A 574809-nucleotide genomic window follows, 5' to 3' on the forward strand; every position below is an offset into this window, starting at 1 on the left:
GCACGGGGCTCCTCCCACTTAGCCCTCTCCGCACCATCCATTTAAAGAAAAGAAAAAGAAACAGCGACCGGCCTAAGCGAGCCGGTCAACAAGTGCGGGTCTGGAGTCTCGCTGACGTGGCTAGTGAGTCTCACCGAACGCCCAGAGCGCCGCCCGCGCCCTCCGACCGTTCTGGCCAACAGCCGGCGGCGGCTTCGCAAGGCCGCGGAGGCAAGCACTGACGCATGCGCGCGTCAGGCCAACCCCACACAGCACTTCCGGCGCGCTGGAGGACGTGGGGTTCCGGGTCGCTGCTCGGCTCACCGGCCGGCGGTGGGGGCTGGTGACGCGGGCCGGCGCTCACGAGAGGCCCCGGAGGCGGGGCTCTGCCAGCTGCCCAAAGAGCGGCAGGTGCGCGGGCCGGGGCCCCGGGGACGCGAGCAGCCCCCATTCTCCCGGTGGCCTTGGTGTCCCCAAAGCGGCCTTGCCGGGGTTTCCCGGGACCCGAGTCGGGGGGCGGTGCCAGGTGCTGTAAGGGGCAGGGTGGGAGCCGAGGCGGGCTGCCCCGGCCTGGGAGTCCGGCGCCTAGGGTTCCGGGATTCCTCGCTGCGCGACCGAGATGAGCCGGCGCTCCCTGGGGCCGAGTTTCCCTGCTGTCAAATGGAAGAGATGTTGGTTCCTTTCCTTTGACAGTCAAGCAAGGGCGTGGCCGGAGGGGGACTGAGGGAGTGGGAGCCAAACTGCCTTAGCTGGTACCTCCAGATGTCAGTAAAGGTCCTACCTGTCTTTTACTCAACTTTGCCGTTCTTTTGCTCAGAAACTGCCTCAGTACGAATCCTGCCCAGGGTTTGGCCAGGTAAACAGTGTCTGTTTCAGCGTCAGCTGAGAAATAAATGCCGGCCCTGAGAAACCTTAATCTCATCAAGTTGTTTTGCCTAGGGCCCCCAAGGAGCAGAGAATTTAAGCATATGTCTTTTGCGGTGAGCAGTTCCGTCCTTTGTAACTGTGAGTGAAACTCATAGGCAAATCACAATTCATAGGGACAGAGGTGAGGGACGGTAGTCCACTGAGTGTTGAGGTAGTGACAAGTTTTTTTCCCCCACTTAATCTTCCCTTCCTCTCTTCTCCATTTCTCTCCCCACCCTCATCTCCACCCACCATTTTGGTCTTCTATTTGGAATATCCAGCCCACTTTAGGTTTGTCTTCATGCAGGACAGAATGCATCGACCTACAGGCTGTTTTAAATCTCGTAGATAAGCCAGGTGAGTAAGTGATTTACAGACATTTAAGGTGACGTTTTTGAGGAATTTTTACAGACTTGATGATCTGAAGTGGTAAGAAGTCTTTTGAAGATCTTAGAGCAGAGTTTAGGTATCCTCCAAAAAACATGGAATGTTAAGGCCGAAACCTGAATGTTAATATTTTATACACCATTGGGGGATATTTTTGTATCTCTTGTTAAATATCGTGTCAGGTACACTGAAAAAGAAAAGAGATTGTGTGGGTTTTGGGAATGCATGCCTATAATCCTGCGGCCCAGAAGACTGAGAAGGGATTATCTCAAGTTCCAGGCCAGCCTCATCAATTTAGTGAGACCCTGTCTCAAAATAAAAAATAAAAAGAACTGGAGATGAAGCTCAGTGGTAAAGTGCCCCTAGGTTAGATAACCTGGACAGGGGTGGGGAGTGGAAATTAAGATTTGAGGTAATTTTATCATACTTAAAGAAAACCCAGTAGTATTTCCAGGAAAAGTTAAAGGCTATCAGATACCTGATATGTGGTTTTCTGGCTTGCCTGATTTTTTTCTAGGTTACGATTTTTTTTTTCTAGAAACAGCTGATTTCAAACCATCCTGGAACATTAGAATATTACCTAATATTACCTGGAATTTCCTCATATTGAGTTACATGTTTGTGCCATCAACTTCAAAAGGGGAAAAAGCACTCACCACTGATTAAACTTATTGAGACAAGGATTTAAAATCATTAATTTATGATTTTGTGGATGTTAACCTGTCAAATTTTACTGTGTCATAGGCCACTGCCAACATGGTATAATTAAAAAAAAAAAAAAAAAAAAAGGTTAGAAAGGTTGAGGCTTGTAAGTCAGGTTCTGTGTTCAAATACCAGCCCTGTCAGCCTTTGGCAGGTTCCTTCACCTCTTTGAAACTGGATTTCCTTATCAGCATGTCAAGCACCTGAGTGATTTTTAAATGTTTAGTAATTGTGTTCTACTAAGTATACATTTAAGTTTTGAAACTTAATTTTGAAACCTGAAGCTTAACATAGCTCAAATGTGAAATCTTTCCTATGTTTGACTTATAGATATCTCTCTTTCATCTGATTTGTAGATACTGTGTTGCCATATGCCTTTGACCCACATTTAAGTTGAAATGCAACTAGTTTGGATGTCTGAAACTTTTTAGGCACCTTTGTCTGAATCCTGGTTATTGAAAACTATTGTGGTAGTTCAAGAACTGGTCATCTGTGCAGGATAGCCACATAGCAAAAATGTTTGCAAAACTAAAGAAGAAAATTGCAGAAGAGACTGCTGTCACTCAGAGGCCAGGAGGTGCTACAAGGATCCCACGGTCAGTGAGCAAGGAATCAGTAGCCTCTATGGGAGCTGACTCAGGAGATGACTTTGTAAGTATCTTCTCTAGCTTTGAATATTTGGTTCAGTATCAATTTTTTTTAATTTTTTTTATTTTTGGTACTGGGGATTTAACTCATTAAAGGGGCGCTTACCATTGAGGACATCCCTAGTCCTTTTTACTTTTATTTTTATTTCAAGACAAGGTCTTGCTAAGTTGCTGAGGGTCTCCTTAAGTTGTTGAGGCTGGTTTCAAACTTCCAATCCTCCTGCCTCAGCCTCCTGAGTTGTTGGTATTATAAGCATACACACCCATGCCTGGCTTCAAAACAGTTTAAAAATAATGTTGCACTGAATTCTGCCAACATGTATTTTTTTAATTGCATGATTCATCTATTTTGTAGTTTATAGCTGTTTAAGAACCTGATTATATATCTGGTTCTATACTTAAGATACCTTTTTATTAGTGTTGATTTGTTGATATTAAGGTAGCTTTCTTTTTTCTTATTTTTCAGTGAATCCCTTTCCATATTCTGTACATTGTCCTTTTGTACTGCTTTTCTATCTGTATAGTTTGTGCATCTTCTTTTACATTCGGTCTGTCAAAATGTCTGAGCCTGTTTTCTATGCAGGCATATATATACTTTGTCATTGTTGCTTTAACAAGGCCTGCAAATTATGCCAGAGTGCACTATTTTATTGGGAATATTTATGGAAAGATGGCACTTATGAATATAGTATGTCATGCTGTTTGTAAAGTATCTTTGGTTTAATAAGATTTTTAAAAATGAGGATGCTGTTATATTAGAGAAATATGCTGAGGATCAAAATGTTATGTTTGACATTTGACAGGATCCTTGTAAGTTATATGACTTTAAAAAGGATTTTATAGGGGCTGTGGTTGTGGCCCAGTGGTAGAGTGCTTGCCTAACATGTGTGAGGCACTGGGTTTGAGTCTCAGCACTTCATAAAAATACATAAAGGACCATCAACAACTAATAAAATATTTTTTTAAAAAGTATTTTTAATGCTTGATATATATAAAAGGATGTATACAGTGTACATATAAAGCATAAAGCAGGTTGGATCCCTAGCACCACAAAGAAAAGATAAAGCATAATGTGTATGTGAAGTATGAAGCAAGTAAATCTGTCACCCATCCAAAGAACATTATCAATATTTACATGCTACTCCCCATTTCCCATAACCACTACATTTTGTTTTTAATTCCCATAATAATTAATATATCATAACAGATACATATATATATTCATAAACAATTTTGTGTTTGTGTGGTCCTGGGGACTGAACCCAGGAGTGCTCTATCACTGAGCTATATCTCTAGCCCCTCCTTTTTATTTTTTCAAGACAGTGTTGCTAAGTTGTCGAGGCTTGTCTCAAACTGTGATCCTCTTGTCTCAGCCTCCCAAATCACTGGAATTTCAGGCATCCACCACCATGACCTATAGTTTATTATTTAATACTGCTTATTTTTGAACTTTTTAAAGATGGTATACCATAGTCTTCTTGGACTTACTTTTTATTTAGCTCAACATGTTTCCAAAATGCATCTGTGTGGCTTGAAGCTGTGGTTCATTTGTTTTTACTGCTATTTATTTTATAAATGCATTTGAAAAGGCCACAGTTTATTTCTATCTTCTCCCAGTGGTAGACATTTGTGTTGTTTCTATGGTCAGATGACTCTTCCTTCGTTCTTCTGCTGCCTGAATCCCTGGTTCGATTACATGACAGAAGCTATTAGGTTATTGCAGTAGAGCAAAAAGATTAAATGATAAGAATGTTATTCACCCCTGTATTTAACATTAAATATAAGTGAAAATTTGATCACCAGGCTAAATGATATAGGTTTTGCTGGTTTGTTTTACAGTGCTGGGGATTGAACTCAGGACCTTGCACGTGCTAGGCAGATTTTTCTACCCCTGTGCTACTTCTCCAGCTCTCTGAAAAATGTGGTTTAAATGCTGAGTTCACAGCAGAAGGACCTGCTTTCCCCTTATTCTGACATACTAAATCAAATCTCTCATCTAGAATGTGTTCCAGACATAGAAACTGACCTGAATGCAAGGAATACTTTGCTTTGAGACTTTTCGAGTAACCTTTTAGAACTTAACTACATATATAGTGTCATCCTCACTCCCTGTATCCAGACCTTTATATCCAACTGCATTTATTTCTCCAAACAGATGCCTTCCATATGTTATCTGACATTCTCAATGAACAATTGAATTTGATAATTCCATCTCCATTCTACCAACTCACCACCAGGAGGCCCTGAATGCTTTTTAAAGTCTTTTCTCCTTTCACTTCTTGGTATCTAATCAGTCAAATATTTTGTTTTCCATTTCCCAAATATCTCTCAAATTTAACCTCTCTATGCCTCTGCAAGTCTACTTTATTTCAGGATGATTTTCTTTCTTGGGGAAACATGGCAGCCTCCAATAGCTCCCAAAATGATCTTTCTAAAAGCTGATCTCTTCATATCTCTTGATGCTTAAAACTTGGCGGCTTTCTTATTTTCAGGATGAAGTGCCAATTCATTATCATTATTCCATATGGTATCTGACATTTTCAGATGGTATCAATTACTGTCTTTAAATGATAAACTGCCAGGACTGGAGTTGTGGCTCAGAGGTAGAGCACTCGCCTAGCATGCGTGAAGCACTGGGTTCGATTCTCAGCACCACATAAAAGTAAAATAAAGATATTGTGTCCACCTATAACTAGAAAATAAACATATTTTAAAAAATGATAAACTTCCATGTTTTTTCACAGCTAACCAACCCAACTTCATCTCGCTCAGCTTTCTTACACCCCATGCTGAAGCCATACTGAATCTATTGAGCTTCCTGGAATGGCTCACATTACTTTCTGCCTACCAGTGTTTGCCTATAGTGTTCACTCCTTCTGGAAAGTCTTCTATCTCCCCTTTCACTCTTGGATTCCTCTGACAGATTCTGCAGCCTTCAAGACTTAGCTCACATGTTACTCATGGAAGACTCCTCAACCCTGCCCTCTCTTACCCCGACCCCTCACCCTTCTGGGTGAGTTTGGTGCCTCACCTTCTGCTTACCTCTGTGGTAGTACCTGTTACACTACATTAGTAGTAACAATTTGGTTGTTGGTCTCTGCTGCTAAAACTGGGAGCTTCATGAGAGGCAATAAAGTGAAGCTCTTAGGAACTCAGGTCAGATATAGAGTCAGACCTGAATGTGGTTCCCTACTATATCATCATTGTGTGACTGTGGACAAATTACTTCATTTTTCTATACTGTACTTTCCACATCTGTAAAATAGAGATAGGTCCCAGTGACTTGAGAGGTTGAAGCAGGAGAATCAAAAGTTTAAGGCCAGCCTCAGCGATTTGGCAAGGCCCTGTCTCAAAATAAAATTTTCAAAAAGGACCTGGGGATGTAGCTTGATGGTAGAGAGTGCCCCAACTTCAATCCCTGATACCACAAAAAAAAAAGTTGGGGGATAATACCTGTGTCTGTCTTTATTAAAGTATTATGTCAGGGGTTCCACAATCACCCTAAGTTCCATTATTCAGTAGAAGAACTCACAGAACTCAATGGTGTAGTTTCTTGCAGTGAAAGGATGGAAAGCACAATCAGCAGAGGGTGAAGGTGCATGGGGAAGAGCTGGGGGCCAAGCACAGCTCCAACTGCTGTGAAGTACAGAGGATATGCTTAATTCCCCATGTAGTGACTTATGACAGTGAGGTAAAATGGCTGGTAGGGAAGCTCATTAGAGACCTACTGTCCAGGGTTTTTACTAGATGCTGGTGGTGTAGACATCTCCCTTACATGTTCCAAAATCCAAGACTCCAGAAGGAAAGGTGTTTGGCATAAACTGTGTTTATGCACAAATAGTTTGAACACAATCATTCACTCTTTATCAGGAATTATGGGAATGTTACCAAAGTACAAATCCTCAGTCGCCTCAATGGGCCAACTTTACAAGAAGATATTTTTAATGATAGCAGTCTCAGGTCTTGTTAACTTTTTTTTTCATAGTGTATAAAGCGCTTAGCATAGTACCCCGCTCTTGGTAAGTATTTCACAGTTGCTACTGCTGCTGTCTGAGGGAGAGCCTGTCTCACCACAGTTCCTATGCTTGGCATGATGCTGAGGCCTAGTAAGTCTCACTAGCAGTAATAATCAGTAATTTCTTACATTGCTAATTTTATTGTCTAAATGTTTATGTCCCTCCACAGTTAACAATGGGATGGTACCAAGTGGTGAGGCTTTTGAGAGATGATTAGGTTGTTAATTAGAAGATGATTAGGTTGTTAATTTTTATAAGAGTACTTTTATAAGTGCTCTTATAAAAGAGGGCCCAGAGTGCTGCCTGTCCTCTTCCACTATGTGAGAACGTAGCTACATGGTGCTATCTATGAACCAGAAAGTGGGTGCTACCCAGACTCTGAACCTGCCAGAACCTTTACCTTGGACTTCTCAGAGTCTAAAACTATGAGCAGTAAATTTCTGTGGCTTATACAGTGCCCACTTTATGGTATTTTCTTTTCGTCTTTTTTTTGTTTTTTTTAAAGAGAGAATTTTTTAATTTTTTTTTTTTTTTTAGTTTTCGGCGGACACAACATCTTTGTTTGTATGTGGTGCTGAGGATCGAACCCGGGCCGCATGCATGACAGGCGACCGCGCTACCGCTTGAGCCACATCCCCAGCCCTATAGTATTTTCTTATAGCAGCCTGAACAGACCAAGACACTAGTATCAGGAGACACACTTAAAACTGACTATATGCCATCCTCTTTTTCACAAATTTGTCAAGTGTTAGTTTATTTAATCCTCTCTCAGCTCAGCAAGATAGACCATATTTGTTATTATAGTTTACAGAATGCCTGCAAGCATTCTGAAGGAAGGATGTACCCCGTAAACAATAGTTTACAGGAATGGAACACATAAGGAAGTTGAGTAATTAGCTGGAGTTCTTCCAGCATTAAGTGGTAAAGCAGGGACTTTAACCCTGGTCTTTTGACTAGAGATTCTTCTTACCAGTCTTCAGTACTCACGCTCAGTAAATAGTAGATGAGCAAGTGACTGATAAATAAATATTTAAAGTGAATTGTTCAACCATCTTTTAGAATATTTTGGGGATAAAATGAGAAATGTGATTAAAGACTGAGTATTATTGTAAGTTTTATTAAATATGGTAGCGGTATTATGGCTATCAAGAAAAGGTCCTCATTTTTTAGAAATATTTATCAATGTATTTAGGATGAAATGTCATAATGCCTGTTTTTTAAGTAGTTCAGGAAATAAGAATATGAGAAAACATGGACCATTGTTAAAATAAACCATTCTCCCAGCTTTTCGTTATTTTCAAAACTTTTATAATAAAAAGTAAAAAGACTATTAATAAGAAGTAAAAAAGACTAGGAAAACAACCATCATATGACCCAGGCATCCCACTCCTCAGTATTTATCCAAAAGAACTAGAATGAGTATACCATAGAGATACAGACACATCAGTGTTTATAGCAGCACAATTCACAATAGCCAAATTATGGAACCAGCTCGGGTACCAGCTCAGATGAATGCATAAAGAAAATGTGGCATATATACACAATGTAATAGGGTTTTTCCCCCCTAAAATGGAGTTTTAATCACATAATGGCATTTGCTGGTAGATGAATGGAACTGGAGAACGTCATGCTAAGTGAAATAAGCCAGACTCAGAAACTCAAGGGGTCAAATGTTTTCTCTCATATGAAAAAGCTAGACCAAAATAAGTGAGGAAAGTGTGTTTTGTTTTCACAAAAATAAGAGGGAGATCAGTGGAGAAGGATATTGAGGGGAGGGATGGGAAATGGAGGAACTGCAGAATGAAATTGACCAAATTGTGTTATATTATATATGAATATACCACAATGAATTTCAACTTTATATATCTCTATTAAACAGTAATGTTAAAAAGAACTATAAATAAGTAGAAGGAAGACCAGTAGAGGAAGAGGAACAGGGAAGAGAGAGGGAAAGGGGAAGTATTGGGGACTAAAATGTAGCAAATTATATTCAATGTACGTATGGTTATGAACCCCAATATTATGTAAAATGTAATGTACTAATAAAAACACTTTTAAATTTTTTTCATGTTGTAGATGGGCACAATATTTGTATGTATGTATGTATTTATTTATTTATTTTTATGTGGTACTGAGGATCAAACCTAGTGCTTCACACATGCCAGACGAGTTCAATACCACTGAGCCACAACCCCAGCCCTAATAAAAACATTTTTAAAAAAGTAAAAAGAGGGGGCTAGGGTTGTGGCTCAGTGGTAGAACACTCGCCTGGCATATGCGAAGCCCTAGGTTTGATCCTCAGCACCACATGAAAAGAAATAAATAAAATAAAGGTATTAAAAAAGTAAAACAAGGTCAGGTGTTATGACTCAGTGGTAGAGCACTTGCCTTGCATGGGTGAGGCCCTGGGTTTGATCCTCAGCACCACATAAAATAAATAAATAAATAAAAACTAAAGATATTTAAAAAAAAAAAAAAAAGTAAAAAGATTTTGAGGGGGGATATACTAAGGATTGAATCCAGAGTCACCTTACCACTGAGCTATACCTCTAGCCCTTTTTAATTTTTTTAAAATATTTATATTTTAGTTGTAGTTGGACACAATATCTTTATTTTTAATGCTGTGCTGAGGATCAAACTGAGGGTCTCACATGTGCTTGGCAAGCACTCTATCGCTGGGCCACAACCCCAGCCTCCTTTTTTATTTTGAGACGAGGGGTTTCACTAAATTGCCTAAGGCCTAAGTTGTGAGGCTGTCCTCAAACTTGGGATCCTCATGCCTCAACCTCCTGTATCATTGGGATTACATGCCTGCACCACAGTGCCCAGCTAGTAAAAATTTTTTGTTTTTATTTACTTATTTTTTGGTACCAGGAATTGAACCCAGAGTGCTTAACCACCGAACAACATCCCCAGCTCTTTTTCATATTTTATTTAGAGACAAAGTCTCACTAAGTTGCTGAGGCTGGCCTTGAACTCACGATCTTCTTGCCTCAGCCTCCTAAGCCACTGGGATTACAGGCGTGCACCACCGTGCCTAGCTTAAAGTCAGTTATTTATTAGCAATAACACATAATGCCCAAAGTAACCATAATACTTTAAGTTTTAGACTAATCTGGGGCCTGGCATTATAGCTCAGTAGTGGAGCATTTGCTTAGCATACACAAGTCCCCAGGTGAATCCCTAACACTGCAGGTCGTCGTCGTCGTCGTCATCATCATCATCATCATCATCATCATCATCATTATCATCATCATCTGGGTTTTGGGGAGAATAGATGTTTAATTAATATATTGGTATATTGAATGATATATGCTAAAGTCTTTGATGGATTTTAGAGCCTTAGATGACTTTCTCTTGTTTTATACCTGAGAATACTAAAGCTTTATTAATATCAACATAAACTCTTAGTCAGAGACAAGACTTTGATCCCTTGTTGAAAAACCCTCCCTTCTTTTCCCAGGAGTTTAATCCTTGGAAAATTGAAGTGATTTATTGTTTTTGTTTTTGTTTTTTTGTGGTACTAGAAATCAAAACCAGGACTTCAAGATTGCTAGGCAAGTACTCTACCACTGAGTTTACACCCCAAGCTCTAAAGTGATGTGTTTTTTTTGTATTGTTCTTGGTGTAATATGGTTGCAGTGGGTTTATTTACTGCCATTTATTCCAGTAGCATGCACACACATGACTTACTGTATCTCATCTCACCTTCATGTTACAGAGGCAGGTAGCATTGCCTTCACTTTATAGCTAGAGAAGCTGGGACCACTTATGTGAAATTTTTTGGCAATCATATTTAAAGTGCAACCAAACCTAAATAAGAATTGTTAGTGCTGAGAATGTGAATCAGTAGTGGAGTGCCTAGCATGTGTGAAGCTATGGGTTTGATCCCTAGCACCACAAACAAACAAAAAAAGAAGAATTATTGCATTTCATTCTAGTGAAAAAAAACGCATGAATATGATCTCTCCTTCTGTCTGCCTGTCCAACAGGCTTCTGATGGAAGCAGCTCCAGAGAAGATCTTTCATCCCAACTTTTGAGAAGAAATGAGCAGATCCGGAAGTTAGAGGCCAGACTTTCTGGTATGTCTAAGAAGTCATAACATAAATATGAACAACAGGAAACTTATCTTGTCTGACTCTTTCTCCCTATTAAATAACCTATAGGATAAACTTTATAGTTATTTTGACATAGTATTCATCTTCTTAGTCAGAAAGGAATAATCCTCTTATTTTTTTAGTGTACTGAATAGTGTCAATTCAAAACTAAATTTGAACATCTATTTTTTTTTTCAAACTTATTTTTCTGCTCCTGAGGTTTCTAGCCATGGACATAAAAGGTATTAAAGCACACACAGAATAGATTTGACCATCTTCCTCCATTAGCATAGCTTACTCTCAGGTAGAGAGGGGCGGAGGATAATGTCTATATGTAATGACCAAACAAATGTTGGATTCATCAGTTCTAGAGAGGGTCAGTGCTAGGTTGCCCATTGCTTTAGCTCATATCACCTGTGTAAGTATTGTTCTGGGTTTTCAGGCCAATTTTCAATGGAATTCCTAACTTCAACTCCTGCTTCTATAGAAGCTGTAATTCTCATTGTGTCTTCATGTGCAGTTTACAATTTACATAGCTCCCATATATCCTTTGCCTGCACAGGGCATGTTTGTGATAGAATTGTGAGCTCTCATTGTAGTCTCTGCCCGTGGATATATTTTGACAGCTTCATCTTGTAAAGTGGTCCATGGCTTTTGTGTCTCTTTTTGTCGCTTGACCTTATGCCCATTTTATTGGAGTGAAAGTAGAAAGCCAAAATTCACCAAATTTTATGTAAGATCCTTACATTTGTAAAGCTATCAAAGATTCATAGCATCTTAATCATTTTGTTTTCAGTGTAGCCTTATTAAATTTAGGGTCAAGGTCACACAAGCATTTAGTGATAGAGCTGAAGTCCAGATTCAGACTTTCTTGATGCTAGAGTCCATGCTCTTAATTACAGACTGCTTAAAACTCTCTTGGTACTCTCCTGTTACTCCTGCTCAGAAATGATATCAGCAACAGAGGTGAAGTAACCAGTATGTGTTTAATGTTGAGAAGATAGTGATAAAGTAATATGTACCTTCCCTAAAGAGCAGGCTTAACCTATGTTAGTAATGGGACAGAGAAGAGAGCTGAGATTTATTGAGTCCACTTAATGTCATGGATATTGTCCTACAGGCTTAGTGTGAATGTAACAGTACAGTAATACCTACCATTTATTGAGCACTATGGGCCAAGCTTTAAGGCATATGAAATACTTTATTATCTAATGCATTCTTTGAAGTAGGTACGATTAATATTATTATTTAGTACTTAAAGAAACTAATACTAGGGATCAATACTTTGCCTAAGGTCCCCAGCCAAGGGGGGTTTGAATTGAGATTTGAACTTATATCTACTTTTTCACAATACTATGCTGTCGTCCTTGGCTACCCAGATAATTAATTCTGACTTTCATCTTTGGTATGGCATAGGGAACACAGTTCCTGGAAATTTGTCTATAGAATTAAGTACCTTCACTATATTGACAGTATCCATGCCAGGGTGCTTGCTGTTGCCCTAACTGCTGTTCTGAGTTGTGTGGGTGACAAGTGAGCTTTAAGTGAGTTCCCTTGATCTATCCTATGCTAAGGCCAAAAGGAGAAGTGAACATTGAGACTTGAAACTAAGTAATGGGATAATAATGTGGTTTTCATAGCAGGGTATTTCTTATGACTAGGCCCAGACTAATTCTTGTTCACTATCAAGGCTAAACCAATCTACCTGTTGACATTCACTGTTTATACTGTGGGCAGTTTGTACTATACCTGTTCGCCTGTGTTGTTCATTGTTAATGGGAGGCTATCTGCCTAGCTTTCCTTAACAGGACTGGTTTTCAGGTTGAGAAAATCATCATCATTTTCATTCATTTTTTTGTTTAATTAACTTCCTTTCCTGATGTTTGTCCATTCCTGGTATGTGCGTCACCCTCCTCACCCAAGACTATGCTGAACAGGTCCGAAACTTGCAGAAGATAAAAGAGAAGCTTGAAATTGCATTAGAAAAGCACCAGGATTGTACGTATTCATTTCCTGCTTTTCTCAATCTTTTTAGGGCTAGTTTTTGAAATAAAACAGTATATTCTTAAATTTGTCCTTCATCAGAACTCATACCTTTATTTTATAAGTAATGTACTTCTGAATCAAGTTGATATGACATTTATCTGATATTATTAAATGTGAACTTGTATTTACATTGCTTTTTGGGCACGCTGCTTATGAGGGGTCATCTGTGCGTCAGTTTGTCCCTATACAGTTGAGCAATTTATTGGCTGGCCTTAGTTTTTAGTAAAATCTAGTCCTGGCCATTGGGTTCTAACCATAGCTTCATTACTGCTGTGTTGGGCAATAGGGAGAGCTCTGTCATCACACCTCAAAAGTTGAATGTACACTTTCTTTAATGTACCCTAAGTCCTGTATTCTCCTTTGGGTATTATTCCAAAAAATGCAAATAGAAGTAGAAAGTTGAGTCTTTGTTGATATTATATATACTAAAAAAAATTTTTAAGATAAATAAAATAGTTTCTTTTTGGTTTTATGTCTGGTTCTGATGAAGGAGTAGCAGCTGTCTTTTAGCAACAGCATTGTTGTTTTCTGGCAACTTACAGAAAGTGTTTTGTCATTGTACCACTTAAAAAGTCACCTTTTGACATCTTCCTAAGTGTGTGCACTTTGCTATTACAGAAAACAAAACAATAAGGGACCAAACAAGCAAACAGAACCCTGGTCTGTTTCCAAGGCCAAAGGTTCTTCTGGGAGTTGAGATGGAGCAGGGTTTCCCAGCCTCACATATATGACCTTGGCCTTTTTTTGTCTGATGACATTTGTAAAGTAATTACATGGGCTTTTTGTCATGCTATTTCTGAAGTATTTCCATATCTCAAATAGAGCCTCTTTGTTAACAGCTTCCATGCGGAAATTTCAAGAGCAGAATGAGACATTCCAAGCCAACAGAGCCAAAATGGCAGAAGGACTGGCTTTGGCATTAGCCAGAAAGGACCAGGTATTTTGTATGTGGCCTGCCCAAGACTGGTGGAAAGATTTCACTTAGTGACATGACTTCAAAAATTATGACATAAATCTGGTAGGAAATATTTATAACCTAGGAGAAAAGAAGTTATATGTATGTTCTTTAAGGTTTCATTTGACCGTTTTTTGTAAAGTTGAACTTTATAGTTTTAATCATGACATGTCCAGAATGGGAGAGAATAATCCTCTGTATCTGTGTAGCTTTGTAAACTTGAGAACATGAATGGTGTGTCTGTAACCTAATGTTGAGCTCCAAATAAGGACAATGGTTTCTGCCCTCCCAACACACCTATCTCAGAGCCTTGACCCTAGACACTCACCTTTATATAAGAGGACTTTTTTTTTTTTTGGGGGGGGGGGGGGGGTCTGGGCATTAAACCCAGGGGCTGACACATGTTAGACAAGTGCTCTACCACTGAGCTACATCCCAGGCTTTTTATTATTTTATTTTATTTTATTTTATTTTGAGATGGGGTCTCATTAAGTTGCTGAGACTGGCCTTGAACTTGTGATCCTCCTGCCTCAGTCTCCTGAGTAGATGAATTGTAGGTGTTTTCCACTGTGCCCACCTTAGAGGAGAATTTCTTAACCTCAACAGAAGCATTCTCTAAAAACTACCTGATAAATGATAAGAAAGGAATGTAATACTGTTGCTGGTTATTTCAAGGATTATAAAGTATATTTTGCTCAAGATAATGTCATTTTAATTGAGATAAACATAAGTGTTTTATAATCATCCTAATTTATCTAGAAAGGGTCAATTTATTATATTTGATCTAAGAAAATGTATAATTAATTTTATGGGTACAGTGATCAGTTTGTCTTAAAGTGTAGATTTGTTTCCTAGGACATTTTCTGTTCAGAAAAAAAAATCACCAATACTCTGTGGATAACTATCATACGAGTATATACAAATAAAAAAATAATTTAAATTGGTAGGTTCTGATTGTAGGCAATCCAGCCTTCTATACCATTGGTTATTTTCCCCCATTTTAAAATGGTTATTGAATAAAGGGCATCATTCCCTTTCCCTTGACACATAACAGAAGGCACAAAACATGTTAGTCAAGGCAAGATAAGAAGGAAAATAATTACTCGGTACTGCTGATAATCCTCCCTGCCACTTTCAGTAAATTCATTTCTAAACATCAGTTGCAGAGTTACCAACTCAGCTGGTTCCAGCTGCCCACTCCCAGGAAGCAAGAAGCAATAACAGTACCCATGGGAAAATTCTCAGGATTAAGCTAAAAGCTGCATGAAAACAGCAGATACAGCTTTGTGTGGGTGCCCTGTTTAGCAAAAATCTGCAGGTTTATATTTGTGTTCTAGAATTTTATATAAGGTTCATTTTCTTCTTCTTCAAGACTCTTTAACATTTTTAATATTACCAAGTTCTTCCTAGTTTTCTTTCTTTCTTTTTTTTTTTTTTTTTTTTTTTTTTTGTTCATTGGTTGGTTGGTTGCTTTGGGGGTTGGGGAGGATTACGTTTTGTTTTCTGAAAATCCTAGTATTTCAAATACTCTTCCCTGGAAACTGTACTTTTTTGTTTTGTTTTGTTTTAGGAATGGTCAGAAAAGATGGATCAGCTTGAAAAGGTTAGTTCATCTTAATTTTTGTCTTATTCATGTTGGTCTATCTCTGGGGCTTGGAAATGTTTTTTCTGGTAGTCACTATACAGTACTGACTGCAATACCACCTCCTGGAACAGGGCTTTGTAGGAGTAGACAACGACTTGAATAGTTCATGCTTTCCTCTAGAATTTGTCTGTCCTGTTGGCTGTGCAGATGCCTTTTGTTGTTCTTCCTGATACGCCCCTCTCTGTGTACCCTCTGGCCTCTGACTAGATTCAGCCCATGGGGAAAGTAATGTGGTCAGAATGTTTTTTTCCCCAACTGTGTCTTCTGTGGATTCCTTGCATCCTTTGGCCAAAAGTCACAGCTTCAGTTGGATCTTTGGACATAACTCTTGTGATCTCTTCACCCATTTGGCCCTAGCTGGTACTAGCATATTATCTCTTTTGGGCTTTCTTTCTTTTTAATTTTTTTGGGGGGTTGGGGGTACCAAGGATTGAACCCAGGGACACTTAACCACTGAGTCACATCCCCAGCCCTATTGTATATTTTATTTAGAGACAGAGTCTCACTGAGTTGCTTAGTGCCTCGCTTTTGCTGAAGCTGGCTTTGTACTCAAGATCTTCCTGTCTCAACCTCTGGAGCCGCTGGGATTATAGGCATGCGCCACTGTACCCAGCTCTTTTGGGCTTTCTTATCCAGCCCAAAGTTTTAATAAAACAGCTAATTTGAGTCTGCTGTTTCTTGCAAAGACCCTAATTGATCCTGTGGTAGTATTAGGAACGTGTCATGATAGAATGTGGGAAATGAGAGCATTTCTCAAAGCTCAGCATGGAATAGGTAAGAGAACTTTTTAGCTAGACAGAGATGAGGAAAAGTGAATATTCTAGGGTCATAACTTATATACCTCTGTGTAGATGCCTAAAGTAATGTGTTTCTGGCTCTCAGACATAAACATGAAATTTCAAACCTACAATTGGAAAAACATTTTAATTTTATAATAATCAACAACGAATGCTCTCAACAGAAATTATATGCTGCTACCTAATTCATTCCTTGCTATCATTGAGTACTCCTAAATTATTCTTCATGGTAGAAAAATTATTTCTGAGAATGATATATTCAGTTCCAAAGTATATTCACTATCAGTTTTATTAAACAAATTAGTTTTATTATTGCTCCATTCTTTCCATAAAACACTAAATTAAGCCAGGATTTTCTTTGTGCATTCTGTAGAAGTCTGATGTTAAACAATCAGAATGCTTTAGCATTTTTCTGAAAGGAAAAATACAGAAAAGTCAAGTTCCAAAGAAACTTCTATTTGAAGATAAATCCAGGCTGGGTGTGGTGGTACATGCCTGTAATCCCAGCAACTCAGGGGGCTGAGGCAGGAGGATTCCAAATTCATAGCCAGGCTTGGCAATTTAGTGAGACCTGAGCAACTCAATGAGCCCTGTCTCTAAATGAAATGTAAAACAGGGCTGAGGATGTGGCTCAGTGGTTAAGCACCCCTGGGTTCAATCCCCAGTACTAGAAGAAAAAAAATAAAAAAGTAGGGCTGGGGTTGTGGCTCAGTGGTAGAGCACTTACCTAGCATGTGTGAGGCACCACGTAAAAATTAATTAATTAATTAATTAAATGTCTGTCAACAACTTAAAAAGAAAAATAAAAAACTAAATCCAAAATCCAGAACATTGTTATTGATGGTCTTAAATATGGAGGTATGAGAGTTAGGGTAAAGCTTTCTTTTTTATTTATTTTTTTCTTTAATTCTGTGGATTGAACCCATAGACACTTTACCACTTAGCTACATCCCCACAGTCTAGTGCTAAATTGCTGAAGTTGGCTTTGAATTTGGCAATCCTCCTGCCTCAGCCTACCAAATTGCTAGGATTATAGGCATGTGCCACCACACCCAGATTTACTTTTCTTAAAATAAACCCTTACTATATGAGAAGTGAATTCTCATTGAAATGTTTTTATCTTTCAAAATTATGGTAAAGGAGATCCATTTAGGATTTAACCAAATAAAATCTACCTCAGTTCACCAAGAGTCGCTTAGCCCCTCACCATTGCTGAGGCTGGCGATCCTCTTGCCTCTGCCTCCCGAGCTTCTGGGATTATAGGTGTGTGCCACAGTGCCTAGCTAAGTCTAATTTTTTTTTCCTTGCTAAATTCTATAATTTTTTAGGACTTTTAGTTGTACTCTCCAGTTATGTTTTTCAGCCAGTTCAATGTGTCAATAATTATAAACATGTAAAACATGTATATGGAATTGCCAAGTAGACTTAAGAGCACAGTTTTAAGTAATTGTTGCTTTTGTTCTCTTAATTCACAGTTATCACTTAAAATTTATTTTTTACTGAAGGAATTTGTAAGTGGTGTCATATTGGTCATATACTGTAATGCTTCCTGTTAACCATGCAATACTATCTATTGGCATGAGATTTCCTCAAGATTTTCTTATCTTATGAATTCTACTTGGGTAATACAGATTTCTAATGTTTTCATTGTCTGAGTTGATGTCTTCTTCCAAACAGGAAAAAAGATTTTTAACAGCTCAGCTACAGGAAGTGAAGAACCAGAGTTTGAATCTTTTCCAAAAGAGAGATGAAATGGATGAATTAGAGGGTTTCCAGCAACAGGAACTAAGTAAAGTCAAGCACATGGTATGCACTTTTATTTAAGAAGCTCAATACTGAATAACACTCCTGAACAAGAAACACTGATTGTTTACTCTGATTTTGTTAATCATCACTGTAATTGGTGATAAACAGACCTTAGTAGATTTTGGGGGTTTTTTTGTTTTGTTTTTTTGTTTGTTTGTTTGTTTTTGGTACCAGGGAATGAACTCAGGGTGCTTCATCATGAGCTGCATCCCCAGATCTTTTAATTTTTTTATTTCGAGGTAAGGTCTTGCTACGTTTCTTAGGACCTTGCTAAGGTGCGGAGGCTGGCTTTGAACTTGCAATCTTCCTGCCTCAGTTTCTCCCTCTAGGATTACAGACCATGTGTCAGTGTGCCCAGCCCCAGGAATTTTTAGTGTTGATCACATTTGATTTTTTTTTTTTTTATTGAAAGGAAAGTTCTATTTGAAATGTTTTCCTTTTTCTTTCTCTTTTTTTTTTTGTTTGTTTGCTGTATACTAGCCTTATAAGCCTTCTGTTTTTGTTTATTTTTAAACAAAGTTTCATTATATTGTTTTTTGATTTTGCTTTTATTTTTAAATAAGAGCAGAGTCTCATTGCCGAGGCTGGCCACCAACTTATGATCTTATGATCTTATAATAAGATCTTATGATCTTCTTCAGCCCTCTGAATAGCAGGCTCATGCCACCCCATCAGCTCAGCCCTCTTTTAATCCCACTGAAATGTTATAAAAATTTGGGTACTCATGTTTTTTTAAATATATTTCTTAGCAGTAGCTTTGTGAATTTTTATATGTTTGTTTCAGCTTTTAAAAAAAGAAGAAAGTCTGGGAAAGATGGAGCAAGAGCTGGAGGCACGAACTAGAGAACTTAGTCAGACCCAGGAAGAGTTGATGACCTCCAATCAGATGTCATTGGATTTAAGGCAGAAGCTGGAAGAATTACAGAGATGCTACTCAGCGCTGGAAGAGCAGAGGTTCTTGCTTGGTCTGTGGGGCCCTTGGGAAGAGGTGTTGGTGTAGCTGTATCTATAGCCCACTCACCTGTCCCCATTTCTCATCACAACACTTTCTGATCTCAGGGCTGGCAAACACCTCTAGACTTGTCCTTTCCTGCCTAGGATCAGGCCTTCCATGCCATCTCACCACCAACCCTCTGTCCCCTTCATGAACCTAGGCTTAGAATCATTCCAGTCCTGCTGAGCAATTCAGTATGCTTTAATTTTGAAGTTTTTGAGTAAGCAAAAACATTAGGATTTCTTGCTGAAACCTGGGTGGACTTTTTGTCTTTGGGCTTTTGCTTAAGAGAGAGCCAAGAAGTCTTTTCTATTGATAACCTTCATGTGGCTAATAATATTTACAGCCCTTATATATAAGGCACTATCTGTATTTTTCCTCTGGAGAGTGTGTTTATAGATGAAATATCCAAATTTGTTCATTGTCTGCTTCCTTTTACTGAAGAGATCATGTGACAGCTTCCAACGCAGGTGCAGAAAATAAGATCACAGCCCTGGAACAAAAGGAACAAGATCTCCAAGCATTCATTCAGCAGCTTTCCATTGATTTGCAAAAGGTGAGTGAATAGTGGGCCTTAATTCCTAAGATTCGCATGCGGAGGTTAAAAATAAATTCCATCAGAAATTTCGTCCTTGGGATGACTGCTAAAACATGTATCTCATGCAGTTCATATTGCTCTACCTTCATGTTCTAGCCAAGCCAATTGAGATGAAAAATGGCCACCCAGCAGAACAAGGGTTTCTTAACAGAAATGGAGGACAGTATTGTCCTGATAGGAATTATCAACGTATACCATATGTATTACAGTACCACATGATGCATCTTGAGCATAAAAAACAAAACATACCAAAAAAAAACCCAGCTCTGGTTGATGTAGCCAGAGTTTTACCTTTGACAAACGTGACTCTAATCCAATTTGATATCATTACAACTTGGTTTTTCATTTGGTCAACATACATTTATTCTCCCACTATAGGCCTGTGCTAAATTCTAAGAATATGAAGGTGAACAGTAACAATAATATTGAGTATAAAATAATGTTTCTCGGTGATGTTTCTTATTGGCATTTTGTACAGAACAATTTGTATCATATGCTTGTCTCTTGCGTTGGAAACAAATGTCTTTCCTGCCTTCTGGGTTCTATATACCAACAGCTTCTTTCAGTCATTGACAGCCCAGCCTTCTCCTGTGACAGAACATCCTCTATCAGATGGAGCCCCCCACCCTCTTTCATGTCTTGAGAAATACTTCTTTCAAATGAGGCAGAGACTTGCAGCATATTATAGTACAGTAAGAATTATGTACACTGAAGTCTGTATACCCCTTCCTACTGAGTATTATCATATTTGGAGATACCTAAATGGAAACTAAGGTTACATACCTTGTTCAGAGTTCCATAGTCAGTGATCAAGTTGACTTCTAACCCATGTGTGTTTTTGCAGTCCTGGAGGTTAAATAACCCAGGGCCTCTCTAGACAATGCTCTGCTACTGAGCTGTACCCCAGCCCTGTAGTCTAAGGTTTACTCAGAATTTATGCTTACTCTACTGCATTTTGTTACCTCAAAATGGAAAGCACCCTGAAAATATATCTTCCATGAATGAACAACTTTGATACAAGGGCCCTAATGAACTTAAAATCTAGACATATATATTATTGTTCCTCAAATCTCCTATACCCACCAGAAAAGAAGAATCATAAATAAGTTCCATATAAGTGAACTAGATGTTTCAAGTGCAGAAGACACACCATTAGGGAGAGCGCGTTTCCAGGCAGGAGTACAAAGGTCTTCCTGGAGAAACTGAAATGTGAAGGATGGGTAGGAAATCAGGAGATAGAAAAGACAGAAAGGTATAGATCCATTTGAGCAGCAAAGGGCGTAATAGACAAGCACTGTTGGAATTCAGGGGGACCCTTCACTTTCAGTTAAAGCTGTTCATCCCTTTTATAATTAGAAGAAAGAGGCTCAGAGAAGTCCAGACTATGGTCACATGATGGTTACATTAATATTTTCTTTCAGAAAAATGTTAGTTGAACCTTACTGTATTCTGGGGTCTACTCTGGTTGTTGGAAATACCATGATGAGTCGAACTCCCCTTGCCTTTTTTGGTCTATAAAGTCAGACCATAATCAATAATCACACAAATATTTAATGACTAACTTTGGTGAGTGCTCTGAAGGAAAACAAGAACTCAGATCTGGTCTTGGAATCATAGAATGTTTCCTCCAGGAAGTAAACTTGACATGCTCCTGGGGCTAAAAGGGAAGAGATGATGGGAGAGAATTTCAAGCAGAGGACAGTACAGCAGAAATCCTGAGACAAATAAAAGGCTTAGCACACTCAAGGACCTGGAAGAAGGCTGGAAGGAATAAGGAAGGGAGCTAGGGATATAGCTCAGTTGGTAGAGTGTTTGCCTCGCATGCCCAAGTCCCTGGAGTCAATCCCCAGCTTCCAAAAAAAGGAAAAAAAAAAAAAAGAATAAGAAAGAAGAGTATATTGCTTTGACAGTCAGGAGGAGGTCTACTGGAAGAGCCTTCCAGGTTGGAAGCTGGTATTGTTGTCCACCATGAGCTGATGGTAGCTTTGACGAAGACTGGCGGAAGAGCTGGTCAAATTTAGGAAGTACTGAGATTGGTCAACTTGCTAAGGTGTAGATAAGGGAACAGGAGAGCAAGAGAAAAGGATGTGTTAGGAATTTCTGTGTTTCTGGTTTGAACAACTGCATGGCTGGTCTACAGGAATCGCAATTTTAGCATGAAAATCATGAGTGTGGAATTGGTTTTTGTTGCCCTTCTCAATATTGAATGTATATTAAATAGTATTTGTAAAATTTGAATAAAGTAGAAAATGTAACAAGGTTAAGAAAAATGATAACGTTTGTCTTTGTGGCTCCCTGTGTATCTTTCACTGTTCCAGCCAATCTGTTGCCTTTTCTTTAGAAGTAAATTCTATTCATAATTTTTTCATTCCCTGTTTCATTCTATAATTTTTCCATATTTTGTTCCTAAACAATATCTTATTTCTTATGCTTGTTGTATAAGTGAAATAAATCATCCTATAGGTAGTTTAAAACTTGGTTTTAATTTAATTATTTTATTTATTTGAGGTGCTGGGAATGGAACTTGGGGCCTCACACATGCTAGGCAAGTGCTTTATCACTGAGCCACATCTCCAGCCCTAAAACTTGCTTTTTTTGTGCCCAACATTATGTTTCTAAAAAATATTTATTCTTTTTTCAACTGTGTATTATGGACATACAACATTTATTTATCCATTCTGCTTACAATAGATATTAGGGTGTTTCTGGTCTTTACTGCTACAAATAATACTGTTGCAAACATTCATCAAATTGTGCAAGAGTTACTTTAAGGCTGGGCATGGTGGTTCATGCCTATAATCCCAGTGATTCCAGGGGCTAAGGCAGGAGGATCATAAGTTCAAGGAGGGCCTCAGCAACTTAGCAAGGCCCTAAGCAACTTAGGGAGACCCTCTCAAAATAAAAAATAGCGTCTGGGGTTATAGCTCAGTGGTAGAACGCTTGCCTAGCATGTGTGAGGCACTAGGTTTGATCCTCAGCACATTATAAAAAATAAAGGCATTCTTGTCCATCAACAACTACAAAACAAATTGCAAAAATAAAATTAAAATATAAAAAAATAAATAGGGCTGGGATGTAAAGTGTCCCTGGGTTAAATCCCTGGTACCAAAAAAAAAAAAGTTACTCTAGGCCAAAAAGCATGAGTTCCATTATGTGTACATTTTCAGCTTTATTAGCTAATGCCCTGGGTTTTTTTTATAGTTATTATTGATAATGTACACACTTCTACCAGCAATAGGAGTTTTTGCTGCTTCTTTGCCAACATGTAAAATTGTCAGACCTTTAATTTTTGACAATCTGCTGAATATGAAAGATCTCATCATGATTTTAATTTGTTTTTTCCACATTACTAGTGAGGTTGAGCATCTTTTCATAGTTTGTTGGTCACTCTTGCTCTTCTTTGAAGTGCTAGCTCAAATCTTTGCCCCATTTTTCCACTATTTTCTTTTTCTTTTTACTAGAGGGGTTTCATTGTTGTTCTTTTGGTTTTTTTTTTTTTAAGTTGTCGGTGAAACTTTATTTCATTTATTTATTTTTTTAAATGTGTTCATTTTTATATGGTGCTGAGATTTGAACCTAGTGCCTCATGCATGCAAGGCGAGCACTCTACCACTGAGCCACCACCCCAGCCCTGACTGTAGTTTTTCATATAGGTAACAGCTACCACCATCTTTTATAAGACGTGTGGCTTGCATCTGCCTTGTTCAGGTTTCTGACATGGGGTTTGTCCTCTGCTCTTCCATCGTTACCAGCCTCATGGTCATGGGGAGCTTTGTTACCTCTTCACCCGAGCTGCCCTCTATCTAGAGTGCTGGTGCTTCTCCCAAACCATTCTACCTGGACTTGCCTGTTCAGAGGGCCTGCTCTGATTCTTCACACAGCACCTCGTGGTCACCTGTTGCAGCATGAATGTGTTCCTGTATAGCTAGGCATGTGCTTATCTGTCTCCATCATCAGCTTCAGTACTCTTGTGGGTCAGTCCCCGAAGACAAATCATGGAGTTTAGGCCTGATTAAACTTTAATGAATTGTAGGGCTGTGAATCATTCATCAGCCTCCTGCCCACTATCTCCATTGTCACCCCAGCAACAACTCAAAATAGCAGGTGCTTCTCAAAACTCTAGGCAAAAGATGACTACCTCTTATTCTGAGCAAAAATTGACTGGGTTGCAAGCTGAACATGAATGTCTTGGCTTGAGATGGAGCAACAGAAGCATAGGGTTAGGATGAGCAGAGTGAATGCGAGCAGGTAAGCTCCAGGGGAGAGGCAGCTGCCATGCTGCCTTTGTGGGAGAGGAGGACACACATCCAGGATGCAGGAATCACCAAAGATCTGAGAACCTGGATATTAAAAGCCTCCTGGATCCTGTGTTTTGATGTTGAGCAGCATTAAAAGATTGGTATTAGTGAAAGTAACAAAGTTAATGCCATCTCCCACCACCACCACTGCCATCATTGCTAAGGAGACAAACTGAAGTGGGCAGTGTTGGTCTCATGCCAAGCGGGCAGCTCTGCTGGGGGCCCTGTGCATAAGCCAGGGGAATACCATCATTTGTTGCAGGAATTCTCTCATTGGCCTTAAAAGCAGATATATTGGCAATGTCACTGTTTCATCCAGCCCCTCAAGTTTCCAGAAGCATTGTTCAGTAGGTCCTAAGAGGCAGAACAGACTAGGATCTTCTTGGTTGGGATTAGCTCTGGAGGCAGACAGTGGCTTTGTTCCTTCCCAGGGTGTCAGTTGCTTAAATCTGGTTGAGTGCTTGCTTTTTGCTGACCTGAGTCTTTGAACTACATTCCTAAGAATCACTGGGTTCTAATCTGACATCTCTTATGTCCCGTTGTCAGGGAAGATTTTCTATCTGTGAGTTTTTCTAGGGTGTAGTTGAGAACAGATTTCCAGGTAAACATGATGGCCCAAGAGAAGACAGAAAGCAAGGGATAGAGGACTTGTGGTTCAGTATGACCTCTGCTTTCTTCTGAGCAGGTCACTGCTGAAACTCAAGAGAAGGAAAAACTCATCACACATTTGCAAGAGAAGGTTGCATCCTTGGAGAAGAGATTGGAACAGAACTTATCAGGAGAAGAACATGTGCAAGAACTCCTGAGAGAGGTAATTTTCACTCTGTACCTGAACGTATTGGAAAGGCATTGTAACTCTGGTGAGTTTCATGAATCCTAAAGTTTTTGGGCATGGTGGTGCACACTTGTAATCCCAGTGACTCGGGATTGAACTTGTGATCCTCCTGTCTGAGACAGGAGGATCACAAGTTCAAGACTATTGTGGAAAACTTAGCAAGGCCCTGTTTCAAAATAAAAAAATAAAAAGGTCTGGGGATGTAGCTCAGTAGTAAAGTGCCCCTGGTTCAAGCCCCAGCACCAAAAAAAAGTCCTAGAGTTTCAGAACCAGAGGGTCAAAGGGTCAGCAAGCAGCTTGGTGAGAAGAGAGCACGCTCCAACTTTGTGGGGGATTTTTTATTTTTGTTTTTGTTTTTGTTTTGAGATGGGGTCTTGCTTTGTTGCCTATGCTGACCCCAAACTCGTGTGTGCAAGCTGTCCTCCTGCCTTAGCCTCCCTGGTATCCTGGCCTATCAGCCTGTGTCATAGCACTTCTACTTTAGATTGTCCTGCTTTCATCAAAAACATCCTTGGGGCCAGGTTTTGTGGCACATACCTGTAACAGCCCAGAAACTCAGGAGGCTGAGATAGAGGGATTGAAAGTTCAAGACCGGCTTCAGCTGAGACAGAGGGATTGCAAGTTCAAGGCCAGCTTCAGCAACTTAGCAAGACCCTAAATAAAAAATCAAAAGGGTGGGAATGTGCTTAGTGGTAGAGCACCCCTGGATTCAATCCCCAGCATCACCAAAAAAAAAAAAAAAAACCTAGTCTTATGCCCCCTGTGTGCTTCTTAGGGAATAGAGGAGCTTTGTTCAGAGATACACGTGAACAGATAGCCCCCTGGTCACCTAGTGACTTATGCCCCAACTTGAGCTGTGTTGTCTTCCTGCACTGTTCCCTTCCCACTCTGCTATGGGGCAAAGGAAATAGCTACCATCTCCCTTTGACATGAGCAAAATTACCTGGGGCAGGGGATGCACTTCTGCTGAGGGAGCTATTGAATAGTCTGGCCTCTTGCCCAGTGACTAGGTGAACTTTCTCCTCAGGTCTTAGGTCATTCTCTGCTCCTGTTCTGTCCCTCCTCCTCTTTGTATCCCTGTGATTGACCCCATCATGACAAAAGTGACAAAGCCAGGCCCTTGGGGCTCAGCCTAGGGTAGACTCACTTACTGTCTCCAATTTCAACTGAATATCTCCATCTCTCCTGCCACTGTTGTACTTCAGGCTTCCAGAGTGCTAGCCTAGTGTGCATGAAGGCTCCAGACTGGCTGTCCAGGATCAGCCTCTCCTTCACCCTCTGACACAGTCTTCCACCTCACTGCCAAATCGACCTTCCTAAACAGCACTTCTGATCATATCACTCCCTTAAACATCTTCCACAATTCCCTTAAACAGTCTACAGTGAGTATAATGTGGGTTCCAAATTTCTAGAATGAGACATCCGTGTTCATATCTTGCTTCTTCTACTTACGAGCTTGTAGCCTAGAGCAAGTAGCTTAATCTCTTTGTGTTTGTTTCCTTCTCATTAAAATTGAATTTAGTATTGTACCAAACACAGAATGATTGTTAGGATTAGATGGGTGACAATATGTCAGTACTTAGAATGATGATTGGAACATGTTCCCATCTCACTACATGTTATCTATTAATATTATAAACATTATTGTATCTGGATGCTGTTGTGAATGCCTATAGTCCAGATGACTTGGGAAGCTGAGGCAGGAGGATCACAAGTTCAAGGCCAGCCTTAGCAAGGCCCTAAACAACTTAGCAAGACCCTATCTCAAAATAAAAGGTAAACTGGACTGGGGACAAATAAATATTAAATAAATAAAAGGTAAACTGGACTCAGTGGTAAAGCATTCTGGATTCAATACCTAGTACAAAAGATAATTACTATTATTGTTTAGGTCATCATCATTGTAGAGTGCCTAAGAGTTACTTGAGAGGTTGACTAAAGTGTATATCTCTGACCCTACCCTGAGAAATGCTCATTTCAGTAGGCCTGAAATAAGGCCTCAAGTTTAACTAACTACCCCTGGTAAATCTAATGATAGGGTTTGGAAGGCCCTACTTTGAAAAATGTTGGATACAGAACAAAGTTTTAACTTCTTTTTTCCAATACTGGAGACTCAACCCAGTTGCACTTCACCACTGAGCTATATCCCCAGCCCTTTTTATTTTTAAAATTGGGGTCTCACTAAGTTCCTGAGCCTGGCCTCAAACTTGCAGTTCCCCTACCTCATCTTCCCGAGTCTCTGGGATTACAGGCAGGTGCCTTGCACTTGGCTCAAACTTCTTTTTGCAGCATTAAAAATCCTCTTGTTATCCAGCCCTTTTGCCCAACTTTCTAGTCTGAATTCTTGACCTAAACCCATCATCTCTTTGGCTTGTGAGGAGTTGCAGTTCCTTGAACATAGCAAGCCCTTCTCATCCCTGTCATTGCCCTCTGCCCTGGATGCTCCCAGTCCTGGCTGCCTTTCAGTTAGGAACTGCCATTTACCTTGTGGCCTTGTCTCCCCAGCCATGTGCCCTCTTTGCAGAAATTTATTGCATTCTGCTGAAAAATTTTTTGTTATTGTTGTAGTCATTTGCCCCAGCCTTGGAAACAAAGAACTGTGCCAAATTTATCTATGTGTACTTTACCATCTGTGAATTATTTATCAGTTTGCTGGGGTTTTCAATGTGCATGTGTTCCCTGTGCATGGCACAAAGCATAGTGTGTTGTAGGCATCAATAAACACTTATTCAATGGAGAAATGCCTATTTTCTTTTTAATTTTATTTTATTTTGAGACAGAGTCTTGCTAAGTTGCCCAGGCTAACCTTGAATTTGTGATCCTTCTGTCTCAGCCTTCTAAGAAATGACCATTTTCTTTTACTTGTCTTTCAACTTACAGAAAATTGTTGCCGAGCAGAATTTGGAGGATACCAGGCAGCAGCTTTTGGCAGCCAGAAGCAGTCAGGCCAAGGTCATTGAAGTCCTGGAGACTCGGGTACTGATCTTATTCTTAGTGTGCCCTATGTTTGGTTGGAACCTGGCTGAATGATGGGGTGTGGCCACGAATTCCCTTTTTCAGCTCTTCCATACTATGAGTCTACTTTTTGGGTCTTATACAGGGTTATTTTCTTTACCTTTGCCACATTACCATCATTGCTTTACACAAAATTGTTCTCTTGCTTACTGATTCCTTTTTATTTCCACTTGAAACCAATTAACCACTGAAACCACTTGAATGTGGTTCATACAGACCATTTTATGGTGCAATATTGACCTAAATTGGGTAGCATTGTTTTGTGTGCTTATTGGTATTGGGAATTGAACCCAGGGGCCCTTTACCACTGAGCCACATCCCCAGACCTTTTTATTTTTCATTTTTTGAAATAGAGTCTTGCTAAATTTCTGAGGCTGACCTCGAACTTGGTAATCCTCCTGCCTCAGCCTCCTGAGCTTGGATTATAGATAGGCATATGCCAATGTTGCCTGACCATTTGTTTTTAATCTCTGTAAATGATGCAGCTGTTGATTTGTCTTCTCTGATATCTTTAACTGCACTGTCTTCTGTCCATATCTACTGCTTGTTGTTACCTACTGTACTGTGTAGTTACCTGTCACATGGCAGACATCCAGATTGCCTTGCTCTTCTGGCCAGCACAGATTACACTGCATTGACCAACCTGTTCTAAGTCCTTAAGGGTGATAGAAAATGAGACTAGGACAAGATTGTTCCCAAAGGACTGCACCTGGCTTTCCTTCTCCAACAAGCATGAGGTTTCTAAATCTGCATTTCTGCCTTTTCCAGCATTGGCATTTCATGGCTTTGTAGTTTTTGCCAGCTTATTTATTGTGAAATGATAGTTCATAGCTTTAGTTTCATTGCCAAGATTGTTAATGAGTTTGGCTATCACTTTATATGACTGTTAGTCTTTCAGGTTTCTACTTTTAGAATTGTCAATTCATATCCTGTGCTTACTTTTCTTTGGGTGTTTTCAGTCTTTTATTTTGTTGGAAGGATTCCATTGTATAGCTTGTATTATTTTGTCATTTTCAGTTCTGAACCATTCTGTTAACTTTCGTGATGTGTCCTTCCTTGAACAGAAATTCTTAAGTTTGATAAAGTCAGGTTCATCAACTTTTTAATAAAAAAGCATGAATCCATTGTTTAAAAATATTTTGTTGTTGTTGATGGACCTTTATTTTATTTATTTATTTATATGCAGTACTGAGAATCGAACCCAGAGCCTCACACATGCTAGGCAAGCGCTCTACCACTGAGCCACAACTCCAGCCCCTTGAATCCATTTTTACTTAATTTTAACTAGTTTAAATCCTTGAGGAAGACAGCATCACATGGATTCTGTGTCCAGTGGCCTTGGCAGGAAGGATCCTTCAGAATTTGGCCCAAACCATGCCACTATTTCCATGAGCAGAAGTCACCTTTCCCCAGATCACTCTGGCATTACTTGTTTACTATTTTTTGCTTTGTACACATAAGCACATCTCTTGCACAAATTGAATTCAGCTCTATCTCTGGCGTAAACACCTTCAATTTTAGAAGGAGCTGCAGACTCCTTTTGGTTTCAAAGACCCAGCCTATAGCTTCCAGACATATTTGGTTTTTAGAAGTCCAGTTCCCAGCAGCCTTCACAGGCTCCAAAATGGCAGAAAGAGAAAGGCCTCATCAGTGTTTTTGCTTTGTGCATTGACATTTCATTTAACAAATACATTTTTACTGGGCATGGTGGTGCTCACCTATAAAGCTATCAACTCAGAGGCTGAAGTAGGAGGATTGCAAATTCAAGGCCAGCCTCAGCAACTTAGTGAGGCCCTAAGCAACTTAGTTTCAAAAAATAAAAAGGGGGGCTGGGGATGTGGCTCAAGCGGTATTACACTCGCCTGGCATGCGTGCGCCCCGGGTTCGATCCTCAGCACCACATACAAACAAAGATGTTGTGTCCGCCGAAAACTAAAAAATAAATACTAAAAATTCTCTCTCTTTCTCTCTCTCTCTCTCTCTCTCTCTCTTTCAAAAAAAATAAATAAATAAAAATAAAAAATAAAAAGGGGCTTGATGGTAAAGCATCCCTAGGTTCAGTGCCCAGTTTCCCCACCAAAAAAATGCATTCTTATTTCTAAGTCACAAAGATCTTCTGTATTTTTTCTATTCATTTTATAATTTTGTTATTTGCATAATAGATCTCTAATTCACATATACAGACTGTGTTTGTGTGTGATTTTAAGTAATAATCAAGCTTTACTTTTCTCCAGGTTTCTCAACATCATTTGATGAACAATCTCTCTTTTCCATGTTGATCCTTATGCTCGCCGTATCACGTACTAAGCTTCCATTTGCACAGGGGTTTGCCCCTGCCTTCTTCAGTACATTCCTTCATTCAGACTGTCTGCTCTTGTATAGATTCTACAGTGTTTTTATTTCTATAGTGTTGTCAATACTAGATCTTGATACCTGATACGTTCCCCTTTTCTTCAAAGGTTGATTTAACTATTTATAGAAATTTAAAATTTTCAGTTTAAAGTTCTTAAGTTTTGAGATCAAAAAGTTTAACTTGGATTTTTAGTGAAGTTACATTAAATGTATGGACTATGTGGGAGAATTGTCATTTTTATAATATTAAGGAATCCCTTCTGAGAATATATATAAATTCCATTTATTCAGATTATTTTATACTCTTTATTAAAATTTTACACTTTTCCCAGTAGATGCCTTATTAACTCCTAGAACCTTCAGAGTCTCTGTGGATGCTTTGATGGCATCTTATTTTTAATTATACTTTTGTTGTGGTGGTTGTTCATTTGAACCCATGGGTGCTGTACCACTGAGCCCCAGTTCTTTTCATTTCTTGAGACAGGGTCTGGCTAAATTGCCAAGTCTGGCTTCAAACTGCCTCAACCTCCTGAGTTGCTGAGATTATAGACATGTACCTGGCTTTTTTTTTATGGTAAAATATATATAATATAATATTGGCCATTTAAGCCATTTTTTAGGCATATGATTCAGTGGGTGTTCAGGATACATTGACTTTGTTGGGCAGCCCACACCATCTATCTCCAGACCCTTTTCATTTTCCTAAACTGAAACCCTGTATCCACTAAAACAGAAACCCCCATTCTCTCCTATCCCAGTCCCTGGCAAATACCATTCTACTTTCTATCTCTGATTTTGAGTATGCCAGGTACATCACATAGGTGGAGTCACATACCCTTTGTCTTTTGTATCTGGTTTATTTTATTTTATTTTATTTTTTTTAGAGAGAGGTGAGAGAGGAGAGAGAGATAATTTTTTAATATTTATTTTTTAGTTCTCTGCGGACACAACATCTTTGTTTGTATGTGGTGCTGAGGATCGAACCTGGGCCGCACGCATGCCAGGCGAGCGCGCTACCGCTTGAGCCACATTCCCAGCCCCTGATTTATTTTACTTAGCATGTTTTCAGAGTTCATTTAGGTCATAACATATCAGAATTTCCTTCTTCAAGGCTGAATAATATTCTGTTGGGTGAATATATCACATTTTGTTTATCCATTTATTCATTGATGGTCATTTGGGTTGTTGCTACCTTTTTGCTATTGTAAATAATGCTACATGAACATTAGTATATGAGATTTTTGTGTGAAGTTACATATTTTCGTTTCTCTTAGGCATATACCTAGAAGTAGAATTGCTGGGTCATATGGTAACATTTCACTTAACCTTTTAAGGTTATGAATCTTTCTTGAGCTCTGCCTCTAAATTGACATTTGGGTGATATTTTCTGAACCCAAGAATTGAAAAAACTGGGTTTTACAGGCTCTACCACTACTAAAAGTTGTAATCACAGACAATAACATTACTGTTGTCCAGCATGGAGATAGTAACCCTCTCCTCATGGGGATGTTTTTAATTTTTTTTTTTTTTTTAGAGAAAGAGAGAGAGAGAGAGAGAGAATTTTAATATTTATTTTTTAGTTATCGACGGACACAACATCTTTGTTTGTATGTGGTGTTGAGGATCGAACCCAGGCCGCACGCATGCCAGGCGAGCGTGCTACCGCTTGAGCCACATCCCCAGCCCATGGGGATGTTTTTAGTTAAATCGTTTTAGTGAATGTATGTGAAGAACCTGGTGGTTAAAGCTGTCCCTCTCAGGGTCTGGGGATATAGCTCTTAGCACAGCACTTGCCTAGCACACATGAGGCCCTGGGCTTCATCTCCAGAACCAAAAAAACCTAACTGCCAGTTACAGTGGTACACACCTGTAATCCCAGTTGCTTGGAGGTTGAGTCAAGAGGGTCACAGGTTCAGCCTAAGCAACTTAGCAAGATCCCATCTCAAAAAAAAAAAAAAGAAAGACTAGAAGAGACAGTATTAAAATGCTAGTAGTTTTTTTTTAATATTATATATATATATTTTTTCTAGTTGTAGTTAGACACAATATCTTTATCTAATTTATTTATTTTTATGTGGTGCTGAGGATCGAACCCAGGGCCTCGCACATGCTAGGCGAGCGCTTTACCACTAAGCCACAATCCCAGCCCAAAATGCTAGTGTTTTATAATGGTAGGCTTCTGGATATTTCTTTTTCTCATTTTGCATTTTTCTGTCATGTACCTATTTTATTAATTTTTGTTTTGGTGCTAGGGATAGAACCCAGGGCCTTGTGCCTGCTATGCACATGCTCTCCCACTGAGCTATACCCCCAAACTAATTTGAATTTTAAAACCATTTGTTAAAACTGTTCAGCTTCTTGTAAACAGAAAGAATGCTTTTCTTCCCCATAGGTGAAGGAACTGGAACAGAGCCTTCAGGCCTCTGAGGAACGGCTCAGGCAGAGCAGGGATGTCGTGGCTGCGCAGGATGCACAGATCCAGGAACTCGTGAGTGCTTCTTGGGCACTAGGTCTTGGGCTTTGCCATTGATCTTATGCAGGTGCTCCAGACACACTCCCAAGCATCTGCAGCAGTGTCTGGATCTGACCTTGGACATAGTTATTATGGTGGACGTGAGCATGCAGGCAGAGCAGGTCAAGGACTGAGAAGCTGCCCAGGATCCCAGTGACCTGAAGATGTGGACTGACTGGGTGATCCCACCAACACCCAACCTTCAGGCCCTGACCCACTCTGGGGAAGTTAGAGGTAGTAGCTCCTCAAGGGGTCCAACCTCAGCTTGTGATCAGAAGTGTGGAGAACTGGTCAAAGCTCTAGTGACAGCGTGGGCAAAGAAGTGTCATCACAGCCTCATGTGTGTTGAATGAGTTAAAAGTAGTCAGCAGCCAAGGCTGGGGCTGAGACTTGGTGGCAGAGCGCTTGCCCAGCATGTGTGAGGCACTGGGTTTGAGCCTCAGCAACACATATAAATAAATAAATAAATAAATAAATAAATAAATAAATAAATAAATGCCCGTCAACAACTGAAAAAAAAGTACTCAGCAGCCAGGCACAGTGTCCACTCCTGTCATTTCAGCAATTCTGGAAGCTAAGGCAGGAGGATCACAAGTTCACTGCCAGCTTCAGCAACTTAGAAAGACCCTGTCTCAAACTAAAAAATAAAAAGGGCTGGGGATGTAGCTTAGTGGTACACTGCTTGCCAAGCATGCTTAAAGCCCTGGGTTCAATCCTCAGCACCACAAAAAATAAAATAAATAATAAAAAGCAACCATGGGCTGGGGATGTGGCTCAAGTGTTAATGCACTTGCCTGGCATGCGCGGGCCGCTGGGTTCGATCCTCAACACCACATAAAAATAAAATAAAGATGTTGTGTCCACCAAAAACTGAAAAAATAAATATTAAAAAATTCCCTCCCTCCCTCCCTCTCTCTCTCTCTCTCTCTCTCTCTCTCTCCAACAACAACAAAAAAAAGCAACCATAATTGATTTCTTGACTACCACGTCCAAGGTATATGCTGAGTACATTACACAGAAGTTTGCTTAGTCCTTGCAGCACACCTAAGAGGCACACACTGTCGTCTGCATTTCATAAAGGATTTTGGTCACTGGCCAGGGGCTTAAAGTCAGCAAGTGGCAGGACTCGCATCTCTCGCATGCAAAGCCCTGTTCTACCACTATATTCCATTGCCACTCTAGAGAAACATCAGCTTAGGGGGACACTGTTCAGCCGTTGAGGAGGCCTGCTTCAGGAACGGGCTAGTTCCCAGAGCTTCCCCACATGCCATGAGGGCACAGCAGTGGCATCAAAACCAATGCCAGGGGCTGAGGTGTAGCTCAGTGATAGAGAGCAGAAAGACCCCTGCTGGGCTGTCTCCTGGAACAGGGCAAGTCTGCCATCAGTAGGCATGGCCTGCAGGGGTTCCTCAAGGATACCTGGGAGGAGGCCGTTAGGAAGAGGATCTATTTCTATTGGGTACCATGTTTGGGCCACAAAGAGCCAGAATAAAATTACCATACCCTCCCCAAATTTTTCTTTTCCTTTTCACTAACTGGCTCTGGTTTCCCTGCAGGCTGCGGCGAACCGGGACAGCAGCCTTGCGCAGCAGCAGGCCCTCACCCTGGAGCAGCAGTGCAGGGAACGCACCCATGTGCTGGAGGCCCAGATGGCCGCCCTGGCGCAGGCACAGGCAGCCGACCAGACAGCTGCTGAGTGCAGAATGGTGAGTGGAGAACAGAGGGAGGCTGAGCATCAGCACTGGGCCCAGGCACAGCTCATCTGCCCCATGCTTGACTCCTGACCTCAGGAATTCACTTTGTACAAAAGGTCAGATCTTTCTAACAAGCCCCTGCTTGTGAGACCCTGTGAAATGGCAACTTTTTAGAGAAATCTAAAATAATGGTTTTTTTTTTTCCCCAAGGGCCTTCCTGGTGCTTCCTGACCATTCCCCTCAGCCTTTTCATGTTCTTTCTGAAACTCATGTTGTTTCTCCCCAGTGACTTCTCCCTTTTTATGGTCCCTCTCCCTGCCCCACAAATTTGAGAAGTATGTTATTCCTCCTTGAGAAGTTTATAATTTTTTTTTTCTTTTTGGGTACTGGGGATTGAACCCAAGTTAACTACTGAGCCACATCCCCAGCCCTTTTTTTACTTTTTGTTTCAAGATAGGGTCTTGCCCAGCATGGGGCACACTCCTGTAATCCCAGCTGTTGGAAGGCTGAGGCAGGAGGATCACAAGTTCAAAGACAGCCTCAGCAAAAGCAAGGCACTAACCACCGTGACATCCTAACTCTAAATAAAATACAAAAAGGCCTGGGGATGTGTCTCAGTGGTTGAGTGCCCCTGAGTTCAATCCCAGTACCCCAACATTTAAAAAAAAAGTAGAGTCTCGCCAAATTGTTTAGGGCCTCACTAAGTTGTTGGGGCTGCCTTTGAACTTGTGATCCTACTGCCTCAACCTCCCAAGCCACTGGAATTACAGGTGTGTACCACCACATCCAGTTTTTTTTTTTTTCCTATGGTGCGGGGCGGGGGGTGAAACCCAGAGAGAGCCTCACACATGCTAGGCAGGTGCTCTACCACTAAGCCAAACCCCAACCCCCTCACCCTATTGTCATTTCACATTCCTACAGTGACCAAAAGAAAAGGCATTTCAAAGATGCCGATCTTTATGTGTTCTTGATTTGCAGAGAGAGCTGGAACAAGAAAATGCAGCCCTGAAAGAGCGCAGAAATGAATTTGAACATTCTTTACAACATCATCAGTTTGAGCTAAAGAAGCTGAAGGTATTTATCTAATTGAATCAGAGTTTCACAAAAGTGTTTATATCTTTTACAAGTGTGTTTGGAGAGATCAGCCAAAGTCCTGCACTTGGTGCTTACCTGGCAGAGGAGATACCATGATCACCGAAGTTCTGTACTTACAGTGGAAACATGCAGCTAGCTTTAGTTCAGTGCTCCCATCAGGCAACTGCTAGAAAGTGTCACCTCATTAAGTCCTCTCAGAGCTCCAGGACTATATTAAGAATTATCTAGCTGGGCATGGTGGCGCATGCCTGTTCTCCCAGTGGCTAGGGAGGCTGATGTAGGAGGATCGTGAGCTCAAAGCCAGCCTCAGCAAAAAGTGAGGTGCTAAGCAACTCATTGAGACCTTGTCTCTAAATAAAATACAAAATAGGGCTGGGAATGTGACTCAGTGGTCAAGTGCCCCTGAGTTTAATTTCAAAAAAAAGAATTATCTAGGTATGGTGCACCTAATCCCAGTGATTGGGAGCATGAGGCAGGAGGATCACAAGTTCAAGGCCAGCTTGGCAAGTTAGAACCTATCTTAAAATAAAATTCAAGTATAGTTGTGTTCAATCTCTAGTACTGTTTAAAAAATAACAAGATCACGGCATTTGCAGGGGAATGGATGGCATTAGCATTATACTAAGTGAAGTTAGCCAATCCCTAAAAAACAAATGCCAAATGTCTTCTCTGATTTAAGGGGGGTGACTCAAAATGGGATAGGGAGGAAGAGCATGAGAAGAAGATTACCACTAAATAGGGAAGAGAGGTGGGAGGGAAAAGGAGGGAGAAGGGGAATTGCATGGAAGATGGAAGGAGACGCTCATTGTTATACAAAATACATGTATGATGTTGTGAGGAGAAAAAGAAAAAAGAAAAGTGTGTCACATTAGATTGGATAGAGAGAAAGGAGGGGCAGGGAGGGGGGATAGGAAAGGCAGCAAAAAAAAATAGACATTATGATTGCTGTATGTATATAGGTGACTCTATGACCAGTGTGATTCTGCAATCTGTACAATCAGAAAAATGAGAAATTATGCCCCAGTTGATTGAAATGTATGAATTGCCAAGATCATTGTAATGTCATGTGTAGCTAATTAAAAATAATAATAATAATAATGCTCATTTGGCAATTAATGTCATTGAACTTCCAAGTATAAGTAATTTATAATCTGTCCAGATTTCATAGTTAGGGATAGTGCTGATCTGACTTTTCACTCCACGAGGGTGGCCCAGTCCTTTATACCTCTGTGTCAGTTTCCTGGATGTCCTGCTGTTAGAGCACCTCCCTGGCTTGTTTTTTTCAGTGAGACAAGTAAAGCAAAGTCTTAAAAGTTCATGAAGACCTTGTTTGTATCAGGGACCTTGAGCAGAAATGTAGACACCCTTTCCTTTCTGTGCACTTGGTGCTTGAGTCAAATCCTGCCTCCCTGACATCCCTGGTCTTGTATGCTCAGGCTCCTCTCCCAGTTCCTGGGGATGATGGGTCATTGGAATACCTGCCTGGCTTAGGATGTTCTCTGAGAACGTCCATAGCCGAATGGTTCATGAGCTTTCATTACTGGTATCTGACAGGTTGCTCAGGCATCATCGTCAGTAGTGGGAATCACACACCTTGAAGTCAGAAATTGTTCCATGCATTCCTTAACCAAACATCAGAATGTCTGTAATTGCAAGGCACATTGTAGGTGTGGAAATCTGGCAATGAACAAGACAAGACAGACAGAGCTTTTCTTCTCCATGGAGCTTGTAACTAGAGAGAAAAAAACAACGGCAAATAGTGTTCATTGTAAAGAAAACAAGGCAAGGTGAGGTACAGACAGGAGGAAGGAGAGGCCACTTTTCAGTATGCAGGTCAAGGAAGACTTCTGTGACATTTGAGCCAGAGATCTGATTAGTGAGAAGGAGCCAGAAATGTGAACATTTGGAGAAGGAATGCTCCAGACAGAAGAAATAGCAAATACAGAGGCTCTAGAGGCAGAAAATAGCTTGGTGTGTTCAAAGATCAGTCCAGTGTGGCTGCGGCTAAGCCGCTGGGGGATCGCAGAACCTGAGTGAGGAGGCCGCAGGCGTGAGAAAGTACAGCGGGCGGCCTCTGCAGCAGAGAAGTGATGTGTAAGGGCTTTGTTTTAAGACAATTTCCCTGGCTCGAGGTGGAGAAGCTTGTAAGGAAGCACAGGCAGAAGTGCTTTTAGGAGGCTTCTTAGTAATGCAACAACTACATGTGAGTGTTGGGTTTGGGGAGAATTGTACAGACTCAGGATGTATGTTTGATACAGAGCTTTCATCACTTGCCATGAAAGGAATGAGAGGAAAGGAAATTGGAGGTGGCCCCATCACACGATCTCTGTAACTCGGGGTTTCTCACCCTCAGCACCGTTGATGTGCTAGGCCACAATCATGGTGGGGGGCTGTGCTGAGAATGGTGTGTAGGGTCGAGGAGAATCTTGGTCTCTACTTTGCCAAATGTCTCTTGGGAAGGCAATATTATACCTGTTCAGGGAACCACTGGGAGTCCGGGAGATATCTGGTTATTTTTGGCTAACAAGTGTTGAAATACCAACTGAGGTTCGGAATAAATATATAAAGTAGAAAATCATTACAATTTTTCCCCCTCTGGTACCAGGGACTAGAACCCAGGGTGCTTAAACACTGAGCCACATTATCAGCCCTTTTTATGTTTATTTAGAAACATGGAGGTCTAGCCGAGTTGCTTAGGGCCTTGCTAAGTTGCCGAGGCTGGCTTTGCACTCACGATGCTCCTGCCTCAGCCTGCCAAGACACTGCAGGCATGTGCCACTGCATCCAGCTACACTTTTACTTTTTTGATTTACAACCAGAGGACATGCAATAAGTATAAAGAACAGGACCAAAAGTAAAGACCAGGGTCAAGCCAACATTCCAAGGTTTAGAAGAAAAGGAGGATCAACTAGAAGACTCCAAGGGAACTGCAAGTAGGAGATCAGTGGAACCAGAGGAAGGTTGAGCTCCCGAAGGAGAGGACAGAGAGTGCTACAAGACAGAGAAGGGAACTGTCACATCAGCTGACGAGTCAAGAAAGACTGAAGGTTGACAAGTGTTCACTGTGGAGCAGTGGGGACGAGGCTGACCAGAGCTGGCTGAAAGGAAACTAGAGATGCTTCCCCTTCTCCAAGGGCACAACTCAGACCAGCTTGCCCTGGAGTGTGCAGAAAAGCTGTCCAAAATGAGAACTGCCTGTTGAAGGCATTGGGGAGCCTACAGCATGGGGAGCAACTTTTCCCTGGGGATTCCTGCTGGATGTTTATCCAGGCTTCCTGCAGCTCCTCAGAGCTGGAGATAAAGGTTGGAATTTAAGACCCACGTTGGGTTCAGCCTGGGAGATCCTTAAAGATTTGGTTTGGGACACTTAGGAGTAAAGGTAACCCAGAAGTAACCAGCACCACATCCCCACCCTGCCTTGGGGTGGATTGAACTAATTAAAGAAGTAAGGTGGCCCAGAAAATCTCACTAGCTAATTTTGGATTAAAGTGATCCTAGATTGGTGAAGGGAAATTCTAGATGGAAGTACAGAGGATGTAAAGAGATAAGAGGGAATGAAGAACAAATCTAAATGAACTTATTAAAAAAATAGTGATGGTTTTTTTATAGTCTTGTATTTCCATATTGTATGACATGTGCAACACAAGTATTCAACCTCACAAGGACATAAAACCCCCACTTAGAGCGTCCATTGTGCCTAAGGGATGAAATAATTATTTATCTTAATAAACATATAATGTAAATAAAATATAAGACAAAAATAACCCAAGTCAGATAAGATCAATGTAGTCAGTATTCTCAACCCCTCACATCTTCTGGGATTTGGACAAAAATACCAAGTAATTTTGGCTGGGTGTGTAGTTCAGTGGTGCTTAGCACACAGAAGGCCCTGGGTTCAATCTCCTGCACTAAAACGAACAAAGACTGAACTTTGACAAGACAAAGATGCATATTGTAATCTGTAGATTAATCACTGAAAAAAAAAAGGAATAAAAGGGTGTGTAGCTTCCAGACTTAAAAAAAAAAAAAGAAATTTAAAAAATCCAGAATAGAAAATAAAGGGTTAAAAGTGAATATCGAACAAGAGACAAAAAGCATCTTAAGATAGTGATTTTAAACTCAAACATGTCAATATTTAACCAAATGCCACAATTAAAAGATAAAATTTTTCAACTTTTAAAGTAACTATATGCTGTTTATCAGAGTCATGTCTAAAATAAGGAAACAGAGGATTGAAAATAAAAGGTCGGGAAATCAGGCAAGTGTCACATCTGTGATTCCAGTGACTGAGGAGGCTAAGACAGGAGAATCACAGCTTTGGAGGCTGGACCCACAACTTAGCAAGGCTTTCAGCAACTTAACCAGACTGTCTCAAAATAAAAAAAAAAAAAAAAAAAAAAAAAAAAAGCTGGGGGTGTAGGTAAGTAGTGAAGCATCCCTGGGTTTAATCCCCAATATGCCCCCCCAAACACCAAAAAATGAACAGGAATATAGACATCACTAGACAAATCTACATTCTTGGATACTTTAACAAATTTCTATATAAGTTTTCTGAATAAGTTGAGAGAAAGTTATAAGTATAGATTTGAACTTAAGAATATTAATATTCTTAACAGGATCTGGGGATGTGGCTCAAGTGGTAGCGCACTCACCTGGCATGTGCAGGGCACTGGGTTCGATCCTCAAAACCACATAAAAATAAAATAAAAAAGACATTGTGTCCACCTAAAACTAAAAAAAAATAAATAAATATTTTAAAAAATATATATTCTTAACATACATGGAGCTCTGCACCCACCAGTTGTAAAATATGCATATCCTTTTCAGGCAGACATGGAATAATTAAAAAATTTTACCATAAAGTAAGTCTCAAGAAATTTCATACAGAGTATTGAAGACAGACTATATTCTCTAACCAGAATCCAATTAAGTCTAAAATCAACAATAAAAATAGAGAAAACCTCTGTGTGTATGTTTGCAATTAAAAATGCACCTTCAGGGACAGGGGTTGTGGCTCAGCAGTAGAATGCTCATTTCGCATGTGCAGGGTTCTGGGTTTGATCCTCAGCACCTCACAAAAATAAAATAAAGGTATTATGTCCAACTACAACTAATATATATATATATATATATATATATTTTTTTTTTTTTTTTTTTTTTTTTTTTTTTTAAAGAATGCACTTTCAGGGGCTGAGGTTGTAACTCATTGGTAGAGCACTTGCCTAGCATGTATGAGGCACTGGGTTCTATCCTCAGTACCACATTAAAATAAAATGAAGGAGTCTTGTTAAAAACATGGATTCCTAAGCTGAAATGTTGGAGTGTTGACCCTATATTTTCTTCTAGTATGTGCAGGGATCTCTGGTCTAATTCATAGGTCTTTGATCTACAACTAAAAAAAAAAAAATTTAAATGCACTTTCAGCATTTCCTGTAAGAACTAGAACAAGACAAGAATACCCTCTCTCACCACTTCTATTCAACATAGTCCTTGGAAACTGTAGCCAGAGCAGTTAGGCAAAAGAAAGAAATTAAAGGGACATGAATAGGAAAAGAAGAGCTCAAACTATCTCTGTTTGCCAATGACATGATTCTATATTTATTTATTTATGTATTTATTTTTAAAGAGAGAGAAAGAGACAGAGGTTTTTTGTGTTTTTTTTTTTAATTTTTATTTTTTGGTTCTCGGTGGACACAACATCTTTGTATGTGGTGCTGAGGATCGAACCCGGGCCGCACACATGCCAGGCGAGCACGCTACCGTTTGAGCCACATCCCCAGCCCCATGATTCTATATTTAAAGACTCGAAAAACTCCACTGGAAAACTTCTAGAACTCATTAATGAATTCAGCAAAGTAGCAGGATATAAAATTAACACCCATAAATCAATTGCATTCCTATACAGCAATGATGAATCAGCTGAAAGAGAGATTAGGAAAATTATCCCATACACAATAGCTTAAAAAAAATGAAATAACATGGGAATCAATCTAACAAAAGAAGTGAAAGACCTTTACAATGAAAACTACAGAACACCAAAGAAAGATACTGAAGCAAACCTTAGAAAATGGAAAGATCTCTCATGGTCTTGGATAAGCAGAATTGAAGTGTCAAAATGGCTATCCTACTGAAAGTGTTATACAGATTTTAACACAGTTCCTATTAAAATTCCAGTGACATTCTTCATATAAGTAGAAAAGGCAGTTATGAATGAAATTCATTTGGAAAAATAAGAGACCCAGAATAACCAAAGCAATCCACAGCAGAAAAGTGATGCAGGAGGCATCACAATATGAGACCTAAATTATGTTACAGAGCTATAGTTACAAAAACAGCATGGTATCAGCACCAAAACAGACATGAAGACCAATGGAATAAAGTAGAAGACACAGAGACAAACTCACATAAATATAGTTATCTCAGACAAAGGCACCAAAAACATACTTTGGAGAAAAGATAGCCTCTTCAACAAATGGTGCTGGGAAAACTGGAAATTCATATATAGTAGAATGAAATTTAACTCCTATCTCTCATCCTACACAAAATTCAACTCAAAGTAGATCAAAGACCTACGAATTAGACCAGAGGTCCCTGCACATACTAGAAGAAAATATAGGATCAACACTCCAATATTTCAGCTTAGGAACCCATGTTTTAAACAAGACTCCTCAAAGCATAAGAAGTAATATCAAAAATTAATAAATGGGTTTATATGAAACCAAAAAGCTTTGTCAGAGCAAAGGATACAATCAAGAGCATGAAGAGAGAACCTACAGAGTGGGATAAAATCTTTGCCACCTTCACTTCAGATAAGGCATTAATTTCCAGAATATACAAAGAACTCAAAAAGCTTAACACCTAAAAAGCAAATGACCCAGTCAATAAATGGGCTAAGGAACTAAACAGACACTTCTCAAAAGAAGAAATATGAACGGTCAACAAATACATGAAAAAATGTTCAACATCTCTAGCTATTAGAGAAATGCAAATTAAAACTACACTGAGATTTCATCTTACTCCAACTAGAATGGCAATTATCAAGAATATAAGTAACAACAAATATTGGCAAAGATGTAGGGAAAGGGTTCACTCATACGTTGTTGGTGGGACTGCAAATTAGTGCAACTACTCCAGAAAGCAGTATGGAAATTCCTCAAAAAACTAGAAATGGAGCCACCATTTGACCTAGTTATTCCACCCCTTGGTATATACCCAAAGGAGTTAAAATCAGCATACTACAGTAACAGCTACTCAATGTTTATAGCAGCACAATTCACAATAGCTAAGGTGTGGAACCAACCTAGATGCCCATCAACAGATGAATGGATAAAGAAATTGTGGTGTCTGTACATAGTGAAATATTACTCGGCCATAAAAAAGGAATGACTTTAGGGCTGGGGTGTAGCTCAGTGATAGAGCACTTGCCTAGCATATGTGAAGCACTGGGTTTGATCCTTAGCACCACATAAAAATAAATAAATAAAATAAAGGTATTGTGCCTAACTACAACTAAAAAATAAATATTTGGGGCTAGGGGTGTGGCTCAGCAGTAAGCGCTTGCCTAGCACGGGCGAGGCCCTGAGTTCGATCCTCAGCGCCACATAAAATTTAATTAATCAATTAAAGATATTGTATCCAACTACAACTAAAAATTAAATAAATATATTTTTTAAATTTATTTATTTATTTATTTATTTTTAGTTCTCGGCAGACACAACATCTTTGTTGGTATGTGGTGCTGAGGATTGAACCCGGGCCGCACGCATGCCAGGCGAGCGCGCTACCGCTTGAGCCACATCCCCAGCCCAAAAATAAATATTTTTTAAAAAATAGAAAGGTATCATGTCCATCTACAACTAAAAAAAAAAAAAAAAAAAAAAAAAAACTTAAAAGAATGACGACTTTATTGGCCAGTAAATGAATGGATGTGGAGACTATCCTGCTAAGTGAAATAAACCAGTCCCTAAGAATAAATATTTTCTCTGATATGTAGATACTAACCCACAATAAATGCGGGGGGATAGAAGTTCAGTGGATTAGACAAGAGGAATGAAGGGAAAGGAGAGGGGACAGGAAAGTCAGTGGAATGGGAATGAATCTGACATAATTCTCCTTTGTGCATGTAAGAATACACCACTGTGAAATCTCACCATCCTATACATCCACAAGACTAGGATCCTAATTAGGATCTATTCCATGCCTGTATAAATAGATCAAAATAGATTCTACTGTCACATGTAACTAAAAAGAATCAATAAAAAATGCATTTTTTCCAATCACCACAGGGTAAAAGAAAAAAATCACAATGGAAATTTAAAAATACTTTTAAATACAACATCATGTGAATACTATCTGTCCGAACTAATGGAATGTAAAGCAATACATAGAAGGAAATTTTAGCATGCTATAAATCATCACTATGTATCATGAGACATAAAACAGATAAGACGTATAAACCACCTTATGCCAAAATGTTTTAAAATTTACTTTTTTAAAAATATTTATTTTTTAGTTTTAGGTGGACACAATATCTTTATTGTTTATTTTTATGTGGTGCTGAGGATCGAACCCAGTGCCTAATGCAAGCTAGGTGAGCACACTACCACTGAGCCACAACCACAGCCCTAAAAATCATTTTAAATGGTAAAATTCTAGAAAAATATAACTTGTCAAAACTGACTATGTGGTAGACTGAGTAATGGTCTCAAAAGATATCTACATCCTATTTTCTAGAAGTTCCCTTATATGGCAAAGGTCAATCTGCATGTGATTGAGGATCTTGATATGAGGAGTTTATCCTGGGTCATCTGTTTGGGCCCTAAAAAATTACAAGTACCCTTATACAGGCAAGACAGGCAGATTTTAAACAGAAGTCAAAAGGCAATGGAAGCAAATAGAGATTTGAAGATGGACGAATGGGCTACAGATCAATGAATGCAGTTCTAGAAGCTGGAAGATTGAAAGAAATGGAACTTCCCAAGGTCTCCTTCAGAAAACAGCTCTACTGATACCTTAATGTATTCCCACAGGGCTCCATTCAGATTTCTGACCACCAGAACTGTCAAATGATAAACTTTGTTGACATCAAGTTTATGGTAATTCATTATAGCAGCTATAGGAAACTAATACACTGACACTAGAAAAAATGGAAATTCAGACCCACAGTGTGTCATTCATGGCCCAGTTAGAAGATAGAAGTTACCTAGTTTTACGAGCGAGAAGATGTGAAAGCTTTGTGGTGGTGGTGGTGGTGGTGGTGGTGGTGTTCGGGGGTTTTTTGGTACCGAGGATTGAACTTAGAGGCACTTAGCCACTGAGGGCACATTGCCTGCCCTTTTATGTATTTTATTTAGAGACAGGGTCTCACTAAGTTGCTCAGAGCCTTGCTGAGTTGCTGAGGCTGGCTTTGAACTTGTAATCCTCTTGCCTCAGCCTCCTGAGCCACTGGAATTACAGGCTTACCCTACCATGCCTGGCTTCTGACTTGTTTTCTAAACTAACTAAAAGTCTGTCTTAGCAAATATATCATCATGCCATTATGTATTCTGTGCATTCTAATTAGGTCAAGTTGGTTGATAATACTATTTGAGTCTACATAGTTCCTTATTTATTTTTGTCTACTTGTTCCATGTGAAGAGAGCATACTAACTCTTCAACTACACCTGTGGATTTTGCTACCTCCCTTTAGTTCTGTCAGTTTTTGCTTCTTTTGTACTGGAGATTGAACCTAAGTACACTGTACCGAAGAGGGGTGGGGGAGAGTTGTTTTATTGTTTTTGTTTTTGTTTTTTGAGACAGAATCACACTGAATTACCCAGGGTGGCCTCAAACTTGTGATCCCCTTCCTCAGTCTCCTGAGTCACTGGTGTTACAAGTGTGTACCACCATGCCTGTGTATTCTGAGGCACTGCATTTTGTGAGCCCCCACCAATGAATGCAGTTCTAGAAGCTGGAAGATTGAAGGAAATGGAACTTCACCAGATTCACCCCAGGTGTAGAGGCTGAAGTGTGGGTCACTTTATGGCTCCTTCACGATGCCTGCCCTGCTTGCTGCTGCAGTGAACCCGGGCTGGATATATCGACCTTGAATCCCACAATATGGGGCCCAGCACAGACTTTAGAGCCATATATATCCAGTTTCATATGCCAGCCTAGTCCCTCACTAGCTGATTCTTGAGGGAATCCATTTTCCCTTTTTTAAATAGATGATGGTAACCCCTGACCTCAAAATATTCCTAAGGACCCAACATGGCCATGGATGAAAAGAGCCAAGGACAGTACCCTGACGGAGAGGTGCCCTGAGACTCTGCTTCCTGCCCTGGCTTGACCTTACTGTTTTCTCACACATGCCTCCACCTCTTGCCCTCCTGGACATCAGCAGTCAAAGTTGTCTCTTCTAACCTTCCCCAGGAAAGCCTCCCCAGGAGGCACAGCAGCCTCCCCTCCAGGACCTTCCAACCCTCTCTACCAAGCTGAAACCTCTTGCTCCTTCCCCTTTATCAAAAGAGCCACTCCCTAGACCTCTGCTTGGAAGTAGGAGGGCCTGGGAGGACCCTGCTAAGGGGTGTTGTCCCAGCCCCAGCCTCAAGTGCCCTGTCTGTCAGCTCAGGGCAGGGCCAACATGTCAGTGGCTGAGGCTAATATGGGAGGTTTCTTAGGAGGAACAACTCACAGAACCAGAAAGACCCGTCGGACTGGAACTGGGGTCTATCACCTCCTTTCTCTTGTTGCCATTGTTCATGCTTTTGTCCCATCATGTAGGCTGCATCCTGCAGTGTGGTGGATATGGCCACAGCAGCTCCAAGCTTGGGTCATTCCAGCTGAGCACCCACATGGCAGGAGGGCGCCTCCCACTCAGCTTCAGCATATAAAGAAGGATCTTAATATAGAAGAGATTCTGATCATTCATCTTGGGTGACAGAGCCATCCTTTATTTATTTTTTTTTAATGAAGTTGAATATTTTATTTCTTATTTTGTTGCAAGCTGCTGTTTCACTGTATAAAAATAACACCAGTGAATGCAGTACATTATAAAATTAAGACAGTATTGTTCTTCTGACACTGTACAACACACACTTTCCTCTATGTCCAGTTTTTTTTTCAAATGGAAGATCATTAAGTATATTGACCCAGATCCAGGGATGAATGTAAGCACGTTACAGTATTATATTAGGCTTATAAAAGATTATCCTTGAATTACATACTTTCTTATAAGTATTTTTACCACAGATAATTTCATGAATTCTGATATCAACCTAGTGCCTACTCTAAAAATCATAAGGAATTGTAAAAAAGATGCATATTGTGTTTATCGGCAGTCATTGGGAAGTTATCCTTTAGATGTTTACTTGGTCAAGGGGACCAAGATACTATGATTTGCCAGGCCTGAATCATATGCCACAAAATTAAGGTATCATTGAGAGCCTTATTAGAGTCATGTGGAATTTTAGGGTGGAAATGGAGAAAGGATCAATGAGCATTCACCTGCCCCACCCCCCCAAAATCAGGGGGATCTGGGTAGACAGAAACAGCAGATCACCTCATGTTCTGTCCAGGTCATCTCCCTGACCAGTGGTCAGGCCCCTAAGAAGTTGTATTTTGCAGCTGAGGGCTGATTGGCAAGCACAGGCCTCCGTGTTAGGGAGGAAACCAATGTGTTTATATCAAGGATGATCCCTGAGTGTTCTGGGGAAGACTGGGGAGGTAGAAAATGCTCTGAGGGAGGGTCTGTCATCCAGAGCCCTCACTCTAGGACCATGGGTAAATCATATAACCCTTCAGAGCCTCCATTTTCTCTCCTATAAAAGGGTGTGTTCACACTTCTAAAAAATTTTGATGAATCACTGACATTTTGCCCTATTAAAACAGTAACTGCTGATGATGTTTTCTATAACCAGATTGTTCCAGTCCATTCACATATGCTGTGTTGATTTCATTAGACCACCTCTTTAAGTTGGGACCTAGCCTTGGCCTGGGTTCTGGCTTATATGCTTGTGGTCAAGTGCCAGTGTCCAGAGGAGTTAGTGGGGTGTCCACCAAGACCGTCATCAGCAGAGGATAGGAAAGCAGGAAGAATGTTGGTCTAGCCTTTAAAGCAGAGCTGCCTTTGTTAGGGTACATGTGAAAAATGCAACTGAGGAAATGTGAACTAAGGTTTAAGGCTCAGTCTCCTACCTGTTTTCTGAATTGTAGGAAGAGTGGAGCCAAAGAGAAATTGTGAGTGTGGCCATGGCTCAAGCCCTGGAGGAAGTGCGAAAACAAAGGGAAGAGCTCCAGCAACAGGTGGGCCCTGTCTGATACCTAGGTTTGGGCCCAAGTGGTGATGCCCTCTCCTGTAGTGCCCCACTGTTGTGGGACTGTCGAGGTCCATTCGTCTAGGGTTGGGGTGGACACCAGTCTCCGAGATGCAGTCTGCTGTGGGATGCCCTGTGGAGATGATGTTCAAAGAAACCCTTACCCCATAGGTTACCCTTTTCTGATTTTGGTGGTCAGATACTAATTGTCTAACCATTACCTGAAGGAAGTCCTCAGCCAAGGACTTACTGGACTCTTAATTCTATGAGGTGGCCCATCACTGCCCATGTCCACTGAAAACTCCAGAAGAGTGGGTTGATGTTTTGGCAGGAAGTGTGGGGAAAGCCAGCCTTTGGAGACATACTTAGCCTCTGGGCCCATCCTTGCTTGTTTACCAACTTGAGGCCTTTAGTGAGTCCTTGACAAATCTGAGTCTGAGTCTCCTCTGAAAAAGACTTCAGGATAATCACACTTCTAGACAGTGGAATGAAGTTCACATCAGAGGCCCACCCAGTACGTCACATCGCAGGTGCTCAGCAAAGGGAAAGTCAGGGTTATGACAGCATGTTTTGGAGGGCTACATCTCTGTCTTCTCATTGTGGGCCAGGGGAGATCACTCTAAAGCAGGGCTCCTGCCCAGGAGGATGAATTTGCAATGTCCATAGGAGCAGAATTTCCTTGGGATTGTTCTAGGTCATGGACCTGGGGGGCTTGTGGGCACACTGGACACTAGCAGTCCTGTGAGAACTGCTGTGAGCCCCCTCTCACACTGGTTTCTCTTCTCCAAGGCTACTGAGCTGACAGCTTCAATAGACAAGAAGAACCAGAGTTTGCAAGAAAAGGCTGAAGAGCTTCTCCAGAAGGAGCAGGAAATTCTCCAGCTGGAGAAAGGTGAGGAGTAGATTCCTGACTGTGTCTGGTGTCCCTGCCCCAAGCTGGCCCTGTCATACAGCTGGTAGACCAGGGATCATGCTGCACACTCCCTCTGCCGCCCTAGGTCATGCCTCTGCCATGCTGCAGATGCACCAGCTACAGAGTGAGCTGGAGGCCCTGAGGAGTCAGAGGGCCGAGGAAGTCCTGGTGACCACAGTGCAGGAGGAGCTGCCAAGGCTACAGGGCCAGGAGCCACATGTAAGTCACAACCATGTACCAAGGCAAAACACAGGGCACTTGTTCTGTGCTGTGGTGTTCTGTGCTTTCAGTGAGGTGTTCAGCTGGTGAAGAGGCTGTGAGGCCTGCATGCCTTCATGTGTGTGGCCCCTGTCAATGTGCAGGCTGTCAGTATGACTGCGTGAGAAGCTGGTATCCCTCTGGAAGGCACTGGGCGGGTCTTGTGTTGAACACTGGCTCCTGGCAGCTCAGGAGGCCACACCTATGGAATAAGCTCTCCTCTTCCCCATACACCTGCAGCTTAATGTCAACATTACCTGTCCTGCTCTCAACTTGCTGCCACCAACCACCCATAGGTAACCTCAGAAGCTATGCAGGACCCCATGTGCCAGCTTCCAGCTGCAGACGGAACACCAAATGGAGAGGTTGGGGCCATGGATCTAGGGCGGCTACAGAAGGAAAAACAGGACTTGGAGCAGCAGCTTACAGAGAAAAATAAGGTGAGGCCCTTTGTCTCTGTGTGTCTCTGTCCCCACCCTCAGCCTCAGAGTTTGTCTGTTCTCGAGGGTTTTGCCAGTGCCCCCAGCTCCTCTGAGGAGGTTTTACCTGGCTTTCAAAAGGTCTTCCTCCTGCTCTTCCTCTTCTCACTTTTGCCCTTCTTGCTTCCACTTCCCCCAGGCCTCTTGAGCTACTGTCCAGAGTATCTGAACCTGAATGACAGGCAGCCCAGGCGTCCTGCTGGCTCCAAGCTGGGCCATATGGACAGCCCCTCCCCTCTTCACTTCCTCTCCACAGCTGGGAACACCACTGATCCTGGCCTCTGAGGGGTCCAGGTGGTTAGAAGGAAGGTGTTTGTTAACAGGACTGCAAACACTGTGGTATCTGGTGGAAGCTCAATAAATATCATGATTCCACCCACTCCACCCTGCGTCTGCACCTATGAATTCAGGTTCTCATTTCATCCTGGATTTGAAAGTGCCCTGCAAACTTAGGGGCTAGCTGGATATTGCTCTGGCCTGAAATTCTTCCCCTAAATTTTTCTGGGGGCAGGACTTAGATGATAAAGGAGAAAGGTATTATCCCCCCTTGAATCTCTTCATGTGAAATATGATATGTGTAATCCTAGCACCTCAGGAGGCCCAGTTGTGGAGCAGCAGCAGTTGTAGAACCTCTGGGTTCCATCCCCAGTACAAAAAATGAGAGAAAGAGAGTACAAAACAAATGTGTGGTTCAGTGAACTAACACTGACATAATCAGAACATTGCCAGCATCCTTGAAGCCAAGGCTCACTCTGGCCCCACATGGCCCCCTGGTGGCCAGGATCCTCTCATAGAAATGGTTGCCCTTTTATCTCTAGTACTACTGCCTCAGGGCATGTTCCTTGGGTTTTGCCAATAATGAACTGAACTCAGCTTTGCTCTACTTTCTCTCCTCACCCCCCCAAACGTCCTGCCTCTTCCACCCCACGCTCCTGCCTCGCCTGCACAGCTGCCCAGCCCTCCTTCCATCCCACTCCTCTCACCTCCTCACTGGCCTTGGTCCAGATGCTGTTCTCTCCTCTTGCTCCATCATAACTTTTTCCTCCAAGTCATTCTGTCCACTGACAGTATGAGGTGATGAGACTGTATCATGCTGTTGACTCCCGTCCTCGCGTCCGTACTGCCAACCTCTCTACCCTCCTCTAGTGCAGGTTGGAACTTGTGCACTTGCCATCCTCTTTTCCACTCCTGTTCTCATCCGCCCCAGTCAGGCACTCCCCTGCCTCTCCACAGAGAAAGAGCTCTTGTCAAGCTCACCAGTGACATCCACCTTGCTAAAACCAGAAGTCAGTTCCTAATTTTTCTTCTAATTGGTAGCACTTGGCATACATTTCTGCCTTGAAGCTCACCTCTGATGGCCCACTCCTCCTCTGCTCCTTGAGGGGCCGTGTCCTCCCCACTCCCAACACCATGTAGCACAGGGTCCAGCCCCAACCTCTATCTACACTGCACTTTCCCTTGGGGATGTCACATTCCTAAGCTGCATCCCTGCCTTCATGAGATGTCCCCATGAATACATCTGCTCTATTTCCACATGAGTATTTAAAAGGCATCTTAAACTTAAAACATCCAGAACCAAACTTGAGCTTTCAATTCTCCGTAGCTTTACTGCCATCTTTTCCATCCCAATAAATGACAAAATCCTGAGAGTCATCCTTAGCCCCCTGGTTCTGTACCACCAACACCAGAACAGTAGCATATCCTTGACTATCCCTTCAAACTATACCAAAATCAATTGCTTCTCACCATTGCCACCACTGTCACTTACTCTAGGTTACCATAATCTCTTCTCTAGAAGGTGGTGTTAGATTTCTAGATGGTTTTGCAGTGGCCATAAAGACCTGTCATCTCGCCTCCCCACTTTTAATCTCCTCCATCCCATCGCCTCCTCTCAGCCTTGTCTTTCTGTGAATATATCAAGTACCCTCTCACCTCAGTGCCTTTCTGTGTTCTGAGCCTTTGGCCTATGCAATTCTTGCCCTGATTATTACCCTCATCACTTCGTTTATGGTGTCACTTTATCAATGAGGCCCTTGCCACCCTGACAGATCTCACCATCAAAATACCCTAACCCCTTACCTTGCTTCTGTGTCTCTCAATATCTTCTGATATGCTATATATTACTTACTGTCTTCCCTCTGAGGGTAGATTTTTTTGGTGGTGGGGAATGATGTGGGTGAGCCCTGGGCCTTGAGCATACTAGGCAAGCATTCTACCACTGAGCTACATCTCCAGCCCATGACAGTATTTGGCACATCAGCAATTACTAGATGAATGAATGAATGATCAGGAAACCAAGTAAGACAACATAAAATACCAAATATACTTTTGGGGGAATGTCCAGCCTCATGTCAACCAAAAGAATACAAATTGAAACCACATTGTGCCATTTTATATATCCAGGTATGTTGCAGATGATTTAAAACGCATGACAGTCCAGGAGCTCGAGGCACTTCTGTGAGTCTCTGGAATCTCACTCCCACTTGAGGAAACAAAGCTTATTCCAGCCTTGTTTAAAAATGGGAACCCAGGGGCTGGGGTTATAGTGTTAGTGCCTAGTACATGCAAGGCCCTGAATTCAATCCCTAGCACCACACACACACACACACACACACACACACACAAATAATAAAACTGGAAACCCAGCCACATAATAAGATATGGGTCTTCCCCTAGAGTTATTGTCAAAACTACTATTAGGAAAACTAGAAATCTGTGAAAACTGATGACAAAGTATTCAAAATGCTAATGACTCAATGGAAGAATTGGAGATTGGAATTAGAAGTACACAAGAGGGGCCTGGGGTTGTGGCTCAGTGGCAGAGCGCTTGCCTAGCATGCGTGAGGCACTGGGTTCAATCCTCAGCATCACATAAAAATTTAATAAAGGTATTGTGTCTGTCTGCAACTAAAAATACATATTTTTTTTTAAAAATGTACACAAGTACTGGGGATATAGCTCAGTTGGTAGAACGCTTGCCTCGAATGTACAAGACCCTGGGTTAAATCCCCAGCACCACACAGACCAAAAAAAATGTAAACAAGAAACCCTCATTTTGATATGTGACAATTGTGAGATTTTGGAGAAATTTTTATTTAAAAATTCTTCCCTGGGCTTACTTCTTAACTGCAAAACAAAAATTAAAATTCCCAGTCTGCAATTCGGCAATTTAGGAAGCTGAAGCAGGAAGAGTGCAGGTTCAGGCCAGCCTGGGTAGCTTAATGAGACCTTGTCTCAAAATGAAAAATAAAAAGGGCTGGGATGTAGCTCAGTGGTAGAGTACTCCCTAGCATGTACAAGGACCTGGGTTCAAATCTCAGCACCGCAGAAGAAAAAAACAATTCCTGTATTGCTGATTACAAAATTTTAATTGGAAAAATAGAAGTTGGCATTCCTAGTGAATAATGGAGAAAGTGTAATAAATTTTATTCAAGGCTCATAATGCTAATTAGCTTACTAATTTAAAATAAATGACATAAAACCCAGTGTTGGTGAATTGTGTAGAAAGACTGGTCTTTTACACTGTTCAAAATAGCACTGCAAATTATTATAGTATTTCAGGAGAGCAATGCTGATGAGCACTACAAATTCTGACTCAAATAGCCTGCTTGGGGATCATGGCTATGTAATAGACTTTTTTCTTTCTTTGTTTTTGACACAGTGCTGGGAATTGAACCCAGGGCCTCCTGCAAGCTAGGCAAGCCCTTTACCACTAAGCTACATTCCCATAAATAGAATTCTGAGGACAAAATAATGTTGTGCCGAGCTGTTCCCAGCTGTGCTACCTTCAAGCTCAGACCCTGGAAGCAGGCCCCAGGTTACAAAGGTGGTTGGGCAGTAGTGCAGCTGAAGAACAGGGTGACATGGTGACCACTATGATACCTGAGGAAGCAGGGGAGTGGAGAGTGGCAGCATGGGAGGGAGAGAGCCGTGCGTGGGCCAGCCAATGCATGTGGCAGCTGAGCATGAGCTTCTGGGGAGGGCCTCTCCAGGCAGAGGCTTGTAGCAGGTGTTTAGGGAACCCAAGCACATGTATTTGTTTTCATTCACACCTTGGAAATAGTCAAATGTGCCTCTAATGACTGGGTGTGGGCGGGTGGGGGTTTATCTCAGACCATAAAGCAGATGCAGCAGAGGATGCTGGAACTTAAGAAGACGCTGCAGAAGGAGCTGGTGAGTGCCCATGCCATGTGCCCACCCAGGTGCCCGGCCCCTCTTCTCCCCGCTCCCACGCTCTGGTTTAGGTCATCTTGGGGTCCCTTGCTGCCTGATGGTGCTCCCCCAGTTTGCCAAGGGATCTCCAGGAGGTCAGGTGTAGGCAGGTAGAACAGCAGTCTTGGGCACATGCCCGTCTTCTCTGTGCCTGTGTCCTCACCTGCAGGTGGGGCTTGCACTGGGAGTCCTTGTGGTAGTATTGGTACAGGGTGTATATGGCAATGTTTGGATCAACATGGGACAAGAGCAGCATCTTTGTTCCAGGCTGGGATGCTCACTGTCTCAGGGACATGTGTCCAGAAACATGACCTTATGCCTTCCTAGCCATCAACCCTACCCGCAGGAGCTGAGCCTTCCTCAGACGCTGGTGCTTTCTTCCAGGTTAGGGCCCTTTTGCCCTGTAAGGGGCAGGTTAGGCAGAGAGCAGCAGGTGATCGCAGCTGAGGCCAGGGAACAAACTCCCCCACCCCACCCGTGATTTCCTACCTGTCTTTGAGGGTTCAACTTAACACTTTTCCCATTGGTTTGTCAGAAAATCAGACCCGACAGTGAGCTTTTTGAAGTCCGGGAAAAGCCAGGCCCTGAGATGCCAAACATGGCCCCTTCTGTCACGAATAATGCTGACTTGACTGATGCCCGGGAGATCAACTTCGAGTACCTTAAACATGTTGTTTTAAAATTCATGTCCTGCCGAGAATCCGAGGTAAAGACTGCCTTTTGGGTATTGAGCCCAGCCCTGCTCGTAGCTTCCCACCCAGTCCACTTCCTTCCCTCCCCAACCTCCATGTTCCATGTGGATACTTGGCCATTTCTCAGTCAGCAGTGGCCTGCTGATTGAGCCATAGGAAGGTAGAGACCACGGAGGAAACTGGCTCATAGGGGAAGATATAAGCTCCACTTTCAAATCTTAACTTGGATGCTAAGGCCAGAGTCTTGGGAACAGAATCCACCCAGCATTCCTGAGTACTGCCAAAAGAGCAGAATAACTGCAGAGGATGTTCTCTTGGTCCTTCTAGTCCCCAGAGTGAGAAATGGTGGGGAAACAGAACATATCATTGCTGACATACTTCAGAAAGTACAAACTTCAACTACTTGTCCTTGCTAATCAAAGCAAACAGGAAATGCTGTCCCATTTAGTCCCCTTACTTTCTGCCCCCACCCCACCAAGTAAAACCTGTTTTGTTTCAGGCTTTTCACCTTATAAAAGCTGTGTCAGTGTTGCTGAACTTTTCACAAGAGGAAGAGAATATGCTCAAGGAAACTCTGGAATATAAGGTAGGGTTCTGATCTGCTGTTTCAGCTGCCACACACTCTAGACCAACATCCCAGCACTGGCAAATGAGACCAGCCCCTGGAGGCAGGTAACCAGTCACAGTTGCATCATCAGCTGAGTTGCTTTTGGATGATGAACTTGATCTGAGTACTGAGGACTTCTTTTTTGTCCAAATGTGCTGCATTTGACGAGCAGACTTATTTTTTTGAAGCATTTTTGTTGATAGCACTTCATCAACAGTATCACATTTGGCATAGCACTTAAAAAAAAAAAAAAATTCTGGACTGGGGATGTAGCTCATTGGTAGAGTACTTACCTAGCATGTGCAGGTGCCCTGAGTTTGATCCCTAGCACAACAGCAAGAAAATTTTTTTGAAATCACCTGCATAAATGCTGAAACAGAAAAAATTACCAGGGTATGGCGGTGCAACCTCTAATCCCAGCTACCAGGGAAGATAAGGGCAAGAGGAGAATCAAAAATTCTAGGGGAGCTTTGAAAACTTAGCAAGACCCCATCTCAAATTTTAAAAAAGGGCTAGGGATATAACTGAGCGGAAGAGCACACTGGGTTCAATTCCCAGTTACAAAAAGAAAAACTTACTTATAATTCTATTACTTTGTTCTCATCACCTCAAGTTTCTTTCCCACACTTAGAATGGGGCTCTCAGCTCTGCAGACTGGTAACTGGAACCATCTCCATTGCTTTGTTCACAGCCAGTCAGGACAGCAGGAGGTTGGGAGCAGGGACTCGGGGAAGGAGAGGGGGCTGTTTCTGCTTCCTCAGCACCCAGTCCTGCTTCTCTTCTCAGGAGCCTTTTCTGTTTCAAACACAGATGTCGTGGTTTGGTTCTAAACCAGCTCCCAAGGGCAGCATCCGGCCGTCTATTTCAAACCCTCGGATACCATGGTCCTAGAGGGAACACCCAAGGATGGAGCTCCGTGGGTTGACATTTTTCTGTGAAAAGAACACTGACACACCAGCCTGGGTGGGTTTTTAATCACTGTAAATGCAGTATTTTGTACAAGCATCTAAATATTGTTTACAAGACTTTAGACTACCTTCCTGCAGGCTGACATGAACCGCAGGAGGGAGCTGATCCTGTTACTCTGGTCACCCAATGGGGAGGGTCCCAGCACTACCCAGACTTCCAGTGCTGCTAATATCCTAGCCCTGGCCAGCACCTGAGTCCTCTTGACATTAGCACGAAAAGCTGAAGCAGCAATCAGTATGTCAGGTTGCAACTGACTCATCATGTACAGGTGATGTATAGAGGCGAGATGACAGCCCTTTGAAATGGTGCCCAGCAGGCCAGACCCACCTGCTTCTGCCACAAAAAAGCCAACTTTGTGAAGGTGGCTTTTAAAAGTCCCCTTCCGTTAGCATATTTTGGATCAGTTGAGTTAGGAGAGGCTTTTGACCCTTCCTCTTGAGAAAACATCATTTCACTTTGTTTCCCACACCACCTAGAACTTGAGATGTGTGCATCTTTAAGGTACTCTGGGGCCAGTGTGGATTCATGAAGAATATGCAACTTTCTGACGGTGTCTCCATTTTACTTAAGAGAACTAGCAGTCAGATAAAGAGATTCTAAGTATAGTACCAAATACACTCAATTGCCTTTTTAATGAATGTACTTATCTTGGATAGGTTGCTGGTAAACCATTTTAAACTATTTTTTATAGCTAAATAGTTCTTCACTATTATAAACATATCTTCTGTATTATAAAATCCATTTAACTGGTGTTCTTAAAGGAAGATCAAATCATCAAGAGGAAATGTTTTTATAAACGGGATTCCTGTCCCTCTGTGATTCTGTTCTCCGAAGAAGCTGTGGTATGTCATCAACTTTGCTCTAAATTCTTACTACCACTGCTTATCACACTTTTTCTACTTAAGGATAGTCTGCTTTATTCAACCAGAGCAGCAGCTGTCCCTTCTTCCCTCAGCCTTGACCAAAACATTGGTGGCAGTCTGCCTTGTATGTGGAGCCACTCTCCCCATCACCCTGTCCCCCTGTATTTGACACTACATTCATGTACAGCGTCCAAACAGCCCTAGCTGGCTGCAGTACTTGATAGCACACACATGCCTCCAACAAGAGCTGACAAAAACTAGTATTCATTATTATGCTTGTTCTGGATAAGCCACAACATGGAATCTAAAAGGAAACCATTTACTGATTTATAGTTTGATAAAAGTTTCATTGATAAATAAAAAACTACTAATAACTGGAGCTCCTAAATTTATTATGTCATGTATCTATGTAAAGTTGTTCCTCAATTATGCTTAAGGTCAAAATACATATATATACAGACATACATAAAATATATCTCACAGAAAAACAAGTATTGGCAGTTTACTTCATTTCCATGAAGTACCAAGCCAGGGCAGCAAGACCTTAGCCCAGCTCAGGCTCTCCCATGCAAAAGAACCATTCTCCAGTTACCTACCTCCTTGTATGGCCCTTCCTGCAGATGTCTGTCCCTTTAGAATGCTACTTCCCACCTAGTGGGGACATGGAACCGGAGCCCCTTTTGTTTGCTAACTTTGATGAGAAAGAGGTAGCTTCCTCCTTTTCACCTGTTCCAGGAAAGAATCCAAGGGGACTGATAGTTCACGGCTTACCAGAGGCCGCTACAACATTTCTGTGGAAGCCTGTGCCACTCCTTGGCAGTTTGAGGCGTGGCTATGAGGCCCGTTATGAAGTCCAGTAGCTTAAGACAGCTCCCTCTGACTAGGCTTTCCTCCTGCATGTTGAATTTCCTTCAGCTTTAAGAGGAAGAATGGAGTAAATATTCCAAGTAATTTAATGCACTTTTACTTTGTATAAAACTTTCTGTGATACTATATATATATATATATATATATATATATATATATATCCCTTTATATGAGCATCAGACCTTGATCCACACTCTCAGTGTTGTAAATAGGAATTGTATTACCTAAAAACTGCTGTAGAAAATTCATTTGTGGTGCAATACACTTTTGGATTAAAGTTCTTCAAACCAGAGACAACTACAGTGGGTTTTACTTGATATACCTTGGCATTTCTTGACTTGTTAAATCTAACATACTGTGTCTTATATTTAATATTTCAAGGGTTGAGGTTTCAGAAAGAACTTCCCCAGGCTGAGCTTTTGATTACACGTGATTTAATGGTGCCAACAATCTAGTCTTCCCTCCCAAGCATCACATGGTTCTGCAGAGGAGCTGGGGAAGGCAAAGGCTTGTAGTCACTTTGGTCAAAGTCTATATCCAAGGCCTGACTGACTGTGAGAGCTTCAGGAATATGAGTAAGGGTCCTTTAACAGAATGCAAATTGTAGTTACACATGCTGAGAAGCAGCTCTTCTAAGAGGCTCACCGTTGGTGGTTATGTGGAACGAAATTTTGTTCTTTTTATGTCTGTTGGCTGATTGATTGCTAACTGTTTCTGGTAGTTCTTTAAAGAAAACTTGTCATTATTCCATAAGATTCCTGGAACACAGCAGAACCAGCATCAGGAGATGTGACTAGGTACAGCCAAGGCCTACTCTCAAAAGACTCAAAAGTGTAATCACACAAACTGAAGACTTTTAAAGCCTTGATGAATTAGTAAATTTTCTGGCACTTTATTAAAGTTAAATAAGCTCCAAAATTACATACAAATCAAATGAGTAAGAAACAATAAATAGTTTTTCAACAAAACACCTCTCTATAGAGCATCCAGTGACTGCAGCCAAGGCTTGCTGAAGTTCTGTGTGACAAGAGGCCTCCAGACTTCCATGCTGTCTCCCCAGGGATGGCTGGACAGAAAAGCACACCCACCCGTTCCACATGGAGTTTCTAGAACAGTCAAACTCTCATTCATGACTAACCCATTCATTATACTTTTTACATACATGAAACACACCACAATGATATACTAATAAGCCAAGAGCTTTATTGATGCAGCAGGCACTTTACAATGAACCCAAGAGAGTCCGCCTTCTCTGGGAAGACAGGATATCTGTACAAACTCTCAGGTTTTTCCACTTCAAAAACACAAGCTCTCCCTTTCACCGTGGCCCTTGGATATGCACCTGCCCAAATCATCCCTCCCCCATTTTAAACAGGCAGTGCACACACAATGACCAACACTGGCCAGCCACTCTTGTAGACAGTTCTGCATCACTCTATAGCGATGTCAGTTCTGCATCACTCTGTAGACAAAGGCAGACTCTCGGATCCTGTAAAGGATTTAGGAAACAGTAAGATGATTTCTCCCTCCACCTCAAAAATAAAATACATTTCAGCCGATTTCAGCAGATATGTGTCCTGAAATACTTAGTTGGGAGTTCCTAGGAAGATGGTCCATTGTCAATCCCTTCTTCGCCAGCCTGGGCATCCAAAATTCTTCTCAAGGTAACATGAGTCTTTTTTTTTTTAAACAGTCTTTCTTGCTGTAAGAACTCTTATAATGGAGCCTAGTCCTCCTACAGCTAAGGCCTGTGGGGGCAGGAAAAGGAAGCATGTCAAATGAGACCTGGATGACCAAGGGGGAGATGGAACCATGCATTCCTAGACCTAATCCCACTGTGTCACAGACCCTCTGACAAAGGATTCCTGCAAAGAAAAACAAGTTCTAGGGAAGGCGGCTTGTCTGGAGCCGAGGGTCCCAGGAGCTGCCAGCATTGAGGCAGTAGAACTGGCTTGAGAACACAGTCAACAGGCACACGGCACAACACAAGTTTCCCTAAGGACAAGCTCACTGCTCCCAGCCTGTCAGCACTGCCCAAGACGAAAAAATGCACACCACCCCACAGGGCTAAGGGGACGAAAGGACCTGGCTTCCATGCCACACAGAGGGCTTTCTCACTCTCCTAAGCAACAAAGCCTCCTACACCTACTGAGCCACAGCAAAAGGGCGGCCAAAAAGGAACAGCACACCTACCAGCAGGACTAGAGGCCACAGCCAGCACCCATAACCCAGCACCCAAAACCCAGCACCATGGCTACACGAGGATCTAACCACCAATAAGGGAAGCATTTTCAAAACTCAATGCTGGCTTCCTAGGAAGGACAGTGTGTTAGCCGGGTCCTCTTTAATGGCAGGCATGCCCACTGTAGTGTTATAAGTAGTTGGAGGTCGGGAGGGCTACAGTAGCACACAAGACAAGCTTGACACAAGGCCCTGTTCCTACCCCACAAGCCAAGGGCAGACACAGCTTTTTTTCTACTTCAAGTGGATTAAATGACCATCAAGGTTTCTGCCCATGGTCCCTATGGGTCTGGAGAAGGCAGGAAGCACTCAGAATAGGTGAGAGGGTTGAGCCTGCATTTCTAAGATCCCTCCACCCAACTCCCTCAGCAGCTATCTCCACCAATGCAAAGAAGGTATCATGAAGCCCCACCCAACCAGCATGCCTCCCTCCTACCTAACCATGCCATGGCACCTGCCCCCATGTCTGCCTGGCATAAATCCACAGCTAAAAAGCAATAGCAACCACGATTACCAGAGACAACAGATACCTACCAGGTGCTTCTGTGGAAAAGCAGGTGATTGTAAATCCGGGATTAGGCCTGTCATTCTCATTGGCCCTTAGACTAGCCTAGGTTTATTTTGGAAAATCTGGCCTACTGATTTGAATGCTGAGGCATGTCAGTAGGCTGCCTGAAGGGGGCGATGTGTTCACGTACCTTTTCGTGCCACTGGAGTAACACTGCGCTGCTATTTTCTGTGGGCTTCTCAAACCCTTTATAAATGTACTTCATTAACAAGTCAATGCCATTTCTGTCCAGTGACTGCACAGCCTGCTCAATTTCGCTGCTTTTAAAGTTTGTGAGCACTTTCAGCACCACACCCTGGGCTCGCTCCTACAAAGGAAAGAGAAAGGGGAGTGAGGTCCAGAGCCACAGCCCAGCCACAACCACACTCACCCACAGCACCAAATCAAGTGGGCAGAACTCACCAAAAATCTGCTCAATTTCAAATTCATCTAGGACAGTTGAAAAAATTAAGTAGGCCAATTTTTTAAAAAAATTAATTTCAATGTTACCCCCTTACTTATGCCAGGAAGTTATTCTACTTATTTTGGGGATTTTTTATGACATCAGCAAGGCCTCAGACTCCACAAGATATAAAAGCAGTGAGCTTTTCTTTTTTAAAAAAAATACTGGCTTACTTGGCTGCAGCTCGCCCTGAACATACCCAGAAATAGAGGGGCTGTTCCCCTCCACCACTGCAAAGGTACAGCTGCTAGGTTACATCAACATGCTTTCAGAATCCTAGCTGCAGGGAAGCCCCTCTCCCTGCACCAAGTATTAGATAGCTTCAATGATGCAATAGCATAATTATATTTTTGCACCTAGTTTTTAAAAGGCAGGAAGTGCAAAAGCACTTAAAATCTTTATGCATATAAAGCCTATTCAACAAAAGCATAACCACTGATAAGCCTCACATGGCAGCTCATTTATCTGTTTTGCTAATCATCAAGGGCTGGGCTAAGTTCTAGCCCGATAAGGCCCTAGGGAAAAGTCAGTGTTTCTTTGGGGAGCTTTTATTATAAACATAGCTTCGGGGCTAGGAGCGTAGCTCAGCAGTGCCTAGCAAACATAAGCCCTGGGCATCACACACACACACAAAAAAATCACAGCTTTGATGTCAGAGGAATCTCAACATACAGGGAGTGCCAGGAGGCTTCCATGGAAGTACTACCCAGTGCCACTGTTGCTCAGATGAAGCAGACACTGTCCAGACCCCAAGGAGCTCATGCTCCAGCGAGCCAACTGCAGCCCTGGTCCTAACAACACCCAGCAGAGCTGCGGCACAACCCTTTTACCTTCACAGCTTGATTCTTGGTGTTGACTGGAGAGTTCCGCAAAGCTGCATGGAATGCCCGAAGCATGTCCCCTGTGCATCACTGCCAGTTAAGGCTGAAACATGTCCATGCTTTTACTAATGAACTCACTTAAAAACAGCTCAAAAGCAGAGTGAAAAGGGATCTAACACATTCCACCCATCATGCACTGATGGCCTCCTCCAAGTGGGCATAGCCTGTTTGCACCTCAATCTTTTCTGAGCCTCAGAGAGGGTGAAGGGCACCTCTGGCGACCCTAAGCCCTTCCTTCCACCTCCCATTAAAAGCAGCTATCCTTGAGGAGTAGCTTGCAGTAAAAAGTGATTAAACTTGCTTGTACCTTTTTAGTACTAGGCACCATATCTGCCCTACTGGGTCCTCATGGCAACAGTGCACATGAACTAGAAACCACTCTCAAAGAATGAAGGCACAAACAGGTCTAACTCTTGCCTAATACAACTACTAAAGAAATCAAGATGTGCTAAAATTTCTATTTCCCGGGTCAATTAAGTTTCAGCTTTTTTTTTTTTTTAAATTGTAGGTGGACACAATACCTGTAGTTTATTTATTTATATGCGGTGCTGAGGATGGAACCCAGTGCCTCCCACATGCTAGGTGAGCACTCCACCGCTGAGCCACAACATCCCCAGCTGAAGTCCCAACTTCTGTGAGAAACTTTTGCCAATAAAATGAGCTGATCTCCATTTCCCTGCTCCCCCAAACTTAGTTGGAATCCTGACACCACATTTTTTGCTGAATTCTGAATACCCAGCACACAAAAGAAATTACAATCTGGGTTAGGTCCCCAAAGGTGACACCTATTTTAAACTGAATTACATCAGCCGACTTTCATTTCCTCATGTGAAACACTGGCTGTAGCCAAAAAGCTTCAAAAATAGAACAAGGAATAGCTCTGCCCAATCAGGTCTTTACTCCTGCACAAGCAGTGATACCCACATGTGAACAGAGAGAGCCTCTGGTGCAAAGCTTAATTCCCAGCTTCCCTAGTGTGGACTCCATCTTGACGGAGCTGGGTCTATGCCACCAGGCAAGCCACTCCCAGCCCTGGCTCCCCTGGCTCCCCAGCTCCCTGCCTGGCTCCAATCCACCTTCTACATTGGAGCAGCAGCCCACCCCTCTTATCTTTCAGCTCCGGAATTCCTTTTAACCAGCCACTGGTAACCTCTGCCACGCAGTTTTGTTTTTTCCTGGTACTAGGATTTAACTGGGGGCACTTAGTCACTGCACTATATCAGGCCCTTTGCATTTTCTATTTGGGGACTGTAAGTTGTCCAGGCTGGTCTCAAACCTGTGACACTCCTGCCTCAGCCAATTACAAATGTGCACCACCATGCTAGGCTCCTCTCTTCTACTATGGTGTCCTCAAAGCAAAAGGCAAGGTCCCAGAGACTTAATAAGACATATGGGCTAGCTCACTCTTCACTTCAACCTAGCACAGTGAGCGATTAGTCAACAAGATGGATGGGGAAGGGCAAGGATGATACAATTAGTGGATGAGGGCAAAAAGTCACTGTTTTTAATGTTAAGTCCCTGCAGCACTAGTCTATCAAGGAAACAGTGCAGCCAATGACATAGGAGAGCCTGGAGCCACTTTGGAGAACTTCCTTGTAATCACATATCATTTATGAAGCTGGCCTCCGTACCCTTCTGGCTTTTAGGCTCATTCAAAATATAGGCTGTGACAGCTGGGGGAAGCTTACCCAGCCCCTAGTCTCTTTCTTTCTTTCTTTTTTTTTTTTTTTAGAAAGAGAGAATTTTAATATTTCTTTTTTAGTTTTCGGCAGACACAACATCTTTGTTTGTATGTGGTACTGAGGATTGAACCCGGGCCGCACGCATGCCAGGCAAGCACGCTACCGCTTGAGTCACATCCCCAGCCCCCCCAGTCTCTTTTCTAGATTATTCTCAACCAGGGTACTACAGATTTTTTAGACCACATGATTCTTTGATGTGGGATGCATCCTATAATTAAGCATTATAGGATGCATTTCAGCATCCCAGGCTTCTATCCACTAGATTCCAATTAACACCCTAAATTGTGACAATCAAAATGTCTACAAACATTGACACATTTCCTGAGGGGCTGGGGAAGAGTGCAAGATCATTTAAAATCCTGCTTTAGTCCTTACTATGAGGACCAGAATTGTTTTACTGAGAAAAGGTACTATTGCCACAAGGCCTAGGACCTGGTCCAGGAGCTTTTCATATAATTTTAATTCCAAAAACCCTTTGTGACAAGAACCATTATTTCCATTTAAAAGGTGATAAAACTGAGGCTCTGAGAAGGAAAATAACCTGCTTAAAAATCAAAAGTTAGGTTATCCAGCTGGCCTTCAAATGCAAGCTTTTTTCTATTTGTGTTACTGGGGATTGAACCCAGGGGCCCTCTACCACTGAGCTCCATCTCCAGCCCTTTTTATTTGTTGAGACAGGGTCTCGCTAAGTTTTTGAGTTTGGCCTCAATCTCATAATCTCCCTGTGTCAGCCTCCTGAGTCACTGGGATTGCAGGTGCACTCCACCTTGCCTGGCTCAAGCTCTTTCAACAATCTCTTGCTGCTGCTCTATCACTGTCCCAAGCTGTATGTCTGGGCACACTTGCTGGGTGCCCAGTGTTGCTCCCATGGAACTGATGAGGCCAGCATGGCTATCTTTTGTTTAAGAGAAGAGGATGCTGAGGTTTAGAGAAGGTATGTAACCTATGCAAGGTCACCAGAGCACAACAAAGCAGATCTGTATTGATACACAGCCCATGTTCTTTCTACTTCTTAAACATGATCTCTCACCATGACATACTTCCCACACACTCCCCAGTACTACCCTGAAACAGGCCTCCCTCTCAACTCCTCCACCTCAATCAACCTCTCTCCTGTTCCCCTAAGACTCTTAAGAGGTTCTATAGTTTAAATTCAATGATCTAATACAAGTCCAATACTTGGCACATGGTAGGGACTCAAATAATAGTTTCTTCCTAGTCCTTACTTTGGTCCACATTTGCCATGATTTCAGTTTTCCTCATCTGCTAACCTCCTTTTTCCCAATTCCAAATAGTATATACTCTTCATAGTAATGTTTCTGGCACTACCATTAGTGGAAAACCTATTAACCCCTGCATATGGTTAAGTCTAGACCTCTAAGCTGCCTCAAGAAACCCAACTATAACTAGCCCTGGGCTTAGGGAGACATAACCTTCAACAAGCCCTTGTGGCAACAAGACCAAGGCAGCAACTGGACCTGGCCTTGGTCTCTTCACCTATGGAATGAGGGTTCTGGACCAAAGGCCTGACCCTGGAGCCTTTTCAGCACTGTCTGCTCATGAGGCAGGCCCTGCACCAAACTAGAGAACCAACCTTCCCTCCAGGGGGCCCTCCTCATGACCCCATTTCACCAGTAGGGAAACTAAGCAATCTGGAGGGAGCAGGAAATACAAGTTTCAGTGTTCACCTTTGAAAACACATTCCTGTCCAAAGAAAGTCTGAAGGTTTTTGTTTTAAAGGCATATTGGAGGAGCACTACAGAACTCCTCCCAAAAAAACAGTGGGCCTGATTTTCCAAGCTGAGTCAACTGATTAAACACCCAGAACCTGATTTATATACAGCAGGAGCCTCCAACCCTGCCCTGGCAAGTGTGGGGGAGGGGAACACACTTCCTGTAATACCATTTGAATAAAGAAAAATTCTTCCTGTGAGAATAAGTCAGTTTCCTGTGCTAAGGGACGAAGCAGGCTGTGACAATCACCTCTATTTTTAATCTTCTGTTCTAAATGCTTGTTTTCTGTGGCCACAAGAACCGTCATTTCTAATCTTGGGGCTCTACTTTTACACTTCACTCTACACTGTATGGTTTTTCTTAGCTCTAAACTAGTAGGGTATTTTTTGCACTGCTTCCTGTACAAGACTCCTGGGGGAGTCACAACTCACTTGTTGAGCTTGGCTGAGACCGTGAAGGTCCAAAGCCCAAGGTGTTCGGAGAAAAATGAAAACAGGTGAAAAAGGATGGCATCAAGCCGACTCTTGCATAAAAGGCTCACAATCTCAGACTTCAGTGCTGGGCTAAGGTTGCAGCCTTCATTCACCCCTTGGTCCTTTCTTCCCCGCAGTAAGCCACCAGCCCACCCACCCATGCTGTGCTGCAATCGCGCCCAAGAAAGCAAGTAGGAAGGCCCACGACGGTGCCCCCACCGCCGGACCGCTCAAACACTCAGAGGTGCTCGCCTCGGCCCCTCCCGCCACCGTCAAAGGGCCTAGGTCCTGCAAGGAGGGATGGAGTTATGGGGCGCCCAAGGCAGGGTCAGCTTGAGAGGATGAAGCGGCAATGGGAGGGGGACCCGCCGAGGGAGCCTGCACACCAGGGTCCTGGGGCCGCGTGGGGGCTGCGCTGCTGAGGCGGCGGCGCCAGGGGTGAGGGAACTGAGGGAACGTGGGCGGAGGGCAGCCGGCTCGCAAGGGAGTTGAGAGCGGCTACAAGGGGCCGGGGTAAGGGGAGTGGGGAGGCCGGGCCCGAGGGGCCTGAGCCAGGGATGGGGAAGGTGAGAAGGCGGGGCCGGAGCGGCGTCCGGCCGGAAGGGAGCGCTTAGGCCCGGCGCCGCACCGGGGAAGGATATTGCCGCAGCAGCCCGTCCACCTCGCTAGGGTCCGGGCCTGGCTCTCCTGCTGCTGCCGCCGCCTCCTCATGCTCGTCCACGAATTTGTTCTCGTCAAACTCGTCGATGTCCACCCTACGGAAGCGCGAAGACAGCGTGTTCCGGGCCATGTCGGGAGCTCGGAGCCTGCCTCAGCCGGCTCCGCTCCGGGCCCGACCGCGGCTCCGCTCCGCTCCGCTCAGCACCGGCTCGGGCTCGGGGGCGGGAAGCGGCCGCCGGGCACCTCCCCCGCGCGCAGACGCCGCCGCACGCCCACTTCCGTCCTGCGCCGGAACCGGAAGCTCCGGGCGGGGCTCGACGGGGGGCGTGCCGATGTGATGGGGGGTAGTGTTCTTCCGGGAAGATACCGGGAAAGCTACTCTCATCTTCGCGACCCGAGTCTTCCATTGTAGGGAGCCAGCGTCCCGTGCACGCACGGATCTGGCATTGTGTGCGCCGTAACTGTGCCTCCCTGCCTGCGAGAAGATTCTGGCCCAGGGAGGCGGGCCCGGGGCGGCCACAGGCGAGGTCTCCCGATCTGGTCACTGCCCAGACCCGAGGGACACCGAAGCCGGGATGTGTTTCTGGAGCGCCGGGTAGACTTATGCGGCCTGAAAGAAGTAAGAGTTCTTATGCCCTGGGGAGTGACCAGAGAGGGAGTCCCTAAGCCTGGGAGCCTTGACCACCACCACACAGAACCAGAGGAGGTTGCCAATGCTTTATACATAAAAGTGACCGTACTGTTAAAGGAGCGGGAGATTTTAAAGACGTTTAAAGTGTATCCAGGGGGCTGTCAAGACTCTGACAGATTTTACCTTGGGCGTGTCGCAAGCTTGCAGTATATAGCATTCACCTTGGCCCTGCGGGTAGGGGGCCAGGAGAGGTAGATGACTCCGTTGCCACCATACTGGCCCAAAGGGCTAATTCCGAGTGTGGAGAAGTTCTGACCAGACAAGTGCATCTTAAGAAGCTGACTTCCCAGAATCTGATGGAAGGTGAGGAGGTTAGGACAAAGTCTAGGACAACTGAGGTGCCATGATTAGTTTCCTGAAGGGTTCTGTTAATTGACCTTTGACCCTTGCCTTAGGCTAACATGAGCCTTTTTCATACAAAAGTGTGAAAACTATTTTCATTACATTTTCCTGATTGTACTTTTTATTAAAAGTAGTTGAAATATGACTTGTTTTCATTGCTTTAAGCCACCCAGTCTGCTATTTTGTTATGACAGCCAAGCTGACTCCTCCCCCACTCCCAACACTGTACTGAGGGATTGCTAGGCAAGTGCTCCATCACTGAGCTATATCCCCAGTCCATTTTCATTGCTATGAATACTTCACACTGAACAATCTACAGGTTAAAAAAGTAAAAAAAGGGGTTGGGGATGTGGCTCAAGTGCTCAATCCTCAGCACCACATAAAAATAAAATAAAGATATTGTGTCCACCTTAAAAAAAAAAAAAACTAAAAAAAAGTCAATATTTAAAAAAAAAAAAAGGAAAAAAAATATGCTGCCAGACTGTGATGCAACCTTACCTTGGAAGCTAAAGATACAAATTCCCACCATGGAAGTCTGAATAGTCTGAAGTTCTGGAAACTATCAAAACCCATATGTACTTCAGCTCCATACCTGGAGACATTTGTGTGACTCTGGTAGTCCACAAATCAGTAAAAAGTTCATATCCCCCAGAACATCGTGATCTGAAGATACTTGAAACCAGAAATGCTTATTTTACAAGTAAGGAAACAGCCCCCAAAAAAGTGGTGAAAGAAATAATGTTACAGCTCATGGTCACAGACTTCCACTTGTCAGGGAGATAAGATTTAAAAATCCAGGGGCTGAGGATGTGGCTCAAGCGGAAGCGTGCTCACCTGGCATGTGTGCAGCCCGGGTTCAATCCTCAGCACCACGTACAAACAAAGACGTTGTGCCCACCGGTAACTAAAAAATAAATATTAAAATTCTCTCTCTCTCTCTTTTAAAAAAATAAAGATATTGTGTCCACTTAAAACTAAAAAATAAATATTAAAAAAAAGATTGAAAAATCCAGATTATACTATGTCAGTAATAACTGAGTACTGAAGGGAAAATTTCTTAGATGAAGAATGCAGTCGTGCAGGGTACAGTGGCGCATGCCTATAATCCCAGGGGCTTGGGAGGCTGAGACAGAAGGATCGTGAGTTCAAAGCCAGCCTCAGCAATGGTGAGGTGCTTAGCAACTCAGTGAGACCTGTCTCTAAATAAAATACAAAATTAGCCTGGGGATGTGGCTCAGTGGTTGAATGCCCTGAGTTCAATTCCCAGGACCAAAAAAAAAAAAAAAGGATGCAGTCGTAACTCTGAAAGGACAGTCCTGGGAACTGTGAGCACAGGAGTGATATGACCTGACTTCTGATTTAGTTGACAAGGAGTCCTGTAGCAGCTGTATTAGGAATACATCTGAGAGCAAGAGCCAAAGCAGGGATGATTTTTTTTTTTTTTTTTTTTTTTTTTTTGGTACCAGGGATTGAACTCGGGGGCACTCAATCATTGAGCCATAGAGACAGGGTCTCATTGAGTTGCTTAGTGCCTCACTTTTGCTGAGGCTGGCTATGAACTCGTTATCCACCTGCCTCAGCCTCCCAAGCTCCTGGGATTACAGGCATTCACCACCGCGCCCAGCTAGCAGACGTTATTTAGGAGGTTGCACCAATGGTCCAGATAATAGGCAGTGATAGCTCAGGCTAAGCAGACATCAATAAGGGTGGTAGGAATCAGGTATATTTGCAAGGTAGAGTGAATGGGATTTGCTGGTGGCATGTAAGAAACAAGGGAGTCAGATGTGACTTCAAATTCAAAATATCAAACAAGCATTAATTGTAATAGAACTATAAGCATTTGGTAAATAGGACAGCAAAGCCCTGGTATACCTTTAGACTTCCATCTCAATCTAATCCATGCCAAGATTGCCCTGTCTGTCTGTCGTTTTACCCATGTCCTTCCATTTCCTGGAAGTCTGCCTCACTATGGTCTGGGGCAAGGCTTGTTAACTCATTCATGTGAAAAATATCCATGGGCTGGGTCTGGAGACCATAAAAACAAGTGGTTCTGCCTCCAGGGAACTTCCAGGTTGGCTGTGAAGACAGATACATAGGCACATCATTTAACTATGTTTAGGGCCAAATCAGGTTGCACAGAGAGTCTGAGACACAAGGAGAGGTTGCTACTCATAATGGGGTGGAAGAAAGCTCCCAGGATTAAGTGACACCTGACAGCAACCAGAGGCTTTTTTTTGGGGGGTGGGGTACAGGGATTGAACCCAGAGGCACTTTATATCCATGAGCTACATCCCCAGTCCTTTTTTATTTTGAGATAGGGTCTCACTAAATTGCTTAGGCCCCACTAAGTTGCTAAGGCTGGCCTTGAACTTGTAATCCTCTTGCCTCAGCCTCAGGAGCCACTGGGATTACACGTGACTGCCACCCCGCTCGGTTAACAACAGGCTTTACTAGAGCTCTAAGAGATGGCCTATCTTTGTTAATGGCAGTGGAGGGACACCAGAGTACCGCTGATTGGGGCAGCAATGGAAATGCCCAGTCAGAAAACCTAAAACCCTCCTGTTTTGTGAGTTCCTGTATAATTTTCAGGGACCAACTTAAGTGTTCATTCCACTAAGAACATTAATACCAGTGATTATTATGCATAAGGTCTTGTACTAAGTTTTGTATGTATCTTCTCTAATCCTGGTAAACACCCTATTTCACAGGTGAGAAAACAGACTTAAAAGGGGGAAGGGATTTGTCAAAAAGAGTTTCAACTAGTACCTGGCAACACTGCAAGAATTTGAAACCCGTCGAGTTCACTAAAAAAAAGTCTGTGTATGCTATTTCCACTGCTGCATACTGCCTCCACCAGAACGTTTAGAGTTGGATGACAGCCATCTGACTCCGCCTCTTCCCGCCCACCTTACACCATAAATTCCTCCAAGACCGTGGCTGAGTTAATTCACCTTTGAAAACCCTAACCTTTCATCCCCTCCGCACCTCCAGACCACCAGCCCCTAGCTGAGCAGCACAGATTGGGATAGCTACAAGGATTCCCGATGAATGAACAAATAAATGAGTGGGCAAATTCAAGCCCATACTACTCTGCCATCTCTGGTCAGAGGCTGCCCATCCCAGGCCTCAGTTTCCCCAACTGCACCGCTCAGGGCCCAAGCCAACCTACATAACCCCGGACACAGGATAAGAAGAACGCACCTGCGCAAGCGGCGCGGGCTCCGCGGGCGGGACGGGGCGGGACCGGACGTGCCGCGGCGCTCCGGGAGGAAAGGGCGGAGCCGGAGAGTCCTAACCGCGGCGCCATTGGCCGCGATCGCCGCCACCCGGCAGTAGTTGCAGGGGTCAGCTCCGCCTTTTCCTCTTTCCCTCGGCTCCGGTAACGGCGGATCGTGCAGCTATGGTGAGAGCGAGGAAATCCGGCGCCATCTGGTCGCCTTGAAGTTCCCGGGCTAGGATTGGGGGTGCGGGCTGAACGCCGGCGCCTCATCTGCCGGCTGGGGTTAGGGATCTCCGCGCAGAACGGCTTAGTGCCGCCGCAACCCGACTCCCGTCTTCTCTGCCGGGTTAGACCTGGGAGATGGCGCGCGCGGCAAATGCCCTCATATTCACGTCGCGCGGTGGGCTGGTGGCCCAGCCTAGTAGCCCTCCTGGCCTCGGGTACCCTGCCAGAATCACGACCTGAGGGTGGGTGCTGATCCTGGCTGCCCATGGCGGAGACAAGACGGTCCGCGGGGTGTCTGACCCACACCTTTCCCGCGCGCAGGCCAAGATTAAGGCTCGGGACCTTCGTGGCAAGAAGAAGGAAGAGCTGCTGAAACAGCTGGATGACTTGAAAGTGGAGTTGTCCCAGCTGCGGGTCGCCAAAGTGACAGGCGGTGCGGCATCTAAGCTCTCTAAGATGTAAGTAACCGGCGTTGAGGGGCGCGTGCGTGTTGGGAGTGTTTGTGGATTTAGGAAGTTGGCTTCAGGAACTGGCCTGTTCAGGTGAATCATGGGGGCGCGGGAGAGACTCGCTATGTGCCTACTCTTAACTGCCTTTGATATTGTGTGCTTTTTCTCTGGAGCTCCCTTGGTCAGCATTCGTAGCTGGAAAAAGAATTGGTTGAAGTCCCTGAAGCTCTTAACTGTTGTCTTAATGGTATCGCCAAAGCCTAACTGGAACCTTTCCTTCCACCTCTAATGAGCACTTGATTTCTTTTTTCCATGCCTCGGACTTCTTATTTGAGTTGTAACTTACTTGGAGTAAGGATCAGGGAGACTTGTGAAAGGAACTAGGATTTGGAGTCATTTCCCTGAGTGTAAATTGCATTTTTGCCACATCTTACCTGGTAGGTAATTCAGTTCCCCTTGCAAAGGTTTCCTCTTTAAAATATGCCACCCTACATACTCATAAAATATCTGCCTAGGCAGGTGAGACGGGTGATTGAGGTGAGGAACACATAAGCATAGTTGTGTGATGGGTCCTCCAGACTATGTTTGTCTGTTCTGATACTGAGGGTTGACTCCCCAGGGCAATCTACCCTGAAGATATATTCCCATCCCTTTTAAAATTTTTGTTTCTGAGGCAATCTTGCTAACTTGCTGAGGCTTGCCTGGAACTGTGATCCTCCTGCCTCAGTCTCCTCAGTTGCAAGGCTTGATTATAGGCAACTGGACCTCAAGACCATATTTGCCCCAGACTGCTCCTAGATTTGTCCCTATCCCCATTGCATTTCAACTTCTTGGATGTCAGATGGCCATGACCTTAAATTAGGCTGGTTACCTGGCTTCTGGCATGATTCCCTCTCCTCTCCGCTAATTCAGATGGTGAATTGGGTTTTCATAGCCTTCATAAATTCTTGGCTTGGGATTGAAAGTCTTCTGATCCTCCTTGCCTCTTCATTAAGCTGCCTCAGGTTTTGTATTAACCAACACGTCCTAGCTCAAAAGCACTGGACTTATCAGCCTTTTACTCTATTCCAAGTCCCTGTACATTCTCACGTTCAGAATCCCTTTCTCCAGGTTGAACATGGATGGCTTTTGTCTCTGCTCTACAATGTCACTATTAGCCCTGAACAAGATACTTGGAGATACTGTGTGTCATACCCACCTTCACTGATGTTTCTGTTTTGTAGCCGAGTTGTCCGCAAATCGATCGCCCGCGTTCTTACTGTCATTAACCAGACTCAAAAAGAAAACCTCAGGAAATTCTACAAGGTGAGGGGGCCCCCTGGGGACTTGGCAGCAGAAAACAAAGTTCCAGTCCTCCACTGGCCATGTGGGGGGCTTTGTGAAGAGGTTCTTTTAAGGTTCATGGGGCTGAGAATATTTGAGCTCGCCAGGGCCTCCCAGTTTGTGTCTGGATTCACGTGTGTGTGTGTGAAACAGGGTCTATTCTGTCCAGGCTGATATTAAACTCATAATTCTAATGCCTTAGCCTCCCCATCCCTTTGCTGGGATCATGAGCGTGTGCCAGCACACTCAGCTAGAGTTCATCTTACCAGCATGATTGCAGATGTCAAGAATGGTGTGGTGGGTAGTGGATCTGGCTGAAGACAACTTGAGCATTTTGGGGGAAGGGGGTTAGGTTTTTCTGTGTTTGTCTTTCCCTGTCCCACTTCCCAGGAGGGGTGTCATTAAACCCAGGGGGGTATTTTACCATTGAACTTCCTTAGCCCTTTTTATTTTTATTTATTTAATTTTTAAGTTTTGGAACAGAGCTTTGTTAAATTGCTGAGGCAACCCTCTTGAGTTGCCAGGGTTACAGGCATGGGCCACATTGCCTGGCAGGGTGGTTTTATTCTTTTTTTTTTTTTTTTAAGAGAGAATTTTAATATGTATTTTTTAGTTTTTGGCGGACACAACATCTTTGTATGTGGTGCTGAGGATCGAACCCGGGCCGTATGCATGTCAGGCGAGCATGCTACCGCTTGAGCTACATCCCCAGCCCCAGCACCTTAAGCATTTTAGGCAAGTGCTGATCCACAGAACTCTGTCTCCAGTCTAGGAATGCCAGGGCTATGTGTCAGTCGCTACCAGGCATCTGCCATTCTCATTTGCCAAACCCCAGGGTTCAGAGAGGTCAAGTTGCTCAGAGTCATCTACAGTCAGAAAAGTGGCAGGCCTAGCTTCCTAATTGTGTCTTAGAGAGGACTTAATGGGTGCTCCTCAGATTTCCACAGGTGTCTAGCCCCTTGACCTTGAATGTTAATGGCCATTTTTGTGGCTTATCTTTAAAGTTAGCCTTATCCAGGTGCCAGCAGAAGCCATTGGGTTCTTAGATTCACACATTTGATTTACTGTCTGGAATTGGTTCATGTGACTAAGACTCATGACACCACTGAAAACTGCTGTCCCGGGTCGGATTTCTTGGAGGGCACCTCAATCTTGCTTTTAAATGCTTTTGACTGACTGAATCAGCTGCCTGGATTATTCTGGCTAATCTCCCTTAATTGAAGTCATCTGATGGGGATTAATTAATGCTATCTAGTGGCTTCACATCAATACCCAAGTTAGTGTTGGGGTTTGACTCACCAAAAAAAGCTAGTATGGGAGGGGCTCAGTGGTAGAGCACCTGTCTTGCACGTGTGAAGTGTGAGGCACTGGGTTCTATCCTCGGCACCACATAATAAATAAAGATTGTGTCCATCTACAGTTTTTCTCTTTTTTTAAAGGTAGGATTGTGTGTCTGGGCCAGCTTCCCAGAAGACACTGGTATGTAGGGGGTGGTTACCCTCCTGATAGGGTGTGTGCACATTTGTGTGAGAGGACATTTTTATTCTTAGGAGTGAGTCTGGAGCCTCATAACTAGCCATCCATTGCAGGCCCCTGCTCTCGGCTCAAACTGCTCAGTAGAGGAGGTAGGGGTGAGGGCTACACAGGGGAACACTGATGGTGATGTTCCATGCTACACCGTCAGCCATGTGTATCGAGTGGCTGCTGTGTTGTACAGCAGAGCTTGCAAGAGGTAGGAGTAAACTTTTGAGGCTTTTACACATGCCTTACTTCCTGCCCTTTTAACCGATGGCTTTCATGCTAGCCTTTGAGGCTGTTGCTGCTAAAAGAAACCTTCCTGAAACTTCTGCCTCCTCATCTTTGGGCCTTGTTGTCTGTTCAGTCTTTTTTACTGGGATGGGAGCTCCTTGAGCAGAAACCAGGTCTGCTTCGTTGCTATGCTCACACTGGGCCTTGTTCTCAGGGCTGTTGCTGAACAAAGAAGAGACCAGTGAACCACCCTAGTCTGGGGCCCTTGGCTTGAGAGGAGTGGGAGCCGAGGGTAAACACGATGGCTCTTTTTCAGCTCTGGGCAGTAGAGGGGCAGAGTCTGCCCCTTATGCTGGTAATCTGGGCCAAATCTTCCTCAATATCTGGCATAACTGAAAGCCAAGGTAGTAGTTAGTAACCACCCTGGGATCTGGTGGGTGTCGCATGCCCTTTGTTGGATTGTGGTATGACTTTGGCTTCATTATTGTCAGCCTGGCAAGTAGAAGGAACACTGAGGTGTGGGCACCTCTAGACCCAATGAGTCAACAGCCTTACATAAAATGAGGACAGCCCCACCAGCCTTGGATTTTGGGCTGGTGAGTGAGCATGTGGCCTGCTGGCCTTCAAGTCCCACATAGCAGCCTCTTATTGGGTGAACGTCCTACAACCCCTCGCTGCAAACCAACTTCTCTGTCCCCACAGCACCTTCCTACCTCCAGCATCTTCCTAGTGGTCTCTCCAAGTCTCATTCTGGCCCCTCAGGTCTTCTTCATCCTGCTGTTGCCTCTAAAATCCTGTTCTCAGATTGACCGTGCTGTCTGTGTCCCAGGGCAAGAAGTACAAGCCCCTGGACCTGCGGCCCAAGAAGACACGAGCTATGCGCCGCCGGCTCAACAAGCACGAGGAGAACCTAAAGACCAAAAAGCAGCAGCGGAAAGAGCGGCTGTACCCTCTGCGCAAGTACGCGGTCAAAGCCTGAGTGTCACGGCGCAATAAAACAAAAACTGGCTTTCAGTGCTTTGTGCTTAATGCTGTTTCCACAGACCAGACTGAATAGGTGGTTTGGGGCTAAGGCTGGAGCTACAGTGCCAGATGTCTGGTGTCCTGCTACCCGTAGACGTCAGCTGCCTTGGTGTGGTGCTGGCAGTCCTGGCTGCAGGGTCTGATGGGCCCTCTTAGTTACTGTGGGCCTATGTTGTTCAAGTGTTACTTGAACAAGCAGTGGACTTGGTGTATCGCCTAAAGAGCAGCTCCAGACACCAATAATTTGCCTTGTCGGGTGAAGGCACAGGTGTGGGCCACATCCAGAAATCCCTGCCAGAAGCACAGCACCAGGCTCCAGGTCCTGAAGTCCTTCCTGGATCCCTCACTGGGGTCTGCAGCTATAGGTCTTACCTTCAAGGTCTCAAGACACTTTCCTGTGTTGTAGTCCCAGACTTTGATCTGGAAGTAGAAGAATAGGGGACAGGAACCTCAATAGGCCACAGTGGCATTTTTGAAGCAGTTCCCCAGCAAGTCCCGGACACCATCATGATCTGAAGCTTCTTATCTGCAGGGTTCATTTTAAATGGCCTTCGCCATGTCATGCCTGAAGTTATATAGGTCATAGAAGTGTCAATTCCACTGCATTCAGGTCTGGCTCAGACCTTAGTGCTGGCGAATAAATAGGGCAAGTGGATTTATGGACACTTCTGGAAATAGGTACTGAAGACTCTGGGAAGCGGGGCATGTGAGCAAGGAGTCAGGAATGGCTGGGTTGGGCTGGATAGGTTACCGTTCCCGAGTAGCTAGCGCTGGCCAGCTGCCCCTCATCCGGAGAGAAAGCTATGCTGTTCACCCAGGCTACATGGCCCTTGAGCTGGACCATGAGGCTGCTGGTATTGGGTTTCCAGATGTGGATGTTCTTGTCCCAGGAGCCAGATCCCTAAAGAGAGCTCTGTGCCGGTGAGTATGGGGCCAGCATGCTCACTGGACACCCAAATGGCTCTTTAAGGGTCTCATGTCCAGCCAAAGACTATCCTGAAACCCAGGGCAGCCCACCTTACCAGAAGGCCAGATGATGAATAACACAGACAACTAATGTTGCCGCTGTGACCCTCAAGTTCCTGATGGAATACAGCTGGGGTCCCTACCCGCAGGTCCCAGATGCGCACAGTGGAGTCCCATGAGCCTGTGGCCTGTAAGCAGTGGCCATAACTGGAGTAGCCCCAGCCTACCCTTCTGGGGCCACTGAGGCAGGGGTCAAGGCAGAGGTGAAGCTTACCAGGCAGTTGGCATTGGGGGAGAAGTCGCTGCTCTGGATGGAGTCATGGTGCCCTTCCAAGTGGCGCAGTTTGTGTCCCGACTGAGGAGAGAGGCAGAGGGCAGACCCAGGCCCTCCCTGCTTGGCAGCCTGGGTATTGTGATAACAGCACTGCCTGGGAAGCACTGGGGGCTTAGATAGCAGGGAGGAGAGGCAGCCCAGATGGGGATCTCCTGCAAAGGAGATTGAGGCCCAAGATCTAGTGGGATGTGTGTAGGGAGACTGGGAGAGGGCTGCAGTGGGGAACTAGCAAGGGTTTGAACCAGCAAAGCAAGAGGTGTGGCACGTAGTGGTCCATTCTGACCCAGGCCTGGCCATCCCCAGCCCCTTCACATACCTGCACTTCCCAGAGCATCACCTGCTTATCCCAGCCACCTGATGCCAGCTGTCTTGAGTCAGGGCTGAAGCTGAGTGTCTCCACACTCCGCTGGTGACCTGCAGTCACCATCCCAGTTGGGGGAGGTGAAACAGGCCTGGAAGGGGACCCAGGCTGGCCATGTGGCACCCAGGCCCACCCCCACTCACCCTTCAGCACCCACAGACATTCGGCTCTTGATAGGTCCCACAGGCGGATGGTACGGTCACTGGAGGAGCTGGCAAAAAGGCAGCCATCGGGGGAGAAGCAGCAGAACTTCACCGGACCTGAGACAGGGAGTTCAGGGCACTGCCCTCTACCCCCTGCTCACTGCCCAGGTCTTGTGGCCACCCACCCCTCACCCAAACTCCAGTCACCTGGAAATGCTTGAATTTCCAACCTGGGCCTGGCCAAGGCTCAGCCTGGAATATCTGACCCCAGTTGTTAATCTGGAAAGTCTACTCAGTTGTAGGTACCTCCTCCCTGAAACCTCCCTAACTCCCAGCCTCTGTTCCAGTCTGCCTTTCAGCTCCCCAGCCCTATTCGTCGTGTTCAATAAGTCTGCTCTGCAATTTCCTGGTTTTGTTTTCCTTCTCTCCCTAATAGTTAAGTCTACTGGGTCTTTACTGGGTGCTGGGCTTTTTGTGTTATCTGATTTTGTAAGGTAGCAACTTATTTCCATTCTATAGAGGAAGGAACTGGGTCAGGTGACATGACAACCAAGATCATAGTCCAAAAGTGGTAGATAGAATATGGATGGCCCTAGAAGGCATGCTAAGTGAAGCCAGTGAAAAAGACAAACATCATTGATAAGACAGGAAGTAGGACAGTGGTTGGGAGTAGGGAGAGGAGGTGTTTAGTGGGTACAGTTTCAGTTATCTCTGAACTCTACCTTTAAAATGGTTAATAAGTGCCAGGTGTTATGGTGCACGTCTGTAATCCCGCTACTTGGGAGGCTGAGGCAGGATTGCAAGTTCAAAGCCACCCTCAATAATTTAGCCAGACGCTATTTCAAAAAATAAAAAGGGCTGAGAATGTAACTAAGTGGTAAAGTGACCCTGGGTACAATCCCCAGTACCAGAAAAAAATAAAAATTAAGGTCTGAGTTCTGATCTAAGAGCTGGAAGCCCCAGCTATCAAGAAGTCCTGTCTCCTTGTCTGGCTGCTCCAGCTATGTCCAGCCCCAATGCCCAGGACCAGTGTTGGAGGTCACTAAGTTAGGCTCTGCAGAATGCCAGCACAGACCTATGGGCCTCTGTCCCCCAGCCAGACTGCAGAGCCCCACCTGTGTGGCCACCCAGCCTCCACAGCAGCTGCCCACTCTTGGTCTCCCAACCGTACAGATGGCCATCCTCAGAGGCTGTGAGCAGCGTTTGGCCATCAGGAGAGAAGGCAGAGCAGTTGACCTGGAAGTAGAGCACAGATGTGGTCCCATTTCTGGGACAGGAGATACCTGTCCATTCACTTCTGATCCCATCCTCCTGGGCCAGCCCTAAACACTGCCCAGGAACCTGCAGTGGTGATTTGGACTTCAGGCCTCACTGTACAACCCAGCTCAGAACCCTGTAACCTCAGCTGAAGCCAGAGCTGGAGCCCGCCTTAGAACCCAGAGGCAAGACCCCGTTACAGAGGGGGAGCCGAGAATCGCAAGTTCAGAGCAGCCCTGAGTTCATTTTGGAGCCAAAGCCCAAGAATACTGGAGCCAGCAGGAGCTTAAAGCCCTCTCTGGAACCAGAGCCCAAAACCTAGAGCCCCATTCTGGAGTTGAAGCCCAGGGAACACCCTGAACCCCCATTACACAGAACCGAGGACTTGACTCCCAAGCCAGGAGCCTAGAGCCTGGGCAAAGCCCATCGGGCCTCACCTCCCCGCGATGCCGGCCAAAGAATGTCACTCTCCCCACGGAAAGTGGAGCCCTGCTATTCATGGGCCCCCGACGGTCCGACCTTGGAGGATTCCCTCCTAGGCCAGCGCTAGTCCCGCCTGCGGAACCGCGTTTAGGACTGGCCCGAGGAAAAGGGGAAATTGTGTACAAGAGATCTCCATGGTAATAAGGGCGGGGCGCGCAGCCGTGTGGGGGACTTTGGGAAGCCACAGAGAGAAACAAAATCTGGGGAAGAGCTCTCAACTTGGGGAAGGTGCGGCTGCGGCTGGGAGAAGAGGCTTCCCGCGCTGGCCATTGCCTGCCCCGCATTGGGCTGCTCAACCACGAGTCGCGACTGCTCAGAGCAGCCGCTAGAGGGCGCGCCAGATACGCACCTCGGCTCGGCCCAGCCCGCCCTCAGGCTCTGAGCCCGTGTTCAATGTTAATGCAGTTTGCAAAGTGCCCCGCAGATCTCTTTAACAGGACTCGGGGTAACAGTGAGCTTATTTACCCATCTGCACACCGGAGAGGATCAGCCCTGTCCGGCAGGACTCCAAGGCTGAACCAAGCACAGGGAGGGCCTGGCACACAGTAGGTGCCCAAGAGGACGGGCTCTGGAGCCAAGAACCTTTTGTCTAGGAATGACTGGTTCAGAGGCTGAGAAAGACCAGGAGAAGACTGGGAACAGTAGCCATCACCACCCTTTAGGGTGTGGGGAGCCAGAGGCAGTAAGCGCAAAGTTCAGAGCATTAAAAAGTGGGGTCAAGCCAGGTGCAGTGGTGCACTCTGTAATCCCAGCAGCTCCAGACATTGAGGCAGGAAGATTGCGAGTTCAAATCCCACTTCAGCAAAAGTGAGAGCTAAACAACTCAATGAGACCCTGTCTCTAAATAAAATACGAAATAGGGCTGGGGATGTGGCTCAGTGGTTGAGTGCCCCTGATTCAATCCCTGGTACCAAAAAAGAAAAAAGTGGGGTCAAATTCCAGTGACTTGGGAGGCTGAGGCACGAGGATCTCAATTCTAAGCCAACCTGGCAACTTAGCCAGACCCTATCTCAAAATAAAAAGGGTTGGATTGTAGTTCAGTGGTAGAGTGCCCTGGGTTCAATTTCCAGTACTGCCTCACACCCACCAAAACAGGATCTGGCTTGGATAACTTGGCAGAAACCTGGAAAGAACAGGTCCTGAGGAAACAGGACCCAAGAAATAGGAGACTTGCCCAAGGCCACTCAGACAGTAGAAGGGGGACCAGGATTTTGTCCCACATCTGACTGACTCTGGGATCTGTATCCAGACCATGTGCTATGAATTCCAGGGTTTGGAAGCAGGTGCTATAGTCGCTGACTCCTGGTACATCTAGAAAACTGAAGCCCCCAAGGGGACAGAATTTGACAGTCACCCAGCAGAGCTGAGGACAGAACCCAAGCTGTCTCCCAACCAGCCCCAGCCACAGTGGAACAACAGGTGGGACAAATTCACCCCCAGTGGATTCCAGGATCCTTGAGGCAGGTGGGCAGCTGGGCAGCTTGGGCTTTGGGTGTTTCAAACTCAAGGGCTCCCATCAGGGACTCAGCCCCTCCCCCCAGGCCCCTTGGCCAGAAACTTCTCACAGGATTGCTGTGTTCCTGTTCTATTTTAGGCCCCAGACAGTCAGGCAAGTGAGGGGGCAACAATGGTGGCTTTGAGGCAGCCCCACCCCCATCTACACTCCCAGAGGACCCAGGTCACTGAGTTGGCTCCTCTAGTCCCTGTCTGAGCTGGAACTAGATGGCTGGCCCCCAACCCCGGGCATGGGTCCCAGACACGTTCTCCCAGAATGAGATCCCTGGCCCTCGGCCTCCCCCTGCTCAGATACCTCGACCCCATGCCCCTTCTCTGGGCACATTTTCTAGCCACCTGGTCACTCTTGCTCACTCTGTGGGCCCAGAACTGCCTTCTCCAGCCCACCTGTTACTCCCACAGCCCTCCCAGTCGATCTTGTCTACCAGGCCCAGTGATTCCTCTGCCCCATGGGGTGGAGCTGGGGTTAAAATGTGTTCCTTGCTCCTGAGGTCTGGTATTGCGGTGAGCTACCATGAACCCTAGTCTCGGGGCTTCATCTTACCCGCACGCCCACGTTGCCCCTTCTGCCATCATCACCTTCACCTAGGCCTGTTAACCGCAGTACCTTCTGCCTGGAGTGCTCTTCTCCATCCTCAAATCAAGCTCAAACCTCACTTGCTTGTCCACTACCTTCCCTTGCCAAACCTTGTCCCTCAGCCTAAGTTAGAGCTCCTGCCTCAGAGATAAGCAAACCCAAATCCCCGGAGGACTTCAGTCTGCAAAAGGAAGGAAGCAAGGAGACTAGCACCGGCAGGCATGACTCCTGCTCCAAGCTGCCAGAGGAGTGTCCTCAGTTCTTAGGAGTCAGCCCTGCCCACCTGGCCCTGCCCACCTGGCGCTCCCACCTCTCCCCACTCTCCTGGCTTCCTGCTCTCTGCCTCTTTCCTTGTTCCTCCCAGGCCTGAACAGTTTTTGGAGCTGCTGGGTTTAGGCTGAGGGGTTATGTAGTGCCAGGGTTGGGCAGTGTTTTCTGACCAGTGCTTTGAGAAGCAGGGAAAAATATTTTGTGGCAAGAGAGGAAGCTGAGAGTTGGAGCTGGCTGCCCAGTTCCTGCCAGCTCCTGGCTCCCTGCTCCAGTCCCCAGGCCTGCCCCTCCAGAACTAAAAGAACCTTACAGTGAATCCCTTGTGCCAAGTGAGCTCTGACAGGTGCTTGCCACCCAAAGGACCTTGACAAAAACATCTCTATAAGTTCCAGAAGCTGGTGCCCAGTACTTTGTCTTTGGGCCTCTTCTCTGGGGCCCCCTACAGTCATTTGCATACTGGGATCCTGGTTCCCCATGAGCTATAATCAATGCCCTCAAGTCTCTGTGACTTCCTCATGATCTGGATCACCTCTGTTAGAACACACTGATGTGTATTCAATGCCCCTCCTGGTGTTTGGGGACCAGAACTGTTCCTTACATGGACTGGCAACTGCTGAGTGGAAAGGCACTGTCCCCTCCAGTTCCTAGACACTCAGTCTCTAGTAAGGTGGCCTGCAATACCAGAAGCACTTGTGGTTTCAGCAGCTGCATGAGTCACTACAAACATAGCATGTGCTTTTTCCCACGAACTGCTGTCCAGCCAACTCTCCCTCCCCGTCTGGTACTTGCGGTGGATTCTTCGGAAACACATGAAGACCTTATATTACGCTGGTTAAATGTCATCTTCCTGGCTCTCATCCACTCTTGAGCACTGTAAGAGTCCCACTTCCTTTGCACAAAGCATTAATTCTACTGTGGCAGCTGTGAATTTATGAGTAGGCTTCTGGATTTCAAAATCCAAATTGGGGAAATGATGCTCCGTGGGATGGGGCAAGGACAGAGCCCTGTGATCAATCACTACAGACCTCCAGTGATGTTGTTTCTGCTCCTGCCCATACCCATGGGAATCAAGGACTAGCCAGTGGACCCAGGGGAGGGCACACTCCCGCAGGAGATGTCCAAGTGGGGAGAAGGTAATGCAGCCCGAGCAAGACTCCAATTGCAAACAACTAAACCGTGGATGGCCATGTGAGACAGGCTGGGCGTCACAATGGGAAGACAGCAATACCATCAGGCTAGGAAGGACAGGAAGCCAAACTGCCTTTTCCAGGGGAGGTTGAAACACTTCATTCTTGAAGAGCATGTGATTGACCCAACAGGGGGTTATATGGCCATCCCTTGGCTAGGGGAGGTCAGCACACCTTGATTGGCAGTCCTTGGAGACCTGGACTTCTGCGTCACCTCCTCCCTCCTGTCCGTCAATCAGGGATCTATCTCTAGGTCTGCCTAAAGCCAGATGTGCACCTGTGCCTGTGTGCTCTGGGGACAGACAATTTCATCCAAATCTGGCTCCATCACCTACCAACTGTGACCTCGGGCCGTTCCCCACCTGCTGCGTGCCTCTTCTTCAACTCTAACTTAAGGGTGGTGACCAACCCTTCCTGGGAGCGTTGGCCTTGGGGCTCTGTTCATGTCTGTCCAGCATATCTGGCCCCCAGTGAGCAGTGAGCGGATCCTCAGCTCTGAATGGTTAGCTAGCATGGCCGCATCCCCTAATGTGAGCCCAGCCAGGAGCCTCAGAGATAGCAGGGGAAAAACGCTGTGTCCAGATTTAATAACTGGTCACCCTGTTTTTTTAAGGAGGGGCAAGTGGTTTAGTTTAACTTCCATTGACCCTCCTTGGCTTCTCTGGCTACTGCTTCCTTCTCTGATCACTCAGTCCACCTACTGAACAATCTGTCTCATCAGTGGACATTTTGACCATCAAAACTGCCTAACAGGGCAGCAACTGCTGGGTTTGCCATTTCTAGAAAAGAAGCACAGTGGTGCTATCTTGCTGCCGGCTTCCAGCCTCTGAGCCATTCAGTGTGGTATAAACTCACACCTTTCACACAGGCTCCTCTTTCTCTTTCTCTCTTTAGAACTGGAGATTCCCAACCTTTCTATTTTTGTATTTTGAGACAGGGCCTCACTAAGTTGCTGAGGCTAGACTCCAATCCTCCTACCTCAGCCTCCCAAGTCACTGGGAATATGAGCATGCATCACCCCACCCAGTAACACTCTGGCTCTTGTGAGATACAATTTCTCCAGCCAAAAAACTTCTATTTGGATAGCAACATGACCCGGATGCCAGAAGAAAACTGAGAAGCTCAGGGGGCCTGACCACCACCCACTGTCCCCAGTAGCTCCTGGCCCTCCCATCTCCAGGGCTCAGGGACTTGTGCCCACAGGCCTCCTTGGGCCTCACCCACATTCCCGTGACTCTTACAGAAGAAAAGAGTGCTCTGAGGCCCTGGGATGGACACAGTGGAAGCCTTGAGCCTCCACCCTCCTAGTGCCTGGCCCAGTGTTGGGATGGAGTGAGGGGCTGGTGTAGTAGCTAGCTATGCAGCAAGCAGGGCCACAGCCCAGACAGAGAGGACTCTTAGGTGTTCCACTTATTTCATGTTTTTTTAATCCTTAAATGTTTCTGGACATGACAATGGTAAAAAGTCCTCTGGAGACACAGAGACAATCACACGTTGTCCTACTCTCCCAGGTTCTTGCCCTATTATTCTTCAGGTGAGCTCCTTGTCTACACTTACAAAGATTTTAGGGTTGCATCCTGGTCCACCCCAGGTCTCGACACCAAGTGTCTAGCTGACTTCTCTCTCCCTCTCCTGGTCTCTGTCAGATTTCTTTCTTTCTTTCTTTTAATATATATATTTTTATTTGTAGATGGACACAATGTATATATGTATATATGTGTCTGTCTGTGTGTGTGTGTGTGTGTGTGTGTGTGTGTATGTGCTAGGAGAGCGCTCTGCCACTGAGCCCAGCCCCAACCCTGTCACATTTCTATACAGTTCTATTCCTAGTACACAAGCCAATGTCTTCAGTTAATTAATTTCTTTGTGGGGGGAAGTTGAAACCAGGGGTGCTCTATCCCAGAGCCACACCCCCAGCCTTTTTTATGTTTTGAGACAGCGTCTGACCTGGAACTCGCAATCCTCCTGTTTCAGCCCCTGAGCTCTGAGGATGACAAGTGTCCCCCTGCTCTGCCCCTGACCAACCTCACTCTTTCAAGGAGAACCCAGTGAGAAGTTTGGGAGGATGTTCTAATGACTTCTCCCTTGAAAACCCCATTTTCCTCTGTAACATAGTGATGTTGGGTTCTTGGGGCTCTGAGAGGTGTGACCCATTAAATGAGGCCCCAGGCCTTGTGCATTGTTGGTGCTCAGGAAATGGTTACCTGTCATCTATGGTGACCAGTAACTCACACAAGCAACCAGTCAAGACTGGTCACTCTGTGCACCCCAAACTGGAGCCTGAGGGCAAGCCCACTGCCCTCTCTTACCTCCATGAGAAATTAACCAAGGCTCCCCATCCCAAAAAAGTAGGGGAAAGAAGTGGGGGAAGGGAGGGCCTGCTTGGGATGATTGATCACGTCTCCATGATGGGGGCGCAAATCCCATTTTTCACAGATGGGAAGACAAGAAGTTGAAGAGGGAAGTAATTTACCTGAGACCATGTGATCATCAGGCAGCAGATCCAGGAAGGGTGCCGGGCCTGAGTCCTGAACAAAGATCCCGTGGGCTGTACCCCTGCTCTGTGAGAAAAACGTCAGGGCCAGGAGACCCAAGGTGCCCTAGGGCAGGTGAGGACTGGCCCAGGCTTGGCTGTCTGACGGCAACAGACCAAGGCTGGTATCCTGGTGGCCCTCCCTCTAACTCCTGGGGTTTGGAGGGCACCCAGCTGTACCTTGGCAAGGTAGCCCAGGACACTGATCAGCAGGAGTTGAGATGTACTGCTCACAGCCCCCAGGCTGGTGATCCAGCCCCCTCAGCAAGACACCCTGGGGGCCCTGGCCACAGCTCTGCTTGTTGTCCTATCTAGGGTAGCACTGGCTGGACATTTTACACAGAGGACTGTCAGACAAGAACTCTGGGGTAAATGGTGGTTCATTACTGTTGTCCCTTGTCCCCAGGTCTTCTTGGGCTGGTGGCCCTCCTTGGGCTCTGAAATGGGACTCCTGGCCTGGCACAGAGTCACTTACCTATAGTCCCAGTTCTCAGGAGGCTGAGACAGGAGGATCACAAGTTTGAGGCCAGCCTGGGCAAGTTAGTCAGACCCTGTCTCAAAAAATAAAAAAGGGGCTGGGGTATAGCTCAGTGGTAAAGCACCCCTGGGTTCAATCTCCAGTACGGAAAAAGAGAAAGGCAAGAAGGAAAGAAGGGAGGGGGTCCTGGAATCCCCTTCCCCACCGGAGCCTGGTGAGGTGGGCTTGGCCCCAGGGTGGGCAGGGAAGAGAGGGGAGGGGGGGTGTGGGCTGGAGGAGGGCAGGGGCAGTGCTGCCAGACCCAGGCTCCCCCTTCCCTTCCTTCCGGGTCTCTGCCCTCCCTCAATGCCTCCCTCCTCCTTGGGCCCTCCCTCCTCTACCCTCTCCCTTCCCTCCCTCCCATACTTGCTGAATCTTGCCCCTTGGCCTGGCTGAGCCTCACCTGCCCCCTGAACTCCGTAGGCGAGATAGCCTAAGAGAGCCCAAGGAGGGGAATGACCCTCTCTGGGCAGTCTGGGGGGTCTTCTGGGAGGAGGTAATGGGCTCTGGAGTTAAGAAGTATTTGCCAGATGCAAAACAGGGAAAAAGAAGGTTCTGAAAGTCACCTCTCTATAAAGGTCCCAGAGGCACAGTTGCAGAGCTTGTTTCTAGAGCAGCCAAGAATGGGGTGTGGTGGGCACTGAGCCACCCCCAGGGGACACCTGTGGAAAACAAGAATTCTAGGCTGGGGAGGAGAAATGAAGCCAAGGCCAGGAGTGTCTGGCCAGGAGACCTGGATTGCCTGTGCCAGACAGCGGTTCTCAAGGCAGCTGTCATGGAGCCCTGGGGGTGAGAAGGGGCTTGGAGTTCCCCGAGAGGTGAGAGGAGGACCCCCAGGGATGGAATCTGCGCCTCTGGCTCCACTTCAGCCAGAATCACTGAATCACCACATTCATGGCCGCCACACAGTGGGAGAGCCCTGGATCCCTAAAGGGAGCTGGCAAGAGCAGAGGAAGGCCAGACAGCATCGGGAACCAGCTCCAGCTGGCAGAGAAGAGGGACTGAACCTGAGCTGCAGGGTCAGGTGGCCGCCAGGCCCCTGGCTCAGGTTCTCTGGCCTCCGGACCTCCTCTTGCGCCACAAGATTGTAGTAATAAATAACAGCAGCAGCCACCCACCCACCACAGCAGAGCCACCAGGCAGTGTGCTGTGCTCTGCACCTGTCACACACCAGGCAGATACAGCAGATGGGGAGTTGAGGGCCAGGAGAGGAAGCAGCCAGTTCTGTGGCAGAGCCAGGGCGTGGACCCAGGGTCTGATCTCCCTCAGGTGCCTGGTCCCCTCAGACAACCTGGAGCAGGTGCAGAGCAGCTGCTATGGTGTCCAATCCCTGGCTGGAGCCTCTTGAGGCCACCAGCTCTCTCTGTCCACCTGTCCACCCAACTGTCCCAACCGCACCAGGCACCCACTTGTGCTATGGAAATCTGAGTGGCCTGCATTGCCCTCCACGGAGACAACTGGTGGGTGGGGGTTGGGAGAGCAAGGGTAGGGTAGAAAACAGCTCAGGCCAGAAAATGTGAGTAGCCCTGGCAGGGTAGGAACCAACTTGCAGCCTCACACTTACCGTGTGACCTTAAGTCCCTGCTGGGCCTCTCTGGACTAGGGCTGTTCTGAGCTGCCTGGAACTTGGAGCTGCAGGGCTAACTGTAGACAACTTGTGGGTTCTGGGGTTCACCAGCTCGTGCCTGGAACTTGCCACTGGCCCCACGAGGTGCCAGCTGGTCCTCCACCTTGCTGCCAGAGAGATGGGACCTGACAGGTGTATGACCCCAGGCTGGTGACCCTATCTGGGGCTTAGTTTTCTTGTGGAGGAGTTGGGGGGTGGGCTGCTGGCTTCCCTGCAACCTCCCCTCTCTCTTGCACTCTAGGTCTTATCACAGCAAGCTCATACACACACACACACACACACACACACACACACACACACACACACCACACACCATACCCCGGGGCCATGACTGTTTCACTGACCATTTTGTCAGGCGCCAGGGAACTGAGGCTTGCTCGGCTGCCCCCTCCCCGAGACATCCCGATAAGGGCTCTTTAACCCCTGGGGCCTGTGTCTGGGGCAGGGAGCCGGAGGCTGTCCTTAATCCTATCTGAGGCACTTTCCGTCCTCCAGGGAGGTAGATGGCCTTTGTCAGACTTCCTCCCATTTTCAGAAACTCAGGCTGCTCAAGTGTCAGTTTCCCACCACCCCCAGCTGTGTGTCCCCAACCAAGTCCCAGCAGCCCTTGGCCTCCATTCCCCACTGTGTCATGGTCCAATGCCACTTAGATCTGGGTTCAAGTCCCCAGATTAAATCCCACCACTTATTGGCCTCGTGCCATGAGCCTCGATTTCCTTATCTGAAAAATGGGGTACCTGCCATGCTGGCCTCCCAGGGGATGAAAACATGGGACCTGACCGCCCGGGCAGCTCTTCAGCTGGGTGACTTTGGGCGAGTCACTTGATCTCCTAAGTCTCCTCTGAGGCTGGGGACTGATGATGTCCCTTGTCAGGAGTCACAAGACAGAGCACAGACCTGGCACACAACTGGTGTTCCATAAATTCTGACTTAAAAAACAACTCAGGAACAATGGAACAAGATGGCCACACTCCCCTTGTCCCCACAGACCAAGAGGGAAGTGCCTCAGCAGCTAATGGCCCCGGGCCCCAGTGAGCCCTCCACCTCTGCTGCTTCCCTCCCTCCCTCCTTCCTTCCCGCCCTCCTTCCATCCCTCCTTCCTTCCTTTCCTTGCGCGGTGCCAGGGGTCGAGCTCAGGGCCTCACACAAGCTAGGCCTCTCCAGCCCCATGTCTGCTTCCTTTGCAGTCATGATTTTGTCCTTGAAGTTCCTTCATTTCCAAATGTGTGGGGATTTCCTTGTTACTTTTTTGTTTTTTTAACTTATTTCTAGATTGAGTGAACTTGGTCACACCACTCAGCATGACCTCACGTTGCTCTGCGGCTCAGTGTGTGGACACCTTCTATAAATGTCGCATTCTCCTTCGTGGAGGTGTGGGCTGCGGGGTTCCAGATGGAATCGTGGGTCAGTTTTCTTGATTTGTCTTCTAGATTCTCACTTTTTTCCTGCCTTTTCTATCAATTACTGAGGAACATATGTGATAATCTCCCATTACCTTTGCAAAGTTTGTCTGGTTTTCTTGCATTTATTTCAATCTGTGTTTTATATTTTGAAGCTACTTACTTAGGTACATATAATTTAAAAAATTGTTCATTTTCCTGACAAATCAAACCTTTGTCACTGAAAAATATATTTCTTTCTAGGAATGATTTTAGCCTTAAAATCTATTTCGTGTCAGGTGCAGTGGTACACATCTGGAATCCCAGCTACTTAGGAGGTTGAGGCAGGAGGATGGCAAGATCAAGACCAGCCTGGGCAATTTAGTGAGATTTGTCCTCAAAATAAACTTTTTATTTATTAATTTTTATTATTTATTTTTGGTGCTGGTTTTTGAATCCAGGGATACACTGAGCTACATCCTAGCCCTTTAAATATATATTTTTTTATTTTGAGAAACGGTCTTACTAAATTGTTTAGGACTTTACTAAATTGATGAGGTTGGCCTTGAACTTTCCATCCTCTTATCTCAAACTCTGAAGTCCCTGAGATTACAGACATGCACAACTACACTTGCTTAAAATAGAAATTTTAAAAAGGGCTGAGGCTATAGCATGCTCGCCTGGCATGGTGAGGCCTGGGGATCAATCTCCAGTAAGGTGGGCAGGGTATTTGTTTGCTATTGATAAAGCTATAGTGATTTTCTTTTGGTTGTTTTCTGCAAGCTATATTTTTCCACCTTTTTTTTCTTTCTGATCATTTGGTTATAAATGTATCTCTTAATTGTATCATCAAGTCCACTGACACTTAAGGACTAGTATCTAAGTTTATCATCTTCTTCTCCTCTTTTTTTTTAGTGTGTGTGTGTGTTTATGTGTGTGTGTGGGGGGGGGGGGACCAGATATTGAACCCAGCACTTAACCACTATTTTTAAACCTTATTTTGACAGCAGTGTCTCTAAATTGCTCAGGCCAACCTTGAACTTGAACTTCTCCTGCCCCAGCCTCCCAAATCTCTGGGATTGCAGGCATGGGCCACCATGCCCACCTCAATTTATGCTTTTAGTCTAAACTTTTTGATGGTTAGTTCTGGACTCTTACTCTACTTTTTGTGGTGCTAGGATCGAGCCCAAGCCTCACGCCAGCCAGGCGAGCACTCGGCCACCGAGCTATACCCAGTTTTCTTGTTTTCTTATGTTTCATCCCCTATTCTGACATATCCTCAGAAAAAAAAATCATTTTTTTACAAAGTGAATGTCATTTAATGTCTTTTGTGATCATAAAAATGATACATGTATAACTTAATGAACACTAGACAGTAATAAAGGTAGAAAGAAAATAGTAAAAATCACTTCATATCCTGCTCAGTGAAGACGTGGACATTATGGGGTACATATTTAGACCTGTCTGGGGACAAGGGTGACATTTCCCATGTTCCCAGTTGTATCTGTGGGATCTGTTTGGATTTCCAAAACTCAGTTTCCCTAGCTCTGACAGGCCTGTCGGTGGGGATGATAATTACTCTCATGTGTCAACTTAGCCAGACTATCACACCCACTTATTTGATCAAACTCTAATCCAGTGTTGCTATAAAGGTATTTTGTACACGTGGTTAAATCGGCATTTACAGCTGACTTTAAGATTACCCAGGATGTGTGGGTGAGTTTCCCACAGTTGAAGGACTTAGGAGCAAAAACCAGATCAGAGAAGACATTCTGCTCCGCCTTCCCTATAAACTTCAGACTTGTCAGCCGCCCCCCCCAAATAATAACTCTCCATCTCTCTATCCATCTGTCTGTACACCTCTCTCTCTCTGTCTCTCTCTCTCTCTCTCTCTCTCTCTCTCTCTCCATCATCTGTCTAATATTCCCTATCCAGGACCAAGGTGTGACAGGGCAGGTCTCATCTCTGCTGCTGGAGGGAGATCCAAGGTCACCCGGGAGCCAGAAGCCAGGCCTAGGCTCCCAAGCCAGTGCTCTTGCCATAGATAAGGCACTGAACAAGGTCACCTGATGCCAGGCCAGGCCTTGGAGCCTCCATGGGAGTCCAAGCAGGCATTGAGTGTCTCCTGATCTAGGGTAGGAGTCACAGGGCCACCTCACAGGGTCGTTTTTCCATTCTCCATGCATGTAGAGCTTAGCTTTGTTTAGGGCACACAGTAAGTGCAGACTATTGGAGCTATTAATAAAAGTCTGTGTAATACATTTCACCAGAGCACAAAGTCGGGCTGTGAGCCAGATCCCCACAGGGCTCCTGTGGCTGGAGGCCACAGTCCTGGTGCTGGGAAGGGAGCCAGGTTCCTGGGAGCACTGCAGACCTGGAGTCTAGACCTAATGAGGGACATCAGCTGACCTTGACACCAGCTGAGCAGAGAAAGGGCCCAGGGTGAGTCTCAGCAAAAGTTAGCAGGGTGTGGGGTGGGGGGTCACAGAAGGGCCCCAGTGGCATCCTCGCCCCCAGGGGCCCCTCTACAGGGCCATTGGCACCAGGACCATGTCCATCCCTCAGCTGAGAAATCTGCTGCCCCACTCAGGACCCCAGGGAAGCAGCTCCAGTCTGCTGAGCCTCCGAGGGAGCTGAGGGAGCCCAAGAGGGGAAGCAGAGATGCCCCGAGAGCCAGGGTTACAGTTACCACCCTCTGCCACCTGCCTATGCCTCAGGTGCAGGCAGGTGGCTCTGTGACCAGCTCCTCCCAGCCTGGCCAGGCTTCCAGAGTCTCACGAAGTCCCGTCATTCCATGTGTTCTTTGAGTCATCCACTGCATCCCGGGTCCCATCTGAAGATGGAGAAAGTGTGGCTCAGAAGGGAGGGACGCGCCTGAGCTCATGGCCAGATGGGACCCTGCCCTGTCCCACCCACCAGCTCAAATTCCAGGATGCCCCACCCGCCCTGCCCCACCCAGGGCCTTGGCAGGCTGCCCCTGCTAGTCGCCAGCCCACCACAGACCCTCCCAGCCTCTTCCTCTGCTGAGCTCCAAGGTTGGCATCAGAAGAGCACCGCTGGGTTCAATTCCCCAGTGCAAACAAGAAGAGGGCAACCCTGTGCTCATCACATGCCACTTACAAAGGCCCTACCAGCTCCTTGGGGCTCCTGGTGGCCCTGGCTCTTCAAGTTGTTCCATGGCGTGACTTTGCTTCTCTTCACAAATTTAATCCTTTAAACTTCTCAGCCAGTTTTCCCTGAGCATGAGCTCCCAGGGGGCTTTGGGACAATAAGAACGATTGTTAATGATTTGTCAGACGCTCACTAATCGCCAAGCACTGTGCTAAGTGCTTTCCACACATCACCTCGCTGATTCCTCAGGGCTCTGAGGTGGGCCTGGTGTCAGATGAAGACACTGAGGCCAGGGCTTTGAGCAGGGGACTCTGCGCACTGGCACAGTAATAGTAACACAGCCCACGTGCACACTGGGTCACTTAATGCTCACACGTGGCTGCAAGTCTGCCCCGTTCTTGTCCTTATTCCAGAGGTGGGAAGCTAAATTTCAGAGGACAAGAGATGCCCAAGGGGGGCTGGGGATGTGGCTCAAGCGGTAGCGCGCTCGCCTGGCATGCGTGCGGCCCGGGTTCGATCCTCAGCACCACATACAGACAAAGATGTTGTATCCGCCAAATACTAAAAAATAAATATTAAAAAAATTCTCTCTCCCTCTTTCTCACTCTCTCTCACTCTTTCAAAAAAAAAAAAAAAAGAGATGCCCAAGGCCCCTGGAGCTGGGCCTGGGAAGTAGTTGGGTCTGGGGTGTAAATTAAGGTCTGATTTCACAGCCCCCACTCAGGTCTGCTGGACTCCAAGAGGCAGAGGTGGAATTTGAACACAGGACCCACTGCAGCCAGGCCCGGCTCTCCCCCAGCTTCTCTCATGGGGCAAGGAAGAGCCAAGCCCAGGCCCCAGACCGTGGGATGGCTCCGGCACATTAGGGCAGAAACCGCAGCTGGGAAGCTGGCCAGCTTCCAGGGGTCTTGGCTCAGCCCTCAGTCTGAGGAAGTGGCTTTGGCCAGGACCCCTGAGGGGGTGGGGGGCTCCCCAGGGGCAGCGCTGGGCTAGGCCTGAGGCTGAGTGCCGTGCAAGGAGTGGTTTCCCTACCACCAGCTGCCAGGTTCTTACACTTCCAATAATTTTTGCAGATGAGCCTTGCAACCACTTTCAACAAAAATTTCTCAAACATAATATTCAGAAGTACATGTTCAGATATTATCTCTTTTTATGTAATCTCCATGCTTTCTGGAAGCTACTGTTAAATGTGCATCTTCCAAGTCAGCTTTGAAAGGAAACATGGAATGAAGCCTGCTGTGAAGGTGGGCTTAAGAACCTGGGACCCAGGGTTGAGAGGCCTATTTGACCAGCTGTGTGTCCCCAAACAAGCGACTCCACCTCTCTGAGCCTCAGTGTCCTCATGTGCAAAGTGGAAGTAATATGAATTTCTCCTTCTAGAACCTGAACATGAAGCCCTGAGGACATACCTGGGAGGCAGGTTGTCCCTGGGTAGGGCACTCTTGGTACCATCAGGACTGAAGAAGAAACCAAAAGACCCATGAGCCCAAGTCAATTGTGGCTTTGCATCAGGCCAGCTTCGAGGTGCTGAGCCATATTCTGGTGACCAACCCATTTTCCTTGAGGGATCGTCCTCTCTCTGGGGCCTCAGCCTAAACTGGGCCTTGCTTCCTTCCATTTCCTGGTGCTGAGGCAATGCCCAGCTGGCAGTCCCCACCCAGGCTGCCCTGGGGCCATGTGTCAGTATCTGTCACCAGTGCATGCAGCTGGCAGGCCTGCAGCACCGGACATTACTGTGCCAGGCCCTGGGGACCAGAGTCCTCTGATCCCAAAAGGCAGGATATGGAAGAGGTGGAGGCCAGAGTAGGGCTCAGCCTCTACCTCCAGGCCCACATCGTGGGGGGTGTCCTCTCTGTGTGTTTCATATCATGATGACGCCAAGAGCATGAAGTAGAATTCCCCCTTTTCTGCCCTCATCCTACTGCGGTGATGACATCTTCTTCCACCTTTCCTGTTGGCGGGAATCCAGGGGTTGTCCTCTGTCCCTTAGTTCCCTCGGCTCAAGAACTCCCAGGTCTTTTGACTCCACCGTTGACCTCTCTGGAGTCCTCACAGCCCCTCCCAGGCCCCCTGCCCTGAGCTTTGACCTAAGCATTGACTCTCCCTCAGCCTCCAGCCTGCCCTCCTCCTGCAGGCACCTGGTCCATCCCTGACTTGATCCTGTTGAAAACTTGCTTCGGCCCCATCCGGACCCCCAGCCTCAGCTGGGGATCCTCCACTCAGCAGCGAGTCGCCAGCAAGCGAATGGGCGACTAGACAAACATCTCATGGCATAGGAGTGACTGACCTGGCAAAGCTTGTAGATCCCAAGACTTTATTAAAAGACCCAGATGTTTCAATCCTCCAAATTCCTGCTTTGGAAGAAAAAAGAAAAGTAAAACATAAACACCAGTATTGTTTTCTCGTGAAGATTCACCTTTTTTACTTTGCTTTTAATCCTGAGCCCAGCACAGCCTTTTGGGTCTTTGAAACAAACTTGAGCTTACCCTGGAAGGAGGAGGAGGGGAGCCCAAACTCCAAGAGGGCGCTCCTGCTGGAGGTCGGGGAGGGAGGAAGAAAGAAAGGGAAAGAAGAAATTCCTAGCACCCCATGGGTTCTTCCACATCTCAAATAATCCCAAATGGATGTTTTTCTTCATTGAAAAAAAAGAAGGCTTTGTTTTTGTAAAAATGTCACAACCCCTTACAAGTGATGCTCATCACATCATTGAAAAAGTTTAAACCAGCAAAGAGGACAGAGAGGAAAAGAAGATGACTCCACACGGCACCGCCCAGCTGCTTGTGTGAGTGTGTTCATGTGCATGGTGTGTGCTACCCTTGAAAAAATCTCACCACCCAAGAAGGCAATGTCCTCTGCCACACCTGGCCTCCGCCTCTGCAGCTCCAACCCCCAAACCATTCTCTGGTGATTCACGCACCTGGACAATACCTGTTTACTGGGGCTGGGGATGTAGCCCATGGCAGAGCACTCCCTATAGGCGACATAGAGCCTAGATAAGAGAACCCTGGTCTCCATCCCCAGCACAGAAGAGGAGGAGGAGGAAGAGGGAGAGGAAGGCTCTGGAGAAGGGTGTGTGTGATGTTTAGTTGCAACTGCAGCCAGAGCTGCGGGGTGCTCCTTCTTGAGGCAGCTAGAGGGAACTTTCTGAAGAGGTGACAGATGGTCTGAAGGAAGAAGACGCATAAACTAGAGAGGTAGAGAAACTGCATGCCCAGCAGAGGGCAAGGCCAGCGGGCAGGAAATTCTGATGTGGCCACCATGACAGACTGCCAGTTCCCCTTCCTCCACACGGAGACTTGATTTTTATTCTAGTGTCTCCCCTCCCCAAATTCACTAATTTACTAGTTTACTCACGTTTCCCCTGGAGAATCTAAGCTCATCATGGTAGCCTCATCTCCTTGCCAGTGGTTTTGGTGAGGGGATGGGTGAGCGAATGTGACCTGGTCTGATTAGAAGAGGAAGGAAACAGAAAGGTCTGCAGAGAGACTTCTGGGAAGCACCAGCCAATTGCTTTTCTGCATCCAGATACCAATGGTGAGGACGTGACATCCAGATTGTCACAGCCATCTTGAATCCCTGAGGATGAGGCCAACAGGTTACGGTGACCGAACAAAAGGAGAGCAAAAATCTGGGCTCTTACTGGTGTCAAAGAGCCTTTGAAAAAGGCTACTCACGAGGCTGAGGCAGGAGGATCACAAGTTTGAGGCCAGCTTCAACAATTTAGAGAGGTCCCATCTCAAAATAAAAAATAAAAGGGCTGGGGATGAAGCTTAGTGATAAAGTGCCACTGAGTTCAATCTCCAGGAGAGAAAAAGAGAGAGAGAGAGAGAGATTATGAATGGGGACAGAGCTCCAACACCCAAACCATTCTCTGGTGATTTCTTTGGCAACATCCAGCAAAAGCTTACTGTGTGCTTTTCTTTTGTTGGCACCACCTGAGTCCTCATTTTGTCCCCATCCCTGGCAGAGTCAGAGCTCATAGTAGATGTTTGTGAAATGGAAAGATGGACAGATCTGATTGTCTGTAGGAGAACAGCAAGAGTTGGGGGTGGAGGGGCTTGGGGAGGAGACCCTACTGGCCTCCTGCATGGACAAGAATGATGTGGACACAGCAGTACCTGGAAGCTTTTGGGCCCTCGGGAGAGTGGCCAGGGTAAGTTCCCCTCTGTGGTGGCGCAGGATGAACTGTGCAGTGCAGCTGGGGTGAGCAGGATGGCAGCATGACCAAGCTGCACTCCAGGGCTCGCTGGGAGTTTCCCTCCAGGTTGTTCAACTTGCTGGTGGCACTGAGTGAGGTCCCTGGGCTGTGGCCCTGTCTTGATCCGACCTTGGGAGTGTGGGCACAGGGTTTGGGTCTGACTTCATAAGCTGCCCCTGGAGCTCAGGTAAGGTGCATGGTGCCTCGTCTTCCTGAGTGTCCCCCATGTTCCCATTCTCCAAGTTTCTTCACAACCACAATCTCATTTCCCTCTCACAACGTTCCTGGAAGATGGAGGTTGCATTCCCATCTGATGGATGTGGAAAGTGGCTTCAGACTTTAAGTAGGGGGTGGGTGGCAGAATCAGGATTTAAACTGAGATTGATAAAATTCCTGGCTTAAATAAAAGACCTGGGAACTTGACTTTTGAATCACTCTCGTCTAATCCACTCTGGCGCTGAGCCAGAAGGAAGGAAGGCTCTGGCCCCGGGGTGGGGGTCAGGGAAGACTGGGTTGGGGGGAGGCTCTGAACAGATGGTGAGGGGTGGAGGCCTTTTGCTAGGAAAGAGAATAAGGTTTCTGTCCTTGCACAGTTGGAATGAGAGCCCTGGAGCCAAGCAGCTAGGGCCAGGGCCGGGCCAGCCAACCTTTGGCACGTGAAATGCCACCCCGTACTCATGGCAGATAATTCTGGGTGATAATTCACCCTGCCAGCAGGCACCAGTTCTGAAAGCCCCCTCTGTTCTGCCTCACTGGGTCCCTGCAGGAATGTCAGAGGTCACAGGCTGGCCTTGGACGTAGGCAGAGATCAGGCTGGTTGGAAGGGAGGGGCAGCGTCTGGGTACTGCCTGGGGCCAGAGGGAGCCTTTGTGTTCTGCGCCTCAGGAGCAGCCCAGCCATGCAGACACCCTACTGCGGAGAGATAGCTGACCCCCACCCCTGCCAGGGCTTGCTTTCTCTGCTTCTCCAAGGGCGGCCTGGATGCGGCCTGTCATCTGACTCGCCTCCCCTTTTTCAGATTTTTATAACAAGGGCCTCCAGGTCCACCCCACCACACCGTCTCCAGGCCAGCACAAGGCATTCTTCAGGGCAGCAGGTTGGGGTCTCCATCCCGGGGTCTCCACCCAGGATGCCTGGCATACTCTCCTGGGGAGATCTTAACACCCACCACATCCCAGTCCTTGTTTCCCACAACTCAGGAGTACTGGTCAGGGTGGCACCTGGGCATCAGCACCTTTTAAAACTCCCCAGGGATTCTGAAGTGAGGTGACAGGAGGTGGGGTCAGGAGCCACTGGTGAGAAGCCTTGAGAAAGTGGTGGCACAGCTCAGCCACCACCAGCTTATGACCTTGAACATGGGACATAGCAGTGTGTTCCTTAGTTTTCTCGTTTGTGAAACGTGGGCAGCAACAACGTTCTCACTGCACGGGTTACTGGGAGGGTTCCGGGAGATAGCACTGTAGATTCCGAAGCCCAGCTCTGCTCCCATGGTGCAGTTCCCACGGATGGTCCCTATTACTTCTCTCTTTCCCACCATGGCCAAGGGCAGATGGTAGGGCCTTGAAGTCCCAGGGAGAAAATCTCAAGGCTAAAGAGATCCCTTTCAAGGACCCACCATCAGGGGTGACCAGAGGCAGCTCCTTTTGCTCTGACATGGAAACTGGTTGGGGTGGTGGCTCATTGGTCCCTAGGGAGGGATTCCTGTGATTCCACACCCAGGGCCCCAGGAGTCTCTGCTCTTACAGCACCAAGAACACGCTGGGCTGATAGCTGCTTCCCGCCTCCCAGAGAGCTTTCAAGGGCCGTGAGGAGACATTTCAGCCTGGCACTCCTGCGCCTCCCACGTGGAAGGGAGCAGTCATGGTGGACGGTCCATGGTACATGACTTGAAGACCTGCAGGGCAGTGGCAGAGCCTCCCTCTGAGCGAGGAGTGGACTGGTCACGGCTGTAGCAGCAGCCTCTGCTCCCTGGGCACTCCCATGCCAGCTTCATGACTTTGCCCTGGCCTCCTGGCTGCTCTTCTGCTCTCCTGGACCAAGCTGACAAGTCAGGGATAGGCCCGGGCAGCCCGGACCCACCCAGCTCTGCGGCCCTGACTATATCACCAGAGTGGCCTCAAACTCTGAATCAGGGTTCAAAGCCACAAGCTGCCTCACCCAGCCCCACGATGGTCTTATTGTCACAGACAAGGGAAATGCCACAGCTTTCCTTGCTGGGCATGTCACCATTGCAGTCCAGGGTGGGGTCTTAGGCAGCGTTTCCCCTGGAGGTGGCTTTTCCTATTTCTCTCTGCTCTCCTGTCTGTCTGAAGCTGCCTTTTAGAGATTTCCAGGTGGAACCTGACTTCTGGGCGGCTTCAACAAATAAATGAAAGAAGCGTGGCTCAGCCAGTGGCCACAACCTCAGTGCCAAGGGTGGCTTGCTCAGGACACCCGAAGAACCTGCCCATGCTAAGGCAGGTCACTCTGATTGCAGACGTTCACTGGGACTCCTAGGCACTGGCGTAGTGAGGGACAAGCTCTGTTCTGACAGAACCCAAGCAAGTTGGCTCGTGGGACGGGGCTAACTTCAGACTCATCTTAAGTGACAATCTCCCTGAGGAGTAGGAACGTGAAAGTCACAAAGGAGGCAGCTATGTGTAGGTGCATGTACCAGAAAGCCCTGCTAGCTGGAAACTTGGACCAGAGACGGTGGGCAGTGGACAGAGGGAAGTGGACAGCACTGGGGGACGGTGACAGGCCTGAGGGGAAAGGCCAGGTCCACTTACCCTAAGCCCAGCCATGTTTGGCTTGCATGGGACCAGGGTCAACTCTGGGTGGGGGGAAAAGCAGGGTGAGAGGGGCATGGCCCCAGAAGCTCCTGCTCTGAAGCTGTGGTGCTCTTCCTGGTAGGTCTGTCCTGTGGAGAGCCGGACTCCTGTTATTGCTAAGGTCCGCAGCGGCAGGGCCCTCTCCCGGGTGACAGAGGCTGGGGAGAGAAGCCCTGGCCGAGTGTGTCCATGTGTCTGTGTATCTGCAGGAGGATGTGTTGGTGTAAGTCTGTGTCGCTCATCAGTGGTTCGAGACAGCTCTGGGTGGTACCTCAGCCGCCACGCCAGGGGCCACTGAGTCATAGGGGAGAGGGCCCTTCCCTCCGGCTCCACCCTCCAGTTACTTTACACCCCTCCACATTTGCAGATCTTTTTTTTTTTTTTCCCCAGTGTGTGGCCCTTGTCCACACTAAGCAAGCCCTTGACTGCTGAGCCACGTGCCCAGCCCCATAATAATCTTCTTTTTTTTGGTACTGGGGATTGACTCCAGGGGCACTTAACCACTGAGCCACATCCCCAGCCCTTTTTTATATTTTATTTAGAGATAGAATCTCTCTGAGTTGCTTAGCACCTTGCTAAGTTGCCGAGGCTGGCTTTTGAACTCATGATCCTCCTGCCTCAGCCTCCTGAGCTGCTGGGTTTACCATAAGCTTCCTTTTCTTTTTTTTTTTTTAGCAAAGGGAGGTGACTGGGCCTGGAGCTTATCAGGCACAGTGCAGACCAGAAGTGCCATTTGATTTCGACAAAGCACCCCTGATTGTGATCATTGAGTATTCATGGTCACTGATACTGACTTTCTTTTTATAATTGTAATGTAAACTTCCTCCCTTAAAAAAATTGTTGTGTTTCTTTTGGCTGACCACTTATAAAGCTTCCTTTGGAAATAAAATTATTTTAGTAAGCAGAATGGAATCATCTGAAGAGAAAGAGTGTCATCCCGCAGATGGGAAAAAGAGATGACAAAAGTTGTGGGGAGGGTACCCAAGAGACAGAAGTTTGGGAAACGTAGGCATAAGAGCTTTCCAAGGCTCCTCTCAAATTTCCCAGGAAGTATTTCCTTTTGTTCTTAGCTCTCTCAGTTCCTCATCCCGACCCAGAAGCTTGTGGAAACAGCAGTTCTCTCTCTGCCGGCCCTCACATGAAGCTGGGGACAGTGACTGGGTGGCCGTGTCTGCCTACCTTTAATGATGGCACACCTTGCTTCTCCCGGAGAGGGTCTAGTTTTTAGCCAGAGTTGGATTCTGTGTAGCTCGTCGTTCTTGTTAGATCCTAGGACCCATGGAGCAGCAAGGCCACTTTGTACAGCAAATGAAAAACTTTAAGAAAGTCATTAAATGTGTTATGATAAAAATACAGACCATAGCATTTATTGTTTATTGATTGATTGATTTGGTGCTGGGGCTGGAACCCAGGGCCTCGAACAGGCCAGGCAAGCCCTTTGCCCCTGAGCCATGCCCCAGCCCTAGACCACAGTATTTAGTTAAGACTTTTAAATTAAGCTCTCAATGATGGGTTTTATTTATACATAGGCCACCTTGATGCAAAACAAGTATTGTGGCAACTTACAAAAATATATAAAATACAATAGAATAAAAATAAAAAGATCAAGGCAAAGGAGCAAGCGGAAAGCTAGAATGGAGTGAGTCCAGCAGGAGACTCAGTACAGTTTTAAAAATGATCTCAGATTTGACATTGAGCTTCCAACAGCCACAACCAAGAAGAGAACATACTAGTTACAAGATTCCTAACAACGGTTAATTGGGAGTTTTGGTTTAAAAATAGACCTGGTTCAAATCTTGCCTCTCTACCTGTTAGGAACCCTGAGCTGACTGCCTAACCTCTCTGAACCTGAGGCTCATCACCTATAAAGGGGAAACGATGCCACCCTGGGGGATCTTGGGTGGATGAGTGACAATACATGTCAAGGTGCCTTCCAGCTCTCGGAGGGGACTGTGGGGGTCTTCTGCTGCCCTCTGTCCTCACTAAGCAGCATGTCCTCAGCTGTATGAGGAGTTAATGTCCCTCCCCATGGGCAAAGAATTTGCCCAAGCTTGTAGCACGGAAGAGGTGAAGCTGGGTTCCAGACCTGGGCTTCTACTATTTCCCATCTCTGACAGCCACACAGTGCTGTGTCCTTCTGAAACCACAGCTGTCTCCAATGGAGCAAAAGGGGCTCTGGAACACATGGGCTTTCAGGCACTGTCATATCGGTCTGGAAAATTGCCTGACTTCCCCTTCTTTGCTGCCCCAAGGCAGAGGCATCTTCCCTCCTCCCCAGAGTCCAAAGATTAAATTCAAGATCTGGGGACCCCGGGGGCCTGGGGACCTGGTGGGCCTGGGGGTGTGGCCTAGTGATAGAGAATTTACATAGCAAGTGCCAGGCCCCGTTCCACCCCCAGCACGAGGGGAAAAAATAATGATAAGGCCTGGAAATCTCTAGGGAGGAATCCAAGGCAGCAGCCAAAACTCCTTCACGCATCACGTTGTTCAGAAACATGAGACCGCTTCCTTTGGCTTCACAGCCAAGGTCAGTAAGAAACGTTGGCCCTCCCTGGTCCAGGCCCTTCCTTGTTTGAAGTACTTGTTGCCAAATGTAATAAAGCCCAAGATGGATTTAAAAAAATAGCTGACAGGGTCAGGTTTCCTTTAGAGCCTACAAGTTGGCAGATACGGGCTGGTGCCAGTTCCCCACGACACACATCCTTCCCCACCTTCAATCACAGACAGGAAAAAATCCATTTAGAATCCATCTTAAAATTGCCTTTTCTCTGCCAATTTAAATTGAATTTTGCTCCAGACACGACTCGCTTGGCATGCAAGGTTCTATACAAGCTGACCCCAATCCCCTTCTTGTGGCTCCCCTCCTGGCCACGCTGGATAAGAGCAATGACCACTGCTTCTGGAGCTGCCATTAAAGTGGTCACAGGTGGCAAAGAACACGTTCTGAAACCCCAAGTCTGCCACAGGCTAAGCTACTGTGTGACTTCAGTGTCTTTGCTTATAAAATGGTCACATTCAGAGCATTTATCTTCCACTGTGTCAGGAGGACAGGACCTGTGGGTGGCACTGTTTTATCACCTGACTCTGAACACTGAACCTCCCCTCAGCTGCCTATGTGACAAGTGACCAAGAGCTTTCCAAGGCTCCTCTCTGGACTCCTGCGTGACCATCTGTAAATGAGGAAAAGAGCTGTCCTTAGCACATAAAGCACATACAAGGACCTTGAAAACGGAAAGGGCCTGGTGCATATTTGGGGACTGTGACCAGCATCATGTCCCTTGAAGAACAAGGCTGCTTGTCCTTTAAGTTTTCAAAACCAGCCCTCTCGAATGCTCCCTTGTCTCAGACTAATGAAGAAATGGGGCCTGTACTCACATGGCTGGGCTATGACATCACAAACACAGCCTTGTAAAACCCACACCCAGGGCCAAGGGAAAGGCCAGGCCCCGCAGCCCCTTGAAGAGGCTACGTTGGGTGGGGGAGGCTAGATGTGTCCTCCTCTATGAGTCAGACCTGGCCTGGTTGGGTGTCATTGTCCCTCTTGATTCCAGGGGTGAATTTTAGCTTAAGCAAAGCAATATCACCCGACAATGGTGGGAGAAATGTTCTCCTAATAAAATGCACTTCCTCGCCCTCTTGGCCGGGCGGCTGAACTCCCTAACAGGGCAACTGGGTGTTCAAATCTACAGAAATGCAGGGAGCTGGCAGGTGGGCTCAGGGAAGGCAGCAGGTCCAGGGGCAGTAGGGATTGGCAGTGGGTACCTTCAAAGGTGCTAGGTGGCTTGGGTGCCACCTATTGCCTTTCCAGGCAGAGCTGCTCTGAGCCAGGAGAAAAAGGGTATAGACAAAGCCCTTCTGGAAGGAGACTGGCTGTGTGTCCCTCGAAGCCATCTTCTAAGCCTTTGGGGGCCTATTTTCTTTTTGACTAAAAAGGGAGTTTCTTTAAGTGGCTAGGCAGCTTCCTTTAGAGCTTCTTTTCAGCTCTAAAATTACTGTCTGAAGGAATGAGCATCAGGTTTAAAGGTCCTGTCATTTAAAGGTCTGGGCTGCCCGGGTCTGAGACTCTGGAAGCCATCAGAAGCCCCAGACCCAGTGGCCCACCTGGGAATCCTCAGCCCCAAATCCTGGCTCGAGGCAGCCCTGGCACCAATATTTTGAAGCCAGGAAAAGCTCGCTGCTCAGACCTGCCTGCCCCAGCAGTGATCAGGCCAAGACTGACCAGGAAAAGGGACCCGCGCCATCCTGGACCAGCCACCTGGGGCTGAGGGCCTTGCTCATGGCAGACCTGGGGGTATCCCTGAGTGTGTATAGGTTGTGGCTTTGAAGGCCCAGAGAGAAAGGACCCTAGTCCCCACAGGAAGGACCAGGAAGGGGACCCAAGGCCTAAGCCAGTGCTTTGGGTGGACAGGGCTGGGCCAGCTCCCCACCCTGGCAGGCAGCTGCCTGGGGCCTTCCCAGCTGCTGCAGAAACACAAGCTGCTGCTGAAGAACAAGGGCGAATAGGAGTGAGGGCAGGAGGGAGGGGCCTCCGGACAGCCGCCAGGATTTTCTCTTGGGGGCGTGGTTTCTGCTCAGTGGCTAGGTGACGGTGGAGGTTCGGAATGTGGCTGGACAGAGGGTGGGGTGAGGTAGGGGGCTGGCCAAAGGCAAGAAGCAAAGACATTGGCCCAGGGACCCAAAGCCCAAGGCCACCAATAGCTCAACCAGAACAAGGGCCCGGGATGGAACACCAGTGCATTGGCCCCAAAGGCCTCTCTGGCTTTGCTTGGGAAGGGAGGCTGGGAGGACAGGGGAGATAAGGGGAGAGGGCTGGAGGTGGGGGAGAGCTTGGTGAAATCACCTCTTCTGCAAAATAGGCTACAACAGGAATACAGCCTGCCTGATCCCAACTGGGCTGCTATCTCTCTGGGCCTCATTCTCCTCATTTGTAAAATGGGCTTGATGACCTCGACCTCCAAGGGAGGCGTCGGGAGGATGGAAAGGCTAAGTGCTTGTCAAGCTCCTGGCACGTGTGTCACTGGCTGGGTGCTGAGGAGGTGCTCTCCTGGCTGCTACCACAGGCCCAGCCCCCAGCCCCGGATGCTCCGAGAAATACTTGCTGACCGTGGGTTGCAGGAATTGCTGGGGGAGTCCCCGTGCCCACTGTGGCCTCTCCTGTGAACACAGGTCCCCGCTCAGACCACAAAGTGGAGGGTGTAGGTGAGTTGGTGGCCATTGTCCCAGGCGTAGAGCACCCGCTCCTTGGGGTTGTAGTCGATCTGGGTGGTGTAGGCGTGCTCGTTGAGGAAGGGCAGCTGCGGCCGAGCGTCGGTGCCCGTGTGGGTGTCGAAAGCGTAGGCCACCTGGCCTTCATGCTGGTTGTAGGTGTCCACAGCATATAGGACCCCGCACACCAGGAAGCAGTTCCCGTAGGAATTCCGACGCAGCCGCGTCTTCCACGTGGTCTCCCGGTGCACAGAGAGGTCGCTGGGATCCAGGCGGCTCAGCACGATCACCTCGTCCTGAGCCTCATCGAGGTCGTCCACGGCGGGGTAGATCACCCACAGGCCGCTCTCGTCCACGGCAAAGTCGATGTCCGAGTGGCCGCGCCACTTCCAAGGTGTGGTGTCCTCGTACACCACATCGGGCAGCAGCGCCCAGGAGGCCACGAAGCGCTGGCGCAGGTCGTACTTGATGATGTTCTTGGTGAAGGCGCGGTTGTAGTAGAAGGCGCCCTGGTACACCACGTGGCCAGTGCCGATCCAGTTGTAGGGCAGCTTGTACATGTTACTCCAGCGGCCTGCACAGTGGAGGGCCACCGTCACACCAGAGCCTCCTGGAGGACCCCCAGCCCACTGTGCACCCCCAGAGATCAGCAAGGGCTCGGAAGTGTGGGCAAAGCACTTAGTACCCAGAGTGTACCATGTGCCTGGGCCTGGACCCAGCATCCTATGCCATCACCAGGGGGCTATGAGGAGGTGCTGACGCTGCCCCTGTGCCTTCGAGGACACAGGCTCCGAGGGTCCCTAGCCGTGGAATGGCTCACCCTGCAGAGTGATGCCAGTCCAGGGCCTCTGCACATGCTGATCTTTTTGTCTGTTCCCCCTCCTTCCCCCTCCGGTCTCGGTGGGGAATGCTTGCTTATCTTTCAGGACACTCAGCCAACATGACCTTCTCCAGGAAGCCTTCCCTCACCTCCCCAGGCTGAGCTGAAGCACCTTGCCTCTGGCCTCCTGTGACCCTTCACCTTCGCTCTTATCGCTGGTTTTCTCCACCAGCCTGTGAGCTGCTCGAGGCAGAGACCAGGTCAATTTTGAGCTGGCAGAAGAAAGACCTAGGTATTCTGGTCTATTCTCTGACTCCATGCCTCTCAGGGTGCTCGGGGGCCAACCCTAAGCCACACGCTTCCTGTCATTGCCAGTGCTGTTTGCCTGGCTCCCTCCCATTCTTCCTCCAGGACTCTGCTCAGCCCATTGCTGCCCCTGGGAGTCGACCCTGACCTCCAGCCTGGCTTCCCACAGCGCCAGAAGCTGCACTCCTCTAAGGCTATCCTGAAATTGTCTCTTCAAGCCTTTGCCTCCCTTTGCAGACTGTGACCTCTGGAGGGCAGGCCATATTTAAGTGGTCCCTTTCCCCCATCAGGCCCCAGATCTGGTAACTGAAATTCTGCCCTTCCCTGTGCTAACAGCCCATCAGATCCCAGGCCCCGGGCCTATTCACCTGCGAAATAACTCTCACCCCAGAGACTTAGGAGATGCCATGAGCTGGCACGTGTGGGTAATCAGCCCATGGCAGGCACTCGACCAGAAGACACTCATTGTCCCCCTCAGCGGTAAGTCATATTCCTGAGGCAGGGCTGCATCTGACTTGTTTGCCCCTGCAGAGTAGCTCCTGGCACAGTGCCAGCACGCCAGGTGCCATGGGGTCTGCTGGTCCCCCAGTGCAGCGCCCCCATACTCCTTTCCTTGGGGGAGCTGATGATGAGGAGCTAGACCTGGCTGGACCACAGGAAATCACAAGGTAAAGGAGGGCCAAGTTTCCAGGGGCTGTCCCCAGGCTGCCACACCTTGCCCCCTCCCACATCCTGGTCCCTGACCTTGCTTGAAGTTCTCCAGGTTGCGGAACTCCACCAGGCTGTTTCCATAGTAGTAGTTGGTGACATAGATCCTGTCATCCCGAGCTGCAGGGTCCTTCATCCAGGCCCCTTCGTGGCGCCCATAGCTGTGGTGCCTCACGGGGGGGTCCACAGCCCGTAGGGTGCCCTCGCAGCTGGCCTCCCTGCCTTTGGGGAACAAAAGGTACAGGATCTGGTACATAGGCCCACAGGCTCCAAGCCAGAGCAATGACCCAGGGATCGAGATCTGGGTCTAACTTAAGTCCTTCCTGATGTTTTGTTTGTGATCTTTTCTTTCCCCATGATCTACCAGTGCCTGGTCATTGGAACCTGGTCATGGAACATTGCTGGGCACGGTGGCACACGCCTGTAATCCCAGCATCTTAGGAGGCTGAGACAGGGGGATTGTGAGTTCAAAGCCAGCCTCAGCAACTTAGTGAGGCCCTAAGCAACTCAGTGAGACCCTGTTTCAAAATAAAATATAAAATAGGGCTGGGGATGTGGCTCAGTGGTTAAGTGCCCCTGGGTTCAATCCCTGGTACCCAAAAAACAAACAAACAAAGAAAGAAAAGAAAACATGAAACATGGAACATTCAGAAAAGGAGAGTGGAGAAAGTAAATAGGACTCAAAATTCCTTACATCTATTATAGGTGGAATCTAGAAAAGTCGTCTTCACAGAAGCAGAGAGTGGAATGGTGATGACCAGGGGGCAGGGGATGGGGAAGTGGTGCTCAAAGGATTCAGTTTAGATAGATGAAGGAATGAGTTTGGTACATTGTGTATTTGGAAATTGCTCAGAGAGTAGATTGTAAGTGTTCTAAACACGAAAACTGGTATGTGAGGTCCGACACATGATGACTAGTCTGATGTAGCCATTCTGTATGTGTACTGTACCCAGACATCATGTTGTACACCATACCTATATACAGTTTTTATTTATCCATTAAAATTTTTAAAAATTAAGTATCCTTAAAGAAAATAAAGTCCTAAAAAGAATTTCATTATCCAAATCATTATTAACCATGCCGTATTTCCTTCCTTTTCTTTTTTCCTTTGCGTGTAAGCCTTGCAGACGTACCTCACGATCCTGATTCTCCTCAACACATAGTTTGCATTCTGTTTTCTCTTTCCACCGAGCAATCTCTCACCTCATCAAATAGCCTGTTAATGATGTGGTTTCTGGGTCTTGTCAGACCACCAGACAGCTGTGCCCTTTACTTTATCTAACCTCCCCACAGTGTCAGCGCTCTAGGTTTCCAGTTTTTTGACATTAGAAGTAGCACCGTGAGGCAGCTGTCGTCCACAATGCTGGAAAATCCTTCAAGAGAGAGGCCTGCCAGTGCAAGCACCAGACCAAGCAGGGACAAGATCGATGGTTCCCTGACGATTTCTACTCTGCGACATAAGTCAAAAGTATGTGCGGACATAAAAACAGCCAGAGAGGGCTGGGGGTACCACTCAGTGGCAGAGCACTGGCTGGGCGCTTGAGGTCCTGGGTTCAGTTCCCAGCAGGGCAAAAGCAACAGTCAGACAGCTTTGCCAAACCAAGAAATGAAAATAGATGCTGGATTTTCCCCCCAGTACTGGGGATTGAACCCAGGGCGCTCTACTGGGAGCTACGCCCCCAGCCCTGTTTATGTAGGTATTCATTTATTTTTGGAGACAGGGCTTATGAAGTTGCCCTGCTGGTCTGGAACTTGGGATGCTCCTGCCTCAGCTCCCAAGTCCCTGGTATCACAGGAGTACGATGTCTCACCAGCTCTGATAACTCTTTAAAAATGTAAAAACCTTTCTCAGTTTGAAGGCCCAATAAACAGGCCGTGAGCTGGATTTGGCCACGGGCTGTAGTCCGCTGATCCCCATGAGGTTTACTCACCTTGGCGAGGGGCTTCTGGGCGTGAAGGTGGCTCTGTGGGCAGGGGTCTGGTGGTGGGGGCTGGGCTGATGGTGGTGGTGGTGGGGGCTGGGCTGGTGGTGGTGGTGGTGGTGGTGGCAGGGTATGAGGTGGGGGTGTCGGGGCCCAGGTTGACTCCCTCTGAGGCCCTTGGTCCAGCCTTGTCCTGCTCCAGCTCTGCAGAGTTGCCCTCGGGGGGTCTGCCCTCCACCTTGGGTGGCAGCTGCTCCAACCAGGAAGTGCCCTTGAGGGCATTGTCTGCAGAGAGAAGACTCCCGCTCACCCCAGGTCCCCCAGGCAGCTGCAGAGCCCCGGGCCAGGGAAGGAGAGGCCTCCTAAAGGTCCTCCCACATGGGAGGAAGTGAAAGTTTCTGAGTGGGAGGCGGGAGGTCTTCCTGGGCAGCGGGCAAGCCCCAGACCCAGCTCCACCGCCCCCACTGTGGGACAGTTTTTAGGGGCAAGCCTTCCTGCCTTGGAGGCCTCAGTTTCCACCTGTGTGAAAAGAGCCCCACGAGGCCCACCAGCGTAGGCTACTGTGTTGGTTACAGGAAAAATATATATAAAATGTTTATACAGGTCCCGGCAAATGTGTGCTTCCAAATACGAGGTTCCTTCCTTTTCTCAGTGTCGAGCACTTTGTACCCATTCTTTCATGTCCTAGACTCAATTCCAGGGCACAGTCCCTCTAGTCAGGGCAGCTGCAGGAGACCTGGCCTCGGCAGCCTCCCAGGGCCCATTTCCCATGGGCCTTGCTGGTAGAGTCAGATGCCTGCAGCTGTTCCTGGGCAGTGGCCCAGCCAGGGTCAGGGGTTCTGTGCTGTGGCCAGGCTGACATGGCAGGGATCATGGACAGCAGCTGGCACCAGGGTTTGGGGGAAGAAACCCCTGAGCTCTGAGAGGCCAAAAAACAAGGGGGTGTTGAAGGAAACAGGAAGCTGACTGTCCCACCTCCCTCCCTGCTTGGACATGGTCCCCACAGAGGGTTTCACTGGACAAAGTGGTCAGCAGGACCCAGAAAGGGGGAGTAGGATTAGGACACCCCTCAGGGGCCTATCATTTTATTCCCAACAACCCTCCGAGAGGGTATTAGGCCCTGTGTGGATGAACAAAGGGGAGCCACAGGTAAGCAAGGGATGGAGCTGGAATCTGGGGCCATCTGGGTGCAGAGAAGACAGGAGGATCCCTGAAGGAGGCCGTCTCTCAGCAAGGACCCACTCCCCGAAGTTCCTCCTCCCTTCCAACTCACCAGCTAGGGCCTCAGTCCCCTCCTGCCTGCCTGCCTTGTAGTAGGTGAAACCCCGGATCACGGCCTGCTGCTGGGCCAGAGCTCGGGGCTTGGCTGTGGGCTGGGGGAGTCTGCCCTTGCTGCTCTCCTTCCTCAGCTTCTCCACCTTCAGCAGCTTCTCCTTAGGCACTTTTGGGAGGCCCCTGTCTGCAAAGCTCTTCTGCATGCCGCCATATTTGTTGGTATCCTTGCCTTTCCCTCCAGCTGTGTCCTGGGCGAGAAGGGAAGTCTCAGGCTTGGGAAACAGTAGAGAGAATGTTGTGGGGGGTCATGAGAGCACAGCATGTGGGGGCTGGGGATGGTCATGTTGTTTCAAACCCTACATCCCAGGTGTTCATAAGGCATTGCGTTCCTTCCCTCCTACAATGCCAACACCCCTGACTGGTTTGCCTCTGATTCTCCTTGAAGCTCTCTAGTTCCCTTGCAGACTTGAGATCCAACCTGATAGGTTAGATTCCTGTCCCATTCTTCCCAATTTCTGTCCTCTCTTCGCCTGGGGGTAGATAAGACTGGCCCCTAAGAGACAGCCTCACCTGCCTGTTTCCCAGGTTGGCCTCTCTTACTGGTCTTAGTGTGTGGGCAGGTGAGAGGTTCTTGGGTCCCTATGCAGGGTGACCAACTACTCCTAATGTGTCCAGAACTCCCAGTTTTAGCAATGAAGGCCCTGCATCCTGTGAAACCTTTCAGTCCCAGGCAAACTGGTGCAGTTGGTTCCACTACCCCAGGACGTGCCACTTCTAATGTCTGGGATTTTGTTATTTTCACTTCCTATTCCAATGCCTCTGATGCTGGCTTGGCACAAGAACACAGGACCTGGGACATCACCCATTGTTAGGCAGAAGCTCCGGCAGATATGGCGAGCACAGCATCGGGTTGCCTCTGTGCGGTTGCCAAAACAGCACTCATTTGCGCCTGTGGAGCTGGCACTGGAAAGAACAGGAAGCCAGCTCTGGGCCAAGGCACAGGCTTCCTCTGTGCCTTCTCAGTACTCAGGCGGTCCCGGCTGCAGTTACAAATGGCCCCACTATCACAATGTCAGCACAGGAGGCTGAGAGGTGGGAAGGAAGGGCTGGGGCTTGGCAGTCACGCAGCCACCCGCTCTCTGCGTGACCACTCTCCCTGCATTCTCGTCTGTCAAACAGCCAGGGCCAACCCTCCTCCAAGGTGGCTCTGGAATTAATGGATAACATCTTTGAGAAAATCAGGTTCAGAGCGGGAATTCCAGCAATGTCAGGTGGCTTCTGCTGCTCACCAAAAACCAAGGTCACTGGGCTGTGTCCTGTCCCCAGGCAGGCAGGCAACTGACTGAGGGGCCCGGACATGTGTCCATCATAGGAAGGACACTGCTCAATTTGTCCACCCAAAGGCTCCTCTCTTTGTAATTGACCTGTCCAGTGCAAGGACTATATTTTGCAGTGTGCTTGGAGGGTGGACCTTCCTCAAATCTGCACTAAGACATGTTAGCACTCTGTGCTGAGCTTGAAGATGGGACGGGTGGGGGAACTGGTGTCTTTCTACAGGGTCACTCTACAGAGGCATTGCCCGCATCCCACTGAATAGGCACAACCCAGCCAGGAACCCGGCCAGAGCTGGGGTGGCTCAAGGCAGTTTTGCAGGAGAGCTGACCTGGTCTCTTAGGGCCAGATGGGGAGTGTTAGCCCACAACTCTCTATCCTACTTGTTTGGAAATTTGGGAATAAGAATATTACCAAACACCTGACCGGCCCGTTGGCCAAATCTGCACATCTGCCCCAGCGGGCCCAGAGCAGCCTCCCACCCTCGCCCTGCCTGCCGTGGTGGACCCTCCAGCCTGTCCTGCAGCCTGTCCCACAGCCCCAAGCCTACCCGAAGCTGGCCCTGAGGGCTAAGTCCTGGTACCCTGTGTCCCCATCACCAATTTCTGTCACCTTCTGGCCTGTGGTCAGAGCTGGAGCCCTACCTGAACCTTGCTACCGGGGCCCGAGGCGGAGGCAGCGGCAGGGACAGCAGCTGCATCCCGTTGCAGCAGCTGGAGGCCCAGGCTGGACAGCTCTTTCTTGATGCTCATCATGATGTCCGAGTGGTTCTCATAGCTCTTGAGCTGCTCAGTGAGGTGGCGCACGCTCTCCTTCACCACCTCGTTCTCCTGGCTCAGGTTGGCCTTGATGCTCTGTGGGGCAGGATGAAGGTCACTCCTTGGCCTGCTTTCTCAGAGTCCCCATCCCAGAGGGATGCCCCAGCTTGGCCACGCAGCCCTGCTGCCCAGTCTCCTGGGGCAGGGGATAGGGCCCCAGCAGGGATGACGCCGGGAAAACCCAGGCAGAACAAAGCATGGACTAGGAGGCCTGGTGGCTATTCATGTTTTAAATTTAACAAGTTAAGGAATGAAAATACAGATAATACACGTTTATGGTACTGAATTAAAAAGATATAAATAAATGGGTCTAAAATATATATCTTCCTCTCAGCCTTGTTTATTTCTCAGTGCTGACCATCATTATGCATTTCTTGCATGTCCTTCTAAAGCGTCTGTACAGTGACAGGGACAAATGTATATGTACAGCCAGGCTCTGGGCACATCTGTAATCCCAAGGACTTGGGAGGCTGAGGCAGGAGGATCATGAGGCCAGCCTCAGCAACTTAGCAAGACCCTGTCTCAAAATAAGAAATAAAAAGTGCTGGGGATGCAGCTCAGTGCTAGGGTATCTCTGGCTTTAATCCCCAGCACCCCCCAAAAAAGCATATACACATATATCTTTTCAATACTTTTCTTTTTCATTTAACAGCCTATTTTGAGAACTGTTCCATATCTGTCTATATAACTATACAGTGCTCACCGTATCAAGGATTGAACTCAAGGGCACTAGACCACTGAGCCACATCCCCAGCCCTATTTTGTATTTTTTTTTTAAAGATTTAGCTTTTTTTTAATATTCATTTTTTATTTTAGTTTTAGGTGAACACAATATCTTTATTTTATTTTTATGTGGTGCTGAGGATGGAACCCAGTGCCTCACACATGCCAGGCGAGTGTGCTACTACTTGAGCCACATCCTCAGCCCTATTTTGTATTTTTTTAAATATATATTTTTTTATTTGTGGACAAACACAATATCTTTATTTTATTTACTTATTTTTATGTGATGCTGAGGATCAAACCTAGTGTCTTATGCATGCGAGGCAAGTGCTCTACCACTGAGCTACAACCCCAGCCCTATTTTGTATTTTATTTAGAGATAGGGTCTCACTGAGTTGCTTAGTGCCTCACTTTTTCTGAGAATGGCTTTGAACTCACGATCCTCCTGTCTCAGCCTCTCCAGCTGCTGGGATTACAGGCTAGAGCCAGGGGGCCCAGCTTCCCTGTTCCTTTTAATAGCCACTCATTGTACCATTGTATGCACAGCCAGAATTTAGTTAGCCCTTAAGGATGTCACTTAAGTTGCTTTTGACCTTTTGCTATTTTAAAAGTATTTTTTAACATTACAAGTAATACATAAATATATTCCTTTCTTCTTCTTCTTTTTCTTTGTACTGGGGATGGAACCCAGGCCTCCAACAAGCTAGGCAAATGCTTTACCTGGGTTACAGTCCCAGCCCATAAACACCTTCTTTTTATAAAATATTTCAACAATGTAGTTAGAGTAGACTGTCTGGGGCTCTGCTGTGGGGCAGTCTCTGGTCTTGGACCCCTCTCCTGGGCCTGGGGGTCCTCCCACAGCCCTGAGCCCTGCCTCTCCTCCTGCTGGGGCCCTGCTGCCCAGGCTAACTTTAGCAGCTCCCACCCCACCCGGAGTCTACCCCTGGTTCTAAATCCTGCTGGCAACGACTGCTCAGAACCAAGATGCTCCTCACTGAGTCCTCCGTCACCTCAGGATCCTGCTGGCTGGGCTGCTGTCCAGGTTGGCCTTGCCCACTGCACAGCACTCAGGGAAGCTAGGTGGGCCAGTAAGATCCCCAAGACTCCAACAGGCCTGGGTATGTTAGAAACTACTTCTGAGCTGAGGCAGGAGAGAGCAGAGTTAGCTCCAGGGAGCACTTTGCTGAGAAGCCAAGGAGCATCTGAGTTTCATTTCAAATTCCACTCAGAAACCATTCTAGAACCTTAAAGTGGTTCATGTCCAGTCAGCCCTGGGGGACTCAGATTTAGGCACCAACCAGGGGGAGGCAGGAGACTGATACACGTGGGTTCAAATCCTTCCTCTCCACTTTGTGGACCGGGTAACTTTGGGTGAGTGATGATTTCTCTGAATCTCAGCTTCCTTGCCTGTAAAATGGGGATCCCCATTAAGATGCAGGGTCACTGTGAGGACCAGAAAGGCTAAGGAATGGGAACGTGCATTTTATTATGTTATATTTTATTTTATATTTTTAAGGTTCTGATTTCTTTTTTTTTTTTAATTTTTAAAATTTGTTCTACTTAGTTGTACATGATAGCAGAATGCATTTCAATTCACCGCACACACATATGGAGCACAACATTTCAATTCTCTGGTTGTACATGACGTAGAGACGCACCATTCCTGCAATCATACATGTACCAGGGTAATGATGACCATCTCATTCCACCATCTTTCCATCATTCACCATCTTTTCCCGATAACCTCTCCTCACCCTCCCCTTTGCCCCACCCAAAGTTCCTTCATTCTTCCCATCCCCCCACCCCCCATCATAGATCAACATCCACTAATCTGAGAAAACACTCGGCCTTTAGGTTTTTTGGGATTGGCTTACTTCACTTGGCATAAAATTCTCCAACTCCTTTCATTTACCTACAAATGCCATAATTTTAATTCACTTTTAATGCTGAGTAATATTCCATTGTGTATATAAACCACAGATTCTTTACCCATTAATCTATTGAGGGGCATCTAGGTTGGGGGCACGTGCATTTTAAACTGTGATGACAGTTAAGGCAGAAGTTGAAAAGTGTAAGGCAGACTTCTCCACAATAGTCAGCACTATTGACATTTGCCAGGTGGCCATTTTTTGCAGGGGACAGTCCTGCACATTGCAGGGTATTTAGCAGCATCTCTGGCCTCTACCCACGAGAAGCCAGTGGCATCTTGTCAACCCAAGATGTCTCCAGATATTGCTGGCTGAGGGGGACAAAAATCACACCTGGCTGAGAACCACTGGTGGAGGAGAACAGAGGAAAGCTGGGACCCCACATTGCTACCTGACACCCTGGCAGGGTCCTCCCCTTGGCAGAGGGAGCCAGCTTCTCCTGAGAAAGACTGTTCTCTCCACTCCCTCCCAGAGATAGCAAAGAGCTGTTTTTTGTCCCATAGGTTTATCACTTAGCAAACCACGGTTAACAAAAACATAGCACAGATAATGCAAAACAGAAGACAATTAAACAATCATTTCTCTGTGGCTGTGGAAATCATTTCTGATTTGTTCCAGGCTCAGCAGATTACCTTCCAGATCATCTGGCTCAGTTACGTGAAGCGGGTTAGTATTTCCTGAGATTACAAGAGGAAAGGTCAGAGGAGGAGAGCCTCAGAGCTGGCACCAGCAGAGCCTGGATTGTGCCAGGTACACAGGAAATACAGGTGCACAGAACAAATTCAACAAGCGTGAGCTCTCCCCCACGCAGGCCTGGGCTTGGCCAACAGTAGACCTCACCAAACACTTTTTGAATCATTAAAGCCACTGTGACCAAAGCTTTGGGCTAAGGGGTTAATCTCCCACTCTGGGGCACAGGACGCCCAGGTGCCCTCTCTCTCTGTAAAGGAAGCTGGGAAAGGAAACCCCCACGCCTGCTCCTGGCAGCTGCAGGCTCCCAGACACCCAGTGGCTCAGCAGAGACCGGATGCAGGAAATGGGAGGAGGCCAGGCTATGCCAGCAGAGAGGCCAGCAACCCTTGAACCTATAGCCTGGACCCCCACGCTCATCTAAGGCTCTCCCTGTCCCCAGAGGGCAGTCCTGGCTGTCTGCCCAGCCCTCAGCAGATTTACCCTGAATAGGCAGGATAGTCAGCACTTCGGTCTCCCCACGGATGGTTCTGGGACAGTCATGCTGTCCTGAGTCCAGCCCCAGCCAGCTTAGCCAGACCTGCCATATTGTATCCATCCAGCAGGCACCACCGACCTGGCCACTTCTGTGAGTGATTCCCTCAGATCTAAGCAGTGTGGGGCCTGACCTTGGCTCACTGAGGGCAACTGCAAGTGCCAGTCCCTGTGCACCTCTCTCCTACAACAGCAGGTGCCTTGGTTTCCCCATCCAAGCTTCCAGCTCCCTATAGGCCCTGGAGCTGCAATCAGACCTCTTCTCCAAAGGCTGGACCCCATGGGCTACGCCTCCCTCCCCCAAATCCCTCCTGGAGTCCAGATCCCAAAGCCCACCAGGATCAAGCCAGAATTGCCCAGGTGGACCCTGCCCTGAACCCCTAGCACTGCACTAGCGTGGCCCCGGCAGGAGCCCGTCCTTACCTCTTCCAGTGTGTCCATCTGGGAGGCCACCTTGTGGACATAGGCATGCACTTTCATCAGGTCCATGCTGTACAGAGCGCCCTCCAGGAGATCCACCATAGACTGCAGCTGCAGGGGAAGCGGAAGGGTTCCGCAAGGCCCAGTGAGGAACCTCGGAGGGGTCAGCCTGGGCCCGCGCACCCACTAGTCCCAGTCTGCCCACGGTCCCAGGGGCTGCAGATCCTCCCTTGTGAGCTCCCATCACTTGCCAGGCTAGGGGCTTAGTGAGTTCTGTCACTTAGTCCTGGTAGCAACTTCACGGGGTATAGAGAGGACACTGGGGGCTTGTCTGGATCTCCTGGGTCCCTATTTCCTGTACCTACCCCTGGCTTCCATGGGCTTCCTTTTAAAACTTTTTAAAATTTATGCATTTGTGGGCTGGGGTTGTGGCTCAGTGGTAGGGCACTTGCCAAGCGTGAGGCCCTGGGTTCTTTCTCCAACACCACATAAAAATAAATAAGTAAAGTAACAGCATTGTGTCCATCTACGACTAAAAAAATATTTTTAAAAATTTTATTTATTTGCACTGGGAACTGAACCCAGGGATGCCCTATCCTGGAGTTACATCTCCAGTTTTGTTTTTTTTTTGTAGATGGACACAATACCTTTATTTATTTGTTTATTTTTTATGTGGTGCTGGGGATTGAACCCAGTGCCTCACGCATACTAGACAAGTACTCTGCCACCGGAGCCATAACTCCACCTCTAGTTGTTTTTATTTTTTATTTTAAGACAGGAACTTGCTAAGTTGCCAAGGCTGGCCTCTTGTAATCCTCCTACCTCAGCCTCCCAAGCTGCTGGGATTACAGGTGTGGGCCATTGTACCTGGCATTAAGTTTATTTTTTGTTTACACATGATCATTGTACATATCGATGTGGTACAGTGTGACATTGTAATACATGTATATGCTGTGTAATGATCAAATCAGGGTAATTGGCATAGCCATCGCATCAGACATTTACCGATTTCTTTGTGCTGATATATATTTGTATATTCAAAATTCTTTGTTGTAGCTATTTTGAAATATACAATTCATTGCTGTCAGCCACAGTCTTCCTACTGTGCTGCTGAACATAGTGGTTATTCCTCCTCTCCGACTGCACCCCACACCAGCTAACCATCCTGGTGTGCCTTTCTTTTAAGCAAATATATCTGTGATTCTTTTCAAGGATCCACTAAGCTCCCAAAGTGCTAGGCCACCTTGGGGGTGGCTCTGAGGTGTGACTGACGAGTGTGGCATCCCAGCCTCCTTGCCCCAGAGGGAGAACTGGAGTTGCCACTCCCACCCCGTGTTCCCCTGGGAACCTGGCTGAGGCTCGCTCTTGTCCTGGACCACACCCTTCTGGACATCTCCCCTCCCGGCCCTGCTTCTGCCCCTTTAGCCTCTCTGGAGAACACCTTCATAGTATGTCCCTTGCATACAAATCTCTGGTTCCCAGGCCTGCTTCTAGTGACCCAACCAAACCCAAAGGATGGCCAGTGTTTATCCCCAGGGAGGTGAAGTGACTTGCCCACGGCCAGCAGATGACAACAGTGGGGCCAGGCCAAGGGTCCAGGTTAGAATAAACCCGAGCGTTTCCCATCATGCGCTACTGCTCCTGTCTTGGGTTCCCACAGGGAAACAGAGGCTCGGGGTGAGGGGCTTGCACAACAAGTCCACGGCAGGGCTTGGAGCAATGCCTGGCCTTCTGGCCCAGCCCAGGGTTTGCTCTGCAGCTGCCCTCACCCCTCAGGATACGACACCCCCGCCTCCATGGCCAAGATGCCGTAAGAGTGTCAGGGAAACCTTGGCACGAGGGACTGGCTGCGAAATCAGCCCTCCCTGGCTTCTTGGGAAGGGCAGTTCCTGTGGCCCACCTCCCACACGGCTCCCTCCTGTCCGCAGCCTCTCTCAGGGCCTGAGGAGGCCAGTGCGCCTGTCTGGCCCAGGCCAGCTATTCCCAAAGTGGAAGTTTTACTCCCACTTTCCCAGGGGTGTTCAAACTCTTTTAAGCCAGGGATTTTTTCCCTGAGGAGAACCTAAGCTCTAAAACAGAAAAGGGGGTGGGCACCCCTGCTGGGAGCCGTGGTAGGGCCCAGAGACCTCTCTGCTCCCTCACAACCTCACTCTGGCCCCGGGGGGTTGCCCAGCACCCCCAGGCTCTGTGGAGCCCAGCTGGAGAGCCCTGCATAAGGGTCCTTTGCTGTGAGATGGGGCAGGAGGGCTGTGGTAAGGAGTGGGGACTCTGTGCTGAGCTGAGCCCAGCTGGGCACGCAGCAAGGGCTTCTGAACACAGTGCCACGGTCACTATTCCAGGGGGCAAATGGGCAGCTCCCAGCCTCACTCTGTGCCTTCACGGCCTCTGAAACTAGCTTTGACAAGGGTCTCTCCCTGCTAGGTAGCTTTCCGTGGCTCCCCACTGCCCGCATATGGTGTCCCTCCTCCTGAGCCTGGCATTTGATTCGCCCCTGCCCCCCTCGTCAGGCTCAGCACAGGTTTACACTGAGTCACGTACAGAGATGAACAAGATGACTTGAGCCCCCAGCGTCCTCTACAGTCAAAGACACAGGCGGTGACACATAGGCACCCAGAACAGGGGACACAGGCAGTGACACATGGATGCCCAGATTACTCATGGTGGGGGGCCGACTTTGTCTGGAGCTGGGTGTGGATTAGGAAAGGCTGCTGGGGAGGCTTTGTTGGAGCCAAGCTCTGACAGAGGAGCCCACATCAGGCTGAAATGTCCCAGAAAGGACATTCCAAGCAAAGGGTACAGCGTGTGCCACATGCTGGAGGTGAGGAGAGACACGGTGTGCTGCAGCAGGCTGCTCCGAGTGTGTCCTGTGACTAGCGCGGGTTCAAACTGCCCACTACATCTCTAATAAAATGATTACAGAACACGAGTCAGCTTCTCAGAAAGCTTTACAGCCACTTGACAGAGCAGCTGTATATTTGTTGACTCAAGAAAACACTGGCTTACATTTAGCATGTCTGTCTTTGTTTTGGTTCATCTTTCTAATAACTCATTGGTGTTTTACAAAAATATTGTCTTTGACAGATTTTTTTTTTTAATTTTCTTTTTTAAAAGTCAGCCAGGTGTGGTGGTCCGTGCCTTTAATCCCAGCAACTTGGGAGGCTGGGGGAGGAGGATTATAAGTATGAAGCCAGCCTCAGCAAATTACCAGGTGCTAGGCAACTTAGTGAGAGCCTGTCTATCAAACAAAGGGGAGGAGGGGCTGGGGACGTGGCTCAAGCGGTAACATGCTCCTGGCATGCCGGGGGCGCTGGGTTTGGTCCTCAGCACCACATAAAATAAATAAATAAATAAATAAATAAAGATGTTGTGTCCATCAAAATAAATAAATAAATATTAAAAATTCTCTCTCTCTCTCTCTCTTTCAAAAAAGGCGGGGGAGGAGCTGGGGATGTGGCTCAGTGGTTAAGCACCCCTGGGTTCAAAACAAACAAAAAAAATAGGTGATCCTTCATTGCAGGTAGTTTGAGAAACACTGTATAAGAGGAAGTGACAGGAGGCCAGGAGGGCTCGGGCAGAGAGGGCAGGGAGGCCTCTGTCACATGTACTCCACTGGCCCTTGTCCAGAACGGCTCACTTCTCTGCCTGAGGAACTCCTACACATCCTTCAAGGCCCATCCAAGGTTATCCCCTGCTTGCGGCTCTCTCAGTCCCTGGGACATCCCTGGCCCAGTACTGAACACACTGCCTTCTTGGGGTCAGTCAGTAGCTGTGTCCTGACAAGCCTGGGGACTCCTCAAGGCTAGGCCACGTGTGCCCCATGACCAGAAGGCAAGGAGTAGAGGAGAGGAGGCCACCAACCTGATCTGGAGGGAGGGGCTCAGAGCCCTGCAGGAGGCCAGGTCCCAGCTGGAGCTGGGGGGAGGGCGATGCAGGCAGGTGCCCAGCTGAGGGCCCCCCCTGGATGTTTCAGAGGAACCTCCTGCCAAGGGGGGGCCACACTGAATGGGAGAAGCCAGTGCCTTGCCCCTTTCTTCTCCTGGGGTTCAGTGGGTACCCTCGGCACTCACTCCTGCCCTGGGAGCTCAGTGAGGTGGGATCCCCGCGGCCTGCTCCGGCCCCACCTGCTCAGTCAGTCCACCTCACCCTACTCTCACCCAGCTCTCCAAGGCCGAGTCAAGTCCCCCATGTCTGCAGGGCATGAGAAGGCCTAAGGGACAGTGGCCTGGAGGGGAAGGCTCCTAGGTGAGAGAGCTGCCTGTGACCTCTCTTGTGGGCAAGGGGATGTTACAGGGAATTCCCTGGTTCAGATCTTAGTACTGTCACTCTCTTGCTGTATGATCTTAGGCAAGTCATAACCCCTCTCTGGGCCTCAGAGTCCCTTACAAGTAAAGCTGGCACCATAAATTCCCTTTCCCAAGGGTTGCGGCAAGGATTAAAGTAGCCAGTGTTCATGAAAAGAGCTTTGTGTGTCTTCATGTCAAGCATCTTTATGATTCAGTTACTGAGACGCCGACTGGAACAGAAATTGAATTTGTCCCTGTAAATGAAGACAAGTCTGTGGCCTGAGTGGCTGAAGTTGCTTGGGAATTTCCAGGAAGACAGTGTGGTTCAGTGACTGTCAAACTGTCAGGAGGCCTAAAATTCACCTTCCGCCTCCAATTTTGTAAATATTTGGCATGCAACGTCCATGAAACTGTCAGGTTAGGTGTTATGAAAATAAAACTAAAGGTAAAATTAAAGAAAACATTCTTAGCCAATTGCTGTGAGACAATTCTCTCTTTCTCCTTTTTTTTGGGGGGGGGGGGCGGGTGGTTACTAGAGATTTACCACTGAGATACATTCCCAGTCCTTTTTATATTTTTGTTTTGACACAGCCTCTCACTAAGTTGCTAAACTTGTGATTCTCCTGCCTCAGCCTCCTGAGCAGCTGAGACACCGTGTCCAGCATTGGAGACAATTTTTCAGGGTCTCTTGCTTTTCTGCACATCTTGCACACAGAGGAGCTGTCTTTGTTCCCAGCCATCTAGTTGTACAGGGAACAGCTCTGGAAGAAGGCAAGAGCAGAGCATTTCCCTCTAGAAAATTATAAAAGTTTCAGATTTCCTTAACTCAGGGCTCTTCTCTATAACACTGCTCCCTGTGTGTGCTGTGGGTAATCTGCCTCTAACTGCATCACCCCATGGAAACTTAAGCTGGGAAACCAGTGCAAGAAAATATTTGCTGGTCGGATGCAGTGGCCAGTAATCCCGGTGGATCCAGAGGCTGAGACAGGAGGATCACAAATTTGAGGCCAGTCTCATCAATTTAGCAAAGCTCTAAGGAACTTAGGGAGACCTTGTGTCAAAACGAAAACCCAGGGCTGGGATTGTGGCTCAGCGGTAGAGCACTCGCCTAGCATGGGAGGGACCCGGGTTCCATCTCAGCACCACATAAAAATAAAGGCATTGTGTTGTGTCCATCTACACCTAAAAAATAAATATAAAAAAAAATGAAAACCCAAAAGAATTGGGCTTGTGGCTCAGGGGTAAAGTGCCCCTAGGCTAAATTCTCAGTACCAATAAAAATAAAAAATAAAAAATTGCTGTGAGTAGTAAAATCCTTTGTCTTGGACCCAGGAGGCTTGAGTCTTCTGCCAACGTCTATGAAACTGTCAGGTTAACTTGTTAGCTCACAGGCAGGGTAACCTTGCATGCTTTGTGACACCAAACAGGCAAAACAGACACATGTTTGGAAGGAGTTGAAAAAAATACTTTGAAAAGATGCCAACAATCTGGCCCTTTTCAAGAGAAAGAAGAGAAAAGCCCTTGAAGTACCTGCTCTGGACATAGTAGAACCTCAGTTCCAATCCCAGCCCCATCAGTCTTACTGGGTGCCCTACTGGGTTTGGTATGAATGGCACAGAGGCATCTGGCTGGCAGTGGGGACTGAGATGTACCCAGAACACACCTAACCTTGGGCCTAGTGGTGGGCCCTCACCCTGGTGCTGGCTCTCCCAGAAATGGGATCTCTCTTGAGTCTGCCTATGGGATGCAGTTTCTAATTCACACCGAAGTGGAGTGTCCCTTATCAGAAATGCTTGGGACCAGAACGTTTTGTATTTGGATTTTGATTTTTTGGGGGATTTTGTAATATTTGCAAATACACGGCTTGGGGATGGAACCCAAATCTAAACACAAATTCATTCTGTTTCACAGACACTTTACACATATAGCTGAAAGTAATTTTATATAATATTTTAAATAATTTGTTCAGGAAACAAAGTTTCATGGTACAGAATTTTCCACTTGTGGAGGCTCAAAAAGTTTCAGGTTGTGGAACATTTCAGATTTTGGATTTTCAGATTAGGGAGGTTCAACCTGTGTAGACAGAGGCTGCCTGTCACTGGGTGACAAGTTACCTAGCTCCTCTAAACCTCCATTTTTCCAAATTATAAAATGAAGACGATCATCTCACATGTCACAGAATGGTATAAGCATTGGGAGAAGTGACTTATAAAAGGAGTTTGGCTGAACAGTCGTGGGCAAGAAGTGAGTTCTCCCTGGGGAGCTTCAGTTTCCTGACCTGTGAAATGGGGTGGTAACAGCACTTGCCTCCCAGAACGTGGTGCGCTGTCACCAAAGGACGCCTGGCACCACCTCCCTGGCCCCACCACGCCTACCTTGAGGAGCTCAGGTGCCTGCCTTTTGAGTTTCTCCATCTTCCACTCGTTCTCGCAGGGGTTGAGCGAGGAGGGCGGCGCGGTGCAGGAGCAGCGGCAGTCGGCGCCCGAGCTCAGGGTCTCCACGGTGTAGAAGTCCTCCACCCTCGCGCGCCCGCTGCGCACCCGGCTGCACGCGTCCTTGCTCAGCGGTCGCATGATGCACTTGCAACGGCAGTCCGAGCCCTCCGACGTCATCCGCACCTGGTCCAGGTCACCGAACACCTGTGGGGATGGAGGAGTCAGGGGGCTCCGTGCGACGTCAGCTAGTGCCGTGGGGTGAGCAGGATCCATCCAGCCCGGCTGGTCTGATGGGGGGCGGGGGGTAAAGGTGGTGGTGGTGGGGGGCAGCCCCTGCAGGGAAATATGGCCCTTATGTGTCTGCGCAGCTGTCACCCCAGCAACCTGGGAGGCCAAGGCAGGAGGATTGCAAATTCTGTCTATCTAAGAACATGGAAGATCTTCCCATCTTGAGGATTGCAAATCTGAGACTTCAGTAATTTAGGCAGACTGTTGCCTTAAAATAAAAAATAAGCTGGGCGCGGTTGCGCACACCTGTAATCCCAGTGGCTTGGGAGGCTGAGGCAGGAGGATCTTGAGTTCAAAGCCAGCCTCAGCAACTTAGTGAGGTCCTAAGTAACTCAGTGGGACCCTGTCTCTAAATAAAACGCAAAAAAGAGCTGTTAAGCTCCCCTGGATTTCCTCCCTAGTACCAAAAAAAAAAAATTAAATAAATAAATAAATAAAAATGCTGGGGATATAGTTCAGGAGTAGAGCCCAACAGGCTTTAATCAATAATAATAATAATAATCCACAATAATAATATTATTAATAATAACATTGCTATTATTGCTACTATTACTATTAATGGCTGCTATGGAAAAGTCTGGTGGGTCTTCAATAAGTCAAACAGAATTACCATAAGATTTTTTTATTTTTTTGTATTGGGGATGGAACAGAGGAGCATTCTACCACTGAGATATACCCCCAGATCTTTTTATTTATTATTTTGATCTAGGGTCTTGTTAAATTGCCCAAGACCTTGCTAAATTGCTGAGGCTGGCCTTGATCTTGTGATCCTCTTGTCTCAGCCTCTGAGGTCATGTGGATTATAGGTGTGTGTCACTGCTCCTGGCTGATCCAGTAATTCTTTGTTTGGAAAACAGGTATCCAAAGACCTGTGTGAACATTCATAGCAGCATTATTCAAACAGGCACAGAATGAACACAACACACATTCCAGACACTGAATAGTTAAACAAAATGTGGTATGTAGACACAATTAAATATCACTCAGCCATAAAAAGAAGTGGGGTACTAATTCAGGCTGCAACACAGATGAGACTTGAAAACATAATGGTAATTGAAAGAAGCCAGACACAAAAGGTGACATATTGTACAATTCCATTTATATGAAATATCCGGAATAGGCAAATCCAGAAAGACAGAAAGCAGACTAGCAGTTGGAAGGATTCAGAGAGAGAGAGAAATGGGAGTGGTATTTAACAAGATTTCTTTTTGGGGTGTGCTCTTGGAGGGATTACTTAACATCTCTGGGCCTTCATTTCCTCATCTGTAAAATGGGGGTGTTACTAGTGCTTACCCAACAAAGATCTGTGTGAGGACTGAGATGGAGTCCCAGAGCACACTGGGTATCACCTATACTGCAGCTGTCATTCTCACTGTCAGTAGTCCTAACGGGCGTTGGCTGTTCATTTCTTTGTGGGAGTGGAAGATATTCTCTTTCTTTCTTTCATTCTTCTATTTTTAGCAGCATCCTACAGGCAAGGAGACAGTTCTGGAGCCATCAAATGAGAGGATGAGCCCTTGTTGTGTGGACTTCCCTGCTCTCTGCAGCTGTGCAGGAGGAGGGGAGAGTGGGAGCTGAGGAAGGTGGGGAGGGGTGGAAGGAGTGTGTCCCGGCCACTTTGGGCCAAGTCTCTCCTGCCTGTGAACACTGACAGCGAGACCTGGGAGCCTGTGGATTCTCTAGGCTTCTGAGAGTGCCCTAACCCTACCTTTTCTTGCCAGTCCCAAGATGGGGTCAAGAGCCCAGTAGGGCCAGGCTCAGTGACACATGCCTGTCATCCCAGCAACTCAGCTGAGGCTGAAGCAGGAGGATCCTGAGTTCAAGGTCAGCCTCAGGAACTTAGTGAGGCTCTAAGCAACTTGGCAAGACCCTGTCTCTAAATAAAATATAAAATATAAAATATAAAATGGGCTGGAGACGTGGTTCAGTGCTTAAGTGCTCCTGGGTTCAATCCCGGATCCTAAAACAAGCCCAGCAGGTAAATGTGGTTGTGTGCTGTGTGATCAAGCCAGAGAGGCCTCCCCAGGACCCGCCTACCCAACACGCACCCCACCCACAGCAGCCTCCACATTAGGCTGCTACATTCCTTCCCTCCTCAGATGAGCTGCTATGTCCTGCTGGGGGCGGCCAAGGCCCTGACATAGGCCAGGAGTTGGAAGAGGTCCTCTGCTCCCAGCCCTGGCTGCCAGGAGTCCAGGCACATCCCGTGAAACTGAACTGGGGACAGCATAGTGCCATTTTTAAGTTTGGGAGTCTGGAAACCATCGGTGCACCCAGAGCAGCGGGCAGGGATCTGGCACAGAATAACTTATCTGAAAGTTACCTGCTTTGGCCACTGAAAACCCTCCCTCATCTTCACCCATGGTTTTCTATCCCTCTTTTTAAAAAATATTTTTTAGGGGGCTGGGGATGTGGCTCAAGTGGTAGTGCACTCGCCTGGCATGCGTGCGGCCCGGGTTTGATCCTCAGCACCACATACAGACAAAGATGTTGTGTCCGCCAAATACTAAAAAATAAGTATTTTTTTAAAAAAAATATTTTTTAGTTGTCAATAGATCTTTTATTTTATTTATTATTTATTTATATGTGGTGCCGAGGCTGGAACCCAGGGCCTCACACATGCTAGGTAATCACTGTATCACAAGCCCCAGCCCAGCCCTTTCTATCCCTCTCTGCTATCACCACAACCCCATCTTAGGAATAGAGAAGCTGAGTGTCAGAGAAGACTAGGGGCTTGCCCAGGGTTGCACAGCACAACCAGGCTCCAAAATCTGGTTTACATGTCGTCCCTCCCAGGACCACCCACAGTCACCAGACAAGGGCTTCTCCCCAGCAACTGAGCTGGGACAGATGGGTCTGCAGAGCAAGGGGCCCTGAGGGGAACAGGGGCTAGGGCTTCCCTGGGCCTGACCCACCCTGCCTTGACAGGAAGACTAGAGTTGCAGCCAGGTAGGAAGTTCCTGCCTCAGTCGCCCTCCTCCTGTAGCCGTGCTCTGTGCTGCTGCCAATGCCCCTAGGAGGTTTTTATGCTGAAAAATGTCCAAGGAAATCTCACAACGAGATGGCAAGAGGGTGTACTTGGGATTTTTCTGAAGAAGAGATGGATAAATCTGACCAGAGTGGGAAGGGAGGGTTCAAGCTGTGAAATGTTCTAGCAATAGGGGAACAGGCTCGAATGCTGTCATGTTGAGGTTGGGGCTGCCCTTGGCTCTTAGAGCAGCCCAGCCGGATGAGACAGTTTCCACACAAAGCCTTCCCCTGGAGCCCACTGTCACTGGACACCTCCCCTGGATCCCAGAGGCACAGAAAACTTGATCCATCCAAGACCAACATCCATCAAGCCTTCTTCTCCCAAACCCGTGCCCACCTACCTTCCTGCCCAACCTGGATTTTTGGATTTCTTTTGTTCCCTGCATGACCTGTCAGTCACCATGTTCTTCAGGGTCTTTACCCTAAGTGTCTCCTACCTCTGTCTACCCAGGGACACAGCCCTAAGTCAGGCCGCATGAACTGTTATCTGGACAACCAATACAGGAGCTTCTTCTCAGTTCATCTTCCAGCGCTCTTCTTTGATGATCAGTGTTACTCTTTTGCTCCACAAACCTCTGTAGCTCCCTATCACCTCCACAAGTTCTAAACAGTGGGACATGCCTCAGAATGACTTGGGGTGCACTTGGAAAAATGCAGATGTCTTGACCCTACTCGCCACCCCCTGATTCAGACTTTCTCAGGCTCCCTAGGCCATTTGGATGAGAACTAAATGCCAAGAATCTTGAAGCTCTAGGAATCTCCAAACTCTCATTGATACCCAAGCAGCCCCAGTTGACTCTGTTGAGGGCTCAAGTCCATCGGATATGAAGGGTCCATGAGCGCCTCAGCATGTTGGCAGATTGTGCATGATCATGAATGTAAGCGCTGGGCACAGGGTTTTCAACACGGAATGCTCCTCAGGGCTTTGTTCTTGTGTCCCAGTCAGTCAGGGTGTTGGGTAAGACCTTCCCTGCAGAGCCCCGGTGGGGACTGGCCTCATGCATTGGAAACAGAAGGAAGACTCCCTCACTCAGCCGCTCTCCCAGCTCAGGAGCCTGCTTCCAATTACACCCACAGGCGGAAACTCTGGGAGCAGACAAGAAGCAACACCTAAGCCCTTGGGACGGGCCTGGAACATCTGACCCAGCCTGGGACATCACAGCCTGCCTGCTCCAGCCCCTCCTGCTCCCCTGGTCTGGCTCCCGCAGCCCTTGGCCTTCGCTCTGTCTCCAGGATCCTGAACAGAGGGATGAACAGACACTCTCTAGTGCATGCAGGAAGTAAGGTGCGGTACCCCTTCTGCAGATGTGAAAGCTGAGGTAGAGAGGGGAATTCTTAGCCCAATCCAAGCAGGTTCCCTGGGGTCTTTGGTACCATTACTGGGTGTCGTGTGGTTACCTGTCCTTCCACCCCAATCTTCAAGTTGTGCAGCCCTTCAGAAATGCTGGGGAAGCTGTGAGTTCCCTTTCCTACTCCCAGGCTAGACAAAGCACTTCCTTAGATGGAAACTCCGAATTCTATTTCAGGCAGACATTGCTATAAATGTGAAATTAAAACACAGTGAGCAAGAAGCTGGCAGAGGAGATATCGACAGAGTTCCGTGGTGATTTCTGGGGGTGAGTTGTCCCTGCATCCCTAAAGGTTCTCTGACAGGAAGGGAGACTGGACCTCCTGATCAGGAATTCTGCCTGAAGACAGGTCGATTTAACCCTTTAGAGTGCTAATCCACTTCAAGGTCCAAGCTGGCCCTCCAGGGGCTCCCCACCAACCCCGGGAAAATAGGACAGGCTCAGAGAGGAAGGAGGGGCTGTTGTGGGGGAGGAGGCGGTGATAATGAAAACAGCTCTCTCAGAGCCTGCAGGAGTCTGGCCAGGCTAAGGAATGCAGAGTACATTCACCCATCACTTGATTTTTATTTTCCCCAGCTGGCTGAAGTGGCACATGGGTGGGAAGTGTCTGGGGGAGGGCTGTGCTAGGTTCCCCAGCTGCTTCATCCTCCCAACTCTTGGATGTGCCTCCCCACCCCACCAGCCCTGGCTTGCCCTAGGACAACTAAATACACACCCCCCCCCCCCCAACCTAGCAAGTGTTTGGCTGACTCACTACATAAACAGGGTGTTGGGTTTTCTTTGTCTTTGCTTTGTTTTGGATGTGAGCCCTCCCTACAAACTACAGCCCTCTGCATAGCTCAGAGAATGCCCTCCCAGTCAAAGATCAGAGGAGCAAGAGGTGACAAAGCACTGACCAGGTTATTTGGGATTTTCTGTTCTTGTTCTCTTACCTGAGCTCTCCTACCTGAGTCATAAAGGGCCTCAGATGGAAAAGAAGTGTGTGGGGGGCTTTGTTTTTCAGATGGGGGAAATGAAACCCAAAGATAGGCAATGATTTGTCCAAGGTCACACAGCAAAAGAAAGGCTTCTGCCTTTTACCTGCCTATGGGCAGAGCAGATCCACTTCCACTAGGAAAGAGGCTGGAATGACATTAAGAGAAGTCACTCTAGCCTTCATGTCCTGTGAACAGGGCCCTAAGGATCTCTTTTTCTTTCAGGCTCATCTTCATCAGGTCATTTTCAAAACACCCTTAAGGGAGCCCTGCTCTGACTGACTCTAAGTGCTTTCTCTCTGTACATTCTGGACCTCCCACCCCCTTTTGGGATCCCTATGATAAGATTCCATAATAACAGAATCATTTATTGAGCATCTACTAGGTTCCAGGTGTGCTGCTAAGCACTTTACAGGTATAATCTCATGGAATCTAGAGATCATCAACAGCAGGGAGTGGGTACTATTTTTCTTCCCATGTTTACAGGTGAAGAAATGGGGGTTCAGAGAGATAAAGGCACCAGCTGAGAGAAGGTGTGCCTGACACGGGAGCAGGGAATAGTTTAGGTCACTTCTGGAGATGCCTTATCCTCCAGAGAGTGCAACAAACAGCATCAGGGCCAGGCCAGTGGAAAGCCCAGATGTGTTCACCGGGAGGGATTCTGGGTCCCTACCCCCGGCCAGAGAGCCTTGACTTAGCGCCCACCACAAACTTGAGGGTTGCTGGGTAACCGTTGCCCTGCGGTCTGTCCCCAGTGGTCAGCCTCCCGTGGAAACCCCAGACTCCTGGGAATACCCTCCTTGGTTCTGGATTTCAGAGCTGACTTCCTCCACACATCCAATTGGGTATCAGCACCCCTTCCTTAGGCTCCGGGTCCCAAGCACCCCATCCTCTCCAGCGCTTCTTCCCGCACATGCTCCTCTCCCAAGGTCCTCGCTCCCATAGCTTCCTTGCTAAATCCCAGGTCCGATCTCCCCTTTTCTGGGTCCTCAACTCCCTGCGGGATGCACCCTCCTTGGCCGGCACCCCCAGCACCGCGCTCCTGGCACGGGACCTCTCCCAGCTGCGGCAGGTCGGAGGGGCGCGCATACCTTACTGTTGGCAAGCACCGGGCCAGCCCGCAGCAGAAGTAGCAACAGCGGCAGAAGGAGCAAGGCCATCGGCCGGGGCGGGAGGGCGGCCGCGGCCATGGCACCCGGGCACCGCGGCCGGGAGCGGACGCCGGGAAGCTCAGAACGCACAGCAAGCTCCGCGGCGCAGCCGGCTCTGCCGCCCCGCGCGCCCCGCTCTGCCCCAGCTCCCCGCCCCGAACCCCCTCGGCGCCGCTGGGGCGGAGCTAAGGCGGAGGGGGTTCCCGCCCCGCCCCACCCCGCCCGCGCGGGGCTTCCCTGCCATCCCGTGGCTTTCCAAAGGGCATCCCTGCCAGGACGCAAACAAGAGTCTGGTTCCGAGCCCGCAGGAGAGCGAGGCCAGAAAGGGGAGTCCCATACAGGTCGAGGTCCTATTCTGTGAGATGAAGGACCTTGGAAGTGTCCCTTAACTAATTTGAGCGTCAGTTTCCCCGAGGTAAAATGGAGAAAATCGCCCTTCTGGAGGGGCTGTGAAGTTCCAAAGAACGATATTCCCAGCAGATGAGCCCTTGCGCTCTCTCAAGCCATCCCCCTTCTGTCCCCGGGACCCTGCTGACTCTAGTCTTCTCAAGTCTCAGCCCCTTCCCTCTCCGACCCTCCCGTGGGCTCCGAAACTCCAGCCCCAACTACCTGTTAAACTCCCCCTCTTCTTCCTGTCCCCCCAGAACAGTTCGGGGGCAGTCCAAGTCTCAGGATCCCCGCTTATCTTCTCGCCCTGGGGTCTTCAGTCTCAATTCTTCACCAAGATGCCTTGTTGTGTCCCTGTAACCAAATCCTCTCCATCCTTCCTAAACCAACACCCAAGTCACACCTTCCTGAACCTCGCCCTGGTTGGTCTTTGGTTTTCCTTATTTCACAGGGGACTCCTTCCCGGTCTTTTGAAAGCCCTTCCTCCCCAGAACACCCCTTGGGGCTGAAGCCCCTCCCTCTTCCTTCTCTACCAAGTCAGTGTACTTGTCACTCTCCTGGGCTCAAGAATGATCGGCTGTGTGCTTACCTGGCCTTGTAAACTTCTGTTGCACTAAAAGGAACATTTACTTGTGCCCTAGATGCTGCCACCGCCCCAGCTCCCGGCTTTCCACCATCTTCATTTTCTCTTCACTCCATGGAACTGCCTTTCTGGTTTGACGTAAGTTTCCCTTGTAGGAAATAGGTCATCAATGTGCACACTTTCATTCTTTCCAAGAGTAGCTGACTCAGCCGTTCTCAAAGTGAGGTTCCCTGGCCAACAGTCTCAAGTGTTACTAGGGAACTTGTCAGAAATGAAGATTCTCAGGTCTAAGCCCAGCTACTGAATCAGAAAAAGGTTCAGCAGCCCAGCAATAGATGTATTCAAAAGCTCTTCAGGGCTTGAGGATCAATGACCTAGCACAAACAGGTGCTCAGTGAGTCTCAGCTGACTTAAGGAATCACATGTAGGCTATATAGAGTTATATGCCTCTAAACTGGGCAACTCGGGAGGCTGAAGCAGAAGGACTGCAATTCAAGACCAGCCTCAGCAATTTAGTGAAACTCTGTCTCAAGAAAAACAAATAAAACCCAGACACTAGTATTGCTGTATGTATAAACGTGGCTGTATAACCAATGTGAACCTGCAATCTGTACACGTGGAAAAATAAGAATTCATACCCCATTTGAATCAAATGTATGATATGTCAAGATCATTGTATTGTCTTGAGCAACTAATAAAAAAAATAGCTGGGGGGCTGGGGATGTGGCTCAAGCGGGAGCGCGTTTTCCTGGCATGCGCAGGGCACTGGGTTCAATCCTCAGCACCATATACAAATAAAATAAAGATGTTGTGTTTACCGAAAACTAAAAACAAACAAACAAACAAACAAACAAAAACCCTAAACCCCAATAAGTGGTAAAACCATTAAAAACAACAACAACAACAACAACAACAAAAAAAAACCCAAAACGATCTGGGGATGTAGCTCAGTGGAAAAGTGCCCCTGGGTTCAGTACAGAAAAAGAAAAAATCACATACAGGAGGCATTCAGTACAATTAAGGATCTTTTATAACTAGAGATCTCCTTCATAGGGAGGTATCAAAATCAGGCTTAATGTGAGAAATAAATATTGTGTTTTTATGTACTCAGATGATCTCTGAAAGGGCACACAATATATTCATATGGTGGTTATCTTCAAGGAGTGGGGATCTGGTTGGCAAGAACTGGAGTCAGGAGAATTCCGTTGAAGACCTTTTTTTTTTTGCATTCTGTGGATTTTGCAACTTGCTCCCTATCTATTAAAAAACAAAAAACCAAAAAAAAAAAAAAAAAAAAAAAGCGTACTTAAATGTAGCCTGGCAAAGGTTCTCTTTCTCCCAGATGCAGCCTGATTGCCTGGATTTCTAGGAGAGTAGTAGGTTGGCAAGTCTGCTGTCACTAGGAGTTCTGCCCCCTACTGGCCATTGGCCCACACAACCTGATAGTAACCTGGGGTGTCCCTCTCCTTGTTCCAATACCATGGAATCTTCCACTTCCTTAAATGTGCCAAGCTTTGACTTACCTTTGGGAACTTTTGCTTGTGCTGTTTTGTTTCTTCAACTGAATATCTTTCTCTCTACCCAGTCTGATACACTCCTACTCATTCTCTTCACCTTATTTGAATGCTCCTTATCCCAGAAAGCCACCACCAACTATAGTGAGCCCTGTTGTACATTTCCCCAGGACCTGGAACTTTTGAGTTCTCAATTGTAAGACTTTCATGCCATTGTGGGTTTGTGTGGTTTCCTGATTTGATTAGTGTATGTCTGCCTCTTCCACCATAGGATAAGTTCCCCCTAAAGACGCTGATGCCCGCCTTTTTCTTTGCTGTATCCTTTTCTGGTCCTGTTTGTTTGTCTGCTTCTGGTCTCAGGACCATTCCCCATCAGATCTATCCTTATTCTTTCTTTCCTTACCAGCTCTTCTGTCTTGAGTACTACAGGTGCTGGGGGGAAATCTTTTTCATCTTTCTTAGTCTACGTACTCATTCCCCTTGCTTTTCTCAGTGCTGTGGTATTTTGACTCTTCCTAAAAGCATTTTCAGAAGAGAGTATCTGGGACTTGGGATCACTTTCTAAATAACATTAGAAACAGGTTCCATTTATTAAGACAGACCTTACATTGCTTTGTATATTTATTTTGATTCCTTTCATCCAGTCAGCAATTGGGGTTACAATGATGAGATAATAAAGAGCTTTGAGTAGTCAGGAGGATCTGGGAAGGCTTTTGGGAGGTTCAGAAGCCTGTGATAGATGGGAAAATTCTGATATATTTTAGAAGGCAGAGCTGAGGGAATAGCACAGAGGATCCATCTCTTCTGTTTCTTCTTTCCCTCAATGCTAAAGAATCTCCTCTCCTTGTAGGAGAGGCCAGCATTGCTCCCTGCCCATGGGGGGGCTCAGAAATGTTGGTGAGGAAGCCATCACTGAGACCAGTTCTTACAGTCTGCACAGAGTTCAACAGACCCTTGCGGTAATATAGAGAACTAGTTGTTCCTTGGTTGGAAGTATTAAGGAAGGTGCCACTGAAGAAGTACTTTAACAACCTATAAAGATGAAAAAGCATTGGGAATGGGATGGGTGAAATCAGCATTCCAGCTTTTTGACCAGCTGGGGTTGGAATCTCACCTCTAGGGGATTTCATCAGTGTATGATAAGGGCAATAAGGAGGCTACCTCCTTGAAAGACCCTGAGGTTTAGGCAACAAAATGTTAATGTAAATCTCTCAGAACAGTAGTCAACACAGATAAAGGATAAAGAATGAAGCACAATGTTGGTAACCCCCCAAGTACTAGGAAACGGTTGCAAAACTTGTGTAGCAGGTGAGAGAAGGGGTCAGAACAGGAAGGAATGCAAACGCCAGGACAAGGATTTAAAAGTAAGTAATCACACAGAGGAGCTAAAGAACTGGCGGGGCGATGGAGTGGAGGGAAGGGGAGGGAAGCCGAGGGGAGGGCGGGAAATGAGCCGCCAGTGAGGAAGCTGCGGCACAATGCAGCAGAGAGGCGGGGGAAGCACCAGTATTCTTGTTCTTTGTCCTCAAGCAGGCCAGGTAGGACTCAGACCCTGGTCAGTAGCTGCAAAGAGTACTTTCCTGAGGGGGTCGCTGAAGACAGCCTAGCAGGCCCAGAGGCCGGTGGCCGCGCGCCACCTGGTGGCCCTTGGAGGTGTGCTCCGGTGGGAGCAGCGGAGAAAATCCAGGATTATGCTCTCAGGAAAATTCAGAAGCTTGGGCCGGGTGTGTGTGGGGATTTTTCACCTGGACCCCATGCCTAGTCCAGCCTCATTTCACAGGGAATCTGAGCAGAGGGAAAGGAGCTTGTTCTTCGGGCAAGGGGCCACTCAAATGGAGGGCTGAAAGACATCTGGAGTTAAAAGCCTAACGTTTTCTTTAATGGTAATCAATGTCCCCGAGCTTAGTTTGTCCATCTGTTCTACGGGCAGGGGGAAAATGAAAGAGGAGGATGAGAAACTTTACTCTTTCCCGCCCACCCGGAGGTAAAAGGCTTTAAACACTACCCCGGAAAGCAGAGTTGTATAGATTCATTTGCATACGAACACAGTCCCTCCGAGTTAAACTCCGGCCCTTTAATCTTCCGTCCAATTTGTCCCGCAGCAGAGAAGGAAGACCTTAGTGAATACCTCCAAGCCCCGCCTCCTCGGGGCCCCGCCCACAGGGCTGGGCTTCGTTGCACGTGCTCACCCGGCTTCTTTTCGATCCACCTCCTTGGGAAGACTCATTGATGGGGTAGGGGGATAAGTGGAGTCGTCGAGCGCTTCGATCACGGATATGTCATAATAAAGAGAAGACCCTGAAACAACCGTTTACTTAGTATTTATCAGAAGTTTTACCAGGTTTATGTTATCGACAAGCCTTGGGTTCCTTTTTTCACGGCTGCTTACTCTTCTTCGTACCCATTCGGTTGGTGAGGTCCTGCGTGGCCGGCCTCTCCAGAAGGACTTCACTTCCCAGCGTGCCCCGCGGGGCCGTGCGTGGCAGCGGCGCGTGACGTCAGGGGAGGGAGCTGGCCAGTGCTGAGGGGGCGCGGCGCGGAGGGGCGCGGAGCCGGTTGGCTCGGGGCCCAGAGAACGTCGCGGCCGGTAGCCAGCCGGCTCCTGACAGCCCCCCTCCCCCCGGTGGACGACGACGACGACGAGTGCGCCGGTCATGGCGGAACAGCGAACCCAGCGCGGTCCCTGAGCACCTCCGCATGGAGCGGGACGAACGGCCGCCTAGCGGAGGGGGAGGCGGCGGGGGCTCGGCGGGGTTCCTAGAGCCGCCAGCCGCGCTCCCTCCGCCGCCGCGCAACGGTGGGTGAGGGGCCTGCGGAGCCCTGGCCGGGCGAGGGCCGGCCTCCTGCCCCTCTTCCAGAGAGTCCTCTCTTCTCGGCCGACTTTAGCTCTGGGAAGCCGCAGCGGCTCCTCAGCGTGGACCTTCACCCGACGCGGACCCTTCCTCCTCCTAGGTCTCTCTCGCTTCAGACCCTCCGCGCGGCCTTCCCCCAGCCCGGTTCCCTGGGCACCGAGCTCCACTTCCCCCTCCCGGTGGTGTTCCTTCAGCACAGGCCTCCCCTCCCCCCCCCCCGTCCCCTCTGTGCCAATCCTTCCTGCTATCCCCCGGCCCCCACGCGGGTTCCTCTCCCCTACCTCTGCGTCCCCTCCGGCGGACCTCACTCCCCACGCTCGAGGCCCGTTCGTGGGGACATCCGCCTTCTCCGGGTTCCCGGAGTCCTTCCTCCACCTGGGGGTCTCCCACGCGGGTTCCTCCTGGCCCTGCAGACCCGACGCCACACCCTGGTTCCCCCACCTTCCTGGAGCCTTTTCCATGCCACAGCCCCGCGCTTCCCTTCTTAATACCGCGAGCCCCTACACCCCCACCCTGCGCGGAGCCCCTGTTGATTGGTATCCTCATCGTTTCCTTTTTCGGACCTCTTGGTGCCTGTTCCTGCCTCGGCCTCACCTTCCCAGTCGGCCCGCAGTCTCCTGCCTGCCTCCGCCCCTGTTCAGCCTCTGTAGCTAAACCGCCACTTTCTGCTGGCTCAGGTCTCTAGCCCGGCTGGGGGCCTGGGACACCTGCCTCTTCCTGGCGTCTGCCGGCGCGTCCCGGCCCGCACTTGCCCAGCCTAGTTCTCTTTCCTGGCTTGATCCGGGTCCTCGGGCGCTAAGAATTCCTCACCTGGCCGGACTCCTCCTGCCAACCTCCCCTGTCCCCCGGTCCTGGTGTCCTCAGGTTCCTGGGGGCTCCCCCCCTGCAGGGTTTTTTATTTGTATCTGTTTGATATTTTCCCCCCTCGGTGTTTGCGGCGGAATGTTTTTATTGGTAACGTGTAAGGAGCTTTTGTGAGGTCGTAAAAGGTGAACTTTTGAACTTGGAAAGCGCCCTGGAGCAATTAGCGCAGGCGATAGCCCCGGGAGGCCTGCATTACAAAGGGTGCTCGAACCGGCCGGCAAACGCTCCGGCAGCAAACCCGATTTATTTATTTATTTGCCCTGCCTTCCACCTTTCACATCTCCTCATTTCCGAATAAAGGGCAGGCTCTCCGAGATCCGTGCCTCCTCCCCTCTCTGCGCCATAAACTCGCAATTCTCTGAAAGATCTGGGACCGAACAGTGTCTAACAAGTAACAGATTTCAAATTGAATACAAACACCCGGGACAGTTAGGAGGCACTAAAAATTAATTGCTTTGACAAGAAGTTTCTCAATCAGGACAGTAACTTGGCAGGTGCGAAGAAAGTAACCTGGAAATAGGTCACTTGGCTAAGCGCTCAATTGTTGGATGAGTGAAGAGCTACACAGGGGAGAAATCTTGGGTTGGATCTGTGCCTTCATAGGTTTATTAACTCATCAAACGTTTATTGTTAATTCAATAGTCTAGTTTTTTTTTTAAACCATTTAAAGGAAAAGTGTTTAGAGGAGAGCCTGGTTAACTTGATGTTGCTAATCAAATAGTGATGTATTCAGAGCTCTTGTTCTTTTGAAAGATGTGTATGATGTGTGGTGTCTAGGTGGCTGGCTATCCCATGAAGTGTCTTTGGAGACTAATTTCTGAATGTGAACATGTTTGAAATCAATAAAACCCCATGTCACAAAAGAGAAGCCTGCAATCCAGTTAGGGTCTAATGGGAAAGCATCATTGAAACAAAGGATTTCCTTAATGCGTTTGAGTTTTAAAGCTAGTTTGTGTGGAGTTTTGGTTTGGTATTAATTTGTGAATATTGTAAATCCTAGTTTAAAATTTGCTGTGCTTAGTTTTTAAACCCAAGCACCGCAGCTATTGTATGGCCCACATACTAGTGAGGATGTTTCCTTAATATCTTCCTATGTGTGAATACTTCCTGTGCCACCTGTGCATATAATGTAAATGACAGATTTTACTGCAGACATTACTTTCAGTTCTACTTGAGAATATTGTTGTAAGGGAAGCTAAAGAATTGCATTTGTTATTAATTATTCATTAGTACATTTTAAAGAACTAAATGGTAATTTTAACTCTTAATCAAATTTCTCATTCATAGTCTCATTTCCTGAATTGGTCAGCAGCATTTAAAAGGATGTTATTGAGTAATCTATTTCTGCTAAGGTGGTTTTAATATTTCACATCAGTCCAAGTTAGTAATACAGATATTTTCTTTTTGTTGGAAACACGATGGGAGCTGCTAGCTTGATGGGCTTAAAAGAAAATACATAAATAAAATGGGGTTGTGGGATTTTTGTTGTTGTTTAAAATTAACCTATACTGTTTTACAATTCATGTTTATTAGTACTCAGGAACTTAAAATGTTCAAAGAAGAATTGCCCAGAAAAAAAAAAATCAAATATAGTTTGCCTTTGGAATAGTGAGCACATTTCTTTTTCTTTTTCATTTTTGCTTTCTAATTACTACTTTCCTCCAACAACAAACAAAACTGTTCAATCTGTAAGCGCACACACACCACACACACACACACACACACACACACACACACGCACACACAAAGAACTCCTGACTTTTTATCACAGTGACAGATTTCCATTTTGTATGAAGTGGTTGCAAGAGATAGCTATTTAGATAGGAGGTCTTTGGTCTGTGCCATGAAGAAATAAACTGGAGGTGGAATTTTAAAAATGTTTTCCTGCCGGAAACACCACAGATGCTGAATTTACAGTCCTTTAATTTTTTTTTTTTTTAAATTCTATCAGAAAAGAGTTGTTAGCCTTTTGATATACCATCACCCTTGCAGGAATTCCTTGTGCTGACAGTGCTGTTTCAGTTGTTGCTTGTAGGTTTTCATAACAAACGTGAACTCAGTGATAATAGAGGTTTTTGCTCCCTTTTGGGATTTCCAAGGCATATGAATGATTTGATGAGGCATATGCTGAATGTTATATTTACTCGTTTTCAGAGTAAATTTTTAAATATTTAAAGCAAAAGAAAGTTATAAGGCATTACAAGTAATTAAAAGCACATTTTTATATAATTACACTTTATAGGAAATTGGGAGTTCACTAAATAGTATGATGCCTTTTTCCTGTGTACTATGCCAACTAAATGCTTATCCCTGAAATTAAATATTTTCCATGACAATTTAACTTTTCCGTTCTGTTGCTTTAAAATTTAATTGAGTTGACTCAAAATTTCTGCTTTTGTTAAATCAGTATGCTTATACCTACAGTACACAGATTTCTTTTATTATTAATAGGTTCTGTGTGACCACAATAAAAAACACCCAAAGGCAACAACAAACAAATCCACTTGTAATTTTGGGCAGCTGATGTGGGAGATAACGTTTCCAATCTGATGTATAATTTGCCTTTTTTTTCCTGAGCATTTCTGATACTCATATATCTCAGAATATGATCATGACATGCTTCCTAACCCATAATTCATTCTGAATTCTCTAAATTCTCTAACAAAAAGGTGTATATGCATGGGATGTGTTAGCATGTAAAAATTAGTTAAATGGGGAGTTAATGAAAAAAACTGCTGGCAAATTTCCAAAAGTCTGCCTGTATCATGCATTTCTGTGTTTCATCCACCATTTCTTGGTTTCTCATTTCTTTTTTTTTTTTTTCCTTCCTACTTATGGGGCAAAGATAGAAAATAGACTTTTAGATTAAAATTGATTATAGGTGGACATGGTGCCACTGTAATCCCAGCAACTCAGGAGGCAGTTTCTTTTTGGAGATGGAAAATTTGAGGCCAGCCTCCTACGTTGTCTCAAAAAAGATAAAGGGCTGGAAATGTACCTCTGTGGTAGCGTGTCCCTGGGTTCTATCCCCAATAACTAAATAAATAAATACTGATTATAGAATAACAGAGGATGGTAGATTGAAATGACAACTTCTACTTGATAAAAGGGATATTTCCCATACCATTTCTTGTGCAGATTTAAATTGCTAATGAAGCTTCCATGATTTGTTGTATTAGAAAAACTGGTTCGCTAATGAATTGTGTTCAGATGGCAACTTCTTGCTTCAAAATTTCACCATGCTGGGGCTGGGGTTGTGGCTCAGTGGTAGAGCGTGCGCTTTGCACATGTGAGGCACTGGGTTCTAGCCTCAGCACCACATAAAAATAAATAAAGATATATAAAAAAACTTCAACATGCTAGGATAGATCCTTCCACATCAAGAGAGACTTTATTGTCAATTTGTCTTGGTCTTTGGGTTCTTGTCATGTTTCTTTTTTTCCTCACATTCAGTTTTGAGTTGTGGCCAAGTTAAATGTCATTTCTTTGTTCAGTATTTTTTCAAAGCATATAATTAAGTAGAAAGTTAAATCTGAGAAGATGCCTTTTAAGAGTAAATTTTACATTGTTGGTAAAATCTATTTTTTAAAGTAGGACAATAAAAATGTCTTATTTTTTCTCTAACACTTTGGAAGTATTTCCAAAACCAACAAGTTGTAAGGGTAAATGTTTTCTTTCAAACTTTTTTAAGGTTATTATTTTTTTAATTTAAAATTTTTCCAGACACAGGTAATTTCTTAAGGATTTATGAATGCCTTCAATTGACAACTGGGGTTCAGAAATACCAGAATTATTTAAATTGGCAAGAAGGGGCTTGGTATTGAGCAGGTAATTCTTTTATGGCTATTGAACTTTTTGTAATTGAAGTTTCAGATTCCTCTGAGCTTAATCTTAACTTTGAAAAACAACCTGTCCCTAGAATCAAGCCCATCTTCTGTTTATTGGTCTTCTGGTATAGCTTTTCTTCATGAAAAAGGTGAAGGGTGTTAGATCATAGGTAATGGAAAATGAGATTTAAAAAAAAAAAAGTGAGATGTTCAACCTGCTTTTTCATTGTGGTTTAGAAAGCTACAGAATGGAGAACTGTATTTGAAAGAATAAAGGTTTTCCTACCTTATTTTGTTCTTTCTCATTGCCAGTTCAACAGCAGTCTCTCTAGAACAGCTTCTCAAGAAAATAGATTTTTCCGCTAGTTACAATCATTTTAAAAAGACTTTACTGGTGTTCCCGGTAATTCTAATTAACAGTGATTTAGTTTGGGAGCAGACCAGGATTTCCTTAGCTGGCTGCTGGGGAGCTGAATTGCTTTTCTCCCCACCCCCAGCTACATTGAATCTTTTGATCCCAAGCTACAGTGGCTGTCATTTGAGAAAGCAAACCGAGAGAAAATAAGTTGTGAAAATAGCCTACTTTGAACCTTCATTTGCATGTTGGAATTTTTGTTCTTTAGATTATAGGAATAGTTGAACCCTCAAAATTTTATCTTTGTGGAAGCAAGCTGGCCAAATTATTGTGTGTAAATAGAAAACTCCTGAATTTCCTTAAAAAATACAATTTTTTTTTTTCTTTACAAGTTTGGGGGATTGTTTTAAACTGACAATAGCCATTTCAAGAAAGAAACTACCCTCATTTTAAATTCATAGAAGGCATTCAAGAGTTTTGAATTTCTTTAGGAGTGTATGTTTGATTGAAAACAAAGTTAGTCTCTGTTAAATGGAAACATTTAATTCAAGGTAATTTTGGGTTTTCCTTCAGTATTATATAAGCTCAAATTGAAGACTCCCACAAATTCTTATGTTTCATACTAAATTACTCCTACAATTTTGTTATATTAAAAATTAACTTTAACAACCATCTTCACATCTTTACATTTAATTGCAAACACTACACCCTTCAATTTGTTTACACCAGAGAAGCCATTCAAGCATAAACCACAGTTGGCAGTAGTAGTATATTTTTCTATTTTCTGGACTGTTTCTTGCTTTTAAGTTGGTGTCTATTCTATGGGCACTGTTGATAAGTCAGCTGGCAGGTGTAATGTTTCTAAAACCAATTCCCTGGACAGCAACATGTAATGTATTCCGGGGAAACAAAACCCAGCATTTGATTTGAAGATATGCTCTGTGGGTGGTTTGAACAATAATACTTTTCTCTCATTGCCAAATTAAGATATTATAAAAAAAATTTGGTGATAGTAATTGAAGGAATTGTTAGAGTAATAAATAGCCCATTGAAAGTGGAAGTGTAGTTATCGTGGTATTAGCAAAGAATGTGTTAAAAGATATTTGCTTGGCTAATAATTTGCATTGGAAATAATTTATAATTCATTATATATTTTGAGAGAAATACTTATGTGGAAGAGGTGGATAGCCTTCTCACTTTTTTTTTTTTTTTTTTTTTTGGTGGTGCTGGGGATTGAACCCAGGGCTTTGTACATGCAAGGCAAGTACTCTATTAATTGAGCTATATCCCCAGCTCTGCCTTCTCACTTTTTAATTTCCAATTCCTCCTTTCATTTCATAAATCATGGACTGTTAGATATTTCTATATAAAAGCATTTCAGAGGTTTGTTAACAGTTTAACTTGTTCTTCCAATCCTTTGCTGTAGTGCCAAAATTTGTGATCTCTATTTTTTTTCTTCTAAAACACTGAATAGGGAGATAATTGATGGAATTAAAATGACTGAGATATTTTACCTATAATGTTTCTTTAACATAATCCCGTAATTTAGGAAACTAGTAACAAATCTGTATTAAAACAAAGGATAGACTAATTTTAGCAATGAGAATTAGCTTAACCATTCCTAGTTTTCACTTTAAGGATTTCTTCTGTTTAATTCGTGTGCTAATTTAAATCTGAAGCTGTATGACTTTGGAAGAAATAAAAAATCAGTTTTGACTATTTTCATTAGTTTCTTATGCTCTACTTCATCAGATACAATGTTCTGTTTATCACCATTTATTCCAATTTATGTAATTTAGTCTTTTACAAAAGAAAACATGGATAAGACATTGCTTTGTAGCCTTATATATCCTTTTCATCATCCTTATTTCTTGCCTTTTAAAGTTTATAAACAAAATAATGAAGTAGTTAAAAATAATGAAATAATAACTCAGTTGGACTATGTTTACTTTCCATCATTTAATCATTGTTGACCACTCACTATTAAATTGTTTTAGACTTAATTTCTTCTTATTTATTGAGTTCTTAAATTTATTTAGGGTTGTATCTAAAGTAGTAGTTTTCAAAATGTGGTCTGTGAACCTCTGGGGGTCCCTGAGACCCTTTCATTATGTTCTCCAGGTCAAACTCTTGTCATTATATTACTAAGACATTTGCTTTTTTCTCCACTGTATTGATATTTGTACTGATATTTTCAAAAAACGATTGTGGGTAAAAACTGCTGGTTCCTTATAGGAAATCAGGGTACCAAACTATTCTTTACCTCCATGCATTTGTGTTTTTTTTTTTGTTTTTGTTTTTTTTTAAAAGCCATTTTCACTTGAGAATGCCCTTGAAGAAGCAGAAAAAAAATTAATTTTATTAAATCTTTTAAAAAAAAATTTTTGTAGTTGTAGATTGACAGCATGCCTTTATCTCCCTATCTATCTATCTATCTATTTATTTTTTAATTGGTGCTAAGGATCGAACCCAGTGCCTCACACATGTTAGGCAAGTGCTCTGCCACTGAGCTACAGGTTAAATCTTAACCCTTGGGTATCTGTGTTTTTGTTGTATGTGATGAAATGGCAAGTACACATAAAGCATTTCTTACGTATACTTCAATAGAATGGTTGTTTTTTAAGGAAGAGTGCTTGTGTGATCATATTGTGAGCTGAATTGACTACTTCTTTTCATTTAACACCATATTCACTTAAAAGAGCAGTTGACATACTATGGTTTGTTCATTCAGTCCTGGGCATTTGTCTGACCTCCAAAATGAACAGTGAGCTTGTCACATTAAGGAAAACTAACCATTTGTTGCCAGTGAATAAAATTTGATCTTTCAGGCAACATTTAGAATTTTGAAAAACTTGTACCTGTAGCTATGAATTTGGCAGCTTACCAATAACTTAAAACATTTTCTTATAAGATGGATGGTGGTAATAACAAACGTGATTTTTAAAAAATATTGTATAATGAAATTTATTAATTATTTGGAAGTTCTGCATATCTCAGTAATACAGTCTTTTCCAAAACGCTTAGGTGTGATAATTAAAAATCCTGTGTGGGCAAAAGACCTTTTAAAAAGTCATATTGAGCTGGAGGTGGTGGTGCATGCCTATAATCCCAACAGCTCAGGAGACTGAGGCAGGAGGATCTTGAGTTCAAAGTCAGCCTCAGCAACTTATCGAGGTCCTAAACAACTCAGTGAGACCCTGTCTCTAAATAAAATGAAAAAAGGGCTGGGGATGTGGCTCAATGTTTGAGTGCCCTGGGTTCAATCCCTAGTACAAAAAAACAAAACATATTGACCTATAGATTTTAACTTAACAGAGAACACATAGTTTGCTGTCAGTAGTTTTAGATAGCACCTTGAATTCAACTACAGGAAATCACCACTTAATGAGTTTTGATATAATATCAAAGGAAAACATGCATAGCTATTTTAGAAGGTGAATTCTTACTCCTTTTCCAATTAGGAATCTCTTTTAGGCCAGATTTCTAACTATACATCATCCAAAACCACATGAGAAATAAAACCCTGAACACATACATACATCACAACACATTGACTGGAGAAACAGGAGGATCTAGCTTTTGAAATTAAGCCAGATATTGAAGAGATTAGCAAAAATGTAACAGTGTCACTCTTCTAATTTTTGTTTTATTGGAAAATGTAATTATTTTTAATGTTATTTTTGTTAATGCCATATTACTTTCAAATGAATATTTAAAATATTTTTTAAAATTCAGTTTTATTCTAATATGGTAAATACCGATAGATAAACTCACATAAATACCAGTTTTTTGGGTTCTTCAACAATATTTAAGAGTATGAAAAGGCTCTTAGCAGGGCACTCAGACAAAACTATGTGAGACTCATCTAAATGAACCAACTTAATTTGTAATAAAATGGTAACTTCACCAGATAATATTAGTACTTCTTAACTTTAGGATTTTCTTATCTTTCCCCTTTCTGTAATGGAGCTACCTTTTGCTGGAAATGAGGGGTATTATTTTAAGTTTTCTTTGCTTGAAGCAAAATGAAATGTGTCATAGTTCACCCTGAGTTCTCTGATAAGCCTTTTGTTACCTGCTACATGAAACCTGTTGCTTAACTGCTAATTATCTTGCAGCAGCAGTTTTCTAACAGAGCCCTTTTTCTCAGGAAGGATAGACTTAAAATTGTGGGGAAAAAAAATCTGACAACACAATTTTTAATAAGATTTATTGCTATAAAAATAACAAAATATTAGATAAAACTCCCATCTTTTAAAAATAGTTTGCTTATTTGCTTTTCTTAGACAAGTTTAGCTTTCATCTTTTTTTTTAAAGTTGTGGTTTTTGGCAATGTCATTTTGTGGGTTGGTTTACTTTCAACCTGGTTTTCCCTAAGGTGGTAATAAAGTAAGGAGCAGCAGCTCCTCTTCTGGTCTAAGAATACCCTTTCTTAGTGTGAGTAACATTTTAGTGTAAGTCAATTACTGTGTTGTTAAGGAGTTAAGGATTTATTCCTTAGGGTAGTTGTTAGACAGAACTCTTTCTGTAGTGGGCTTGGTGATTGAAGAAATATCACATAACAATGTGAATAACAATAAGGAGTTACTGCATCAGAATTTTAGGTGAAGATTGGGTTGGTGATGAAAGATTAGTGATATATTTAGGCTTTCTCATAGTTCTGTGATTACCTTGATGTTCTTGGAGTCTCATGAACCTTTTAAACATTTCTATGTTTTGTGGGGATTGCAGCTTAGTTATAAGATACATTTTACATTTTAATGCTTTGATTTTACTTAAAGTTTCAGATGAATTTTTTGTTAATTTTTTTAGTTGTAGATCAACACAATACCTTTATTTTATTTATTTTTATGTGGTGCTGAGGATTGAACCCAGGGCCTCCTACGTGCTAGGCGAGCGCTCTACCGCTGAGCCACAACCCCAGCCCCCAGATGAATCTTTAAATGTATTCTCTATTTTATTTTTGATTTTGAAATGTGGTCTTGCCATATTACCCAGACTGGTCTTGAACTCCTGGGTTCTGGTGATCTCCTGTATCAACCTCCCAAGCAGCAGGCACTAGAGGCATGTACCACTAAACCCAGCTTTTAAATGCATACTTTAATGGAGTTAAATCACTTTAAGTATTTCTTTAAACTATTTATTTTTTAGAAGTAGTTGGACAAAATACCTTTATTTTATTTATTTGTCTTTATGTGGTGCTGAGGATGGAACCCAGGGCCTCATGCTAGATGAGCGCTCTACCACTGAGCCACGCCACAATCCCAGCCCATCACTTTAAATATTAAACCCAATAACTGATGCAGATATTTTCCTCCCATGTTCTTACTGTACTCTTGAAATTTAATTTGTCATGAGATTTTCTGTCTAGCTTTGCAGTCCTTCCCCCAAGATACCATTTTTGCAGGATAATAAACCACCTGGGGGAAACCCCCCATTGACACCCATTTAGAGAGCTTTGTTTTTTTTGAAGTGCCAGTAGTACTTCCATCTAGGAGGAGGAAGGATTTTGGTAGATGGTGTGTGAGGAAAAGGGCAGGGACTGCTCTTCTAGAGGAATAATGGTTATAGCTATGTAACTTTTGTCACTTGACCTCTCTGAACTTCAGTGTTCTCATTTAATAAAGGCAACTAACATTTACATGATGCTTCTATAATACTCCAAGCAGCTTACATATATTAACTCATTTTATCCTTATAATCCTATGAAGTAGAATCATTGTCTCCATTTACAGATGGGAAAACTGAGGCCGACAAAGGGTAGGGTTAATCCCCTCCCCTATTTTCACAGTAACAGCCAGGAAACAGTTAATAGTTTGTTCAATAGATTCAATATGAACTCCTATATTTTAGCACCTTGGAATTTGACTAGAGTTTATAAAGATCTGTAAAGTGCCAAGCATAGTGTCTATGCTAAAGCAGACATTTGAGAATACAGGCCATTTATAGTTGTTGAGGCCAAGAATTCAAGTCCTATAGACCAGAGAGACACAAAGATTCACTTTTCAAGTTCCTGTGACTCTTTTTTCCTTTTTCTCATGTTGACTTTAGTAAGTAATTAACCAGAATTTTTTTTTTTTTTGCCAAATTGGTGAATCTATGGAGTGCTAAGGAAAATGGATTTTGCGCTGCTTAAGGCAGGGATGATATCTTGTACCTGTACTTCAAGCACATGGAATTGATGTTTCATGAATGTTGAATGAATGAAAGAAGAGGCAGTTCAGGAATCCGAGTCTTGTACTTAATCAGAATACTTTGTTGGTAGTCAGAAAAAAAAAATCTAAAAATATAAGGGAAAGGGAGTTTTTTTTTTTTTTAAAAAAGCTGCTTGTGAAAATTGAGGTCAGAATCTAAGTTAAGGAGTATATTAGATTAGGTAAGCTAAATCTAAGGTTTGATGTGCCCTCCTAGGTATAGAATGTAGTTTCTGTTTGGAAACATGGTTCTCCTTATAATTTTTTTGTGGTGCTGGAAATCAAGCCCATGACCTCAGATGCTAGGCAAGTGCTCTACCACTGACCTATACCCCAGCCCTCCTCCTCATAATTAGAGTCTAGATATATAAGATAAAGACAAAATGGCCAACAAACTTCTGGCTATTTGCTTGATTGGGAATACAGTTTAGGAAAAGGTGGCCTTTGTACGTCCTTTGTACCTTATTATTTCTGCCACACAAAGCTGGCGTATAAAAGTGGAGAACCAGGGTTGGGGCTGTAGCTCAGTGGCAGAGCACTTGCCTTGCACATGTGAGGCACTGGGTTCGATCTTCAGCACCACACAAAAATAAACCAATTAAATAAAGACATGCAGTCCATCTACAACTACCAAAAAAAAAAAAAAAAAAGAAAGTGGAGGACCAGTCTGAGAAAGTTGATGTGTCCCTTTGAAAATAGAAATATAAGAGCTAGCTGGCCAAAGTGTGAAATATAGAAGGTGATTTCCTAGCAGAGAGATAGAAAAATGGAAGATGATAGATAGTGTGGGTTAATAGATTGAATGGTAACAATGTAGTTTGAGTAGGAAGGACTTCACCTTTTTTTTTTTTTTTTTTTTTGAGAGAATTTTTTTAATATCTATTTTTTAGTTCTCCGCGGACACAACATCTTTGTTTGTATGTGGTGCTGAGGATTGAACCCGGGCCGCACGCACACCAGGCGAGCGTGCTACCGCTTGAGCCACATCCCCAGCCCCCCCCCTTTTTTTTTTTAATTTTTAAAATTTTTTATTTTTTTTAATTTTTTTATAATATATTTTTTAGTTGTCAATGGATCTTTTATTTATTTATTTATATGCAGCACTGAGGATCAAACCCAGGGCCTTCATGCATGCCAGGCAAGTGCTCTACCACTGAGCTACAACTCCAGCCCAGGACTTTACCTTTTTTGGGTGTGTGCTGGCGATTGAACCCAGGTATGCTTTACCACTGAGCTACATCCCAGGCCCCCCATCCCTCTTTTTTTTTTTTTGAGACAAAGTCTCACTAAATTGACAAGGTTGCCTGCGAATTTGTGAACCTCCTGCTGTAGCCTTCCAAGTTGCTGGGATTACAGGTTTATGCCACTGTATCAGGTTTGGGGAAGGACTTCACAGAACAGACCACATTGAGATGCTATAAGTGAGGCCCAGGAAGTAGTTTTATACTGAATTCTGATTTTTTTACTCTTTTGCAAAGGCATATCACTCTGGGCCCACTTATGAAATAAAGGGGCTAAATTTTATAATCCCTGAAGGTGTTTTCCAACTTTATGTTGGAATGAATCAGTTGTAAAACAGGAAGTTGCAATTTAGGAAAGCCTTGCCTAAAACAAATAGCTATTTGTGGTACCTACTGCCCACATTCTCTAGGATGATTTCAAATTCTATTTAATCATCCTTCTAAGAACACTTTTGCGTAGTCTCCCTGTTTATTCTTTACTTGTCATTGGGCCTTTGTTTCATTTATTTATATGTGGTGCTGAGAATCGAACCCAGTGCTTCACATGTGTTAGGCAAGTGCTCTACCACTGAGTCAAACCCTCAGTGCCTCCCCGCCCCCACCGTTTTGATTTTAGAACACCTCGCCACTTTAAAGTCTGCAGGACCACATAATTTAAAATTCCATTCTGAATCTGATTTTTGTTTATAATTAAAGTTCTAATTTTATGGGAGTTTATAATATAAATTGAGATGTTCATTTGTTTTTTAACATGACCTCTTTTCTTTCCACTTATAATTTTTTCCTGCCACATTTTCTTTTTTGTGAGTACAATTTCATTTATTGAGTAAAACCCATAATTAATTTCAGAGTTTTCCCTAATGACTTGTAAAGGGGTTTTTATCTGCAAATTTCATTCACATTGAGAAGAGTCGTATCTTAAGATTAGATGCCTTGCCTTTGAAAATGTGGGTTCATTAAGGAAAATTGCAAAACAGAAGGGAAAACTTAAATGCTGCTGGCCTGTAAAAGGGAACCCAGCAGGAAAGGCGGCAGTGCATGGGGGAGGGGCAAAGTGGGGGGTATAGCAAGAGAGCTGCAGTTGAAATATTCATCAATCATTTTACTGGCACCAGGAAACCAATCAGCCTTTTAAAGAAGAGAACTTAATCAATCACCTAATGTGGGAAAGTACAATTGCTTTCCTACAAAAAAATATTCCTTTTCTTGCTGACAGATTAACTGAAAGATTAGGCTAGTTGGAATTTAGAATTTAACTGATGGCAAGTAGTTACTGAAAATGCTACTGTGATGAATGCATTTAACATTTCAAGATAAAATTTCCTATCTGCTGTGAGCCGTTTCAAAATATTTCAAAGTAAGTTTGCTTTTCATATATAATGTTCATTAATAAAAAATTAATGAACATTTATGGGCAATACATGTGAAATAGTGTAAATTTATTCTCCAAGCTAATTCTGGGAGCACAGATGGGACCGGGCTGTATTTCAAATACTTTGTTTGGAAAGCAGTGTCAGAGCTTTGTTGAAAGGGGCATATCCTGGGGAACACAGTTGGAAGTGATTGCATGTAAATAAAAATCAGGAGGGATTTAGCCTGTATCTTGAATTTAGCTTTTAAGTGGTTCCTGACTTCTGTGCTTAAATTGCCTATTATCCTTATATCCTTAGGTGTGAACTGCTTAAGAATTTAATGTTTTAGAGTAGGAAGTATGTAGTCACTGTAGAAAATATAGAAAATGAAAGGAAAATAACCTAACATCCTTATAGACTTTTTTCAAATCCTAGTTTTTTTGCCATCGTATTGTAAATACTGTTTTCTGTATTTTCTCATGTAATAAACTTCACTCAACAGCAAATTTATATAAAACTCGATAGCTGTATGATTGTTTTTCATTGCCATTCATTTTGATAATTTTAGTTTTTCACCGGTTTTCCACTGCTGCCCATACTATTTTGTGCTTTCTTTGGGATGGTGGTGGTGGTAATTTTTAAAAGTATATATCTACCTCAAAGTACCTTCACTAACAACTAGTTTATACTGAGATACTTCAACTTCTAACTTATAAGGATGCTGACTAGAGATGTCAGTTGGACTAATTTTTTAAAAAATGAATGCTTGGTGCTAGAGATGAAATTGAGACACTGTGGTAGGCTGTTTATATTGTTTTCTCTCTCTTTTGGTGAGAGAAAATTTTTGCCAGTGCTTGTGTTTGAACCTTTTGGATTCTAGCACTAGTTTTTTTCATGCACGTTGCCTCCCACACCCACCCAGTATTTCCAGTTTGGTCAGAGCAATGCTGAAGGACCTTCTGACACTGCCTGCTTTTCTTTTATAGATTTTGGGTGAATGGGTGGCAAAGATACTCTGGAACCTTCCCTGGTTGTCTCTCAAAATCCTGCGTGAATGAACTGATACGAGTGTGTCTTCTAATACATTTATTTTCTTCAAAGTCTTTAATATGTTTTGAGACTTTTCAGCTGTGTATGATTATAAATTAGGTACATGGAGAGATGAATTAAACTTGAATTCTTTAGAAATCTGCATAATCCGCATGGGTTTCTCTTTTTTTTGTCATGACCCTGCCTCCAGGTTTGATGGTGAAAGGATCTACATAAATCTCATAATAATTTGTTTTTCTTTCCTTTTAAAAATTATTTTATTAGTTTTTATTAGTTATATATGATAGCAGAATACACTACTATGATATATATAAATGGAGTATAATTTCTCATTTTTTCTGGTTGTACATGATGTAGAATCCAACTGGGTCGTGTAGTCATATATGTACATAGAGTAATAATGACTGATTTACTCTCTACTGTCCTTCCTACTCCCATATCCCACTCCCCTCCCTTCATTCCCCGCTACCTAATCTAAAGTAATTCTATTCTTCCTTAGCTCCCCTGCCCTTATTTTGGGTTAGTAGCCACATATTAGAGAAAACATTAGGTCTTTGGTTTTTCTGGAATTGGCTTACTTGGCTTAGCATAATATTTTCTAGCTCCATCCATTTACCAGCAAATGCCATAATTTTATTCTTTTTTAAGGCTGAGTAATATTCCGTTGTGTATGTGTACCACACATTTTCTTTATCCATTCATCTGTTGAAAGGCACCCCGTTTGGTTCCATAGTTTAGCTACTGTCACTGTAATATGCTGATTTTAAGTCCTTTGGGTATAAACTTAGTAGTGAGATAGTTGGTTCAGTGGTTGTTTCATTCCAAGTTTTCTGAGAAATCTCCATACCTCTTTCCATAATGGTTGTACCAATTCGCAGTCCCACCAGCAGTGTATGAGTGTACCTTTTCCCCCACATCCTCACCAACATTTATTGTTGCTTGTATTATTCATAATTGCCATTCTTTTTTTTTAAACATTTTTTTAGTTGTAGATGGACACAATATCTTTATTTATTCTTATGTGGTGCTGAGGATCAAACCCAGTGCCTCACACGTGCAAAGCAAGCGCTCTACTACTGAACTACAGCCCCAGCCCTCATAATTGCCATTCTGAATGGAGTTTGATTTGCATTTCTTGATAGATTGTATTTCTTCGTCTGTGAAGTGTCATACTAATTTGAAAGACTTTCACATTTTTTTAACTGGGATGGAAATGGGAACACTTTGATTGTCTATAAATTTTTAATTAAAGATAAGTCATTGGCTGAAATAAAAAGAAGGCGTCTTCAAGTCTTTTTAAAGGTGTGTGTCATTGAGCTGGGCATGGTGACGCATGCCTGTAATCTCAGCAGTTCAGGAGTCTGAGGCAGGAATGTTCACAAGTTCAAAGCCAGCCTCAGCAGATATAATAAAATACAAAATACAAAAATAAAATATAAAAAAGGACTGGGAATGATGCTCAGTGGTTAAGCGCCTCTGGGTTCAATCCTTAGTATATATATAAAAAAAAATCTTTGTGTCTATTGAAAGTAAACAAATGTTTGAAGATTCTGTCTTTGCTCCTTTGCCTACCACTGGTAATCTGAGAACTTGAAATTGTCCAAGACAGTTGTTTATAATATTTTAGTAAGAAAGTGAATAAACCAGCTGTTCTTTCTCTCAACTATCCCAAGTATATACCTCCTCAAATTCTGTTAGTAATTAAAATCCTTGAGATGACCTTGAATTTAACTGAACTACAAAAGCTGTCTTGAGTTAAATTTATAGCTTTTGTTGATTTCAAAAGAGGTTAGGTAAAATCCTATTCTGTTTGCTAAAGCTTTAAACTTGGTCTTGGGTGGACATTGAAGATCAGCAATGATGAGAGGTACTATTATGCAGAAGAGAAGCTCATATAGAACATTTAAAGAACATAGAAGTTCATATTGAACATTTAAAATATTTTTTGAAAAGATTTAAGGTTGAGTGAAATTTCTTTTTTAATTTTTTTTTTTTTTTTTTTTTTGGTGGACACAATACCTTTATTTTTATGTGGCTCTGAGGATCGAACTCAGTGCCTCACATGTACTAGGCAAGTACTCTGCCCATGAGCCACAACCCCAGACCCTGGGTGGCATTTTTCAAAATGTCAGTTTGGGCTATTCAGATTTGCTGAAAAGACCTATCTTTTCCCTATGTTTTTAAAATTTTCCCTATCTTAACATCAAAGAAATTTTTATTGTGTGTGTGTGTGTTTAGTTATAGTTGAACACAATATCTTTATTTATTTTTATTCAGTGCTGAAGATTGAACCTAGTGTTTCACATGTGCGAGGCAAGTTGTCTTATCACTGAGCTACAACCCCAGCCCAAAGAGACTTTTGAATCTTTTAGAGAATAAGAACAAATATTTACCACTTTTAAAAAAGTAAGTTTGATTCTTAAAATATATTTTACAGGATTATGAACTTTTGTTAATAAAAGTTTATGATTATACTTAGTGTTAAAGTAAAAATATTACTATTTAAAAAATGCTTTAGGGGCTGGGGGATGTAGATCAGTGGTAGAGCATGTACTTAGCATGTGCAAGGCTTAGGTTCCATCCCTAGCACCAGCACACTCACACTGCTTTATATACAGACCATTTTCTATGATCTATAATTTTTTTGGTTTACCCAAAAGTTAGAATATATTCTCAGTTGTTAGAGATCCTCGAACTACTATCTTATTGATAGAAGGAACTTTGAAATTGTTACTAATAGGAAAAGTCAGGTTTTATCTTTCAATAGAAGAGAGAAAACTTGTCCCCTAGATCATGTATGTGATAATTTCCTGAAGAGTCCAGCTGTAAAAAATAGTTTGAGCAAGCACTAATGTCTTATATAAGTCTTTTAGATTTTAGAATTAGTTTTTATATTTATTTTATGAGACTAGGGTAGACACATTTTGACAAAATAAATTTTGTCATGAAATCATATGCCTGTGTTTCTGTGAATGAAGCCAACATAAAAAGGAAAAGGTCTTAGTACATAGCAGGCATTTTCAGTTAAGAGTCCCTAATGATAGTAATGGAAGTTCTCAAGCAATTTCAGCTCTGAATTTGATCTGAAATCATATGAGCAATAAAGAGTATCTAGTCTAAATAAAATAATCACATCTCTGTTTTTTTTTTTTTTTTGCCTAAAGTAATGAGTAGCAGATACATATGTTTAGGTAGTTATTGTATTAGGGTGGGTGAGGGGTTATAGTTATATCAGTAATTTTTTAAAAAAATTTTTTTGACATTTATTTTATTTATTTATATGTGGTGTTGAGAATCGAACCCAGTGCCTCACACATGCCAGGCAAGTGCACCACCACTGAGCCATAGCTCCAGCCCAGCAAATTGTTATTATGATGTAGTGATTATTAGGTGTATTTGAGCATGAGTTTTCAAATTAGACCTAAGGTAAATCCTTTGTTTCCTATTATTTGACTTTTTGGAGGAGGGGCAGTGGTAAAAGCTTGTGGAATCGCCACATAGATTTTACTGGGGAATGAAATGAAATAGTATGTGAAGAACCTAGAATGTAGCTGTATAACTTTAAGAATGTTAATTCCTGAGTTAATTTCTTTTTCTGAATTTGATATGAAATCATATGAGCAATAAAGGTATACAGGCTAAATAAAATAATGTAAATAAAGTTACTGAGTTCACAGGTCAAACAAACCAGTTCAGCAAAATCCAAATCACTGAAAACCAGTTTGCCACATGTTCAGTTTACTTAATATCTAATGCAATAAAAGTCAGTTTGATAAGTCATATTTGTAGAATTTACAGAATCATTGTTAATTTTCCTCTCCTTTATCCTGTCTTCCTTTCCTTTCTGGAACTTCCTTTCCCATTCCCTGCAACCTACACTAGTCTGGATTTTTCCACCAGCAGAGGTCCTCTTCCTCTTCCAGTTCTTTCTAGCAACAGGAACAGAAAGCTAGGAGAAAGACAAATTGAACATTCTTGAAAATGCTGTTATCCTGTCAGTTGTCACTTGACAGAAATCCTTAAAGCTAGTCAAAACGACCCATCAGTATTTATTGTAATAAACTACCTAAATACTAAAGCAAATTTTGGGTAAATTTAGAAAATTGGTAGTTAGGAGATTTGGTGATTTGGTGAATTGAGTTGGAATTACTTCACAGATTTGGAGAAACTAGGAAATACATATAAAATAAAGTGGCCATTCACATAGGAGTAAGACTATTTTTTTTTAAAGTACTCATTTATTTTTTGTGGTGTTAGGGATGGAACCCGGGACTCTGACGTGCTAGGCAAGCATCTACTACTGAGCCACATCCTCAGTCTTTGGTGTTTTTGTTAGGAGCATTCTATAGGGTTGGATCTTTTCCTTTTTTCTCCTCCTATGGGGTTTTTCACCTGTGAGTCTTCTAGTTGATTAGTAGCAGATGATGAAATGATCAAAACTGGTTCATGGGCCACCAATCAATCACTTGGTGATTACAGCAATTTGAATTTGCCTTAATGAAGTATCTTAATTTCGCCTGGACTTCTGTTATAGTATGGCCCTTCCTTTCTTGGTACCTTCTGGGGTTTGAATTCTCAGTGATTTAAGATATGTACCATTCTTTCTGTAGCACTTTATTCCCAGTCACTTGCTTGTAACTAAATCATTAGCCTTAGGAGATTATACTGCAACTTTATCAGGGTAAAAAGCAAGGCGAGGTCCCTGGAGGTTCTTAGTGGGAAGTATTACAACCAGAGGAAATGCTCAGGTTTTAATATACAGGAAGCCTAGCTTCCCTAACCCTTCTCCATATACTCTTTCCCTAGAGGTCTCTAAAAGTGCTTTCAGATAATATTCTTTAGTTGTTGAGCACTCAGTACCAGGCATTGGTTAAACTTATTTGTGTAATCCTTTCTGTAGTTTTGAAAGATTGTGATAGGCCCATATTATAGTTAGGTTAACAGAGGCTTAGAATTGAAAAATAACCTATCAGCACTTGTATCACTATTCCAGTAAACCAGTTTGTGTATGTGTTGCTGGGGATTGAACCCAGGGCCTTGAACATAGAAAGCATGTGCTTTAAACTAGTATTTTTCAAACTTTAGTTTTTTCTTTATTGCCATCATGATTTTTGCCATTTTCTAATATAGTTTATTTAATATTTGGATTTATTTAATAGTTAATACTTTACAGCCAAAGGAATTAACTATTTTAGGTTATAGTTAATAAAAGCATTAACTATAACTATTTAAGACAAAGCTTGTCATTATTTTAAACAAAAAATTATTTACCACAAAAGAAGGTAACTGTTAAAATATGTTCCATGAAAATAAAATTGTGGTGGCTGTGGCTCAGTGGTAGAGCACATGCCTAGCATGTGTGAGGCCCTGGGTTCGATTCTCAGCACCACATATGAATAAACAACTAAAGTGAAAAATCCATTGGCAACTAAAATAAATAAATAAATAAATGAACAAACAAACAAACAAATAAATAAATAATAAAATTGTGTTAAGTTCTGACTAGATGCTATTGTCTACCAGTCTCTGATTAGACCTTTCATAGAAAGGTTGATTAATTTGGTATAACTAGTACCAAACTGAAATTTTTCTTCTGATACTGTCAGAAGGATTGAAAGAGAATTGAAAAGGTAATAGCTTTGGAATAAAGTTTTCTCTTTCAACTACTTAAAATTGTGAAGTGGTCATCTTGCTTTGTGAAACACTAACACAAGTGATGGTGTGCTCATTAGATGAATAAACGGAGGCTTAGAGGGGAGGACATTTGTTTTAAGTTTGAACCAGTAGTTCTACACACCTTACTACTTAAGCACACCCTCTTCTTCCTTCCTTTCTTTTCCTTATTTCATCTCAGTCAACTTCTGTCACTCTTCTTGCTTTTCTTCTTTTCTTCCTCATCTGGGAGAATTCAGCTGACTCCAGAATGGAGATTTTTAGATGCATATTTCTGATGTTTTGTTGTTTTTACTTAACTATTGTGAGAGAGAGTTTCATCTGAAGGAACTCAGGTCTTTTTGAAAACATCGCATTTCTTGAATGCAGTTCTCTGAGTTGGGTGTAAAATAATTTTATAGGCACTTATACCCCTACATAAAGTGATTGTTGAACTAACTATAAAAAGTCATAAACCTTCCTTTGACTTCGAATTAGATAGTGTTGGGATGTGCATTTGAAAAAAGAAAATGCTAGCAATTTTTGAAACAGTTGTTATCTCAAATGCAATTGAAGTAGTTTCTCTGATTTTATTGTCTTTTGTAGTTTTATAATTCACATTTATAATAATTATCATTTTAGTGGGTTATGTTCTGTTGGAGACAATAGATACCAGATACAACTATCATAATTGGAGTCTAGATTATAATTTAATTTGAATTCTAAAGATGCCCTTCTTTTGAAAAAGGTGATTATTTTAATCTGACTTTAAATCAAATTAAATATTTTTAAGATCTTTTAAACTTTATGATAAGAAAAAACAATCTATTGACATTTTTTCTTATTTAATTTTGTATTGTGTTGGTTACTTCAAATACAAAAAGAGGAACTTTTATATCCTGTATTTAAATACTATGTTCCACTGATTACACACAAAAAAGATTATAGTCTGAATTATTTTAAAGAACATCTTTGCATTTGGAAAGAAATTATGGAGGGATTTTCTTAGAAGTCAGATTTTCCTATGTCTCACTTATTGGACTGTATGTACGCTAGGCATATTGTAAATTCTTGATAAATCATCTTATGAAACCTATTTCTAATAGGCTTCTAGTCTTAGGGACTAAATTGATTTAGTGTATGGAGGACCACACTTGGTTTAATTAATATTTTATTAAAAATTTTCTGATACTTGGTGTATCCTAAATGTATAATTCACCGCTCTGAGACACTTTCAATCCAGAATTTAGCTCAGGGTAAGATTTGTCAGTATGGGTTGGGGATGTAGCTCAGAGGTGGAGTGCTTGCCTAGCATTAGCATGTGCAAGTCCTCCGCACTTGGGGAAAAATTGTCATCATGCCTTGCTATGAAGTAAGCAAGATTTCAAACTTGAAGTTTGAAATTTTATTCTTAAGCTCATATCTACACAATCTAGAAAAAGTTTTACCACTTAAATTATAAATCACACTAAAACCATAATTTCTGTCTTTAGAGCACACATTAAATTATATGTGTTCAGGGCTGGGGATATGGCTCAAGCGGTAGTGCACTGGCCTGGCATGTGCGCAACGCTGGGTTCGATCCTCAGCACCACATAAAAAAATAAAGATGTTGTGTCCCTCGAAAACTAAAAAATAAATATTAAAAAAAATTCTCTCCCTCTCTCTCAAAAAAATTATATGTGTTCTTATTAAGAAGAAAGTTTTTTTCTTGACTGAACTGTGATTTTTAAAAAATTTCCATTAATGTCCACGTTTAGCCTAATTAGTGCTGGGGTATGACTAGTGTCATTCTCTGAAGATTTTGTAGTTAATGATTTACCTTTTGTTTTTTCTTAAACTGAAATTTATTGTGTGCTCATTGTGGGTTAATTATATGCAGAAATCTTTTTTTTTTTTTTTTCAGTTGAATGATTGGTTTTTGTTTATTTGTTCCACTCCAGTTAAATATCATAAACAGTGGCTGGTACTCTTGTGGCTCAGTGGAGGTAGTATTGGTGCAGGGGAAAGTTGGATATGCTTGGATTTGAATTCTCACTCCGCAGATTTTTCTGAGTCTCAAGTCAGGTTATTTAACCTCTGTCAATATCAATTCACCATCAGTTAAACAGGGGTTAACTTCACTCTGAGGTTGTTAAGAGAGTATGAGAAGTGCAGTTCCTGACACATAGTAAGCACTTAAAAATATTTCTCTCCTCCTTTTTCTTCCATCACCACTATTAGCATTTTCCCCAGCTTCAGCTTCCTCTGCACATCAGGGGAGCATATCACAGGATAATCAGATGTTGTTTTCCCTACTTTCCTATACATTTTTTTAAAAAAATCTGACAACATTAGGTTTACATTTTCCCTATCTATATCTCGAGATCAACAAATCTGATGATTATAGTAGCTGAAAGGTGGCTCTTGACATTAAGCAAAATGAGAAAAAAATTCTGTTCTACTTTTTTTTTCCATATTGGTGTGCACATATTCCATTAAATCAGTGTTGGGAATAGGTTTTTATTTTTAAAAGACATTAAATGATAGTTTAGGCCATTATCCCCAACCATGAATAGCTTGGGCCTACATATACTCTGCTCCCTGGTCTTTAAAATGAACTGGGTGTGGTGGCACGTGTAATCCCAGCAGCTCGAGAGGCTGAAGCAGTAGAATAGTGAGTTCAAAGCCAGTCTCAGCAAAAGGTGAGGCACTAAGCAACTCAGTGAGATTCTGTCTCTAAATAAAACACAAAAAAGGGGTGAGGATGTCGCTTAGTGGTTGAGTGCCCCTGACTTCAGTATCCAGTACCAAAAGAAAAGAAAAGAAAGAAAACAAGCAAGCAAGCAAAACTTTTTGAAATCAATCAGTTGAAACTGAGCTATGCTGAAGATGCATGTAGCCACTTGGCAAATCCAGATTTCTACACTTTTGGGGAGCCATGATTGATAGGGCTGAAACTACAGCCTCACACTTCCAGGTCTTTTTATTAGGAAGAAAGAATAGGCTTGGGTACCCTCCTTTTTTTTTTTTTTGTTGTTGTTGTTTTGGTTTTGGTTTTTGGTTTTTTAATTTTAATAAAAGCTACACATGACATTACAATGATCTTGGCAATGCATACATTTCAATCAATTAGGGTATAATTTCTCATTTTTCTGATTGTACAGATTGCAGAATCACACTGGTCAGAGTCACCTACATACATACAGCAATCATAATGTCTATTCTATTCTGCTTCCCTTCCTATCCCCCCTTGCCCTCACTGCAGAAATCTTATAAGAAATAATATTATATGTTGCTGATGTGAGAACTGAGAACAGTAAAGTGATTTGACCCAGTAAATGGTAAAAATGGGACACAAATCCAGGTTTGCATTTTGGATCCTCTTTTACCAAAAGCTGAAGCTGTTTGCACTCTGAGAAATCTGGTAGGTATTTAGGAGACATTGCTTTAATGTCAGATACAAGAATTAAAACCAGAGAGGAATGTCTCCTCCATTTTTAACCTTAGGGATAGATATAGCATGTTCTTTGAAAATTGTTTAAAAATCTTAGCCTATTCTGTCCCGCCCTTTTTTTGGTACTAGAGATTGAACCCAGAGGTGCTTTACTACACTAAGTTATATCCGAAGACTGCCCCTCCTCTTTTAAAAATTCTTTATTTTGTAAATTGCTTAGGACCTCACTAACTTGCTCAAGCTGGTTTCAGATCTGTGATTCTCCTGTCTCAGTCAACCAAGTTGTTGGTATTACAGGCATGCCTGGCTTAATTTTTTTTCTTACCTGATCACGATTTTTTTTTGGTACCGGGGATAGAACTTAGGGACACTTAACGACTGAGCCACATCCCCAGGCCTTTTTTGTTTTTTATTTAGAGACAGGTCTCACTGAGTTGCTCAGCAGCTTACTAAGTTGCTGAGGCTGACTTTCAACTTGTGATCTTCCTGCTTCAGCCTACTGAGCTGCTGGTATTACCACTGTGCCTTGCCATGATTTTTTAAACATAATTATATGTAGTAAGTCCAAACCCACTGTGTGCTATTGGAGAAAGATGCTGTTGTAAGTTTTGAAACAAATTCTTGCCAGTGAAGAGGCAAGTAAAGAATATCTTGCTCAAATGTTGGATGTGGGCATGTGACAGAGAAGCATATCTCTAGAATGGAAGAGTTCTGATCCTTAATGCCTTTTAGGAAATAAAACACAATAGCATTAGGCTAAATATTATTGAGAAAAAGATGAAGAATGAATAATGTAAACACAAGAGCCATAATGTGGTAGGGATTATAAATAACCAATGTATTTCTACAGTTTTAATTCCTATGCCAGTTTGTATTTTGGTTTGCCTTAATTGACTTTACAAGTATGCCCTTTTCATTTTGACAGTATTTGCTTTTTAAAAATTATGATCACTTCAGCTTCTCAGAAATGTGAGGCATATTCAAAGAGGATTATTAGAGTTAGATCAGAACATCTGTATACCAGGTAATGATCTCTTACTTTGGAAGCCCAGTACTCTCAGTATTTCACTTAGTGTTGAGATGTAGGGAAATAAGAATGCAATTCTAACATTATGTTTTTGCTAATGCATGATAATTCTAGAAGAGGAACTTCCTGTCTGAACCTGATGCATTTATAACAGGTGTTGAACACTATAAGGAAGCATGTATTATACGAGTAGGGTTGCGATTTTAGTAAGGTAGGGTAAGATTAGAATCTGTAGCACTTAAATATACCCTAATTATGTATTTTGTTGATTGGGAGATCTGAGACATGAAGTCAGTTTTCCCGGCCTTGTCAAGAAGTCAGCATCTCAAAAACAGCACTAAAGGAAAACTTAATAGACTTAATAAAAGTTCCTTTTCCTTCTGTGTACATGGAATGTAATATTTTCTTACAGCTGCTGCAAAATGTTTTAAATTTTTTTATTTTTATTTTTTATTTTTAGGTGGACACAATATTTTTACGTGGTGCTGAGAATTGAACCCAGTGCTTACGCATGCTAGGCGAGTGTGCTACCACTTGAGCCATATCCCCAGCCCGTTTTAAATTTTTTAATCAAAAAGTCTTGCCAGGCATGGTGGCTCATGCCTGTAATCCCAGTGGCTTGGGAGGCTGAGACAGGAGGATTGCAAGTTCAAAGCCAGCCTCAGCAAAAGTGAGGTGTTAAGCAACTCAGTGAGACCCTATCTCTAAATAAAATACAAAATAGGGCTGTGATTGTGGCTCAGTGGTAGAGTGCTTGCCTAGCATGTGTGAGGCACTAGGTTTGATCCTCAGCACCATATAAAAATAAATAAAGGTATTGTGTCCATCTACAACTAAAAAAAAATTTTAAATAAAAGTTTTAAGTATTTATATTTGTACTTTAGAGGGTGAAGATTAGAATGACACAATGATAATAATGGGTGACTTGTATTGAACATTTACTATGTGCCAAGTACTCTCGCAAGTGCTTTTTATTTATTATTCAATCCTTATGGAGTAAATCCTACTTTTTCCTTTTTTAAATCAGAAAAATGTGGAAGCCTTTGATACCATGGTTAGTATTTAAATCACAGAAATGCTACAAACGTTAATTCTTGTTCATAATTTCTTCCTTCTGTAAAATGTGGGCTAGTGAGGGATAGAAGAGATTAGAAATGATTTGTAGTATCCCTGAACTCATGTTACTTAAGTGTTAGCATTATAAGATCTTTGTATAATCTTATTATTATAAGATCTGTTATATGCAAAAAAAAAAAAAAATTAGAGGCATAGAAGGGATAGATTCCCTGGTTTTACACAAATGACTTATTAGTAGAGCAAAGCCAGTGTTCAGGTGTCTTGCCTCTCTAGTCTTATCACTTTATTGATTGTTTTTTAAAATAAATATTTATTTTTTAGTTGTAGTTGGACACAATAGCTTTATTTATTTATTTTTATATGGTGCTGAGGATCAAACCCAGGGCCCTGCACTTGCTAGGCGAGTGCTCTACCACTGAGCCACAACCTCAGCCCTTATTGATGTTTTCATATTAGGAAATTGCTTTCAACATCAAAATTGGTACATTTTTATCTCTGTGTAAAGATAGTTTGAAATTAAGAATTTGTGTGTCCAGGAAAATAAGGTGGTAAAAAGTAGCTTTTCAAATGTTGGATTTATTATTTTATTTTAAAAATTTGTTCTAATTAGAACATGACATGTAGAATGCCTGACAGTAGAATGCATTTTTTTATTATTATTTTTTGTACTTGTAAATGGACAGAATGCCTTTATTTTACATTTATTTTAATGTGGTGCTGAGGATCAAAACTAGTGCCTAGGCAAGTGCTCTGTCTGAGCTGCAGCCCCAGCCCATTGAATGCATTTTGACACATTGTACACAAATGGAGCACAATTTCTCCTTTCTCTGGCTGAACATGGTGCAGTGTCACACTGGGTAGTGTAATCATACATGTATATAGGGTAATAATGTCTGTCTCATTTCACTGTCCTTCCCATCCTCGTAACTGCTCCCCTCCGTTGCTCCTCTCTGCACAGTCCAAAGTTTTTTCACTCCCCCATTATGGATTAGCATTTGGCCTTTGGTATTTTGGAATTGGCTTTTTTGACTTAGCATAAAATTCTGCAGCTCCATCCATTTACCTGCAAATGCCATAATTTCATTCTTTAAGGCTGAGTAATATTCTGTTATGTATATGTACCACATTTTCTTTATTCATTCATCTCTTGAAGGTCCTCTAAGTTATTTCCATAGTTTAGCTATTGTGAATTGAGCTGCTGTCAACATTGATGTGGCTGCATCTCTATAATGTGCTGATTTTAAGTCCTTTATGTATAAACCAAATCAATAAATCAAGGAGTGGGGTGACTGAGTCAAATGGTGGTTCCATTCAAAGTTTTCTGAGGAATCTCCATACTGTTTTCCATAGTGGTTGCACCAATTTGCAGTCTCACCAGCAGTGTATGAATGTACCTTTTCCACCACATTCTTGCCAACATTTATTATTGGCTGTATTCTTGATTGCCATTCTGACAGGAGTGAGATGAAATCTTAGAGTAGTTTTGATTTGCATTTCTGTAATTGCTTGAGGTGTTGAACACTTTTTCGTATATTTGTTGATCATTTTATTTCTTCTGTGAAGAAGTCTCTGTTCAGTTCCTTAGCCCATTTATTGATTGGGTTATTATTATTATTATTTTTTGGTGTTAAGTTTTTTGAGTTCTTTATATATCATAGAGATTAATGCTTTATTGGAGGTGCATGTGGTAAAGATTTTCTCCCAATCTGTAGGGGCTCTCCTCACATTATTGTTTCCTTTGCTTAGAAGAAGCATTTTAATTTGAATCCATCCCATTTATTGATTATTGATTTTACTTCTTGTGCTTTAGGAGTCTTATTAAGGAAGTCAGAGCCTAGGCTGATGTGGTGAAGTTTAGGGCCTGTCTTCTTCTATGAGGTGCAGAGTCTCTGTTCTACTGCCTAAGTCTTTGATTCACTTTGAGTAGATTTTTGTGCAGGGTGAGAGATAGAGGTTTAATTTCATTTTGCTACATATGAATTTCTACTTTTGCCAGCACCATTTGTTGAATAAGCTGTCTTTTTTCCAGTGAATGTTTTTGGCATCCTTGTCTAGTATGAGATAACAGTGTTTATGTGGGTTTGTCTCTGTGTCCCCTATTCTGTACCATTGGTTTACAAGTCTATTTTGATGTCAATACCATGCTGTTTTTGTTACTATAGCTCTGCAGTATAGTTTAATTTCTGGTATTGTGATGCCTCCTGCTTCACTTTTTCTTGCTAGGGATTGCTTTAGCTATTCTGGGTCTCTTGTTTTTCCAAATAAATTTCATTATTGCTTTTTCTATTTCTATGAAGAATGTCATTGGGATTTTAATAGGAATTGCATTAAATCTGTATAGCACTTTTTATAGTGTAGCTATTTTGACAATATTAATTCCGCCTATCCTGAAGCATAGAGATCTTTCCATCTTCTGAGGTTTTCTTCAATTTCTTTCTTTATTCTGTAGTTTTTATTATAGACGTCTTTTTACCTCTTTTGTTAGATTTATTCCTAGGTATTTTATTTTATTTTTTTGAGGCTATTGTGAATGGAGTAGTCTTTCTAATTTCTCTTTCAGTGGATTCATCACTGATGTATAGGAATGCGTTTGATTTATGTATGTTGATTTTATATCCTTCTACTTTGCTGGATTCATTTATTAGTCCTAGAAGTTTTCTGGTGGTATTTTTTGAACAGAACATCCAAGAATTATGGGATAACAAAAGACCAAATTTAAGAATTATTGGAATAGATGAAGGAGTAGAGATACAAAGCAAAGGAATGCACAATCTTTTCAATGATTAATAGCAGAAAATTTCCCAAACCTAAAGAATGGAATAGATAAATACAAGAGACTTACAGGACCTTAAATGTACAAAATTACAGCAGAGCCACAACAAGACACATTATAACGCACAGAATAAAGATAAAATCTTAAAGCATGTGAGAGGAAAAAAATCAAATTACATATGGGGTAAACCAATTTAGATCTCAACTGAATTCTCAACCCAGACCCTCAAAGCTAGGAGGTCCCGGAATAATATTTCAAGCTCTGAAAGAAAATGGATGCCACCCAAGAATTTTATATCCAGCAAAATTAAGTTTCAGATTTGAAGATGAAATTAAAACATTCCATGATAAACAAAAATTTAAAAATCCACAGCTAGAAAGCCTATGCAACAGAGCTATTTTCTTTTTTTTTTAAATTAACTTTTTAAAAAATATTTATTTATTTTTTAGGTGTAGATGGACACAACACAATGCCTTTATTTTTATGTGGTGCTGAGGATCGAACCCAGGTCCTGCCCTGCTAGGTGAGCGCTCTACCGCTGAGCCACAATCCCAGCCGAACAGAACATTTTCAACAAAATGTTCCATGAGGATGAAGTGGGGGAAAAAAAAAAAAAGTGAAAACCAGCAAAGGGATGATCTGCTTTTGATGTTGATTTGTTCTTTTTCTAGGGCTCTGAGATATAATACTAAGTCATTTATTTGTTGACTTTTTATTCTTTTTAATGAATGTGTTCAATGCAATGAACTTTCCTCTTAGCTCTGCCTTTATAGTGTCCCAGAGATTTTGATATGTTGTTATCAGTGTTCTCATTTACCTCTAAGTACTCATTTACCTCTAAGTATTTTTTATTTCCTCCTTGATTTCTTCTGCTATCCATTTGTCATTCAGTAGCGTGTTATTTGTTCTCCAGGTGTTGGAGTAGCTTCTATTTTTTATTTTATCATTGATTTATAGTTTTATTCTGTTGTGATCTGATTGAATGCAGGGTAGTATTTCTGTTTTTTGTGTTTGCTAAGAGTTGCTTTGTGGTCATTTTAGAGAAGGATCCATGTGCTGCCAAGAAGAAAGTATATTCACTAGATGATGGATGAAATATTCTATATAATCTGTTAAATCTAAATTATTGATTGTATTATTTAGTTCTGTAGTTTCTTTGTTTAGTTTTTGTTTGGAGGATCTATCCAGTGGTGAGAGAGATGTGTTAAAGTCACTTAGTATTATTGTGTTATGTTCTTTTTGATTCTACGTAGATGTTTCATTGTTTGGGGCATATATGTTTATGATTGATATGTCTTATTTGACATATGATTCCCTTAAGCAGTGTGAAATATTCTTCTTTAACCCTTCTGATTAACTTTGGCTTGAAGTCCACTTTATCTGATATGAGGATGGATACCCCTGCTTGTTTATGCAGTTTGTGTGAGTGATATGTTTTTTCCCCAAAATGTTGAATTTATTTATTTCTGTAATTTAAGCCCATGAGTGTCATGCTAATGAGTTTAAAAGGAGGAATTAATAGGATTTTTGAGTGGATCACGAAGTTTAAATTCTGAGAGGACAGTTTTAATAGTTTAGAATTCTAGGCTGATTAGAAGATTTCAGTTGGGTCTATAGAGATTAAAGAGAGGATGACTGAGATGGGAATTTGGGGAAGGTTAAATAGGTGCCTAGGAGTGATCCCTGGGAATCTTTATTGGGGACTGAGAATTAGTGGTACCTAGAAACCTGACTGGGGATACAAGAAGCAGGTTTCAGAGAGAAAGTAACAGTTTGACATCTTGAATTTGACAGTAGGCAGTTTGACAGATGGGTCTGTGATTCAGAAGAGTCTCATCTGGAAGTTTTTGTGTGTGGGGTCAACAGTTGGGAAATGCAAATGAAACCATGTGTGTCAATGGGACCATCCAACCCATGATGAGACAGTAGTGTGTCTATACCAGAATAGGCCTTGGTTTGCTTGATTTCATTTAGGAAACAATGTGCCAGACAGGACCTACATAATTCTCATCTTTTTTATGATTGCCTCTGGGGAAAATATTTGCTGGTGCGGGTAAGGACATCCAGAAGGTATATATGGCTTGCTGAGTTTTATTGATAGTCTTTATTTATTTATTTATTTATTTGTTGTTGTTGTTGTTGATAGACCTTTATTTATTTGTATGCGGTGCTGAGAATCGAACCCAGTGCCTCACATATGCCAGACAAAAGCACTACGGCAGCCGCCACAGTCCCAGCTCTTCTGTCTTAATTTGCATTCTTATTTTCATGCTTATTAGTTTGATTCAAGTGCTACTTTTGCCATTAAGTCTTTTCTGGTTTTCCCTAGAAAAAAATAAGAAGGACTGTTTGTCCTTGTATCCAATAACTTTTCTGTTTTCTCTAGCAAGTGATCACAGTCTAGGGATAACCAGATTTATTCAGCATTGTTTCCCTTTTGTAATCTAGTATAGTGTCCTGTCCATTGAAAACACTAGATACATATTAATGGAATTTAATTTAGAATATGGAAAGTTTGAGTATCTAAGTGCTTCTCCTTAATCCTGTTTGTGTAATACCCTTTGTATTTGTGGAGTGTCTTCTGTCTTAACTCATCAAATTTGAATAGTCTTAAAATTTCTTTTCAAATTATTTCACAGATATAATTAACTAGTTTTACTTCAGATTTAAAGGTTTCTGGAGTGCAAGGTAAAAGAAGTTGTATCTTTTTGTTGCCACACAATGGATTTCTGAAGTTGGTAGATGATATTGAGCTTTATATATTAATGACCAACCTAGTATTCTGAAAGAATCTTATTTCTAAAATGATGGTAACATAAAATTCAATGGAGAATGTCTTGCATTTTCTTTTTATTCTGTTGATGTGTGTGTTTTAGAGTTTACTCAAATCATCTTGTTTTGAGGATTTAAAAAGTGTACATTTCTGCATATAAAAATAATAAATGTTTTTGTTTTTGTCTTGGTGATTGAACCCAGGGATGCTTTACCACTGAGCCTACATATCCTCAGTCCTTTTTTTTTTTAATTTCAAGACAGGGTCCTGCTAAGTGCTGAGGCTCTCACTAAGTTGCTGAAGTTGGCCTCTGACTTGTGATCTTCTGTCTCAGCCTCCTGAGTTGCTGGGATTATAGGCATGCTCCACCATGCCCGGCGAAAGCGTTATACTTTTAGTCAAAAAAATTTGATGGAAGAAATCAGCCATAACATTCATGCTTAGAGCTAATCATTGGGAGATGATACCAAAATGTGTTTTGTCATATATATAGAGTTAGAATATAGCTGAATTCACTTTGAGGAATACAATTTAATGTTACACTTTAAAATATGGCATTATATGATACTGGCCCATTATAGACTCTTAATAAATACCTCATTGAATAGTTATTCCTAATTTATTCCCTTGGGGTTGAATTTTTAGGTGCTTCCAATTGTGTACTCTTTTCTTTATTTCTGTTTTAGATTTCTAGGGTGGATTTAAATGGACATTTTAAAGGCTTTTCATGCATCAATTTTCATATAGAGGTTTTTAAAGGAAATAAAAATAAAATAAAATTCTGCCACTTGTGGGTCATATCTGCTCCTTTCTAATGAATTTCCCCCCAAAAGTTGGCTGGCTTCTACTGTTTCATCACACCATCTGTTGCGGACGGTATAGGGCACTTTATGAAATGACTTCATAAGTTTTCTGACCATGTTCTAACAAACTCCTTGGCATGTGAGGAACTTCCCCTCCCCCCAGTTTTTGAAATGACAGCCCCCAAGAAACCAAAAACCAAAAACCAAACCAAACAAAACAAAACAAAAAAAACAAACTTCACTCTTCCCCAAACCTGTTGGGAACATTCGAGTTTTCCAAAAGGTGCTGTTAGCAGGGACAGGGTGTACCTCAGTGGTAGAACACTTGCTTTGCCTAGCATGCCTAAGGCCCTGGGTTCAATACCCAATATTGAAAAAAAAAAAAAAAAAGGCAGCAGTTAATGGTTGCTTCTGACATGGACATCTTGGATTATTCAAGAAGAGGCTTTGCTGTCATGAGTGTGAGGATTTGGTCTTCAAAATTACGCCAAATTCCCCTCTTCTGGTTGTTGCAAAGCATGTACTATGCAAAGGTAGGGTTTTATTAGTTAAGATGTCTTCAAGTTGATTTTGATTGCTGTGTCTTTTTTTTTCCTTATAAAGTAATCTCTTTAAACCTATAAGATGGAAATGATAGTATCTCTTTTTTCAGTAAGAATTCACATAAAGCTTCAGGTTGATCATTGGCATGTAGTAAAGATTCAATAAATAGCAGCTGACAGATTATTTTATACATTTTTGTATGTATACATTTTGAAATTTCTTTAACTTTCAAGTGGAATATGAAATTATCACCAACCCCTTTTGTTCCTCCAGAGAACCAGAAATTGTAAATGAAAAATGTTAAAGATGGGCTGGGGTTGTAGCTCAGTTGGTAGAGTGCTTGCCTCATATGCACAAAGCCCTGAGTTCAATCCCCAACACCACCAAAAAAAAAAAAAAAAAAAAAAAAAAAAAGTCAAAGGCTCATCAGTATACATGCATGCAGTTTTCTGAGAAATCCCTGTACTGTTTTCCCCATGGGAACACTACTGACCTCTGACTCATCAGATTGAAAATTGTTTTTTTTTTTTTTTTTTTACCTTCTGATTCTGTAGCCACAGCCTTGAATCTGTGTACTGTTTTTTTTTTTTTTTTTATGGAATGTTTTAAAATTGAAATGTCATAATCTTTAGCTGGCTATTCTGCCTTCATCTACTTTCAAGGTTATGATTATAAAGCTAGAAGCCTGAAAAATGATATAAAAGGTGATATAGATTGATCAGAGAGAAGTCATTAATGTTTCCATAGAAATATAGGCAGTTTTATAAACTTCATTTATGCTGAGCAAATATGTGGGCATAATAGATTTTATAATTAAGACTTCTTGACACACTCCTCCATCTCTGTTTTTTTTTTTCCCTTAGATTTCATATTAAGAAAATGACATTAGGGCTGAGGCTGTTGCTCAGTGACAAAGCACTTGCCTAGTACATATGAGGCACTGGGTTTGATCCTCAGCACCACATAAAAATTAACAAATAAAATAAAGGCATTCTGTCCATCTACAACCTCAAAAAAAAAAAAAAAAAAAAGAAAATGACATTAGGAAAAGGACATTTTTTATTGCAGTTAAAATTTTTTTTTTTTAGGGCCTGGGGATGTGGCTCAAGTGGTAGGGTGCTCGCCTGGCATACGTGCAGCCCGGGGTCGATCCTCAGCACCACATACAAACAAAGGTGTTGTGTCTGCCGAAAACTAATAAATAAATAAATATTTAAAAAAAATTTTTTTAGTTGTAGATAAACACAATATCTTTATGTATTTTTATGTGGTGCTGAGGATAGAACACTGTGCCTCACATGTGCTAGGCAGGCATTCTACCACTGAGCCATAATGCAAGCCCTTTATTGCAGTTTTTAAAATGTGACCTTGACATTTGTAAAGGTGGAGAAGGGGAACTATTACTTGAAGCTCTTCCAGCCAGCTTTTGCTGTGTGGACTCCTGGTGCTAGGTCTTTGCATTCAAAAAAGTCCATTTTCTGGATCTTGAAGTATGATTTGTCAGGTTGCCTATGATAAACAAAACTAATGGTCCAAGTGGTGCTTCATTCCATGAGTAGAAAGGCAAGAGGCAGATGTGAATTTAATGCTCAGCCAATCCCAAGAAAATACAGTCTTGTATTTTCTTGGGTCTGGAGCTAGCTTGTAGGCATTAACTCAGCTGTATCCCAGACTGTGGTCTGACTAGCTGATGTTACAGAAATGGAAAAAAAGAAAAAAAAAAAAAAGGGAAGCCACATTTCTTCTTAGCATATACCCAGGCTATGCATAGTACATATTCTACCTAGAATGTGGAAGGGGTTGGAGGAGGACTGTAAAAATTGGGAAGAGTTCCTAGATTTAAGGAGTTGTGGATGGTTTACCATGTTTCTTGGCTAACAACAAGAAAGTTTTTGTATTTTTTTTTAAAAACTCTATGTGCTTTAGTTTCCTGGTTGAAATTTTAGAGCCACTGTATTAAGATAGAGTTGGGCTGGTATTATCCTACTTCCTTAGCTATATCTGTATTTTTAGTTACTATTGCCATAGGATAAAAGCCAAAAACTCATGTATAGTAGTTAAAATGTCTTTATGCTAAGGCCCTGGTAGCCCTCTACTCAAATCAGATTGTCAGGTAACATTCTGCTTCTGCTGTCCATTCCTTTTACGTGCTGCTTCCTCAGAATATATATGTCTCAGAAATATCCCTGTTTGTCTTGTGAATGCTTGTTTTCCTCCCCATACTCCTGACCCCATGATTACTGCTTTTTCGCTCTTACAATATTGATCATAGCAACTGAGCACTTTGACTGACTTTAAGTGCATCATATCACCGAATCTTCATAATAGTCTACAGAAAACAAAATTGTCTCTTCGAGGTCACTTTCACAATACAATTATTAAGTAATAGTTTCAGTGTTTGAATCTATTCTGCTATAAAAAATTATGGTCTTATTACTCTGTACTTGTTTATATGTCCCCATACAGTTAGTTTTTTTCAGAAATATTGTTTGATGTTTTTTCACTAGGCGTTATTATATATTTTTTTATTGTGGTAAAATATACATAGCATAAAACTTACCATTTTTTTTTAAGAGAGAGAGAGAGAATTTTTAATATTTATTTTTTAGTTTTCGGCGGACACAACATCTTTGTTTATATGTGGTGCTGAGGATCCAACCTGGGCCGCACACGTGCCAGGCGAGCGCACTACCGCTTGAGCCACATCCCCAGCCCCCATTTTAATTTTTTTAATGTAATTTTTTTTTTTAGTTGTAGTTGGACACAATACCTTTATTTTATTTATTTATCTGTGGTGCTGAGGATTTAACGGGCCTTGCATGTGCTAGGTGAGCGCTATACCACTGAGCCACAACCCCAGCCCTTTCTTACCATTTTAACTTTCTAAATGTACAGTGTAGTTACATTATGAACATTCACATTATTGGGCTCTCCAATTATTTTGGTCTGTACTCCACTGGACTGTTTATTCTTTCGTAGTTAGTTATTCATGTTCTAGACCCCAGGCTTGCTACAGCATGGGTAAATACTTAACATTTCTTGGAGTGAGTGACTGCATTTGCAGGCTGATGGATATATTATTCTGATAATAACTGATACAGCCATCTATAATTATAAGTCAGATAGCAAATAATTCTACCTTATACATTTCCATATTACAAACTGCAACAGAATTCAAAACACTTGACCTGATAACATCTAGAAGGATGAGTGACTTTTAGACTTTCATTGTCCAATAGTATAACCTCTAGCCTTATGTGGCTATTTAAATTAATTAAGGGTAAAGTTAAAAATTCAGTTTCTTGGACAGTATAGCTATATAACATTTACTTTATGGTAAAAATTTCTATTGGACAGCACTGTTCTAGACCTTTAAAGCTGAGAAACTCACTTTCTCTTTCACTTTGTTTAACTCATTGTGGTTGCAAAGTTATTTACCATCGTTGTCTTTTGGAGAAACAGTTCTTCAAGCATTTACTAAGCAACCTTTCTTGGGACATGGTAACCTTCCTCAGTCCTGAGGCTACAGCTGTAGTTGGAGCTGAGACTAGATCCAGCTGAAGGAAGATAACATAGTTTCACTGGAGACCTTATTAAGATTAGATGAGAATTGATAAAACTGATCAGAGCTGGTTGGTCCAGAAAGGACCAACATGTGACTATTGTATATCAGTAGAAATCCTGGGTAAAGTGTTTTTTTTTTTTTGTTTGTTTGTTTGTTTTTTAGGGGAACCAAAAAAATAAATTTCTAGATTCTTAGGTTTTAGAGAATTTGGGTTCTAATGGGCCTGATCATGATATGGTATAGAGAGCACAGAAGCCTGTGGGAGCATAGAAGAGGGGCACAAAACTATTCTTGGAAGCCTGGGTTCATTTTTACTTTATTTGTTTGTTTATTTTTTGGGGGTACTGGGGATTGAGCCCAGGTGTGCTTTACACACTGAGTTACATCCCCAGTCCTTTTTTTTTTTCCTTTAAGAATTTAACCTTTATTTATTTGTTGTTGTTTATTTGTTTTTATGAGGTTCTGAGGATCGAACCTAGGGACTCACCTGTCCTAGGCCAGTGCTCTACCTCTGAGACACAACTCCAGCCCCATCCCCATCTCACTATGTTGCTAAATTGCTGAGGCTGGCATTGAGCTTATAATCTTCCTGTCTTAGCCTGCCAAGTCTCTGGGAATACAGGTATGTGCCACTGTACCTGCCTTCTGGTTCACTTTAAAAAAAATTTTTTTTTTAGACATTGATGGACTTTTATTTTATTAATTTATTTATATGCAGTGCTGATAATAGAACCCAAGTGCCTCACACATGCTAGACAAGCACTGTACCACTCAACCACAACCCCAGCTCTCTAGTCACTTTTATATCTCACATTGAAAACAATATAAAACTTGAGGGGCTGGGGTCGTGACTCAGTGGCAGAGTGCTTGCCTTGTACATGTGAGGCACTGGGTTTGATTCTTAGCACCACATAAAAATAAACAAATAAATAAAATAAAGATATTATGTCCATGTATAACTAAAAAATATTTAAAAAAAATATAAAACTTGAATTGCAGTGGTTTGGGTGAAATATTCTATCTTGCATTTAATTAAAATATTTAAATTTCAAACTTGTAGATTATTTTAATGTTTCTATGATCTTGAAAGCAGTTTTCCCTCCCTTTAGAAAAGCTAAGTTCTAATTTACTGTTTCTATGAGGCCTAACCCAAACTGTGTATAGCAGGGGCAAGATTTGATCTGATTTGATCTGAGTTCTGATCTTAGAGTGGTGATTAGAGGTGGGTTTAGTTGGAGAAGATAGCATGTGCAAAGGAATGGATACTGAAGAACATACTGAATTCAGGGAGCCTCAGTGTAATTCATTATGGATAAAGTGTACACTGTTGGTTGGGATGTGGTGAAAAGCAAGAAATAAAGTTGAAATGGTAGGCAGATTTTGAAGGACACACACACACACACACACACACACACACACAGAGTTATATCACCAGCCCTTTATCTTGAGACCTAGTCTCATTAAGTTGTTTAGGGCTTTGCTAAGTTCCTGAGGCTGGCATTGAATTTGCAATCCTCCTGTCTCAACTATAATGTGTGTGTGTGTGTGTGTGTGTGTGTGTTTGAATAGAATTATAGAATTTATCGCCTCTCACTTGTGGACTGCTCAATTTCAAAATATACTGAGTAACTAGGATCCAGTGCTCATTTGTCCTATACCACCATCCTCCAGTCAGATTAAATCAAAACGTTCCTTCTGGGTGTGATGGTGCATGCTTGTAATCCCAGCAATTTTGGGAGATTGAGATAGGAGGATGGACTCCCTGTTCCAAAATAAAACTTGAAAAGGGCTGAATGTAACTCAAGAAGTAGAGCATCCCTGGGTTCAATGCCCAGTACTGTGGTAATTAATAAATGAATACATATAAAACATTCCTTGAGTTAACACTGACTTCAATTTTTAAGATACATAATAAAGCATAGTTTAGCTATTGTTTCAGGCCTGAATTTGTTGATGGGCATGACCCATAGCCTTTATTTGTTTATATTTGGAAAAAGTTACTCAAAAGTTTTAACTGTTTCTCCTAGTAAAGTAGTTTTGTAGTTAAAAAAAAAAAAAAAAAAAATCAGTGACTCTAATCTGTCACTGTAGCCAGTCACAGTCTAAGGAGTCATTGATCTTTTTGTCAGATGCCTATTAGGAGAAGCTCGTCAATTGAACCTTCTCTTGTATTAAAGAGGGTTCCTTAACTTCAATGCATTCATTGATCAGTACATATACTCACCAAATCATAGCAGATAAACATGATGGCTATTTTTAATCCCCATTTCAGGAGGTAGGCTTAGGGTGGTTAATTAAACAGTGGCAAATCACACAGTGGCAAATCACACTGTAACTTCAGATATCTTGTGTGTACACTGAATTTATGATATTCTGGGAATGTATTTGTGTTTCTTGTTGGAAAGCAATTTAGGGTCCCAGCTAGAGACCATGGATTTGTGATAATATTTTCTAATATGTTTAATGTAGTGTATTCTGTGAAGCAGATGGCATTGCGGGGGATATTTTATATGCTTATTGGGATTAGGTGTCTGCTTTCTACTGAATAACTGATACTTTTTGCCTTTGAGTTGAACCTACCTGAAGAAGTCCATTTGGGATTATGTCTAGCAGTGGTTTGCATCCTTTTAGGAACAAACAAATAATTTTGCTAGCTAGATCTGGTTGCTGAAGTCTGGGTAGATTCTGCTTGGGAATGGTAACCAAATCTGCCCATTGCACTGATTTAGAAATGTGTGGTTTGTAGGTAGAATTATGTTGTTTTCTATAAAAATCAGAGATATTTTTAGCTGATTGTCTCAGGATGAGATGGTGGAAATGTGGACATCAGTTCCATAATTAGAACATTTTGTGACTCTTGAAGAAATTTATTTTGGGTAAATATAGAGACCTTTCCTCAGGGAGTAGCAAACATCTTGAATCATCACATCAAATAGTTTTAAAGCTGAAAATATAAAAACAGGTTTTAAGGATTAGAGCAGTTACCTAAGGTGACATTATTAGGGTTCCATTCAATGTCATGAATGGCTCAGTAGTTGCCCTTTTATGATGAACACTTTGTCCCCACAGTCACAGCATCAAATTGAATGGATCCCTAGGAATTAGTTAGCAGTAGCTCACATATGTTGAGCTCTGTAAGTATTGCAAAGTCTTTACATGCACTATCTCATTTAATCCTTTTAATACCCGTATGAGATAACTGCTGTTGTCAATCTCAGTTTATGGGAAGGATAGGGTCAATCTGCCTTGGATCATATGGACGTGGGAGTGGAAGTCTCCATAGAAAAATTAGGGTGCCATTAACAGAAGGAGGGAATGATTGCTAGGCAGATTAAAGCAATAGATGTTATTATTATCAATAATGAGCATTATTAGTATTTTTTGTTTTTATTTTTGAGTTACCTTCTCTTTGTAATCAGTCTAGTTGCTTTGAGTTCAGAATGCTTCAGAAGGAACATTAAGCTTTGTCCTTTATTGATATTTCTAATATAGATGTTTTATTTAGGGTTGGAGAGATATAGCTCAGTTGGTAGGGTGCTTATCTTAAATCCACAAGGGTTCAATCCCCAACATCACAAAAAAATGAAAGAAAAAAAATTACTATGACATAGATGTTTTATTTAATGTCTATAATGTGAGGCCCATAGTAGGCAGTGACTTGCCTCAGGTCATATAACTAAAAGTGGCTGGAGTTAATCTGTGGGGGGGTGGTATCTGTCTTTTCCATTGTCCTTTCATGCCTTCCCGTGATATCACTCTGTTTTTAGGTCAGTTATAGATTAGGAGAATGTGAATTCTCTGTTTCAATTCTGGCAGGATATTGAGTATTCGGTGAACGTGTAAATGATGAGTTAGTTATTTTCTCATTGCCAGGTACTGTGTCCAAATGTTTATCCTTCCCAAACTTGAATACATAAATTGAAATTCTTTTTTTTTTTTTTAAATTTTGGTTGTAGATGGACACAATGCCTTTATTTTATTTATTTATTTTTATGTGGTACTGAGGATTGAACCCAGTGTCTCACACATGCTAGGCAAGCACTCTACCACTGAGCTACAACCCCCGTTCCCTCTTTTTTTTTTTTTTTTTTTTTTTTTTTAAGTGCTGAGATTGAATTTGGTCATGTGCTCTACTATTGAGGTACATCTCCAGTTCCTGAATAAATCAATAGATGATAGACACCATGTTTTCATTTTGTACTGAGCCGGCTTTTCAAATTATAAAGGCAGGACCTGGGACAGGGATCCTGTCATGATGTCATTAACCCAATCTAGTTTATAGTATTTTGTTATAGCAGCCTTTGTGGACTAAGATACCTGGAATCTCCCCAGGGATCTTCAAATTTCCATTATTTGTATGTAGAGAGACTTTAAAATGGCTCTGAGATGAGCTTTCCCAGCCTTCTCAGCTGTTCTCAGCAGCTTTAGAACTTTGGAGTTTCACATTCAGTCTCCTTTTTCAGGCCTTCCATACACTGTCCAGGCTGCCTCATTCTTTGCCACTCAGATATACCTCTAGCTTAAACAGTGCACTTACTATGGAAGAATTGCTTCCGTGTATATATATGGGTCAAATTTTCAGCATCTGTGAAAATTTTAAATAAAATTATTTTGTTTGATATTTGTTAGAAGCTCTTATTTCTCTCTTTGGGAGAGGTTTTTTTTTTTTTTTTAAGTAGAACATTACAGGTCTGAAATGAAGTGTAATTTTCCTATGTGTTTTTATTCTAACAGACATTGGCATGCTTACTCATAATTACTTGTGCTACTGCTTATTTGAGCTCCTACTGTGTGATAAGTTGTGCTTAGCATTTTATATTGCTGTTTCCCTAATCTTCCTTGCAACTGTGTAGTAAGTGCTGTTTTCTCCATTCTGAATTTTCCCCCTACTTTGATAATAGTTCATATTTGAAGTTAGCTTACAATAATTCACGGATCATAATCTTTTTTTCCTGTTCTTTCTCTTCAGGTTTCTGTCAGGATGAGTTGTCAGAGCTTGATCCAGGCACTAGTAAGTTCCAATTGTTACCCAATGTTTGTTGGTAAGGAAAGGATGTGTGTGTATGCTTTTAAATGTATAACTTAATATGTCATTGATAAACCTTCTATAGTTTGACTCTCAATTTGTAATTATGGGAATGACATTCTGTATTTTCTAATGATGACTTTTCTTTTCCATATATATATATTTTTAAAATATTTATTATTTATTTTAGGTGTAGTTGGACACAACACAATGCTTTCTATGAAATGAATAGATCCTGGCTATCCATATATTGTTTGATAGCTAGGATCTATTCATTTCATAGAAAGTTGGTTTGCTTCAAGTTTCTACTTAACACTAATCTTGTTCTGTTCCTCATCCTCCTATGACACTGGCAACAACAGTAAAAATGTATGCATTCTTATGTGCACATCTCAACCATATATCACAACTCAGCTCTTTTCTAAAATATTGACTAGTTTTGACAGTTTATTTCAAAGAAAGATTATTTGTCATTTAAAAATTTATAATTGATAACTTTGTACCAGTTTAATTTGTAAAGCATTTGCATCTACATTCTTCAGGTTAAGGTTTAAGAGTGACCATTTCAAGATCTAATTAAATGATGATCAAAAATAATCATTTTTCATGCTACCAAAATGTACCACACAGTATTTTGATAGTCCTGGGATATGGTATATAATTGTTAGAAATAAACACGAGAAAATCCACTGTGTATGGATATTTTGCTATATGAGAAAAGGTTAAATGATGATTTAGAGTAAGACTTGAGATGTCTAGAGTTATTTCTGGTGCTAGAACTTTTTAAAGGTAATGGGGTCATTTGTCACCAGTCTGCTCTTAAGGTAAGTGATAAAGTGAACCTTATACCATCCTGGCTATACCAGCTCTGAGAGTATTTGGACTTTTCATATTTTCCCACGTACCTTTGTAGTATAAATATCCATGTTTGTTCAACTATTCTGAAACAAAATAAATCCGGTGGTACGTATCAAACAACAGGAAACAAAATTTGTCTTTTTGGAAGTCATAAAGTTCAGAATCCTTATTTTTTAAATTTTTTTTTTGGTGAGGGGGCAGTACTGGGGATTGAACCTAGTGAACCTTCACACATGCTATCTAAGCATTTTATAACTGAGTTACATTCCAAGCCCTTTTAAATTTATTTTGAGATAGGATCTTGATAAGTTGCCTAGGCTGGCTTTGAATTTGTGTTCTTTCTGCCTCAGCCTCCCAAGAAGCTGGAAAATATAGGCATGTGTCATGGTGCCTAGCTCAGTATTAGTTCTGTAATAGGTCATATATCCCCAGTATACCAGTAACTGTGGGTATTCTTTCTGTCCTTCTCTTTCGAATAGCCTTAATAGGAGGAGGAAAAGGTAAATTCAGTTATTTTCTTGAGTCATTGTCCTTTCCTAGAAGAATTTTTGAGTGCTAGGAAGGATTTTGAGATACTATGTGATATTTCAGAAAATCATATATAAAACATACTAAATAAACTGAAAATTCATTTTATTAAACATTGTGTGTTCTCTTTGCTTCAGGCCCCTTTCTAGGCTCAAGGGTTATACAAATGATGAGCTCCTGCCCTCATCTTTTGACAGTCTTATGAAATATTTGAGAAGAGACTTTTCAAACCTTGAATTTAGGACATAGTACCTAAATTTATTTTCATTTTATGCACCTAAGAGCAACTGAAAGTAGCTCCTGCTATTTTCTGAGAAAGACCCTTGATCTCATAAAGATTATTGTTGAATTATTCTGCTTTCTGAGCCCAAGCATTTTTTTTTTTTTTTGGTTCATTTAACATTTCTGTTTACAATTCCCAGCTAAATATGCTGATTTATAGACCTCTCCATTCCATGAGAAGGATATAATTTTATATATCAATTTAGAATGAAAGTCACTAAAAGTATCACTTTAAAAAAGTACTTAGTATATGTGGGTGGTATTCTCAGTAATTTTTATCTTGGTGAAATTAGTATTTTTATTCTTTCTCTTTGAAGAAACACATAAAGATCTTATTAACAATAAACAGGCAAAAATAAAATTTTATTGTCTTGGGGTACAATTAGGCATGCATTTTTTACGGGGGTGGGGGGTACCAGGAATTGAACCCAGATGTGCTTAACCTCTGAGCCACATCCCCAGCCCGTTTTAATATTTATTTTAATATTTTATTTAGAGACCGGGTCTCACTGAGTTGCTTAGGGCCTCGCTAAGCTAAATTGCTCAGGTTGGCTTTGATCTCGTGATCCTCTTGCCTCAACCTCCTGAGCTGTTAAGATTACAGGCACGCACCACTGTGCCTAGCTTGACATGCTTACCTTGTGAAGTTACAGGAAGCCTCAAAACTGAAATGGGCTGTGTATGTTGTATTAAATTGATTATGGTTTTAGATACTGCAAATTCTATAGATTTGGACTGGGAAGGAATAACATTTGCTAATACCTCATGACTTTCGCACATTAGATTGAGAATAATAGGGATTTTTTTGTTGTTGTTGTATCTTTGGAATTTGGAGGCCTCATTTTCTACCCCCTTTCCAAATTCCTGGTAGGGAAGCCTGTTCACACTTGCCTATTTTGTAATAGGAAATATTTTTGCTGCTGATTTCCAGTTGTGCTTGGCAGTGGTTATACATGGAGATCTGGGATAACACTTTGTATGTGTTGAAACAAGTACTAACTTGGTCCAATTCAAGTGTGTGTGTGTGTGTGTGTATAATTTTTTTTTAAACCTTTTCTGTAGTTGAGCAGATGGAAAGCTGTGTTTGGAATATGGGCAGCTGTTCACACTCTGGCTGCTTTCCTACGATTCCTGGGCTTCCTGGAGTCCAATGTTATGGCACAGGTTCAGGCTAAGTTCATTTCTACAAGAAATGTCCCTATACCGTGTCCATTAGCATAAGCTAGGGACAAGGGCAGTCAAAGGTCAAGAGAAGTTCAAAACAGCATAACCTTTCTGTGCTTCTGTTTCCAAATAACCCCCAGTCTGGCTTGCTCCCCCAGTTTTTTCCTCAGCCATCATGTTTACCGTGTAGTTGTAAAACTCAAGAGAACAAGGACTGACTTGATACAAGGGAAGTTAAAGAATAGAAGTCATTGTTACTTAAAACAGGAGAAATAATTGATTTATGTTTGGAGGCCAATTAAGTTATAAAACAGGAACAGTAAAGTGACCTGTGACTTCACAACAGCTCCTGTTCTGATTTCTGTTCCACAGACAAGGGGCTCCCCAATAAAGACTGTCAGCTTTTTAGGCTAAATTATTAATTCCTTTCATGCCTCTCTCAGGGATTGTAAACAGCACATAATACAGGGAAACAATTGGTACTGTTCACTTATTGGGCAGATAGAGGGTCAAAGGGTAAATAGTTGGATTAGCAACAGCTGTCTTTCCAGTCTCTAGTCAAACTTTTGTTTTATTATATATATCAGCAAAGTTATTCCCTAATTTTTTTAATTGTGTGCAATGAAATCCATTTCTCTTCTTGCAGTATCCTAAAATGATTACACAGAGAGTAGACACTGGACAAAATTGAAAATTCTTATTTTAGTTCAACTTCCAAAGTTAAAGATGAACATTCTTTTTGAAATGTGTTATGTTGTCTGATGTTCACAGGATACTATCCTAAGGAAAGCAACCACTTGACGTTAGCTAGGATCTTTTTAACTGTTCTTTTGCCAACTGGTTGAGGACTTTAGTGCAGTTTAATTAAAGGAAAGAAATTGCCTTTGTAGAATAATATATGTTCTTTCTGGAAACACTAAAAGTAAAATGTAAGCATCCTTAATCCCACCACCTAGAGGTAACCAGTATTTCTCATCTGACAGTATGTCCTTCCAGTTTGTATATGAGCTCATCTTTTTCATAATTAAGAATCATACTATAAGTTTTGTATCCTGTTTGTTTTTCCACTTAGGAGACCACTGTCTGAAGTCTTGAAACATTTTTTTCACAAATATTTTTAATGGCAGGATAATTTTTCATTGAAACTGAATAGCTTTACCATGATGTACTTACCATTTTCCATTCTTGGGTATTTAAATTGTTTCTCCTTTTTCGGACATTATATGTAATGCCATAGTGAACAGTTTGTTTCAGAGTTTTTCACCTGCATTTCAAATGAGTGCTTTAGCTTTTTATATAAGCAAAAACTTCTGAATTAGGATCATGAACTATGGCTCAAGATTACTTGGATTCAATGTGGCTTTAATATTTATTAACTCTGCATTCTTGGTTATGTTATTTAATTTCTCTGTGTCTTGGTTTTTTTAATCTATACAATGGGGACAGTAAAAGTTTATTTTATTAGGGCTTTAGTATAGATTAAATGAAGTAATATATGTAAAGGGTTTGGAACAATTCTTGGCAAATGGTAAAGACTATTAAGCATATGCTATTCTAAGCTATGTAGTATAGTGTTGAAATTCTCAGTCTGTAGTAATGGGCTATTGCAACTGCATTTTATTCAGTTAAACTAGTCTGTATTCCAGTTATTGGCAGGTATAAATTACTGTTTCAAGTAAATAGTTCAGTCATAGGAACAGAGCCCATGCACTTTTAACCATTTTGGCGAAGGTTTTTCTTTAGTATCTGGTTAGTTGTTACAGGGTAGTGGTAGATAACTTTCCAAATGCCCATCTGCAAACCCATTTTATCTTTAGGAGATTAAAGAAGTTAACTCTCTACTTGGCTGGCTAGCTGGCTTGCTTATTTATTTATTCATCCATTCATTCTGGGGATTGAACCTAGGATGCTTTACCACTGAGCTACATCCTCAGCTCTTTTTTATTTTGAGACAGGGTCTTGTTAAGTTGCTGAGGCTGGTCTTGAACTTTCAGTCCTCCTGCTTTAGCCTCCCAATTCACTGACACAGGCATGGATCACTGCATATTTAAAAGAAGTACTCAGATTATGTATTTTCTCTTTGGTTAATAGCAAAGTGTAATAGAAGTATGCTGAGGAAAGGATTTGTACAATTAAAAATCTGACTGTTACCATTTAAAAAAACACTATATATTTGGGATCCTTGCTGATCAAGACTTTAAAAAGCAAAATATATTCTAATAAAGAACCTAGATAAATAAGCCTTTTGAAAGACATGTGGGGATGTAGCTTAGTGATAGAGTGATTGCCTAGCATGTGCGAGGCCCTGGGTTCAATCCCCAGCACTGCCAAAGAAAAAAGAGACTTGAAAGTTTAATCATTGCCCTTTTTTGCTGTACCAAGCAAGGATGGTGATAGTGGAATAAATGAGTAAAATTTAATAAACAAAACAAAACAACAACAACAACAACAACAACAAAACAGGCTCATATTAAGATAGCCTGTCACCACCAACTTGCTCACTTTGCATTCAACTGTCAAGTATGTTGGGATCCCAAGGAGATTCTTTTGTATTCATACATTCAAGTATAGTGTACCCATAGGTACTAGCTAGAATTCCTGAATTCTGTCCCATGTCCTATTGGGTGTATTCATAGTTATCAAACTGCTACAATTTTTGGCTTCAGCAAGTAGTTCATGTAGATTCAAGTATTGTTGTAGAGAATGAACTTAAGACTGAATGTTAGATATCAAAGAGGAAAAGGGAATTACCATTTATTGGGTAGAATTTATGTGCCAGGTACTTTGCATATGTTCAGTAGTTGTGAGAAGGGTTAATACCTAAGAAGCTATCTAATTTCAGGTTCAGTTTTTTAGTACCTGTCCATTTAACACAGTTACTGTTATTTTTTTCCCTCCCTAATTTGTATGCCAAACTGCAGTTCCTACCCTCAAGGGACTGGTTTAATCAGGAAGGACAACACAAAAGTTGATATGGCTTTTGCTACAGAGTAGTAAAAGTATTACACATATAATACTTAACATGAGTTTCTTCATTAAGCGCTCATAAAACCTGTTTAAAAAGACACTATCCTGGGCTGAGGTTGTGACTCAGTGGTGGAGCACTTAACTAGCAAGTGTGAGGCACTGGGTTTGAGTCTCAGTACCACATATAAATAAATAAAAGGTATTGTGTCCATCTACAACTAAAAATATTTAAAAAGAAAAAGAAAAAAAACCCCACTATTTTACCAGATGAGAGTTGTGAGACCTAAACAGGTTTTTAAATGTCTGTAGTTCTCTTGTTGATTGTGACAAATCTCAGATGCCAATGGTGGAAGACTTTAAGGCAGTATAATGATTTCTAATATATATAGTCGGGCTTTTTTATGTTTTAAAAACTAGCATTTTATTTATTTTTATGTGATGCTGAGGCTCGAACCCAGTGCCTTGCATGTTCTGGGCGAGCACTCTACAGCTAAGCCACAACCCCAGCCCCATACAGTGGGGCTTTTATGTACAGAAGAATAATTCAGGTTATTTTATTTTCAAAGTAACATTTGAGTCAGACATGGTGGCATAAGCCTGTAATCTCAGTGACTTGGGAGACTGAGGCAAGAGGAGCTCAAGTTCTAAGTCAGCCTCAGCAACTTAGGCTCTGTCTCCAAAAATGAAAAAGTCTGGGTCTGTAGCTCATTGGTTAAGCACCCCTTGGTTTAATCCCTAGTGTCCCTGCCCCCCAAAAAGTATCATTTAGGCATCTTTTGCATATTAGGATGATTTTGGATATGAAGTGGAATAATTCACTATGCAATAGATCCCAAAGAAATATCTTTTCTGGCTCAGGTGCAGTATTATTTCATGAGTTATCAGACAGATTCTTTCCTGAAGATAAATTCACAAATATGCCTTATTTCTCCTCTTTTTGTCTCCCTTTCTCCATAGCATTTATAACAGTTCAGTAGCCTGGTTCTAAAACTTCACCTGAATCTGCTGCATTGTTGCTAGATCAAGTCTCCCGAATGTGTCCTTTGCTGGGGAGTTCCTGTCTGATAAGGATTCTTTTGAACAGGGTGGGGGCAGTATGAGACCAAGAGCTTGAGCTGAACTCTCATCCCCTTAACCTCTGCCCCTATATCAGAGTTTATACTGACTTGGTAGGGACTCTGTATGGAGCCAAGAGTTCAGCACTTGTTTACAATTGATGGAAAGATAGTTGTATTCAAAGGCGGTTGTTGGGTCCTTGGATAGTCATGGATGTCTGCCACTATCTCTGGTGGGTGCAGGGAATGCTTGAACATCTAAGACTGGAGATTTGTAATGGATGACTAAGAAGGAATGAAAAGAAACTCTGATGCTAGATAGGTTGTAGCAGTTGTTTTTTCTGTGGGAGCAAAAAAGAGAGAGATCAGAGAGTCTTATAAACCTTTATTTCATAAACAAAAAAAGCTGAAATTGGTTGCTTAGATTGAAAATTTCTTGTGTTGGGCAAATATATCAGTAGTGGAAGGATACCCTAGATCAAAGCTACCCTTTTCCAAATTATGCATAGTTTTATAAATCAGCATTTTCTTAAAAAAATCTTGTGGTGCTCTAAGTAAGCTGAGAGTACAGCAATGTAGTCCTTATGAATTTTTTTCCCCCTTTAAGTTTCTGGGGGATCAAATTCATGGCCTCATTCATACCAGGCAAGTGCTCTACCACTGAGTTATACCTTACCCCTCACAGGTTAGTCTTTACATGATTTTTCTGGGTACACTGTAGCTTCTGTACCTGAAGTAGTTTTGTAAATGAATATGAAAGAAAAGATAAGCTTCTTTCTTGGAAGATTGTTAATAGTCAGTGTGAACCAAAATTGAACATACTTTTTGGTAAACAAAGGAAAAGATAAACCATAGAATATTAAGATTCAAAATGAGAATATGGTGTTATAACCTTTTCTTCTGTCAGCACAAAATTCAACATGCTGAGTATGGTCTGCCCTATAGATAGATTTTTGTCTCACTTGCAGGATGTTTATTTTTAGTTTTTATTTATTTTTAGATTTTTATTTTAGTTGTTGGACACAATACCTTTATTTTATTTATTTATTGGTGCTGAAGATTGAACCCAATGCCTTACACGTGCAAGGCAAGCGCACTACCACTGAGCTTAATAGTCAGCATATCCTCTTCCAGACTAAAACTTGTCCTCCACGCTATTTAATTACTCCTCTATTAAACTATCACACATCCCCAGCCCAGGATATTTAAATGAAAGCATGTTAGTTGTCAAAACTTGCAGGGATTTTATAAAAATTTAGATTTCTGGTTTTCTTTATATATTGAAGATCAAATTTTGAGCTTGGATTTCTATGTGGAATCCATTGCTGAAACAGAGTGGTGTAATGTCTGTCCTCTTTAGATAAGCATGCACTCTCAGGTTTGTCACAGACCCATGTGGCATCCTGAAGTTTCCTGCTAGTTGTCCACAGACATTTAAGTGTATAACACCTATGTTAAAGAATGAAAAATTTTAGGGCTGATGAGAGTTTAGGAAAATGGAAACTCTTATAAGTATAATCTAATAATATCTATCAAAACTGATATTGTGCATGTTACTTGTGCAGTTAACAGTTTAAAATATAAAAATAAAAAATTTAAAATTACAAATTTAGCAGTTTATTCTAGAAATTAATCCTAAAGAAATGGTAGTTATATTCAACAGATATTTCTTTCAGCATTTATAGTAGTAAAAATATTTGGAAACAACTCAAAAGTTAAATAGGGGAGTAATTAAATAGTGTGGAGGACAAGTTTTAGTCTGGAAGAGGATATGCTGAACTGTTAACAGTGGTATCTTTAGAAAAATAGGATTACAGGGAAACTATCTTTGTAATTTCATTTTTAAAAAAGAATTATTAAGAAAAAATACATATTTTTAAAAAACCTTTAATTTTCATTTCATGTGCCAAGTTTTCAAGGCACTTCTCTCTGCCAAATTGAGCCACTCAGGCTCTAGCTTCTTACTTAGAGTGCAGGTTTTACATTCAGAGTTATCTTTTTTTTCTTGTACTGAGGATTGAACCCAGTAGTGCTTTACTATTGAGCCACATCCTCAGCCCTTTCTATTTTTTATTTTGAGACAGGGTCTCACTAAGTTGCTTAGGGCCTTGCTAAATTGCTGAGGCTGGCTTTGAACTCTTGATCCTCCTGTCTCAGTCTCCATTGCCTCAGTCTCCAGAGTCAAGGATTACAGGCATGTGCCACCACACTCAGCACAGAGTTCTCTTATGAAGTTGCTCTAAGGAATGGATATCAGTGTCCTCAAGTAGCAGAAAGTATCTTGAAATCCAAGAACAGAGTGTAAACCTAGAGTAGCATTTTAGGCTTCTTTTTGTAGCTCTACCTCTTCCACTTACCAATCAAGCCATCAGATTTGCTAAGCCAGGAGGATTGAGATAGTACTGTCAAGAATGAAGGGGGCTTCTCAGTAACTTCCTATATGAATTTGGCTGTCCTGACAGTTACAGGGTTAATTGCTGAAAGTAACTCTACTGGATTGTGACCCCACTGGAACACCTGGTGTGTGGGACAGTGGAAAAACATGAGTGAAAGTTTGCATCCTGGTATAACTGCTTCTTTGCTGAGTAACCATAGCAACCTCTATTTTTTCATCCCTAAAACAGTAATAATCTCTGTTAGGGGTTGTTTTAAAAAACAAATAAGATAATATATATTAATTACCCAGCATTTAGCTGCTATAGTCATCCCTGCATCTTTTTTCTTCACTTAAATAGAGAACAGAAATTTGTAGCTTTTTTAAACATTTAATGATCATTTACTGTATGCTTACATTATTAAAACATCTCATTTACCCTTCCTGGCAGCTCTGTGAGGTTATTCTCTTGTTTTCTCCATTTTACAGATGAGGAAACTGACAGTTTAACACTTGGCCAAGGTCACACAGCTGGTAAGTGGCAGAGCTGAACTCTGTGTGATCCCAAAGCCTGGGTCCTTTTTATCTTTTTTTAAAAAAAGTTGAGGTATAGATTTACAATCAATGAAACACAGATCTAAAGTATAAAATTGAATCAATTTTCACAAATGTGTGTACCTTGTAACCCACGTTCGATCGAGGTAAGAACATTTACACCCCTTCAGAAAATTCCATTATGTTTTTTCCAAGTTGACCCCCAACTCTCTATCCCAAAAAGTAAATACTTCTGATTTTTGTCATGTTAGATTGTTTTTGCCTGTTCTAAAATATTACATGCATAGAATCAAACAAAACTTGCTCTTTTGTGCTTTTATTTTTGAGACTTAATCCGTGTTGCAGGGGTATTAATAGTTTTTTGTTTTTGTTTTTTAAACTGTTGTGTGGTATTCCATTGACTGTGTCACAATTTATCTGTTCATCTGTTTATATCTGGGCTGTTTCTAGTTTTCAGCTTCAAATTTATTTCAACAAATAAATTGGTTATAAAATTTTTGTACAAGATTTTTATGGATGTATATTTTTATTTCTCTTAGACATACTTTAGGGATTGTTTGGTTACATGGTAGGTGTTTTTTTTTTTTCTTTTTTCTTGTTTTGGGGATTGAATCCAGGAGTGCTTTGACACTAAGCCACATCCTCAGCCCTTTTTATTTTAAGACAGAGTCTTGGTAAATTGCTTAGTGCCTCACTAAATTAATGAGGCTGACCTCAAACTTGTTTTATCCTCTGGAGTGCACCTAGTTGTATGTAAACCTTTATGTGAAATTGTCAAACAGTTTTCCAAAATGTTTATACGTTTTACAGTTCCAATAATATATGAGTTCCAGTTGCAGATATTTGCAAGCATCTGGTATTGTTAGTCTTTTTAATTTTAGTAATTTTAGTGAGCATTTTTATAAAGGGATTGATGTGGTTTTAATTTTCATTTCCTCAGTGATTAATTGTGTTGGTCACTTTTTAATGTATTTACTGGTTATTCATTTATTATCTTTTTGGTGTCTTTTCAAGTTTTTGACCATTAAAAAAATTGTGTTTTTTAAAATTCATTTATTGAGTTCTAGGTGTTTTTATTCTGGATACAAGTCCATCATCAGAGATGTGTTTTGTGAATATTTTCTATTAATCTGTGGCTTTCCTTTTAACATGTTTTATAGTGAGCTGAACAGTTAGGGTTTTATGAAATCCAGCTTATGATTAATGTTTTCTGTGTCTTTCCTAAGAAATCTTGGCCTAACCTGAGGTTGCAAAGATATTCTATGTTTCTTCCAGAAATTTTATGGTTTTATGGTTCCAGAAATCTATCTTAAATTAATTTTTTTGTGTCTTATTAGATAGAAATCAAAATCTTGGGTCTGGGGTTGTGGCTCAGTGGTAGAGCGCTTGCCTAGCACTTGTTGAGGCACTGTGTTCAATCCTCAACACCACATAAAAATGAAATAAAAATATTGTGTCCACTTACAACTAAAAAATAAATATTAAAAAAAATCAAAATCTTTTTTATGTGAATAAAAATAAAGACTGTCTTAATATTTTGATGCTTTTGTTGAAAATAAATTTTGAGTCTACTTAAATAGACGTTATATCTCTTTCATTAATCTTTTTATCTTCTTACAAATACCATTTTGAGTTGCTTACTGTAGCTTCTTTATAATCTTGAAATCAGATAGTGTTAGTTTTCTAACTCCATTCTTGTTTCCAAAGCATTTTGACCTAGCTTTTCTTCTTTTTGTTCTTTTTCTTTTGTTTGTTTCCATATAAGTTTAGAATCAGCTTAACATTTTTTTTTTTTAAACACAAAACAGCTTGCTAAGTTTTTGATTGAATAACATTGACTCTATCAATTTGGGTAAGAATTTTCATCTTAATAGCAGTGAGTTTTTCCTCTGTTTTTCCACTTATTTAGGTCGTCTTTATTTTTTCTCACTAATGTTTTAAAAAGTTTAGTGTTGATCCTGTATATCTTCCTTTAAACTTATCCCTAGTTTGTTTTTTAATATTACAATAAATCATATTGTTTTTAAAATTTATTTTCCAACTGTTTTTTTCTAGTGTATAGAAATGCTATTGGTTTTTGTGTGTTGAGTTTATATCCTATGACATTGTTAAATTTGTTTACTAGCTCTTCTAACTTTTAAGAAATAAACTCATTGGGACTTGTATATCTTGCGATGTGTACTTCTGTGAATAAAGACAGTTTTATGTCTTCATTTTTGATGTTCATGACTTTTATTTTTCCTAATTTATTGCATTGGCTAAGATTTCCAGTACAGTGGTTGATAGAAGTGATGAGAATGACATTCTTACCTTGTTCTCAATCTTGAGGGGAAAGAATTCAATTTCACTATTAAGTATGATGTTAACTCTATAGGATTTTCTTTTATTTTTAAAACTGTGGTAAAATACACATAACATTTATACCATGTTAACTATTTTCAAGTGTGCAGTTCTGTGGCATTGAATACATTCATATAAATTGTGCAGTCATCACCAATGTCCATACACAGAATTCTTCTCATCTTGCAAAACTGTAACTTGGTACCCATTAATAGTAAATACCTGGGCTGGGGGTTTAGCTCAGTGGTAGGGCATTTCCTAGCACACGTGTGATACTGGGTTCGATCCTTAGTACCACATAAAAATAAATAAAATAAAGGTATTGTGTTCATCTACAACTAAAAAGAATTGTAAATACCCATTCCTCTCAGGTTTTTCAAATGTACAAATAAAAATAAATGTCCGTATATTGAGGGCTTTTGCCTAGGCTCCCTAACTCATTGGCTTATATGTCTGTCATTATGTCAGAACCACTGTTTTGATTACTGTAGCTTTGTAGCAAGTTTTTGTTTTCTGCCTCTATGAATTTGACTACTCTGGGTATCCCATATAAATACAGTCATGTAGTATTTGTCCTTTGTGCTTACTTCAGTTAGCATAATGTCTTCAAGGTTTATCAATATTGTATATCAGTAGTGTTAGAATTTAATTTTTAAGGCTGAATAATAATATCATCTCTATATACCCCATTTTGTTTATTCATTCACCCATCATTGGTGGACATTTTGTGTTTCTTCCAACTTTTGGCTGCTATGAATAATCCTGCTCTGAACATGGGTTTACATGGATGTAACTCTTTTGAGTCCTTACTGTAAATTCTTTTGGGTCTAGACCCAGAAGTAGACTTGCTGGACCATGTAGTAATTGTATTTTCAATTTTTGAGGAAGTGCTATACTGTTTACCTGCTAGCTTCACCATTTTTATATTCCTACCAGTAGTGCCCAAGTGTATTAGTTTCTCCACATCCTTATCAATACTTTCTGTGTTTTTTTTTTTTCAAAGAGAGAGTGAGAGAGGGAGAGAGAGAGAGAGAGAATTTTAATATTTATTTTTCAGTTATCGGCGGGCACAACATCTTTGTTTGTATGTGGTGCTGAGGATCGAACCCGGGCAGCACGCATGCCAAGCCAGCGCGCTACCGCTTGAGCCACATCCCCAGCCCCTTTCTGTGTTTTTGATGTACATTTTTAAAAAAATATTTATTTTTTTGTTTTGAGGTGGACATAATATCTTTATTTAATTTCATGTGGTGCTGAGGATCGAACCCAGTGCCCCGAGCATGCCAGGGCAGCGCGATACCACTTGAGCCACATCCTCAGCCCCTTGATGTACATTTTAATGATTAATGATGTTGATCTTTTCATGTGCTTATTGGCCATTTGTATATCTTGTTTGGAGAAATGTCAATCTAGTTTTTTGTCTGTTTTTAAAATTAGATTCCCTAGGGGGTGTTCTTTCAGTATTTCTGGTTATTAACCCTTTATCTATCAGATATATGATTTACAAATATTTTTTTCCCATCCTACAGGTTGTCGTTTTGCCTTGTTGGTTGTTTGATCCACAGGAGTTTAAATTTTTTCTTGTTTTGTTTGTTTTTGGTGTTGGAGATCAAACTCAGGGCCTGAATGTTAAGCAACATATTCTACTACCGAGCCTAGCCTTGGAGTGTTTTTGTTTGATGTACGATTATTTTTTTTCTTTTGCTACCTGTCCTTTTTGTATCATAGCTAAGAAACCATTGCCAAATCCAATGCCATGGAACTTTTTTTTTTTTTTTAAGTTTTTTAGTTTGGACTTTTGTATTTTAAGTCTTTGATGTGGAACTAATTTTAGCTTATGGTATAAGATAAGGTTCAACTTCATTCTTTTACATGGAATATAGTTTTCCTAGATTTATATGTTAGGAAGATTGTTCTTTCCTCATTGAATAAGGAAACATTGTCAAAATTCATTTGGCCTGGCTCAGCATGTGCAAGGCTATGGGTTAAAACTCCCAGCAACCCCCAGCTCTCAACCCCTTGCCCAATTATTTGTCCATATATATGAGTGTTTCTTCCCTGGCTCTCTGTTCCATTGACTTTATGTCAGTATTACATGTATCAATTACTGTAGCTTTGTAAATAAGTTTTTTTTTTTTTTAAATGCTCTTCCCCACACCCCCCATACTAGGGATTGAATCAGGGGCCTCATACATGCCAGGCAAGTGCTCTGATATTGAGCTACACCTGTATCCTGTTGTAGATGATCTTTATCAGCTTGAGAGCTTTTATCATGAATATTTATAAAACTTTTCAACTTTTGATATTCCCGCATCTTGATATTTAGATTGTTAATGTGAATTATACTAATTGAATTTTGAAAGTTGAACCAGCTTTATTTATAATCATCTAGTCGTGCTATATTATAATTTTCATATCTTACTGAATTCAATTTAATAGTGTTTTATTATGGATTTTTATGATCATGTTCCTAAAAGCCAAAGCCTATGTCTTAACCTCACCACCACACTGTCTCCAAGATTTTTCATTGACTTGTTATTCTAGGTACATTTCCTCTTGTCTAAATCTGCATTAGTTTTTTTTTTTTTTTTTTTTTGTATAATCTTAAACCACCCAAGTGTATTTCTAGATAGGTGTAAGCTTTCCTTCTACTTTAAATTTGAAGTCCTATCCCGTGGTTTGTTCTGTAAGCAAAAAGATGAGAAGTTGGTGCATTGGTGTGTATTCCCACTTAGAATCCACTAGGTGGCAACAGGGCCTAACTGAAGAGCAAAGAGTGAGGACTTGGACTGAAAAAGAGCAGAAGACAATATTTGGAAAACTCAAAATTAAGCAGAACAAAAAAGAAAATTTTCTGTAAAGTAGTACTTATAGCCTTCAAAATTTGAGAGAATGAAGTTATACTTTATTTCATTCTAAGAGCATGTAAAAATACATGGGAATCCATTTTGCCATCTTTTTTCCTTTGCCTCTCAAATGTCAAAATCTTGGCTTACTCAGTAAATATCTAGTCATTTTTCTCTGAATATTTGAGTAAGGGAGAGGCAAGATGGAAGGGTAAGGTGATAGAGCAGAGAAGGACATGTTTTTTCCAAGAGTCATTTACTGAGTGTGGCACACATCTTTAATCCTATCTATCCTGGAGGCTGAGGCAGGAGGATTACAGGAGACTGCAGGAAGAGGCATTAATGGCCCCATCATGTTCCCGGGATCTTAGCCTCCATTCTTTTGGAGTCCATTTATGAATGTGTAGTCTCAGATGTGGAATTTTCTTATAAAAATGGAAGTGGGAGAACAAAGATTTTCCTGGAAAAAGAATTAAGATAATGGTGGAGGAAGAAGATGTGAAGTTCCAGGAAGCTATGGGTAGGATTTATGGGGCTGTGACAAGCAAAAGAAAGGGGTAACATTTCTAATGCTAATCTGAGGTAATTAAGAATAGGAAAGACAACTAGACTGAAAGCAGTGTGAGCTGGCAAGGTAGGCCAGCTTGTTTAGTATGACATTGAGGCCTGCTGTTTTTTTAGTATGACAATGATGCTGACTTTGGCATATTAATGATCTCATTACCTACTTAACTGGCATGGTCCTGATTTGTAATTGAAAATAACTCATTGGTAATAAACTATTATCTACAAATACATTTGTAGTAACAATGATGTATGTAATTTGGCAACTGAAGTTCATATATGAAGTTCATATTTGAAACATGACATATACCTGTCACCATCTAGTTACTGGAAAATTATAAAATAAGGAAAGTGTTGATGCAATCCCTTTCATCATACACAACATGTATCACAGTAAATTGAAAATGCTGCTTCTGAATGAATATATAAGTGAAGATTATAAAATCTTAGTAAATATGTGGTATATATAAATCTGTTTTCTCTTATTCTTTCCTAGCAATTGAAAACTACTAATTCCCTCTATAGTGATAGTGGAGTTCTGAGAACTGTAATATTTCTCATTGATTTTATGTGTGTATTCACAGAAGGATCTTTGCAACTTGCTACCCATTTTGTGGCATCCAGGTTTAGTAGAAACACCAGAGTGTTTTGTTAGCTGAGTGTGGCACACACCTTTAATCCTAGCTAACCTGGAGGCTGAGGCAGAAGGATTACAAGCTTGAGGCCAGCCTGGGAAACTTAGTGAGGCCCTCTCTTAAAACAGCAACAAAAAAAAAATAAAAGTAAAAAGGGCTGGGGATATAGCTCAGTGGTACAGTGCCCCCTGGGTTCAATTACAGGTACCAAGAAAAAAAGAAAAAAGGAAGTTTTATTGATGATTCAATAGAGAAATTATTAAGAAAGAACAAAATGGAAGTTCTGAAGTTGAAATATAAATGAGAAACTAAGGAGGAACCAGCAGCAGATTTGAATTGACACAGGAAAGAATGGTTGAACTTGTAGTAGATTTGTCAATCCAGATTATCAAATATAAAGAACAGAGAAAAATGATTGATGAAAAAGAACAGATTTTATGTGAGATCTGTGTGATAACATCAAGTATATGTGTAATGAGAATCATAGGAGATGAATGAGAGAAAGAGGTAGAAACATGTAAGAAGAAATAATGGCCCCTGAATGTGATGATAAACATTAATCTGTAGATCCAAGAAACTTGACAAACTCTAAATAAGCTTCAAATTGTTGGAAGACAGCACAAACAGAAGACCTTGAATGTAGCAAGAAAGAATTTATTATGTATCAGAAACTGTGATAGAATTTGTGTTGACTTCTCATCCAAAATAATGGAAGCTGGCAGTGGGATAGCATATTCAAGGTATGGAAAGAAAAATTTGTCAACCAAGAATTCTGTATGCAGCAGAACTATTCAAAAAAGAGTACAAACATTCTCATATAAAAAGACTTTGTTAGTGGACTTGCCTTAATTTCCTTAAAGGAAATTCTTCAGGATAAAAGGAAGTCATATCAGATTAACTCAAGTCCATAAGAAATGAGGAACACTAGAAATAGTAAATATGTGGTATATATATAAATCTGTTTTCTCTTTTAATTTCAAAAGAAGATATAAAATTGTATAAAGCAAGGATTATAACACTGCCTTCTTGAGTTTATATCTTCTATGTGAGAATAATAGAAAGGGAGGGGGACAGGAGACATTGGAGAAAGTTTCTGTATTTCCTAGAATTAAGTTAGAAGTAGATTGTCATAGGTGAAAATGCATGTTGTGATGCCTAAAGTAAATGACAAAACATGTAGTAAAGAAATCTCAAAGGGATTAAAATGGAATACTAAAAATATTTTGCACAAAAGGAAATAGTAAAGGAGAAAGAGAGGCTTAAAAATATTGGGACAAAGCCAGAAAAATGGCATATATAAGTCCTACATATCAATAATTTTGTTAAATGTGAATGGATGACGGCTGGGATTGTGGCTTAGTAGTAGAGTGCTTGCCTAGCATGTATGAGGCAACATCTTTAAAAAAAAAAAAAAAAAAAGTGAATAGATACACTATTCAGTTAGCCTGGGTAGAAATCCAAATTTAGACTGTCAATAATAGACATACCTTATTTTCAAAGACATGATTGAAAATGAAAAGGTGAGTAGAGTGAGATTGTGCAAATAGTAACCACAGGAGAGCTGGAGTGACTTTATTAATATTAGAGTTTAAGATAAAAAACATTACTAAAGACGAACTTTTCATAATGATAAGAGTCCACCAAAATACACAAAGCAAAAACTGATAGAAATTAAAGGAGAAATAGCCAATTTAACAAAAATATTTGAAAATTTCACTGTCCCACTCTTAATAATGATAAAATAATTACACAAAAATTTAACAAAAATATAAAATACTTCATCAGCACTATCAAACAATTTGACACTTGTGTTGAGTACTATATGCAGAATACATGTTCAGGTTACATGGGACAGTCTTTAAGAATGTTCTGACAGGCTAAGGACATAGCTCAGTGGTAGTGAACTTGCCTACCATTCTCAAGGACTTGGGTATGATCTCTATCACGGCCACCCCCACCCTCAGGAAAAAAAAGGCAAGGGGAAAAAAATGTAGGTCATAAAATAAGTCAATTATTTTCAGAGCAAAACCATACAGGGTATATTCTGTGACCACAATGGAATTAGAGATTTTTAACAGAAATCTATGATATTCCCAGATATTAGAAATTAAATAGCACATTCACAACTTAGGATCAAAGCAGAAATTCCAAGGCAAATTTTAAAACACTTTTAATTAAATGAAAAGTCAACAGATATATGAAATGTAGCTAAAGCTTTGCTTAGAAGATTAATGCCTCCCATACTGCTTTCATAATTTCCTGTAGTAGAAAGCAGTGAAATAGATGGTGCAAAACAATAGTTTAGAGAATGTTAACTAGAAGTTGTTTCTCTAAAAAGATCAAAGAAATTAACAACCAACCACCTACCTACACTGACCAAGACAGTAAAAAGGACAGATTTATAAAAATCAGGAGTAAAAGAAGTCACTACTGCCCCATAGAAATTTAAAAGGACTACAGTCAAGGGGATGTCATGAACAACTTTATTTTAACAAATTAGACAACATATGAAATGGACAAATTCCTAGAAAGAAAGATTATCAAAAGTGATGGAGGAGGAAATAGAAAATAGGAACAGTCATAAAAATGAATTAAATTTTCTAGAAATGGAAGCCAAGTCCCAGGTGGATTCATTGATGAATTCTATCAAACATTTAAAAGAAACAATAATAGTAACCTTTCACAAACTCATTAAGAAAATAGAAGAAAAGGGAACACTTTTCAGCTCATTAATTTAATGAGTGTAACATATCCCTTATAAACTCAGGCAGAAAATGTTTAAGAAAATATTAGCACACCAAATTCAGCAACATGATAAATATATAATGGATTATATACCAAATATATATTGATTACTTGAAACTTATTTCAGGAGTGCAAGCTTGAATTAACACATAAAAATTAATATACCAATTGTCACCAGATGTTACCTTAAAATATAAGATATGGGATTGGGTGTGTGGCTCAGTGGAGTAATGCTTGCCTAGTATGCACAAGCCCCTGAGCTCCATCTCTAGCACTGCAAAGAGGAAACAAACTACCACCAACAAAAAACCCAAAACAAAACAAAAGGCAGGCAGGTGGTAAATATTTTAGACTTTTGGCCTATATAGTCTCTGTTGGAACTACTCAGCCCTGTTTGTTTACTACCATATGTAAAAAAAAAAAAAAAAAAATTGATGTGGCCATATTCCAGAAAAACTGTATTTATGAAAATAAGATAGTTTGGGCTTGGAATGTGACTCAGTGTTAGAGCACTTGCCTAGCAAATGTGAGGCCCTGGGTTCAGTCCCTAGCACCATAACAAACAAACACCGCCCCCATCCCCGGAAAAAAAAATCCATAATAGATAACTGGCCCACAGGTCATGGTTTGCTTTATTAATAAAGGTTAAAAAAATGTAATTATCTACATAGACAAACATTTGGTAAAATCCAACACTGGTGATTCATGATTAAATTTCTCAGCCAACTAGAAATAAAAGGCACCTTCTACCTGATAGAGTATCTACGAAAAGCCTACAACTAGCATATTTAATGACAGAATACTGAATATTTTCTCCCTAAGACTGAGAATAAGGTGGGAAAAAATGGCAATTCCTACCAAGTCTTTGAACATTATACTGGAAGTTCTAGCTAGTGCAATAAGGGAGAAAAAGGGATCCGAATTATAAAGAAATAATTAAAATTGTCTTTATTTGATGAATAATTCTATATATAATCCTAAAGAATCCACAAAAACAAAAATTGGGACTGATCAAGTCACAGGATACTAGATAAATACAAATATCAATTATATATTTATTTATATACTAGCAGCAATCCAAAAATAAATGTAATGAAACAATTCCATTCATGGTTGTATCCAAAGAATAAAATCCTTAGAAATTAACAAAATCAGTATAAGATTTATACAGCTATGAAATACTACTAAGAGAAATTTAAAAGATTTAATTAAATGCAGAAAATTCTGTGTTTATGGATTAAAAGTTTTAAGTATTGTTAAGTTGGAAATTTTCTCCAAATTGATATATTCATTCAGTGCAGTCTCCATAAAAATTCTAGCTAATTTTTTTTAGAAGTTGACAAATTAATTTTAATGTTTTTATGGAATTGAAAAGCACTTAAAACAGTACAGTTTTGAAAAAGAACAAAGTTAAGTTTGAGGAAATCACACTATGCAGTTTGAAAAATAAGAGACACAAAAATCAAAACAGGTGATACTGCTGTTAGAGTAGTCAATGGAATTGATTTGAGAGTTCAGTAGCTTTTTTTTTTTTTTTTTTTGGCTACAGGGATTGAGCCCAAAGGCACTTTACCACTGAGCTACATCCCCAGTCCTTTTTTTTTTTTTAAATATTTTTTTAGTTGTTGTTGGACACAATGCCTTTATTTTATTTATTTTTTTGTGGTGCTGAGGATTGAACCTAGCGCTTTGCACGTGCTAATAAATGAGTGCTCTACCACTGAGCCACAACTCCAGTCCCCATCCCCAGTCCTTTTTATCTCTTGAGACAGGGTCTCTCTAAGTTGCTGAGAGTAACCTTGAACTTGCCATCCTACCTCATCCTCCTGAGTCACTAGGATTACAGGAATGTGCCACAATACCCAGTTTGAAATAGTAATGGTAGTATATCTTTTATTTATATGGTCAATTGAATTTTGACAAAATTTCCAAGACAATTCAATAGAGAGATGATAATTTTTTTTTTTTTCAACAGATGGTGCTGGGAGAGCTGGGCACTGTAATACAGTCCTGTAATCCTAGCTAGTTGGGAGACTAAGACAGAAGAATTCTAAGTTTGAGTCCAGCCTCAGTAGCTTATCAAGACCCTGTCTCAAAAAGGAATGGGGATGTAATTCAGTGGTAGAGTGCCTCTGGGTTCAGTCCTTAGTACTGCAAAAACTAAATAATATAAAACAAAAATGAAATGTGATTCTGGGGAAAATGGGATATACACTTTTAAAAAATCCTAAAAATTAAACTCAGGCCCTTTATAGTGGAAACAAACATTAACTCAAAGTCATTATACCCCTTAATATATGACTTTTTTTTTTTTTTTTTTTTTTTTGTGGTGCTGGGGATTGAACCCAGGGCCTCATGCCTGCCAGGAGAGCAGTTTACCACTGAGCTACACCCCCTGCCCCCAATATAAGTTCTAAAACTACAAATTGTACCAAACAATAGTTATGTGATTTTGGATGAGGCAAAGACTTCTTACACATGACACTAATGGTACACAGTCATAAAGGAAAAAAATTGACAAAGTGCCAACATGTAAATATAAAACTTACACTTCAAAAGACATCTTTAAAGAAGATGAAAACAGGTCTGGTATTGTGGCTCAGTGGTAGAGCACTCGCCTAACATGTGAGGCCCTGGGTTTGATCCTCAGCACCACATAAAAAAAAATAATAATAAAATAATGGTATTTTAAAAAAGTAAATGAAAACATAAGCTTAAAGATTGAGGGAAAATATTTGCAAATCAAACATGATAAAGGAGTTGAATATAAAGGATTCTTAACAACTTGGTAAGACTACTCAAGCTTTACAAGTGGATGAAAATTATTGTATGAGTCTACAAAGAGCCAAAATTATAGAGACAAAGTGAAATAGAGGTGGCTAGGGGATGTTTAGGTAGTGTTTAATGGGTACAGAGTATTTGTTTATTTCTGAAAATGGACAGTGGTAATTGTTGCACAACATTGTGACTTCAACACTACTGAGTTCTACACTTAAAAATGATTAAGATGATAAACTGGGCATTGTGGTGCATGTTTGTAGTGCTAGCTACTTGGTGGGCAGAGGCTGGGGGAATCACTTGAGCTTAGGGGTTGAGGAACCCCCCACCTCTGCCCTGGGGCAATGTAACCAGACAGTGTCTCAGAGTAAAAAAGAAAAAGAAGAGGAAAAAAAGTTTAAAATGGTAACTTTTAAGTATATTGCATCACAATAAATATGTTTAAAAAAATTTAAACTATAGGGCAAAAGACTTTAACAGACCTTTCCTCATATTTTTTAAAAATATTTATTTCTTTACATTTTTTAGGTGGACACAGTATCTTTATTTCACATTTATGTGGTGCTGAGAACCGAACCCAGTGCCTCACACACTCTAGGCGAGCGCGCTACCAATTGAGCCACATCCCCAGCCCCTTTCCTCACATTTAAAAGTGTTCAATACCATTAGTCATAAAATCATGAAAACATCCACTGTACATTTTGGAATGACTGAGTCAAAAAAACCATAAAGTGTTTGTATGTGTAGCAAATGGAAATCTTGTATGTTGCTATAGGAATCTCAAATGGTACAATCATTATGGAAATCAGTTTGATAGTTAAACATAAACTTGCTATATGCTGTGACTGTTTCACTTCTATCCAAGAGATAAAAACATATATCCACACAAAGACTGCATGCAAGTGTTCATAGTAGCATTATTCATAATAGCCCAAGCCTAGAAACAATCCAGATGTCCATTAGCTGGTTAAATGATAAATAAAATGTGGAATACCCATATAATAGAATGCTCTTCAGCAGTAAGAAGAAATGAACTACTGATAATACTACAGTGTGGCTAAGCCTAAAATTCATTATGCCAAATTCAAAAGAGTATATACTTTACATTTACATGTAAAGTCCAGAAAAGGTAAATTTATAGAGAAAGAAAGCAAATCAGTAGTTGTCTATGGGGATTGAATGCTTAGGGTAACGGAAATGCTCTAAAATTAAATTTTGGTGATGGGTGCAAAACTCAGTGAATTAGTACAACTCATTTTTGAGTTTACTAGGGATATTGTTCAGTGTTAGAATGCTCCTTGCTTCAACCCTTTGCACAAACAACAACAAAAAACCCCTAATAACAACAAAAAAGTCATTGAATTATATACTTAGAATGGATGAATTTGAACATATGCGAATTATACTCAAGAATGTATTAAAAACAGTACCTAAGATTAGTTGGAATGAGGGGTAAAAGGACTTTTTGATAAAATATTGCACTGATGATTTGTGATATCTCTTATTAGTCATTTCTTGGAAATCCTTTATTCACAAAGCCTTACCCTTTGCCCTGATCTACTAGAAAGAAACTTCTTGTTTTGGAGGGTTGAATCAATTGTTTGGCATATGATTTTGGTGGACCCCAAAGTTAATACACATATCATCAAGGCTGATGCAGAAAAAGCCCTCAAGGTCTAGGTTATATGTTAACTCTCTTCAGACATCTCACAAATGTGCTACTGACTGACATGCAGGCAAGTGTTTGGGAAGTAAAGGGATCTTGTCTATACTAGCTGAAAGTGGAGAACCCATGGAATGGTACCACCGGAAACTGCTGTTGGTAGACCAGTTTTCACATGTGTTTCCTCACTGAGGCCTTACAGTGATACAAGATAGGGGAAGCGTCTTTAGTTTTTCCTTTACAGAGAAATAGTAAGTGTTTTAGGGTGGACCATCTTGTTCAAAGAGCTTACAGTCATGATAGAGCTGGATGTACATAAAGATTTTCTGACTCAATATCCCATATTGTTTCTTCGTGACCAATTGTTTTGCTCCAACTATTTACTGGTAAGAGGGGAGAAAGTATATAGACTTTGTGTGTGTGTTTTTTTTTTTTTTTTTTTTCAGTTAGTCTGAATAGGAAGTGAAGTTGGGCTACAGTGTAAGTTTATGCATGGGTTGTATTCTAAGTACAATCAAGATGGCTTTGTTCCAATATCTGGGACCTATTAAAATTATACCTAGTGGAATTGTAGTTTGTGACATGGATGGCTGAAAGTTTCTTAGTCTTGTTTTGAGGAACAGACCACTTTCTAAATTATAAATTGTGCCAGAAATCCAATGGAAATTCATTTGACAAACATTATAGAGTGCCTACTTTTTGCCAGGCCTCTGGACAGGGTATGGGATCCCATAGCCTGGTTAGACCCTGTTGAGGTACAGCTTAAGAGGAAAAGAGGAATTGCATGGAATTTCCTTCATTGTTTCATTCTCTGAGGATGACTGTGTCTGCCCTGCTTTCTAAAGTGGCCACTTCCTTCATGGACCTGGAGCCCATTATTTTCTACTATCCCTGCAGCTGTGCTTTTCCACAGTTCCCCTTTTTGCTAAAAAATAGTTTATCTTTCCTTCCTTTTCCTGTGGATTTTTCATCTGCTTTTGTAATTCTACAGCTTAGAGATTACAACTGTTAACATTTTTTTTTTTTTTTTTGGTTTGTTTTGTTCTAAGTCTACTTGAACTTCCAGTCTGCCTTTTTTTTTCTTTTATAAGCACCAGCTTGGGTGTATTATACACTATGAGATTAGCATTTTGTGTATTAGGTTCTGTATGAGGTAACTTACATGTATTCTTACGCAGCCCTGTGAAACAAATACTATTATTATATCACATATTTGCAAATGACATAGATTTAAAGGTTAAGTAACCTGCCCAGTGCCTATAGTTAAGTACCAGAATTCTTACCTTCAACCTCTTTATTACCTTTCCAGAAATCTACTTCCAGCCATCACTATTGTGCCAAAATTGTTCTTTTCAAAAATATCATTAATCATTTTTTAAAATCCTGCCTCATTTTTTGATGTTGAAAATGTGTGAACTGCATGTCTTTTGTGCAGTTTAGCTACACTTTTGTACACATACTTTTGTGAAAACACTATTGCTTCTTTGATCCCTCAGCTCTGCCCTGAATGTTCACCTTGTCTATCTCACCCAGGTATTTACATATACCTTTAAAGTCTTCACTTAAATATTATTTCTTCAAGGAAGCTTTTCCTGACTCTCTTACCCAAGACTGCATTGGTTCCTTCTGTCATTTACTCCCATGATACCTTGTTTTTATCTTTTGCAGAGCTTTTCATACTTGGAATATTTGTTCAGTGGAATTTGTTCTGCCCTTTTCATTTTATACTTTTGTTTCTTCGATTTCTCCTGGCTCTTATTTTGCATTTGAGGTAAACAGTAAGTGTCCAATAACTATTTGTTAACTATTTTTCTCTTTCTGCTTGTAGCTTATTTACTTTAACTCCACGATTGTGAATCATAAATAGCATCTTCCTGTAATTTGTACTTTTAGCTTTTCAGGGCTATAATCCTCATGACTTCCTAACAGTTTTGAACTGTTCTACTCTTTCCCTTACTATACATGCCTTTGTTTTCTCTATTGCATGTATTTATTTAGATTCCCATCTACAGAAAATACCCTTAAGCTCACATAGTTGTCTCCCCTCTTATAGCACTTACTTTTAAAAAATATGTTTTTTTTTTTAGTTGTAGATGGACACAATACCTTTATTTTCTTCATTTATTTTTATGTGGTACTGAGGATCAAACCAAGTGCCTCATACATGTTAGGCGAGGGCTCTACCACTGAGCCGCAACCCTAGCCCTAGCACTTACTTTTGTCTAAAAGAAACTGCAGAGAATTTTGGTTGTTGAAATATGTCATTGTTTTATTGACATACTTAAAGCCTACTGATTTTCTTTGTAAATAAATGGCATGCTTGTCCAAATGCACATTTTTCAAAGAATGAATGTGTCATTCTTTTCTAATGTTTTCAGAAAATTTGGGAATAATTGGTGGTTAAAAATAAATGCCCAGAATGCTTGGCATCTGAGAAACATCAACACATGGAATGCCTTCTCTGTGTCCACAGTATGACAGAAAGAAAACTCATAGGTTTCTATGAAGACTTATTGGTAGAATAGTCATCTGAATTTAACCTAGTTCATTCATTAGATTCTTTAGGTATGAGAGCATAAACCCAAATGCAGATCTGTATTTTTGGCTGCCATAAAATAGTACAAATATTTATATACTTTGGAGAAACATACTCAATAACAAAACAAGTGTGATTATACCTCTCTATACTCAGAAGAACCATGGCAGGAAAGATTGGGCAACAGTTGAAAAATAGATAGCATGACACCGTGGCAGGAAGCCCATGTTAAGCTGGTAGATTTGGCTTTGCTTTGGATGAGTCTTCAGTGGCTCAAAGTCAACTGGTGCATTTGTTAAAAGTATAGATTCTAGGGGCTGGGGTTGTGGCTCAGTGGTAGCGTGCTTGCCTACATGCATGAGGCACTGGGTTTGAACCTCAGCACCACATAAAAATAAAGACAATAAAGTCCATCAACAACTAAAAAAGTATAGATTCTAGGGCACTGTCTGTAGTCTAGAGTAGGATTCTGGGATCTGCATTTTTAAAACTTTTTAAAAAAATTTTGTTGTTGTTGATGGACCTTTATTTTATATATTTATATGCAGTGCTGAGAATCGAACCCAGTGCCTCACAAATGCAAAGCAAGTGCTCTATTCTGAACCACAGCCACAGCCCCTTTAAAACATTTTTATTGGTGAATTATAATTATATATAATAATGGGGTTCATTATGCCATATTTGTACATGTACATAAGGTAATTTGATTAATTACGTTCCCAGGTACCTGCCCTTTTCTTCCCTTCCTCTCCACCCTGAGCACTTGCTGTATCTACTGATCTCCCTTATATTATTATTATTACTTTACTGTTTTAATTAGTGCATTATAATGATATATTATATATGTATATATATATAAATATAAAAAGTGGGATTCATTGTGGTATATTGTGCATGGATATAGCATAATATGGTAGATTTCATTTGCCAGTACTTGTTCTCTCCCTTCCTCCCTCCCTCCCTCTTGATCCCCTTCATCTGTTCTCTTCATTATCTTTGTATTTTCGTGAGCACCTCTCTGTTTAAAAAATTATTTCTCCCCCTATTTCTAGCTTCTGCATAAGAGAGAAAACATTGGACCCTTGACTTTGAGCCTGATTTATTTCTCTTAGCATGAAATTCAATGGGTTCATCCATTTATCAACAAATGACATAATGTCATTTTGTGTGTGTGTCGGGGGGGGGTGGGTACCAGGGATTGAACTCAGAGGCACTCAACCACTGAGTCACATCCCCAGCCTTATTTAGTATTTGACAGGGCTTCACAGAGTTGCTTAGTGCCTTGCTATTGGTAAGGTTGGCTTTGAACTTGTAATCCTCCTGCCTCAGCCTTGGAACCGCTTGGGATTACAGGTGTGTGTCACTGTGCCCAGCTTGTCTTTCTTCTTTATGACTGAGGAAAACTCTACTGTGAACATATTCCACGTTTTCTTTATCCATTTGTCTGTTTACAGGTACCTAGACTGATTATGTAACTTGGCTGTTGTGAATTGTGCTGCTTTGAACATTGATATGCATGTATCAGTAGAGTATGCTGATATTAGATCTTTTGGATAAATATCAAGGAAAGGAGTAGCTGGTTCATGTGGTGGTTCTGTTTCTGGTCTTTTTTCTTTTTGATACCAAGGATTGAACCCAGGGGTGCTTAACCACTGAGCCACATCCCCAGCCCTTTTTTATTTTATTGAGAAACAGTCTTGCTGAGTTGCTTAGGGCCTTGCTGAGTTGCTAAGGCTGGCTTTGAACTCTTGATCCTCCTGCCTCAGCTTCTCAAGCTGCTGAGATTATAGGCGTGTGCCACTGTGCCCTGCTGTTCCTGGTCTTGAGAGTGGTTTTCAGAATGGTTGTACTAATTTGCCATTCCCACATAAAAAAATGTGTAAGTGTACCTTTCCCCCCACATCCTTGCCAACAGTTATTGTTATTTGTATTTTCAATGACTGTCATTCTATTTTGAATGAGATGAAACTATATAGTTTTGATTTTTATTTCCCTGATTACTAGGGATGTTGAACATTTTTTTCATATATTTTTTGACCATTTGTATTTTTTTAATAAAAAAACTGGATATCCATATGTAGAATGAAAGTAGACCCCTGCCTCTCAACTGTGCACAAAAATCAACTTAAAGTGGACCAGAAACACTGAAATTGTTAGAAGAAAACACAGGGTCAACACTTAAGCATATTAATGCAGAAACCATATTCCTTGATAAGACTCCTAAAAGCTCAAGAAATAAAACCAAGAATCAGTAAGTGGGATAGCATCAAATTAAAAAGCTTCTGTGCAGCAAAGGAAACAATTAAGAGTACATTTTTCTTTTGGCTTTGATTTGTTTTTTGGATTCTTGTCTTACTGTTCCTGCATTGTTGCTTCCTTTCTATCCTTGAGAAAAAATTTTGGGGAAGGCTAAAATTGACAAGACTCCTCTTCTCGTGCCTTATTTATTTGACTTTGCTATTATAAGTCTGTTTCTGTCTCAGACTTAATATATGATAAGGTTCATGTTTTCCTTTCATTAGCATGAACATTTTAGTGGCTCATGTTATCTTACATTATAGGATTTAGGAAGTTGATATTACATTTTAATTTCTGTTAAGAAGAATGTGGTATGTCTCCTATCTTACTTACGTATTTTTCTTGTTTGAGACACATGGTTTGCAAAGGTCAGAATGAATGAATTTTATACTTTTGGCTAAATGAAAAAATTTAAGACATTTGAACAGTGATTACTAGGGCATTCATACTAAGACATGCTATATAGCCATTTAAAAGATTGTTACATCTATCAATAATTTGTAGCTGAATATAAAAGCAAATTGTAGAACAGTAGGTATAAAATGAGCTCATGTTTGTTTAAGCCACTCCCCAAACCCCTCAAATTAATATATTTGTTTCCTTGTATGTGCATAGATAAAAGTCTCAAGGACATAAACTAAGTTTTCAGGGCTGGGATTGTGGCTCAGTGGCAGAGTGCTTGCCTTGTACATGTGAGGCACTGGGTTCGATCCTCAGCACAACATAAAAATAAATAAACAAAATAAAGATATTGTGTCCAGGGACTGGCGTTATGGCTCATCGGTAAAGCGCTCGCCTTGCACATGCAAGGCCCTGGGTTCAATCCTCAGCACCACATATAAATAAATAAAGTAAAGTTAAAAAAAAAAAGATATTGTGTCCATGTATAACTAAAAAATGTTTTAAAAAATAAGTTTTCAGTTTATATTAATTTATTATATTAGTAATAGATAATATCAAATAATTTTCTTTACATGTGATTTCCGCTAAGGAATTGCTTAATTTAAAAATTATAAAAGCATTGGTTTTTAAATATAATGTGATATTAAAATCTATAATGTAGGCTGGGGATGTGGCTCAAGCGGTAGCGTGCTCACCTGGCATGCGTGTGGCCCGGGTTCGATCCTCAGACCACATACAAACAAAGATGTTGTGTCTGCCGAAAAACTAAAAAATAAATATTAAAAATTCTCTCTCTCTAATAAATAAATAAATAAATAAATAAAATAAAGATGTTGTGTTCACCAAAAACTAAAAAATAAATATTAAAAAAAATTCTCTCTCTCTTTTAAAAAAAAATCTATAATGTATTGGGCTGGGTTGTGGCTCAGTGGTACAGTGCTCACCTAGCATTTGTGAGGCACTGGGTTCAATTCTCAGCACCACATATAAATGAATAAAAAAAGGTCCATTGACAACTAAAAAAAATTTTATATATATAATTTATTCTCCCTGTAAAATACCATTTCCTTAGCCAGAGTGCAGTGGTACATGCTTGTAATCCCAGTGGCTCAGTAATCTGAGGCAGGAGGATTGCATATTTGAAGCTAGCCTCAGCAATTTAGAACTTTAGCAACTTAGAGCTGGTCTCAAAATTAAAAAAGAAAGAACTGGGGATGTAGCTCAGTGGTAAAGTGCTCTTGGGTTCAATTCCCAGTACTGAGGGTAGAGGGTGGGGAGATGTGTGTGTGTGTGTTTGCACATACATATAATTTCCTTAAATCTAGAACATTGAAAAAATAGTACTAGGAATCTGAGAGCTTCCTCTGTATTAGAACCAAAGAAATAAGAGAGGCTTAAATTAGTGTGTTGGAATCCCACACAGAGCAGTAGCTGATATGCACTGGTGACACTATGTTTTGGTTTTTTGGGTTGTTTGGTCCGCAGTTTGCATTCATTGATCAGTGAGTCAACTCAGATTCAAACCCACCGACAGCAATGAATGTTGAGTGCAGCCATCAGTGTTTCCAGTCTGTGGAGTTGCCTTTGTCCTCCCCAACTCCTAGCTCTTCTTTTCCACACTGGTTCTTTGAAGTCTGTTTTTGTCTTAGTAATCAGACAGTGATCAGCTATCTGCATGGTTGCCAGTTCACATAAAGCTGGGTAATTTCTTAAAGGTGGAAAAACTGTGAGAAGGAAAGAGCTCCTAGAGAACCTCACAGGTAGCTCTCTGACCATATAGGCAGTACCTGTGTATTGGTAACTGTAAACCAGAGCTCAGGGACCCTGCTTATGTTTTGCTTTCTGTGTCACACATAGAGCTATGAGTACTTTTCTCAAGGTAATTTAGCACAGATTATGTTCGGAGTTAAATAATAGGGTTCATATCTAAAGCATTTACTGTGTGCTAGGAATGGTTCAAAGCAACTTAAATATATTATTTCTTTGAATCTCAAAACTTCATGAGGTAGGTTCTCTTATTCATTTTGTACATGAGAAAATAGATTCAGATACTTGCTCAGTCACACATCTAGTTAGAGGGTTGAGCCAAGATTCATTCTGGATCTGATTCCAGAGCTAACTTTTTGCTTGAATTTAAGAAGCATTTAATAAACATATGTTGGTATGGAAATAGTGAGGCAATAGCTCATAGTGAGCTGTTAAAACTTAACCACATAAACAAATTGGAGTTGGGATGTGATAAGTACTATATAGATATCGGACAATTTTGAGCAGTTTTGCTGATTAAATCATATCCTTGCCCATAGTGGAAATTTTTGAGGGAAAATGGAAGAAATGTGCATAAAATATTTGACTAGGTTTTATTCCAAATTTATTTTTTAAAATTTCTTCTTGATGTTGATATATCATTTCTTACCAGATGTGTATTTCTAGGAGGCATTAAATATAATAGTAGGTCCTATCATGGAGCTCTCTTAACCTTGTTAAAATGAATCACTCTGTAGTCAAAACACAGCAAAAAACAAGAAATAGTGGGTAATTCAAATAGATGGGGGACTTTAAAAAAAATTCACTTTTAGGGACAGGCCGCAGGACTGTTTTAAGGTGATTTCATGTAATGTGTGAACAGATAGCCTACTCCTTTACTTCAGGAAATATAGTGTTGTTTGTAAGGATCCCAAGGTACAGTCAACGGTCGGTGGTTTTTTTAAATCCCAAACTCACCGACAGCGTTGAATGTTCCATGGAGTCCTCTTAAGGCTGGCCTGGTGGCCCTTCTTCAGCCTGCACTTGTGTTCTGAGGGCTATTGAGCACTGAGACCACTAGTGATGGAGGCTCACACATTCTTTTCCAGGTTTTAACTGAGAGTATTCAGATTATGAAATCAGTTTGTATAAAGCAGAGAGGTGGTGAACAGTAGGACTATAGGTTATAATAATTTATATATAAGCAGACTCAAATGGATATCTGATAAAATGGCTTTAAATGGATTTATTTTGTAAGTTTGAAGATGGCAGATACTCAACTTTAGCATAGTATTTTTATTATTAAGGGATAAGAAAGAAATTAACATCAGGGACCTATTGCATGCTTGTATTTGTAAATCCCATTAAATTCCTAATCCACATTTTCCTGGTTAAAAAAAACCTGATCTTTATTAAAAAGATGAAGCATACAAAGCAAAACTTGAATACTGGACATGATTTTCTAGTGCTCACTAATCATATTGCCTCTTCCCTTCTTTACTACAAAACTAACTATTGATATCTGGGGGTAGAACCTTTACTGCAGAGCTAAATCAAACATATGAGTTTCCTTTTCTTAAGTGCCTGTAGGCAGAATGTTTCATGGGGGAAGACGGGGAAAAAAGTGTCCTCCGTAATTGGTGATTTCTCTGAGAATCCTGGATCGGTCCACAAGTCATTTTCCATATTGAAAAAAGCAAAAATAAGTAAGTAAACAGAAAAACCCACCTGCTAATGGAAGGCCTATTTTCCTTCTCATTAAGGACACAGAGTGGCCTAGGTGGTATAGCTCATACTGAGTTCAGTCCCCAGCACCACAAAACCAACAGTCTCCCCAAAAATGCATGTCTTTGTTTTGGCTGAAAGGCTATTAGTGCATTATAGGACGTAATGGTTATTTTAAATTATTTGTTGAATGTGATGAAATATCTGGAAGATTAATATTGGTCTTTTCAGAACAAAAGATTTATAATGGGAAGAATCTAGGAGTGCTCAGTAGGAAAAGGGTTTATAGAACTGTTGGATGAATTAAGGTTAATCTCCAACCAGGAATAGTTATTACCTTTAGGTTTAAATACTAAAGGCTGACTTCTCTCTCTCTCTCTCTCTTTATTTTTCTCTGTACCAGGGTTGCTTAAGTACTGAGCCACATATCCAGCCCTTTTTTATTTTATTTTGAGACAGGGTCACTAAATTGCTTACAGTCTCGCTAAGCTGCTGAGGTTGGCTTTGAACTTGCCATTCTCCTGCCTCAGTCTCGAGCTGTGGGATTATAGACATGTGCCACTGAGCCCAGCTTCAATTTATTTTTAAAGTAACCAAATTGTACACAATAAGAAGAAAAAAAGAGCTGGGTGTGGTGGTGCATGCCTGTAATCCCAGTGGTTCTCAAGGCTGAGGCAGGAGGACTTCCAGTTCAAAGCCAGTCTTAGGAATTTAGCGAGGCCCTAGCAATTTAGCAAGATCCTGTCTCTAAATAAAATACAAAAAAGGGCTGGGGATGTGCTTAAGTGGTAAGTGCCCCTGGAATCAATCCCTGGTAAAAAGAAAAGAGAGAGAGAGAGAGAGAGAGAGAGAGAGAGAGAGAGAGAGAGAGAAAAGAAAAGAAATATCAACCAGTGAGAATTTGGCTAAGATGTAAACTGTTTATGTTCTACATTAGTTCTTTTACCCTCCATCAAAATTCTCCACTAGCAACATTTGTTTTCAGTATTATGAGAGTATACCATATACAAATGAACAAAAAATTTAAGCAACTATTACTGTGTAGTATTTTTAAAAATCTTTAATGGATTTACTTTAAATGATCTTCCCCTTTGGCATGAAGAAATATCAAGCCTTATAGCATTTGGATAAATATTCAGACTTAAAAAACATACTGATTGGGCTGGGGTTGTAGCTCATTGGTAGAGGTGAGGCACTGGGTTTGATCTTCAGTACCACATAGAAATAAACACAATAAAGGTATTGTGTCCATCTACAACTGAAAAAAAAATTTAAACAAAAATACTGATTTCTGCTGCATCAAAACCATTCAGTGCTTACAAAATAGCATTTCTTAAATTCATGGCATTCTAAAAAGAATGCTTTTCATAGCCTTGATAAACTACAGAGGAGAGATAGGTAGGTTTCTGGAATGACATAGGAGCATTTCAGATTGTGTATGAGACAAATAACTTTCATACCCTAGAGACTACCATCCCTTATTCGTTTAGATTGCTTTAAGCCCTTAACATTAGTTTCTATCATTCAGCAAGTTTAAGTACACTTTGAAGTCTTTTAAATGAATTTGGCCAAGGTATTTATGTCCTCAATGCAAGGATAAATCTAAAGGGTTAAAAAAGTTCAGGATTAAGTTAGCTAATGATTACATAGTTATATAAACTGAACATTTAATAAATTGTTCTTATTTAATTTAGACTGGTTTAAGTTAGTCAGAACTCACCATATCTTTATCATTTCACTTACCTCTTTTTTTTTTTTCCAGAGATACCATGAAATATTGAAACCCACATTTCTCCAGCTTGGAGATGTAAATGTTTTCATAGTCCTTCTGTGGTCTCTTGATATACTTGGAAGAAACAAGAAGCATAAACTCAATAAAACAATATATTTTAGTGATTAATAGATAATAGAAGAAGAGTCACTGTCTCAGGTGGCTGTCTATCTGCCTAGAAACTTCCCAAGCACCAGCAGGGAACATCACTGGAAGCATTTAGAGTAATGCTGCTAGCCTCAAGGATAATTCTTAAGTTGTAAAGATGACAACAGCATGTCAGCATGAATCTGTGTTCCTTTTAGCTGAACTGTGCTGGTTTTCTGCTGCTTCGTTTTAACAGTTCAGCAATAGAATCCTAAGAATCCTTTCTCTTTTACATAGCCTTTCCCATCATGGAGCCCAGTATCTGCCTAGGGAACTAAACAGATAAAGCTGATGAAGAAGATTGACCCATTTGCTGATGGAATGGTATGAATTACTTTAAGGGAGAATGAATGAGGACTATTTCTGCCTCTCAATGATAGGAAAGGTGTATATGTAAGTAGGTCACATATGATATGATAGGCTTTCAAGGTTTAATTGAATTTTACTAAACTGAAGGAAAGATAGTCCAACAGAAGGAAAAAACATGCACATGAAATCCTAAAGGCAGGAAAGTTCAGGTAATGGTGAGTAGTGAGATTAACCTCTCAGTGTTAATTAACTGCTCTTTAAAATGTGGGACACATAGCACTTGCTCTTCTGCACACACAGCTGTGAAATAATAATGAGGTTATGTATGTGAAAGAGTACAAATGTAATCCCTAGGTTCTCCTCATTGCTCTTGGTTCATATGTGCTAACATAGAATAAATGAAGTACCTTATCATAATAGACATTTTCAAATTGGATGATTCTTTGGCTTTCGGGTTTTTTTCCTATAAAATGACCATAGTTAAATTTTCCATATATTAAATGTTTACAGAAGCAGTATAGCATAGTAAGGGCACAGACATTGAGCCATAATGATGACTTTGCAGTTTCCTAGCTATGTGGTCCTGGGTAAATTACTTAACCCGTTTCTTTGTTTCCTTATCTATAAAATAGGGATGATGATAGAGTATACTTCATAGGATAGTTGTGAGAGCTAAATGAATCAATATGTCAAGTATTTTAAATAGTGCACGACACGTTACAAGCTGTATTGTTATTTCAAAATTACTTAAATTATTAAAATGATGATTATTCATGTTACTAAATAAAATTGCATGTTTTATCCAGAAATTGGCTTCTAGTAATATATATTAACATAAAGCCCTGTTTTATGGTTAAAACAATCTCTGACTAGCATATTTATGTACACATATTCATGTTTTAAAAATATTTGTTAAATTAATGCTTTACCACTTTTTTTTCTCAGAAGCTTAATTTTCCTCAATCTGTAAAATGAGAATGTTAGTATCTACCTCATTGATAGTAAGGATTAAATTAGATGAACAATTTAAAGATTTCTGGAAAGTTATGGATTTTCTTCCAGAATGCAAGCACATAAACACAAAAATTTGAAAACAAATTAAATTATGGAATCCAGGAACTTATCCATTGCCTCCTTGTCTGTTTGGTCTATGAAATTCTGTTGCCATACTTGAAAGATCTGATCTCCACTTTTTTAAGAGTAGATACCTGCTAGTGGTGGTGCTACTGTTTCTGTCATCCTAGTACATCTTTCCCTGTTTGGTAGAACCAGACAGTGATAGTTACTGGAAAAGTAGTTGTTCAGACATCGCCAGGTTGTGTACTAATTACATATGCCAACCATTAATTAGTAACTCTGTGTTTATACAATTACAACCTCTAAAAGAAGTTGCCAAATGAGAAGTCACACAAATACTTGAATGAATTTAACTATTTAACTTAGTAAGTTTTTCTCCTCCCTCCACATCCCTACTAATCATTTGGTTTGAGTCTGTCCCAGCACTATGACTGTTAATTCTGATTTTAAGTTTTTAGCCTTAAGAGTGTGGTGTTTCAAGGCAATACAAAGGAACCTACTGAATCCAGTGTGTTCACTTGAATATTGGAAAGAAGAAAAGAAAGCTTGAAAAAGCATAATTGTATGTGAAATTATTGGTTATTCTTACATTTAATCTGTTTGATGTTTTAATAAATCAAGGGTAGGATTGGAAATTTAAACTGAATAACTTAGAAGATTTTACAGTTTGGCATGACAGCTTTATATCAGCTTACTTCAGATACTTGAGATTGGAGAGTAAGAGAAAGTGGGCAGCCAGCAATTTTGTGGCAAAATGGCCTGGTACTAAATGCAGTATACGTACTTCAAAAACCTTTAAAAATACTCTGAGGGGCCCCTGAGTTCTCCATCCTATAGTTATAGTGACTTCATGTTTTTGAGATATTACTATTCTAGGTTTTACAAACTTGCAGGAAGCAGCACTTCATTTTTCCATGGTAAATTAATTCACAGTATATCTGTAGTCAGCGAATAACTCTTTTAACCAACTCTGCCAGAGATTGTTGTTCAGCTGAGATGAGTGCATAATGGATTGGGAATATAAAGCCATCAAAGAAATAAGAACCAAAGTCATCAGTAGCTGATATTCATAGAAATTAAGCCAGTTGGCATGTTTTTTGACAATAAAAAAAGTAAACAAAAATGGTTATCAAAGGACTCAGTCTTTCCCTTTGTACAATAGTAAAACATTTGTGAGGCATCAGTGATATAAGTTGATGTATTTCTTTCTCTGACCCATTAATTTAATTATATAGTATTTTATGCTTTAAAAACTCTGTTCTTGGGGCTGGGGTTGTGGCTTAGTGGTAGAGCACTCGCCTAGCATGCAGGAGGCCCTGGGTTCGATCCTCAGCACCACATAAAAATAAACAAACAAAATAAAGGTATTGTGTACAACTAAAAAATAAATAAAAAAAAACTCTGTTCTTAGAAAGTTTAATTTTGCCTCAGGTAGATTATAGGTTTGTTTTAAGGTACTCTAAGTTTTGAATAAGTTGACTTATTTATTCCATATTTATTCCATAACTGTTTTTATTTTTTTATAACATTTAGGGAAAGTGCTTTTCTTATGTTGCTTTTCTTGGCTATTTCCAGCAAATAGTTGGATCTTTGTAACATATAATGCCTTAAAACTTTTATTTTTAATGCATTTTCTCTGGATCAGCTGTACTTAGATCTTCTTCATAATTTCCAGAAATGAAATAATGTTAGACAAGTTACTAATATTGACTTGTTGCTTTTAAATTTATGTCAACATTGCTAACCTGACATAAATTGGACATCCCTGGTGTTTGAGAATGCTAATCATAGATGGGAAAAAAGTTCTGAGTTGAAAGAAGGGAAAGTTAAGTACCATTTTTTAAGTTTTATAACTTTAAAAACAATAAAGGTCATTTAATCTAATGGTTTCCAAGCCTGACTTTGCATCAAAATTAAAAGTGATAGTGGGAGGAAGTATAGCCTGTTCTAAGGATCTTAATTTAACAAGTGAGAAAAATCAACTTGGAAGGGAAATGAAGATCCCAGGGCACACAGCAGGGTCAGAGTCAGAATCCTTGAGTCTGTATGTATGTGGGTTTACTTATTAAACATTGCCTCACTGCCTCTCTGTTGTGACAAAGCATGTTTTTTTTTTTTTTTAAACAGAAGTTTCCCAATGCCCTCTGGCCATTTGCAAAGTACATAGCCTAACAGTTTGCTTTACAGGTGAAACCTCTTAGCCTTAGGTATGCATCCTGAAATAGATAAATGGACTATTGACTTGGATTGTGTCTGTTTCCTGAAGTATTTGACTCAATAAATAATGCTGAGTTTTGTTGACTTAAAAACTGTCCATGGTATTAAATGAGAAATAGTTAAGTAATCAAAACTCTGTGACTATCCTCCAGGCTCTGACATTTATTTATCAGCTGCTGCCACACTCTACTGCTTTTCTCTAATCAAAGGTGACTACCACTGGATGGAAGAGGCTTGAGAACCTCTGACAACTCTCTGGAGAGGAATTTATTTTAATTGCCAGTGAGATGATAGGAATGATTTTAATAAAGATCAAGAACTTCCAAATCATCTGCAGCATGGGCTCCTGGCCAAGTGTCCATCCTCAGGAGGGAGTTGGTGTCAGCTGCTGCTTTGTGACTTGAAGGTATTTTAGAAAAGCCAAAGGCATTATGGAAGCCTTTCCTGAGTTGGCAATCAGGAGTGGCATCAGGAATAAAGGCCTGACATATGTCATCAACCTGCAAAAAGTGGAGTTTGGACACTAATGATAGCTCTTGTCAAGGCTCAGTGTGATAAAGCCAGAAGACTCAGGTTGGGGCTTAGTTTTCGTAGGAGGGGAATTCTAACTTAGAGAACATCTGCCAAGAGTTTTCATTGTTTGGATTGTATGTCAGTGATGTATTCTTTATCTTTGACTCCTGTCACTCCTTCTTAATATATGATGGTAGAGATATCAGATGGGTAAAGAAGAGAGGCAGCTTGGTTATATCTAGCACATCTCCCTGTTTGCTTATTTTCTTGCTATTCTCTTTGTTAAACTGAATTTATATAGTCATACTTTAGGCTACTGTTTTGTTCTTTCTGTATTTATAGGCATACTGGGCCAGAGTCACAGGTGATTTATTTCCATAAATGCCACTTTGCTGATAATAACATAGATGTTTTGATAGGCAGTTGTAAGGTGGCATTTTTGTCAATATGTCTATAAAAGTATTATTATTTTTAAATATTTATCTTTTGTAGTTGGACACCATAACTTTATTTTATTTTATTTATTTATGTGGTGCTGAGGATTGAACCCAGGGCCTTGCACGTGCAAGGCAAGTCCTCTACTGCTGAGCTAGAACCCCAGCCCCTAGAAGTATTGTTTTAAAATGCCAGCCCTGCCACTTAGTTGCTGTGTGACTTTTTTTTTTTTATATATATATATATAACAGTGGAATGCATTACAATTCTTATTACATTATAGAGCTCACTGTTTCATATCTCTGGTCTGTGTGAATTTTTGACAAGGCTAAATTTAATCCCAGTTAAAAAATCAGCAATATAAAAATACCTGGCACTTAATATCCAAATTTAAATTATTGTTATAATGGTAATTATTTGGTCAAACTTCAGCTTACTGGGAAGGGTTTCTAAACTATTAGTGAACAGAGGAATTTTGTAATATAGTAAATATTATAAATATTTACAAATATAAATAAATATTATACATATTGTAATAAAATCAAGAATGATTTTGTAATATATATTGGTCATTTGGAAAATACTCATTCACAGTTATGTATATTTTCTAAATATTAATTCATTTCATTATATAATATTGAAATAGGGGCTGAGGGTATAGCTTAGTGGTAGAGTGCTTGCCTAGCATGCCCAAGGCCCTGAGTTTGATTCCCACCACCACAAATAAAGTTGCATATGATTTTAATGTGGCTAGAGGTCTAATTAGCCCAATCTTAAAAGAAAAAAAAAGTCAACTTTGTTGTTATCACTGCTGATCTTATCAGAAACATTAAGTATGGGGAAGTGATGAAGCTCACATTGGTAGATATTGTATTTTCCAAAATTCTAATTTTTGCTTTGAAGCTCATTTTATGCTTTGTGGTAATATTGTCAGTAACATTCTTGAAGTAACATGCTTGCTTTGTACCTTTTCAAGAAAATATTTGTTTAAAAAATATATGTTTAATACTCGAGTTTGAGTAACCATAATTTGTCTGTTATTTGTTCTTTCAAGTAAAATGATGGTCCACGAAAGAATTGACTAGTTTAACTTTTATAACCCACATGCTTTCCTTTCCTTGAGGTACCTAGTATATTGTAATACTTTATGTGTGCTTTCTATTCTGCCATATATGATATTAAAGACATATATCCAAGGGTCAAGATTTATAAAATAAATAAATCTTACTGCCTTATCAAGAACATTTTTGAGCCCGACGCGGTGGAGCATGCCTGTAATATCAGTGGTTTCGGAGGCTGAGGCAGGAGGATCATGAGTTCAAAGCTAGACTCAGCAAAAGTGAGGTGCTAAGTAACTCAGTGAGACCCTGTCTCTAAATAAAATACAAAATGGGTATGGGGATGTGGCTCAGTAGTCAAGTGCCCCTGAGTTCAATCCCTAGAACCAAAAAAACCAACCAAACAAACAAACAAAAAAAAAAAAACTTAATTTTTCCCCTGGAATATGTGGCAGTGAAAAATATAGTGACTATCAGTACTTTTTTCCAACTCTTAAGATCAAACAGTAACTCCTAAATTTGCTAATGTTGATTAAATAGTGCCCTCTTAACTTCTAAGGGCATGGGAGGATGCTGATGGGATGCTATAAATTTACCTTCTTTTTTAAAAACTGGGTTTGAATCCCAGGGTGCTTAACCACTGTGAGCTACATCTTTACCCCTTTTTATGTTTTATTTTGAGAGAAGATCTCACTAAATTGCCCAGGCTGACCTTGAATTTGGAATCTTCCTGCCTTATCTGATTTGTTGGGAGTGCAGGTGTGTGCACCTCTGTGCTTGGTGAATTTACTTATTTTTAAATTAAGGCGGATGAAATAAAGTTATAAAAAAATCCAAATTGCTAGTCTTTTTTAAGAATTTTTTTTTTTTTGTAGTTGCAGATGGACAGAATGCCTTTATTTGTTTATTTTTATGTGGTGCTGAGGATCCAACCCAGTGCCGTACACATGCCAGGCAAATGCACTACTGCAGAGCCCCTTGCTAGTCTTTTTAACATGAGAGGTGTACTCAGAAATCAGAGTATCCATATCCGTCAGTAGCTGACTGGTGATTATTTATGCTTCTAAAATAAATAGTGATTAGAGCTGCCAGTTGTGAAAATTGCTTGATTCTGTATCTATGAAATTATTAAAGAGTAACATCTATGAAGGGATTAATTATAAATATGTAAGAAGCATTTTTAGTGGGAACTTGAGGTTGGGTAGAGGAGAAAGAGTTTTAGGTTCTTTGTAAGCCACATGTGCAGTGGCACCTTTTCATTGTAGAATGCCCTCAGTGTTTCTTTTGTGCTTCTGGGAAATTCTTGGGACTGGATCCTTTCCTCATTACCCTCTTAACATTTTCTTAGTGGGGTTTTAATTAGGCTATGTGAAAGCAAACTGGTTAAAGGAATTTATCCCCAAATTCCCTGATTAACTCTCTCAGGGATATTTGAATATATAAATGAACTAGTGAAAGTTTAGGGTTTTAGAAGTAGAATTTTTATTTATATTCTTCCAGGAGATGGAAATAAAGAGGGGCCTTTTCTCTCAAATCATAGGTTAGTACATGTTAGACTAAGGGTTTGGGGAGTAGTGAGAACTTGACATGAGAAAGCTGTTGATTTGGAACTTTTATAGTTTGTGTATACTAACTGGGGCCAAGATTGTATATAAGGATCTGGCTCATTTGGGAAGGATGTCAGCTTCTAAATATGGGAACATGGTCTTAAAATGATTGTGATCTTGAAAGAAAATGTAATTGGAGTATGATTTATTCAGAAATAGATAGTCACTAAAAAACAACATTAGGCTTAATAATTCAATTTAATATTTTCTTAAAGTATCTTAGAAATATATACTGATTACAGGTTTTTTAATTTAAGAAACAGTCTAGTGATTTTCTTTAGGATTTATTTAAATGAAATTGAATTCCCCCTTTTTTTCCTTTGGTCTCTTATGACAACCTTCTCAGTCCCTTTAAAAATATTATGAAGAGGGGCTGGGGATGTGGCTCAAGCGGTAGTGCGCTCGCCTGGCATGCGTGCAGCCCTGGTTCGATCCTCAGCACCACATACAAACAAAGATGTTGTGTCCGCCAAAAACTAAAAAATAAATATTAAAATTCTCTCTCTTTCTCACTCTCTCTCACTCTTTAAAAAAAAAAAAAATATTATGAAGAGCTGGAGATGTTGATCAGAGGTGGAGCAGTTGCCTAGCGTTCACTCTAGGCCCTGGGTTTGATTGATCCCACCACTACCACCACCACCACCAAAAAAAGGGAGGCTTATGTGCTTTCTTTTTTTTTTTTTTTTTTTTTTTTTACATTTATTTTTTAATTGTAGGTGGACATAGTACCTTCATTTTATTTTTATATGGTGCTGAGGATTGAACCTACTGCCTCACACTTGCTAGGCAAGCGCTCTTCCCCTGAGCCACAACCCCAGCAGGCTTATGTGCTTTCTAAAAACAGTCTCTTGCCTTTTTGTAGACTCCATCCATTTAATGGATGTGTATGATTGGAATAGATGTTGGCAAACTTAATCAGATTCAGTCTATCTTTTCTTCTTATTAGTGATAACAGGGAAACCTGACAAGGGAAAATTAATACCGTCTGAGGTTAGATGTTAGACATATTTGGGGAAAAGGTCATGAGGCATTCTTGTGGGCTACTATAAATGTCTATTTATGGCTTGATGTGGATGGTAGTTGCTTATATGTATACATCTCTAAAAATTCATCAAACTGAAACTTAAGATTTGTTCACCTTCCCATATGTAAATTATACTTCAGAAAGTAAAGCAGCAATTAAAAATAAATATTGATCTTGTTGAATGTGGGCCATAGTTACTGTACTATTGTCACTTTTTTTGATAATTTGAAATATTTTGTAATAAAAATTTTAAAAAATCCTGTCACTTTAAATAAGTCAGATTGTATCTGAGTTAAGGGAGCTAAGGCCTTTCCCCCATCCTTTCTTTCAACTGTTCTTTTCCATGTTTGGAATTTTGTTTTCTTGCATATTACTAAGGGGATTAGAGAATGAAGACTTTTAAAAATATGTAGATATCAGTTGTTGAAAGGGGAGAAACTTAATGTTGTAAATATGTAAATTCTTTATAATTTTGAATCTGAGCAAAAAGAAGTCAGATCACTTATCTTTTAAATATTATAGTAGGTTTAATCAAACATCCATTTTAAAAGTTTTATCTTTCCTAAATAGTTTCCATGTGTTTGATATTGTAAGAAGAACCATCTTGTAGGATCATGTTAATATTTCATTTTGCATTTGAGGACACCGAGGTCCTGAGATCAAGTAACTTGTTTAAGTACTCATGATTGAAATAGGGAAGGCTCCCCATCCTTAGCCTGTACAAGGTGCCTAAGCTTCCAATGTCAGAGTATAAATATAAAGGTAATTATCACTCTTATTAACTGATGCTTTATTGTCACAAATTGATAACTACTACTTTAAGAGCCATGCTTGTGCTGTTTTATAAATCTTTTTTTTAAAAAAAAAACTTGTTTTAAGTGGTCTTTAAAATCTCAGAATCATTTTTAATACTTTAAAGAAAAAACTTGGGGGTTGGGGCTGTGGCTCAGCGGTAGAGCGCTCACCTGGCACATGTGAGGCCCTGGGTTCGATCCTCAGCACCACATAAAAATAAATAAAAATAAAAATACTGTGTCCAACTACAACTAAAAAAATAAATGTTTAAAAAAGAACTTGGCAATACGGCTTTATTCTTTAAAACAAAATCTGGAGTAAATAATTTATTTCCCTTTGGTATTAAAAAGTTTAAAAAAGGTCATCTTAAAAAAAAAAAAAAAAAAAAAAGGCAAGAAATTCTCTTCAAACCACATCAGAAGCCATGCCAGCTTGATACAGAGCCCTCTCCAGAGTAGTGATGTAATAATTTGAAAGTGTACATAGTGCAGTTGCCAAAGCTTACAGTGTTTAGTTTCAACAGTTTGCCAGCATTCACAGCTCATTATTTTTTTTCGATATGTACCACATTATAATCACATATTGATCTCATGTTTATGCTTTCCAAGGTAATAGTGCTGTTTTGCCTCTTACCTGCTTCTGAGCATTATTCCCCTACTACTATCATACTTATTTACTTGGGTAAGTTCTGCAAAATTGTGACAGAGAGGGGCAGTTTCCACTTTGCCTATTTATGGTTTGCAAGGAAACCCTTCTTATGCATGGGTATCTATTCAGGCAATTCCATGTGCTACATTCCATTCATTTACCAAGTTTTAGATTCTTATCCAAAGTTTAGTATCTGGGTATGCAATTACATATTATACATTACGGCAAGAGCATACCACCCCCTCTCCCCACCTCTCTTTGAGAAAGCTCCAAGCCAGTGAAGCAAATCCAGATGTTATGGGTTGAGGTTGGCACCCTCTGTTCAGAATTGTTGGCAGTACAATTTTGTTTGGAATGTATCAGGCTTACTCAACACCTGCTCTTCCAACCATCATGTTTTTATAACCAAAGGGTTTGGAGTTTGCCCCCTTTCCTGAACAGAAGGAACTACACACTTAAGCTCCATGAGGCTAGCTCCCTATCATTTAAGAGAAATAAGGGCAGGCATGCAAAAGAGGGTAGCCTTGCTGCTGGGAGTAAAGTCTGGGATGAGAGCAGGTGCAGCTGCAACTGCAGCTCCTTAACCATACCTGGCCTTGTCTAAATTTTAAATAGAATTGTTTGACATCAATATAAATGAACTACTGTGAGCTCTCTGGCCAAATAATGCCTTGCATAAGGGGTAAGTATACATTAACCATACTCAATGTCTATTGGCCACCTTCTTTGTGTCCCAGGCAATGTGCTAGATACTAATGATAAGATATTTTTTCAAGAAGTCACAATCTGGAAAGAGGCACAGACTCTTAACAGATAAATTAAAATTCACTGATTTTATTTTTTGCTCATACAAGTTAATATCTTGTTCACTTTATAAGTTAGCTAGTGAAGCCAGCTCACAGGATTGACTCTCTGACCTTCTAAGAATAAGCATGAAATTTCCTTTAAATTCTAAAGTATATCTACTAAATTGTATTTTTGCCTCTTTAGATACCTTTCTTGACTTACCAGAGATGACAACATTTGGAGTGTTGGAAGGAAAAAACTAGGCAATGGAGAAAGGCATTTCTAAGAAGGATTCCAGAATTGACTATCCTGTTCTAAGTAATGTTTCTTGTACCTGAAAAAGATGAAAATGCACAAGTTTCCTTAGCTGTGTTGATTATCAGGCTGTTGTAAGGTGAGAGTAGGAGAAATGATTTCCATCTCTTTATGGAATGTAGGCCTCTTTAGCTGCATTATTATGCACTTAAGGCAGAGTCAAAAAGCACATTTTCTTTATAGGTACTTATGGATGGGTGAGATTACATTTACTTAGTGATGCTGTTAGTATGTTGTAACTTCTTATTTAGCCCCATTTTTTAGGATGGGCATATGAATACTTCATTAGGCATCTTATTAATCAAGAGAGGAATATTAAATGGATCATGTCCAAACTCAAAACAATCTCAAACAAAATGTGTACCACCATTTAAATAATAATAGCTAATATTCACATAGTACTTATATTTTAGGGGGTTTTTTTTGGGGGGGTACTGGGGGTTGAACTCATGGGCACTCAACTGCTGAGCCATATCCCTAGCCGTTTTATGTATTTTATTTGGAGACAGGGTCTCACTGAGTTGCTTAGGGCCTTGCTGAGTTGCTGAGGCTGGTTTTGAACTCATGATCCTCCTACCTCAGCCCTCCCAAGCCACTGAGATTACAGGTGTGCAACACTGTACCAGCTTGTTTTAGGTATTTACATGTAAAATATTTAAAAGATGGGTTGGTCTAATTCTCACAACAACTTAGTAAGGTAGGTATTTTTTTGTTTCATTTTACAGATGAAAATAAGAAGGCAAAATGAGGTAAATAATTTGCCTACGATTACAGATAATAAGTGGCAAATCCAGGAAAGGAATTCAATAACTCCATCTCTATACCTATCTTAATCACTACTGATACTATACCATTTCACATTCAGTTTAACTCTGGCTGAAGTAGAGTTTCCTAGAAGCAAGGGGTGACAGTATCTACCATTTGAATAGAGTGCCTCCTGTGTAGCTAGGCATTATACATGTCATTTTACTTTTTAATCTCTGGGCCTGTGAATCAGTCTCCATTCTTACAGATAATAACCAACTTAAATTTATTAGACATTGTACTAAGTGATTTACTTAATTTCACTTAATGTTGACAGCAGTTCTGTGGATAATTACTGTTCTCCTTTTGGAAATAAGAAAACTGAAGCTAGAGAAGGTCATTTGCCTGTGGTTATATAGCTAAGGAAGAACAGAGCTAAGATTTAAATATAGGTTTGCCTGACTCAAGATCCCAATGTCTTAACTACCACATAATGCTTGGTGGGAAGCAGTAATTAGCTAGAAATTCCATCGTGAAGTCAGTCTCAGAGCTTCCAATCTTATTTCTCATGCCTGATTCTCACATATTTGTTGGTTAATTGTTACCCTTGCTTTTCTCACTTTTTCAGATGCTTACAAGAGAGAAACATGTTAGGTGTCAGAGATAGCTCTTTTGTCTAAAAATAGGAGATTCTTGTCTGATGTCTTCATGAAGTCATGGCATTTATTGAACTTGTCTTTTATTAAGGCTTTAACTTTTTTAAAATTTTATTTTCTAGGATCATCACTGTATGGATTTCTTTCTTTATCTTTACAGGGATTTCTGGAAGTTGTAGCGGGACAATCTTAAACATCTGTGAAATTCTATTTTTGAAATAACATAGTTTATCTTGTCTCCTTAGTATTATAGGTTTTTCTTTTCTACCTAATATATGTGGCTGGTGTTGAAGATTTGTTGGTTTCAAGTAATTTTTTTTTTTTTTTTTTTTTTTTATGTAGGAACCTGCAATATCCCCCTAAATCTCAGTAGTTGCAGTTAGCTCTTGAATCTCATATGTAGTTCATTCTCAGGGACAAAGCCAAAACCAATTGCCTTAGAAATGAGTATTTTCTGTCCTTTTTTCTTTTTCCAAAATATCTCTAATTCTGGATTTTCTCTTCTTTCTTTCCAGTCTGTTGGTCACCAAGATTTTTTATGTCTGGCTCCCAAATATCAAAATCTGATACAAGGTAATCAGTAGATATAAGAAAAATGAAAAAAAAAATTAAATGACCTGCTATTGCATATCCACAGACTGGCTAAATTAAAATAGTAAACAAAACTGATCACACAAAGTGTTGATGAGAACAACTAGAACACACACTGTTGGCAGAAGTGGAGAGTGAATTGGTACAAACCCTTTTGAAACTTTGAGTTGCATCTATGAAAGTTGAACATAAGCAATTCCATTTCTATGCATATGCTCTACAAAAATACATAAAATATGCTCTGAAAGACATGTAGAAGAATGTGCAGACAGCATTATTTGTAATAGTCCCTAACTGGAAATAGCTAAATATCTATTCACTAAAATGGATAAATAAGTTGTAGTAAAATCTGTAAAATGGAATACCTTATAGCAGCGGTAAACCAGGACACACTCTCACAACATGCAACACAGTATGGATGAATCTCCTAGACAAAATGTTGAGCAAAATAAGTCAGACAAAAGATTATATAGTACATGATTTCCCTTTTAAGTTCAAAAAGAGGCTAAACTAATCTGAGGTGATGGAGATCAGAATAATAGTTAGTTCTAATGAGGGAATAAAATGACTGGGAGGGCACAAGGTATTCTATCTTGATTTGTATATTGGTTCCCCACGTGTTCCCTCTGGGGAAAAAAAAATTCATTTAGGGGCTGGGATTTTGGCTCAGCAGTAGAACGCTCTCCTAGTACGGGGCAGGACCCGGGTTCGATTCTCAGCACCACATAAAAATAAAGGCATTGATATTCTCTCTCCTCTATCTAAAAAAAAAAGTTCACTGAACTATACATCTGAAATGTATATACTTAACTGTATTTGAACACTTGAATACAAGATTTTTTTTTTTTTTTTTAAGAGCTGAGCCGCAGTGTGGTTTAAAAGTTTGAGGGCAAGTCCAGAAATCAAGGACTTAAAATACCATTTATGACTTTGGTATCATTACTTTTTTTTTTTTTTTAAAGAGAGAGTGGGAGAGAGAGAGAGACAGAGAGAATTTTTTAATATTTATTTTTTTAGTTCTCGGCGGACATAACATCTTTGTTTGTATGTGATGCTGAGGATCGAGCGCAGGCCGCACGCATGCCAGGCGAGCGCGCTACCGCTTGAGCCACATCCCCAGCCCTGGTATCGTTACTTTAAAGTGGTCTTCAAGAATAACTTTTTCCCCTATATATTTATATTAAAGTTAATATAAAATCACACCAAACTACTAATGCCTTAGGTTGTGAATAGAGTTGTATAAAAGCTGAAGAAGTTTTACTTTTTTACTAGGTAGGGATCCTATGTCAGGCTTCAAGGATGCTAAGCAAATGCTCAACCACTGAGCTACACTCCCAACACAAGGTTTCACTTTTTATTCTGTCTTAATATTTCTTATATTTGAGTTATTCATTGATTGATATTTTAAGTATGCTCTTTATTTAAAAGAATGATTGACTTTGATGGAGGAATGTTGAGTAGCAGCATGTCAAGTACTACGGTGAGATATTTGGGGCCATGTAAAACTTCATGGTTCTTTGCAAATCAGATCTCATTTAGCCATATTCATTTAGCAGTTCAGGAAAATAACATGAAAATAACCAACCTTTTCAAATGTCTGTTTCTCTCTCTCCCCCTCCTTCCGTCCCTCCCCCTTTCCCCCTCCCTCCCTCCCTCTCTTTCTCCACCTCCATCTCTCCCTCCCTCCCTCCTTCCTTCCCTTTTACATCCTTTTTTCAACTGTTAAAAACACAAAATTTACTATCTTAACTCTTTTAAATGTATGGTTCAGCAGTGTTGCACATAGTCACATTATTATGTAACAGATCTCTAGAACTTTTTCATCTTGCAAAAGTCCCTACCCATTAAATAGCAATTCCAATTTTCCCCTCTTCTCAGCTCCTGGTAACTGTCATTTTACTTTGTTTCTATGAATTTGACTCCTTTAGGTACCTCACATAAGTGGAATTTTAAGAGTATTTGTCTTTTTTTGTGATTTCATTTAGCATAATGACCTCATAGTTCATCTATTTTGTAGCATGTGACAGCCCTTTGTATTGTTATTGCCACAACTTTGTTCAAAAAACCTCATCATCATTTCATCTGAATAACTGCAACAACCCAAGTTGTCTCTACCTCTGGACTTGCCCACTCTTACCCCATCTTCCACCCAGTGGCTAAATAAATGCACATTTAACTTTACTTGAATACCCCAGTGTCCTGACTACCTTTAGATAAAATCTAAGTGCCTTAACATGAAGTGGGTTTATGTTATTGGACATCTTGTTCTCATTGCTCCTAAACTAGGCATGCCCTTTATGCTTCATCCACTCTGAATTTCTTCCTTGTTTCATGTTCCCAGTCAGTATTTGTCGACAGTGAATCATAACTTTTGCTTAAAGCCAACCGCCTCTGCATGGAACTAACCTAAAGACTTAATGTCAGAATGTAAAAATTTAGTAGTACAATGCAGACTTTCCTTTTCTTAGCTTTTTGGAGCTTAACAACTAATGATAGTGACCAACAAAGTATTTGAGAAATTATGCTGACTAAATTCATGTGAAAGAAGGGTAGAGGAAAGAAGGGAAAATTATTTTAAGATCTTAATTACACTGGGCTCTTTAATAAAGAAAACAGATTTTTTCCCCCTCACCACAAATTTTAATACAATATTTATTGGGGGGCCTATTATGTACATTCATTCCTGTGAGTCATCAAAGTGAAAATCTGAGAAGACTTTCTTGAGCAGCTACCACAGTTATCCAGTTCAGATAAGTTTTTGTTGTTATTTTAAACATGTTTCTCAGGCAGAGTTTTCTCACTGCTAGATACAAAGTGATTGTGTGTATTTAAAACAGATTGGGGGAAACTAGCATATAAATCTAAAATAGAAGTTACCTTTTTTACATAAATTTAGTGAATTTTACTACAGTAGGGCTGGAGTGTCTTTGACAGCATGTACTTTATAAAGAAGCCCCCTTGAACCTCCTCAACTTTACCGGTTTCCCATGAGCTTTAGCTGCATTGCATGTGTTTTTTGAGTACATGGTTTTGTGTGTAACATCTGTACTTTTGCTCACACTGTTTTGGTGCCTGAAAATCTCCTTTTTTCTTTATTTTCTACAAATTGCACTTATCTTTTAAGATTCACCTCAGATCTCTCTTCCAGGTCATCTTCCAAGTTTAAGTGCTGCTGCTTTATGCTTCCTAACATCCTGGCCTTTCCTTTAGCATAGCGTCCATAGTCTGTTCACAGGTTTATCTCTTCTCCTTGACTATGGGATTTTGATAGGCAGGTTTAAGACATTTTTATGCCTGACTTGCCATGGAATGGGTGTTTAATGACTCTCTGGATAAATAAATTGTACTGTTGTTGAGTGATGGTTAAATAAGTACCTGACTAAATGAATAATAGAAGACCAATATGAAACCTACTGATGAAATAGTTGCTCTCTAGCCACAGATTTCTGGGCAGTGGAATCCTTGTTCCTGCATATTCTCTAGCAAACTTTGAATTCTAACTGCCCTCATAAGAGAAATAAAACACTAAGGGAAAGAGAATAATAATTGGACACTGTTCCATCTTTGGCATAGGCACTTTATCCTCAAAGACTCATCATTTTTGCTATATGAGGAGCTCTTTTTTACATCTGAGGCAACTGAGTCTTAGAGATATTTAGTTAGAAATATAGTAATGAGGGGCTGGGGCCAGGGCTCAGTGGTAGCGCACTTGCCTTGCATGTGTGAGGCACTGAGTTCGATTCTCAGTACCGCATGTAAATAAACAAAAAAATAAAGATCTATCAACAACTAAAAAAAAGAAGAAGAAGAAGAAATTGAGTAATGAAGCTTTGATCAAATTCATGTTGTCTGTGCCTTTTTTTTTTTTTTTTTTTTTGGTTTACATTTGGCTTTCTGCCCCAAATTCAGAAACATTTTTGGTGAATGCGTACCAATTTCTTATTGACAGTAACTACAAATCCCAGGGGCTATTTTCATTGGTTCCAAGTAATGAACTGTATCCATAAGAAAGATTGTTTTGATTTAGTTTTTACTTCTACAATTTTTAGAGCCTGGCATTAAATTTATACATGCTTTTTCCTATTAGAAGGTGTTGAACATTGCTATCAACTATCTAGCATTTATAGAGGTGCATAATTTGTCTTATGAGGAAGACCTCTTGTACTTTCTCATTCTTATTTCATTTTGAGTTTTCTTTTTTCATCATTGAGCAAACAAAACTTTATTAGATTAGGGTACCAGCTAATTATGTAGGGCACATTCTCAGTGTTTGTAGGCTTAGGGTGAGATAGGTGCTATCAGTCCCTGCTGATAGGAGTGTAAATTGGTCATACCATAAAAATTAGCAGAAATGTGGATACTAAGTATATTCATTGAAGTATTTATATTAGAGACTAACTAGAAACCATCCAGATATCTATAAAAGCCATTTTAATGACTTGAGAAGTGCTTATAAGTGAATAAATCAGGATATGAAAATATTGAGAATTGATTCTTTTGCATATGAATCACACTAAGATGTTAATAAATATTTTCTCTGGTGTTATAGATGACAGAATTTCTTTTAAAATATTTTTTTTGTTGTTGTAGGTGGACACAAAGCCTTTATTTTTATTTATTTTTATGTGATGCTGACGATGGAACCCAGTGCCTCACCCGCACTAGGCAAGCAAGCACTCTACTACTGAGCCATAATTCCAGCCCTATAGATGACAAACTTTTTTTTTTTAAAGCTTTTTTTTCAATATTTATTTTTTGGCGGACACAACATCTTTGTTTATATGTGTTGCTGAGGATCGAACCTGGGCCACATGCATGCCAGGCGAGCGCGCTACCGCTTGAGCCACATCCCCAGCCCTAGATGACAAACTTTTATGTTTAAAAAAAAAAAATCTAAATTTTCTCTCTCTCTCTCTCTCTCTCTCTCTCTCTCTCTCTCTCTCTCATATTTATTTATCTATTTATTTATTTATTTGGTACTGGGGATTTAACCCAGGGGTGCTGGGTTAAGTGTCTGAGCTACTTGCCCAGACATTTAAAAATTTTTTTATTTTGAGACAGAATCTCATTAAGTCTCTGAAGCTGGCCTCAAACTCATGATCCTCCTATCTCAGCCTCCCAAGTCACTGGGTTTATAGACATGCGCCACCATACCCTGCAAGAATCTAAAGTTTCTGTACGGATTAGGTGACTTTTATATAATAGCAGAAAAATTTTCATTATTTAAAAACTCTTGATATTAAAATGAATAATTACAAAGTAAGACTAGAAGGAAGTTTGCCAAATGTTGGTAGAGGTTTTCTTTAGGTAACGGGATTATGAATAATTTCTGTAGAATTATGAATACTTTTTTGTCTTCATGATTTTCATATTTCTCAGTCTAGTTACAGTAAGCATATAAAGTGAAAAAAAATTTTTTTTAGGTATATCACTGCAATCAGCCTAAGAATTTGCCTTCAGAGAAAATTGTTATGAGATTTTTATAATAATCTTCAGAAGAAAAGAATTGCTTTCTTGATGGTAAGGCAGAAATTGAGATCCCAAATCTTTTATATAGAGTTCTTTTATATAATTTTCAATTAAATTTGTGAAATAGTAATACTACTAGACATAAAGTGCCTATCCTTTACAATGTGTTTGGGTATTGGACCTATTTTACCATTAACATCATGACTTTAGTCTCATGTATTCTTGCTACCTTGAGTTTTTGGTTTCTATACAGGCAGAACCTTATTAATAGCCAGAAAGTTGAGTTTTATTCATTGACAATTCTTATTCTGTTTACCCTTAACATCTGAAGCAAATATTTCAGATACACTTACGCCTTTGAGACTTATTTTTAAAAACTAGATTGAGTCTTTTAGGAATGAATATGAAAGCAGTGTGGATAATATTAATATCTGCAATTTGTAAAACCATAGCTTCTGCGTTACTGTAAGATAAAATCTATGGTGTTAAGGCATTATGTTAGATACAAACATTTTATAATTTTCACAACAGCCTTATGAAGTAGTATTATTTCCCATCCTTTGCCCCAGAGGAGATACCTGAGATTCACAGAGGCAAATTTGTCTAGAGTTACAGTAAATGATCACATTGAGACTAGATTGAAGTTTTTGTGACTATAGCACCCAAGGATGTTTACTACTGTCTATTCTGTGAATACAGTAGGGTTTAGCATATAGGAAGCACTGAATAGATAGAATGAATGAATTATATACCTATAAACTCTTAAAGGGTCAAGCAAAAGGATTTGTTATATCTGATAATATAAGATTATTCAGAGACAAATTATAAGGCTATTAGAAAGCCAAATGGAAGTAATTCCACTAAAATCTAGATCACAGTAACAGATAACCAAAGGTCTTCCTTTTTTATTTTAACAGTCTAATTTGCTTCAAGTACATCTGTCAGACATTTTTTTCCAGTTTAACTTTGATATTCAGTGAACAAAGAAGCAAAATCCACATGGTAATTGAGTCTTTACTAATGAGAAAAATCTAGGTGGAAAACCATATTCTATAAGCAAGTAACTGGAATGGGAATTTCTTGATTGGGACTTTTGGATCTTGGGAGGTTCTGTGGAGATAACATTGTGCCATTGTGGCACATATGGATGCATGTACTTCACTCCATTGGTAACAGCAAATTTATTGTATAGTCTATGATAGCAAATTCCAGCTGGAAAAGGGGTTAATATTTAGATACTTAAAGGCATAAGGATTCTGATTTGCAAGGAGAATTACCGTAGAAACTTAAGACTCTAGTCTTCCCTTCTCTTCATAATGATCATCCATCTCTGATAGTCTTGATTTCTAAGTGCCAGCTTAGTCATGGTTTGAATCCTGGAGTCCTGGCGTGCATCATTAAAGGAAATGCTAAGTGCCAAGAATGTATCTTAGGCATGAGGATGAGAAGAAATATATATTTTAGTCTATTCCCTGCCCAGACTCCCTTTATTTTATCCCCTTCAGAAATTATCTTATTCTTGAGCTTCCATCAAAAGGAGACTCAGGTTTTATATGATAGAGGTTTACCACAGATCTGACTAATGGTCTTTGTGAAACCAGTCTTTGTGTTTGAACATTTTTTATTTCCTTAATGGCTTAATGATTCCATTGAAAATCCATTAAGATCCTGTAGTTTAGCATACCTCCTTGCTTGAACCAGTTGGAACTGAGTATGTACATTTTCCCATTATTTTATGAATTACATGAGTTTAACAGAAGTCAAGACAGTTCCTCCAAATCACTGGACCTATTCTCAAGGTTTCTGAACTCAGTTTCCTACCTTTTTATTATTATTTATTTCTCTGGAATGATGGGGATTCTGGCCCTTTATTACCTCATTTTATAACAATCAGCTCCATGAAGGCAGGAGCTCTATTTTTTATTTTTAGCGTTCAACCTGGGTCCAACACTGTGCATGTTACTTACTGAGAGCTTAATAATGACTTGTTGAATGACTGGATATAGAGGGCTCTGCTTGATTAGCATTTAATAAGGAGACAAAACCATCTGCTGAAGATCTTCAGGAACCTTTTCTGTGTTTTATCAATGATGGCATTCATGGAAATCCATGATACCAGACCCATTTATTTATGTACATATGTGTATCTGTGTGTCTTTCAATCTATCTGCTAAAGTGTATAAAACATCTTGTGAGTAGATATTGGAGAAACTCAATTTCATGAATACCCTCTGGTAAATTCTAACCTTTAAGTGCTAAATTCTCATTTTTAAGTGCTATTTGTTCTTTTGGTTCTGATATGAATGTATTTTTTGGACTACCACTGGTAATAGAGGCTTAGAGAACTGGCTTAGTGAAAATTACCTTGTTAGATAGTGGTAAAGCTAAGATATAAATTCATGTCTGGGTTGGCCAATTTTTAAAAGAAACACCTCCATTTTAGATTTTCTGTTATACCACATTATCTCCCTTACAGTTCTGCATTGCATGTTCTGAAAAGTTATGTGGCATGTTCAACATTTTTCAGTTATTCAACATCATTAGTAAACACTTACTAGCCAGGCATGGTGGCACATGCCTGTAATCCCAGGGGCTTAGGAGGCTGAGGCAGGAGGATCACAAGTTCAAGGACAGCTTCAGCAATTTAGTAAGAACCTAAGCAATTTAGCAAGACCCTATCTCAAAATAAAAAAATTTTAAAAAGGACTAGGGTTTTGGCTTAGTGCGTAAGTACCCCTGGTTACTGCCCACCCACCCCCACCCCCTGCTGCCACCAATGAAACACCTACTATTTCTTTATTTCTACTGGATTATTTTCAAATTTAAAATGTGTCCACTGATGTTGTGGGAAAATATTTTGCCCAGGAATTCTTTCTGTAGTTTTGATTTTAAGAAAGATAAATTTTCTGCTGGGTGTGGTGGCATATGCATGTAATTCCAGCTACTTGGGAAACCAGGGCAGGAAGATCCCCAGGTTTGTGGACAGCCTGGTGATTGATCCTGCCTCAAAATAAAAAGTGCTGGAAGCCAGGCATGGTGGTGCACACCTGTAATCCCAGCAAGTTCAAAGCCAGCCTTAGCAACTCAGCAAGACCCTGTCTCTAAATGAAATATAAAAATGGGCTGGGATTGTGGCTCAGTGGTTAAGTGCCCCTGGGTTCAATCCCTGGTACTGCTCCCACCTCCAAATAAAAGAGCTGGGGACGTGATTTAATAGCAGGGTGCTTGCCTAGCATACTTGAGGCCCTGGGTACCATCCCCAGTACTGCAAACAAACAAACCCAGATATGAATTTTCTTTCCCATGCCAGTAGGAGGCTATTTTAATTTCTCACTCATGGATGGTACTTTACGACTTACATGTTTTCATTTAATCACTAAGATGAGTTAGTAGTACTCTTATTACAAAAGAGTCTCAGGGAAATTCTAAATTTAAGAAAAAGATTCGTTGGTTTTTATGCTTAATAGTACTAAATTTGACACAGCATTAAAATATACCTTACATTATTATAATCTGATATCCTACCTCACTTCTCAAATAATATTTTTCCTATATTAGTTCAGGTAAGTCAGTATCTGTGTTTCTAAGATTTTAAATTCTTTGTGTAGTATTGACATTTTTTACATTTATGTTTGTTTTAAACAGAGGATAGCATGTGCTCTGACTTAGCCCATTCTCTGTGTCTGGGGAAAGTCTTAAACAGTGAAGTAGACCTTAAGCCCTTAAAATTTTTCATAGAATTGGCATTCTCAGAGCATTTTTCACATGCCAAAAACAGCCTTAGGTGTTTCATATTCATGATCCTTGATCCTTAAAACAGCCCGACCAGAAGGCATTAATATTTCTATTATGTGGATGAAAAAAGTCTGTGACAAAGAGGGAAGTGACTTACCTAAGATCTCATGGTAAAACAAGTGATGGAGCCGATTCCAACACATGCCCACTTGACCCCAAGATTAATGTTTCTTGCACCAAGTACAAATAGAATAGACAGATTGAGAATGGTATCAGAGACTAAGAATCTCATCTAATGAGGGTAGATTTGGGGATTAAGACTTGTAGTGATGATAGAAGTCCATTATTTTATTTTATTTATTTTTTAAGCACTAAAGCCTTGAGAGGAATTTCTACTCATTGCTTCTGGTGTTTACATAATCAAAGGTGTTTGGGTGTTTTGCCTGTTCATCTCTACTGTAATGTAGATGGTTTAAATTTTCCTTGTTTTTTTAAAAAAAAAAAAAAAAAAAAAAAAAAAGCTCTAATTCAGTGTTTCTTAAAGAATTTCCATCTAAAGTTTTCCAGTATGCTTCAGTCATCTAAACAAGAGAAAAGGGACTTCTTATCAATACGATTCTAAAATATCTTTTTTCCATTTTCTCAAATAGGAGTTGAGTTCCCAGTATTTGAATACTGTTTTTTTACTTATTTAATAGTGCACATATACCTCTTGACAGATCAAAGATTATTTTTCTTTTTGGCTATATAACATTGTCCTTCTGTTTATCACCTATGCCCAGAAAAGCCCATAAATATAGCTCTCTGAACACATAGAGACCTTGCTGGTTATTTGAGCCAAATATGACATGAGTTTTTCTGGCAAAGCCAAGGTGCATGGGGTGGGTAGCATGGTTACACAGTGGTGGGAAAAGCTGTCTGACCTCCATATATTTCCATTTTATTCCATTGAATTGATGTGATGTGGCCAATTTATATATATTTTGGCATAGTTGCTTATGAAGGCTTGCCTCATGTTTTGAATAGTATGTTTTGAATGGTGTCTACAAGGAGTCACATTGACTGAAATGAAAAGGTAAAATGTAATAAATAATAGATACCCTTTTTCGAATCCCTATTACATGCTTGGCACCTTTCTAAATGCTTTGTATACCTACTGTAGCATGGTCTTTTCCCTGTTTTGCAGATAAATATACCGAGTCTCAGAGAGGTAAATTAGTTTTGCTTTATGTCATATAGCTGATACAGTGGATGCTAGTAATAAACTCACCCAGGTTTGACTGACTTCAAGACCCTTGCTTGTTCTTTATTATTCTGTATTGTCTGTTACAGTGATACTGTAAGGATAACTATAGAATTAGTTGCCATATGTTGATGGAGAACTTTTTGACACTAAATTAGAACCATTGCGGAATGTTTTCCTTATCCTGGCCACAACTACTTGTCTGCCACTGCTGTCTTAATATTCTTCATAACTTCTTCATTTCAGACCAAGAAATGAAAGTACATCCGATATGGCTTTCCTTTCCTTGCCATTGATTTCACATACATTTGTAAGCATCTGTCAAGTATCTCATTAACTAGCTATTTTATTATGCTTGTCATTGTATTTTTTTCTTAGATTTTTTTTTTCATGTTCATCTGGATATGTAGTTGAAGGCAGGTGTGCATGAACATGGTTTGTATCACTGTCCAGTAGGACTTTCTACACTGATAGAAGTATATCTGAGCTGTTCAATATGGTAGGCACTAGTCACATAAGCCTATTGAGAACTTGAAATGTGGCTAGTATAAAATGAAGAACACAAATTTCTATTTAACTTGGTTAGTTTAAACCTAAGCAGCCACATGTGACTACTGGCCACTGAATTGGACAGCACAGTTTGAGACAGTAAGTGATGTTGTGTTTGATGAGTGGTGATAGAATGAGGAAACTCAGTTGTTGGTAGTTTAAAGGTTGCTGATTTATATGCTAGCAACATTAAATATGGTATATGTTCAACTTAAAGTGTTATTTAAAAAATATATATATATTTATTTATTTTTTAGTTTTAGGTGGACACAATATCTTTATTTTACATTTATGTGGTGCTGAGGATCGAATCCAGTGCCCTGAGCATGCTAGGCCAGAGCTCTACCACTGAGCCACAACCCCAGCCCAAAAGTGTTATTATCATAGGATGAGATAGAGTAGAACAGTTCACATTTCCAAAGTACTTTTTGGTTTTTTTCATGATCTCATCTGATCAATCTTTCAGATATGATATCTTGGTTTTGCTAGTGCATCACAGAGGAACAAAATTAATTACAGCTTCCTTGTCCAGGGTCTCCTTTTCTTTGAAATGGGACACCAGTTTGGTCTTTTGGTGGTCAGGTTGTAGCATGAGGGCCTGGACAGAGCCCAGCCCATGTATTCTTTCCCTCTTGTCATTGATTGAGATTGGAGAATTCTGTCTTCTACCTCACTTAGAATATACATTTATTTTATTTTTTAGGGTCTCAAGAAAGTGAAGTAGAGGTAATTTTTAAATTAGCCAGGGAGCTACAGTAATTTGATAACTAACAAAAGAAAATATAGTTTTCCTTTCTAACATTCCAAATAAAGTGCTTGGGGATTTGATTTTTAATTTTTATTTTGGCAAATACAACCCAGAACTCAGGAGTTTTATACATAAGACTATTTTTAAAATTGTTATATATTTTTTAAAGAAGCGTTTGATGAAATTAAATAATAAATTTTATTTGCTATCTTGGAGGAAAAATTAGTGCCCCTAAGAGTTTTGTTATATTTGATTATCTGGTCTTGTGAAATAGTTTTTAAAAGATACTTTGTGTTACTTGTACTAAGTATATTTTCCTTGACATTTATATAATGTTCCTGTCTCTTCTACCAGAGCATACAACCAATCAACTCTGGATGCTTTTGATATTTCTGACTGTGCTGGGCATTGAATGAAATTCCCTGGAGTGAGAAAAGAGAGCACATGGAACTCGTGACTTTATGTACTCCACAATAGAGCTTTTATGACACTGGAGGTGGTTTAAAAAGCTAGAAGTAGCTCTTAAACATGGCATCTCTGTGTTGCCTTTTTTTTTTTTTTTGTATTCTCAGAGCTGCCAGGAGTGCATGGAGCCTGTAATTTCCTGTTCCCTGAATCCCCCATCTTTCTGCAGCTCCAAGCTTTGTGTCCCACAGCCTGTGACTCTGTGCTAACAAATCGCTATTGTCCAGTGGGGCGAATGGTGGCTGGAACTAAAGAATTGCTGTCTGGTTTCTATTCAAATCCAGGTAGTGAGATATATGAATGGACTTTTCGAATCGTCATGTGAATAACGTCTGCTCGGCATGAAGGCTCAGAGCCACGCTAGGAAAGATTAACTCCTAGGCTGACCACTAACATCCTTTGTGGTAGACGGTAGAAACACTCCAGAATATCATTTTATGTACACTGATGTTCCATTTCATACTCTCAGAAGTAGGGTTAGCCATTTAATTATTTGGCTGCTTTTCTGTTAAGTTTTAGTGTTGAGAATATGGAAGTTTGGGGAAATCCTAAGTTGTTTTCACTTAGAACACTTATTTTCTCTCAGAAGTTTTTAACCTTCCATTTATTGTAACATTATCTTTATGGCATATAAGCGAAAAGTAAGAGAGAGCTGCTTTCTCCAAGAAACCAGTTCTTCAAAATACTTTCCAACCAATGAAAGGATAAATTCTCCTTTTTTCTTTTCTTTTTTTTAAGTGCACTCTACTACTTTGAATTTTTTCTCCCCAAATTCAAATTTTTACTTAGAAACTAGAGAAAACTTCAAATGGAGTTATTTTCACCATACAAATCTCTTTCAAATTAAGGAGCAAACCTAAGTAAGCATTATAACAGAATCAGGATTTTTTTTTTAAAAGCAAGTTTGGATCTTGACTATAATCCAGAGTTCTCATTTTTCCATGGAAAATTATTTTATCTTTCTTCTGTATACCTGAAAAACAAATCTCCACAGACTTGAATAGCTGTGTTTTTACACTCCTTCCATATCATAGGTACTATGAAATGGAGAGCCTTTTATGTTTCTTTTTGTCTTAAACTCAGACAGCTTTGTAAGCAGTAGTGTGTAGATTACAAGAGTTAGACAAAAGCAGGCGCGACTGAGAAGAGTTGGTTGTGGGGGGAGGCTTGGGGGCACTTCCTGTCACTCAACACATTCCAGATCACTAAAAAATTTCCACACCCTCTACATTCCCTCTAGCCCACCCCAGTTCTCAGCATTTTCTGATTCCATACGTTGTGGTATTTATCATAACTTCTTTCTCTCACTGGGCTCTGGCAAGACTGCTTCAGAGGAGATACATTCCTTTAGATTGTACAAAAGCATAGCTGGGAAAATGGCTGGCAGTTTCAGAATCTAGTCACGATCGCACGCATGAGCACCTCACGCATCCATGCCCCTTCCCCCCTCCCGCCCCTGCAGCTGGCTGACCTGTCTCACCCACTGCTGGCCTATCGAACGGCCAGGACTGTCTGGTTTTGGCTCATGCCTTTGTCCATGTCTGGCTTAGTTCCTCTCTGTCTATGCTTGCCTCTACCCCCACCGCCCCAGGCGGCACAAGTGTTTGACCACACAAAACTACAGATAGAAAAGGTGGTAATAACTTCAAACTTTGCTAGATTCTCTAGCAGTTTATTCTTTTGTGAATTTCTTCCTTCTTTAATTAACTCTGCTTTAAGAAAACAACTACAAAATTAATTATCTAAAGGCAAAGAATGCAAAGCAACCTTTGTGTTCCTTATAATAACTGACTTCATAACTCTTCTCCAGCTGCGTTATGGGATGTGTATAAAAGCTTCTGTTCTGAGAACAAAGGAGCACGTGCAGAAATGAGACTAAAAAATTCACTGACAGTATTTCACTACACAAATTACTTAAATGATTTTAGTCAAGCCTCTCAACAGATTCAATTTTAAAATGGTTTTTAGTTAAAAAAAAAAAAACAAAAACAAAAACAAAAAACAAATTGAAAGTGCTTACCCAGTAAAAGAACCGAAGTAGTCCTGAACTGTTACGTAAGACTTTTTACAGTTGGATCTTTGTCAAAGGGGATGGGGGTGATGGGAGAAAGCAGCAACAACAATCAAAAAAGTTCAGGCTGCTGTGGCTAAAGGACAACTTCTGTGCTTCCAGATAGGATTCTTGCTGTAGAAATGGAACTTCCAACCAGCACAGCATCATGTCCCGGTAGAGAAATGAGTTTGTCAGTTAAAAAAAAAAAAAAAAAAGATACTGGAACCCAGGCTAGACAAGGTATTGAACCGCGCCAGATTTCCTTGCAGCCCTGTCTGCTCAGCTCGCATTGAACTATATATGACCCAGATGATGGACAGAAGCACATTCAGTCATGTGCACACTGGAAGAAAGCGGATTTGCTGGTCCCTGGCAGTGCAGGGGTTTGTATTCTGATTGGGCTGTGCCCTGATCAGTGAAATGTGAAGCTCTCACCATTCAGAGGCCGTAATTCAGGACTGGCAGTTTGAGTGTCTGGCTGCTTCTAGTCACTGGGAGAGACTTTGAAGGTGTTGCTTTTGTTTGGTGGCATTACCCACCCAGAGGTTGCTTACACGTATGTGCTTGTGTCAGGAGAAATGCTCATGTTTCTAAAATGCAAGAAGGCAGCTGATTTTTGCCTGAATCCTAGGTTACCTTATTGTTGATGAATTGGGCTCTAACTTAAACCAATTATTTGATTTGAGAATTTATTGTGATCCTAACAAGGTTTTATATGCTGACCACCCCTTGGTCCTGATTTTATGGGTTTGATAAGGTAAAAAGAACAGTAGCATTTAACTTTGAAGCTTTTCTAGATGGTGTAAATTGCTCTTAATGAAAGTTGGATGGATGAACAGGAGAGAAGTTTTGGGTTCTGGAATCTTCGAACACATGGAGAAGAAGCTTTATCTCTTATTATCCCCTTTATGAGACTGTCACTTTTATCCCAGTCCTTAGACACATTAGGGGATTGCCAGAGGGGAGCTATGAGAGCACAGACTCCAGTGAGCTGTGACATAGCTTTTAATCTCTTATGGTCTGCCCTCTTCAGTCTGTAGGAACTAGGGTCCTTGGAGTTTATTTCCCCATCTTTCGGTGCCACTGGAAAACCAGGTCATTATACTGGACTGTCAGTTGTGGCATTGTTAGTACATGGCAGTTGCTTTGTTTAATGCAAGTTGACCCTTTAAAAAAAAACAAAAAACAAAAAACTGAAGCAATAAAGTTGTATTAGGAGACCTTGACTCTGATATATGAAATTTACTCTATATGCACCCATCTTTCTTTCCCATAGACTAACTTTCTCTTAAGGTTATATAGTCCTAAATCAGTACTTAGACATACATATACTTGGGTTTATTTTCTACCTCTGTCACACTTGTTGAAATAATTCCATGGTCACTGTCTAAGCATTTATTTTGCTGTAAATTCTGGGTTTAAATGTTTGTGTACTTGTAAATTTTTAGGGGTTTACTATGTTGTACAACATCTTTTTTTTTTTTTTTTTTTTTTTTTTTTTTTTTTTTTTTTTAAATATTTATTTTTATTTTTTTAGTTTTTGGCGGACACAACATCTTTGTTTGTATGTGGTGCTGAGGATCGAACCCGAGCCGCACGCATGCCAGGCGAGAGCGCTACTGCTTGAGCCACATCCCCAGCCCCTGTACAACATCTTTTGTATGAGGATTTTGCTAAAATTATTATCAGTTCTGTGAGAAAAGCTGGATTGATATGCTGCCAGATGTAAGGACGCACAAAGTCAGAGAAGAGGAAGATGAGCACTCTTCCTTTCTTCTTTACAAAAAAAAATTTCAGTGGGCTAGGGTTGTTGCTCAGAGATAGAACGCTCGCTTAGCATGTGTGAGGCACTGCGTTCAATCCTCAGCACCACATAAAAAAATAAAATGAAGATATTGTGACCACCTATAACTAAAAAATTATTATTATTATTTTTTGCAGTGCTGATGATTAAACCCAGGGCCCTGCAAACCCTAGGCAATTGCTCTACCATTAAACTATATCCCAAGCCTTCTTTCTTTAAACCATAGATCTTTTCTTTAAAAAAATCTTTTAAAATGGTAAAAATATACACAACAATTACTATTTTAGCCATTTTTAAGTGTATAGTTCTGTGGCATTGAGTACATTCACATTGTTCTGCAACCAAAATCACCAACAATCAATCTTCTCATCTTGCAAAACTAAAACTCTGTACCTATCAACCACTAATTTGCCATTTCTCCCTCCCCTCTACCCCTAGTAATCATTGCTTTTTGTCTCTATGAACTTGACTGTTCTAGGTATGTCATATAAATAGAATCATGCAATATTTGTCTCTTTGTGACTAGCTTATTTTAGTTAGCATAATGCCTGCATGTTTCATCCACGTTGCAGATAATGAGAATTTCCTTACTTTTAAAGGTTGAATAATACTACCTTATATGCATATGCCACATTTTCCTCACTCATTTGTGGTTTTTTAAAAAAAATTTTAAATACTTTTTTAGTTGTATATGGACACAGTATCTTTATTTATTTTTATGTGGTGCTGAGGATTGAATACATGCCAGGCAGTGCTCTACCACTGAGCCACAACCCCAGCCCTGGTTTTTAAAATTTGTTCTTTTTAGTTATACATGACAGTAGAGTCTATTTTTTAAATTAATTAATATTTTTAAATTAGATATATATGACAGCAGAATGCATTTTGATTCATTGTACAAATCGAGTATATTTTTTATTCAATCATTTGTTAATGGACACTTGAATTTTTTCCACCTTTTGTCTATTAAAACAGTCGTTTTTAAAATCTTATGAGGGCCTCTGCTCTGACCCATCTCAGGAGCTCTTTCCATTTTATAAGTTAGAAGCGTTTTGATGTGCTTTTTAACTCTAGAGACTAGTCCTTAATAACAGGTTTGCTAATGAAGGGAAGATTCTTTTCATCCTTCCTGCTGTGATGAGACATAGTACATTCTGCACTCCTACTAATTGTGTTATATTTATTGTTTGTGGGTTTATATTTCCTATTATAATTACTGTGAGCTGTTACAGGGTAAGGACCATGACCAGTTCTTTTCGTGTGCCCAATACTGGGGATTAAACCCAGGGCCTCACATATGCTAGGCAAGTGCTCTTGCCCCTGAGCTACATCTCCGCCCTGACCATTTCCTCTTGAATTGTACCTTGTGCCTCTTGCATAGGCACAGGGACTACAAAGAAGATATCAATAAACATTAGTTGGAAAAAATGTGAATACATGAATAGTAATTTTTATTGAGCTTTTGTAATATGCCAGGCACTGTGCAAATGTATAAACAATATAATGTTTAGCTTATTTAATCTTTAAAATAGCCCATACGTGACAAATATTGTTATGTTCACTTAATAGATTATAGATATTGCCAGAGTCCTCACAGCAAAGAGATATAATTGGGATCTGAATTCTCTTTTTTTAAATTTGTTCTAATTAGTTATATATGATAGTACAATGTATTTTGACACATCATACATAAATGGAACATCTCATTTGTCTGGTTGTACATGATGTAGAGTTACACAGATCATGTAATCATATATACACATAGGTTAATAATGTCCAATTCATTCTACTATTATTCCTATCCCTATGCCCCTTCCTCTCCCTTCACTCCCCTCTGTCTAGTCCAAAATACCTCTATTCCTCACCCCTTTATTGTGAATTAGCATCCACATATCAGAGAAGACATTCAGCCTTTTTCTTTGGGGTTGGCTTATTTCACTTAGCATGTTTTCCAGTTACATCCATATACTGGCAAATGTCCTAATATCATTTGTTTTTAAGGCTGAATAGTACTCCATTGTGTATATATACCACAGTTTCTTTATCCATTCATCCGTTGGAGGACACCTAGGTTGGTTCCATAGTTTAGCTATTGTGAATTGAGCTGCTGTCAACATTGATATGGTTGTGTCAGTGTAGTATGCTGATTTTAAGTCCTTTGAGTATAAACCTAGAAGTGTTATGACTGGGTCAAATGGTGGTTCCATTCCAAGTTTTCTGAGGAATCTCCATTCTGCTTTCCATAGTAGTTGCACCAATTTGCGGTCCCATCAGCAAGTATGTGAACTCTCTTTCTTTTGACCCATGGGCCGACTTCATAGTGAGGATGATCATCAGTGGGTCTGAAAATATGAGATTTAGGCCTAACATTGGTTCCAAACCAAATATTCTTTCATTGGGTGTTAGGAGCAATAGCCTTCTAATAGATAGGTTTCATGATGCTCAGAGGAAAGCTTCACCTAGTAACTTAGACCTCTTATAGAGGTTTAACAACTGCTAAACTCAGTTCACATTCTTATGTGTGTAATTCTCTTTCATATATTATTTTGAAAATATAAATTCTGACATAAATAATGTGGCCCTGGAATGCATGCATCAATGTTCTTCATTCATTTCTTTGAGTATAATATAAAATATAAACATATAATGAATATAAACACATATGTCTAAATGTTTATGTAAGAAAATGGCACTGTTCTTGTTGTCAAGAATAAAATAGAAAAGATTCTTAGGGAACTTTCAGTCTAGTGGGAAAACAGAAACATAAGTTCCAAAGTACTGTGAAATAAAAGAAACCACACTCTAAAGGAAGTAAAAATAGGGTAATGGAAATGATGGAGAATGATTAGGGAGTTGGTATGAGGTGGGAGGAACCTCCTTTACTAAGGAAATGTTAGGTAGGGTTGCCTCTCCAGGGAACTGACTTATGCAAACTGATAGCCAAATGATCACAAGAAGAACCTATCATACAAAGAGCTGGAAGAAGTATGATTTGGGTGGTGAGGACAAAAGAGACTGCTCTGTAGTTTTGAAGTTGGTATGTCTGAGGAGCAGAAAAGGTGGTGTGGCTAAAAGTGGAACAAATGCAGGTAGGAGAGACTTGGGAAAAGCGGGGCAAGTTCCTATCATGTAGGAGCTTGTCAGCAACTGTAAGAAAATTAGATTTTTTTTTCACAGATGTATTTTTCCTCATATGATAGAACATTATATGGAACATTAAAATTGAACAGAACATTAAAATTGTTCTGTTGACTAAAGAAGACCACCTCTCCTAGTTCTTGTCTGTGTTTGGTCCTCATAGAACCACTGGCACCACCTTTAACAGGTTTTTCCCAGACTGGGAAGCCAGCTCTGAGTGTCCTGGCAGAATGATACTTCTTTTAGAACAGTATTGGATCTAATACTGGTTTGATTGCTGTTTTCCACATAGAGAGGGCTTATCCAACAAGAGCTTCTTTGAGTGTTTTCACATATCACTGTTAATCAGAATAGAGTTTTGCAGCCTGGTTCTCTGTAGTCATTTAGGATAAAGTTTAGTGTTTAATCAGACCTGATTTTTGTCAATAATTTGGAAGAATTTGTCTTGGGCAAATAATATTGATTGACTTCTGTTTATATGAAGTAATTAAAGGCACACTACTGGGAAGCTGAAATTGAGAAATAGAAACTTTTCTGGTATTTATAGAGAAGATTGCATTCAACTAACATTAATTGCTAACATTTGGCCTACATTATTTTATTTTTATTTATCAAAAACTGAAAAATACAAAAAAATACATAGACCTTTTATAGTCCTATTTTATCATAAGTCAGTGGCAGCTGGTATTTTCATGTAGTGAAATATGTAATCGGATATTTTCTCCTTTTTTTTTCTTTAAAGTGTTATTTGCAGGTCACTAAATTGATTTCACAACCTACTAAAGGGATAACCTGAACTTTGAAAAACATTCTAGGTGAGAAAACTGAGACTCTTGAGAGGTGCAACATCTTGTCCAGTGTCATATAGCAAAGATTGGCAGAGCTGAGACTTGAACCAGAGCTTGATTCAAAAGCTCTTGTTTGTTCTACCACATTGAATAGCTTCCCTAGTGACAATAACCTTTAAAGAAATGAAAGGGAAAAAGCACAGATGACCTTTAATAATAATTACATAAAATGTAAATTTCCAAAGCAGAGCCTACAGGAAGGGGCAGAAATTTTCTTCCTCTGATATTGCTTCAGCATTTTTTCTTTCTTTCTTTTTTTTTTTTTAAATACACATGACAGCAGAGTATATTTTTACAATGCTTCATTTTTTAAAAATTAAAAAAAATTTTTTTAATTGTAGATAGACACATTACCTGTATTTTGTTTATTTTTATGTGGTGCAGGGGATCAAATCCAGTATCTCGTGTGTGTGCTAGACAAGCCCTCTACCACTGAGCCACAACCCCGGCCCTACAGTGCTTCATTTTTTCAAAGAGCTGTTGGCCAATTGAAATTGTGTGTCCATAGCTTGGGCAGAATATAATTGACAGTACTCATTAGTTATGCTGGGAACACACAGATGCCCAAAGCACTTATATCTCATTACACAGCCTAGCTCTAAGCTAATCTTGCCTTTTTAAAATAATAGCTGGAGGTAAGACCTGGCTTCTAAGCAAGAGAATGGCCTCTTAATGTGAGCTGTTGAAGTATGGCATGAAGTCAGTGCTCAGATATGGGAAAGGATGTATTTAGGGGCTGGGTCCAGCCACATTTCTGAACTGGTCAAGGTAATGATTGAGGTAGTTTTATGGAAAGGAGAAAGGATGTCCTCTTTTCTCCTTGAAGGGGATATATCAAAGGGAAGAGAGGCACATTAATGCTTAATCTTGCCTACTGTGGTTCGTGCACACTATTATGACATTTAATAAGGGTTTTAATTTAATTTTCACAACACTTCTGTGAGGAGAAAGGTATTTTCCTTATGTTTCAGAGGAAAATATGTTAAAGGCTAGAGAGAAGAAATTATTTATGAATGGAGTGAGATAATACTGAGATAATAATATATCAAGGTGGATATAGAGTCCTGTACTGCTGAGACATTGTAGGAGGGAACATTCTAGGCATTGGGAATAAAGGTTAATGTCATGAGAAGCCTAGGACACTCTGCAGTGTGGGAGCTATTACTCCTGTGCAATGTGGGGCTTAACTGAGATACCACCACCACTCTTTTAAATTAATTTTAATTGGTGCATTATATACCTAGCAGTGAGATTCATTGTGACATATTTGTACATGCATATAACATAATTTGGTCAATTTCCACAGTTTTTTCCCCCTTCCCTTCTCTCCCTCTCCCCTTGGTCACCTTCTTCTGCTTTGCTGGTCTCTTTTCTACTTTTCATGGGGAAACCCCACCTCCACCCTTTCCCCCCCTCGCTTTTTCTCTCACATGAGAGAAAACATACCACTCTTCACATTCTGAGTTTAACTTATTTTGCTCAAATTCCATCCATTTTCCTGCAAACGACATAATTTTGTTCTTTATGGCTGAATAAAACTCCGTGTCTCTGTGTGTGTGTGTGTGTGTGTGTGTATCACATTTCCTTTTCATCTGTTGATGGGCACCTAGACTAATTTCATAACTTGGCTATTGTGAATCGCACTGCTATAAACTTGGGCATTTATGTATCATTATAGTATGCTGATTTTAATCATTTTGAATAAACCCTGAGGGATATTTTTGCTGCACCATATTGTGGTTTTATTAGTAGTTTTTGAGGAAGCTTCATACTCATTCCATAGTGATTATATTAATTTACAATCTCACCAATAGTGTGTGTTTCTTTCCCCCCCACATCCTTCCCAACATTTATTATTACTACTATTTGTATTCTTGATGATTTTTTCCTTCTAAATCTTCCTCCATTTTTAATCAATCCAGATTCAGGGATTAGGGGCTTTGCAGTGGCTTTTCAATGAAGAACTCTTTTCTAGCTTAGTCTTCTCTATCTCCCTTTAGCCAGTTCATTTTTGCTGCCTCCTGCCCCCCACCCTGCCATTACTTGGATATAGTTTTCTTCTCCTTCCTTAAATTTCCTGGATCTCAAACCTTCCAGACCTTACAGTTTCCTGAGGGAGGCAGAAATGTCCAGGTGCTAGCTACTAAGGAGCAAATCACATAGGTAGAATTGGGTTGAAGGAACTGGACCATAAACCTTTTCACTCTTATGGTGCTTGGAAAGTGCTTACTTTCTGAGAAGAGTAGACTAGCCCAATGTTAATAATTTGATTGTATAATTAAAGCCAAGGAATTAGGGTAATTTCTTTGGATAGCTGAGGAAGCCCATTTTAATACTAAACCATGTATATAGAACTTTCTATTTTTACTGCATTTCCTCCCATCTTCAGTTTTGTCATTTATGGATCATAACAAGGGCAAAGATGGCACAATAGATTAGGCAAAAATGAAGGTCAGAAACCCCTGGGCCAATCCCTAGTAATAGGTGCTTTGCAAAATTGTTACTTTGAATAACAATTCAATCAGTATTGTCAGATCCTTTTTTATACATATGAGGAAACTGACTTGTTTATAATATTCCTTTATTTTCCTTTTAATATCTATGGAGTCTGTAGTGATGTCCCCTCTTTTTTTTTTTTTTTTTGATTCCCAGCTTTATTCATGTATAATTGACTTTTTTCCCCTTTCTTTTTTCTTTGAAAATGTATTTATTTCACTTCATTTGGGAAGTATAGCTTACTTAGCTGGGCATACAATTCTATTATTGGCAGTTGTTTTCTTTCAATACCTTAAATGTATCTGTGGACAACATTCCTTATTGAGGAATAATTTATTTTTTTTAGTTTTTCATTTCTGATATTAGTAATTTATATCCTGTTTTTCTCTTAGTTATCCTTGTTAAAGGCTCATTGATTTTACTGAACTTTTCAAAGAACCATCTTTTATTGATATTTGGTTTTGTTGATTTTCTCTTAATTTTCTATTTTCAGTTTAATTTATTTCTGCTTTGATCCATCTGCCTGCCTTTTCGTTTTTTTTCTTTTCTCCCTCTATCCCTGACCACTGGTGATTGCACCCAGGGGGGCTGTACCCTGAGCTTCATCCCCAGACTTTTTATTTTGAGATAGGGTCTTGCTAAGTTGCTGAGATTGATTTTGAACTTCCAATCATTTTGTCTTAGCCTTCCAAGTAACTGGACTTACAGATATGTATCCCCTCGCCTAGCTATTTCTGCACTTTTTTTTTTTTATTGTTTTACTCAATTTGGGTTTAATTTGCTTTTCTTTTTCTAGCTTTCTAAAGTGGAAGCTTTGTTTATTGATTTTAGATCTTTTCTGATATATGCATTCATTGCTCTAAATTTCTAAGCACTGCTTTCACTGCATTCCACAAATTTTGAGAGTTCATATTTTCATTTAGTTCAAAATATTTTAAAATATCTCTTGATGATTTCTTTGATTCATGTATTATTTAGATTTTATTTTTGTAATCTCAAGTATTGGGGGATTTTCCAGGTATCTTTCTGTTACTGATTTGTAGTTTAATTTCATTGTGGTATGAGAGCAGACATTAGGTGATTTCTATTTTAAAGTTGTTAAAGTGTGTTTTATGGGCCAGAATCTGGTCTGTCTTGGTGAATGTTCCATGTGAACTTTTGTAATCTGCTCTTGTTGGACAAAGTAGTCTATAGATGTCCATTATATCCAGGTGATTGGTAGTGCTGCTGAGTTCAGCTGTGTTCTTATTGAATTTCTGTCTACTGAATCCGTCCATTTCAGGTAGAGCACTGTTGAAGTCTCCAGCTCTCATAGTGGATTCATTAATTTTTTCCTTGTAGTTTTATCAGGTTTTGTTTCGTGTATTGTGACACTCCATTGGTAGGTACATACACATTAGGGATTATTACTTCTTCTTGGACTGACTCCCTAATGGTTATTCCTGATAACTTTCCTTTCTTTGAAGTCTACTCTGTCTCAAATTAATATTGTTGCTTCCACTTTGTTTGATTGGTGTCCCCTCTTTCATTTTTTTTTATTCTTAGGTTTATTGATGTATAATTGACTTTATTTATTTATTTACTTATTTATTTGAAAATGTGCTTATTTTACTTTTATTTGGGAAGAATAACTTACTTAGCTGAGCATACAATTCAATTATTGGCCATTATTTTTTTTCAACACCTTCAATATATCTGTCGACAATTAGCATGGTATGCATTTATTCATCCTTTACTTTATTCAGTATATGTCTTCATATTTATAGTGAATTTATTATAGGCAATACAGTTGGGTCTTATTTCTTGCCATTCTTTTAATTGGTGTATTTAGACCATTGACATTTAAATGATGTTGGGGGTGAGCCAGTTCTGGGGTCCAATCTCAGGACCTCATGCATTCCAGGCAGGTGCTGTACCACTCGGCTACATCCCTGTCCTCCAACATGATCCAACATGATTGTCTATATAGTTGTATTAATATCTACTTCATTCCTATTTTTCTCTTTTACATCTTGATTTTGTGGTTTTAATTGAACTTTTTATATTCTCTTGTTTTTCTTTCCTTCCTGGTTTTACTTTTTTTAAAAAAAGCTTCTTGTAGTGGTTGCCCTAGAAAGAGGGAATAGCAGACATCTACAACCAATCCAAATCCACTTTTTTTTAATTAGTTCTAATCAGTTATGTATGACAGTGGAAAGTTCTTCCATTCATTGTACACAAATGGAGATGAATTTTTCACTTCTTGTACACAAAGTAGAATCTCACCATTCGTGCAACCATTACATGTACCTAGGGTAATGATGTTTGTCTCATTCTACCATCTTTTCTACCCCTTTTCTCCTTGCCCCCTTCTCCTTTGCCCCATCCAGGTCATCCCCTCGTCCTATGTTCCCCTTCCCCCCTTATGGATTAGCATCCATTTCCAGGTCCACTTTCAAGTAACACTGTACCACGCACAGGTGGTATGTGTACTTTATAATTGTAAAAATATTTCTAAATCCTTCATCCTATACTTGTTTTATTACTGTCATTCACTGTGTGTGTGTGTGTGTGTGTGTGTGTGTGTGTACATTCAGCCTTTTAATTTTGAGATAGGGTCTTGCTAAGTTGCTGAGATTGACTTTGAACTTGCAGTCATTCTGTCTTAGCCTTCCAACTACCTGGCCTACTTGTGTGTACACACACACACACACACACACACAGAGGAATATTCCATTAGAGCTTGCTCTTGGTGTTGTACATTATATGTTTTGACCAATGTATAATGACATGGGCTTTTTATGTGGACATTCCTGAGTAGTGGAATTTGGAGAACATTGGTTTATGGATACCACAGAACAGAATATTCTTGGAAAATCTAAAGTACAGTCTTTGTAGAAGCCTAAGATGTTTCAGTGCTTCTCTGCTTTACCTAGTACTTGAAGGGGCTTCAGGATATGGACTGTATGGCAGTTGAGTTGCAGGGATGCAGTCTTAACTTGCTTAGGTGGCTTAACAAAGGCTGTGAAAGAGCTATCATGTTGAATGATAGGAGCCTGGAGGCAATAGAGTCAGATCTGGGTTCTCTATCACACAACTGGAATCTGGACACACATCAATTTGTATACATTTCTCTTTCTTTTCACCAGTGTATCTAAAATATGGTAGCACATATTAAAAGCCCAGAAAGTTATTTAATATTAGAGGATCAGTACATACCTTTCAGTTGTCTAGTGAAAGAAAGGAAAACTGTCTTTTATTATATACAAATTTACAGTGATTTAAAAAGTGTATTTTTTCCTTGTATTTTTTATGAAAATAGAATGTCTTTTTCTGATTTTTAAATGTAATATATATTCATTGTCAATCATGTCTTTTTAGTTTGAGACATATGATTACTCTTCTACTCAGAGCTGCTTGATAAAACTGAAACCATTGAAAGCTCAAGAGAGGGCTAGTAGGGCTGAGGTTGTGGCTCAGTGGCTGAGGTTGTGGCTCAGTGCCTAGTACATGCGAGGTGCTGGGTTTGATCCTCAGCACCACATTAAAAAAAATAAATTAAATAAAGGTATTATGTCCAACTACAATTTTAAAAAATTAAAAAAGAAAAAAGAAGAAGAAGACAACTGGGGATATAGCTCATTTGGTAGAGTACTTGCCTCGTATGCACAAGGCCCTGGGTTTAAACCCCAGTACCATGAAACAAACCAAAAGCTCAAGAGGCACATAAAAAATGATTTTTGTATTTGATACATGGACCTACACTAACTCATTCCTAGCTCCAAGCCAGAATTTTCATGCCTTTCAAATCTTTTTATCCACATAACTCTCTGGTCCCTCACATTGGCATGCTCTTCTGTTTTCCTTACTTTTTTTGGTGGATCTAGTTAAATAAAAAATGAACTGCAGTTATTTCTGTTATCTTACTTTCTTATGACTTCCCCATCTAGTCAACTAGCCATTTTGTTCATTGCAGTTGATATGTTATATTACTTTTGTATTTCTGCCATCATCACCAAATGACCCACCTAAGATTCCCTTTCTTCCCCATAGTCTTTTTTTTTTTTTAAAGCTTACACCTGTTGGTTGCTTAATGTACCAAAAATTGGGTGTTTCTCACAGATGGGGGTTGATCTGGCAATATCTGGAGACATTCTTGATTGTCACAACGGAGGGGAAGACAGGGATTGTTACTGACCTCTAGATGGTAGGGGCCAGGAATGCTGCTAAGTTTTTTATTATGCACACACAGCATAGCTCCACAATTATTTATATATATATGTGCATATATATGTATATATGCACACGCACATATATATACATGCACATACACACACACACACATACACACACACATACATACACACACACACACACACACACACACACATATTATTTGGCCTGATATATCAGTTGTTTGGCCTGAAATGTCTACAGTGTAGAAGTTGAGACTTCTGAACTAATGTTAAGTGTTTCACATGTTATGTAGTTTTCAAAACAAATCTTTAGGTGCTTTTTATTCTCCCTGTTTTATAGATGAATAAGCGGAGTCTTAAAAGGATTAAGTAATTCATTCAAAGTCATGCAGCTAATAAGTGATGGAGCCAAGTGCAAACAGTTTTTATTTTCTTGCTAGCCCTTTATTCTTTACCTTTTTCCTGGACTGGTACAATGGGCTCCCTCCTGATTTCCTTGCCTCTGGCTGTTACTTCCCCTCTCCCCCTTCCAGAGCTGTGGTTTGAAGCCAGAGCCTTGCATATGCTGGGGAAGGACTCTACTACTGAGCTATAACCCTAGCCCTTTTTTATTTTTATTTTTTTAAATTTTGAGATAGGGTATTGCTAAGTTGCCCAGACTAGATTCCAACTTGCAGTCCTCCTTCCTTAGCCTTCTGAATGGGTCAGATTGCAGGAATGTGCCACTGTACATAGCGCATAATTCCATTTAATTCTGTCTTAGGCATGGCTTAAGACATTCATTATGCTGCCCTCTGCTCGCATCTTCCAGCGTACAGAGTGTAGCTTTGGTTCTCCAACCTGGAATTCAAGGCCAAGGACACTGCAGTCAGTCCTTGACCTACCTTCCCAGTTAGTTTTTCACAATTTTCTGCAAAGTTTTTGAGATATGCTTTATTTACTTTTTTTAAAATTATTTACATTTGCAAATATTTCGTGATATGCATATGCTGCTATTTTAATTTAAAATGTTATTCTTAATGGAACGTAAAGTGAAAATCTAGCCCATGACAGCACCCAGGAATCACAAAGTAGAATGATCCTATTTTTTATTTAATATAGTGTGTGTGTGTGGATGTATGTTGTATGAGAGGGAGAATGAGGGAGTTGGGGGAAAGTGTATATAAAAAATTGGATATTTATATATCAATTATTTTACCCGCCTTTTTTTTTTTTTTTTTAAAGACTCTAGATTTCTCTCATGTAATCTTTTTTACATGCTGTTCTTTTGTCTGGAATCCTACTTATTTCATGGTCAACTATTTGGTCAACTGTACTCTATTTGGTCTTCAGGACCCGGCCTGTGCACTGCTGTTTGCCAGTGAGTCAGAGTAGAGATGAAAAGCATGTGCTAACACTGCTGATAGGGCTTAGTTTGAAATCTGGTTCTTCTGATAGCTAGCTGTGAGACCTTGAGTAAAGATCCCAGCCTCATTTAGTCTTTTGCCTCATCTGTAAAATTGGGATGGTATCTAGCTCACAGAGAGCTGGGAGGATTCAGTAAGAGCTTACATGTAAAATGCTTAGTATTGGGCCTGGCATGCTCTAAGGGCTCAGTGAATGTTAGTGAGTCCATTATTGTTACTGTATTATTTCTCCCCTTTCTTCTCTCCTTCCCTTCCTTGCTTTATTCCTTCCTTCTTTCCTGTAATACCGAAGGTTGAACCCAGCAGTGCTTTAACACTGAGCTACACTTCCAGCCCTTTTTATTGTTTGAGACAGAATCTTGCTAAGTTGCCCAAGCTGGCCTCAAACTTGGTGATTCTCTTTGCCTCAGCCTCTTAAATAGCTGAGAGTGTGGACAAGTGCACTGCACCCAGTTAAGATGTGTGTGTGTTTATGCATGGTAGGTAGGTGTTCTACCACTGAGCTATACCACAAGTCCTTCTTCAGTTCTTTAATTCATACTTCTACATCTCTTAATAATATGAGCTATAGAGGTAGAATTCTTGGATTTAAATCTTGGCTCCACAGTTAACTAGTTATATAAAGTCAGCAAATAACCTAGCCATCATATATGCTTATGTTTCCACATCTAGAAATATAGTGGTAATTGTTCTATAGGGGTTGTTTAAGGATTAATATGGAGAAAACATAGGTAAAACAGCTAGACTAGATCTGGCGCATTATAAAAGCTCACTTATCTATTATCACTACTCTTCTAGCACTTACTACTTTTTATCTGTGTGACACTTGTACACTTATAGCTCCCTTTTTTAGAGGGTTAGCTCCTTAAAGACAAGTGTTATACTAATTCTTGTGTTTTGTATTTAATTATAAGAAATCTCTATATTTATTTCACTGAATTAAGAGCTTTCACAGATAACCACTTTTTTTGAACCTCCCCAAAATCCTGCAAGGTAGGCAGAGTGCTAGCTAACTATCTGCCTATGCAGGAAAGGGGTTTGTGTGCCTACCATGCATTGGGCCCTACCTTCACATTATTTATTCCATTTTAGCTTTCATAGCTATCTGGAAAGGTGCTGCTAATGACTTTTTGGTGATATCTAAGCCACAATCTTGTTCTGTTCCGTTCTTTGCTTTGAGGAATCTTGCTTTTTGTGACCTGAAATAACTGTAGATAATCAAATGCTGTAATAGTCCGAAAAAAGAAAACCTTTAGACAAGGACTATGGAAAGAATTGATTGTTCTTAGATTTCTTAGTATCTCTCTGTGTTTTAAAGACTGCTAAGAAAGAGTAAGTAGATGAGCCATGCAATCTGTTGCTAGTGATTTCAAAGGTTCCTTGAACACTTTTATACTACTCAAATTAGTTTGCCATAGGCCGGGCTGAGGTGGTTCTTATTACTGTCTGTTGTATGTTGGAAAGAGCCCTAAGTTGTTTGAATCAGGAGAGAGTGTGGAAATCCTTTTTGTAGGGGACTATGTAGCTTTTGAAGTCAAGTTACTTCTCTTGAATCTCTTTACTGTATGTACAGTGAGGAGGAAAAATACCCATATGATACAGTATTGAACATTAAATGAAATAAAGTATGTAAAACACCTTGTTTCATATAAGTGTTTAATAAATGGTGGCTGCAAGTGTATATTATTTCCAGCCATAAGGATCCCAACAATCTCGCCTAGTACATAAGACCTTTCCCAGTCTGCCCTTCCTCAACATTCCTGTGTCTTTTCTTGCCACTCACTGTCATGTTCTGGAACTCCGGCAGCACAAAATTGCTAACATTTTCAAACTAACCCATGTTTTTATTGCTACTGTGTCTTTGCATGTACTCCTCTCCTGCCTAGAACACACTTCCAACTCTCTCCAGTTTTTCTGCCTGTTGGGAGCCTACTCCTTCAAAACTGAGCTCAAATGCCGCTTCCGGATTGTGAGGTTTTCATTATATCGCCAGAGAGATTCATCTCTCCTGCCTTTGGGTTCCATTAGCACCTTGTTCATACTTTCCTCTAGCGTATTATACTGTGTTCTGTGTCCTGATCTGTCTCCCCCACAAGTTCTAGAGGACAGTGATTCTGTCTTAGTATTTCTTTGTAATTGTGGGGCAGCAGAGTATATTACTTTGTTTCACTTGGGGTATCCCTTTCAGTTTTAGTTCTAGATGTGGAAAATGTGATAGGAGATCATCTTGTGTTAAACCTCCATGAGGCACAGAAATCAAGACATTGTGTGGTACTGGCAAAAGAATAGACAAAATACATGAATAGAGTAGAAACTCAGAATTCCTTTTTAAAAAAAAAAAAAAAAACAATTTATTTATTTTTATGTGGTGCTGAGGATGGAACCCAGGGCCTCATGCATGCAATGCAAGCGCTCTACCACTGAGCTACAACCCCAGCCCCTCAGAATTCTTAAAACTGTATTTAACTGGTCTTTGACAAAAGAGTAAAGGTGTAATATAAAGGAAAAATATAGTCTTTTTAATAGATGGTGTTGAAACAACTAGATATCTATGTGCGAAAAAAGTGAATCTAGACACAGACCTTACACCCATCCCAGAAATTAACTTAAAATGGGTTACAGGTATAAATGTTAAATGAAAAAACTGTTAACTCCTAGAAGATGAAAGGAAAAAAACCTAGATGACCTTGGATTTGACAACATGACTTTTTAGATATAACACCAAAGGCAGGACACATGAAAGAAAGAATTGTAGAGTTCCTTAAAATTTTCTCCTTTTCCAAAGATATCAGCAAGAGAATGAAAAAACAGGCCAAAGACCGGAAGAAAATGTTTGCAAATAACATACAATGAAGGACAATTATTGAAAATATATGTGGAACGTGTGAACTCAGCAATCTGATTTTAAAAATGGGCCAAAGACCTTAACAAACCTCAACAAAGAAGAGAATACAGGAGGCAAAAAAGCATATGCAAAGATTCTCTACATCATATGTTATTAAGGAAGTACACAATGAATTAACAGTGAGATACTATTAGAATGACCAAAACTCATAAAACTGATACCAAATGTTGGTGAGGATGTGGAACAATGTGAACTTTCATTTGCTGATGGTGGGAATGCACTTTGGAAGATGGTTTGGCAGTTTCCATCAATACTAAATATATTCTTAACATATATTCAGACAAGTAAGCTCTTGGTACTTACCTGAGTAAATTAAAAACATGTCAAATACAGAAACCTGTGCATACAGATGATTAATAGTAGCTTTTTTCATGATTGCCCAAACGTGGATGCAACCAAGATGTTGTTTAGTGGGTGCGTAGATAAATAAACTGTTATATATCTAGACAATGGATTATTACTCAATGCTAAAAAGAAATGACAGAGAAAATTTAAATGCATATTTCTAGGTGAAAGAAGCCAACCTGAAAGACTATGTACTGCATTATTCCAATTATATTTCTGAATAAAGCAAAATTATGAAGACAATAAAAATATCAGGGGTTAATGAGAAGGGAGGAATGAATAGGTAGAACATAGGATTTGGTAAAAAAATGAATAGGTAGAACATAGGATTTTGGTAAAAAAGTAAAATAAAAAAGGACTGGAGACATAGCTCAGTGGTAAAATGTTCTTGGGCTAAATCCCCAGTAAATACCACTGTAAATAAAGGAAGGAAGAAAGGTTGGCGGTGGGGGGTGGGGTGGGGGGTTAGCTTTTTAAATTTTCTCCCTGCATTGCTGAGCATTGAATCCAAGATTTCATGTGTGCTAGGCAAACAGTCTACCAGTGAATTAAACCCCTAGCCCAATGTATTGGCTCTTTAAATTACAAGGTAACATATTTCATGGTTGAAAAATTAAGATTTAAGAGAAAAAAAATTTAAATCACATGTAGCTTTACCATCTAAAGAAGACTAATGTTGAATTTTTTTTCCTATGCATATGCCATTTAAGAAATGAAATTGGGGGCTGAGGCTGTGGTTCAGCAGTAGAGAGCTTGCCTCACACATGCGAGGCACTAGGTTTGATCCTCAACACCACATAAAAATAGATAAACAAAATAAAGGTATTGCGTCCATTAAAAAAAAAAGAAATGAAATTGGCTTAAACTTTGCTATTATAACTGCTTTGGTATTTTCTGTAGCCCAGCTTTTCCTTATTAAACATCCATAACTGTTTTTCCATTTAATTTGATAAAAATGCTATGTGATTTTTGCAATGAGACCTCACTCTGTGCAAATATAATCCAGATTATTAGCCTCTGATTGATGACCGGATTCATTCCAAAAACTCAAGGTAGGAGACAAAAATGTTAAGTCAAAGGCTATACCCATATTGCAAAAATATTCAGAATAAAAAAAAATTCCTTTGACAGTGCATTCTGAAAGTAAATTTTCTCAACATATAGCTATAGTGAAAATAAATAATGAAAGCTTTTAATAATTATTAAAAAAAATCCTCTCTGAGGTATAGGCAATCCACATGGAGATTAATCTCATTGCTTAGATTTGGACATCACCATGTGTACAGTTTCTTTAATCCTCCCCTAGCTATTGAAGTGGATTTAGCAGTTGGCATCCTCTTTTTTTTCTGTCTGGGGCAATTGGAGCTTTGTAGAATTTGGCCTGCTGGAGCAGCGATCTTGCTTTCCCAATTTAGGATGATTGTGGGGTTTAGAACTGAATGTCAATGAAGACATAGTATGGCTCCAATGTGGCCAGTGATAGTACTAGGGCTCCTGCTTATGTTTATGCAGGAAAACTGGGAATTACGTTCAGCTTCTGATTTAATTTTCTGTGACACATTGAGTCTATGTCCTAGCCTACAGAATACTACAGCTGTGCCCTAATTCTCTTTACCCTCCCCCTTCTCTACCCTGTGATCTTCATATCACTGCCTTTTAAGGCATTGCTGTTCTTGGCTTATTATTTTACATTTGAAATAACCACAGCAGAGTGTGAAAGACAGCTCTGTGTCAGCCATGTAAACAAGAAAAATTCATCACAACAAAGGAACCAAGAACAGTGGCACGTGTTGGGATTAGTGGTAGGTTATTTGTTCCTGGAACTCATTTCATGTTTTCTCTACCAAGTAGGAAAGCTCAGTCAACAGAAAAAGACTTAGATAATTTGTCCAATGACCACTCTAAAGAATAGTAGTCATAATGGCGGTAACTACCATTTTCTCAGGGCTGCTCAGTATCTAGTTCAATGCTAGGCCTAGGGGCACAGAAATAGATTGGATACAGCCCTATTCTCGAAGAGTTTGCAATCTAGTAGGGAAACACATTTATAAACTGGTTGTCACACTGCAGTGAAAGCAGCTTAGTAGTGCTGAGAAGTACAAGGTTCCCTGAGCATGAGGGAACAGAAAAAGTCAGAATATATTTTAGGAAGGAATCATGTGTTTTATTCTTTTCTGTACATAGTTTAACCTATTCCCACCCTCCTCATAATCCTTTGCCTAAATGTTTACCTAGCTCTTCTGTGCCAGCTTAGGCTCTTTATTATTACATGTGCCGCCTGTACTTGTCATAGTTTTCATAATTATAATTAAATATTTTTATATAATTGCTTAATTTTTGTTCTTTCTACTAGATTGGGAGTCCGTAAGGATAGAGACCATGCCAGTCTTGTTTGCCTCTGAATCTTCAGCCTGGGGCTCGTAGGGACCCATAAATCTTTAATTTAATTAATTATTAAATTTTTACCCTCATAGAGTAGATTGCCTCAACAAAGTACAGTGAATCTGACATTTAAGAAAGAATAAGGCTATAATCTTGTGGGAGAAACATCCCACACCAGATCTAGTGTTCTTGCGTGACATTGTTAGTTTACCAAACTTGTGTCCCTTATTAGTTTATGAGCTATGGCGCAGAGTAGAAAGCTCTGACACTATGTTTTGTTTCTTTTACATTTTCTTCTATGTCACTTTTTACCCACTGATGCCTCTATTTACTGGGGAAGGAGAGATAGGTACTAAAAATGGCTGACAAATTATTTTGATTCCCAACATCTCCCTGCAAACTCAGTATGATTGTTTTTCTTTGAGTCTATCAGCTTTGCAGAGGTATTAGAGTAAGCTAAGCTCTTCTCCAGGTTCAGCCAGTATGTATAGAGGGTATCATGTATGACCATTCTGTTATGAACTGATTAGGAAAAGCATGTTGCAAATTTAGGAAAATTTCAGAAGAGATCTCACAAACCGTCAGGATCCCAAACTCTTGTACTAGCTCAAAAAGTAAGTGGTAGCTACTATAATTGAATAGATCTGAATTTTTTCATCTTTATGGGAGCACATGGCCAGAAAAGTTGCAATGGTCTTTGGAGGAGGATTCTTGGCCCCATTCTCTCTACAGTGTATACATCTTGACAGCTAAACCCCAGATTCCATTTTAGGCTTGATCTATGGGATTACAGAGTAGTTTCATTTCTTTTGAAGCCATATTGCAGAAATGAAAACTGCACAGAAAATTTTTTTTTCTTGTAGCAACTTGGGAGACTAAAATGTAGATTAAAAAGAAAAGAATCACTTAATCACTGATATAGATCCTTATATCCAAATATTTCATCTCAAAGTAAACTTTGTGTTATAACCATATTCTAACTAATTCAGGAAATATAAATATTAAACTAAAAATTCTAGAAGTATAAATATATTTTTCCTTATTTATTTCATATCACTAATCTTCATTTCCCTCTCTGGGTCAGGGGAGGTATAATAGACATATTCTATATAGAGCTTTAAAACTGATTCATAACAAACATTCATTGATCAGCTGCTATTTCTCAAACACCATTTATGTCTCTGAATCTGAACTTGCCTGATACTGGTTCATTTCCTTTATTGCTGACAATAACAAGGGAAAGCTTAAGGATGATGTCTCCATTTTATATGAGAAAACTAAGACTCCTAGCAATTTAGCTGATTGCCCAAGCATCAAAAATATGAAATAGTAGAGCAGGAATAGGAACTGAGGCTGTTTGATACTAGAATTCATCCTTTTCCCTATTGGTTTTTAAGAAGCTGATTGGAGGAACTGGAGTGGGTAAGTTTTTAAGATGTAGTAATTCTAATTATTATTTTGAGGAGTTAAATTCTAGGCATTCTATTGTAAAATAGAATTCTTGAGCCATGCAGGATGGCAGGTGCTTGTATCCCAGCTACACAAGAGGCTGAGGCAGGAGTATCACAAGCTGGAGGACAGCCTGGGCAACAATAGTGAGAACTCTGTCTCAAAATAGGGAAAAAAAAAAAAAAACAGGGGAGGTGCTAGGGATGTAGCTCAGTTTTGAGAGTACTTGCCTAGCAAGTATGAGACTCTGGATTCAATCCTTAGTACTGCCAAAAAAAATTTTTTAATTAAATGATACAATGATAAAATAGAACTCACATGGCTATGTTCAAAAATATTCATTTTAATCTAGAAATATCATTTTAAAGATTCTATTACTTTGTCTTGATTGCATGAACAAAATAATTTGTAAAACATGAAATTACTACTTTAGCATCACCAACTGTTCATTGGGAAAGGTTCTTGCCTTTTGTTCACAAAGCATTTTGCAATTTAATTTCAAATAACCATAGTGAGATAAAATTGCCCTAAAAGTTGGAGGAAAAATTGTCAGTGGAGGTTAGTTCCTACCTATGTCAATGACTATTTTGGAAAACACATGCAAGTGATTTCAAACTTAGCAGGCATGATTTTGTTGTTCTTCAAGTTGGAATGACTAAGAAGCTACAACTACAGTGTTTATCCCACATTATACAAAAAATGATGGTGTTAAACTGCAGGGAAAAACCCTCCCATTTTCTCAGGAAGTATTAGAAGTTAAAAGAAGCAGGACATCTCAGGAGAGTAAGAGGCCTAATAGAACTTTGATAGCTTAGGGAAGTGGCCTTGAAAAAGGAAAAACACACTAAAAATTTAGAGTCAGGTCCTACCTCTGCCCATGTGGACATTTGACATTTTCATTTTCTGAGCCTCAATTTTTTCACTATTAAATTGGGGTTAATGATACATCCCAAAGTTTTTTTTGAAGTCATGGTCTTAAATGGATTACTTTTAAATGATCAAGATGAAGAAATATGTTTTGAAACTACTTGAATTTCAACATTTTACCAGTGATGTAATTCCAACAGCAATTTTATTTAAATAAACTTCTGTCACACTTTGTTAGGAAAATACTTTCTCATTATACAACTGGTTTCTACTTGACTATTTTAATATAGCTAAAATTGAGTTTAATTGGTTTACTAACAAACAATTCTTGTTTCATTATTGATCATTCTGCAGGTTTCTGTCCTTGATTGTAGACTCTGTACAATAGTAGAAAATGCATGCAGACATGGTAACACATACCATTAATCCTAGTGACTTGGGAGCCTGAGGTAGAAGGATCACAAGTTCAAGGCCAGCCTGGACAATTTAGTGAGACCCTGTCTACAAGACTTAAAAAGAGTAGGGGATTGGGGATGTAACTCAGTAGTAGAGCACCACTGGGTTAAACCCCCAGTTCCACACACAAAACAAACAAATGAAGAAATTCACTAGAAAACGTAAAATTAGTTTCCCTTTGTAACCCTGCACATTTGTGGCAGGAAGTATGTAAATTAAGGATGGATCCTGAAAGGCCATCTGGGATGGGAAAAGGAAAGTACTTGCAGGGGACAGAGGCCTCTTTGGCATGGTTTTGGTTTGATTTGTCACTTGGAGTTGAGATGATCAGCACAGAGAGGATGTGCTGTCTTGTTAGTATTAAAAGCAATGTGTCTAGGGGCTGGGGATATAGCTCAGTTGGTAGAGTGCTTGCCTTTTGCGCATAAGGCCCTGGGTTCTAATCCCTATCACCACCCCTACAAAAACAAAAAAACAATGGCCAAAGGTCTGGGACTATACCTCAGTGGTCAGAGACTTGTCTAGCATGCCAAAGCCCTGGTTTTAACTCCCAGTATTGTAAAACAAAACTCTGGCTGAGCTGAGCATTGGCCCTTCTAATCTCTATACAACCATCTTTTCCCTATTTTCCTATTTTGTTCATCGGAACCACTACACTTTCTATTGCTGTCCTAAATAAATAAATAAATCTGCTCGTTCTCCTTTGCTAACTTGTCCCTTTTTAAAAAAAAAAAAATCTGTATTTTTTTTTTAATTTATTTTATTTAATTTTTTGTGGTGCTGAGGATTGAACCCAGGGCTTTGCACATGCGAGGTGAGTGCTCTACTGCTGAGCCATAACCCCAGCCCTGCTAATTTGTTCTTTAATCCAAACTTTTGCTGGAATAGAACTTCTCACATTGTCATTCTTCTGAAAACCCCTCAACCTGTTTATTTCCAAAAACTGCTGTGACCCAGTCCTTCTTGATTTCTGCCTTTTAAGCTTTTTGCCATTCTGCATGTAAGAGTGAGTGGAGGAAGGGAAAAAGACACAACATATAGTTCATCATCATTCCCTTTTCTTTTAAAAACAAGAGTAGAGGTTACTTAATATATGGTTATTCTGTAGTCAGAGACAGGTCACTGGAGTCAGATCTTGGTTCAGATCCCAGCTGTACCATATTCTAGTTAGTAACCGAAGGCTAAAACATCTAATTTCTCAGCTCCATTTCTTCATTTTCATAAATAAAAAACATAGTCTTTGTTTTACAGATGCTAACTGGGAAACAATATATGCAGAACATCCATTACAGTGCTTAGCATTTGTGAATTGCTCAATAAAGCTTGTATTCTTTTCCTCCAGAAGCATTTTTCTTTTTTGTTAGATCATCTCCATTGTCATTTTATCTATCTATCTATCTATCTATCTATCTATCTAATCTACTTATTTATTGTGGTGAGAAGGATTCAACCCAGTGCCTCGCACATGCTAGGCGAGCACTCTACTGCTGAGCCACAACTCCAGCCCCCAGAAGTATTTTTCTAAATAAAGGAATCATGCACACATGTGCACGTGCACACACACATGCATACACACATGCATTCATCCCCTTAATCCATAAAATATGTATTAATCACCTTCTATAAGGATAGCTTCAAAATAATCCTTTGTCCTTAAGCTCCACTTTATTATTAGGAAAAGACTTTCTAAAATTCTAGGCAGCTGGCTTAAAAGTGACTTTAGGGAATATATATATAATTTGTAAATCAGGATCTGCCATGCTGGAACAAAAAGAGCTCTGAGGGTAAACCTCTATAAGGTATTGGCTCTTATGATTATGGAGGCTGACAAATCCAAAATCTGTCATTAGTATTAGCAGTTGGAGAGCCAGGGCTGCAGTTATAATCTGAAAGCTTATAGGCCAGACACCCAGGAGAGCTAATGTTCCAGTTTGAGTCCAAAGGCAGTATGCTAGAGAGTTCTCTGTTATATGAAGGAACCTGATTTTTGTTTGTTCTTTTTGGTACAGATAACTGTGATTAGATGAGACCCACCCACATTATGGAGGGCAATCTGTTTTACTCAAAAGTCCAGTGATACAAATGTTAATCTTATTCAAAAACGCCTTCACCCAGAATAATGCTTGACCAAATATCAGGGAAACTTGTTGCCTAGCTAAACTGACACACAAAATTAACTTTAACACTAGATTTAATTAAGAACAGAAAGCCTAGAGATTCCAGAACACAGACCATCATTTTTATGCCTTTTAATGATCACAGTAATGGATAGCTCTTTCTACTGTATTTTCACAAGCATTATCTCAGCTGATCATCACAGTAGCTCTCTGAGATGATCAGAGTAGAGCTATAACCCCATTTGTCCAGAGAGAATACTAAGATCTAGATTAGGAGACTTGCTCGAGGTCTCATAGGTAGTGAGTAGCAGTTACAACATGCCCAGTCCTATAACTTTAATCCCAGGCATTTCCCCCTGGTACATCCTCTGGTGGCATCAGGGAATTCTGGAGATAGTTTGAGTGCCTTCTCACCTTTCTTGTAACTAATATAATACTCCTCCTCAAAACCATTTTGTGATAGAAAGTCAACCAAATATGTATTGGCAGAATCTAAAGATTTTGTTTTCAGATGACTTTAATGATACCCTGTGATTAAAAGAAAAAAAAAAAGTAGAGTGGGGGAAGGCAAGTTAGCAACTGAAAAAGTAATGTCAAAAAGTAATTAGAGCAGGACAAATGGATTGTGCTGCCATGTTCAAGGCTGTTATTTCTGAGGCAGTGAGGAGGAAGGGCACTAATGCAATGTGACGGATCTGGAGCAAAACCCACAGCACTGAGCAAACTGCAGAGAGTAAACCTGTGGAGAGGCTCAAATCATAAATTTTTTTTTTTTTTTTTTTTTTTAGTTTTCGGTGGACACAACATCTTTGTTTTGTATGTGGTGCTGAGGATCGAACCTGGGCCACACGCATGCCAGGCGAGCGCGCTACCGCTTGAGCCACATCCCCAGCCCTCAAATCATAAATTTTGATGGAATAATATTTGATATTTGAAAGAGTTTCATGTATTTTGTGGATTATAATTGTTTCAAGAGACCTATTTTCTTCAATTCAGCTTTTGGGAAACAGCCTGATGGACCTGTGAAAGTAGTCAGTGTGTCTCCTAGGAATGTCAGGATGGTCCTATCCCGGCTTCCAGTCCCTACTCCAGTTGGGCAGGAACATAATACCAACAGGGGTTTTCGAAGAATAGATACCTAATATGAAACTACTTTGAGTAGCTAGATGTTGCCTATTCAGAGAAGAATAAAATATTAGTCTTATCAGTATTCAGCTTGGTATTAGAAAATTGATCCAAAGAAGGTTAGAAAATGTAATATTTTGATTTGCTAGCCTAGCTGACCTTTGACTGTGATCCCACTGCTGCCACCATGTATAAGGAAATGCCACAGCTCTAAAGAAAAATAGAACTTCCTTCATTTCCCTGGAAGGAAATTTTTACAAAGGGAAGATTAGATTGTTCCCTCTAAGTCACCATGTCATTGAAGTCTCTTAATAACTGTTGCTACCAGTATGGCATATATTTAAATGATTGTGCCTTAGTATTCAGACATTCATATGTCATGTGGATTCATGTTCTAACCCTGCCCTTTATTAACTATTAGATCTTGGGCAACTCACCTAATCCTTCTGAGCCTCAATTTCTCTCTAAAATGGGGACAATAAACTTCCAGATTTCTTATGAGATTGTTGTGGGATGATAGACATAAAGCATTTAGTACTGGTGCCAGGCACAAAGTAAGGGCCCAGTAAGAATAGAAGATAAAGTGTGTGGGAGATGAAGAGGCTTATAGTGTCTCCCAGACAGGCATCAGTGGGAAGTTAGACATCCATTCTTCTTTAACTCTCTGGTCCAAGCAGAGATAAATGGTTTTTTTTTTTCACCCTTAAGAAATCACAGTACAAAGGCTAAGGTTGTTCCTCAATGATAAAGTGCTTGACTAGCATGGGTTCGATTCTCAGCACTGCATATAAGTATATAAATAAATAAAGGTCCATTGACAACTAAAAAAATATTTTAAAAAAGAAGAAGAAACCACAGTAAAGCTGAGATAGGGCTAGAGTTTTTTTTTTAATATTTATTTTTCGGTTTTTGGTGGACACAACATCTTTATTTTATTTTTATGTGGTGCTGAGGACCGAACCCAGCGCCCCGTGCATGCCAGGCAAGCGCGTTACCGCTTGAGCCACATCCCTAGCCTGGGCTAGAGTTGTTAAACCAGATTTTCCTTACTCAATGTTCAAGGAGTAGGAAGGAGAAATTAAAACAGAGTATTAACATTCTAAATAATTGGAGTCACAAGGTATAGATTATTATTAATTCCCTGGAAGGAATTACCTTTCTTTCCTAGCTCTTGGCTTGCCTAAACTGCCTATCCTCACCCCTCTAATGCTCAAAACTGACCGTAGATGAGTTTGTTGATACCTTGCCATCACATCCCTATCGTTCTTCACCTTACTTCCTTTTAACAGATATTTTCACTTGCTCTGTGAAGTGGTGCACACTCATAATCCCAGTGACTTGGGAAGCTGAGGGAGAAAGATTGCAAGTTCAGCTTTTATGATTTAGCGAGACCCTGTCTCAAAATAAAAAAAAATAAAAAGGGCTGGGGATGTGGCTTAATGGTAAAGCTCCCCAGGGTTCAATCTTTAGTAGCATGGAGAGGAAATCTTTTTCTGCCATGCCACAACTTCTGCCAAGGACTGGCAGATATGACGGACAGAGAATCCTGCCACCCACTACAGAGACAGACTTCTTACTTGGCCACTGTAGAGAGAAACATTTCTGGACATTTAGAAGTGTCCTCTGCGTGATGCTGGGTTCATAGCCCACCCCAACCTTCACCTTTTGTTTTCTGTGGCAGTGGAGAAGGAGGTACTGAGGAACCCAGAACCCAGGTATACTCTACCACTGCGCTATAGGAAAATATCAGTTAGTTGTGCCAAGATTTTCTTGCTCTTCCAGTTGCTTGCCTGATGCTGGGACACCTGTGGAAATGGCAGCTCTTTTCATTTTTTATTTTGAGAGGGTCTAGCTAAGTTTCCCACACTGGACTCCAACTTGTGATCCTTCTGCCTCAGCCTCCTCTGAGTAGCTGGGATTAACCATGTCCAGCTAATAATGCCCTTCTTATGATTCTGTAGTTTTATTTTATTTTTAGTTTTCTGAGGGACCCCAACAACCATTAGTTTATGGAATTGTTTTCTAAGCTTCATTTCTTTATCTCATTAAAAAAAATTTTTTTTTTTTTTTAAAGAAAGAGTGAGAGAGAGAGGGGGAGAGAGAGAGAGAATTTTTTTAATGTTTATTTTTTAGTGTTTGTTTTTTTTTTCCCGGCGGACACAACATCTTTGTTTGCATGTGGTGCTGAGGATCGAACCCGGGCCACACGCATGCCAGGCGAGCACACCACCGCTTGAGCCACATCCCCAGCCCCTCATTTTAAATTTGAACCTGCTTGAATTGTACATTCTGCCCTTTGTGAGAAGGTCAGTTAGCCCAAAAGCCAGGGTTGAGGTTAGTTTCCTGCTTTTTTTTCAGGTTTTCCAGGGCTTTTCTTGTTCTACTCAGAAACCCAAAATCCTGTCTGTGGTATGTGTGTCTGTATATTTCCTGATAAGCTTTATCTTCTGTAGGAACCCAAATCCTGAAAAATATGAGATTTGAAAAGAAAAATTTTAAGTATAGTGTAGGATTTATAATTTGCATGTTTTCTAGTTATTTTAAAGGCCTTTCACCTCAGAGAATGTAATTAGGTAAAATTGCCTCAATGTGCATCAGAAACACAAACTGTTTGTATTAACAGTGTCAGAACCCTGATCTTTTCAACAGTCATCAATAGAAAATACCAAGGAAACTGCTGTTCTGCCTTCCTCAACCTTTTCCCCCATTTGGAAAGTGGGACTATATTGTTGACCCAGGTTGGTGTCAAAGATTCAGGATTTTCCACACAGAACCAGTTCTTTCCTGCTGCAGCTTTCTAAACTAGTCATTATAGACTAGAGAAAGCTATGGGAAAATATTGGTTGGTTGTGCTAAGATTTTCTTGCTCTTGTAGTTGCTTTCCTAGTGCTAGGATACCTTTAGAGGTGGCAAAATGATTATCAGAAATTAACCATCTTTCTTCCTTCTTTCCCCAAAATTGTGTGCAAAATGGTTTTAATTTTGTTATTTCTCCCAAGTTTTTTCTGTGTAAAATGAAGTGAAGAATACATTTGATTATTTTTCATAAAAGTAAGAAACTTTTATTGAATCCTATTGTGTGCTAAGCATTTTATGAGCTACTGAGAAGGAAATTTTATCTTGCTTTTCAGATTTGTATATCCACGATGATCTTACTTTTAGCCAGACTGTGTAAGGGAAAGAAAAAAAAATGTCACATTTCTTAAGTGCACATTATTTAAAAAATTAAAGAATCAGTGAACTTTGGAGGGAAAAGCCCCTATCTGTAGAGTATACACCTATAGTGTGATCAGTGTTTGATTATCCCTGAAATCATCAGTTCTCTAGTTGATATGCACTTAAGTTGCTTCCAGTTTTTTTCTTTTATTGATAGTGCTGCTATAAATATTCATGTGCAAATCTTTGGACATATGTTTTTATTTATCTTTATATATGTTTTAATTATAAAAATTACTTGTTTTGAAAAAATTTCAGCGGGCTGGGAATGTGATAAGAGGGCTTGCCTGCTTGTACAAGGCCCCAGGTTCAATCCCAGCACCACAAACAAACAAAAAACTTCATATAAAAAAGTACAATACTTGGTAAATCAAAGTCACATCCCTAATTCCTCTCCCTAGAGGTGGTGATGTTAATCATCCGAGTTCCTGAGCATTTGCTATATATCCATCCTGCACTGTGTTGCTTTATTACAAAATTCACATATTTTTCAAATTCGTTAATTTCATTGTATTAATGAAGTGATTTTTATCATAATTCTTTGAAGTTGATTTTATTTATCTCCATTTATGGATGAGGAAACTGAAGTTTGAGGATTAAGTATAAAGTCACACTTTTAGTGAGGCAGAGCCAAAATTTGAACCTGGGTAGTCTGGTATTCTTATAGACTTTCCAAGTTTTTTCAAAAATTTATTTTAAAAAATTAAACTTATATTCTTTTATTCGGTAACTTGTATCATTTCACTTGTCTTAGACTGTTCTGTGATAAGGTTTATAAACCTATTTCATTAGTTTTAATGGCTTCATTGATGGATATGCCAAGATTTGTTTAATTCTCTTTTCTTTACCCCTTTTGTTTTGGAGGACATGGATTGTTTCTATTCTATGTTGCAAACAGGGCCACAGTGAATATTTTTCTAAATTATGTCATTAATCTTATAGTGTAAAATTTTAGAAGTAGAATTTCCAGATGAAAGGGTTTATTTATTTGAATTTTGGTACCATTCTTTTCTCCCACAAATGGTGGCAAATAACTGCTCCCACATTACTACCCCCTTACCTCTGTAGTGCTGTATTATATTATTTTTTTAATGTGGGCCATGATATAGATCATATAAATATTCCATAGAGAAGTTACTCTATCAGAGAGAGACAATGATGAACAACTGGTAAATCGACCATAGTTTCTAGCCTTTTGCTAGATAAGGATGTGGTATTTCTGTAAGCTCTCAACAGCTGAAACATGGAAATAGCTCAAACTTTAGTTCGCATTACTTCAGGATGACTTATTGGTTGATGACCTAACTCGAACACTGTTTGAGGAATTTCAACAATAGCTGTTTCCATTTTATTAGACTTGTAATCTAACTGCTCTGGGCTTTCAGCTCACTCACTACTCCTTATAGTATTCCTTCCTTGCCCCCAACTTGTTTAAAGCAAAGCTAAGGAGACAGGATGAGACTTTGGACATCTGTGGTAGGTGAGTATGCTTGCCCTTACCATTTTTTCCTTCAACATAAACTGCCAAGGTAAGGCCAACAGGCTAATGCATCCTCTTTCAGTCTCCCCAGGAGTAGGGCTCCAGGTATTTCTGTTGCTGGTAAGATCCAAATTGATAAAGGTGAGGCATGGTCACTATGGCCAGTATACCAGTATATGTAATTGTTAGGGGAAGGTGAGTTTTCAGTCATGGTGCCAGTAAATGAATCAAGGATACATAGTGTTAGATGTTGCTAGTTTAAATAATCCATGTTGCTTTGCAAGAATGTAGGCCTGCCTTTATTCTTGGGAGCCATCCTTAGCATGCCTTGTGGACTTTGCCTTTGTCATCTGATCATCGCTTTCCTCCCCACTCCCAGATCTGATATCTACATCTGTTAATCTGGATAATGCTGCCCTCTCCTGGTCAGCTGAATGGGTCACAGCCATTTGGATGGATCTGACCACTATAGGAAATGACAAAGCTATATGGAGCCAGACTGATAAAAGCTTTCTGATATTTTCACTTCATAGTCTAGTCCTAAAACTTCTTCCTATGAAAATAATTAATCTGACATTAGAAAAAAATATAAGTACACAGACTTTCATTATAGCATTACATGTAATGATAATATCTGGGTATCCAGCACTAGCTAATTGTGTTTCTGTTCAGTGGAATGACTTACTGCTGCTAAAATTGATAGTGTAAAAGAAAACAGAATAATGAAAATACTTGTTACAAAACAGCAAGCAGGCATAATATACATGGAAGTATATGTAGGGAAGTGCTAACCTCTGATCTTCAAAATGAGTTGTCAAAACTAGGTTGGTTTCCTTTGATGTTAGTATTGTTAGTAAACAACAGGGAGAAGGGGTCTACCTGAATGATTGTCTGATAGTCTAACTAAAATCCAGAATAAGTCTTGGAAGGTTTAGAAGTTTCCTATTTCCTCAGTCATCTGACTATTCCTCTTGATGTGTATTTAAGTTTTCTTTAGCTTTCTAATATTGTGACTAATGTTCAGGGATCATCCTCACACATTTATCTTTGTGAACACATATGAGTACTTCTGTACGATAGAGAATAGAAGTGGACTCTTGGGTCAAAGGGTGTGTGCACTTTAAATTTTGGTAGCTACTATATGTTGTTTTCTAGCTCTGTATCAACCACCAATATTATATGAGCATACCTGTGTTAGTCAGTTTTTCATCATGGAAAAACAAAGGAAGAAAGATTTATTTTGGCTCAAGGTATTAGAGGTTTCATTCTGTGATCAACAGGTCCATTGCTTTGGAACAGAGGTGAGGCAGAACATCATGACAGAAAGACCTGGTAGAACTGCTTACTTTATGGCAGCAGGAAAGCAGAGAGAAAGGGAAGGGCCCAAGAAACAAGATATACCTTTCCAGGGCTACCCCCAGTGACCTATCTCCTCCATTTTCCACCACCTCCCAATAAATGCCATCAAATGATTAATTCATCAGTGGATTAATCCATTAAGAGATCAGAGCCCTCATAATCCAGTCACTTCCCAAGAGCCTCATTTCTGAACACTGCCTCAATGGAGACCAAGTTCAGTACATGAGCCTTTGGGACATTCAGATACAAACCATATCAAGTCCCATTTCTTCAAACCTTCTTCAACACCAAAATATTCTCAACATTTTGTTGTTGTTTTATTCTGTTCTTGGTTTTTGTTTATTTTTTTGTGTTTTTTTTTTTTTTGCATCAATCTGATGAGAAATGGTTAATAATAGTTGCTTTATTTTGAGTTTTTATTGGTAACCTTTTCTTTGTATCCACACTTTTTTTTTTTTATATTTAGTTTTTAGTTGGACACAATACCTTTATTTATTTTTATGTGGTGCTGAGGATTGAACCCAAGGCGCTCTAGGCGAGCGCTCTACCGCTGACCCACAACCACAGGTGCCCCCCCCCCCCATTTATAATAGTGGTCTTTGCCTGGCCATTCTGTGTCCATTGTAGTTTTTTTCATCCTTTTTTTTTTTTTTTACTGATTTGTAGGACTCTTTATGTTTTATAAATGTTAATATAGTCGGACACATTGGTGCATGCCTATAATCCCAGCAGCTCGGGAGGATGAGGTTGGAGGATTTTGCAAATTCAAAGCCAGCCTCACTTAGTGCCTTAGTGAGGCACTAAGCAACTCAGAGAGCCCTGTCTCTAAATAAAATACAAAATAGGGCTCAGGATGTGGCTCAGTGGTTGAGTGCCCCTGAGTTCAATCCCCAGTACCAAAAAAACCCCCAAACAACAGCAACAAAAAAATGTTAATTTACATGTGTGTGTAAGTATGTAATTCATTTCTGAAAAAGATGCCAGGTGTGGTGGTGTACACCTATAATTCCAGCAGCTTGGGAGCCTGAGACAAGAGGGTTTCAAGTTTGAGACCAGCCTCAGCAGTTTAACAAGACCCTCAACAACTTGAGTGAGACCCCATTTTAAAAATTAAAATTAAAAAGGAGCTGGATGTAGCTCATTGGTAAAGTACCTCTGCTGTGTTCAGTTCCCAGTATTCTCTCCTCCAAAAAAAAAAAAAAAGAGCTTATAGTTGAGCACCTGCTTACAAAATTTTGCATCCTTTGAAAACAAAAACTTCTTATGTTTCTAAAGAGTTTGTTAATTGCTTTGTGGAGGAATGAAGAATTGGAAGGGTGGGAGAATTAGAATTTTGGAATATTGTGTTGCTTATTTATAGCCTTTTCTGGTTTCTTATGTCTGGCCTCTATGGAACTCACCATATACATTTTCTAGATTTGTAAAGCTGCTGTATGGCCCTGTAATAGACATGAATTTCACTTCTAGTTCGTACTTGGCTCCCACTCCAGAATCCCACCTACAGGTACCTGCCCTGGTTTCCTGCCAACAGTCTATCAAGTCACACTATTTAGCTGAGTATTGATTTTCAAATTATTGTTATTCTTATCCTGAAGCACTTGCTTGTAAAGAGCACCCAACCCATTTTCTTTTTGTTTTGTGTTTTAATAAGGACATTATAACTATGGAATTATGTTCTATGCGATCTTTTTTAGGGTACTTTCATCTGAGAAATTTCAGTGCTACATGATAAAGGATCCAAGCTCTCCCATGAATTAACTTCCTTCCTTCCATTTTCTTTAGCAATAATAGGATTGCACACAGGGCTTTGCACATGCTAGGTAAGTGCTCTATCACTGAACTATATACCCAGCCATTTTTATTTTTTACTTTGAGACAGGTTCTCCCTAAGTTGTTTAGGGAAGTCTCAGACTTTAAATCAATCCTCTGCCTCAACCTCCCAAGTAGGATTATAGGCATTCATCACTGTGCAGGCTCAAGTTCTCCAATTTTCTTTTAACTTGATCTGAACAGAGGTATTCAGTGGAATCCAAGTATCTTATTTGTGTGAAAAGTGAACCTATCCAGAACTGAGTAAACACCATTAAAAAGGCAATACCAGGCTTTGAATCCACAATTACATCCTTAGGACCAAAAGGGCAAGTAAGATTGTAAAGAGCTGTTTTCCAAGAATAGGCTCACATGGATTACCTTAATGCATCTGAGTGTCTCTTGCAAAGAAGATACTGGTGAATGGGAAAGTCTGCTCTGGGCAGAGTTGTAGAGGCCCTAAAAGCATCCAAGAGAAAGGGAAATTTTCAGTGTGATTGGCCACTTCATCAAGAAGGGGTTATGATGATATCATTAGTCACTTTTGTGCTAGTTTGCAAAGGGGATTTCTGTTTATGATGGTAGATTTTGTCTATGTCATGATAAGCCTGAGGCAGAGTGTACTTTTAGGATCTGTTCTCTCTGGTTCCTGACTTGCCTCTCTGGCTCCTACTGACTTTATCCATCTTTCATCCCACAAACTGACCATCACCACCTGTCTTAGTTCTAACATATGGATTGACTATGTCAAGTAACTAAACTGATAAATCAATCAGTACTTTTAGGAGAATACCTAAGGGACAGATGTTGAGAAATATATGAATGCTAATCAAGGTCATCAGGATATAAATTCTCTAACCTAGAAAGTCTTCAATTCTGGCTGGGGAAAATAAGAATAAATTCTTATCTCTGAGTGAACCCTAGAGATTGTTCTGTTCCTTTTAAGTGCTTCTGTCCCCAACTTTGGTTAGTTTTTCTTGTCAGTGCACTGACAAGACCCTCACCAACTTGAGTGAAGACTTCAGAGGACCTAGTACAGATCTTGGTCATGATTTCTCCTCATAGCTTTCTTCCTCTAGTCCACTGCCTGTGAACTCAGCTGGACTCTCAACTCTTAATCCTTGATTCCAGAAGAATATTGAGCTCTTCCTTGTTTGTTTCTCTTCTAAGGAATCATTGTTGTTTGCCTCCTGAAGTCCAGTACTTGAAAATCAAGGTTTTATATACTTTGACTAGTTCTGTAGTTGTTCCAGTCAGGAGGCTAAATCTAGTCTGTCATAACTCCATCTTGACTAGAGCTGCAGAAGTTCATTTTCATACTTTTGTGTACTCCTCCTCCCCCCCCCCCCCCACCAGGAATTAAACCCAGGATGCCTGCCACTGAGCTACCTGTTTTATTTTCTATTTTGAGACTAAGTCTCACTAAGTTGCCAAGGCCGAACTTGTAATCATCTTGCCTCAGCCTTCTGAGTTGCTGGGATTCCAGGCATGTGCCACCAAGCCCAACCATACTTTTTTTTTTTTTTTTTTTTTAGTTGTAGTTGGAAACAATATCTTTATTTATTTTTATGTGGTGCTGAGGATTGAACCCAATGCCTCACACATGTGAGGCAGGCACTCTACCATTGAGTGAGCTACAGCCCCAGCCCCAGCCAGCCATACTTTTATATACCTTTAAGTATACTTTTCTTTTCATAAAAGCTATCAAACCAATCTTTTTTTTTTACATTAACAATGCGTTCTAAATTTCACCTCATTCTGTTAAAACTACATTTATTATATAGATTTAGTAGCTACCTACCCCAGTTTTTTTTTTTTTAAAGATGTATTTAGCCACAGTATACAGTGCTGCAATGAATGTCTTTTTATCTTGCACAAGTGTTCCTGTACAATACATTCCTAGAAGTGCTATTGCTGGATTAAATGGTATGCTTACTTTAAAGGTTAGACTTGGTTTTAATAAATATACCAAAAATTGTCCCTCAGTGTTGTACCAGTTTATAGAATGAGTATGTGAGGGAAGATTCTAAAAACTAATCCTATACGCTCCTACTTTGTATTGATACTAATAGGATATATAGGAGAATTTGCCTATCCCATAGTACAATTGGATTATTATTATTATTTTTTCACCAGTATTGGAAATTGAACTGAAGACCTTGCACATGCTAGGCTACCACTGAGCTATACCCTGAGCCTATAATAGGATAAATTTTTTTTTAAAAAAAATTCTGCTCCCCTCAGATTTATTTATTTATTTATTTATTGGTGGTGCTGGGGATTGAATCCAGAGCCTTGTGCATGCAAGACAAGCACTCTACCAGCTGAGCTACATCCCTATCCCCTGTAATGGGATAGTTCTTAAGGGTATGCTGTCTTGGCAGGCAAATTCTGAAGGCCAGTATGATTTACAACTGATATATCTACTAATCCAGTTAAGTAAGTCAGAGGAAGGGATAATCTGTGAAGTTCCTTTGCATAGTATCCAGATGTGAGCTCTCTTTACCCATATCCCTGAGACCAGTTTCTTTTCCTGCAGTGCCATTTAAGTCTTGCAGAGATGATCGGCTTTCTGTCCAGGCAGCATTATCAAGAAGATATCTTGGACAAGTCTCAGGAAAATAGTTTGTGGAAGTCATTTGTCCCTCAGGCCTGAAATTGGTTCGTTCTTTCACTGCTTGCCACACTCTGGTTTGGCTGAATCCAGGATGAGGTCTTTGGAGAAGGGCTGCAGAAATTACACCTTTTGTTCAAAGTGAAGGTCTGTTTCCATGAATCTGAAAGGACTATGAGAGTAAGGTGCAGGAGAGAGGAATGGTTCAAGTGCCCAATGGAAACCCATCCTCCTTACCTGACATCTGATTTTAATTCCTGTTTAGCTTTATCTGGAAGCCTTACCATAATTATTACTTGTAGAAGATGATATTCTTAACAGTAATGCTCTGGATTGCAAAAACTGAGCAGTATAGCTTCAGCTTGTCTATCATTTCATCTGGGAAGCCCCTCCAGATTTTTTTTTTTAATCCATCAAATAATCAAATATATATTAAACATCAAGAGCACAGTGCTTAGGATTGGAGCTGTAGCTCAGTGGTAGAGTATCTGCCTAACATGCATGAGGCCCTGGGTTCGACCCCTAGTACTCCCTGTATACATTCACAAAAGAACAAAGTGATGAGCTGCTCCCACAGGGCCAGCTAAGACCTCCTCTCAGCACACCTTGTTTTTTTTCCCCCACTTCTAAGATATATGATATTGTCTCTCCCACTATCAAGGACAGAATCTTGACTCACTCGTCTTGACATCATCTCCAGCTTGATATAGAATAGAAATTGCTTGATATTGGTCTGCTCTGAATATTGAATTCCATGTCTCCAATTCTGGACAAACAAAGGAAAGTTGTCTTTGATGGTGATTTGAGTAGACCTCTGTTCCCCACTTCCCAGATGTCTGAGTAAGCATTCTATCTTTATAATAGGCTTGAGGACAGAGATTCTACTTGAGAACTTGAGTCACATGCCTGAGAATAAGGAGAACAGTAACTGTTGTTAGATTTATCATGCCCATGATAGATTCTTAGTATTGTGATCACATACATTCTCAACCAAAATGGCCTGATCCTAGGGTTTTTGCTTTTGTTTGGTAAGGAAAGTGAGGCTCAGAGAGATAAAGAAACTAAAAATTTCTATTGTGAGACCCAGAATATGTTTAACTCCATACAGCCTTTTCCATAGTAAGTTCAAAGAAAAGCTAAACTATTAGATGGATTAGAAAGAAGATATTCTCAAAAGGGCACTCTAACCTGAGGTTCAGAGAGGAAAGTTATTTGGGGTCAAAAGCACCTCTCCCCTCATGTTGATATTGGTTTCTTTGAAATGTTCAATGAGAGTTCAAGTAATTTCTCTAGTCTTATTCCCCACAAAATGGCAAGTTTTTTCCCCCCAACTCTTTTATCTAGCTTGCTTGCTTTCTCTCTCCCTGGTTCCTTTCCCTCACCTTCTCCCACTCTGTCCCAGGGCCTCATGCCTCGTAGATAGGTTCTCTACCACTGACTTGTTTAATTTTGAGATAGGGTCTTGCTAAGTTGCCCAGGCTGGCCTTGAACTTTATGAACCTCCTGCCCAGCTTTATTAGGTTTCTTGTGCATTATTGATCCTGTGCTCTCTCACAGAATAGTATCCTAAATCACCAGCTACTGTCAGCAAGGGAAACCACATGCTCAGGGTGCTGCTGCCTTATGTCCTCCACAGAAAAGTTTAATGAGAAATAGCCTAATTATGAGATGGGCACTCACATAAATTTGGTATACTTTTTTTGGTGGGCATGTTGGCAATGCCATTGAAAATTTTAAATGTGCACATTGATTTAGCTATCCATCTTTGGCAAATATGTCCGAAGAAACTAATCAGAGTTAGTCAAATATTAAGTTAATATAAAATAGTTAAGATTCTTTGTCTTTTAAAATATTTAAAAATTTAGAGTAGCTCAAATGTCCAATAAAAAAGTATTATGTTATACAACACCGATTAATGAAATACTTTGCAATTGAATATAATCTCATATTTAATATAACATGCAATGTAAAATACATTATACATGTATAATGCATTATACAATTGTATAAAAAGATCATACAAGTTTATATAATTTTAAATATTATACTGAGTGTAAAAGAAGAGAAACTATTGTTTTGTTTTGTTTTTCATTTTTGAGTACCAGGGATTGAACTCATGGGTACTCAACCACTGAGCCATATCCCCAGCCCTATTTTGTGTTTTATTTAGAGACAGGGTCTGAGTTGCTTAGCGCCTCTCTGTTGCTGAAGCTGGCTTTGAACTCTTGATTCTCCTGTCTTAGCCTCCCCAGCCTCTGGGATTATAGGCATGTGCCACCACGCCTGGCAATATATTCCAGTTTTATAAAATATAAAAAAGTATATGCACCCACAGGGTAAAATAAAGATAAATATACTAAACTGTAAAAAAATGTTACTTGTATTAGGATTAAAAGTGGTTTTTCTTGTTTATACTTTTTTGTTTTCTGAGTTTTTTCACTTGCTGAACAGGTATTATTTTATAAGAAACGTTGTCCTAAATAATATTAACTGTTAACAAGATTGAATGCCAGATGTTATATTGAACATCTATTCTGGTTTTCGCAGAGACTCTGGAGTAGATAATGCTAACAACCTATTTTTACAGATGTGAAGAAATTGAGATAGAAGTTATGTAGTTTACCTATAGTCATATAGCTAGTAAATTTGTAGAATCCAAAATTGGAATCTAGAATTTACCCTAGAACTAATGCCTGCATAAAACCTCTTTTGTTCTGTCTTTCTATTTTTTTTTTAATTTTTTTAATATTTATTTTTTAGTTTTTGGCAGACACAACATCTGGTATGTGGTACAGAGGATCGAACCCAGGCCACACGCATGCCAGGCAAGCACGCTACCGCTTGAGCCACATCCCCAGCCCCTGTCTTTCTATTAAAGAAAAAGATATCCTGTGCATGAGAGAGTTGGGGCACCACAGATTTATTGGCCCTTGTATTGGAGTGCACATCCCAATCCTCTGATAACTCTGTTCCCTTTACTCAACATGTTAAAGGTCAGACTGGCAAAACCTGAATTCCAAAGCCCTGGTTTGGACAGTATTTCAGAATTCAAAAGAGAGGGAAGTGAATGAATACATACACGGAGACAGTAGATAAAAGGAAAGTAGCAGAGGAGGAAGCCTCAACTTCCTAAGTAGTGGGTGCTAGGTTGACTCTATTAGTAGTAATGTACTCAAAGCCTGTGAGGTAAGACAGGCTGCTGGTGTGGGGTGCAAACCAAGTGGTACTGGAGTTTGCTAAATTTTCACATGATTATTATGGTGTGTTGAAGATAATTTTAGTTACTTTGAGCTGTGTACTTGTTTAATCAAAAACCCTGGAGAGTAGCTATTCCCATTTAAAAGATGTGAAATGTGAGCCCAGAGAATTGAAGCCCTTGGATGATGATGCCAAAGGTGATTATACCTTGTTTTCCCACCAAGCGCAATCTGAATATTTCTGTCCTGGTGAAATAGTAAAAAATTACCTTTAAAAAAAAAATGAAATGCCTTGCCCAAGTTTACAAAACTAGAGCATACTGTGCAGCTGATATTTGATTCAAGATTTACTGTGCAGCTGATATTTGATTCAAAATTTCTCTGACTCTAAAGCAGGTGGTTAATTCTAGGCCACCTCTTATTTTGGTTAGTTGATTTTGTAAAATAATGGACTTCTTAGCCTTTTTTTTGTTGTTTAAATCCATCAAACATGGGCTGGGGATTTGGCTCAAGCGGTAGCGCGCTTGCCTGGCATGCGTGCGGCCTGGGTTTGATTCTCAGCACCACATACAAACAAAGATATCGTGTCCGCCAAAAAAAATATTCTCTCTCTCTCAAAAAAAAAAAAAACAAAACAAAACATCAAACATGAAACAAGTACTTATTTGTGTTTGATTCTGTAGTAGGCACCAGGAATACAGAGACAAATCAGCTCTTGCCCCATTCTTGGAATATTCACATACCCATGGGTGGGCAGGTACACAAAGGGATGAAACTATGAAAATTGACAGGATTGGGAACTTTTAGAGCAGGGAAGAATTGAGGAAGATTTCTTGGAGATTTGATTCCTGAATTAGATGAAAATTAAATGATTCATGGAAACTAGTCAGGCTGAAGGAACAGTATATGCAAAGGTACATTTTGGAAACTGCAAATAGTTGTTGAGAACATAGGGAATATAAGAAGGGAGAAGTTGACAAAGAGATTCAATCTGAAAGGCCTTTGAGAGCTTGAAACATGCTTTATTCTGAAGGCAGTGAAAGATTTTAAGCAGGAGTATCATGGTTTTATTTGAGGTGTGGAAAACAGCCAGGCAACAGAATGAGTATTGTGGAAGAAAGAGAAGTGGCGGGAAAAAATAGGAGTTAGCAAGACCTCTTCAAGGAAGTCAGATAGAAGGGAGATAATGGTGGCCAAGGCTATGGGAGTGGAGATAGAAACAAATAGATGGATTCAAGAGTATTCATTTTATTTTTTTTAAAGCAAACTAAGAAATATAAAATAATATAATAAACCCATGTATACCTAGGCTTAACTATCATCCAGGGAATAATTCTGCGTTGCCTGTACCTTTACCCATTTTCTCCTCTTTGATGTTATTTTGAAGGAGTCTTAGATATATTTTATCCATTAGTATTCTTGTCTGTATTCATAAAGACTTTTTTTAAATCCGTGGATTTTACTTTCTCTTTCTAATGTAATGCAAATTAAATAAGAATTTTCATTAAATTTGTCTTGTTGTCTTGTTGAATTTGCCACAGCCCAGATTTTGCAGATTATATCCTTGTGATATAGATAAATGTTTAAGAATTTTTTAATGAAAATACTAATTAATATATGTATTTTTGTGAATATTTTAGGGATTCAGGCAACATGGAAGAAGGATATGATTTGACTGTCTGATCTGAGAGCTGAGAGAATGGAGACTTAGAATATTTCCCAGTGGAGGTGATATTGAAATTGAGTCCAGAAAGATGAATAAGTGGGAGAAAAAGCTATAAGGAACAAGTTAGATGAGTCACTCTAGGTAATGAAATAGTAGCATATTTGCACACACGGTTCTGTGTGGCTGGAAAGATAGGTAATATGAGGAGTTCTTGGAGATGTGGCTGGAGAGGTCAACAGGAGCTGAATTGTAAAGGGCTTTGGAAGTTTGGACCTTTCTACCAAAGGTGCCTGGGAACCATTGACAGGACTCAGTGCTAAGAAATGCCATAGTCATTGGGGGTAGGGGTGGGGTCCTCTTGTATTTTATAGGCCCTTCACATAGAGCCATGTTCTCATGGGCAGAAGCCCTTTGCTGTCTCATTTGACTTTGTCTCAGGTCAGATAAATGAACTCAGATGAAATAACCTGAGAAATAAGGACTGAGTCCAGACTGCCTAGAAACTATCTGGTAGTTTTCCTTTTCAGGACCACCAAAGGGGCAAGACCGCCCATTTGCTCTGCCCCCAATTTGGGACTGGCTTTTTTTATTTTTTTACTACTTTGATCTTTTTTACTTCAGATGTACATATTGCCTAAGAGCAGCTTGTTCTCTTGCTAGAGCCAGAGCTACAGTATTTATTTGCATTAATCTCTGGGCTAATCTGTCCTCTGAAAAAGGTAAACAGGCAAGGCAAGGTACCATATAGATGAATGAGTTCAACTTGTTCATATATCTCATGAGGCAAAATAATTAACTGCATTTATAAGTTTGTATGCCATTTATATGTCATGTTTCTTTTCTTTTAATTCAAAAGGAACTAATTTATTCATAGTATAATATCTGTTCTTTTTAAAAAATACTTTTTAGTTGTAGATGGACACAGTACCTTTATTTTATTTATTTTTATGTGGTGCTGAGGATCAAACCCAGTGCCTCACATGTACTAGGCAGTGCTCTACCACTGAGCTACAACCCCAGCCCATAATATCTGCTCTTGATTGATACTTTAAAATTTCCTATGTAAAATCTTGACTGGGGAAGTGTGAAGTATTTTTTTTTTTTTTTAATGAAAGAAAGCTTATCTTTTCTAGATTCCTCATTTTGCTAGTGGAAACTTTTCTATACTTCACCAATATTTAAATTTCTTTGTTATTTTTTTCTGAAAAATGTTTTTACAATTGATTTGTTCAGTCAAGACTCAAACAAGGTACAAATATTGCACACGGTTGTTATTATATGAGGCTATTTAAAAATACCTGTAGTCTTTTCTTCTACTATCATGTTACTCTTCTTCATACAGAATTAAGTTCTGATTTCATAGCCTAGGAATTACACAGTCTTTTGGGACCTTCTCTGTTCTACCTATTTCCTTCATGTCCTGAAATTGCCTTTCTTGTTTACTTATGGAACTCAAAGGCTTAACTTATTGGCAGCCCACTCTGATCTAACAAATAATTATTTCATCTGTGTTTCCCTAACACTTTCCATACCCAATTCTGTTACAGCACTCATAACATCATATTGTAATTTAGTGTGGTTAGTGTATTTGTATTACAAGTGGGTTAGTATGGAATGGTGGGAAATGAAGCTAGAAAGGACAGTAAATGAGTACCTCTAGAGCAAGGATCACATAATAGTCATTTATGTCACTCATAGCCAGCATATTACCGACCTTCTAGGACACACTCAATGAGTCTTTATAGAATTGAATGAAAAACTCATTTCTGGAATATTTTATTCCAACTTTTTAAAGTGTTTTAGATGGCATAACTGTGGAACATCTAACTGTGTTCTTTGTCGCTCCTGTTCTTTTTCTGCACTCAAGAGGTTTGCTGTTTAGTCCTGGATAGAACGGACTTAATCTGACTGTGATTTCATTATTATTGTTTAGTTGAATTAAACTCTTTCCCTCCCATAGGAAATGTCTGTATCAAAGATCTAACAGATGAGAACCGGAGACCTTGGGCCCTTTTTCTGTTTTGTTTTGATTTTGTTTTAACCTTTGCAAAGTTTATAAGAAATTTAAAACATTTTCTGCCTATTTCTGATTTTCTGAAATGGATAGAGGTACGTCTCCATTAGAGTGGTCACATGGCTTTCACTTTGTGTAGACTTTAATCAGAAGCTTCTTAAAAACAAATACCTGATCTTATGGCCACTAGAATTGCTATCTTTTGTTTTATGTTGAAGGACTAAATTTATATTACATTTCCATGTGCCTTTCAACTTCAGAATCTGCAGTCCTCTTTGAAAGCTGCCATTTGAATAAACAATCTGATGGGAAATAGTGTCAAATAGAGCATTTCATTTTATTTAATTTTTAATTTTTTTTTTTTTAGTTGTTGACAGACCTTTATTTTATTCACTTATTTATATGTGGTGTTGAGAATCGAACCCAGTGTGCTCTACCACTGAGCCACAACCCCATCCCCAAAATAGAGCATTTTAAAATGGGGCTTTCTTTACCTTTTTGTATCCCAGACTTGTGGCAGAATGGATATTTGGATTTCTTCTCAGTTGGTTTGATGATTTCTCCCTCTTCCTTTCTTTGGACCTCAGTTTTTCTGTCTTAAAGATGAAATGGAACCAGAGTGATATACAGTTTTGTTCATTTGCTCTTTTTATCCTACAAAGCTAATATTAACAAGTAGAAAATGTTGCTGAGGGCTGGGGATGTGGCTTAAGTGGTGGCGCGCTTGCCTGGAGTGTGTGCGGCCCGGGTTCGATCCTCAGCACCACATACAAACAAAGATGTTGTGTCCGCCAAGAACTAAAAAAATAAATAAATATTAAAAAAAAAAAAGAAAAGAAAATGTTGCTGATTTATTTTTTTCTTCCCTTCCCCTCATGGATTCCAGAAGTCCTTTTAATCTTCTTCTTCTTCTTCTTCTTCTTTTTTTTTTTTTGGTACCAGGATTGAACTCAGGGACACTCGACCACTGGGCCACATCCTGGCCCTATTTTGTATTTTTTTATTTAGAGACAGGGTCTCACTAAGTTGCTTAGTTTAGTGCCTCACTGTTGCTGAGGCTGGCTTTGAACTCTAGATCCTTCTATCTCAGTCTCCCGAGCCACTGGGATTACAGATGTGCACTACTGCACCCAGCTCCTTTTAATCTTCTTAAATGATTTTTCTTCTCTGCAGTTGTTTTTAATGATCTTACTGGGAGCCTTGGGCAAGATTTAGTTTGTCTTTTGATTCACATTGGCAGTGAAGTCATGTTCACTCCTCTTAACACCCTTCCTCCCAGTAGTTTCTATAAAGTGCTCTCGAAAACAAACAAAAACATGTGGGACTGAGAATACTGAAGAAATATGCTCTATATCCAAAACAGACTTACTTGTCTTCTCCACCACCACCACCACCATCTCTCCCCCCCCCCCCCCCCCCCCCCGCCTCCGGCCAAGTATTGGAGATTGAACCCAGGGCCTCACAATGCAAGGCAAGCACTCTACCACTGAGTTATACCCCAGCTCTTATTTATTAATTTCTGTACTGGAGATTGAACCTAGGGGTACTTTACCACTGAGCTACATCTGTAGCCTTTTTTATTTTGAGACAGGGTTTCACTAAATTGCTGAGGGTTTCACTTAAATTTGGTTGGCCTCAAACTTGTGATCCTCCTGCCTCAGCCTCCTGAGTTGCTGAGATTACAGGTGTGGGCCACCACACTGGGATCTAATTAATTTGAAATAGGGTCTTCCTAAATTGCCCAGGCTGGCCTCAAACTTTTAATTCTCTCTTTTAGCCTCTCAAATAACTGGAATTACAGGTGTATACCACTGTGCTCTGCTAATAATTAACTATTTCTTCAAACTATGTTAAAAATTTGCTTGTAGGCTTATGGGTGTGTGAAGGGTTATTAGGAAACCCTACCATTAAAAATCAAAGTCTCTTCTTCAGTCTTCCTACAGGGAGCCAGGCTGATAGCCTTTTATTTAATATTTTCCTCCTAAAGTTAATGCAGTAAAGAACACAGAGGCTTCTTATGACACTTCTGTTGTACGCAGGTACCAAGTTCAGATAAATTTCTGTCCTTCAGGAAGACAGAGCATTGCCCTTTGAAAATAAGTGTCCAATTGAAAAGCTTTTTTAATTTTTAAATTTTATTTTATTGGTTGAAAGCTATTTGTAAGTAGACATTCCTCTTCAGTCTCTCACCCATTTTAGTCAATTTGCTAAAATTATTCAAGAGCTATTTTAGGTTCCACAGGGACTGAGAAGAAAATCTTTGTTAATCTCTTGTTAGCATGGATGCAAGAAAGCTGGTCGATTTTGTGTGTTTGTGTTGTAAGATGTGGTGGCAGTGGCAGAACATTTATTTTTAGACAAATTATAGCCTTTTCTCCTTTTTAGAACCATTGTTCACATTCTTTCTAGGACCTACTTTGTAAGATGATACTAATGTTCTCTGTTGATTAGGAATGTCCTCTAGTAATGATGATTCCACTACTACCCCAGTAGAGTCTCCCTTTTTTTCTGAAACTGCTATAAATGTATCTGATCTTTAAGTTACTCTCAAATCTTAACTAGAGAGGAAGGGAAATTTCATAAAATGAATTACTTTGCACAGTTAAAAAGTGTTTATCCTTAGGAATCAGTCACTTCTTTTGGGGCTGTTCTACCTTCTCAGTAGCCTCCTCCTGCCGCCCCCCACCAGGTAGAAATCTAACCAGGGCCTTAAACATGAAGCTTGTCCTTTTTGTGTGTACTCTGATATCTGAAAGGATAGCTGAAGGTTTGACATCATAGATCATTAGCATATAGCTCAAATTTGCTAGCCTCTCACTCTGTGCCAACGACATATGAGTTTGCATGTTGCTGGCATGGTTCATGAAGCAGGGAGGCTGTAGTGTGATGATGGAAATCACTTAAGATCCTAGGAGTTTTAGAGGAATGAAGCAAGAAGCTTACTTTAAAAATGTAACCTCTTGGCTAGAGGCAAGGGATGAAATTTCTAAACCTTTGCTTTATAAAAGGATTTTGCAGACCTAGTTTTCTTTCTCCCATATTCTTTCAGACTAGTGTGTATAACCAGGGCATGGAATAAAGTTAAAGGGAGCCCTACAAACAACTCAATAGTCCCTCATTTTAATTTTCTCTGAAGAATTGTCTTGTCATTGTTTATTATAATGACAAAAAAACAGGAATTCACTCCCACCCCCACCCCCACACAAAAAGGACAACAACAACAATCCCCCCTCCCCCTCCCCCCCCCCCATTTAACACTGTTTTTGTTTTGTCATTTATTTGGGTCAAAGGTTTTAGCTCTAAATTTTCTAATCCATCATATAGAAGAATATAGACTAGCTTTTGAAAAAAAGACACCCCACCACCACCACTGGACTTCTTAAATTTAGTCCTTCTAAAATGCTGCCTTTAATTTTAGGATCTCAGTTTAAGACTAGAAGAATATTTCCCTTAAATGTTTCCATGTTCATTTTCAGAGATGTGCAAAGCTGTATTGTTAACTAAAGAAAATAAGTCTATCAGTTCCACTTAGATAACCTTTGGTAATAAACGAACTCCATACACATTGTGACCTTAGAGCCTGAACTTTGTAATCACATGACCAGCTTGTAAACTGACCTGTGAGGATGACTGTCGTAGTCCAGCTTAGAGAAAGAAATTGACCAAGTGTCGGGAGGGTGGTCTTCAAGCTGGACTTGTCCTGTAATCTCTGTGTCTTCATGGCTGCAATAGAACTTCTCAGCAGACTCCGAGAAGCATGAAATGGAGACATGGGAAGGTAAGGGCTGATTAAGTCTGGGGCCCAAATCTAAGGTTTAGAAATTTTCTTTGAAGGTTTAGATCAAATAGTAGCTTTGAGGGGGAAGGGAGGCAAGTCCACAGACAACTGTTTTTTGTATCTTGGCAGAATTTAGCCAGTAAGTTTTCATTACATAGCTATTAGCTGTAAATGTTTTGTAATACAGAAAAGAACTGATGGAGAACTATAGTGAGTTGATTGTTGTAGTTGATGTTTTTAGGGAGAAAAGGGAGGGGGGTGATGGATTTAAATTTTATAGTGAAAAAAAAATTTACGCTTCACATTCCAGTACATAGTAAAATTACATTTAAAAAATTGTTTACCTCTTGACAGAATTTGTTTATATTTTAAATTCTTTAATCCGATTTACCATCTGCCAAAGCCTTATTTAGTACTGTTAATTATAGATAGAATTGGGGTCATGAGGCCATTGATAAGGCAACCTCATCCTCTTTGGGGGAACTTAGATGCTTTATGGTTTGAGGTATAAGACTAAACCATTGCTAATTTCTTTTTTAAAGTTTTTTTTTTTTTTTTTAATGGGTATTTTGTATCTATATGCAGTTAATAGTTACTGGATAGCATTATACTTTCTTTATTTGGGGTAGACTGCTACTTAAGTGAGAAACCCCAGTGTTCCATAACTTTATTATTTGGACCAGGAAAGAAATGTATAGCCATAGAAACAACTCAAAGATTAGTCTTAGCATTAAGGATTCACTGTGTTTATTAAGAACGGAGTCTAAGAGATTACGGAGTTTGAATTCTTACAAGCAGGACTGCTGAGCTGTAGCCGGAAGAGTTCTCACTCTTTGAAGCAGTTGATGAATTCCTAGGAATGGCACTAACCCTATGAAATCATCCTGGGAAAGCTTCCCTGCCTCTTGCAGCATGGCTAACATCTGCCATAGGCAGCTTTGCAGTTTCCTTCTCACTCTGGGGATGCACAAACCAGGGGGTGGGACTCCCCTCATAATAGCATTCTTCTTTATAGTGCTGTCTTGCTCTCTTCCTTATATGTTGTTCTCCAGCTTCTTACATGCCAGAATTACTTCACTGGTTTTTATTGTGAGTTAGTAGAAGCAAAGAATAGAAATTACCAATTACGAGTAAGATCTGTTAGTTTTATCTTAAACAGCTTCCTCTCCTTTGCTTTTTGTGTACTAGCTTCCAGAAAGTAGTAGTTTAAGAGGTAAGATTTTCTTTGGCTCCACTGGACAAGAATTTAAGAAGTGGACAGAGGCACCAGAGTGGTGGTTACATGAGTTTAGAAGTAGCAACTCTGTAGAGTTTCAATGTTTTTCAACTAGTTTGAACTTTTCAGTGGTTCTTGTCTTCTAGCTCTGAGAGAAGAAAAGGATTTATATGGAAAAATTTCCCCTAGTGCATTTTTTATTAACTGTTAAAACTTCCATTTTTCTTAACTTTCAATGGCAGAAAATAACTTAGAGGTCTAAAACAAGAACCTTCATAAAACAAGTGAATTTAAAAATTTTCACCTGAATCTTCCATACAAAATTCTAGTAAAGCAAAATGAATTAACCCAGCTGAATGAGGGAAGCTTAAAAACAAAATCAACTGCTTACAAAAGAGGTCAGTGAAAATGCTACTGTAAAAAAAGCATTGCCTGGTTTTAGATATTGGGCCCTTGTCCATTTAAATTAACCTTTGTCACAGCTGGGCATACAAATGTTTTGTTTTAGTTCACAGAGGGTTAACTCTATTCAAGCTTTCACTGTGGCCGGCCTGATCTGTGGAGTCATACAATCTGGTCTTTCAGCCTGGCCAGTCGCTAGGCAGGAAGTCTTATTTCTTAAGCTATCTTTCAGAATGGGGGGTTGGGATTTGGAGAAAGGTGGGGGAAGGGCCTTGGAGCATCTGTAAGGATCAATAACAGAGTGAGAGAGCTGCAAGAGAGGCCATTGTGCACACTTCAAGATAGATGTGAAAGACCCACCGATTCCCTGTCCAGGAAAGACGCACGAGGCACTGGCTGCAAACGCATGAGGTTTATTCGGACACAGACGTCTGTGGGTGCTCAGCGAAACCTCAGCCGGAGCTTCGGTGAGCTGGCACACCAGGCTTTGGGGTACAGGTTTTTTATAGGGTCAAGGGGCAGGTTTCGCGCGCGCGGTAAGCAACAGGTTTCTTATTGGCTATTTTGAACCCAGCATATAGGTTACCTAAAGGGTAAAGTTATTTTTCATTTTATGTTCCTGAAACAATACCACATGACAGTTACATATGAGCATTCTGATTTTTCTGTTCCTGCTTATTAGCCCCTGTTTATTCAGGCATGCCCTGGAATCTGTTTTTCTGCTCTTTCCCAACCATCCTGTTTTTCCCTTTTCAATCGGTCACACTTAACTGATTATCTGAAAAACACATTGTCTGCAGGTTTGTGACGTGCCCTAATAATTTTGTAACTAAGCCTAAGGTTGCTGGGCTGGGGTCTTTCATTCCCCCCTTTGTCTGGAAACTTGGGAACCAATCATGGTTCCCTCAGTTGGGGGCCTATTTGGGCTGGCTCTATATCTTAGTAAACAGTAATCCTCAGGGGACAGTCTTTAACTTTCCAGACTTACTTAAAATTGACCTCCTAGATCCAACCTGCCTCGATTTACCTATCTATACTATCTATCTACTTTTGGCTTTGTTCCCCCCCTAATTTTAGAAACTTTATTGCTGTGTGGAGAAGGGGCGATGACTCGTTCTTGCTGCTTCAGAGCTGAAAAGGGGTGTCGAACATGAGGGGGCTTGAAGACGTTGGGGAGCGACGTGGGGGACGTGAGTTTCCTTTTAGAAGTCAGTTCCATTTGAGGTCTGGTTGGGGAAAAACAGGTTGTCATCTGGGGATGGGTGCTTCTATGAGAGAAACAAAAACCATGAGTACTGAATAAGTGTTGCAGCAGCTGGAACATGTCACTGTACATAAGTTTTTTACCAGGCTTTAACATCCCCAGTTATTAGGACTGTAAACATAACATTTAACTTTTAGGGTTACAGATGTCCTTTTTTTAAGACACAGTTTAATAATTTAATGTCATCTGATCTTGTAAAATCTTTAATTCTGTTATTAGGGCTGGATAACCATACTAGCAAAAACTAAGCCCACCTGTATAGGTTAGAAATAAAGGCCTTAACCTTAAGCTAAAATTACTCTGGCAGTTCCCTTTTGATGGTTATCAGGCATTTCTACATAAGAATCTCTTTTGAAGCCTCCAGTTTATTTATTTATGGAAGTTACATTTAACTACTATTATTTTATTTAAAATGCCCAGGAATAACTGTGTTTTGGCTTTGACTGTCTTTGCTAAGTGTTTAAGATGAAGCAAGTCAAACTGACCTTTGTTTTTATCTATTGTTAACAGTCAGCTGAGTTTTCTTGGGAGTCCTCGGGAACTTACAGCAGCTTTTCAGATCTGCTAGTGCCATTTGTGCTAGGATGGGTCCAGGCCTTGCTTGACCATGTGGCTTCCCTCGGAAGCATCAGGGATGTCTCCCTTTTCTGATGACCCTCCTCTTCACAGCAAATGCACTGATTGGCTTTCTGTCCTCCACTGGTCTCATTAATCTCCCTGTTCAGGAGGTTATGTGGCCTAGAGTTGCAGAGCCCTTTGGAAAAGTCCCCTATCCCCTGACTCATACTGACTCAGAGGGCAAAAGCCAAATTTTTAATTTTAAAACTTGATCTTAAACATCCAGCAAATAAGCCAACAGCCTTATATTAAGAGCACTGGGCTTTAATGTCTATCTCTCTATCCTGTAAGTGATAACTTTTTATCTTACATTAACCCAGGTTGTGAGTTCTTAAATCAGTACCTCTGCAGAACATTAACAGGCAGTCTTTTAGCCATTTTGAAAACTACAAGATAAAATTATCAAAGAGTAAAAACATATTTAGTTCATATAATAGATACCTTGAATTTTGGCAGAGTTATACATTATAATTTCCTGTTTGAGATCTTAGTAATCTTAACAAAAAACTAACATTTGGACATAACTTTAAATGTACTGAAATCTAGCCTACTTTTTTATAGTCACTTTTACATATAGTGGGATGGGACATAGAGCTTTATCTCAAGTAAGGTGGGGCTCTTTATAAATCTTAAGTACTGCAATTCTGAGACTGATCTTTACTTTTTAGACATCATTTTATAAAAGCCTACATAAATTGTTGTGAACTTGAGCAAACATAACATAATATCACATTTAAAACATGAATTAAAGAAAGGCTGAAAGCTTTTAACCTTTTGTAGAAAAGTGGCAAAGTACTTTTGTGTTTTGCAATAAAACCTTTACACAGATTAGGCTCTCATTAACCTAAAAATATATTTAAATTGTATCTCAGTGTAAAAAGTAACATAGAACTTTACATATCTTATTGATAACAAGTCCAGTTATAGAACACAAATGATATATATAAATTTCTAACATTTTTTAAACCTAAAATTACCATACAACTTTAGGACACCAGTTTGATATAATGTTCTTTTGAAGCTTTTACCTTACAGACTTGTATACCTGGAAGATATAAACATATTAATGGCACCACAATTACATTGATGTTTTTATATTAACCAAGTTTAGCTTTTTAAAGAGATAACATAGCACAATTTTTTAAAACAACAGCACTTGTTTAACCAGCTGTTTAATTTTTTTAAGATTACTTGTTTAAAAACTTATAAGCAACTTACACAGACCTTTTTTATATTATTTACTTAAACTTTTTAAATTATTTAATCATATAGACTTTTATCCAGAAATTTTTTTTTATTAAATTTATATCTAGAACCTTCTAGTTTTTTTTTTTTTATCTGTTTACCCAATTTAAATTGAACCATTTTAATCACGTGAGTCAAAGATATTTGGATCCATTTTTAAAATATTTTATGAGCGCTCCTCATCTGTCAATTGTCATATCACTACATGATACACGGACATACACACATACAGACATACTGACATATAACACGTAACAAGTGTAACACAATACAATAGCAAAGGCCTTGTTGCTTTCTCAGGTGATATCTCATTGCAATGTTTAAAAACTCCATAGTTGATCAAAAATAGAACTTATCAGAAAAACATTAACTTGTCTGTAGGATCAAAATCATGAGCTCAAAAAAATACAAAATTTAAGGAAAAAGCAAAAATCCTAGAAAAAATTGACTGGCCAGTAATTAGTAAATGCCATACAATTTACCCTCTGGTTTAATCTAGTTTGAGTTCCCATAAAAAGACATTTTTACTATTTTTTTTTTTTTATACTAGAAAAACTTGCTCACACAAAACTGAAAATAGGATCTTATTTAATAATATAAAACTACCATCAGAAGAGATCCCTTCAGGATCATTAAGTCACTTTCTTTGTTCTGAAGTTTTTAAAGTAGTACTAAGTTACATTAAATCACCTGGAAAAAAAATCTTAAAAAAGAACCACACACTACCATGTATATCCAAAATTAAGCTTTAAATATTTTCAAGACTGTTGCTATTTAATGTTATTTTAATAAGCCAGACCAACATTTTAATTTAACATTTTTTTTTTCTGAATCTTACACACTAAGGGGAACAGATACCAAATCATAATTTACTATCCTTGTCCAAATTAATGCACTGGTTCACCTAGTGAAATCTTTTTAGGCTACCCAGTTCAAAATTGATGGAGAAAATAAAACTGAATGATTGGGAGTTACTTGCCAACTTGGAAGTAGAGTTCTTTTAAATTTTTTTTATCCTAAGTATTTAAGTTTTCTGGCATGAATTATCTGAAATCACAAACTAAACAATTACCTAACCCCAACTTTTAACTGCAGGATTATGCAATGCTTCAAACTTATTTAGGTACCAGATTGTTACAATAAAAAAATTATCTTTAGACACACATTTAACCTAGATTATCCCCAAGAAACAATCAGACAACTAGATAAGAAAATATCTCTCCAGGTTTTGAACTTCCATTTAATTATGACTCCTATCAGTGGCACCATAGATTTTCCACGAGTGGACCAGATGTTTTTACATAGGGGCAACTATAGGTATAAAATCAAGGGTCTCGGTGTGACTGACTTTACTGCATTCAGGTGGAGTAATCCTTGCAGTGCAGGGAAAGAATGAGGAAATTCCCCAGAGCAAAGATGGCTCTGGCAGCTGCTGGGAGTTTCTCAGTCTCTCCTCCACTTAAAGGATCAACTTTTTTGGATAGACCCAATTTCAGGCAATCTGGCATATCTCCTAACTTTCCAGCAGAGTCAGTTTTTATCTGTCTTAGGTCTTAAAGGGGGAAGAGGGTATGTACTTTGATCGGCTCAAATTTCTCTCTTGACTCTTTTTTTCCTCATGGTGGATCTGTGGACTAAAGAAGCCACCTAAGTGTTAAGGGATATCTACTGGTTTTAAGGTCCCATGTTAGTCTTAGATGGAATGAGAAAGTACAAAGGCAAGAAGACAGACACAAATATCAGACTGGACACAGAGAACGCTGCGCGGCTGGAGCACAAACCGAACGGATTAGGGAGAGGAGGGATACCGTCACCTCCGTCACCCACGAGTACAGTGTACTCTACAGAACATTGGAGGCCCCCCCAGATGGGCCTCCCTGAGTCCCTGGGACGTCTCCCAGGGTGGCAGGGGAGAAGTCTGAGTTCGTCAACTCCTTCTCAAGCTGCCCAGATACAGAGCAATTACGCGTAATTGTACAGACGCTGCGCATGAACAAATAACAATCAGACATAGACAGAGACACACAATGACACGAACTGGCCAGCTTACCTCCCAGTGGTTATCGGGTGTTCCTCGGGCAGGGATCCGGACGGGGTTACAGGAGTTCTCCTGGCTGGCTCGCCAAATGAAAGACCCACCGATTCCCTGTCCAGGAAAGACGCACGAGGCACTGGCTGCAAACGCATGAGGTTTATTCGGACACAGACGTCTGTGGGTGCTCAGCGAAACCTCAGCCGGAGCTTCGGTGAGCTGGCACACCAGGCTTTGGGGTACAGGTTTTTTATAGGGTCAAGGGGCAGGTTTCGCGCGCGCGGTAAGCAACAGGTTTCTTATTGGCTATTTTGAACCCAGCATATAGGTTACCTAAAGGGTAAAGTTATTTTTCATTTTATGTTCCTGAAACAATACCACATGACAGTTACATATGAGCATTCTGATTTTTCTGTTCCTGCTTATTAGCCCCTGTTTATTCAGGCATGCCCTGGAATCTGTTTTTCTGCTCTTTCCCAACCATCCTGTTTTTCCCTTTTCAATCGGTCACACTTAACTGATTATCTGAAAAACACATTGTCTGCAGGTTTGTGACGTGCCCTAATAATTTTGTAACTAAGCCTAAGGTTGCTGGGCTGGGGTCTTTCAGATGCAGCCCTTGTGCATGGCCCCTGCCTGGCAGGACAGACACCTAAAACCAAAACAATGCCATGGAATGAATTCCCTGTGAAAATTAGATTGCTCTTTAAAGGAGAAAAAAATAACTTAAGTGCCCTTTCAACATTTGGGAATATTCTCATTCATCAGCTTGCAAAGATTAGGCAACCCCCACCAGAAATAACTCCAAATTGATTTTTAAATGCCTTTTGTCCTCATGCTAATACTGTATTGAATTGGAGAGGGTGATCATTTTGGTCTTGGTTACATGCATCAAAGCATTGAGTAATCTTTTATTCTTTCTCCTCTTTATTCCCTTCATCCATTCCTTTCTTTTTTTCTTTATTCTAATGTTTGCTTTACTCTATTGGTTTTGGAGGTATCATTAAGGGAATGAAAAAAACCAAGATTTAGTTAGGATTCCAGTAACACATGTGTGAAATCCCTCCCCCAACAGCTGGTATTGGCTCTCAAAACTTTAACTAAGCTAAACAGATGCTCTTAGTGTGTTATTTTGAGGTCATTTAAACCAGACTTGTTGAAGGAATCTACAAAAACCTTAGGTCTTATTTAAAAATTCACTGAAGTTGTGATATGACACATATTAATGCATATTATTTGGGTTTTAAACAAAAATACCTGAAGTTTGGGAAAGTGAGCATTATGCTACTGAGATTGTGATTTTTGAAGTACCATCAAATTTGTTGTTCTTTTACTGCAGTCCAGATTTTCATTTTTTAACTTTTCCTTTCCCAAGTTTTTCAACTTTCCCATTCCCAAACCCAGCTATAATATTCCTTTCTTAGTGTATGTATCCTTTTCCAGAGGAGTTAAGACAATAATTCGGTAGGGACTTTTGGAGTAATGGAGTCATTGCTGCCTCTCTTCCTCTAAACCACCAGAGTATTGGTGACAGCTGATGGTGAGAGCCAAGAAAAGTGGAATCATAAACAGCCTTCCAATTCAATAATTCTTCCAATTCAAAATCTTCCAGGGGGCTGGGGATGTGGCTCAAGCGGTAGCGCGCCTGCCTGGCATACGTGGGGCCCGGGTTCGATCCTCAGCGCCACATACAAACAAAGCTGTTGTGTCCGCCGAAAACTAAGAAATAAATATTTAAAAAAAAACACACAAAAAAACTGAGATTCTGGAGAATATCAGTTTGAAAAGATTTAAAAAAAAAAAATCTTCCAGGGATAAATGTAATAAGCCAACTGGGGGGCCATAATCTGACTTGCAGACATACAAGTGGAATAAGAGGTAGGAAGAAGGAAGGCATGCATTTGAAATAAGCAGCAGGTTTAATTTAGTTTAGACTCCTTGAGTTAAGACTTGACATATTCTGGACACGTTTTTGATCCTAGGGCAAATATTTCACAGATCATGTAGATATTTTAAATTCATCTCTAATTCATATTTTTTTTCCTGGGGAAAATGATGTAACAAAATCTGATACAATCACCACAAATAAATAGTGCCTTCTTTATACCATTGTTTCTGACTCTCTGATACATTATAATTCTGCATTAATATTTAAACCAAAGGATCAGTTCTTTTATTGGGCATTTTCCAGGGACATATAAATATTGCTATAACAAAACTTGGAAGTTCAGTTACCATTTATATTGTATTAAAATGGGGTATGAAACCTACCATGACCCTTTTGAACAATGTGGTCTTTAATGTGTATTAGGGGGAGGGCCTAGTGAAGGAAAAGCCATAAAAGTCTTCAGGGTTCAAGATGAGGTTGGGATTTTGGCCTATTGCTTTTGTCATTTTCACACACAAACATCACTGCAATCATGTTTGATTTAGCATCCTTAATACAATGAGGTGGAAGAACAAAAGGCTACCAGAGGCATAAGTATGGAAGCCAGTCTCCCACCTCCAAATTTTTTCAGGTCAATTTTTTTCTCTGTTCTCCTGCTACTGAGGAAATTAATCATTTTGCAAGAATCTTCTTTTTGCATGCCTCAGTTTGCTTGTGTAATTGAAAAACATCCACATCTTAAATTTATTTTTTAGTCACATAAAAAGTTATTTCCCCCAAACTTGGCAAAATCCATAATTACAGGAAAAAGTGCATCTACTCATATTTCAAGGTTGAGGGTTTGGGGGCGGTCCCAGTGCCCAGCTGTTTTGCATATTTTGAAAAGCCTGAGAAATGTAAAGGTCATTGCTAACTCTAAAGGGTCTTGATGCTCACGCTGTGATCCAAGGATCTTGCATTAATTAGGGTGAGACGCATGGAGGGTCAGAAGTCACTAGACAGGAGGGCCTGGATAGCTTGTCAATAGGGCCAATCAGAATTCTTGTAGAATTTTTAAACCATTGAAACAAAAACAAAAACCGCTGCTGCTTCTGTAGCCTCTAAGTGGATCCCTTGGTGTGTTGAAGACTGATCTCCTGCTGCCCAGATGGCTCATAAAAACTTGGCTACATCTTTTGCATTGCTACAGGCTTCCTGGTCTTGGGGAAAGAACTTCAATAACCTGACTCTCACTTGGCAAAGTCATTTGACCTATACTAGCTATAATTTCCTCATATATACGATAGGGGATGGTAATACAAATCTTAGAGAATTGTTATGGGGATTAATAAGAGAGTCTCCATCGGAGTGCCCAAAACATGCTTAAAATGGCTTGAAATGGAAAGAGTTTCAAAGAGAAGCAAATTTAAGAAGATAAGAAAGGAAAGAATTTTTGAGTTAGCGTGTGGCTGGTGCTGTTTACACTCCCAAGTAGAAAGGTCCACCATTCCTTGTAGGCAATAGTCAGGAAGGGGGCCTTGGAAATTTAGCCTGGAAAATGCTGTACAACCAGTGGGGCAAGCTGCTGAGCCTTCTCCTAGAACTAATTGCTCTGCTAATATGCTACTTCTGTGCTAGTGAAACAATTCATAATGATTAGGCTTCTTCAAAAATTGTGACCTTTTCCTTACAGAAAGTCTTTTTGCAGTTGTGGTCTTTAGAAGGAAAAGGAAAGGAGATGGGCTCTAAAATAGCAGAGAGGTTAAACCATGATCAGAAAGGGAAGGGTAGTAAAGTTAGTGAAAAGTTGGGAATAATAGATTGGTTAAATAAATTAACATAGGTATACAATGGAATAATAAGCAATTACTTAAAAGATTATGTATAAGGCACAGAGTTCGATCCTCAGCACCACATAAAAATTAAATGAATGAATGAATGAATAAATAAATAAATGTTAAAAATAAAAAAGATTAAGACACATATCTACATTTACTGTCAGAGGAAGATAGTCAAAGAAAGCAGAGAAACACTAGAGTGGCATGATTGATGTGACCCTGTTTCTCTTTTGAAAAACTGTAACATATATGTTAGCACATGCATGTTTTGTTGCATATATAGGTAAAAGTTTGGAAGCAATTATCTTTGATTATTTGGATGGGGAAAGAAAATGAAGGGGACAGACAAGAAGATATTTTAAATCTAGTGTCTCTTTAACACAAGTATGTATTACATTTGCATTAAAAATATTAATATGGAAATGTGTATGGAAAGTGGAATATTAACTCTTTTCTTCACTAGGAACATAAATTTCACAAACACAGTCCCTGTGTAGTCTTGTATCCCAAGCTGCAGCAAAGCTCAAAAATATTATTTAAGTGGTGAATGTATGAATGGAAGGAGGGCACCTATATATTTTGTCATATTATGAATTATGACTTTGATTTCAGAGTTTCAAGCTACTTCCCACATGTCAAACTTGTTAGATAACCCTTGATCAGAGGCAGGAGTTGGAAGAAAGAATACAAGGGATAAGAATTTAGTCTTAACCATAATACTACTGAAGAAGACTTAGAAGAATTCATATTTAACTTCTCTAATATTTCAATCAAGCATATTGTTGGAGTGACTCCTAAATAGGCTTGTACACCTCCCCAGTGATGAAGTGCTTACTTCCTTATTTGAAGCTAAAATATGACTCCTTACAATAGCAGCATACTCATCTTAATGTAATCTGTGGATGTTCAACCTGAAAAAACCTATTCCCTTCCCTTTTCCATCAAGAGTTTTATGGCCTAGTCCCCCAAACTGTCTATTCTGTGATTTCTAGTTCCTTATCACACTGGTCATCTGCCTTCCCCTCTGGACCTCTAGATATGTTTTAGAAGGACCATGTGAAAGTATGATACTCAGCATCTAGCAAGCCATGATGAGTGTAGAACAAGAGAGGGAGACAATTCTTCTTGCCTCCTGTTGGATATTGAGTTTGGGTTTTGTTTATTTTTCAGATAGGGTCTTGCTATGTTGCCCAGACTGGCCTTGAAGACCCCTCACATCCTGTACTTCCCGATCCTGGGAATTTAACCCAGGGCCTTATTTTAGGTGGGTATGCCAGGCAAGCACTGTATCACTGAGTCAAATCCCTAGCCCTATTCCTAGTCTTTCTTTCTTTTTTTGGGAGGGCAGTAGGTATGTTTTTTGTCCTACTTCTAGTCTCCAGGTAGCTGAGACCATAGGTGCACACCAAAGACTATGTTTTTAATTAATGCGATAAAATTTATATAACTTTTAAGGGAGCCAAACTGTGTTTATGAAAATATATACTATACAACTGTATAAAAGATAATGGATTAATATTATTAATTAGTCCTGAGCCTATAGTAGCTCAGTCTCTCTGTCTTTTCTTGTTTCACTGCTAAGTTGATTCATTCACATCCTGTAATGATAAGTTGGGTCTTTGTGCCAAACAGCAGACTTGGTTTTATTGACTTGTTTGAGTTACCCTAATTTTCCTGCCTGTTGAGTTATGGCTTTCCCTTCATCAGTAGAAGCCCACAGCCTTCACTGCACATCTGTACTTCTAGAGTTTATACAACAAGGAAGTTGATAAGGATCAAGCTAGGCCTGTGATCTCAGGTTGATCGCTTCTATTTCTGAAAGTGGTATAGAATAGTAATTAAGAACAATAGCTATGAATTCAGACTGTCTGAATTAAAGTCTCAGTATTGACCTATACTGAATGTCATATTGCTTAGACTATATAGCTTCAGCTCCATTGATTAGTGTCTCTATGCCTCAATTCCTTTATGTGTAAAATGGGAATAATAGTAATACTAAATCACAAATTTACTGTGAGGATTGAAAAATTACATATATTATGCTTAGAACAGAGTAGTTAATTTGTAAAGTTCCTGCCTTTAATAAACACTCAAAAAATATCTCAAAATACCTATCAGTCAGTAAAGTGAGGTGCTATCAGTGCTCAATGGTAGAGCACTTGCCTTGTGAGGCACTGGGTTCGATCCTCAGCATCACATAATTAACTAATTAGTTGATTAATTAATATACTATACAACTGTATAAAAGATAAAAGATTAATATCATTGATTAGTCCTGAGCTAACTTATTAATTAATTAATTAAGGTATTGCATCCATCTACAACTAAAAAAAATATATACTTTAAAATGAGAACCAGTGGGGCTGGGGATGTGGCTCAAGCGGTAGCACGCTCGAGTGCTCGACTGGCATGTGTGCGGCCCGGGTTCGATCCTCAACACCACATACAAAGATGTTGTGTCTGCCAAAAACTAAAAAATAAATATTAAAAATTTCTCTCTCTCTAAAAAAAAAAATAAAATAAAAATAAAATGAGAACCTGTGATTTCCTGTGAGAATGAAATAGAAATGTGTGAAAAAGTACCCCATAAATTTTAAAGTTCAGAGTGCCTGTGATGAAGGGGTACAGTTTACCTGAGTGAACTGTATAATTCTTGCATGCCTGGGGTCTGCTGTATTTGCCTACCAGTCAGGTACAGAATGGTATCTTCATATAGTAGCTGTATGCGTCTAGTTCTCCCTAGCAGCCTGACTGTTCCTATTCACATCCGCCTGTACTTCGGAGACTACTGTATGTGTTAGAGGACCAAAAATTTATTTATGATCTTTTATTTATGGAGCTTTTGTAGTAAGTTACTCTCAATGTCTTGTTTTTTCTTGTTTTATTTTTACTGTAGTTATAGAAGCAAAAGCAATGCCAGCTTTGTATTCTAGTCAGTCACCATTTTAGTTATGTGACGTAATGTCTCAGAGCATCAGTTTCCTCGTCTATAAAGATAGGAATACTTATTTTATAAGTATTAATTTTATAGGCTTGTTGTGAGAATTGAGAGATTATAGGTAAAAGACTTCAGAGTACTAGTAAATGAAGATGTGAATCATCAAATTTTCGAGGTATTTTGTTATGATCATGATTGTGATTTATCTATCAGGGACTGCAGTTCTCTTCAGAAATAATCTTCCACAATTGAGTTTAATTTACAAGCCTTTATTAGAAAGGCAAAAATTACACATGATGCAGTTATGCCAAAACAGCCAAACTAGAATTGCCAAAAATACCTTGTAGAAGTCGGGGGACTGTTTAGGCGCTGTGGTGCTGAAGGGGTGGTGGGTGTAGGCTGAGGTGGTGTTTTGGCTGCATGTTGGGGGCGAAGGCTGGCCCAGCACCGGCTCCTTGCTGCCTGCCTCTCTACCCTCTGAGCTCATATTTCCCCAGGGTCCTGAGCCTGAGGCTCTCTCTGTCCTCCAGCCCCTTTTCTACAGCATGTGGTGCAAGCAGCTGCTGGGACCTCCCCAGACATGGCTAGCTGAGCCGTGGGACCCTACTATTCCTCAGCCCCAGTGCCTCCAAGAGCAGAGTTGAGTGGGTATGGATGGTTGAAGCTATGGAAGTGTCCTCCCAGGGCAGGAGGAACACCCATCACCATTAAATTTTCTGCGTTCATGTTGCAAGGACTGTGTGCAAGTATGGTATAATTTGGTTTCCTGAGAGTCTATCTTAGAAGGAAGTGGGAAATACTTTTGAAAAACGAACTAAATAAGAAAGCCTCATCTTATTTTTACATAGTTGTCACCTTACTTACCAATATGGACACTTTTCCCAACATTTTTCCACCTGGTGGAAACAGTGGACTAAATTCTGAATCTGAGTTCCAAAAATGTTAATTGGTGAAAAGTTACAGTGTGACCATCATAAAACTAATTATCAGACTGTTGAAGTTGAACACACCAGATTGCAGGGTGAGTAGGTAAAGTTACAAAATGAACTCAAGCGCCTATTGAATGAAAAGAAAAAATTTCAGCTACTGCTTGAAAAGCTTAAAGGGGAATTAGTAGAGAAAACTAAAGACTTAGAAGAAATAAAACTTCAGATGTTAACTCCACAAAAATTGGAATTGTTAAGAGCCCAAATACAACAAGAATTAGAAACTCCAATGAGAGAATGTTTACAGAATCTAGATGAAGAAGTGAAGTATAGAGCCAAATATAATAAGCTTCACTATGAACATAACATTTCTCAAGTCAGAATTTGAATATCAGAAAGAAGAGTTTGCATGCATTTCAGAATAAGAAAAAATAAAATTTGAATCAGAGATTGCAAGACTGGAGACAGATAAAGAAGAACTACATAGCCAGCTGTTTAGTGTTGATCTCACAAGAGATAACAAATGAATGTATCAACTTTACAAGAAAAAGTCCATTTGACTTAGAAATTAAAAGGTTTAGAGGCTGAAGTACCAGAATTAAGTGCTGAAAAAGAGAATTCTAATGCTTAGTTAGGAAATATTCAAAGAATTCAGGTACAGCAGTTAGCTGAGATGCACTGGCTACAGTTAAGTCCTTGGGGCTGAAAACAAGACAACTAAGCTGTAGGCTGAATGTTTGGGAAAAAAGCTACAATCAAGCAATGAACAAAATACTTTTTAACCAGTAAATTGCATAAAGCTGACTAAGAAATAAATACATTGACCAGTAAGATGTGGATTTTATGTGGAACCTATTTCTTTCTATGTTTTCAGGACCTTTCATAGATGGAATTTCTTTCAAAAAAGATACTTCTGTTTCTCATCCTTTCCTCATTGGCTATAGGACCTACTCTTCCAGATTTGTGTCTGATTCTCAACTTGTTATTGTAGGGTTTTATTGGATTCATAAGCAAATTATCCTTGACCTGCCTTCTCTTACCATCTCACATTTTATATATTTGACTTTTATATTTGTTATTTTCTACTTTGCTTCCATAGTTTTATATTATTATAATGTTATAATATTGGTTTATTTAAATTTTATATCTGTGTTAAATTTGGACACTATGATGTTGTAATGAGAAAAAGAAAAAAAAGTGTGTCACATTAGATTGGATAGAGAGAAAGGATGGGGGAGGAGTAGGGAGGATAGGAAGGGCAGCAGAATAGAACAGACAATATGATTGATGTATATATATTCCATGTATGTATTATATGTCAAAATACATTCTGCTGTCATGTATGACTAAAAAAAATTTTTTTTTAAAAATTTGGACACTACTATTCCTAATCTTAGAAGTACTTAAAAGGTAAAGGCTACAGAAAATGTTAATGGTGCAGATTCGAAAAAGAAAGATTTATTGTTTGTTGTTTTACTCCAGCTCCTAAAATAGTACCTGACACATAACAGGTGTTCAATAAAGATTTGTTGAATAAACGAAAAAAAATCCTTTAGAAAAAGTGTATGTACCCCAAAAAAAAAAAAAAAAGTCTTTGGGCTTCTTCCAAATATACTCACAGGAACTTTCATTGTTATGGCTTCCAACAGTCACAATCCTGTGATTTCATCATCTGACAGTGAATTACAGTTTGATTTGGCTATTGAGGTTTTTCATTGAAAAGAATATAACTGTAATTCCTACTCAAGTGATTAGGTGTCCAGAGAAGGAAAGTAATTTGTACATGTTAGTGTAAGTAATTCCCATACTGCAGCTGCTTCTGTATTTTATTTGGCCTTTAAATGATTCATGCATCTCTGACACTCAGTCATTGCTATTCTGAACCACATGAATTTGCATTCTGAACTTTCTATTCTAATAATAAATTGATGTCTCTTTGCAAAAATGGGGGAAATTAGAATCATCAGGAATATTAAGGCAGGTTCTTGAAATTCAAGGATGGGAACTCCCAGAATCCTAATACAACTTCACATTGAAATCCTTAAAATATATACAGAGCCTTTAGGCAGAGAGACACATTATCTGTCCTGATCACTGCTGTATCTGTCCATTGAGTCTTATACAGTGAAAGCACTTGGGAAAGTTTGCTGATGAATGAAAGAAACTGGCCAACATCTGAATTCTCTCCTTTTTGAAATTCTTTCCTTGATTGGCTTCCAGGATACCAGTCTCCTGCTTTTCCTCCTATTTCTCAAACCAACAGCTTCTTAGTCTATTTTATTGTTGCTCTTGGTGTCTTCTAAATGTTGGCATGTCCCCCAGGAGTTAGACCCTTGACTTCTTTTCTACTAATAGTCTCTCCTTTGGTGACTTCAGCCTTTGATTGGGACAATTCCCAAAAGTCTATCTATAATTTAAAACCTCCATTTAGCTTCAGACTTTTGGATCTCAACTGCTTGTTTAACAATTCCATTTGGGTATCTAACAAGCATCTCAAACTTGTTAAAGTCAAACAGAATTCTGGACTCCCTCATATCAGCAAGTTTTCTTGGATAATCTCTCCCATCTTAGTAAACAAAACCAAAACCCTTCAGTTGTTCAAGACTAAAAACTCAGAATCGTCCCTTAATTCCTTTATCTTCTTTTATGTTCCATCAGCAAATTCTGTCACTTTCCCGGCCAAAATAGATCTCAAATCTACTCTTCATTGCTGCTATTACCACCCTAGTTTAAGCCACCATCATCTCTCACTGAGATGACTATTCATATATTAACTGGTGTCTCTAATTCTCCTGAGTTCCCTATACTCACTTTCCAATCCATTCTATAATGGAGTCAGAAGGATCTTTAATAAGAATTCTTCTGTTCAGGCTGGACATGATGACTCATGCCTGTAATCCCAGCTACTCAGGAGTCTGAGGCAGGAAGATTATAAGTTTGAGGACAACCTGAGCAACAAAGCAGACCCCTGTCTCAAAATCTAAAGAAAGAAAAGAAAAATAAATAAATAAATAAAACAAAAATTCTTCTCCAAATATTTTAATCACTACCTCTTGAACAGGAAATAAAATCCAAGGTCTGTAGTGCTTGCTGTATGATCAGATTCTAGCCTGTCTCTAGCCTCACTTATTTCTGCCCTTCCTCAACTCATTGTGCCACACACTGGAAATAATCCTTTCTCAAGCAAAAAATAAAAGCAATTTATATCTAGGGAGAGGATTACAGAGGACTAGATCATAATACAGCAATTGAATTGCTTTACATTCCTAAATTCCCCAAAGCACTGCAGAGTTGTGTGAAAACCCCCTTGATTATCAAAGAGGACTGGGAGGAGCTGGGGTTGTGGCTCAGTGGTAGAGCTCTTGCCTACATGTGTGAGGCACTGGGTTTGCTTCTCAGCACTGCATATAAATAAATAAAGGTCCATTGACAACTAAAAATTATTTTTAAAAAATGAGGACTAGGAGTGGTAAAAGGTATAAAGCATAAACTATGATTTTAGAATTACATGGAAATATAAGTAAACCACTTCAGTAACTAGAAATTGTATTTCCTGTCCATCTTTAGTCATTTGATATTTATAAAGAAAACTTACGAAAAAAGAACCTGTATTCAAAATGCATAAAGAACTCTCGAAACTCTGTAAGAGAACAACCAGTTAAAAGTTCAAAAACTTGAATGAATACTTGTCCCAAGATGATATATGGCTGGCAACTAAACTAGAGAAGCCCAAGTTAAAGCTACATGTTCGCATGACTAAAATAAAAAATGACAATATCATGTCGTGGGGATAATGTGGAGCAGTGCATTCATTTATTAAGATGAGAATGCACATGATACAACATTATAGGAAACACTTTGACAGGTTCTCAAAAGGGTGAACTGTGCCTTAATGACCCTGTAATTCTACTTATTTGCCACAGACAAATGAAAACTTAGATCCACACACAAACCTGTACACAAGTGTTTATGGCAGCTTTTTACAAAATCATCCCAAGCTGGAAGAATACAGATGTTCTTCAAGAGGTGAATGGATCAACAAACACAGAATACAACTGAACAGTTAAAAAAAAAAAAAAACTGTTGATGCATGTAACATTTTGGATGGATTTCGAAAGAAGCCAGTTTCAAAAGTTTACACACAGTACTTACCTGGCAGGGGAGACACCATGATCACCAAGGCTGTTTTTCCAGGGCAAGGCTTATCCATTGCACTAAGGATGTGCTGACCTATGTTCACATTTTCCTCCAGTTTGGCACTTCAAAAGTAGCCTAGAGAACTGGGTATACACATGGGTATAGCTCAGTGGTAGAGAGCTTGCCTAGCACCTGTGAGGCCCCCGGAACTACTCTTCCCTCCAAAGCATATTTTACGAACTCTCTTATTCCATTTAGGTAACATTATCCAAATTAACAGAACAGATCAGTGGTGGTAGGGATTAGGAATAAAATAATGGTATGACCACAAAGTTGTATAATGAAGAGGGGTTTGGGGATAGAGAAACTATTCTGTATCTTGGCTGTGGTGGTGGTAGAACGGTTAACCCCTTCCCTCACAAAATTCAATTTTAATGTGTGTTAATTATAAAATGAAACTTAAAGCACCTAAAATTACCCATCCACCAGCATTATAATGCTTTGATCCCTGGGTCATCAACTATTACACAAGATGTAAGTAAAGTTACAATGATTATCTCAGTAAAATATATGAGCACAGCCTGTCCTAGAAAGCCAAAAGAAACCTTTAGTCTAAACTAGTGAAAAAGTCTAGATAAGATATTGTTAAGACTGTATTGTCCCTGTTACAAAAAAAAAAAAAAAAAAATACAGCAGACCCCTTTTTTTTGTCCCCTAGAGGACAGATGGCCCCTTGGTTGAGAATATGCTTTCTTAGAACTACTTCATGGACACCTCTCCCTCCATGGTACCTGGCAGTTTGTAGTAGTGTTGAGTAAGCTACAGCATGCCTGCCCTAAATTCCAGCAGCAGCTTCTTTTGTGTTAAACTTCCAGTATCCAGGCCTCTAACTCTGAGACAGAACTATGTTTCTTTCTAGCAAAGTCTATTAGTCTCTTTCAACATATTTGCAAGGAGACAACTGGCAGGAATGTGAAGAGGGCTCATTCACTTAGGGGTTGTGCATCCATTCCTTCACAGATCAAAGTTCTCCCTAGGGTTTCCTTTGTATATAAAACTAACCAATGTTTCTGTCCTATATGGACCTTATAACTTAGCCCATATTCTGCCAGGTGGTTTTGTTTTGTTTTTGAGAGAGAGAATTTTTGTAATATTTATTTTTTAGTTTTCGGTGGACACAAAATCTTTGTATGTGGTGCTGAGGATCAAACCCGGGCCGCACGCATGCCAGGCCAGCGCGCTACTGCTTGAGCCACACCCCCAGCCCATTGTTCCTAGGGCCCAGAAAATGGAGTTAGATTTAGTGCACTAGTAAAAAGTTATAGGGTAAAAAATGTCCAGACAGAATAAGGAAAAACTTAATCAAAGCTGTTCTGTAGTGGGGCTGGGGATGTGGCTCAAGAGGTAGCGCGCTTGCCTGGCATGTGTGCGGCCCGGGTTCGATCCTCAGCACCACATACAAACAAAGATGTTGTGTCCACCGATAACTAAAAAATAAATATTAAAATTAAAAAAAAAAAAAGCTGTTCTGTAGTAGTGAAAGTATGCTGGTATTCATTCCTTAGGCTGCAGTAGATGACTGCTTGATATGCCAAATTCTCCCATGCAGGGAGAGTCATAACCCTTATAGCACACTTTAGACAAAAGAGCAGAGAGCTTTCTACTGTTTTCATTTACCGTTTTATATCAATTACCTGTGGGTTAGGGATTCAGAGATACTACCAGATGTGGTGACTCACACCTGTAATCCCAGCAACTCAGGCAGGGGGATTACGAGTTTGATGCCAGTCTCAGCAATTCAGCAAGACCTTGTCTCAAAATAAAATTTAGAAGGGACTGAAGATGTAGCTCTGTGGTAGAGTGACTGCCTAGCAGGTATGAAGCCCTGGGTTCAGTCCTCAATAATACACACATGCATGTACATAGAGACTAGATCTATGAACCATCTTTTTTTCTTCTCTATTGTCCATGTTAGGATATCCCATGTTAGCACCTGTTTTTCGTTGTGGAAGTTTCAGATTAATGTAACCTTAAACCATAAACTGTTCAGGACAAGTAAATTGTAACAAAAATTAGATCTCATATAGTCAGTCTTCCTCATGTAAAATCATGCTCAGTATCTTTCAGGCCTCACTTTGTTGCTCTTTTATGATCATACCTTGGGAAGATAGTCACAGCCTTTCATAGATTTTACTGAGTAGGATTTCAGGAGCTCTCCAGGCCCTGGAGAGGACAGCCATCCATGTCATGTCCATGCTCCTCTTCTTGTGGCTTTCTTAGACTTCTGGTTTGGATACAGCTTGCCCTTAGGAATTTCTAGAAAATTTTCTTGTCTGGTTTGCTTATGGAAGTGTTTCACTGTGAAAGTACTTCTGGTACCCAGTTAATTTGTTGGAATTTCTTCCATTTTTGTATGTATACCACAAGTCTCCACCTAGCTAAATCTACTGTGGAGCAGAAAGGGCCAAAAAACTCTGGTTTGATTCCTGGTTTCCCCATGTGTTTTCAACTGGTTTGTTCTTAGGTTAGTCACTTCTCTGAGCTTCAGTTTCCTCACTTGCAAAATGGGTATTCCTTCACCAACCAAACATTTTCAAAAGAGCAATTGTTTCTACCTTTTCTTAAAATCTAGTTCATTTCTCTCATAAGCCTGAGGTTGCCTTCAGATGATTCCTGATAATAATCAGTGAAAAGATCAGTATTAGTGCCATACAAGGCAAAAGGAAAACTGGTCTTTCATTTGTTTTTTGTTTTGTTTGTATTTTGGTTTTTTTGCTGGATTGGGGAATAAACCAGGGTTCGCACACAGTAGGCAGGTCCTCTCCACTGACCTACACTCCCAAACCCCTGGTCTGTTTGTAATTTGTTATTTTTATTTTGTTCTGTATCTTCTTTTCTCCCTCCCTATGGATTGAACCCAAGGGTATCTGCTGCTGAGCTATGTCCCCATCCCTTTTTATTTTGAGACAGGGTCCCTCTAAGTTCCTGGAGCTAGTCTCGAACTTTTGATCCTCCTGCCTCAGTTTCTTAAGTCACTGAAATTACGGGTGCCTACCTGCACCCAACTTAGTTTTAATTTTTTTTTTTTAATCCCTGGTGCTAGTGATGGAACCCAGGTCCTCATGCATGTTTAGGCACACTGTCTATCACTGAACCCTGATTTTTAAAAATATTTCATTAAAATATTTATGTTGATTACTACTAGGTGTTTCAGTGTTGCATAGAGGTCCCCAAAGGGGGTCATCTACCGTGACCTAACAAATGAACACAAGCATATTTTTATAAATGAAGTATTCACTACCTTACCACAACAGAAAAGCTTTGACTGTTAACAAGTTCTTCCTTCTTCTGACTTGAAATCTTTGACCTAGTAACTTTCTACCCATTGGATCTAGCTCCATTCCCAGCCCTGCCTGTAGTTTTTCCCTCGGGTAATAACCTCATCCTTCAGCCTGTTCTTACTTCATGCCTCAGTTTCTCTGCACTGTTGACTGCCCCTGGTTTTGCACAACTGTTTCTTTGACTTCCCTGGCGTTAGGTTATCCCCGTTTTCCTTCCTCCCTAGAGCACTGTTTTTTCTCTCTTTGTTCTTCTTGATATAGACTAAATATAGACTCTCTTTTTTTGGTGGTCCTGGGGATCATTCATGCCTGCAGCCTCCCTAGTGAATGATTCCCTGTGTCAGTTTAACCCCTGAATCACAGTTTTAGTGTTCATAGCTGCCCCTCATCTCTGTCCACATCAGATACCATGTTCATAAAGCACACTGAAATACTTGCAGCCAGCAAATCTGTGCTTGTGCTGTTCGCATTTCCTCTGGCTGGAATCCCCTTTGATAAGCTTTTTATACTAAGGCTCAGGCCCAGTGATAACTTTTTTTAGGTAATCTTTCCTTCTCTGCCTCTCTGTCTAGCTGCAGAATTCACTCTTTGCCCACTAAAACTTCTCATTTTTTTTCCTCAGACTTAAAGTTTTTTAAATTATTATTTGTTTATTTATTTATTTTGGTACCAGGGATTGAACCACTTAACCACTGAGCCATACCCCCAACCCTTTTTATTTTAGTATAAGTTGCTGTGCCTCCCTAAGTAATCATTTTTTAAATAAGTGAATAAGGAATACTTAAAGTTCTCCATGTCAGTCTATATAGGACAAACCACAGCTTTGCAAGTACTTTTCTCCAACTGGAAAACCTAAATTTGCAATGAAAATAAAAACTGTTTTCATCACAAATAAAACTTGATTCCTGATTCAAAGATTCCTGCATATAGGAGAGAGGAAGGAACTAGAATTGTTTTATTTTCTGGCCCCCGTCTTTATTTGGAATGTTGAGTGGAGGGGTGGCATTTTCCCTGGATTCACTTCCTGTGGCTTCAGCTATTTATAATTTGTGATCTGTTTCACCTTTGTTTTTAGGCCTAAGCAGTTAATGGCATCAGTAATTTTTTTGTCTTTTTGCCATTTTCTTTCAGTGATCAGTAAAGATAACTCCCAAACATTCAGTTGAAACCAATCTTTTTTATCAGTGGTTGAACCCAGGGGCACTTTACCACTGAGCCACATCCAAAGCCCTTTTGATTTTTTTTATTTTGAGGTAGAATCTTATAAAGTTGCTTAGGGTCTCACTATGTTTCGAGGCTGACCTCCAACTTATGATCCTCCTCAGTCTCTAGGATTACAGGTGTGAGCCACGGCACCCAGCTCCCGTACCAATCTTTTTATAAAGCAAAATTTTAATTATATTTGTGGGGTAGAGCATGACAATTTGAAACATGTATATAAGATATAATGATCAAATCAGGGTAATTAGCATTTCCATTTTCTTAAATGTTCATTTTTTTTTAAATATTGGGAAACTCTAAGCTCCTCTCTTGTAGTTCTTTATTATAATAAATTGTTGTAAACTGTGGTCACCCTCTTGAGCTGTAGAACACTAGTACTTATTCCTCCTATCAGTTCATACTAGTCTTGTGAATTGCTCACTTGTTTTCATTCAACTAATGCCATTCTTTAGCAATGTCTCATGAAGAACTACATTATGTGACCTCCAGAAATGGATTTTTTTTTTTCATATTGGGATTGAACTCAGGGGCACTTGACCACCGAGCCACATGCCCAGCCCTATTTTGTATTTTATTTAGAGACAGGGTCTCATGGAGTTGCTTAGCACCTTGCCATTGCTGAGGCTGGCTTTGAACTCATGATCCTCCTGCCTCAGCCTCCCAAGCCATTATAGTGGTCCATGCAATAAAGTAGGAATGTACATGAATAGAGGAAAGCTCCTCTGATTTGTATTTATTTATGTTTAAAATCTGTTTGTAAGTGAAATTTCTGTTCCCAATTTCAATATTTCATATCACCTGAGGCCTTCATTTCAATGGTGGCAACCTGTGAAATTGGGTGAAGTCAATACTTAGAATGTGCAGCTGATCAGGGAGTTGGAACCAGTAATTGAGGTGAAACAGACCCCTTTGTTTTAACTACCCTTTGGCCAGGCAAGTTCCAAATTGCCTTAATTGTCAATATAATTTTGATTAGGTGAGTAGATAGATACATTCTCCATTTCCTAAATGTGACCTTCATTACAGTCTGAAAAGCAGGTTTTGATAAAAATCAATGAGCCCTTGGAATGGGTAAAATGCCCTTCTTGGGGGTACAGGAGGTATCTTGAAGGCTGAGTGAGGAATGAGAGAGTAAGAGATCTTTTTGTTGTTGTGCTTGGGATCAAACCCAGGGCCTTATGCATGCTAGACAAGCACTCTACCAACTGAGCTATATCCCCAGCCCCCTAAGAGTCCTTTTTGTAATAGGTTTTGGCATTTGTTTAACCAAATTAAAGTATAACTGGTTGCTAACAGGGTATGTAATACTTATAAAATATTAAGAATACATCTAGCCCAGCACAGTGACGCACGCTGTAATCCCAGTGACTCTAAAGGCTGAGATAGGAGGAACTCAAGTTCAAAGCCAGCTCAGCAGTTTAGTGAGGCCCTAAGCAATTTAGCAAGACACTGTCTCAAAACATAAAAAGACCTGGGAATGTTACTGATCGGTTAAGCACCCCAGATTAAATCCCCAGCACTTAAAAAAAAAAAAAAAAGAATACATATAGTTGATTCCTTTTTCACAGATTTTGTTGTGACTCTTGTAGTTTGTACCCTCCACAGGACAGCATTTGGTATAATGGAAAGTCTGTTTTCAAAAAAGGGTAAGATTAAGGGGCTAGAGTTGTATCTCTGTGGTAGAGCGCTTGCCTAGCATGTGTGAGACTCTGGGTTTGGTTCTCAGCACCATATATAAATAAATTAAATCAAGATCCATCAACAACTAAAAATTTATTTTTTAAAAAAGTGGTAAGGTTGAGGGTTGGGATTGTGGCTTAGTGGTAACATGCTTGCCTTGCATGGATGGGGCACTGGGTTCAATTCTCAGCACCACATAAAAATAAATAAACAAAATAAAAGTATTGTGTCCATTTACAACTAAAAAAAAATTTTTTTTAAAGTGGTAAGGTTGAAACTAATGTCTATCACTGACTTGCTGTGTGAACTTGGGCAAATCATTTTACTTTCCTGACCCTGGGCAAGTCACTATTCTTTTTTTTTCCTTCACATGTCCACTTTTTTTAAGTACTTTTTTTTTAGTTGTTGATAGACCTTTATTTTATTTATTCATATGTGGTGCTGAGAATTGAACCCAGGGCCTCACACATGCCAGGCAAGTGTACTACTGCTGAGCCCCAGCCCCAGCCCCAGCCAACTGTTTTCTTTTCTTAATAAAAATAAAATGCATGAAAAAATTAAATTGTTTCACCGACTTTATTTTTCATTTAAATTTTTATTTTGAAGTATGCTTGGATTACCCTTTGTTTTTTTAAAAGCCTTTGTTTCAAAGGCCAAATGTTTTCTCCTGATATGTAGATGCTGATCCATAAAGGAGAGTGGGACAAGGGAAGAATGGAGGAACTTTGGATTGGGCAGAGGGGAGGGAAGGAGGTGCTGGGTGGGAAAGGTAGTGCAATGAGATGGACATTATTACTTTATGAACATGTATGAAATGGTGTGGCTCTGCATCATGTATAACTAGAGAAATGAAATGTTGTACTCCATTTGTGTACAATGAGTCAAAATGCATTCTGATGTCATGTGTAACTAATTGGAACAACAAAACAAACTCTTCTAGTTTAAAAAAAAAAAGCATCTGGTTTCATCTTTGCTACTTCCTACAAAATGTTTATCACTCTTTGATCATGATCTATAACTAACTCCTCTTGTTTATTTGTTTTTGCCATCCTGGGCATGCTAAGCAAATGCTGTATCACTGAGCCACATCCCCAGTCATTTATAAATTTTATTTTGAGACAGAGTCTTAATAAGTTGCCCATGTTGGACTTGAACTTGCAATCCTCTTGCTTTAGCCTCCCAAGTTGGGGTTACAGGTGGGAAGGGTGGTGGAATGAGATGGTCATTATTACCCTGTGTACATGTATGATTGCACAAATAGTGTGACTGCATCATATATAACCAGAGAAATGAAAAGTTGTGCTCCATTTGCACCACTGCACCCAGCTAATTATTTCTTAATGAGTCACTTGTTTTTAACTCAGTGTGATTTTCGTCCCAAGTAGTTCATTGAAATGGTTCCCTAGAGTGATTTTTGAGCTCTTCTTATTCCTCACACTTTTTGGTCTGTTAATTTGATAATGCTGTCTTCTTTGTGAAGTCCTTTTATTCCTTACCTTCTGATAATCATAGGTTTTTATTCTACTTACCTGTGTTCCCTAAATAATTGCATTTAGAATATTCTGCTTAAACTGAATATTCTCTTAAACTGAAGCTGTTGATTTTGTCCTTGCTCAGTTTTTGCTTTCCACTTTTTTCTCAGTGATACTGCATTTCTGTAGACACTTTGGTTTAGAGTTCATCTTTGACACTTCTCTATCCCCCACATCCTTCTAATCTCCTCTGTAATCTGGTCAACAAGCCCTCACTAGGCTCTCTAGGCTTGCTTTTTACTTCCACTCAGCCATTTTTTAACACTGCTGTTTCCTAGATGCCTATGCCATTCATCTTTTCCCTCTCTTTTGCACACTGCAGATCATTATGAGATTAATCTCTATTAAAAAAAAAAATAAAAAAAACAACCTCAGTAGCCTTCTGTAAGAGAATATTGTTGCAGGATATTCTAAACTATTTTTTTGTACTATCTCCTGCCACTTCTCCATAAAGTCTCTCTGCTTAACATTAATATCCTGTGCAGTTGCCTCAAGCAGCCTTGCGTTTATTTTCCTTCCTTTCACTCTCATTGATGTTATTTCTCTTTTTGTGGAGTATCCTGCTTCTTTTGTTTTTTACTTTTTTATTGTGAAATATTAGCACTTAAAGAAAAGGGCATAAAATACAAATTCATAGCTTAATGAATTACTATAAAGCAAGCACCACCCAAGTCAAGAAATAAAACATTACCAGGATCCAAAAGTTTTTCCCCATTCCCTACTCTCCATTATGCATGTCTCTTTCCCTTTGCCAGTTTTGCCCCCACTTAATACAAATGGAAATCAATAGCATATATAGTTTTTGTATAAGTCATCTCTGTTGTTGCAATAGAGATTTTATAGTTCACAGTGAGACTTAATTGAAGGAAGTGGCAAAGCTGAAATTGATACCAAGGTCATCCTAAACACCAAGCCAATGTATTTCAGACTTTACACCTTGATAGCTAGAATCCCACTTTGTATGTACACATGAAAAAATATGCATACTTCAACTGGAACAAAAGTTCTACCACTGAGCTCACTGTTTTCAGACAGTGTCTTACTAAGTCGACTGGGGTGGCCTCAAACATGCCATCCCACTTCCTCGGGCTTCTGAGTTTCTGGGATTACAGGCATGCACCTTTACACCAGGCTGTGTGACTTTTATCGGTTGTTTTGCTGAACTACTTGCTCTTTTAAGAAAGAGTAAGATCCTTCTCAGAGGAAACCCAAGGTGAAAAGGGGTTTCTAAGCACCAAATTGAAGACATGACTTTATATGCTAAATATTTCTTCGCCTCTCTCTCTCCTCCACCTTTGCTTCCCTAACCGGTAGTCATAATTCAAAACTCATCTCTGCTAGAAAATGTCATTACTTTCCTCTGCCACCAGCTTGAGTATTCCTCTTCTGTGCTAGTTTAATTCTTTTTAAGTTTTTAGGTTTAAAAAAAAAGATAAGACTTTATCAACAATATTATCAAGCTCTTACTCTTCACAGAGCTCTTTCATTCTAGTATAGACCATGAGAAAACTAGAGCTCCATATTATTTAGAGGCAGTTTCATTGATTCTCACAACAGTTCTTTGAGAAAAGTTAATGTAATCTTTTATTCACATTTTATAGACTAAAAACTGAAGTAATTCTATGGAGTTTAAAAACCTTGACAAGGGCTGGGGTTGTGGCTCAGCAGTGGAGTGCTTGTCTTGCATGTATGAGGCACTAGGTTTAATCCTCAGCACCACATAAAAATAAATCAATAAAATAAAGTATTAAAAAGAAGATATGTTTAAAAAAAAAAAAAAGAAACCTTGTCAAAAAACACAGCGAGCAAGTGATAGAAGCTAGATTTGAACTCAGGGAGTCTGATTCTGGAATCCAAGCTCTTAATCTCTTGGCCAGATTTTAATCTTTTTGTTTTGTCTCTGCCCCAGAGATTTATATAGCCAACAGTTGTCACTTCTCTTCCTCCCTCCCCCCCTCCCCCTCCCTCCCTCCCTCCTTCCCTCCTTCCACCTTGAGGTTTATCTTGCTGTGGACCCTGAGATCAATTCTACCTCCTCACCTATGCCTGTTCCCTTGGTTGCCATTTATTTCTGTTCACCTTATCCCAATCTTCTTGATTTCATAGTTTAAAGTTTTTAAAAAACTTATCTTGGGTCAGGCATGGTGGCACATGCCTATAATCCCTGAGATTTGGAAGGCTGAGGCAGAAGGTTGGCAAGTTCAAGACCAACCTTAGTAACTTAGCTAGGCCTTAAGGACTTAGCAAGACTTTGCCTTGAAATAAAAATAAAAAGGAAGGCTGAGGTTGTAGCTTAGTGGTGGAGCACCTACCTAGCATGTGTGAGACACTGGGTTCAATTCTCAGCACCACATATAAATAAATTAAAATAAAGTTCTATCAACAACTAAAAAAATTTTTTTAAAAATTAAAAAGGCTGAGGATGTATGTAGCTCAGGGGTAACGTGCCCCTGGATTCAGTCCCCAGTACCAAATAAATGAACAAATAAATACTATCTTGATTTTCTCTCTGCTTACTTTTGGGGAAGGAGCACAAAAGACAACAATTTCCAGTGGGTTTTTTAAATTTTTATTTTATGTATATTTTAGTTGTTGATGGATCTTTATTTTATTCATTTATTTATATGCAGTGCTGGTACTCATACCCAGTGCCTCATACATGCTAGGCAAGCACTCTCCCACTGAGCCAGAACCCTAGCTCATTCGGTGGTTTTTACTTTAATGTTTGATTTTTTCTCTTTTATTTTATCAGTTTTCAGAATAATGAATTTGTGTCCTAGCAACCTCCAGTGATAACTAGAGGTTTTTCTTTTTAAATAATATGAATTCTTTTATTTTGTATTTGAAATATTTTAATCCATTGTCATCCATATTCTTTTTGATGTATGGATTGCGCCATCTTATACTAGTGAGATAATTTTTACATTGCTCACTGTATCATTTTGACATGATCCTATTATTAGTTTGGATAGTACAACCAACCTCATTTTATCTGTATTCTGCCTCATGCTTGGAATCAGCCATTTCTCCAAGAAGTCCCAGCTTCCATTCATAGGAATTGGTATTTAAAGTTTGCAGTCTGAGACCTTCTAATACTTCTGATAAGACAGACATTCAATTTCTCTGATGTATTAGAATATGCTCTCTATTTTTTACTTATTGATATTTTTATAGATAGCAAGCAGACTGCCTTATTCAGGGTTTCAAATATCTGTCATGTTTAAACCCTCAGCTCTTTATCAACTGCAGTTACTGTGAGCTGTGGTCTTAAGTTTGAAGTGCTAATTTGGCCCATTTTTTCTCCACTATATTTTAGTAGATGAACACAGATGAAGAAAACTAAATTAAGTCAGGTACAGTGATACACACCTCTAAATCCAGCTACGCAGGAGACTGAGAGGCAGGATGATTACAAATTTGAGGTCAACCTCCACAACTAAGCAAGACCCTATCTCAAAAAAATCAAAAGGACTAGGGATGTAGCTTAATGGTAGAGCATCCCCGGGTTAATTCCCAGAACCAGAAAATAAAATAATAATATAATAAATTATCTCATAAGTATGCTTGTGATTACATTTGGAGACACCCATATAGTTCAGAATAATCGTCCCAATTCAAGATCCTTAATTTGATTATCTCTCCAAAGACCCTTTTCCCTTGTAATGTAGCATTTCACAGTTCTAGGGATTAGGGCCTGGTACCTATGGGTGGTCCTAATTCATCTTACTACAGTGGTGATCATAGAGACTTATCACAAAGTTGGCATATTATAAGAGCTCCATAAATGCAAGCTTCCTTCTTTCTCTATATCCTTCTTATGTATGTCGCCATGACCCTCCTTTCTTTAAAATTACCTTCAAATGCTTTTCTTGAGAGGAGTAGCATTATGTCTATACCTGTTAGGATAATAAAAATAATGACAATAATAACACTTACTAAACGATTATTGTAGCTAAGCACTGAGATGAGTTCTTTATCCATAGGATATAGATACCATTATAGTCCTTATTTTACAGACAGAGGAAATAATACCCAGGCAAAGTAACTTAATTTTGCCCAGTTTACCCAGTTGGTGGTTCATATTAGGTTCAAATTAGGCTCTAAATCAGAGCTAGGGTTCAATTAGGTTTTAATTGTAAGGACTCTTTTTCAAAGTGTAACGATGTCCTCAGCTATTGTATCTTGCCTCTTACTGTGGTTCAAGTGTCTGGTTTTCTGACTTGGCCTCTGATGAAGATCTTTTTTAGACTTTTCTTGAGCCCACTGACAGGGTCTCACACCTTAGTTCACCAGGATGCCTGTTCTTTAGCAGTTGCTTGGTCTGAAGAAAGAGGAAGAGGAATAGTCTTCCTCTTCCTAACTTCCTAACTTCCCCTCATCCTAACTTGTTTGCTGCAAATCAATGAATTCCTCGGCTGCAGGGATTGTGCTGATTTATTTATATCCTAAGATAGGGCCTGGACACAGAAGAGATATTCCTCTGGAATGTAAATCCTACCAGGGACTGACACTCATTCGAATCTCTCTCTCTCTCTCTCTCTCTCTCTCTCTCTCTCTCTCTCTCTCTGTGTGTGTGTGTGTGTGTGTGTGTGTGTGTGTGTGTGTGTGTGGCAATGCCAGGGCATAGTACATGCTAGGAAAGTACTCTCCCACTAAGCTGCATGGCCAGCCCTTTCAGGGATTTTTGTCCACAGCAGCATTCATGCCTTAGAAGAGTGCCTGAAATAGAATAGTTGCTTAATAAATATCTGTTTTCTCTGTGGTATATATACACAGTGGAGTATTATTCAGCTATAAAGAAGAATGAAATTGTTATTTGCAGAAAAATGGATGGAACTTGGGCTGAGTTGTTAGAGTGCTTGCCTCGAATGCACAGGCCTTGGGTTCAATCCCCAGTACCACACACACACACACAGTGGTTGGAACTTGAGAACATTGTGTTAAGCAAAATAAGCCAAACTCAGAAGATCAAGAATTATATGTGTTTTCTCTCATGTGGGAGCTAAAGAGGAAAAAGGAAAAGAAAGGTTGGGGGGATCAGTAGAATAAAAGAAAAGAAAGGGAACAGGGAGTGGGAGGAAGGGAAGGAAAGGGGAATGGGGAGCGTGCTAGGGAATGATATTGGCTAAATTATATTGTTACATAACAACAAATTCCACCATTATGTACAACTATAATGCAGTAAAATGCATTATAGCTATATGTGTGTTATATCATGTTTACTGAATATACCTGTTTTCTGTGTCTGGCTGACTAGCTACTTTGGGCATGGTTTAAACTTCTTCACTTGTAAAAAATTACATTTACTATTTATTGGATGTATACTAACGTATACCCTGTGCTAGGCACTTAAATATATTATCAGTAATCCTTGCCACCTTCCTAACAGGTAGTATTGATGGGCTGTGGATGAAGAAGGGAGAGGGGAGAAGTCAAAGATTTTTCCTAGGTTTCTGACTTGGATATTGATCCAAGTGATAATGAAACTCCTGGGGAGGTTTATGAGCCCCCCCGCCCCAGATAAGCAGTGTCTGTGATATCTGTAGGTAGATACAGGAGTCTGTTCCTATGGCAAAGGTTCCAGAGATGCCACCTGTATACCAGTTAGTCTGAAGATGGTGATGGTCTTGATCTTTCCAGAGCAAGGATGCTTCTTTTAGGAAATGTGGCCTTAAAGCCAGTATTTCCACTGTACTCTAACTTGAACATGTTTATTAGTTTCTGTTCCAGATGATCGGGCTGAACAACGAACCTGTCTTATTTGTGGGGACCGTGCTACAGGCTTGCACTATGGGATCATCTCCTGTGAGGGCTGCAAAGGGTTCTTCAAGCGGAGCATTTGTAACAAACGGGTATATAGATGCAGTCGTGACAAGAACTGTGTCATGTCTCGGAAACAGAGAAACAGGTGCCAATACTGCCGCCTTCTCAAATGCCTCCAGATGGGGATGAACCGGAAGGGTGAGTGGTACTCAGTGCTCCTAACTGCCCACCCTTCACCCATCTTGTACCTTTAGTATCAGCTATTATATTTTAGAGTTATTAATTTCCCAAGCCTGCAATATACATCAGGTCTTACCTTGTATGCTCATAACTCAAAAATATATCTCCTGCATATGGAAACCTCCCAGTTTAGGTGAGAGGAAAGACATAAGATGTTAAGGATTCTGTGGCAGCTAATGCATAGGCCCTGTATGGTAAGACCCCAGTTAACAATTAGATCCTGACTGGGATTAATATACTCCCCTAGTTTTTCAAAGAATGATGATAATATAAAGTAGGAATTTAGATGGTTAAGTCATGTATGAGACAGGCGGTCTTGTGAATGTGGTATAATTTTGTTTACTAAAACCGTGGTGTATTCAGAGGCTGGATGTGTTCAGAAATCTGTATCTAGGTTGATGAAGAGTTTGTGGTTTATTGGGAAGTTTCCTAAGAGCCATTAGGAAATTAATTAATCTACTAAGATTAATTATTAAAGGGAAGCTTTGAAGAATAGATTGGGGTAGGAGAAATAGAAAAACTACCCAGAAAGTTTTTAGAAGAGCCCAGCTTAAGGATGGTGTAGAGAACAAAGTGGCACAGATGGAAGTTGGAGTTATGGAAGAAACTCACCCAATAGGAGTTGGTGACACACTTTTAGGCAACGTCAGAAGTTAAAGTTGAGTATTTGGATTAAGAATAATGGTCCTACCAGAAAAAAAAGTCAGGCCAAAGGGCAGAATGGAGCAAAATGTTCACCTTGGCAGTGCCCAGTTTGAAGTACCTCAGGACACCAAGAAGTTTGTGAGCTATTGGCACAGAGAACCTGGATGTAGTTAAGAGAAGGGCCAGTGCCAGAACACTAGATTATGAATAGAGGAGGACACTGTCATTCAGTAGAAAGGAGGCTCTAGAAGCAGACCACCCTGTAGACTTAACAAGTTTACTTTATGTCTCTGATATTTTATATGATCTTACCTTTGAAGTGATATGTGAATACCTTTCAGAGTTCTGTAGAGGACTGAATATGATAATGTATGTGAAAAACACAGCATCGTATTAGAGGTTCATAGCAGCAGTACGTGAGAATAGAGGAGTTAGATTTGGTGAACTATTCAAGTTGGTTTTGTAGCATTAATGAATGTAGGCATCCAGATGCACTTTTTTTTTTCAGGGGTGGCTGGGCAGGCAGTGCTGGGAATTAAACCCAGAATCTCACATATACCAGTCAGATGCTCTACCATTGAGCCATATCCCTCCCTGGTCACCAGATGTCCTTTAGACTGATTCTACTATGTGAGGGATAAGAAGGATCTTTTTAAGGGACTGGGGCTGTAGCTCAGTGGTAGAGCATTTGCCTAGCTTGTGAGGCAATGAGTTCAGTTTTCAGCACCGCCTATTAATAAATAAATATCCACTGACATATTAAAAAATAATTCTATACTTAAAAAAAAAGAAGGATCTTTTAAAAACTTACTTATTAGGAAGAAAGGTTAAGGGAGATACAAGAGAGCATTTAGATAAATTTTGGTGGTTTGTAATTTATTCATAATACTATTGAGCACTCATGTACCAGAAACTCTTGTACTTTCCATGCATTATACCATTGAATACACATAATAACCCTTTTATTGACTATTATTCCACTTTATAAATGTAATTTAGGGAGATAAAACTACTTGGCAGTAGTTAGTTTAGGGATGGTTATGACGACAATTAATAATCTCTAAGTTAGAATTTGTTGTTAGTCAATCAGAGCTTATACATTATCACATGGACAACTAAGTGCTTCATATGTCTGTGACATAGCTATATATGTGTTAGAATATCATGTTTACTGAATGCTAAACAAATGCCACAGTAGGACATTTGAAGTGTTGCTAAGTTTGATGATCCCTGCCTATCTTCCTAACCTTTCTTTCCAGAACACTGCCTCTGGGATGATTTAAACCATTTTGCCTGTGCTCAGCCTCTTCCTTTATCTAGAAATCCTTTCCCTGCTCACTGTCACTTTTCTCTTATGAAAACCTTTCCCAGCCACCAGTACCAAACCAGTACTGTCTTGGAGAGTCTGTAGTCGTCTTCCTGCCCTCACCCTGATTTGGTTTTTTCCTCTGCTTTTCTCATTACCCTTTCTTGCCTTCAATGTGAATATTTTATCAAAGAATAATTGTGGGATACCTTCTTATTCTCTGATCAATCATCTGCTTTATTCAGTTAGATTGTGAAATTCTGAGACTTCCAGCCAAACTCACCTATTTTAGGGAAGAAAAAACTTATAACTTCCCTTAAGCATAACTGGAAATTAAACATGGAGTATGAGGGATAGAGAGTTGTCCATTTATTTGCATGCAGAGCAGGCCAGGTCCCATTGCCTGGTGAACACTGCCTCTCAGAGACAAACCCTGCCACCTTCTGGTTGGTGCTGAGAACGCAGAATTAAAATTAGTTGTCATATTTTGAAGGTAAGAAATAATCTGTATAAAACCATGGTACCTGATAAATATATACATTTGTCAAAACTCATAGAACTATACACCACACAAGAAGTGAATTCTACTGGATGTTACAATTATTTTAATCAACCAATATGTGATAGGTTTGGGGGCAGGGAACTGAGAACTGGACTATGCACTATGGCAGTGAATGAATCTAACTGGTATTATAACAAGTCACATAACCACACTGAAGGGCATAGAGAAGAAAGGAGCTGACCTTGGAAAACAGTGTTTTGACTGTATATTGTAAGGCAAAAGACACAAAGAATTGTGTACAAAGCACTCTAGTTTGTAAAATTTATTTCTCTCAAGGTTATATGTTAGGAATTTTGTTCCTACTTTAATTGTATTTTGTGATTAATATATTGTAGGTGATGAGAGTCGGGTTTTGCATATCAGAGAAGATAAGTCAAGAATGGTGCCCGGCACAGTGGTGCACACCTGTAATCCCAGCGACTTGGGTGGCTGAAGCACGTTTGAGGCCAGCCTCAACAATTTAGCAAAATCCTGTCTCAAAATATAAAGTAAAAAGGGCTGAGGGTGTAACTCAGTGGTAAGAGTGCCCTTGGGTTTAATCCCCAGTACCACAATCAATCAGGAAAGACCATGATAAAACCTCAGGTGCTAATTGGAATCAGTGGTATCAGAATGGACTCATGTTTAGATAGCGGACAGGAGGGTGGAAAAAATAAAAAGTAGATGTGTGAGGATACATGACTTAGTATATCTATATGTATTTCCAAGCTCTAGCCACTAGAAGGGGCTAGGAGCAGTTATACCCCAGTTGCAATGAGCATACCTAGCACCCAGATCTTGGTTTCTAAATACCAGTAAAAGGAGTCAGGATTGGTTGATTCTAGATCTGGGACAGGGAAAATATCAAATGAACCTGGAGTATCTTGTGGTGCAAAAATTTAAGAAATACTAAAGAAAAAGAAGAAGAAATGGGGGGAGGTGGGCAGCAGCAGCATGTCAAAAGGATACAGAGCCCAGCCTGAAAGTGCTTCCAGTGGTCAAAATTGGAACAATTTAGGCAACAAAATAATTCTAGTATTTTTTTATTTGTTTGGTTCTGTTTTGTTGTATTGTGTTTTTTTGGTATCAGGGATTAAATCAGGGGCGTTTAACCACTGAGCCACATCCCCAGCCCTTTCTATATTTTATTTAGAGACAGGGTCTCATTAAGTTGCTAAGGGGCCTTGCTGAGTTGCTGAGGCTGGCTTTGAACTTTTGATCCTCTTGCCTCAACCTCCCCAGTTGCTGGGATTATAAGCAGATGCCACCATGCCTGGCCTAGAATTAGCTTTTAACCCAAGGAATAAAATAAATATCCATGAGTTCATGCTGAAAGAAATACCTAAGTCAGTAAAGGGACAACTTTTCCTTGTAAGAGAATTCCAGTTGATAAATGTTGAAGGCATGAAGGAACACTGTTAAAGCACCATAGTATTAACTGCTGCAGACAAGATGAACTGATAGGTCCAACATAAGTGACATCAGTTTAAACAAAAACAGAATATTTGTATAGTCTGATAATATTCAATAATTACAAAGGGGAAAATATTTTCCGTAGAGAACTGTATTTTAGCCAAGAGGTCAAGGTTAAAATAACCAGTAAAACATACTGACATTATTTTACACCTGATGTGATATATTAAGAAGGGCATAGGTATATACACACAGAAAGCTAATTTCATTCTCAGTCCAATCTCCAGAAAACAGACAAGCCCATATTGAGGGACAGTCTTCCAAATAACTGAGATTCTATAGCATATTCTTGAAAAGTGTCAAGGTCTCAAACATCAAGGAAAGACAGAAGGACTATCACAGATTTGGGAAAACTATGGAGAAATTGCTACTAAATACAGTGTGCCATCTGTGATTGAACAAAAAAGGACATCCGTGGAACCACTGTAGGAACCCACATATAGTCTTTACTGCTTTTTGGTTAATAATATTATTCCAAAATTTATTTCTTAGTTTTAATAGTCAATAGTCTATGGGATATATAGTGTAAAAAGAAGGAAAAAGGTAGGTATAGAGAACATGGAAACTCTCCATACTATTTTCACAACTCTTCTGTAAGTCTGACTTTACCTCAAAATTTTAAGAAGTAACTTAAAAATGCAACTGCCAATTGTGGCTAGGACATGTATGAGCATCCCTCTGTTGTTCCCCATCTTTAGATAGAGAACTAAATATCTTTCAGACCTGGAAGTTGGCTGGTCAGGAAATTAATTATTAAGGTAGTGAGTAAAATCTAAAGGAGGATAATGAGTGGAGGCTAATCCCCTCTGACTCTGTCCAGGCCCAAGACTGGCACAGTACTCCTCCTTCTCATCACCCGCCCCCCACATATACCCCTCACCCAAATTGCAATCTTTAGGATAAAGTCAGTCTCCTCAAAAAGGTTTTCCTTTTTTGTTGTTGTTGTTATTATTTTTGTTTTTGTTTTTTTAGTACCAGAGATGGAACCCAGGGGTGCTTAACCACTGAACCATATCCCTAACCCTTATTATTTGTTATTTTGAGACAGGGTCTCATTAAGTTACTTAGAGCCTCATTAAGTTGCTAGGCTGACTTCAAACTTGCAATCCTTCTACCTTAGCCTCCCGAGTCACTGGGATTACAGGCGTGTGTCACCACATCCAACTCTCAAAATTATTTTCAGGGCCCCTCTGACTCTGGCATCAGCTACTTCATCCTTTCCCTTTTCTGTCTGCTGCTCCCCATCACAATCTGCATTCCAAACCAGGTCTCCAAAAACTTCATATTTCAAGGGCTTTGCAGATATGGTTTCATCTTCCTGGAATATCCTACCCCCTCTTCTTCACCTCACTATATATTATATACTTTTCTTTCAAGGCTCAACTTTTATCTGTAACATTCTCTAGAAGTCTTCTCTGGCACACACATTCCTCCCACACCAATGACCCTCCTTTTTTCCCATAGCCCCTGATATGCCCTCCACTGTAGCCCTAATTACCTTGCATTGTCTTTATCTGTTCACTTGTCTGTTTCCCCATCATTAGACAATGAGACCTGTGAGGACCATGATCAAGTCCTGCTTTTCAGTGCCCCTAAGCAGATAACCCAGTAATGATAGGATGCTTCCTAATTAGATGAATTGATGGAGGGCCACAGCAAGAAGGGAAATGTCAGAAGAGAGAGGAAGATGCATTGGGCCTCCTGGGGGGAATCCACGTCAGTTAAGTAATTAATGTAAAACATGCCTCACTGAGTGTGGTGGCATACACCTGTAGTCCCAGCTACTCAGGAGACCGAAGAACGAAGCAAAAAGATGACAAGTTCCAGACTAGCTTGGGCAATTTAGGGAGACACTATCTCAAAAAGTAAAAAGGGCTCAGGGTATAACTCAATGGTATAATCCCCTGGGTTCAATACCCAATTTAAAAAAAAAAAAAAAGATTCTTAATTTTGTGGTTTCATAACTTGCTAATTATAGTAATGGTTCAGAAGAAAAAGGTTAAGGACAGTTGCCTAGAGGAGGTGATATTTTCTGGATGCATTGTAAGACAGCGCTTCTCTGGCATTGGCATATCATTGTATCAGGAGAAAAAGTGCCAGGACACAGTACAGAGGCCTGAATGGAGCATTGAGAAATCTCAAGGACAGATAACATTTGAGCAGCTTCTTAAAGGAATCAAAGTTTCAACTCTTTACAAACTTTAAGGGGAAAAAAGATCTTTAAGTTTGTAAGGAGCTGAAACTTTGATTCCTTCAAACCAGGGATTGTTCCCAGGGGCACTTAACCACTAAGCCACATCCCTAGCCCTTTTGATTTTTTTATTTTGAGACAGGTTATTTTGAAACCTCACTGAGTTTCTTAGGACCTCGTTAAATTGCTGAGGCGGGCCTCAAACTTTGATTCTCCTGCTTCAGCCTCCCCAGTCGCTGGGATTACAAGTGTGCACCACCACACCTGGGTTAAAGGACTTTTAAAACACCTTTAAACTTGGTTTTCGTGTTTTATTTGGAAATGATTTCAAACTTACAGAAAATTTGCAACAGTAGAACTTCACTATGTCCTTAAAAATCAGGGAATTTAACATGATACTTTTTCTAATTAGCAGACCTTATTCAATTTTCACCAGTTATCCTAATGTCCTTTATAGCAATTGTGATTTTCCTGATCTAGAGCCAGTGATCCAGGATCATTGAAGACATTTGTTATCTTTAGTCTTCTCTAGTCAGAAATAGTTCCTTATATTTTGTCCTGAATAACATTTTTTACATTGAAGCAAATAGGTAATTTATTGAAGAATATTTCTCAATTTAGGTTTGTCAGTTGCCTCATGGTAAGATTTAGGTTTTATATTTTGGGTGAAAATCCATAGAAACAATGTTGCATTCCTCTAAGGTCATCATATTAAGAGCATGTGGTTGAGAGTTTGTACCATTATTGGTGCTGCCAACCTGAATCATTTGGTAAAGGTGATGTCTTGGGTAAAGTGGTTTTGACAGACTTCTCCACTGTAAAGGTTTTTTTCTGAGCAGAGGCAACATATGGTAGAGGTACAGCTGTGGAAAACAGCATGGCATCCTCAAGGACTAACAAATAGTTTTCTGCAGCAAGGGAGTAGCATTTATGGCCAGAGGTGAGGATGAAGAGCCCCATAGGAACCAGATCACAGACAATCTTGAAAGCCATGCTGAGGAACTTAGGCTTTTAGCCCCTACACCAGAGAAAGCCACCAACAGGTTTTGAGCAGGGATTGGATGTTTTGTGTCACATTTCTGGTTTCTGGGTTTGGGTTTGGTCTTAACTGAATCTTAACTGAAATCTTAACTGAAATTTCAGCTCTGTCAGTTCTTTATGAGTAATCTAGAGTAAATCTCTATCTCACTGAGCTCTACTTCCTCATCTCTAAAAGACATGGATAATAGTAAAAATGTGTACTTTCCAAGGTGGTTGTGATGACCAAATGAAATAACATATACACAACTATGAGCTGTAATATAATACAGAGTTTTGTTTTAACAGAGGCATTATGGCACATTGAATTTTTCCCCATACTTCAGATTTCTGCATGCCATTTTGATGAATTTTATCATCTTTTACCTTATCTTCTCCTTTAAATACACTTTAAAAAAATAAAAGTTGAATGAAAAAAATCAGTATTTTAAATATACATTAGAATAAAAGAGTTTATGCACCACATAGAAGTATGTTATATTTCTCCAGTAGGACACATAAATGTTATATGAAATAATAGTAATGGAAAGAAGACTGGTCTAGAGTTTTATAGTCTGCGTTTCAACATTGATTTTGATGTTTATTTTCTATCTCTCTCCTTGAAGAAAATTCTTCATTTCTTTGGGCCTTACATTGAGCTCTTTAGTGGGAGCAATGCTAATATTCTCCTCATGAGTTTTAGTACTTAATACATAGCACATGTCCATCATATGTGAATTTTCCTTTTTTCAATTGGGATTTAGGGAGGACATAAACTTTCCAGTTTCAGAATAAGAAATGGCAAGATATAAGACTTTAGGATCTGTGGTCCTTTAAACAAAATAAAAGTTAAGTTAAGCATATTGAGTTCCTTCCTCAACCTCCAGGACAGTGAGTGTGAGATGTCTTCTAAAAGATATTCAGCGTTGCACCATTCAGCATTAGGTCTTTGATTTATAGCTGAAAGCTGATAGACATGTGAGATGTCAGTATAAGAAGTGACTAAAGTTATCATTGACCCTGGCATAGCAGAGAAAGAATTTTAAGGATTCGTAGAACTCGAAATTAGGTCTAAAGCGAGCTCCCAGGCAACAGCTAGCATACGTCTAACTTAATATAGACCATGTATGTTTCTTACTCCATATTCACAGCAGACTTGTAAAGCTGACTTTATTGCCTTGGTTTTGCAGATGAAGATATTAAGACTTTTACAAAGTAAAGAATGGAACCTTGGGGGCTGGGGCTGGGGCTCAGCAATAGCGCACTTGCCTGGCATGTGTGGAGCACTGGCACTGCTTTCGATTCTTAGCACTGCATATAAATAAATAAAAGAAAAGGTCTATCAACTAAAAATAATATTAAAAAATAAATAAAAAACAGAGCCTGGGGTTGTGGCTCAGAGGTAGAGTGCTCGCCTACCACACCAGAGGCACTGGGTTTAATCCTCAGCACCACATAAAAATAAAGTGAAGATATTGTGTGTCTACCTGTAACTAAAAAATAAATATTTTTTTTAAAAAAAGGAATCTTGGTTTGCTTATCTCCTTTGTTCAGAGAAAAAAGGCTGGGGAGAGGGAGAGTCATTACCACTATTTTGTGCTTATTTTAACTGTACTATTTTATGTAACATGACAAGTGCTAGTATCCCCTCTACTCTTCAGTAAACTGAACTTCGGAGGGGTAAAGAAATTTTTAATTACATAGATTGGGCAGAAACAGGATTTGGACCCAAACTTGTCTAATTCTGAAATGTAAAATCCGAGGACATCAAGGATGATGTCTACTTTAAGGAAAATGAACTTTCCATCAGAAACTGAGTGTTGTGTTTACATCCCTCACCATTTGCGGCAATCAGCCTTTCCCCAAGGACTTCCTAGATTCCTTATGTGCTTTTTGTTTGTTTTTGTTGCAAGTGTATTATGGCAAAGCTTGCTCTCAAATAATGGCATTAGTATATCCTCTGTCATTAGCATTACCTCTTTAAAGCCACCCAAGACAGTGATCATCACAAAGATTTTTCAAAAATACCAGTGTGACCACATCACTCCCTTGCATCTCTGCCCGTCCCCAGGCTCCTCAGCTAAAGTCCATATCCTTAACCTGACATTCTAGGCTCTTGATGACCTGGCCTCTCTTGGCCTCTCCATCCTTATTTTGCTACTTTTCCTTCACATACCACCTTCACCCCTCCAGTGTCTTATCCAGATCTAACCACCTGGAAGTTCCTAGAAAGAGCAGTCCATTCTTAGTTTTGACTTAAAGCTTTTCCCTTTTTTTGGTGGTGGGCGAGGTACTGAGGATTGAACTCAGGGGCAATCAATCACTAAGCCACGTTCCCAGCCCTATTTTTGTATTTTATTTAGAGACAGGATCTCACTGAGTTGCTTAGTACCTCGCTTTTGCTGAGGCTGGTTTTGAACTCTGGATCCTCCTACCTCAGCCTCCCAAGCCGCTGGGATTATAAACTTGCACCACCATGCCTGGCTTGACTTGAAGCTTTTCTATACTCTGTTCAGTCAACCTGGAGCACACTTTTCCTGCTTGCCTAAATCCTCCTCATCTTTTAAGAGTTAGTTCAGAAGTTGTCTTTTCCAGAAAGCTTTGCCTAACGATCAGGGTCCTACTTTAATTTCTAATCAGGCCTTCCTTTGTGTGTCCCCATTTTTTTTTTTTTTAAAGAGAGAGAGAGAGAGAGAGAGAGAATTTTAATATTTATTTTTTAGTTTCGGTGGACACAATATCTTTGTTTGTATGTGGTGCTGAGGATCGAACCCAGGCCGCATGCATGCCAGGTGAGCGCACTACCACTTGAGCCACATCCCCAGCCCCGTGTGTCCCCATTTTAAGTGGTTCATTAACACTGATGACGATAGTACTAGTAGTAGTTGTTCTTAGTGTGACCAGTACTATTTAAAGGATGTTTTGTATAATTGGAAAATGCTAAGCAAGCTCCTACAACTACAAAGGAGCTCTATTTACTGCCTTTGTGCCAGTGAGTTCAAAATTCCAATTCTATTAAAAAAAAAAAAAAAATCTGTTTTCCTGATCCTACCAGACCTAAACTTAGGTTAGGAATAAAAAATACTTTATTTAAAAAATAAAATATTTAAAAATATAAAAATTCTCAGCCAGGTTTGGTGGTTCAGGCCTATAATCCCAGCAGCTTTAGAGGCTGAGGCAGGAGGATCGTGAATTCAAAGCCAGCCTCAGCAATGTATTGAAATCCTGTCTGTAAATAAAATACAAAAAAGGACTGGGGATGTGGCTCAGTGGTTAATTGCTCCTGGGTTCAATCCCTGATATGAAGAATAAATGAGCAAACAAACAAACTGTTCTCTGTCTCTCACCTGGAATTTACCAAAGCCTTAAGATGCATTATCCTGGTGGGATTTATGTAACTGTGGACTAATTAACAATGCTCTTAGTTTTGTTAGATTGTATTGAATGTATACAGTGTATGCAGTATGTTTCTGGTGTCCTGGGGGCCCCAAAGTATCCCCTTGCCTATAAGGTTGCCTACAAGAACAGAAAAGAGTATGTGCTTTGGGTCCAAAAAACATCTGTGTTTTAAACTTGGCTTCACCAATTACTACCTTGCTACTTTGGGCCATGTAAATTCTCTTTTTAAATTTAGACTTGTGAGCATGCTTCTGACTACTTTAACTTATGTTTCCTTCCAGCTATCAGAGAAGATGGCATGCCTGGAGGCCGGAATAAGAGCATTGGGCCAGTCCAGGTGAGTTCTAGGCCCTATTCTCTTGTTTTGTCCAAGAAGACCTGGGCTCCATATGCTCCTGTAGCTGCTCACTTTAGACCTCTCATTTGCAAGATACTTTGCTGTTCATTTCATCTAAAGATTATCAGCAGAATGTTCATTACCTTATTAATAGAATAATACTGCTTTCAATCCCACAAACATTTGCTAAGTTCCTACTTTGCCAAGTTGGTGGTTTTTGGGGTTCCCCCCCACTTTTATTGAAGCTAGGGATCAAATACATAGTCTTATACATGCTATGCAAGCATGCTACCACTGAGATACATCCCCTGCTCCCTGTCAGGCTCTATACTATGAACTCTATCTAATGGGAGAGACAGAGATGTAAACAGACAACATAGAATCATAAGATTTAACAGAGAATGCCCCCTTTACTCCATGGGCCTAATGATCCAGCCCAGGGCAGGGCTTCTCTTTCCTTTGGGCTGGAACCTTGGTTGAAACTGGAGGCACTCAAGGAAAGCTTCCTTGAGAAGGCAAATTTGAACTCAGTCTTGAAAGAGGAGGAAGAATTAGCTGTGTTGGGGAAGGGTGGGAAGCTAAACGTTTTTAATTTGTCCTAGACTGTGAAAAGACCCAAAGATAAATGTTTTAAGGAATGACGAAGAATTTGTTCAGTGAGGCTATAGCATTCAGCTCATGTAATAGAGTGGCAGGAGATAAGGCAGATTACTTGAATTTGGAGTCAGTTCTTTTAAAAGTGGCCTTTGTCTGTCTTTGACTTATGAACTAAGAATTTTTGGTGTGAGCCAAGAGCAAACTTCTAAAAGAGTTTAAATGTGGGTAAGTGGGGCGTACTCAGATTCTTATTTTAGAAAAAAAAGTTTTTTTTCATTTGTTTGTTTGGCAGTACTAGTGATTGAACCCAGAGCCTTATACATGCTAGGTAAGCGCTCTAGAAAAATCATTGTAACAGTGGAAATTTCTGGTTTGTGAGGAGTAGAACTAGAGTAAATAAAACTAAGAAAGAGAAAGCAGTGAAAAGGATTTTACAGAAGTCCACTCCAAGACATATAGGTTAATAGTTTGTAGTAGAGTAATGACAGTGCATTTTGAGAGGAGGGAACAGATTTAAGAGATAATTAATTGATGGTATTTCTCCAATTAAATGTGAACAAATGAATAAAGTCAGGTACACACTTATGTATGGGAGATTTCCTATTACATGAATTAGGTACACAGTATGTACTCAATCAGGGTGTATGTGTTTGTGTGTCCATATAAGATCCCCAAGCCAGGCACAGTGGTGCATGCCTATAATCCCAGCAGCTCAGGAGGATGAGATGGGAGGATCACAAGTTCAAAAGCAATAGCGAGGTGATAAGCAACTCAGTGAGACCCTGTCTCTAAATAAAATACAAAATGAGGTCAGGGATGTGGCTCAGTGGCCAAATGCCCATCCATGGGTTCAATCCCTGGTATCCGGTTGTGGGGGGGGCGGGAAGACCCCCAGAATTGTTGTCTTTTTTTTTATGGTGCTGGGGTTTGAATCCAGGGCCCTGTGTGTACAAGGCATGTGTTCTTTTTGTAAAATAATTTTTATTATTATTTTTCAAGTCATATCTTGTGAGTTAATCTATTTCAATCTGGACTAGTAATTGCTTTTTTTTTTTTTTTTTTTTAATGGTTAAAGATATACAGGAAGTGCATACCTATAATGCTTGGGAGGTTAAGGCAAGAGGACCACAAGCTCAAGGCCAACTGGGCAACTTAACAAGATCCTGATTAAAAATAAGAAATTTTTTTTAAAAAGTATAGTTCTGTGACAAAAACATATAACCTGAGTTCTACTTTGACACTTGTTTTCCCTTTGCAGCGCTAGGGATTGAACCAAGGGCATGCTTAGGCATGCTAAGCAAGCACTCTACCATTGAATTACATTCAGCTCTTTTTGTTTTATTTTGAGACAGGATCTTGCTGTGTTGCCCAAGCTAGCCTCAAACTTGGGGTCCTCCTGCATTTACAGGCATGAGCCACTACACCCACTACCTTGACAAATTTTCAAGTGTCCAGTTCTTGACTATATGCATATTGTTACATAGCATGTCTCTAGAACTTTTTCATCTTGCATGACTGAACTCTATACAGTAACTCTAACAGCAGCTCCCCAGCTCCCGACCCCCAGCCCCTGGCAAACACCATTCTTCTTATGTTTCTAAGAATTTGACTACTTTAGATGCCTCATAAAGTAGAATCATGAAATATTTGACCCATAGCTTATTTATTTAGCATAACATTCTCAAGGTTCATCCTTGTAGCATATATAATAGGAACTCCTTCCTTTTTTAAGACTTTGTGTGTTTATACAACATTTTCTTTATCCTTTCCTCCATTATTGCACATTTAGGTTGTTTCTACCTCTTGGCTATTTTGAATAATTTTGCAGTGAACATGGAAGTGCAGATATCTCTAGGAGATTCTGAATTCAGTTCTTTTGGGCAAATACCCAGAAGTGGGGTTTCTGGATCATATAGTAGTTCTGTTTTAAGAATCTTAAAATCTTAATGTTTTAAGGAACCTCCATACTGTTTTTCATAGCAGCTGTACCATTTATATTCCCACCCACAGTGCACAAATCTATCCAACTCAAACCTGCGTAATTCTTTGCTTTAGCATCCTATAAGAGAACCATGAGCTACAGGGAGGTAATGTTGTTTTCATTTTTCAGATGAGGGGACTGAGGCTTAGAGAGCTTGAGTAACTTACCCTATAGCACCCAGCTAGGAAATGAGGAAATTTGAACCCACTCTCAATATGTTCTGTTTTCTAATCTGTGTATCACTGATTGCCCAGTATCCCATTGGTGCACAGGGAGAGAGACAGGTTCAGCCTCCAGCTGAAGTAAGCTGACTTCACCAGGACCCTTTTCACCCAGCCAAAGTTTTTCTGGCTCTTCAAGCTCTGGTCTAGCTCTCACCATAATCACTGATGCTACAAAAAAAAGTGTGTGGGGGGGGGTAGAGTTCTGAGAACGCCTGAAGAGACAAGACAGACATATTTTGTTTCTTCTTTTTTTCTTTTTAAACTATATACAACTCTTACTGAATTTAAAAAAAAAAAATCCTTCCAATGTAACCAACCTTTCAATTTATGTACCAGTTAAACCTTTTCTTATTCAAGTCCTGTGTGCTAGCTGTCTTCCAATTCTGAATGTTTCTTTATTTATAGAGGTAACTCAGGGTTCTCTTAGAGGCTGGTGGAGCAAAGAAGTATGCAGATTTGAGTCAGACAGGTTTAAAAGAAAATGCCCTCCCAGGTTTCCATAGGAACAACACATAAAAAGTCAACTGGCCCCACCTCCTTAGTACTTAATCTCCTTCTGTGTACTGAATATAGCCAGTTAGACCTCAACTCTAGGTGAAAGACTTTATAGAAGAAACGTATTTATTCTCTATATGGTAGTAGTTAGAGCACTGGACTGAATACTTGCATACTCTGACCTCTTCCTCAAACTCTGCCCCAATGTAGGCATACAGTGTGACTTTGTTTAAGTCAGTTCACTATGTGAGCTGCCATTTCTTCTTTTACTTAATAGGATTAGAAATGTATCTCCTACTGGGGAAAAATGTATTTCCTACTCACACATAGGCAGTATTTAATAAATGGAACATGTCTGTGTATTTAACATATATTTACTAAGTACTTCTTCTTTTCTAGGTCCTTTCATGGCCTTAGGTCTTTAGAGGATACTTTTATATGTTACCATAGTGCTTTAAAAATAACAATGACACTTGGGCACAGTGGCACACACCTGTATTCTTAGCTACTTGGGAGGCTGGCACAGGAAGATTGCTTGAGCCTGGGAGTTTGAGACCAACCTGGGCAACATAGCAAGACCCTGTCTAAAAAAAAACATTAAAAGTAAAGATGTGCACATCTGTAATCCCAGTGGCTCTGGAGGCTGAGATAGGAGAATCATGAGTTCAAAGCCAGCCTCAGAAATGGTGAACTTCTTTTTTAATGTTTTGTTTATGGACACAATATCTATTTTTTTAATGTGGTGCTGAGGATCAAACCCAGTACTTCACACGTGCTAGGCATCTTCTCTATCACTGAGCTACAACCCCAGCCCCTTGAACTGACTCTTAAAAGGAGATTGTCATTGAGTTAGGAAAGCGTAGACTCGAGGACAAAGAGGAGTGTCAAGGAACACATAGACTGTGTGGCATGAGAGCAGGTTATAAGTAGGCAAGGGGAAGGCTCTGATGAACTGTGTTTGGTGCTGGGCAGTATGCAGTCAGGCTGTCATAAGATTGGGGGAGACCTAGAGTATGAGGTGGAAGAGAGGGAACCTGGGAATCCTATGAGATTTAAATAAGCTCTGAGTCCTGAAGGACAAATTGAGGGTATCTTAAGCACCGAATCTAACATATATTCATTTCTTGTCAAAGATATCAGAAGAAGAGATCGAAAGGATCATGTCTGGACAGGAATTTGAGGAAGAAGCCAATCACTGGAGCAACCATGGTGACAGCGACCACAGTTCCCCCGGGAACAGAGCTTCAGAGAGCAACCAGCCCTCCCCAGGCTCCACATTGTCCTCCAGGTGAGCTTTAAGGCAAACCCAGGATCTCCATCTAGAGTCCACCCAAAGAGTAGAACACAAGAAACCTCTGGCTGAGTATTCCTGCCAGGCTCTCTCGGCCATTGTGCTCTTACTCCCTCAGACTCTGGGGTAGGGGAATGGATTATGCCATGTTTCCCAGCCCATTTTATGCTAAAAACCTTAAAAATGTTAGTGGTCTCTTCTATAGACTAATCACATATGCCCATAAAGTCTTCACCTGGCAGAATAATGTTTAAATATAGTGTTTTTCCTTTATTTACTTAATTTATTTATAATGTGCTAAAGATCAAATCTCTCATTTTATCATTAAATAAAACAAGTCATACTGACAATGTCTAATTGTTGGCCCCGTATGGTGGCACACACCTGTAATCCCAGCAGCTCTGGAAGTTGAAGCAAGAAGATTGTGAGTTCACAGCCAGCCTCAGCAATTTAGCTAGGCCCTAAGCAACTCAGGGAGACCCTGTCTCTAAATAAAATATAAAAAAGGGATGGGATATGGCTCAGTGGTTAAGTATTTCTGGGTTCAATCCCCTGTACATGGAAAAAAAAAAAATCAAATTGTTATAATGTCTTTTAATTGCCTCATAAGAATCAATATTTTTTAGTTTATAAATTTTAAGAAAGAGTTAAGGTGTTATATTTTATTTGTTTGGGGTGTGTGTGTGTGTGTGTGTGTGTGTGTGTGTGTGTGTCGTGCTGGGGATTGAACACAGGGCCTTGTGCATGCAAGGCAAGCACTCTATCAACTGAGCCTCCCCAGCTCTTGAAAGAGTGAAGGTTTTATAAGCCAGTCAAATTTGCTGCGTCAGGGAATACAAATTTAGAGACTCTTGTTTCAAGCATGCTATGCTAAGTTAGTTGTCAGGTGTGAAATAGAATCTTCAGCTTCAGGGAAAGTCTATTTTTCCCCAGAAACCTTTCTTTTAGGACAGGGGTTGACAGACATTATAAAGACTGTATGTATTTCAGACTTTTCAGCCCTAATGATCTGGGTCTCAACTACTCAACTTTACCTTTAAAGTGGGAAAGCAGCCACAGACCACATGTAACCAGTAGGTCTGAATTACTGGTTTACAAAGTCTCATTTACCAAAACAGACCACAGTCTATAGGATGTAGTTTGCCAAACTTGATTATAGAATACATGTCTAGGTAAAAGCTAGAGAATTTTTTTTTAAATTAGTTCAGAAAGTGGTGAGATTTCCCCAAGAAAAAGGAAGCCAGGGATGAATATGAAGTCTTCCTCTTCATATTTAATCATAGTTTTTATTCTAGGATTATTCCTTAGTTTGTTCCTTCCTTTGAATAGTTAGGGGGATTTTTGCCACATGCCACGTTCCTTGCTTGGTACTGGATTTGTTCTGTGGCCTGACAAGTGGTCTATCTATGTCTTCATTTTCCCAGTGGTAAAATAACGCAAACACCCACATTTGTCATCCTAGTCTCTGAGTATCCATTAAAAACTCTTCAGATGTAGCACCTGTACAAACAATTCATCCAACTAATATATATTCAGTACCTACTCTGCCAGGCACTTGAGTGTCCAATGGTGAGCACCACATTTATGTCTCACAGATGGGAGTCTAGGAGACATGCACATAACCATTAATTATGGCTTGGTGAGACACAGACCTCATGACCAAAGAACATCTAAGCCACTTGCTGACTTGTTTTCTTTGAGTAGGCACTGAACCTGCCTTGGCTTTGCTTGACTTGAAATTTTTTTCTCCAGTAGGTCTGTGGAACTAAACGGATTCATGACATTCAGGGATCAGTACATGGGGATGTCTGTGCCTCCACATTATCAATACATACCACACCTTTTTAGCTATTCTGGCCACTCACCACTTCTGCCCCCACAAGCTCGCAGCCTTGACCCCCAGTCATACAGCCTGATTCACCAACTGATGTCAGCTGAGGACCTGGAACCATTGGGCACACCCATGTTGATCGAAGATGGGTAAGTGAGCTCTGTACTGCTTAACCCCTGGCAATCTCAGTATGTTCCAACAGTGCACCCACTTGCATCCCTGGCTGGTGTACCAGAGGCTTTGAAATGAATGAGGGGTTAATGAGTGATGATTTAAGCATCAGAAGACAAACCTGTGCTTATCTTCAAAATCAGTCCTTAAGCATCTTTTCTCATAAATAAAGTTGGAGTTACTTTTCTGTCTGTGTGGAATTGGGATGGAAGAGCTTTGTTTTGTCATGGTTAGGTAAACCAGGCCCTAGGACATATCTGAGTGCTTCTGTACAGTAAATTTAGCTATAATTCTGGGGGTAAAAATATATCATGTGTAGGCTCCTTAACAAGACATTCAAAGCCCTACCTGATTATGGCTTGTCTGCATCCCTTGCCAGCATACCCATGGGTAGCATGTTGCATGTGACCACCTTGGGTGGGCCTAAGTTAATGGAGTAAATCCTCTTAGTCTGCAGTTAGCTTTACTTGAGTAAGTTGTAGTTCAGCCTTCAAACCCATCCATTGCTTACCTTTGGGCCTAGAGCATAAGCTGTTTGAGGGTTACCAAGTTTATATCCCCCAAAGATATCCTGAGTTTTTTCTTAAGTTAATATCTAGTTTCAGAAGAGACTCAAATATCTACTATCAAGAAGGTCATACAAATCTTTATATATCTGGATGTGGGGTATGAGAAAGAGGATATTAAGGGAACTTGAGAGGAAGAAACCTGGGAACCCTGAGTCTATGGCCTCAGAAGCCCCCTTTAGGTCACAGTTGAGAAATGCCATGCTCTTTCCATCCAACTATAAGCCTGAAGAAAGGGCTGAGCAGTCAGGTACAATGGCTCATGCCTCTTGAGTTCAAAGCCAACCTCAGTAATTTAGTGAGGCCGTAAGCATCTCAGTGAGACTCTGTCTCTAAATAAAAAAAGGGGGGTAGGGGGCATTGAGAATGTAGCTCAGTGGTTAAGTGCCTCTAGGTTCAATCCCTGGTACCAAAGAAAAGAAAAATAAAGGACTGAGCAGCTCTAGTTCCTGAACTCTCACCACCAGAGGGTGCAGTGAGATAGGAAAAGCTTTTAGACTCTTTTTGGCTTTGGCTGTCTTGCCCTAAGGTTCATTTTTATGCTGGTGCCTGAGTTTGGGTGAGCACTAGATCACCCCACTGAAGTTTACATTGCTAAAAGTGACTAGGAATTTTCTGAGACATAGAACATTAGAGGACACCAATTTGAAAAATCATCCTCCCTGGGGGAGCCTCTCTGAGGGTCCCCTCTTGCCCCTGCAAGAGTCTAATATGAGTTCTATATGTTTCCTTATGCTTGAATAAATTCTACTCCTTTCATTTTGGGGAAAAAATACTATACTCCCTGATAATTGCACAGGTTTCTAAATCTCTTTTCCTCCCAGCAACCTTTTCTCATAAAAACCATTTTTTTGGCCCTGAGCTTGCTTCTGGTGTGTCTTGCCCCTTTATAAGAAAATTGAGTTGAATGATACTAGAGATCTCTGTAGTCAAGGGGAAGGGAGAACTGCCAGGGACACTTTGTACCTTTAAGACTATCCTTTCCCTGGGTCCCTATCCTTCCCCTCTGGCTGATGGAAGTGATTTTCCTGTCCCTGCCCCCAGATATGCTGTGACACAGGCAGAGCTGTTTGCCCTGCTCTGCCGCCTGGCCGATGAGCTGCTCTTTAGGCAGATTGCCTGGATCAAGAAGCTGCCTTTCTTCTGCGAGCTCTCAATCAAGGATTACACGTGCCTCTTGAGCTCTACATGGCAGGAGTTGATCCTGCTATCGTCCCTTACAGTTTACAACAAACAGATCTTTGGAGAGCTGGCTGATGTTACTGCCAAGTATTCGCCCTCTGATGAAGAATTACACAGGTGAGGCTGCTGGCTGGGGAGGGAATCCCAAGCAACCAAACCCTTCTCATCCCTGCAGGGTAGGGTTGCCTGGCCCTCCAAAGGATGGCATCTAACCATACAGACCTGAGTTTGAATTCTTATTCTGCCACTGACTAGCTTTGTGGTGTTGACTAAGTCTCTGATCCTCAGATTCTGAATTTATAAAATGGAATGATAACAATACCTCCCCAACAAAGTGGTTGTAAGAGTAAATGTTGTACAGTCAAACTTAGCAAAAGTATTGTTATTTTTATTACCTCTGGATTAGTGAAATAAAATAATATATCTAGGAATAACAGAAATCGAATCTGCCTACAAGGCAAGAGGGGTTCAGAACTGTAGTTTACAATCCAGGAAAGAAACCTAGAGATCACTTTGGTATCTGTTGTATGCCAGGCACTAGGCTAAATATTTCATGTTATTATTTTGTTTCCACAGCCTCCAGCATTATAGGTGTCATTGTGCCTGTTTTATAGGCGAGAAAACTGAAGTTCAGAAAGCCCAGACCTTGAGGTGTTTGGTTTTGAATCCAGAGCCTAGATTTGAACTTATAGCCACTTGTTGCAAAGCTTAGACTCTTTCATGGCATCATGGATGAAATGAGATGTCAAAAGCATGAGACTAAGGGCCCAAACTGTTTTCTTGGCCATTTTCTGCCAAAAATTTCATCCCAGATAACTCACATCTTCCTATCTGCTGCTTCCATGGCCTGTCCTAGCACTTTTTTAGTCACTCACTTTAGAGACTTGGGGACATGGTGACTATATTTTCTGACCTCAAAATCAAGACAAATAATTTGTTGAGACAACTTTTTTGGCTTATTAATTTTCTAGTATGAAATATGTTATATAGCTTAATTCACATCCGAATAGACACTTCAATAAATCACTTTATTGGACAGATTAAAATAATGGGAGTCATGGGATCTCATGGCATCCAATGAAAGAAAAGATGAATGAAAATTGAGAGGGTGGAGGACCAGCCCCCATACTTCTCTGCACCTCCCCCAACCATTCACTCATGGCATACAAATAAGGCTGGGGCTTAAGCAGAGAGTCAAGTTCCAAGACCTTCGAGGGCCTTTTGCACAGCTGAGGGAGGGAAGAGTCTGGGTGCTGACCCTCTTCCCTTATTTTCTAATATTTTCTTATTAATGGTGCCTGCTAGCTTCAGGGTGATCTATAAATGACAGAGTGTTGAACTCAACTGACCCTTTATTCTATAAACAGTGCTTTCTAATTTCGCAGATGACCTACACCCTTGTCCAAAGCCTCTTAATTCATCGTTTCCATCAAATTTCTGTCTCTAGCTCCATAACTCTGGGCTGAGGAGATGTTTGTATGGCAGTCAGCCTGCCTCAAGTTTGTCAGTTTGCAGAGTCTCTAGTCTATTTTCCTAGAGTCTACCAGTTCAGCCAGAGGCTGCCTACTGGGCTCAGCTCCCTGTAGAGTGATAGGTTTTCCCAGACCCTTTCTGGATAGATAGGGATCAGAGGCAGTACAGGAGACTCTGACTTTGACCTTCATAAGGTACTTTATCGCACTACAACCAATTTCTTGAGTCCTAAGACTAAGGCAGGCACCTATTACAGATGAGTTAGTGAGAAAACTTACTTCCTAGAAAAGTTCCTTACTAAGGAGTCTAAAGCTGCACTGTCCAGTGTAGTAGCCACTATCCTCCTGTGGCTTTTTAAAGTTAAATTAATTTAAATTAAAAATCCAGTTTATCATATGCTCGTGTCACATTTCAAGTGCTCAGTAGCCACATGTGGCTAATGGCTACTATGCTGAATAGTGCAAATATAGCCATTTCCATCATCACAGAAAGTTCTGTTAAGCCGTGCTGACTCTAGAACACATGTTGCTGCTGAGCTTTCAAGGGAGCTCTGAGGATAAGAAATGGATTGTTGTTAGACTTCTTACTCTACTATGGAACCCATCAATGGAAGAGTAAGAGTTAACTTCAACGTGTTAGTTCTGACCCATGGCCATGTGTTAGTTCTGACCCATGGCCATTTACTGAGTATGTGTGTTTATGTTCAGGAAGGGGTGCTGGGGTCACAGATAATGCAGACAAGGTTTCTGACTCTGAGAAACCATATTCTTGGTTTAGAGGTTTGGGAGGCACATATAAACAGTCTCCAATGCAGGGTCATACTGGAAGAGACCAAGGAGAGTGTGAAGGACTGTAGAAACACAGATAGAAATGAGGGCTACTTGTCGAACCAGGGAAGGCTCATCAGAGAAATAGACATTGGAAGGCTGGGGCGGGGGGGGTGTCCCTTTGGGTAGAGTGTTTGCTTAGCATGTGTGAGGCCCTGAGTTCTAGCCTCAGTACCACAAACAGTAACAATGATAATAGACATTTAAACTGTACCTTGAAGTGCAATATTTCTAAGTTGTACAGAAGAGATGGAAGACAGGAGAATAGCACAAAATTCTAGAAGTTATGCAGGGACCCAAAAGCAGTCCTGTGGATTTAGGACATAAAGAGAATTGTGTGAGAGACAGAAAAATGAAGGGATCAGTGACTGAGGAAAAAAAGATATAAATGAGACAGTTCAGAAAGGTGCTCGAATGCCAATCGAAAGAATTTGGGTTTGAATGTGGTTTTACGTGAAGGAATCACATAGATTGCATTTTAGAAAGATTTCTGTGGCCATAAAGCTCAGGGTGGATTGGACAAGATGAGTTAATTGATTAGGAGGCTGTTCCATAGCCAAGTGAAAGAAAACAAGGCCAGACATGCATGGTGGCACATGCTTATAATTCCAGTGACTTGGGAGGCTGAGGCTGGAGCAAGTTGGAGGCCAGCCTTAGCAACTTAATGAGGCCCTGTTTCAAAAATTAAAAGGGCTGGGTTAGAGCGTCCCTGGGTTCAATCCCAGAACCAAAAAAAGAAAGAAAGAAAGAAAGAAAGAAAGAAAGAAAACAAGACCTGGACAAAGCAACAGTGATGTGGGAGTAGAAAGGACAGCACAAAGCTAAATGATGTCAAGGAGGTAAAATCAGTGAGACTTCTGTGAGTGAGAAAAGTTGGGGATGACTGCTGGGGTTTTGGATTACCTGGGCCCAAGATAAAGGAGCCTGAGAAGAGCAGGACGGGAGATGAAATGCTCTGATTTGGTTTGGGTGTCTGTGAATCTAAGGTGCATGTTGGACCAGGTCATAGGATATAGAAGTGTGAGAGCCTCTGGAGTCAGGCTAATCACTGTAAAGCATCCCTTCTCTGCTAGAATCCTAGGATGTAGAGTCTAATTGGCCTTAGCTCTTTCCTGCCTGTGTTACTCCCACTCCCCCAGATGGCCTTTGCTTCTTCACAACTTTCGAGTGTGAGTACCTACTGTCAGGAATAGCTATTCCCAGATGATGCATGACCACCTCCTTTCTCTTCTCAAATATCCAATCAAATTTATGGTGCCCATATTCCTTAATCAGACTGTTATCAGAGAGTGAGCTGGATGAATTTGATTTAAAGCAGATTGTAGCACCAGCCAGTGACTGCTCCTGGCCCTAATCAACACTCCTTCACTCCTAGGAGAAGATGCCTTGAGCTAGATGGACTTTAATGGGCACTTCTATCTCTTAAGCACTAGCTCCATTTTGGCCAAGTCTCTGGAAAGTTGCCTCTCAGCTTCCCAGGTTGGACCTTATAGAGCTCAGGAAACACAATCTTTTCTTTATGAGGATGATACTGATACTATTAATAATAGCTAACAAATGTAGAGTTTTTTTTATTGTGCCAAATTTCATCTTAAGTGCTTTTGATTTGTTATTTGTTGAATGTTCACAAATTAGTGTTGAGACTGGACTAATACTATATCTGTTGTAGAGATGAGGAGCATGAGATTCGTGAGAATTCACACCTGAAAAACTAGAAAGAGGTGGAGTTAAGACTCATCTAGGTCTGTTGTGCCCCCAAAGCCCAGGCTTTTTACCATTACACTATACAAATTTTCATTTTTCCAGAGCCTTCTCAAAAGGTTTGACTTTCTGGACTTTGTCCTGGTGCTGTAATCTGACTTTTCATCTTGGAGTCTGTATGTGGGTGCTGAGACGGCAATTCCTTGAAGCTGATGACTGCTCCTGGAAAAAGATGCATTTAGATGAATGGCAAAGAGACAACTGGGCTTCTCCGCTTCTTAATGGGATATAACTTATATAGTGTCAGATGCAATTGCTGACTGAATGGTCCAATGATTTGGGGGATCCTGGTAGGAGTGTTTTCCTTGTCCTAGCATGCTTGTGTGATAGGAACCTAGAAGAAGAATGGGTGTGTTTGTCCAACTTTATGGCTTTGAATGCTGATAATTTGTAGACAGGGAATACAGGGGCGTTAGAACTGTGGAGTGGGCAGATGTGGAGGAGGCATGGCTACAGGAGGAAGCAGGCCCATGGAACAGAGAACAACTTTGCTTATCTAGTGGTGGGATGTGGGTGTAGAGGAAAGCTTTACAGTGGAGCTGAGGAGACGGAGTGGGGGCTGTTGGGCTGGCAGCCAGCTCCCCACCACTGCCAGGGGTCCATGATGGTTGCCTGTTGTAGGAAATTTTGAAAAAGGGATGTACTGTCCCAAGGAGAAAGGACAGATCTGGTGCATATACACAGATCAAGCACTTAGAGCTCCTTTGTGTCTCCCAAGTCAGGATTGAGCCAGGAACAGGTTTGGCACTGCTGGCTAAGCTTCTGGCTGATAGCCACACACCTGCAGATTCTGCAGTGCCAGAATGAGTACTTGGGGCAAGAGGTTGCTGATTAAGGGACAGAGCATTATCTTTACTTGCAACACTACTGAGCCACCAGACAGATGCTGTTCTCCTTACCTCACCTCATCTAATCCCTACCCACCCTTCAACACAGATTCTTAAGGGAATCAAGCCCCCCTCCCCCTTTTTTCCCTCTCAAGAGCATAAGTAGCCAACAAAGTAGTGTCATGAGGAGTGGACTTCACTTCCAGGCACACTGCTTTCTGTGATCTCGGTATCATGGAGACACCAAATGCCCACCCAGGACTGAACCTGACAGAGTTGGGGGTGAGCGGCAAAGCACTGGGAAAGCTTATAAGCTGGGAATTAGAAGGCCCAGGTTTGAACCTGGGCTCCCCCAGCATGCACTTCTCTGTAACTTTGGGGAAATCACCTCTTTTTCTGCTCCCTCATCCCTAACATAGAAGTGATATTATTTATCCCTCAGGCTATCATGTGAGAAACAGGGGCATAGTAAAGAACCTCTCTAAACAAAGGGGATTATGATTAATATACATTTTTTTGAGTTATTAGGAGTGGCCAATGAGATCATGTATGTGCAGTAAAGCACCTAGCAGGTAGCACTTGGCAGAATCTTTACCTATCAGCCAGCCTGGGAAAGTATCAATAATGCTGTAGAAGCCACTGGGCCAGATGAGAAAGAAATTGAGTTAGCCATGATATCTCAAATCAGCAAACTAAGAGAAGCTTATACTGACTGGGAGCCATGCCATGAGGCAGAGGGATCAAAGCTCCTGATTGCAGCTACCTACTGCTGTGGCTCCCCCTGGTGCTTGAGAATTGCAGGTACCTCTGGCCCCAACCAGTGCCAGAAAAGAAAAAATACCCTACTTGTCCAGGAATCCAAAACCTTCAAAATTAACACAAAAAGAAGTAGATTCCAGAAAGCAAAAGTGTATTCACAAGTGTCCAGAACACTCGGGATACCAAAATAAGCTCCAGTGCCCAGATCTGAATCAAGAAGCAGCCATGAGGTTGAGTATCATCTCTTTGTAACTGAACTGCATCTAAGGCATGTGTGGGTGGAACTCTATTTGGCCCACTGTCCAGCCACTCCTAGATTGATTCTGGCCAGTCCTGACCCCAGTTTTTACAAACTTCTGCTTCCCCATTAAGCACTTACCTCCTTGGTTTATTGGTATCTCCATTTTTGGTATGAAGCATACCCAGAGCATTAGTTCCTGGGGTGGCCTAGCCTGGGCTCCTTTGCCTAAAACTTAATTTTTTCCCCACGATCTCATTTCTGACCCAAAGAAGGGAGCAAGGCCAGCTTTGAGCCCCTTCTGTTAGGATATACTGTTGGAAAAACCAAGGCCTCAGGGGATTAGCCAGGTTCCAAGTTCTAATTCTGCCACCAGCTAGCTGTGTGCTGGTGAACCAGTCCCTTCCCTTGTCTGAACTTCAGTTTTCTCATCTGCACAACAGTAATGACTATGTCACCTAACTCAAAAAGTTGAAAGAATTAAATGAGAAAATGCACAGAAAGTGCCCAGCACAGAGGTTAGCATGGCATGGAGACTCAGATGTTTTCTTCCCACCCTGGCTGAAGTCAGGTATGCCAACAAAATTTTTCATTGTGCTTAACCTCAACCCTGCTTGAAACAGTGAACTTAAACAAATAAAATTGGCAGTTTTTTCAGCATTGTGGCAGAGGCTCGCATAGAGTCCCCATAGCAGCTGCCATTGGTATTGGAGGCTGCATCTCAACAAAAGCAGTATCTCAGTATTGTCCTATTTCTCCACTTTACATCCTAAACCTCCTTTGGCCCTTGGTACCCAAAACCAGCAAGTATTATTATTTTGCAGAGGAAGACCTCAAAGCTTAGATGGGGTCAAATGACTGTCCCAGGGGTGTGTGATGGAGCTGGATTTGAACCTAGATTTGATTGACTCTGCCTGACCTTGGGAATAGCAGCTGGCATGGGAGACCTGTGGATTCCATTTCCCCCAAGCTCATCCTCTTTGCTATTGTAGATACCTTAAGGAGCAAGCTGTAGGAACCCTCTGTGTGCTCTTTCTGGCCTCCACTGATATCAGAGCCTGTGGGTAAACCCTATGTCTGTTCCCCAGATTTAGTGATGAAGGGATGGAAGTGATTGAGCGGCTCATCTATCTGTATCACAAGTTCCATCAGCTAAAGGTTAGCAATGAGGAATACGCGTGCATGAAAGCAATTAACTTTCTAAACCAAGGTAAGTAGCTGGGAGAGAGGCAGTGGGATCCGCCCCCCCCCCCAGCATTTAACCTCTATTTCACTCCCCCCGCTTCCTTCAGGACTGTCACAGAAGCTCTCATACCATGTGGCTACCAATTTTAAAGGCCTGCACTCCCCCTTGTCATCATCCTGCCCCTTTACAGTGCGAGGAATGCTTTGTATTTTTTCTTGAAATCTAAATGCCACAATCTCTATAACTCATAGAGGAAGGGAGAAGATTCACTTTGTTTAGTCAGTTTTAATGCATTTAAACACAGACACCAAGGACAGTACATGCGTCATTTAAAATATGTGCTAGTTTACCAGCGACTAAAGAAGAGCAGAGTGACTGATGAAACTACTGGAGATAAGGCCTCTGTGACAGGCTGGCAGTGGTTCTGATACCTCTTCAGGGAAGAGTGGTGATGCACAAAAACTCAGCACATGCATATCAAGCATGGTTTTTAATTAAAAGAGTGAATGTGATTTACATGGAGTATTACCTGCAACGTGGCACTTGGTAGCTGCTGGTAACCAGCATATAAAGGAGAATTTGTGTTCTTTTATCCAAAGTAAAAAAAATAAGTGCTCTGCTCCCAGAGTGGAATTGGGTGATTTTGGTGCCTGTGGCATTGAAAGTGCTCTCTTCCTGTGCTGTTTCCCAGCTTAGATAGAGACTCTTGATTTCCTCCTCATTGTTCAGTCTCCCCCTCATGCTGGCCATACCTCCTTCTGCAGCTTCTGCACCATTCATGCATGTATTTGGTGCTCTGCATGCCTCCCGTAGGCCAAACCCTCTGCTGAGCATTAAAGACATCGACAAACATTAGACCCCCAGGTTCCTCCAGAAACATGCACTCTACTGGCCCTTGACACATAAATTGTGCCTCAAATGGGGGAAATCAGTAGCAGCTTCTTGGGAGAGGAGAAATTTGAGGTGGGCCTCAAAGGCTGGGTAGGGTAAGGTTTATATAGAAAATATTAATACATATTCTATATATAATATGTATTAATATATTCTCTATGTTAATATTATATATGACACATAATTAATATTAATGTTATATATAATGTATAATTAATAATTACATTGCATATAATATTAATATAGAGAATATATAAATACATAATAGTCTATATAAATATATATTAACATATTCTATATATAGAATATTACATATATTCTATGTATATTCTTTATATATAGAAAAGGGTTTTATGTGTGTTGATAGATTAGATAGGAAGGAAGGATGGACAGACAATAGCCCAGGTAGAATAGTAAGAGAGACATTAGAGATCTCATGCATGTGTTTGTGTGTGTGTGTGTGTGTGTGTGTGTGTGTGTGTGTTACATACACCAACATATAGGTATCCCCAAGATTGGCTCCAAAGATGAGAAAATTCAGAAATATCATGAAGGATAAATTTGAAAAATAGGTTAGTCATTTGTTCATCATTCATGGTGCCTGTTTTTGTAGTACACCCTGTGCTGGGAACTGAGTATGAAGTTGAGAAAGACACAGCCTAGCCCTCAAAAGATCCAATCTAGTACTATCATTTATGTTATTTTTTACTTCTCTTCCCTTATCCAGAACTTATTTCCTCCATATCAAAAAGGGAAAAGAGCCCCTTATATGACAGTGTTTAATAATTTTTAATTGAGGGATGTACATATTAAAGAAGCTATTATTTTTCCTCATTAGAAAACCCTTCCCATTCCTCGTGTGTGTGTTTTGTTTTGTTTTTCTACAGATATCAGGGGTCTGACCAGTGCTTCACAGCTGGAACAATTGAACAAGCGATATTGGTACATTTGCCAGGATTTCACTGAATATAAATATACACATCAGCCAAACCGCTTTCCTGATCTCATGATGTGTTTACCCGAGATTCGATACATAGCAGGTAATGTTCTAGGTCCTGGGCCCCCAACCCTTCCTTGGGTGTCTTAGCTTGTGTAGGATACAAGATTATAAGTGTTTTCTGGATGCTTATTCCAGGCTCATTACAACCTGTGTAAAAGAGTTACTACCCTTGCCCTCAGAAAAATTCTGTTGTAATAAGAAGTTTTTGTCTTCTTTGTAGAGAAGCTCTCATTTCAGGAGCTCCTATGATGTGCAAGGTACCTATGGTCTTATTACCATTTAAATTTAGAACAATCTCTGCAAGGTTGATTTGGTATGGTACTTCTGTGGATAGGAAAACATGCTTGGAGTATTGGAGTATCTTAAATTAACTTCATTTCCCAAATTGTTTATTTTAAGAGAGTAAATTTTATGAGAATTATATCTCAGTTTAAAAACAAAAAAACAAACAAACAAGAAAAATCCTTATGTCATAGGATTACCTATGGGCTTTCCAGGGTCATTTAAAGTGGTGTCTTTAAAATTCTGTTTGCAAACGAATTTTGTGTATCGGGATATGTGTTTGTGTGTGGTCTTGACCCCCACTCCACTTCTTGACATTTAATAGGTCCACTTCCATGCATAATCTTGGCTTTTTTGTTGTTGTTGCTTTAATTCATTTAGTAAGGGTTCATGTTTCTAGCTGTCCAGCATGTACTGAGGAGCAGCTTAAAAATGTGATCTCTAGATTGTGATTATTCCTACAAAATTCAGCAGTACAATTCTTGAAGGAAAAAACTTCAGTCTGTCAAAGGAGGATTTTTTATTTGTTTCCTACTTTTTGGGTCACAGAGCAATGTAGCAGATATAAGCTGGACCTGGCAGCATTTAAAAAATGGACATAGTTATCTCAGCTAGGAAGCTTTAAAAAAATGTCAGTGTTTGGGTTGCACCTTCAGACTTTTTGGTTTAATTGGTATGGGGTGAAACCTGGGTATCAGTGTTATTTAAATGCTCCCCAGGTGACCTGGGTTACTGTCTGGAAGAAGAACCACAGGCTTAATTTACCTTAGTTTACAGAGTATATTAGCATGCTAAATGCTCTAAGAAGCCCTGCAATTAAAAACCTGTAAAATTCTTTTAACCCCAAATTTCTCAAGGTTCTTTGCCCCTACAATCCCTCTCCTTTCTCCTCTGTACTTTTAGTAACCTATTTGCTATTCTGAAAAGCATTATTTTGTAGAATAACTAGATTCTACAAGGGAAAAAAGAAAAAGGGATAGGTACTTTAGCTGAAAGAGGGCTAGATAGGACCACCTTTCATTTCAGATTCCTCATGTATAAAATGAGAATGGAAAGTGTTTATTACACAGAAATATGGTGAAATTAAATGAGATAATGCATTTAACACCTAGCATAGTAAGTATTCCCTGGACAGAATGATTATGAGTCTTCTGAGGGCATCAAAATGAGTCTATAGCAGAGTGGTTCTCTGCATCTGGCCTTTGCCATACTCCTGGCACTTCCCTTGCCCCTCACTCACTCAGGTGATATTCCCCCTTCAGCTGCCCAAGAGAAAGCAGGTGCCCTCTTCTACTAGTGGCCATTGCTAACTCCTCTTCTCCTACCTTTCCCCAGGAAAGATGGTGAATGTACCCCTGGAACAGCTGCCCCTCCTCTTTAAGGTGGTGCTGCACTCCTGCAAGACAAGTGTGGTCAAGGAATGACCTGTTCCCTGCACCAGCCACAGCGCCTTGGATAGGCAGGACAGGCTCCAGAGGAAAGAGCCAGAGAGACCAACTTGGAGGCTGTGCAGCTGTTGTTTCTATTGCAGGAAGAGTTTTTTGTTTGTTCGTCTGTTATTTTAACCTCATTTTTCTATATATTTATTTCACGACAGAGTTGAATGTATGGCCTTCAACATGATGCACATGCTTTTGTGTGAATGCAGCAGATGCATTTCCTTGCAGTTTACAGAATGTGAAGATGTTTAATGTTACAGTGTTGTCCTTGTATAGAGATAGTTCTTTTGTATTTTGAGGGAGAGGGCAGGGTGGCTGAGATGACTATGTCCATAGTGTTGACGAAGACGACTACCTCAATGGAAATGGGGGTGTGACCATCCCTACTTTTTCCACATTTTCTCACAGACTTATACATTTGTCTGTCAGAGAGCAAACTGCCTTTTTCTAGCCACAGACTTGTCAGGTAAAAGAGTGCACCAAAGTGGTGCTGGGAGAAGTACTCATTGAGGTGGGTGAGATGCAGGAGATGAGGATAAAGCCATCTCATTTCTTTGAAAAATATGAAAGTTGAGAATAGGCATAGCGACCAAATCTAAAGCAGGTGTCTTCCCACCCAAGAAGTCCTGAGGGCAGAAGACTGTCTGTCCTTACATCCTGCTGCCCCCTCCCATCACTATCAAGTTTCTGCCACTGTCAACTTTTCATCCAGGCAAAGTCCCAGCAATAAGTCAATCCATAGGACTTGCCTACCAGCTCCCTTGGGGCTTACAGCTACCTAATTTCCTTATGTGGATCTGCTAAGGTCTGACTTCCTCAATCTCCTTCCCTCTCCCATATAAATTTGACTTCCTGTCAGTCCTTTGAAAAGCTGAATGAACAGAATGGCAGGTTTTCAATACTGATGCCCACTACTCATTTTATTATTATTATTTTCTTCAAAGGATAGTGGGATTAAGGCCAGGCTGCTGAATGAATAAATACTCCTTCTTTGGAATCCCCTGTTCCTCTCTCCACCCTACCCCAACCTCATGACTGAATCAAAAAAGTATAGCCTCCTTTTTAAATAATGGAAAGAATCATTCACCTATCTGCTGATCAGAAATTTTTGCTCCTAAGTTTTATTCCAAGTTCTCTTAATCTCCCTAAAATGAGGCCAAATTTTCCCAGCACCCCAAAACAAAAAGCCCAGAGTAGCCCCGCTTACCCCTTAGGTGGCCTGCTGACCAGGGACTGAAGGGCTGGAGCCAAAAGCATCTGGAATGAAAGGGGTGGGGCCCTACACTACCTCATGTTTCTAAGGGTCTGGCTGCTACCTCAGCAGATATGGCCTAGACCCCTTTTATTTTGCTACCTGCCCTACCTAGTTCCAGGACATTTTTCTTGCCTCTTTTAACTTTGGGCAGACACCAGGTCTGTCTTGGAGTTCCTTCGGGAGTTTTTCCCTTCTCTGCCTTAATATAGTGGCTGCTCCTGCCCACAACCAGGCACCTTTTTTTTTTATAGCTAGTGCATCCTTGGGTGGGCTTGAGGGGCCCATAGGACCTCCTTCTGCCTTCTGTTTGATCAAAGGCTGTTGCTCTCCCCCAATTCAGCCTAGTAAACCTACCCAGGGGGCTGTGACATCTTGTGCATACTGAGTTGTCTGGGTCTGATTGTAATATTTTCTTTCTGACAAAATATTACGGGTATCAACAGAGTGATGATTTTATCCTTTGATGGATCTAAAATTCAGAGCATTATTTCTCAGTTCCATTTCCCTAACTGCTCTGAGAAAGAAAGAAAAGACATGTCCCTCAGGAAAAGCTTCAACTAGCATATTTTTCATATAGCAATGGGAAGATTTGTGTGTGTTGTATTTGTTTCTGGGGTTTTTTTTTTTTTTTTTTTGTAAGTTCAGAGTATTTTTCTTGTTTTCCTGAATTCTTTATTTAACCAACTAGACCATATTCTTTGGCTACAGGTCAGATTCCGGGCTGCCTTCCTCAAGATGAGGAGACACATATCAGAGACCCTTCTCTAAGACAGCTCCTGTGTGCAGCATCTTTCATGGCTTAGACCTCCATCTGTCAGATTATTATTTTTTATATTGCTGTTAAAATTAAGCATTTTGCCTATTCTGTTGGGTGTCAAAGGAAATTGCTCTTTGATGAGGCAAGAACATTTCTCTCCAATAATGTAGTATTAAACAGAGCAAGTTGTTAATTTGTGGAGTGGGGGAAAGGTTCTGCAAGTTGCCATTGTATAAATCCATTTTTACAAATGTTTGCAGCAGATTCCACAGAACAAAGAGTCCATTCATTGCCGAGAGCCCTGCAGAATCTCTGAGCCAAGTGGCTGTGTGTTCCGAGCCGGAGCCTGACCTGTGGCCCGCCTTTAATGTCTTCTGCACCCAGTCCTTTTATGACGTGGGCTTCTTCTAAACAGGGTAAAGTGAATGTGTTGCATTGCAAACTCAGGTATTATGAGGAGAAGGTAGGAGTGTAGCTAGCTGTGGAGACATTAGGTCAGCCACTAGATGTATTTGTGAATTTGGTTTGAAGGACACAGAGAAAGGTTGGAGGGGGAGTTTTGGTATGTTTGTTTTTTGCCTTTCTTCCCATAATGTTTGGTTAACAGGCAGCCTTTTTGCTAGTGGAAGAAGAAAAAAGTTGTACATGCTGTCTCAGATTCCTCTGTCTTCTGTCCTCTCTCTGATCCTAGCCACCAAAAGCACTCATTTTGAGTGAGAATTTTCCCACCATAAAAATGTGACCCAGAAAGCTGTGTGGAAAGGAGAATCCCACCTCCTTGCACTGTGTGGAAACATGCAAGATTTTTCCTTCTTTTCCTTTTGAACATTTTCTTGACCCAAAACAAAAAAGTTTGGAATCTTAGAGCTTCATCTGTAATTCATGCTGTCCAGCTCCCTTTGCAGATTTTTGGAGTTCTTTGCAAAGTTTAGTGGTCTTTCCCTTAATCTGGAGAATTCCCCCAAACCTGTCTAAAAGCACTCCACCTGGCTTAGAGGGCTTCCCACCCTGTGCCCAGCCCACAAGTGAGGTGGGCAGGCCTCCAGGGATAGAGGGAAACAGGCAGGAACCTCCCTATTCTGATACCCAGAACCTTAGCAGGGATGGGGGAACTTAGGGATCTCCATGGCATCACTGGAAGTCATCCATTCCACACCAGCCTGCTTCTGACCTTCCCCACTTATCAGGGAAGTGAGTGCCTGCCATGGGCAGCATCACCAGATCCTTAAAACCCTGGCCTCTCTGGGTTGGCTGTCTTGCTTTGCTATACCCATTCTCCATAATTGTTTATTCTTGATTTCCTGGGAAATGGAGAGATCGAGACAGACAACCTGGTATGGGAAACATCTAAGCCATGACCAAGGTTGGCCAGAATAAAGGGACCCTGGTCTGCCAGCAGGAAGTTGAGCTGTGATTCCAAGTCTTTAGTTTTGGGCCTCTGGTCTATGTGTTTTATCCTTGTTGCTTTTTAAATTTTTGCAATTGTTTTAAGAAATCCAGTCTTTTAGATCATCTCTTTTTTTAAACTTGGAATTTTTCTTTATTAACTTTTTTAAAGTTTAAAAAAAAAACTGAATTTAAAAAAAAACAAAAAAACACTACTCTTACCCCCCCACACACCTGGATCCTCAAGGGTACCCCCCACACTCCCTTCTGCCTCCACAGTTGATCATTCTCCCTTTTTCCTCAGCTGGAAGCATCTATGTCCAGCATCTATGAAATGATGTTTTATCTGTGTCTCAGGATGAGAAACGGCAATCATCTCACCAGGTGCTGGAAACTGGTGAGCCTTGAGGCAAGGGTTTCTAGGGCCATAGCTCAGGGATGTGTATTTAATTACAGGGTCCCCAGAAACCCCTGTCTTGGCTGCCACAAGCAACATCTTCTGGGCTTGGGATCCGGGCCTGGACTGTTTTCTCAGAGGCAGGGGCCCCCAGAGAGCATGCTGAGTGTGAGCAAGCTGGGGCTTCCTCTTTGGCCAGGCCTGGCCTACCTTGAGACTTGACGATTTCGACTGTCCTGCGACATGAGCCACAATGGCCCTGCCTCTACCAGCAAATAAACCTGGCTGGTTTATTTGTTTAGACCTCCCTCTTCCAGGCCTGCAGCCCTCAGAAGTCAGCTGTAGGCTTGAGAGGGAGCTAGGGGGAAAGCCAGAGCCTGCTCCAAGCCTAAGAAAAATGTCATGATCCTAGTGGACACTAGTCCTCCAAATCCTGGAGCCAGCCCTTGCCGGCCAAAGGATCCTCTTTGTCCTTTGATGACCATTGTTTTCTTTGCTGAATGTCTTATAATAGGTGATAATATTGTTGACCAAATTTCCATGGAAAAAAAAAAAAAGAAAGAAAAACTACCTCTTGTGACATCCTGGTCGATTCCTCTCAGAGGAATCCTGTGGGAAAAGAATATTGTCGCTGTTTACATGTTTCTATCGGGAAAAAAACCCCGCCTGCCCTGGGGTATTGGTGTTTTTGTCTGTGTTGCCATCCCAGGCCTGTGATAGGGGCTGTGGCTGCATTGTAATGTCTGGGCTGTGTCTGGGGAGTCCTTCCCACCTTCCCGGCTAGGGCCAAGCCACCCCTTGAAGAGGCCTCCATCTCTTTCTTAGGCTCCAAGGCATAGGGAGCATCACCTCCCACAAACACCACCTTCAGGGGCTCTGATGGCACCTGTATCATGAGCCTAACCCAGGCAACCTACCCTGGAACCACTTCTACCTGCAGTCCTGTGTAGGAATCGAGTAAATGGGATGTCTCTGAGCCCTTGTTCCCAAAGGGCCGGCCAAGGGCTGCCTGCCAGCTTGGCTCCATCAACCCTGCATGACCAAATGATAGTTGGCAGGCCCTGCAGGCTATTCAGGCCCTCTGCTACCTCCCACACTTGCCTGCTGGCAAGGGATGGGCCCTGTTCTGTGAATTGACTACCTGTGGAAATGTGACCAATTAGTGTGAAATGCATGTTTAGCAAGTGTTAGGTACTGTATTTGAACCAATAAATGTGAATCCTTCTGCACATGGCATCTGTCTAAGAAGCTTGTTTGGGGCTCTGGGGAGGGATGGTGGGTGTCCTGAGGTGAGGACTCAGGCCTTCAGACCTGGTTCTCCTGCTTATGCCGATATCCACCCCATTCCTACTGCCAAGAGCCCGGCAGAGGATGCTGTCAGAATTGCTTGAACCAGTGGACCTGTACAGACGGATGAACCTGCTGTGTGCCAGGCACTGCCTTAGGACCTTGCACAAACCTAAGCCTCCTTGAACTCTTATTTTATAAATGAAGAAACTCAGATTGAGAATGGCGAAGGGACTCAACTAAGGTCACCTATCCAGAAAATGGCACAACTGGAGAAACCAAGTCTAGTGGAAGAAGCACATGGAATTTTGAGGCACAGTGAAAAAAGGATTGTAATTCAGGACCTATGTGGGGTAGAAAGGGCACAGAGAAATAGTGACTTATTCTACTGGGAAGGCTCAGGAAGGGTTTCCCAGGTGAGTATTGTTGAAGGAAGCCCCCAAAGCAAGTCACTAGGCACAGAGAGGAAAATAGACCAGGTAGAGAGATCAGCAGCATGTTCAAAGGCCCAGTTGTGAATCAGACATGAAGTATTCAGGTATAGCAAGGGACTGCCACAGCAGGAGTGGAGTGGGGGCTTAGCTGGGGCTGCGGAAGCAGCAGTCAGCCTAGAGTGCCACACAAAGGAATTTGAATCTTCTGGGTCTTTGGAAAGAGCCACATCTCAGTGACAGACAGCAATGTGCTGGTTGTGTGGCCTGCCTCATGTGTTGTAGTGTCCTAGCAAATGAATACCTGTCTTTCCAGAAAATGGGTGAGGTCTCTTTCTTGGTTTTGGGACTGGGGATTGAACCTGTGGGGGTTGGGGGAGACTCTTAACACTGAACTATACCCCCAGCCCTTTTTATATTGAAACCAGCTCCTGCTAAGTCATCCTGGCTGGCCTCAAAATTGTGATCCTCCTGCATCACTGGGATTATAGGCATGTGCCATAGCAGACAAAGATTCTCATTAGCGTTTCAAGAGCTGAGCAAATGGTGGCTCTGAGAGGTCAAGGGACACTGCCAGAGTCTCACAGGAAGTATCAGAACCAGGCCTTGAGCCTGGATCTCTACAACTCAAAAGCCTAGCTGTTCTTTGAGCCTGCTCACATGCTCAGAGTTTGGGTTGAGGGCTTTGTGGAGACAGGCGAGAGGAAGGAAGGTCTGGGGGGATGAAGGCTAAGGAGAGTCTCATCAAAGTTCATCAAATCCTCTGTGTGTACTGGGGCCTCCCAGCTGCCTTCCATGCCTTGGCCCCAGCACAAGAGACCAGAGAGCCCTTGAGGCTTGAAAAAGGTGGTTTCAAACAAAGGAACTGCTCCAGAAGGAGTTAATGGGCTGTCTTCTCTGCCCACAAGCTGAAATAGACACAGAGGTGCAAGGAGGAGAAGGCCTGACTGCTGCCTAGTGAGAATAGGTCCTTTGGCTGGTGCCTCAGTGGCATGGTCTCATGAAATCCTCAGGATACTTAAGGAGGCGGAGGTCTTAGCCTCACTTTACTCTGAAGCAAATTCAGGCTTGAGAAAGATAAGCCATTTGCCTAAAATGACACATGACACATGGGCAGAATTCGCTTTTTGAATACAGGTCGATCTGATACCAAAGTTACAACAACTTCCTCCCTGCTCCGCCTTAGCAGTTAAATAGTGCTGAATATGAATGTCTGGAGTTTGTAACAAAGCTCAGGAATGGCCTTTGGTTGAACTTTTTGCTATTAAAAAAAAAAAAAAAAAAAACTCCATTAAGCCAATAAAGAATTAATTCTGTGAAAAGTGGATGAACTGACCCAATCAGACTGCACTGAAAAGCAGTCTTGTCCCCAACACCCCAAATACAGGTTGAACGCTGCAGACACTAAGTCTATGATTTCTCAGAATGTAGACATCCCCTGAGGTGGCCCGGTTGACAAAGAACAAGTTCTGTTGCCAAAAATGTAGGCTATGCTGTTCTCTATTTTCTTCCCAGTAATTCCCAACTGTCCTTGGCATATTAAAGGCTCTGAGAAGTCCTACCAGAAGAAAACTAATTTGTTTAGCACAGGTACTGCCAAAAGTATATGAGCATTAGACATTTTCCTCCCGTTGAAATTCAGTTGAGACACTGTCCCATGGAATAAAATTTAGGACACTGCTCCACATTTACAAATTGCTACTTAGGTAACACTGGGCTTTTGGTTTTCTGGAGTGCTAGGAAATAATCTGGAAATAAATAGTAGTAAAGCAGGGCTGGGGTGTGGCTCAAGTGACAGTGGTGCTTAGCATGCTGGGGCTCTGGGTTCCATCCCCAGCACCGAAATAATAAGTAATGAACATAGAGCAAGGCACTGTGACAATGTTTTATGTGGATTAGATTAGTAATTCTCCAAAGCAATGATCCCAATTTACAGAAAAGAAAATTGATCCCAATTTACAGAAAAGAAAACTGAGGCCCAAAGCACAGTGATTTGCCTAAGGTTACATAACTAGTGAGATCTCAGGAGTGACTCAAAACCAGCACTGATTGAGTATATGCTTCCTTTTAGCAGAATCTGCGCTGAGAGCTTTCTAGGCAAACGCAGCTGCGTAACCAAAGAAATGGAATGCTGACTGCTCTCTGTTGGTTGTGTTAGAATCTGAAACCAAAACCCCCAGAAACAATGACAGGAGAAGGTGTTAGGAGTAGGTTGGGACTGGCTCCATGGAGTCCTTCCCAAGGATCATTTCCCTTGGGCAGTGGATAAGACAGCGGCACATCAACCAGGGGTCTTGCTAAAATTCTTGTTCTTTTTCTTTTTTTCCTTTTTTTTTGTTTTGTTTTGTTTTTGTTTTTGTTTCCTGATACCAAGGATTGAACTCAGCTACTTCCAGCTCTTTCCTTTAACAGTCGTTAGTGACCTTGACTTGGATACCTCTCTGATCCTCATTTTCCCTGTCAATAAATAGAGGTGATAGTGCCTGTGGTAAAGGGGTTTAAGGAAGATTGAGACTGGCTCAAAGTTGGGGCTCAGTAAAGTCAATATATAAAAAAAGTTGCAGCCCTACACCTCAATCATGGAAGCCCAGCAGCACCAGGAGCCACTTCTCTGGTTTGACCTGGCTACCCATCAGGGTTTTAGGTCTACAGTAGTGATCAGCCTCTCAGCCTGTGGCAAAAGTGCCCAACTGCCAGACCCAGGGCTCTTGGAGTCTTGTTCCCTTGGCAACAAGTCTCACCATGGAGACCACAGCCCCATCCTTGCCCTCCTTGCAAGCTCCCTCTCTACTAACCATCCCTGTTCAAAGCCCAGGCCTACGAGCAGCATAGGTATTCAAGAGTGCTTTAATGAAGCACTCCTGTAGGGTGAGGAGTTCGAGGCACAGCCAACAGGAACAGCAACGGAACCCCCCTGTTCTGAGTGTCCACTTTGTGCCTGGAACGGTCCTGAGGCATCTACTCCATGGTCCCCTTTTGGTTAAAGCCAGGCACTCATTCTGTTTAACATAAGCAGAAACCCAGGCTCAGGAGACAGCAAGGACCATATCAAAGTCTTCAAGCTATTCTCGGAATTTAAACTTGAATCCAGGGCTTCTGACTCAGGAATCTGTGTTTGTTTTCTGCAACCCCCTTCCCCCCAGTATGGCTAAGACAGCCTCCAACCACAAACTGGGGAGGGTTGGATAGTTGGGAGACCTCCTCCACCCAGACCTCTGTGGCAGCACAAGTAGCAGCAACCAGAGGCCCTTTGAGCCCTGGGCTGGGCCCAGCAGCAGTGGAGGAACTGCACTATTTTAAGCCAGGGCCAGAGGGCCCCATGTGGGCATAGGGAGAGTGGCCTCGGGCCCTTAGCCAGCTTCCCGGAAGTCACCATGGCCTCCCTCCTCTCCTCCGAGCAGCTTTCTGAGGCAGTCACTTCCCCACAAACAGGAAGGAGGCTCTTAGGCCAAGACCTCCAGCTCCAGCTTCCTCCCCCTGCCTCCCCCTACCCAGTCCTCTGCTATATGGGGGAGTCCACCAGCTCCAGATCCCTATCCACATCCTTATCCAGGCCAACTCCTAGCAGGTGGGTGGGAGGGGCCCTGAATTTATGTTGCCCCAGCCACCCCAGTTCTCCCATGACAGGCCTCCACTTTCCTGAGTGGACCCTAAGAGCAAAGAGAAAGAGCTAAATGACTGAATGTAGCAGAAAGAGAGAAATTAGGACAATCTAAGAGAGATATGCAGGAATAAACAGTGACTGAGCCATCGTGACAGAGACAAAATTAGAGACAGTGAAGAGATACCAGAGCCACCTCTACAAGGGGCCAGGGCCAAGAGGGCAGGGACATGACTCTGAGTGGTGGCTCCTGACCACCCCCCAAGTACAGACACAGTCTCAGGGATGTGGGGGGCCCACCGGCTGCGTGGCTGAACAAGAATGTGGGGAGCAAGGCTGGGTCACCCCTTGAGGGCCAAGCGTGTGCACATGAGATAAGCTACCCAAGGAAGAGGGCCCCAGCTGTGCTGCACGCTCCAGGAGCCTGGCTGAGAGGCCCAAGGCTGGAGCCCAGCCCTGCCAGACGGCCCACACCTGCTTCTCCCCCGGGGGCTCCACCAGGCCACATTCTAAAAGGTCTCTTCCCTTGGACCTGCCTTTGAGGGTGTGCAGGTTCTGAGCATGCCCGTTCATAGAAGAGCAAAGCAGGTCCCAGAAGCAGTGCCAGCCACAGAGAGGCTCTTGCCTGGCTCCTCACAGTCTTGGCTTGGGTGAGGGGACAAGGTGGGTGGAGGACACCATGCTGACCAAGCACAGCAGGGACAGCAGCAGGCTGTAGAGTCATGCTGGGAGGGGGTGCAGCTCTGCACTGGAATGTGAATTGTCCCCATGTGGTATTGTGGGCTCCTGTGCGAGTGGAGTGTCCGTGGGCCTGTGTCCACATGCTTCCTTGAGCATGAGTCTGTGTAGAGGTGTATGTGTCCACATGTTGTGAGGAGCCCCACACAGCCTCCACAGGGGCCCGTTCTCAGTCTAGAGAGGTAACCCCCAGAGGTACCTGGTATCTCCCACCCCCCACCAGGTGGTCCAGCCTGGAGAGCCACTAGGAGGAGGGGGAAGAGCAAGCAGGTCTAGGGCAGGCCCCCCGCCTCCCTCCCCACACTGCAGCTGAGGCTCCCGCTGGCCACGGCCTTGACCCAGCACTATGGACTTCTCTGACATTGGCATCGGATCTGAACATCTGGCAGAAGGCTGATAAGGGGTGCAGCGGAAACAGTCTCTGCTGCTGCCAACAGGCCCGCCCCCTCCGCTACCCTGAACAGGGTCTCCATGTCCACATTCCCTCTGGGCCCTGCCCCTCTTCTCATTCTCTGCATCTCAGAGTCTCCATCTCTGTCTTGTTTCCCTCTCATCTCTTCTCTCTTTTTCTCCTACATTTCTCCTCTCTCTGTCCCTCTGAATTTCTTCTTTCTCATCCCCAGTCCCTGACCTCCAGGGTCTGTTTTATTTTTCTTAATTTGTTTTAGTCATAGATGGACATAATACCTTTATTTTATTTTATTGTTAAGTTTTTTTTAAGATGGATACAATATCTTATTTATTTTATTTCATTTTTATGTGGCGCTGAGGATCAAACCTAGTGCCTCACACCTGCTAGGCAAGTGCTCTGCCTCTGAGCCACCACCCCAGCCCATGAGGGTCTTTTTTGTTATCAGGGGTCTTCCTTTTCTCCCTCGCTCATCTCATATTTTGCCTGTCTCGCCATAGCTTCTCTCTCTTTCTGGTTCTTTCTTCACTGTATTCCAATTGCCACCCGATGAATCCACCCTGCTCCCCTCTGTTTCAGTTTCTGGGTCTCTGATTTATTTGTTCTTTAGTCCACCTCCAGGAAATGAGCCTGGCACTTTGGGAAATCCCCACTCAGGAGAGAGACCCTGGGCTTTGTTTGCCTGGGGAGGGGGAAGTAGGGAAGAGCCTAAGTAAGGACTACACCCCTGCTCCCTCCCCTCCGTAGGTCTCATAGCCTGGGACCACCTGGTTGGAGTTTGAAGGAAAAGGCAAATAGACAGGCCACCCAGGGCTCCAGAGTGAAGAGGAGCCTCAGCCTAGAAGTTAGGCAGGCTCTGGACCCCCACTGCCTGGATTTGAATGCCGGGCCCATCACTTCTTGCTTTGTAACTTTGGAAATATGCCTGTCTCTCTGCTAGGTCGTCTCACGGGGCTCATGGTGGTGAGCAGAAAATATTGCTCACCTTTCAGGATGGTGGAGAGGGTTTCAGTCATTCCAAGGGGACCTAGCACATAGGGGGTGCTTTTGAGTTCCGGCTGTCAACCCGTCGGCCCCCCTACCTGTCCCCTGGAGCACCCAGTATGAATGAGGGCCAGTATAGGTAGGAGATGGGTAGCCCACAGGAAGTAAAGATGTCAGTAAAGATATCCAGGGTTGATTAGAGGATGAGGAGCATCCAGCCTGCATGGTGGCAGGTGACAAGTGACAGCTGTTGTCTACAGAGGAGACAGCATGGAGGTCATAGAGCCCTATACCTACATCAAGCATGCAGGCCTTTGGTGAGGGCAGCAGTCATTCAACAAGAGCTAGCCCATGCTGCCCTGGGCTGGCTGCTCCAGACCCAGAGGTAGATCAGGCCCTTCCTTGAGGGATCCCCCTGCTGAGTGAGTCACCCCATCAGAAGGGCAAGCGATGTTTGTGGGAATGTTGCAATGGCAGACTCAACACAGAAAAGGCCTCTAAGGGCAGAGCAGCCAGGCCTTCAGCTAGTTGTTTGTTTGTGTTTTTCTGGAATTTACTGAGCACACATGACAGACCAGACAGCCACTGAGTAGGTTACACATGCTGTCTCATTTTGTCCCCATTGTGCAAGGAACACATGAGGCACAGAAAGGAGATGACTGGTCCCAGGTTACACAGCCAGAAAGTGACAGAACTGGGATTTAATCCAGAGTTTGCTACCAATTCCCCTTCTTGGAGCTCAAGGACTCACCACGACACGACACGATGGCAAAGCAAGGCTGGTTCTTTCCATATTATCCCAGCATTAAAAGACCACATTTGTCCTGTCAAGAAGGCAGGGCTGGGAACAGTAGTGCACACCTGTGATCACAACAGTTCTGGAGGCTGAGGCAAGAGGATCGCAGGTTCAAAGCCAGTATCAGCAATTTAGTGAGGATATAAATAACCTAGTGAGACCCTGTCTCAAAATTAAAAAAAAAAAAAAAAAGATAAAAAGGGCTGGGGATGTGGCTCCCTGATAACATGCCCCTGGGTTCAATCCCTGGTACTAAAAAAAAAAAAAAAAAAGGAGGAGGAGGAGGAGGAGGAGGAGGAGGAGGGAGGGAGGGAGGAGGTGCTCCTGGGAATAATCCCCAAAGTGGCTTGGGAGGTGGAGGCAGAAAGATCACTAAGCAACTCAGAGATCCTGTCTCTAAATAAAATGCAAAATAGGGCTGGGGATGTGGCTTGGTGGTTGAGTGGCCCTAAATTCAATCCCCAGTACTCAAAAAACAAAAACAAAAACAAAAACAAAACAAAACAAAAAAACAAAATCATTGCATTGAAATAGGAAAATAATTAAAAATAAAATTAGGAATAAAATGAAATGAAATAAAGTAAAATGGAGGATTAGTTTTAGGTTCCAGACATAGGCAAGGGAAGTATCTCCTGTAAGAACATTTATGGTGAAAAAGTCATGTGGTCAAGCATGTTAAGGAATCAGTTATGATGTAGGTAGAATTAGAATATATGTACTCAGAATAAGTTATGACTGTCATTAAAATTATGTATTCACATTTTTTTTTAATGACAGGCATAATAAGAAAAAGACACACTCAGTTTTAAATATAGTTGGCTCCAGAAAAATCCCCCTCATCCCAAGCCAGGTAAGAGAGGTACCTGGCATGATTTGCCCATTTCTCCAAATGAAGATGGAAGGGGCATGGAGGGAGTTCATGCCCTGAGGTGCCCTGCGCCCCTCCCCACCCACCGGAACAGTGGCTAGAAGGTAAATCCTCTGAGGATAGAGGCTTCGTCCCTGTTCTTTTTAATATTTATTTTTTAGTTATCGACGGACACAACATCTTTGTTTGTACGTGGTGCTGAGGATCGAACCCGGGCCGCACGCATGCCAGGCGAGCGCGCTACCGCTTGAGCCACATCCCCAGCCCAACGTCCCTGTTCTTAACTGTGACCTGTGCCTGCAAAGATGCCTGACCCCTGGAGCATGCCGTCATCCTGAGATGAAGGAGGAATGCACAGAAGAACGTGTCATATCTGGGACAGGTGCAGGGCCCAGCAATCTGGGCCTGACAGGACCAGGACAGTACAGGTCCTGCCTGGGCCGGGAGACTAGACAGGGACATCCAGGCTGTATGGGGAGGCCTGGCCTTCCCCCTACTCTGCCCTGTTCTAGCCTAGTTATCAAACCAGACCATCCTGGGGTCACTTGCCCCCAATAGCAGTCTCAGTCCCACCTCAGTCTCCCCAGCTTTTGACTGGGAATACCCATGGCTCTCGGTAGATGAGAACATTTAGGGGTGACATCAAACTGAAAGGTGTTCAGTCAGCTCCTCTGCTTGCCTTCCAGCCCCGCCTTCCTTCCTCCATCTTCTAGAAGAGTAAAGACCAGACCGGAGCTGCTGCCCACCTGGTCTATCTTGTCTATCTACCTGGTCAAGTGGTCCATGCCTCTACCTGACACTGGCTCATGCTGACTCTGCTCCCATGTCTGGACCAAGCTGGACCGCGCCAGGCCAGGACCCAGAGAGGAAGCCATTCAAGGGGAGAGAGGCCAGGCTGCAGGCAGGGTGGGGAAGGAGCTCATAAATCAGATCCCACTCCCACCCAGTCACTAACAAGCGGGCTGCCTACCCGCTTACGTGGGGTCCCTGCCTCTGGGCTCCCACAGCGGCCTGGAACGGCCAGCTGGCCAAGGCCTCTAGAGTACCTTGGCCTCCACCCCCACCCGCGGCCCCCAGATAGATAGGGGTATTTTTTTTTCTTTTAGGAGAAGAGAAAAAAATAGACCTAAATGAAGAGAAACACCAACAAAGGAGGAGAGAGGAGGCCTGCAGAGTCACGTGGGGGCAGAGACCAATTGGGCCTCTGGTGGCCCCCCCCAGGGCGGGGAGGAGGAGGAGGACGAACGGACAGGGCCAGCTTGCCGACCGCCCGCCGCCCGCAGTGGTGTGAAGGAGTTCCTGCGTGCCCACCGTCACCACTGCCTCACCTGGGCTTCCAGAGCCTCCCCCCGACCCTGGTGCCCACTGTCCACCCTCATCCGGCTTGAGAACTCTTCTTCCGCTCCGTAAGTGAGGGCCTGGGCCCAGGCCTCTAATGGCCAGCCTCCCTCCTCAGTGCCTCCCTGTGGCCCAGGCCGGCCACAACTTGCTCTGTGGAGTGACCAGTGCTCACTTCTCTGGGTGGGAAAGGGGCTAGAGGTCTCTCTAGACCTCCCCCCCTCAGTAAGATCCCCTCTCTTTTTCCCTGGGCCGCTGATGGGAGGAGCCAGGCCTATGGCGACAAGCGCTGTGGGGTCTGTGGGTGTCCCGCTATCTAGTGTTGACCGGGTGTTCACATCGGTGTGTTGGTGGGAGCCTAGCAGTCTGAGAGTCTTGTGAGGTCTCTGGGCCTGTCTTGGGTCTATGGGTCTCCTGTCTGGGCGTCTGTGTGGTCTCTATGGAGGTCTCTGAGCCTCTGTGTATGTGTGAGTCTGTCTCCAGTGTTTATTTGTCAGTCCAGGTTCTGTGGCTGGCACAGGGTCTGCTTTGCTTTCCTGGGTAGGTGGGTAACAGGCTGTGAGTTCCTACATGGGGCAGGGGCAGGGTGGGTGCAGTGAGCCACCGGCTCCCAGCCTGAGGTAGTAGAGCCCAGGGGGAGGGGGGCTGAGATGGAGGCAGAAGGGGAGGGCTGGCTCAGAGCCCAGTCTCCCACCCCACAGGCCCCCAGCCCAGACTGGGCTATGCTGCTGGGCCTTCCTCAACAGCCCAGGTGGCTCTACCCCAGAGAAGCCCACTACCCCTGAGGAGCCCATCCCCCACTCCCCTCCACTCCCTGCAGCCTGGTGGGTTCCTCTGCCAGAGGGCAGAGGGCTCCTCTCTGAGTGGAGGTTGTTCAGAGGCAGAAAAGCCCCCCCAACCCGCACCTCCGGCCTCCAGGCCCGACACAGACTGCAGTTTCTCAGGGGCTCAGGGTGGGGATCTACCACTAACTCGTCTCTGGCTCTCTCTCCTCCCTCCGCACCAAGATATGTCCATGGAATCTGATGGAAACTACAGCACTCCATCTGGAGGGCCGGGCTTTCCCAAGAAACTGAGGCTCAGATGAATGAAGTGACTCTGCTCCTCACTCTGCGGGGTGAGCGAGGCGAGGGGTGGTCTGCCTGGGTTTCAGGCCTAGGCTCTCAGGACCATGGCGCCAGCTCCTGCAGGAACCTGAGGCCGCCTTAGTGGCCCTGAAACTTTTTGGTCGGTAGCATCTCTGCCAATGCAAATTGCGGTATTCCTCGCTTGAAGCTGCAGCTTTCTGGCCTCAGGGTCCCCAGCCTCAGACCCCAGGTGCCAGAGGGGCCAGGGGCAGGCTTCGTGCAGGCCTCTTTCTCCCTCCTGCTTCAGTTTCTTCACCTGATAACGGGAGTGGCCCCGTGGAGTTCCCCAACCCTGAGCAATTGCTCTGCCCATCCCGCCAGGGCTCCCTTTGTCCCCAGGCTTCCAGCTCTCTTCCTCCGCCCTCTGCCTGGGCTAGAGCTCCGAGGGGTTTGGAGGTGCCTGTCGCCCACCTCCAGCTCCGCTCTCCCAGCCCCCGCGCCCTTGGAGGCTCTGAGTGCTCACCAGACCTTGGAATCTCGCAGAAGTGCATTCCCAAGATTCCCATTTCCTGCCGGCAAACTGAGGTTCACAGAGAAGGGGATTGCCCCAGGTCTCCCGCTGGGCGTTGTAGAGAGACACCGCCATGCCGGGCTTGTGCTTCGCCAGCTGCATTTCGGTTCATCCTTACAATCACCCTCCAGGAAGACCCGTCATCATCCCACTTCACAGATGAGGAAACTGAGGACTGAAGAAGGTTACTTACCGCCCAAGTGAGGAAATGTGGCAGGGCAAACACCAGAAGGTTTCTAGCCTTGAACTAATGCCTTGGCCACAGGCTCCCAAGCTCGCCCTTACCCACTTCCAAGCTGCAGAACCACCAGCGTCCCCAGCTTGGCCCTGGCCACGACTAAGCTGGACTTGCAAACCGGAGCTCGCCTCCTCCCACCGCCGGAGGCACCTCAGCGCTCAACACCTGTCTGGATTCTGGGGCGCTGGGGCTCCGCCGTTCTCTTGTAGCCCGCGAGCTTCTGGGGGCCTGGCTGGGGATGGGGGGCCGAGAGGATGAGGGTGAAGCCGCGAGCAAGCTGGGGGGAGGGCAGGGCGCAGGCCGGGCTGGGGGGAGGACGCGCGCCGGGCCTCCGCCCCCGGATACCGCACGCGCCCATATAGAGCGCCCGGCCCCTGGCCCAGCGCGGCGGGTTCGCGCAGCGCGCAGTGGCGGCAGAGGGGCCCGGGTCCCAGGTGCGCCTCGAGCGGCCCCGGAGGCGGCGGGGGCGGGGAGGCGGTGGGGGGAGCGCCGAGGCCCAGCGCAGCCAGCCCCGCGCCCCCGCCTCCCCGCCCCCGGCCGGAGCGGCCGTCATCGCGGGCGGGCGGCGCTGCGCCCGGGTGCGGCTCATCGCCGGCGGCGGCGCGGCCGGGAGGTGCGGGTCTCCGCGCGGGCTGGACGCGGAGCGCTGCTCGCAGGAGCCGCGAGGTGGGCGCCGGCCGCCGTCGCGCTCCCTCTTTGGGACTCTGACTCTCCGCCCGAGGTCGCCCCCATCTCCGGCCCGGCCTCTCGGAGCCTACGGGACCTCCGCCCGAGGTCTCCGCGCCCGGCGCCGGCGGTCTCCACCGCGCCCTCTTCGCCGTCTCTCCGTCCGACGACTCGGTCTCGGCCGCGCAAGCCGCGCCTCTGGTTGCCGTCGCTGCCACGGGCTTTGTCTCCCCTGGCCCGCAGTCCCGGGCAGCTCAGCGCTTTCGGGCTCTCCGTCCCTGGCGCCGTGGTTTTCCGCACCTCTGGACGCGGGCCCCTGGCGGTCCGACTCTGCGGGGCCACGCCTCGGAGCTCGGCTCCGGGTTCCGGCGCGTCTCCAAGTCCCCGACCCTCCTGCTGGGCGCCTCCGTCTCCCCAGGTTTTCTCTCCGCGTCTCTGTCACTCTCTCTGCCCCGTCTCCCCCGGTGTCTCTCATCTCTCGGTCTGTCTCTTGTCTATCACTGTCTCTCCGACTGTGCATGTGTTTCTCCCGGGTTGTCTCTGGGCCTCTCTCTCTCTCGGTGTCTGTGATTCGGTCTGTTTCGTTATCCATCCATCCATCCTTCCATCCATCTATCATCTATCTATCTCGTCTCCCTAGGTTTTTTCCTGACTCGGCATCGGTGTGTCCCCGTCGCCCGGGTTCTCTCTCCGTGAGCAGCGTCGGTCGGGGTATCGCGCTCGTTCCGGCGGGTCTCTCTGTCTCTCCCAGACTGTCTCTGCCTCCTTCGTCTCTGTCGGGTTCCCAGCACACCCAGGCCGCCCGCCCCACTCTGCCCGGGCTCTCTGGCTCCTGTTTCACCCGCGCCGGAGCCTGTCTCCTTTTCTCAGAATCGGGGTTTTGTTCTCAGACAAACGAATCCGGATCGAAGCGCATCGAATCCGAGGGTCCGGGATCGGGCGCGGCAACGGCGGCGCGGGAGGAGCCGCGCGGCGGGAGCGCGGGACCCACACTCGGGCTGGGCCCATGCTGCGCGGCCACCTGAGCGCTGCAGTGGGTCCTGCCGCCGCCCCCTTCACCTGGACGCGGCCAGGGGTACCGCAGCGGGCGCTGTGGGTGCGGCCGCCGCGGGGTGCGAGATCCGCCTGGCCAGACCAGCCGCAGCCCCTCGCCGTCGGCCCGTGGTGACCCTCTCCTCTCTCCTCAGGCCGACGCCGCGGGCATGGACTATTCGTACGACGAGGACCTGGATGAGCTGTGCCCAGTGTGTGGGGACAAGGTGTCCGGATACCACTACGGGCTGCTCACGTGCGAGAGCTGCAAGGTGAGCGCGTGAGCGGTGAGATCTGCAGGCGGGCGGCAAGGGTGTGTAGGGCGCGGCGGAGGCCGGCGCGCGCTCTGGGCAGAGGGTCCATCGCTCCCACGCTGACTCCCCTCTCTTTCAGGGCTTCTTCAAGCGCACTGTGCAGAACAACAAGCACTACACGTGCACCGAGAGCCAGAGCTGCAAGATCGACAAGACGCAGCGCAAGCGCTGTCCCTTCTGCCGCTTCCAGAAGTGCCTGACGGTGGGGATGCGCCTGGAAGGTGCGCGCCCCGCGGGACTCCGACCCCTGACTTCTGACCGCCCGAGGGAGCAGAGGGTGGGGCTGGGAAAGGTAGCTGAAGAGAGGACATCATTGGCCTTCTCGAAGTTTTAGGGGCCAGGTGATTGGCCCCTAGCCTGACTTAGGGCCTGGTCTCTTCAAGGGAGTGAGGGGACAGGCGGGGGTTGGGCTTAAGTCCTGGGGGAGGGAGTTCATGCAGAACCAGCCAGGGTTGCGTTAAACTCAACTCCAGGGAGACGCCCTTTCGGCAGCCCAGGGTCCCCAGCATAGACAGAGCCCCAGCAGTGCTTCTCCCCCTGAAGAAGCTCCAGCCCCCACCCCAGCTAGAGTCAAGGCTTTCAATGCTCTTGTCAGGTTCGAGTCCCAGTGACACCACTTACAGGCACTGGGTTAAATTCCTTAACTTCTGTGATCTACAGATTCCCCAACTTTAAAATGGGATTAATAGTAGTGCCTCCCTCCCTCCCTGAGTTAGTGTGAGGTTTGAGAGAAGTTACAGAAAGTCTAAGGTGCCTGGTACACAGTAAATACTCACAGGTTAGCTATTATTACTATTGTTATTTTATTCTTATGCCTTCTCCTTTTATTTATCCACCACCACCCAGGGATCACTGGGTTTTTTCACTCCAGCAGGTGAGATTCCTTCCTGTCGTGTTCCTAGCCAGCCCTGAGAGGGCTGAGGAGTAGGTAACAATTTCCCCAGAGGACGCAGGACTCTTCTGCCCCCACCCCTACCCCCATTGCAGTCCAGAGAGGAAAAAAGATGTCCCAGAAGGAGAGACCCAAGGGTGGACACGAGTAGCTTCCACCCCATGGCCCCAGCTGGGCTATGCGCCCAGCCAGCAGCTGTTGGCTGAAGTTTCTGAACAAGGAGAAGCTCCCACCCCCAGAGGCTCTGAGAGCTGCAGACCACATGTCCTACAGCTCCTAGCTGCGGGGCTGGGGGAGGGAATACCCTGCCCTGTCCCAAGCTCCAAGTCCTGAGGGGCCAGAATAGCTGGTTGTTGCTGGCAGCCGAAGCCCACAGGGCAGCCTGCCTGAAAGTATGGCAGGAAGATGTATGTCTGGGAGGTTCCATCCCTGCTGAGCACTGCCCTCTGTCTCCTGATCTCTTCCTTCTCCTAGAGCCTGGACTGGGGTCCTGTCTAAGCAGGGGCGGGGGCCACACTCCAGCTGCAGAGATGCACCTGTTGAGTCTGGCTGGTGACACATTCTTGGCTAGACAGAGGAACATCTGGTTAGCAAGAGAGGTCCCTGCCTCTATCACAGAGCCAGCAATCCCTAAACCCGCCTTCACATTCAAAGTCAGTAGGGGAAACCCAAGTCATCTTGCCACTGGGGTTCAAAGAGTCTGGGATTTAGTCCATACTGGGCATCCAGCTGTGAGGAAGACTCACAGGGTCCCCTTCCTATCACTGTCTCCCTGTCAGGCCCAGCACTGGGTATCTGAACCAAGAGACTAAGAGCTGAGTCCCCAGGACCTCCCAGTGTAGGGCATATGGCATGGTACACTCAGCATGATAAGAGTGGGCCAGGGGTGGGACTGTGGGGCCAAGGACAGGAGAGTTGCCTGGGCAAATCTAGGAACACTTCTTGGAGGTGGTGACATTGAGGCTGGGTGTTTGGCAAGCACAAGAGAAAGAAAAGGCTTTGAGGAAGAAGGACTATTAAAGATGTGGGGGCGGGGTGGAGGCTGAGGGAAAAGTGTCAAGCAGCAGTGTCTGCTGAGGTGAGTAAGGTGGAGTGGAAGGGACACTTGATCCCCTGAGGGATAACCTGGAAAATTGAGCAGGACCTTGAATGCCAGGCTAAGATGATTGTCTTCCCCTGTGGAAGTCATGAAAGGCTGTTGGGCAGGGGAAGGACACAGTGAGCTCAAGATAGAGCAGCATAGAAGGTGGCGTGGAGGGGGGAGCCTGACCCTCTGCCCCTGCCCACAGCCGTGCGCGCTGACCGTATGCGGGGCGGCCGGAACAAGTTTGGGCCCATGTACAAGCGGGACCGGGCCCTGAAGCAGCAGAAGAAGGCACAGATTCGGGCCAATGGCTTCAAGCTGGAGACAGGCCCCCCAATGGGGGTGCCTCCGCCACCCCCTCCCCCACCGGACTACATGCTGACCCCCAGCCTGCACGCGCCTGAGCCTAAGGGCCTGGCCTCTGGTCCACCCACTGGGCCACTGGGCGACTTTGGAGCCTCAGCACTGCCCATGGCCATGCCCAGCACCCATGGGCCACTGGCCGGCTACCTCTACCCTGCCTTCCCTGGCCGTGCCATTAAGTCTGAGTATCCAGAACCCTATGCCAGTCCCCCGCAGCCTGGGCCGCCCTATGGCTACCCAGAGCCCTTCTCTGGAGGGCCCAGTGTGCCTGAGCTCATCCTACAGCTGCTGCAGCTGGAGCCCGATGAGGACCAGGTGCGGGCACGCATCGTAGGTTGCCTGCAGGAACCTGCCAAAGGCCGCCCCGACCAGCCAGCACCCTTCGGCCTCCTGTGCAGGATGGCTGACCAGACCTTCATCTCCATCGTGGACTGGGCTCGCAGATGTATGGTGTTCAAGGAGCTGGAGGTGAGTGCCTCCTCCACCGCTGGCCCTGGCTCTGGTGTGGCCTCCAGGCTGCCTGGACCTCTGTCCTGGTGGCCCTCTGAGTGGTCCATCCTGCCCACTGGTTTTAGGCAGTGTTAGGACATGGAGGTTCCCCTGGGGACATTAAGGAGCTTTTCTGGGCTACCACATCCTCCTGAGTGTTCCTCACCCCTGCTCACTCCCTCCTCTCCCTGGCCTTGTTTTCTAAGTCTCTGTCTCTCACAGTCTCTGTCTCATCCTAATGTCCCCCTTTACCCCCAGGCCTGTGGTCTCTCTGCTCCTCTGTGTTTTTCCAGCTTCTTCAGTCTGAGGCTGTTTCTCTCCCAGTCTGGGTTTTCTGGAGGCATTTCCTACTTTCTCTGAAGCCTTGGACTCCCTCAAAAGACTAACTGGGTCCTCTTATGTCCCCCAGGCCAATGCCAGGAGGGGGTCCAGCCCGTCCTGTCATCCCATTCAGGGAGGCTACCAATCCCCACCAGTTGCATATGCCATGGATGGGCTCTTAGTGTCTGAGTTTTGGATACCTGTGGGCCCTCCTCCACCCTAAATAAGATGAAAGGTCTCATTGCCCCTGCACCTCTCACTTACGACTGTTGGTTCCGTGTTTCTGTGTGTCTGTGTGTTTGTATGCCTGCAGAAGGAACTGGGTGGGGGATCCCAGGGCCTGTCAGTGATCTTGCCAGATGAAGCAGCTTCCTTTTACCTCAAGGGCTTCTTTCTTTACTAAGCTAAAGTAAACAGAAAAGCAGCAGGAAAACTGAGGCCAGGTATAGGGAAGAACTTCCCAGTCACTTTGCCTAGGGGTGTGAATGGCCTGAGGCTTGGGAGTTGCCCCTCCAATGCCCTGGCTCCCTCTGAGGCTTCCCCAGAGACCCTGAAACCCTAGCCAAGGTCCCTTTCTCCCTGGTCTGGGTACAGCCTTCCCAAGTCAGCCCCCTAGCTGTTCTGAGGTTGGTTATAAACAGCAGAGCCTTTGCCCTCCCTGCTGGGGCCACTGCAGCCTTGAGCAGCATTGTCAATGCTGACGCCACTCAGGCCTGGGCTTCCTCCAGGAGATGTGGCCGGATGGGCTGGGGGCACTGCCTGCTCTGGCTGGCAAGGAATGGGAATAAGGTGGGGCATGGGGACTCAGAGCCTCTGGAGCATCATGGCATTAGGGGCCTAGGGGGATCTGGGAGTCAAGAATTTGTGGTGGTGATTCCTGCTTCTATTGTGGAGGGCCTGTCATGGTCAAGGTCTGGGACATGCAGTGGGTCTACCATGGGATGGGCTTCTCACCAGTCCCCTCTACTGGCCTCTCTGAGCTGACCTTATGCAGGGATACTCCCACCTGCTTTCTGCTCCTGGCTGGAGGCCCTGGGGGATGAGGACCCAGGACTCTGGGGTTGGTTGCTGGCTTCCCCTGCAGACTTCCCATAAGCCCCTGTGCAGAGGGAGGAGCAGCAGAGCATTCCCAGCCTGAATCCAGGGGCAGGGCACTTCCTCTGGCCGCTTTCCTACTCTCCCGGGGCTTCACGCAGGATGGGAAGGGCCTTTGTCCCAGCTTTGCTGAGTGTTTTTTCCTGCTCTAGCTTCTCTATGGCCCAAATCTTCCTGCTTCCCCTTCCCAGAATCTCTATATTGAGCCCAGGAATATGGCCCACAGTCACCACCTCTGTAAAGGAGCCTTGCAGATAAGCACTAGCCCAGCCCTTGGAGAACCTCTAGTTTGCCACATCAAATTCTTTCCCACTGCTCCAGTGGGCCCTGGGTGGTGTCTGTTTGTGGAACCCAGGGGTGAGTGGGCAGAAAAGCAGAAGAGTGCTGAATGGCCCTAGTATCCCTTTGATTCACCATTCAACACATCTTAGCAGACAGAAGAGGGGCTCTGGAACGGAGCCATCCAGGGATGGCTTTGGGGCATCATGGATGTTGGGGACATTGAAATGAGTTGGACCAGAAAGTTGCCAGGCTAGAGGAAGAGACAGAAATGCACATAGATAATACCAATACAGGGTGCCCAGAGTGCCCAGGTCTAGTGAGAGAGAAGATGGCTACATCTGAGGAAGTCAGAGGTTTCCAGAAAGAAGTCAGAGAATGCTAAGGACGTTCAAGAAATGGGAATAGCCCAGGGGAAAGTCCGTAAAAGTGTGAGGACATCCGGGCATTCCAGGTGACCCCATGAAGTGGGCTGGCAGCATCGGCAGAGCCCGACCCAGGAGTGGGCCCTTGGGCAGCAGATGATGGACAGCCAGGACTGGCTGGGGCCCCACATCCAGGGAGGGGCTCCTACCCAGAGCCAAGACTCCATGCAGATGACCAGTCAGCTTCTCAGGGGAAAGCCTGGGGTCTTAGCTGAACCATCAGGGATGCTAGGGGCCCAGGTATGTACGATCCCAGGTGCCCTCTAGGATTTTCCCTCCTCTGTCCCCTTTCCCACTTGATTGGCTGTCCCTCTGTCTCCATTTTCCCACCTTGCCCAAGCATAGCATGTTGGAGCTGACAGTGGCACAGAAGTGAAGACCAGAGACCAGGCTCGGGGGGGGGGGCTTACTACCAAGCTGTGCAGTTCTGCTTCTCTGGGCCTCAGTTTCCTCATTTATAAAGGAGAGGGATATGGGTAATAGCGACCTGGGAGGGTGGTTATAGGGGTTTAGTGAGCCCAGGTAGGTGAAGACCTCAACACAGGGCCTGGAGCTCAGGAAACCCAGTCATTGGGCTCCCCAGCGCCCTTCCTTTCTGCTCTCTGCACTGCACCATTGACTGCCCACTTGCAGGTAGTCTCCAGGCCTGGCCAGGAGGAGCAGAGTAAGAGATGCTGAATGCACGCTCCTCTGAGCACTGTCTTTACAGACTTGCTCAGGGCTTGTAAAGCAGCTTCTTACCTGCAAGGCAGCAGGGACTCACCGTTCCCCGCTGTGCAGTGGGGGCAGGTCCGGAGCCAGGCAGTCAGCCCTGGACAGTTACGGTGAGGGATAGGCTGCAAGGGTGCAAAGACAGGAACGGGGGAGAGGGAGGGGAACCACGATGCCTAATGACCCATCTTGACACCAGTTCACCCTTGACGTCCAGCTCCGAGGCCCCCATTGGCAACAGATTTAATTGCCCAGATATATGGTTTCATTTAAGCTGCAGTAACTCTTGTCAGTCCTCGGCTGACAAACGATGGCCCACCGACCACTTGGCCTGGAGCGCGCCAGGCCAGCCTGGGGCATGTCAGCCACCCGAGAATTACCGAGCCTGCTGGCCTTCGGCTGCCAGACCGATCAGACCCCAGGGGGCTCCAGAGGGAGGCCCACTGGGGGAGAGGTCAGCCGGCACCCATAAATAGCCCTTCTCCAGAGCAGGCTGCAAGGTGTCAAGGCTCTGGGAAGATTTGTGGCTGCCCAGAGCAGGAGGGGTGGGTGGCTGGTAAGCCCATGGATGGGCTAGGCTGGTAAGGGACTCTGAGGCTGGGCCTGCAAATGTCCTTGTACCCAGGGCGGAAGGGAGGTTAGGGGGTAGGGGAGGAGGGATCTTGAGTTTAGGAAGAAACCTCTGGAAAGGGGACACCAGCCCTCCTTGACTGAGTGAGGCTCTTGGCCACCTGCTTTTTTATGGAGCTTCACTCAAGTTTTTATTATTTATTTATTTATTTATTTATTTTTATTTTTATTTTTTTTTTTATTTTTTAAAGAGAGAGAGAGAGAGAGAGAGAGAGAGAATTTTTTAATATTTATTTTCTAGTTATTGGTGGACACAACATCTTTGTCTGTACGTGGTGCTGAGGATCCAACCCGGGCCACACGCATGCCAGGCGAGCGCGCTACTGCTTGAGCCACATCCCCAGCCCAAGTTTTTATTTTTTGTTTTCGGGGTACCAGGGGTTGAACTCAGAGGTACCCGACCACTGGGCCACATCCCCAGCCCTATTTTGTATTTTATTTAGAGACAAGATCTCACTGAGTTGCTTAGCACCTCGCTTTTGCTCAGGCTGGCTTTGAACTTGCGATCCCCCTGCCTCAGCCTCCTGAGCTGCCGGGATTACAGACTGTGCACCACCGCACCCGGCTAGTTTTCTTTTAAATACAGAGGTGTGTGTGCCCGTGTGCAGGTGTGTCTATGTGTGCTCATCGTGTGGGGAGCATTTGGGAATTGGGTGTCTTTGTGTGTCCATTGGTCCATCTGAGTGAAGAAGTGGAAGTCTGGCAGGAAAATGCTTGGTCGAGGGGTAAGTGGGAGCCCAGCTTGAGTGGCATCCTTGGGGGAGTTGACAGTGGGTTCACACAACCCCTTGCGACCCATGCTGTGTTCATAGGTTTTTCTGTAACTGAAGGGGGAAGATTATTTCTCCCATTTCATAAAGCAGTAAGCGAGGACGAGAGAGGACGCGTAGTGGGGCGGGGGCATGGAGTGCAGGCATCAGAGAGCTGATCTCTGCCGTCTCCCAGCTGGGCCCCTCGGCAGGGCTGCCCCCACCCTGGGGTCCGAGGTCTGGAGTCTGCTCCCGGATCTGGGCCAGCCAGGTCACTGTGACCCCTTTGCTTTCTCCCTGGAGCTTGGCCTGCTTATCTTCTAATTCCCCCCTTATCTCTTCTCTTCCACGCCCCCCCCTTCATTCAATCTGGGCACAAGGGTGTCTGCTCTTAGGGACTCACAATGAGTGGGGGCAGAGCACAGCCCTGCATGGCCTCCGTCTGGGTCACCCTCAGTGGGCTCAGGAGCTCCTTGCCTGACACCAGTGTGACCCCTGGGCAGACTTCTCCCACCTGGGCCTGAGGCAGAAGTTCCCAGAGCCCCTGAAGATGGACCCAGTAGGGCCAACTGGGCAGAGCCTCACTGCCCACGCATCACCTCGGGCAAGCCTGCTTGTTTCTCTGCAGGATGTCACTGGGGCAGGGCCGATTGATCCTGATGGTGAGTCCTCCCTAAGCTTTGCTTTCTTCTTGGAAATTGATGGCAAGGCTCCTACCCGGATCCACAGGCCAGCCACTTCCAGGGGAGAGGGAAGGAGAAGTGTCCCCTGCCATCTAATGGCTGGTGGGACCAATCCCAGGTCACCTAGGGCTCTGCTCTGATGGTGATGAAACTCTGGGAGGAGGGAGAGAGTGGGCGCTTGGCCCAGAGATGAGGTGAGGAAGGGAGGCGGTGGCCCAGAGCAGGACAGACCTGCACAGACCAGGTCCTTTCTTCTCTTCTCCCACTGGGGAGGCGGGTGCGAGAAGAGACCTCGTTTGTGTGTCCAGTTCCTCACTTTCCTCTTGTTCTACCTTCTCCTTTCTCCCCCTGTTTACCTGAGGACAGAGGCCTCAGGGATGGAGAGGAGGTGACAGAGGTAGGAGGGACTTCTACCCCAAGAAGAGAGAGTTGTTTGCCAGGGCTCCCTGGCTCCTTGCGGGAGGGGTAGGTGTCTGGCAGAGTTCTATCAGCTGCTCCCTGAGGCCTCCTGGAGGGGCCCAGAGCTGAGCTGGACACCAGGCCTGCCTTCCCGCGCCTCATGGCATCAGGGAAGGCAGAGCATGAGCCATAAGATGTTGCACATTCTATGTCCAGAGGGTGGGAGGGCACTGGGGAAGGAGGAGGGATTGAGAAGGGCTTCATGGAGAAAGTAAGAAGTTGACAAGAGACCATGAACCCCTAGATGGCAAGGGAGCAGGGTCAGGTCTTGTCCCACTCCAGTAGTGAAGAGCATGGATCTGGAACCAGACAGAGCTGGGTGACCTTGGGCAAGTTACTGACCTTGGGCAAGTCACTGTGCTGTTTGGTCTCTCCATGAAGCTAGTAGCAACTGCACCAACCTCGAAGGGCCGTGGGACCCCAGCGCAGGGACTGGTAATCATCATGGCTTGTGTTCACTATAGAGATGGTCCCAGGAGGGAGCTGTGGATGCAGAGAGGGACCAAAGCCTGGGTTGTCCGGTCTCAGTGCCTGTTGCCACCTAGGTGTTCAGAATCTTCTGTTCCTACTGCAGATGTTGCCGTCTGCCTGCCCTCTCCCCGATCTGTCTCCAGGCCTGGCCAACACTTTTCCTCTTCTGGGTTTGAAAGCTCTGCAAAAGTCCCAGGAGAAGCCCTCTGTTTCTTCCTCTTGGCTCTTTGAGAGCAGTTGTAGCTGCCAGAGTTGACAGCAGGCCATATGGGCACACTGTTCAGATGAGTGGTGTCTTCACAGAGCGCCTCCATGGACATTTGTCCCTGACATCTACTGAGTGTTTAATACGTGTCAGACCAGCTTCTAAGTACCTTGACCACTTTACAGATTAGAAAACCAAGCATGTGCCTGTAATCCCAGAGGCTCAGGAGGCTGAGGCAGGAGGATCGAGAGTTCAAAGCCAGCCTCAGCAATTTATGAAGGCCCTAAGCAACTCAGCGAGACCCTGTCTCTAACTAAAATATAAAAAATGGGCTAGGGTGTGGTTCAATGGTTAAGTGCCCCTGGGTTCAATCCCTGGTCCCCAGAAAAACAAAAAAGAAAGAAAACCAAAGTACAGAAAGGTCTTGGAACTTGCATTAGGTCCTACTATGTGTGAGAGGCAGGACTGGGGCCTGAAGCCTGGCGCAACCAAGCCCCAAGCATTTCTGTTGGACCCTGTCATTGTTAGACCTTGGCCACACTTGATGCAGTAGAGGGAAGGGCAGGCAGGACACAGAGAGGTGGTCACTTTTTCAGGTCACACATCTAGATCATTCTCTGAACTGAGAGTTGGGGGAGAAGGGTGAGAGGAAGGTCCCTAACTAGACCCCAGCAGGACCCCAGACACCCACGCGGCTCTTCCTTGCAGGTGGCTGACCAGATGACACTGCTGCAGAACTGCTGGAGTGAGCTGCTGGTGTTCGACCACATCTACCGCCAGGTCCAATACGGCAAGGAGGGCAGCATCCTGCTGGTCACCGGCCAGGAGGTGACGGACCCTGCTTTCAGAATTCTGAGCTCTGGACACCCTGAATTCCATCCCTTTCCCTCGTTTTGGGGGACATCCCCTGGCCAGGCCTCTCTGTGGCCAGCCCTGTCCCTGGCCTTGTAAGAAGTCAGCCTCTGGGAGCCTTGCTCTGGGGGACAAGATTAGAGGATGTGGGACGATCAGAGGAGGCCTTTGGAGGAAGGGACAGTGGCACTGGGTCTCTCAAGAATAAATTTTTAAAAAATCAGAATTGATTGAATAGTGAGAGGCGATGGGGGGTCTGTCTCCACTCCCACACAGGTGGGGGGACAGCAGGGCACAGGATCTGAGAGGGGGTCCAAAAGTGCTGTTGGGGGCCTGCAGGGTGGGAGGAGGTAAGAGATGAGGCTAGAGGGGTTGCTGGGAGCCAGCCATAAGAGGGCGAGACCTTGCAGACTCCGGATCCCAAATAAAGGAATGAGGGATGGAGTGAATACGTGGGCCAGAGGCCGCAGGGAGCCCAGAGTCGGGCTCTGGCCGCTTAGAGCAGGGAGATGGGACAAGAGGGTGGAAAGTGGAGCTCAGAGGCTCCTGAAGACAGAGCTGAGGAGGGAGGCGCTGACCCCAGGAGGCAGGGGAGGGGGAAAAGGGTGGAGGAGGTGGGGGCAGCCACCTGGCTCAGAGTGGGGGGGCCGAGGAGGAAGAGCCCAGGAGGAGCAGGGGAAAGAGAGGGCAGGAGGGAGAGGCGACAGGAGATTGATGCCCTGGGTACAGCCGGGTGGTAGGAGGACTCCCCAGGTGGGGACACGGGCTGAGCAGTGGCCTAATGGGTAACACAGGTGGGGACAGAGACTGAGGTCCTGCTCCTCACCCCCTCCCCTCAGGACCTCTGTCCTCATTTTCACTTGTCACCCTGGTGTCTCAGGCCACTGGGGGGAGGGGACAGGGATGTCCGTCCTAAGGGGTAACTTTAGGGCCCCTGTGGGTGCAGGTGGAGGGAGTTTGAGACGTGAGTGTGAGTATGTGGGCCAAAGTCTCTGTGGTCACAGGAGTGTCCTGCGTATGTGTGCACCCTCCTGTGTTTAATTGTGCAAATCCCATGCAGAAGCATGTGGGCGTCTGTTTCTGCCTCTTACCACGTGAGTGTGCTCAAACACGCAGCTGTGGGTTACTGTGAGTGTCCCTCCAAGGGCATGTGTGAGTGTGTGTGCAAGTGAGTGTTGCCTCCACTTCGTGAAGCTGGTGGCCGCCCTGTGAAGGTGTCTGCGTGTGACTGTGAGCTGAGCTTGTGTGAGCATACGGGTGGACATGTGCACGCGTCCACAGCTTCAGACAGAAGCACGGAATCCATTCGCACCACTGGGCCAAGCAGCAGCTCTTTGTGTATGAAGGACCCTTTAGTTCCCCTGTGGCACCCACTTCCTGGTGTCTGCCCTGCTGCCATCAAAGGCAGGCCATGGGTGCCTGGACTCCAGGCCCAGCAGGTTGAGGAGAACTGGGAAGGGTGGGTCCTTGACATTGGTGGACCTGGGAGGGCTCCTGGGTTCCCAGGAAGGCTGCTTGACCCAGGCCCCACAACCAATGTCCTGGGCCCATCCCCTCTGAAGGCCCCTGACCTGCCCTCTCGACCCCCCCAGGTGGAGCTGACCACAGTGGCTGCCCAGGCGGGCTCCCTGCTCCATGGCCTGGTGCTGCGGGCGCAAGAGCTGGTGCTACAGCTGCATGCACTGCAGCTGGACCGCCAGGAGTTTGTGTGCCTCAAGTTCCTCATCCTCCTCAGCCTCGGTGAGTGGCAGGGTGCTTTGGCCGTGGAGGGCGGTGGTGGGGGGTGAGTGGGCAGAGCAACTCCAGGGGCCCCCGCTGTAGCCACAGAGGCCACCATTGGGTCTTGGGGTCCTATACTCAGTATAGGGCACCTGGCCAGTGGTTGGCACTGGGAATGGGCACTGCCCTGCTGGACCTGTCTCTCTGTGAAAGTATCAAAGGTCAAGACAGTGTCCAATTCTTGCCCTTCATGGGACAAGGACCCTTTGTAGAATGTGGCGACTCCTGGCTGACCGCCCTTGGTATGTGTCCGTCCCCACCTGCAAACATGCTGTGGGAGTTCCAGCTTCTACTCCCGGCTTCCATTCTGGGGCCTTAATTCCCTGGTCCACAGGGGCTCACATTCTGCCTCTGACTCTCTGGGTCCCAGACCCCCCTCTCACTCATTCCTTCATTCTACAAGTATTTGCTGAGCATCGGCCCTGCGCAAGGCCTAGGGTTAGGACATTGAGCCAAGAGGATCCCCAAGTCCCTGCTTAGCAGAACTGGCCTTCTCTAGGAAAGAGCCAAAAAGCTTCTCATGATCAGTGAAATGTGAAGCCAGGCGGATCGCGACAAGCACTCAGATGGTGAGGAAAGTGGGGAGCTGGTCGCCTCTGACCACAGCCCAGACTGGGCCGCTCCAGTCTCCAAGCTCCCTCTAGCCTCCCAGCTCCCAGCAAACCGTCACCAGTGCCTTCCCTGCAGCCAGTGACATGCGCATGGAGGTGTCCTTGCCTCAGGAGCCCCCCCACCCCCAGTGGGAGAACCCTGCAGCCCTGCAGTTAGGGCGGTGACAGGGAGATGGGAGCAAGGGCTATGCCTGCAAGAGGGACATTTGAGCAGGGACTTGGGGGATGTTTTGGGTAGATGGGTCTCATAGCAGAGGAGCTGACATGGGATGAGGGCTGGCTGGGGAAGTTGGCCATAGAGCCACAGGGTGTCTATAACATACCCGAGGGAGGGGGAGGGGGAGGCGCTGGAGAGCAGAGGAGAAGAAGGGAGTCGATTAGGAGGTGGGAAGGCGTGGAGGGCAGTGGGCCGGGTCTCCTGACTGGCCCTACAGGCTGGCGGCCGGTGGGTTTCTCTGAGAGGTTCCCTCTCAGGCAGCCAGTCAGGGCTCTGCAGGGTGGCTACAGGACAGTCCTCGGGAAGGGCGGAAGCCTGAGCAGCCACAGCCACCTAGGACCCACACTGGGAAGTCCTTAGAGGAGCTTTGGGGGCCTAGCCAGGCTGGCTCCAGCTGGGGGGACACTCCGTCTTACCTCTGCCTCCAGGGGCGTCCTCCTCACCACCTTGTCATTGAGAGCTGCTGCAGGGCTCTGAAAACTGGCACAGTGTGGCTGGGGGTCCGTGTAATGTGGGCTGCGGACAGGCAGGAGTGCGGTGCGTGGGTGTGAGTTTGCACATGCAGACTGCACGCTCGGGTGTGTGGCTGGGTTTTCAGGTGTCGTGTGGCATGAGGAGCTGGTGTGAGATTGGGGAGTGAAGGGAGATCTGGAACACGTGAGGGACTCGGAGGGGTACGTCATGCTTGGCACATAGGATTGTAGCCCAGAATCTGTGACGGTCTGGGTGATAGTTCTTGACCCGACTGCCATCAAGGGGCCATGGAGAGAGTTCTGGGGGAAGGCTAGAAGAGGGGGCTCTTGCACCAGACTCCTTGGGACTCCATCTTTCCTTGAGTGTCCCCTAAAGAGCCCCCAACCCTGCTTCCCACCAAAGCCTTGGGTGGCTGCCTGGCCCAGCACAGCTCTGGCCACCCCCTGTGGTCAATCCAGAACTCCTCCTTCCATGGGGCGTAGGGAAGAGAGCCAGAGGTATAAGGGTGTAGGGAAGAGAGCAAGCAGAGCCCACCCCTCTGTTCTGGGGCACCTCCTCCATCCTGTCCTCCAGAGGCGGCTGAGGCCTGAGGGACTCAGCAGGAGGCTGGAGGGGCCGGGGACCTGTGAGCATGAGCAGGCGTGTGTGTCCGTGAGCAGTGGTCAGGGGAGGGTGGTAGGGAGGGACCAGCTGGGTTTCACTCAGGTCCCTCCAGTTTTATGCCCTTGATCAAGTCGTTCTCTGCTCTGAGCCTCTATTTCCTCATCTGTGAAATGCCCACCACCACTACCCTGTCTTGCTGCAGGAAGTCATGAGAGAATTTCCCAAGGTGCTCGGCACTGGGCCTGCCCCTCAGAGGCATGGGCCGGTGTCGTGTTTTATTTTTATTTTATTTTATGTTAATGGTACTGGGGGTTGAACCCAGGGGTGCTTTACAACTGAGCTTCGTCCCAAGTTCTTTTTATTTCTTATTTTGAGACAGGGTCTCACTAAATTGCTGAGGGTGGCCTCAAAACTTGTGCCTCAGCCTCCCGCAAGGCTGGGATGACAGGCGTGACCCCTGTGCGACTCGGATTGCTTTTATAATCCTCCTTCTTAGTGAATGAGCAGATGAATGAAGCGGATGCCCAGGTCACAGGCTTCATCTTCATCTGTGTGTCTGGCCCAGGGCCTTACTCTCTTTGGGCACAGAGACGAGGACCGGGCTTAGGAGCTGGCTGTGAGGGGGAAGGGGGTGGCTCTGGGACCTGGACCTGCAGGAGAGCAATGGGAGGAGACCACAGGGCCACGAGGCCTTTGGAGAGCAGGTTCCAGGTGGAGAAAGAACTGGGGGTTGGGCTGACTCCACGGAGGGGGGCATCACTGAAGCCTTCTCGGGTGAGGCGTGTCTGAGACGGGGCCTTGCGGTAGGAGTAGGAGTGTGATGGGTGAAAGGAAGCAAGCAGGGCTGGAGGATCCCCCACCGAAGGAACAGCCCCCCGAGGGTTACGAGGAATCCTGAAGGGACCCTGTGGCCTAGGGGGCTGGGCAGGGGCGAAGAGGCTGTGGCAGAGGACAGGGGCTGAGCCCTGCAGGGCCTTGAGCATCAGGCCAGGTCCCTTGGGTTGGGTTATACCTGCAACTAACAGGATCAAACTTGCATTTCACCAAAGCCCTTCAACAGCGGCAGGGGAAAGGATGGCAGGTGGGCAGCCCAGATCCCTGCAAGAGGTGAGATCTGGGGCTGGGGCGACTTGGACCCCCGAGTCTGAAACAGAGGGCTCCGACTATGATTCCATCCAGACCAGAGCTGGGCACAAGGGAGCCAGAGAGGGACTGTCACTTTTCTGGAGGCTCCCAGCTGGCATGCAGGGCGTCACCCTCCGCAGCACCTCCCGGGGCTGGGTAGCCTGAACTCTTGTGAGGCACGTCCCCCCACCACCCACCCCACCGCCGGTCCTCAGCGCCTCCTTCTCGCCTGCCTCTGCAGAAGGGTGCCATTTGGCGTCTAAATAGCTGTCTCGGGCGGGCTCAGAGGCAGGTAAGGAGGTTTAATTAAAATTAGTGCCTCTCTCCTGGCAATCGCAGTGTTTATGAAGATGGGCCCGGCGGGCATTGTTCTGCCGAGGACTTAATCGAAGCTTAATGGATTGACCTAACATTCGATTTCCTGATTTCCATTGAGGCGGCGGCAGCAGCATTCCCTTAAGCGTTTGCAATTTACCCACTGCTCCGAGCCAACAAAAGGCGGCCTGAATAGCAGCCCCACTCGAGGGGCCATTGTGCGCGGGGGCGCCTGCCTGAGTCACCGCTATTGGGACAACATTCTTTATGCCTCACTGGAATGAAAGGATTATTCAAATATTCAATTAAACCGTGAAAAGGGGGCTTTTCTGAGCTCCTGGGGGCCCCAGAGCTCGCAGAGCTAGCAGGCTGCTCTCTGAGGTGGGGGTGCCATCTCCCAGCCCCCTCCTGCCTCCCACCTCCCACCTCCAGGACTGCTGGGAGCTGAGCAGGACAGGGATAGGGACACAGATCTGTCTCCAGCTTGGTCACTTCCACTCTGTCAGGCTCAGGGCCCTGGGCCAGACACACAGGAGAGGTCTGGTCTTGGAGCTCCACGGGGCAGAGATCAGTTTGCCCCCATTTTGCAGATGACAAGAAACTGAGGTTCAGAGAGGGGAAGTGACTTGTCCAAGGTCACCCAGCTGGCTGTAGGGCTAGGCTTTGAACCCCTGACACATTAGGGAGACATCTGCAGACTTGTTTGTCTCCTGCTTGTGTCTAAGGTTAGAAGGGTGAGAGCTCATCATGGGACACTGATTCTGTCAGGTACCTTAGAGTCTTCACCACAAACTTTTTAGAAACTGGGGACTCTGGGGAGCTGGAGAGGTGGGTGACTATCCAAGTCCTCGAGCCCAGAGCAGCCTCTTTGGGGGAAACCTGGGACCCCGGACAGCAGGGCTTGGGTGGAGTCCTAGTTGGATGGAACATGAGGTATGTCCAGTTCCCCAGGACCCAGTGTCCAGGCGGACCCAGCCCTCGCAGCAGGAGGCTTGGGCGTCAGAATCAGAGACCTGGGTTTTGATGCAGGTTCTGGTCTTGGGGTGCCCTTCCCTGAGAATTACCCAGGTTGGCGCAAGGTGTTGGCTAGGTGCCCAGGACACTGGATCCAGACTCTTGGACTGTAGCCATTAAGGACGGTGCCCCCTATCCCTTATAGCTGACCTTATGGGGATACGAGGTCTCAGCCTACTGAGAGCCAAGAGACCAGAGAACTGCTGCAAGGGGCTGTCCCTGAAACCTGTCCTTGTTCTGCACCCACCCCCTGCAGTCCCGGCTTGGTGTTGCTGAGAACAGTAAATCCCTGTAAAGCCCAGGCCCTGGTTCTCCCGGGCCCCTCCCACCCCATCCCCACTGCAGCATGCTAGCCTGTCCTCCCAGCCCCAGCTCTTTCGTCTAGGCCCCTTTACTGCTTTCACTGCTGTGTGGCTTTGAGCTGGTCCCTATCCTTCTCTGAAATCCCAACCTACTACTGTGAATTGGCAGAAGACTGTGTCAGACTTGCCCAGCTGTGGGGATGGTGGGAGTGAAGGCAGATGGGGACAGAACTGGGATTGAAAGAGGTTAGGACAGGGATGAAACTAACACACCTGCTTCCAGGAGGCCAGCTAAGTGGAGTGAATTCTCATGACCTTTGGATGGGCCTGGAGCAGCCAGGTTAGGGTGCAGGCTATTCTGTACAGTTGGGCAGGTCATTCACTGCACAAGGGCACAGAGGCCGGGTAGGACTGGGGGTCTGAAATCTAGCTCCATCTCTATGGACAAGGGCCGACTTCTTTCTAATTGATACAAAGGTGCCTTGTGGGCCAACAGTGGTCCTGGGAATGGAGGGAGAAAAGAACCCTGGCTTGCTTAGTGAGGGAAGATGAGGGACAGGGTAGGGATGGAGGATGGTGGCCTGTCAAATCCTGCCATATGACCCAGGCCCAGCTCAGGTTTCCCTAAATCCAACTTTGGACAACATAGGCCTTGGCAAGCGCACCGGGGGCGGCCCAGGATCAGGGTTGCCAGGAGCGTCCAGCTCTCCTGGCGCGGCAGGTGTTAAAGGGATTAGAGGGCCCAGGGCTGCACATGCCACCTGGCTGGCCACCCCCACAGCAGCAGGGCTGGGGTGATGGGCGGGGAAGTGGATGGAGGGTCATTTTCTGAGCCACTGGAAGCCACATCCCAGGGGAGGCCAGGCTAGGATTTGAGGACTGGGGACTGATCCCGGGGATTCCTGGTAACCTTGAACCCCTGGACAGGGCAGATTCAGCTGGAAATGCTACCCAGGAGTGGAGGGGCCTGTGAGCCATGGCGAGGGACCTGGGCACAAGACACCTTCCCAGGCCTCCCCCACCCCTCTGCAAGGTGGGCACGGCTCCTTCAGAGAGGAGGAAGGCGTTTCAAGGGAGGGTCACTGCTCCAACATGGTGGCTCGGTTTGAACCCTCGTCTGCCTCACTCCAGAGACATATGCCTGTGACTCAAGTGGAGGGATACACGAGTGAACCTCCACGCATGCTGTCCCTCTCACTCCGCGGGGAACCAGCCTTCATGTCCAGGGCAGATCATGTTGTTCGAACCTGTTGTTGTGTATTGTGGAAGGAAACCAGGGCCTCGAGTGTGCTGGGCAGGTGTTCGACCGCTGCGCCACGTCCCCAGCACCATCTTTGACTGATGTAAACGGCGTCACCCTCTGGACCCCCTGGACCTTCCACTCCATTCCTTGTTTTCCTCTCTATGCTCTTAAAGATCGGTCCCTGGGCTCTGGGTTCTGTGTGCCCCATACTACTCGCCTGTGAGGCTGGCATGCGGCATCCTGGCCACCTCCTGGCCACCATAAATACTGCTGTGGTGAACATCATGTCCCCAAGGCCCCGTAGGAGACCTTCTTTGGGCTGCTGACCTCTTTCGTGGTCACAGGGTAAACCCACAGCATGCCTGTGGTTCTCTGGAAGGGGCTTCCAGTTTTCATGCCTCACAGCTGTGAGATGGGTCCTTCCACTCACAGTGCTCCTCTCTGGTCACGGTGGCAGTGAGGTGACAGTGGTGAGTGGCAGTGTGGTGATGCTGATGTCAATGGCAATGGGATGAAGGTGACATGATGATGTTAACCACGGGATGGTGCCAGTTATGGTGATGGTATCGACTCTGGCCATGATATGGAGGTCACCCAGTGACCTTTGTGCCAGTGACTGTTCTCCTAGGCATTTCCCCCAAGTCAACGCCTCAAATTCTCAAAGTCTGGCAGGTTCCATTGTCACCCTCATTTTATAGATGAGGGAATGGAGTGGTTTAAATAACACGCCCAGGGATGCCCGGGAGCGATCGGTGAAGGTCTTGATGATGATCGACACCCATCCTGACCATCAGGGCAATGACAGAGGCATCGATGTTGGTGACAGTGACTGTGGCTTGTTGATGGTGGCATCGGCCACACTGGTGACAAACACAGGGATGTAGTTGGGTGATTGATGAGGATGGTGGTGTTGGTCAGCCACGTTGATGCGCATGACTTGGTGGGTCACAGGGAAGGTGTGTTGGTGCCAGTGATGTGTCTGCGGGGACGGCCGGAGGGTGACTGCGCTCCTCCCTTTGCAGATGTGAAGTTCCTGAACAACCACAGCCTGGTGAAGGACGCTCAGGAGAAGGCCAACGCTGCCCTGCTCGACTACACCCTGTGCCACTACCCACACTGCGGGGACAAGTTCCAGCAGTTGCTGCTGTGCCTGGTGGAGGTGCGGGCCCTGAGCATGCAGGCCAAGGAGTACCTGTACCATAAGCACCTGGGCAACGAGATGCCCCGCAACAACCTGCTCATCGAGATGCTGCAGGCCAAGCAGACTTGAGCCCGGGCCGGCCGGGGCAGGCGGGCCGGGAGGGCACGGCTACCCGCTGCCTCCGCAGGGCTTATTCGATTAGGCCAACCCAGGAGCCCCATCCCGTAGGCCCCTGACCCTAAGCTCTGGAGCTGTGTGTTTGGGGTGGTGGGTAAGGACGGGCAGGGCCTGGCTGCGGTGGGGTGGCCCTCACCAGCTACTGGCACTTGCCTGCCACTCAGAGTGCCCCAAGGAGGCGGCTGCTACCCACCCCGCCCTCCCCCTGCTCCCAGCTTCTGTCCTGGAGTCTGAAGTGCTGGCTGTCCAGGGAGGAGGTTCGGGATTCCCTGGTGGGCCTCGATGTCCCTCGGGTCAGAGGTCATTCTTTCCCCCTCTGCTAGAATCAGAGGCAGGGGGAAAGGCGAGCAGGCATCAACAGGGATGGCAGGTGGGGGGTCTCCAAAGGTCCCCCATAGAGGGGACGTAAGTCCTCTGAATTGTAAACTAGGGATAATGGAGTTTGCTAAGTTGGGTAGAGGCTGCAGGCCCTAGAGGACACTGGGAGACTGGTTGGGACAAAAGACCTCTCCCCTACCCCTCTACCCATCTGACTTCTGCAGGGGAGTCTCTGACCCATTACTGGAAAAGGATTTTGTTACAGTTAACCTTCTGACCCTCTTTTGCCCACCCAGGAAGAGTTGGGTACAACCAACAGACCAGTCCTGCCCACACCTGGCCAGCCGAGGCTGGTACTAACCTGCAAGGGTGTAGTTAAGAGGGTTTTTCTGTTTTGTTTTTTCCTTCTTTACTTCTCAATCTCTTAGACATTGCTTGAAAGGTGTGTGTGCTGGAAGGCAGGGGACAGATGTGGGGACTGAGCTAGGTATGGGGATCAGCACCAAGTACCGCCCAGGCCTTCTCCCTAGACACTTTCCACCAAGACCCAGTGGTGGTGGGTTGTTCCTGAGCCCCACTACAATACAGAGAAGAGCTGTTGCTTGCTCTCCAGCCCACTAGGTGAGCAGGAGGCACTGTGTGGCTCGGGGTCTCTGTGGGTGGGAGTCTAGGTGAAGGTGGGAGGGCACCTGGGTCTTTGGATCAGGGCCAATGCCAGTGAGCCCCTTCCTTGTGGCCTTGGCCCACTGGGTTCCTCACTGCAACCCTTGAAGCTGGGCCTCAGCTGCCTGGACTCCTACCTTGCCTCCCAAAGGATACTCTCCAGGACCAGGAGCTAGGGAGAGGCCTCAACTGTCCTCTGTCCCAGGCTAGACACCCACTGTCTGTCCTGCTTTCGTGTCGCCGTTTGAGCTTGCGCTGAGCCTGCCCAGTCAGACAAGGCTGGATGTTTCTCCCTCCCCGCTGCCTTCTGCTCCCCTGTCTCAGTCCCCATTCTGCCCCTGAAACGTGTGCCCCTGCCAAGGCCAGAGACCCACAGCCCCAAAACAAGAAGTGCCCTTACGACCCCACCCCTGCCCAGCAGCCTTGGAATAAATTTTGCCATTAGTTTCCAGCCACCTTGGCCAGTTGCCATCTGGAGCAGGGCCTCCTGGGTGGGTTAGGGTGGTCTGAGGTTGGTGGTTCTCTGATGGGGATAGAGGTGACATGCAGATGACATTTGGTTCAAAACTCTAGGGAGGCAGGAAGGATTGCAGGAATTGGGGTGAATGGATCTCATCTCATTCATGGGATTCCCAATGTACCTAGGAGGCCTGGAAGATTCTGTGGCCTTTTAGAGCCTTCACCTCGGTTCTACCCTGCCATGCCAGCTCAGCCCCTATCTTGGGTAGAAGGGAGCAGTCATTTAATGAGCACCTACTGTGTGCTATCCCTTATCTCACTGTCCTACAGGGTTTATACTGCAGGAGGGATAGGCACCTGCCAAGGGCCTTTCACAGTCTGGGGATGCAGATCCCAACCTGGGTCCACTGGACTGCAGGCACTGGCCTCTTCCTCTCTGGGCTGTCATGAGGTCCCTTTCTCCCCATCTGTCACTTGGTGGCAGCAGTGAGCACAGCTGGCATCTGATGACACTTGCGGTGGCCCAGGCTCTGTGCCTGCCATTTTACCTACCCGTTCTGTTGTCCAATATGCTAATCAAAGCCACTTCCATAAGTGGTAGCCCAAGATTTCAGATGAGGAAACTAAGGCATGGGGGAGTGAAGTGGTTTGCCCTAGTCACAATGGGCACGCTGTCCTGACCCTCCTCGACCAACTTGGTTAGTTCATCTGCAGAGCCACGCTTGGCCTAGCCAGTGCCTCTGTGCAAATTAGAAAAGGGCACTACTTCTAGGGCAAGGTAGTAAGGGCTTTTATGCCAAGATAAAGGGGTCCCTCTCCTTGGTGCCTGTAGAAGTGCAGCAGGCCCCCAGCTCCTGCCACTGCAATGTGCAGTGTTGGAGGAGGAGACTGTCTTACTCAGATTGTAATCTGATGTGATGATTTGGCTCATGTAACTGAGCCAGATGAGATGAGGAAGTGATTGAGTCTGTTCCTGGGGGATGGGAGAAGGGACAGGAAGGCTTTATAGCTGTCATTCAAATTGGGTTTTGAAGGATGCCTAGGAGTTCACTAGCTCGAAGGAAGTTGGGGGCAGTCCAGGGAGATGGAATAGCATGAGAGCAAAGGTATGAGGAGGTCAGCAGGTGTGTTTGACTGGAGAGTGAAGAAGGTTTGTGTGAGGGGGTAGAGGACGGAACAGGTCAGGGCTGGAAAGGACTCCTTGGTCCCCGCCTTTGCAGTGCCCGCCTAGCCTTTGTGATTGGTTGAAGGGAGACAGGAGCCTTCTGAAAGAGAGGGGAAGGAGTCAGGGGACACCGAAAACACAGGCAGTCACAGGCCCCCAGGTGCCCTGCCCAGTCCAATTCCACCTCCTTGTTGCCCCGCCAGCCCCCACAGCAGCTCTGATTCTGGCTTGGGTTGGCAGCCTCTGCCTGGCAAGTCCCAGCCCTGGGCCCTCCTTGGCCCTAAGCCTGGTGTTAAGCCCTAACATATCCACCGCTCCTCCCCCTTTCTACCCAAGAAGAGGCCCAGACTTGGGGAAGAATCTTGCCCCTGGTGGCACAGTGGGTGGTGGCAGGGTCTGATTCCACAAAATGACTCCCACCAGACCCGAGAAAGCCCCAGCCTCCTCAGGATGGCTGTGGTTCCCAGAGAGCTCCTCTGAGCACACTGCCACTCACACCACCTGCAGCTGCCCCCTGCACTACATGGCCAGGAGACCCCAGATCTGAATCATGGAGCATCCTCCTCTGCATAAGACAGGAGAGGCTGGTCTCAGGGCTGAGGTGAGGACCTGCAGCTGTGGGTGATAAAAGGCTCCGCCCTGCCAGCGCAGGTGGTAATAAATGTTGACTGCATCCACCCTAGTGACAAGGCTGAGTGCCAAAGTGGAAGCTGTTCTCACTCCCTCACTCATCCCAGGGCGCCTGGAATCTTCCCCTGCTCCCCAGACCAGGAGGACCCCCAGACAGGGACAGGAAGCATCTCAACAGTATTGTTTATTACCAGACACTGCAGGGCATGTCGGAGCCTGGCGACAGGTGCACAGGGACAAATCTCAGGAAGAGGGGACAGTGGGCCATGCTGGGGTTAGCGGGAGCCCCAGGAGGGGTCCACACTCAAGCCGGCTGCTGCTGGGAGTAGCTGATCCAGGGCTACTCTTCTGTCACTTGAGGCTGCCAGCTGTGCCTCTTATCCAGATTGGGGGTCCTGGGAGGGTGTCCCCAGGCCAGGTGAGCTGGGGAGGGGCTTGCAGGAAAGCCCCTGGACACTCTCTAGAAACCTGGGAGGAAAGTGGCCCAGTGACCCAAAACCGCTAAGATGGGGAGGAGTCTGGGAAGGAAGGCTGGGGGAAGACCTCGGGTGGGAATCTAGGCTTGGGGCACCCTGGGCAGCCTCCTAATGGCCTCTGAGCCTCGATTTCTCACCCTGAGAACACCTGCGTTACCCCGGGCTCCATGGGCTTTCTGGAGGGGCGGGCGGCACCGCGAGGGACGCGCAGCCACAGCCTCCACTCCCCCGCACACTGAGTGGGCTGCTGGCTGGGGTGAGGGGTAGAAGCGGGAGCGTCGGGGGACCAGGCCAAGGTTGGGGTCCGGAGGGTGGGGCCGAGGTGGAAGCCGCTCCGTTGCTACGAGCGGCCTTAGCAACACACATATTCAGCAGAGACAAAGGCGCTGTCACTTGAGCGCAGAGGCGCGCTGCGGCTCTTGTTCCCGCAGATGCGCTGAGCCCGGGGGTGCGGATGGGGGCGGGGCCCTTGGGGCCGAGGCCCCGCCCCTCGGAGCGCCCTGCGCCAGCCCTGCTCCCCCTCGACCCGCCTGCAGGGGGCGCTTCCGGCCCGTTTTGCAGCTGGGGAAGCTGAGCCTCCAAGGGACTGAGCACAGGTGGAGAGTCACACAGACCTGTGTTCTCTCGTGGTGGGGCTCACACTCATATGACCATGGCAGGGCCTCAGTTCTCCCATCTGTATGGGTGGGCCTGCCCCCAGCTCTGCCTCAGACTCTAGCTAGGTGCTGCTCCTTTCTGTGCCTCAGTTTGCTCAACCGTGCAATGGGAGGAAAGCAGCATAGCCTCTTCCCAGGCCACTGGATTAAAAGGAGAAGATGTCTGGGGTTTGACATGGCACTGGGCCCCAGTAAGAGCTCCCCAAAAAAGGCTTCTCACCCCTTGCTGGAAATAGTGTGTGTCAGGTGTGGTAGCCCATGCCTGTAATCCCAGGAACCTGGGAGCCTGAGGCAGAAGGATCACAAATTCGAGGCCGGCCTTATCAATTTAGAGAGGCCCTAAACAACTTAGTGAGACTCTGCCTCAAAATAAAAAAGTGCTGAGGATGGGGTGATGTGGCTCAGTGGTTAAGTGCCCCTAGGTTCAATCCCCAGTATTAAAAAAAAAAAAGTGTGAGGCTGGCCAGTGTCTGCCGCAGTTTTGAGACTGAAGACTTAGGCTGAGGGAGCTGTAGAGACAGCTCCCCTGGGGCCAGCCTGAGCTCCCTGGACCTGGCCTTGGATGTCCCCAGTCTTGCCAGGCTGTCTGCGGGCTCCAGCTGGGGAAACCCAGGCCATGGAGGGAAGCACTGTCCCTCACTGGGTTTGGAAGGGCCCTCAGAGCAGGAGGCTGGGCAGCAGGACTGGGGACCAGGGAGAGTGGACAGAGGGCAGGCTCCTTGTTCACTGCCCCTTGCAGGGAGGACCAGGTCTGGGAAGGTTTCCTCCAACCTCACCCTTAAGTGACCCTCTCCCCAAGAGTTCTGCCTTGTCCCTGACAGTCCAGTACCCTACAGGAAGACTCTCAGACACTATCAGGGAACAGAGTGAGGTCAGGGCCCCTTAAACTGTGGAAGGTGGGTGTGGTTGCTTCTCCAATTACTTCTATCCTGGTAAAGTGGGGTGAGGGAGTGTCCAGGCCCAAAGGCGGTAGGGGAACCCCCCCAAGGCGGCCATACCTGAAGCCTTGAATGCTGTTAGCTCCACAGCCTGAGGGGAGGGGAACAGGGTAGCCTGGGTTCCTCCTCCCTTCCCCTGGGAAACCCCACCCCCCACCCCCAGAAACCTTGGTGACTCCTCCTCCCTCAACCCCAGTGGCCTTGACCTTCAGTTGTGCCACCCACAGGCTGCAGCTCTCTGGTGCTCCAGGGCCTTTCAGCCCAGCAACTGAGGGACAGGACCCCAGGAGAAGCCCCCACCCCACCAGACCCTACTCCCTGTGGCTTCCCCAACCCTGTCGGCCACACTTGCTGGTCCCCTGGGGCCAGGCCTGTCCCAGCCTCACCGGTCTCTCGGGTTCTGCAATAGAAGAGAAGGCTGTGGGGATTCTGGGGCCGTGGATCCCTAGTAGGGGGAAGAACATGGGATCAGTGCGCTTTCTGAGACGGCAGCAGAAAGCCCTCTCCCTGCTCCCCACACTGGGTGGGGTCCTCATTATCTAACAGTCTAGGAACCCACTCAAAGCTTTACCCAGGTTAGTGATGAGGACACTGAAGCCCAAGGGGATGCAGGGGGGTCGCTGGGGGTTGGGACTGGACCGTAGACAGGACGTGAGGTCATTTAACCCATGCCCTGCCTCAGGGCCCCAAGCCCATCCACTCACCTGTCCGCAGGAATCCCCCAACACCCCCTGCATGGACACTCAGGTCACCCCGGCTAGTCCCACCCCTCCTCTGGCTGGGCCCAGGAGTCCTGGGTCTGGTGCTGGGGATGGGGCCCTAGATTAGCTAGGTAGCTAGCTCCACCGCTGAGCTACACCCCAGCCCTTGGCAAGCCAGTTTAAAGCCATTTCCTGCCCACATTTGTTTGAGGACTCTCCAGGGCCTCCGTTTCCTGTCTTTCAAATGGGCTAACAGGATCTGCCGTGGTCACTGTTCTGCCACAGCACGGGAACCACAAGGTGCTGAGATCTGACCTCTGAGAGCCACATGTCTTCTTGGTGGAGTCCGGGGCGCCTCCCAGGGACCTGGAGGCTGCTGGCTAGAGGGGCCCGAGCAGGTCCCACAGGAGATGGTGACAGCGCTGGGCCCGGCCTGCCCCACAGCGAGCGACGCTGCCTTCTTCTCGGTCATCCTCTGCAGGGCGCTCCGCACCTGCGGGGATGTGCAGAGGTCAGGCCCCAGACACCTGCGCCCCACATTGGGCCTGTAGGGGAGGGTTCTGAAGGTCCCACCGTGACCCACCTCCCTGCAGCCCTAGGACCCGGACTCACCTCCCCATTGTAGGCAACATAGATCAGGAAGATGTAGGGCCCCTGGGGACAGACCCGAAATCAAACCCTGAGACACCACCCAGCCCCACCCCAGCCTGGCCTCCTGCCTTGTGGTCCCCAGGTCACAGCAGATGTCAAGCCCTATCCCCACACCAGGGGCAACTGTGTCCCAGTCACTGTCCTGAGGGCAGGGGTTGTGCCTAAGACAGAGGCTGGAGGTGGGGTGACAGGAGCAAGACACAGCCAGGAGACGGCATGAGCAAGAGCCCGGGCTCAGAGCTGGGCCTGGCCCTGACCAATGGTCCCGCTCCCACAGCGATGGAGAGGGAGGATTCGGCCACTCTGGCCCCCACCGACCCCTAGCAGTGCCCCCTTTCTGTCCTCTCCCTCTCCACTCCTGCCTGGCAGGTGGTGGAGTCCCAAGGCCCAGGGGAGAGGACAAGGGGGCTAGCACCCCCACCCCTCCCTGCCTCAGCCCCCACCAACATGTCAGTTCCTATTCTGGATCTTGGCTGCCTTCCCCAAATTTGAGTTCCAAGGGAACAAGCAGAAGGCCCGCACGGGGCACAGGTGGGTAAGTGACTGGGGCAGGGCACCCTCCCCAGGAGCATGCCTGGGCCCATCTGTGGTCATGCCTGACCACCCCAGTGGTTGAGAAGCCACACTCTGGAATCAGGCCCCAGGGCTACTCCCTGCCTGACAAACCAGGTGTCCCCTCTGGGTTCCTGAGTGTCAGAGCCCCAGTCCGGATGGGCCAGAGCCTAGAGGTACCTGGAAGGAATTGAGGCCCACAGCAACGTAGGCCCAGGCCGGACTGAGATGCACCAGGATGCCGACCAGCCAAGTTAGGCCCAGGATGGGCAGAAGGACCAGTACCGGTTTCACTGTGGCCCTGTGGGACAGTGGGCAGGGCTGAGGGGGCTGGGGCACTCCCTTCAGGGAGGGTAGCACCTGAGAAGTGCCTGGAGAGGGGTGGGACATGCAGACAGGGACCATAGCACAGGTAGGACTTGAGGGTAGCTAGAACCTTCTGGACTCTGCTGCCCCTTACCAAATACCCAGAGGTGGCATGAAGAACAGATGGTGACACTGGAGAGAGAGGGTCCCAGAACCAAACCTGGTTTGAACAAATGGGGGCAGGTACCCAGAAGGAGACCCGGGCAGGTGCACAGAGTCCAAAGGGCTTCCCCTTTCTCTCTCCAGGAAGACCTCGGGCTCTGGGCTTTTTGGGGTCTCCCTGACTTGGCTGCCTGCCCTTGGTGGAGAAAGGGGAGGGAAGAAGGCAGGGGCCCCTTCCCAGCAGGGAGAGCGATGGGGTTCTTGACAGGGGTAGAGACCCAGAACTTCACCCTGAACCTGAACTTCTGGGGGTTATCTGATTCTGGGGTCCCTCACCTTGTCCCTAGAAGGCTATCAGTGCCTTCTGCAGACAGGGAGCCCCAGGGCAGTGGCTGGTGTCCCACTGAGCCACTCTGGATCGATGGCCATCCTCACATGACATGCATGGGTGTGAGTGACACGTAAGCAAGGACACGTGTGCATACCTGCAGGCACACCTCACACCCACACAGCCACACCCCCAGGGTGCACACACATGCTCACACCAGTGGGCCTCGGGTGGCTCTGCTTGTCCCGCCACCTTCCCAGGCTGGGCCTCACCACATCTGTATCTTGATCTGCTGCCGCAGGCCAGGCTGCGGGCTCAGCATGCGGGCACGGCGGCAGGCGCTGGATACGGTGACCATCACCACGCGGAACAGGATGTAGGTGTTGGCCTGGAGACCGGCATCAGTGGGAGAAGGGGTCCTCTCATCCTGAACGCGGCCTGCCCTTCATACACCCCCCCGCCCCCCCCACAGCTCACCATCAGCACGAGGAGTACTGGCCCCGCGAAGGCCCAGATGGTGTCTGTGTGCACATCAAGCCAGCAATGTCCGGCGGCCACATAGTCATGGGGGCTCGTGGCCAGGGTGATGGCCACGATGACCATGGGCATGCCTAGGGAAAGGAGGAGTGGGTCTTCTCTGCAGGGTACAGCTCCTTACCCCCAAGCAGCAGCCACAGCCCTGGTAGCAACTGCTTGGGGACCCTGGGGAGACTGGGGAGACTGGGGAGCAGGGCTAGGGGCTGGCACTGTTGGGGTGGCATTGGAGCCATGAGTATTTGGGGAGTGGGGAAGCTGAGATTGGGTTGAAGGCTTAGGTCTGGGAGTTGGTGCAGGTTGTGGAATGGGGGCAGGGCTGGAGGTGGAAGCTGAGGTTGTTGAGGTGGAGGAGGATTAAGAGGAACGGGGTGCTGGGGCTGTGGCTCAGTAGTAGAGTGCTTGTCTAGCATGAGTGAGGCGCTGGGTTCAATTCTCAGCACCACATAAAGGTCCATATATATAAGAGGAACTGGGGTAGGGCAGAGAACTGAGAAAAATGAGCTCTTATCAGAGATCCTTACTGAGTGATGCTGGGTGCTGAGTGGTTGGGGAGCTGGGTGCTGAGTGGTGCTGGGTGCTGAGTGGTGCTGGGTGCTGAGTGGTGCTGGGTGCTGAGTGATGCTGGGTGCTGAGTGGTGCTGGGTGCTGAGTGGTGGCAGGCACCAGGTGGAGATGGGCCTAGGTGGTACTGGGCATGAGGTGGTGTTGAGTGGCAACAGAGGCTGTGTGGAGGCACAGCTGGGAAGAACAGAGCAAGAGTGGAGAGTGGGGGTCTCACCCCAGCCTATGACATAGTAGAGCCTCATCCTGGGACCTGGGCACATGCTCACGGCTACCACCTTGTTCCATAGCAGCAGTCCCTCCACCAGCATCCAGGAGAATGCCACCAAAAAGAGAAAGTGCATTGCAGCTGTGACAGCCACACATGCCACCTGTGGGAGGGTGGAGTGTCCCCAGTGAGGTCAGCTCTGGCACAGCACCCACCCTGGGTCCCACGCTCGTGCCTGGCATTACAACCCAAACAGGGGCCAGTGGGCGTGGGCCCCAGGCAGGCCTTGGGCTCCACCACCCAGGACCTTTCCTCTCTGGGCCAGCTCTTCCCCAGGGGAATGCAGCCAGCTGAAGCTGTCAAGGGCGGGGGACAATCCAGAAAGGGCCCCAGTTGCTTCCCTGGGCCCCTGAGCTTGCAAGTCCATCTGCTGTCTGCCCACCTTGTTGTCCTTTGCCCACTCACTGGCCATGAGGAAGCCCTCAGCAGAGGCCAGGGAGAAGGTGAGGTTCTTGTGGACTGTGGTCCTCTCTGACTTGGGGACCCTGGACAGGCAGAGGAGTTGGTAACAAGGACAGCACAACAGTCCCCAAGCGCTCTCAGACCCCATCCTGCCAGGTCCCCTGCGGCTGGGCTCATGGAGGCAGAGAAGGCAGCTCTGCCTGGGACCCAGCAGGCCCCCAGGGGAGACCTCCCACAAGGTCACTGGGAACAGGAATGGATGAGAGGCCGTGCAGGCCCATGAGGGGTGAGGTGCCAGGAGCTGTCCTCACCCGGCTGCCAGGAAGAGCAAGAAGGTGGTAGCAAGGGCGCAGAGGGACACGCCACAGCCCACAAACGAGAGGGTCCTCAGAAGTGACTCCTCCTCGGGGCCTCTCTGTGGGGAGGGACAGAAAGGACACTGTTGCCACCAGACCAAGAACAGACTTTCCCAGCACCAGCCTTCAAGGTCCAGGCTTGCACGCAGTAGGCCCTTAATAAGTGAGCATGTGCACACGCTCCTCTCCTGCTGGTTCTCCATCCTGGCCCCACACGCCCAGGTCCGCCAGCGTGGAGAGCGCTGAGCTGGAAGCAGCTGATGTGCCCACGGGGAGGTGGGGATTCCACAGGAGAGACAACTCGCCATGGGTACCGCGGGATGGTCACTAGGAATGGGCTGTGGCATAAGGAAAATTATGTCATTTTCAGGAAAATGGATGGAACTGGACACCATCATGTCACGTGAAGTAAGTCTGACTCAGAAGGTCAAGGGTTGCATGTTTTCTCTCCTGTGCGGAAGCTAGAGAGGTAAAGAAAGGTGGGGGCAGGTCCCACGGAAATCTAAGGGACATCAGTAGAGGAAAGGGACCAAGGGGTGAGGGGGGAGGGAAGGGGGAGAGCTGGAGTGATACTGGCCCCATTATGTTGTTATGTGGATGATCATGTATACGATCAAATATGTAGCAACAAACCCCACCAGTATGTACCCCTGTAATAAAAAAGGAAACAGGGCTGTGGATGGGTTGTTTTCGACATGGAGAAATGTCCAAGCTCTGTTTTTATAGGAAAAAAAAAATGTGTTTGATGATGTCTTTCTAGGGTATTCCCAAAACTCCAAGTGACCCGGCCTTCCAGAGGCTCCAGCCCTGTCTAACTTGACCTCCTAGCAAGTGACCTGGGAGTCCTTTCCAGCTCCATGGAGCCCAGCCTCTCGGTCTCCTGGAGTTTGGTCCCCCCAACCTGTCACGCTGGCACTCAGGGACTCGGGCGTCTCTTGGCAGAGCCTCCTCTTACTTCCGCCTCACCAAGGCCCCTGGCTTTGCCCTCTGGCTCTGCATCTCCAGCAGAGACACTCAACTGAACACCAGACCCAAACCCCTTCGAACCCACAGGCCACTCCCATCCGTTACCCACCTGTTCCCTCTCAGGGCCAAGCCCCCCCATTCCCAGTGGTCCAGACTTTTTTGTTGTTGTTTTTGTTTTTTGGTACTGGGGATTGAACTCAGGGGCACTCCACCACAGAGCCACATCCCAGACCTTATTTTGTATTTTATTTAGAGAGGGGTCTCACTGAGTTGCTTAGTGCCTCTCTGTTGCTGAGGCTGGCTTTGAACTTGCAATCCCCCTGCCTGAGCCTCCTGAGTCTCTGAGATTCCAGGCGTGCACCACTGGGCCCGGCCAGACTTTGGTCTTTGACCTGCCTTCCTCCCTCTGTCCAGTGGGGGTTCCCTCCTCCCTGTGCTTGGGACCTCTCCCCCTGTCCTTCTGCGTCATTCCTGTTCATCCTTTAAGACGCCCTGCTGCCCCTCCCCCTGCACTCACCTGGATGTCGTACACCTGCAACAGGACAGCGAAGCTGGTGCTGTGGTTGCAGAAGCAGGCAGTGGAGTCCTGGTACAGGGAGAGCACGGAGCAGCCCGCGGTGGCCCAGGAACCCCCTGTGTGTGGGCTTGGGGGTGGGAAGGGAACAGAGGGCTGTGGAGACCCAGTGGACATGGGGGGCCTCAGGGAGCAGGCAGGGGAGAGCCTCCCAGAGCCTGGGGTCCACTGCTGCCCTGCCCTTAGCTGGCTGTGTGACTGTGACCTACCACTGCCCCCCCTGGGCCTTAGCTTCCCACTGCCCCATGTGCTTAACCGTCTCAGGATGATAGGGGCAGGCTGAGACCAAGCAGGTGTCACTGCTTCCACTCCCTCAGGGAAAGGTCCAGCATGGGATCTTGGTGCTAATCCCTGCAGCCTCCTCTCTTCTCAGTGACCTCGGGCCTGGCCCCAAAGTCTGACACCCATTTAACAGACAAGTCTCCTCGGCATCTCACAGGGTGAGTGTGGCCTCCCTCCCACACCTCCCACAACGGGGAGCTCACTATCCGCTGGGAAACGCATTCTCCTGCCCCAGCTTGCCCTGGAGCTGGGTGGGGCCTAGAATCTTCCCACAAGGCAGTTTTTGGAGGCCCCAAATTACACTTGGGTCCTCCCTAATTTGCAAGCAGAAAGAAAAGTCAGTCTCTTTCCTTCCTTCCTTCCTTCCTTCCTTCCTTCCTTCCTTCCTTCCTTCCTTCCTTCTTTCTTTCTTTCTTTCTGTATTTTAAAAACATAGAAGTGGACACTCACCTGATGCTGAAGTTCCAGAAAGCACAGACGGGCTCCACCAGCTTCTGAGGGAAGGCCTGGACGGGACACAGGGACAGGCCGAGCATGAACCCGTGTAGGGCACAGGGCCCAAGTGTGTCAGGAGGGCGAGGCCAGAAGGATGGAGCGGGACAGCAGGTGCTGAGGACTCTGAGTTTTGGGGACCGAGGGCTGTCCAGTGTGGAGAGGAACACTGGTGCAGGGCAGAAGGGAAGGCGCGGCAGCCATCCTGGGGAGCAGGTCACACCGGTGACTCCTCCCTCCCAGGGTGCTCCGTGACGTCAGATCAGGGGGTCTCTATTTATTGATGCAGAAAGACCTCCATGATTTGTTGTTCAGTTAAGAAAAAGTTGCAGAACATGATGCAGCTCGGTGTCATGAGGCCACCTTGGGACAGAATTAAGCTGTGCGTCCTGTGAAAACACACAGCTGATCTAACGGTGGTCAGATCTCGAATGCATTATAATGACATGTTAGTTCTTGTGAAATTGAACAAGGACAACAATATAGTTATTTTTTTTTCTTTCTTTTTTGGCACTACTGGGGGTTGAACTCAGGGGTTTAACCCTTTTATTTTTTGAGACAGAGTCTTGTTAAGTTGCTGAGAATACCCTTAAATTCGTAATCCTCCTGTCTCAGCCTCCTAAGTAGCCGGGATTCGGGCATGTGCCACCAGGCCTGGCAACAATATAGATTTTATAAGATGTCAATAAGCAGTAAAAAGCTATCAGGCAGCCTCTGGTATTAACCCTAGTCCAAGCAGTGAGGGCAGTCTGCTTGGGACTTGGGCTGTTTGTCCTGACTGGGAAAGGTAACAGCAATGTCACCTCACTTGGTGTTTGGCCAAGCACTTTCATGTCCTTTAATGCATTTGATTGTCACAGCAACCTAGGAGATAGGAAAAGAATATGTCATTTCAGATGAGGAAACCCAGGCTCAGAGAGGGGGCTTAGTCTGCTCCAGATCATTCAGCATGGAGCTGAGACTGGGCCTCGGCTTGATCAATGGCCTTTCCCACTTTGTGGTGAAGGCTCCAGAGAACTTACTGTTTCCTGGGTTGACCTGGCTAAAGTCTCGTCCTGTGTATCCATTCATAGTATTTTTCCTTGGACCAAGAACACAAATCAAGCCACCCTATACTTTCAAAAATGGGTTCTTATTGTATGACTGGTGGCATTTTCAAGGGGTGCAAACTGAAATATAAATGTGGCTGTGCACTCAAAAGTCACAAGACTTGGGCTGGGGTTGTGGCTCAGCGGTAGAGCGCTTGCCTCGCACGTGCGAGACCCTGGGTTTGATTCTCAGCACCACATACAAAAATAAATAAGTGAAATAAAGGTGTTGTGTCCAATTACAACTAAAAAATAAATATTAAAAAAAAAAGGACAAGACTATCTGTGTCTCATGCCCCACACCAGGAAGCAGTCACCAGAATCAAACTGACTATGAGAGAAGGTGTGCAGGGTGGGGTAGGGCTCGTGGGCTTAGGGGAGGATCATGCTCACTTTGGACCATTCCCTGCAGAAGAGAGTGGTTGTGGGTTCTGAACCCACAACAGCCCAGGCCTCCCCTTGCGAGGACTGAGCAGCAAGTGACAGGTCAGTGAAGGGCCACCTGTGACTGAGACAATGCAGAAAACAGCTGCAGAGAATGATAAACCAACCCACAACCGCTGGCTGGCTCCGTTGAGAGAGCAAGGTCCTTGGTTTTGCAAAAGGAAAGAAATATTCATAGTGGACCTTTTCACTAAGATGGCGCCTGAGGTGGAGAAGGGCGCTCCTCCCTCTGGAAGGCAAAGACAGTCACACTCTGAAGGCCAAGAAGGCAGTGCCGCAAGGTATCCCCGGGCACAAAAGAAGAGCTGCACATCTTTTGGCAGCCCGAGACGCTGCCGCTCTGGAGACAGCTGAAATCCTCAGAAGAGCGCTCGCCAGAGGAGCCAGCTTGACCACCATGCAGCCTCAAGCTGCCCTGACCACGGAGCCTTCTGCGAAGACGAGAGAAGACAACAGACACTGTGCTCACTGTGAATGTCAAGGCCAGCGAGTGCCAGATGGAAGGTGAAGCTCTGTGACAAGGATGTGGCCAAGGTCAACATCCTGGTCAGGCCGGCCTGATAAGCTGTGTGTGTTCGACCAGCTCCTGATGATGACATGCTCTGGATGTCACCAACAAAATGGGGTCATCTAAACTGAGTCCAGCTGGCTGATTCTAAATATATATTTTTTCACCTTTAAAAAGTAATTGTATTGTGGGCTGGGGCTGGGGCTCAGTGGCAGAGCACTTGCCTAGCATGTGTGAGGCACTGGGTTTGATCCTCAGCACCACTTACAAATAAATAAAATAAAGGTCCATTGACAACTAAAAAAAAATTTAAAATAATAATAATAATTGTGTTGTATGCCCAGATAAATATTAAAGGTAAATACACCAAAATGTTCATATTGGTTATATCTGAGTATTAGTGTTTAGTTAATAGTATTTAGTTAATAATATTTTGGCAGCGTCTCGGGCTGCCAAAATAGTTAATAGTATTTAGTCATCTTTATCCTTTTCTACGTTTCCCAAACTTGCCACAATGAGGATATTTTATTTTTAAGTCATATTAATAAAATACATAAATATAATCTTAAAAGTTAGTCCTTTGAAGATGGTTAACAGGTACAGGAGGATAGTTGGGTAAGAGTATAGGTGGATAGGAACACTAGAAAATCTAATGTTTTATGTAGCATAGTAAGGTAACTATGATTGACAACAATCATAGTAAACTACAGAACACATTATTCATGAACATAAACTCAAAAATCATTAACAAAATATTAGAAATTTAATCCAGCAATTATTCAGAGGATAATACACCATAACCAGGGGGAGTTGATCCCAGGAATCCAAGATAGGCTTAACATTTGAAAATCAACTGATGCAATTTACTGTGTTAACATAATAAAAGAGAAAACCATAGGATCATGTCAAAGTGGGAAAAGCATTTGACAAAATTCAGAACCATTCCTGATAAAAATTCTCAGCAAGCCAGAAAAGCAGAGAAATTAGTCCAATAAAGGGCAACTATAAAACCTCATAGCTAACATCACACTTACATGGTGAAAGACTGGATGCTATGCCTCTTATGATGGGGAACAACACAAGGATCCTGACCTCACTATTGTTTTTAACACTGAACTAGAAATTCTTGTCATTGCAATATGACAAGAAAAGGAAAAATGACATAGATTGGAAAAGGGAAAACAAAACTATCTTTGCAGACAACAAGATCAATATAAAAAATTCCAAGGACTCTAGAAGATAGCTACTAGAAAGGCAAAGTGAATTCAGCAAGGTTTCAGGGGACAATGTCATTGTGCCAATTGTATTCCTATATAAAGCAATTGTGTTCTATATACTAGCAATAAATGATTTAAAATTAAATTTTAGGGCTGAGACTGTAGCTCAGTGGCAGAGCACTTGCCTAGCATGCATGAGGCACTAGGTTTGATCCTCAGCACCACTGGGCAACTTAGCAAGATCTTGTCTCAAATAAAATAAAGGCATTCTTTCCATCTACAACTACAAAAAACGAAACTTTTAAAATTAAATTTTAATTTTAAAATTAATTTACAATTAAATTAAGTTAAAATTAAATCAAGGAGGTGTAGCTCAGTAGTATAAGCCCCTGCCTAGCATGTGCAAGGCTCCAGGCTTGATCCCCAGCACTGAACAATGAACAAATGAATGAATGAATAAATAAAATAAAATTAAGAAAACAATTCACATCTAAAAATATGAAATACTTTGGGATATATTTAACAAGATATCTTCAAGAGCTGCACACTAGAAACTGTATATCAATGCTGAGAGAAATTTAACCTAAATAAATAGAGGGTTAAGCCCTGATCATGAATCATAAGACTCATTACTAAGATACCAGTTCTCTCAACTCAATAATATGGATTCAATGAAATCTCAGTCAAAAAAATCCCAAAAGATTTTTCCATCAATAATGACAAACCAATTCTAATATTTTTTTGAAAGTGCAAACATCCTAGGATAGCCAAAGCGAATTTGAAAAAAAGAAAAAAAGTTGAAGGGCTTCTATTACCTGACTGTAATTTATTCTACAGACGCATTAATCAGGACAGTATGGGATTAGTGCAGGGATGGACATACAGACAATGGAACAAAATAAGGAGCCCAGAAATAATCTACACATATCTGGACAATCTATTTTCAACAAAGATGTCAAGATAATCAATAGGGGATAGAATCTTTTCAACAAATGGTATTGGAACTGGATGTCCATAAGGGAGACATAAACTTTGATCCTTAACTTGCTTAATAAACAGAAATTAACTGAAATAAAAGACCTGCATATAGAAGCTACAATGATAAACTTCTTTAAAAATATCTTTATGACGTGAGGATTAAAATGCTTTCTTAGAATACAAAAGCATGAAGCTGGGTGTGGTGGCACACTCCTGTAATGCCAGTAGCTCGGGAGGCTGAGGCAGGAGGATCACAAGTTCAAAGCCAGCCTCAGCAAAAGCAAGGCACTAAGCAGCTCAGTGAGACTCTGTCTCTAAATAAAATACAAAATAGGGCTGGGGATGTGGCTCAGTAGTCGAGTGACTCTGAGTTCAATCCCTGGTACCAAAAAAAGGGGGGGGGGACAAGCTGTATACTAGGAGAAATATTCACAAAACACACATCTGAAAAAAGATTTATATCCAGAATATATAAAGAAATCTTATAATTTGATAACAGAACAAAAGATTTGAACATACATGTAACAAAAGATATATGAATGCTCAACATGTCTATGAAAAGATGCTCAAAATCTTTGGTCTTCAAGGAATTGCAATCTTAAAACATAATGAGGTATCAATATATAACCAGGAAGAAGGCTGACAGGTTGGGCGCAGTAATCCTATCGACTCAGGAAGCTGAGGCAGGAAGATTGCAAGTTTGAGGCCAGACTGGGCAACTTAGCAAGATCTTGTCTCAAAATAAAAAGTAAAAAGGGTTGGGGGTATGACTCAACGGTAGAGCACCCCTGGGTTCAACCCCCAGGACCACAGAAAGAAGAAAGGAAGAAGGATGGCCAAGATGTGGAACAAATGGAACTTTCATGTTGCTGATGGGAACATGAATGGCATGAACACTGGGGACAACAGGTTGACATTCTCTTAGCAGGTTAAGATGTGTTTATCATGCAAGTTGGCTTTCTGGAATGTACCCAATAGAAAGAAATCTCATGTTCGCAAAAAAGACCTGTATGTGAGTCCTTATAGCAGATTCACGGACAAGAGCTCAAATGGGAAAACAAATGCTAATATGCCAATGTGGTGGAATACTGCTTAGCAGTAAAAAGGAACAAACCACGGATATGTGCAAAACATGGGTGCTTCTCAAAACACCCCTGAGCAAGAGAAGCCAGACCTCAACACATACAGTAATTGCATTGTATGAAGCTCCAGCAAAGGCAGGCATGATCCATTGTCATAGAAAGCAGAGCAGTGACATCCTGGTATGGATAACTGACTGGCACAAGAGAGGCCCAAAGAAGCCTTTTGGGAAGTTGGAAGTGTTGTGTACCTTGACTGGGGTAGTGGTACAGGGGAACACACAGAGGTCAAGGCTTGTCAGATTGCATGCTGTATACTCTCCAGCCCCTGTATCCTCAGGTATGGAAAATATTTTTTAATTGCATCTGTACTGAACATGACTTTTTTCTTGTCATTATTCCCTAGACTATAAACTATAATAACAACCATTTATGTAGCAGTGACATTGTATTAGGTATTACAAATAATCTAGAAGTGATTTAAAGTGTATGAAAGGATTTATGTAGGTTATTGCAACTATTATTTCAGCTTGAGCTTCCTTGGATTAAAATTTTTTTTTTTTAGTTGTAGATGGCACAATACCTTTGTTTTATTTTTGTTTATTTTTAATGTGATGCTGAGGATCAAACCCAGTGCCTCCCACGTGCCAGGAAAGCACTTTACTACTGAGCCACAACCCCAGCCCCCATTCTTGGATTTTGATACATCATCGAGGGGGTCATAGAACCAGTTCCTCATGGATGCTAAGGGATGACAGACACTTTAATCAAACTGATTGCTCAAAAGTCTTGGGAGGATATGCAAAAACAGTAAACCGTGGAATGTGTGTGTCCAGAATTACTGGTTGTAAGCAAGGGATTCGTAAGCTTTCTCTGAAACCTTTTGATATTTCAAAAGGGAGAAGTAGGTGTCTGGAAATTACATGTGATAAAATCAAAAGACAAGTCTTGGAGATCTTTCTGTGTCAGTTTATAGAGGAATACCTCGCTCTTTATGTCACATCGGCCGACCAGTCCTGTGGGCAGCTCCCTGGGGCTTTCTAAGCAGGGTACTACAGATGGACATTGGAAGGGCTTGTTCTCTGTGGTGCTGGGGTGGAACCCAGGGCCTCGTGCCTGGCAAGCAAGCACCCTACCACTGAGCTGCACCCCCAGAGGGGTCTGTTTTCATTCCCACGATGCACACTGCAGGGAAGACCCTGAACGTCACCTGTGCACACGCTTCAGCGGCTGACCAGCGTGATTTGGTTCTTCAAGTTACACAGCTCTAGAATGAACCCCACCTGCCATTAAATGCTGAGGCCAATCCCATGGCCTCTCCAGAGGGCCACAGGAAGCAGCTGGAGGGTGAGATGAAGGCTGCTTATCAGAGGTGGCCGGCAGGTACAGAGCTCACCATCCATGGCTTCCCTTCCCATTCCCTTGAGGAGGGTGGGGACCGTTCCCGGGGGGAATATTGTTTCTTGGGTGTGTCTAGACCTTGGTCTTCCAATGAACAATACTGGGGGGTTGGGTGGAGAACTGGAGCAAGCATGCCTGGGGGCTCTTCCCCAGAAGGACCACCAGTACCTGGGCCTGGTGCTGCAGGTGAAAGGTCACGGCCGTGCTGACCTCCCCAACAGTGTCCCACACCTCGGAGGAGAGGATGGCTGACCCCACCTGTGTGCTCAGGAACCTGTGGGAGAAAGGGAGCCTTTAGGGGTGGTGGTAGCAGGGAGAGGTCATGGCCAGATGTGTGTCCAAACATCTGGGACAGCCCTGGGCTGGGACTTGGGGGGTTGGGTTCCAGTCTTCCTTGGGGACTCGCTGGTGAGCCCTGTTCCTTCCCTGAGTCTCAACACAGAAGACAGGACCTCGGATATGGGGTGAGCCATGTTGCACGAGTGCTCCCTCCGGCAGGCCCAGAAGGGTGGGGAAGGAAAGGGACCCTGGCCTGCCAAGATCTGCCCACCAGAAGGGGACTCTGGGTGGGATGGAGGACTGGTCTCCCCTGTGAAGAGAACACAGCCCTGTGGCAGCCTGCTGGGTGGGGCCCACTCACCTCTGCATCCTGTCGGCCTCCTCTGAGCTGTCAGAGGCCTGGGGTTCCAGGGCAGGCACCCCCAGGGCGTACTGGAAGACACTGGAGGTGAACCAGCTGTGGATCACGGTGACTCCAGAGAGGCCTGGCTGAGTGGGAAGGGGACCCAAGCCCCCGCCTGGTGACTGAGCAAGCACCGGCTGGCTCTGAGTGTAGTGCTCTCCCCACTTTACAGATAGGGAAACTGAGGCTCAAAGGGGTTAAATGACTTCCCTAAGATCACTTAGCTAACAAGTGACAGAGAACAGCCATAGCCATGCACCTAGCCTTGCAGCTCCAAATCCCTTTGTCCCTTGCCCTAATCTTTGCCCCTTGTGGGACTAAGGGCAGGTGGGGGGCTCCCTCTACTACCCACCTCTGAGGAAAAAATGTGTAGGGTCAGTGGAGGAGATTCATTTGACACTATGATGTGGTAGATGCTTTCACCCTCATAACAACCCACAAGGCAAGGACCAAAGGTATGGGGTCAGCCATGTTGCACCAGCCCCCCGCACTGCTGCTGCTGCCGCCTCCTCCTCCTCCTCCTCCTCCTCCTCCTCCTCCTTTTTGGTACTGGGTATTGAACCCAAGGGTGCTTTACCACTGAGCTACATCCCCAGCCCTTTTTATTTTGTATTTTGAGACAAAGTCTCACTGAGTTTCCCAGGCTGGACTCCTGAGTCGCGGGGACTACAGGCATTGCGCCACCACACCCAGCTAATAGGGTCACCACAGATAAGGTAACTCATTCGAAGTAGCATGGCTGACAACATCAGAACTGAGGTCTGGGGGGACCCCCGCAGGACCCAGCCCCCCTCCTCTCACCCACCTTTCCCGAGGAGCCGCCTCACTTCACCTGCGGGAATGTGGATGTGGCCGGGCCCCTCTGGATGCCCACCAGGCATAGTGAATATGTAGCCCCCAGCACTGGCCTCCCTCAGGTGTAGGCTCCGCACCTCCAGGCCTAGGATCAAATGGGGCTGGTGGCTGTCCCCATCGGGAATGAGGTCTTTCTGACAAGCTGCCCTGCCACCATTCCATCTCAGAGCGGCTCGGCCATTTTTCCCAGGTAAATCGGATTTCTCCAAGTCCAGGAGAGAGGGTCGCTGAGAAGGGGGAGTTCCCTGGGAGGCAGGGCCTGAATACCAGTGAGCACCACAAGACAGTGGGCACCTGAGGGACAAGTTGGTGCCTGAAGGTCCACTCTAGGTGTGCCCCCACTCAAGTGACACTCAGACTGTGGGCCTGGGCCTGATGCAGAGATGGCTCAGAAACAGCCCTGACACTCAGGGGGCATCAGGCAGAGGGGACAATCTTCTATTACCACAAATGCAAGGAGAGACACGTTCAAGATGCTGGGGTAACTGAGGAGGGAGGAACCATCAAGAGGAACTCAAACTAGGAAAGGCTTCCTAGAGCACTTGATGCTCAAGCTGGGTTCTGAAGAACGCATAGGAGTTTTCTGGGAGAAAAGGCATTTTGGATGGAGGCTGCAGCTCGGGCAAAGGCAGGAAAACAGTGTCTGTCAGGGAGGAGAGCTCCCAGGGAGCAGCAGAGGAGAAGCCCAGTGGGAGGATGGGCAGCAGGCTCACCTGCATGGTGGTGCTGGATGGACATTCGGGGCTGCTCAGAGGTCAGCACGGTACTCAGCAGGGGAGCCAGGCGCTGCATGCTGGTCACCAGGGCCATAGGTCCACCAACCACCTGGCAGGAAGCCACAGCTCAATTCCTTCTCACATCCCACACCCACTGCCACCAGCTCTGACCTGGGGTTACCAGGCTCAATGTTCTGAGAGGCGGCCCTGCTCTTCTCAGAGAGGGGAGAGAGCAGGAGAGGGAGGCCGGCAAGTCACGTGTTAACCAGTAACTCATCTTCACTGCCTGAGCAAGACAGGAGTGAGGACCCCCATTTTCCAGGCTCTGTCTCTTCTCCATCTACCTCAGTGCCTCCAACCCCTAATCAAGGTGGGCTTGAATGCTTCCCCGAATTGGGGGCTCATTATAGGTCCAGGTGACTCATTCTATGGAGCCAGCCTCCTGGGTCATGCCATTTCCACCCTAACCCCACACCCTGGTCCTAATTCCATCCTCTGAGGCCACAGGGGGACCACATATGCTCCTTTAGCCCCAGAGATTGGCAGGCAATGTCCATGAGCTCTTGCTTCCTCCCTTCTCTGGGTCAATCACTCCTAGGCCTATGGCCATTTTTGCCAGGATGAGGTGTCCATCCGCCTCTCCAACCAGATGGCATCTTTCCTGTTCTCCAGAGTGTTTGCTGTTTCGGCAGACAAGATGGTTGGACCACTCAGCACAGAGGACCTGCCACTTGTGGCGGTAAGCAGATTCTTGGATATGGGGAAGGCCCTTATTGACTAGTGGCTCTTAATGATATTAAAATACAGACACTGTTGTTCAAGTGGAAGTTCAGCTTATAAAGTAGATGAAAAAGAGGAGCTTCTCCCAAGGGATGGGGAGATGGAGCCTAAAACTGGGTGCCCACTTGAGCCTAAGACTACACAACAACCTTCTAGCGAGGGCAGAACCAGAGCCCAGGCCCCTGGCCAGCCCTGCAGCCTCACCTCACTGAGGGACAGCCACGCTCCAGCCACCTGCTTCTCCAGGATCCGGCTGGCCACAGACACGACGCCCCTGCCCAGCTGTTCCCAGGGCCCTGTCAAGGGCTCTGGCTCCCCAGCCCCAAGGGCTGTCACCCTCTTCAGGAAGTGCAGGACAGCCAGCAGTGCAGCCGGCCCCAGTGGAGTGGTCTCCTCCACCAGGACTCTGTCCAGAAGGCCCAGGAACCTGGAGGCCTTGTCCAGGGTCAGGGCCTCAGGGGCTTCAGAGAGGGGGTCTGGGAGGAGCTGTGGTTAGAGAAGCCAGTTACTGCCTGTCTGGCTGACACAAGGGATCCCCTAGGGGCCACACTTGGGCTTTTCCAGGGTCTTTTTGGAGGGTGCAGTTCTAACTTGTCATAAGTTTTCAGCTTTCAAGGCTATAAAATAGGGAGCATGAAGAGCCGTAATTCTGAAGAACAGTAGGTATCCCCTTACAGGTGAGGCAATTGAAGTGCGAGGTGACCCACAGTGCCCACAGGCTCTCCAACCTCCTTAGGAGAAGCTCACCACAATGGCGTTGGCCAAAGCATTGACTTTGCTGATAACATCCTGTCCTGGCCACAACCGGACATCCTGCAGCTGCTGATAGGTCTCTGCAAACAGGCAGATGCCAGGCTGGGCCTTGGGCAACTCCCCTGCCCAGAGGTGCCAGCTGCTCAATAACCCCCACCCAGGGGGGGAAGAGGAGATCCACAGCTGTGTGTCTGAAGCCTCACACACTGTGTGCTAGATAGGGAAACTGAGGCACAGAATGGCACAAATCATTTGCCTAAGGTCGCACAAATGGGATTCACCCCCAGGTCTGTCTGATCCCGCTGCCCTGTAGTCTAGACTACGAGGAGGCCCTGAAACTCAAAGAATCCCACACTCTTCTGGTCACTAGCTCCTCCTGTTCCCACTAGCTTCATGAGAGCCCAGGGGCACAGCTAGGGCGCACCTTTCTGGTAGCAGCAGAGGAAGAGCAGCGGCTGCAAGCAGAGCTGGGAGCCCTCGGTGCGGGGTTCTGGGTTCCACGTGGGGCACTCTTCTGAGGGCACTGGCCAGAGTAGGGGAGGTGTCAAAACCATATCCTAGCTTCCTATAGTCTGTGACCCACCCCCAGGTGCCGGCCTCGAAGATGCCTGCACACCAGACTGGAACCAGGGCGCACTGCTCTGGGGTTAGGGGGCTATGTGAGACGCCAGGTGAACCCACGCAATCAGGCTACTGGGACTCTGCGGCTGTCCAAGGGTGCATAAGGGCGTGGCCAGAGTCGAGCCAGGGCGGGGTTGGCAGAGGGTGAGCTGGGTCACGCAATCAGAAGGGCAGGGGTCGCTGAGTTAGGGGGCGGGCCCAGAACCAGCCAGGGGGCCGGGGGTTGAGCCAGCAGAAAGGGCGGGTCCTGGCAGCCAGGGGCAGCCATGCGCACCGGGACACGGAAGGCGCGTCGGAACCGGCGGCAGCAGTGAGGGTGTGATGTCCAGGGAGCCAGGGTCCCAGACGAAGAGCAGGCCGGCGGGAGGCGGGTCGCAGGCGCGTGCGCGGTGCAGCTGCGCGGGGCTCAGCACCCGGGCCCACAGGTGGAAGTCGGTGAGGTTGCCGCTGAAGGCGTCGCGCGCGGAGAAGCCGCCGCCCGGGGAGTCCTGATCCTGGCCCAGCACCAGGATGCCACCGGGCGGCACCGGGTGGTCCGCGCCCAGTCCCCGCGCCGTGGCGCGCCGCCGCCCGTCAGCAAACAGCGCCCAGCGCCCCCCGCGCTGCTCCCATGTCGCGCACACGTGGTGCCAGCGGCCGTCGGCAGGAAAGGCTGCGAGAAAGGGAGCGTGGTGCCCGCGTACCACCAGCGCCGCCCGCACCGCGCCGCCCGGCTCGGCGAAGGCCCGCAGCTGCAGCGCGTTGGTCATCGCGGGGGCGGCGAGGGAGAAGATCGCGGCCACTTCGGGCGAGCGGTTGTCCCACTGCAAGTGCGCGCACGCCGTCAGCGCCTCCAGAGCTGGCAGGGGCGTCCGCAGCCGCGCCGCCCTGTCCGCCGTCTTCTCGCCGAACACCAGCGCCGCGGTGGTGCGCACGCCTTGAGAGGGGGGACAGGAGGGCCGCGACCTCAATTTCCCAGCTGCCCACAGGGTCCTGCATTCCCCCAGCTGCGGGGCCCTTCATGGGATCTGGGGTGCATCCCTGCCGCCGGAAGAAAGAAACGGGGCTTCTAACTCCCCAGCCTGGGTCAACCGCTACTTCAGTCCACAGCGAGGAAATATGGAGATGGAGCGGGGTGTTGCTCCAAGTTCATTTCACAAGTCATCACCGTGAGCTCCTGTTTCTGAATGTCACCAAAGCTCTCTTCCCCTCCCGCGGGCCCTGGGTCCACACTCACTCCTCCGTGGGGGCCTCCGCAGGGAGGTTTCTCTTTGGCCCAACCAGACCGGGTCACGAAGCCTCGAAGCAAGAATCCCATCTGGGAGCCCCATTTGCAGGTGGCCAAACCGCTGCTCACAAGACTCTTGGGCTTGCCACCAGCTCAGCCGCTGCTTTGGAAACTTGCACACCCCATCAGAAATCTCCACCACCTCACCAGGGGCCAGCGAAGCTGGAAGGGGAGAGGACAGAGGGGACGAGAGAGCATTTCGTGGGCATCTCACACTCTGGGGGATGGGTAGGGTGAAGGACGCTGGGGCAGGAGTCTTGCTGGCCTATCAGATGGGGCTGCCCTGGCCCCAGGCCATGCTCTATGACCTGTGTCATTCCCCTGCGGTGGCTCTCCAAATCTGTACAACGGGAATGAGATGGTCAGGAGAGAAGCATTCCGCCCAGTTCTTGGTACTGGGGTCTGAACTAAATACCCTCTCCTCCCTTCCTTGGAGTTCCAGGCCAGTGCCACTGGGGTCACGGGCAGTTCCTAGGGGAGGGCTTCAGGGGGGTGATCTCTCTTACCAACCTGCCACCCAAGGGCGCCTTGTTTCACCTGGGGAGTTGGAACAGGTCCCGAAGAGACTCCTGATCTGTGAGAGAAGACAGGTGGGAGCTGGAACAGCCACCCCATTGCCTGTGTGCAATTATTGAATCCCTACTGTGTGCTTCAGGGGGAGCAGTGGAAGCTGCAGGCTGTGCTGTTGGTCTTGGGCAGGGCACATCACTGCCCTGAGCCTTTCCCCCTTACCAGGAATAAACAAGCTGATTGAATGTGAGAGGCATGCCACCTAGTGTGTGTGTGTGTGTGTGTGTGTGTGTGTGTGTGTGTATGTGTTTGGGGATTGCCTCGCACATGCTAGCAAGTGCTCTACCACTGAGCCACAACACCAGTCCTACTGGGTGCTTTTATTTCTGTGCCAGGGGCTTATCTTGTGTAACTTTTTTAAAAAAATATTTATTTGTTTGGTATAGTTGGACACAATGCCTTTATTTATTTATTTTTATGTGGTGCTGAGAATCAAACCCAGAGCCTCGCACATGCTAGGTGAGTGCTGTACCGCTGAGCCACAACCCCAGTCCCTGTGTAACCTTTATAGTGACTTCATGGTATGAAACCCTACACCTTTGCATCCCTTTTGACCTCCTTCCCCAAACTCTCCTCCCCACAGAAGCTCAGATACCAGAAGACAGAAGAGGCAGTAACACCAGAGGGCCATTCTGATTCCAGTAGGAAAAGATGAGGGACATTTGGGATCACAGACCTGGCCAATGTGGACTGAGAAAGGAAAACACACACACACAGATGAAATTAGCTTTGCACCCTGCCTTGCCACTCCCTGGCTCTTGCAGGTCAGGGTGCCCTTTGTTTGGTTCCCGGACCCCACTGGTCTGGAAGCCAACCAGTGGGAATGGAGCCCACCCCTGTGGCCCATCCACTAGGGATGACATTTCTTGCACAAAAGGATGGTCTCCAGGAGTCCTCTCAGGAAGGAAGCTGGGAACTGTAGCCCTGGTGAGCTGGGGAGGGCAGCAGCCATCCACTGGCCAGAAAGGCGTAGGATCAGCTCTGGGGTCCTGCAGGGGAAGCAGGGAGCTCAGAACCTGTGTTCTCTGGGGTTCCCAGTTTGACATTCAAGGCATCCCCTCACAGCCCCCTTTCACCTTGCTCCCCAAAGTGCATCCTTTCTCCAGACCTTTGTCCATCCCCCACCCCCTTCCCAGAATCTGGACTTGCCTCTCTCTATCTCAGCAGCACCTCCTTCAAGATCAGGGTTCAGTCACTTCAGCCACCAGAACTGGGGGCAGATCCACCGCAGCCCGCAGTGTACTAAGATGTGCACACCCTAATCATGGGGATTCGGGAGTCACTCCTGGCAAGTTGGGGACTCTGCAGAGGGAGAAGAGCCTCCTGGGTCTCTGCCCCAGTCCTGGCCATGCACAAATGGGTCTCAGAAAACAGTCCTGCCAACTGGCCTCATGCTGGAGCCACTACCAGGGACAATTCATACCCTTTCTTCTCTTCCAGAGAAAGTCTGTAACATGGAAATCAAATACGCCCCAGCGCAGAACTTGAGGGCCCCCCTTTTTCGGACTCTGAAAAGCACCAATTGGTTGTCACTTTCCCTGCTTTTAAATTGCATCCGCGTCCTCCTGTCCCAGGCCACAGCGACAAGGAGGGCGGGGATTGCAGGAGTCCAGTTGGTGCCTCATCTGGGCTGGGGCAGGGTAGGGGCTCAGTCGCAGGGGCTCAGGAGATGCCCACTGCCCGCTTCGCGCTTCCTGGGTCCTGCCCCCTCGGCGCCGCTGTCCTTGCTCATCACACACTGACCCCTGAGAAAGGTGCGAAATCTGGCCACCCCGCGCGTCCCCTCTCTGCGAAGGGCCATTGGGGAACCCTCCTAGGCCGGTGGCCTGGGGCAGGAGCCTCCCTCACCCGCTGGTTCCTCCCAGTTCCCAGCCCCGGTTCTCACCCGCTTCGCTGGGCGCCAGGGCTCCTCACCGTCTGGTCTGCGAGTGTGGCTCCCGCCTCGGCCCCGCCTGTCCCCCGCCTGTCCCCCTCCCCAACTGGGCTGGGAGACCCCGCCCCTCGGCCCAGCCCGAGACCCGCCCTCCGGGGGGAAGGGGTTGGGAGACTCCTTAGCGACTGACGCAGCCTGTCATTTGTACCTTCCCCAACACTCAAGTAAAGTCACCCGATTAGAAAGGGCCACTTTGGGAGACCTGGGTCCAAAATAAACTCGGGGCCATTGGCAGAGTCTTGCCTGGAATCCTGGTCTCCGGGTCTTCATCAGGCCGCTCAAAACCTAAGGCAGGGAGGAGAGAGGGCCCTGGGGCAGCGGAGCGGGCACAGCCAGGACCGAGGGGGCAGAGGGAAGCGAGAGCTTGGGGGGATGCTGGGGCACCCTTGCTGGCCTCAGCAGCAGAGATGCCCAGCTGGGAAGGAACTCAAGTTGGGTGACCCCAGGGCTTGTCAAAGTTTTGGGGTCCCACGGCCCCAGGTTCATATTGTCTCTGACTTGAGGCACTGCCACCTCACTTCTCTGAGCCTGTTTCCTCACCTGTCACATGTGGATGATAAATGGAGCATAGCTCAGGGATTCGCAGTGAGATGGAAATGACATCAACTTCACATGTCCAAAGCCTATTGTTTGTACTACCTGGTGCCAGGCACACAGTCCCTTCAGCATTCCATCAAAACTTGACATTAAAGTGTGTGTGTGTGTGTGTGTGTGTGTGTGTGTGTGTGTTGTTGAAGAACCTCTAGTTTTTAAATTCGTTTACTTATATGCGGTGCTAAGAATTGAACCCAGTGTGTCTCACACGCAGGCAAGTGCGCTACCACTGACCCCCAGCTGCGGCCCCCAAATATTTTTAGTGTAGTTTGCTGGCATCAGTTGTCATTTTTCCCTTTTCTTTTTGGGGATAAAATACATAGGATATTAAATTTACCATGTTCTCATGGTTTATTCTTAAAAGAAGGAAGGGACTCAAAGTGAGCTATGTGTTGGTGTTCAGTGTGCTAGTTTCTCAGCTGTTGCCCAGGATTGAGACTTTTCAAAGTGAAAATTAGGGGTGAGGGGCACCTATTGGGGGCAGAGCTCTGAAATTTCCAGCTCTCTGGGCCAGCAGAATGAATTCAAGACTTGGCTCTCCTGTTTGTGACCTGCCCACTTCACACGAAGTCCAAGTTTCCAGAACCAGTGTGAAGGGCAGATTTGTTCTGAGTGCCCCCTGAAGGTTTGTGTGTTGACATTTAACATCCCTTGTGAAGTCCTAAGAGTGGACATTCAGTCCAACCAGGTGTTTATGGTGGGGCCACCGGGAGGGGATTAGGATTAGATAAGGTCATCAGGATGGAGCTCCCGATTGCATCCTGGCAGCTTTATAAGAGAGAGACCAGAGGCTGTGGATGTGCACACTCATGCCCCACTCTCTCTCTCCACGTGATGCCCTGGGCCACCTTCGGAATCTGCCAGCAAGAAGACCATTGCCAGGTGAGGCTGCTTAGCTGTGGACCTCCAGGACTTGAGCCAAAATAAGCCATTTTCCTTTATAAAGTATATTGCCTTGGGTCTTTCATCACAGTAATGCAAAACATACACCACACTTGCACCATCTCCAAGCCAGGGGTTCTTGAGAGTCCATTGTACAGATCTGCAAACTGAGTCCAGAGAGACAACGGGATCCATGAAGGTCACACAGCAAGGATGGGATGTACTCTGGGTCTTTTGTACCCACTGCTCTTTTCCCTGGGGCTGGGGTAGGGTTTAAATTGACCTTGTCTGCCGATCTCCTTTGATGCCCTCTGATCGTGCCTGTTGGCTCCATCTCAAAGCTCTCCCTGGAGCCTAAGTAACAGGTTTGGCATTCCAGGCAGGAAGCCTGTCCTGGCCCCCCAGCCCAGCTCCTTCCCTTCCACGGGGTCACATTTCACAGGCGTTCCTCCTGGAGATGGCCAAATGCACAAGGACCTCAATTTGAGGCCCCTCCCGGTCAGTGGGGGCGGCCTTGGGACGTGGTCTGTCTTAGTCTGTCCTCCCCAGAGCCCACGCACTGTCCAGATGCCAGCCGGGGACCATCCATCAGCTTTATAGCAGGCAGCCCTGACAGGCCACTTGTCTCCCCAGACAGGACCTGGAGGCTGTGGGGGACTGATAGCCACTGGGCACCTCCTGGTCCTTGTCTGGGAACAGGGTGGGGAGTGGAGAGGGCAGCCAGGCCCCAGGGGAGCCCCGAGGGTGAACTGAGGACACTGTGGTCCTTATCCCAAGGCCCTGGTCCTGTCTAAGTCCCTTAGCCAAACCTCTCATAGTCCAGGGGACTCTGGGGAAAGGGAGCTGGCCGCTCTGACATTTCCCCTCGGGGCCACCATGACTGCCATAGAATTGAGACTTGGCCGTCAACCAACGTTTATGTGACTTGGGTCAGTCTCTACTCTGTTTCACTTCTATTTTTTTGTGGGGGCAAAAAGGATGCCTGGAAGAAGAGAATCCTGTGTTGGGGTTACTGTCATCTTTCTCTATAGACACAGTGGAGTCCCTCCTCCTCCCCCACATGCCTACGCTGGGCCCTGAGTACCTAGGATGAACCCAGGGTCAGTCCTGCCTTCCCTCTTGCCTGCTGCAATGCCTCTCCCACGCAGCAGTCCCAGAAAGTGCTCTCAAATTTGACCCTGTTCCTCCCCTGCTCAAAACCCTTCCATGGCTCCCTGGTGCCTCACGGGAGGTTCCACCTTGCTCTCATGGTTAACACGATCCCCTTCTTCACTGGGCCCCTTCCCCTCTAGCCCCAGTGAAGATCCTCTGGCCTCACCTCTGGGCCGTTGCGCGTGCTCTCCCTCTGCTCAGGAAGTTGGGGGCTTCCAAGTCTTTCCCAGTTCCTTTCTACTCCTCCTTCAGGTCCCAGCTTAGGTGCTTTCCCTGAACCCCTACAGTGGACTGGTTCAGGGACCCCTGATTCCTATGAATGCCAGAGAGTTGTCCCCCTGCCCCTGTACCCCCTGCAGCACTCAGGCTGATCTTGAGAGGCCCTTTGTGTTTGTTGAGGGACTGAAGAAGATACAGAAGACCTAGGTGCACTCAGACAGATACCGTGTGACTCTAGGTTTGATTATGTTTTGGGGAGCATGGGGAAGTGGGAAAAGGACACTGTTTAATAGGCCTGGAGGATCTGACACTGCCCTGATGACTGTGGTCACCAGGAGGCCAACCAACTATTTGGTGCCCACCTGGGGCCATACCACCTCAGTCAGTGAGCACAGAAGTCCTTCCCTGTCACCTGTCACATCTTTCCAAGCTGGAAGCTGGCCTTGAGTTGGGGGTCAGAATCTCTCCTCCATCTCCCATCCCAGGCCCCTCTCTGCCACCAACTGGTGCAGGGACCCAAATAAGTCATGTCTTTGCTCTTGGTTTCAGTTCATCTTTAACAGATTCAGCCTGGAGGCTGGTACACAACAAGTGCTCAATAAATGCCTACTTGGGCTCAGGATGTGGCTCAAGTGGTAGTGTGCTTGCCTGGCATGCATGAGGTACTGGCTTTGATCCTCCACACCACATAAAAGAAAATAAAGATATTGTGTCCACCTAAAACTAAAAAATAAATATTAAAAAAATGCCTATTTGGATTGAAGGAAACCAAGAACCAGAGCGGGAAAGTGTGGCCACTGAAGCCTTCTGAGCCTCGTTCTCCCCGCCCACCCCACCCAGCCCTTTTTGTCTTAAAATGTCTCGCCTCTGCATGGGGGACTGGGGGCCTGTACCATGGGTAAAGGGCTTCATTTAAGGGATGATGAAAATGTTCTGAAAGTGATTGTGGTGATTGATGATTGCATAACTGTGTGAATACACTCATGACCATTGAATTGTGTATTTTAATCGGATGGTGGGTGGGTGGATTATAGCTCGATTGTTCTACTTTCTTTTTTTAAGGCAGTGCTATGGAAGAAAAAGCAATGGCCCTGGAGCCAGAGGATATGTCTCTTAGTAGCCACGTGAACTTCTTGAGCCCAGTTCCCTCAACCCTGTCATGGGATCCTATTCCCCACCCAGGAGCTTGTACGACCAAATGACAGTTGAGTGTGATACTTCTGGAGTTGATGCCTGGATCAGCACGGTCATGTCTATAAAAATGAGTCTCTTCGTGTGACTCTAGGTTTGATTATGTTTTGGGGAGCATGGGGAAGTGGGAAAAGGATGATGAACAAATACTTCACCAAAGAAAGAAGTGAACATGTAAATTCATCACTAATGCAAATACAGAATGAAATATCAATACAAAGTGGAAAATATGGGGGCTAAGGTGTAGCTCAATGCTAGGGCTTTTGCCTAGCATATGGAAGGTCCTGGGTTCTTTCTCTAGCACCAAAAAAAAAAAAAAAAAAAAAAAAGTGTGTGTGTGATGGTCCTCTTAAGTTGTTTTTTTTTAAATATTTATTTATTTATTTAATTTTCAGCGGACACAACATCTTTGTTTTGTATGTGGTGCTGAGGATCGAACCAGGGCTGCACGCATGCCAGGTGAGTGCTCTACCGCTTGAGCCACATCCCCAGCCCCTCCTCTTAAGTTTTAATCAAAGGATTAAAACCAATGGAAATTTAAAGGCATTCTTTTATGATACTAACTTGGGAAAAAAACCTTTTATAATCATAAAACTTTGTGCTGGCACTGTTGTGATAAAATCAATATACTCAGGCACTGTTAACAGTATAAAATAGCACATCTGTCTTGGAAATCAATAGGAAACATAACAAGAGCATCACAGTGGTTAAAATCTTTGAATGAAGTGATTCATCCTGTGGTAGATGATTTGTACATGAAGACATTAATCATATTGCAATATAATCCTGAAAAATAGAAGCTATGTAAATGCACAAGGAATACACTGTGAGTCATCCACTTGAAAAGATACCACCCATTAAAGAATAGAATTATAAAAACAACATAGTGATAAGGAAACTGCAAGGCAGTAAAAGAGAAAAGTAGGAAGCAGAAATTCTGTGTGGCATAATTGCAACTAGAGGCAACGTCATGTGGACAGCAGCAGATACTGCTGGGGACTGGCTCAGCTTCTGTTCTCATGCCCTTCTGCTTTGTCTATGAAATGCTCCTTTTCTTAGCCTCCCTTGCAATTAGGGGTAGTCATGTCATCACTGAAATGTAAACCAAAGCTTCCTGGGAGAATTTGGGGGAACATTTTTGCTTTCCTGACACAAGGAATTAGTATAGCCCATGCCCTTCCCCTATCTGCTTTCTGCCTTGAATGCAAGCGCGATGCCTGGAGTTGCAGTAGCCTTCTTTTACTAGGAAGCAATAGCAGGTCAAAAGGCAGACTCAGTGATGGCAGAGCCCCCAGAGTGACAGACGGGGGTGGGAGGTGGGTCCGTGACATCTTGATGCTGCTTCCCTAACCTGAAGACCACCTACCGGTGATCTCTTTGGTCTTTAAGGAAAATAAGCCTGCAGGTATTTAAAGCACTGTTGGTACTTGCAGCCGAGAGCATGCCTAACTGGACAATGGACAAGGACTTAAAATCTCAATGGTCTGTGCCCCAAACCTGGAGTCCGACAAGCTGCAATTCCAATCTCATTTCCCCTACTCTATTACCGTGTGGTTTTAGGTAAACCACTTCCCCTCTGTGCACCTCACTTCTCTTGGTGCTTTTGACGGATTCGAAGTCCTTTGTTGACGGGGTTAGTCTCATGGAATAAAAACTCTGAACAAAAAAGAAAGAAGAAATAGCTATTGTGTTTGAGGAGGGGGGTCGGTCATGAGTCTCCCCACCCGTCTCTTTTCGTCTCGAAGCTTCTTCAAGGCAGCTCCGAGCCTCCCTTCCAGGGCGCCACCTGGAGCGGACAGGTGCGGCCCGGGCTGCGGCCGGGTGGTGCGCGGGGCGGCGCTAGGTGGCGCTCGCGGCCCGCGGCGGCCGGGCGCTGGGCAGCTCACCTGGCCCTGGCAGGCGGCGGGGCGCCGGGGAGGGAGCTCCGCCGCCGCCGCTGTGACTTGCGGTGAAAATAATCAGGAAAGGACAGCTGCTTCCTTGTCAGCAACCAAGAGGGAAATAAAGCTCACGTCCCCTCCAGCGAAAACCTGCTCTCCGGGTCCCCTGGCTCCTGCCACCAACTGCTCCACGTCCGCGTGCCAATCCAATTTGAACGCCCGCGAGTCACCCGAGAGGGCTTATTTTAACTTCATCAAGCGCAGAGCGAGCACCGGCTGGAGGGGGCGGGGGAGGGGCGGCTGCTGGCCCGGCTGGGGCCCCGTGGACCATGCGTGCCACCCCCCCCCCCCGAATCCGCTTCGGCGATTGAACAAGTCGTTCATTTAGGAGGCTTAGTAGGTCGCTACTGGGTGTCCCCTGAAATAGGGTCAGGTCCCCTCCTCTAGGTCTTGCAAAGTCCTTCCCAATATCCTCAGCCTCCTCTCCCGTCATTCTTCCCAACTTTCTCCTCCTGAGCTGCGCCAGGCTCGGCGACCCAGGCATGCCCCCGTCTAGCCCTGCTGGGCGCCTCTGCCCCGCTGCCTGTCCTGGTGGAGGGCCAGGAGCTCCTGGTCCTGCTGCAAGACCTGACTGGGTCCCACCTACCACTCCCCACCCCCTCCAGGCGAGGGGACTCAGTCTCCCTGGGGACCCTGCACATCCCTCTGTTTTAGGTGAGCATCTCCCTTCCTCCCTTTCACGCCCCCCCCCCCACACTTTTTTTCTTGCTCCAACGAACGCACAGAACCCCCACTTTCCAGGACCCTGAGCTGGGTGCTCAGGACAGATGTCAATTCCAGCAGGTCCTCCTAGTCATGCAACACCTGTGTGGACAGGGTCATCCTGACTCCAAGCCATTCCAGGACCGCTGGGCATCCAGTGGGGAAATTGCCAGAAATAGCCGCTGCATCCAAGCAAAGGCAGGGACAATCACATCTGGTTTGTTTTTTTCATCCAATGGGTTCAAGAGGTTTTTCTGACTTACATCCCAATGATAGGAGCCTTACTTTTTTTGTTTGCTTAATCATTTCTGTATTGTTTGAATGTTATGAGCAGGTACCACATTTACATGACATAGGTCCCATGAAATTATGATGGACCTGGGGAATTCCACTGCTCAGTGCCGTGGCTGTCATCCTTTGCTTAAATACATAAACACTTCCCATTGGGTTGCAATGGCCCTCAGCATCCAGTACAGTGTGGTGTTTGCAGGGCTGTAGCCCAGGAGTGCCACGGAGCCCTGGGTGTGGGCTGCACCCCTCTGCTCTGTTGGCACAGGGACAAAATTGCCTACCGAGGCATCTCTCAGCATGTGTTCTCCTTGTTAACTGACACACGCATTCTAATTTAATAATGCAAATAGCAATGCACTTTTAAATAATAGATGTGAAATAACATTTAGATAATACAAAAATGAGTTTGTTTTTTTCTTTGCTTGGCTTAGTCTCTAAGGGGGCGTTGGCCCTCTCTCCCTGGGAGACCTGTTTAGTCTGGCTGCACAGTTAGGAGAAAGCCAAGTGGCCCTGGCAGCCTGGAGCTGGGTACAGAGGACACTGGTGTGTTCCTGCAGTGCTTGTTCTGCAAGGGAAAAGCAGGATCGTGGGACATGGGCCCCCAGGAAGGAGCAGGGTTGGGTCCCCACTCCATCTCTTCAGGTGAATCCCACAGGGATGGGTTTCTGGGCTTGGTGGAGATTGTCTATTCTGAATGGTTGATAATTTGGAAAATCTGAAAGTTTGTTTCTTAGGCCATGTTGGAACATCCTGGCCCCAGTGGGAGGGTATCTATGTGTCCCAGGGGTCAATACATGGCTAGGCTAATTCCCCAGCAGGCTGTGGTGGGAGTGTTGAAGTGGGTCTTTTAGAGACTGAGTAGTTGGGGTGAGAAGAGGGAATTCTAGGTGCCTGGGTCTGCTCAGAGAAGGAAAGCAGCTCAGAGAGGGAAAGCAACTCGCCCAAGGCCACACAGCTGGAATGGCTGGCGGGGGAGGGTTGGCTTTGGCCGCAGGTCTGATGCGTGGCATCTCCTGTGAGTAGCTGGCGCTGCTGACTTGGGCCGTGCTCCCAGGAGGTGACCTTGGAGCCCTCTGTAGCTTTGTCTTCTTGACCCACACACTGGGCTCCAGGTGCCCACACCTGGGAGGATGGCTGCAAGGCCCTTCCCTGACGCCCGAGACCCTGTGGAGTGGAAGGGGGAGCACCCAGCCTGAGTGGGGGACATCCAGGATTGGCCACGTGCCAGCCTTAAACGGCCTCACATCCTGGGTGTTCAGCCCACCTGGTTCTCCTGGGAAGCTCTCCTTGCCCATTGTCTGTGTGATTCCACTCCAGCTACTTCTCCTCATGAACAGAAGTAACGCACAATTCACCAGGAGTGGGCTGAAGGCTCTATTGACATACACCTTTTTTTCTTTAGTGTAGAAGAAGTCTGGTGGCAGCCACTCCAAGGCTCATGTGAGCCACTGAGGCAGTTGGTCTCACCTCATAGCCTAAAATGACTGCCACAGCTCTGGCCATTGCCCTCATGTTTTAAACAACAGGAAAGAGAAAAGAGAGACCAGGTCCGCTCCTTTTAGGCATTCTTCCCAGAGGCACTACAGGACATTCTGTTTATATTTGACTGGTGGCAAGGGAGTTTGAGAAATGTCATGCATTAGCTGGGCATTGTGCTGTCCTCCCACCAAATAACAACCGATAAACAAAACCAGGCGTCTGCCTCTCCACAGGCTGCAAATCCATGTCCCTGTCATTTCCAGGAACTGTCTGTGAGTTCAGACGGAGGCAGGGGGAACAGAGGGGGGCAGAGGCAGAGCCAGGAGAGGGACAGGACCCCCTGGGGTGCCGAGCCAGCACCCCCCTCCTTCCAGGGGGCCTGGATCTTTTCCCGACGGGGATTCTGCTGCCTCCAGTGAAGAGGGCGAATCTGCCCCACCAGGCGCAGCCCATCCAGCCGGGCGTGGGCCTGAGCCACCTGCTCTTCCTCCTGTCGCGGGGGTTCTGCGGGCTCCCAGGAACCTGCAGCCCCGGGTCAGGCCTGGGTTCCTGGACGCTCGCGGAGGGTGAGAAGGTCAGAGGGGGCAGGAGGTGGGGGCACTGGACGAGAGACAGCGCCTGCCAGTTTGCCGATGGGCCTGGTGCGGGCACAGGCAGAGGGCGAGGACCCACCGGAACGGGGCTGGTGCTTGGGGTGGGAGCCGGGCCGTGCCAGGTGCTGGCCGTGGGGACTCACAGGGGGACCCAGCCAGTCCCTTTCCTGCTCCTGGGGGCAGCAGCTGGTTTCCCGGGGGACCCCCTTCCACGGCTAGTCCATGGAGCTGGGAGGGCCGACTCACCCCATCACCAGGGGCGGTGGATTTGCTTTCCAGAACCGCCGTGGCATGTCACCACAGCACCTTGAAACCACGCAGATGGGCCACCTCACGGTGCTGTGGGTAGGGGACCCAGCGTGGCTCCCTGTGTCCCACCTTAGGAACTTGCTCACTGGGTCAAGGTGTTGGCCGGTCCATGCCTCTGGGGGAACCACTCAGGCACTGGCCAGAGGCTGTCCCTGGGACTGTGGGACTAGGGTCCATCCCTTGCTGGCTCTCGGCCAGGGGCTGCTCTGTGTCCATCCTCCCCGTGCCTCTCAGGGGGCTGCCCCACAGCAAGGCAGCTCAAGCCATCCACCCCTCACCTTCCTCTGCCTGCTTCTCCCACCTCCCTTCTCCGCTTTTACCGGCTCCTGTGAGATGTATCAGGGCTACCTGGGTCATCCAGAGGGGTCTGATTTCAAGGTCAGCAGATTAGTAACCTGATTACATCTGCAGAGTGTCTGCACAAATTAGCCAGGGTTAATAGGAAAACAGAACCTATAGAATGTGTGTGTAGATAGGTAGGTAGGTAGGTAGACACACAGAGATTTATTTTAAGAAGTTGGTTCACATAACAAGACTTGGTAAATCCGACATCTGCAGCAGGCCAGAAACCCAGGGAAGATTTGATGTTCAAATCCAAAGGTAACAAGGCGGCAAAGTTCCTTCTTGCTCACGGATAGTCAGTCTGTTTTTCTCTTAAGGCTCTCAACTGATTGGACGAGGCCCACCATGTTATGGAATTAATCTCTTGTACTCAAAGTCTACTGAGTTAAATGTTGAACGTATTTTTTTTTTAAAAAAAAACTCTCTCCATAGATGCACCCAGAATAATGTTTGACCAAATATGTGTACTTTGTGTCCCAACAAGTTGACACATATAATTAATCAGCACATGGTAGCACCTAGTTAGTATTTGGTTGAATATCCAACAGTGGAAATGCTGGGGTGGGGCACACTATTTATAATTCTGACTACCACAGGAGGGATATGACCCGGGATCATCCAGGGTCATCCACCCACATTTGGGGAACAGATTAATGACTCCTTCAGTACAGAAATGTTTTGGTCTTTCATTTGGGTTGCTGCCCATTTATGTAGCTTTCCAACTTGTTCCACTGTTATCATTTTTGCAAAAGCTTTATGATTTCGGGGCTTTTTATCAGGTTTTTTTATGGATCAGTTTGACCTTGGCTTATTATTCTAGCAATCGGAATTATGTATCAAGAATCTAATTTGGGGTGATGCACGCCCATAATCCCAGTGCTCAGGAGGCTGAGGCAGGAGGATAGCAAGTTCAAAGCCAGCCTCAGCAACTTAGCAAGGCCCTGAGCCACTTAACCAGACCCTGTCTCAAAGTTTAAAAAAGTAAAAATAAAAAAGGCTGGGGGTGTTACTCAGTGGTTAAGCGCCCCTGGGTTCAATCACCAGGTCCAAAAAAAAAAAAAAAAAAAAGAATCTAAATTGGTGTAGTAATCGTTCTCTCCCAGACATTCCTACTTGTGGTCCCCTACTTTTTACAGTTTTATTTTTTCCACATTTTTTTTTCTACAAAGAACAATGACAGTACGGAAAGTGGCTCAGTAGAAAACAAGTCCTGAGGGTGGGATTCTGAGATTGGGTCACTTATCCGTCAAATGCGTTGGGGCAAAAAACCCCCAAACAAACCTGGGCAGAGGTTGGAGGGCGGGGCAGCACTTGAACACTAAGGTGCGTTGACAATCAGGTGAACTCTGTGGCTGCCTTTTGTGAATGATCTTGGAAACTTCGAAGAAAGAGAATGGCCAGCGCGGGTCCGATAACTTGGGGCGTCTTGTGAAAGCCAGAGCAGCTCCGCAGCAGTGTTGAGAGGGCACCGGGCTCTCTTTGGGACTGGCAGTCAGGCCGGATGTGGTTCTAAGGACGGTTGGGTTTCTCAGGAGATGGTGTGCGCAGCCTCCAAACAGGTGTCCTGGGCTAGTCAGGGTCCTGCCGGGGAGGACTGGCTCCCGGGGGCCTGGAATGCTGACATTTGTGTGGACGTGCCTGAAAACCTTCAGCCAACTGTCCCCTGAAACCTCTGGTCCCCATGGTGTGTGGCTGGAGATGGCAAGAGCTCCTCGCCTGGGGGCGACCCCTTTTCCTAAGACCTGCATGTGTGCCCACATCCAGGTGAGGTGGTGGCCAAGCCTCGAGGTCACAAGGAATGTGTCTGCAGCTGGAGGAGCCGGGGTGGGATGGGCCACGGCGGCCCTGGTCTTCCTGGGTGAGGAGCCCTTGCCACCTCCAGCCAGGGTCTGGCTGAGCCACGGCCGCTGAGTGAATGAACGAACAAATTAACTAATGTTCTGATGAATGAATGTCCACTTCATTGCTAGATGTGGCTGGCCCCCCAAAGATATTGACCTTGCAGAGACCTTACCCAGGTTAGATCCTTGCAAGCTTATCCTTCTCAAGACCTAAACTTGACTCCTGTGACAGTGTCCCATGGCTACTGTGACAAATGACCAGAAACTGAAATCAAGGCCAGTTCCTCTCTCATGGTGCAGGGTCAGGAGTCCCAGCCGGGCTCCTGGCCCAGCGCAGGCGTTGACAGGGCAGGTTTCCTCTGGAGTCCCTGAGGGGAGAATTGGGTTCCAACTTCCCGTGGTCACCTGCACTCCTTGGCTTGTGTCCCCTTCCTCTGACCCCAAAGCCACTTCTGTCAATCATCATACCTCTTTTTCCTATTCTGGAGTCAAAGCTCCCTCTACCTCCCTTATGTGAGGACACTTGGTGACTACATTTAGTGGGGACCTAGATAATCTGGGCTAATCTCCCCATATCAAGACCCTTGACTTAATCACACCTGCGAAGTCCCTTTGTCAGGAAAGTTAACATCTTCATAGGTTCTGAGGATCAGGGCACTGACATCTTTGGGGGGCCATCATTCAGCTGAGCGTGTCCAGCAACCAGGTGGACATTCATCCACTGGTCCCCATAGTTTGTGGCTGGAGGTGACAAGAGCTCCTCCCCTGGAGACCAGGGCTGCTGTGGCCTGTCCCACCCCAGCTCCTCCACGCCACCTCTTGGCTTGGCCACCACCTCATCTGCATGTGGGCACACACGGGTCACTCTGGGTCGCTGCTCTCTTGGCCAGAAAAGAAAAATAAATACGGTCTACTCTGATCCGGCGACACTCACAGAGCACCTGTCATGTGCCTGGCATTGCACGTGAATTAGCTTCTTGCCACCCGAGGCCTGGGGATTCCTATCACCCTGATAGGCATGGGGGATCAGAGAGGCCAAAGTCTCACCCACGGTCACACAGAGTACGAGCAGGTAGAACCGAGGTCTGGGGGACTCCAGATCCTGTGTCCTCCCCCATCACGAAGCTACAAACAGGCCCAAGAATGAATGAAGTCTCTCCTCGTCTCTGAGCCTTTCCCCCTCAGCCCCAGAAGTTAGCCCAGCTCCTCTGGACCAGCAGATTCAGCAGGAGTCGGCTGGTGGCACTAGGGATGGAAGGCGTTAGGCTTCCTGGGCTGATCTCCTCTCCAACCTGCTGCCCTTGGCCACCTGTTCCCCCGACTGCTGTCACCTTTTAATAGATTTCTTGGGGAATGAGCAATTTGTTCCTGGTGCCGGCTCAGTGTCGGGCAGGAAGTCCCTGCAGGCCTGGAGGGTCAGTGAGCAGCCCCTCAAAGGCCACTGCTGGAGGAGGATGGTGGTCAGTGCCGGACACTTGACACGGTAGTGCCGCCAATTACCGCCTGGCTTGCTTCCTGCCGTGGACGTGCCCAGGGCCAGGGCTTTGAACCTTGCGGGGAGGCCAGCTTCCAGTAAACAACCCAGGGCAGCCGGCAGATTGACAGTGCGACAAGGACTCGGGCGGCGGCTGGCGCTGCCTGCTCCTGCTGTGGGTGGACAGGACGGCGGTCCCTGAGGTCGCCGCAGTCTGGCTCAGGGGGACCAACAGAGACTGAGCCTCACTTCTGGGTAGACAGGCTCTTGCCATGTCCCACAGGGTTTCTGGGCCATGGAAGGGATTTCTGTGTATAGGGGATGAGCCTGGGCTGGGTCCCTTCTCAGCCACCAGCCTGGGAGGAGGGGTTTGGAGAGAAAAGCCTTGGAGGGACATCGGGGCCTGGCCTGTTGTTCTCTCCCGGGGAAGGTCTCAGGAGAACTGGGGGCCAGGCAGGGCCAGGTGCTGGGCTTCCCCCCAACCCCATAGGTTAAGAGGAAGGAGGGGTGCCCCGTGTCCGGGAGGGTCAGCCTGTCGGGACACTAGGAGGTGGTGTCCTCGGGGGTCACTGACTGGACGGGCCGAGGGAGGTGGGAGGAAGGGTCGAGATCCCAAGTTGGCGGGTGGGGGAGGCTGTACTTGTCAGCCAAGCTCATCCGGCTGTGTTCTTCAAACATGTGCAGAAGCCAGGGGAGCAGAGGCGGAGAGCCTGGGACACACACTCGAAGCTCTCACACCACGCCACACACGTCCCCAGCACACCCACGCCAGCAGCGCTGTGCCACACACTCACACACGGATTCCTCTGCACACTCTCTTTCAACCATACTTCCTTCTTCTATGGTCAGGGCTGACTCTCCACCACCCTGTCCTCAGAGAAGTGGCTCTCTTGGTCACTAAGGCCCAGCCACGTGCACGAAGGAAACGGGTGGGACATGAAGTGAAGGTGCCCATGGGTGAGATGCCAGCCTGGTGTCCCCTGGGGAGGGACAGCCCACCTAGCACCCTGCGCCTGGCTGTGCCCCGTCTTCTGCAAGCCCCTGGGGTCTGGAGTTGGGGGGCCATTTCTTCCGTTCTGGTGGCCGGATGTGCCCAGCAACCGCTCCCCTCACCACGCAGGACTCTTATTTGCCAAAAAGCAAAGGAGAACTCAAATTGGTAGGTGGCCAGTTGGGAGGGTCTCTCTCTGGCCAAATCTGGGACAAATGGAGAGACAAAATAATTAAAAACCAGAGTGGATTGTAACATAGAATCAGAAAATCTTGTGAGGAGAAAACAGTGAATCTGGCTTGAACCACTTGTGCAACTTTCTGAAGGATTAAGAAATTTCAAAATAAAAAACCAGGGGGAAAATAATATGTAGAGAATTTGTTCTTTTTTTCCCCAGTATAGGGGATTGAACTCTATCACTGAGCTACACCCCAGAAAATAAAAATAAAATATTTATTTTGAGACAGGGTCTGACTAAATTGCCAAGGCTGGCCTTGAACTTAGGATCCTCCTGCCTCAGCCTCTGAAGTTGCTGGGATTACAAGTGTGCACCCCTGCACCCATCATTTCTCCTTTCTTTATGTCATTAAATATGCATTGAAAATACAAATTTTTAAAAAAAAATTTTAGTTGTTGATGGACCTCTATTTTTATTTATTTGTATGCAGTGTTGAGAATCGAACCCAGTACCTCATACATGTTAGGCAAGCATGCTACCACTGAGCCACAACCCCAGCCCTTGAAAACACAATTTTTAAAAATATTTTGTGTTAGTTGTAGTTGGACACAATACCTTTATTTTATTTTTATGTGGTGCTGAGGATGGAACCCAGTGCCCCGCATGTGCTAACCGAGTGCTCTACCACTGAGCCACAACCCCAGCCCCCAAAACACAATTTTTTAAAAAATATTTATTTTTTAGTTTTAGGTGGACACAATATCTTTATTTTACATTTGTGTGGTGCTGAGGATCAAACCCAGTGACTCATGCATGCTAGGTGAGCATGCTACCACTGAGCCACAACCCCAGACCCCAAAAGACAATTTTAATGGTCTCGTATATTCCCTTATAAATGATTGAGCCATTCCTCCATTGTTTTGATATTAGTTTCTAGATTTTCACTATAATATTGTTATTTATTATCTATATATTATCCATTCTAATAATAAATATACAATCTATTATCCAATACAATATCCAACATATAGCCCATTATAGAATCCAGTATAATTCATGACAAATAACACTATAGTGAATATCTTTGCATGCTACTCTTTGTCTGAGGATAGATCCTTTGAATGGCGACTTGGGGACCAAGTGTTTTGAGCTTTTCCAAGGATCTTGGACCATTCCATTCTGAAAGTGAGCAACTTTTCAGAAAGCCTGAAGTGCTTCCCACTCCTGTTAGCACATCTTGGCGCATCATCCTAATGCTGAGTATTACCAGCGCAATTAGCGTAATTAGACAAACAGTCTTTGCTGGATTTGAAGTTGGAAAGAATCTGAGAGGTGGTTCAACCCCACCGCCACCTTCCTGTCCATCTTGCTGGCTGCTCTGTGCTGCTGGACTCAGGCGTCTCCCTGAATCTCGGGCCCCACCTTGGTGGTGGATGTTCCCCTCCTCTGGCTGAAGCCTCCTGCCAGCCCACTGCCCCTCCGCCTGCACCCACTCCACCTTTGCCTGCCTCAGCTATTTACCACCCAGCCAGCCCATGTTGCTGCTCCCTGTCCTTCAGCAAGCGCTCCTGTGACGGCTCCTCTGCACTCAGGACCTGCCCAGCCTCCTGGCTGCTCTGGGAGAACCCCTCTTTCTCTGTCCCCACCCCAGGTTGGTCTTAAGGCACCCACGTGGACGGACCTTCATGCTGCCACCAAGGCAGATAACTGCCTCTCATATCCAGCCTTCAGCCTGACCTGTCTTATCTGGTGTCCTGTGCCAGCTCTGACATCCTGTACCCCTCTCACTGTTCTTCCTGCCACCACCTGGCTCAGGCGCCTTCCTCTCCCCCCTGCTCTCTTCTTTCCAGCCCCTCCTGGCCCAGCGCTTCTCTCCCCTGCTGCACAGCACACGGCTAGTGCTGCAGTCTGGCTGGGCACAAAATAATGGAGCCACCACAAAAGCCTTGTAGATTCAAACAGCAACTCTTTATTCCCGAACTCTCACCGACACTCTTCACGCACGTTCTGGGAAAATACACTCCCTCCACCAGGCTCTGTGTACCAATACTCTCAGAACCCCACGGGAACTCAAGGAGCGGGCGCCTGAGGCAGCAGGATCCCAGCAGGATCTGCCCTAAACCTGGAGCCGCCCTATTCCAGCAGGATCCACCCTAAACCTGGAGCCGCCCTATTCCAGCAGGATCCACCCTAAACCCAGAGCTACCCTAATCCTTGAGCAGGGTCACCTTTCAACCCAAAAATGCCATGCGTCATTCCTACTTGGCTATGGCTCTAGCATCTCCCCACTTCTGATTAATTAAACAACAAGCAATGTGGCTTAGGGACCGTGCCTGTTAGGTTGTCCAATTCAACATATGGTCCTTACCCATCATCGGATGAGCTGACCTCTAGGTGTCAGCCTCCTGTCTTAGGTTGGTACCACTGCAATTGGATCATACCCGTCACTGACTACCGGTCCAGCATACAGCCATACTTATGGATAGGCCTATGCACCAGTGGGGGGGGGTGAGGTTTTTTGCCTCACCTCTGTTGGTCCCCAAATTTGGCCTTGGTGCCAGTGGGGGGGTGAGGTTTTGGACATATTGATAGATTCCTCCGCTTTGAACTGCTTGCAGAACTTGCCTGGACTATGTATCACTTGTATGCATTGTGAACTATCTGTTGGTGCAGCAAATTGTGATAGTGCTGGTGTATCTTTGCTGATGGTGTCACCAGTGATGCAATTTTTCCAAAAGAGCCGTCAATTGGCTTGGTGTCATGGCATTTCTGTATCCTCCTCCTTTCTGCTAGTGATGGTCTAAAATTTGGGGGTCAACAGAGGTGAGGCAAAGAACCTCACCCTCCCCACTGGTGCATAGGCCTATCCACAAGTATGGCTGTATGCTGGACCGGTAGTCAGTGACAGGTATAATCCAATTGCAGTACCAACCTAAGACAGGAGGCTGACACCTAGAGGTCAGCTCATCCGATGATGGGTAAGGACCATATGTTGAATTGGACAACCTAACAGGCACGGTCCCTAAGCCACATTGCTTGTTGTTTAATTAATCAGAAGTGGGGAGATGCTAGAGCCATAGCCAAGTAGGAATGACGCATGGCATTTTTGGGTTGAAAGGTGACCCTGCTCAAGGATTAGGGTAGCTCTGGGTTTAGGGTGGATCCTGCTGGAATAGGGCGGCTCCAGGTTTAGGGTGGATCCTGCTGGAATAGGGCGGCTCCAGGTTTAGGGCAGATCCTGCTGGGATCCTGCTGCCTCAGGCGCCCGCTCCTTGAGTTCCCGTGGGGTTCTGAGAGTATTGGTACACAGAGCCTGGTGGAGGGAGTGTATTTTCCCAGAACGTGCGTGAAGAGTGTCGGTGAGAGTTCGGGAATAAAGAGTTGCTGTTTGAATCTACAAGGCTTTTGTGGTGGCTTGATTATTTTGTGCCCAGCCAGACTGCGGCAGGCTGGGGTCACCTGGTCCCCAGCTCCCACCTGCGCTGGCCTTTGGTGCTGCCGCCTTGGCTCTGCCCCTGCTCCCAGCCGATCATCCCTTCGAAGTCGCCCCGCATGTGTCCACTCAGCAGGTCCCATAGGGAACACCCTTCTCTGCTCCTGCGCCCAGCCTCCTTCACCTCCAGAGTCTGTTTACCATCTGCAATTTTCCTAGAACATTTGCTGACACTTTCCTCCCCTGAGGGAGCTGACTTCTTCTCCCTTGAGACTCTGAATCCCACCGAGCCCGTCTCGGAACCTTCGGGTCTCGAACTTTCCTATTTATTTCTGTATCTGTCTCCCTCAGGGGCAGATTCTTTCTGTGCCCATACGGGGTGCAGCGTCCAACCCAGGACTGAAGTGTGGTGAAGGAGCATCTGAATGCACGCACATGGGGCAGCGGGCAGACTGTGGAAGGGCAAGGCAGGGCGGAACCATGGAGAAGACAATGGAGCTGGACAAGCCTGGGAGGGGTGCGGGGGAGCTCAAGGTGGGCATGCAAGGTCGGTGGAGAAGGCATCCCTGGACTGCAGGTCAGTGCCTGGTCCTTGGGTGGCACTGCTCAAACTCCCTGTGTCAAGAGGCCGTCCCGTTCCCCAAGAGAGGTTGTGGTGCTTCTTTCCTTAAGCACCTGCTGTGGCTCCCCGGGGCCCCTGGGGTCCCAGCTTGGGACAGGCTCCCCTGGGCCCCCAGCTTGCCAGCCGTACCTCTCTGCCTTGCCTTGCCCGAAGCTGCACGGCCCTGCCTGCTTTGCTGCAGCCTCGACATGCTCTGTCCTGCAAGCTGTCTCCCTGTCTGGAAGGCTCTTCCCTGCTCTCCACGGCCTCAGTTTCACTTCCTCCAGGAACCCTCCTTGACCGGCAGGGAACGGTGTCTCCTGAACCTTCTCTATGGGGAGAATGAGCCCGATTTCTGAACTCCACCCTCCAGGGCCCAAGAAGGTCTTGACTCTCCCTCACTGTGTGGCCGTGGGCCAGGCTCCGATCCTTCCGAGTTTCAGTTTCTTTTCTTTTTTTATTTTTTTGTTGTTGTTCCTTCTCCAGTGAATGGGTCCCACCTGCCATTCCTTCTCTCAGGGGTCGGTAAGGGAACCAGACTCACAAGGTTTGGGTGAGCAGCAAGAACTCTGGGCTGGGTTCAGCTCCAGTTCCCTTGCTAAGCAGCTGTGTGACCTTGGATCATTTCATAGGGCGGTTGGGGGGACTCACGGGTGGTGGCCTGGGAGGTGCTTAAGACAGCACCTGGCACATCGGGAGGTTTCAGTGAAGAGCTGTAACCAGGATGGTTAAACCAGGGAGGGATGTGCTGTGGATAGGGAGGGCAGCCTCGCGACTTCACTGTGGCCAGCACAGGCCTGGCGAGGAGAAGGGGAGCCCACTCCTGCTCAGCTTCCCCTGGGGCTGGCACAGTCAGGGCCCACCCAGCCCAGGCCCTTCCCATAGTGATTGGGCTTCTATGGGTCTCAGACAGGCCCCAGAGTCTGCTAAGTGCCCCAGCAGACTCTGGGGCAGATGCCACATGTCCGTGCTTCCTTTCCACTGGAGCTGTGTGTCTGCTGGCTGCGCAGCGAGGCTTGGCATCTGGGTCCTGGGCCAGGGGCCCTGGAACCTGGAGCAGCTGCACTAATTCATGCAAAGGAAGGCGCCCAGGTTCGCTCTATTTATAGCTTATTTTTGAAGAAGGAAAAACAAGGGCCCAGTTGCCATAGCAACCAGGAGCATCATGGGCTGCTTTCCCTGCAATGGGAAGATGGCCAAGTCTGCCTGTGCAGGGCACCCTGGGATGTGTGATTCCTGACAGGGGCCGGGGCTGGGCCTCCAGGCCCCGTGCCACCCTGGGTTCCTGTGCAGCCTGAAGACGGGTGGGTGGACGCTGCTGCTTGCCTGGCCCTTGGAAAATCTAGGGTGATGCTGGGACCGAGCGCCCCTGAATTCTCTGCTGGAATGCACCCTCTGCTTTCCTGGACTTGGGCTAACTCTGTCCCCTGAGTGCCCACCTGCTACCTCAGGCAGACTGGGGAACTCTTCCCCCGGCTGTGTCTCTGACGACACTTAGCACATCGGCACGTCCTCAGACCAATGCCTTTAAAGGCTGTGATCTGCCATGGAGCTAGCACGAAGCCTGGCACCAATGAGGGACTTAATAAACACTGAATGAATGAAAAAATGAATGAGGTGTTTCTAGTTGATGAGGCAGATGTGGTGACGTAAGCACTGTAATGTTCTCTCATTTTACAAAAGAAGAGACTGAGGTTCAGAGAGGTAAAGAGACCAGCCTAAGGCCACACAGCCAGTCATTAACTGAGTTGGGGTGGAAGCCCCAGAGGACAAACCTTGCTTTTGCTCTGGAAAAACCCCAGGTAATGTGGTTGAGCCTCGACTCGGCTATTTATCAGCTCTGTGACGTTGAGCCAGTGATTTCACCTCTGCAGACTTCAGCAGCCTCATCTGTAAAGTTGGGCATGATACCTGGTCCTTAGGGACAACCAACTCCCTGCCGGCAGGCTCCGTGTCTGTCTCTTGCTTTTCATTTTTCCCAGTGTTGGGCATGTTCTAGATGGCCCGGCCGATCCTGAGGTCCTGTATATAAGTGGTTAAGTTGGAGCTCATGTCGTGTTGGTTGATTGGTTAACTATGTTTTTTGGGAATTGAGGCACAGAGAGCCTGATGAATCTCCTGAGGTCACAGCCACATCCAGAAGTGGTAGTCACTGGTCAACCGGGCGTGGTGGAATGGCCAGGGAATAAGAGACTGTGTCTAGACTGAGAGAAGGGCATTCTGGGCTGGGCTGCAGTCCCAGGGAGCTGCAGCCTTGTTGGGACAAGGAGGCTGAGCAGCAGTCCGTGTGCAGAGACCTGAGGCGGCCCTGTAAGGTTACTGGGGCGGCAGTCTGCCCTGGCCCAGGGCTGACTCGGGTTGGTTAGGCCTGGGGCTCAGTCACCTCCCAGTCCCAGGCTGCCTGGAGGCTCTTGGTCGCCCTCTGCTGGGCTCTGGCTGCCTCTGCTGGGCCACCTCCAGAGGCCGCCAGGGAGGTGATGCCATTTCTCAGCTCTGTCTGGCAGGGGAATGATACCAAAGAAGCCCAGGTAAGAGGAGAGCCGCCTGCCGACACACCCCACTTCCCTGGCTTCTTTGACTCCCGACATACCCTATGGCAGGACACAGCTGTCCTGTCACTACCCTCGGCTTCTCTTTCCTGCAGCCGAGGAAGACTCATTCTGGTTCCTAAAAACGATGTCCACATGTTTTGGCTTAATTTTGTCTTTTCTGTGTCTGTCCCTCTGGATGTCTTGTCCCATAAGCGCACAATCTTGGACTCTCTAGGCTTCCGTTGCACCCCATCTCTACCCTGTGTGCCCCTCTGCCAGCCCCTGAGTGCCTTGGGATGTGAGTTCCTCTGGGGGCTTTCTCTCCTCCTCATGAAATGTATGAGTTGTCTATGGCTGTCACAACAAAATACCCCAAACGGGTGACTCAGATGATAGAAGTTCACTGTCTCATGGTTCAGGTAGAAAATCAAGGTGACAACAAAACCAAGTCCTTCTGAGGCTGTGAGGGAGAATCTGGCCCAAGCCTCTCATGCAGGTTTTGAGGGTGTGATGGTGACCTTTGGTGGTCTATGCTTGACACATGTCACCCATCGTCTTTGTCCTCACATGATGTCCTGCCTATGTGCTTTACATTTCCCCTCAGCTCAAGTTAGGTTGGATGAGAGTCCACTCTCCTAACCTTACTTGAATGTGATCACCTCTGTAAAGTCTTATTTCCAAATAATGACACATACTGAGGGGTAGGACTTCAAAATCTGAATTTAGTTTCCTCATTTCCTAAAAAGACCCAGAGATGTAGCACAAGTGAATTCAACCTTTGGCAAGTATTTCTTTTTTTTTAAAGTATTTATCTTTTGTAGTTGTAGTTGGACACAATAACTTTATTTTATTTTTTTATATGTGGTGCTGAGGATCGAACCCAGGGCCTTGCATGTGCAAGGTGAGCACTCTACCGCTAAGCCATAACCCCAGTCCCCCCTGGCAAGTATTTCTTGACTATATGCCTGTGATAGACACTGGTTTTAGGCACTTAGGATGTCATTCATTCATTCATTTGCACATGGAATCACGTGTGACACATAATAGGTGCTCAATAAATATTTGCTGAGTGAATAAATTAATTCTTCTGTTAGAGGCAGACAGGTGTGAATGGTGGGAACATGTGGTTGAGATAATAATTCTATAAACGGGGCCCACTGTGCTGACCCCCATATGCTTTCTTTTCTAATAAACAATTTCCCTGCAGCTCTGCCTGGCTTAAGTGGACAGGTTATGTCACATTCTTCAGCCAACTACCTGTTGTCTGCAGGAGAAATGCAGGCCTAAAATAATGTCGGTAAGAGGAACCCATGTTATCCTGAAGGGGGAGATTTTTTTTTTTTTTTTTTTTTTTTTACTTTTGAAAGCATTTTTTACTGGTGCATAATAATTACATATAATAGTGAGACTCATTGTGACATATTCATGATATAATTTGATCAATTTTACTCTCCAGGACCGGCCCTCACGCTCCCCTCCTCCATTGCCTGGATCCTCTTCCTCTACCCTCCTGGTCTCCCGTCTGTTTTTGTAAGATTCCTGAAGGGAGAGATTTTTATGACCCTTTTTATGCATCAGATCCTGAAACTCAAGGAGATAAGGATAATTCCTCCTAATCATAAAATCTTTAAAAATTTATGGTTAAGAATCTAATTAGAACTGGTCAGCATGGGCCAAGGTGACAGAGTGTCATGGCAGTGGGGATTTGAAAGTCTGGTGTCATCTTGCTGTCAGTCAAAAGTCAAGAGGTGGACCTGGGCAAGACTCTCAGAAAACTTCTCTGGGATTCCCCAGTAAAACTGAACGCAGGAAAATCATGTGGTCCCTCTCCTTTCTGAGGGGACCCACTCTCTCCCTTGACAGTGTCCTCTTTCCCTTTTCCAACTCTTCAATCAACTCATTCCTGCTACCCTGAGGGGCATGTCTGAAATCTTTCTGACTTGATAGCAAGAATGGGTGGTCTTTGCACTGCCTCAGCTCCCAGGAAAGACCCACCTTTATGACAACTTCACAGTCACTGAGGCTGTCACTGACTTACTATGAAAATTTGAGCAAGTTATCTCACCCAATGAGCCTTAAATTCCATTAGCAAAATCATTTCAATTTCAGAGCTACCTCCTAGAGTTGTTGGCAGGAGGAAATTAATGTCTTAACAATAAAAGCTATTTCTTAGAAGCTGCTGTGTGTCAGTATAGATGGTTTCCATGTATAATACAGCAACCTTTTAAAGATCAAGATAAAACTTACATAATGAAATTCACTATTTTAACTATTTTTTTTTAAATTTTATTATTTATTTTTTAGTTATCGGCGGACACAACATCTTTGTTTGTATGTGGTGCTGAGGATTGAACCCGGGCCGCACGCATGCCAGGCGAGCGCACCACCGCTTGAGCCACATCCCCAGCCCTTAATTATTTTTAAAAAAATTTTTTTGGTTGTAGATGGACACAATACTTTTATTAATTTACCTTTATGTGGTGCTGAGAATCGAACCCAGGGCCTCACACATGCTAGGTGAGTGCTCTACAACTGAGCCACAATCCCAGCCCTATTTTAACTATTAATTTTTTTTTGTAATTGTAGATAGACAATATGCCTTTATTTAATTATTATTTTTTTTTTGTAGGTGGTGCTAAGGATTAAACCTAGTGCCTCACACATGCTAGGCAAGTGCTCTGCCACTGAGCCCCACCCCCAGCCCCTATTTTAACTATTTTAAGACATGAGCTTCAATGTTATAGCATAGTCATATTTTATGCAATCTTTATCACTAACTCCAGGACATTTTCATCACCCCCTCAAATGCTGTACGCATTAAACAGTCACTCCTTAGTCCCTCCTCCCCAGTCTTTAGCAATTTGCTTTCTGTTCCTATTAATTTGCCTATTAAGGACGTGTGTGTGTGTGTGTGTGTGTGTAAAATACAGAATATGTATGATTTTTACATACATATAAATGAATATCACTGGAATTGTGCAATATGTGACCTTTTGTGCCTTACATAATGTTTTCAAGGTTCAGCCTTGCCATAGTATGAATCTGTGCTTCATTCCTTTCTATCGCTGAATAATATTCAGCTATATGGATAGGCCACATTTTGTTTATCCACTTTTATAGATATTTGGGTTCTTTTCATTATTTGTCTATTATGAATAACGTTGCTGTGCATATTCGTGTGCAAGCTCTCCGGAACATGCTCCTCCAGTTCCCTTGGGTGTATGCCTCGAGGTGAATACTTTCAGGGCAAGGCCAGATCCTTTTCTGGAGCAGTTGCACCATTTTACATTCCTGCCAGCCACAAATGAAGAGTTCTAATTTTTCCACATTCTCTCCAGCCTTGTGATCTTTTCTCTTCCTGAGCACAGCCGTCCGTCCCAGTGGGTGCAAAGCAGTGTCTCACTGTGATTTTGATTTGCGTTTTTTTCTCTGGTAACTCATGGCGTGGGGCATCTTTTCATGAACTTATCCTTCTTTTGAGGAAGGCGTGTGGTTCGGTTGACAGAGGAGAGAACAGATTCAGAGATCTGAGAGGACTTGCCCAATGGAAGGAGGTGGTGGAGCTGTGTGGGACTTGGGTGTCAACGTCTCAGAAGCACTGCAGAGCCCCACAAATGGTAGAAATAAGTCTGGTGTAAATCTGGTGGCAGGCGCTTTTACTACATTTTTTTCCCCCTGCTCTGGGTGTGTTTCTCCTCCGCGCCACTTGAGGCGCTGTAAATACACAAACATCTCTGAGCCTCTCTAGGAATCAGGACTCTAAGATCAATCACTCGCCTTGCAGGTTGTCCCTCCCCTTCAGCCCTGGTTGCTGGCGGCGCCGGAAGTGCTCGGCTGTTTTTATTTGCCCCGCCTCCGGCCCGGAAATACTTTCTTGGGAAGATGGCGGCTGTGTCGGTGTATGAGCCACCGGTTGGAGGGTTCTCTTTTGAGAACTGCCGCAGGTTCGACCGTGCCCCGGGTCGCGTTCTGGGCGGGAGTGGGAGTGCGGTGCCGGGGTCGGAGCTGGGCCACGGCCACATCGGGAACGTGCGAGCGAAGGGAGGATGACGGGGCCCGGGGCTCGTGTGACTCAGGGGAATCGGCCTGAGCATGGGTTTCTCTCGTGGACTAGTCGGGCCTCTCATTTGCCCAGCGATGGGACACGGTGTCTGTCTCCCTCAGTTTAGGGGAGTCGTCGGTCCTCTCTGAGACGCTTATCTGAAAAAAGGGGCGATAGTGCTGATGGTGGGAGGATTTATTGAACAGATAGGGGTGACAGCAGATTATAGTTTTCCTTTTCCCGAGTTCCCGGGACTTCTCAGTGTGGTCTCTCCCATTAACTCTCTTGTTTCCACTTGTGCTCTCAGGAATGCCATCTTGGAGGCGGACTTTGCGAAGAAGGGGTATAAACTTCCAAAAGCCCGGAAAACTGGCACTACCATCGCGGGGGTGGTCTACAAGGTAAGCCCGGGCAGGCTAAGAGCCGCGGTGACGGACTGATAACAAGAACCAGGCCACTTGGACTCCTTTGTCTCTTTCAGCTGGGTCTGGAAGGGCAAATATTATAGAGAACATCAGGAAAAAGTCTTTTAAAAGAGACTGCTTTTGCCAGGACGTTTTGTGTGCTTACAGGTGTATTCTTTCCTCACTTAGGATTTTGTTTGGAGGATAATCTGCTCTTTCTTAAGTTACTTTAGGAAGCTGGATGGTGTCAAGGGAGAGCACAAAATTTGGGGTTAGGTCTCTCGTTTTTATTATGCTTCCACTCGGGGACAGTTCATGTTACTTCTGGTGGCTACACCTTTTCCATTTATCAGTTAAGGATACTTCTTGCCTTAAATTGTTGTAAAGATCAAAAGGGATGATGAATAATGTTTCAGATGAAAAGCGACATTTTTAAAAAACAAATTGGCAGAGGTGCCTATTTTAATGGAAAAATTTCTGGGACTTAACGGAGATTTTTCTCAGATTAGCTCTGGATTTGTAAGGAATTCACTGAATCTTAATAGAAAATGGGAGTGTTAATTCTGAATCTTAATAGAAAATGGGAGTGTTAATTCTTAACACCTACTCAGGATTCAAGCTGTAATGTTTAAGAAGCTTTTTGTGGGGCAGGAGTTGTGGCTCAGTGGTACAGCGCTTGCTGTCATGTGTCAGGCCCTGGGTTGGATTCTCAGCACCACATATAAATAAATAAATAAAGGAAAAAAAATCCATTGGCAACTAAAAAAAAGCAGTCTTTTGTTAATTCTGAGCATGTAGAACAGTATTTTTTGGTGCATTTTTGGTGGTATGGAATTGTGGGAGCAGGATATGACTAACATTGTTTTCCCTAACTGGAAAGGAGAACTGTGGCTTATATGTGTAAAATTGTTTAAAACTTTTTTTTTTTTTTAAATAGGATGGGATAGTTCTTGGAGCAGATACAAGAGCTACTGAAGGGATGGTTGTTGCTGACAAGAACTGTTCAAAAATTCACTTCATATCTCCTAATATTTAGTAAGTATTGATTAGTTTGAGTAGCTCTTAAATTTTCAAATGTCAGGGATACAATTGAACTTACTATCATTCTCCCCGAAATCTGTTGTTCAACTTGTATTTTCTATCTCCTTAAAAGGTTATTACCACCTACCTGTCACCTAAGTTATTTACAAGTCCTCTCTTTAGTCTTAAGTTAATTTGGTAGCCAGTTCTGCCTTCTGTATCTTGAATCCATTCATTTCCTTCTATCCCTCCCTCTGTTAAGACTGACATTTGTGTTTTTTTCTCAACTGGAATATTGGAGTTGTCATTGTTACTCTTCTGCTCTACCAGACTTTGTGAAACACAATCTGATTTTGTCCCTTTTTTTTTTTTTTTAATATTTATTTTTTAGTTTTCGGTGGACACAACATCTTTGTATGTGGTGCTGAGGATCGAACCCGGGCCACACGCACGCCAGGCGAGCGCGCTACCACTTGAGCCACATCCCCAGCCCTGATTTTGTCTCTTTTCTTAAAAAAAAAACCAACCAAACAAAACTTTTCAGAAGACTTTTCACATTTTCACTTTACTTGTAGGATAAAGTCAAAATTGTAGCATGACATTTAAGACTCTGTACAGTGTCACAAAAAGATTACCTTTCAGCCTCGTTTGGCTGCCATTACCCCATACTCCAGTTCCTCTTGTACTGTCCCTATTCCCTCGTACCCCTATTCCTGTTTCCCTTATTTCTAAGTTGTATCACCTCTGCATACCAGTCTCTTTGCTTAGAAATGCTCTCTTTTCTCTGCTTAGAGAGGTGTGTGTGTGTGTGTGTGTGTGTGTGTGTGTATGTCTGTGTCTGTGTATGCCTGTGGACCAAACCTAGGGCCTTGGACCTGCCAGGCCAGTACTCTTAATACTAAATACATCTTCCAAACCCCTTGTATAATGTTTTCATTCTTCCAAATCCAGTTCATAGAAAACCTTTTGTTAATGATCAGAACTAGTCTGTCCTCTAGTTTCTCAGAGCATGTTATACTTACATTACTATACTTTATTATGTGGTTTGGCACACAATTTTTGTTTGTCTCATCCACTCAGTTTGGGAATTAAGAATCAAATTGTATTTTCTATTTTAGGTACTGGGAATTGAACCCAGGGTTACTCTACCACTGAGCTAATTCCTAGTTCTTTTTATTTTTCAGTTTGAGTCAGGGTCTCTTTAGATTTCTTGGAACCTTGCTTAGTTGCTGAGACTGGCCTTGAATTTGTGATACTCCTGAAGCTCCCGCTTCAGCCTCCTGAGTCTCTGGGGTTATAGGTGTGTGCCACTACACTTAACCTAAATTACATTTTCTTTGTTTCCAGTGCTTGGTATTATGACTGGTATCTGGTAGTAAATACTTGGCAGATATTGAATTACAACACACCTTGCTTTTTTGTAGCACTGGATACATTTGTAGTATTACTAAAATATGCACTCTGTTAGGTTCATAGAAACCAGTGATTTTGAAATATTCACTGGGCTGTAGAATACATTTGAATATAATTGGATGTGTATTCTCAATTTTGGGTTTACTTAAGATTGTTTAGAGTAGTTGCATTGCAGATAGACTTAAATCCTCTCTGTATACTTGAACTCAGCTTCTAATTGAGACTCCTGGTAATTGAATGTCAGCTAAGTTTCTCGTGGTATTTTTTTAGTTGTTGTGGTGCTGGGACAGCAGCAGACACAGACATGACAACCCAGCTCATTTCTTCCAATTTGGAGCTCCACTCCCTCTCTACTGGCCGCCTTCCCAGAGTTGTAACGGCCAATCGGATGCTGAAGCAGATGCTTTTCAGGTAAGATTCCAGGACAGGGATTTCTTTAGCATCTTTTTCTCATATGTTAGATACTTAGCCAAGGGAAACCTGGAAGCTAGAGAAAAAAACATTGCGAAGTATACATTTTATTTCAGAAGTCAATTGTTATTAAATAAAAAGTCATTTTAATTTCAGAAGGCATTTGATAGTGAATTTAAATTTATGGGGTCTAATTCCCCCTCCCCAATAAATCACAGGCATCCAGGTGAGTAATTTCCTGAAGTAAAAGGATATTACTGGATAAAAGCAATCTTTTGTTCATGGTAGGAAAGTGAGAGCTGGGGGAACTTTTGAGTTTGTCCTACAAATCTCACCTCTCCACGTCCAACACGCAGATGATTTTTTTCTTCTCCCTCTTTTAGGGGCTAAATAACAATGCAGTGAACAGTACTACTTGTAGTTGAGTGTAGTGAGTGAGTATAATAATATTAATATTATCTGTCTCTTTATCTGTCCCTTAATTCCATTCTAGGCTCTGTGTTAAAGTGCTTTATGCCTGTTCCCACTTTATCCTTTAACTGTGAGAGAGGGGCTATTACTGTCTCCTGTTTATAAGTGAGCAGACTGAGGCTTATAGACATGTAGTGAGTTGCCTGAACTTCACCCTATGCTGATGCCCACCTATGAGTAGTTTTGTTTTTTCTTCTTTAATAATCACATCATTACTTTATGTTTGTGTAGGTCTTGACAGTTTTCACATCTTAAGTCCATTTTCTCATTTGCTGTATATAAGAGAGGCAGTACATTGTAGTGGAAGTAGGCTGGGCATTTAGTTTTGAGTTGGAATACTGACTTCTTTTGGGACCTGCCTCACTTTCAGTAGTTTTCTTTTTTTTCTTATATGTGGAATGGACATCATGATACATGCTCCTAGAGATTTTTGTGAGAATTAAAGGAAAGCATGAATAGAAAGATGATGAACTGGTAGGTCATAGGTCATGGTCTTTAGAGGAGTTTACTTAGGTCACATGGCATTTAAAAAAAACAGTGGCTAATAATTTCAAAAGTTGGAGATTTGAATTAAAAATACACAAGTTTCTGGCTTGGAAAAGAATTCAGAAAGATGTGTGAGTGGAGCTTATTGAAGCACACCTACTGAGTGCCAAAGACATTTGTGGATTTTAATTTTAAATACAAAGCTCCCTCTGGTGGCTAATGTGGTTCATTACATTTTAAACAATTTTCAAACCTCTAAAGTTGCCATAAATAAATATTGTATTTCAAGATTCCTTGCAAGGTCATTTAATGTGTTTAGTAAAATAGTTTAGCAAGTATTTTAATCATTCTTCCTGGAATATTTCAGGAATTCTGAAGTATTTTTTTTCAATGTTTTATCATTTTTAGGTTAATAACACTTTGTAAAAATTAAATTTTATCAAATAGTTTTGAGAGGAACATGTAAAAATTTAATCCAGGGTTGTTTAGTCTTTTATGCCCTGTTGTCATTTTTGATGAGGTACATAGAGTGAATCAGAGTGGTGAAAGGGGGAAAAAGCCTAGAATTTTACTTTGGCACTTTGGTTCAAGTCCCTTCTACATCACTGCCAGCTATGTGACTTTGGCAGTTCACTCCATTTTTTCTAAACACAGTTTCTTTCTCAATAAAGTAAAGATACTAGTTTCTGGCTCTCTGACTTTTGAGGGGGAAAGGAATAAAGAAGCAAGGCTTATGATGGTGGGGCAGGGGGGTGGGTGCTGAAAATCTTTGAGTGCATTTTTTCATTCTGTACTTATACTCTCATATTTACATATTAACAAGAACGGCATGCCATTGTGTGTGATGTTTTGTAACTTTCTCTGTTCACTTAATTCTGTACTGTGCATCTTGTTCCTGTTAGTAGACAGCTTAGAATCAGGAGCTCTACCCCTTGAACCCATGGAGGAGTTCTAGAGATCTAGAACCTCTTGAATTACAAAAAAACCTCTGTGATCTTGTTGGGGGAGGGTTCCAGAGTCTTAGACAGATTTTCAAAGGGGTCTGTGGAATTGTGTTTAAGAACCATGGATCAATATTATAATTTTTGATGCCTTTGGACCAGTTGCTCCCTGCCCTCTTCAGGCTTCCTCTAAGATTCTTTGCTAATATTGAATTTTTTATTTAAAAGTGGAAGATTCTTTTTGAAATAACAGTTTGGTAATCAAAATATGGGGGAAGTACTGGACTTGACTAGACCAAATGCTTTTTGGTGTGTAGCTGTTTCTCAGTCTAAAACTATGACTTTTTGGTCTTTATGTTAATTTATTTGTATCAGTTTCAATGATTATATCATATGGCAAGTTCAGTGTGTGTGTGTTTTACTTTTCTTTTCAAGGAGGTAAGGCTAACAGCAGAGAAGTTTAAATTCAGCATGTTTATCCAGCATAACAACTCTAATGGCAGGTGAACTGAATACAGGGAAAATAATATATAGAAATGGTAAATAAACCAACTGTGTAAAGAGTCCAGAGGAACAGATAATGTGACCAAGTGGAATGAGGTGGGAAATGTATTTCTCTGTGTTCCTGAAGAGGCACGGCTTTGTCCTATGGTAGGAGCAGTGGTTTAAAGGCTTTCATGGAGTTATTATTCATGTTTCCCAATGATGAAATGCTTTCCTTTTATTCAATGTGAGCTTGTATCTGTGATTTGAGTTCAGAGGCAAGGTATTTTTGACATGAGTCATTTTCCTGTTGTGTCTGTGATAAGGTTGGTTTTTAGAAGAGCTGGGTAGCTCTTTATTGTTAACTCTGAAGGGGGGACTTATCTGCTAATCACAGAGAGGTGTGAAGGCGACAGTGCTTGTGATCTTTGGAGTAAGCTAAACTTACTCTCAGACACTGAGCAAGTACTTAATGTCTCTGGGTTGATTTTTCTCTTAAGTGGGAATGATAGTACTTTTGGGGGGCAGGGGTAATACTTGGGATTGAATCCAGGGATATTTTGCCACTGAATACATCCCCAGATTCTTTTTTTTTATTTTAGAGACAGGGTCTCACTAAATTGGTAAGGCTGGCCTCAGACTTGGGATCCTCCCACGTCAGCCTCCTGAGTTTCTAGGATTAATTACACATATAGAGCACATTTTTCATATAATAGTGTCCTCTTTTAAAGGAGGCTAAGGCTGAGCTGAAATGAGGTATGTGGAGTACTTCACACAGTATACCGCATAGATGTCCCTCTAATGTTAGTTCCTTTCTCTTTTTTGTTCCCATAAAAGTAATAACCCCTTAATGAAACAATATAAGAAAAACTTTTTGTTGTCTGAATTCTCATGCAGCTTTTGATTAAGTTACAGTGGTGCCATGCAGACTGATGTTTTTTTCCTTATGCATACTCTCATCACCAGGTATCAAGGTTACATTGGTGCAGCCCTAGTTTTAGGGGGTGTAGATGTCACTGGCCCTCATCTCTACAGCATCTATCCTCACGGGTCAACTGATAAGTTGCCTTATGTCACCATGGGTGAGTTTGATGTTTTATTTATGTTTCAGAATTCTCCTATTGCCAGGTTGGTCTCTTGAAGTGTGGTATGTTTCCTATTAAAGGAGGCAGTGAAATTCAGTGCTTTGATAAATATTTATTGAATGCTTACTATGGATTAAACTTGATGTATGGCAGACAAAATTTAGAAAAATTCCTTTCTATGAGGAGTTTTTTTTTAGAGGAAGCAGACAGTAAGCAACTATAAAATACATTTATAATGTTAGGAAGCAAAAATACTGGAGAAAAAAATGCTTTTTTCCCCTCCTTGTGTTTATTATACAGTGATATTTTACAGTAGTAATGTATTTTGGGGAAACTGGGTCAAGGGTATTTGGGAACTCTGTATTTCTTACATCTCTGTATAAATTTACAAAGATGAAAACAAAAAGTTAAAAGATACATACAGCATAAGAGTACTTTGGAGTGGTGGGCAAGTGAGAGGGTGGAAGGAGATTGCAGAGTTAAATAGGAAGGTTGGGGTAGGTCTCATGATGAAAGTGAGATTTGAGTGGAAGAGCCCTCTGGGCAGATGGAAAGGTAGACTTGAGGCCTCCCTTCTGAGCATGACTGGTATATGCAGAGAGTGGTTTTCTGTTTTTTAAAGCTGTGAGTGACTGTGGTCCCTCTTTACCATTTAGTGTCTGAGAAATCACGAGTGTTTGATTCCACCTTGAACCTTGATTCCCTCAGCTGTGAAATGTCAGTATTGCCTACATACCAGGTGCTTTTCACGACAAGGAGCTGTATATAGAACATCTGCTCCAGTGTCTGGCCTATAAATAGTAGTAAATTTTTTCAGATCAGCTTTTTATGTTTGTGTTTCAGCACTGCTAGATGAGAGAATTTTCTTTTAATGATCTCATTAAAAACAACAACAACAAACCAGTGATAAAATTATACTTAGAAGGATTAGGACTTTTCAGACTCTAACGTTTTTGTTAAATTATCTGAGTTAGATGGTATAAGTTCAAAAATTTGAATAGTCATGCAGCTGGTATTTTTCCAACCGCTTATGTTGTCTGGTTGTCCTGACTGTAGCTAGAAGTCTGCTGCCTTGAATATTGGAAATTGCCAATTTGAGACTTTGCTCTCCCGTTGTGTTATTTAGCTTCTTACAAGGTTTTCTACAACAGATGTTCCCTGTTTGTTGGAGAGAATGATTTACCCTCAGATACCATAGGGATGGAACTTTGTAATTATTTTAAAATGAAGATACTTAGAGTAATTTTAGAATTGCTTTATTCAAATGTAGTTTTTATTTCCATTAAAGTATTGCTTTTATGTCTCCCCGTCTAGGACTTTTAAGTGGTGGTAAAGATAGAATAACCTTTTCTATTAAATAAATAGTTTCATTATTTTTTATTTGAAAAATTTCAAACTTGGCGGAAAAATAGCATACACAGAAAAGTTGACAGCATATAATGAATCATTTACCCAGATTCATCAGTTGTTAACATTTTACCTTACATACACAACATCATCATTGTCGTTATCATTATCATCATCATTATTACCATTATTTTTTGTGTTTGGAATCACTTGAGAGTAAATAGCTCCCCACCTCTAAATCTTTCAAGGAGTTCTCTTTCATTACGTGGAAAAAATCATCAATTTCAGGAAATTTAACATTAGTACAAAGCAGTTTCATTTTTAAAATGGGAAAATTGAATTAGTTTCTTTTGTTTTTGAACTGTAATTTTTTGTAACACAAAGCTAAATTTAGGAAAAGTTGTTGACAGTGAGTAGTCGCACGGATGTGAGTCTGCTTATTTTACCTCTGAGACCTGCCTTTTGCTTTGTTCTCGTTGCAGTGTTTTTTTTTTTGTTTTTGTTTTTTAACCTCCCCAAGTGTGGTTTGACTTCAGAATGATGGGTGTACAGCTCTGGGTTTATGGAATATTTTCTTTTGGAAACAGTCTTTCCAGGCATGGTGGTGCCTATAATTCCAGCAGCCTGGGAGGCTGAGATAGGGGGATTGCAAGTTTGAGGTTATCCTGGGAAATTTAGTGATAGCCATTCTATTCTCAAAAGTAAAAAATATAGGGCTGGGATTGTGGTTCAGTGGTACAGTGCTCGCCTAGTGAGGGTGAGGCACTGGGTTTGATCTTCAGCACCACATAAAAATAAATAAATAAAAATAAAAGCATTGTGTCCACCTACAACTAAAAAAAATGTAAAAAATATAAAAAGGGCTAGGAGAATAGGGTGCCTGGGGGCAGAGTATGGAGATTGAACCCAGGTAAGCTATTCAGAAACAAAGAAAAAAAAATGGAGCAAAAAAGAAACAAAAATTTGCGTTTTGGGGCTGGGGCTGTGGCTCAGTGGTGGAGTGTTTGCCTAGCATGCCTAGCACGTGTGAGGCACTGAGTTTGCTCCTCAGCTCCACATAAAAATAAATAATAAAGGTTATAAAACAATTTAGAAAGCGTTTGCTTTATAATTCTAAACTGGATTGAGAAAGAAACAGCAGCAATGTCTGATTTAATATGCAATCACATTGTTTCTTTGAGATCTTGCGTGTTCATTCACTCATCTGTGTATTGAGTGCCTTCTTTGTAAAGGCACTGTAGCAGACGGCGATAAATGGAGGGCCTTTGCCTGCAAGATATTCATCATCTAATAGGAGATAGTGGTAGATGGCCAACTGGGATAGTAGATAAAAAGAACAAAGAGTGAGTGGGGCTGTGGGAGAAAGGGTCACTTCTAAACTATGGTCATTTAGGAAAAGCTTCACTTCCCTTGAGCTGAGTCTTAAAAAGGGATTAAGGCTGGGCGTGGTGACACACCCCTATAATCCCAGGGAGTTTTGGGGGCTGAGGCAGGAAAATTTTAAGTTTGAGACCAGCCTGGGCAACTTGATGAAACCCTGTCTTAAAAAATAAAAAGGGGGCTGGGGATGGTGGCTCAAGCGGTAGTGCACTTGCCTGGCATGCACGGGGCACTGGGTTCGATCCTCAGCATCACATAAAAATAAAATAAAGATGTTGTGTCCACCAAAAACTAAAAAGTAAATATTAAAAAATTCTCTCTCTCTCTCTCTCTAAAAAAAAAAAAAACAAATAAAAAAATAAATAGGGCCGGATATGTAGGTCAGTGGTAGAGCCCCCTTGGGTCCAAACTCTAGTTCTCCAAAAAAAAAAAAAAAACCTTTACTTTTATCAGGTGTTTATTTAACATCATTTGTGCTGGGCACTGGGAATGTGGTGGTCATCACAGTGCCACTTCAGCACCTGTAGCCTGGTGGGCAGATGGACATTAGATGAACACACCTTAATCTAAAAGAATGCACAGTGATAATTCCCCTAGAGAAGAATGATAGTCAAGAATAATAGGAAGGAGCTGGGCACAGTGGCACATGCCTGTAATCCCAGTAGCTCAGGAAGCTGAGACAGGAGGATCAGGAGTTCAAAGCCAGCCTCAGCAATTTAGTGAGGCCCTAAAGCATCTTAGGAAGACCCTATCTTTAAATAAAATATACAAAAGGACTGGGGATGTGGCTCAATGGTTAAGCGCCCCTGGGTTCAATCCCCAATACCAAAACAACAACAACAAAAGAATAATAGGAAGTAATATGTGGATGATGGATGTTTGGGAAGTCCTTTCTGAGCAAGTGACACTTTAACATTTTCTAATGAAAGTAGTTTATGAACATAACAAAACACTCAAGAGGGACAAAGAAATGTTTGTTTCATGTTGTTCCTCCAAAGTCATCAATGTTAGGGTTCTTATTTTTCCTGGGAAATGTTTTATGATACACCTTCACACAACCCTTTCTCTATGATCTATCATCTATCTGCATGCATATTTGTCCCTTATGGAGTACACAGTGTTTCTCCCTTACAGTTAATTTGTTTTGAAAAGGGTTTATAGCAGTGTGTTTAGATATATGTGTCATTTCTGTAATAGTGATCATATAGAATCACTCTCTGGCTATATCATGGTTACTGACCCATTCTTCTGGTAATGAATATTTTGATGCTTTGGTTTTCTTAGCTTTGCAACAAAGTGCCTTCATTTATTTGCACAAGTACATGCTTGATTTAGATAAATTTGTAGTTGTTTAATTTTTAGATTGGGATATGTTCATGTGCCAGTCAGAATTCTCTGTTATAAGCAGTAGAATCACCGGTGATTTAAGGAGAAGAATTTTTTTTTTTTTTTCCCCAAAGGCTAGCAGGTCCTGGTTCACAACAAAGCTGAGAGGGCAATAACTGGGTTTGGGGCTAAGAATAGTGTAAAAAAATCATGCTTCTGTATCAGCTTTGGCTGGTTGGGGCAGCTAGTACTGCACCTCAGTGGCCTCAGAGCCCGGGGTGTCTTCTGTTTTCCCTCTTGCTGCCAGAGGGCTCCTTACAGGAAAGGGTGGGTACTTCTGATTGGTCCAGTTCAGCCTCCCATTCTTGTGTGGGTGGAGTTCCCCAGACAGGAAGGAAATATAGTTGTTGGCCAGTCCCAAAGAGTGACAGATGATAAACTGTACAGTGCTTTATGCTTTTTTGAGAGCTGTTGCCAAATCTAAAAGATAACTAGTTTACTCTTCCACTGAGAGAACACAAGGATGCCTTTCTGTTGCCGCCTTATCAACAATGGATATTTTTGTCTCTGATAAAGTGAAACAATGGGAAGAAATAACATTTAAGCTAAGATCTGATGGATGAATAGGAATTAACTGCCCCACTCCTGCCCCTAAAGGAAAGGCTCTTTAGGCTCTGTATGATCTGTGTGACCAGGGAACAGATAGGCCAGGGTTTGCTGGAGGTAGATGGGGGAGGGTAATATACAGAGGGAAGCAGAAGCAGCAGTGGGGAAGGATGAAGAGGAGCTGTGCTGTGAGTGTAGAGCAGAAGTGAAACTGAATACAGGCCTTACATGGGCCTGGTGCTGTAAGCTGAGCTGTTTGATTTTGTTCTGGAGGTTTCCACCTAGAGTTTTCAAGCCAGGTAGTGGTAGGTTTAGATTTGCTTTTAGAGCAGTCTGATAGCTGTAGAGAGCATTGGCATGTGGGAGGCTAGGGGCAGGGAGCTACATCGTAGCCAGAGATGTTGAGGATGTGATGGGTCCAGAGGCCTTAGGGATGGCCCCTGTCATTACAGAGACTTCCAGAAACCGGCCAGCTCTTAGGCTGGATCCTGGGTTTGTGGCATTGATTTTCCGTTTTCTTCCTCAGTGCCAGTCCCCTGCTGTCTCTTGGCTGCAGTGTTGCTGTAACTTCTCCACCCGGGCCACTTCTCTTTCCAGTTGATCCTAAACCCCCCTTTCCTGTTGCATTTCCTCTTAAACCTCCATTGTACCTCCCTGAATAGCTACCAAGATGACTTTTGTCAGAAATGACTGCTGCCTGGAGTGTCTTCCCTGTCACCCAAAGTCTAGCCCCAAAGCCCTTCCCTCCTGGTCATTTAGGCTTGTGTTGCAAGTCCCGATTTGAGCACTCCAGCCTCTGCCAAACTCTTTTTTACCTAGCACTTGTCCCTCTTGCTCCTTTAACACTCAGCCATCTCTTCCTCCCAGAGTCCTGCAACTCAATGAATATTTGATGGTGAATTAATTTTTTCATTCTCTAAACTTATTTGTGCCAAAGAACATCTGAAATTCAGCTGCTATTCATTGTTTGTTCACAGCACCCCTAGAGTTGGTTTAAATTGACTTCTGTTTATGTGGCCTCAGGTTAGCTGTAAGAGACTAGAACAAAGCATTGTTTTCAAGACATGTCCTTTTTTGGTCGTTGTTGAAGCTTAGTATTATTTTAAATGTGAAACATATTTATGCAGTGTCTCTGTGCCAAAGTCTGCTGGGTGCTGTCACATTATTTTCAGTTAAAATTCCATGCAAGGGATTCTGTTATTGCTGTTTTATTGATGAGAAACCTAAAGCTTCGAGATACTTAGCAAATTAGCCAATATCATTCAGCCTATAGGTGGCAAAGCTGGTATTTGAACCCTTGTCTCTGTTAAGCAAGCCCTGGTTCAATGTAGCAACTATGATTTTATTTTATTTAGTAGTAAGTTTTGTTTCTGAATACTAAAAATATTAATCCAAATTCTCAATGGGCATTTTGTCCATATTTTCAGTTGCTCTATGTGTAGATTTTGTACTCTGCATGTTAAAAACCATATTTATTGGGCCGGGGTTGTGGCTCAGTGGGAGAGCACTTGCCTAGCTTGCGTCAGGCACTAAGTTCGATCCCTGGCACCACATAAAAATAAACAAATACAATAAAAGTTATTGTGTCCATCTACAACTTAAGAAAAACGCAAACAAAAAGGTTTGAAACAATTTTATAGTATCAAAGGAAATTTTAAAAATTATCCATGTTTGTGTGATCCCAAGATAAATGATTTCGATTTTTCTTTCTGATCCAAGTGCATTGTGAAAGGAGTCCATTATCAAGAATGTAAATACATTTTTGTACCTGCTCTGGGCTTTGTCTCTCTTGCCCTTTTAGCTGCTTCTAGCAATTGTTCCTTATGATAGTAGCTGTGCAGGGCTGCCTTTCTTCCTAATGTGGCTTTGATTTTTGTGTTATTTTGTCTTTTCCTTCCTCTTCCTCTTTCCCGCCCCTTCCTTTGTTTTTGAGGGCAGCTGGACATAGAGAACTCCAGAATTGCCAAAGTTTGATGGATTTTGCTTTAATTCATTTAATTTCATGAAGAACAGATAAAATAGGGCCCTCCTCAATTCTGTGCCTCCATGAGTTTGACTTGAATATTTCATCTGAATTCTCATGTTTTGTTAAATTAGGAGTTTTTTTGTTATGAGAAATAAAAGCAAAACTGAAAAACTTTGTAATTAACCTTTTTTTTTTTTTTTTTTTTACTTTTTGAGTGATTTGACAGGAAGAGCTGGAAGCTACAAATTATTCCTGAGACAAGGGTATCTAAATTTTATCTACCATGGGCTCATATTGGCGACTAGCCAGGTGCCTGAGGGCTGCCTTCATTTACATGATTCCTGGCTGCCCACCCTGTCTTGCTCATCTTCAACCTGCAGGCGCAGCTCTATCTGCATTGAGTGCTGGGTCCAGGAGCCCACTCTCTGAGGACTGGCCTTCCTGAGGGTTTCCTTGGGAGACAGATACATTGAACACATCATGGTGTGGCCCTGTCCTAAAGCCGTCTTTGTGGACAGAAGGGTGACCATAAGAATGGCAGCACTTATTTAGCTGTAGTACTGGCAGCTGTTGGGGGGATGGTACTTCACTGATTTAATCTTTGCCAAATAGAGATGTGGCTGCTCTCATCCTTGCTTGAGGAAACTGAGGCTCCTGGAGATTTCTTGCCAAGTTCATGCAGCAAGGGAGTGCATGAGTGGGAATGGGAACCCTAGGATTTCTTTCACTTCTCTTTAAGAGAATAATTCAGGAGACTGCGGTTGATCGATTGTGATTGTTGAAAGCTGGGAGAGAATGACGTTATTAAGAAAGGGAGAGGGGCTTTAGTCATATTTTTTAATAGACAAAATGTGAGTTCTTTTAATTCTCAGATTAATTAGCTTATTCTTTGAACTTGGCAGCTTTTCTTTATTAGGCAAACTGAAGTAGTGTCAGAAGAAGCTTGGGGACCATCTTTTGCTATTAGTTTGGCAGTGTTCCTTGTAGCAGCATTGGCAAGGTATATAAAATTTTTATTTTTGCCTGCTTATCCACATAGAGAATTAATATGAATAAAATTTCAAGCATGACATTCCTGGAAATGAGGCCCTTGGACAATTTAGGAATACTAACTTGAGGAATAAACATTGGTATGCACCATTAGGGAAGACTTGGGGTCACTGCCAGGGCCATCCAGGTAAAATTCTATCTCCAGATAAACTGGATATACAATTTCCTAATTACTAGAACGCACAAACCAAGTCCCAGCTTACAGGGCCCCTGAGCAGTTAAAAAGATGCGGGACAGAAGAGGAAATATACCAGCTGTCTCACGGCTTTGCCAAAAGAATCCTAGAATTAAGTTGGAACATCAATAAGGGGTTCGGACTTGCCGTTTTCCCTGCATTTTTACACTAAAGTGAGACCTTTGTGCAGATATTTTGATGTCTCCACATGATTTGATGTTGAAAGTTCTCCTGTGTTAGATAAAATTAGTACTCTCATGATGACACGTTTCTTCCATTTTCATTTTCATTTCTTAAATCAGATGTGAATTTAGCAGCAGCTGTATTTAGTTCATGGACCTTCATAAGAGCCTCCTCAGAGGACATGTGTGTGGACTTTATAGCTGTGGTGTTGCTGGTAATTCTTCATTCCACAGTAGGGCCTCATGTAATTGACTGCTGAAGAGGCCCTGGAAGCATGTGTTGCTGTGGGTATTGGAGTGTGTCTACCTGCCAAGGGCTGTGCGAGGGAGGAGCCGGGCCGGTTTAGGAAACCTCATTCCATTGGAAGCTTTGCTCAGACAGCCGTGACTGACTGCTCAGAGCTACCGGAGGTGTAACTTAGAACTCTACAAGAAGCCCTGGAGCTTGGAGCCTCAGATCTGCTTTTTTTTTTTCTTTCCTATAAATGTTTATTTTTTAGTTACAGGTGGACACAATGTATTTACTTTATGTGGTGCTGAGGATCAAACCCAGTGCCCCATGCATGCTAGGCGAGTGCTCCACCTCTGAGCCAAAAACCCACCCAGAGATCTGCTCTTTCTAAAATGAATTTGGTGCGGTTTGTGGTGGCCTTTGGTTGGTTTCTTGGGAAGGCCATAGGTTCTTGGGGTGCTGTGATGCCATGGCGTATGTGAACATACTGTGCAAATCACTGCACTTGATGTGCAAGTATTGGTCTTGGCATCGCTTTTTGAGGCACCTTGGCTCAGTTGAAAGAGCTGGTTTTTTGGAATCAATCTGGGTTCAGATCTTCAGTCCAAAATCACATTAGCTATGAGCCTTGATTTCTTGTCCTGTAAAATGGTAGTTAGAGGAACTGCCCAGGGGAAAGGTATGAGGATGTGTGAAATACTGTATAAGAAACATAGCACATGCTAGAAGTTTGGTGCATGGTGTTTTAATATTTTTTAGTGCCACCATATTCTCTGTGTGCAGTTCGATGTACAAATATTTCTCTGGTACTTTGTCTTGCTTTGATCAATATAAGTAAGGGGCATTTTAAAAGATTTAAAATGTACAATTCATAGGATTTTATATCTTAAAATTTATGCTGCTGTGGAGTGCCAGGAAGAAAACAACTGAGAACCAAAAGCCCATGAAAGTTTAATTATATCTCTTGCTTCTTGGTTGTTGCAAAGGTGGTACTAAGCCAATAGATGGTGCCGTTATGTTAGGAAATGAGAAAACATTTAACAAATTCATCATATCCTTACAGGGAAGGTATGTACTCAACATTGCCAGTTCTTAATCTGTTCTAATCAGAGTGGACTTTGTTTTTGGTTTGGTATTTAAAAAAAATTGAACATCTCTTATATATACATAAAATGGTAAAATATGGAATTAATGTGTAGTGCATTTCCCTCTTTTTTCCAGCTCAGATATTTTATCATGAAGTTTTATCTTTTCTGATTTGAATTCAGTCCTTATTTTGTCTACACTCAAATAAAAAAGCTCTTGCCAGGAGTGTTTTTCAGAAGAGTTAAATGAAATGCTCAGTTTTAAGATTGTTCTTTAGACCCCACTTTAGGGATAGTGTGGTAAACTAATTTTTCTTTACCTGCTTTTATCTCACAATTGGATCTGAACTGGCCTTGCTAAAGAAAAGCACCTTTCTACTTTGTGGTCTGGAACTTGCTTTCTTTTACTCTCTTATTGTCAGAATGAGTGGAAAGTCACTTCATGCAACAGCAGGCTTTTCCCTGGGTAGTGCTTAGAATGATGTTTTAGTCAGCTTTTTTTTTTTTTTTTTTTGCTGTGGTGACCCAAAGACCTGACAAAAACAATTTTAAAGGTGGAAAAGTTTATTTGTCTAATAGTTTCCGAGGTCTGAGTCTAAAGATGGCTGGCTCCATTGTTCTGGGCCCGAGGTGAGCAAAACATCATGGTGGAAGAGTGTAGTAGAGGAAAGCAGCTCAGTACATGGCCACCAGGAAGCAGAGATAAAGTACTGTGCTCACCAGGGGCAAAATATATACCCAAAGACATGCCCCCAATAACCTTCCTCCTTCAGCCACTTCTTGGCTATCTGTGGTTACCTCCCAGTTAATCTGTTCATCTGGATGAACGAACTAATTAGGTTAAGGCTCTTATAACCCAATCATTTCACCTCTGAACTTTCTTGCATTGTCTCACACTTGAGCTTTTGGGGGACAACTCATATCTGAACCATAAAAGATGGCTTTGCTATCATTCATAACTGGGTTCAGATTCTCACTTTGCCGTTATTGGCTGGGTGAGTTTGAGTGGATTCCTTCATCTCTCTGAACTTAGCTTTTTCCCATTTCTGAAAAGGAGATAATACCATCTAGTCTACTGACTAACAAAAAAAAAAGTCTCTGCCTCCCTACTTTTTTTCAGTAAGTAGGATTTCCTTTTGTTTGCATATAAGGTCTGTGGGCAAGATATTCCTTAATTTAAGATTAAAACTAGGTATGCTTTATCAATGATTAAAATCTCTGATCCTTCTCTTCTTGAAGATCCTGAGAGACATAAAACTTGGAAAAGGCCTGCAGAGTAGACTGACCTACAATTTGGGAAGTTGTTTTGAAAAGCAAGCTAGAGTATGGGATGCCTTGCACTTTTGCTGCACGAGGGTGCAGGGTCTGCCCTGTGCCACAGCATGCTCAGTGGGAGCTCCTGTTACTGTGGGCCTGCCACTGTGGGAGACAGAGGAGGCACATCTGTAAGCCATTTTTTTTCATCCTCCACGTTAGCCCATAAACATAGGGTTAAGTGGTGCTCTGTTTTAAGGGAGCATTTTCTCCCCATACCTGTGGCATTTCAGTTAAATGCATTAATAAAATAAAACTTTCACATTTTAGGCCTGAATGCCTCTGATTATTAGTCTTGTCTTAGGAGTGCTTATAAACTATCAGGTCCATGAGATATTGCAATTACAATTATAAAAAAAATTCCTGTTCCCTTCAAGTAGTGTTTTAAATTATTTACTTAGAAATTTAACTTCTCTTTGACTATATTACATTGCATTTAGAATAGGAACTGTACTTTTTGAGAAATTCTTTTGGAGTGAAAAATGTTGGATGATTTTAAAATGTATTTAAGCGTATGAAATGGGAAAGAAATTTTTTAAAGTCATTGGGAATAAAAGGTAGACTCTGACATTGAAGTACATTTGCTGATGAAAAGGAAGCATTCTTTCCCCTCACGAGGGTTTAAATGTAATACTCAGTGCTTACTCAGGAGTGAAAACATCAAATTAAACTGTTTATGCTGACAAAGGACAAATCTGGATTTCAGCAAGCGATGCAAGATTGTCTGATTGCTTGGTTTGCCGCATACTCAGAAGCTTTTGGCCAAGGCTTATAATGAAATACATGCATACAATTAAACCATTTAGTCTGTGGCTCCATTTTACTGAGCCTTGAGAGGTGCTCCCCACTGCTCTCTAGTGGCTGAACACTGTCCCCTGGCACCAATGTTGTTTTATATTTATAAATCAGCTCTTCACATGTTGGCATTGTTGGTCCTCGGAGCAAGCACTAGTATCAGGAGATGAGGCCTTGTAGCAGGAATGGAGTGAAAAATGACCCCCATCCATGGGTCTGTGGAAAGCACCAAATTTTCCCCAGGAAGAGTGGCCAGTTGCCTAACAATGAGCAAGTGTGACTAAGTGCTCTGTCAGGGAGAGCTGACACTGATGGATTAGAAGTTCTGCGGGTGACTCCTTTATCGCTGCATATATCTTCCACCTTGGCAGGCCATGGTGGCAAACAGGTCCTTGGGTGCTTAAAATGGACTGCTCCTTAACAGAAGGAGCAGCCTTTATTTCCTGTAAAGTTCTGGTTAAATTGATTTGGGGAAAAGCAGTGGGAATCCATATCCTGCTGCTTCCTCTCGGAACTTTGTGACTTTGAGAGAAGAAATTTTGAAGACCTCTGTTGCCATTAAAGCTGCCAGCCTGGGGACTCGTCGAGAACAAGTGTATAAAATTGCTGCTGGAGGATGGGGAGCTTGTTTTAAAGTCATTACAATAACTAGCTTTTATTGAGCTCTTACTATGTCCTTGGCATTCTGCTTTGCTTGTTTCATCTTGTTCATTCCTCACAGCCGCCCCTTTAGGAAGATGCACATGCTCGTCATCTCTTTTGTGTTGGGGAGGGAAACCAGGGCATCAGGGCACTACACTGCACGGTTTTGGATCACTTTGTGCTTGAAGGGATGTTGCCTCCTGGTGCAGCGTAGCCGACTTGTGCTTGGAGTCCCTGCCCAGGGAAGCAGGCAGGGAGCATCAGAGTTGTGCCCTCCTATGCAAATGTGTGATCCCAGATCCTGCACCCTACTAGGCCCAGGGGAAGTCACTTCTGAATTGTGGCCCATCTGTATTGTCCTAGACAAATTAGTTGAAAGTAGCTGAGCATCAGTTTCCTTTTCTATACAATAGGGCAGTACCCTAACACTTGAATTTAGGTCAGAGACCCTTCAGAGTTTTCCTCTTCCCTAGTCTGAGAGTGAGCATAGATCTTATTTAAAAATGCAAATTTCTACCTTCCAGTTTTCAGATCCTTGTTTAAAGAGTTTGATTAGGCATCAGGTTTTAGGAAGTAACTTCAGTCTTTTAGTATTTCTTTAGCATGACTAATAACAGATGATGGAATTGCTAAATTTGATTTAGCATTTCAAGGAACTCTGATATGTAAAAATAACATTAAGTAAATACAAAAAACACTGGCCAGTTCAGATTTGCCCTGACTTGAATTGTTCTTTCAGGAAAAAGTTAGGTTCGAATTGAACTACAAGTTGAGCACCCAAATCTGAAATGTTTCCTAATCTGAATCTGGGTGCCAGCATGACTCCACAAGTGGAAATTTCCTCAGTTGACACCCTGTGACAGATCTCATCAAAACTCAGGCACACTAAAAATATTGTATAAGATTACAGTCAGGCTATGTGTCTCGAATGTATGTGAAATAAATGAATTTTTTGTTTAGAACTGGGTTCCATCCTTTGGATTATTTAATTATGAATAGGCAAATATTCCAAAATCCAAAACAATTCTGGCCTCATCATTCTTGCATGAAGGATACCTAGTGTGTACTAATGCTGATAAGATCAAAAGCATCTTCTGAGGCTTTGAATAAAAGAGAGTAATTTTGTTGTTGTTTTTTTTTTCCAGTGTGGCTATTTTAATATACAGTACTCTTAGAACAAGTACTGAGTGGCATTGCTAATCAGTGAATGGTGTGTATTTAATCATTTAGATCATTTAACTAAAATTTCAGTCTTGCTTGAACTTCTAAGCAAAACCACACAAATTAACTATATCCAGATGTGTGTTGATCATTCTTCTGAAATCTGAACAAAAAGAAAGCTTGAAGGGATGCTTTTTTTTGGGGTGGGAAGCTAAGAAAAGATAGCTGCTTCCAGGCTTACTTGCTAATCTTGACTTAAAGCATTTGGCTTTGCTATTTAAGAGCAAACATGGTAGAATGGAAAGAATATCACACACTCTAAATTCAGATAGATCTGGCTATGAAATCCCAGCTTTGCTAACCATGTGATGTGGGTAGGTTCCTTACCTGAGCTTCAGTCTTCCCTGTTGTAAAGTGGGGCTGCTGCCACCTGCCATTTTCTGAAGAGCAAGCAGAACTGGTAGGTGGAAGTGTGCTTTGAAATGCTCAGCACCGTGCGTGTCTGTTGCAGCTAGCTGCACTGACTGTACTGTTCGGCACTGTTTGCCAGAGTGCCACACTGGATAATTGGGGTCTAGCTCTTTGCCAATATGTGCACAGGTCTTTATTACTAAGGTGACTTTTTTTTTTTTTTTTTTTTTAAGTTGTAGATGGGCATAATGCCTTTATTTATTTATTTTTATGTGATGCTGAGCTACAACCAAGACAGCCCAAGGAAGCTCTCCTAAGACCTCTGGTCTTAAGAGGCATGATGTATTTATTTGTATTGATTGATTGCTGTCCTACTTTGGGACCGTTGACTCATGCATGGATTGACCTTCAGGCCCCGTATAGAAATTTCAGGAATAAGTTGCTGCTATTAAAGATGTGACAAGTAGCAAGGTGTTGGTATTTCGGGATTCCCCCCACCCCCCCAATCATTTAACACTGTTGGGTTGTCTCCCAGTTTATACCTTAAAAAACTGCAAGTATACATGCTCTTTGAAGGGAACACACACACACAACCCCCCCCCCCCACATATATACAAGCAACAATATGAAAGTAGCAACACTCAGAAATGAGCATATTTTGATTTTTTCTTCCAGGTTTGCATCTTATGTATTACATAAGCATACCTGTTAATATTGCATTGGAACATATTTTCTACCACTAGATACTATATCATGCATATCTTTCCATTGTCTACACCCCCAAACCTTTGTTATGTTTAATGATTTGTGTATGTAGTTTATTGTTAAAACTTTATATTTATCTCTAGGTTGGCTTTTTTTTTTTTTTTTTTGTGTGTGTGTGTGTGTGTGTGTTTGCTAATCTATAAACAAACATATACGTGACTGGGTACTTGTCCGTTTATGTTTTTGGAATAACTGCCCAGCAGTAGCATTGCCAGCTTGATGGGTGTGTATAGCTTGTTAAATTCCAGTTGATATTTCTCAGTTCCTGAGAGGAAAGTTCTATGCATTTGTGTTTTAGTGTGCCCATTTTATTACACCTTTGTCAGCACTGACTTAATCTTTGCTAATTTAAAAAGCAAAAGATGGTATTTTATTTCAATTTATATTTGTTTGATTACTAATGAACTATATTTCTAAATATGATTTTTGTAAACGGTTGTCTTTTTTCTTTTGGAATATTGATGTTATATATCTGCAAGCTCTTTTTAGTTATTAATATTCTGTGTGTTGCACATATTTTCTGAGAGCTTATATTTTACTTACAGGAATTAGTGATTTGTTTTTAAGCCAATGAACTGTGATTCATAAGACCAGATATTACATTTTAAAAGCTTGACTAGAGATATGGCCCTTGAGGCTTGACTGCTTGGGCCCCTTCTCCTGTAGGTCAACAGATGGGGGTGAACATCATGTCAAAGGTCTGTGGGTGAGTCAGGCCCTGGGAGTCAGCAATGGAGCAGTCTCTTTCTGGGCCTCCACAGGGTGTCAGTTGTAGGAAGAGTCTTTTAATGAGCACCTGGCTGGAGCAGCTGAGGTCAGGCAGTGCCTGTCTGAGTGGTTGCTGCAGATCAGGGCATGCAGAGAATGGCTTCTTGGCCCTGCTGGTGCTGGAGGATTGAGTTGCGTATTCCCCTGTTCTGATCTTCCCATAGCCTGGCTCCTGAGTGGGTTGGGAGTTAGGAGTGGTTGAGCAGGGTGCGCGGTTGCATGGTGAACTTGGAAAACAGTGTGGGTAGAGGAGGCAAGGTGTGGAGTGACTAGTAGGTAGCCATCACAGTACATGGTGGTCTTTCTGAATGCTGGTTACTGAATTGCAGCTTGTTTTTCTGTTTTAAGAAGCTTTGTTCTGGAAGCACCACTGGCTATTTGGTAACTGTGGATGGGCTGAAAAAGGCAGATATGTGGAGGTTGCCAAGGAACAGCTATACACAGACTCCTGATGAGAGTGGGAGCTTCACTAGTAGGACCACAGAACTCTTAAGAAGGGCAGCCCATTCCTGTGATAGTGTAGTGGTTTGGATCAGACTGGGACGTAGAATAAATAGCACATGGTTTTGTGGCTTTAAATCCTTTTATCCCTTTTGAAAATTGAACCTGCTTTACATATACCTTTGTCTCTTACCCAGTCAGGTATGATAAATTAGGCAGTATGTGTTCTTTTATATGTATCAAGGCATTTACAGCTCTCATCACTCCTCAGGGCCAGCTCAGAATGCCCGCTCCTTCATTTGGCTAGTGGGTATGGGGGGTCAGCTGTGCCAGGACGGACAGTTGCAAGGATGAGAGGGATGAACACCTGTGGGGCAGAGTGGTGATGAAGGAAGGCTTCTGGGAGGAAGCGATGTCTCAGCTGGGGTTTGAAGGGTGACTGGGAGTTCCATGCACTGTTATGGGAGCAAAGGGACTCCACACACCAAGGCATGTAGGCTTAGAACATCATAGGCATTTAGGAAATGAGTGTCCTGTGGCATTGGTGAGCATCAAGTGTGTGTGCGTTGGAGGCAGGAGTGGGTTAAGAAAAGCAAGATCTGATCACGGAAGATAGTGGGAATGCTCTCCTCAACTGTGTTATTGCATACAGAACTTTCTCTTTTTTAAAAAAAAAATTTAATACCTTTATTTCACTTATTTATTTTTATGTGGTGCTGAGGATCGAACCCAGGGTCTCGCACATTCGAGGCCAGCGCTCTACCGCTGAGCCACAACCCCAGCCCCCACATACAGAACTTTCTGTTTGAGAGAGTGACATAGAGACAGGAATCCTTCCTCTATGCTTGTTAGTCCTGTAGCCCTTGACAAGACTGTTATCACTTCAGTGGGCTGCTAGGGGGATGACTGAATGACAAATACATCGTGTGATGTGGCATGTGCCTCACTTAGGGCCCTAGTTGTTTCCCTCTCGGCTGCCTTCCCCTCTCTCCCGGGTGTGCATTCTGGAGTAATGGCATCCGGCTTCAGATCCTGGCAATGAAATAACGGATGACTTGGTATTATGAATAGTTTTTGGGGAAAATGGAATGTAATATTTTAATGTTTTGTAGGTTGCATGTCTGTTGATTGATTGTATTTGCTCTGGATATTGGACCAATATCTAGGAAATGTGAATAAAATTATTAGAGAATTCTGGTCCCATTGAGTTTGCTGTTTCCTCCTCTTCATTGCTCCTTTCCCCTTGCCTTCTGTACTGCATTGTCTTGGAATTACCTGAGCACTTGCATCTCATTCTCGCACTGCTTTGGGCATCACGGTGTTTGTGAGTTCCCAGCCCAGTTTTCTCCACAACAGATGCACTTAGTTTCCCAGATGCCTGTTGACAGTGGCGGCCATCGCCTAGTACTTCTGTGTACTTCTAAAAAGGGGGCGCCAGAGTCCTCCTTTCCTAAAAAGCTAGGCACAGGAGCTCATTTGTAAGTGATTTAGAGATTATCTTGAATGTCCAGTATTCCTTTCTTTTCAGGTTTTTTTTTTGGAAGGGGTTCACTTTTAGGAAGTTTCTGCTTTCCTGAAAATTTCTCAATACTGTGTGTGTGTGTTTGGGGGTCAAGATGTAAACAGGGGAAGCCAGAATGCATTGTAGCAATAACCTGGTGTCCTTCCTGTGTTCACCTGCTCTGTCAACTGTTAAAACTTGTCTTTGATACTGTGGAGTGGCTCCCTACACTGGGTAGACCTGCTTTGTTCCAAGAGTCTGGGGACTTCAGTATGTCATTTCCACTTCGAGAAGTTTTGTCTGAGGTGTTGTTTCTAAGCAGGATAAAAATGTTTCTGACAAAGGACAAATTATTCTGTTGAGATGGAAATATTTTTTCTTTTCTTTATGAATGAAACTGAGCAAAGAAATATTTATACCTAGGAAAAAGAACAGAATTAGGGTTTTTATTGTGGAAGTGCCAAAAGAAAGGAGAAAATCTAGCCAGTTAAGTGTTAAGGAAAAATGTCTTTAGATGAGCTTGTTTTTCTCCTTTGCAGTAATTTCTTATAATTCTCCACAAAGTTGTTAGCAGATACCTGGCTTTGGATTTCTGGGCTCTGGTTCCTTCACCCTTTGGGCTCTGGTTCCTTCACCCTTTGGCCTCTGGGATAATCTTGGGCCTCCTAGGAAAAGGCAAGCCTGCTGTTGGCTACTGTGCAGGAATGAATATTTTGTATCTAAAAGTATTTTTTTCTCTTCTGAGATTTCCTTATTCTCAGTTTTCTTGTTCTTCCTGACAACTATTCTTTGCTTTGTTTTATTTTATTTTATTTTTTGAACTAGTGAGACTGAGACAGATTCTCATCTGTGCTTTAAAGCAGAAACTTAGGTTACTTTTTCCTCTCCCTCTAAATCTCAGAGTGACTGGTGACTTACCAAACATTGGTAGGATTTGATGCCAGTTCTTCATTTTCAAGGACATATTTACTTTGAAATTCACTGGTTAGGTTCGGGTACATTTTCTCTGTATATGTTCTGGTTCTGTGTTTAATTTTTTTTCCCCTTTCCAAAGGGCTTCTAATGTCTCTTTAGATTAGAAGACCACTTTAGGTTTTTTTTTTTTTTCTTAAGGAGAAAAAGATTTTGAGAGGGAAGAATGGAGTTTGCCTTTTGTACCCAAAGCCTAAATGAATAGTCATTGCTTGTAATGCTGGCCTCCGCTTGCCGCTTCCTACGGCTCGAGACGTGATGTATCCAGTGCCGGGGAGGTAATGATCCTCAACCGCAGCAATATTCCATAACAGGAGTATCTGTCATATTCATCGGGATTACCATGTTCATTGATTTGTGTCTGTAAATCTGCTGTTTCTACCCTTTAAATTTGATCTATAATTGGACCTCCTTAAATGGTTCAGATAAGGTAGTCTGTATTTTCTCAATGCAGTGTTGCTGTCAGCTTCTCCTTTTTCATTATACATTCAGCAGACTTGATAAAATCAGCAGGACACCTCATTTGAAACTGTTTAATCGCTGCCTCTTTCCTTTGCTAAACCATTGAGGTGGTCAAGCGATGTACACAAATCATTTTAAATAGAAAATATGGTTTTCTCTGTGACCCAGCTAAATAGATAGTGTTATGCAAAACAAGTTAAAAAGTAATAAATGCCAAAAAAATCTTCTAATTGGAGTAAAAAATTGTGGGCAACTCCATCCTCTCTCCAAAAGTAGAGTATTCTGAAATATTGCTGGGACCCGGTACAGACAAGATGATGATTTTCTAAAGATTCTCTGGTTTCTGAACAAAGCAAGTTTACATTTTCAAATAGTGCCGAGCTGCCTTTTGCATTCGTTCAAAGGGAATCCGTACTTATTTGAAATGCCTTTACATCCTACTTTGGTAGGGATAAATTTGCTATCTGTTAATATCTATGCAGTGTAACCTTTCAGCCATTTGCTATTGTAATAGTAAATTTTTGTTTCTTTGTCTGTCATTTTGTCTACTCAGCTGTTACTCTTCAAAGTACAAACTAAAAATAATAGCTCCAAATAAATGCCACATAATAAAGTGTTTTACAGTTGTAGCTGGAATAACCTGGTGGCTGCAGCTTGCAGTCCTATTACCATTGCTGGTGCGGTAGTTTCTTCCCTGCATGTCAAGGTGACTCTACCAGGGCCAGCTCATTAAAACAATGTATTCTTTCTAACTGCCTTGGTATTTAGCACTGTACCCAGCAGCCCGCCGGGCCACAATATGGAGCACAGCTTCAGAGCATAGGATATCTGAAATTGTGTGGCATTCACTTTTTGAAGAAATAACAAATTCTCCATAACCTCATTTTCATGCTTCAGCATTTTATTGTGAATAATTTACAATTAAATCCATCAGTAGTAGAAGTAGGCCCAGTTGCAGATTTATCCAAGTTAGTGGTAAGTGTGACTCCAGGTGTTTTGAAGAGCACTCTTTTTGACCCTTTCGATGTGGCCCTATAGGATTGATATTTACACTGTATTTGAATGTGATACTGGGCCTGTTTTGCTTTTTTTGCTGTCCTGAGGTAAACTTGATATGGAGCAGCTGGGAGTTGGCAAAGTACACTAAAAATGTATCTTTTTCTTACAGGTTCTGGCTCCTTGGCAGCAATGGCTGTGTTTGAAGATAAGTTTAGGCCAGATATGGAGGTATGTAAGTCCCTGCAGTTTTATTCTTTCAAATATTTTTCTGGTTGTGTAAATTTTTCAATTTACAAATTGATTGTCAGTTCCTCCAGAGCTTGTATAACCCTGTTGTTAGTTACAGTGCTCTTTGGCATGGATGGAAGGAATATTTGCTGAGGAGACTGGCTACTCAGGAAGGCATCTTTTTGTAGCAGCCCTGTCATGCTGTCCCTTGGACTTAGGAGCCAGCACTGTTGAGCAGTTTGCTCTGGGCTTCGGGCTGTTTAGAACTCTTCTTGGCTGTAGATGCAGCTGCAGTGTGGCGTGTTTTCTTGTATACTAAGATTTCTGTGTCATGATAGCTCAAAGTGACAGATTTTTCTGTTCTTTCTAAGAATAGAGCAACTATGTACATCTTTACATGTCATGCAGACCTGACCTGAAAATGGGCCATTTTCAAAATCCCTATAGATTGTTCAGCATCTGGCAGAAGAAATGAGACAAGGTCATGTGTGTGCTGAGTCTTCTCAGGGTATAGTGGCTCTAGTGTCTAAAATATATTTATGAGATTCTTTTACTATGTTTTCTTTGGTGGTGGGGAAGGAGGTATCTGTGAATGATATTCTATATAAGTGTGCTTTAATGATAGATGTGCCTCATCATTAAGCACCCCCCCGCCCCATGGAAAATAGGTCCTCCAATAACAAATCCACAGATCTTCCATTGCCTCTTTCAGAGGAGGGTTCAGTCTGGTTGGATGCTCAAGGTACCACATTGTACTACATTATTTCTCTACTGTGTATCATCTGTGCCACTAAACCAGCATGTAGGCACTTAAGTCCTGGCAGCAGCCTTCATCCTCTGCTTTTGGTTTTGGGATGGTTAATTTTTTGTTAGTAAAAATAGGCAGTTTATGAGTGGTTTACCCCATTTCTTAATATATTCGTTTCTGTTACTTATGACTTCACAGTATTTTGTTTGGGAACCAAAGAATTTGCTGAAATTACTCTTTGATAGTGCTTTATGCCTAGTCATCTTGGCGAAGATCACATATTAAGGATATTTTGTTCTTTCACCATCTCATTATCATTGGCGCTCTGAAGCTCTTTCTGCCTTTGGGTGTGGCTCAAGCCAGAGAAAGCAGGTAGTAGATGATGACCAGCCAGGGCAGGGAGTTTCTACCAGAAATCACTATGCCCTTGGTACATGAGGACTGCACAAGTACAACACTCAGTCAGTGGGCTGGATGTCTGTCCTTTCCTAGACATCTGTAGGAAATTAAACATAGAAACTGAGAGCAATACTGTCTTGCTACAATTAATAGTAAACAGGGTCGGGTATAAAACTATAAATAAAATTAGTTTCATTTCTCAGTGTTAAAATTTATTCCCATATCAGCATTATTTTCCATTTGGGATTCTTAAATATGTGAAGAAAAGTAATACATATCAGAGGTCACTTGGGGGAAAAAAATGTTTCCCAAGCTTCTGACTAAAGGTGAGGAGTTTAAATGTCAAGCCCTTCTTTAAACCACACTGATTAATCTTTTTAAATTCTCTTGAAAATTTTGTCTGTTTCCAGTAGATTGGGACTTCCATATGTTAAAGAAAAATAAGAATTGCAGGAGAAGTTGAAAATATGAGGTATATTAAAAGATACTTAACTCTGCTAAAGTAATTGTACACTAGTTAGAGTTTTGGTTTGAAATGGTCCAAATACCATGAGTTTAATATTAATGTGATTTGGGGGAGGAAATGGACATGTCAGCATCCTCTCAGTGGAACTTCCAATGTTTCTTAAAGTAATTATATCTGTAACTCAACACTTAATGTTCTGTACTACCTATGAGACCTTGAAACCTGATGAATCAGTTCCCATTTCAGATTGATTATGTAAATTTACAGTTTCTGTTGTTGTAGTATGAGGCACATTGAAAATCAGTGAAGGTCACTATCAAGCGTGAGGTAGTACCTGCTTCTCCCATTTAAAAGGAGACAAAAGGCAAAGGAGAGTATAACAACTGTCAGTTGGGGACACTTTAAAGATATTTAAATTCATGTTAACAGGGACCCCCCACCCCCACCCCCCGCAGGGGAAAGCCAGGCTAACATTGCTGGCCAGACTGCTCTCTCATGGTGAGTGTGAGGTGAGGCTGTGTCAGTGGAAAGCTGAGGCTGCTAGTGAAGTTGGGAGGACATTGTGCCAGGGACTTCTTTGTTGTGAAAGAGAGCATGACTGTAGTGTCATTTCTGCAGCATTTGCATAGAACACATAGAAAGAAGATGGGTTGGTTTTAAATTTCTAAACCTTTTGTTTTCCTTCTTTGGGTTACAGGAAGCCTCATAACTTTTCTTTTTTGCCTAAATAGAGACTGTAGGGTGGGGTGACCCTTTTAGCTTGTGAAAGGACTCTAGATATGTCACAATCAGAAGGAAACCCAGGAGAGCATGCTGCTCCCTCTCATATCCCTCTTGGTTTGCTGGGACAGCAGCTCTGCCAGGCAGAGAATGGTATTAACAGAGGCTACTTTTGGACTGTTGTAATTTTACATTGTTTGTCCAACACTAAATTTTAGGGCCAGACTAAGCCAAGAAACTTTTATTGTTTAAAACAAATAATAAGAGGAAGCCCAAAGTCTTTTTTTTTTTTTTTTAAATCTGCAAACCTATGTATTGGATAGTGCTGGGCTGGGACTAGCAGATCTATGGAATGAGAATGACTGTGGTATTTATGGAGTGAAGATTCTACCTTGCTCAAAAGCCTTTAGTGTTTCCTCATTGTCTGTAGCTGCTCTGTTCAATATGGTAGCCACTCTCTGCATATGGCTATTTAGTACTTGAAATTTGACTGGTCAGTTGGAGGAAGGTCTGTAGGTAGAAAAACACCACAAGATCTCCGAAATTTAGCATAAACACTTTTTAGTATCTCAATAATTTTTATATTGGGCTTGGGTGTAGCGCAATTAGGAGAGAGCTTGCCTAGCATGGATTTGAGCCTCAGCACCACACACAAAATTTATATTCATCACATGTTGAAGTGATCAGTTAAATAAAAACATGAATAAAGCTAATTCAATTTTTTTTTTTTTTAGTTGTAGATGGACACAATACCTTATTTTTATGTGGTACTGAGGATGGAACATGCTAGGCAAGTGCTCTGCCATTGAGCTGCCACTTAGCTACAGCTGCAGCCCCTTCACATGTCTTTGCTTAAAATGTGGCTACCAGAAAATTTATCTAGCAGGGCTAATCTAATTGTCTCTTGAACTTGTCATTGTTGTACACCTCATTTTTTTTTCTGCCATATTTTGGTGCCATCAGTACTTTAGCCTTGAGAATATTCTTTAAATGAACTAACTTTAAAAAAAATAAATGGAGGTATAATTTGTGTATTATAAAATTATAAAATGCACAGGGCTATGAATTTTGGCAATTGTAATCAGAAGTAACTGTCATTCAAGTCAAGACACTGAACATTTCATTTACCTCCAAGTACCCTTCCTAGTCAGTCCCTTCCTGCTCTTTCTTATAGCCACTTCAGTTCTTCTTAAATTTATTTTGTTATTAAAAAATTTTTTTTAGTTGTAGATGGACACAATACCTTTATTTATTTATTTTTATGTGGTGCTGAGGATTGAACCCAGTGCCTCACACATTAGGCAAGTGCTTTACCACTGAGCCACAACCCCAGCCCCTTAAATTTATTTTTAAGTATAGTTTATATCTATGAAATCCTGGGTGTGGTACACTGGTTATAGTTTTCTCCAAGGTACATGAAAACAGGTGCATACTGACAATAGAAATAGGAATGTGTTCTGGTATCACCATCATGTGTAAGCACAGGGGGGATGAATATTAAGCTCCAGGGACTGTGGTTCTACCTCAAGACATTCCTGTCTGCTCCCTGTTCTTGAAACAGTGTATTCTTACTTGCTGCTGACTCCTTCTCACTGCTGGTGTCTGCCAGCTAGGGGCTTCCTCATTTATATGTGTCCCTGTGCTCTATTGGACACACCCTGTTCCTTTGTTTGGTGGCTCTTTTTAGAGGCACCTTCCCTGCTTGCCAATGACAGCGGGAGCTTCTTGAGGGTAGGGGCCATGGAATCATCCCTGTTCCCGAGCTCCTGGTGTCCAGTACGTGCTTGCCGAGTTGAGACAGTATAACTGAGCTAAAGCAAAACTGTCTGGGAAATGGAGGGACTTCCTCCTTCCCATCTGGAAAGTGCTGTGAAGTAACAGAGGAGGATAACTAATACTCTTAAGTAGTGTACAGTAATGGGGCAGAGTCAGCAAAGCAGACACCCCATTAAGTGCGTGAGTGAAAGAAGATGGAGCAGGGGGGCAGATGCGCATTGGGAGGGTACAGGCCAGAAAAGCTGGACTGGTAACAGCCCAGCCAGGATTCTTAAATGCCCAGCATGAACCTCTGCTATTTCAGGGCACTTTAGCCAAGGACCTGCTTCAAATGAAACCCTTGGTTCAAAGTTTCCTGCCGAATAACCAGTGAGTTCAAGGAGTATGAAAGGTCTTTAAAAATTCTCACCCATTTGTGACCCAAGTGCTGCCTTAAGTGGTCTTGTAATTTTCATTTTCTTGCTGTTAGCCTGGAAGTTCATGAACAGGGACTGTGATTATTCATTTGTTTCCTTACACCTAGCGTGGTCACTGGTACCAAGGGGGTATTCAGCCAGTATCTGTCGATGGGTAGATGAAGAAGGGCCAAAAGCAACCTTACCTTGGGGTTCTCACTGAATTCATCATTCTTTGAACGTTTAGTGCTCATGGTTCTCAGCTGTGTTGGAAATGAAGCCTCATGAACTTGTATTTCTTCTGGATGATAGGTCTCACACTTTATTTTATTAGTAAAAGGTGTTTATTCAGACATCATACCAATGTATCAGAATAGTGGATTTTGAAATATGTGAGTTGACCTGATTATGAGGGTCAGTTTTGGAGTAGTGTTTTATGATGATAAATTGCATGGAGCTGTTTGTTCTCCCAGCTTTTCTGTGTTAAGGTTGGTGTAAAGTGAGTACCTGGTGCTGGTTTTACCCATAGGGTTGTGGGGCAGGAATGCTGGTGCCAACCGCCCTGATGCCTTTTCAATCCATTTCCCAGATACCCTTGAGGAATTTGACTATGGTATCTGGATGTTAGTTTGGTGGTGGTTTGTATCTTGAAAGTTGCTGAAATAAAATACAGATTTACTTTAGAGTGGGGAGCAAATTAAGGAAATGAATCAGATAACTTAGTTTTCTTTCCATTTCATTTCTTTCTAAGAAGAAATGTTTTCATTTGGCCTAGTGAGAGATTTAAACTCCTGAAGATTACAATTCATTAAAATGGGTAGAAGATTAATATTTAGTCTGTCAAGATCAATACTGTCCCCTTTTTGCACTAATTGTCAGAATATCGTGTGAGGGCCGCCGAAGGGTAGTGGTGTGCGGCAGGACCCTCACATCACAGGGAGATGATTCAAAGGCAAACTGTCCTGCACCCTCTGGTATCGACTTGCAAATTAGCATCTGGAATCTAATTAAACAAGCTTAATGAAAGTAGCAGCTGAATGCTGCTGGAAAAGACAATCAGCTTCCCCCTTCTCTGATACATACTCTGTACTATTGAAGTTGGTCACCAAACACATCGTGTGAGCACAGTTAAAAAAAATTAGCATTTATTTGAAGAATAGAAACTGTTTTTCATTCTGTTATGCATTTGGCATGCTCTGGCGTCCCATGAGAGCCATGCCACAGCAGATAGTGCACAATATTTATAAATCCATGACAGGCAATAATAGCAACTTGAAAAATTCTTTTGCTAGAATCTCAAGTTGAGAGCTGCCAAAAGCTGAGAGGATCAGATCTGCAGTGGCAGCTGCTGTGCCCTACAGTTAGAATTCTAGACTTTGAAGATGCTCAACTTAAAGAAATGAAGACTGCAGGCCTAGCCAATTTTTGCAGGTTTCTAGAGCTCTGGCTCTCTGCCTTTTGAAGATGACTTGCTGAAGCTTCTCCTCTGCCTGAGGCATGCTAACACCAGCAGGATCTTTTTCCCCAGTCTTAGTGTGTCTTCAGTTTTAAGTAGCACATGCTTAGTCAGTGCCAACTGTGATGGTCCTTTCTCTGTGCAGCACTGGGGGGTGACTCTTACCCTGTACCCTTCAGAGGGAAGCTAAGAAGATAGATTGTGACGTATACAAGTGCCACTTCAGCCATCTGATTTATGGAGTCATATTTCATCACTTGGCCAGAGATGGCCTCTAGAGAAGCCCTTGTAGATTGCTAAAGATGTGAGCAGCTCTTGCCCTAAAGGCTTGTGGTTACCTCACAAACGTGATGCCAAACACCTGGCTACTGAGAGGAAACGGAATTAATCTGTCATTGTAGGCAGCTATAGATCCACTTTAAATAATGAAAGACTTGATACTAGTATGTTGTTCTGACAGCAGATTTTAGAAGTAACTGTGTGTGCTTTTCTTTAAGTCCAATAAAAGACACCAAAGTTGCAGATTCTTTTGTGCTTTGCAGGTGGATAGTAGTGTGAGAGATCTGCATTATTTTGACTTCAAAAAAAGGGACTGTGTTTAGTTTGTCACATGGGATGGTTCCCGAGGAAAGCATAGAACATGAGTTCAATATAGTCAGATGGAAAGGGGCTAAGGGTTTAGGCCCTGGAGGATTGGGCTGTGAGCCTCTTTCCACTATATTCAATGTGTGACTTGGGCAAGTGGCAGGGAGGTCCTCATCTGTGAGATGGGAGATTCAGAGACCTACCTGCAAGTTGCTTCGAGGAATAGGTGAGGGTGTAAAACACCTTCTTTGGAGCACACAAAATTGGCTCTAAAATATGGCAGCTGCTTTTATTTTCTAGTTATTTAATAGTAGTATACAAAATGTCGGGGCTGGGGATGTGGCTCAAGTGGTAGTGCGCTCGCCTGGCATGCGTGCGGCCCAGGTTCGATCCTCAGCACCACGTACAAACAAAGATGTTGTGTCCGCCAAGTACTAAAAAAAATAAATGTTAAAAAATTCTCTCTCTCTCCCTCTCTCTCTCATTCTTTCTTTAAAAAAAGTAAAAAAAAAAACAAAAACAAAATGTCACATAGTAACGACTAACATGATTATTTGTGCTGGCATCAGGCTTGGTGATTGATAGCACCTGCTTAACATATAACACAGACCATGAAAGTACTTTCCTATTGTGAGAGGGAGGTATGGAAAGCACCATCATAGTAGTCAGTGTTTACATCTTGTCAGACTCTGTTCTAAGAGCTTTTTCTGCATTATCTCATTTGCTTTTTAAAAATTCTTGTGAAGTCAGTACTTTGTTATCCCCATTTTAAAGAAAAGAAAACTGGGGTATAGGGAGGTCAAAAAACTTGCCTGAGGTCACTGAGCTGGTCGAGCCCTGATCAGCCTGACTTGGGAGTCCTCTGAGAAAATTTGACCACTAAAAGGCTTCTCTGACTTTTTGCTAGGTCTGTGTATAATTCTTTGACAACAGAATGGGGAAGACATCTTAGTCCAGAGTAACAGAGGCGTGGGCAGCTTCTCGTCAGAGAAAAGGAAAAGCCCTAGCTTGGCAGGGAAAACCTGCCAAGTATCATAGGAGGTATGGAAATATCTTGAGTGAGCTTGGTGATGTGAAGGATCCTAGGAACAGAAAGGTGCAAGGAAGTCAGAGGGGGGTGGGGGAGATTGGAAACCTAAACAGATACAAATTGGTAAACGTACATAGGTCATTTGGCTATGGAAGATCCCTTTTCCCCCGTCTGAATTCTAGGACCCCCCCCCCCATCTTTTACCTGTTCTCTACCACAAATATTCTGTGGTAGCCCCCCACCCAGGGTTCACATATTATCTACAAGAGCCATTTTTCTCTAGAAGCTGATGTACGGATTGGTATAGCCCTTTTCACATTTAGTAATGAGACCAAGAAGTCTTTAACTACTGGTGAGTGGCATTCGTCCACTTGAGGGAAATCATGAATAACTTGAAGAAAAATAAAGAAAAAAATAAGCAAGACTATCATATTTGAATAATGAGGTGCTCTTTTTTTCCCAACTGCCAAAACTTTTTAATCTTCCTCAACAATTGTTCTGTCCTCCGTCTTATTTAGGTTGCATCTGTGGACTCTGAGCTCAGGAGCCCTGACAAGCGGCATATGAATTCTGTATTCATTAGTGATCTTGATCCAAATGCCTCTGTCCCTGCCACGGGGGCTCAGGTGTGGAAGCTGCTGGCTAATCCCACCAGCTGACATTTGGAGGTTTAATGACTCCATAGGAAGGTGACCACTTGCTGGGAGGTTTGCTGGCGGAACCCACACAGCAGACAATGGAGATCAAGGAAGATGATCAGTGTTTAGCCGAAGCACCTTCCTGTGCAACTTGAACCCCGTTGGCATCAAACACAGAGTTTTAAGTAAATGCAAAAATTAAAAAAACGTGACCTTCGACAACTACTATAAACAGTGATTTTCCTCTGTCTGTTGATGATGCTTAAGACTGTTTCTTGTAGCACTGTAATATGTGTTAGCTTAATTAGCTGAATTTGTCTTACTTTTCCAGATTTTCAAATTTATGGTTATATTTGTCTTGTAGTAACCTCATCTTAGGTGTCTTGTATGTCTGGGGAAAATTGTATAGTTAGAAAATTCTTTTTAAAAATTTTATAAAATTCTATTTAAAAATTTTATTAAAAATGCCTTCAGGGAATTAGGCTAACATTTTTGTTTATTATGCTCACTTTCTTTTTAAAAATTACTATTAGAATGCAGGTTTATGATTGACTTGTGACTTATCATTAGATGTTTTGACTGTTTTTAGGTTCTCTAGTCTAAGTTGGATGCCTTATTATTATTTGGTAACAGCTTCATTGGTAAATAGTTCATGCCCATACAGTTTACCTGTTTAAGTGTACAACTCAGTGATTTTTAGTATACTTAAACCACAATTTCATCAACTTCAAAAAACAAACTCCAAGCCTATTAGCCGTTTTCCCCCCAACCCACCCAGCCCTAGGCAACAGCTAATCTACTTTCTCTCTTTATGGTCTTTTCTATCCTGAACACATATGTGCTTGAAGCCAAGCCATACATGTGATGATTTCTTTCATCTATCACAATATTTTCATAATAATTAATTCATGTTGTAGCATATATTTTGATGATTGAATAGTATTCTACCATGTGGACATTTCAGATTTTATGTATCCACTCTTTACTTGATGGACATTGGATTGTTTCACCTTTTTGACTGTATTTATAATGCCATTACTATGAACATTTACGTAGAAGTTTTTGGTGGACGTATGTTGTGATTTCTCTTGGCAGTATACCTAGGAACTGGATTGCTGGGTCATCGGGTGACCTTTTGTGGAAGAGCCAGACCTTTTCATAGTGTCCCCCTACTACCAGTGTATGAGGCTCTGATATCTGCACATCCTTGCCCACATTTTGATTAGTCATCCTGGTGACTGAACTGGTATCATGGTAGTTTTAATGGATCCTTTATTGCTTAAGAACTAGTGCAACAGTGGAAGTGTTTAGATAAATCAATTCAAACACAGGAAATGTTTCTTTTGCACCCTGGATTTGCATAGTAATTGGGTTGATTGTGCATATATTGAAAGGTCCCTTTTGGAGTCTCTATATGAGGGTGTTCCTGCCATTTTTTTTTTTGGTCATAATTCCTGACTATTGGCTCTCCTTGATACCTGAAGCATTAGATGTAGTGAATTGTGTCTTTATTTTTGGACCCAAAGATGTAATTTTCCTCAATTGTTTTCTCTTTGGTTTTATTTAACATAAAACATTAGCTTTTCGAGAAATCAGAACCTTAAGATACAGTCCCCCAGGGCCCCCATGTGGAATTATTTTTAGTAGTGATTTCTAAAGACGTTAACCAGTTAATTTTAGAAATGAACAGATTTCTGTGGTTCAGTGGGTAGAGTTAGAAGATGATGAGAAAAACTGTCAGTGGTAAAGCCTTGCATCAGAATCAGATCCCCTAAGTTGTTCCTCTTTTAAAGTGAACTCATTCTCTTGAACTGGAATCCACTTGGCAGCTACTTTGGAGGGGCAGAGGTGGGGTAAGGTTACTCTGTTGGTTCTTGTTCCATTTGCATTTTGTAGAGAGCAAAGTTTTCTTTGGTCTTTCACCTGATGTTTCAAGACTGGCTCTGCCTTCTTCCATACAGTGATTGGATTTCAGAAGTGATTACTTCTCTTCCTTTGATTCTCTGAGATGTTAGTCTCCCTTGACTTAGAAGTGGCCACTTAAATGTTAGTCCTCTGGCCAAGGCCCTGTCTTCTTTATCTCTGTTTTTTCCAGAGCCCCAGTTAATGGTGGTGGATAGTTTTCATTTCCATTCTTGCTGTTATATTTTGCCATTGATAAAAGGTAAAGTTGAAAGTGGGATATTTCAGGGAATGGGTGAAGGAAATTTTGTGAAGTGTGTCTTATTCTTTCGTCCTTAGTCTCAGGAAGTAAAAGGGTGGTGGTGGTGGGGCTGAGGAGGAAAGTATGGTTTATGAAAGTCTCCTTTTGAACCAGACCTCTGGAATTCTAGAATCAGTAAACCTTAAGAAAGTGACTCTTTATAAATTTTTTGAACATATCTTTTCTGATTTTTTGAAGAATAATGAAAGGATAGTTGCAAATAATATACTGGCAAAGTTATTGATTTAAAAAATTATTTTAGTTGTAGTCGGACACAAATACCTTTATTTTATTTGTTTTTATGTGGTGCTGAGGATTGAATCCAGTGCCTCACACATGCTAGATGAGCACTTTTACCACTGAGCCATAATCCCAGCCCAAGTTACTGATTTTTTAAAAAAAATTTTCTGCCCAAATTATTTCTGTTCTAAACCTTTTCATGTCTTTTGTCCTGTTCTGTAATTTCATGTTCTCATATAACCAACATAAGCTCCATCCATCTGCAGATACTTACCTGGTATCAGGTGAATGCAGTCTACTTCACTTGGTGCTGCAATAGGGCTGGTATTATAAGAGGTCCTACTGAAGTTTTCTGCACAGATATTAGCAAAGCAAGTTGAAAAGAAAGAATATTTCCCTCTGTAGAAGATAGGTAATTATTTATGATGCATTTCTTTGGAGCCAGGTGTCCCATTAGAAATGTTTTTGCTTTACATATTTCTCCTGTGTAGGGCATATCATATAGGAGATATTTCATAAAGTCTGGTGCTTGCTGTGCCTGTGGTGAAAATCTACCAGGGAAAATGTTAACTTTTTGGTGACCAGGGACTGTTTAGTCAGAGTCTAGAGCTAGATTCAGGGATAGTGCTGAGTGGAATGTATGTTTGGTAACTTCCAAGTGTACAGTTGGAATTCAAAGGAAGATATTGGTAGTAAAACATTCAGCATCATGATATCAAGAAATGAACTTCTTTAATTTTTTTTCCCACCAAATCAAATTGCCTCTGCCAAATTGGGTCTCCGTTACATAACTTAAGGCACTAAAAATGTTTTCTTTATCTGGTACTTACTTTTTCTGGTACTTAAGCCAAGATTAAGGATATCAGAGCTCCTTGGGAAAAGATACGAAAGAAAGTCTTTTATTATTCACTGATTTCCTTCCATTTTAGAAATCTATTTTATAAAAATTTTGAATCATAGCCATTTATTGAACAGTGGCTTTCAGGAGAAGAGGGGACCCCTATGAAATTTACTGTCAAAGTGAGTCTCTGTGCCACAAATCCAAGAAGTTATCTGTGGTTAGAGGCTTGCAAGCTTTTGAACAATGGATTTCCACTTGGCCTGCATATGGGTTGGAGAAATACAAGAAATGAAATATAGGACTGAGTGTTACTGGATGGTAGCTTAGAATCTTATAAGTTTTGTCTTGGCAGGTAATTTGGCATAAATTGTTAATGTAAATCTGGGTTAGTGGTGAAGACGTTATTTTAGTAAAAAAGATAAACTGCTGATTAATTCAGCATAGAACTCAATTACAAATTGAAAGTGTCTCTGCGGGACTCCCGGGCCCTAAAGACAGCAGATGTTGAATTGATACTCCAGCATATTTCACAGTGGTATGAAATATTAACATGGTTTATTATACTTGTGTGGTGTGCGATATTGGAAAGGGGGAGGTGGTGGGCAGGTGGGTGTGCAAAGCAGCCTGACATTACACATCCACTAAAACACTGAAGTGTGATTGTGAATTTTAGGAAAGTTTTCTTTCTGTCTGTCTTTCTTTTTTTCATTTAATGAAATGGCTCTGTGGAAAAATTAAGTTTATAATAATATTTGGGTCTAAATATTTAAATGTAGTACGTGTAGGCTTACATTATACTTACATGTTAAACATGAAAAATGGCAAATTTTATTAACGGTCATGTAAGCGTTTGATGGGACCACTAACCCCAAGAATAGGGGCCTGGAGGGCCCTACTGTTTCACAGAATTGGTTGTCAGCTTTCATTGTCTGGAAAGTTTTAAATTGCTGCTGTACTCTTTTTATCTTCTGATCTAAAACATTGTAATTTTAAAAATGCCTCTATTTCACACAGGCAGAGAAGTCTCATTTCTGTCCCCCCATATCCCCAAAAAGTGCTTCATAGTTTTCATATATCCCTACCAACTCAAGGGGGAAAAGCCAGAAAATTTCTTATATCAAAAGATTTGAATAAACAGAACTGCAAATATTTGATGGGATTGACAATTCTTAAGAGGGATGCAACTAAAGTTGGCTTAGATAGGATATTTCAAAGCCATTGCTACTCAATGGCAGTTTTTTTTTTTTTTTTTTTTTTTAATGAAAGCCTGTATCAAGTGTAGTTTTTGCTAGTGGAAGTAAAGACAGTTCCAAAAATAGCCAAATGATTCCAAATGTTATGGTATGACTACACCCTGGATACCTTCTGCTCTTGTGAAGATTTTAAAAAAATATTAAAAAAAAATCATGCACCTTCTTACATACAGCTTGGCAGAGGCGGGTGGTGGCAGCGGATGGGAGGTTCCCAGAATAGTGTCTGTGTTGCTCATGAGTTGCCATTTGGCTTCTCTAAGGAGCCAATGGGTCATGGTCCTTCAGAGATGTGGAAGGTGTGCCTGTGTTCCACACACTGTGTCATTGCAGAAGCTCTGTGCCTGCTCATGAGATGGGATTCCCTTTCTGAGTGACATCTACAACCTAGTGGGTTCGACAGGCCCATAAACAGCTGCTAAAAGTGTGACATGAAAAATATGAGAATGTTCCATATGAGGAGGGCTATTAAAGTAAGACAGAAGCAGAATTGTTGGACTCTGTCTGGGAGACTTATTTAAGAGGGTGTCAAAGAGCATGTGGTGGGTTGGGGAGGTAGGCTAGTGTGTGAGGCCATGAGTTCAGTTCAGAAGAAGAAGAAAAGAGCGACTCCTTATTTGACCTTGGGGTTTGAGGACAGGAGGACCGGAAGCCTGAAGAGAAGAGGAGACCATTCTGGATGAGGAACATCATGCACAAAAGCATTTCAGTAGGGTAATCCTGGAAGTTTGGACAGCTGAACATATTTGGAAATAGGAAAACAAAACTCCAGACAGTATCTAAAGTTGTCTGGATGGTCATTTCTTGAGTCAGTGTGGCCTTTTAATTAGCATCCACTCTTCAGTGCGAGACACGGCCAGGGCTAGCAGCCCTGTCCCTGCGTGTGAATATTTAGTTTAGAAAGCTGCCACGTTCCATTAGAGGTGGTTGTGTTTCAGCAGTGGGTGCAGGAGCCGTGTAGACTTTTCAGATGTCCTTTGAGATTTACGTTGCAGTGTAATTGGGAGATGCTGGTACTTAGTGTGTTGTGCATGGCGGAATGTGAGATTACCTGCTGTAATGAGACCCCAGCAGCATACCTCAGGAAGGTAGTTAAAGTTTTAACCTTAACAAATAATGTTACTTGTGAGTTTCTGTGAGGTAATTTATACCACTCTCCCCTAACCCTGAAATTGTACAGAAATGAACAAAGATACGAGGTTGTGCTTAATAGATATTTTTAAATTCCACCACCTACTGGTACAGATTTTTAAAAATATTTGCAGTGAGCACTGTATCCATAGAATGCAGTCATATTTGTAGTTATTGTCACCCTCTCATGACATTGGAATATAGTTCCTCTAAATTCGGAACTGTGGCAATAACATACAATTAAAAGGTATAAGTACCTATTAACTTGATTTCTTGACAAATATATTGGCTCTTAACTCAGATGAATGGAGTTGAGATGATTGAATGGTTAAAAACAGGCACAATGGAAAGTTCATGTGTGGGCTTTGAAGAGGTCTGAGTTTGAGGATTGATTTTTGCCTCTTGGGTAACCCCTGGTAGCCTCAGTTAATAAAATAGAAAATTTGCTCCTAAAATAGGTTGAAGTCAGCCCTTCAGGGAATTGTTGGGAGGGCCATGTTTGTGGGTTAGCAGAAGTTTGCTCTCTATTTCACTCATTTTGTTTACAGAGAGCTTTTCTATATGTGTTTTAGGGAAAGGTGAACATTTGGAGGCAGTACTGATGCAGTGATTCTCACAGACTTTCCTTTGGAATTTGATGAGTGTGAATTCTGAGGTAGAAAAGCATCAGGATGTTTTACCACATGCAATCAACCAGATGAACCATGGGATGTTAGAGCAGCATTGTTTAAGTCATGTTTGCAACTATGAAATAATTTTAGAGGTGAAGTGCTTTAAAAAGATAAACTTGAGTGATTGATCACGAATGTCTAATTAAGGACTAGACAAACTTCATTAGTATGTTTTTGACATTTTGTCTTTTGGCAGGTATTGAGCATGCTAGGTAAGCATTCTACCACTAAGCTATATCCCAGCCCTTTTTTGTATTTTTTCTTTTGAGACAGGTGTCACTAAGTTGCCTAGGATGACATTGAACTTGTGATCCTCCTTCCTCAGCCCCTGAGCAGCTTAAATTACAGGCAGGCGCCACCATACCTTCCATTGTTTTCTTGGGTGAATACAAACAAACATGGACTTTGGAGCTAGACTAGACTGTGTTGCATCTCAGACCTTCCGGTTGTTGGTCTTGTGTCTTGGGTTAGTCTTTTCCACTCCACTTCCACTCTTCCATCTCCTGGTTTGGTAGCATTGGGTAAGGGTAGTAGCACTTGTAAGTGTTGTTTTAAAGAGCAAGTGGAGCTGGGCACCGTGGTACACACCTGTTTATCCCAGTGATTTGAGAGGCTGAGACAGGAGGATCCCAAGTTCAGCAATTTAGTGAGGCTCTAAGCAACTTAGTGAGACCCTGTCTCAAAATGTAAAGGACTGGGGATGTGGCTCAATGGTTAAGTGCCCCAGGGTTTAATCAATCCCTGGTACCCCCCCCCCCAGAAAAAAAAAAGTAAGTGAAGTAATGTGCTTTGTAGACAGCCTGAAGGCAGTAAATATAAGCTTTCTGACTCCTTTTAGAATATAATTTCTAGTGAAAATGTGCTACTTCATACACTTGTTAGTGTGACATGGCAATAAATTCTTGTGTGAAAGATGTGCATGGGTGTCAAATTGCATTTCACTTGATGTATAATGATTACCTTCCTCATCAGTTTGAACTGGGAGTACTGAGAAACCATTGCTTGTTGCATTAGTAGTTGTGGAAGAGTGAGACTTTCGCCTTGTAACCTTGGTTGTGAATGTTAGAGAAGGGAGTAGAGTTAGATCTGTCATGGATTTCTTGTGTACCAGGCACTGCACTAGCAGTTTCTCCTGTATGTACATCTGCATGGAGTACCTTGTGTAGTTCACATCTGCTGAAGATCAGGTGCTAATTAAAAGGTTAGGTGCTAGGTGCAAATAAGGAAATTGGGACCTTAAAAATGTTGACTGACTTTACCACTGACATCACACAGCTTGTAATCAAAAGAAGTGGATTTGTACCCAGATCTTTACATCTTTACTTCTTTACATCTAGGTCCCCACACCACACTCAATATACTTAGCATACTAATCAGCCCCAGACCCTATAAGCTTTCTTTTGCTCTATTTAAACCTGCCCCACATCCAAACTGAATTTGTGTAAAGATTGTCTGAACTTTGGAGCCCAGGAAAAGGTGATCAGCCAGGAGCTTCATGGAAAGAGATCTCAGTTAGTAGCTCCTCATGATCTCCCCCACCCCCACCTTACTTACTCTGCCTTACTTAAGTCCATCTGCTTCTACTTCCTTACAACTTGACCTTGCACAGGGCCAGACCCTCATGCTCATGCGTCTCCCATAGAAATTTCTCTCTGCATTCAGTAGTCTTGCCCCTATAGTTAACTAATCTCTTGTGCTCTTTCTGCCACTCTAGAGGCCAGACAGGTTTTATTTGGGAGTCCTGTTATCGAAGAAGTGGTGTTGACAAATTGATCTCAGCCCCAGTATTTTTTTCTCCCCGGAATGGCCTCAATAGACTTTTAGTGATTCTAATTTTATCTTGTCCCCTTTAGGTAACATCCTTGAATCTACTACAGAAGCTTACCATTATTTACAACATATATTAAGTTAATCGTTGTCTTTCTATTAGCCTGCCAGAAAAATAGTCATCTTTGTGTGTAGGCTACATATGTTCAGAGGAGTGGTCAGTGCCCATGGCCAAGACTAGGAGCCCAGGTGGCACCTGCTCCTTCCCCTCTTGCATTCGTTCCTGCCTGATGGCTTCTCCCCTCTCACTTCTATGCTTATCCTTACTGCCCCACTATCCTTTATCACTGGGAATATTCTTAATATTCTTTTGGCAGTTCCTCCCCCACTGTTTCTAGTTGCAGTTTCTGAAAGCACAGTTCTAACTGTATCATTCCATAACCTAAAAATTTCCATGTCTTTTCAGTGGTTAGCATGAAAAGTTTTCACTCTGTGGCCTATAAGATTCTCTGGAATTTGGCCCTACTGGACTATCTGATCTTTGATTTGTCTTTCACCCCTATCTCAAGATTTGGCCCTGTCCTCATCACCTGCATTCCCTGAAACCTCTGAACACCTACCTGTAGCTCCTTTGTCAGGCCTGTCCTTTTTTTTTTTTTTTGGTAATTCTGACTTCTTTACAGTATGATTACCTATTTGCTTCTCCTTGGGGCTCTATGCTCTTCCTGGGCAGGCGCTCACCTTGGACCTTCCCGGTATGCAGCATCTGCAGAACAGGTTCCTATCTGGGCATAGTGCACACTTGCTAAACTAAGCTGACCCAGGCATTTCTGTTGGAGCTTTTGCATCATTTGGAATTTTGTTTATTTGTGGCCATCTTGAAACTTCCTAGAACTAGGGTATACTGTACTTCTTTGGATCTTCTCCCTGTCCATTCTAGGCCTTGTGAGGCTGTAGGAGCAGGATCGTGCAGACTCCACACGCACACTGCGCTGGATGGCGGGTTCCAGTCTCTAGACCCTAGAAGCAGGATGGTGGGTAGGCTCTGTTTGAACAGCGCTTCTGCTGGCTGCAGACCCTGTGTTCAGCCTCCACTTCTAACTGGACTGAATTTCTGTCATCACTGTCCTGAGACATGCCTGGGGTTGACCCACAAAGCAGATTTACTTGATTGCTTCCTCCTGTATTCAGGTGATGGCGCTTTCAGTGTCTCTAGGAATTTATTACTACATCATCACTGGCTACATTGCTTTAGGAGAGAGAGATTATTAATATCTTATTAGTATTGTTGAGCATATTTCTCACTTTCTTTAAATTCAGTCTTTTTTATTGTTTTTTTCTCTGGTTATGTTTGATTCAATGCAGCCTTGGAAATATATATTTGTATACACATATGCTGTGAACCCTGATTTCTTTTCCTTGTGAAAAGCAATATGTTCTCATCTCTTTTGGTCCCTTTCCCTCTGGAAGCTTAGGTATTTTTCTTCCATTCACTGTCACAGATTCTAGCAAAACCTCTTGCTCACCACCAGTTTTCCTAATGGTCGTGTAGGGAAACATAGGCTTTGGTGATCCAGGCGCTAACTTGGAACAGATCCCCGAGTTTCCCACTTGCACCCAGCTGTGTGCCTTTGAATGGATTAGCCAGCCTTTCTGCCAGCCTCTGTTTCCTGAATTGTACAAGCAGACAAGGGTTCAATAAGGAACAGAAGCGTGAGGCTCAAAGCTGAGGTTGGTGTGGGTGCCCGGTGTTAGTTCTCTCACACCCTTGCCTTTTTCCTTCTGTCCTAGGATTTGCTAACAGATATGGCAGGAACATTACTATCTTTTTATTCTTCTTCACAGCCCTTGGGCAGAGTTATTATTTTCATTCTTACAAGGGGACAACCTGTGGCTCAGAGCTTAGAATTGTGTTAATGCTTGACACAATTCTAATGTCAACCTCTCCTGGGCCATTGTAACACCTCTGTTCCTGCCTTGAGTTGCAGTCACACTCTTACTCCTTTGGTGATCTGGTGTAAGTCCAGTTACTACTAATGCCTTACCCTTAGATCACTTCTCTGCACACCACAGCAAGTGAGTGGGCAGTGCAAATGTGACCTTAAAGCCATGGTCACCAAGCACTGGCTATGCTCACCAATTCCCAAGTGTTTGCATAGGCAGCAATGTTTACCTGGATAGCTCAAGCCAGACCCAAAATTTGGACAACTTTGCTTTTGATACACTGCCCTGTCTGAAATAAATAAGTAAGCAAGTAAGTAAGTAAATAAATAAATAAATAAATTTGCCTTTTCCGCTGTGAAAGATGTCACCACACATGGGATGCATCAGGTTTGTGCAGGAAGCCTACTGCTGGGGTTATGTATTGCTATTTTAAATACTTTTTTTGAGCTCTTTAAATTTTTATTCAATCACTAGTCATTAATGACTCCTTTAGGCCACATCATTGACTTGGTCAGAACTTAACAGGACACTAGAAAACATTGTGTTAAAACTTCCTTTCACAGCCATCTTGAGTGGTCCCCACTTGGAACTGGAGCAATTTTGGAATTACTTCATTTGGTATTATCGGTCTCATAATTTTTCCAGTGTCTGCAGAAGGTATGAGGTGCCATCCCTTAGGTGCAGAAGTTTGGTGCTCTCTTTTTAGAGTCCAAACTTACATCCCACCCAGACTTTTAGCTGCTGTGATACAGATCATCAGAGCAATAGTTTCTGTTTTATTTATTTTTTGCTGTGCTGAGGATCAAGGCCAGGCAGGGCCTCATGTATGCTAGGCAAGTATTCTACCATTGAGCTATACCCCCAATTCAAAACAATAGAAAATTTTTCTATTTCAAATCAAAGTGATAAAAATAATGTAGATTTTGCGAGATGAATTTAGACTGCTTCGAATTTTTAAAAAAATCTTTTATTTGTTTATTTTTATGTGGTGCTGAGGATTGAACCCAGTGCCTTGCACATGTGAGTAGGCGCTCTACCACTGAGCTACAGCCCCAACTCTCTGCTTCAATTCTTTTTAAAATTATTTTTTGACAAAAATTGTAGATTTATACAGGTTGCTTTGAAATACATATACATTGTGGATGGCGAAAACAGGCTAATTAACACATGCATTACCTCATGAACATTTTTTTGTGGCTGAAAACATTTAAAATCTCTCAGCAATTTTCAAGAATATAATACATTATTGCCTGTACTTAGCATGTTGTACAGTAGATTTCTTGAACCCTATCCTCTTGACTGTATTTTTGTATTTGAGGGATATCTCCCCAGCCCTTCTGTGCTTTAGGTCTTCCTGAGTTAAATCCATGGTTGATAATATTAAGTAGCAAATCGTTTCAAATTAAATATGAACTCAGTAGCAGATGGGAAAATGGATGAATGCCATGTTAATTCAGCCTGAATTCAGCCAGATAGTGGCTCACATTCTTGTTCACACTGGCTCCTTGGCTACATAAACCGCAAATAACCAGTTTTGTTTCTTTTTAAATTCTTTAAAATTTTGGTGGAGTTTCTAGTGACTCATCATACACATGTATTTTCACATTCCAAAGCTGTGTCTAAAATAGAATGTTAGGTTTTCAGTCAAATACATATTTAATATTTTGCCTGTCCTCCATGAAAGTAAAACCTGTTCGGTATGCATAACCTAACAGTCAAATATGGAGGGTTTATTTAAAGAGTGTTAATTTGATGCTGAACTGTCCATAGTGCCCATTGGCTAGCACACCTCCATTGTACTCTGGTGACATTCCCAATCTCAAAACCACTTTAGTGAGAAGAGGATTTCGATTGTAGCTGTAGACAAGAATAATGTGGAAAAGTTTCTTTGCAGTACTAGTTTGGATCTGCACCATAGCGGATGCCGAGGTAATCTATCAGTTTGTGAGTGTCTACAAAATGCAACTCTCTAGATAACAGGTTTAAAGTAAAGATTTAATACAGTCTCCATCTCCTATGATGTTGCAGTGACAGTTTAAAACTCATTCTCTAAATCTCAGCAGACTTTATAGCCAGCAGTGGGCCAATATAAAGTTTAATAGCATTACAACACATAAATCATCTTTTAAAGATGCTACTAGTAGCTCCAATATTAAATGCAGACAATCGCCTGTGGTATAAATAATTTATCAAACACCATTTCAGATTAGCCTTCCATGCTGAGTTATTTATTTTAGCCTTTTCTGTACGATTCCTAAGGCACTTTTTGAAAGATCCATTACTGGTCAGTTTAATGAACTTGGGGGTCTGTTTTGTCCCCTCAAGCACTCGGGTACAGCTGTGGTGACCATTACGTGGCCGACGTGGCCCTCTTTGTGCCTTTTACAAGTGCTGCCCATTTGTCATGTAGTGGTAAATGGAGCTGCACATTGGAGTCCAGGGACACATTGTGCGATGCAGTGATGGAGACAAACAGATAGCTCTATAAAGTGCTGCTTGTCACAGCTGACTTGTAGTACAGTACATCACTCTTATTGTAATCTCATTTAAGAAGCAGGGGTGGCCCCAGGGACTGATATTCCCAGTTAGTTGGTCTTTGTAGCCATAAAGCAGGAAGTGTTCCTTTTATATTCTCTGAACTTTTAGGGAGTGTGTTTTTTGCTTGGATTAATTATTGCAGGAACTTCTTGACGGCCCTGGGTGAAGATCTGTTGGCAGGTTTGCTAGGACCTCCTCCTGGTTTGGGGCTGGGTGCAGGCATTCGCTGCTAAGAGATAAACTATGTTTTTTTAGGAGCCCTCTGGCTTGCTTTATTAAATAAGTTCCCAGTTCTTAAGCAACAGCTGTATGCCAGAGACTTAATAGGTGCTTTCTCCACTTGATTTCTAATTTGCCACAATCCTCTGAGGTAGGATTTATTATCATTCTGTTATAGAGGAGGAGACTGAACTCAGAGGTGAAGTGACTTGCTCAAGTCTGCATAGCAGTAAGTAGACTAGGGATGCAAACTCAGTCTGTCTGCTTCCACATCTGCCAGGTGACCTTGAACCTGGGTCCCTCAAATACCATTCAGTGTTCAGGGTCATGGTGGTCTTTTTGAGCATCTCAGTGTAAAAGGAAGCCAGCCCTTCTCCTGGAGGGCTATTTGTTGAGCAGCTGGGATAGGTCCTGTGGTCCAGCCACACACTGAATCTCCAAGTCCCTTGCGGCAAGCAGTGTAAACCCATGAGCAGCTGGCCAGGGGAGGGTGCTGGCCTTACCAGGAGAGAGCATTGCACCTGGGCCTGGTCAGCTGGGATCCCAGGCTCTGCAAGGCCCTTGTCATGATCCCCCTGCAGCAGCTGTCCCAAGGCAGATGCTGCTGAGGACCCAGGTCACTCTGCATCTTCCCAAAAAAATGAGGTGCCATTTCCCTAGGAACAGTGAATCCTAAAGGAAGAGATAGCGTTTTCTGCATTTACTGTGAACCAAAGGCAGATAGAAATGTGGTGTTTCCTCCACTTCTTGCCTTTAGTTTGTGGTTTGTCTTGATAGTTTTCTTAAATATTTGATATCACGTGTTAAAGACAAAAGTTGTTTAATTGTAAAATTTTACTATAAAGAAAACACAGTATGAATATGCCCAGTAATGTATTTGCATATGTGTTTAGAATTCTGTGTATGGAATACTGTAGTTAAAGACAGTATTCAACATATAAAGCAGTTCTTGGAACACAGTAGGTCTCTGGGAATATCTGTTGAAGATCTTAGCTTTGTGTGGAATGGGCAGATAGAAAGAACTCTTGGTCATTTTTGACCCTTTTGTGTTTTAAAGGGTTTTGGTGGTGAGGCGTGGAATAGTGAAGTGAGCCCTTTAATCTTGACGTTGGCCTCTGATGTTAAATGGTAGAAATGTTATCCCAGTGAGGTTGAGAGTAGAGAAGACCCTTTGGGCTGGGCGCTGGGGGCAGTTTGGGAAACACCTTGCAGTGGAATGAATGTCAGAGAAGCCTCTAGTTGGCTCACAGAGAAGTTGGCAGGCAGCAGCTTCCTTCTCTTATAGTTGACCAGATTCTGAGGACACTAGTGATAGGGAGTGAAACAGTCCTGAGTCAGGGGACTGCTGCCTGGTGTCCCCAACTAGTCCCCAGCCCAAAGGTTACTGTGAGCTGGTGTGTTCTTGGCATCTGTGGCCCTAGGGTCCTATGGACCTATTTCAATACTTACTATTGACTAGCTGTGTGACCTTGGGCAAGCCAGTGGTTTCCTCTCAGCCAGTTTTCTGATTATACCATCCTCAGAAGATGCTTGGGGGCAGGAGTAAACAGGGTATCGATCGCTCAGTGTTTGGTACATTGTAGTAGGTGCTGAGTAAATGTAAGGTTTGTTTGATAACATCTTTAGTCCTGTGGATATGGGGGGTGGGTGGAGAGTTAGGATCTTGTGGGGTTTTCTTATTTAAGGAACCATCTTCCCTAGGATTGGTGAAGAGGAAAGAGATTTAAAAGATTTTTTTTCTCAATTTATAAAAAAATATTTACATTTAATAGCACACATGATAGTTTTATGAGTAAATCAAACTATACATAGTACATTTCAAAATTTGGCAAATTTTAATTAGTTATCTACTTATATTACAGAATATTTGCAAAATAAAAGTAGAATCACCCGTACTCCGAGAGCACTGTCAGCAGTCTGGTTTCTGTGTGCTCGGTTGGATTCATTGGCATTAGATATGCGTGTCTAATATTATGTGTTTATTTTTGTTTTCTCTAAATCTTCCCCCATCCTCCGAAATGCAACCATTTGAGAAATTGAGACCTGCAGCCCTAGGTGCTGCCAGCAGGATTGTGATGACCACTAGTGCTGTTGGCTGGTGCAAGTCCCCAGCTGCAGCGATGTGAGAAGACAAAGCAGAGGAAATGGGTAAATGTTGGAGAAGAGCAGGAAGAGGGAGAGGAGCTGAGAGGCCAGGATGAGCAGGTCATTTCCTGAGTGCATTGGGGAACACGCTTCTGAGGATGGTCACCAGTAAAACAGCCATGCAAGTTGAAATGAGGATGCGTTTAGTGAACTGGTGGCTGGGTTTTGCTGTCTGTGTGGCAGCAGCACCACCAGCAGCCATCTCCTTGGCTGAGGAGCAGCTTTCCCCTCTGGTTTCTGGTCAAGTGTTTGAGAGACTATTGGCAATGCAGGAGAGTCCCTGATTAGTGAATTCTGTTTAGAGTGCATTCCTACAGGGACCATATGTGCCCCAGAGAGAAACTGTCTTCATTAACCCCACATGGATCCCAGAAAAATAACCCCCTAGTCCTGCTGCTGGCTTGGTGCAGATCAGATCCCCTTCCTGCAAAGCCTCTCTGTTTTTCTCTATGTCTGTAGAGGGCGCTCATGTCACTGGTATCTGAGGCTGGCCAGAGGCTGGCAGAGGAGCAGGAGCCTCGGGTGGGCTCACATCTCCTTACAACTTAAAGCCAGTGGATCTTTTGAGGCTCTCAGGTTGGAGTTTGGGCAGGGAATCTGTTTCTTGAAGGTGGTTACTTGGGCAGCAGCTGCAGCACAGCATAGAGGCCTTTCTTTGGGACGTTGGTCCGTTTATGTACATGTGGCCTAAAGGGCTTGGACTTGGGCTGCCTTTGGTTGGTTGCATTGCCCTTTGCCGAGTGCCCTGTGTCCTCCCCGAGGCTGTCCCGAGCTGCCAGTATTCCCGTGACTCCTACTCAGTCATCCTTCTGTTCTCATCACACTGAGCTCTGGTTACTTGAGTCTGATGTCCCTGCTGAACTCTTGGGTCCCTAGAGGGTAGGGACTTTGGTGCTTCATCCATCTCTACAGTCCTGGCACCTAGCACAGAACCTGGCATGTGATGGCCTTTTTATCTAAGAAAGGAATGGCTCCACCTTTTCACCAGTAGCTGTTGGGGACTTATACTTGCTGCTTCGAGGTGGAGTAAAGGAGAGAGTGATTCAGAGCAGTGAGTCACTTCAGTGAATTTGCAGGATCATTAGTGGGAGGAGATAAAGTCTCTTGGGCAAGAAGTCCCACCCTTGGCTCTGCCAGCATTTTCCCAGAACTGCTGTTGTGTTGGTGTTCGTCTACCCCCACCCGACCCACCCCAAGACACTGCCTTTCCATTACGTTACCTTTTACTAATAAAGTTTTATTGGGACAGAGTCATACCCATTTGTTTATGCATTGTCTATAGCTCTTTTGTACTACCTGATAGAGTTGAGCAGTTACGACAAAGACCCACTCTATGCCCATAAAACCTAAAATATTTACTACCTGGTCCTTTATAAGAAGAGTTTACTGACCACTGTTTTGATTGATAAATACTACAGCCCATAGTTCCCAGGTTGAGGTGATCATGTGATATGGAGTGGTAAGATTGAGAAAAGGGGTTCATGCATAAAGAGTTTGAATATCTCAGGTTCTGACTTATCTGCTGGGAGGCCTTGGGCAAGTTACTGAGGTATGAGATCGTTTCTATAAAACCTTGTTGAAAAAACACTGCATGGGGCTGGGTTTGTGGCTCAGTGGTAGAGCGCTTGTCTAGCATGTGTGAGGCACTGGGTTCATTCTTCAGTACCACATAACAATCAATAAACAAAATAAAGGTATTGTGTCCATCTACAACTTAAAAAAAATACAAAACACTGTACAGCTCCCAGAAGATTCTGCACACAGCTTGTGAAAGTACTTTGTGGGCTTCAGAACAGGTGTGCAGCTTGTCTGGGGATGGTACACATGGCTTCCTCCCTTTTTCAGGAGGAGGAGGCCAAGAAGCTGGTGAGCGAGGCCATTGCAGCTGGCATCTTCAATGACTTGGGGTCTGGAAGCAACATCGATCTGTGTGTCATCAGCAAGAGCAAGCTGGACTTTCTTCGCCCCTATTCAGTGCCCAACAAGAAGGGGACCAGGTGAGTGAAAGAGAAGATATTCTTCCTGTGCCTCTGGCCTCATGGACCTCTTGTTATCTCCATGGTATCTGGACCAGGTTTCTTTCCCATGTTGAGAAAAGCTGTTTCAGCCAGCCTTCCACGGGTCTGTGAGTCTGCTTTATGACAGTGAGCTATTGCCAGATGTGGGACAGTGACTAAATCCATAAAGTGTTGGTGCGAGAGGTGGAATGGGCTCAGGAGAGAGCCCTTGGCTGCAAGTTGGGATGGAGAGGTTTCAGTCATCTTTGTCCTTTCTTGAGTGTCTTAAAGAATCCCCTGAACTCTGCACGGAGTTCTGTGAGGTGTGTTTTCCAGGGCACTCGGCTCACAGCTTTTTACTTAGACTGCTCCAAGATGCCTAAAAGCCTCTAAACTAGTAGCTGGGAGCCTCTGAATGTTGGCTGTGGGAGTTAATGGTGTTTACTACACCAGAGGGGAGTCGTGCCACTGAGTTGGTGGCACATGCCATGCAGGTGCCTCATCTTGGTGGTGTGGGCCAGGCTCAGAGTAGTGAGTGAGGTTTTAGTAGATTTGCTGAACAGATCTGGCTGGTGTGTGTGCAGATGAGCAGCTTATTGGTCCAGCTGCTTGACCACCCTGTGGCTTCTGATCTCTTCCTGGAGCTGGGAAGCCAGAATATGGCTCTTGGGCTCATTCCCGAGTGAGTCACAGCTGCACCTGTGACCTCTGCCACCTCTGGAATGCTTGTGTTCAACTCCACTGTGGATATTCATCTCCAAGATTCACTCACAAGGAAAGAACAGCCTTCAGAGCCAGCAGTGTGCACTCAACTCAGAGTTCAGTGTGAATTGGGGTAGACGCCCAGCTGCAGAGAGCCCTCTGCAGGTGCTGGGGAATGCTGTGGCCGACTTACTGTGGTGGCTTTGGGCATCATTCTACCTCCATTTGAAGTGGCGGAGCTAGACAGGGGATCACAAGGAGTCCACGAAGTTCCCTGGGCCTTGAGCAGGAAGGGACACCACCCTTCAGGTACACAGTTGTGCTGGGAGCAGGCTTCACCCAGCTCCCTAAAGATGAGAATTGATAGTGTGGCTGGAGCCGGTTCATGGTGAGGAGGTGGGGGATGGGCAGAGAGGGGCTCCATCCATTCTAGACTGGAGAGTGTCCTGGGAGAGGATTCTGACAGCCACATTTGAGCCGCAGTATTTGTGAGCTGGGGATGTAGCTAGGTTGTGGAGCATTTGCCTGTCATGTGGGAGGCCCTGATTCCATCCCCAACACTGACAAAGAAAAAAGAGAAGAAGAGGAGAAAAGTAGTATTCTTGGTTGCCAAAGGAATCTGTGCTTAGCACAAGAATCTTTGTGCATAAGGGAGCGCAGCAGAGTCCTGTTTACCTGTAAAGGAGACTGAACACAGGGAGCAAAATCAAAGTGGCTAGGAGTGCTGGCTGGAAGACTAGCCAGGTGATATGCCAGTATTGGGCACAGGATAAGTGTGCCCCTGCCCTCAACAGGCTGCTCCCTGCCAGTGCCCTGGGGCAGAGAGCACTGCATTCACAATATCCACAACCTCACTCTCATCTTCTTGTCTGGTCATTGACGGTGGGGCACTACCCAGGTGAGAGGATTCCCATAGTGGACAGCAGGTCAGGGCAGAGCTAGAGTCCTGGACAGGGTCCTGTGTCCAATGCCAGTGTAGACCTGGCCTCAAAGATTCCTGGTGCCCTGTGGTGCAATCTACTGTTGCCCAAGGCAGAGGCCCTCTTTGCACACTGCCAAAGCAGGCACCTGGGCTTGGGTGCAGGGGAAGAAGCTTTCGGGTTTCCCAAAGACATTGGGGTGTGGTACACATGAGTCAAGCACATAAGGGCTACTGGGACTCTGGCTCCAAAGCACGAGGCTGCCAAGGGCCAGCTTGGTGGAAGTTGAATGACTTCTTCAAACCTACAGAGGGAGGAACACATTATGAAGAGGTACAGCTACTCACACCCTTGATAAAGAACACGGTGGGGACAGGAAGGTTTTGCAGAAATAAAGGGAAGCCCTTCTTTCTGCTCCAGCTCCTGAATTTAATATACAACTGTCAGATGTCCACTTTTTCTGCTCCCTTGAGCCCAAGTACCTGTTTGAGAGGCAGACTGTTCTAGGAGCACATGGTAATGGCCCAGCCAGCAGCCTTCCGGTAGTCCTTGCCAGCAGTACTGCCCCAGTTAGGAACATCCCAGAGGACCTGTTGAGTTGGTGCTGCTGTTTGACACTGTCCTAACTGCCAGCCTCAGTGTGGAAGTCCAGTTAACATGTGGCTTACAGGCTGCCCTATGCTCAGAGAGGCCCCTGTGGGTGCACTGCCAAGATGGCAGTATTGGTGGGTGCCTCCTAGTGGTAACCCCCCATGTACCTGCAGAGGCCAGTTAACTTTGCCTGAGTCTTAAGTAAGTTGCTCTTGTTGCTGGCAAGAGAAGGGCCATCTTGGCTTGATGAGAGGCTTCACTTCTGAGGGTTACTGACAGGTACTTTGGGGGAGGTTGGAGCCTGTGGTCACATAATCAAATGTTTTCTTGTATGTATGTATGGGGGGATAAGGTGATGGGGAAGGGGAGGTATGCACCCCCAGTGTCCTGGGTACTCTTTTTTGACCTAATGTGTCTACCAGGCACTCCCATTCTGGAGCACTAGAAAGCTGAGGGCAGGACTCAGGGCAGCCACTTTCTGCTCTCTTCAGCCTTCTGTCTGGCACCTGGAGGAGAATCCCAACTTTGTGTTTTTGTTTTTTCTCACTAGGTTTGGCCGGTACAGGTGTGAGAAAGGGACCACTGCGGTCCTCACTGAGAAAGTCACTACCCTGGAGATTGAGCTACTGGAGGAAACTGTCCAAACAATGGACACTTCCTGAATTGTGCTAGTGGGTGGCTGGGTATCACTCTGGAAATCGGGGGCACTGGAAACACCCTTGTGACACCTTCATTTGGTTCCTGTTTGCTGAATGAAGTGCAATAAAAAAAAAAAATGAAAACCACAGTGGGCAGCTGAGACCTGGGGACTCTGTGGTCATGGGGCCTATCAACCTTTCAGGCTCTTGATCTCTTGAGTACCAATCTGGGTTCAGGTGAGTATCAACTGAGGGCCTTCTGAAAATAGCAGAAGCTGGAAGCCAGACTTGGTTACTTGGATTCTTCACATGAACATTGCTAATTTACCCCTTGTGTTAACTTCCTCTTTGCTCAGGGCAGCCCCAGGGTATTTGGTTGTCCTAACAGGGTGATGAGTGCAGGGCAGCCACTGCCTAGTAACTGAGTAGGAAAGCAGTGTTGGGATGATGAGAGAGTGGGTTGTGGCACGGCTCCGGGGCACGGCACCTGCCTGGCATGTGCAAGGCCCCAGGTTCCATCCCCAGCTCCGGGGCAGGGATGGGGGTGGGGGGCGTCTCCAAGTTCTCAGGCCCCACTCAGTTCTAAGCACTGAGTAACGGCAGGCAGGGGATGGTGGCTTTACCATAGCTTCGTCAAACTGGGTGAGCTGCACTCTCACCAATTTCATGGAATCACAGAGGAATGTTTACAGGCTTAGCTGGATGTGATCACTTCACAAACCTACAGACTGCTGAGTTGTAGAGGGTTCTCATGGAGTAGGAAGTGGATGGCATGCAGAACACAAGCTCATTGGTGTGCCAAGGCTGCTATGCCAAGGGCAGACAAAGCAGGGACTCTGAGAGCCATAAACAGAATATTTGCAAATAATCTGTCTGGAATCAGAAAACTTTCAGTGGTCAGTGCTAGGCAGGAGACAGGGACTTTGACTTTCCTTTGGAGAAAACATTCCAGGGTGAGCCCACTGTGAGGCCAGCTGCCTTGTGAAACTGCGGGGAGTGGGCCAGGGAGAACAACGGGACTATTGAGGGCAGCAGCTTGGCTGATGATTATCAGAATTATTTGGGGGAGCTTAAAAAAATTCCAGGATTACTTGGAATGTCTGGAGCCTAACAAGTTGTTTCTAAAGGCTCTGCAAAATGTCGTGCTGCTGACGTGTTTCATTTAGGACCTCTCAGTTCAAGAAGAAATGTGTGGAAACTTAAAACTGTGCCTGACTCCTCCTCTTCCCAGAAGCAACTCCTTCCCTCATTTTATTCCCAACATGGAGAACAGAGCAGAGGCCGCATCTGGAGACAGTCTCGAGCCCAGCATTGTCACACAGAGCTCTGCTCAAAGATGGAGCAGTGGCCAGCCCAGGTCCTTTCCCTGGGGAAGCCTGGTCAGCAAGTTCACCCATGGAGCCAGGTGAAGGTGAGGAAGAACCTGACCCAAACATCAGCACTGCTGAGCTGTTACCAGGTGACAACAGCGTAGACAGAGAGTTAACTTGAGTACAAAAACGAAATTCAAACTATTTCCTCCAGAGCTTCAGTTTCCTTAAATTCACATTTATAAATTAGTCTTCACAGTTAATCCTGTTTGGGAACAAGAAATATGTGAACACGCTTCTGGTTTCCTACACATAATACAGTTGCACTTTAATTCTCAACTTGCATAGTCTATGCACTTGAGTTTTCAAAATGGTGAATGGCTCTCGCTATTGGATCATCTGCAGTATGCTAACTTGCCTCTTTTATTTCAAATTCTGTCAGCAAACCTGAAGGTAGATTAAATTTTCCTTCCCATTTTACAGATGAGGAATTTAAGGCTCAGAAAAAGCTACGAAACTTGCCCAGGTAACACTAGGAAGTTGCAGAACCAGAATTTGGAAAGAACAGCTTTGGGCAGAGCCATTAGATTTTTCATGTAGCCCATGCTTCCTTCTCACAGAGGAAAATGCTTAACACTGATCATGCAAAGAACCATCAGCATCACAGGAGGTGACAGTGCCTGACATAGGGCAAGTGTTCAGAAGGTGGCAAATCAGACCTCAAACCACACACTCCAGGCTGTTTGCCTCCTGAAACTTGATGCTAGATGTTGGGTTCTCCTCCGTTACTCAAGTTACAAAATGCAGATAAAAATATTAGCAAAATCTCTACTCTACTTACAAAATTATTTCCACTTATCCCTTTATACAACAGAGTAAATTAAGCACACAGCTTGATTGTTTGGAAAGATACTTAAAAACTAAACTTCACTTGCTAGTCTTTGCAAAGGCTCACCACACAAATCACACTGGTCCTGTCCGTGTAGACCTGGCCACGCCCCTGGAGGAATTGCCCAAAGATTCACATTACGGTCCAGATACGAGGGGGCTTCAGTGGCTCACTCTACTGCTCTTGTTAACCCACAACAGTACAAAGAGAAGGGCCTTCGGAATTTGCCCATTGCCTGGTGCTCTGCGTTCAGTGTCTGCCTTAAAGGCTGCCTTTGGGGGACCTGATGGACCCTCTCATGTCAGCTGATCCAGGCTACCAGGTCACTTCAGAGAAGAGTACTCAAGTAAGGCAGAGTGGTGTTGGCTTTTGACAAGGCACGGTGCACGCGTGTTCAGGTGCTGGACATCCAGATGTGCATCTGTTTGGCAGCCTGGTGCACATACCCGATGTCTGGTCTCTGATCAGGGTCAGGATAGATACACATGCTGACCAGTTCTCGAAGCTGCGAGGGAGAGAATTTTTCCCGTTAATCTTGTGAAAGCAGCCTTATTGGGCACTTCTGTGTCCTGTGCACACCTTTGGGCAAATCTGTTTGCGTGTGTGCGCATGTGTGTCTGCTGTCAGTCATGCAGAGGCCCAAACCAGAGGACGAAACTCAAGGAAAGGGCTTATTGATCATAATAAATGCATTAACATGCAGCAGGGCTGCAGTCTGCCCACCCCCTGGCCTCTTCATTGTGCTCATGAAAGACGGCGCTTTTAATTATACAGACACTGAAGGCTTTGCCCGCCTGGGGTGGGGGAGGGGTGCCTTAAGCCTCTGATCACCTCACATTTTGATAGCCTGAGTGCCAATTATTTTAATGGTAATTAAAATAATGACCTTAAAAAGCCTGCGTCTTAACTTGCATCTCTTAACTTGCATGGCTGGGCTCACTGCTATGTTTTCCATTTAAATATGTGCTGCTGGAGGGGCTGGCTGCCTGCCCTGCGGGGTCCTGAGCAGCAGCCAGGAGAGTGGGGGTCCTGGATAAGAGGGAGCCCAAGTGGGTTCAGTGGCCACACTCTGGGGAGGGCCCGAGGAATGTTCCAGGAGACCCAGGGGCTGCAACACACTATCTTGGCTAAGGGGGTCTGGGCTTTTGCAGACGGGGGCTGCTCTGCAGTGGGCATGTCCTAACTGACCTGTGTGTAGACCACTAGGGCACGCCTTTGACCTCCGCAGGGGGATTCCACTGTTGAAGAAGCACTGCCAAGCTCCCAAACAGATGAACAACCCTGGGGTTCTGAGGTGGCCTGTGCACAAGACTACTTTCCCCTCACAGTACTTGGGAAGGGAACTGCGCTAGCCTCGGATGGGTTAAATCCCCAAGAAAGCCAAAGCCAGAGTCTGAAGTCTGTGTGACCACACAGTTGGCAGTAAGTGCACATTTGGGATTTTTAGAAACAGAGAAAAGTAATCAAGTCATTTTCATTTGTAAGAGGCGGTGTAACTTTAAAAACAGGCTATGCCAAGGGCTCTGGTGCTAAGCAGTAGTCCTGGATGTGCGTATGGCCAAAGATGTCACAGGCAACCTCTGAAGGGGGTCCAGTGGATGGGGACAGAATGGCCAACGTGGGCAAGTGTGATCCAGGTGCTCATGTCAGCCTTGCAGCTGGGGTGGAGACGACGGTGCCTGTTGGATTGGCAATGAAAGGCAGAAAAATAGGGATTGGCGCCGAGTTGCCCAGCTCTGCTGTTCGCTTCTGAATGGTACAGAAGTCCAAGTTTAAAAAGAAAGGGAAAAGCCAGTGCGCCTGTAAGCTTGGTAAGGAAATGCCACTAGCTTTCTTCCCTGCCAGCTTGCACACCAGAGCATGAAGGTTCTCTCCGAGGAGCCTGTGAATGCTGCCAGCAGAAGGCACTGCACAGCCCCCACCCCCTGCCTGGTGCAAGGTGGCAGGAGCAACCAGGCCTGGGATCTGGGGCAACTTGCTTGGAGCACCGCTGGCCTGCCCCAGACCCTGGCCCTGGCATACATGAGTGTGCCTTCCAAGGCCTCACCTACTGGACTCTGGCTGCTGAGGACTTGCCTTTGAGAAACATGATGGCACTCTAGCTAGGTGTGGGGTCATCTGGGTTCTGATCCTGCCTCACAACTTACAAACTATGTCATCTAGGATGAGTTCTTTAACCCATATGGGTATTGGTAAGGTGGGTGGGGGAGGATTCAACCCAGTAAGTCAACATGAGGCAGTGGCCTCTGGGCCTGAGAAGGCCTCACACCTACCAGCATTGACCTTGAACAGCATTGACTGATGCCAGGTACTGAGCATTTACTGAGTCAGACTCAGTTCTGTATCCAGTGACCATGTTCTGTTTAGTGCTGGGATGGAACCCAGGGACTTTGTGCATGCCAGGCGTGTGTTGTCCCACTGAGCTACACCCGGCCTCGAGTGGCTGCTGTTAGTGGTGGAGGAACACCAGGTCCCCAGACATGCATGACCTTAATCCTTACAGTGATCTTGATCAAAGACCCTAGTCTTATCCCCATTTTACAGATAGGAAACTGAAACGCCAGGAAGGTAAGTGATATACCCAAGGACAGTAAAGGGGGCCTGAGAACCCATGTCTACACCCTTAACCCCTGCTGTGCTGGGAAGCTGTCCTCCTTAGTTTACCCATGAAAGACATGATTTTAGCCCTATCTACAAAATGATGACTGAGGAAGGTGATATTCACACGGCCAGTACTGGTGTGGCCCGAGCCCCTGTACCCAATGAAAAATGTGAAAATGAAAACCCGAGGCGTGACTTAGGTCTGCTGTAATAAGCAGGAGACCAGTCAGTCCACCTGCTGTGGTTTCTTGTCACCCAAGGATGGGTGAATGTGGGCGCTGCCCTGCCACCTCCTGCCTCCTATCTGGTTCCCAGTGTCTGGTACCATGTGGATCCTGGCCTTGGGACCTGGGACAGGTGGCCTCGCATTCAGACGCCAAGTGGGAAGCCAAATAGTGTTGTGGTGGCTGTACCAGCCAGCTCCCGCGGGCTCCTGCTGCTGCGGGCAGGAGTGTGTGGCACTCTGGAAACCCCTTCAGTAAAGTTCACCTGGCCTCGGCCCCCGCAGGCACCTCCCCAAGCTCTTCCCCTCACCCTGTGAGGTGCCCCTGAGCTCAGCCCTGCGCTGAGCTTTGGAAGTGCCCCTCCCGTGAGCTATATGGCCTTCTGGGGACCCACTGAGCCTGGCCACCTTACCTTCTCAGAGTAGTGCTCCCCTGGGAGTGGCGGGTAGTCACACTGCTCAATCTTCTGGCAGAGGGAGAAGAGATTCATTTTGTCTCCATAGAAGGGGCTCTGGAGAGCTGCCATCTGCAAGGGGAGGGGACAGTAGAGCAGTTTCAGCCTCAACGTCCAACACTCTACGGAAAGGGGACCACCAAATTGAGGCAGGGGCACTCTCTGGGCCTCACTGCAGAGACTGCCCAGCAGCACTTTGCCCTGGAACTGCTTGGATGTGGGACTGTATATAAACAAATGGGGGCAAGGGTTCAGAGATGGGAGGGGGCAGCTGAATACTGAGGGGATGTGGCATGCTTTTAGGAAACTGCCTGCCTGAGGCCCTGCATGGGGGGCAGTGGGGGGAGGGATGTGAGAGCTTAGGCTGTGCTGTGCTCCTCACCAGCCCTCTGCGGAGGGTTCTTAGAAACCAGAAGCCCAGGTATCCCTGGGCCAGGGACCCTGTGCCTGGACCTGTGCCACGCTCGCCTATCTGGCTAACTTTCCTCTGTGAGGTGGAAAGTGGCCCTGGCCTGCAGGGCTGTGGTGAGGTGTAGCCAGCTGAGCAGTGTCACCCTCTGTGGAGACTGATGGTGTGAGCTCCACCTTGAAGGGAGGCCAGCAGCAAGGGCAGTGGGAGCAGACTGGATGGTGGCCCCAGCCAGTCCTCCTCCACTGAGGAAGCACTGGGCCTCCTCCACCTGTGGGGGGTGGGCACCCGGACTCTGCACGGTGCCACTCAGCACCAACGGGAGAGCCTTCAGCGAGGTGTGCGGAGCCATGGAGTGGCTCCGTGAGGTGGCGGCCAAGCAAGGCATCCGCTGGCCCCATCTGCTGATTAATCTATAATGGGATTCAAGTGCTTCTTGTCACTCCTGCTCCCTGTTACCTATGCAAATGACGGCCCAGTGCCTCCTGCTAATGAAGTGCCGTCAAGTAATTATGCCAAACTCGCTGCCCTGCCCTGGCTCCCTTTGAGGACCCTGGTTGTGAAGGCCACTCTGCTCTGGTTTACTGGTTGAGGGGTCCCTGGCTCTAGTATTGGGATGCCTAAGGTATCTTCACTGGACCTCATGTCCCAGCGAGTGGGCCAGAGAGCCCTAGCTTAGGGCAGGGAGGAATCCAGGGTAGCCCAGGGAATGCCTCCACCCTCTGTTCACCCCTGTGACCAGTATGGTGCCCAGAGCAGGGCCTGCCTTTTTAGAAAAACCTACGAGGGCTTTGGAGCCCAGACAGAGTCCCTGGGTTTGCAGATGGCCTGTGGGGAGGCAGCATTTTGAGGTTTCCTCAGGCCACATATGGCAGTCTGCCCTGGAACAGCACCTGTGGCCCAGGTGCTTGCTCCTGACCAAATGTCTATATTCAGATGTGGGTACAGGGGCAGCATCCCCTCTCCTTCCACACACCCATGGCTTCGGCCCCTCTGAGGGGGGCTGACCACATGTGAACCATGAACCTACCCTGCAGGAAGGCTACAGAGAAACATTCTGGCACTTGGCAAGGGAGAGGAAGTCTGCCCATCTGACCAGGAGCTGGCCTCGCCCTGGAGTCTGAAAATGGCGTGACTAGGACGGCACATCTCCAAAAAACGAGAGCCTCAGTGCCAAGGGTTAATTGGGCAGTTTTGAAAGGACATCCGTTGCCACAGCAGAGAGCAGCTGTGACTCCAGGATGGTCACTTGGAGTGACCCAAGTGCCCTCCCAGCCATGGCTAGAGGATCCAGATGGCTTGTCACGGAGACTTTCTGCTCGGGGTAGACGGGGTGCTTTCACTAATGGCCCCACTAATGCTGGCCCTGGTTTTTTATGCATCTGACCTGAAGGGGAGCTGGTCCCCTTTAGACAAATCTGATTTGGTTTTCACAAACCTGGCTGCTTGGGACTCCAACATGACCCCGGAAAATTTAAGGGGAAAGTGAGCCCTCCCCTCCAGATGACTTTTCCATTCTTCCTGGCCCTTTCCCACAGCCTTTCAGAAACCCTTCTGAACAGGGCCAGCAGTGGGCTATGCCAGAGGGCCATCTTGGCCTTCCCCAAACAGGGACATCTCCATTTCTAACTGCAGATTCCAGCAGAAGCAGCATCCCCACCTGCCCCCCTTCCAGCTGCTGGCCACTGGCCTTCCACCCAGATCAGGGCGACAGGCTGTGAAGGAATCTTTGGGGCTGCTGGCGACACTGGGATTAGAACGATTATTCGGGATGGCGAGATCTCCCATACCGGCGGCCACCCAGCCTCTGCTGTCGGAGCAGAGGAGAGATTGCTGTTCAGGGTGACACTGGTTGCCTTGCTAGAACTGCCAGGGCCATGGCTCTCGGCACTGCTCCTCTACTCCTCGCATGCAGAACTTCCCGGCATCATTGAGATGACACACAGCCAAGGAGCAGGGGGCTGGTGAGCACTTGCCCCCGCTGGGAGGGCTCAGAGAGAGAAACTGGTACGTGATCAGAGATGTCAGAGGAGAAGTGGGGATCTGCCTTCAGCAGAACAGTGACTGCATCTGACTCCTGCCTATCGGGCCCAAGACACCCACCTCATCACTCAGCCTCTCCCAGGCACGTCCAGGAGTGAAGGGTGACCCAGGGCGAACTGGCAGTCTAAGCCTTCATCCCTGAGGGAGGAGCATCCCGGCTCTTCTGCTACTCAAGTCAGAATCTTAGAATGGCGTCCCATGTGGGCACAACTGGGCATCCCTCAGCCCACTTTCTTGCTTCTCTCTGTCCCAGATGGGGCCTGGAGTCTGAGGGGTTCCAGCGGGGGTTCCGGGCACTGAGCGCCAACGCCTTCAGCTCTGTGCTCAGATGTGGGCTTGTGTGTGAATACATGAATTCTGTAGAGCCCAGGGGACCCCTAAGTGAAGCACTGGGCCTGGTGTGGCCACACTCTGGCACCTCTGCCCAGGCTCCAGGCTGAGGATGCCCCTGCAGCCAGCCTTTGATTCCCATGGTTTGCTCCTGTGCCCAGGGTGGTGTGGCCAGGTCATGGGGCATGACTCCTGAGGCCAATGCCGGCCGCACTTGGCCCCACCGTGTGCTTGGGGGCTCACCAGCTGGGGGCCAGCATCGCATCTGCGGTGACTTCAGGAGGTGCGTGGTGGTAGGTGGATGCCCAGTTGCGAAAGGGGATGCGGTGGGCTTGATATTAGCCCCAAAGACATACACGACCTAGTTCCCAGAATCAGCAAATGTCACTTTATGTGGCAAATGGGCTTTTGCAAATGTGATAAAATTTAGGATCCTGAGGCGGGAAGGGACCTTGGACTATCTGGGTGGGTCTCACTAATCACAGGTCCTAGTGATGACAGAGGGAGATCGGATGTGCTGACGGAAGCGAGGGCACAGAGCACACTAAGGGGAGTGTTCCAGAGAGGGGTACCCTTCCACTTTCTGTGGAAAAGGTAAAGAAACAGGTTCACCCCTAGACACCCCTGCCTGGCCAGAAGAACCAGCCTGCTGACACCTGCCCTTAGCTGGGGACAAGGACTGGGCTTCCTGCCTGCAGTGCTGTAAGAGGGACCTGCTGCTCGGGGCCATCAACCGATGTGATCTGTCATAGCCATCATGGAGAGCTAGTATGCGGCACTTTTGAGACTTCCAAAGCCACGCTGGGGCCCTGGGGGCCGGGGGGCCCGGGGCAGTGCTGTCCTTGACTGGGCATGCCTCAGCCCCCGGCCGTGCTGCCCCAGGCATGTGTGCCCAGCACCACGCCAGATTGCCAATTGGCATCTGTGGGGTGGGGGTGGGGTGAGGTGGGGCTTTGTCACAGCTCTTCAGGCTGGCACCTGGGAAGACCCTGCAGGCTGACCAGCGGAGGCTGCAACGTGACACTGGGATGTCTCCTTCCAATTACCGCAGCCCAGGCCCAGATGTGGCCCCTCCATGTCTGCTGGGAAAACATCCGCTTCTCCTTCCCTGCCGGGCTGCGGGAGTGGAAAGAGGGGTGCCCTGTCACCCTTGAGGGGCTGGCTATAACGGCCACATCTGCCATGCTGACCCTCTTCCTGGGGGACCCAGGGCTGTGAGGTTTAGATGGGCGCCTGCCTCCCTGAAGACGCTCAGTCCCTGAGGGACTTGACTGACTGATCGCATCGGCTTCCCGCTGACGATCTGTCCCTCTGGCTGCAGGCCACGTGGCCCCACATACTGCCAACAAATAAATCAAGTCGCCCAGGCGGGAGCCTGATGCCGGGGAGCCACCAGGGTGGAACGCTGCCCCTGTTGGACATGTGTTCAGGAGGCCGGGATGGCTGGAGCTGGCCTGCCTGACTGGGAATCCAGTGAGGCTGGGGCTGCATCTGCCTCTGAGGAGCGGGACAAAGGCTTGCAGCAGGGAATGGCTGGTGTGTGGCAGAGGCCTTGGCCAAGCTGAGGGTGCGACGCACTCCTCCCAGGATCCCTGGGGGATGTGGCGCTCTCCCCCGGCCGGGTTGGCCTGTGTTTGTTTATATTAGAGACCCTCATGGCTTACGGGGGCAAGAAGCAGTTTCCAGAAATAAAACTGTAGGAAAAGAAAAGGAAAAGCCATCTGGACTAGGGTCAACATCCATGAGGACAGAGACGGGGGAAGCACACAGGGACTGAAGCTCAGCTGCACCAGGGCTTCCCACTGGACAAAGCAAAAAGGGAAACAGGGACAGCTACGGGAGCCTTGCCTCAGAGGTGGGCAGTGGACAGTGATCACCCAGCTTGCGTGGGCTCAGCAGGCTGGTGGTCAGGCCGAGGGCACCTCTGAGCAGGCACCTCGCCCCCAGGGTGCATTCATTCCTGTGAGGCAGTAGTGACCCCAGCTTATCCACAGGGTGACGGCCCCAGCAGTGGGGGCTGACCTGCCCTGGCCCTTTGGAAGGCAACTGCTGGCTGGGACTTGGAACTCCTGACCACAGTCTAGGCTCCTGCTGGGTCCTGCACCTCTCCCCCAAATGACCACAGCTGTGAGTTGTGAGTGTGGGCATGTGTGGACACAGAATATCTCACTGACCCTGCCTCCTGCACTGACTTGGGCTTTGGGAGGCCAGAAAAGTTGTCCCTACCCCTCAGGACCGGACACCTGGCTATGTGATGTCCATTTAGAAGTGGGTCTGAGTCCCCCTTGGGCCCCAGGCCAGGCAGGTAGGTGGCAGGGCTGCTACACTGAACCCTGAACTGGGTGAGAGCTGGCTGTCACTGGCCCTTGGTGGCTAGAGTGTCACCTGCAAAGGTGACACGGAGCGGTGGCTGGAAAGACCCTGAACTCACGACTCACCTTGGGGACAAGCACCAGCACCACGGCAGTGCCTATGGTCTAGCAGCTCCCTGCTACTGTGACTCTGCCAGTACCGGGCCCCAGGACCAGCTGCTGTCCTGTGGTCCTTGCTGAGGACAGCTCTGATTTTCATCTCTCTTCCTGTTGCTAAGGACATGGCTGCCCTCCAGACCCGCCCTGCACCTCTGTCCCTCCCCAGAGCCCACCCCACACCCTGCTCACCTGCTCTGGCTTCAGCCCATCCAGGAGCTGGGCTGTGGAGAGACAGGTGGGGAGCCATGCTCTGCACGCCCCAATCTGTGGCGGCCACTCGGGGCACCGCCTGGCCTCAGAGTGCCCAGCCACTGGTCATTAAAGACCCTTCCTGCATCTGGCACCTGCAGAGTCCAGGAGAGGGAACACGGCCTGCCCCACTGCTGACCGCTGGAGCCCGACTCGGCCACAGACCTGGGAGGTGGCTCTGGGGCTGCCTGCTCTGCTGAGTCCAGGAGAAGGGGTCACACCCGAGCCACATGGCCACCCCTAGCCGGACCTCAAAGATGCATGGTGGGGCCCTCGGCCAGCCTTCTGAGGCCCTGGGCTCCATCCAGCAGCACCCCCACACACACCATACCACACACAGACACACACAGACACACACTCCCCCCACATCACACGCAGTGATAAGGTGCAACATCTGTTCTTATGACTCACATGCCCCTGATTTAAAGACGGTAACATCTAAACCTCACAAAGAGAACAGTTGTGGCCTCAGTGTCCATGAGCAGTGCAGGGAGGGGCAATCCCACTGCCAAGGGGACACAAGGGCTGCCACGACCCAGGTGCTGCAGGGTGGGCAGCACGAACCGCAGGCTTATCCACAGGACTACGGGGGCGAGTAAGAGGTGACCCCTCTCAGGCAGCAAAGGAAATGTCCTGTCCCTGCCACAGAGTGTCCCCACCCACATCCCCTTTAAAGAAGTTCCTCAGCTGATCAGCTCCGCTGGACCCGTGTTGGCTCCAGGGAAAGCAGAGGAATAGTTAAGATTCCAACCAAAGCCCTCCACCCCGTCCATTTACCAGGGCTGTGACAGTGCAGGGTGGGGACACTGGCGTTCACAAGGTGGACGGACTCCGAGAGCCGTCCAGCATCAGGTGGCCCAGGGCAGGTCGTGAAAGTCGGGCACCCCTCCGAGACGCCAGAGGGCCCAGGCGTCCCTCTGCTGGGGGCTGTCACGGCCCTGTGGTCAAGAGTGCGCGCTCCCCATGTGCCCAGTCAGTGGGCGGGGTTTGGCCCACCAAGACACAGAAATCTCCCTGTCCCAATGGCCACCCAGTGGCTCTTCCTCAGCTGGGGGCGGGGTGCAGTCTTTGGTAAGACCCGCATTCCCAGGCCTGGAAGGACGCGAACGCCTCTCTAGCACAGCGACTCATCCATGAGGCCTGATGCTCCCCTGTCCCCAGCGCCCTGCACGGGCCCCATCCATCCTCACATAATGAACAACAGGCAAAGCCATCAGCATGCGGATGCAGTTACCAAGGAAACGGCGGGGGGCAGTGAGGGAGCCTGAGTGGCCCACGTCACCTGTCTGTGTCCCTCTGTCTGCTTACAGTCCATCCCTCATCCCGGATCTGAGCAGCCTAGCAGGGCTGGCCCCAGCCTGCTGCTGGCCACTGGGCCACACCGCTAACCAAGCCAAGCGCAGCCCTAGCTTCCCACCTGAGCTCTGCCCTGCCCGGGAGTCCCCCACGGACATGCCCCCAAAGACCGCAGAGCTGCGGGAGAGGCTCACCTCGTACAGCAGACAGCCCAGGGACCAGATGTCCGACTTGAAGTTGTAGCCATTCTCGTGGATCCTCTCCGGTGACATGTAGTACGGCGTCCCAACTGAAACACAGCAAGGGGCAGGTGCTGAGGGCCTGGGCCAGGACGGACAGGAGCCCTGGGGCTCGGGGAGGGGACAGAGCAGGCCCCAGCCTCTGGGCAGCCCCCTTCCTCTCTGGGCCTGTCTTTTCCTGTCAGGTGTGAGGTTGAGCGGGGGGAGCTACCCATGCTGGAAGGGCATCAAAAGCACCTGCGAACTTCAAGGAGCTTCCCAGGACCCACCTGAGAGCCAGGCTGGGGCTGGGCAGCCAGAGGGTGTTTCTGCCAGCCATGGGGGATGGGAAGCAAGCAACCAAAGTCCCTTCAACATGATCGTCTGAATCCAGAAGAGTCTGGATGAGGCTTTGAATGGGAAAGGAATCACTGCTGACGGTGACCCTTCCACACTCTCTCACTCACTTCCAACAGCCCATGAGGAGGCAGCCCCATTTCAGAGATGGAGAAACTGAAGCTCAGACAGGGGAAGAGGCCCCCATAAATCAGCAGAAATGGGGTGTGACCCCGGACCCACAGGCGCCCAAAACTGTACATAGCCACCATCTGTGGCTACACCTTGTCCAGACTTTGCGTTGGCTGAGCTTAAGCAGGACAGAAAAGGCACAGACCTCAAAAATATTTCATTAAAGTGAAGAACTTCAGTTCATCAAAAGACACCACTCGGAGAGTGAAAAGGGAAGCCACACCTGAACACGGTGGCACACACCTGTCATCCCAGCATCTCAGAGGCGGAGGCAGAAGGATCCCAAGTTCAAGGCCAGTCTCAGCAATTTATTAAGGCCATAAGCTAGCAAGGCTTTCTCAAAACAAACAAACAAAATAAGTGGGGGCACTTGGGATGCGGCTCGGTAGTAAAGTGCCACTGCATTTGATTTCTGGTAGCAAAAAAAGGCAAGCCCCAGTCTGAGGAAATCTCTTCAATCCATACACCCCACCCCTCTGGACTGACACGAAGGGTACATTTTATCTCATTCATTTGTTGCAGTGCTGGGCACAAGTGCCCTACCACTGAGCTGCACCCGCAGCGCCCCCCGCCCCCAATTTTTATTTATTTACAGACAGGGTCTCACTAAGTTGCCTTGCTAAATTGCTGAGGCTGGTTTGAATGTGTGATCCTCCTGCCTCAGCCTCCTAAGCCACAGATTTCAGGCACGAGCCAGCTGCTTATCTTTTAAAACTTCTATAAACCAGTGAGTAGAAGAAAACAGCCCCGCCCCTCAGATGAGCAAAGGGGCGCCTCAGAGAGAGAGGACCCGGATGGCCCGACGAGCGCAGGGAACGGCATCAGGCCTCTCAGTACTCATCAGGGAGACTCAAAATACAAGTAAAACAGGTTGCAACTATACACCCACCTGAGGGCTAGAGAGAAACCAAAGCCAAGAAAACAAAGCAGGTGACGCACAGAGCCACGGGACCTCCGTGTTCCATGAGAATGACACGAAACAGAACAAAAATCCACTGACGCACAGGTTGCCGGGGCTGTCACCCAGCCATCCCACTCCTAGGTGGGTGTCACCCGATGCTCTGTCTCTTAAAAGACACAATCAAAGATGTGCGGAGGGGATGTGCAATAGCCCAACATGGAAACAAACGTCAGTCACCAGAATGGATAAATTGATAAACCACATAAACAACAGCCTAATCATAAGTGGAATACTATATAGCATTAAAAAGAACAAAACTAGGTCCATTCATAAGCAAAATATGAAGTGAAAGAAACCAGGCCAAAAGAGCATGCACAGGGAAAGTGGCCCAGGAAGGGCACTAGGAGACTTTACTGTATACATATCACACCTCAATTAAAAATTAAAAAAAAATGGTGTGGGGGGGCTGGGGTTGTGGCTCAGTGGTAGAGCGCTTGCCTAGCATGTGTGAGGCACTGGGTTTGCTTCTCAGCACCACATAATAATAAATAAAGGTCCATTGACAACTAAAAAATTTTTTAAAAAAAGGGCCAGGTGTGGTGGTGCACACCTGTAACCCAGATACACAAGAGGCTGGGGCAGGAGGATGGCAAGTTTGAGGCCTGTCTCGGCAACTTAGCAAGACCTTGTCTCAAAATAAAAAGTAAAATAAAAGGCTGGGGGTGAAGTTCAGTGGGAAAGCACTTGTGGGTTCATTCCTCAGTATTGAAAAAAATAAAAGTTTTGGATGATGAGGATGAGGCTTGGCCACCAACAGGAGGGGACTCTCCTGGTGGTCCCCCTCTTCCTTCAGAAAAGGCCAACACTCAGGACATCCTGGAAGGGTGTGCTGACCTCCAGGCCCTGCCGTGTTGCCTCTGGAACACGCTTCAGAAGAGCTGAGCTGTGCAAGATGGGGACACTTCCTGAGGGGGCACGAGTCCCCATCCCCTGAGGCAGCAAGCTGTGGCAGAGATGCTGCCCTGGCCAGTCTGGTGGGGCCCAGGGATCTAGACTGCAATCAGCCCACGTGGAGGAAGACTGTTCCGGAGGCTTGAGGACCAGGTTTTGAAATGTGCTCCACAAGAGCATTGTCACTGTCCTGGAGACACGTGTCCCACAGCAGGCTGCAGCGGTACGCAGAGCAGAGGAAGGAGCTGGTGTCCAGTGTGGCCAAGGTGACACAGGGGTCCTGAGAGAACGGGCCATGAAGCAGCGGCCCAGGCTTCAGGACATCCTGGATGGTGTGCCTATGGGGGACAGGCTCGTAGGGTCCATGGGGTACACAGCAGCAAAAGACATTTGGGGGCAAACACAGGGTGGGTTTTGTGCCAACTCATGAAGTGATCCCGGGGAGATCATTCCTTCTCTAAGTGGAAAAAAAAACTGTATTTTTAAAAATTATCCCCCCCATAAAAACCCCAACTATCCCTTAGTGACAGTATTTTTGAAATAAAAGCACAGGAGCTGGGGCTGAGTGGCAGAGCGCTCACGTAGCATGTGTGAGGTGCTGGGTTTGATCCTCAGCACCACGTAAAAATAAGTGAATGAAATAAAATAGTTATTAAAAAATTTAAAAATAAAATAAAAAAATAAAAATATAAAAATCATAAAATAAAATAAAAACAGTGTAAAAGTAGAAAAAGTAGCAAACTCTTAATCTCAAAATCTACCACAGTCCTTGTCACGGAAAAAGTGAACTGTCTGAGCCTGTTATTATCTTGGTTTTCTCGTCTCATCAGAAAAGGAGGAAAACTGGCTGCCCCATGAGCAGGGGCGCGGGTGGCGCTGGGTGCCACTCCTCTAGGCTGTGGGCTCCCCAGGGACAGGGCCTTGTTTGCCGCCGTGACCAGCACCCTGCTCCAGTACAGCTGAGTGCGGGGCTGTGCCAGGGTCTGTCCCCTTCCCTGTAGCCTCAGGCACCCCTTCAATACGTATGGCCACATGGAGGGACGGGCTCTGTGAGCTCAGGGGTATAAACCATGACTCCTGCTGTACGAGGACACCAAGCTCCCTTCCACGGCTGTGCTCCCTGAGGACGGGCAGCAGCCGTCCCTTCCAGACCTGATTTGGAGAACCGCCATCCCGTCTGCACACTGGACGGCTGGAACCGGGGGCTGAGGGCTCTTCACAAGGAGGGCTATTGGTCACCAGTGCACCTATGGGAGTCCACGGGGAAGGCAAAACGGGGACTCCTAGAAGCAAAACCACCTTCACTGGGGTCATAGCCAAGTGTGAAGGGGATGCCCGAGTCACCATGGCGGGACCACAGGATAACAGGCACACGGGGGGCACATGGGGCTGATGCAAGTAGGTTCCAGCACCCGGGTGCTGTGGATGGTGTGTCTATGGGGGACAGGCATGTAGAGTCCATGGGGTACATAGAAGCCCTGAGGCGATGGGTGGAGGTGCTGTCCCCTGGGAGGGCTGGAGTGTCCCCTCATGTCTGCTCTGCACCCTCAGGACCCCTGTGGAGGCCCCTCCTGGCTGGCCTGGCGGCTCCTCTCTGCTTCAGACTTCTCTCTGCTCACTGGACATCTGCCTGGGCCTTCACAGGAGGGATGCTGGGACAGGCCAGGATGACCTGCACAGTGGCCAGGCCTTGGCTGCTTCGCTCCCACTGTGGCAAAGACACAAGTGCCTTGGGCAACTGAGGGCTTTATTCTAAGATGCCAGGATCACAGACCGCTGCCCACCCATCATTCTCCATCTGTCTGGCCCTCAATTTACTGTCTGCCAACAGTGGGTGCATCCATCTATCCCCTGGTCATCCATCCACCCCCTCCATCCAGTGGTGACGGAGGCTGCTGCTGAGTGGCGGCCCTGCTGCAGGGGACCCATCGGGAGGAAGAACAGCCTGTCTCCGGGGTGCCCGGGAGAAGCCAGCTACATATGTCAAGGCTGGACTGAAGGGTGGCCACCTGGGAGGGCTTGTGACAACGTGGAACCCAGCGCTGTGGCGAGACCTCTGTGTGGACCCTGGGCACCTGCAACTCTCCCAAGTGCTGGGGGCTCTGAGGCAGGCTCCAGGGCCAGGGAAGGCTGAGGCTGGTGGCCGACCTGCGGCAACTTTCAGGTGCTCAGCAGACGGGGACAAAACCCAGTGGATTTAAGAAGCGTTAATGGAGGCAGGTGTGGCCCATCCCGGGCAGGCGGGGTCCTCAGGTCCCTCCACCGAGGGTATGAGCACCTTAAAGGGGGGTGCTCTGGGGTCCACCACTGAGCTGCTGTGGGGCCAGAAGGGCAGGGCAGCGCCTCTTCCGCTGCACCAGCCTGACCTGGAGCGAGTCACGTGCAGCCTGCGTCCTGCCGACGGCACATCTGAGGCGGATGGAGCAGGTGCTACTTGCTGAGTATCCAAGATGAAACGAGGAACTTCAAAGGTACCCGAGCTCGCTGTGGGCCACTGGGGATGCGTCCCCAGATTCTGGGGAGGACTAGGAGAAGCTGGCAGGAGGAGGTGTCTCCACAGACAGGGACCCTGTCCCTAGGGACCTCTGTGGGTGGCACAGCCTGCTTCATGAGAGAGTCACCCTACAGTGACACACAGATGCCACTGAGCCCACCTGGCCTGGGCCCTGACCCATCTCCCAGCAACTACGCCCCCCGCCAGTGGGGGCCGGGTGGGGCCTGCGGGAGAAACCTGAGGAACCCTGGCCACCCGAGTCCCCACTAGGCCTCGCGATTTCAAACCAGCCCATATCAGAGGAGAGCGCACGCGGGCCTCAAAGGGGCGGCTGATTAAAGGCGCTGCTTCCCAGGACGCGCCTGTCAACACAAACCTCGGGTGTTTTGAAAGGCTCGCAGCATTTGAAACGTGTTCATTAGATGTGAAAAAGGCAGACTGCACGTGAGGGCGAGGCCTGGTGTCTGGGAGCTGCCCCTTCCCCAAACAGAGCCAGGGCCACTGCGTCCCTCCCCAGGCGGGGCCCTCCTGGGGTGGCAGGGGCGTGGACACCACGGGAGCTTGGAGCCAGACCCGCAGTTCCACCCACTGCAGCCCCCGTTCCCCAGTGGAGATCCGAAAGGCCGGCTCTGCCTCCGTGTCCCCACGATAGAGAGGGTGCCCCTCCTGTCGCCTCACTTCCCACTCTGGGAAAGAAGTGGTGATGAGCCTCGTCCCAGGCTGCAGGTTTCCCTGAGCAGGGGCCACACCGGCCTCAGGGGTCCATGCCGAGGGGGTGCCTTTGCCTCCAGGCTCAGACCCATCCCTCACTCCGTCCCCTGAAGCCCCCTCAGCTTCCCTGGCAGCAGCTCATCCAACATGGCCACACCTGGCCTCCCAGCCCTCGGCCCCAGAACCATCTGAAACTCAGGCTGGTGCACTACCTGCTGAGAAAGGTTTCTGGGTCAGAGGGACTGGCAGGCACTGTTCCCAGGTGTCCTGCGCTGTGGGCAGGAGGAGGCCAGGCTGGGACCCACACAGCTTCTGTCTCGCCCCAGGATCCCGGGGGCATCTGGCTGTGCAGACGGGCAGACCCCGTCAGTGCAGGCAGGTCGCAGCACGGCACGGTCTCACGTGGTCCCACGCATGGCAGCACTGGCCCGTGGTGAGGAGAGGAGCCCCATCCTTCCCCGTGGGCTCAGGACAAGCCCCCATGTCCCCGCAACGCTCTGGCTCCTTCCTTCCTGTGACATCCAGCCCTGGGAGCGCCCAGGGTCTCCTGCCCCAGAGGCACCTTAGGATCCTCTCAATCCTGTCTCTGGGCACCCCTGGCCCAACCCACCTCCCACCGCACTGTGGATGTGACCACAGGACTGCGGCGATCCCTGGTGGGGCCCCAGAGTCTCTCAGCCTCAGTTTCCTCATCCATAAACAGCCTGGTTGTGATGATTTTCTTTCTTTTTTTAAAGAAAAATGTTTTAAGACTGGTTTTGAGCCTCTTCCTCCTCCTGATTTGCCCTTTTGAGTTCAGAGACTGGAACACTGAAGCCAAGGGTGGCTCTGGAGAGGCTGAGACAGTCCAGACCCTGGAGACCCTGGAGACCCTGGTGCAGCTGGAGTCCCTGGCCAGCATCCACTTGTGTGCACTAGGCTTTCAGGAGGGGTCTCCTGTCCTCTCACCAGGCCATCTGGGACTGCCTATGTCTGTCAACATGGCGTCTCTTCAATGAAGGGAAGAGTGCAGAATCACAGACCTTTGCACCAGCTCAGGGAAGCAGGAAGGAACATGAGTCTTTTGTACCCAATGGGGGCTGCCCCCAGCGGGTCTATTCCCCAGCCTGAGAGGCCATGCAGTGCCCTACCCAGGCCCTGGGCACGAGCCGGCCACCCTTCCCACCCCCAGTGCCAGCCCGCGGCAGCCTGTCCCTGCTGCAGGCAAGCAGGACCCAGGAGCCACTCTGCAGCCCCTGGTTGTCTTGCAGCTGCTGCGTTGCTTGGAGCGAGACACTTGCTTGTAGCTTGTGAGCGGTGTATAGGCAAATCTTTCATTTTTCTTTCATTATGCCGGCGTGTACTGTCACTTAATTTTTATGTATGCAATCCTTCCTGACAAATATGATCTGCTGCCTGGTAATTCGTCTGACGCTCATTCTGTTCTGCGCTCTAATTACGGCTCCTATTCCTGACACTGAGGCAGCCGCTCTGCCACCGCTGGGTACCGCACCTGTCAGCCCGACCATGGCACTGACTAATACCCTTTCATGCCAGCCTCATGTTAGCAAATACAGTGGCAGCAAGGGGCGGGGGAGGAGGAGGAGATCGGATTTGCATAAGCTCAGGTCCTGGGTCAGCAGACCTGGGAGATGAGGTGGTTGCCAGGGCAAAGTGGCTGCCACCACAGCATCCTCACATAGTAGGTACACATCAGACCCGGTGGATTCACAAGTCGTACCCACACACGGGACATGAAGGAGCCCCTGCCTCTGTGTCCTTCCTGAGTCTCAATAGGATGCCTATTAGCTCCATCGCTTGCCCAAATGTGTGTCAGACTTAGCTCTCTGTAGAACCTTGCTGTGGAGACTTTGGGTCCTGTGCTTTGGCTCCATGCTGTCCCCTTCACAGAGCCTGAGGATGCAGAGTCCTGGGTTCTGGGTGCTTATGCAGCGAGCAGGGCCTGGCCAATCCCCCATGCAAGCCTCAGCTCAGTGGTGTGTCCTGCATGCTGGGTGCACAGCCCAGAGCGGGAACAGGCCTGTAAAAGCTCCTTCCACCCATCACATGTCCTGGTCGCTGCTCAGAGGCATCAGGAAGAGCCTGGCTCAGGGGGGCGGCCTTTTCCCAAGTTCCAATTCCTTCTCATTAATATAATAAGTGCACCAGTCCGAGTGGATCAAGATCACGCTGTCGGAAGAGACGGTATCTCTGCCCGTCCCTAATGATGCGATCCTAACCAGCTCTGACGAGTGCCGCCATCTCTTCTGCAGCGGGACAGAGAAAGGCTCAGGCCTGACTGACGGGCCCAGGAGGCAGGGGCCTTCGCTCTTCTATGACAGTTTCCTAGCGTGCTCTGGCCCTTCTGAAGCTCTTAAGCCAGATGGGGCGACTGGCGGTGCGGCTCAGTGGTAGAGCACCTGTCAACTAGGGCAGAGGCCGATTCCATCACGAAGTGAACAACCAACCCAGCTCGGCCAACAGCCCCAAACTGTTTTCACCAGAGAGGTGTCTGAGAGGACCTGAAAGACAGGGGGTCCTTCTGGCAGTGGAGAGCCAGTGGCCGGGGTCCCGGTGGAGACTTCAGGTTGTCTTCTGAGCCCCAGCCCTGGCCTTTGGTAAGAAGCATGGGTTCTGGCAGGGAAGGCCCTCATTCGAGTCCTGGCATGAAGATAAAATCACTCCAGCTTCCTGGACGAGGGACCCCTCATCCGTGGAAAGGAAGGGTGCCACAGAGCCCAAGACAGCTGCAGAGATGAAGGCGCATCCTGATCTCCCTGGGGACGTCCTTGCAAGTCCTTTCTTTTGGAGTCAAAGGGAGAGGCCAGGCCAGGTGCCCCCAGGATGGACAGGGAAGCTCCCCCACCTCACTCCCAGAAGCAGCCTGTACATTTCTCCCAAGTGTGTGCCAGACGTGGAGTCTCTAAGCCCTCAGGACCTGAATGAACAGTGACAGTTTCCATAGAAAACCTCTTCCTGAAAGCACCTGTCCTGTCACCAGAAGATGCTCCTGGCACACTCAGCTGGCCACAGGCACCCAGGTGTCAGGGGACGGGAGATGCCCGGGTCTGAGCCGTGCAGCGTGTGGAGTGCCCGCTGCCGCTCCAGGGAGGCGGCCGCCTGTGCGCAGGTCCACTCTCTCCTGTCACCCAGGGTATGTTGGCTCGGGGTTGGGCAGCACAGTGGGTGCTGGGAACTGGCTCTGGGGAAGCAGGAGGCCCTGCCCATCCCCCAGGCCTCTGCGGTGGCCCCGTTTCCATGCTCTATGGGGGCTGTGCTCCTCCCTGTTCTGTAAGTCAGCGCCTCTCCACTGTCATCACCCAAGCCTCAGGCCCGTCACACACAAGCACAGGGACTGGCACACCCAGTCGAGTTTCTCCCTGCAGCAACTCCTGCATTCAGGGCCTCACCTCCCTTTCCTGCGACCTCAGCCTGTGGCCTCTCAAGGACCCTGTCCCTGCCACACCAAGGCGCCCGCTCAGCTCCACCGGGAGGCTGGCCTGCTCCTTCTGCCCACCCCACAGCTCTCATTCACCCTCCACAGCAGCTGCAAGGCCACCTCCTGGGTGACAGCTGGCTCCCCCCAGCTTCACAACTGCCTGTTCAAAACAACCCCCAAAACGGAAGCAATTCAAATGTGCAGGGAGCGGAGTGTGGGTGGAAGAGCGTGCATGGGGAGGGGGGAGAGCGGGCAAGGTCAAGGAGCACTGACACCTCCCGCCCCCAGCCTGGGCTCCGCTGGCCTTCCCTGGAGGCGGCAGGAGGCGCCCACGGCTCCTTGGGCCTATTTACTCCTTTGGGGTCTGTTCTGAAAGGACGAGTCAGCTCTGGGCTTCCAGAGGCATTTTCCTGTACTAATCCACCGAACGTCCCGGGCCTCCTCCAGCCCCAGAGCTGGTACAGCCAGGTTGCTAAAGATACGGCCCCCGGGACTGCAGGGCAGATGGGCGCCTCACCTAGGGAGTGGGCCGCGGTGGTCTCGGAGCTGAAGAAGCGGCCCAGGCCAAGGTCGCCGAGCTTCACGATGCCCGTGGCCGTGATGAACACGTTGGCGGGCTTGATGTCTGCAGGGAAAGAGGAGAGTTGGTGTGTGTCAGGTGGCCTGGGTGGCCAGGGGAGGGCCTTGCAGGTGATGGGCTCCCTGAGGGCAAGGCCAACTCCTACTAGGACGTCAAAGCCCATATCAAAATTCCCTTCTCTGGGCAGAGCTGGGGCCGCACTGGAACTGGCTACCTGTGCTGGTGCAGACTGGCCTGGAGACCATGTGCAGGTGGCCCTCCTTCCCTGAACTCAGGTCCCCTGAGGGCGGCTGCTGACACGGAGCAGATGTGCGTGCAGCTGCTGGACACATCTGCCCTGTGTGGGCAATGCCAAGAGGTCTGACTCCTCATGGGGCTCCCAGGAGCAAGGGGAGCCCGGGGAAGCTGTGGACGGGGCTCAGGTGCCTGGCACCCACCTCGGTGCATCACCCGGCGCGAGTGCATGTGTTCCACGGCGCTGCAAAGCTGCACGAAGTACTTCCACACCGTCCTCTCGGGAATCAGCCGCTTCTGCTTCTTGAAGTACTGTGGGGATAGACGGGCAGGCCCAGTGAGCAGGCTCCCAGGCAGACGGGTAGACCATGAGCCTGGACCAGGAGGGCCACCTCCACAACCACCTGGGCCCAGGCTGGCACCGGGGGCGGCCTGGCCCAGCACGAGCCGGAGGAAGGTCATCTCTAGGTGCCCCACAGCGGCCCTCAAAGGCCTGTGGACAAGCCCATGAGGAGGGCAGCTGCCCCGCCTCCTCCAGTCCCAGAGCTGATGCAGCCAGGTTGCTAAAGACACTGGGCCACCTCGAGGAAGCAGGTCCACGTTCTCAACGGCCCCTGTCAGGAGAACCCCACTAAACACTCCAGAAAAAACAACCAAGCACCACCCCTCGGCTGCTCTGGGGCAGGCAGCAGGCCTGGAGCGATGAGGCAGGACTCTTCCTGAGCAGCGGCCACATCAACATGCCGGGCTCCTGAATGCCAGGCCTGGGCTGCGGACGGGGGCCAAGGCTCCTGCTCCAGGTGCCTGAGCAGCGGTCTTCCCCCTGGGCTTTCCCCTTCAGGGCAGCCATGTTTTTACCAAGCAGCCAGAGGCAACGCTGTGCCCATTTGTCGGCAGCTGCTCTGGTGCAGAGAAGCCAGTAGCATCTCTGCCCCACCCAGGGCTATGGGTGGAAGAGAGGACCAAAGTAGGGAGGACGGTGGCTTTTCACAAGGGCCCAGGTCACAGCGCAGCCCCAGATTTCCTGCCTAGAAAGCCCCAGGTCCCCGCCCACTCCAGGAAACTGAGCAGGCACTAGCTCAGAGAGGTTGAGGAATGTGCCCAGAGCTAAGCAGCTGCAGCACTGGAGCTGGGGCCTCCAGAAGGGGGACAGTCACAGCTGGAAGCTCCTGGCTTCAAAGCAAAGCCCCTTGAGGCTCTCTAGGAGGGGGACCTCGTGGGTGAACTGTCCCAGGCTTCCAGCAGAACCCCCCCAGGGCCACCCCAGGGCTCGGGGTGGTCAGGCTGGGATATTTACACCGTGATGTTACCGAATCCTCATTACAGTGTTCACGCAGGGATGTGCACAGCCGAGTGGTGATTTTCTAAATGTCACATCCTCTCAACGTCACCTGACATTTAGTGGGAAGGCACGGAGTCTCTGGTGGGTTCTGGGGCAGCAGCAGCATCTCTGAGCTTTGCTGTCCCTCGTAGATAACGCCTGCCCCATGCCTAGGGAGGCCCTCCTTGGCCCTCAGGCTGCAGGACCCGGGGACAAAGACCTGCTGGCCAGCAACCTCTCGGGCCAGCTGGCCAGGCCCCTGTTCTCCAAACCCAGAGTGAGCTGGAGAGGGCAGGGTGGGGAGGCAGCTCCCACCCTGCGCCCAGCACTGGGCGGTAAGTTAGATGAGAAAACGCCAAGATCACTGTGTGTGTCTCAGGTGTGACCAGGGGCCAGGTCTGCCCCGCCCTTCTCTCCCCCTGGTCGGGGGCTGCCCCAAACCAAGTTCCCAGGTGAGTCCCTCGCAGCTGTCAGAGGGAGCAGGGGTGGGCAGGGTGGGGGACGTGGGAGGAGAGATGGCCAGTGAAGGGGATGAATCCCCAGAGACTCCCCCACCCGTGTCCTCACCCCGTCCTGCAGAGCTGGTGACTGATGTGAACCCTGAACAGGGTGGCCTGGGAGAGCCAGGAAGAGGCACGGGGTGCGGGGTGCGGGGGCTGTCCATCCCTCCTCGCCCCTGCTCTCTTGCAGCCTGGAAGAGTGGGCACCTGCCTGCCGCTCCCACAGTGCCCTCTCCTAAACGGTCCCCGGGCTTGGGTGACACTGAGGCACGGGAAGGGAGGGATCAGCATGGCGGCACCCCAGCCCCTGCCTGCCCACAGCCCCTCTGCGTGGATTGAGGCCGCGAGGGGGCTGGGCCGCAGGGTGCGACCTGGACTCGTTCTGCTACTGCGTCCTGCCCTGGCCCTCCGACGGCCCTGTGTCCTGTCCTTCTCACACACAGGGCGGACCACATTTGCTCACTGCCGTGAGTCTTGGGCAGTCCTGCAGACCTCAGGGCATGGTCCTGAATCTTGAGCCTGGACCAAGAGGCCCTGCGTGACCCCACGGTCCCCACCTCATCTGGTGCCCTCAGAGGACCAAAGTGCACAGCTGTTTCTGCCTCTGCACTCCCCGTCCACCTGGGGTCCTGTGGGGGGTCCCCTCATCCAGGAAGCCTTCCCTGATGTGCACAGGCTTTCCTGTCAGGGTTTGGGCTCCCTGAGAGCAGAGCCAGGGCAAGTGGCACCCCGGTGTCGGCATGGGGTTGACCCACGGTGGGAGTCGAGCGTCCGTCAGGGAGAAGGACAGGGGCAGAAGCGATGAGGTGGGGGTGACATGCGATAGAGCACATCTGCTCCCACCAGGGACCCAGCGGAGATTAACGTCCCTGCAAATGCATTAACATGTCAAGGAAAATATAAAAGCCGGTGATAACAGCTCAAGTGGTGCTGCTTCCCAGTGACGCCTATTCCTAGGGGCCGAATTTCAGAGGAGCGAGTGCGAGCAGGGCTCAGCCCCGGTGCCTGCTGGGAAGGCAGAGAACCCACGTCTCGTCTCCCGCCTTTCCAATGGGAAAGGGGTGGGGGGTGTGGGCTCAGGGAGGCAGCGATGGGATGGGCGCCCACGTCAGGGCTGAAGGGAAATGTCCAGGCCTGCAGGAAGAAGGGCCTTGGGGGGGAGACAGGGCCAGCTGTGGGCAAAGGCTCCTGCACCCAGAGGCTGTGAGGCTAAACTCTTTGAGCGTGGACTCGGGGTGCGTGAGCCAGCGAGGCACAGCTGTGGCTGATGGCCAGGGCCCTCCATCAGTGGAGCTGCAGTGTCCCTGATGCCAGGCTCCCAGGTGACTTGGGCAGTGGGGGCAGGGGAGGCTCGCCAGGGCGAGGTCTGGCCTGAGGCTGCCTGTGTCACGTGGCCAGTCCTCAGCCACGAAGGCCCCAGGCATTGGCCACCACATAGAAATGAAGAGTGTCCCTCCAGCCCTGGAGGGATTGTCTTGGGGACAGTGTCTACTGAATAGTCCCAGGCCAGGAAAACAGACCGGGCCCGGCACACCCCGTGCCCACTGCTGGCATCTCAGGCAAGTCTCTCAACCTCTCTGGGCTCAGATTTCCCCTCCTATAAAACGAGGCAAAGGGACCCCCCCAGGGCACTTTCCCAGAACCTGTGAGATGGGGTCTGATCTACGGGGTGCTGTCCCTGCTCTTTTTGTGAGGCAGAGTGGCCCCCTGTGCCCTGGATAGGCTGGGGCAGTGTGGGTGAACAGAGTAGCCCTCGCCAGCCACCCCCTGCCCAAGCATGGCCTCTGCCTTTGTTGGCACCTGCTGGGCTCAATCGAGGGACACGGTTCTCAGCTGCCCACGGCGGCTGGGGATGGAGCCTGAAGACCCCACCAGGCCAGGGCTGAGGCCAGGGCAGTGAGGACTGTGGGCCAAGAGGCTACTGAGCCTGGGCCCCAGTCTGGACAGCCCCCGAACACGCTCCCTGGCACCCTGACCTTGATCATCTGCGAGAGGTCGCCGGCGTCGGCCAGCTCCAGCACGATGTTCAGCTCGTTGTCCTCGATGAATGAGTCCAGATACTTGATGATGTTCGGATGGTTCAGTTGCTGCGGCAGGAGAGAGCGAGCGAGCGAGTTGGCATCCGTGTCGGATGGCCCAGCCCAACGCCTGCCCTGCCCTGCGAGCTCAGGAGGACGAGGGCCCGGGACCTACTGGGGGGGGGGGGGGCGCCCAGGGAAAGGTCTGCATGTGGGAGTTGGCAGACCTGGGTGATGCTGGGAAAGCCGTTTGTGTCCCCGGGTCTCAGTTTCCTCACCTGTAAGACGGGCGTGTTTTGAGGAGGGCTGGGAAGGGGAGTGGGCTAAGAACCTGGAAGTCCCCACAGCACTGGTGGAGAGCTGAGGGGGCAGGTGGCAAGTGGCAGGGGGCACTCCTGAATATTTGTCCCCATCACCTGACTGATTCCCTCAGCGTGCAGACCCAGCCTTCGGCTCCCACGCCAGAGCCCGTGCTGGCTGAGGTGGTCGTGGAAGCCCATGCGGGACACACCCCAGGGGCTGGAGCAGAGCGGAGCCCCTGGTGACTGAGTCTAGGAGGTGGGAGCAGCGGAACCCCAACCCCTCCATGATGTACCCAGCCCTGTCCACACACCAGCCCAGCCAGAGCCCCCGAGAGCAGCTTCTAAAAGGCCGACATTTCGGGAGAGGGATGTGCATCTATGCTGCGAGCTGACGGTCCCCAGAATCTAGACTGGGGGACCTGGGCCGACACAGCAGAGCCACGCTGTCTTTCAGTGCAACCGTCCAGCCCGCCAACAAGGACTCCTGCCTGGCCCAGAACACTCACCTTCAGGAGGCCGATCTCCTTGACGCAGTCCTGTCTGGCCTTGGCGTCCATCATCTCAAAGATCTTGACAGGAGGGAAAGAGCCGGTTAGACCAGAGCCAGGAGTCACAGCCGGCATTCAGGCCTCAGCTCTCCCACCTCCTTGCCAAGGGGCCCCTAAGAGCAAGAGCTCCCTCTGACTGAGCACCCACAAGCCCGGTGCTGCACTAATGGTGTCACCCCTAATCCCAGGACCACTCCTGTGATGGAGTCACTGTACCCAACTCTCAGAGGAGGGGACTGAAGCCCGGGGACCAGCGAATTGCTGTGGCCACACACTGGTGAGAGGCATGTGCTCAGAGCCTCCGTTTCTCCCTCTGCTTATGGGGCTAACAGCCCGGCCTGTGTGGTGTGGGTCACTGTGTCCCCGAGTCCCCAGTCCCCCTTGAGCTCACTCAGCAGGGTCCTCCTGGCGCCTCTGGGGATCAGAGGCGCACACCGCAGCAGCCCCGATGTGGCCCTCACCACGGCACCGGAGAGGCTGACAGCCCAGGTGAGCCTCTGGGAAGGCCCCAAAACAGGCCCTCTCGGACACAGGAGCCGCTGCCCCCCAGCGTCCTGAGGCACACAAGGGTCACAGGTCTATAGGACACCATTAAGTCGTCCCCCTGTTCCCCTCCTGGGACTGGTGGTCTGAGCTGCCCTCTCCCTCCTGGACAGAGGAGGCCCAGGCTGCTCGCCTTGCTCTTTAAGGACCAATGAGCAAACGGTGGCACCCGGGAAGCTCCACAGGATTCACTGGAGCTCACTGCCAGTGTGCACCGGGCCTGGCTTCGCCAGGAGACACCTTTCCTCCATTTAGAAGGGATGCAGAGGACAGGAAGGACCCTTGGAGCCCAAAACCATGGAATAGGCTCAGGCACGGGGCCAGTCACGTGCAGGCCAGATCTCTGCTCTCCCGAACTGCCTGTGGCCTGGGGAGCCACTTTGTCTACACTGTTTTCCTCAAGTGAAAAATGAAACAGTCACTCCACGCACAGGTTATACAAGGTTCATGCATTCTGAGCATGTCTCAGTATACAGCAGGGACTCAATGCATGCTCATTTTTTCTTGTCCTTTATGGTTCACAGTGAGCATCCCTCCATGAGCCCCCTGGCTCTCCCAGTGGCTGGGTGGCTGGACACTGACTTCTGTGTCCACAGAGGGGCGGGGGCGCCCCGGCCAGGGCGGCAGTGTCAAGGTGCACAGCCCATCCCCAGGGCTGCGCGCACCTGCACTTTCTTCAGAGCCACCGTCTTCCTGTCCAGCAGGCAGGTGGCCTTATAGACCTCGCTGAACTGTCCTCGGCCTATCTTCTTCTCGATCTGGAAGTCTGCCAGCGAGCAGCGAAAAGACAGGGTGCTGGGGTGTCTCTGCAGGGGAACAGAAGGTGGCGTGACCAGACAGGCTGGAGTGGAGGTTCTCTGGGTCCCCAGCACCCCCAACAGCACCTCCCGAAGGTGAAGGAGGCTGTGTTTGCCAACGCCACCATCAGAGCCTCCAAGGAGCCCCCAGGCATGGGACACTTCACCCTGGTCCCCAGAGCTGTGCCCAATAGCCCAAGGCATGTGAGACGTGGAGCCCCCTGCCCCCACCATGGGTCAGCATCCTTCATATTGAAAACTGACCCCAGAAGCCTGGCTCTTTGGTCCCAGGGTCCTTAGCCACCCTGATCATCCTTGACTCTCTGATACGCAGGTCAGGCCCAGCGAGCAGGGCGTGTGTGATGGGTGCAGGACACAGCTCCAGCTCGCTCTGGTCCCACCAGCCCCAGACCCTGCAATCAGCACCAGAAACAGCAAGGCCCTCCCTGCGGGGAGCCACCCCAAGCTCAGAGTCCCACTGAGCTTCAAGCCCATAGCCCTACATTCTGAGCTCCCCTATGGTGACCCAAACCAGAGACTTCATGGTGACTGTAGGGTCAGCACTGCAACCTCTGATTGAGCTATAGCGCCTGCCCAAGGATGAAGCTGCCAGCAGAGGCCACTGTGGCCAGCTGCCTCTCCACGGTATGTGTGCAAATACCCCCCTGGGAAGGCAGAGGGGGCCCAATGCCAGGCCCAGGTGGGGAGGCAATGCCACACCCCTGATCAGCCCCACACCCCCAGGTGAGGTGGCCCCTGAATGTCCACACTTGGCCTATGAGGAACCCAGGGGTGCAGAGGGACAGCCCTGCCCACGTCACACAGCTCTACACGGCCTTCCCTGGTGGCTTTAGACAGAGCCTCACTCTCTCCTCTAATAGTCCTGCTGTGGGGAAGGAGGTCACTGATACCGGGGACCTCCCCAGCTGAGTGGTGACATGGGACAAGGACTGGGTCTCAGTATCACCCAGAATAAAAATACTTAAAGTAACCAGTTTGGTGTGACTGACGGTGGGTATGGGCTTGGTGCATGGCTGTGGGGCCAGATGAGCTGGCCTCAGTCCCGGTACAGCCGCCTGCTGGCGGGAGGCCTTGGGCAGCTGTCCAGCCCCTCTGGACCTTGACTTCCCTGTCTGCCAATGGAGACAGGAGAACCATCCATTTGAGAAGATCACGTGAGGTAGCCAGGCTCAGTGTTCCTCATCAGCCTGGCACCCAGAGGTGCTCAGTGGCCGCTGTTATGGTCACTGACCGGTCAGCGCAGGGTGGCCCCAGCCCAAGCCCTGGGCGACTCCTAGTCCTGCTCCAAGCCTTCTGCTCAGCTGCTCGGTGGGGCTGGTGCCAAGGAAGCTCCACGGACACGCTCCTGTGAAAGATGAAAGCCCGCAGCTGCCCACAGTCAGGCGCTCCTTTTCCCAGCAATATAAAAGCTGGATGACCTTAACTTTGAAGTCTTGGGGCGTAATTACCTCTCATGATGGGTGGTTTGGGGACGTCTCTGCCTGGAGACCCGTGCGGGAGGAAGATGACGATTCCACCCACCCCATGCGGAGGTCTGTCGGGGAGAAGCCTAACGGGACCCTGAGCCTCGTCGGCACCCGTGTGCCACCTCAGAGGCAGGCGTCACAGAGCGCTCGGGCCTGCCAGGCACCGCGCCCATGTGCCATCACGCTGGCTACTCAGACCCTAGTTGCCACCGCACTGGCTCCTCAGATGGACCCTCTGGGGCCTCACTGCGGTTGCCACCTCAGGAAACAGGCTTGGCCAGGAAGGGAAGCAGTGGCTGCTGCAGATCTGACCCTGGACTGAGGACCGTGCCTCCTGCTGACAGGGCGGGCTCTCTACTCAGACACCCCAGCTTTTCCTCCAAGTCCCTGCAACCAGCCAGGCCAGCTGCCGGCTGCCCCGCCAGGCTTCCCCAGTCACCTGAGCCCTTCCTATGCCTTGACCACAGGCTTCCCCAGCAGGGGCCTCTGTCTCAGTCCCCTCAGTGTCCCCTGTGCCAACACTGAGCGCTCTGAGGCATGTATGCTGAATGACACTGGGGAATATGCTCAGAACAGCCGGGCACAGCGGGACCCTGTGACCAGGCACTGTCACCTTCAGGACCACAGCTGGATCACACTCTCAGAAACAGCTACAGCAGCTCTTGGAACTTGGAAGACCCACACGTCTTTATGCAATGCCAACGCCCGGTGCACTTGGGTGCCCGGTGGCAGTCCCTGCAGCTGCAGAGCTTCTCCGGCCCAACAGCCTGCAGGCGTGGACGGCTGACCCGTAAACAAGGAGGGAGTCAGAGGCTGGGCTGCAGAGCTCGTCTGAGGAGCTGGGACCCACTCCTGTTTGACCAAGAGCCAGCTGTGCTACTGGGCCACACGGGGTGGTCCCTCCTCTCCTGGCCTCAGTTTCCCCCGGTACAATGGTTAGCAGTGGTCTCCGGGGGCCCTTGCTCTGGGGGAAGGGTGGGCTTCTCACTGTGAGGAGTGGGCACTGGCTGGGCTCCCCAGCACTCTGCCCAGGCCGAGAAGCCACTCTGCCCAGTTCCCAGCAGTCTGAAAGCTCCAAATGGAAGTGGGTGACTGCTGGCCTGGGGAGACCTGGCTGCAGGTCTGCACATGTGACCAGATCTGCACCTCCCATCACAACCCATGCGACCCAATTAGAGGAACACACTCATGGCACAGCCCGGGCAGGCCCACTGTGCACTCAGGGCACAGTCCAGCCAGCTCTGGGGGCCAATGCTGCCCACAGAGGGTTGGAATAGAGGCCTGTCCCCGGATGGCTTCTGCCCAGGTGTGGGGCATCTCAGGGCACGGGGCTCCCAGGTGAGCTGCCTAGGCCGGCGGAGCCTGACTCTGATTGAACTCTAAGAAAAGAATGGGCGAGCTGTCCTCGTCCCCGAGGCCAGCCTCTCTCTGTTGTCCCCTCCTGTGAAGCTCCCACCAAGTCCCACCCCTGTCCTGGCACTCGAGTGACCCTGGACTAGTCATCCGTTCAGAGGGATGTGACAGCTGCCTCTGGGTTCTCGGAGGACTCCAGGCGATGAGGTGGGCAGTGAGTCTGTGGGGCTCTCCCCACAGGGCAGACGGGGGCTGGTCCCAGGGCAGCTCCCACTGGGCACACCAAGCACCTCATCACCTTCAGAAAACGGTCACCTGTTGCTTACTATCCCCTGCCCTGGCTCCTGTGGATAGAGAATGCCCCCCCCAGAGACCGTCTCACAAACAAACAAAAACCTCCCCTGCCCAGGCACATGCTGGCAGGGAGCAGCCACCACTGTGGCTCCGTCAGGTGAGTCCGATGCTGGGCCCTGGAGCCATGGCTTCAAACCCTGGCTCTGCCACCTCTGGGCTGAGGACAAGTGCTTCTGGGTCTCAGTTTCCTCATCTGTATAACTGAGAGTATATGACATCATTAGCGAGTGAAGCACGGGTGAAGGGCCTGGCGCCTAGAGAGAGTGGCATATGAACCTTTGTGACCATTGCTATTGTTCCTGCTTCTGTTGCTGTGTCTGTGGAGGGGCGAAGGTTTCCAGGGGCTGGGGGTGAACGAGTGGGGCTGTGTGGTCCCGTGGGCAGTTCTGTGGGTTCTTGGCTGTGGCTCTCATCTCCATCCTTGTCCCCAACCCATGGAGGGTCTGCTGACTTGGCTTGTAGCAACCTCAGGACTTGCAGGTGAGGGACACAGCCTTGTGACTTTGTGGCCTCTTGCCCAGAACTGTTTGCCAAGTGGCCTTGCTAAACAGCTGCCCTGGGCCTCCCACCTGGGGCCGGGCTGCGGGCTACTTGTGGGACAACACCCAGGAGGCCGTTTCTGCCTCCCGTGTCCCTGCACCAGGGTGTCATGCCACTCAAGTTCTCCTGCAAAGGTAGAAAAAATGGGGTCATGGTGCCAGGAGGGGGACACAGGGTGCCAAGCCTGCAGCATCTGGCAGTGGACCCAGGGAGGAGGCCTAAGCTGCACCTGAGGCCGGGGAGACGGAGAAGCCTCAGGGAGAAATGACCTTGGACAGCAGGAGGACCTGGCAGACAGGAGCCAGGGGGACACTGAGAGCCCTGAGTCACCTCTAGTCCCAAAGGCACCTTCCCTAGAAATGCCACCAGCTTCCTCTGGCCAAGTGGGGCTTAAATGGAAACCGGAGGGTGGGGTGTCTCCAACCAGCACAGGCTGCCCCACTCCCGAGAGCTCTGAAAAGCTCCTCTTCAAATCACATCAAATTAGGCCACAAACACCCCCCACCCTTTGCTAATTTGAGTTTAAAATGTTTGAACCACAATAAGCCTTGGCCATCGACAAATCCTTTAAAAAAAAAAATAGGAGCATAAAATTACATGTTAAAAGAATAAAAATGCATTCGCCCAATTAATTTTCTGAAATCTCATTAAAAAATTTAGCCTGACTAAGTCAGACTTCTGACCTGAATTTTAATCATCTTTACACTGGATGGGCCTCTTTTCCTTGATATTTGCAATGCACCATTAATTTTAAGGCAACCGTTCCTATGATTTTAAAAAGCACACTTCATCAGACTGACGTTTCCTGTAAACGAATTTCACCTTTAAAGGCATCTGACACCGCGTCCAGGGGAACTTCTGATGGCGGGGTCCATGTGGATACAGGGAATGTTTGAAACCCGCGCTGCCCAGGGAGGGGCCTGAGTTACAGAGACCACATCCTTGGAGCCCTCAAGGCCAGCCCCGCTCAGCGCCTCGCCATCTGGCTGATTCAAAGCAGAGGCCGGTCCTTCCCTCTCAGACCTGGTGGCCTGAAGACACCCTCTGGGGCCACAGAGACCAGGCTGAGTTCTGCCTCCGTCACATTTCAGTTTCTTTCCCTACAAATGGAGCACTGAGTGGGACTGCTTCTCTGAGTCGTCAGGAGGACTGAATGAGATGGGTGTCTCCACCGTGTCCCAACCTGGGAGCTTGCACAGAGCCCCAAAGGCCATCGGCTCACGGAAACAGGGAGGTCCACAGCACGGACTGCTAATGACAGACCTCGGGTCATTTAAAGTGATTACGGTTGCTCCCCCAGGACGATCCTTATTAACCCACCTCAAAGAAACCTGAGCCCACAGCCGTGGATGAAATCTGGAACCTGCTTCGAACACTGACCAGCCCAGAGCTGAGGGGAGAAACCACAGAGCCACCCAGCACCCAACCAGAAGGCTGGCGCAGCCTGCCTCTGCTCTCCTTCCATCTGGTCACCAAGTGCAGCTGGCATTTCCCCATGGACATCTCTGGAATCCTCCCTCCCCAGGCTCAGCCCCTGCAGCCCCAGGCCTGGTCACCACGGATCTTCTAAGTCCCTGTGGGCTCCTCAGTCATACAGACTCAGTTTCACGTGGTGTAGCACAGATCTGAGACCTTCCACCAATGCCACCCCTTCTTCCAATTTAGCACAGGCATGTAAACGCCTTATCTAAGGCCATGCGCCTCTTCTGGAATATTCTCTTCTCCCTGTTCTGCCCCAAACTCTGATTATCCACTGGCAGATACAGCCGCCCCCTTCTCTAGGCTCCTCTGCATCCGTGCATCCTTCCACCTCTGCACGCTGACTTCATTTACACGTAGGGACCCGGCAGACCGAGAGTCTCTCGATGGCAGTCATGACAGTGCTCCAGGCACCAGGAAGGCCCAGGAAACAGACACTTTGCTGAATCTACAACCGTCAGCAAACACTCTTGAATCTTAATGCCCGTTGATATTTGGCCATTAAATGTGATCCAATGGTTTCTTTGGGAGGATTCTCTTGCAGATTTCAGTCTGTGCGGGGCACACCTACCGACCACCACTCCCCACCCGACAAAGTTCTGCACACTCCCCGCTCCAAATAGAACTGAGCTTGGCCCGTCCCACACAGGTTTCCAAGGCACCCAGATGGAAGACGCATCAGCAGGGACGTCTCCGGCAAGAACACCCCTGCCCTACTTGGAAGCTCATACGCTTCCCCGAGGGTCGGCCAACCCAGCGTTTCACTCCTGACGACATCTGCGCACACACAGGGCGCTTTCATCCCCTTCTCTGCTCCACGCATCCACCCGTTAGACGCTCCAAGGGCGTCCGGCTTCCCCGTGTATGTGGCCTGCACCCACGCCTCAGCCACATCCCACAAACACACTTTCATGTGCTAATGGCTCTCGAAGCTGGAAAGCTGCGCGAAATGGACAGGCACTAGCCCTGGCCTCGAAGGTGAATCAAGACCACAGCCGGAGCGTTCGCAGATTGTGGTCTTTCTGCACAGGTGGAGCATGAAGGCTCTAGTGAGCTCTCAAAAAAGTAGGATCCATGACTTATTTCCTGGCTAGTGTTCCCACACCGCGTCTGTGCCACGCTGGACGTCGGTGCCACGCTGGATGTCAGTGCCACGCTGGATGTCAGTGCCACGCTGGATGTCAGTGCCACGCTGGATGTCTAGTCTCTTACCTCACTTAGTCTTTACAGCTGTCTCGTGAGAGAGGTAACATCGTTGCACCCGCTTGACAGACGAGGAGACTGAGGCTCAGGAAGGACACTGACTCAACGTCACCTGGCTGGGGAGGGACGGAGCTGGGAGTGGAAGTAGCCCAGCCCACAAGTGAGCACACGGAACCCGGTCCTTGCTCCGAGGCAGTTGTGGGGAGATAGTATGCCTCCTGCCACGGGGGAAAGTGCCTCCACTGTCCCATGTCCTCGGACAGGAGAGATTCGGCTGTGCTGTCTCCCAGTCGGGGCTGAACACCAGGGCCTCATGAGGAAGTGGCAGGAAGAGCCGGACTGTCCCCAGTGCCTGCCCCAAGCCGGAGCTGGCATAGCACGCACGGCCGTGCGCCTGACTCTGCAAACCCGGCCAGATGCTGGTGGGACTCGGGGCATCCTGGCGGACAGCCGCTGCCCAGTGCAGCCACCGCTGAGTGATCGTATCTAATTACACCTAACTATGTCATTACCCACTCCAGCATGTGCGAGGAGATGCCGAGGACACGCCACCACCGAGGCCACCGCCTCTGCGCCTCGTGCGAGGAATAATTACAGGGCTCTCTCCTCTGCCAAATGAGGCTGTAATTAACCCTAATTGCTCGAAATGCAACTGGCTGATTCTGGGAGATTAATCAAGGGGGACTCAATTGTTAGTGAATGACTTAGTATGACAAATCGCTACATCACCAAGCAGGCCCCAGCGCCCCCAGCCATCAGCACCAAACCCTGGTGGAGCCTGGACAGGCAGCATCCCAAGGCTTCGCAGCTTCCAGGGAGCTCCCTCCCCAAATTCTACCTAGGAAATGGGCCCCTGCAGCCCAGTCAGTAGCGGGCATGGAGAGCACAACTTGGGCAAATGTTGTGCTCTTAGGCTAATGCAGCCCTGTACCATGGACCTTGGCTCGGTGAGAGGACAAGTGCAGGGGAAGGACTTCACACCGCCTGCCTGCTTGGCCAGGTAGCTTTGTGCAGTGTGTAATCTGTGCAACGGTACGTGGTGACGCTGTAGCTCTCCAGCAGGAATTAGGGAGTCAGAAGCTATGACAAACTGCCGTGGCTCAGGAATATGACTGCATCTGAGTCTCCCCTGATTAAGGTCTTAGAGCCTTGGGATGCCTCTGATCTAGTCCCCAGTCAACCTGCCCAGACAAGCTTGCTGTGCCCTCTAGACCCAAGCCTGCCACTTCTTTTTTTTTTTTTTTTAATTTATTTTTCAGTCAGACACAATATCTTTATTTATTTATTTTTATGTGGTGCTGAGATTCAAACCCAGGGCCTCTCATGTGCTGGGCAAGAGCTCTACCGCTGAGCCACATCCCCAGCCCAGCCTGCCACTTTTTTGACACCCTGGTTTGGATCAGGTGCCTTGCTGGGTTTCTTCTGCTTGGAGTCTGTTCTCCTGTGAGGTTGTGTGTTCCTCCAACAAGCAGGCCCACGTCTATCACTCACAGCTGCATCCTGAGGTGGCACTATAAGGCAACGTGGGCCTCCTGGGATGCCTCGCTGGCAAAGTCCTCCTGTGCCCAGGGTGTCTGTCTGGGGGTGCGGGCCCAGGGACAGCCCCCTGCAGGACCCCAGCATTTCTTAGACTCCTCATCAGGCTGCAGACAAGGAGAAGGGCTTACCTGTGGGTCGGGTGGGTGCGCGGGCCCCGGGGTGTGGCAGAGGTTGTTGGGACTCCCTCCGTGGGGCATGTGGCTGGGCTGTCCTGCCATCCTGCATGCCAGCCTCACGAGCACACGGGCTGAAACAGAAAACGGGGCCTGTTCACTTTCTCCTTGAGGCAGCGGCAGGAGGAGGGACTCCCCAGCCCTGTTTTACAGTTTGTGAGCTCAGGGGTGGCTGCAGTTGAGGGACAGCCCATAGTTGCCCTGCCCCACTCGGAAGTGGCAGGGCCAGGACTTCACACCCGGAAGGTCAGTCCCCTGGGTCCTGCTCAGTGTCCTGCACAGACCTGTGGGCAAAGACAAGGGTCCCTGCAAAGAAGCAGCACTCAACCTCCAGGACTTGGCCTGCCCCAAGAATCCAGGATGCCTGCTGGCGGTAGCCATGGCAACTGCGGCAGCGGGACCTGGTGGAGCACCATGCACACCCCGCCCTGAGCCACGGTGTCTCCCCAGGGCCACTCTGGTCCTGGTGTCAGAGGCAGCCTGTGGCCTCCCCCCCAGACAAGCCCTTCTGGGGCAGGGACCAAACCCTGGACACCTGGAAGCCACACAGCTGAGGGAAGGCAGCACCCAGTCCCGCGATCCTCCTGGGGAGCAAATGCCTTCATCCACCCTAGACCTTCATCACCCTCCACGTTTCTGTAGCACCCCGTGGGCCAGGGCTGGGCCTGGGCGACTGCAGGGCATGTGCAGAAGGCACCAGTACCACTCAGGCAGGTGAACCTGGCCACTGTGTCCAAGAGACTGGATGTCCCAAGCTCTTGCTAGCCACATTCATCAGAGCCCCCAGAGGACTGGCCCAAGTTGTTGAAGCAGCTTTTCTGGCTTCCTGGAGAGCCAGAAGTCCCTAGGAATAGATGGCCCTGGGTGGCCCTTACAGAACATGTGACAGGGCAACAGGCAGGCCAGTCCCTGTCTCAGGCCAGTGGATTCTGTCTGAGACTGCAGCCTTGCTACCAGTCCTGGTCCTGCCTCCCTGAGGGGCACAGAGCACACAGCATCACCCCCCGGGGGCCTTTTGAAGAACAAAACCTAAGAGATCATTTGTATTAGTGTATTTTCTGTTACTGATAATGAAGTCACTGAGGCTGGTGACTTTACAAAGCAAAGAGGTTCATTTGGCTCCCAGTCCTGGAAGTTCCAGGGCATGTGCCAGCGTAAACTCGCTCTGGTGAGGCCCTCATGGTGGGCACCACTGCAGTGGCGCAGGGCAGAGGAGGGCGATCACACCATCAGACAGGCAGCCGGAGCGCAATCCAGTGACCAGGCTGGGGTTCTGTAACAGCTCGATCCCTTGAGAGCCAACTCGGGGTCACACAAGAACTACCGTCTTTTGCTTGGTCAGGTGCCCCAGCAGCCCCTGCAGCCTGTCCCGGGCCCAGTGGGTCGGCAGCCCTGCCGTGTGTCTTGGTTAAGGAGCTCCATGCCCCGGTAATGAGGGACATGTTTTGGGCAGTGGGAAAGACGTCAGCATGGGGGGGGGGGGGCGTGTCTCAGTGTCCTGGAGAGCTGGTCGCTGTGTCCCAGGCTGTGGCCCAGTCTCCCCTCCATCAACACGACACCCATCGCTGGGCATGTCAGAGGATGCCCACCAGCCCCTCATTCCTAATGAGCTTGACTTCGGGGCTCCTGGCTGTGCCCTCCACAACTCGCACGCTGTCCCCGCCCACTGCTGGGTGGAGCTGTTCCCCAGCTGCAGACACAGGTGAGCCCCAGGGAGCAGTCGCGACCCAGGAGGCACCGACTCAGGGCCATGCGCTCCTGGCTGAGGCCTCTGCCTGGGAGGACCGTCTCTGGCCCATGACACTCAGCAGCCCTGGACTGGCCATGAGACGTGGCTCGTCCTAACGCACAAAGGTACAGGACAGACCTCCCCTCCTCTGGGCCCAGGGGAGCCTAGGCCCGTGGTCACGTGGTGGGCACCGCATTGGGGGGGTTGCCTGCACTTCTGAGGCCCCTCCCCAGCCCTCTGCGTCCACACAGGCCTCGTCTCCGCCTCCACCGCTGAGGCTTGGGGCCTGCCGTTCTCCCCACCAAGTCCTGAACGCATATGGGACCAGGGGCCCTGGGCATCTCCCGCCATCTGGCTGAGCCCCAAGCTGGAGCATCCCCCCAGGGGGACATGGTGCAGGAGCCGGGGTACAAAGAGCCCCAGGATAACTAGATAAACACGAGCATCTTCCTCGGCTGCTACTCAGGGGGAAAGCCGCCCACAAGCTGGGACCATTGGGATGGAAAATGCGCATGAATTTGAAGATGAAACCGGAGACTCCTGCAGGCTCGGCAGCTGCTGCGGGCTGCACCCCAAGACCCCTCGGGGTGACTTGTTCACCGTCCTCTGCCCTCAGGGAGGCCTCAAGGAAAAGGCTGGAGAACCGTCTTCAGGAGGTTCCATCTTTATCTCAGAAGGCTCCCAGGCTGCCCCTCCAGGCCCGCCCACACCCTGGCTCCCGGCCCCTGCCTCAGGCTTCCAGCCCATCCCCAGATTCCCATCCTGCAGCTGTAGTCTGCTCAGCCTCACCTGGCTCCAGAGTCCCCGGGGGGGCCCAGCCACCTCAGTAAGGACAAGGAGCACTAACACCTGCTGTGCTCTGACTGGCGGGTCCTGCTTCCTGCACTTCACCCCCTTCCTTCACATAACCCCAAGATAGGACCTGTTGTCCCTCTGCACTGATGAGAACTGAGGCACGGGGAGGTTAATGGGTTCGCCCAGGTCACACGATCACAGGTACAGTGCCAGCTGGGACCTCTGAAGGCATCTTCATCTGAAGCCACCACCCTGCATTCCTCCTGGGCTCTGATGAGCCTCTCTCCACTTGGCTGGGGCCATAAGGGTGTGTAGGGGTCCCAGTAGAGACCACGGGTCCCTAGGGAGACCTTGCCTCAGGACCATACCCAGCTACTGTCCACACCACCTTTTCTACCAAACCCCAAAGCTTTAATAAATGACCGTCACCAAGAGCAGTTCTGCTCAGAAACCAAGGGGACCGGCTACGCCGAGCTCCCCAGGGGAGGGAGAGGCCCTCGTTTAGCACAGCAGCTCCCTCTCCACCGAGCCCCAGAAAGGGAGTCCCAGAGGGGAAGGAGGCCCGGCAGGGAAAGGCAGAGGAGTGGGGGGGGGGGTGAAGGTTCTCGGAGTCCCTTCAGTGGGCTGGGTTTGCTGCGTCCCACTGGGGCTACTGCTAGACCCATTTTGCGGATGTGGAAACAGGATCAGAAGAGGAAGCCGGATGCCATTTGGATGACAATCTGCAGAGGGGACTTTAGACTCACACCTCCCTGACCCCGCAGCCCTTCCTCATTCTGAAGACTCCCCTTGACTCTTGGGATTCACTGGGGACATTGGATTTGGGGGACTTGCTTTCTGGCTGCTCTACCTCAAAGGAAATCTCAGCCCCCTACACAAGAAATTGCAACCAGAAACTGCCTCTCAGGGGTTCAGATGCAGGAAGACCATGACAAAGGGCACCTGGATGGACGGGGCATGGGGGCCGAGGAAAAACCCCACGGCGCACGCCTGCAAGCACTCGGAGTAACACAGGGAGCCGCCTGCCCCTGGGATCCCGCGGCTCCTGCCAAGTTGCAGAACAATGAGCCAGAGGCTGCCAAGCCCAGCTCAGGGGCCAAAAATCTGTGGAATTCCAGACCCAGAGCCACAGGCCACGCTGAACACCACCTCCAGAGGGCCTGCCTCACCGAGAGCCAGGGCCATGCATTCCCACGGTTCTGGGAGGCACGGGCAGTGCCCAGCCCAGCCGAGGTCCAAATGCTGGCTCAGACCTCACCTGGCCTAAGAGCAAGATGAACCTCTCGGGGCCACGGGGAGGACCGCACGGATCATTAGATTGTGTAAAGAGCCGGGCACAACGAGGGGCAGTTCACCCTTATTGAACAATGGAGGAGCGGCTGTCTCCAAGTGAAGGTCACAGGAATGAAGGCTCAGAGATGGGCAGGGGCTTGCCCCACGTCACACAGCTGGTGGGTGCCAGAGAGGGACTGCTGGACTCCAAACCACCTCTCCACACCCTGCCCTGCCCGATACACACAGGGACCACGGCTGCCTTGGCAAAGCCCTGAATGTCCCCCACTGCCGTGCCCTGGACAAGGAGTTTCACTGATGGGAGTGGCCCTAGGGAACCTCGGGGGCCTGGTTTAACTCCCTGGAAGGGCTAGGCTGGGTTCTGAGGTTCTAAGTGGCCTTTCACACCAGGAGTGTCACCTGGCCCTGGCTTACCTTCTAGAAACTTCACCTATGGGGAAATTCCACCTTTGCCTCCTGCCATACTTCATGGAGGCCAGCAGTTCCCTGAGGCCTCTCTGAAAGAGGACGTGCCAGGAGGGCTGTAGCCAGGACCCTGCCTGGTGCGGCCTTGGAAGCCTACGCCTGAGGGCCCATGTGTTGCCCTGAGGAGGCGAGTTCACGGTGCTGGTTCCTAAGGGGTGCCTGGGTCAGCCAGCCGTCTCCTGCTCCGGGTGGGCGTGCACACCGGCATGGGCAGGGCTCCTGATGTCCACAGGCCAGTGTGGGCCCAGTGCCTTCTCATTCCACCCACTGGGGCAGGGACTGGAAAGGTCCCTGCCAGGTGAGCAGCTTCCCATCTTGTGTCCCCTGGGTGGGAGGCTGTCCCCAGCTGCCATGTACATCTCCAGTCTTCCTTCCTCCCCAGGGAACTACCCAACACCAGTGCCAGCACCTGAGGCTATGTCCACAGTCTGACTGGCTCTGGGAGTAGGCGTCTCAGAACCCTAGAGAGGCCCCACAGGCTGGCACTGCCCATCACTGCCCCTGCTCAGCTGGAGACCAGAGGCCCAGCAAGGAGATGCGTGCAGCAGCTCAGGGCGCCTGGCTGTGGGTGGGGTCGAGGCTGCATCAGCTGGCATCCATGGGTGACCTGACGTCTTGCAGGAAACCTGACAGGTGCCATCATCCTATTTTGCAGACGAGAAAACTGTGGCTCTGAGAAATATGACTTGCCAACCACACATTGCAAGGGCAGCCATCTGAACCTCCTGCTCAGGTCAGCATGGCTTGGCAACTAGAGAAAGGAACTCAGCTGACCTAAGAGTCCCTGCACGAGGTAAGGGCAGTGAGGGACGCCCCACCCACAGAGCCTGGCAGGTGTCAGGCCTGGACCAGGCGTGCATCAAGGGGTGGGCCTACCACGTTCACCTTGGAGACGTCCCAGGCAGAGGCCACTACAATCCATTGTGCAGAGGAAGCAATCAAAGTTGAGAAGTTTAAAGGCCAGGCCCGGGCCACACAGTGGAGGGTAGGCAGAATGGACACCTGAGAACTAGTGGTCTGGGTCAATCTGTTCTGCCTTGCAAGAGGGTGTGAATGAGGGAATGAGGGAAGGGACTCTGGCCAGGGGTGTGGCTTTGACTGTGGTGGCCTCCCCCACCCAGTGTCCCTTCTCCTCTAGTCTTAAAGTCTCCCCTTTATCATTGACATGAAGCAGTCACATCCCAGGCCAGTGCCGTGGGGCCTGTTGAGCTGGAGGGGACAAGCCACAGATGGTGTCTAGTTTCCAAGCTGGTCCCGTGGCTCCCACCCTCCCTCTCTCCCAAAGCAACACACGGTGCTCAGATTCGGTGGCTCCATTACCAGCAGAAGCCGGGCTTCTCTAAGGCGCAGACTTCACGAAAAGCCATTCCCTGGAGGCAGGGCACAAGCTATGCAGAGGTCCCTGACGTCCACCTCCCAGCCAGCAGGGCCTCTCCAGGGTGCACCTGAAGGTCCGGAGCTGGCAGGCTGGGGCCTTGCGGTGCCACGGCTGCATGGGCACAAGTCTCTATCCCCTCAAGCCCTGCCCCCAGCACCCCACCCCACCCACCCAGCTCTGCTGTCTTCACACATCAAAATGACCCTCACTTTCTCTCTGGCCAGAGACCTCTCTGCAGAGCTCCAGCCCCAGTCACCAACACCACAGACACTGCACACGCAAGTCACCGGAAGGGAGCCCACCCTTCCCTGGGTCCCCCTCTCAGAGAGCGGGCTGCCTCCCTGTGTGCCCAGAGACCCAGCAGGAATCCAGGCACAGCCCAGTGCTTGCCTTCCTTGTGGCCCACCCCAGGCTGGCCTTGACCCTCCTCGGTGGGCCCTGCAGCCCCCCGCCTGCTTCCCCAGCTCCACTCTCCCTCCAGCCCGCCTCGGAAGGCTTTCCTAACACACGAGTCTCACCTGCTGCTCCACACCCAAAGTGCAAGGCTCAAGGCCTGTGTGCCCGAGAGAGGCTTCTTAGTTGGTGCGAGCTGCCCGCAGCGTTAGCCCGTCCTCCAGAGCCCTGACCCACAGCCACACTGAAACCTGCCTGCCAGTGACACACACCCGGCCCCTCCAGCTTCTCCATGCAGCAGGCTCCACCTGGAAGACCCTGCACAACCCCCATGGGCAAAGTCACCCTCATCCGTGAAGACCAGGCCTCTGGACCTTCTCAGGGGTGGCACTTCTTGTGGATCTTGGGAGTGTGCCATCTTCTCCTGAGCGTTGATGTCCCCATCCATAAAGAAGAGGAGCAGCTGGACCTCCCAGGGTGGCTGGGAGGTAGCAGTGGACACACAAAGGACACTCGGTTGGCACCAGGTCCCCTCCTCCCTTCTCCATCTAACAATGTCCCCACGAGCTTCTCCCTAATATCAGGCTGCTAGGGACACAACTGTTTCCTTTGTCACTCAGTCTTGCCTCCAATGCTGGCCTTTCTGAGCCGGGACTGATGGTACCTCTCCACCCTCAGCACCTCACCCAGGTTGGCACACAACAGGGATCTAGTGAGAATCGGTCGAGTCAATTCTGCCCAGAAGATGGTGGGGCTCCCCCGAGCTCCGGAAACCCCCAGGAACCTCAAATCCTCATTGTCACAGATCAGACCAAAGTCCCCAAGCAACTCAAAACAAACTGCACCATATACCACAGGGTTCCCAGGACCTTTGTAAAAATGAGGCGGCTCCTGATCACATTTCATTTCCTCTTTCCTGGGTAATAAAATCAAATTCTGGAAGAAAAAGAATGTACAGGCTGTAACCATCTTGCATTTCAGTCGAAGAAAGAGGCTCCTGGTTTCTGTCTGGGGAGGCTGGGCCTGGGGCCCCTTGAAGACCAAGCTGAAGTCCGCTGAGCACTTCCTTTGTACATGGCCCACCTGTGACGTCTGCAGCCTGCCCCCATTCTGCAGACGAGGAAGCAGGGACACCGGGATCCACTGACTTGTCAATATCTTGCAGTGGGTAAAGAGCACAGCCTGCGCTTGAACTCAGAACTGATTCTCCAGAGAAAGCTGAACTCTCACTGCTGGGCCCCTCAGGCCTCCTAGCAGGCCACCATCCCAGTGACCCCTGCCTCCCAGGAAACAGACTGTTATTTCTTCAAGACGGAGGCAGGCTCTCTGTCCCGTGCCTTGGGTGAACTGTGTCCTGGCAAACCTCACTCCTCGTTCAGTGCCCAACTGTCCAGGTGGCCTTCCTGGACTCCCACTGCCGGTCAGCCCCAGCTCCACAGCCCTGGCCCCTGCACTGTCTGCCTAATTGTGTCTTCACCTCCTCAACATGGAGAGTCCCTGAAGGCAGAATCTCCAAGGGCCTGCTCACCTCCCCACCCAGCAGGAGTAGAGAGTGGACGGGGAGTCCATGGTTGCCAGGCTAGGAGAAGCCTGGTGCACCCTGGCCAGCTCCTCCAGGCGCCAGTGGGAGTGGGCATTTCAGAGCAGAAAGGCCTTTCCTGCCATGGCCCACCTTAGACCACGCTCCCCCCGGGGGGTTGGGGGGCCTTGGTGTCTGTCACCAGCTTGTCCTGGGCCCCAGCAGGCCCCCATGCAGGGCAAGTTCTTGGGCTCTGAACTCCTCTAATTTTCTCTCCTGCAGAAAGGGACCCAGGCAGCTGGAGCCCCCCAGTGGGGGATGGCAGCTTCCCCCCCCTCCAGCCACTTCCTTGGAGTTCTGCTGATGCCAGGGATCACTCAACGTGAAACCAGCTGGCAGCAACCACCCTGCCCCGGGGTGGTGGCAGAGGTCCTGCCAGGTTCCCGGCACTGCTGCCCTCGCTGGCTACCCACTGGGCAGGTGGTCAAGCAAGCAGTGGGTGGCAGAGGTGCAGCCAGGGCAGATGGCCCCGCAAGCCCAGGTCTCTGGGACCTGGCTCCCTGCCACTGGCTGAGCACACCCTGGGACAGAGGAGACAGGAAAGGGCCAGCAGGTCCCCCATGGCCGGAGGTCAGCAGAGGCTACATACCTTTCAAGTGGCTCCTGAGCTCGGAAAGGTCTGCTGGTTCAGGACTGAGGGCAGGTGTGCAGCGCCAGGGCCCCGAGGATCTGAGCGGCCTCTGTGCCCAGGCGGGTGAAGGACGGGGCCCTGCTGTGGGGGACTTCCCCTCCCTAAGACGCCGGTCCCCATACTCCTCCAAAAGGAAACTCCCCCGCCACACGCTGCTCCAAAAATAGCTCCGGCTGCCACCTCCATGGCAAAAGGAACTTGTCACCACCACACAGAGCCTGCTGCTCACCAGGGGCTGTGAGTTGATGGCAGTGGCCAGCGGACAGTCTTAGATGACAATCACAGTCCCCTCTGGGATCGCCCAGCCCTGCTTCCCCACTTTACCCACCAGAAAACTGCAGCAGGCGGGCAAGGGTGGCCCAGGGTGGTGGGCAGCAGAGGCAGCACCTGTCCTGAGACTAACGCCCGACTAGGCCCCCCCCTCCACTGCTCAGGCAAAGGGATGCACCCTCCAGGCTGCTGCCCCACCACAGGGGCACCTGCAGCTGATGCTGGAAGAAAGCCATTCTGGGCTCTGGGGGGACCTTGTGCCCGTCCCCACCTATCCCTACCAGGGTCAACAAGTGCTAAGCAGCGTACAGATTCTGGCTGTCCTTTTAAAAGCCAAGGCTTCCCATTCTTTCCTGTGTCTGCTGTCACGTGACAGGACAGCTTGGTAGGTGCCAGTCCTGGGTTCAAGTCCTGGCTTTGCCACATCCCCGGTGTGACACAGTGTCCTCAAAGGCAAACCGGGAACAAGGACAGATAGCATCTACTACCCAGGGATGCTGGAGAGTCATGTGGCATTCCAGGGTGGAAAGTGCTTAGCTGTTGGCCTGGCACCTAACCACCGCCAATGGAGGGGTCACTGATTCTCACGACGTCATGACTTGGGCCCTGTGCGTCACTCTCCAAAATGGGGCCCTGAACTCCAAAATGAGTCCAGGAACTGAGGATGCCAGTCCCACCTGCCCTTCCCTCCACACGCCCTTCCAGCTGCCTCCTCTGTGCAGGGCCTGCGCTGACAACTGGGACCCAGGGACACTGTGGACCAAGACAAAGCTCTTCCTCTTACTGGGTCGATAGGACAAAGCCCTGGACACCCACAAGCCAGAGAAGAGCACACAAGTATCCCAGCAAGAGGACTAACGCCTCCTGCTCCTGGCAGTGCCGGGTCACGGCCAGCTTGTCACCACAGGCGGAGTCTGGGGTGGCCTAGAAGATGGGTGGGACGGGACTGAGGGGAAGGGAGCTCCTGGCAGAGGACACAGTGGGCTCAAGGGCACAGTGGCCAGGTGGCTACGCAGGCCAGCCTCAGCCCGCAGTCCCCACGAAGAGCTCTGGGTGGCCACACCTGCCTCTGCCTTCAGAACAAGAGCCACCTCTACCGGCGCCAACCACCCCCGGAGCCCCATCTGCAGCTCCGCTGCCGCTGGGACTGACACAGGCATATGGCAGCTGAGCCCCAGTGGACACGCAGAGCCAGATCCTGGCACTGGGCTCGGCCACCTGCCAGCACACCTTCCCCACCAGCCGGGCCCAACTGTCAGGCATATGCCAGGTGCCGGCCCCTCCGGCGGCTGCAGCTGGACCCAGGCCAGCCATCCACCCGTCTGCAGGGGCTGTACTCCCGGCCCAGAACCTGACCATGCAGCTCTCCCCAGGAGGAGATGGCCACAGACCTGTGGCCTCCACGGCCTGCTAGGTGGGGGTCACCAGCCTCCATTCATGGAGCGGCTGGGGCTTCTGGCAAATCAGAGCAAGAGCTTCCATCAGTGTCGTGTGGCTGAGTGCAGCTCCGTGTGTCTGGGTGACAGTGTCTCCTCCGACCAGTCCTGCATGTTATAGGATTGGTGCCTAATCACAACTTCTAGGGTCACCTCCAGTGTTGCTGCCCTGGCCAGAATCCTCCCTGGACCCAAAGTTGGGCCTAGGACGTATATGGCCACTATTAACTCCACAAGAACGGTTCTTCCTTTACGCCATGGCATGTATGGTCTGGTGACCTGGTATTCACATAGCATGGACTCTCACGGGGCTGCATGGTCTCAGGAAAGTCACAGCCTGTCTCTGGGCCTCAGTTTCCTCACCTGCAACACGGTAGGTGGGGCTCCACGGTCCAGCAGGCACCTTCCTGTGCTGATGTGTTTCCTAAGGCTGACAGGGGCTTGGGGACTCTCTGAGGTGCCCTGGAACTGAGCTCGGGGATCTGGTACCCAGTTGTGCTCATTTCTGGGAGGAAAACCAGGTCTTCTGGGTCTGGCATTGCTAGGAGGATTTGTTCTCTGGCCCTGGGACACTTTGAGTCCCCTGCCCTCACCCTCCCCATGCACACCTCCCCATGCACACCTACCCATGCACAGCCTCCCGGGAGCACAGCCATGGAGGTGGCGTGGCATGGAGGAGGGGATCACACACAGAGCACACCTCGGTGCCAGATCCTTCATGTATACTGGCAGCTGTGTGCCACCCTGCAAGGTTGACATTGTACCCATTTGGCAGAAGAGGAAACTGAGGCTCCAAGCCATCCTGTGACTCGCTGGAGGTGAATCAACTGGAGGGAGGCAGAGCTGGGCGGGTGGGGGCTGAGTGTGCACATGGACTCCCTCTGCAGTACAGATTGGGCTCCTGCCCTCAGAGACGCAGCAAGTGGGTGGGGGACCAAATCAGAGTGCTCCATGGTGTTGCTGGAGGAAGCCGGGGCCTCCAGGGAGGCAGCATGCTAGATCAGGGTGAGGAGGTGGGCAGGACGCCCAGCACAGACTCTGGAGTTGGAGAGCCCAAGTTCAAACCTTGTGCTGCCTCTGTCTAACCACACAAGGTTGGTCCCGTCCCAAGGTCACTTCTTTGCAGTTCCTTCCTCTGTGAGCAGAGGCCACGGTAGTGTCCACCTGGTGGATTGTTGAAAGCCTGAGGACATGTGGGCAAAATGCCAGTCTAGGACCATCAGGGCCAGTATGCACAAGAGCTCAGTAAACACGGCTCCTGCTGTCCTGTGGTCCCTGACCCACACAACAGCACCCAGCAACAGGAGATCCTGCAGCAACCCAGCTGTGAACCCACTGCTAACGGTGAGGCCTCTCTCTGCAGGGCATCCCCTCCCAGGGACAGCCAGGCTGTGGTCCGTGGGCTAGGCAGGGGGCTTCCAAGGCCTGATGCTCGAGTCTTCACAGAGGACAGGGAAAGCCACACTTCCTCCCAGAAGCTGGGACACGGTGGCAAAGCATTTTACAAAGTTACCAGGACCATGAACTTGCGCTCCCCTCCCCCTACCATCTCAATAAAATAAATCTTGGCCAGAGGCTAGCAAGAGGCCCTGTATATTTACATGACAACCGTGCCTCATCATCACAGGGCACGTGGTTCCGGCAGGCGGCGTGTGGCAGGGATGACAGGGGTCCTAGGAGAGTCACTATTTTCCAGTGACTTTTATTGTCCATTATATCCCCGCGTTTACAGGGCTCTGCTCTGGGCTGGGCAGGAGTGTCACACACGGTGGGGCCGGTGGAATATTCTAGCCGCGAGGCTGCAGACCCTTCCTGGGGCTCACCTGGGCAGCCAGGTCTTTGTGGGATACTGAGACCCCAGGGAGCTCCAGGTCCTCGGGCAGGGGAGGGCTGTGGGGTCTAAAGCACACACAGCCCCACCAAGCCACCGGCTTAGCTCCAGCCTGAAGTCCCAGCTCAGGGACACCCCTCTTGGCTTCGCTGGAGCATAGGGAGCTATGCAAAGGGGACAGAGGTGTGCTAAGCTGGTTACTACCGGCTCGTGGTGGCTGCTTGTTCAGTTTTTCAGGAATTATGTGAGACAGTTAATATCACATTGGCTGCCCAAACCGACCATGGGAGGAGTCTTTACACCATGGAAATTGACAAATGTTACAAATCAGGGGTTGGTACAATACCCCGCCCCTAAACATCCCATGGCACTTCCCAGGTGGGGGAACCCATTATGAGCACTTCAAAGGACATGTGGGCTGAAGAGTCAGGAGTGACTCCTAGCTTCCTCAGCTACTTGTCACATGACCTTGAATAAGTTATTCTCTTTTGAGCCTCTGTTTCCTTATTTGTGAGATGGGCACATCTAAACTTCTGGGCCAAGTTCCCTAGGTGATGCTTGGCATACAGTAGGGGCTTAATAAATGATAACTGCTACTCATCTATCTACCCAAAACTCAATTGAGCACCTGCTTTGTATGATATACTGTCTATGTGACAGGGATACAAATATGCCCCAGGAGGTGATAGATGCCACATTCTTCTCATCTGGGCAGTTCTTGATGGTCTTCAGTGGGATTGGGGTCAATCTCTTATGGAACCTCATGGCACCTTGAAAGATGGGCAGAGCCAGAACAGTGTCCATTCCTGAGATGAGGAAATGGGGCTATGGGGAGCCTGGCTTGCAGGAGGTCCCTGAAGAGGGTAGCAAGGTAGGGCTCAGCCCCAGGTCCCCATGCCTCCTGCTCTGGGCCCATGGTAGCATCTGCCTATCAATTCCCGGGCCCAGCCAGGCAGCCTTCTCCAATGGCACCAGGCACCCAGTGGGCAGGGGACTCCACATCTAGGATCCTGTGTTATAGTCTAGGCTCATGGCCTCCTTGTTCTAGATCTTTCCCCTTCCAGGCCCTGGGACCCTCCTCAAAAGGCCTAGAGGGCTATACCCCAGGTGCTCTTGAACCCCATGATTGTGGGACTGTATCTAGGCTTCCTGGCCTGGCCAAGCGTCCCTCAATTCGGGGAGGACTTGGGCAGATCAACATCCACCGTGCCTCAGCTGGATCCCGGGCGAGCCAGGGCCTCTTGGCATGAAGGCAGAAGGGAGCGAGCCAGGCAGGGCTCTCAGACACCATGCTGGGATCCCCACCTCCCCTGCCAGGCAGGGCCCACCCACCTCTTCCACAGATGAGGAACCTGAAGCTCAGAGGGGCACATCTCTCCCCCAGTGGTAGCCCCCAGAGCTGGGATTCCACCCTGGGCTGGCAGTTCCAGAGCGCAGGGCTGGGGTGCCAGCAGAAGTCAGAAAGCTACCAAGTCCCCCAGTTCAGACCTGGAGGCCCACACACTGGATGCTCCCGGCCACCCAGCCTCAGCCCGAGTGGCTGATGAGCACTTCAGTGCATCAGGAGAAAAGTGCATGCAACCTGATGACTCATGTAACCTTTAACACGGGAGGCGGACGGAAGTGGGCAGCATTTCTGGTGGGTGTCACCTGTTTCCTAGAAGGACGCGTCACCGGCTTCTGTTTAGTCAGTACCTGCCCGACCCACCATCCACCACAACCTGCATCTGGCGTGGCGCTGCTCAGCTGGCCTCCCCTGCAGCAGTCACAGCCTGTCCACAGGGGACACCTCACTTAGGGCAACAGGCTGGGGAGGGGGTGCTGGCTCCGAGACACATGGCAAGGTCTTAAGTCTTCAAAACTCCTTTGCCAAGTGGTTAATTTTCCTGTTTGCAGGGACAAGGGAGGAGAGACCATCTAGAGCTTTGATAAAAAGAGAAAAGGAAGAAAAAGAAGTCACGGGTGAACGGAATTGCAGCCAGGCCCCGCCAGCCTGAGGAGGCAGTCTGGATTCCTGCGGGCTGAAGGGTCACGCGACTTCCTTTGCAAAAGGCAAGGTTGAAACAGTCTGCCGGGGCCGGAGTGGGGGAGTGTCCACGAGACCAGGGATCATGAGTTTCAGCCCTGGCTGCCCTACTAACTAGCTGGGTGACCAGAGACCAGTCCTTGGCCCTCTCTGGGCCTACGTTAGTCCTATTTGTTTATTCTGCACCAAGCATTGTCCTTGGAATGACCTTCACCTCCTTAGTTCCCACAGCCAGCGACACAGATAACAACTGTTCGCACTTTATGGAAGGGGAATCGGAGATGGCAAGGTAGGTGGCCTGGTGCAGGTGGAGGAACTGGGTGCTTCAAGTCCAGAATCCCTGCTCCTAACCTCTGGGTGGCAGGTCCACTAGCTGCAGCAGGCACTGGCTGGTCCCTAACGTCCTTCCCGTCCTAACAGGCTTTGCACCTGTGGCTTGGAGGCCACAGGTTAGCCAGCAGGCCTGGTGTGGAGAGACTGAGCCGCTCCCTCAATCCCGCCTGGGCTCCCATCTGCCGGCTTCTCGGTGAATTCCAATGTCTTTGCTGGGCTCAGCAGCCTTCCTAAACCACAGGCCAGGACCGTCTCAGGAGGCTCCCTGGGTCACAGAGGCCATCGACCTGGCTCTTTGAGCCCTGCTGAGAGCTGCAAGTCCAAGCAGGAACGGATGACCCCACTGTGATGTCTGTTTTGGAGTTTTATACTCAGGCCGGCCTCTGGGACTGCAGGAGGGAGACCGCCATTCAGGCATCCAAGAAAGAGAGAAAAAAAACATCTATTCATGGGCAGACAGAGCCCGCTCTGTGGAAGCCATGCTACCAACGTGACAAGCAGTCCAGCTGTGCAAGGGATTCCCGAGAAGCCTGACCTCGGAGCATCCACGTGGAGGGCTCAAAGGCTTGGGTGGTCACCAAGCTTTACAACACGCCTGGAGGCGCCACCGTGCGATTCCAGGGAGAGTATGGTTCTGACCCAAAACCTGGGCTCGTCTTCCAAAACAAAATTCTTCCGACAACAGACATTTTTTGGCTTAAACAGACGGCTGATCTGTTTTGCTCTAATCTCTAGAATGAGGAATGCTCACGCTAAGAAGAATCAGCCACGAAATCACAGGCGCCCGCCCCGGGGGGCGCGCTGAGCCACATGTTTGGGTTCAGCGGCTCCCCCCAGGGAAGTGGGTGTTAACATCTCCATAAGGAAACTGAGGCTCGGAGAGGCGCCAACCCACACAGCTGGGACAGCTGGGTGATGGCAGAGGAGGTGGTTTAAGACCCAGTGCCAGGGCCTGGGAACGTAGCTCAGAGGTAGGTGGCTTGCCTAGCACACGAGAGGTTGTGAGTTCAGTCCCCAGCACCACACGCGCGCGCATACACACGCACACACTCAGTGCCTGCCTGGAGTGCGCGGCAGAGTCCCAGCAGCATCTGCGCCGTGGAGGTTGAGAGGACCTCTCACCTGACACAGGAATGCAGGGAGAGCTTCATGGGGCAGAGGACGCTGTCTCCGGCCCAGATGGACCACTCTTCCCTCCACAGGCACCGGGAGAATCCCCTGGGAGCAGGTGGGGAAGGGGAGGGTCCAGCTACCACACCACCAGCTTGTGGCAGCTGGAACACACAGCGCAAATCACTGGAATCCATTAGCGGTGAATCTGTGCTGAATGCCCAGAAAGTTCCGGAGCTTCCTTCACACCATCTCGGCAACATCAGATCATCACTAAACACACTCTCCTGCAGGTGCTTCTAGCTTCCATTCCAGTCGCAGTGGAGACCCCGGCCCACTTATCTGGGCCCTCCTGTCTCACTGGACACCTTGGAAAGGCCCCCATAGAAGCCGCCAGTCCATACCCTGTGTTTCTAAGACAAACAAACCAAGGCATGCAGCAGAGCAGTGGCGTACCCAGGGGCATTCAATCCACACACCCTGGGCGCCTACCTTGTGGCAGGCAGGGGACCAGTCTCTGTCCCCTGTTTAGAGGCGGGAGTGTTATACACCAAGAACCCCTGTGACCGCCACTTTGCACCCCAGGGTGTGGGAGTGCAGGGGAAGCTCTGTGCAGGCTGCCCGGGCTCTGAGAGCTTTTCCTCAGAACAGGAAGCAGCTGCGAGTGGAGGGGCAGACGGCAGAGCACGTGCAAAGGCCTGGACGCCAGGCAGGCCCAGCTGAGCTGTGGGACAGAGGTCAGAAGGGCAGCAGTGGCACCAGGATAGCAGGAGGAGGGAGCCACGGGGCGTGGCAAACACCCGCACATGGTTGGTATGGGGTGCAGAGTCAGGACTGAAAACGGGCTCTCTGGACACCCCCTCCTATGGTGCCAAGCCTAGGAATAATGTCACTCAGTAGACCATGTGACATCTGTCCCCTGCCCCGTGTGACATGTACACACCCGACTTCCCCACCTGTGCCTGGTCATCTCCAGTGTCCACGTGTTCATAGATGGGAGGGGGAAAGACCTAGAGAATCCCCTTCTCAGGAGTCCCTGTTTTAGGACCTCAAAAGCCGAGCTCCAAGACATACTCTCTTATTTGGCAAGTACTTATTGAGCACCTACTGTATGTCAGTTCGCACGAAGCTAAGCACAATCTTCACATGGGTTGTCACAACTCCTAAGTCACCTCACTGTCCTGAGTCCTTCTGTCGTGGGCAGGGCTGGGATGTTAGCAGTTCAGGGAGGGAGAGGAGGCTCTGAGGGGAGCAGGCTTGCTGCAGATCCCTCGGTGGGAGGCGTCGGGCTGCGCTCATCCGGAAATGTCTGGCCACACAGCCTTTGCCAAAGCAGATAAGGGTCCTTGGGGGAACGAAAGGGCCTGGATTCCCTCCTTCCTACCCCACACGCTGCCCTTTATCCACAAAGCGGGGGAGAGGGACCTCACTGGCGGGTACTGCTGGGAACGCTGGGGTCCTGGGAGGGGCCGCTCAACAGGGCTGGCGCTTGTGCTGAGCTTTGAGAAGCTCTTGGCCTTCAACTGTCCTAGCTGATGCCACCAAAGTATGACATGGATGGCCTGTGTTTAAAAACAAATGAACTGCTGAGGGATGGCCTACTCACCTGCCTGTCCCACGCTCATCCCCAAGTCCAGGATGAGGGGCCCTGCAGTGAGGAGCCCCTGCATCTGCCGAGCCTCAGGGTCTAGAAGGTGGAGGGGACATTGTACCTGCAGCCCCTCACTGTGGGGTGGCTCTCTCGCTGGACTCCGCTCCTCATGTGCAACTGTCCCTCCACAAGACGGCCAGCAGACTCCCTGGACCTGCCTGCCTGCCCTCCCTCCTCCCTTATGCCCCCTGAACTGGGTTGCACGGTGTCTCCCCAGAACTCATGTCTACCTGGAACCTGGAAATGTGACCTTATTAGGAAGTAGCCACAGTTTCTAATTTATGATTATTGTGGTTTTGTTTTTGTTTTTTGAGTTTATGATGATGTAGAAGGGTGGTGCCTTCAGTAGAAATCATGCTATGAATTCCGATTTGCCCGGGCTGGCCGTAGGCGGTGCCATATCCTCACGGCGCTGGGAAGCAAGCCACAGTTCAGTCAGCTACATGATCCCAAGGGAGACGCGGGGCCTGTGTGCGGCATGGATAAGGATGCTCGGCCGGTTAGGTGTCCTAAGCACACTTTTTAATGGTGGTGTTTTCCATTTCCTACGGGCTTATCTGGATGTGGGAGTCCGGGAATACGCCTAGGGTTTTACAGGTAAAACTGAGTTAAGTTGAGGTCCCGTGGGACTAGGGTAGGCCCTAACCCAATGACTAGGACCTCTACATGAAGAGGGACGTTTGGACACCGGCACACACCAGGAGAACACCCCGTGACGACAGAGGCCCAGCCTGCAGTGCTGCGTCCACACACAGGCTGGAACACCGAGTAGTGCTGGCATCCCCGCACCGTCCCCCAGAGCCTCCGTACGGAACCAACCCCGTGACACCTGGACTCCGGACATCTGGCCTCAGACGGAGCCAACGGCTCTCCCCAGGCAACCGACACCCTGGGCACAGCCAGCACTGGTTCCCATGACCACGACTTGTCCCGTTCGGAGGCACTGGAGCCTGCCTTGGACCGCGCTTGTGCTGTGTGTGCAGAGGAGGCCATCGGGGGTTCCCAGGCCTGGGGACTCCACAGGCTTATAAAGCTTCCCCCAAACTTTGAAGACAGACGTAAGGCTGCCAACTTTTTCTGGCATCTAAAATAAAACTTCCATCTATTATCGCCATCCTGCGTGGGGAAGCACGCCTGACATGGAGCGCAGCCTCTGCCAGGCCTGGCCTTCTGTTTTCTCACTTCACCATGAGCAGCGGGGGTCTCACACAGCCCTGGGCGGCCGGGCTCCGGATTTGGGTGGGACCCAGGAAACTCGAGCCCTGTGCTTGGTGATTCTTCTATTTCCGGCTGAGGAGGAGGTGGCCTTCTCCTCTCTCAGTGAGCCCAAGAGGAGCCGCCCCTTAGAAAGCCGGCTGGTGTAGTCCAGCGCACCTGTGGCAGTTCCAGGTGAGGCCCTCTGGGGGGGACACACCCAGCGACATCAATAACCCACTCCCCCGTCAAGGGGAAAAGAAAATGGAGACAAAAAGCAGAGTGGGATGGGCTGGGGATGTGGCTCAAGCGGTAGCGCACTCGCCTGGTATGTGCACGGCCCGCGTTCGACCCTCAGCACCACATACCAACAAAGATGTTGTGTCCGCCGAGAACTAAAAAATAAATATTAAAAAAATTCTCTCTCTCTTCTCTTTCAAAAAAAATTTAAAAAAAAAAGCAGAGCAGGAGGGAGAAGCACTGGCCCTTCTCATGAAAAATAAAAAAAAAGAAAAGAAAAGGAAAAAAACCCAAATTGTGAAATTATGCAATGTGCAGACGTGACGGGCCGGTGACTCCAGCTCTCTCCAAAGCCACCTCATAAACCCTCGCTGGCTATGGAGGGAGAGGCCAGATGTCTTGACGCTCTGGGAGGAACTTTCATAACATTTGGCCCTAGTGGCCCGATGACCCAGTGGACAATGGTCACCCTTGTGTTTCACGACATCACTCCCACATCTGCCTCCAGTAACCGGGGAGATGTGCGGGAAGCAACATGACAAAGGCTCCCTCCCCAACTCAAGAGCACTCCTGTCGCTAGAGTCATGCAGCTCAGAGCTGGGACAGTGTCCCACGGGGAGGCGAGCCTGTCTGAGACGATAAGGTCCCACGCCGTCGCCTTCCAGAGCCAGAGTCCATGTCCCCTCCCTCCCACTCTGCACACCCAGGCCGGGCAGGGTGGGCCCAGTTCTCGGGAAGCCAGGAAACACACTCTTTTCTGGGCTAAATGCCCAGATTCCTTGAGCAGTCACAGGACACACTTTTTCTGAGCTGATCCAAAGCCACAAGCCTGAGCTGGGAGTTTTTTCGGGCAGTGTGACCCGCAGGGACCAGACAGGCTCACCTGGAACCCCAGGCTCAACGCTGGTCAGGGAGAGCCAACCCGGGCCAGGCAGGGGCTCCGATCCTGACCTTGAGGGACTAAGGGACAGACCTGTCCTCTGTGGGCCCCGGTGTCCTTTTGAAGACAACAGCAGTTAACACGCTCTGCCACCATTTGTCAAGCACTTTGTGAGAGGCTCAGGATGCCAGGCACTGCCTGAGGGGCTGGGGACACAGGAGATGAGGCAGAGAAGGCCCGGCCCTCCTGGGGCTTTGAGCCACTGGGGTGTAGATGTAGATGTGGAAGAGACACGGTCGCTCAGAACAGTGAGTGCTGAGGGGAAACGAAGCCAAGAGGGTACAGAGGAGGGGCAGTGGCCCCACAGGTCCTGGGACAATTACATGAGGTCATAGATTAGCACTCAGCAGAGAAGCGGGTTCCTCCTGATCCTCCATTTCACAGGCAGGACAGCCAAAGCCAGGAGGAGGAATGCTGGGGCTGCCCCCCAGGAAGAGGTCTGCTCTGGGTTCTCATTCTAGTTCCACGTTTTCCAGGGACCAGAGGGAGCCCCCTGCCCTGCTGGATCCCTGCTCATTTATTTGGCTAGAAAGCTATGCCTCTGACATCATGCCCCAGGCTAGCCCACCGAAAGGGTCCAGCCTTCTAACACATAAAGGGCTTATTAGTTTCCGGACCCTCATGCAGCCTCCCATTCTCCCAACAACAGGACTGGTCCAGCAAGTGAGTGGCCTCTCCAGGATCAGGTCAGAATTTAAATCTGGGACCCTCCATTTACTTTCTGGGAAACCTTGTCACCTCTCTGAGCCTCACTTCTGTGATCAGATAAAATGAGATACTGCAAAGTGCCCAGGCTATGCCTGGCACTCAAGAGGCCCCCAGTAGGACTGATCCCTCCCCGGGGGATGCCCTGGGTGAAGGACCGGCCCTGAAGGGGAGGGAGAGGGGACAGGGGGTGCGGATGCAGGCCCGGGACATGCCGGGTCCAGGATGTCTAGTCATCTGAAGGAAAAGGCCGAGTGGAGGGCCCAGCGCTCCCAGGGGTTGGAGGTGTCAGATGAGGGAATAGCAGCTTCTCCACTGGGTGTCTTGGCTTCTCTGAACCCCAGTCTACCCTGGTATAAAATGGGGGTCTGGTGATGGCAAAGCCCAGACAGGTGAAGAGTTGACGTCATCCAGCCAGGATCTGCTACTACGTGATCCCTTCCCCTCGTTCATCCACTTGACCCCAGGGCAGGGTCAGGCAGCACAGGCAGCTGCTGAGCCCCTGGCTGGTGGGCAGAACCACCCTCCTCTAGGATTACCCTGGGGTTGGCTGGCTCTGAGAGGGAGTGAGCAGGGGCTGCTGGGCTGGCCTCGGCTCACCTTCCTGAGAAACCTCACTTCCGTGGAATCTGCTGGACCATTCTCAGGGCACTGCCCCCCACCAAAGTGACCCTGAGAACATCAACTGGAGCAACCCCAGCCCAAGCCACGAGCAGACAGGGATTAAAACTCAAAGCAGCTGGTTCTCACAGCATCACCTTGGACTTCTCTGGATCCACTCAGTACATAAGTGAAGGGAGGCTCAGAACGGTCACCAGGTCACCAGGGAGCACAGCATGCTCCCCAGAGAGCACATCGGACCTGGGGCTCCTGCAGGTTAGTGAGACAGCCCAGAAGTGCTCCATGGCAGGCGACTGGAGCAGCCCGGCCTCGGCAGACGCACCCCCTTCACTCCAGCTTCTCCCATCCCCGGAAATCAAAGCAGCTTCTCTGATGGGGAAAAAAATGACTCGCAGAAATCCGGATTTAGGGAAAGTAACACATACATGGCACTTCTTTCCTTCACTGCAAGCTTTACATATTTTATCATTTATTCTCACATTGTCCCCAGCAAGTGGGGAGGCGTCGGCCTTGTTTTTCACAGGAAAGCTGTCAGAGAGGCTGGGTGCGGGGCCTCCCACCCGGCACCTGGGGGCAGCTCCATCAGTAGAGCTGTGGCCGCAGACAGTGGAGAGGCTCACGGTGCCCACGCTGGCATCAGTGCCTGGCGCCCAGGCCAGCCTCCTGGCCTCACCCAGTCCCACCACCCCCTCGTCAAACCATTCTCCTCACCGCCACCGGGAGCACGTTCCCAAAGCCCCTACCTGACCCCATTTTCCCCCGACAACCTTTAAGTTCCAGGTAAAGTCACCACTCCTGGGATTAGCACCTGTGGCCTCCTGGCCTCTCTGACCCCAACCCCAGGTGACATCTGTCACTGGCCACGTAGGCTCCACTGCTGCCCGTGTCTCATGCCCCTGCCAGTGCAGTGGCCTCGTGCTCTACCTGCATGCCAACTCCCACTGGCCCTGGGAGGCACCAGCTCTGGGACTTCCGGGGAGACAGGCGTGGGTTCAGATCCTTGCTGAGCAAAAGTCGCTTTAACCTCTCAGAGCTGTGAGTTCACTCAAAAAATTGAGCTGTTTAAATATGAGGACCAGCCGAGGGCACCACAGAAACCCCGGGGGCTCTGACGAGGAAGGAGCAGCAACAGCGAGAGCAGAGGCCGTTTTAAGAGATGCTGGTTGGTGTGCATGCAGCAACTGTCCCTGCTTGACACGCTCTAGGGACACACAGGGGGCCTGCGGCTCCCACGAGGTGACTGAGGTCCCACAGCAGTCCTTTCCAATGCCTGCAGGGAATCCATGTTGCTTTATGGGCTCGAATCCTTCCCCTCTGGCTCTGGCTGACCCCACGCAGAAGCCTCAGACTCGTCTGACTCCCACCCCAAATCCAGGCAGCAAGAGTGGAGCAGCAGACCGCCCCCAGCCTACCCCACCACCCCCTCATCCCACCCCACCCCACCCATCACCCATCAGGAAATCCTCCCCACACTCTGGAGCATTTAAAATTAAAGCCACGGGGGGACATTCTTTCTAAGCCACAGCCCAACTCAGGGCTCCAGGTAGGAGCCCAGGGAGAGGCACTGGGGCCTTCCGGCTCCCCTCAGGCTGTCCCTGCTCCCCCTTGCCCCAGGCCAGCCCTCCATCCTGACATCGGCAGTGCCCAGCAGCCGCCCAGCTCCCAGAGCTCCAGTGCCCCCCATCCACAGGCTCGAACCCAGCTACCTGGGAGGTTCAGCCATAGCAGGCACAAAGGGCACCTGAGTCACAGGTTTCTGGGGCAGGTGCCATCTGTTGGGCTGACCTGTTTACCCTCAAAGAGGCCTGAGGTTTGGACACAATGTCTGAGCCTACAACTTGGCTGCCCGGTGGAAACAAGGCCCCAGGAACAAATGGGGATGCCCTGACCCTTTCTCTCATGGCTGTCACCCAAATCTGCCCAGGCCAGGCACCAGGCAGGGCTTCAGGAGCAGAGAAGAAAGTGGGCCTCTCCCAGCCCTCGAGGGGCTCCTGGCCCAGGGGACTGACTCGTCACTGGGCCCCACAGGGTGGGGGCTGTGCAGAGGGAAGGAAGCACACGGGCTGTGGGAGCCTCCAGTGTCCCGCAGTCAAGGAGACCTGCTGAGGACGGTCACTGCAGGACAGGAGAGCCCGGCTCGGCACAGCAGAGGATGGGCCTGGCAGGTGCTGGCAGCAGGTGGGGCAGCGAGGCGGCTGAAGCTGACATTTCTGAATGCCACCCCTTACCCATGAGTTCTGGGCTCCCTGATCACCATCTCCTCAGTTGCCCCTCCCCAGGGGCCCATGAGTGAAGCACGACCTTTGCTTCAAAGATGAGGACCGCAGATAGGAGGACGTGCAAGGAAGGGCCCTGGCTTTAATGTGGGGGCACCTGAATCTCATCCCTGGAAGGGACCTAGAGCCTTTGTCCTTCTGTCTGGTACTTGTGTGCCGGGCTCATGGTCTCCCCTTCCTACAGTCTATGGCGTGGTGAGGCCCATGGTCGACTAGCCACGAGAACCAAGCTGGTTCCCCCGAGTCCACGCTGGGGTTAAGAATTGTATTAACTCAGGTCTGGCCCCATTCACGGCCCCCTTCCTCATTCTTGGGCACACAGCAGACATCGCTAATCAATCCCACAGTCTCCAAAGCCTTCTCAACACCGCATCGCAGGGAGCCATGATCAACCTATCAGAGCTGGCACTGAAGATGACAATTATTGCCACCCCTGCAGCAAATGGGCATGCAGGATGCAGGTGGCCTGAGAAAAGCCAGCTCCCCATCACCTCCTCATTTTCTGGGTCCCAGACCCTGAAATTCTACCAGGTCTCCGGAGGGAACATCTGGCATCCAGCACTGCCGGAGTGGCCTCTTGTGTAACAGCAGAGACCTGGGTGTCAGCTCATTTGCACATGGAACTGGGATGTGACAGGGCAGGTTGCTGACAGGCAGCTGGACGCAAAGGCCCACGGAGAGCCCCTCCCTAAGGCATCCCCTAAAGAAGCACAATGGGGACAGATGTGAGTACCCCACAAAAGCTAGGTCCCCTTCTCCTGCTTCTCTGCACTCAGCAGGGCCGAGGTGCATAGGGAACAGGCCCCATTCAGAACCATCAGGCACGGACGCCATCACATCCCCTGTCACAGTCAGGGTGGCCCGCCAGGGTGGTGAGCAGGTGGTGGGACTCAAGGGTCCCTCTCCTCCACTGCGTAAAAGCTTGAACACCCAAAGAACCAACTATTGGCCAGAGTTTTCTCTTGCAGGCTTACTTTTTTCTTTCCTTCCGCCTGTAAGCAAACTGCTTGGCAGCCAATCCTGCCTCTGTCCCCAAGGCAGTTCCAAAGGGCCCATCTTGTCCTGCAGAAGTGATGGCAGCAATTCCATTAATGGGAAGCAAGACAAATGGTAGCCTGTGCCCAAAGTGTGTGAGGCAGGACGGAGCAGGGCCCGGGGGAGGGGAGCGTTGCTGGAGCTCACCATCCTTTGGGGCCTTATTAGGTCTTGAAAGAGCCACCGCACTCGCTAAAACCTGCTTTTGCCAGCAGAAGCCTCATTTTACAAATATATAACAACAAAAAACTCATAAATGGGAAGAAAGCCCCGAAGATTACGCTCCCCTGCTGCGGGGAGGCGGCAGGCGCGCAGAGCCGGTCTTTAGCCTCCCGGCGCCCGCTTTAAATAAATGGGCCTAAACGCCAGCTCCGGGCTGCAGGTGCAGAACGCCCGGCCGTTTAGGGCTGTCTGCCACACTGGGATGGTGGTCTGGAAGCAGTCCTTCCACAAGACCCACCCCCTCGCTGTCAGTCCCCAGAAGGGCCAGACACGCACCCCTTCCCCAACACACATACCCAAGCACGGTCACTTCTTTAATCCACCCTGAGATCCGTGGCATGTGGAAGGCATTTTAGCCATGGAATGGGTGCCCATTACACAGCCATGCAAAGGGTTCACTCCACACATGCCCACAGTGAGGGGCCAAGCTGCCGAGCCATTTTTCACCTGTCCATCTGATGGTGAGAGCCAGGGTTGGTGTGGGGAGTAGCCATGGTGGACAGAGACTGAGCAAGGGCTCGGGGAGTCTGGCCACTTGGAGCTGTGTGACCCCAGCAAGCTGAGGAACCTCTCTGGGCCTCTAACATAAGCCTCCCCATTCTGAGCTGAAAGCCGTTTTCTCAAAGACCCCTTAAAAAGCATTCAAGCTTCCTCGGGTCCTGAGGGGCGCTGGGACCTTACATGAAAGCCAGCAGGTTTAATCTCCAGCAATGGCCCCACAAGAGAAGAGACCGAGGGAGCTCTAGTCCTTCCTGCCCTGCCCTGCCCTGCTGTCCCATACAGGTGCCCGACATGGCTTTCCCCTCTGGTGCGTCCCCCACGATCTGGCCAGTAACCCTGACTCATTCCTTGTTTATGAGCCAGAATGCCGGCACAGTGAGGGCAGGGACTTTGTCCCCGTGGCTCATTACTGGGTCTCTCAACAGTACGTGGCTCTGTCAGATAAATGAATGGCTGAACAAGAAGGGGGGGGATTCCAAGGGAGGCAGCCCTGGCCTCAGTGACCTCCATGTGTCCCGGCACAGGGAGATGCTTAAGAGCATCACAAGCACCACCAGGCCCCAGTCCTCACCCCACCCAGCGTCACGACTGTCAACACATCAGCAGCCACCGACTGCTGAAGTCTCCCCCAGAGGCGGGAACCCACTGACCCGCCCCCCCAACTCCACAAATGAGAAAACACGGCGGGAGGCGAGAAGCCCAGGGGACACGGTGAGCAAAAGGTAGAAGTGTGACCTGCGTCCAGGTTCATCTGACCCCACCACCTGCCTCCTCCCCAGAGCAGCTGGGTTTACAGGAGGAAAAACGAGGGCCATAGCCCAAGAAGGAGGGTGACCGCCCAGAGGCAGGAACAGGCAGGAAGCAGCACAAGGATCTGGCTCCCGTCTTGCCCCGGTGCAGCAGCAGGGACAGGAGACCCAGCCCGGCAGGGACCACAGCTGTCCAGCCAAGGCTTTTGGGGCCAGCTGGGCCTTGCTTCAAACCTGGGTGCAAACTCTGTGGCTTACGGCTTTGGACCAGTGGCTTCCTTCTCTGAGCCTCACCTATTCTCATCTGAAAAACGGAGCTGGCCCAAGGCTGTCACGAGGATCAGAGGAGCCAACACAACCTGGCCAGGTCCCTGGTGCTCAGCAGGCACCACACCCTCTCCCGAGCCTCTCGTGTTTGCTTATGGAACATCTATTCCTTGTGACTGCCTGCCCCAAGTTCAGGGCTGGGATCAGCGAGGGGGGCTGGTGGAATCTGAGCTTCCCTTGCCCCCTATCTCTAGGGCATCGCCTGCTTGGCAGCTGTCCAGAGAGTGGGTCAGAAACCTGGTCATTTGGTTTCTGACCCTTGCCACTCAAAGGCAGGAAGTCCAAGGAGATGGATCTATCAGTAAGATACTATCTGGCAACAGTGTGACTGCTGGGTCCACAGCATGTTCTTATCATGAGAGGCCCAGGGTGAGGAGGGGACGCGCTGGCTGAATAGTGGTCACTGCTGGGCCAGTGGTTGGACAGTGCTTAACAGCCCGACTTCCCCTCCCAATAAAATCTGGCCGCAACACATGCCCAGCACTGAAAATGCAACCTTGCTCTGTGCTCCTTCCCTTTGGGGCCAGCTTCACGAGTGTGTCCACAGCAGAGACACTGACCCTCCCTGGGGAAGGGAGCCTGAGCTTGGGGTGCCACGCTCTGTGCTCGCTGCCTGACGAGCTCCGTGGGGTCTTTCAGTGTGTTCTTGAGTGACATCTGGTGGAACCAAGAAGCCCGTGCCAGGTCTGGAGCCTCGCCCTCGTGTGGTCCCGCCCCCAGGGTGGTGCTCAGCACACCTCTCCCAGCAACTGCCACCACCCCCACAGCAGGGACCGGGGTGCAGGTGTGGGAGGGTTGGGCGAGGGTGGGGTCCCGCATCCCCGCAGGGGCTTGTGCTTGCCCTGAGCTTCCACAGGCCCAAGAGAACCGAACCCTAAAACAAACTGCAGCACTGAGGCGGCGGAGGGTCCCCAAGGAAAAGAGGAGCGTGCTCCCAGCCCTTCCTGCCCCCTGCACGGCGCTCTCGAGTTGCAATGGGCCCTGCGAAGGATGCAGCTGGTCCTGCCTGCCAATACATGACCCTCTGGCTCCAGGGGACCTTCAGAACACCTCTGAGTTGCTGCAGAAGTGGAGGACGTCACTGCCCTGGGACCTTGTTCCTTGCCTGTTCCGTGGCCGTCTGCTGTGTCTGGCGGCCAGGCTGGTTCAGGTACGGGGTTCGTGATGCTCGGCTGACCAAGGCCTCCACCTGGAGGAGCTCCCTGGACCCTGAGTGGTGATTAAAGGAGGCCGGCCTGGGACGGAGCGCCTGTTGCTTGTTCAGCAGGGGCACTGGGGTTGGCTGCCCAGCCGGAGCCCACTGTGTCAAGTGGGGCCTCTCTTACCTAATTCACCGGGCCACTCCTCGATTCCTGCCAGAGCCCCGCAGGGAGAGAAGAAGGCTGAGCAAAACCAGAATGAAAACAAAGGTAGGAGGGTGAGAACCACCATTTCCCTACTGTGTGCAGGGCTCCGGCCCACAGTGGCTCTTCTATGCCCCATGCCATTGAGTGACGGCCCTCCTGGGTTAGGGTTCATTCCCGTGGCTTCTACTCCTGCCCAACGTTTTTTAGACACTGCCCCGTGATTTGGCAAGTCCACTTATGATGGGACAGAGGTGCTCCTGGCGGGGGCAGGGGCCTTCTGAATGCAACCCACTGGCCGCAGAGATGGACAGCACAGTGGCTGAGAGCTGAGGTCGACCTGGGCTTGATCCTGGGCCTCCCGAGAGTTGCGGGGTCTGGGGATCCAGCCTCAGTTTCCCATCTGTGACTTGGCATTACTTAAGAGTCCCACCCTCTCCAGGTGCCGTGGGGATTAAATGAAATGATATGCATATAGGATGTGGTACACAGAAAGTGCTCAATAAATGCCATTCATTACTTCTGCCCCAAAACATCCCATGAGAAACCGAGGCCCCGCGTGAAGCTTCCGTTCCAGCGTCTGCCGCGACTCTGCTCCCAGACGCCCCTCCCCCGCCGTCAGGCCGCATCAGTCCATAAATATTTAAACAACATGTCACCAGATTATTATAACATATGATCTATAGCACTGATGTGCTGCAGTGCCGTGCATTCAGGCTTCATTTTCAGAATATCAAGACATAAAATATTTATGTATTTAGCCAACCACGAGATCTCACATTCTGTCTCAAAATGCTGGGTGGTGGCAAGACGCTGAACTGAGACGCAACGTGTGAAGGGGGTGCCTTGTGCTCACGTCGGTTCCTGGGGCATCTGGATGGGTTCTGGTTCATTCTGGGGACATTATCACGTGGCCCATGAGCAAGAGCTGACCGGGTTTATCACAGCGAGCGTCGGGTCGGGATCCAAAGAACCATCCAACACCAGGACCGCGTCATTTTCACTCCTATGTCTTGATGGATCTGTGCATATTAGGTGCTCAGTAAAGGACCACCTAAACCAAGAGATCCCCCTGTGGCCACCACAGCCAGGTGGCTGCGAACGGCAGGAGTTCAGCAACATCTGCATCCTGTTCTGCGCTATCTCCAGCGCCCAGCACCAGGCCACGAACAGGGGGGCCCGCTGCTGGATGAATGGCAACTGGAGGAATTGCCAGATAAAACTGTGATCAGATTAAAAAAAAACTTAATTAACTAATAAATTAATGGGGGATAATGACTCCCTCTCTGCAGGTCCGAATTACACAGTGCAATTTCTCATTCCTCCTGAGGAAATATAGGCCCTCCAGTGCCCGTGGTGGGCAGGAAGAGCAATTTTTCTTCAAAATTAAATATCTCAATTGCTAACATTAGTGCATCATAGTGCCATAGGTCCTGGGTCTTCAGCAGCACGCAATTTCAAAGATGCTGCCCCATACGCCACTGGGGCTTCCAGGAACTTCCCGCGCACCAGGAGCATCATCCAATGGTCTCTCCTGTCCCCAAATGACACTAAAACAAATACTTTTACAGATCACTGCCCTGAGGGGAACGGCGAAAGTGGGGTCATCTTGTGCAGGTGACCAACGTCGGAAGACTCGGGGTGTGCAAGGGAGAGCCGTTAGCATGGAGGATAAGTATTTTCTTTGCAAGTTTCCCCAGGAAGAGACAGGAACCTAGTCTGATCCCCATGTTTCCCACAGCGGCCATCAGCACCAGGAACTAAATAGCACCGGGAACCTGGACCTGAGTGTCACCCCGGCAGTGACCCCAGTGCCCAGCCCAGGTGGAACAGCACCCACTGCTCATCACCCTGACAGAAAACCACAGAATGTTTCCCAAGTGCCATGCTGTCACCACCAGGCTGGCTCCACGAGCAGGCAGTCCCCACCCTCGTCCCCAGCCTCTGCACAGACAAAAATGAGACAGTCCTCATTTCCACTTGGGCTGAGGAGGCTGGCATTTAAAACAAACACAAAGGCCACTAAAATTCCTGGAGGAGACAAAGGAAATGCACAGGCTCTGAGTCAGGCGCACGGAGCTCACTGAGGTCCCGGGGAACCGACTCTAGCCGCCAAGCCCTGGGGTGGGCTCCTCCACTCCCTTTCTGCTGCCATCTGGGCACCCAGCCTGGTGACAGCCAAGGCCACACCAGTAAAGAGGTTGCTTCTCCTTGAGATGCTGGGGTGGAACCAGGGGGCAGGTGCTCATCTTCTAATAATAACACCTTGCCCAGAGGTCTCCCACTGCGGTGTCCCCTTCCCCTTCCTAAGAACCTCACAGAGACACCCTCTGGATGCCACAGCATGTCCAACAAAAATGCAGCTTCAGGGCTATGGGAGAGCTCGGCAGTAGAGCGTGCTTGCCATGCCCAAGGCTCTGGGTTCAATCCCCAACCCCAGAAAAAACAAAACAGCTTGGACACACGGCCCCCGACCATTCCAGCCACCGAAGCCCTCCTGTATGTGGGAGGAGCTGCCTCTGCAAGGAAGGGGCACAGGAAGGAGACTCTGGCAGGTACAAGCCTTCTGGGCTCAGGTTCCTCCCACAGGTTGAGGATTCCTTTTCTGAAATGCCTGGGACCACAGTGTTTCAGAGCTTGGAGTCATTTGGATTTTGGGATATGTGTACAGACTTTTCTAATCTGAAAATTCAAAATCAGAATTGTTCTAAAATATGTAATTTCTGAGGTTCAGGTCATCATACTGGTGCTCAGAAAGTTTCAGATAATTAACTGAGCTCCTACTATGTGCCAGGCACAGTGCTAGGCAGAGAGGATACAACTGTGACCACAGACCAAGTCTTACCCCAGCGGAGCTTATGTTCTAGTCGGGGAGTCAGATAACGGATGTAATGCTCTGTGCCCCAAGCACAGGACCCAGTGCATGCCGTTCCTTCCAGCTGCCTGGGAGGCTCCGGGCCTGGCTGCCAGCTCACAGCACCTCCAGAAGGCAGCCTCTGTCCTCTGACTCTTCAAAGGGCCCCCTGAATGCTGTGGGTTTCCTCAAGGTAACAGACTCCGCTTCTCTGCATCCTCCTCTATAAAATGAGCATATTGGTAAGGTACCCCTGACACAGAACTGGTGGAAGGAAGAAGTGCATTCACTCATGTAAAAAAGTGAGCCAGGACATGACATGCAGCAAGCCCCTGACACACAGGGGCCACCGGAAGGCCAAGCAGGCAGGAGAAGTTCCTGGCTTTGCACTGCCCAGGGTCTGCCAGCAGCCTAGACCCCAGCCCACAATAACCCACCCACTCACCCTTAGGTCTATTTGCCTTTCATCCTGCCCTCTCGTCGTCGTCTATCCGACCTCACATCTCCCTGTGTAGACACCCCTCACTCCTACTTCCCCAGGCAGGAGCCCCAAGAAATACTCCCGCAGGGCTGGAGTTGTGGCTCAGTGGTAGAGCACTCGCCTAACATGCACGAGGCACAGGATTTGATCCTCAGCACCACATAAATGTAAAATAAAGAGACTGTGTCCACCTAAAACTTAAAAATAAATATTTAACAAAAAAAAAAAAGAAAGACCTCCCGCAAAGCATTCACAAACCTCTGACTCAACTTCTGTCCCCAGCAGGTGGTGAGAGGCCAAGGGGTGGGGCAGTCAGAGGCCTCTGTGCCAATTCTGTGCAATGCCTGACCCAGAAGGTGGGTGCATTTATTTCCTTCCTTCCTTCCTTCTGTGTGTGTGTGTGTGTGTGTGTGTGTGTGTGTGTTTTCAGGGATTGAACCCAGAGTCTTGCAGACGGCAGGTAAGTGTTCTACCACAGAGCTACAGCCCCAGCCACGGGTGCATTTCTTGAATGACTGAATGAATAGCTATGTACCTACTGACCAACATGGCACCGCTGGTTAAAAGAATAGATTTCACTCAGCCAAAGGGACAATGGATGCTCTATTTCACCCATATTCCAGGCCCAGGTACCACGATATCTTGGCCTGAAAGTTGGGAGTGATCTGATTCACTCCACAGAGCAGACATGGGCTGCATGTGAGAGCTTAGGCTGGTCATGGTCTCACTCCGCACCTCGGTGTTCCCATCTGAAAAATGGGGAGCTTCTGGGCTTTTCTTTTTGTTTTAAGCATCAGAGTTTTTCTTTTCACATAACATATAATTAACCCACCCACCTTCCCTCCCTCCCTCCCTCCCTCCCTTCCTTCCTGGGATTGAACCCAGGGGTACTTAACCACTGAGCCACATCTCCAGCCTTTTTTATATTTTATTTACAGATAGGTCTCACCAAGTTGCTTAGGGCCTTGCTAAGTTGCTGAGGCTGACTTTGAACTTGTGATCCTCCTGACTCAGCCTCCTGAGCCACTGGGATTACAGGTGCGCACCACTGCACCCGGCTGACTTTTTCTTTTTTTGGCAGTACTGGGGAATTGGTCCCAGGGCCTCCCACATGCTGGGCAAGTAATCTTACACTGAGCTATATCCCCTGCTCCAAAATCAACAATGCTAAAGTGGCATGTGGTACATTCACAATGCCACCTCTACCCAGTTCCAAGGCGTTTTCATCACCCCAAAAGGATACCCACACCTTTGAGCCACAGCTCCTCATTCCCCCTCTTCCCAGGCCCTGGTGCCCACTGACCTGCTCCGTGGGCTTCTCTATTCTGGGTATTTCCTAGGAGCACCTTCTCTTAAAACACCTCCTGGACAAAACCTATGTGAAACAGGGAGCAGGAAGGCAGGGGAGGTTGCCAGCCCACATGGAGCCCACGTCTCTTGTCCCTAGTGGACTTTCAGGGCGGGCTCTGATCCCAGGTCCCTTACTTTTCAGAATTCTAATCCTGAAGCCGACTTCTGAGGCAAATCACCCCAAATTATGCCTGAGAATCACGGGCCTGGTGTTACCGGCCTATTTTCTGGACGAGGAGTGGCAGGTGGCCAGCAAAGCCCTCAGGTGAGCTCACCTGTGGGGAGTGGGCTCCACAGCTTGTGGCCCTCCCCCCACCACTCAAGCGACCTGGGGTCTCAGGTGTAAGAAGCTGGGCAAATTCCTACAGAAGCCACCTCAGGAGAGGTGGCCACTTCCAGGGGACAAGGATCTCTCCCCTCCTTTAGGAAGAGCCAGTCTGGGGAAACCCAATGGCTCAGGAGGGCTCCCAGAACATGGGGGCCTCCCTAGGCCTCGCTGTGTGGACCTTCCCTGAGGCCCTGGGCAGGAAGAAGAGGGACAGACCTCTTGCTCACTTCTGTCCCCAGGCCCCACCCAGGCCTGTGACAGACGCTCCTGTCAGCACAGACCTCTGCTGAGGCTGGTGCTGTGTAAATAATTAACAACACATCTGCCTGGCTTCAGGACACAGCATGGCTGACACCGCTCCGGGCGCCTCAGGCGGCCTTCCAACGCCACACCAAAAACTTAGGGGACTTACTTTCTGCCCCTTGGCGGGCGGAGGTGGGAAGAAAGCAAATTCTCACTTCCAAATATTTCCCCGTGAACCACACTTGAATCTTGCCTCTTTCCAAACTGTCACTGCTTCATTCCCCTTTTTTGGGGGGGATCATGATCACAGGAAAGTGCTTTGGAGGGGTCTGGACGGGGTCCCCGGCACCCTCCTTCAGCCTGTTTAGAGCCTCAATGCAGACCAAAGGCGTGTCATGAAAAGAGCCTGGACCTTCCTGCTGGGCCACCTGGGCGGGTCCTTGGTAACTGAATGCCTCCCACATCTTACCGGGGACTGGCACCAAGCACCCATGCCGTGGGGATGCTTCACATGCATCGTTTGATGTGGTCCTTCCCCAGAACTTCACGGGGTCAGGATGCTGGTCCTGTTTTCCAGATGGGGAAACTGAGGCTGGGGGCGGTGAATGACTTGCTCTTCAGGGGCAGGTCTGAGTGAGCACCTCCCCATCTGGGGCCTCAGTTTCCCTTCTGTAAGAGGTCACCATAGGGCAGGCACCCTTCCGACCCTGGAAGTCTTCCACACACACAGGCCGATGGAGTCCTGCACCTCGTCTCTGGGTGGCCACGAGCCTGAATTCCGGGCTGCAGCCTGGACTGATCAGAGCTGGAGGTCACTGGTAGAGGAGCTGCCTCCCTCTGCAGGTCTCTTCCAGAAACCTCCATTTCAAAGGGTTTGAGGACAAAGAACAGAGAGGGCAGACACTGGAAAACAGGGTCATGAACAAATTCCCTTCTGAGGGACTCCACATCTGAGATCGCTCCCAATCGCCTCCACTACAACTTCCCCTAAAATGGTCTCTGTTCTCCAGGGTCAAGCCGATTTTGAAGTGTGAGGGTTAAACAATTTGGGGAACATGCAGGCACTGCAGGCTCCCCATGGCCACCTCCCCCCCTCCCTGTCAGGATTCCTTCACACTCTATGGAATTCCTACACAAAGCCCCTTTTTTCTTTCTATGAGGTCACCATCAAGCAGATGTCTAAGAGAAAGAAAGAACGGCTCCATGTGGCTCAGGGCCTCCAGGCCGTTGGAACTGAATGGATTTCAGACGCAGAGGCCCCACCGTCCATTCCCATCGCCATCCTGTGTCAGCTGCAGAGCCCAGCTCCAGAGTGGCGGGTTTAGGGAGCACTGGGATCCTGCCCAGGAGAGTGGCGGGTTTAGGGAGCACTGGGATCCTGCCCAGGAGATGCCAAGAAGCCTGACTGGAAGACCAGAGCCTTTGCCACCAGACCACACGAGAAGCCATCTGTGGAAAAATCCAGAACTAGAGACAACAGAGCTGCCTGTGTGGGGGTCTGTTTTCACACAAGCAAGTCCTGTCAGAGGGACCCATGTCAAAATACTAGATCACACTCTGTAGTCAAGTTCCCAAAGTTAACATCACTGGAAATAACACCGCTAACTGATGTGCCCCAATGTCACCTCTGTCTGGACGTCAAATCTGAGCCTGAGGCCACTGGTTTAATTCAGGTTTGGTCAAAGGACAGAACCACATGTCTGTCACCCATTTCCAACAGCAATGGGTGAAGTTGCCGGCCTGTTTCTCTTTCAACTAACATTTTCCAGAAAGCTACCTTGCTGTTCCCCAGGAGTTGGAAATGAGAAGGCTGAGCAGGGAAAAGCCACTGAGACCCTCGACAGTCTGCCTCAGACCTGCAGCTAAGCCTGGCCATTCCCTGCCTGCTCTCTTCTAAGCCCTTCACCCCAAGTGAACCCCTCATTTCACAAGTCCCCTTGCTCCCCAGGGCTCCGAGTCTCCAGGTGATGGCCTAGGAGGCTACCATGGCCTATGCACTCTACTTCCTAGGAATGACGTCAGCAAAAAAGGAAAAAAAGATAAAAATGTAGAAACAAGGCCTATTTTTACCTCCCCAAATCACAGGCCAGACGGGAGAAAAATCCATCAATGCCAGAAATGTGGCTGAGCCTTCGCACAAGATCTATTATTTCACACCTTAAATTAACGCATCCCGAAGCCATTTGCAAATGTTCATCAATTTGCAGAACATACTTGGAAGGGGGAGAGATGGCTTTCCTTTTCAACACCAAGGACACTCGCAGGGGCACAGTGCAGCCCCAATCAGACCCGTCCTCACACACAGCATTCCTCTCAAGCACAGACCAGCAGAAACCCCGGTAGGAATGGAAATGAGCAAGGAAAAGAGACGGGCCCAGGACTGAAATGACAAGTGACAAGAAGCCTCCCTAGAAGTGATCATGTTGTCACATACTCGGAACAAAGAGTGAAGCCCTGTGCAGGTAACTCTCTGTCCCCACGGGTAGGGATGCTGGGCTCTTCCTGGAGCAATGTCTGGCTTCGTCCCCAAACAAGCCAGGGATGGATGATTCACTAGGGGCTTCCAGCTCCACCCTCCAGCTCCCCTGCTTGGTCCAAGCCGAGAAGAGGAAGGAAACACTGTTCTCTTTTTGACAATTGTTTTGACACTTCCCTAATGAAACCGATCCTTGGCACTTGGAAAGAAAAGTGTGAACTGCAGCCCCTTCTCTTGGGAAGCTCTGATCCTGGTATTGGTCACTCCAGAGGTGCAAGAGGGGACAAGGAAGGCCAGCAGCACCTTTGTGAAGACCTCTCCCAGAAGTCTGGAGCCCAGCAATCCCTGCGGGACCCTGGCCTGTCTTAACCCAGTGACTTCGCAGCGTGCTGGAGTAGGACAGCACAAGGAAGGCAGCCACACGTGGTTTAAGGTTAAGAACTTCAACCCTGGAATCAGAGATGTGGAATCAAATATTGACTTGGCCATCTGCCAGTTTATAACCTGGACCAAGTTATTTAACCTGTCAAGTTTCTAAGTTCAGTGGAAGACGATGAGCTCTGCTCAGACAAGCCTGGGTTCAAATCCAGGGTCTACTGCATATTAGCATGTGATCTTTGGCACATTATGTAATCTCCCTGTGCCACGGTTCCCTCATCTGTGAAATGGGTATTATGATAATCCCCATCCCATAGTGCTAGCGAGCAGATGGAGTACAATAAGACCCCCTAAAGCTGTGAACACAGGCCTGGCATACAGTATATCCTAAATAAATGAACAAAATTATACAAGTCAGTTCATGTCTTAGCACCTTAGTTTTTTCATATGTAAAATGGAGAAAATAACCTCTATTTCACAGTGAAAATTTATTGAGCAGATGTGTGTTCAAATCCTCAGTCCCAGTCTATGTACCGTGGCAGCCATATATCACATTCTGGTTACAAGAGAAAGAGGAAGGACTGTGAAGTCAGGCAGGTGACCTAGGATTCTGTCGCCATCCCCTCTTGAGCTGTCCCAGGACACAGGCTTGACCTCTCCACACACCCATTTGCTCATGCATAAAAATCAAAAGCCATTTTCTGTAGCAGAAATGACCCCCAGAACTGTTCCCAGCACTGGAGGTGCTCCAGGAGTGAGTCTCCTCCCCCTCCCCCTCCCCCTCCCCTCCCCCTCCCCCTCCTCCTCCCCTCCCCCTCCCCCTCCTCCTTCCTGCTCAATTCCACCAGAAATGCCACCTGGTAAAGCCAGAAACTCCATTTCTGGAAACCTGAACAGCTCTGAATCCAGACCAACCTGGCCACTGCTTAAGTCAGAGACTTGATTTTGAGGAGAAAGAAATGACTTTTTAGTCATTTCTGAAGCAGACAGGACAGCAGAGGCTGACAAACCACAGGGACCATTTTAAATCCTGGGCCTTTTCTTCTGGGAAGTTAGGCAAGAACCTTCCCAAACGTTTGCCGTGGGGCTCTCTGCCAGGCAGTGACTCATTCCACGGCTCCCCACAGGCATATTTTATTTGGGGGTGGGGGATCCAGGGAGGGCCTGGCCTTGATGGGGGAGGCAGCATTTCCAGCAAACTCAGAAGGTAAGTTTTTGGTGTTTTTTTTTTTTTTTTTTTCATTTTCTGGACACAAAAAAAGAAAAAGTATGTGGGTCTTTTTGTTTCCTTCCAGGTTTTGTTTGCTGAAAGAAGACGTCCAAAGTTCACTCCTAAGCTACAGTGTTGGGAGCAGGCTCTGAGTTCCTTTCAATGAAATTCTTCTTCCATTAGTGACACAATTCTTCATGTACCTTCAAGGTCCGGTGGCCCAGACTCCAAACTCCTAAGACTACATTTTCCCCTCAGAAAGGCAAGCTGAATTTTGAAAATGCAGGGCTTCTAGGGAGCTCTCAAGTTTCTAAAGTTTGCTTTAAAGCAATTAAGACTTTCAGCTGTGAAGATTTGCAACAATTATAAAGTAGGAGTGAGCGAACAAGAACCTGTTGGTCAAAACGGGAAGGGCAGCCCTTGGAAGATGGTGTCCCGAACTTGCTGTGGCCAATTTTTTACTGTTCTTGGGGGCTCACACTTGGACCCAAGCTTGGTACAAATAAATCAGACCAATTTAATCTACTTAGCAGGACAGAAGAGAGAAGCCCTCAGATACATGGATAAGTGTCTCCCTAGAATCAGACCCCCAGGTCTGGGGAGAGGGTCAAAATGCCTCCTGTCTGGAGAGGGTCAAGAACAAGGCCAGAAACACAGAAGGCATTCAGAAAAATTGGACCCAAGTCCTCTAATGCCTGGACAAGGTGCCCTCATAATGCCCACCTTTCCGATGTAGCCTTGGAGGGTCCTGCCAAGGGCTGGCTCTAAGGTTTCCACAGTGCCAGGCTCAGCAGGACTCTGCATGTCTGTCCTCTGGCCCTGGTTCACCAAACCAGGGCCCCCGCACCCACCTGGTCAGGAGGCCTTGGCCTCTCCTTGGGCTTCCTGTCATGGAGGCCAGGGCAGGGCACATCATGCACACAGGCCTAGAGGGTGCAAGGCCAGGGGCTGCTCACCCTCTCACACTGCAAATGCAAATTACACACTCACATCCACACAGGCATACTTTTGCTCTTAGAGGCTCACACGTGTGCACACAAGCACTTGGGAACACGAAGACACGTGGGCACACAGCTCAGCCCCACACTCGGTCCAGCGCTGCGCACACTCCCTAGCCCACCGTGAAAGCTCCACAAGTGGGTGGACACGAGCCACGCTGTCGCCAGCTCTTCCACCCACACTCCCCAGCCCGACCCTCCGAGGCGCACCCCCGCGCGCGCACACCCCCCAAGGACCGGCGGACAAGCCACCCACTTTCGCTCCGCCGCCGACACACGCAGCCTCGCGCGTCCGCACGCACCGCGGCCTCACGCGCGCACTCCTCTCGCCCGTGGCACCCCGGGCGCGCGCCCACGCGCCCACACCGGGCCCGGCTGTGCTCCCGGCCCGCGCCCGGCCCCCGCCCCTGCCCCGGCTGTACGGCTTAGCCCCGGCCCCAGGCCACTCACCGGCGCGCGGTGGGCTCCGCTGCCGGCCGAGCACCGGCGCGCGGACGTGGGCGGACGGCCGGAGCGGCGGGTCCCACACGAGTTGGCAGCGCCGCGGCCGCACGCTCGTCCTCCAGGTTCCGCCGCCGCCGCCGCCTGCGCGCGCCCGCGCGCCCGCTCCCGCCCCTCCCCGCCGCGGGGCCGCGCCGCCCCCTGCGCTCGTGCGCGCTACCGCCACGCAGGCTCCGGGGGGCGCCCGGGCTGCGCCCTCTGACACCCGACCCTTTGCGCGGAGCGAGTGGCTCAGTGAGCGTTTGGTTCAGCCGAGGACCCCTCCTCATTTCAAAGCTGGGGACACTGAGGCCCAGACGCCAAGTCCCAGCCAGGGGACTCGACACTCTGCTCTTTGCGGGCTCCACACTCTTGGGATGAGGATCTGCAGTCAGCCAACTCGTGGACCCCTCTCGCGCGTCCTCGGGGTCCCCATCAGCTAACAGTTGGCCCAGCAACAAGCAATTTTTTTGCACGGGCTGAATGCAGGCATCAAAGCAGGCTTCAGGGCATCCGGATGTGGTAAAGGCCTTGCTCCCTGCCCTCAAAGCACCAGGTGTCTTACCTGGAGCTCCTCCACTTCCGGTGGACCCCCAGGCCAACAAGAGTCAATGTGCAGAGGTTTCTGGAACTAGTAAAAGACTGCAATAATCAATGTTTAACACCCCCTCTAAGAAGCCAGTCCCTTTGGGGCCCACAGGCTGTTAAGTTCCCTGCTTCACTTTCTAAAGACACCCCCCAGGGGGTGCTTCTGATTGGGACGGTTCCTCTTTCCACTCTTGCTGCTTCTGCACATTCAAAACTCTGTCTCCCCTCCAGGAGGGCCAGGGGAACCAGGCACACTGGCCTCCTGCCAGCTGCCCATAGTGGCCACAGAGAGGAGCTGGGCAGGGGGTGGATGCCCACTGAGTGAGTGTGCTTTAGCTGACTCTGATCTGTAATACCTTGGCCTCCACCTATCACTTCACCCTGCTGCTACATACTTTGCCTGCCTTTGGTGTCCAGTCCCACAGCCACTCTGTGAAGGAGGCATTATGCTACCCTGAGCCCATTTTACAGATTGTGTTAATGAGGCTTAGAAATGAAGCTTAGAAAAGCACATTCTCTGGCCCCAGATCACCACATGGCGAGTGGTTAATCTGGAAGGTGGCTGCAGATTGTCTAATTCCAGCATCTGCGTACCTGATCACTAGGCACCCAGGCCTCATGAAGAGCTTAGTTCTGGTATGAGAAGGGTTCAGCAGACAGCCCAGAGGAGCCAGCCTAGTCCCAGCCCTTTTTGATGAAGAGGCAGCTGTCACAAACCAACAGGGAGGAAATGGATCGTTCTGCAAATTGTTTCGCTGTTTAGTTGGTGTCCATTTTTACCCTCGCTTCACGTAATGTTCACCAAAGCAAACGTCAGATAGAATGAAAAGTTAAATATAAGAAATAAACATTGCTGGTGCATACCTGTCATTCCAGCTACTTGGGAGACTCAGGCAGGAGAATTGCAAGTTCAAGGCAGTATCAGCAACTTAGAGAACTTGCCTCAAAATAAAAAAGGGCTGGGGATACTGGTAGCTCAATGGTAGAGCACTCCTGTTCACTCCACAGTGAAACAAAGAAAAGGAATAAACAATGCAAAAAGTAAATAACAGAAAGAGATGGACGTTCTGAGAAGTGTATGGCAGTGTTACTAGTGGATCAGTGACATTGGCTGTATCTGTGCCACCAATGGTTCACTCATTCCCCCCTCTAGGCTCCAAGCACCATCCAGTCATTAGGATATTATAACCAACAAACACAGTCCAGACTCCAGGAGCTTCAATCTAGTGGGAAGAAGACACTGGAAATATCTGGCATTTTGAGGAGGATAAGTTCAATGGAAAGAATCAAGCAGGACAGAAGGCAGAGAGCCCAGGTCTGCTTTTTCATACAGGGTATGAGGAAAAGGCCTCTCATGAGGGGACAATTGAGCAGTGGCCTAAATGAGGGAGTTCAGGCAAGCAACTAGAGAGAGGCCTGCTTGTTGATCAGGTCCCATGTTCAGAGAACCATCTGGTAAGCTGCAAAGCAAGAAACCCAAGACTCCTCTTAGGAAGAACTTTGGGAACAGTGGCAAACCATTGGAAAGAGAACTGGGGTGCCCCATCTCAGCAGAGCACTCTACTGTTTGCAAAGCCCTTCCCTAGGCTCACCAAGTCCCTAGGGCAAGTACTTGTAATATCCTTATTTTCCAGTTAAGAAACTGGCTCAGCCAGGCGTGATGGCGCATGCCTATAATCCCACATGTCTGTAATCCCAGTGGCTCCGGAGGCTGAAGCAAGAGGATCGTGAGTTCAAAGCCAGCCTCAGCAATTTAACGAGGTTCTAAGCAACTCAGTGAAACCCTGTCTGTAATTAAAAAATGTAAAAAAGGGGCTGGGCATCATGTGGCTCAGTAGTTAAGTTCCCCTGGGTTCAATCCTGGGTACCAGAGAAGGCGGGGGGAGAGACAGAGAGAGATAGAGACAGAGAGAGAGAGAGAGAGAGAAAGAAACAGGCTCAGAGAAGTCAAGCAACATGCCCCAGGACACACGGCCAGTGGTAATCAGCAGAGGGAGATCTGGCTGCAGGCAACCTGACTTCTACTACTGAGCATTAGGGGTATAAAGAGGCCTCTCTTCCCTCCCCCTTGGACTATAATTCAGAATGGTGGAAGTGTTCCTTTAGACTTACACAGTCAGGAGGGCACAGGACTTGAGGGCGAGGGCTGGGAGAAGTCATTTTCCTGACCTTCCTCCTTCTTACCCCATACTTCCTTCTCTGTGGCCTGAGTCCTATGCAGATGGTCCCAGCCCCTGTGACATGCTGGGGGAGGGGGAGAATCAGGTTCAGTCTGCCAAGAGAACCTCAAATTCCCTGCAGTATCCCCACTGGCTGGGGCTGGGGGAAGGTGCAGGGCAACCTGAGCCCCACTCAACTTTTGTTTTTAACTCAAAAGCAGTTTTTAGTGAATCCCAAAATGAGTCACTGCAAAGAGGTGTTTTGCAAAATGACTCCCAGAATTAGAATCACCATCTCCCTGTGCACAGTGCCTGACACTCTCCTCCCACGGTGGCATCTGTGAATCTGGTCTGGAAGAAAGGCTGTCTCTGTGGAGCCCCAAGACTTTCAGGATCAGGCTTGTGTTATTTCATTATTTCTCTGCTTCAGAGGGTGGTGGGGGCTACAGCTTGCTGCATGCCTTCCCTGTGCCCGGTTCTGTGGGAGACATTTATGCTCACAGCATCTCTTGGTAGGATTCATGACTGATGGAAACACAAGAGGCAGGTGATGTGCATGAAGCCAGGGTTTGCATGGGATTCACCCAAAGCTACCTGATGTTGTCAGGGGCGGGGGCAGCGTGGGAGGAAGAGAGGCATCAAGATCTGGAGTCAGACCATATTCCTTCACAGGCCTTTGTCCCTAAAGTTTTCTTGCTAGCTTCCTGATGATGGGAGTTTTGATAGAGAGAGTCCCAATTTTCCCAGGAGATCTCATTTGCTCTTGTCCAGATATGGCTATTCATAGCACCCCCTTTCCCTCTGAAAACACTTTTGGTTTGGATGATCAACTTTAGGTCACCCAGTGGTTTGCAAAGGCCACTGAATCAGAGGATTCATTTCTGACATTATATCAGTATAGAATGGGACCTTTGGTCATCTGGGCCTTTCTCCACATCCTGATGTCTATGTATCTGGCCAAGATGCACCAGGAGAGTTTGTACAATGGAGTCACATTTTCAAGAGCATCAAACCCCACTGGCTGGGGAAGCAGTCAGGACCCTCCTCTGCCAGCTCTACTGTCAATCCCAAAGGGGCTCTGGACTGGCACCTGGCTGGTGAAATGCAGGTGGGTCTTCAAGTGCTCTGTTGACCTTGGCTTTCGACCCAGAGCACTCTGGAACATTTGGGTAACAATTGGAATACAGAAAGCATCACCCCACCTACCCACCCCCTCAGCATATTGTTCACTTTATATTATTTATTTTGCAGCACTGGGAATTGAACCCAGGGGTGCTTTCCCACTGGTCGATATCCCCAGCCCTTTTTATTTTTTATTTTGAGACATGGTCTTGCTAAGTTGCCTAGGCTGGCCTTGAACTTGGAATCCTCCTGTGTCAGCCTCCCTAGTAGCTGGAATTACAGACCTGTGTCACTGTTCCTGGCTAGCTGTTTACTTTTTAAAGTGGCAAACTCAAAATTCAAAAAGTAGAGAAGGGTACAGGGTTAAAAGTGCCTTTCCACCTCTGTCTCTTGGTTCTCGTCCTGGAAGGAACAGATATTGCCAAACATACTTAGTTCTCATCTAACAGGGGCTTACAGAGGCTGTCTTTGCTGAAAACACTGGCTCTTAGGACTGCAGATGTTCCATGGGGAACTGTAAGCAGAATGAAGCTTGGCATCTCTGCCTTCATCTTGTGCCCCTGTTCTTTATTATCTTCAACTTTGGGCCATGTTCCCACTCATCTCTGCATGGGGCATGTCAATCATTTAAGGAGGCTCAGCTAAAAACTAACAGTTCAAGGTTTGTTAGCCCTTAATTTACCCGCTGATCTTATTCCTCTCGAAGACTGATGCGAGATTTGCAGCATCCTGATTCAGACCCCTGGACAGTGCCTACAAGTCTCAAGTCCCCACCCCCTTCCAGAGTCACAGGTCCCAGAGTTAAACATCCTGAGTAACAAATGGAAATTGCTCCCTTTAAGTGGCAGAGAACTTCTCTGGAGCTACTCACAGAACCAAAACCGAGAGAATGATCAACCAGACCACCATCTGACCAAGACTGCTTAATTATGCATTACCCTGCCCTGCCCCAGTTCTTCCTCAATTTGAACCTAAAGCCCTTATCAGCACCCAAAAGTTAGGGCTGAGACGCTGGATCTCACTTGCCTTCCCCATAGAGCCATACTGATTCACATTTGTTTTTCTGCTTTTCATTATTACCTTTTCTGTTCAGTGCTGGGGATGAATGGCTGGACCTGGTTTGCTGGGAGCCCCTGAGTCAGGCCTCCAGCCTAGGACACTAATACACTCAGACAGCATGCTTTGTGCGAGCGGTGTGCATGCATGAACGTCCATGTGTATGGATGGGCACGGGTGCAAATTTTTAATATTTTATGTAAATGTTTGCCTGCAATCCATACTCCTGTATCCTTTGTATTCTCTTCACTTCTTGGAGACCATTTCCTATCACTTCCCTTTTTGACTGAACAGTTTTCCAAAGTATTTGCATTTTAATCTACAAGTCCCTGCTCTAGGTACTGGTCTAAGTTCTGGAGGAGAAAACAGAAGTCTCATCCATGGCCCCTGCCCTCAAGACTTATGAGCTGATTGGAGGACAAGAAAAACAAAACATCGGAAGAACAACAAGGAATAATCTGTCCACAGGACCCAAGTTCATTTTAAGGTTTGGCTTTGACACTGATGTTCTTTTATTCTCAACTCCAGACACTTGTAGGGCTGTTGAAAGAACCTTGATATGGGCTGGGGTTGTGGCTGAGCGGTAGAGCGCTTGCCGAGTGGGTGCGAGGCCCTGGGTTCGATCCTCAGCACCACATAAAAAACAAAGAAAACAAAGGTATGTGTACAACTAAAACAAAATAAATATTAAAAGGGCTGGGGATGTGGCTCAAGCAGTAGCGCGCTCGCCTGGCATGCATGTGGCCCGGGTTCAATCCTCAGCACCACATACAAACAAAGATGTTATGTCCGCTGAAAACTAAAAAATAAATATTAAAAATGTTCTCTCTCTAAATAAATAAATAAAAATAATAATAAAATATCTAAAAAAAAACCCACTCAGTCTGTTTCTCCTTTGTGGCACAAATTCCAGCAATCCACTCCTGCATTCTGGGCCTCAGTTTCCTCATCTATAAAATGGGAGTTGTCAGCCTTTTGCGAAGATTGCTGTGGTCACATGAGATTATATTCCTAAAAATGCTTAAGGAAGAGTGGAATGCTGTCTGCTCCAGGGCGAGGAAATCTGGGGAGGCAAAGAGGAGACTCCAAGGAATGACACACTAATTGCAGGGTGTCATGGCGCTTCCTGCCTGCAGGGAAGCATGTCGTCAGCCTTCCATGCCTTGCTGATCCTGTGATAGTGCCGACTCTGCCTCCTTGCCTGGCTGGGAGGCCTCACACCCTCATGAAGGCAGAGAAGGCCCTTGGCAAGTACCATTCCAATCCTAGCTTTGTAGATGGGACTTGCTTAAGGCCATGCAGCCAGCAAGAGGCCGAAAGGTACCTGCTGTCCTGGCACCCGATACCTCCCTGCCTTTCCCCCCAAACCTTGCAATGTCAGCTAGAGATTCAAATCTACCATCCACAATGAGGACCGAGAACCGAGCCTGTCTTAAACACCCTTGACTGATCTCAACTGCACTTTGAGGAGCAATTGTCGCCCATTTTACTGGTGAAGAAGCCAAGTGCTCAGAGCTTGTTAACACTGACGTGACAAGGGAGTTGGCCGGATGCCACCCAGGTAGAGACACTGCCACTCTCCCCAGGAAGAGAATGGGTGTTTGTGCTGCCAGGAGCCCACGTGTATGGCGAGGGGGGCTGGGGCATGTCACTTGACCTCTGAAGGAGTTTCTAGGCTCCCAGCACTGGGACTGAGGCTGCTTTGCTGTTGGGACACCTGTTGTCTCCTGATGTTGAATTGCAGGAGATGATATGTCTTGGACCCCTCCTACCCCAAGGCAGGGAGTGGAGATGGTTCCACCTTGGCCTCCTGCATCTGCTTGAAAGCCCCAAGATTCACGGGGTGGCCGAGGTCCCTGCATACCCAGGATGGATATGCAGGTGATGCCTGTTCTCCAGTATAATTAATAATAGCACCCCCTCCACACTCAAAATGTTCTGGATTGGACAATAAATGACATGGCCACTCCTAATTTGATATTGCCTGAGACAATAACTGGACAGATGAATGAACAAGCAAACAAATAGGTCACCATGTCTAAGTGCTGAGTTCTTACCAGGGAGCCTGCACGTTAGTTTGGTGATGTGGACGTCAGTGTCCTGATGAGAAAATGTACTGAGGACGAAATCAACACATGCTGAAGCTAACCAGTTTGCCTGAAAAACATCTGATTGGGTTGGGAATCTGTCGTCTTCCTACTTGATCTGAGATGCCTGAGGGGGTGGGGGAATGGAGGTGCTGAGTCAGCCAGGTCCCGGCATCCAGGTGAGTGAGGAGGCCCAATTGCCCCTTCCCAAACTCCTGGAGCACGTGGCTGAGGACTATTTCCCCTCTGGGCCAGAGGCCTCCCTTGCTTGCCCGGAGAGCTGGCTTCTCTCAGAGCAGATGGAGGGAAGGGCCCCTGGATTTAAGGACAGTGACATCATCTATCCATCAGTCCCAACTTGGGGCAAACTTCCTGAAGGAAGAGATGGGAATCTGGCTGGGGAGCTCTCAGTTCTGTCTGTTTGCTGTGATTTTTGGGGGGCCTTGGGACATGCCAGGCCTGTCTTGGGGTTGGGATCGGAAGAGGAACCAGAGACTGACATGTGGTGGGAGTGGGAGGCAGAGGGCAGGGGCAGAAAGGGTGTGTCCAGTTTCTTTGAGAAGGGGCTGGCAGGAGTCTGGGCTCTGCCACTCCCTTCTGCTTCCCCTAAATGAGTCCTCTATACCAGGAGTGGCAGCAGTGAGGCTGGACCCCTCAATAGGAAAGGAAATCCTGTCCTCCTACTGCAAAGATGTTCTTGGTTAGCAGTGGCCTTTGATGTTTGGGGTGATTCCCCTGAAGCAGATGCACAGGTAGGGAGTCTGGGGGCTCCAGAGCCCTGAAGAAGGAGACGCATGTGGCTTGAGGCTGCATGCTCTGGGCTCTGAGCCCAGTCGCTCAGGCAGACCCCTAGCAGAGGCGGCCATCGGTCCCCACGCATCCCACCTGAAGCCCCGTGCCAACATCACAAGCCGAGCTCTGCAGTCAGCCTCCCACAACTGAGCTGGGGCTTGGGGGTCGGGGGTGGCAGACACCCAGCCTTGGAGGCAATCAGATCAGGGTTCCAAGCCAGCCTTGACACCTACTAGCAGGCTGACCTTGAGCGAGTCACTCCAACTCTCAGGGCCTTGGTTTCCTCAGCAGGAATTGAAAGTGCCAGTGTCAATCTCACAGGTTCTGATTCAGCTTAAAGAGACCTGCAGGGGCGAAAGACATGGTCCCTCACCCATCAGGGTCGGCACCCTTAACACAGGAGACCGCTTAACAAGAGAAAAGGACGACGAGTCTGTTCCATAGTTTTAACATGACACAGGGACCTTCAGGTTGAAGACCCAAGACCAGGCCCAAGGATCCATCTGTTTTGGTTTGATGACGTGCTGGTGGCCCTGTGGAAATGTGATTGAACAGAAAGCTCTGGTCCATAGTGGTAGGCTGGGTGGGGAGACCCAGCAAGGCCTGTCTGTGCAGCCCCCCTCCCTCCCTTCTGAAATGGCATCTTGTGATCAATAATCAGACAATGCAGGGCAGTGAATTTCTTAATGGTCTGGGGAGGTCAGAGTGATGTTTTAGAAAGTCTGTCTGGCTTTGGGGGAAGGGGACTCTCGTTTCCATGGGCTGCCTTGGGAAAGGGGCATTCTACTTCCTGTGGCTTACTGTAGGGGGCTGGGGGAGGAGGACAGTAGGAATCAGGAGGGCAGAAGAAGACCTCAGAGGGACTTTGCTTTGGGGCCTCTACTTTAGGGTACTGCTGTTTTGTTTGTTTTTGTGGTGCTGGGGCAGAACTCAGGCCCTTCCACGTATTCAGCAAGCACTGTACCCCTGAGCTGCATCCCCAGGCCTTGGGATATTGTGGCTAAAAATAATACCTACATTTAGGGAACTCACAGCCCAACACTAAATTTTTTCCATACATCATTTCATTTAATTATCCCTTTAAGCCTTTACTGATACCCATAAAGCTAGATATGTGCCCCAGTTTCCCCACCTGATAAAGGCTCAGAGAGGTCAAGTGTCTTGCCCAAGGTCCCATAGCTAGGACATAGGGGAGCTGTAATTCACAAAAGATATGTAGGTACATTCAGCTGGACCAGTCAGCTGTAGAGTCTCCTCTACAAAATAAGTCTACAAATCACTTCCTGCTACTGGCAAACCCCATACTACAGGCCTTTATTTAAAAAAGAATCCAAGCCAGATGTGATGGTGCATGCCTGTAATCCCAGAGACCAGAGGTTGAGTGAGGCAGGAGGATTGTAAGTTCGAGGCCAGCCTCAGCAATGTAGTGAGACCCTGTCTCAAAAATATAAAAAAATAAATAAAAAGGGCTGGGGATGTGGCTCAGTGGTAAGGTGCCCCTGGGTGAATCCCTGGTACCATAAAAATAATAAAAATACAAATAAATAAAAAAAGAAATCCATCACTTGTAGGGTTTGCCAGTTTCTGTGGTGTCAATACTCCCACTATGACTGATTTCAGGCTACCAACAACTGCCTGCAATTCCCAAATGTTTAACAAGTGGCTTCCTCCCCCAATGCTGTGAATGGCAGTCTGGACCTTGAGCATGCTCGGCAAGTACTGTATTACCACCGAGCTACACCCCCCCACACCCCCGCCAACAAGCAGCTGTTATTTAATAATCAGCTCTTGCCAGGAAGTGCAAACCAGTGCTAGCACATCACTGCTTCCGTCTCCCTCCCCAGCCTCTATAAAGGGTTGTCCCTGGTCTCAGAGCCTTAGGATTCAATTTTTCAACTTGGTATGACGGCTCACACTTGTCATCCCAGCAGCTTGGGAGGCTAAAGTGGAAAGGTGGCAAGTTCAAAGCTAGTTCAGCAACTTAGCGAGGCCCTAAGCAACTCAGCAAGACCCTGTCTCAAAATAAAAAGTAAGGACTGGAGGTGTGGCTCAGTGGTTAAGCACCCCTGGGTTCAATCCCTGGTACCAAATAAATATGTAAATAAAATTAAAAGGACTGGGGTTGTCACTTAGTGGTAGAGCACTTGCCTAGCATATGAAAGACCCTGGATTCTAATAAATAAATAAATAAGATCCAATTTTCCTTTTGTTGGGGCTCAGAACACTATAAACAACATCCCAAAGTATAGTGCTCGGCATGTTGAGTAATTTGAATCAAAGGACCCTGGAATTTCTCCAAAGCAGCCGCACAACCAACCTGGCTCTGACCTTTCCCATCCTTTCCCATTCTCCTTCTGCATTCTGCTGGAGGCAGCCAGAGAAACTAGAGTTCCTTTTCCCCAAGCCAGGTCATAGGATCCAGAACTCGTTTTCCCCAGAGCCTAAAACTGTCACCCTAACCTTCGCCTGACCTTTCTGACCAGGAACTGGCCATAAGGACATTCTCTAACAGACTCTTGTCTGATAACAGGTCATGAGACCCTCATTCCAGAGGGTCCTGCCTCACACCCAGGAGGCAGGAATGCACACAGCCAGGTCAAGAAGTATCTGCACAGACAGGCCCCGCTGGTTTCCCACTCGGTATTTCCATGAGCTCAGTCCCTTCCTGTCCAATCACATTTCAACATGGCTGACCGTGTGTCACAAACCTAAGCAGAAAATACACATTTCCCCTGTGTCTTTGAAGCCTCTTGTTCCTGGTAAAACTATGCCTAAATAAATTTGTTCTACTTGTCTCTTGTTAACCTGCCTGTTGTTATGGGATGTCTGCTATGTCCCTTGTGGTGGGGAGGAAAGGGACCACTCTTTCCATCCCTAGGAAAGAAAGAGGAAGGAGGGTGGTCAGCCAGCACAGTGGCCCTCAGTGGGCCAGGCTCTGCGTGGCTGCGTCCCAACCCTGGATTCTGTTACTTTTCAAAACAACATTCCTCGAAGGCACTGAATCCTCACTTAATAGATGGGGAAACTGAGGCTGGAAAAAGTGGTCTACTGGCCATGGTCACCCAGAAGGTCAATGGCAGTGACAGGACTCAAGCCCAGATCTGCTTGACAAGAGTCTTCCCACTAAAGCCTTCAGGTCTCAAAAAGGTGAGGTCTGACACAAGCCAGTTGTACTCGCTTCCTGGGCCTCAATCTCCATGCTTGTAGAAGACGGCCTCGAACAATTAATTTCCAGTCTTCCTTTCCGGCCTAACGAGGCGCGATTTAAGATTCCAAGAGTAGAGTGTGTGGCGGGGAGGAGGACATCAATAGAATGAGGAAGTGCCCTGAAGGAACAATTTCACCCCTCACCCAGGGAGGGCCTCAGCAGGGGCCCCTCCAGCTGGACCATGGACTTGGAGGCCATGTGGTGTCCTGTGCAACCAACCTGGACTTGAACTCCAGCCCTTCCATTTCTCGGGCTAGTAGCTTTACCCCTCCAATTGGTTTTGGTCCTGCTAGTCGTCTGCCCTGTAGTTTCAGAAGACGAAAGGGACAGTGAAGGGACGCAGCGTGAAAGCCTTTGCACCTGATGGACATGTGGAACATCCCCTCACCGTTCTGCGAGGTCACGATCTCTTTCCTTTTCCAAGCTGTCATGGTTCTTTCTCGTCCAGCCCCATCTGCCTAAGC

At 45.1% G+C, this 574809-nt stretch overlaps 10 protein-coding genes, 1 long non-coding RNA gene, 1 other non-coding gene and 1 pseudogene across 19 annotated transcripts; 7 read left to right on the forward strand and 6 right to left on the reverse strand.

The window, feature by feature from the left end:
- Positions 1 to 280: 280 nt before the first annotated feature.
- On the forward strand, positions 281 to 57839 carry Golga1 (golgin A1). 3 transcript variants are annotated; one of them, XM_076845490.2, is made up of 23 exons: positions 281 to 390; positions 1167 to 1242; positions 2331 to 2625; positions 10630 to 10720; positions 12659 to 12733; positions 13621 to 13718; positions 15307 to 15339; positions 17856 to 17984; positions 18769 to 18949; positions 19437 to 19534; positions 24560 to 24685; positions 27590 to 27685; positions 32469 to 32564; positions 34145 to 34294; positions 35261 to 35356; positions 47570 to 47659; positions 48460 to 48562; positions 48669 to 48802; positions 49138 to 49281; positions 53434 to 53493; positions 54068 to 54238; positions 54724 to 54810; positions 55642 to 57839. In XM_076845490.2, exons 3-23 carry the CDS (start codon positions 2491 to 2493, stop codon positions 55720 to 55722), a joined length of 2274 nt encoding a protein of 757 aa, XP_076701605.1. In that variant the 5' UTR covers positions 281 to 390; positions 1167 to 1242; positions 2331 to 2490; the 3' UTR covers positions 55723 to 57839. The 3 variants fall into 3 exon arrangements, with proteins under 3 accessions (XP_076701605.1, XP_076701603.1, XP_076701604.1); XM_076845488.2 differs by having other exon boundaries at positions 18769 to 18938; positions 19423 to 19534; positions 55642 to 57838; XM_076845489.2 differs by having other exon boundaries at positions 2406 to 2625; positions 18769 to 18938; positions 19423 to 19534; positions 55642 to 57838.
- Positions 57840 to 58713: 874 nt separating this feature from the next.
- Positions 58714 to 66573, reverse strand: Arpc5l (actin related protein 2/3 complex subunit 5 like). Its single transcript, XM_076845492.2, has 4 exons — positions 66252 to 66573; positions 61612 to 61683; positions 60470 to 60646; positions 58714 to 59278 (listed from the first exon to the last, which is right to left on the reverse strand). Exons 1-4 carry the CDS (start codon positions 66399 to 66401, stop codon positions 59216 to 59218), a joined length of 462 nt encoding a protein of 153 aa, XP_076701607.1. The 5' UTR covers positions 66402 to 66573; the 3' UTR covers positions 58714 to 59215.
- A 4052-nt stretch (positions 66574 to 70625) lies between these two features.
- On the forward strand, positions 70626 to 75284 carry Rpl35 (ribosomal protein L35). Its single transcript, XM_076843109.1, has 4 exons — positions 70626 to 70707; positions 71071 to 71207; positions 72422 to 72503; positions 75100 to 75284. Exons 1-4 carry the CDS (start codon positions 70705 to 70707, stop codon positions 75247 to 75249), a joined length of 372 nt encoding a protein of 123 aa, XP_076699224.1. The 5' UTR covers positions 70626 to 70704; the 3' UTR covers positions 75250 to 75284.
- A 225-nt stretch (positions 75285 to 75509) lies between these two features.
- Wdr38 (WD repeat domain 38) lies at positions 75510 to 78854 on the reverse strand. The gene is made up of 9 exons (XM_076843110.2): positions 78792 to 78854; positions 78213 to 78333; positions 77098 to 77214; positions 76910 to 77007; positions 76534 to 76614; positions 76316 to 76447; positions 76045 to 76194; positions 75666 to 75713; positions 75510 to 75584 (listed from the first exon to the last, which is right to left on the reverse strand). The coding sequence occupies exons 1-9, from the start codon at positions 78852 to 78854 to the stop codon at positions 75510 to 75512; spliced, it is 885 nt and encodes a 294-aa protein (XP_076699225.1).
- A 21042-nt stretch (positions 78855 to 99896) lies between these two features.
- Olfml2a (olfactomedin like 2A) lies at positions 99897 to 129791 on the reverse strand. 2 transcript variants are annotated; one of them, XM_076845494.2, is made up of 8 exons: positions 129729 to 129791; positions 121901 to 122164; positions 115246 to 115353; positions 110774 to 110983; positions 108796 to 109045; positions 107532 to 107807; positions 105637 to 105822; positions 99897 to 104340 (listed from the first exon to the last, which is right to left on the reverse strand). In XM_076845494.2, exons 2-8 carry the CDS (start codon positions 122135 to 122137, stop codon positions 103736 to 103738), a joined length of 1872 nt encoding a protein of 623 aa, XP_076701609.2. In that variant the 5' UTR covers positions 122138 to 122164; positions 129729 to 129791; the 3' UTR covers positions 99897 to 103735. The 2 variants fall into 2 exon arrangements, with proteins under 2 accessions (XP_076701609.2, XP_076701608.2); XM_076845493.2 differs by lacking the exon at positions 129729 to 129791 and adding an exon at positions 128693 to 128864.
- Positions 129792 to 133840: 4049 nt separating this feature from the next.
- On the forward strand, positions 133841 to 350472 carry Nr6a1 (nuclear receptor subfamily 6 group A member 1). 4 transcript variants are annotated; one of them, XM_076845495.2, is made up of 11 exons: positions 133841 to 134033; positions 175590 to 175631; positions 185364 to 185408; positions 315284 to 315526; positions 326422 to 326477; positions 330908 to 331062; positions 332818 to 333045; positions 334678 to 334932; positions 341789 to 341910; positions 343665 to 343817; positions 345395 to 350472. In XM_076845495.2, exons 1-11 carry the CDS (start codon positions 133934 to 133936, stop codon positions 345481 to 345483), a joined length of 1488 nt encoding a protein of 495 aa, XP_076701610.2. In that variant the 5' UTR covers positions 133841 to 133933; the 3' UTR covers positions 345484 to 350472. The 4 variants fall into 4 exon arrangements, with proteins under 4 accessions (XP_076701610.2, XP_076701611.2, XP_076701612.2 ...); XM_076845496.2 differs by having other exon boundaries at positions 332821 to 333045; XM_076845497.2 differs by lacking the exon at positions 185364 to 185408.
- Trnaa-agc (transfer RNA alanine (anticodon AGC)) lies at positions 154288 to 154363 on the forward strand. Its single transcript has one exon. It is a non-coding gene; the product is annotated as a tRNA-Ala (tRNA).
- On the reverse strand, positions 285324 to 290687 carry LOC143641422 (uncharacterized). The gene is made up of 2 exons (XR_013155329.1): positions 290104 to 290687; positions 285324 to 286194 (listed from the first exon to the last, which is right to left on the reverse strand). It is a non-coding gene; the product is annotated as an uncharacterized LOC143641422 (long non-coding RNA).
- LOC143392065 (centrosomal protein of 83 kDa pseudogene) lies at positions 296514 to 306221 on the forward strand (annotated as a pseudogene).
- Positions 350473 to 359738: 9266 nt separating the features above from the next.
- Nr5a1 (nuclear receptor subfamily 5 group A member 1) lies at positions 359739 to 382294 on the forward strand. The gene is made up of 7 exons (XM_076843111.1): positions 359739 to 359813; positions 363475 to 363591; positions 363713 to 363854; positions 365815 to 366440; positions 373198 to 373317; positions 374934 to 375081; positions 382047 to 382294. The coding sequence occupies exons 2-7, from the start codon at positions 363490 to 363492 to the stop codon at positions 382292 to 382294; spliced, it is 1386 nt and encodes a 461-aa protein (XP_076699226.1). The 5' UTR covers positions 359739 to 359813; positions 363475 to 363489.
- Positions 382295 to 387539: 5245 nt separating this feature from the next.
- Adgrd2 (adhesion G protein-coupled receptor D2) lies at positions 387540 to 408375 on the reverse strand. Its single transcript, XM_076846049.2, has 23 exons — positions 408340 to 408375; positions 407685 to 407748; positions 407124 to 407336; positions 406182 to 406823; positions 405711 to 405809; positions 405281 to 405366; positions 404738 to 405019; positions 403751 to 403862; positions 402988 to 403122; positions 402141 to 402264; positions 401669 to 401774; positions 400294 to 400296; positions 393955 to 394107; positions 392427 to 392530; positions 392096 to 392198; positions 391663 to 391816; positions 390825 to 390958; positions 390620 to 390735; positions 389732 to 389852; positions 388961 to 389002; positions 388664 to 388841; positions 388034 to 388092; positions 387540 to 387560 (listed from the first exon to the last, which is right to left on the reverse strand). Exons 1-23 carry the CDS (start codon positions 408373 to 408375, stop codon positions 387540 to 387542), a joined length of 3087 nt encoding a protein of 1028 aa, XP_076702164.2.
- Positions 408376 to 434280: 25905 nt separating this feature from the next.
- Psmb7 (proteasome 20S subunit beta 7) lies at positions 434281 to 489145 on the forward strand. The gene is made up of 8 exons (XM_076845499.2): positions 434281 to 434364; positions 434770 to 434863; positions 435804 to 435901; positions 437570 to 437710; positions 441058 to 441173; positions 460926 to 460984; positions 485992 to 486143; positions 488907 to 489145. The coding sequence occupies exons 1-8, from the start codon at positions 434303 to 434305 to the stop codon at positions 489016 to 489018; spliced, it is 834 nt and encodes a 277-aa protein (XP_076701614.1). The 5' UTR covers positions 434281 to 434302; the 3' UTR covers positions 489019 to 489145.
- Nek6 (NIMA related kinase 6) lies at positions 485357 to 563419 on the reverse strand. Of its 2 annotated transcripts, none has more exons than XM_076845501.2 (10): positions 563304 to 563419; positions 525418 to 525536; positions 517203 to 517343; positions 515953 to 516015; positions 515103 to 515213; positions 511509 to 511617; positions 511009 to 511116; positions 501465 to 501559; positions 494431 to 494544; positions 485357 to 491698 (listed from the first exon to the last, which is right to left on the reverse strand). In XM_076845501.2, the coding sequence occupies exons 2-10, from the start codon at positions 525505 to 525507 to the stop codon at positions 491588 to 491590; spliced, it is 942 nt and encodes a 313-aa protein (XP_076701616.1). In that variant the 5' UTR covers positions 525508 to 525536; positions 563304 to 563419; the 3' UTR covers positions 485357 to 491587. The 2 variants fall into 2 exon arrangements, with proteins under 2 accessions (XP_076701616.1, XP_076701617.1); XM_076845502.2 differs by lacking the exon at positions 563304 to 563419 and adding an exon at positions 533684 to 533762.
- Between the last annotated feature and the right edge of the window lie 11390 nt (positions 563420 to 574809).

Source organism: Callospermophilus lateralis, chromosome 2, assembly GCF_048772815.1.
Source record: "Callospermophilus lateralis isolate mCalLat2 chromosome 2, mCalLat2.hap1, whole genome shotgun sequence".
Lineage (NCBI taxonomy): Eukaryota > Metazoa > Chordata > Mammalia > Rodentia > Sciuridae > Callospermophilus > Callospermophilus lateralis.

Coding starts and splice junctions, on each gene's coding strand:
- Rpl35 (XM_076843109.1), top strand. Junction 71,208..72,421: donor GCATCTAAGCTCTCTAAGAT/GTAAGTAACCGG, acceptor TCTGTTTTGTAG/CCGAGTTGTCCGCAAATCGA. Junction 72,504..75,099: donor ACCTCAGGAAATTCTACAAG/GTGAGGGGGCCC, acceptor TCTGTGTCCCAG/GGCAAGAAGTACAAGCCCCT.
- Nek6 (XM_076845501.2), bottom strand. CDS start 525,507: ATGGCAGGACAGCCCAGCCACATGCCCCACGGAGGGAGTCCCAACAAC. Junction 515,214..515,952: donor AGGAGATCGGCCTCCTGAAG/GTGAGTGTTCTG, acceptor CTCCTGCCGCAG/CAACTGAACCATCCGAACAT. Junction 501,560..511,008: donor CACCGCGGCCCACTCCCTAG/GTGAGGCGCCCA, acceptor GCTGTGTTTCAG/TTGGGACGCCGTACTACATG.
- Golga1 (XM_076845488.2), top strand. CDS start 2,491: ATGTTTGCAAAACTAAAGAAGAAAATTGCAGAAGAGACTGCTGTCACT. Junction 13,719..15,306: donor CATTAGCCAGAAAGGACCAG/GTATTTTGTATG, acceptor GTTTTGTTTTAG/GAATGGTCAGAAAAGATGGA. Junction 24,686..27,589: donor TGCAAGAACTCCTGAGAGAG/GTAATTTTCACT, acceptor TTCAACTTACAG/AAAATTGTTGCCGAGCAGAA.
- Nr5a1 (XM_076843111.1), top strand. CDS start 363,490: ATGGACTATTCGTACGACGAGGACCTGGATGAGCTGTGCCCAGTGTGT. Junction 363,855..365,814: donor GGTGGGGATGCGCCTGGAAG/GTGCGCGCCCCG, acceptor CCCTGCCCACAG/CCGTGCGCGCTGACCGTATG. Junction 373,318..374,933: donor TGCTGGTCACCGGCCAGGAG/GTGACGGACCCT, acceptor CGACCCCCCCAG/GTGGAGCTGACCACAGTGGC.
- Nr6a1 (XM_076845495.2), top strand. CDS start 133,934: ATGGAGCGGGACGAACGGCCGCCTAGCGGAGGGGGAGGCGGCGGGGGC. Junction 315,527..326,421: donor GATGGGGATGAACCGGAAGG/GTGAGTGGTACT, acceptor GTTTCCTTCCAG/CTATCAGAGAAGATGGCATG. Junction 326,478..330,907: donor AGAGCATTGGGCCAGTCCAG/GTGAGTTCTAGG, acceptor TTCTTGTCAAAG/ATATCAGAAGAAGAGATCGA.
- Wdr38 (XM_076843110.2), bottom strand. CDS start 78,854: ATGAATAGCAGGGCTCCACTTTCCGTGGGGAGAGTGACATTCTTTGGC. Junction 76,615..76,909: donor TGATGCTCTGGGAAGTGCAG/GTATGTGAAGGG, acceptor CTCTCTCCTCAG/TCGGGACACAAACTGCGCCA. Junction 75,714..76,044: donor GCGCTAGCTACTCGGGAACG/GTAACCTATCCA, acceptor TTCTACTTCCAG/ATCAAAGTCTGGGACTACAA.
- Olfml2a (XM_076845493.2), bottom strand. CDS start 128,791: ATGGCCGCGGCCGCCCTCCCGCCCCGGCCGATGGCCTTGCTCCTTCTG. Junction 110,984..115,245: donor AGATGGACACACTGGAAGAG/GTAAGGACGGGC, acceptor CCTGCCCCACAG/AGCATCAAGGCCAACCTGAG. Junction 109,046..110,773: donor GCCCCGGTAGCAAGGTTCAG/GTAGGGCTCCAG, acceptor CTTCTCGCCCAG/GACACAGCTGGAGGGAAAGG.
- Adgrd2 (XM_076846049.2), bottom strand. CDS start 408,375: ATGGCCCTCTGGTGTTACTGCCTCTTCTGTCTTCTG. Junction 405,810..406,181: donor GACGCGCCTTCCGTGTCCCG/GTGCGCATGGCT, acceptor TACTCTGGCCAG/TGCCCTCAGAAGAGTGCCCC. Junction 390,736..390,824: donor CAGTACTCCTCGTGCTGATG/GTGAGCTGTGGG, acceptor GCCGGTCTCCAG/GCCAACACCTACATCCTGTT.
- Psmb7 (XM_076845499.2), top strand. CDS start 434,303: ATGGCGGCTGTGTCGGTGTATGAGCCACCGGTTGGAGGGTTCTCTTTT. Junction 441,174..460,925: donor GTTGCCTTATGTCACCATGG/GTGAGTTTGATG, acceptor TTTTTCTTACAG/GTTCTGGCTCCTTGGCAGCA. Junction 486,144..488,906: donor CCCAACAAGAAGGGGACCAG/GTGAGTGAAAGA, acceptor TTTTCTCACTAG/GTTTGGCCGGTACAGGTGTG.
- Arpc5l (XM_076845492.2), bottom strand. CDS start 66,401: ATGGCCCGGAACACGCTGTCTTCGCGCTTCCGTAGGGTGGACATCGAC. Junction 61,684..66,251: donor TGGACGGGCTGCTGCGGCAA/TATCCTTCCCCG, acceptor CAGTGATGCACA/GGGGACATGCTTCGGGCATT. Junction 60,647..61,611: donor CCAAGAATCAAGCTGTGAAG/GTAAAAGGGTTG, acceptor TTTCCTTTGTAG/GAGCGAGCCCAGGGTGTGGT.